At 46.0% G+C, this 488234-nt stretch overlaps 5 protein-coding genes and 1 pseudogene across 8 annotated transcripts; 4 read left to right on the top strand and 2 right to left on the bottom strand.

The window, feature by feature from the left end:
- Positions 1 to 2641: 2641 nt before the first annotated feature.
- avl9 (AVL9 homolog (S. cerevisiase)) lies at positions 2642 to 211551 on the top strand. The gene is made up of 16 exons (XM_078216972.1): positions 2642 to 2689; positions 7314 to 7434; positions 28147 to 28232; positions 29334 to 29405; positions 39007 to 39096; positions 58155 to 58221; positions 92832 to 92872; positions 112777 to 112815; positions 136201 to 136270; positions 137704 to 138245; positions 139954 to 140088; positions 165071 to 165290; positions 168341 to 168458; positions 193678 to 193731; positions 208196 to 208284; positions 209765 to 211551. The coding sequence occupies exons 1-16, from the start codon at positions 2687 to 2689 to the stop codon at positions 209878 to 209880; spliced, it is 1863 nt and encodes a 620-aa protein (XP_078073098.1). The 5' UTR covers positions 2642 to 2686; the 3' UTR covers positions 209881 to 211551.
- Positions 16130 to 16230, bottom strand: LOC144496222 (U2 spliceosomal RNA; annotated as a pseudogene).
- Positions 211552 to 212744: 1193 nt separating the features above from the next.
- Positions 212745 to 275765, bottom strand: kbtbd2 (kelch repeat and BTB (POZ) domain containing 2). Of its 4 annotated transcripts, XM_078216971.1 has the most exons (5): positions 275580 to 275765; positions 241739 to 242223; positions 223634 to 223799; positions 216800 to 216941; positions 212745 to 215219 (listed from the first exon to the last, which is right to left on the bottom strand). In XM_078216971.1, the coding sequence occupies exons 4-5, from the start codon at positions 216800 to 216802 to the stop codon at positions 213681 to 213683; spliced, it is 1542 nt and encodes a 513-aa protein (XP_078073097.1). In that variant the 5' UTR covers positions 216803 to 216941; positions 223634 to 223799; positions 241739 to 242223; positions 275580 to 275765; the 3' UTR covers positions 212745 to 213680. The 4 variants fall into 4 exon arrangements, with proteins under 4 accessions (XP_078073097.1, XP_078073094.1, XP_078073095.1 ...); XM_078216968.1 differs by lacking the exon at positions 216800 to 216941; XM_078216969.1 differs by lacking the exon at positions 216800 to 216941 and having other exon boundaries at positions 275604 to 275765.
- A 2182-nt stretch (positions 275766 to 277947) lies between these two features.
- On the top strand, positions 277948 to 344668 carry LOC144495511 (uncharacterized). Its single transcript, XM_078215527.1, has 6 exons — positions 277948 to 277987; positions 324366 to 324605; positions 325420 to 327234; positions 336263 to 336358; positions 344178 to 344288; positions 344533 to 344668. The coding sequence occupies exons 1-6, from the start codon at positions 277948 to 277950 to the stop codon at positions 344589 to 344591; spliced, it is 2361 nt and encodes a 786-aa protein (XP_078071653.1). The 3' UTR covers positions 344592 to 344668.
- Positions 344669 to 404205: 59537 nt separating this feature from the next.
- LOC144495509 (putative G-protein coupled receptor 141) lies at positions 404206 to 405921 on the top strand. The gene has a single exon (XM_078215525.1). The coding sequence runs from the start codon at positions 404206 to 404208 to the stop codon at positions 405121 to 405123; it is 918 nt and encodes a 305-aa protein (XP_078071651.1). The 3' UTR covers positions 405124 to 405921.
- A 51671-nt stretch (positions 405922 to 457592) lies between these two features.
- On the top strand, positions 457593 to 458507 carry LOC144495508 (putative G-protein coupled receptor 141). The gene has a single exon (XM_078215524.1). It carries the CDS (start codon positions 457593 to 457595, stop codon positions 458505 to 458507), a length of 915 nt encoding a protein of 304 aa, XP_078071650.1.
- The last annotated feature ends 29727 nt before the right edge of the window (positions 458508 to 488234 follow it).

Here is a 488234-nt window from a genome sequence, read left to right as displayed (position 1 = left end):
CCTGTGGGTGGGGGGGGGGGGGGGGGGCGGGGGGGAGGTCAGGCCCTGTGGGTGGGTGGGGGGGGGGGCGGTCAGACCCTGTGGGTGGGTGGGGGGGGGGGGGCGGTCAGGCCCTGTGGGTGGGGGGGGGATGATGTCAGGCCCTGTGGGTGGGTGGGGGGGGGGTCAGGCCCTGTGGGTGGGTGGGGGGGGGGGGGCGGTCAGGCCCTGTGGTGGGGGGGGGGTGGTGTCAGGCCCTGTGGGTGGGTGGGGGGGGGGGTCAGGCCCTGTGGAGGGGGGTGGGGGGGGGGGGGGTCAGGCCCTGTGGAGGGGGGTGGGGGGGGGTCAGGCCCTGTGGGTGGGTGGGGGAGGTCAGGCCCTGTGGGTGGGGGGGGGGGGGGTCAGGCCCTGTGGGTGGAGGGGGGGTCAGGCCCTGGGGAGAGCAGGGGGTCAGGCCCCGGGGAGGGGACGGGGAGGGTGGGGGGGGGGGTCAGGCCCTGAGGAGGAGAGGGGGTGTTGGGGATCAGACCCTGGGGAGGCGGGAGGGGATTTGGGGGATTAGGCTCTGGGGAGAGGAGGACGGGTTCGGGTTCGGCCCTGGGGAGGGGGTCAGGCCCTGTGGAGGGGGATGGGGGGTGTCAGGCCCTGTGGGGGGGGGGGGGGGGGTCAGGCCCTGGGGAGGGGGGGTGGGGGGGGGGTCAGGCCCAGTGGTGGGGGGGGGGGGGGTCAGGCCCTGTGGAGGGGGATGGGGGGGGGGGGTCAGGTCCTGTGGAGGGGGATGGGGGGGTGGTCAGGCCCTTTGGGGGGGGGGGTTGGGGGGGGGGGGTCAGGCCCTGGGGAGAGCAGGGGGTCAGGCCCCGGGGAGGGGACGGGAGGGTGGGGGGGGATCAGGCCCTGGGGAGGAGAGGGGATGTTGGGGATCAGACCCTGGGAGGCGGGAGGGGGCTTGGGGGATTAGGCTCTGGGGAGAGGAGGACGGGTTCGGGTGAGGCCCTGGGGAGGGGGGTCAGGCCCTAGAGAGGGGAGGGGGTCAGGCCATGGGGAGGGGGTGGGGGGTTCGGCTTTGGGGAGGAGGGGAGGGTTGGGTGGGGGGTCAGGCCCTGGGAGGGGTGGCGGTGAAGTTGAGGCCTTGGGGTTGGGGGGGGGGGTGGGGGTGGTAGGTGGTGGTGGTCATGCCCCAGAATGGGGGGGGCGGGGAGAGAGGGGGTGGTGGTCAGGCCCTTTGAGGCGGGGGTGAGGGGGTGGTGGTCAGGCCATGGGGGGAGGGCGTGATGGTCAGCCACCAGGAGGTGGGGGGAGGGGGTGATGGTCAGGCTCCGGAGGGAGTGTCGATCAGGCCCTGGGGGGAGGGGGTGGTGATCAGGCCCCGGGAGGAGGGGAGGGGGTGGTGGTCAGGCCCCGGGAGGGGGGAGGGGCTGGTGGTGGGGCCCCGGGGAGGGGGGGGGGGTTGTTGCTCAGGCCCCGGGGGGCGGGGGGGGGGTGGTGGTCAGGCCCTGGGGGGGACGGAGGGTTGTGGTCAGGCCCTGGCGGGGGTGGGGGGGCGCGGGGTGGGGGGGGGGGGGGGGGGGGTCAGGCCCTGGGGAGGGGGAGGTGGGAGTGGTTCTGGCTTTGGGATGGGGAAGCGGGTTCAGGATGGGGGGAAGGAGTCAGTCTCTGGAATGGGAGAAGGTGACATTTTGGGCTTTGCAATCTCTTCATTTTAGCTGTGTGAAGTGTTCCTTGTAGATGTCAGTAATTATCACCTGTTGTGTTCACTATCAATTTGATCCTGAGATGTGCTTTCAACCTCTCATTCTTTCCTTTTTTCCAACTGTAACTTGCTTGACTTTGCCTCTGTCTCAGCTCCGACTCAAGCCCTGATAATTTCCTCTGGGCTTGGCTGTTCCAATGCATTCCTGTCTGGTCATTTACATTTTACGTAAATTTGAGGTCAACCTAAACTCTGCTGCTTGTGTAGTAACCCATCGCAAGTCCTATTGTGGCTAGTTTAGTTTTATAATGTTCTTGTCAAGTGACTTGAGACATTCCATTGTTTTAAATGTACTAGGTTGTTGTCTACCACAAATTGTTTCATGTGACTTTCACTTTGGCTACTTGTTTAACCAAATGATACAAGATGTTTAACTTTCAGCCTGACAACTTGTGCTTCATTGATTTTCTGAGCTTGAGGAGGCCATTCAGCCCTTCGAGCCTGCTCTGCCATTCATTATGATCATGGCTGATCATCCAACTCAATAGCTTGATCCTTTCAGCAGGTCTGGCAGCATCTGTAAGGTGAAAAAAGAGCTGACGTTTCGAGTCCAGGTGACCCCGTCTCGGCCTCTTAAAACTTTGCTGGTTTCTATGAGATTCTTCTATGATTCCTCTGAACTCCAGCCAATACAATCCTAACCAACTCAATCTCTCCTCATATGTTAGTCCTGCCATCACAGGAATCAATCTGGAAAAGTTATCTCTACATCGAGAGCAAGAACATCCTTCCTCAGATAGGGAGACCAAAACTGCACACAATATTCCAGGTGTGATCTCACCAAGCGCACCTGTGCTTAATGCTCCCTCCACTCACATTGTCTGTATCTTTAAGACCTGGTTGGCTGTAGGGATTCGCATGCTAATCAGTATTCTGTAACTTGATTTTGTGTCTCTGTGTCCTGTTTGAGAGCAGATTTCCACTCCATCTGACGAAGGAGCAGCGCTCTGAAAGCTAATGGTATTTGCTACCAAATAAACCTGTTGGACTTTAACCTGGTGTTGTTAAAACTCTTAGTGTAATTGCATCAAGACATCCCTGCTCCTGTCCTCAAAGCCTCTCGCTATGAAGGCCAAAATACTATTTGTCTTTTTTACTGCCTGCTGCACTTGCATGCTTCCCACCAGTGACTGGTGTACAAGGACACCCAGAATTCGTTGCACATTCTCCTAATTTATGGCCATTCAGATAGTAATCAGCTTTCAGTTGCACATTGCTTGTTACCTCCTCCAGGAATTCTAAGAGATTTGTCAGGCATGACTTCCCTTTGATGAAACCATGCTGACTTTACCCTATTTTACCATGCACTTCCAAATATTCCGAAATCTCAACCTTAATAATGGATTCTCAAATCTTACCAATGACCAAGATCAAGCTAACCGGCCTGTAACTTCTCATCTTTTGCCTCCCTCCCTTCTTAAACAGGGGTGTTACATTAGCAATTTTCCAGTCCTTTGGGACCCTCCCTGACGAGATGCCGGCGTTGCTCTGCGGTGAGCACAGTAAGAAGTCTCTCAACACCAGGTTAAAATCCAACAGGTTTATTTGGCAGCACTTTGTGAATACAAGTCCTCACTCACCTGAAGAAGGAGTTTGAGGCTCCGAAAGCTAGTGCTGCCAAATAAACCTGTTGGACTTTAACCTGGTGTTGTGAGACTTCTTAAGAACATAAGTATTGGAGCAGGAGTAGGCCATCTGGCCCTTCGAGCCTGCCCCGCCATTCAACAGGATCATGGCTGATCTGAAGTGAATCAGTTCCACTTACCCGCCTGCTCCCCATATCCCCTAATTCCCTTATCGATCAGAAAACTATCTACCCGTGATTTAAACATATTCAACGAGGAAGCCTCCACCACTTCAATGGGCAGAGAATTCCAGAGATTCACTACCCTCTGAGAGAAGAAGTTCCCCCTCAACTCTGTTCTGAACCGGCCCCTCCCTTATTTTGAGGCTGTGCCCTCTAGTTCTGGTTTCCCTTCTAAGTGGAAAGAATCTCTCCACCTCTACCCTATCCAGCCCCTTCATTATCTTATATGTCTCTATAAGATCACCCCTCATCCTTCTAAACTCCAATGAGTACAGACCCAATCTGTTTAATCTCTCCTCATAAGCTACACCCCTCATCTCTGGTATCAACCTGGTGAACCTTCTCTGCACTCCCTCCAAGGCCAATATATCCTTTCGCAAATAAGGGGACCAAAACTGCACACAGTACTCCAGTTGCGGCCTTACCAGTGCCTTGTACAGTTGCAGCAAGACCTCCCTGCTTTTATATTCTATCCCCCTCGCGATAAAGGCCAACATTCCATTCGCCTTCTTGATCACCTGCTGCATCTGCAGACTGAGTTTTTGCGATTCGTGCACAAGGACCCCCAGGTCCCTTTGCACAGTCGCACGATGTAATTTTTCTCCGTTTAAATAATATTCCAATTTACTATTATTTCTTCCAAAGTGGATAACCTCACATTTGCTAATGTTATATTCCATCTTCCAGATCCTCGCCCACTCGCTCAGCCTATCCAAATCTATCTGCAGATTTTCCGCGTCCTCCACGCAATTCGCTTTCCCACTCACCTTCGTGTCATCAGCAAACTTGAATACCCTAGATTCAGTCCCCTCCTCCAGATCATCTATGTAAATGGTAAACAATTGAGGCCCCAGCACCGATCCCTGCGGCACGCCACTGGTCACCAGCTGCCAACCAGAAAAGCACCCATTTATCCCAACTCTCTGCTTCCTGTTAGATAGCCAATCCCCAATCCACGCCAACACCTTACCCCTAACTCCGTGTACCCCAATCTTCTGCAGCAACCTTTTGTGAGGCACCTTATCGAACGCCTTCTGGAAATCTAAAAACACCACATCCACCGGTTCCCCTCTGTCAACCGCACTAGTGACATCTTCATAAAAGTCCAGTAGATTCGTCAAACACGACTTTCCCTTCATGAATCCATGCTGCGTCTGCTTGATCGAACCATTCTTATTCAGGTGCTCTGTTATTTCCTCTTTAATAATGGACTCTAGCATCTTCCCAACTATGGACGTTAAGCTAACCGGCCTGTAGTTACCCGCCTTTTGTCTACTTCCTTTTTTAAACAGCGGCGTAACAGTAGCTGTTTTCCAGTCAGCCGGCACTACCCCAGAGTCCAGCGAATTTTGATAAATTACTACTAACGCATCTGCTATTACCTCAGCCATTTCTTTCAGTACCCTGGAATGCATTCCATCCGGGCCCGGGGACTTGTCTACCTTCAGTCCTATTAGTCTACCAAGCACCACCTCCTTAGTAACAGTAATTGTATTAAGGACCTCCCCTCCCACCAACTCTCGATCTCTAATATTCGGCAAACTATTTGTGTCTTCCACCGTGAAGATCGACACAAAGAACTTATTTAAAGTCTCTTACTGTACCCTCCCTGAATCCAGAGATTCCTGAAAGAATCATAGAATCCCAACAGTGCAGAAGGAGGGCATTCGGCCCATCGAGCCTGCACCGACAACAATCCCACTCAGGCCCATCTCCGTAATGTCACGTGTTTACCCTGCTAATTCCCCTGACACTAAGGGCCGATTTAGCATGGCCGATCCACCTAACCCACACTTCAATGGAGTGTGGGAGGAAACCGGAGCACTCGGAGAAAACCCATGCAGACACGGGAAGGATGTGCAAACTCCACACAGTCACCCGAGGCTGGAATCGAACCCGGGTCCCTGCCACTGTGAGGCCGCACTGCTAACCACTGCCACCCAAGATCACCACTAATGCCTCCACAATCTCTTCAGTTATGAACACAAATTGAAAGTTCTTTGCAATGGACTCTGACAGAAGTCATAAGGTAACCAATGAGATGCTCCATATGGTCTTAGCCGATGAAGCAATTGCAAGTTATTGTTGTGGTACAAGCAGTCCATGCAAATAATTTGCTTCAGACAGCTGGAGGCTATAGTCCTCATCAATTGATCCATGGAAGGAATCCCAAAATAACTTTGCTGTGTGATACTCCCTCCACTCTAGTAGGGACTATAATGGTTTCTTTTTTTCTGCGCACTCAAATGCTTTAAATAGAAACATAGAAAATAGGAGCAATAATAGGCCATTCGGAACAGGCCCATTGAGTGACTTAGCCTCCATGGCCTTATGTGGTAGAGAATTCCACAGGTTCACCACTCCCTTAAGTGAAGAGGTTTATCTTCATCTCAGTCCTAAGTGGCTTATGATGCTTGTTTTAGACCACTCCCTGCCAGGGAAAACATCATCTAATGCTGACACTATAGTTAAGAAAGTCCACCAACGCCTCTACTTTCTCCGAAGACTAAGGAAATTTGGCATGTCAGCTACGACTCTCTCCAACTTTTACAGATGCACCATAGGAAGCATTCTTTCTGGTTGTATCTCAGCTTGGTATGGCTCCTGCTCTGCCCAAGACCGCAAGGAACTAGGAAAGGTCGTGAATGTAGCCCAATCCATCTTGCAAACCAGCCTCCCATCCATTGACTCTGTCTACACTTCCCGCTGCTTTGGCAAAGCAGCCAGAATAATTAAGGATCTCCCACACCCCTGACATTCTCTCTTCCACTTTCTTCCGCCGGGAAAAAGATACAAAAGTCTGAGGTCATGTATCAACCGACTCAAGAACAGCTTTTTCCCTGCTGCCATCAGACTTTTGAGTGGATTTACCTTGCGTTAAGTTGATCTTTCTTTACACCCTAGCTACGACTGTAGCACTACACTCTGCACTCTCTCGTTTCCTTCTCTATGAACGGTATGTTTTGTCTGTATAACGTGCAAGAAACAATACTTTTCACTATGTTAATACATGTGACAATAATAAATCAAATCTCTGCACCCAGTTTGTTCTGCCCCTACCATTCTTCTAAACTCCTGCTCGATTCAATCTCTCGTCATATGACAATTCTACCACCTGAGGGATCAGTCTAGTGAACCTTGCAGCACTTCCTTTTTGGCAAGTATATCTTTTCTTGGATAACATAGTGAGGAGACTAAAATGGCATATTATACTCCAGGCTACTCGAGACATTAAAGATTCTGTACAGCTGCAGTAAGATGTCCTTGCTACTATACTCAAATCCTCTTGCAATGAAGGCCAACATAACCATTTGCCTTCCTAACTCTATGAAATCCTAGATAATCTTTAGTACACAACTTGTTTAGGTTAACTCTAACACTGAACAAAATAAAGCAATTGAAACCAGTAGACCACTAGACCTACTTGTGGGAAATCATTCTGGAACATGAGGACCAAGTCTGAAGGAAAGCCTGAACTCGGTTGGACTAGTTTCAAAATTAAATGTTTGTTCAACAGGTATATAAATTTGGTCATCTCAGAATCAAATATTATAATGCATGTAAAATCTGCAGAGTATTGATATAAATACAGTAATAAACTAAATGGATAAAAATGTTTCTAAAATATTTGAGCTTTTATATTTTCAAAATTCACTTTGGTTGCCTTTTTCCAGTCACTGTGGTTTCTTCACTAGCTGGCATTATATATTCTATCAAACCTTTTGTTGTGGACCATTATGTGTTGCTCATTATAACCTCTATTCTGGAACAATACAGGTTGAATTTTCATATCCACCATTGATTCCAGAAGAAGGACATGATGGTCAGAGCTTGCCTGAGGAATGGAAATACCTCCCATTTCTGGCCCTACCTGATGGAGCGCACAACTACCAGGAAGGTAAGATAGATGAAAAAATGTGCTCTTATAATTATATAGTTAAGATAACTTTGCATATATTAGTTAGCCCTCCTACTTGAGTCCATGGTCATGTTTACAGATCATACTACAGGACCCAGGATCATTATACTGCAAACATTCCAATGTCAGATGGATGATGTTTGGAGAAGGATTTATGTCCTCCCACTGTGCTGGCTGCATTTTCCAGCAACAATAGGGAAACAACACAACTCCCCACGTTCTTCTCTTTGTAGATGTGATTTTTGCTGTGTACGTAATTGTTACCACGTTTGTGTGCATCATAGTCAGGATGTTTTAAATCGTTGTGGTGCCGTTTGAGGTCATTTTAGGGATGTAATCAGGTTCTATGTTAATGCAAGTCGGTCGGTCTTTTACTTCCTTCCCCTCACCCCTGCCCATCCCCGCAAATAGAAACTTGCATCACTTAGAACCCTACAGTGCAGAAGGAGGCCATTCGGCCCATCAAGTCTGCACAGATAACAATCCCACCCAGGTAATATCCCCGTAATCCCACATATTTACCCCACTAATCCCTCTAACCTACGCATTCCGGGACACTAAGGGGCAATTTAGCATGGCCAATGCACCTAACCTGCACAACGTTGGATTGTGGGAGGAAACCCACGCAGACACTGGGAGAATGTGCAAACTGCACACAGTGACCCAAGCTGGGAATCGAGCCCGGGTCCCTGGCGCTGTGAGGCGGCAGTGCTAAACATGTGCTACCATGCCGACTCTTTTGCAGACCACTAGCTTCAATAAGTTGGCACTGCCTCAGAACACCAGACTTCCAGCTGTGTCAAATTATAAATGGCTCCCAGGCTTTCTACTGGTGGCATGGTGGCACAGTGGTTAGCACTGTTGCCTCACAGCACCCGGACCGGGTCCAATTCCTGACTTGGGTTAGTGTGTGTGTAGAGTCTGCACATTCACCCCGTGTCTGCGTGGGTTTCCTCCAGGTGCTCCGGTTTCCTCCCACAGTCCAAAAGACGTGCTGGTTAGATACAATGCCCATGCTGAATTCTTCCTCAGTGTACCCGAACAGGCGCCAGAATCTGGCAACAAAGGGGTTTTCACAGTAACTTCATTGCAGTGTTAATGTAAGCCTACTTGAGACATTAATACATAAATAGCCCTCTCCAGCATGGAACCTATGACTTACCACCACCGCAACACATGATTTTATTAAATGGCAGAACAGGCTCAAAGGGCCAGATGGCCTACTCCTGCTCCTAGTTATCATCTGTTCCTATTTTCATCACCTCATGACTTCTCTGAGCCTTAACTGCCTAGAGCCTGCTATCAGCTCCCAGAACTTGTGTTGTTCACAGCTCACAGAAGGGCCAAATTGCAACCAACAGTCCATCAATGGTTCCCAAACTGTCTGGAGCTTGCTAATAGCAGCACCCTTTCAGTATCCTCTTCCCCTGCTGCAGAACACCCAAATAAAATGAAACCAGAAAACCTTTTCAACTCTGCCCATCTCCAGGATGATGTAGCCATTCAGGGTTCCCTGAATGTGTTTAAACTAATTTTTTGAAAACAAAACAACCCTCTGGATGTCCATTTTTTCCAGCCGTCCAGACACCACATCCCCAACCCTCCAGCTAAATCAAACAAAGAACAATACAGCACAGGAACAGGCCCTTCGGCCCTCCAAGCCCGCGCCGCTCCCCGGTCCAGGATTGAATCCTGAATCCAGGATCCCCGCCCAATTTTCCAGCCTATCTTCATACCAATATCCTATCCACCGAGCTGTCCCTCACAGCTACGATGCTTTGTTCATCACAACCTATTAACTCACCCCCGCCCCCCCATTCCAGACCATGTGATCTCCAGGGAGAGGCGAAAACCCAGAGTGAAAAACCCCAGGGCCAATATGGGGAAAAAATTCTGGGAAATTCCTCTCCGACCCCCTGAGGCGATCGAAACGAGTCCAGGAGATCACACTGGCCCTGATCGGAAAATGCTTCCCAACCCTAGTCATTTCCACTTCCACGAACACCATATGAATTCCCTGCCCCCGAGACAGGTTCCCAACTATCCGCAGTCTCGCTCTGTACTGGCACCAGCAAGATGATCATAGAATGAAGCCTTGAAACGAGAAACAAGGAACAATTAGCCCGCGCCGCTCCCTGGTCCAAACTAGACCACTCTTTTGTATCCCTCCATTCCCACTCCGTTCATGTAGCTGTCTAGATAAGTCTTAAACGTTCCCAGTGTGTCCGCCTCCACCACCTTGCCCGGCAATGCATTCCAGGCCCCCACGACCCTCTGTGTAAAATATGTCCTTCTGATATCTGTGTTAAACCTCCCCCCCTTCACCTTGAACCTATGACCCCTCGTGAACGTCACCACCGACCCGGGGAAAAGCTTCCCACCGTTCACCCTATCTGTGCCTTTCATAATTTTATACACCTCTATTAAGTCTCCCCTCATCCTCCGTCTTTCCAAGGAGAACAACCCCAGTTTCCCCAATCTCTCCTCATAACCAAGCCCCTCCATACCAGGCAACATCCTGGTAAACCTCCTCTGTACTCTCTCCAAAGCCTCCACGTCCTTCTGGTAGTGTGGCGACCAGAACTGGACGCAGTATTCCAAATGCGGCCGGACCAACGTTCTATACATCTGCAACATCAGACCCCAACTCTTATACTCTATGCCCCGTCCTATAAAGGCAAGCATGCCATATGCCTTCTTCACCACCTTCTCCACCTGTGACGTCACCTTCAAAGATCTGTGGACTTGCACACCCAGGTCCCTCTGCGTCTCTACACCCTTTATGGTTCTTCCATTTATCGTGTAGCTCCTCCCTACATTATTCCCACCAAAATGCATCACTTCGCATTTATCAGGATTGAACTCCATCTGCCATTTCCTTGCCCAAATTTCCAGCCTATCTATATCCTTCTGTAGCCTCTGACAATGTTCCTCACTATCTGCAAGTCCTGCCAGTTTTGTGTCGTCCGCAAACTTACTGATCACCCCAGTTACTCCTTCTTCCAGATCATTTATATAAATCACAAACAGCAGAGGTCCCAATACAGAGCCCTGCGGTACACCACTAGTCACAGGCCTCCAGCCGGAAAAAGACCCTTCCACTACCACCCTCTGTCTTCTATGACCAAGCCAGTTCTCCACCCATCTAGCCACCTCCCCCTTTATCCCATGAGATCCAACCTTTTTCACTAGCCTACCATGAGGGACTTTGTCAAACGCTTTACTAAAGTCCATATAGACAACATCCACGGCCCTTCCTTCGTCAACCATTTTGGTCACTTCTTCAAAAAACACCACCAGGTTAGTGAGGCATAACCTCCCTCTCACAAAACCATGCTGACTATCGTTAATGAGTTTATTCCTTTCTAAATGCGCATACATCCTATCTCTAAGAATCTTCTCCAACAACTTCCCCAACACGGACATCAAGCTCACCGGCCTATAATTACCCGGGTTATCCTTCCTACCCTTCTTAAATAACGGGACCACATTGGCTATCCTCCAATCCTCTGGGACCTCACCTGCGTCCAGTGACGAGACAAAGATTTGCGTCAGAGGCCCAACGATTTCACCTCTCGTCTCCCTGAGCAGCCTTGGATAGATTCCATCAGGCCCTGGGGATTTGTCAGTCTTTATATTCTCAGTCCAGCTGCTGTTGTAGAATCTACCTTTCGAGCCGTTAACTCTCAACTCAACAAGGCCCCAACCTTTTAAGTGTAATAGACTCCAAGCTGCTTTAGTTATATTTATCCTATATTGCATAGTTAAATTTTAATCTTCCCAGAACTCAACATTGCCTTTAAAATATAAACATGAACCACGAACTTGGCAACTTAACATTCCAGGATACAGATGTTTCAGGCGGGATAGAGGGGGATGTAAAAGGGGAAGGGGAGTTAGAACATAGAACAGTACAGCGCAGAACAGGTCCTTCGGCCCACGATGTTGTGCCGAGCTTTATCTGAAACCAAGATCAAGCTATCCCACTCCCTATCATCCTGGTGTGCTCCATGTGCCTATCCAATAACCGCTTAAATGTTTCTAAAGTGTCTGACTCCACTATCACTGCAGGCAGTCCATTCCACACCCCAACCACTCTCTGCGTAAAGAACCTACCTCTGATATCCTTCCTATATCTCCCACCATGAACCCTATAGTTATGCCCCTTTGTAATAGCTCCATCCACCCGAGGAAATAGTCTTTGAACGTTCACTCTATCTATCCCCTTCATCATTTTATAAACCTCTATTAAGTCTCCCCTCAGCCTCCTCCGCTCCAGAGAGAACAGCCCTAGCTCCCTCAACCTTTCCTCATAAGACCTACCCTCCAAACCAGGCAGCATCCTGGTAAATCTCCTCTGCACTCTTTCCAGCGCTTCCACATCCTTCTTATAGTGAGGTGACCAGAACTGCACACAATATTCCAAATGTGGTCTCACCAAGGTCCTGTACAGTTGCAGCATAACCCCGCGGTTCTTAAACTCCAACCCCCTATTAATAAAAGCTAACACACTAAAGGCCTTCTTCACAGCTCTATCCACTTGAGTGGCAACCTTTAGAGATCTGTGGATATGGACCCCAAGATCTCTCTGTTCCTCCACAGTCTTTAGAACCATACCTTTGACCCTGTAATCCACATTTAAATTAGTCCTACCAAAATGAATCACCTCACATTTATCACCTCACAAGTCATTAATAAAAATCACTAGAGAATATCACAGCTGTACTGCAGGAGGACACCTCGGAGGGCTCATACAGCGAGGCAATATGGGTAGAGCTCAGGAATAGAAAGAGTGTAGTCACAATGTTGGGGGTTTACTATAGGCTGCCCAACAGCCAGCGGGAGATAGAGGAACAGATATGTAGGCAGATTTTGGAAAGGTGTAAAAGTAACAGGGTTGTTGTGGGAGATTTTAACTTCCCCTATATTGACTGGGACTCACTTAGTGCTAGGGGCATGGATGGGGCAGAGTTTGTAAGGAGCATCCAGGAGGGCTTGAAATAGTATGTAGATAGTCCAACTAGAGAAGGGGCCATACTGGACCTGGTATTGGGGAATGAGCCCGGCCAGGTGGTCGGCGTTTCAGTAGGGGAGCAGTTCGGGAACAGTGACCACAATTCAGTAAGCTTTAAGGTACTGATGGATAAAGGTGAGTGTAATCCTCAAGTTAGGGTGCTAAACTGGGGGAAGGTTAATTACAACAATATTAGGCAGAAACTAAAGAATGTAGATTGGGGACAGATGTTTGAGGGCAAATCAACATCTGGCATGTGGGAGGCTTTCAGGTGTAAGTTGATAAGGATTCAGGACCGGCACATTCTTGTAAGGATGAAGGACAAGTATGGCAAGTTTTGGGAACCTTGGATAACAAGAGAAAAAGGAAACATATGTCAAGGCTAGGAGGCTGGGAACGCACGAAGCAAGTGTGGAATACAAGGAAGGTAGAAAGAAACTTGAGTAAGGAGGGTTAAATGAAGTAATGAAAAATTATTGGCCAGCAGGATTAAGGAAAATCCCAAGGCTTTTTATATATATTTGCTATATATATAATATATATATATATATATATAATATGAGGGTGGCCAGGGAGACGATTGGCCCAATCAAGGACAGGGGAGGGAACCTATACATGGAGCCAGAGGAAATGGGTGAGGTATTAAATGAGTACTTTGTGTCAGTATTCACCAAAGAGAAGGACTTGGTGGATGATGAATCTGGGAAAGGGTGTGTAGATAGTTTGAGTCATGTTGAGATCAAAAAGGAGGAGGTATTGGGGTTCTTCAGAAACATTAAGGTAGACAAGTCCTCAGGGCCTGATGGGATATATTCCAGAATACTGAGAGAGGCAAGAGAGGAAATTGCTGGGGCCTTGAGAGAAATCTTTGTATCCTCACTGGCTACAAGGAAGGTACAGTAATACAGTCCATTGTCAACTTGTCGGACTACGCATCTCCACATCCAGGGGAGGTCCCAGAGGATTGGAGAATAGCCAATGTTCCTTCGTTTAAGAAGGGTAGCAAGAATAATCCAGGTAATTACAGGCCGGTGACCCTTGTGTCAATGGTGGGGAAATTATTGGAGAGGATTCTTCGAGACAGGATTTATTCCCACTTGGAAAAAAGTGGACATATTAGCGAGAGGCAATATTGATTTGTGAAGGGGAGTCATGTTTCACTAACTTGATCGAGTTTTTCGAGGAAGTGACGAAGATGATTGAGGATAGGGCAGTGGGTGTTATCTACATGGACTTCAGTAAGGCCTTTGACAAGGTCCCTCATGGCAGACTTGTGCGAAAGGTGAAGTTGCATGGGATCAGAGGTGAGCTGGTGAGGCGGATACAGAACTGACTCGGTCATCGAAGACAGAGGGTAGCAGTGGAAGGGTGTGTTTCTGAATGAGGGCTGTGACAAGTGGTGTTCCTCAGGGATCAGTGCTGGGACCTTATCTGTTCGTAATCCATATAAATGATTTGGAGGAAAATGTAACTGGTTTGATTAGTAAATTTGCAGACGACACAAAGGTTGGTGGATTTGAAGATAGCGATGAGGATCATCAGAGGATATAGCAGTATATAGATTGAATAGAATAGAATAGAAACCCTACAGTGCAGAAAGAAGCCATTTGGCCCATCGAGTCTGCGCCGACCACAATCCCACCCAGGCCCTATCTCCATATCCCTACATATTTACCCGCTAATCCCTCTAACCTACGCATCTCAGGACACTAAGGGGCAATTTTAGCATGGCCAATCAACCTAACCTGCACATCTTTGGACTGTGGGAGGAAACTGGAGCACCCGGAGGAAACCCACGCAGACACGAGGAGAATGTGCAAACTCCACACAGACAGACAGACAGTGACCCAAGCCGGGAATCGAACCCAGGTCCCTGGAGCTGTGAAGCAGCAGTGCTAACCACTGTGCTACCGTGCCACCCATTGGTTGGAGGCTTGGGCGGAGAGATGGCAGATGGAGTTTAATCTGGACAGATATGAGGTAATGCATTTTGGAAGGTCTAATAAAGATAGGAAATATACAGTCAATGGCAGAACCCTTAAGAGTATTGATAGGCAAAGGGATCTAGGTGTACAGGTACACAGGTCACTGAAAGTGGTAATGCAGGTGGAGAAGGTAGTCAAGAAGGCATACGGCATGCTTGCCTTCATCGGCCGGGGCATTGAGTTTAAAAATTGGCAAGTCATGTTGCAGCTTTATAAAACCTTAGTTAGGCTGCACTTGAAATATAGTGTTCAATTCTGGTCGCCACACTACCAGAAGGATGTGGAGGCTTTGGAGAAGGTACAAAAAAGATTTACCAGGATGTTGCCTGGCTTGGAGGGCATTAGCTATGAGGAGAGGTTGGAGAAACTTGGTTTGTTCTCACTGGAACGACAGAAGTTGAGGAGCAAACTGATAGAAGTCTTCAAGATTATGAGAGGCACGGACAGAGTGGATAGTCAGAAGCTTTTTCCCAGGATGGAAGAGTCAATTACTAGGGGGCATAGGTTTAAAGGAGATGTACGAGGCAAGTTTTTTTCACAGAGGGTGGTGGGTGCCTGGAACTCGCTGCCAGGGGAACTAGTGGAAGCAGATACGATAGTGACATTTAAGGGGCATCTGGACAAATACATGAATAGGATGGGAATAGAGGGATATGTCCCTGGAAGTATAGGGGGTTTTAGTTCAGTCGCGCAGCATGGACGGTGCAAGCTTGGAGGGCCGAAGGGCCAGTTCCTGTGCTGTAATGTTCTTTGAACTAGATATTTGTCACATCTTAAAGAAAAGTGTAATATGTTGCAAACCTTCAGTGGCATCAGTGGAGAGAGCAATGCGTTTAATCTTTGGGCTCCTCCTTGTAAAGTTTTGGGTGTACTTCAGAAGCATTACTCTTGCCAGAAAAAGGAACTGCTTTTGGATTGGTGTATGCCAGAAAAGCAAACTGGTGTCAGTAAAGTTTGCTTTGCAGAACCTCTTCAGAAAAGCCCTGGCAGAGTAACATTCTGCATTAGTCCATCTTATTGATGGCAAAAGATTTGGAGTCCTCCTGCGTTAACCAAAAAATATATTTAACTTTATGATCTGCAACTCTTTTGTTTCCCTGAAACATGAGTAAAACAATGAAGATTTTGGAAATAATTTCTCGACTATATTTTTGTGCTTTTGTGCACTACTAGGTACACTGACTTGAAGCTTAGCTGATTTAAAAATTCCTGTTGAGGCAGGCCTGTAGCAGAAGGTTTACTTTCAGCTATCACACTTTTCCATTGCTGTCCCTTTTTAAATGTAAGACGGACAGGAACATAGATGTAGTCCAGTAATCAGAGGTGATAGATTTAAAATAATGACCAAAAAAATCAGAGGCAAAATGAAGTAAAATTTCTACTTTAGAAATGGAGAAACATAGAAAACAGGAGCAGGAAGAGACCATTCGGCCCTTTTGAGCCTGCTCCGCCACTAATTATGATCGTGGCTCATCATACAACTCAACATCCTGAACCTACCTTCCCTCAGATCCTTTGATTCGAGTGCTATATCTAACTGCTACTTGAAAACATTGAATGTTTTGTCCTCAACAACTTCCTGTGGTAGCGAAATCCATAGGCTGACCACTCAGGGTGAAGCAGTAAATATACATTATTCCAATTCTACAATTGAACAGGACAGGCTTTTGAAATAAGAGGGTAAAAATTGCTTCAAATAAATGTAACCTAATGACTTCAACCAAGCACAGCACGTTGATACTACACTTGATCTTAGCCAAAAGGCCGAGAAGCAATTTTTAAAAGCGGCATCTCGGCCTTTTGGTTAAGATGCAAATAAGATCAAGCCTTGGAGGAGGTGCAATGCCTTCTCCAATCAGGTTGGATCATGTAGATCAAGCCCAAGACAGGAGGTGAGAGCCCTGTCTTGTCAGCTTGGATTGGGAATGTCTCAACTTGTTGAAACTCTGAATTGGACTTGATTTGATTGAATTGGATTAAAAAAAATTTTTTTAAAGTAAATATTTTGCGTAACAATTGTTCTGAAATCCAGAGATTCCCCTGCACAGCTCAACTGATACTTTTCATCCAGCTGGCTGCAGTGGCATTGAATTTCATTAATCGTTTCCTAAACTAAACGCTGCTGGAGCCTGATATAGGCAGAGCTTCCCATAATCCTGATGTACACAACTCATTGAGCATGTTAATAGATGGATCAGCTGCTGAAATAAGCTTTTCATTCAGTATCGATGAATAATAAGTTCCACTCTTCCAGATTCACAGTTGAGCATGCTTACTCGAGTATTGCGCTGGTTCATGAATCTTCACCTACAATGTACAGCTTTAAATACCCTGAAATGTGGGTGCACTGTGTCCATGGTAACAACAATCACCTGCAGCCAATAGGTAATTTAGTAACGTGAAAAGCATTACCAATAAAATTGGAGCATTGAAATTTGTATTTGCCAAACTATTGTTCACCCTGGTCTCTCAGAACACTTGGTCTCCTTCACTGTGCCCCAGATATCTGCCTTCCACCCCTAGTGCTTGGTATGTCACATCACTACCAATCCATCTCATACAGCATTAGATCTTAGATACAAACAAGAAGGATTAGGTCCTAAAGCTCTTCAAGCCTTCATGGCTGATTTGATAGTAACCTCAGATCTGCCTCCCTCTTAGTCCTGATAATCCATCACCCCCTTGCTTACCAATGCCCCATCTACCTCTGCCTTAAAAATATTCAAAACTCTGCTTCCATTGTCTCTTGAGGAAGTGTGTTCCAAAGACTCATGATCCTCCGTGAGAAAAAAATTCTTCCTCCTCCGTTTTAAATGGACAACCTTATTTTTTTTAAACAGTGACCCTTAGTTTTAGATTCTCCCACAAGAGGAAACACCCTCCCCACATTCAGCCAGTCAATACCCCTCAGGATCTGGTATCTTTCAATCAAGTCACCTCCTTGCTCCTCTTAACTCCAGTGGATACAAGCCGAATCTTTGCTAGTAAGACAAACTGTCCATTCCAGGTATTAGCCTAGTAAACCTTCTCTGAACTGCTTCAAACACATGTACATCCTTAAATAAGGTAACCAATACTATAATACTACTCCAGACATGTCTTGTGCAACTGAAACATAACCTCCTAACCTTTGTATTCAAGTACCCTCACAAAGATAACATTCCATTAACTTTCCTAATTGCAAGCCTTTTGTGATTTATGCACTCGGACACCCAAATCCCTTGGAATCTCAGAGCTCTGCAAACTCTCACCATTTAGATCATCTGCTTCACTTTTATTCTTCCTGCCAGAATGGATAATTTCACATGTTCCCACATTTTACTCCATTTGCCAGATCTTTATCCATGCAACCCTTGTAACCTCGTGTCTTCATAACCTACTTTCCTACTTATCTTAGTGTCACCAGTCCTGAGCAGGTGTCCTGAATCCTGACACCATAGAACATAGAACAGTACAGCACAGAACAGGCCCTTCGGCCCACGATGTTGTGCCGAGCTTTATCTGAAACCAAGATCAAGCTATCCCACTCCCTATCATCCTGGTGTGCTCCATGTGCCTATCCAATAACCGCTTAAATGTTTCTAAAGTGTCTGACTCCACTATCACTGCAGGCAGTCCATTCCACACCCCAACCACTCTCTGCGTAAAGAACCTACCTCTGATATCCGTCCTGTATCTCCCACCACGAACCCTATAGTTATGCCCCCTTGTAATAGCTCCATCCACCCGAGGAAATAGTCTTTGAACGTTCACTCTATCTATCCCCTTCATCATTTTATACACCTCTATTAAGTCTCCCCTCAGCCTCCTCCGCTCCAGAGAGAACAGCCCTAGCTCCCTCAACCTTTCCTCATATGACCTACCCTCCAAACCAGGCAGCATCCTGGTAAATCTCCTCTGCACTCCTTCCAGCGCTTCCACATCCTTCCTATAGTGAGGTGACCAGAACTGCACACAATATTCCAAATGTGGTCTCACCAAGGTCCTGTACAGTTGCAGCATAACCCCACGGCTCTTAAACTCCAACCCCCTGTTAATAAAAGCTAACACACTATAGGCCTTCTTCACAGCTCTATCCACTTGACTGGCAACCTTTAGAGATCTGTGGATATGGACCCCAAGATCTCTCTGTTCCTCCACAGTCTTCAGAACCCTACCTTTGACCCTGTAATCCACATTTAAATTTGTCCTACCAAAATGAATCACCTCACATTTATCAGGGTTAAACTCCATTTGCCATTTTTCAGCCCAGCTTTGCATCCTATCTATGTCTCTTTGCAGCCTACAACAGCCCTCCACCTCATCCACTACTCCACCAATCTTGGTGTCATCAGCAAATTTACTGATCCACCCTTCAGCCCCCTCCTCTAAGTCATTAATAAAAATCACAAAGAGCAGAGGACCAAGCACTGATCCCTGCGGCACACCGCTAGCAACCTGCCTCCAATCCGAAAATTTTCCATCGACCACCACCCTCTGTCTTCGGTCAGACAGCCAGTTACCTATCCAATCGGCCAACTTTCCCTCTATCCCACACCTCCTCACTTTCATCATAAGCCGACCATGGGGGACCTTATCAAATGCCTGACTAAAATCCATGTATATGACATCAACTGCCCTACCTTCATCAACACACTTAGTTACCTCCTCAAAAAATTCTATCAAATTTGTGAGGCACGACTTGCCCTTCACGAATCCGTGCTGACTATCTCGGATTAATCCGCATCTTTCTAAATGGTCGTAAATCCCATCCCTAAGGACCCTTTCCATCAATTTACCAACCACCGAAGTAAGACTAACCGGTCTATAATTACCAGGGTCATTTCTATTCCCTTTCTTAAACAGAGGAACAACATTCGCCATTCTCCAGTCCTCTGGCACCATCCCCGTGGACAGCGAGGACCCAAAGATCAACGCCAAAGGCTCTGCAATCTCATCCCTTGCCTCCCAAAGAATCCTAGGATACATTTCATCAGGCCCAGGGGACTTATCGACCTTCAGTTTATTCAAAACTGCCAAGACATCCTCCCTCCGAACATCTATTTCCTCCAGCCTATTAGCCTGTAACACCTTCTCTTCCTCAAAAACATGGCCCCTCTCCTTGGTGAACACTGAAGAAAAGTATTCATTCATCACCTCGCCAATCTCTACTGACTCCATACACAAGTTCCCACTACTGCCCTTGACCGGCCCTAACCTCACCCTGGTCATTCTTTTATTCCTCACATAAGAGTAAAAAGCCTTGGGGTTTTTCCAGGCAGACATCTGGATTCAAACTCTTTTCTGCATTTGCTCTGACTATACTTTCCCCTACTAGCACTACATTCTTTGTAACTTCCCCTGCTTGAATGGCATCCTGTACCACAATGCCATGGCCAGTCAGCTCATCCACGCTGCAGCTCATTCTCATTCAAGCAAACTGAAAAAACCTCAAACCTACTGGATAAGTGCAAAGACTGATGTTCCTTCACTCTAAGGGGTGTGGCTGTCTCCTGGAATAAAGTGTCCAGATAACTTTCCCCAACCCCTGTGCAACTACCTTGCATAGTGACATCAGATATCATAGGACGTTTCAATAGAGAATCTAACCAGGTATTCCGGTTTTCTCCCACACTCATATCACTGATCTTTTAAAGTCACAGGGTCAGAATCCTAGAACTCCCTCCAACATAGCACTTCGGGTGTACATAAACCACATGGACGTAGTAGTTCAAGAAGGTGGTTTGCCACCATTTTCTGTAATGCAATTAGTGATGAGCAATAAATGCTGGTCTTGCCAGTGATGCTCACATCCCAAAAGCAAGTAGAAAAATATATTCTTGATGGGGATTTAACTGCAGGGTTGTGGTGAAAGAGTATCCAGAATCCCTACCATGCAGAATGAAGCCATTTGGCCCATCAAACCTGCATTGACAACAGTCCCACCCAGGCCTTATCCCTGTGACCCCACATATTGACTCTGCTAATCCCTCTTGACACTAAGGGGCAATTTAGCTTGGCCAATCCACTTAACCGGCACTTTTTTGAGTGTGGGAGAAAACCGGAATACCTGGACAAAACCCACAGAGACACAGGGAGAGCGTGGAAACTCTACATACTCAGTCATCCAAGGCCAGAATTGAACCTTGGTCCCTAGAGCTGTGAGGCAGCAGTGCTAGCCACTGTGCCACCGTGTCACAGTAGGGACATAAGACTAAATTGGGCAGTGTTTTTAAAGAATCAATGCAGGTGTGATGGATTGAATGGCCTTTTAATCAAACAAGCAATGAAAATAGCGCCTCATTTTAATTAAACTCGGGATTTTGGCTCACTTTGCTTAAAAGTCTTGGTTTTAAACTCCTTAAAAAAGGACACTGCCTTTCATGTTCACAGAATAAGCACACCATTATTAATTATATTAAATTGTTTTTGTTAATTTTTTTTGTATTCATTGAGATTGGGAATTGTTGGCTGGCCATTGTTTATTTCCCATTTCTGATCACCTTTGGGAAGGTTAACTTCTGTTAACTCCTTGACTTGGAGCTTTCCAGCTAATTTTGAGAATGCTCCCCCAGTATGTACAGTAATCAACGATGACAAGTATAATTGCAAATATCAGTCACCATTTGAACCCTTAAAAGCTTTCAGTAATTTTTTCCTGAAAGCAACTTCTTCACCCAGAGTAACCCAGAATTTCAATTTCAATGGAGTAATGCAGCTTAGTAAATCAAAGAACCCAATCTCATTTCTTGATCAAAGACAAAGTTTAATCTTCAAACAAATTAAAGAAGCAGTTTTTTTTTACACCAGGTCAGGAATTGAAGATCCCACCTTGGAGATTTCTTCAGTATGATCTTTCTTAGTTGTGAGCCTTTGCCTCATGCATGTATATCACCCTTTGTGTAGCTTCCATTTTGTTGATTAAACCATAATTCCATGATACTGATGAAACTCTACAATATTGTTGGATACTGTTAGAGTTGCAAAACCAACCAAATTGTTGGTAGTTAGTGCATTTTACGGAATTATGGGATGAGACTCCATTTTTTTCAAAAGTAAGATAAAAGTCGATTGTGCACTCTCTTCATTCTGGAATTGAGTCACACACCTTTAGTGATCTGCATACATCTCTATGCATGTCTTGAATAGCTGACACTATGAACTGTCTTTCATACTTTCTCACAAGTCACACCAAACATCTCTAATTAGGGAAAGTCAGCATGACTTTGTACAGGGCAGGCCATGTCTTAGTGACTTGATTGATTGTTTCAAGAAGGTGACAAAGGTGATCGATGAGGATAGAGCAGTGGATGTTGTCTACGTGGATTTTAGTAAGGCATTCAACAAGGCTCATCCAGAAGATTAAGATGCATGGGATCCACGGTGACTTAGTGGTGTTCTACAGGGATCAGTACTGGGGCCTCTGCCGTTTGTGATGCGTATAAATGACTTGGATGAAAACATAAATGGGTGGCTTAGTAAGTTTGCAGACAACGCAAAGATAGGTAGAGTTGTGAATATTGTAGAAGGTTGTCAAAAATACAGCAGGAAATAGATCCAAAGAACAAAGAACAATACAGCACAGGAACAGGCCCTTCGGCCCTCCAAGCCCGCGCCGCTCCCTGGTCCAAACTAGACTATTCTTTTGTATCCCTCCATTCCCACTCCGTTCATATGGCTGTCACCCGTTGCAGATATGGACAGAGAAATGGCAGATGGAGTTTAATCCGGGCAAGTGTGAGGTGCTGCACCTTAGGAGATCAAATGTTAAGGGTGAGTATACAGTTAATGGCAGGACTCTGAACAGCATTGATGTAGAGAGGGATCTTGATGTTCAAGTCCATAGCTCCCTGAAAGTGGCCACATGAGCAGGTAGGGTGGTAAAGAAGGCATGTGGCATGCTTGTTTTTATTGGTTGAGGCATTGAGTACAAGAGTCAGGATGCCATGCTGCAGCTTTATAAAACCTTGGTTAGGCCGCAGTTAGAGTATTGCGTTCAATTCTGGTCACCACATTACAGGAAGGATGTGGAGGCTTTGGAGAAAGTGTAGAAGAGGGTTACCAGGGTGCTGCCTGGATTAGAGGGTATGAGCTATAAGGAGATGCTGGGTTGTTTTCTCTAGAGCGGCGGAGGCTGAGGGGAGGCCTGATAGAAGCCTATAAAATTATGAAACGCATTGGTAGGGTCGACGGGATCTTTTTCCCAGAGTTAAAATGCCTAATACTAGGGGACATGCATCTAAGGTGAGGGAGAAAGTTCAAAGGAAATGTGAGGGGCAAGTTTTTTTACACAGAGTGGTAGGTGTTTGGAATGTGCTTTCAGGGGCGGTGATGCAGGCAGAAACGATAGGGACAGTAAAGGGTATTTTAGATAAGCACCTGAATATGCAAGGAATAGAGGGATATGGACCAAGGGCAGGCAGAAAGGATTAGTTTAATTTGGTGTCCTCCTGTGCTGTGCTGTGCTGTTCATTATTCCAAGGTGTATGAAGGAGGCGGTATGATATATTTTCCATTTTCTTTCTAGTGTTGCTACTCGGATTTCAGTGAAATGCAGTGGTGACTGGGAAATCTTCATTGTCATAGATGTTAAAGACACTACACATACTAAGTTCAAAACTTGGATTCTGATAGAGAGAATAGTATGCACCGCTAGGGCACTGAATTATGGTTACATACCTTGTGATGAGGAATTTTGAGGTGACAAATCGAATTGTTGCACCATAAGATTATTGAAATAACATTGAAGTGTATAGAAGAAAGATGCAGATGCGAGATGATGGGGACTATGAAAGGGTGATAAAAGTAGATCGAATCGTAATCTTATGAAGAGCATTGAAATATGCTTGTGAAAGGAAAACTTCACAGGGATATAAAGAACAAAGAACAGTACAGCACAGGAAACAGGCCCTTCGGCCCTCCAAGCCTGTGCCGCTCCTTGGTCCAACTAGACCAATCGTTTGTATCCCTCCATTCCCAGGCTGCTCATGTGACTATCCAGGTAAGTCTTAAACGATGCCAGCGTGCCTGCCTCCACCACCCTACTTGGCAGCGCATTCCAGGTCCCCACCACCCTCTGTGTAAAAAACGTCCCTCTGATGTCTGAGTTATACTTCGCCCCTCTCACCTTGAGCCCGTGACCCCTCGTGATCGTCACCTCCGACCTGGGAAAAAGCTTCCCACTGTTCACCCTATCTATACCCTTCATAATCTTGTACACCTCTATTAGATCTCCCCTCATTCTCCGTCTTTCCAAGGAGAACAACCCCAGTCTACCCAATCTCTCCTCATAGCTAAGACCCTCCATACCAGGCAACATCCTGGTAAACCTTCTCTGCACTCTCTCTAACGCCTCCACGTCCTTCTGGTAGTGCGGCGACCAGAACTGGACGCAGTACTCCAAATGTGGCCTAACCAGCGTTCTATACAGCTGCATCATCAGACTCCAGCTTTTATACTCTATACCCCGTCCTATAAAGGCAAGCATACCATATGCCTTCTTCACCACCTTCTCCACCTGTGTTGCCACCTTCAAGGATTTGTGGACTTGCACACCTAGGTCCCTCTGTGTTTCTATACTCCTGATGACTCTGCCATTTATTGTATAACTCCTCCCTACATTATTTCTTCCAAAATGCATCACTTCGCATTTATCTGGATTAAACTCCATCTGCCACCTCTCCGCCCAATTTTCCAGCCTATCTATATCCTGCTGTATTGCCCGACAATGCTCTTCGCTATCCGCAAGTCCAGCCATCTTCGTGTCATCTGCAAACTTGCTGATTACACCAGTTACACCTTCTTCCAAATCATTTATATATATCACAAATAGCAGAGGTCCCAGTACAGAGCCCTGCGGAACACCACTGTTGTTAAACTTCTTACTGTGTTTACCCCAGTCCAACACCGGCATCTCCACATCATGACTGCCATCGACACCGCAAACTACCGGCTCCAAGTGGAGAGGATCGCCAAGAAGATCGCGCATATCGACACAGACATCAAGTTTCTACAAAGATGCAAGAAAGCAGACAAGATACCGAAAGGACTACAGATCACGAACCCACTCAGGTCAACCTATAACACAGACTACGCTGAGAGACTTTGCCGTCGCACCTCTCTCACCCTCCTCAACCACCTCATACACCAACTCTACAGCAAACGCCGCAGCCTGGAAACCAAGATCGAATCCATATTCTCAACTTGCGCTCAGGACGCAGACCAGCTGCGAAACTCTGCCAAGCGGACGAGACAAAGGAACTACACCATCTACATGCACACCAAGAACAGGAAACTTGAGAAACTCGGCATCACCACCAGCAGCAACCAAGCCTCCCCCAGTACCACAGTAGAAAACAGTACCACTGCAGGGAAGTCCATTGTCAACTTGTCCGACTACACACTTCAACCAGATGAAATCGAAGTTCTCAGCCGAGGGCTTAATTTTTGCCCCACCACCAAAATAGACCCCATCAGTCTCGCAGCAGACACAGAGGAATTCATCAGGCGAATGAGGCTGAGGGAGTTCTTCCACAAACCCCAAGAGGCCAACAACGAACACAATGAGACAGCCAATGAACCGGAACAGCCGACAGAGAGATCCGCAGTGCATCCGAAGAGGAAAGAGTCGAATTGGACTCCTCCGGAAGGCCGCTGCCCTCGACTTGACATGTATGCCCAAGCCGTCAGGAGGTGCGTCAACACCAAATTCATCAGCCGCACTCACAAGACAGCCCCGAACATCACCCAAGCACAACGTAACGCCATCCGCTCTCTCAAGACCAACCGCAACATTGTCATCAAACCAGCAGACAAAGGAGGGGCCATCGTCATACTGAACAAACAAAGAACAACAAACAAAGAACAGTACAGCACAGGAACAGGCCCTTCGGCCCTCCAAGCCCGCGCCGCTCCCCGGTCCAGGATTGAATCCTGAATCCAGGATCCCCGCCCAATTTTCCAGCCTATCTACATACCAATATCCTATCCACCGAGCTGTCCCTCACAGCTACGATGCTTTGTTCATTACAACCTATTAACTCACCCCCACCCCCCCATTCCAGACCATGAACAGAACGGATTACTGCAAAGAAGTGTACCGACAACTCAACAACGAGGAACACTACAGACAGTTACCTGCAGATCCGACCAAAGAACACACCCGTCAACTCAACACTCTGATCAAGACCTTTGATCCGGACCTTCAGAACACCCTCCCTGCTCTCATCCCACGTACTCCCCGCGTTGGAGATCTCTACTGCCTCCCGAAGATACACAAGGCAAACACACCCGGCCGTCCCATCGTATCGGGCAATGGGACCCTGTGCGAGAACCTCTCCGGCTATGTCGAGGGCATCCTGAAACCCATTGTACAAAGAACCCCCAGCTTTTGTCGCGACACGACGGACTTCCTACAGAAACTCGGCACACATGGAGCAGTTGAACCAGGAGCGCTCCTCGTCACAATGGATGTCTCGGCACTCTACACCAGCATCCCCCATGACGATGGCATTGCTGCAACGGCCTCAGTGCTCAGCGCCAACAACTGCCAGTTTCCAGATGCAATTTTACATCTCATCCGCTTCATCCTGGACCACAATATCTTCACCTTCAACAACCAGTTCTTCATCCAGACACACGGAACAGCCATGGGGACCAAATTCGCACCTCAATATGCCAACATCTTCATGCACAGGTTCGAACAAGACTTCTTCACCGCACGGGACCTTCAACCGATGCTATACACTAGATACATCGATGACATTTTCTTCCTTTGGACTCATGGTGAACAATCACTGAAACAACTGTATGATGACATCAACAAGTTCCATCCCACCATCAGGCTCACCATGGACTACTCTCCGGAATCGGTTGCATTCTTGGACACACGCATCTCCATTAAGGACGGTCACCTCAGCACCTCATTGTACCGCAAGCCCACGGATAACCTCACGATGCTCCACTTCTCCAGCTTCCACCCTAAACACGTTAAAGAAGCCATCCCCTACGGACAAGCCCTCCGTATACACAGGATCTGCTCGGATGAGGAGGATCGCAACAGACACCTCCAGACGCTGAAAGATGCCCTCATAAGAACAGGATATGGCGCTAGACTCATTGATCAACAGTTCCAACGCGCCACAGCGAAAAACCGCACCGACCTCCTCAGAAGACAAACACGGGACACAGTGGACAGAGTACCCTTCGTTGTCCAGTACTTCCCCGGAGCGGAGAAGCTACGGCATCTCCTCCGGAGCCTTCAACATGTCATTGATGAAGACGAACATCTCGCCAAGGCCATCCCCACACCCCCACTTCTTGCCTTCAAACAACCGCACAACCTCAAACAGACCATTGTCCGCAGCAAACTACCCAGCCTTCAGGAGAACAGTGACCATGACACCACACAACCCTGCCACAGCAACCTCTGCAAGACGTGCCGGATCATCGACACAGATGCCATCATCTCACGTGAGAACACCATCCACCAGGTACACGGTACATACTCTTGCAATTCGGCCAACGTTGTCTACCTGATACGCTGCAAGAAAGTATGTCCCGAGGCATGGTACATTGAGGAAACTATGCAGACGCTATGACAACGGATGAATGAACACCGCTCGACAATCACCAGGCAAGACTGTTCTCTTCCTGTTGGGGAGCACTTCAGCGGTCACGGGCATTCGGCCTCTGATATTCGGGTAAGCGTTCTCCAAGGCGGCCTTCGCGACACACGACAGCGCAGAGTCGCTGAGCAGAAACTGATAGCCAAGTTCCGCACACACGAGGACGGCCTCAACCGGGATATTGGGTTCATGTCACACTATTTTTAACTCCCACAGTTGCGTGGACCTGCAGAGTTTCACTGGCTGTCTTGTCTGGAGACAATACACATCTTTTTAGCCTGTCTTGATGCTCTCTCCACTCACATTGTTTCGTCTCTTAAAGACTTGATTAGTTGTAAGTATTTGCATTCCAACCATTATTCATGTAAATTGAGTCTGTGTCTTTATAAGCTCTGTTTGTGAACAGAATTCCCACTCACCTGAAGAAGGGGCTAAGAGCTCCGAAAGCTTGTGTGGCTTTTGCTACCAAATAAACCTGTTGGACTTTAACCTGGTGTTGTTAAACTTCTTACTGTGTTTACCCCAGTCCAACGCCGGCATCTCCACATCATGAACACCACTGGTCACAGACCTCCAGCCGGAAAAAGACCCTTCGACCACTACCCTCTGTCTCCTATGGCCAAGCCAGTTCTCCACCCATCTAGCCACTTCTCCTTGTATCCCATGAGCCTTAACCTTCTTAACCAACCTGCCATGTGGGACTTTGTCATATGGGAAAGGAATAGAGAAATGAGACTAATTGAATATCTTTGAAGAAAAACAGTATAGGCATGATGAACAAAAATGATTTCCTTTTGTGCCATATAATTATATGTTTGACCTTCTGTTTGGATATGTAGATACCACTGTAGTAAAGAAAACTTACGGTAGCTGTTAATAAAAGAAATATCCCATTATGCTGTTGTCACCTATTTGAATATTTGTGCTGTCAAATTATTTACTTATAATTTCAACTTTAGGTCAAAGCACCACAGATTGCCAACCACTTTATTAAGAATTCTCATGACATTGAACTGAAAATATTCCTCAGTAATCTGAAATTCATCCTTTCCCATGATTTTATATTTTTGATTTTCTCTCTCCTTAGATACCGTTTACTTTCATTTACCTCCAAGGAGTGGGAATCGCAAGACGGTTTATGGTGTTTCCTGCTATCGACAGATTGAAGCTAAGGTTCGTTTTCCTTAGTTAAAATGTAGATTTAATTATTGACTTTCACAATTGAAAAAGTGAAACACGGCACATTGGAAGGGAAGACTAAAACTGTTAATGAAACTTATTCCACGTAGACTTCCATGTAAGGGCAATAGAGATATATGTGAATATTTTATGCTTCCACACAAGGCCAATAAGAATACATTATATTGTTCTGAACTCATTTTGTTTGATGCTTCATCAGTCACTTAAACACAATATTAGAGTTTTTCTGGAGTTGCTGCCTGTACCTGCAAGGAATCCTTTTAATGCCTGGCAATTCTTTTGCTGAACCTGTTGTAAAAGTCCTGCCCAAATGTGGCTGTTATTCTGTACCATTTAAAGTTGATCTTTTTTTAATTTTTATTTGTGGCTTACATTAACACTGCAATGAAGTTACTGTGAAAATCCCCTAGTCGCCACACTCTGGTGCGTGTTCAGGTACATGGAGGAAGAATTTAGAATGGCTACTGCACCTGACCAGCGTGTCTTTTGGACTGTGGGAGGAAACCCACACAAACACTGGGAGAACGTGCAAACTCCACACAAATAGTGACCCAAGCCGGGAATTGAACCTTATCTCTGGCGCTGTGAGGCAGCAATGTTAACTACTGTGCCTCCACGCCGCCCCTTTTACCTTTTATCTTTAAAAGGTAATTCAGGCCCTAGGAAATGGATGGCTGTATTCTCTAAAAAGGGAAGCAGATACAGGTTATGCCAGATTTGTGGATAGGGTGACTACTGTAATATTTGCAAGGCTCAACAACTACTCAGCAGGTGGAAGTAACAAAATTGTTTATTCAAACCCAACTTTATACAAGAGAGGATGACAAAGACCATTCTTGCTCCCACCACAGGACTTTGTCCCAGATGGGAGAATTTTGCCCATAATCTTGAATCTGTAGTATAAAAATTAGTTTGTTGTTTACAAATTTATTATTGCATTGTGTTAATATGGTATTGGTTTTTGCCATTGTTAAACTAATCTTTTGTTCTGTGGAATTCATTGTGTTTAGAAAGCTATGCCACTGTATGTTTCCATAAAGGCTCTAAATTTAACAAACTTATTCTTTACTTCAGGCCCTAAAGGTTAGGCAGGCTGACATCACAAGAGAAACTGTCCAGAAGAGTGTGTGTGTACTCAGTAGATTGGTAAGTGGGATAAATTTTCCTCAAATATATTTCAAAATTAGCAGCCTACTTCTGATTTGAATTCTGAAAATATATCTTCCTAGATTTTGAACAATTTCATTTTACTACATTTTTATTATGAAATACTATTGCTTTCCCTTGGCACACATTAAGTTGCTGGGGAAGTAGACGCTAGCCTACAGGGATGCTGTTCTCAGTTGAACAAATGATGGACATATGTAATGAATTGCCTGTTCCATATCTCCTCTTCCCTTTCATCAATCCACATCAAATTAATGATATAGAGTTGTGATTGGAAATCTACATCTTTGGCAAAATATGAATACAAACATATATTTCCTGCCCAATCTTTGAAGCCAGTAAGTACTTTCAACTTTTATCGCGACAATGGGGATATACCAGTTTTGGAAAGCTGTGGGCTATATTTGGACATGAATGAGGGTGGGGTTACAAATAAGTCTATACTTTTGAATAAGAGTAGTTGAATTTTGAAAGAACATTAAAATTAGTCACTCAATTAATTGAACACTACTTTTTTTCAGTCATGACCTTACTCAGTCATGACCTCAGAGATGTGTTGACCCGTTAGAAAAAATCTCAATTACAAGGGAGGAAGTGTTAGGTTTTTTAGGAAACATTAAGACAGACAAATCCCCAGGGCCAGATGGCATCTAACCTAGACGACTCAGGGAGGCAAGAGATGAAATTGCTGGGCCTCTAACAGAAATCTTTGTCTCTTCACTGGACACAGGTGAGGTCCAGAGGATTGGAGGAGAGCAAACGTGGTCCCGTTATTTAAGAAGGGTAGCAAGGATAACCTGGGTAATTATAGGCCGGTGATCTTGACGTCCGTGGTAGTGAAATTGTTGGAGAAGATTCTTAGAGATAGGATATATGCGCATTTAGAACTGAATAATCTCATTAGCGATAGACAGCATGGGTTTGCACGAGGGAGGTCATGCCTCACAAATTTGGTTGAGGTGACAAAAACGATTGACGAGGGAAGGGCCGTGGATGTCGTCTATATGGATTTTAGTAAAGCGTTTGACAAGGTCCCTCATGGCAGGCTGGTGCAAAAGGTTAAATCTCACGGGATAAAAGGTGAACTAGCTAGATGGGTGGAGAACTGGATTAGCCATAGAAGGCAGAGGGTAACAGTGGAGGGGTCTTTTTCCGGTTGGAGGTCTGTGACTAGTGGTGTTCCGCAGGACTCTGTACTGGGACCCCTGCTGTTTGATATATATAAATGATTTGGAGGAAGATGTAGATGTGGTATGTAGATGTAGATGTGATCAGTAAGTTTGCGGACGACACAAAGATTGCTGGCGTTGCGGATAGTGATGAACATTGTCAGAGAATACAGCAGGATATAGATAGGCTGGAACATTGGGCAGAGAAATGGCAGATGGAATTTAATCCAGATAAATGCGAAGTGATGCATTTCGGTAGATCTAATGTAAGGGGGAGCTATACAATAAATGGCAGAACCATCAGGAGTATAGACAGAGGGACCTAGGTGTACAAGTCCACAGATCCTTAAAGGTGGCAGCACAGTGGAGAGGGTGGTCAAGAAGGCATATGGCATGCTTGCATTTATTGGACGGGGCATAGAATATAAAAGTTGGCATATGATGTTGCAGCTGTACAGAATGTTGGTTAGGCCACATTTGGAATACTGCGTCCAGTTCTGGTCGCCACACTACCAGAAGGAAGTGGAGGCCTTGGAGAGAGTACAGAAAAGGTTTACCAGGATGTTGCCTGGTATGGAGGATCTTAGCTATGAGGAGAGATTGGGTAAACTGGGGTTGTTCTCCCTGGAAAGACGGAGGATGAGGGGCGACCTAATAGAGGTGTATAAAATTATGAAGGGCATAGGTGAACAGTGGGAAGCTTTTTCCCAGGTCGGAGGTGACGAACACAAGGGGTCACAGGTTCAAGGTGAGGGGGGCAAGGTTCAACACAGATGTCAGAGGGACGTATTTTACACAGAGCGTGTTGGGGGTCTGGAATGCACTGCCAAGCAAGGTGATTGAGGCGGACACGCTGGGATCGTTTAAGACTTATCTAGATAGCCACATGAACAGACTGGGAATGGAGGGATACAAACGAATGGTCTAGTTGGGCACATGAGCGGCGCAGGCTTGGAGGGCCGAAGGGCCTGTTCCTTTGCTGTATTGTCCTTTGTTCTTTGAAATACAGAGCAGGCTTGAGAGGCTAAAGGCTGCCTCATACTCCTATTTCTTATATTCTTAAATCTTGACGTGTCTAGATAGAAAATTAACGAGCAGGATCTCAAGTGTTGTAATCTCTGGATCATCCCAGGGCCATGTGCAAGTGAGTACAGAAATAGGAGGATAAAGCAGTTGAATGCGTTGAAAGATGGTGCAGAAGGGAGGGCCTTAGATTCCTGGGACACTGGGACTGGCTTTGCAGGAGGTGGTACATGTGTAAACTGGACAGCATCTGAACAGAACTGGGATTGGGCTCTTTTTGAGGTGGTTTGATAGTGCTGTCGGGGAGGGTGTGGAAACCAAAAGGAAATATTAGAGAGGAATACCAGGATACACAAAATACTGGGAGGGACAAAAAGCACTGGTTTAGAAAGTAATGACGTCTGTCAGGGTTACTGTACATGTATGTGAATGCATGTCGTATTATAAATCAGGCTGGAGGGTGTTAGAGGTGCAGATTACATTGTGGATTTATGATGTAGGGATAACAGAGACCTGGCTTAAGGAAGGGCAAATTGGGTGTTAATATTGCTTGATACAATGTATTCAGAAAATATAGGAAAGGTGAAGTGTGGCGATACTGGTTAGGAAGAGCATTGCAATGGGAGAACAATGGGCTATGTTCAAAACCGAAATGGTCAGGGCACAGTCAAGGTATATTTCCTCAAAAATAAAAAATTAGGGCAAACAATTCCAGAGCTCCCTGATGGAAAAGTAGATAGAAATGAAAGAAAAGGTGTGCTAAAGACAGATGTCAGGTAGAAAATACAGTTGAGAACCAAGAAGAATACAGAAGATTGAGGGGAAGTGAAAAAAGCACATTAGAGAAACAAAGGGATTATTAGAAAAGGCAACCAACACAAAGGGGAATCCTAAAGTGATCTATAGGCATTGAAGTAGTAAAAGATGCTAATAGAACGAGTAGAGCCAATTGGGGACCAAAAAGGGGATTTATACATGGAGGCTGGGGACATTTCTAAGGTATTGCATCAGTCTTTACCAAGGAGGTAGATGCTATCTATGCCATAGAGACAGACAAGGAAACTCTGTCCCGAGAAGGGTTCAGAATTGACAAAGAGGAAGTCTTGAATAGACTGTTGGTACTTAAAATTGACAAGGTGCCAGACTGGATGATATGCATCGAAGGTTAATTGAAGCAATCGCTAATGGAAATTGCAGGGGTGCTGGCCACAATCTTCCAGTGCTGCCTAGATTCAGGAGGTACAAGAGGACTGAAGAATTTCAAATGTTAATGTGAGAAGATTTAATGTTTTAAGATTTTTATTGTAACAAATGACTAAAAACACTGCTGACTAAATACTATTTTAGGAGGAAACTTATACTTCAAATTAGAGCAAGGACCCTTCCTTTTTTATACTTATTATACCTAACAGTCACCACAGAATGATAACCCTTTTGCAAATAGTCCAAAGTTGCTTCCAGTGAGTTCATGCCTTCCCATTTTACCCAATAGTAACAGTCTCTGGACATTTCCCTTAGTTTTCAGAGTTTTCGTAAATCCATTACCAGCAGTAAAGCCTGTCCTGATGATTTTTCCTTTTTTTCATTCATTCGGGGGACAAGGGTGTCTGTCACTGGCTGGCCAGCATTTATCGCGCATCACTAGTTACTTTTGGAGGGCAGTTGAGAGTCAACCACTTTGCTGTGGCTCTGAAGTCACATGTAGGCCAGACCGGGTAAGGACGGCAGATTTCCTTCCCTAAAGGACATTAGTGAACCAGATGGGGTTTTTCAGACAATCAACAATGGTTTCATGGTCATCAGTAGATTCTTAATTCCAGATTTTTTTTTAAATTGGTTTCAAATTCCACCATCTGCCATGACGGGAGATGGCAGATCAAACCCGGGTCGCCAGAACATTTGCTGAGTTTCTGGATTAATAGTCTAGTGATAATACCACGAGGCCATCGCGTTCCCCATTGGCTATCCCAGGACGAATCTTCCAGAATCCTTAGATGGCTGCAGGATGTGTCTCTTTGACGAGAAATCATGTCCTTCCCATACCCGGGCGTAGTCATTCACACTGCCAATCAGCTACTGCTCTCTGTTGATCATAGTAAACTACTATCTAGGCAATATTTGTTAACCTGTAGGGAATCCAGTAACCTGATCCCAAAAATGGCTTCCTCTGCACTCTTCTCCATCGCAACATGAATTACCCTAGCCTTGCGTCCAGGTAGAAATGCTCATTACCTACTCTTGATCACAACTTTCTTCCATCTTCAGAAGTAAATGGGCACTATACAGCACAATTGTTTACAACACAATACTTTCATCACCATTCCAATACTTCAAGGGACTCAGAGTCTGTCCATTGTTAACTCAGAGACTGCTGCCATTGTCTCCAAACGTGCACACCCTCCACCATTGCCCCACTAACACAATCTGGGCCTTCCTATTTTCTTGAATTCCCTCAAGCCTGTTGTCAAGTAGCCTTCAATTCAGGGAACAGGCCCTTCGGCCCAACGTGTCCATGCAGCCCAGTTTTTACCACTAAGCTAGTCTCAATTGCCCGCATTTGGCCCATATCCCTCTTTACCTATCTTACCCATGTAACTGTCTAAATGTTTTTTAAGACAAAATTGTACCCGCCTCTACTACTACCTCTGGCAGCTCGTTCCTGACACTCAGCACCCTCTGTGTGAAAGGATTGCCCCTCTGGACCCTTTTGGATCTCTCCCCTCTCACCTTAAACCTATGTCCTCTAGTTTTATACTCCCCTACCTTTGGGAAAAGATATCTAGCTGATCTGTGCCCCTCATTATTTTATAGACCTCTTTAAGGTCACCCTAAGCCTCTTACGCTTCAGGGAAAAAAGTCCCATTCTATCCGGCCTCTCCTCATAACTCAAGCCATCAAGTCCTGGTAGCATCCTAGTCAATCTTTTCTGCACTCTTTCTAGTTTAATAATACCCTTTCTATAATAGGGTGACAAGAACTGTACACAATATTCCAAGTGTGGCCTTACTAATGTCTTCCACAGCTTCAACAAGATGCCCCAACTCTTGTTTTCAAGGTTCTGACCAATGAAACCAAGTATGCCAAATGCCTTCTTCACTGTCCTGTCCACCTGTGACTCTACTTTCAAGGAGCTATGAACCTGTACTCCTAGATCTCTTGAATCTATAACTTCCCAACGCCCTACCATTAACTAAGTAGGTCCTGCCCTGATTCGATCTAACAAAATGCATCACGTTTATCTAAATTAAACTCCATCTGCAATTCATCGGCCCACTGGCTCAATTGATCAAGATCCTGTTGCAATCCTAGATAACCTTTTGTCCAATCTTGGTGTCATCTCCAAACTTACTAACCATGCCTCCTAAATTCTCATCCAAATCATTAATATCAATAACAGTGGACCCAGCACTGATCCCTGAGGCACACCGCTGGTCACAGGCCTCCAGTTTGAAAAACAATCTTCTACAACTACCCTCTGTCTTCTGTCATCAAGCCAATTTTGTACCCAATTGGCTACCTCGCCCTGGATCCTGTGAGATTTAACCTTATGCAACAATCGATCTTGTCAAAGTAAGAAGTCTCACAACACCAGGTTAAAGTCCAATAGGTTTATTTGGAATCATGAGCTTTCGGGCTGCTGCTCCTTCATCAGGTGCCCACCCTGGCCCAACGCCGGCATCTCCACATCATGGCTACCTTATCAAAGGCCTTGCTCAAGTCCATGTAGACATTGCCAACTGCACTGCCTTCATTTATCTTCTTGGTTACCCCTTCAAAAAACTCAATTGAATTTGTGAGATGTGATTTTCCACTCTCAAAGCCATGCTGACTGTCCCGAATCAGTCCTTACCTCTCTAAATACCTGTAGATTCTGTCTCTCCGAATACCTTCTAACAACTTACTCACTACAGATGTTAGGCTCACCGGTCTGTAGTTCTCAAGCTTATCCCTGCAACCCTTCTTAAACAAAGACACAACACTTGCTACCCTCCAATCTTCAGGCACCTCACCTGTGGCTGTTGATTCAAATATTTCAAGGTGTGTAAAATTATGAAAGGCATAGATAGGGTGAACGGTGGGAAGCTTTTTCCCGGGTCGGTGGTGACGTTCACGAGGGGTCATAGGTTCAAGGTGAAGGGGGGGAGGTTTAACACAGATATCAGAAGGACATATTTCACACAGAGGGTCGTGGGGGCCTGGAATGTGTTGCCGGGCAAGGTGGTGGAGGCGGACACACTGGGAACGTTTAAGACTTATCTAGACAGCTATATGAACGGAGTGGGAATGGAGGGATACAAAAGAGTGGTCTAGTTTGGACCAGGGAACGGCGCGGGCTAATTGTTCCTTGTTTCTCGTTTCAAGGCTTCATTCTATGATCATCTTGCTGGTGCCAGTACAGAGCGAGACTGCGGATAGTTGGGAACCTGTCTCGGGGGCAGGGAATTCATATGGTATTCGTGGAAGTGGAAATGATTAGGGTTGGGAAGCATTTTCCGATCGGGGCCATTGTGATCTCCTGGACTCGTTTCGATCGCCTCAGGGGGTCGGAGAGGAATTTCCCAGATTTTTTTTCCCCATATTGGCCCTGGGGTTTTTCACTCTGGGTTTTCGCCTCTCCCTGGAGATCACATGGTCTGGAATGGGGGGGTGGGGGTGAGTTAATAGGTTGTAATGAACAAAGCATCGTAGCTGTGAGGGACAGCTCGGTGGATAGGATATTGGTATGTAGATAGGCTGGAAAATTGGGCGGGGATCCTGGATTCAGGATTCAATCCTGGACCGGGGAGCGGCGCGGGCTTGGAGGGCCGAAGGGCCTGTTCCTGTGCTGTATTGTTCTTTGTTCTTTGTATTTCTTCTAGGGGACCCGCAATTTCCTCCCTAGCCTCCCACAACATCCTGGGATACATTTAATCAGGTTCCAGGGACTTATCTATCTTGATGCGCTTTAAGACTTCCAGCACCACCACCTCTGTTATATGTGCACTCCTCAAGACATTACTATTTGTTTCCTCAAGTTCCCTAACATTCATGCCTTTCTCAACAGTAAATACCGATGAGAAATATTCATTTAGGATCTCACCCATCTCTTGTGGATCCGCACACAGATGACTTTGTTGATCCTTAAGAGGCCCTATGCTTTCCCTAATTACTTTTTTGCCCTTTATGTATTTGTAGAAGCTCTTTGGATTCTCCTTTGCTTTATCTGCCAAAGCAATCTCATGTCCCCTTTTTGTCCTCCTGATTTCTCTCTCAACTCTACTTTGACACCCTCTATACTCTTCAAGGGATCCACTTGATTCCAGCTGCCTATGCATGTCATATGCCTTCTCCTTTTTGACCAGGGCCTCAATATCCTGAATCACCCAGTGTTCCCTACTTCTACCAGCCTTGTCCATCACTCAAAGCAATGTGCTTACCATGAACCCTGGTTAACACACTTTTTTGAAAGCCTCCCACTTATCAGCTGTGCCTTTGCCTGTCAACAGATTCCCCCAATCAACCTTTGAAAGTTCCTGTCTAATACCATCAAAATTGGTCTTGCCCCAATTTAGAATTTTATCTTTTGGGCCAGACCTATCATTCTCCGTAGTTATCTTAAAACTAATGGAATTATGGTCACTGGTCCCAAAGTGATCCCTCACTTCTGTCATCTGTCCTTCCTTATTTCCACGAGGAGGTCAAGTTTTCCCCTTCTCTAGTTGGGCCATCCAGTTCTAGAACATAGAACATAGAAAAGCTACAGCACAAACAGGCCCTTCGGCCCACAAGTTGCGCCGAACATGTCCCTACCTACTAGGCTTACCTATAACCCTCTATCTTACTAACTTCCATGAACTTATCCAAAAGTCTCTTAAAAGACCCTATCAAATCCGCCGCCTCCACCACCACTACCGGCAGCCGGTTCCACGCACCCACCACCCTCTGAGTGAAAAACTTACCCCTAACATCTCCTCTGTACCTACTCCCCAGCACCCTAAACCTGTGACCTCTTGTGGCAACCATTTCAGCCCTGGGTAAAAGCCTCTGAGAATCCACTCTTATCAATACCCCTCAACATCTTATATACACCTATCAGGTCACCCCTCATCCTTCGCCTCTCCAAGGAGAAAAGACCTAGCTCTCTCAACCTATCCTCATAAGGCATGCCACCTAATCCAGGCAACATCCTTGTAAATCTCATCTGCACCCTTTCTGTGGCTTCCACATCCTTTCTGTAATGAGGCGACCAGAACTGGGCACAGTACTCCAAGTGGAGTTAAAGTACAAGTTTATTTATTCGTCACAAGTAAGACTTACATTAACACTGCAATACAGTTACTCTGAAATTCCTAGTTCCGCTGGAATTTCCTGAATTCCACATACTGAATGAGAAATTCCTCCTTATTACTGTCAACAAATTTCTCTCCATCCAAGCCTCTATTGCTATTGCTGTTCCAGTCAATGTTGGGAAAGTTAAAGTCCCCTACTATTACCACTCTACTTTTCTTGGAGCTATCTGTAATCTCCTTGCATATTTGCTCCTCATACACAGAAAAACTATTGCTGAGCTTTAAGATGATTTTGTCAAGCAGCAGCATCTAGATAAGAGATTGAAGGGGGCCAAAGATGGATCCTTTGGGTGCGAGAGGTAAGGCTGCAGTAATAGAAAGTGAAGCCTACTCTGGGCACAATTAGAAATGAAACCAGGTGAGAGGGGCTCCACCCAAATAGATGATAGTGGAGGGGATGGTCTGGTCAACTGTCAAAGGCTGCTGACAGGTTGAGAGGTGTATTGAAGCATAATTTACCTTTGTCATAGTCATTTGAGTCCTGGGAAAGAAAGAAAACTGCATTGCAAACCAGAGGGGAGATCAGAAGATCTATATCAATGTGCTTTTGACTTTTTTATTCTGAAAAATGAAACCTGGGAACACAAGTGAACCCTCCTCGCCAAATTGAAAATGGTTTGACCCTTCTCTTTGCATCTTTTTCTGATATAATTGAGAGCCAGAACTTGTTATGTGGATGTGTTTGTAACCCTGTGACCCACCACTTCATGGCATTGCTGCATTTTAACTTTTCCTTCCGGAAACTCAAAGTGCAATTTAGATTATATTTGGGATTATGTTACCGGTCTTGTTACAAAGTTTTATTTATCTCAAGTTAATTTTTGTGCCAAATTTGAAGATAGAATGTGTTAAATCTGCTGTCTGTAGAATGTAGAGACCTAACGCCATGGGTTATCTAAAGCTTCAATGTACTCTGGCTGTCATTTAGCATTTGTGTATTTTTTAGGATGGGCACATGATAGAAATTACTTGCGTAACTGCTGTTTTGATTGTTGAGTAACTAGTTTATACTAAACTGCTGACACTGCGATGATGTTTGTTGTCATTTCTTCTCACCAGCCACTTTATGGGTTGCTTCAAGCAAAATTGCAGCTCATCACACATGCTTACTTTGAGGAGAAAGATTTTTCACAGATTTCCATCCTAAAGGTGAGGATTATTGTGCTTTTAAGTACATAGACCTTATTAATGAAAATGTTAAAATAAATTGCATCTTCATTTGCATCTCCCCAACCTACTTTCCATTCCCCTCACCAAATATTTGGGCTCTGTCACAGATCAACAATGATGTGGAGATGCCGGCGTTGGACTGGGGTAAACACAGTAAGAAGCCTCACAACACCAGGTTAAAGATCAACAGGTTTATTTGTTAGCACAAGCCACTAGCTTTCGGAGCACTGCTCCTTCATCAGGTGAGTGGGAGTTCTGTTCACAAACAGGGCACAAAGACACAAACTCAATTTATAAAATAATGGTTGGAATGCCATTCTAACCATTAAGTTTGTGTCTTTATATGCCCTGTTTGTGAACAGAACTCCCACTCACCTGATGAAGGAGCAACGCTTCGAAAGCTAGTGGCTTGTGCTACCAAATAAACCTGTTGGACTTTAACCTGGTGTTGTGAGACTTCTTACAGATCAACAATCTCAGCCCCCTACATGTTTCCCACCAAAACTTCCATTCATTTTTCAACAAGATCCATGTCATTTACAACTTCATTGTGGATGATCGCTTGGCTTTAGTAGAAACTTGGCTCAACATGCTCCTTACTAAAATCTGTCTGCCATACTGTATTTCCCATATTCCATCTCTCCCACCCAAACTGCCATAAGGATGGATTGGCTCTATTACCAAATCACATCTTGGTCTCGCTTCATGTTCTCGGACTTTCCTCTTCTCTAAGGATTGGATATTGTCTTACCTATCTTAGCTTTCTCTTAAATTCTCATTCTCTGCAACCCTGAACCCCACTCAAGTTTCCAACTAAGGCAGGCATTTCAGTTTCTCAAACTTTGGGGGGGGGGGCAATGAGCAAATTTTGGAAGGATAATGTTTGACACAACATTAAACATTAATTTTTTAAAAAAGTGTATGTGCACTTGCACCACACGCACACACTCACCGCCTCCCCCCACTTTCTATACACACACACACATACAGTAACCCCCCCCCACCCTCCTATATACACGTGCGCACACACGCCCAGCCCCCTCCCCCCAGAAGACAACCATTGTCCCTCCAGTCTTTCCTCACAGCTGCAATTTTCTTGTCCTGGCAACATTGTCGCAAATCTCCTGTGTATCCTCTCCAGTGCAATTGCATCCATTCCGTGATGAGGTGACCAGAACTGCACATATTCAAGTTGTAGCTTAACTCGTGTTATACAGCTACAGCGTAACCTCCCTGATCTTATATTTTATGCTTTGGCTAATAAAGGAAAGTGTTTCATATGCCTTCTTAAGCTGTCCTGCTACTAACGAGCAACAAAGAAAAGAAAAGTACAGCACAGGAACAGGTCCTGCAGCCCTCCAAGCCTGTGTCAATCATGATCATAGAATCTACAGTGCACAAGGAGGCCATCTGGCCCATTGAGCCTGCACTGACAACAATCCCACCCAGGTCCTATCCCTGTAACCCCACATATTTACCCTCCGAATCCACTGACAAGGGGCAATGTATCATGGCCAATCACCCTAACTCGCACGTTTTTGGACTGTGGGAGGAAACCTGAGCACCTGGAGGAAACCCACGAAGACACGAGGAAAATGTACTCCACAAAGAGAGTCACCTGAGGCTGGAATTGAACCTGGATCCCGACGCTGTGAGGCAGCAGTGCTAATCACTGTCACCAAGCCGTCCCCTTACTAAACTAAAAAAAAAACCTTCTGCGCTTACTCAGTCCGTATTCCTCTATTCCCTCCCTATTCATGTACCCATCCAAATGCCTCTTAAATGTTTCTAATATGCCTGCTTCCACCACCTCCTCTGGCAACGCATTCCAGGCACCCATCACACACTGGGTGAAAAACTTCCTCCGCACATCTTCCTTAAACTTTCCCCCTCTCACCTTGAACTTATGCCCCCTTGTAATTGACACTTTCACCCTTGGAAAAAGCCTCTAACTATCCACCCTGTCTATGCCTCTCATAATTTTATAGACCTCTATTAGATCTCCCCTCAGCCTCTGTCTTTCCAGTGAAAACAATCCTAGTTTATTCAACCCCTCCTCATAGTCAACACCTTTGAGACCAGGCAACATCCCGGTGAACCTTCCTTGCACTCTCTCCAAAGCTTCCTCGTCCTTCTGATAGTGTGGTGACCAAAACTGCAAATGCCGCTTAACCAAGATTTGATTTATTATTGCCACATGTACTAACATATAGTGAAAAGTATTGTTTCTTGCGCGCTATACGGACAAAAACATACCATTCATAGAGAAGGAAATGAGAGAGTGCAGAATGTAGTGTTACAGTCATAGCTAGGATGTAGAGAAAGATCAACTTAATGCAACGGAAGTCCATTCAAAAGTCTGACAGCAGCAGGGAAGAAGCTGTTCTTGAGTCGGTTGGTACGTGATCTCAGACTTGTGTATCGTTTTCCCGAAGGAAGAAGGTGGAGGAGAGAACGTCTGGGGTGTGTGGGGTCCTTAATTATGCTGGCTGCTTTGCCGAGGCAGCGGGAAGTGTAGACGGAATCAATGAATGGGAGGCTGGTTTGTGTGATGGATTGGGCTACATACACGACCTTTTGTAGTGCCTTGCGATCTTGGGCAGAGCAGAAGCCATACCAAGCTGTGTTACAACCAGAATATGGTGCATCTGTAAAAGCTGGTGAGAGTCGTAGCTGATATGCCAAATTTCCTTAGTCTTCTGAGGAAGTAGAGGCATTGGTGGGCTTTAACTATTGTGTCGGCATGGGGGACCAGGACAGGTTGTTGGTGATCTGGACACCATAAGACCATAAGACATAGGAGCGGAAGTAAGGCCATTCGGCCCATCGAGTCCACTCCACCATTCAATCATGGTTGATTTCAACTCCATTTACCCGCTCTCTCCCCATAGCCCTTAATTCCTCGAGAAATCAAGAATTTATCAATTTCTGTCTTGAAGATGCTTAACGTCTCGGCCTCCACAGCCCTCTGTGGCAATGAATTCCACAGACCTACCACTCTCTGGCTGAAGAAATTTCTCCTCATCTCTGTTCTAAAGTGACTCCCTTTTATTCTAAGGCTGTGCCCCCGCGTCCTAGTCTCCCCAGCTAATGGAAACAACTTCCCTACGTCCATCCTATCTAAGCCGTTCATTATCTTGTAAGTTTCTATTAGATCTCCCCTCAACCTCCTAAACTCCAATGAATACAATCCCACGATCCTCAGACGTTCATCGTATGTCAGGCCTACCATTCCTGGGATCATCCGTGTGAATCTCTGCACTCTTTCCAACCGACACCTAAAAACTTGAAGCTCTCGATCCTTTCTACTTTGTCCTTATTGATGTAGACAGGGGCATGTTCTCCTTTACGCTTCCTGCAGTCGATGACAATCTCCTTCGTTTTGTTGACATTGAGGGAGAGATTATTGTCGCCGCATTATATAGCTCCCAACTCTTATACTCGTTGAACTGGCTGATGAAGGCAAACATGCCATATGCTTTCATAGAACATAGAACAGTACAGCACAGAACAGGCCCTTCGGCCCACGATGTTGTGCCGAGCTTTATCTGAAACCAAGATCAAGCTATCCCACTCCCTGTCATCCTGGTGTGCTCCACGTGCCTATCCAATAACCGCTTAAATGTTCCTAAAGTGTCTGACTCCACTATCACTGCAGGCAGTCCATTCCACACCCCAACCACTCTCTGCGTAAAGAACCTACCTCGGACATCCTTCCTATATCTCCCACCATGAACCCGATAGTTATGCCCCCTTGTAATAGCTCCATCCACCCAAGGAAATAGTCTTTGAACGTTCACTCTATCTATCCCCTTCATCATTTTATAAACCTCTATTAAGTCTCCCCTCAGCCTCCTCCGCTCCAGAGAGAACAGCCCTAGCTCCCTCAACCTTTCCTCATAAGACCTACCCTCCAAACCAGGCAGCATCCTGGTAAATCTCCTCTGCACTCTTTCCAGCGCTTCCACATCCTCCTTATAGTCAACTCGGCCACTTATGTTGCCACTTTTAAGAAACTGTTGCCCAAGTCTCTCTGTATGTTAATGTTCCTAAGGGTTCTGAAATTTACAGTACAATTCACACCGAATGTTGATCCTCCAAAATGTATCACCTCGTATTTGTCTGGATTAAACTCCAACTGCCATTTCTGTGCCCAAATCTTCAATCTATCTATATCCTGTTGTATCCTCTGACAATCCCCCGGCACTATCAGCAACTCCACCAATCTTCATGTCATCCGCAAACTTACTAATCAGACACCCCCCCACCCCCCAAACTTTTCTCCAGATCATTTATTTATACTGCAAACAACAGAGCTTCCACCGCTGGTCCCTGTGCAACACCACGAGCCATGATGTGGAGATGCCGGCTTTGGACTGGGGTAAATACAGTAAGAGTTTTAACAACACCAGGTTAAAGTCCAATAGGTTTATTTGGTAGCAAGTGCCATTAGCTTTCGGAGCGCTGCTCCTTCGTCAGATGGAGTGGAAATCTGCTCTCAAACAGGGCAGAGACACAAAATCAAGTTACAGAATACTGATTAGAATGCGAATCTCACCAGCCAACCAGGTCTTAAAGATACAGACAATGTGAGTGGAGGGAGCATTAAGAACAGGTTAAAGAGATGTGTATTGTTTCCAGACAGGACAGCCAGTGAGATTCTGCAAGTCCAGGAGGCAAGCTGTGGGGGTTACTGATAGTGTGACATAAACCCAACATCCTGGTTTAGGCCGTCCTCTTGTGCGGAACTTGGTTATCAGTTTCTGCTCAGCGACTCTGCGCTGTCGTGTGTCGTGAAGGCCGCCTTGGAGAACGCTTACCCGAAGATCAGAGGCTGAATGCCCGTGACCGCTGAAGTGCTCCCCCACAGGAAGAGAACAGTCTTACCTGGTGATTGTCTTGCGGTGTTCATTCATCCGTTGTCATAGCGTCTTCATGGTTTCCCCAATGTACCATGCCTCGGGACATCCTTTCCTGCAGCGTATCAGGTAGACAACGTTGGCCGAGTTGCAAGTGTAGGTACCGTGTACTTGGTAGATGGTGTTCTCGCGTGAGATGATGGCATCCATGTCGATGATCCGGCACGTCTTGCAGAGGTTGCTGTTGTGTGGTGTCGTGGTCACTGTTCTCCTGAAGGCTGGGTAGTTTGCTGCGGACAATGGTCTGTTTGAGGTTGTGCGGTTGTTTGAAGGCAAGACGTGGGGGTGAGGGGATGGCCTTGGCGAGATGTTCATCTTCATCAATGACATGTTGAAGGCTCCGGAGGAGATGCCGTAGCTTCTCCGCTCTGGGGAAGTACTGGACGACGAAGGGTACTCTGTCCACCGTGTCCCGTGTTTGTCTTCTGAGGAGGTCGGTGCGGTTTTTCGCTGTGGCGCGTTGGAACTGTCGATCGATGAGTCAAGCGCCGTATCCTGTTCTTATGAGGGCATCTTTCAGCGTCTGGAGGTGTCTGTTGCGATCCTCCTCATCCAAGCAGATCCTGTGTATACGGAGGGCTTGTCTGTAGGGGATGGCTTCTTTAACGTGTTTAGGGTGGAAGCTGGAGAAGTGGAGCATCGTGAGGTTATCCGTGGGCTTGCAGTACAGTGAGGTGCTGAGGTGACCGTCCTTAATGGAGATGCGTGTGTCCAAGAATGCAACCGATTCCGGAGAGTAGTCCATGGTGAGTCTGATGGTGGGATGGAATTTGTTGATGTCATGATAGAGTTGTTTCAGTGATTGTTCGCCATGAGTCCAAAGAAAGAAAATGTCATCGATGTATCTAGTGTATAGCATCGGTTGAAGGTCCTATGCGGTGAAGAAGTCTTGTTCGAACCTGCGCATGAAGATGTTGGCATATTGAGGTGTGAATTTGGTCCCCATGGCTGTTCCGTGTGTCTGGATGAAGAACTGGTTGTTGAAGGTGAAGACATTGTGGTCCAGGATGAAGCGGATGAGTTGTAAAATTGCATCTGGAAACTAGCAGTTGTTGGCCTTGAGTACTGAGGCCGTTGCAGCAATGCCATCATCGTGGGGGATGCTGGTGTCGAGTGCTGAGACATCCATTGTGACGAGGAGTGCTTATGGTTCAACTGCTCCATGTGCGTTGAGTTTCTCACGGATGCCATCATCTCACATGAGAACACCATCTACCAGGTACACGGTACCTACTCTTGCAACTCGGCCAACGTTGTCTACCTGATACGCTGCAGGAAAGGATGTCCCGAGGCATGGTACATTGGGGAAACCATGCAGACGCTACGACAACGGATGAATGAACACCGCTCGACAATCACCAGGCAAGACTGTTCTCTTCCTGTGGGGGAGCACTTCAGCGGTCACGGGCATTCAACCTCTGATCTTCGGGTAAGCGTTCTCCAAGGTGGCCTACACGACAGCGCAGAGTCGCTGAGCAGAAACTGAAAGCCAAGTTCCGCACACATGAGGACAGCCTAAACCGGGATGTTCGGTTTATGTCACACTATCAGTAACCCCCACAGCTTGCCTCCTGGACTTGCAGAATCTCACTGGCTGTCCTGTCTGGAGACAATACACACCTCTTTAACCTGTGCTTAATGCTCCCTCCACTCACATTGTCTGTATCTTTAAGACCTGGCTGGCTGTTGAGATTCGCATTCTAATCGGTATTCTGTAACTTGATTTTGTGTCTCTGTGCCCTGTTTGAGAGCAGATTTCCTCTCCATCTGACAAAGGAGCAGCGCTCCGAAAGCTAGTGGCTTTTGCTACCAAATAAACCTGTTGGACTTTAACCTGGTGTTGTTAAAACTCTTACTGTGAACACCACTAGCTACAGATCTCCATTCTGAAAAACACCCTTCCACCGCTACTCTGTCTCCTAAACCGAGCCATTTCTGTATCCATCTTGCCAGCCCACCCCGAATCCCACATGATTTTAGTTTTAGTACCAGTTTGCCATGTGGGACCTTGTCAAATGCCTTACTAAAGTCCATATAAACTACATCTACAGCCACTCCCTCATCAATTACCTTGAAAAAATTTAATCAAATTGGGGATCTGTAGACATTTAAGGGAGACAGCATAGTGGTAATGTCGCTGGACTGGTTAATCAGAGATCCAAGCTTATGCTCTGGGGACCTGGATTTGAATCCCACCATAGGAGATAAAATTTGAAATGAATAAAAATCTGGAATTATCAGTCTAATGATGACCATGAAATCTTTGTTGATTGTCATAAAAACCCACCTGGTTCATTAATGTCCATTAGGGAAGGAAATCTGTTGTCCTTATCTGGCCTGACCTACATGTGACTCCAGATCCACAGCAATGTGGTTGACTCTTAAGTGCCCTCAGTGATGGGCCAGTAAATGTTGGCCCACATTCCATGAACGATAAAAAAAATGCACTTCAGTGTCCCTCGCTTGCTCATCACCTCTCAGTATCCTCCCTCTTTACCGTGTTTGATCTCCCTACATGCATTACCCTACGTTTCTCCGGGTTGAATTCAATTTGCCGCTCTTCTGCCCACCTGATCAGTCCATTGATATCTCCCTGAAGTGGACAGCTTTCTCCCCCCCCCCCCCCCCCCCCCCCCCCCCATGATTCTCTCAGCCATTTTACATGTCATTGATCATGCTCCCAACATTCAAGTCTAAATTATTAATATAAAAGATGGGGGCCTGCAGAACCCCACAGATAACAGCCTTCCAGCTGCAAAGCTAAATCTTTGATTTCTGCTACTGAGCTACTTTGTGTCTAGCTTGTTACATTTCCCTGGATCCCATTACCTTTTTTTAACCAGTCTGCCATGTGTGACCTTGTTAAAATCCATGTCGACCACATCAACTGTCTCACCTTTATCAAGCATTCTTGTTACTTCCTCAAAAAATGCAATCAAGTTAGTCAGATATGAGATACAAGCAAAATACATAACTAGGAGCAGGAGTAGGCCATCTAAGATCATGGCTGATCTTTTCATGGACTCAGCTCCACTTAGCTGCCTATTCACCATAATCCTTGATTCCATTACTATTCAAAAATCTATCCTTGCCTTAAAAACATTCAATGAGGTAGCCTCAACTGCTTCACTGGGCAGGGAATTCCACAGATTCACAACCTTTGAGTGTGAATTGAGTGAGAAATTTCTCCTCAACTCGGTCCGAAATCTGCTCCCCCTTATTTTGAGGCCATGTTCCCTAGTTCTAGTTTCACCTGCCAGTGGAAAACCTCCCTGCTCCTATCTTATCTATATCCTTTATAATATGTTTCTATAAGATTTCCCCTCATTCTTCTGAATTCCAATGAGTATAGTCCCAGTCTGCTCAGTCTCTCCTCATAAGTCAACCTCCTCAACTCCGGAATCAACCCAGTGAATCTCCCCTGCACCCCCTCCAGTGCCAGTATATCCTTTCTCAAGTGCTGATGATACAAAGATTGGAGGTGTAGTGGACAGTGAGGAAGGTTTTCAAAGCTTGCAGAGGGATTTGGACCAACTAGAAAAATGGGCTGAAAAATGGCAAATGGAATTTAACGCAGACAAGTGTGAGATATTGCACTTTGGAAGGACAAACCAAAGAAGAACGTACAGGGTAAATGGTAGGACTCTGAAGAGTGCAGTTGAACAGAGGGATCTGGGAATACAGGTACAGAATTCCCTAAAAGTGACGTCACAGGTGGATAGGGTCGTAAAGAGTGCGTATGGTACATTGGCCTTTATAAATCGGAGTATCGAGTATAAAAGTTGGAGTGTTATGGTAAGGTTATATAAGGCATTGGTGAGGCCGAATTTGGAGTATTGTGTACAGTTTTGGTCACCTAGTTACAGGAAGGATGTAAATAAGGTTGAAAGAGTGCAGAGAAGGTTCACAAGGATGTTGCCGGGACTTGAGAAGCTGAGTTACAGAGAGAGATTGAATAGGTTGGGACTTTATTCCCTGGAGTGTAGAAGATTGAGGGGAGATTTGATAGAGGTGTATAAGATTTTGATGGGTATAGATAGAGTGAATGCAAGCAGGCTTTTTCCGCTGAGGCTAGGGGAGAAAAAAAACCAGAGGGCATGGGTTAAGGGTGAAAGGAGAAAAGTTTAAAGGGAATATTAGGGAGGGCTTCTTCACGCAGAGAGTGGTGGGAGTGTGGAATGAGCTGCCGGATAAAATGGTAAACGCTTTTAACATTTAAGAAAAACTTGGACGGATTCATGGATGAGAGGGGTGTGGAGGGATATGGTCCAAGTGCAGGTCAGTGGGACTAGGCAAAAAATGGTTTGGCACAGACAAGAAGGGCCAAAAGGCCTGTTTCTGAGCTGTAATTTTCTATGGTTCTAAGGAGACCAAAACTGTATGCAGTACTCCAGGTGTGGCCTCACCAGCACCTTATACAGCTGCAGCATAACCTCCCTGTTTTTAAACTCCATCCCTCTAGCAATGAATGAACATAAGAACATAAATAGGAGCAGGAGTAGGCCATCTAGCCCCTCGAGTCTGCCCTGCCATTCAATAAGATCATGGCTGATCTGAAGTGGATCAGTTCCACTTACCCACCTGATCCCTATAACCCCTAATTCCCTTACCGATCAGAAATCCATCTATCCGTGATTTAAACATATTCAATGAGGTAGCCTCCACCACTTCAATGGGCAGAGAATTCCAGAGATTCACCACCCTCTGAGAGAAGTTCCTCCTCAACTCTGTCCTAAACTGACCCCCCTTTATTTTGAGGCTGTGCCCTCTAGTTCTAGCTTCCTTTTCTAAGTGGAAAGAATCTCTCCACCTCTACCCTATCCAGCCCCTTCATTATCTTATAGGTCTCTATAAGATCCCCCCCTCAGTCTTCTAAATTCCAACGAGTACAAACTCAATCTGCTCAGTCTCTCCTCATAATCAACACCCCTGATCTCTGGTATCAACCTGGTGAACCTTCTCTGCACTCCCTCCAAGGCCAATATATCCTTCCGCAAATAAGGGGACCAATACTGCACACAGTATTCCAGCTGCGGCCTCACCAATGCCCTGTACAGATGCCGCAAGACATCTCTGCTTTTATATTCTATCCCCCTTGCGATATAGGCCAACATCCCATTTGCCTTCTTGATCACCTGTTGCACCTGCAGACTGGGTTTTTGCGTCTCATGCACAAGGACCCCCAGGTCCCTTTGCAGCGTAGCATGTTGTAATTTTTTTCCATTTAGATAATCCAATTTGCTATTATTTCCTCCAAAGTGAATAACCTCGCATTTGTCAACGTTATACTCCATCTGCCAGATCCTCGCCCACTCACTCAGCCTGTCCAAATCTCTGCAGACCTTCTACGCCCTCCACACGCTTCACTTTTCCACTTATCTTTGTGTCGTCTGCAAACTTTGTTACCCTACACTCAGTCCCCTCCTCCAGATCGTCTATATAAATGGTAAATAGTTGAGACCCCAGTACCGATCCCTGCGGCACGCCACTAGTTACCATCTATGACAAAATTCCATTTGCCGCCTTGATTACCTGCTGCACCTACAAACCAACCTTTTGCGATTCATGCACAAGGACACCCAGGTCCCTCTGCACAGCAGCATGCTGCAATTTTTTACCATTTAAACAATAGTCCATTTTGCTGTTATTCCTACCAAAATGGATGACCTTACATTTCCCAACTTTGTACTCCATCTGCTCGACCTTTGCCCACTCAGACTATCTATATTCCTTTGCAGACTTTCAGTGTCCTCTTGCACACTTTGCTCTGCACTCATCTTAGTGTCATCTGCGAATTTTGACACATTACACTTGGTCCCCAACTCCAAATCATCAAGGTAAATTGTAAACAATTGTGGTCCCAACACTGATCCTTGAGGCACACCCACCGGTCACTGATCGCCAACCAGAAAAACACCCATTTACCTCCACTCTTTGCTTCCTGCTAGTTAATCAATCCTTTATCCATGCTAATATATTACCCATAACACCGTGCACCATTATCTTACACAGCAGCCTTTGGTGCGGCACTTGTCAACTGCCTTTTGTAAATCCAGATACACCACATCCACCGGTTCCCCAATGTCCACTGCGCACGTAATGTCCTTAAAGAATTCCACCAGAGTAGTCAAACGTGACCTGCCCTTCATGAACCCATGCTGCATCTTCCCAATGGGACAATTTACATTCAGTTGTCTCGTTATTTCTTCCTTGAAAGATTCAAACATTTTCCCTACTACAGAAGTTAAGCTAGCCAGCTTATAGTTACCCCCTTTTTGTCTACCTCCTTTTTTAAACAGTGGGACTCATTTGCAGTTTTCCACTCTGCGGGAACCACCCCAGAGTCCAGCGAATTTTGGCAAATCACCACTTGCACATTTGCTATTTTCCCTGCCATCTCTTATAGTAATGGGGCCAGGAGACTTGTCTACCTTTAGCCCCATTACCTTGCCCAACACTTCCTCTTTAGTGATAGTTTCTAGGTCCTCACATGCCATAGCCGCCTTGTCATCAATTTTTGGCATGTTATTTGTGTCTCCCACTGTGAAGACCGACACAAAATACCTGTTCAATGTCTCAGTCATTTTCTCATTTCCAGTTATTACATCCCCCTTATCTTCTAAAGGACCAATGTTTACCTAAGCCACTTTTTTACTTTTTATATTTGTAGAAACTTTTGCTCTCTGTTTTTATATTCTGAGCTAGTTTACTCTCATAATCCACCTTACTTTTCTTTATAGCTTTCTTCATGGTTTTCTGTTGACTTTAAAGATTTCACAATCCTCTAGTTTCCCACTAATCTTTGCCACTTTGTATGCTTTTTCTTTCCATTTGATACCTTCCTTTATTTCTTTAGATATCCATGGCTGATTATCTCTCTTCCTACTTCCTTTCTTCCTTTTCCTTTTCCTCTTTCTTTTCCTTTCTTCCTTATCACTAGTCTATACTTTTGCTGAGCACAGTGAAAAATCATTTTGAAAGTCCTCCACTGTTCCTCAATTGTTTTTGCTCCCAGTCTACCTTAGTCAACTCCTCCCTCATCCCATTGTAGTTTCCTTTGTTTAAGCACAAGACATTGGTATTGGATTTTTACCTTCTCATGCTCCATCTATATTTTAAATTCAACCATATTGTGATCGCTTCTTCCGAGAGGATCCTTAACTGTAAGATCATTAATTATTCCTGTCTCATTACACAGGACCAGATCTAGGATAGCTTGCTCCCTCGTAGGTTCCATTACATACTGTCCAAGGAAACTATCGTGGATACATTCTATGAACTCCTCTTCAAGGTTGTCTTGACTGACCTGGTTTGACCAATCGACATGTAGATTAAAATCCCCCATTATAATTGCTGTACCATTTTTACATACATCAGTTATTTCTTTGTTTATTGCTTGCCCATATTATTATCTGGTGGCCTATAGACTACACCTATCAGTGACTTTTTCTCTTTACTTCTAATTTCCACCCAAATGGATTCAATCTTTTTTCCCATAGAACCTATCTCATCTCTCACTACCGCTCTGATGTCATCCTTAAATATCAGACCTTCCTTACCTTCCTATCTGTCCTTCCGAACAGTCTGATATCCCATATATTTAACTCCCAGTCAAAAATCAAAGAACACTACAGCACAGGAACAGGCCCTTCGGCCCTCCAAGCCTGCGCCGATCATGATGCCTGCCTAAACTAAAACCATATGCACTTACGGAGTCCGTATCCTTCCATTCCCATCCTATTCATGTATTTGTCTAGTTGCCCCTTAAATACCGCTATCGTACCTGCTCCCACCACCTCTCCGGGAAGCGCATTCCAGACATTCATCACCCTCTGTAAAAAAAAACTTGCCTCATTCATTTCCTCTAAACTTTTCCCCATGCACCTTAAACCTATGTCCCCTGATACTTGACTTTTCTACCCTCGGAAAGAGCATCTGACTATCCACTCTGTCCATGCTGCACATAATCTTGTAAACCTCTATCAGGTCACCCCTCAACCTCCATCATTACAGTGAGAACAAACCAAGTTTATCCAACTCCTCCATCGCTAATACCCTCCAGACCAGGCAACATGTTGGTAAACCTCTTCTGTACCCACTCCAAAGCATCCACATCCTTCTGGTGGTGTGGCAACCAGAATTGTACACATTATTCTAAATGAGGTCTAAGTAAGGTTCTGCAGCATGACCTGCGAATTTTTATACTCAATGCCCCGACCGATGAAGGCAAGCATGCCGTATGCTGTCTTTACCTTAACCACCTGTGTTGCCACTTTTAGTGATCGGTGGACATGTACACCAGATCTCTCTGCCTGTCAATACTCTTAGGGTTGTACCATTTACTGTATAATTCCTACATGCATTGGACCTTCCAAAATACATTATCTCACAATTGTCCGGATTAAACTCCATTTGCCATTTCTCTGCCCAAGTCTCCAACTAGTCTATATCTTGCTTTATCTTGTTGACAATCCTCTTCACTATCCACAACTCCACCAATCTGTGCGTCATCTGCGAACTTACTAATCAGAGCAGCTACATTTTCCTCCAAATCATTTATATATATATATATATATATATATATATTACGAACAACAAAGGTCCCAGAACTGATCCCTGAGGAACACCGCTGGTCACAGCCTCCCATTCAGAAAAGCACCCTTACACTGCTACCCTTTGTCTTTGTCATGACCATCCTGCAACCATGTCTGTGTAATGGCCACCAAATCATACTCGTTCACGATGATTTGTGCCATCAACTCATTTACCTTGTTTTGAATGCTACGAACATTCAGATAAAGTGCTCCTATGCTAGTTTTTGTACCTTTTTGAATCCTAACACCTCCGTTAATTTCTCCTGAGTTCTCCATCCTTTTAACTTTTTTCCTAATTTTCAATGTTGTTGAAATCTTCTCTCCACATGCTAACCTGCTGCTTTGCTTTCCATTAACTGTGATACTTCCCGTAGTTTTAGTCTTCCCTTCCACCCAACTTGTTAGTTTAAAGTCCTTGTGACTACCCTATTTATCCTGTTCGCTGGAACACTGGTCCCAGATCGGTTCAGGTGAAGACCGTCCCAGTGGTACAGATCCCTCCTGTTCCAATACTGATGCCAATGCCCCATGAAATGGAACCCCTCTTTCCCGCACCATTCCTTTCGCCACATGTTAACTTCCCTAATTTTCTCAACCCTGTGCCGATTTGCACGTGGCTCGGGTAGTAATCCAGAGACTATAACCCTTGAGGACCTGTTCTTTAATTTAGCCCCTAGGGCTTGATAGCCCCCAAACAGGTCCTCATTCCTAGTCTTGCCTATGTTGTTTGTCCCAGCGTGGACCACAACAACCGGATCCTCCCCCTCCCACTCCAATATCCTTTCAAGCCGGTCAGAGATGTCCCTTACCCTGGCACCGAGCATCAACCTATCATGCGGGATTCATGATCTGGTTTACAAAGAGTCCTATCTGTCCCCCTAATTATAGAATCCCCTACAACTACCATTTGTCCTTTTGCTCCTCTCTTGAATGGCCCCCTGTATCATGGTGCAGTGGTCGATTAGTTCATCCTCCCTACAGCCCTTTCCCTCATCCACACAGGGACTAATACCTCGTACCTCTTGGACAAGGTCAAGAGCTGAGGCTCCTCGGTTCCTGAATTCAGGATCCCCCTACCTGCCTCACTTGCAGTCTCACCCTGCTGTCCCTGACCACCGACTAATTTAGAGGTACCTCATCTACCGGGTGTGACCGCCTCCTGAAACCAAGTGTCCAGGAAACTTCCCCCTCCCGGATGTGCCGCAGCATCTGAAGCTCGGATTCCAGCTCGTCAATTCTGAGCCCAAGTTCTTTGAACAACCAACACTTGCTGCAGGTGTGTTAACTGCAGTTCGCAATGGGATCTGTCAGCTCCCACATGATACAACTACAGCACATCACCTACCCAGTCATCTCTGCTTAATTAATTCACTTAATTAGTTTTGTTTTCTTTAGTTTTGCAGTGTTCTCTTTCAAATTTAGCACAGATTTCTGACCAGCCAATCAAGTCACAGCTTTTCTGTGACATCACTTTTCAGGGTTTTTTCCCGGAGGTTAGATTGATATTCTCAGCAGCTGCTGCTCCGCCCACTGACCTCTGACCTCTGTCCTGCACCTGCTCCCTGGAGGCTAGGCTGCAGATCCCCGAGGTAAGTTAGATTCTACTCACGGTGCTGCTGCTACTGTGCCCTCTGCCTGCTCCCTGGAGACTAGGCCCTGCGGATGCTGGAATCTGAAACAAAAACAGAAAATGCTGGAAAATCTCAGCAGGTCTGACTGCATCAGTGGAGAGAAAATAGAGCCAATGTTTCGACTCTGGATGATCCTTCGTCAGAGCTAAGAGCAAAGAAAATCAAAGTATTTATACTATGAGGATGGTTGGAGGCAGGTGCTGTAATAGGACGAAGGGAATGTAAATGAGGATGAAGAAGGCTGGGAGAGGTGCTAAAAGTGTCCATTAAGTGATTAGAATATATGAATGGCAGAACAGAGGTACAGATGGTCAAGACAGTTGCCCTGGAGGGTGGGTGGGGGGGGGGGGGGGGGGGGGCGCAGAAAGAGATTGGGAATGGAGAAGTGGAAAAATAGAAGTGAGAAAGAAGGATGATAAAAATAGATGAATGAGCTGAAAAGAAACAATGAAATAAAATAAATGGAAGTGGGGTGGGGGAAGTGAACATTGAGTTCAACAACTTTGATCAGAACATTTTTATAGTACATTCCCAGTAGTGTGACTGCCTTTTTTTGCTCTTTAGCTCAAAGTATATGGCCTCAATTGATGATCCTTTTGACATATCATCTCTCCTCACAGTTGTAATTGTATCTTTAACTAGAACTGCCACCTTCCCCTCCATTATTATCTCCCTCTCTATCTCATCTGAAAATCCTGTAAACAGCAATGTTGTTTGCCATTCCTGGCCCTCTTTAAGCCATGTCTCTGTAATAGTTTTAGTATCATACTGCCATGTTTCTATCTGTGCCCTCAACTTTCTGTTTTGTTTGCTGTACACGTTACATTTAAGTATATATCCTTGTGTATTACCAAACACTTCATCATTTTCTAACCTTTGTTTCCTCTGCCTTTCTGCCCAATTCACTAATTTTTTGCCTTTCATCTCAATTTCTGAATTCACCCTCGGTTTCTATCCTCCTGTCAAATCATTTAAATCCCTGCCCAACAGGATTAGCAAACCACCTGGCAAGGATATTTGTCCTGGCTCTGGAGGTGCAAACCGTCTGACTTGTACAATTCTCAGCTTCTCTAGAAATGGTCTAATGCCCTGAAATCTAAAGCCTTCCCCACTGCACCGTCTTCCTGCCGAGTATTTGTCTGCACTAGCCTCCTGTTTCAATGTTCACTAGCACGTAGCACAGAGTAGTCCATAGATTATTACTGTAACATCCTGCTTGTTAGCGTCTTAATTAACTCAAAATCTGCCCATAGGACTTCATCCCTTTTCCACCCAAGTTGTTAGTACTGATATTGCCACTCAAGTGGATAGAGCCGTGAAGAAGGCCTATAGTGTGTTAGCGTTTATTAACAGGGGGTTGGAGTTTAAGAGCCGTGGGGTTCTGCTGCAACTGTACAGGACCTTGGTGAGACCACATTTGGAATATTGTGTGCAGTTCTGGTCACCTCACTATAAGAAGGATGTGGAAGCACTGGAAAGAGTGCAAAGGAGATTTATTAGGATGATGTCTTGTTTGGAGGGTAGGTCTTATGAGGAAAGGTTGAGGGAGCTAGGGCTTTTCTCTTTAGGGCGGAGGAGGATGAGAGGTGACTTAGAGGTTTATAAGATGATGAGGGGGATAGATAGAGTGGACGTTCAGAGACTATTTCCTTGGGTGGATGTAGCTGTTACTAGGGGGCATAACTATAAGGTTCGTGGTGGAAGATATAGGAGGGATGTACGAGGTAGGTTCTTTACTCAGAGTGGTTGGGGTGTGGAATGGACAGCCTGCTGTGATAGTGGAGTCGGACACTTTAGGAACATTCAAGCGGTTATTGGATAGGCACATGGAGCGCACTAGAATGATAGGGAGTGGGATAGCTTGATCTTGGTTTCGGAAAAGGTTCGGCACAACATCGTGGGCCGAAGGGCCTGTACTGTGCTGTACTGTTCTATGTTCTATGTTGATATGGACCATGGCATTTGGCTTATTAACTCTCCCTCCAGAATGTTCTGCAGCCACTCTGAGGTCTATGACGGGGGAAGGTAAAATACCATCCTGTATTCACATCTGCAGCCGCAAAAACACCTGTTTACATCTCGAACTGTAGAATCATCTATCATTATTGCTCTTCCATTCTTGCTTGTACCCCTGTACAGTTCAGCCACCCGTGGTTCCAATGCTTTGGATGCATTTAACAGGAGAATAGTTATCCTGATTAGTATTCAGAATGGAATACTGTTCGAGAAGTGGGATGCACTTGGGAAACCCCTGTACTAACTGTCTTGTCCTTTTTGGCTGTCCAGCCTCTGCCACTGCATATTCTTAAACTACAGTGTGACCAAATCTATAACTGTGCTATCCATGAAGCTCTCAACCTCACGGATATGATGCCACTACTGCTCAAGTTCCAAAAACCCGGAGCTTCTGCAACCTGTGCAAATGGTTATCCAGGATATTGGGGTTCCCACATAGTACAGGATATACAGTCTCAAGGTTGGAGCAGTCCTGCCATTTCTTTACTTACCAAGTAACAATCTTGTTGCTGCTATTAAAACATACTACTGATTGTAAACCTTCTTGCCAATATTAAAAAAAGCTTTATCAATGATATTAAACTACAATTAATAAACCATACCAATACTGATATGACCTAATATTTAGTGCACTTGTTATGCAGTTGGTTTAGCCATCCATCAGCAGATCTGGTCGTACCGCATCAAGCGCTATCAGTTCTCATTTTCTTTTACCAAAATTGCTCACTGGTCCTGGAGTAAATTTGAGATTAAAAATAATCATAAAATGCTTCTTTTCCCTACCACCCAGCTTCTCACACCTGTCTGCCTTGCCTCTTCCACCCCTCACTCCACCAAAAAGTATGAAATTTCTTCGTCACTAATATCAAGACCATTTATCCAGCTACTTATGCTGCATTGCCTCCTTTTGGCCCCCAGCTCACGCAAGCTACTTCCTCCCTTCGCGGTATTCAATCCTCTTTCCTTCAATATGGCCTCTCTGAGCTTATCTGGACTACTAGATAAAACTCCTGCTTCCTCGATCTCCATCTCACTAAGCTGCTGACCACCAAACTTCCCTTTCTAAATATTAACATTGTAGATGGCTCCCTCTCCTCCGGTATTATCCCTCCTTTGTTTCAAAGCTCCTAGAAAAGGCACTCTTGACTGTACTTGCAAACTACAGTGCCAGCTCCACATTTTTCTTCTTTCCCTTGAATATGTTGTCACCTCCTGAATCTTTTGATGGATTCTAATGACTCGTAGAGACTGAAAATAATAAGCATACGTTTATCCAATGAATATTCTCATCATCTGTCCTTGGATGAAAATAATGCTCTTATTCAACCCAAGCATCTTCTGTTTTCCATTTCCACTTCTAGGTAATAACCATACCAATTTAGTCTTGTTTATGCTGACTTGGATAAAAATTCCACGAGAGGAGTCCTGAAAAGCTCTTATTTTTCCAATATTGTATCAGTGCTGGAAGTATATTTTCATTTTTAGTTCTTGTGTTTTATTTCCTCCATGGTAATCTTGACCTGCCTTTTCAGGAAAAAATGTTTGGTTAATTTTTCTTTAATTTTGCTTCTTTAAACACAGCAAAGTTTGTCATGGCACTAAATTTCTTAATGTGTAGATTTTTAAAATGGAAGTATCCTTCAAAAATGCAATGAAATATGCAAGATTGCACAGATACGTAATATCAGATATAACATGTTTAGTGATGGATTTTCATCATGCACTTGTGATAATTTTGTGTGCATTTTGTGTGCAGTGTTTAAAAGTGTTAAATATTAAGTCCATCTGTTATTTGGATTAAGTGGAACGCTTATCTTGCGTAGTGGTTAGATGTCTTCAGTATGTAAAATGTTTACCTTTTTTAATGATTAAACTAGGAACTTTATGAACACATGAACAGTTCTTTAGGAGGAAATGCATTAGAAGGGTCCCAGGCTTCCTTGGGTAAGTGAATTAAAATCACCTTATGTTTTGAAGGAACAAGCTTGTAGGCAGAATCAGTCTATTTATTTTCCATGTCTGTGGTTTCACATTCACAGGGCAAAAAAAACAGAGCTCCAGCTCCTTAAATAGCCACAATGTTGTTAACCATGATGAATTTGTGTGGCATTTATTCAGTCAGATGTTGAAACCACTTGAAAACCAGTTCCATTTACTGGGCAGTTAAAATAAGCTACCAATCAATAACCAGCAACCAGTTCAAAATCGACCGACCAATTTATTTCAAACCTACCATTCATATCGCACAAATGAATTGCATGATTATGTTTTCAAATTCTTGAATAATGGTGCTGTTTCCTTCATGGGTGGCTCCATCTCCATGGGCAGCATGGTGGCACAGTGGTTGACACTGCCTCACAGCGCCAGGGACCCGGATTCAGTTCTGGCCTTGGGGTGGTTGTGTTTGGAGTTTGAACATTCTCCCCATTTCTGCGTGGGTTTCCTCTGGGTGCTCCAGTTTCCTCCCAAAGTCCAAAGATGTGCAGGTTAGGTGGATTGGCCACGGTAAATGTGTGGCGTTCCGGGGATAGAGCAGGAGACAGAGTCTGGGTAAGATACTCTGACAGAAAGTTGGTGCAGACTCAATGGGCCAAACAACCTCCTACTGCACTCTACGGGTTCTATCTGTGATAATGGCAGGAGGCCCATCTTGCATCCCCACCATATGACAAAGTAGAAAAGGGTCCAAGTATCAGGGACACTGCGCAAAAGACAGTGACTTAAGGCTGAATATGAGAATTTCCAAGAACTGTTGTAGTCACTCATACCTATAGATTCATGGGGTGTGATATCTGAGACGGTTAGATAGCTTCAGACAGGTAAAAGAAACTACAAAAGATCGTGAATGTCGCCCAATCCATCACGTAAACCAACCTCCCATCCATTGACTCTATCTACGCTGTCTCGGCAAAACAGCCAACATAATTAAGGACCCCACCCACCCCAGACACACACACTTCTACCAGCTGTCAGGAAAAAGATTCAAAAGTCTGAAGTCACATACCTACCGATTCAAGAACAGCTTCTTCCCTGCTGCCATCAGACTTTTGAATGGACCTACGTTGCATTAAGTTGATCTTTCTCTACAACCTAGCCATGGAATCAATGGGTATCAGGAGCAAACTCTGCTGGATGGAGTCATACCTGGTACATAGGAAGATGATTGTCATTGTGGAGGGTCAGTCATCTCAGCTCCAGGACATCTCTGCAGGGGTCCCTCAGGGTAGTGTCCTAGCCCAACAATCTTCAGCTGCTTCATCAATGACCTTCCCTCTGTCATAAGGTCAGAAGTGGGGATGTTCGCCGATGATTGCACAATGTTCAGCACCATTCACGACAACTCAGATATCCTGGACAATATCCAGGCTTGGGCTGACAAGTGGCAAGTAACATTCACGCCACACAAATGCCAGGCAATGACTATCACCAATAAGCGACACTCTAACCACCATTCCTTGACATTCAATGGTGTAATCATCAATGAATCCCCTACTGTCAACATTCTTGGGGTTACCATTGACCAGAAACTCAACTGGACTCACCACATAAACATAGTGGATATAAGAACAGGTCAGAGGCTAGGAATACTGCAGCGAGTAACTTACCTCCTGACTCCCCAAAGCCTATCCGCCATCTACAAGGCACAAGTCAGGAGTGTGATGGAATACTCCCCACTTGCCTGGATGGGTGCAGCTCCAACAACACTAAAGAAGCTTGACACCATCCAGGACAAAGCCCGCTTGATTGGCTCCACATCTACAAAAATGCACTCCCTCCACCACCGACACTCAGTAGTAGCAATGTGTACTATCTACAAGATGCACTGCAGCAATTCACCAAAGATTTTTAGACAGTACCTTCCAAACCCACGACCACTTCCATCTACACCACTTGCAAGTTCCCCTCCAAGCCACTCCCCACCTTGACTTGGAAATATATCGCCATTCCTTCGCAGTCGCTGGGTCAAATCCTTGAATTTCCTCCCCAATGGCACTGTGAGTCAACCCACAGAACATGGACTGCAGCGATTCAAGAAGGCAACTCACCACCACCTTCTCAAGGGCAACTAGGGATGGGCAATAAATGCTGGCCAGCCAATGATGCCCATGTCCCACGAATGAATTTAAAAAAATGACTAACGCTACATTCTGCACTCTCTTCTCTATGAACAGCATGCTTTGTTTGTATAGCGCGCAAGAAACAATGCTTTTCACTGTATCCCAATGCATGTGACAATAATAAATCAAATCAAAAACCTTATGCAGATTCTTCCCTTGTATTTAGTTTATTAATCACCAAGTGAAGGCCTATTCTGGCAGTATGACTTTGACCAGCTCAGTCAGTTCTGAATTTCTGAATGGAGGGATCCCCTGTGGTTGTCCCCCTCCAAAATAGGTATATTGTTTTGGATTCTGTGGAGGGGGATGACCCTCCAGGGGTAAGCCACGAGGACCAGATCGCCTCCACGGAGACAGGCTCAGGGGTCTGGAAGGAAAAGAAGGGGTTTAGGAGAGCGATAGTTGTGGGGGACGCAATGGTTAGAGGCACGGACAGGCGGTTCTGTGGGAGTGAACGAGAATCCAAGATGGTAGTCTGCCTCCCTGGTGCCGGGGTACTGGATGTCTCCGAGAGGGTAGGAAGCATATTTAAAAAGGAAGGTAGTCAAACGGATGTGATTATACACATTGGTGAAAATGATGTAGGTAGGAAGAGCAGGGGGTTCATACGAGAGAAATTCAGGGAGTTGGGTGCTAGGCTAAAAAGTAAGGCCTCCAGGGTAGCAATCTCTGGACTGCTCCCGGTGTCTAGTGCAAGTGAGGCTCGAAACAGGGAGATTCTACAGTTGAACGCGTGGCTAAAGGACTGGTGCAAGAGGGAGGGTTTTAAATTCATAGATAACTGGGAAATCTTCAAGTCAGGATGGCAACTGTACAGAAAGGATGGGTTACACCGTAACTGGAAGGGAGCAAATATCCTGGCTGGGAGTTTTGCTAGAGTGTTTTGGCAGGATTTAAACTAGTGTGGCAGGGGGTGGGGAACAAAACAGTAGGTCAGTAAATACTGAGGCTGGGGTTGAGCTGGGGGCCAGGGCAAGGCTAGCTAAGAAGAGGAGCACTCTGGAGGAGGATGACCTGAGTGGGCCTGGAGGTCTGGAGTGCATCTGCTTCAATGCGAGGAGCGTAACGGGTAAAACAGACGAACTTAGGGCCTTAATGCTTATGCGGAATTTGGATGTGGTTGCGGTGATGGAAACTTGGTTAAAAGAAGGACAGGACTGGCAGCTGAATATTCCGGGGTATAAGTGTTTTAGGCAAGACAGAGGAGGGGCTAAAAAAGGTGGGGGAATAGCGATATTAGTTAAGGAGCATATTACCGCGGTGCAGAGGGTAGACAACTTAGAGGGGTCATGTACTGAGTCGCTGTGGGTGGAACTCAGAAACAGGAAGGGTGCAGTCACTATGCTGGGGGTGTACTACAGACCACCCAACAGCCCACGGGAAGTGGAGGAAAGGATATGTCAGGAGATTCTGGATAGGTGCAGAAAAAATAGGGTTGTTGTAGTGGGGGACTTTAATTTCCCTGGCACAGACTGGAAAGTGCTTAGAGCTGGGGGTCCGGACGGGGAGGAATTTGTAAAATGCATACTGGAAGGTTCTTTGGAACAGTATGTAGATAGCCCGACTAGAGAGGGGGCTATACTGGACCTAGTTCTGGGAAATGAGCCCGGTCAGGTCGTCAAAGGTTTCGGTAGGGGAACATGTGGCAAATAGTGACCACAACTCTGTTAACTTTAGGATAGTAATGGACAAGGATGAGTGCTGTCCTACGGGCAGGGTGCTAAATTGGGGGAAGGCTAACTATAGCCGGATTAGGCAGGAATTGGTGGATGTTGATTGGGAGAGGATGTTCGAGGGTAAGTCCGCGTCTGGCATGTGGGAGTCTTTTAAGGAACTATTGATAAGGCTGCAGGATAGGCATGTGCCTGTAAAAAGGAAAGATAGGAAAGGTAGGATTCGAGAGCCGTGGATAACCAGGGAAATTGAGGATCTGATTAAAATGAAAAGGGAGGCGTACGTTAAGTCCAGGCAACAGAAAACAGATGGAGCTCTGGAGGAATACAGAGAGAGTAGGAAAGAACTCAAACGGGGAGTTAGAAGGGCAAAAAGAGGTCACGAGATGTTCTTGGCAGGCAGGATTAAGGAGAATCCTAAGGCATTCTATTCATACGTTAGGAACAAAAGAGTTGTCAGGGAGAAAATCGGACCTCTCAGGGACAAAGGAGGGGAATTATGCTTAGAACCCAAGGGAATAGGGGAGATCCTAAATGAATACTTTGCATCGGTATTCACGAAGGAGAGGGGCGTGTTAACCGGGAGTGTCTCAGAGGGAGGTGTTGACCCGTTAGAGAAAATCTCCATTACAAGAGAGGAAATGTTTGGTTTTTTAGGGAACATTAAAACTGACAAAGCCCCAGGGCCTGATGGCATCTATCCTCGACTGCTCAGGGAGACGAGAGATGAAATTGCTGGGCCTCTGACGGAAATCTTTGTCGCTTCTTTGGACACGGGTGAGGTCCCTGAGGATTGGAGGATAGCGAATGTGGTCCCGTTGTTTAAGAAGGGTAGCAGGGATAACCCAGGAAATTATAGGCCGGTGAACTTGACGTCCGTGGTAGGGAAGTTGTTGGAGAGGATTCTTAGAGACAGGATGTATGTGCATTTAGAACGGAACAATCTCATTAGTGACAGACAGCATGGTTTTGTAAGAGGGAGGTCGTGCCTTACAAATTTGGTGGAGTTTCTTGAGGAAGTGACAAAAACGGTTGATGAAGGAAGGTCCGTGGATGTCGTCTATATGGATTTCAGTAAGGCATTTGACAAAGTCCCACATGGCAGGTTGGTTAAGAAGGTTAAGGCTCATGGGATACAAGGTGAAGTGGCTAGATGGGTGGAGAACTGGCTTGGCCATAGGAGATGTGTGGGGAGTGGTCGAAGGGACTTTTTCCGGCTGGAGGTCTGTGACCAGTGGTGTTCCGCAGGGCTCTGTACTGGGACCTCTGCTATTTGTGATATATATAAATGATTTGGAAGAAGGTGTAACTGGTGTAATCAGCAAGTTTGCGGATGACACGAAGATGGCTGGACTTGCGGATAGTGAAGAGCATTGTCGGGCAATACAGCAGGACATAGGCTGGAAAATTGGGCGGAGAGGTGGCAGATGGAGTTTAATCCGGATAAATGCGAAGTGATGCATTTTGGAAGAAATAATGTAGGGAGGAGTTATACAATAAATGGCAGAGTCATCAGGAGTATAGAAACACAGAGGGACCTAGGTGTGCAAGTCCACAAATCCTTGAAGGTGGCAACACAGGTGGAGAAGGTGGTGAAGAAGGCATATGGTATGCTTGCCTTTATAGGACGGGGTATAGAGTATAAAAGCTGGAGTCTGATGATGCAGCTGTATAGAACGCTGGTTAGGCCACATTTGGAGTACTGCGTCCAGTTCTGGTCGCTGCACTACCAGAAGGACGTGGAGGCGTTAGAGAGAGTGCAGAGAAGGTTTACCAGGATGTTGCCTGGTATGGAGGGTCTTAGCTATGAGGAGAGATTGGGTAAACTGGGGTTGTTCTCCCTGGAAAGACGGAGAATGAGGGGAGATCTAATAGAGGTGTACAAGTTTATGAAGGGGATAGATAGGGTGAACGGTGGGAAGCTTTTTCCCAGATCAGAAGTGACGTTCACGAGGGGTCACGGGCTCAAGGTGAGAGGGGCGAAGTATAATTCAGATATTAGAGGGATGTTTTTTTACACAGAGGGTGGTGGGGGCCTGGAATGCGCTGCCAAGTAGGGTGGTGGAGGCAGGCACGCTGACATCGTTTAAGACTTACCTGGATAGTCACATGAGCAGCCTGGGAATGGAGGGATACAAACGATTGGTCTAGTTGGACCAAGGAGCGGCACAGGCTTGGAGGGCCGAAGGGCCTGTTTCCTGTGCTGTACTGTTCTTTGTCCTTTGGCCAAAAGAGTACATTTCCTGTCCTTCGTTCTGTCACTTTCCTTAAATATTGTGCATCATGGTGTAAATTAAATTAAGCAGGAAAAGTAGATTGTAATTCAGATGCTTTCTTATTATTTCACCTGAAAACCTAAAATAACATTTTTCTTGTTACAATATCTGTAGGTGATTTAGTTTAAAATACATTTCATAACTTTTTCTATATTAATTTAAATATGCTACAACCATCATGATTAAGCCTGGGTTTACAGTGTTATCAACACTGCACATAAAGTTCTTGTTAAATACGTGTCATCATTGTATCACCTAAGTTTTGTCACTTCATCTCACCTTTTTTTTTGTTAAATGCGGCAATAAGGGTATGGCTGGAAATAACAGTGGCATGTACCTTGTGAATGTAATCCTAATTGTTTCTGGGAGTACAGAAGTAATAAAGTTATGATGGGTGTGAGTGGATTTCTGATAGCTGCAAGCACTCTATCAGAATTAACTATGGTTAATTAAGTACTTAACTCTGCTGTTACATGGACATGAGCTTCAGGTTATTTTTTACAATTCATTTAAGGGATGGATGTTGGCTTGGTGGCTAGGCCAGCGGGTATAAGACAAGGCTGGAGGGTCTCTACTTTAATGCCAGGAGTATTAAAGGTAAAACGAATGAATTAAGGGTGAGGATTGACACGTGTAATTATGATATAGCCATCACAGAGATGTGGTTCAATGAGGGGCAGGATTGGCAGCTCAACGTCCCAGGATTTAGAATCTTCAGGCAGGACAGGAAGGGGTAAAGAGGAGGAGGCATTGCATTATTAGTTAAGGAGGCAGTTACTGCAGGAAGGAGAAATGATATCTTGGAGGGGGCATCAAATAACGAGCTTGGGAATAAAAAAGGGACAGCTATGTTGCTGTGTGTTTATTATAGACCCCCAGCTAGTCAGCAGGAAATTTGAAGAGCAAATATGTGCGATTTATGAAGGGGTGTAAAAGTAATGAGGGTAATTATGTAAGATGATTTCAATTTTCCCAACATTAATTGGGATAGCCAACATGTTAAGGGCTTAGATGGAGTAGAGTTCCTAAAATGTATGCAGGAAAACTTTTTAAGTCAATATGTTGAGGATCCAACAAGGGATGGCATAGTGCTAGACCTAATTCTGGGGAATGAAGCCGGACAGGTAGTTGATGTGTTGTGGGGAGCATTTTGGTGATAGCAACCACAACATGGTTCAATTCAAATTTGTTATGGACAAAGAAATTGACAAGTTGGAGAAAAAGGTTTTGGATTGGGGAAGAATAGATTTTAACAAAATACGGCAGGATCTGGAACGCATTACTTGTGGGGAAGTCTACAGAAGAGCAGTGGGAGGCGTTAAGAGATGAAATGGGGAGGGTACAGGCCAAACATGTTCCCTCTCGGGTAATAGAAAGATGTAACAATCCAGAGAACCATGGATGACAGACATTCAGGATACAATGAGAAGGAAAAGAGGGACTTTAAACAAGTATAAGGGGAGTAAGTCTGCGGAGTCATTAGTGGAGTGCAGAAAGAACTAGATGGAGCTTCAGAAATCAATTAGGAAAGCAAAGAGGGGATATGAGAAAGCTCTGGCTGATAAAGGTAGGGAAAATTCTAGGATATTCTATAAGTGTATCAATGGAAAGAGGATAACCAGGGAAAGAGTAGGGCCCATTAAGGACCAAGGGGAAAATCTGTGGGTGGAGCAAGAGGACATTGGTAGGGTGTTAAACGAATATTTCACATCTGTCTTCACCCATGAGAATGAGGAGGTAGTTATGGAACTCGGCGGGGGGGGGGGGGGTGCTGTGAGGTTCTAGAGCAAATTGTCACAGGGAGTGACAGGTATTGACGGGCTTAAAAGTGGACAAATCTGCATCACCAGGGATTTGCCAGAGGACTGGAGAACAGATAATGTGGCCCCACTATTTAAGAAAGGTTGTAGAGACAAGCCAGGGAACTACAGACCAGTGAGTCGCTCATCTGTGCTTGGGAAACTACTGGAGAAGATTCTGAAGGAGAGAATCTATCTCCATTTGGAGAGGCTCGGTCTGATCAAGGATAGTCAGCATGGTTTTGTCATAAGGAGGTCATGCCTAACAAATTTGATTTAATTCTTTGTGCATGTAACCAAGTGTGTGGATGAGGGTAGTGCGGTTGATGTAGTTTACATGGATTTTAGCAAAGCCTTTGACAAAGTCCCACGTGGGATGCAGAGTGATCTGACAAGGTGGATTCATAATTGGCTTAGCGGTAGGAGACAGGGTGGTGACAGACGGCTGCTTTAGTGACTGGAGGCCAGTGACCAGTAGTGTACCACAGGAATCAGTGCTGGGCCCCCTATTGTTCATCATTTATATAAATGACATAGGTGACTATGGAGGGGCTATGATTAGTAAGTTTGCCTATGACACAAAGATCGGCCAGGTGGTTAACAGTGAGGTTGAGTGTCTTGGGTTACAGGAAGATATAGACGAGATGGTCAAATGGGCAAATAAGTAGAATTTAACTCTGAAAAATGTGAGGTGATGCACTTTGGAAGGAGTAATTTGACAAGGAAGTATACTATGAAAAGCCTGACTCTGGGAAGTTCCTAAGAACAAAGGGACCTTGGCGTGTTTGTCCATAGATCTCTGAAGGTGGAAAGGCAGGTTAATAGAGTGGTGAAAAAGGCACACAGCACACTCGCCTTTATCAATCGGGGTATAGATTATAAAAGCAGAGAGGTCATGATGTAGTTGTGCAGAACTTTGGTGAGGCCACAGCTAGAGTACTATGTGCAGTTCTGGTCGCCACATTATAGGAAGGCTGTGAACACGCAGGGTGGGGTGCAAGCGAGATTCACCAGGATATTGCCTGGGATGCAACATTTTAGTTATAAAGAGAGGTTGGATAGGCTTGGGTTGTTTTCTCTGGAGCAGAGAAGACTGAGGGGTGATCTGAATGAGGTGTTCAAGATTGAGGGCATGGGCAGGGTGGATAGGGAGCAGCTGTTCCCCTTAGTTGAAGGGTCAGTTACGAGGGGACACAAGTTAAAAGTGAGGCGTGGGAGGTTTGAGGGGATTTGAGGAAAAACCTTTTTACCCAGAGGGTGGTGACGGTCTGGAATACATTGCCTGGGAGGGTTGTCGAGCTGGGATGCCTCACATAGAAACTAGAAGCAGGAGTAGCCATTCGGCCCTTCGAGCCTGCTCCACCCTTCATCTTGATCATGGCTTATCATCAAATTTAATAGCCTGATCCTGCTTTTCCCCCATATCCCTTTAGCCCCAAGAGCTGTATCAACTTTCTTCTTCAAATCAGACAACATTTTGGCCTCAACTACATTCGGTGGTAATGAATTCCACACATCACCCTCTGGGTGAAGAAATTTCTCCTCACTTCAGTTCCTTTAAAAAGTACCAGGATGAGTACTTGGCACGTCCTAACATCCAAGGCTATGGGCCAGGTCATGGCAAGTGGGATTAAGTGGGCAGGTCAGGGCCTTTCATGCGTCAGTGCAGACTCGATGGGTCGAAGGGCTTCGATCCATCGCCTGCTTCTGCACTGTAGTATTCTGTCATTCTGAGATTCATTTCTTGCCCTTGAAGAAGTTGTTGTGAGCTGCCTTAACCGCTGCAGTTCCTGAGGTGTAGATACAGAGACAGTGCTGTTCAGGGTACATCCAGAGCACTGCTATACTCCTGACTGTTTGAGTAGTATTTCACAGAATGAAGAATAGCTTTTTTGCTACTATTCATGAATTTTATGGGCTACTGCAGAATATTGTAGTAGTTTTTGTCCTTGGTGTAAACATGGAGGCATGGTTTAAGTGCTCAAAGGTTCTTGTGCTATTCTGTTGGTATGCTTACAAAAGGAAAATGCTTTGCCATACCTCATACATCCATTAGTTTGTATAGTTTTGCAGTAAGTCTCAACAGGTTAAAGTCCAACAGGTTTATTTGGTAGCACAAGCTTTCGGAGTGTCGTTCCTTCAGGTGAGTGGGAGTTGTGTTCACAAACAGGGCATATAAAGACACAAACTCAATTTACAAGATAATGGTTGGAATGCGAGTCTTTACAGGTAATCAAGTCTTAAAGGTACAGACAATGTGAGTGGAGAGAGGGTTAAGCACAGGTTAAAGAGATGTGTATCGTCTCCAGCCAGGACAGTTCGTAAGATTTTGCAAGCCCAGGCAAGTCGTGGGGATTACAGATAGTGTGGCATGAACCCAAGGTCCCGGTTGAGGCCGTCCTCGTGTGTGGAACTTGGCTATCAGTTTCTGCTCCGTGATTTTGCATTGTCGTGTGTCGTGAAGGCTGCCTTGGAGAACGTTTACCCAAAGATCGGAGGCTGAATGCCCGTGACTGCTGAAGTGTTCCCCGACAGGAAGAGGACACTCCTGCCTGGTGATTGTCAAGTAGTGTTCGTTCATCCGTTGTCGTAACGTCTGCATGATCTCCCCAATGTACCATGCCTTGGGAGATCCTTTCCCGCAGCGTATCAGGTAGACAACGTTGGCTGGGTCGCAAGAGTATGTACCGTTTACCTGGTGGATGGTGTTCTCACGTGGGATGATGGCATCCGTATCGATGATCCGGCACGTCTTGCAGAGGTTGCTGTGGCAGGGTTGTGTGGTGTCGTGGTCACTGTTCTCCTGAAGGCTGGGTAGTTTGTTGCGGACAATGGTCTGTTTGAGGTTGTGCGGTTGTTTGAAGTCAAGAATTGACATGTTGAAGGCTCCGGAGAGGATGCCGTAGCTTCTCCGCTCCGGGGAAGTACTGGACAACAAAGGGTACTCTGTCCGCCATGTCCCGAGTTTGTCTTCTGAGGAGGTCGGTGCAGTTTTTTGCTGTGGTGCATCAGAACTGTCAATCGATGAGTCAAGCACCACATCCTGTTCTTATGAGGGCGTCTTTCAGCGTCTGTGGGTGTCTGTTGTGATCTTCCTCATCTGGGCAGATCCTGTGTATAGGGAGCAGAATCGCTGAGCAGAAACTGATAGCCAAGTTCCGCACATGAGGATGGCCTCAACCGGGATCTTGGGTTCATGCCACACTATCTGTAACCCCCACGACTTGCCTGGGCTTGCAAAATCTCACTAACTGTCCTGGCTGGAGACAATACACACCTCGTTAACCTGTGCTTAACCCCCTCTCCAATCACATTGTCTGTACCTTTAAAACTTGATTACCTGACTCGCATCCCAACCATTATCTTGTAAATTGAGTTTGTGTCTATATATGCCCTGTTTGTGAACACAACTCCCACTCACCTGAAGGAACGACACTCCGAAAGCTTGTGCTACCAAATATACCTGTTGGACTTTAACCTGGCATTGTGAGACTTCTTACTGTGCTTACCCCAGTCCAACGCCGGCATCTCCACATCATAGCTTTGCAGACCAGGATAAGTAGTTTCCTGGAATTTTCAGTAACCTTTCACTGAATGCATATAGATTTTGGAGAACACTAACAAGCTTAACGATGGATATTTTTCAAAGGTGATACCAATCCAAAAAACAAAATACTTTGACTGCAATAAAATCAATAACTTCTGTGAATGAGGGCTCAGAAGATGAGGGGGCGAGAGGCAGGAAGCACTTGGGTGTCCTTCTTCATGACTCACTGAAAGCTAACATCCAGGAACAGCAAGAAATTAAGAAGGCAAATGATATGTTGGATTTCATTTCAAGATAATTTGAATATAGGCATAAAATGTCTTACTGCATTCATATAGAGTCTGGGTGAGACCACCTCGCGTATTGTGTGCAGTTTTCATTTCTTTCATAGAATCCCTACGTAGAAGCATAGAAGATAGGAGCAGGAGGCGGCCATTTGACCCTTCGAGCCTGCTCCACCATTCATCACGATCATGGCCGATCGTCCAACTTAATAGCCTCATCCTGCTTTCTCCCCATAACCTTTGATCCAAAGAAAATTACAGCTCAGAAACAGGCCTTTTGGCCCTTCTTGTCTGTGCCGAACCATTTTTTGCCTAGTCCCACTGACCTGCACTTGGACCATATCCCTCCACACCCCTCTCATCCATGAACCCGTCCAAGTTTTTCTTAAATGTTAAAAGTGACCACTTTACCACTTTATCCGGCAGCTCATTCCACACTCCCACCACTCTCTGCGTGAAGAAGCCCCCCCTAATATTCCCTTTAAACTTTTCTCCTTTCACCCTTAACCCATGCCCTCTGGTTTTTTTCTCCCCTAGCCTCAGCGGAAAAAGCCTGTTTGCATTCACTCTATCTATACCCATCAAAATCTTATACACCTCTATCAAATCTCCCCTCAATCTTCTACACTCCAGGGAATAAAGTCCCAACCTATTCAATCTCTCTCTGTAACTCAGCTTCTCAAGTCCCGGCAACATCCTTGTGAACCTTCTCTGCACTCTTTCAACCTTATTTACATCCTTCCTGTAACTAGGTGACCAAAACTGTACACAATACTCCAAATTCGGCCTCACCAATGCCTTATATAACCTTACCATAACACTCCAACTTTTATACTCGATACTCCGATTTATAAAGGCCAATGTACCATACGCACTCTTTACAACCCTATCCACCTGTGACGTCACTTTTAGGGAATTCTGTACCTGTATTCCCAGATCCCTCTGTTCAACTGCACTCTTCAGAGTCCTACCATTTACCCTGTACGTTCTACTTTGGTTTGTCCTTCCAATGTGCAATATCACAGAAGACAGAGGGTGGTAGTGGAAGGGTCTTTTTCCGGCTGGAGGCCTGTGACTAGTGGTGTTCCGCAGGGCTCTGTATTGGGACCTCTGCTGTTTGTGATTTATATAAACGATCTGGAAGAAGGTGTAACTGGGGTGATCAGTAAGTTTGTGGACGACACAAAATTGGCAGGACTTGCAGATAATGAGGAGCATTGTCTGAAGCTACAGAAGGAGAGACGAAGGATGAGAGGTGACCTGATAGAGGTTTACAAGATGTTGAGGGGTCTGGATAGGGTGGACTCTCAGAGGCTATTTCCAAGGGCTGAAATGGTTGCTACGAGAGGACACAGGTTTAAGGTGCTGGGGGGTAGGTACAGGGGGGATGTCAGGGGTAAGTTTTTCACTCAGAGGGTGGTGGGTGAGTGGAATCGGCTGACGTCAGTGGTGGTGGAGGCAAACTCGTTGGGGTCTTTTAAGAGACTTCTGGATGAGTACATGGGATTTAATGGGATTGAGGGCTATAGATAGGCCTAGAGGTGGGGATGTGATCGGCGCAACTTGTGGGCCGAAGGGCCTGTTTGTGCTGTGGCTTTCTATGTTCTATGATATAGATAGGCTGGAAATTTGGGCAAAGAAATGGCAGATGAAGTTCAATCCTGATAAATGCGAAGTGATGCATTTTGGTAGAAGTAATGTAGGGAGGAGCTATACGATAAATGGCAGAACCATAAAGGGTGTAGATACGCAGAGGGACCTGGGTGTGCAAGTCCACAGATCCTTGAAGGTGACGTCACAGGTGGAGAAGGTGGTGAAGAAGACATATGGCATGCTTGCCTTTATAGGACGGGGCATAGAGTATAAGAGTTGGGGTCTGATGTTGCAGATGTATAGAACGTTGGTTCGGCCGCATTTGGAATACTGCGTCCAGTTCTGGTCGCCACACTACCAGAAGGACGTGGAGGCTTTGGAGAGAGTACAGAGGAGGTTTACCAGGATGTTGCCTGGTATGGAGGGGCTTAGTTATGAGTAGAGATTGGGTAAACTGGGGTTGTTCTCACTGGAAAGACGGAGGATGAGGGGTGACCTAATAGAGGTGTATAAAATTATGAAAGGCATAGATAGGGTGAACGGTGGGAAGCTTTTCCCCAGGTCGGTGGTGACGTTCACGAGGGGTCATAGGTTCAAGGTGAAGGGGGGGGAGGTTTAAGACAGATATCAGAAGGACATATTTTACACAGAGGGTGGTGGGGGCCTGGAATGCGCTGCCAGGCAAGGTGGTGGAGGCGGACACACTGGGAACGTTTAAGACTTATCTAGATAGCCATATGAACAGAGTGGGAATGGAGGGATACAAAAGAATGGTCTAGTTTGGACCAGGGAGCGGCACGGGCTTGGAGGGCCGAAGGGCCTGTTCCTGTGCTGTATTGTTCTTTGTTCTCTCATCCTACGTTTCTCCATGGTGAAAAGACCGAGCTCCCTCAGCCTATCGTCATAAGGCATGCCACTCAATCCAGGCAACATCCTTGTAAATCTCCTCTGCACCCTTTCAATCTTTTCCACATCCTTCCTATAGTGAGGCGACCAGAACTGAGCACAGTACTCCAAGTGGGGTCTGACGAGGGTCTTATATAGCTGCATCATTATCCCCGGACTCCTAAACTCAATCCCTCGATTGATAAAGGCCAGCGCTCTATGCGCCTTCTTAACCACCTCCTCCACCTGCGGGGCCGATTTTAGAGTCCTATGGACCCGGACCCCAAGGTCCTTCTGATCCTCTACCGTACTAAGAGTCTTTCCCTTTATATTGTATTCCTTCATCCTTACACCCTCTTTCAGCCTCTTTCACCCTCTTTCAGCCTCTTTCACCCTCTTTCAGCCTCATTCACACTCCTTCACCCTCCTACACCCTCTTCCACCCTCCTTCACCCTCCTTCACCCTCCTTCACCCTCTTACACTTTCTTTCACCCTCTTCCACCCTCCTTCACCCTCCTTCACCCTCTTTCACCCTCCTTCACCCTCTTACACTTTCTTTCACCCTCTTTCACTCTCCTTCACCCTCCTTCACCCTCTTACACCCTCCTTCACCCTCTTTCAGCCTCCTTCAACCTCTTACACCCTCTTTCACCCTCTTTCACCCTCCTTCACCCTCATTCACCCACTTAAACCCTCCTTCACACTCTTTCACCCTCTTTCAGCCTCTTACACCCTCTTTCAGCCTCTTCCACCCTCCTTCACCCTCCTTCACCCTCTTACTCCCTCCTTCACCCTCTTTCAGCCTCCTTCAACCTCTTACACCCTCTTTCACCCTCCTTCACCCTGTTACACTTTCTTTCACCCTCTTTCACCCTCCTTCACCCTCCTTCACCCTTCTTCACTCTCTTACACTTTCTTTCACCCTCTTTCACCATCCTTCACCCTCCTTCACCCTTCTTCACCCTCTTACACCCTCCTTCACCCTCTTTCAGCCTCCTTCAACCTCTTACACCCTCTTTCACCCTCCTTCACCCTCTTACACTTTCTTTCACCCTCCTTCACCCTCCTTCACCCTCTTACACTTTCTTTCACCCTCTTCCACCCTCCTTCACCCTCCTTCACCCACTTAAACCCTCCTTCACACTCTTTCACCCTCTTTCAGCCTCTTACACCCTCTTTCACCCTCTTTCAGCCTCTTTCAGCCTCTTTCACCCTCCTTCACCCTCCTTCACCCTCCTTCACCCTCCTTCACCCACGTTCAGCCTCCATCACCCTCTTACACCCTCTTACACCCTCTTACACCCTCCTTCACCCTCCTTCACCCTCCTTCACCCTCTTTCACACTCGTTCACCCTTCTTCACCCTCTTTCACCCGCTTTCACCCTCTTTCACCCTCTTTCAGCCTCTTTCAGCCTCCATCACCCTCTTACACCTTCTGACAGCCTCCTTCACCCTCTTACACCCTCCTTCACCCTCCTTCACCCACTTTCAGCCTCCATCACCCTCTTACACCTTCTTTCACCCTCCTTCAACCTCCTTCATCCACCTTCACCCTCTTACACCCTCCTTCACCCTCTTTCAGCCTACTTCACCCTCTTTCACCCTTCTTCACCCTCCTTCACCCTTCTTCACCCTTCTTCACCCTCTTTCACCCTCCTTCACCCTCTTTCAGCCTCCTACACCCTCTTTCACCCTCCTTCAACCTCTTTCAGCCTCCTTCACCCTCTTACACCCTCTTTCAGCCGCCTTCACCCTCTTACTCCCTCCTTCAACCTCTTTCACCCTCTTTCAGCCTGCATCACCCTCCTTGACCCTTCTTCACCCTCTTTCACCCTTCTTCACCCTCCTTCACCCTTCTTCACCCTCTTTCACCCTTCTTCACCCTCCTTCACCCTCTTTCACCCTTCTTCACCCTCTTTCACCCTCTTTCACCCTCTTTCACCCTCGTTCACCCTCCTTCACCCTCTTTCAGCCTCCTTCACCCTCTTTCACCCTCTTTCACCCTCCTTCACCCTCCTTCACCCTCCTTCACCCTCCTTCACCCTCCTTCACCCTCCTTCACCCTCCTTCACCCTCCTTCACCCTCCTTCACCCTCTTTCACCTTCTTTCAGCCTCCTTCACCCACTTTCAGCCTCTTTCAGCCTCTTACACCCTGCTTCACCCCTCTTCACACTCTTTCACCCTCCTTCAACCTCTTACACCCTCTTTCACCCTCCTTCACCCTCTTACACTTTCTTTCACCCTCCTTCACCCTCCTTCACCCTCCTTCACCCTCTTTCAGCCTCCTTCAACCTCTTACACTTTCTTTCACCCTCTTCCACCCTCCTTCACCCTCCTTCACCCTCCTTCACCCTCTTACACCCTCCTTCACCCTCTTTCAGCCTCCTTCAACCTCTTACACCCTCTTTCACCCTCCTTCACCCTCTTACACTTTCTTTCACCCTCATTCACACTCCTTCACCCTCCTACACCCTCTTTCACCCTCCTTCACCCACGTTCAGCCTCCATCACCCTCTTACACCTTCTTTCAGCCTCCTTCACCCTCGTTCACCCTCGTTCACCCTTCTTCACCCTCTTTCAGCCTCCTTCAGACTCCATCACCCTCTTACACCTTCTTACAGCCTCCTTCACCCTCTTACACTATTTGACCTGCCAAAATGGACCACTACGCATTTATCTGGGTTGAAGTCCATCTGCCACTTGTCTGCCCAGTCTTGCATCCTATCTATGTCCCTCTGTAACTTCTGACATCCCTCCAGACTATCCACAACCCTACCAACCTTCGTGTCGTCGGCAAACTTACCAACCCATCCCTCCACTTTGTCATCCAGGTCATTTATGAAAATGACAAACAGCAAGGGTCCCAGAACAGATCCCTGGGGCACACCACTGGTGACCGACCTCCAATTAGAAAAAGACCCATCTATACACACACTCTGCCTCCTTTGGGCAAGCCAGTTCTGGATCCACAGGGCAGCAGCCCCTTGGATCCCATGCCCTCTCACTTTTTCTAGAAACCTTGCATGGGGGACCTTATCAAACGCCTTGCTAAAATCCATATGAACCACACCTACCGCTTCCCCTTTGTCAATGTGTTTCGTCACATTTTCGAAGAACTCCACCAGGCTCGTAAGGCACGATCTGCCTTTGACAAAGCCATGCTGAGTATTCTTGAGCATACTAAACCTCTCTAAATGCTCATAAATCTTGTCCCTCAGGATCTTCTCCATCAGTTTACCAACCACTGAGGTTAGACTCACCAGTCGGTAATTACCTGGGCTATCCCTATTCCCCTTCTTGAAAATAGGAACCACATCCGCAATCCTCCGGCACCTCTCCCGTCTCCATCGACGACACAAAGATCATCGCCAGAGGCTCTGCAATCTCTTCCCTCATTTCCCACAGTAACCTGGGGTACATCCCATCCGGACCTGGCGACTTATCTATCTTGATGCCATTCAAAGATTCCAGCGCAACCTCTTTGTTAAAGTCCACAAACTCAATCTTTTCAGTCCACCGCAAGCCCACAGTACATCCACCCATGTCCTTCTCCTCTGTGAAAACCGAGGCAAAATACTCATTAAGCACCTCTGCCATTTCTACTGGTTCCGTACTGATTTTCCCGCCTTCACCTTTTATAGGCCCTATTCCTTCACGTCTCATCCTTTTACTCTTCACATATTTATAGAACGCCTTAGGGGTTTCCTTAATCCTACCTGCCAAGGCCTTCTCGTGACCCCTTCTGGCTCTCCTAATTTCCTTCTTTAGTCCCTTCCTACAAGCCGTATACTCATCTCGATCCCTATCTTCGCCAAGCTCTCTGAACCTTTTGTACGCTTTCCTTTTCTTCTCGACTAGGTCCCGCACAGCTTTCGTGCACCACGGTTCCTTTAACCTACCAACTCCTCCCTGTCTGCTCGGAACATTGTCCTGTAGAACCCTAGACAGACATTCCTTGAAAAACTGCCACCTCTCTTCAGTAGATTTCCGGGAGAATACCTCCTTCCAATTTACTCCTCTAATTTGCTGCCTTATGTCTTCATATTTCCCCTTACTCCATATAAACGCTTTCCTAGCTTGCCTGATCCTCTCTTTTTCCAATGCAAGCATAAAGGAGATAGTTATGATCGCTATCCCCAAGATGCTCTCCCACTGAGAGATCTGACACCTGTCCAGGCTCATTGGTCAGTATCAGATCAAGTACAGCCTCTCCTCTTGTAGGCTTGTCCATATGCTGTGTCATGAAACCCTCCTGAACACACCTAACGAACTCCTCCCCATCCAATCCCCTTACCCTAGGGATATTCCAATCTGTGTTTGGGAAATTAAAGTCTCCCACCACAACAACTCTGCTATTATTGCAACTCTCCAGGATCTGTTTCCCTATCTGCTCCTCCACCTCCCTGTCACTATTGGGCGGCCTATAGAAAACTCCCAGCAAAGTGATCGACCCCTTCCCACTCCGAACTTCCACCCACAGAGACTCTGTAGACAATCCCTCCACAGCATACACCTTCTCTACAGCTGTGACACTATCCCTGATCAGCAGTGCCACTCCACCCCCTCACTTGCCTCCCTCCCTGTCCTTCTTGAAACATCTGAATCCCGGCACCTGTAGTATCCAGTCCTGTCCCTGAGACATCCAAGTCTCCATAATGGCCACCACATCACACTTCCTGGCATCGATCCACGCTCTGAGCACATCCCCTTTATTCACTATACTCCTGGCATTAAAGTAAACACATCTCAATCCTTTGGTCTTAGCTCTCCCCTTCTCTATCCCCCGTCCATCTTCCCTCTTGCACCATCTATAACCCTTCACTGTTTGCGAGCTAACTTCCTCGCTCCCAGTCACCTCGTCTCGATCCCCTCGAGTTATAGGCAAGTAGTTACACCGGGGCCTCGGGGAAGACACGTGGGTCACAGTTAGGAGGAGTAAAGGTCATAAGGGTAACGTACCAGAGAGTATTCCAGTGGCTGTCTCTCATAATAGGAAGGGCTCGGCGACAGGTGTGAGAGGGGAGGGAGTGAGCAATTAGTGGTGGGGTCACCTGTGGTTGTCCCCCTCCAAAACAAGTATATTGTTTTGGATAGTGTGGAGGAGGATGACTCTCCAGGGGTAAGCCACATTGACCAGGTCACTGGCACAGAGTCAGGCTCTGTGGCCCGGAAAGGAAAGAGAGGGGTTAGGAGAGCAATAGTGGTGGGGGATGCGTCGGTTAGAGGCATGGACAGGCGATTCTGTGGGTGCGAACGGGACTCCAGGATGGTAGTCTGCCTACCTGGTGCTGGGGTATTGGATGTCTCCGAGCGGATAGGAGGCATATTAAAAGGGGAGGATAAAGAAACGGATGTCATTGTACACATTGGTGCAAATGACGTAGATAGGAAGAGCAGGGGGATCCTACGAGAGCAATTCAGGGAGTTGGGAAGTATGCTAAAAAGTAGTGCCTCCAGGGTGGCAATCTCTGGGCTGCTCCCAATGCCTAGGGCCAGTGAGGCTAGGAATAGGGAGATAGTACAATTGGCTAAAGGACTGGTCCAGGAGGGAGGGCTTCATATTCCTGGATCACTGGGAAGTTTTCAAGAGAGGAGGACACCTGTACAAGAAGGACGGGTCACAACTAAATTGGAAGGGCACGAATATCCTGGCTGGGAGTTTTACTAGTGCAGTTTGGGTGAGTTTAAACTAATATGGCGGGGGGTGGGGATCAAAAAGTTATGTCTACAAGTGTAGAGGCTGGGGACGAGCTTGGGGCCAGGACAAGGCTGGCAAAGAAGAGCACTCTGGGGGAGGATGACCTCACTGGGCCTGGAGGTCTGGAGTGCATCTACTTCAATGCAAGGAGCGTAGCAGGTAAGACAGACGAACTTAGGGCCTTAATGCTCACGAGGAATTTGGATGTGGTTGTGATGACAGAGACTTGGTTGAAAGAGGGACAGGACTGGCAACTGAATATTCCGGGGTACAAGTGTTTTAGGCGAGACAGAGGAGGGGCCAAAAGAGGTGGGGGAGTAGCAGTATTAGTTAGAGAGCATATTACAGCGGTGCAGAGGGAGGACAATTCAGAGGAGTCATGTAACGAGTCACTGTGGGTGGAGCTCGGAAACAGGAAGGGCGCAGTCACTATGTTGGGGATATACTACAGGCCCCCCAACAGCCCAAGGGAAGTGGAAGAACGATATGTCAGGAGATAATGGATAGGTGCAGGAAAAATAGGGTTGTTGTAGTGGGAGACTTCAATTTCCCTGGTATAGACTGGAAATCGCATAGGGCTGGGAGTCTGAATGGGGAGGAATTTGTAAAATGCTTACAGGAAGGTTCTTTGGAGCAATATGTAGATAGCCCGACTAGAGAGGGGGCTATACTGGACCTAGTACTGGGGAATGAGCCCGGTCAGGTCTTCAAAGTTTCGGTAGGGGAACATGTGGCAAATAGTGACCACAATTCTGTTTGCTTTAGGATAGTGATGGAAAGGATGAGTGGTGTCCCAAGGGTAAGGTGTTGGTTTGGGGGAAGGCTAACTTTAGTGGGATTAGGCAGAAATTGGCAGCTGTTGATTGGGAAGGCTGTTTGAGGGTAAATCCACATCTGGCATGTGGGAGTCTTTTAAGGAACAGTTGTTAGGGCTGCAGGATAGGCATGTGCCTGTAAAAAGAACATAGAACATTACAGCGCAGTACAGGCCCTTCGGCCCTCGATGTTGCGCCGACCAGTGGAACCAATCTAAAGCCCCTCTAATCTACACTATCATCCATATGTTTATCCAATAACCATTTGAATGCTCTTAATGTTGACGAGTCCACTACTGCTGCAGGCAGGGCATTCCACGTCCTTACTACTCTGAGTAAAGAACCTACCTCTAACATCTGTCCTATATCTCTCACCCCTCAATCTAAAGCTATGTCCCCTCGTGCTAGCCATCACCATCCGAGGAAAAAGGCTCTCACTATCCACCCTATCTAATCCTCTGATCATCTTGTATGCCTCTATTAAGTCACCTCTTAACCTCTCTAACGAAAACAACCTCAAGCCCCTCAGCCTTTCCTCATACAATTTTCCCACCATACCAGGCAACATCCTGGTAAATCTCCTCTGCACCCTTTCCAACACTTCCACATCTTTCCTATAATGCGGCGACCAGAACTGTACGCAATACTCCAAATGCGGCCGCACCAGAGTTTTGTACAGTTGCAACATGACCTCCTGGCTCCTAAACTCAATCCCCCTCCCAATAAAAGCTAACTCACCATACGCCTTCTTAACCCTATCAACCTGGGTGCCAACTTTCAGGGATATGTGCACATGGACACCCAGATCCCTCTGTTCATCCACACTACCAAGTATCTTACCATTAGCCCAGTACTCTGTATTCCTGTTACTCCTTCCAAAGTGAATCACCTCACACTTCTCTGCATTAAACTCCATTTGCCACCTCTCAGCCCAGCTCTGCAGCTTATCTATGTCCCTCTGTAACCTGCCACTTCCCTCCGCACTGTCTACAACTCCACCGACTTTAGTGTCATCCGCAAATTTACTAATCCATCCTTCCACGCCCTCATCCAGGTCATTAATAAAAATGACAAACAGCAGTGGCCCCAAAACAGATCCTTGCGGTAACCACTAGTAGTAACTCCAGGATGAATATTTCCCATCAACCACCACCCTCTTTTCTTACAGCTAGCCAATTCCTGATCCAAACCACTAAATCACCCTCAATCCCATGTGTCTGTATTTTCTGCAAAAGCTTACCATGGAGAACCTTATCAAACGCTTTGCTGAAATCCATATACACCACATCAACCGCTTTACCCTCATCCACCTCTTTGGTCACCTTCTCAAAGAACTCAATAAGGTTTGTGAGGCACGACCTACCCTTCACAAAACCATGCTGACTATCCCGAATCAAATTATTCCTTTCTAGGTGATTATAAATCCTATCTCTTATAATCCTTTCCAATACTTTGCTCACAACAGAAGTAAGGCTCACCGGTCTATAATTACCAGGGTTGTCCCTACTCCCCTTCTTGAACAAGGGGACAACATTTGCTATCCTCCAGTCTTCTGGCACTGTTCCTGTAGACAATGACGACACAAAGATCAAAGCCAAAGGCTCTGCAATCTCCTCTCTAGCCTCCCAGAGCATCCTAGGATAAATCCCATCTGGCCCAGGGGACTGATCTATTTTTACCCTTTCCAGAATTGCTAACACCTCCTCCTTATGAACATCAATCCCATCCAGTCCAACAGCCTGCATCTCAGTATTCCCCTCAACAACACTGTCCCTCTCCAGTGTGAATACCGACGAAAAATATTCATTTAGTGCCTCTCCTATCTCTTCAGACTCCACGCACAACTTCCCACTCCTGTCCTTGACTGGCCCTAATCTTACCCTAGTCATTCTTTTACTCCTGACATGCCTATAGAAAGCTTTAGGGTTTCCTTGATCCTACCTGCCAAAGACTTCTCATGTCCCCTCCTGGCTCTTCTTAACTCTTTCTTTAGGTCCTTCCTGGCTAACTTGTAACCGTCAAGTGCTCTAACTGAGCCTTCACGTCTCATCTTAACATAAGTCTCCTTCACAAGAGATTCAACCTCCTTAGTAAACCACGGTTCCCTCACACGTCTGCTTCCTCCCTGCCTGACAGGTACATATTTATCAAGGATGCGTAGTAGCTGTTCCTTGAACAAGTTCCACATTACAATTGTGCCCATCCCCTGCAGTTTCCTTCTGGAGGAAGGGTAGGATTAGAGAACCGTGGATAACCAGGGAAATTGAGGGATTGGTCAAAAAGAAAAGAGAGGCGTATGTTAGGTCCAGGCAGCTAAAAACGGAGGGAGCTCTGGAGGAATACAAAGAAAGTAGGAAAGAACTCAAATGAGGAATTAGAAGGGCAAAAAGGGGTCACGAAATGTCCTTGGCAGACAGGATTAAGGAGAATCCCAAGGCAATTTATTCATACGTTAGGAACAAAAGGGTTGTCAGGGAAAAAATCGGACCTCTCAGGGACAAAAGTGGGGAATTGTGCTTAGAGCCCAAAGAAGTAGGGGAGATCCTAAATGAATACTTTGTGTCGGTATTCACAAAGGAGAGAGATGTGTTGACTGGGAGTATCTCGGAGGGGAGTGTTGACCCGTTAGCGAAAATCTCCATTACAAGGGAGGAAGTGTTAGGTTTTTTCGGGAATATAAAGACTGACAAATCCCCAGGGCCTGATGGAATCTATCCAAGGCTGCTCAGGGAGACGAGAGATTAAATCGCTGGGCCTCTGACGCAAATCTTTCTCTCGTCACTGGACACAGGTGAGGTCCCAGAGGATTGGAGGATAGCTAATGTGGTCCCGTTATTTAAGAAGGGTAGGAAGGATAACCCGGGAAATTATAGGCTGGTGAGCTTGACGTCCGTGGTAGGGAAGTAGTTGGAGAGGATTCTTAGAGATAGGATGTATGCGCATTTAGAAAGGAATAAACTCATTAACGATAGGCAGCATGGTTTTGTGAGAGGGAGGTCATGCCTCACTAACCTGGTGGTTTTTTGAAGAAGTGACTAGAATGGTTGACGAGGGAAGGGCCGTGGATGTCGTCTATATGGACTTTAGTAAAGCGTTTGACAAAAGTCCCTCATGGTAGGTTGGTGCAAAAGGTTAGATCTCATGGGATAAAGGGGGAGGTGGCTAGATGGGTGGAAAACTGGCTTGGTCACAGAAGTCATGATGTGGAGATGCCGGCGTTGGACTGGGGTAAGCACAGTAAGAAGTGTCACAACACCAGGTTAAAGTCCAACAGGTTTATTTGGTAGCAAATGTATTTGCTACCAAATAAACCTGTTGGACTTTAACCTGGTGTTGTGACACTTCTTACGTTGGTCACAGAAGACAGAGGGTGGTAGTGGAAGGGTCTTTTTCCAGCTGGATGCCTGTGACTAGTGTTGTTCCGCAGGGCTCTCTATTGGGACCTCTGCTGTTTGTGATTTATATAAACGCTCTGGAAGAAGGTGTAACTGGGATGATCAGTAAGTTTACGGACGACACCAAAATGGCTGGACTTGCAGATAGTGAGAAACATTGTCAGAGGCTACAGAAGGATATAGATAGGCTGGAAATTTTGGAAAAGAAATGGCAGATGGAGTTCAATCCAGATAAATGCGAAGTGATGCATTTTGGTAGAACTAATGTAGTGGGGAGCTATACGATAAATGGCGGAACCATAAAGGGTGTAGATACGCAGAGGGACCTGGGTGTGCAAGTCCACAGATCCTTGAAGGTGACGTCACAGGTGGCGAAGGTAGTGAATAAGGCATATGGCATGCTTGCCTTTATAGGACGGGGCATAGAGTATAAAAGTTGGGGTCTGATGTTGCAGTTGTATAGAACGTTGGTTCGGCCGCATTTGGAATACTGCGCCCAGTTCTGGTCGCCACACTACCAGAAGGACGTGGAGGCTTACCAGGATGTTGCCTGGTTTGGAAGGGCTTAGTTATAAGGAGAGATTCGGTAAACTGGGGTTGTTCTCACTGGAAAGACGGAGGATGAGGGGTGACCTAATAGAGATGTATAAAATTATGAAAGGCATAGATAGGGTGAACGGTGGGAAGCTTTTTCCCAGGTCGCTGGTGACGTTCACGAGGGGTCATAGGTTCAAGGTGAGGGGGGAAGGTTTAACACGGATATCAGAAGGATGTATTTTACACAGAGGATGGTGGGGGCCTGGAATGCGCTGCCGGGCAAGGTGGTGGAGGCGGACACACTGGGAACGTTTAAGACTTATCTAGATAGCCATATGAACGGAGTGGGAATGGAGGGATACAAAAGAATGGTCTAGTTTGGAACAGGGAGCGGCGCGGGCTTGGAGGGCCGAAGGGCCTGTTCCTGTGCTGTATTGTTCTTTGTTCTTAAATTGGCACGGTGCCAGGACTGGAAGATATGCATCTAAGGATATTGAAGGAAGTGAGAATGGAAATTGCAGGGGTGTTGGCCATAATCTTTCAGTCCTCTCTAGACTCTGGGAGGTGCCAGAGCACTGGAGAGTTGCAAATATTATGTACTTGTTCATAAAAGGGGTAGCCCCAGCAATTACAGGCCAGTCAGTTTAACATCAATAGTGGCTAAGTTCTAGAAACTTTTATTTGGGATGGAATTAATAGTCACATAGAACATTGTGGGTTGATTAGGATGAACCAACATGGATTTCTAAAAGGGAAATTGTGTTTAATTAACTTGCTGGAGTTGAGGAGGTATCAGGTCCAAGGTAATAGGGTAATGCTGTTGATTTGGTGCACTTAGACTTTCAGAAGGCATTTGATATAAAGCCACACAATAGACTTGTGAGAAAAGTTATAGCTCATGGAATAAAAAGGACAGTAGCAATGGGGATCCAAAGTTGGCTGAATAATAGGAAGCAGAGTAGTGACCAATGGATATTTTTTGGATTGGAGGAAGGGTTTGCAGTGGTGTTCTATGGCGGTATGTATTAGGGCCCTTGCTTTTCCTGATATACATTAACGATCTTGATCTCGGTGTGCAGGGGACAGTTTCAAAGGTTGTAGATGACACGAAACTTGGAAGTATTGTAAACTATGAAGAGGAGAATGCTGAACTTCAAAAGGACGTAGAGAAATTGGTGGAGTTGGCAGATAGGTGAGCAGATGGCTGGCAGGTGAAGTTCAATGTAGAAAAGTGAGAGATGATGCATTTTGGTAGGAAAAACATGGAGAGACAACATAAAATAAAGGGTAAAATTCTAAAAGGGGTGCATAAGGAGAGGGATCTGGGTGTATATGTGCATAGAATACTGAAGGTGGCAGCACAGGTGGAGAGAGCAGTTAATAAAGCATATAGGATTCGGGGTTTTATTAATAGAGGCATAGAGTACAGGGGCAAGGAGGTTATGCTGAAATTGCGCAAAATGCTAGTTAGACCTCAGCTGGAATATTGTGTACAGTTCTGGGTGCCACACTGCAAGAAGGATGTGAACTCATTGGAGAGTGCCGAAGAACATAAGAACATAAGAAATAGGAGCAGGAGTAGGCCACCTAGCCCCTCGAGCCTGCCCCGCCATTCAATAAGATCATGGCTGATCTGACGTGGATCAGTACCACTTACCCGCCTGATCCCCATAACCCTTAATTCCCTTACCGATCAGGAATCCATCCATCCGCGCTTTAAACATATTCAGCGAGGTAGCCTCCACCACCTCAGTGGGCAGAGAATTCCAGAGATTCACCACCCTCTGGGAGAAGAAGTTCCTCCTCAACTCTGTCTTAAACCGACCCCCCTTTATTTTGAGGCTGTGTCCTCTAGTTTTATCTTCCTTACTAAGTGGAAAGAATCTCTCCGCCTCCACCCTATCCAGCCCCCGCATTATCTTATAAGTCTCCATAAGATCCCCCCTCATCCTTCTAAACTCCAACGAGTACAAACCCAATCTCCTCAGCCTCTCCTCATAATCCAAACCCCTCCTCTCCGCTATCAACCTGGTGAACCTTCTCTGCACTCCCTCCAATGCCAATATATCCTTCCTCATATAAGGGGACCAATACTGCACACAGTATTCCAGCTGCGGCCTCACCAATGCCCTGTACAGGTGCATCAAGACATCCCTGCTTTTATATTCTATCCCCTTCGCAATATAGGCCAACATCCCATTTGCCTTCTTGATCACCTGTTGTACCTGCAGACTGGGCTTTTGCGTCTCATGCACAAGGACCCCCAGGTCCCTTTGCACGGTAGCATGTTTTAATTTGTTTCCATTGAGATAGTAATCCCATTTGTTATTATTTCCTCCAAAGTGTATAACCTCGCATTTCTCAACGTTATACTCCATTTGCCATATCCTCGCCCACTCACTCAGCCTGTCCAAATCTCTCTGCAGATCTTCTCCGTCCTCCACACGATTCACTTTTCCACTTATCTTTGTGTCGTCTGCAAACTTCGTTACCCTACACTCCGTCCCCTCCTCCAGATCATCTATATAAATGGTAAACAGTTGCGGCCCGAGTACCGATCCCTGCGGCACGCCACTAGTTACCTTCCTCCAACCGGAAAAACACCCATTTATTCCGACTCTTTGCTTCCTGTCGGATAGCCAGTCCCCAATCCACTTTAACACACTACCCCCAACTCCGTGTGCCCTAATCCTCTTCAGCAGCCTTTTATGGGGCACCTTATCAAACGCCTTTTGGAAATCCAAAAACACCGCATCCACCGGTTCTCCTCCATCAACCGCCCTAGTCACAGATTTACAAGAATGGTCCAGGGCTGGGAAAATTCAGTTATGAGAATAGATTGGAGAGGTTGGAGCTGTTCTCCTTGGAGAGATGGCGATGAAGAGGACATTTCATAGAGATGGTTAAAATCATGAGGCTGGACAGAGTCGATAGGGAGAAACTGTTGCACCTTGTAAAAGGGACAAGAACGAGAGAGCACAGATTTAAGGTGATTTGCAAAAGAAGCAAATATTATGTGGGGAAAAAAGTTTCTTCACACAGTGATTCAGGTCCGGATGCACTGCTTGGAAGTGTAGTTGGAGGCACGTTCATAGACAGAAACATAGAAAGAAGAAGCAGGAGTAGGCCATTCGGTCCTTCGAGCCTGCTGTGCTATTCATTATGATCATGGTTGATCATCAAATTCAATACTCTGATTCCCCTTCCCCTCCTCGATCCCTTTAGCCCCAGGAGCTATATCTAATTCCTTCTGGAAATCACACAATGTTTTGGCCTCAGCTACTTTCTGTGGTAGTGAATTCCACACATTCACCACTCTCTGGGTGAAGAAATTTCTCCTCCGCTCAGTCCTTTAAGTCTTACTCCTTATCCTCAAACTAGAACCCCTAGTTCAGGATACCCCAACCATCAGGGACATCCTTTCTGAATCTACCTTGTCTAATCCTGTTAGAATTTTATAAGTTTCTGTGAGATTCAGTTGAGGATTTCAAGAACATTAGATGAATACTTGATTAGAAATGGCAGCATGGTGGCACAGTGGTTAGCCCTGCTGCCTCACAGCGCCAAGGACCCGGCTGCAGGTGACTGTCTGTGTGTGTTTCCTCCAAATGCTCCAGTTTCCTCCCACACTCCAAAGATGTGAAAGTTAGCCATGCTAAATTTCCCCTGAGTCAGGGTAAATATGTCGGACTACGGGGATAGGGTCTGGGTGGGATTGTTGTCGGTGCAGGCCCAATGGACCGAATGGCGGCCTTCTGCACTGTCGGGATTCTATGATATGTAGGGGTACGGGGAAAAGGCAGGGAATAAAATCAGACAGTGCCGAAGAGACCCTTTGAGCCTGCACTGACATGCAAGAAACACCTGAACTCCCACCTAATCCCATTTACCAGCACTTGGCTCATAGCCCTAAATGTTATGACATGCCAGATGTTCATCCAGGTACTTCTTAAAGGATATGAGGCAACCCACCTCTACCACCCTCCCAGGTAGCATCACCACCTTCTGGGTACAAAAGGTTTTCCCTTATTCCCCCCCTAAACCACCTGCCCCTCATCTTGAACCCTCGCGACTGATCCTTCAACCAAGTGGAACAGCTGCTCCTTATCCTCTCTGCCAATGCTCCTCATAATCCTGTACACCTTGATCAGGTCACCCCTCAGCCTTCTCTGCTCCAACAAAAACAACCCAACCTATCCAACTTCTCTTCATAACTTAAATGTTCCATCCCAGGCAGAATCCTGGTGAATTTCATCTGCACCCCCTCCAGTGCAATCACATCCTTCCTACAACGTGGCAACCAGAACCACACACAGTACTCCAGCTGTAGCCTTACCAGCTCCATCATGACTTCCCTGCTTTTGTAATCTATACCTCGATTGATAAAGGCAAGTGTGCCATATGAGTTTTTCCCTACCTTACTAACTTGCCCTTCTGCCTTCAGAGATCTATGAACAAACACGCCAAAGTCCCTTTGTTCCACAGAGCTTCCTAGTGTCCTACCATTCATTGAGTACTTTCTAGTCAAATTGATCCTTCCAAAGTGTATCACCTCACACTTTTCAGGGTTAAATTCCATCTGCCACTTATTTGCCCATTTGACCATCCCATCTATATCTTCTTGTCTTCCTAAGCATTCCACCTGGGCAATCTTTGCATCATCAGCAAATTTACTAATCCTAACCCCCACATAGTCATCTATGTCGTTTATATAAATGATGAATAATAGGGGACCTAGCACAGATCCTTGTGGTATGCCTCTGGCTGGCTTCCAGTCACTAAGGCAGCCTCTGTCATCACCCTCTGTCTCCTACAACTGAGCCAATTTTGAATCCACTTTATCAAATTGCCATGTGTCCCATGTGTTTTTGTCTTCTTTATAAGTCTGCTTTGTGGGATCTTGTCCAAGGATTTGCTGAAATCCATATAAAAAACATCAACTGCACTACCCTCATCTACACACCTGGTTATCATTTCAAAAAAAGATTCAATCAAATTTGTTAGGCATGACCTCCCTCTGACGAAGCCATGCTGACTATCCCTGATCAAACCTTGCATCTCCCAGTGGAGATGGATGTTCTCCTTCAGAATTTTCTCCAGTAGTTTTCTTACCACTGATATGAGACTCATTGGTCTATAGCTCCTGGCTTACCTCTACAATCCTCCTTAAATAGCGGAACCACATTAGCTGTTCTCCAGTCCTCAGACACCTCCCCCGAAGCCAGAGAAGAATTAAAAATCTGTGTCAGAGCCCCTGCAATCTCCTCCCTTGCCTCCCACAATAGCCAAGGACATAATTCATCCGGACGTGGAGATTTGCCCACTTGTAAACCTGCTAACACCTCTAATACCTTGTCTTTCCCCATGTCAATTTGCTCAAAAACTCTGTCTCTCCCCCTGAATTTCACACCTTCATCCTCATTCTCTTGGGTGAAGACTGATGTGAAGTATTCATTCAGCACTCTACCAATGTCCCCTAGCTCCACCCATAGATTGCCCCCTTGGTCCCTAATGGACCCTACCCTTTCCCTGGTTATCCTCTTTCCATAAGACCATACTTGTAGAATATCTTGGGGTTTTCCTCTTACTAGCCAGAGCTTTCTCACATCCCCTCTTTGCTTTCTTAATTGCTTTCTTAAGTTCCACTTTGCACTTTCTGTACTTCGTTAATGCCTTTGCTGATTTGCTCCCCTTGTAGCTGCTAAAAGCCTTTCTTTTTCTTCTCATTGTATCCTGGCTATCTCTGGTCACAGTAAGAGTTTTAACAACACCAGGTTAAAGTCCAACAGGTTTATTTGGTAGCAAATACCATTAGCTTTCGGAGCACTGCTCCTTCGTCAGATGGAGTGGAAATGTGCTCTCAAACAGGGCACAGAGACACAAAATCAAGTTACAGAATACTGATTAGAATGCGAATCCCTACAGCCAGCCAGGTCTTAAAGATCCAGACCATGTGGGTAAAGGGAGCATTAAGAACAGGTTAAAGAGATGTGTATTGTCTCCAGACAGGACAGCCCGCAAGTCCAGGAGGCAAGCTGTGGAGGTTACTGATAATGTGACATAAATCCAACATCCCGGTTTAGGCCGTCCTCGTGTGCGGAACTTGGCTATCAGTTTCTGCTCAACGACTCTGCGCTGTCGTGTGTCGTGAAGGCCGCCTTGGAGAACGCTTACCTGAAGATATCTCTGGTCATCCATGATTCTCTGAGCTTGTTACTACTTCCCATCACCCTCGAGGAGACGTGCTGGGCTGGTACCTTCTCCATTTCCTTTTTGAACTTCCCCACTGCTCTTCTGTTTATTTCCCCTCTAGTAGCTGTTCCCAGTCTACTTTGGCCAGATCCTGCCTTATTTTGCTAATCTCCAATCTCCCCCAATCCAAAATTTTATTTTTTTTGCAACTTGTCTATTTCCTTGTCCATAAAAAAATTCAATTCTACCGTTTTGTGATCGCTATCATTAAAACGCTCCCCACCACCATCTCAACCGCCTGTCTGGCTTCATTCCCCAGAATTAGGTCCAGTATAGCTCCATCCCTCGTTGGACCCTCTACATATTGGCCTAAAAAGTTCTCCTGTACACATGTCAAGAAATCTACTCCAATCACTCTTAACATTGTCTATCCCAGTTAATGTTTTAAAAGTTGAAATCATCTTCTATAATTACCCCATCATTATTTTTACACACTTTTGCAAATTGTAGGCATATTTGTCCCTCAATTTCCCACTATGTTGGGGGAGGTCTATAATAAATACCTAGCAGTGTGGCTGCCCCTTTTTTATTCCTAAGCTGTACTCTCAAAGCTTCATTCGATGCCCCCTCCAAGATAACAAGGGCAATTCTCCCAAAAATATTGTAAGTGTCAAATTCATGTAAAAACTGGAGAGAATTCCGCTGTTTTTTAAGCAGGAGTTTCAAAATGAATCTCCCACCCTCTGTGCACTACAGAGTGCACGTGTGTGAATCACGCTGAAATTCAGGAGTGGGGCCTATTCCCGCAGGAGAGGCCGGCAGCATAGCATTGAGCGGGCCACTGCACATGCATCGATCTGTCTGTGTGGTGATTGGCACATGCACTGTGGCCCCGCACTGCCGATCTCCCGATTGCTGGCCAGCTTAACCGCTGGCCGTGCGACCCCCACCCCACCACCCGATCATTGACCCCCGGACATGTCCAGGGCAGCCTCAAGCCCACCCCCACCTCAGGCCCACCTCGATTACTTCCCCCCCTTGCCCCACGCAGCCCCCATCTCGCGTTTTCTCACAAGCAGCCTCGACCCGCAACCCGATGGCCAGCCCAGATAGCTGACCTCCCTCCCACTGTTACCGATTTCGAGTGCAGAGTGGCAGCGGGGACCCCCAACCCCACAGATCACACCCAGAGGCCGCACCTCATCAGGCCCTGCCCCCATGGCACTGCCTGATGCTGGGGTGGCCAGTGCCAAGGTGCCTCCTGGGCATTGGCACTTTGCCCCTTGAGCACTGCCAGGGGCCCAGGCCAGCTACCAAGGTGGCAATGCCTGGGGGCACCCCTCTGGGGCCTCAATGGCCCCTCCCTTCTCTCTCGCAGGGTTGGGCCACCAGCAAGTGGGGAGCTATAGTAATCCTCATTGGAGTGAAACAGTACTGTCGGGAGGGGAGAGGCTAGCGAGCCTTGAGATTTCAGTCCCGGGCCTACAAATGGTCTCTTCTCCCTGGAGAGACGAAGGATGAGAGGTGACCTGATAGAGGTTTACAAGATGTTGAGAGGTCTGGATAGGGTAGACTCTCAGAGGCTATTTCCAAGGGCTGAAATGGTTGCTACGAGAGGACACAGGTTTAAGGTGCTGGGGGGTAGGTACAGAGGAGATGTCAGGGGTAAGTTTTTCACTCAGAGGGTGGTGGGTGAGTGGAATCGGCTGACGTCGGTGGTGGTGGAGGCAAACTCGTTGGGGTCTTTTAAGAGACTTCTGGATGAGTACATGGGATTTAATGGGATTGAGGGCTATAGATAGGCCTAGAGGTGGGGATGTGATCGGCGCAACTTGTGGGCCGAAGGGCCTGTTTGTGCTGTGGCTTTCTATGTTCTATGTTCTATGATATGTTTTGTTTTGAATTTGATTTGATTTGTTATTGTCACATATATTGGTATACAGTGAAAAGTATTTTTTCTTGCGTACTATATAGACAAAGCATACTGTTCATAGAGAAGGAAAGGAGAGAGTGCAGAATGTAGTGTTACAGTCATAACTGGGCTGTAGAGGTAGGTCCATTCATAAGTCTGATGGCAGCAGGGAAGAAGCTGTTCTTGAGTCAGTTGGCACGTGTCTTCAGACTTTTGTATCTTTTTCCCGACGGAAGAAGGTGGAAGAGAAAATATCTGGGACGGGTGGGGTCTTTGAATATGCTGGCTGCTTTTCTGAGACAGCGGGAAATGTAAACAGAGTCAATGGGTGGGACGCTGGTTTGAGTGATGGACAGGGCTTCGTTTCTTGCGGTCTTGGGCAGAGCAGGAGCCAAGCTGCGATACAACCAGAAATAATGTTTTCTATGGTGCATCTGTAAAAGTTGGTGAGAGTCGTAGTGGACATACCAAATTTCCTTAGCCCTCTGAGAAAGCGGAGGCGTTGGTGGGCTTTCTTAACTAGAGTGTCGGCATGGGGGGCACCAGGACAGGTTAAACATATTAAAATGCTCATTTACATAATGTATTCAACTCTGCGCCGGTTCCTGGCATGGAGCTGACAGTGCCGGAAATCCGGCTGCCAGAAACACACGGAGGCTGTGACGTCCAGCGGGAAGCCAGAAACAGTGCAATGGGCTGGGAGAATCACCCCCAACATCGCTCCTTACTGCAGTAACTAACTCTTTAACTAATAATGTGTGCCTCCTCCTCTTTTACCTCCTCCTCTGTCTGACCTGACCTATATCCCAGAATGTTGAGTTGCTAATCCTGCTTTTTCCCTCATCCATGCCTTTGTGATGGCTACTAAATCACACTTCCACATGTCAATCATTGTCTTTAACTCATCCGTTTTACCTGCAATATACCTGGTATTAAAGTAGAGACCCTCCAGCCTTGCCTTACTCCCTTTGCACATCTTCTGACTTGATTGCTTTGCTGTATGATTCTGTGCCCTTATTCTGCTAACAAATTGTGCCCCCTTTCCTGCCACATCAGTTTAAACTCTTCCCATCAATACGAGCAAATGTCCCGCAAAGGATGTTAGTCCTGCTCTGGTTCATATTTAGGCCATCCCGCCTTCCCCAGAAATGATCCCAGTGATCCAAGAATCTAAAACCCTCCCTCCTGCACCAACTCCTAAGCCATGCTGCATTCATCTGCACTATTCTCCTATTTCTGTGCTCGCTAGCATGTAGTTCTGGCAATAATCCAAAGATTACAACCCGCAAAGTCCTGCTTTTTAGTCTACTGCCTACCTCCCTGAATTCTTGATGCAAGACCCCATCCATCTTTCTACCTATGTCATTAGTACCAAGATGTACCCTGCCTTATCACCCTGCCCCTTCAGGATGCCCTACAGCCATTCAGTGACATCCCAGACCCTAGCACTAGGAAGGCAACACACCATCCTGGAGTCACGTCGATGGCCACAATAGTGCTCATCTGTTCCCCTGACTATAGGATAAGCCGTATGCTACTATAGAAAGCAGATGCAGACACAAAAGGCTGAATGGCCACCTCCAGAGCTGTAACAATTCTGGATTAAAAACAAAGGTCGAATGGCTTGCTTCTGTGTTGTATCATTTTATGATTCTATAACAAGTCTAGAACTTGTTGAAGGAAGATGATGACAAGTCTCCTGCCTGCCCGAGGAATAGGATGAGAAATAGTGAGTCTAGTACCTGTCAATCTTCTTTTGCAATTCTGTTCTTTAAGGAGGCTTAATAATTTTATTGTAATCACATATAAATTGAGACTTTTTTTTTAGGTCTGTCTCCACGGGACCTGGTTCTCCATTTCAGACACAAGGTACAGTAGCCAACATAAACAATTTCTCCACTGATTTGGTTTGATTTCAGTTTGCAGCTGAGAATATAAAGTTTGTTTATTTATTAGTCACAAGTAAGGCTTACATTAACACTGCAATGAAATTCCCCTAGTCGCCACCCTCCGGCGCCTGTTCGGGTCAATGCACCTAACCAGCATATCTTTCAGATTGTGGCAGGAAACTGGAGCACCTGGAGGAAACCCACGCAGACACGGGGAGAATGTACAAACTCCACACTCACTGTGATCGAACCCAGGTCCCTGGCGCCGTGAGGCTGCAGTGCTAACCACTGTGCCACCATGCCACCCATTTTATTTTAATCTTGACAAAGAAAATGTGGTAATATCCAGTTAATTTAGATATTAATCATCAATGCGTTAATTATGCATTTCTGATATGTCCAAAATTGTATGTTCTTGCTTTGAAGCATTTTACTTTGCAGCATTCTACATGAACTGCACAGGCAAACCAAGCAGTGGTGTTCTGGGCAGCATGGTGGCACAGTGGTTAGCACTGCTGCCTCGCAGCACCAGGGACCTGGGTTCAATTCCCGGTTTGGGTCACTGTGCTGGGGCCTCAACTATTTACCATATACATAGACGATCTGGAGGGGGGGACCGAGTGTAGGGTAACAAAGTTTGCGGATGACACAAAGATGAGTGGGAAAGCAAATTGCGTGGAGGACACAGAGAGCCTGCAAAGAGATTTGGATAGGCTAAGTGAGTGGACAAGGATCTGGCAGATGGAGTATAACGTTGGTAAGTGTGAGGTTTGGAAGGAATAATAGTAAAATGGACTATTATTTAAACGGTGAAATATTACGACATGCCACTGTGCAGAGGCACCTGGGGGTCCTTGTGCATGAATCACAAAAACTCAGTTTGCAGGTGCAGCAGGTAATCAAGAAGGCAAATGGAATGTTGGCCTTTATCACGAGAGGGATGGAGTATAAAAGCAGGGAGGTCATGCTGCAACTACAGGGTACTGGTGAGGCCGCACCTAGAGCACTGTGTACAATTTTGGTCCTCTTATTTAAGAAAGGATATATTAGCTTTGGAGGGGGTACAGAGAAGGTTCACCAGGTTGATTCCGGAGATGAGGGGGTTAGCTTATGAGGAGAGATTGAGTAGACTGGGCCTGTACTTATTGGAGTTTAGAAGGTTGAAGGAAGATCTTATAGAGACATATAAGATAATGAAGGGGCTAGACAGGGTAGAAGCAACGAGGTTATTTCCACTTACAATGGAAAACAAGAACTAGGGGGCATAGCCTCAAAATACGGGGGAGTCAATTTAGAACAGAGTTGAGGAGGAACTTCTCCCAGAGGGTAGTGAATCTTTGGAATTCTCTGCCCAGTGAAGCTGTAGAGGCTACCTCATTAAATGTGTTTAAGTCACGGATAGATTTTTAACCATTAAGGGAATTAAGGGTTATGGGGAGCGGGCGGGTAAGTGGAACTGAACCCATTATCAGATCAGCCATGATCTTATTGAATGGCGTAGCAGGCTCGAGGGGCTAGATGGCCTACTCCTGCTCCTATTTCTTATGTTCTTATGTTCTGTCTGTGCAGAGTTTGCACATTCTCCCCATGTGTGCAAAGGTTTCTTCTGGGTGCTCTGGTTTCCTCCCACAGTCTGAAAGATGTGCAGGTTAGGTGCGTTGGCCATGCTAAGTTTTCCTTCAGTGTACCTGAACAGGTTCTGGAGTGTGGCAACTAGGGGATTTTCACAGGAACTGCATTGCAGTGTTAATGTAAGCCTACTTGTGACACTAATAAATAAACTTTTTTAAACTCTTGGGGAGAGGTTCCAACTCACGACTTTACTTTTAAGATGTTTTGACATAATGTCCGAAATGTTAGACATCTCCCAGTCTCTCAGTTTTTATGTACGCAATCTCTAATTCAGCCAAAAATTTGCATAGAATCATAGAAACCCTACAGTGCAGAAAGAGGCCATTTGCCCCATCGAGTCTGCACCGACCACAATCCCACCCAAGCCCTACCCCCATATCCACGCGCTAATCCCTCTAACCTACACATCTCAGGACACCAACGGGCAATTTTAGCATGGCCAATCAACCTCACCCGCACACCTTTGGACTGTGGGAGGAAACCGGAATCCCGGAGGAAACCCTCACAGACAAGGGGAGAATGTGCAAACTTCACACAGACAGTGACCCGAGGCCGGAATTGAACCTGGGTCCCTGGCGCTGAGGCAGCAGTGCTAACCACTGTGTCACCGTGTTGCCCAATGCCTACTTTTTGGTTACACGAGGAGTGCCATAACTTGCATGATGTTGAAGATGATGAGGCATGACCCACTATCAGTCCGTCTGTCAGGCAAAATATTCTGCATCAGCTGTCTGGCTGCTGGAAGCCAGAAATACATTTCTAAATTGCTATTTGATAAGAATTAGTCTGCTGAATAAAGTCTGGACAGTATTTGTAGCATTTATTTTTCCTAAACTTGTCATAAAGAAGAAGCAATCAATTTGCAAAAAAATGAATTTTACTTTTAACATATTTATTGTTCCAAAAGCATGGATCTTCTACCCATGTCCTGTTTCCTAGCTGGGTGAGGTTACCTAACCTTGGGTTGGCTCTTGCATACTCCATTTTAGCTAGTGTACTTCCTTTCCATTCCTGCACTGTTACCACTGGAGTTCCATAAGGATCTATCATCAGTTTCCTCCTGGTTCGCAGTTTTACCTCATTGTCATTTAAGTTGATGTCCTCTACTGTCTGCATGTTGTTAGACTGCTCATCCAACATCCAGTTCTAAATGAGTTTGAATTTTCTTCAATTGAATGTTAGGAACTTGGATGAAAGGACTAACTGTGTGGTTGCTAAATTTGCTGATGGCACAAAGGTAGGTAGGGAAGTAAGTTGACAAGAGGACATAAAGCATTCACAAAGGGATTTAGGTATGTTAAATCAGCGGGAACAATTAGCAGATGGAGTATTGTGTGGAAAAATGTGAACTTGTTTGTTTTGGCAGGAAGAATAGAAAAACAATATATGATGTGAATTGTGAGACACTGCAGAACTGCGTGGTACAGAAGGATCTGAATGTCCTGGTACATAAATATCAAAATGTTGAAATGCAGATACAGCAAGTGATTAGGAAAACAAATGGAATGTTGCCTTTTATTACAAGGGACAGAGTATAAAATGGGCTAAGTGTTGCTATAGTTGTGCAGGGCAAGGCATTGGTTAGACAACATCTTGAGTACTCCTTACTTAGGATATAATTGCATTAGAAACAGTTCAGTGAAGGTTCACTCGACTAATTCCTGTAACGGTTGAACAGGGTGAGTTTATACCTGTTGATATTTAGAAGAATGAGACGTGATCTTAATGGAACATATATGATTCTGAAGGTACTTGACGGGGTGGATGCTGAGTGGATGTTTCTACTTGCAGTGGAATCTAGAACGAGGGGGATCCAGTTCAAAAGAAAACTGATGAATGTTTTTCTCTGAGGGTCTTTAAGAACAAAGAACAATACAGCACAGGAACAGGCCCTTCGGCCCTCCAAGCCCGCGCCGCTCCCCGGTCCAGGATTGAATCCTGAATCCAGGATCCCCGCCCAATTTTCCAGCCTATCTACATACCAATATCCTATCCACCGAGCTGTCCCTCACAGCTACGATGCTTTGTTCATCACAACCTATTAACTCACCCCCACCCCCCCATTCCAGACCATGTGATCTCCAGGGAGAGGCGAAAACCCAGAGTTAAAACCCGAGGGCCAATATGGGGGAAAACAAAATCTGGGAAATTCCTCTCCGACCCCCTGAGGCGATCGAAACGAGTCCAGGAGATCACACTGGCCCTGATCGGAAAATGCTTCCCAACCCTAGTCATTTCCACTTCCACGAACACCATATGAATTCCCTGCCCCCGAGACAGGTTCCCAACTATCCGCAGTCTCGCTCTGTACTGGCACCAGCAAGATGATCATAGAATGAAGCCTTGAAACGAGAAACAAGGAACAATTAGCCCGCGCCGCTCCCTGGTCCAAACTAGACCACTGTTTTGTATCCCTCCATTCCCACTCCGTTCATATAGCTGTCTAGATAAGTCTTAAACGTTCCCAGTGTGTCCGCCTCCACCACCTTGCCCGGCAACACATTCCAGGCCCCCACGACCCTCTGTATAAAATATGTCCTTCTGATGTCTGTGTTAAACCTACCCCCCTTCACCTTGAACCTATGACCCCTCGTGAACGTCACCACCGACCCGGGGAAAAGCTTCCCACCGTTCACCCTATCTATGCCTTTCATAATTTTATACACCTCTATTAAGTCTCCCCTCATCCTCCATCTTTCCAAGGAGAACAACCCCAGTTTCCCCAATCTCTCCTCATAACCAAGCCCCTCCATACCAGGCAACATCCTGGTATACCTCCTCTGTACTCTCTCCAAAGCCTCCACGTCCTTCTGGTAGTGTGGCGACCAGAACTGGACGCAGTATTCCAAATGCGGCCGAACCAACGTTCTATACATCTGCAACATCAGACCCCAACTCTTATACTCTATGCCCCGTCCTATAAAGGCAAGCATGCCATATGCCTTCTTCACCACCTTCTCCACCTGTGACGTCACCTTCAAAGATCTGTGGACTTGCACACCCAGGTCCCTCTGCGTCTCTACACCCTTTATGGTTCTTCCATTTATCGTGTAGCTCCTCCCTACATTATTCCCACCAAAATGCATCACTTCGCATTTATCAGGATTGAACTCCATCTGCCATTTCCTTGCCCAAATTTCCAGCCTATCTATATCCTTCTGTAGCCTCTGACAATGTTCCTCACTATCTGCAAGTTCTGCCAGTTTTGTGTCGTCCGCAAACTTACTGATCACCCCAGTTACTCCTTCTTCCAGATCATTTATATAAATCACAAACAGCAGAGGTCCCAATACAGAGCCCTGCGGTACACCACTAGTCACAGGCCTCCAGCCGGAAAAAGACCCTTCCACTACCACCCTCTGTCTTCTATGACCAAGCCAGTTCTCCACCCATCTAGCCACCTCCCCCTTTATCCCATGAGATCCAACCTTTTTCACTAGCCTACCATGAGGGACTTTGTCAAACGCTTTACTAAAGTCCATATAGACAACATCCACGGCCCTTCCTTCGTCAACCATTTTGGTCACTTCTTCAAAAAACACCACCAGGTTAGTGAGGCATGACCTCCCTCTCACAAAACCATGCTGACTATCGTTAATGAGTTTATTCCTTTCTAAATGCGCATACATCCTATCTCTAAGAATCTTCTCCAACAACTTCCCCACCACGGACGTCAAGCTCACCGGCCTATAATTACCCGGGTTATCCTTCCTACCCTTCTTAAATAACGGGACCACATTGGCTATCCTCCAATCCTCTGGGACCTCACCTGCGTCCAGTGACGAGACAAAGATTTGCGTCAGAGGCCCAACGATTTCACCTCTCGTCTCCCTGAGCAGCCTTGGATAGATTCCATCAGGCCCTGGGGATTTGTCAGTCTTTATATTCTCTAACAAACCTAACACTTCCTCCTTTGTAATGGAGATTTTCTCCAACGGTTCAACACTCCCCTCAGAGACACTCCCAGTCAACACATCCCTCTCCTTTGTGAATGCCGACGCAAAGTATTCATTTAGGATCTCCCCTACTTCTTTGGGCTCCAAGCATATGGAGTGTATGGAATTCTCTACCCCGGAGAGTAGTGGAGGCTGGGTAGTTGAATATACTCAAGATTGAATTAGATAGATTTTTGGGCAATGAAGGAGTTTTATGGTTAAGGATGACAGATAGGAAAGTGAAGTTGATGCAAGAATCAGATCAGCTATGTTCTTATTGAATGGCAGAGCAGACTTAATGACTGAATATCCTACTAATTTGTGTTCTTGTGGAAGGGCAAAGCCATTGGCCGGAATTCTCCAGCCATTCATGCTCTGCTGTCGCTGACAGCAAGAATGGAGAATTTGGTGCTCAGCCAAATCTCCGTTCACTGCAGCGGGATTGGAAAAGCCCACCCATTGTCTATGTCTGAGGCTGAATCAGTGTGTTTGACTTTGTTTGATCCTAAGCTGGACTTTTGTGCCCATATTCCTCAATATCAATAGGAAGGTTTTCTTTCATCTTTTGTAATGTTGCCTATATCCACACTTTCCTTAGTACATCTGTCTCTGAAATGCTCATCAATGCTCCCAGACTTGGGACTATTCCAATGCTTTCCTCACTTGGCTCTCATCAGCTTTATTCCATAAGCTTGAATGTATCCAAAGCTCAATTGCAGGTATTCATCTTTGTACTAAGTTCTGCTTATTCATCATTTCTATTCTCACTGACCTGACCTAAATTAGCCACTGGTTCATGACACCTGAATTTCATCCTTGTATTTAAATCTTTCCTGAACTTTGCTTCTCCCCATTGTATTTGTTTGCTCCAACATTGATAGTTATGCCTTCAATTGCTGTGGCCTAAAATTTTGAACCCCTCCCCTCCCCAAACACTCTGTTGTATTATTCTCTGATTTTACAAGAGGCAGAAAATGAGGCTTTTTGACCCATCCTGCCTGTACTGGCTCTTTGAAAGGGCAATCCAATTAGTCTCACTTCGCTCCTTTTGCCCATTATCCTGCAAATTCTTGCCTTTGAAGCACTTATCCAGTTCTCTTTTGTAAGTTGTTGGAGAATCTTCTTTCATTACAATTCAGGTTATGCGTTCAGATTGTCATAATTTGCTGAGTTTATTTTAAAAATCCATCTCCTCTGGTTCTTTTGCCAGTTACGTTAAACCTTTTCTGGTTATCAACTGCCACTGAAAGTAGATTCTTATTTAATCTATCAAAATCCATCATAATTTTGGACAGTCTCTCAACTCTGTTGTTCATCTTCTCTAATGTAAGAAGACAACCCTCAGCTTATAAAATCCTAAGAATTAAGAGCAAGAGTAAGCCATTTGGCATCTTGAGCTTACTCTCCTCATCAGTAAGATTGCAACTGATCTGATTATGGCCTTAGCTCCACATTCCTGCCTACCCCTCCATAACCCTGGACTGTCTGGTCAGTTAAAATTCTGTTTATCTCAGCCTTGAATTATTCAATGACTCAGTCCTTGATATACCTTGGACAACAAAATTTCAAAGTGCAATGACATTCTTGAGAGAAAAATACATCCTCATCTCTGTCTTAAATGGGTGTCCCCTTACTTTTAAACTTTGCTCTCTAGTTCTCGACTCCTGCACAAGGGAAACCATCCTCTAAATGTTGGGTCCTTTCTGAATCTTACGTTTCAATAAGATCACCTCCCAGTCATCCAAAATGCTGACTCTTTCCTCATTAGATAGTCCTTTCATCCCAGAAATCAACTAAGCAAATCTTCTCTGAGCTGCTTCTAATGCAATTATATCCCTCCTCATGTAAGGAGACCAAAACTACAGAATACTCCAGATCTGGTCTCACTAAAGCTCCGAGCTGTATCAACTCATCCTTAGTTCTGTACCCTAATCCCCTTGCACTAAAGATTTGCAGTCCATTGCCTTCCCAATTACTTATTGTACCTGCATGCCCACTTTTGTGATTCATGTCTACCATCTTAATTATTATAGAACAGTACAGCACAGAACAGGCCCTTCGGCCCACGATGTTGTGCCGAGCTTTATCTGAAACCAAGATCAAGCTATCCCACTCCCTATCATCCTGGTGTGCTCCATGTGCCTATCCAATAACTGCTTAAATGTTCCTAAAGTGTCTGACTCCACTATCACTGCAGACAGTCCATTCCACACCCCAACCACTCTCTGCGTAAAGAACCTACCTCTGATATCCTTCCTATATCTCCCACCATGAACCCTATAGTTATGCCCCCTTGTAATAGCTCCATCCACCCGAGGAAATAGTCTTTGAACGTTCACTCTATCTATCCCCTTCATCATTTTATAAACCTCTATTAAGTCTCCCCTCAGCCTCCTCCACTCCAGAGAGAACAGCCCTAGCTCCCTCAACCTTTCCTCATAAGACCTACCCTCCAAACCAGGCAGCATCCTGGTAAATCTCCTCTGCACTCTTTCCAGCGCTTCCACATCCTTCTTATAGTGAGGTGACCAGAACTGCACACAATATTCCAAATGTGGTCTCACCAAGGTCCTGTACAGTTGCAGCATAACCCCACGGCTCTTAAACTCCAACCCCCTGTTAATAAAAGCTAACACACTATAAGCCTTCTTCATAGCTCTATCCACTTGAGTGGCAACCTTCAGAGATCTGTGGATATGGACCCCAAGATCTCTCTGTTCCTCCACAGTCTTCAGAACCCTACCTTTGACCCTGTAATCCACATTTAAATTTGTCCTACCAAAATGAATCACCTCACATTTATCAGGGTTAAACTCCATTTGCCATTTTTCAGCCCAGCTTTGCATCCTATGTCTCTTTGCAGCCTACAACAGCCCTCCACCTCATCCACTCACTCCACCAATCTTGGTGTCATCAGCAAATTTACTGATCCACCCTTCAGCCCCCTCCTCTAAGTCATTAATAAAAATCACAAAGAGCAGAGGACCAAGCACTGATCCCTGTGGCACTCCGCTAGCAACCTGCCTCCAATCCGAAAATTTTCCATCCACCACCACCCTCTGTCTTCGATCAGACAGCCAGTTACCTATCCAATCGGCCAACTTTCCCTCTATCCCACACCTCCTCACTTTCATCATAAGCCGACCATGGGGGACCTTATCAAACGCCTCACTAAAATCCATGTATATGACATCAACTGCCCTACATTCATCAACACACTTAGTTACCTCCTCAAAAAATTCTATCAAATTTGTGAGGCATGACTTGCCCTTCACGAATCCGTGCTGACTATCCCGGATTAATCTGCATCTTTCTAAATGGTCGTAAATCCCATCCCTAAGGACCTTTTCCATCAATTTACCAACCACCGAAGTAAGACTAACCGGTCTATAATTACCAGGGTCATTTCTATTCCCTTTCTTAAACAGAGGAACAACATTCGCCATTCTCCAGTGCTCTGGCACCGTCCCCGTGGACAGCGAGGACCCAAAGATCAAAGCCAAAGGCTCTGCAATCTCATCCCTTGCCTCCCAAAGAATTCTAGGATACATTTCATCAGGCCCAGGGGACTTATCGACCTTCAGTTTATTAAAAACTGCCAGGACATCCTCCCTCCGAACATCTATTTTCTCCAGCCTATTAGCCTGTAACCCCTTCTCCTCCTCAAAAACATGGCCCCTCTCCTTGGTGAACGCTGAAGAAAAGTATTCATTCATCACCTCGCCTATCTCTACTGACTCCATACACAAGTTCCCACTACTGTCCTTGACCGGCCCTAACCTCACCCTGGTCATTCTTTTATTCCTCACATAAGAGTAAAAAGCCTTGGGGTTTTCCTTGATCCGACCCGCCAAGGACTTCTCGTGTCCCCTCCTAGCTCTCCTAAGCCCCTTTTTCAGCTCATTCCTTGCTAACTTGTAACCCTCAATCGAGCCATCTGAACCTTGTTTCCTCATCCCTACATAAGCTTCCCTCTTCCTTTTCACAAGACATTCCACCTCTTTCGTGAACCATGGTTCCCTCACTCGGCCATTTCTTCCCTGCCTGACAGGGACATACCTATCAAGGACACCCAGTATTTGTTCCTTGAAAAAGTTCCACTTTTCATTAGTTCCTTTCCCTGACAGTTTCTGTTCCCAACTTATGCCCCCTAATTCTTGCCTAATCGCATCATAATTACCTCTCCCCCAATTGTAAACCTTGCCCTGCCGTACGGACCTATCCCGCTCCATTGCAATAACAAAAGACACCGAATTGTGGTCACTATCTCCAAAGTGCTCTCCCGCAACCAAATCTAACACTTGGCCCGGTTCATTTCCCAGTACCAAATCCAATGTGGCCTCACCTCTTGTTGGCCTATCCACATATTGTGTCAGGAAACCCTCCTGCACACACTGCACAAAAACTGCCCCATCCGAACTATTTGACCTACAAAGGTTCCAAGCAATATTTGGAAAGTTAAAGTCCCCCATGACAACTACCCTGTGACCCCCACACATATCCATAATCTGCTTAGCAATTTCTTCCTCCACATCTCTATTACTATTTGGGGGCCTATAGTAAACTCCTAACAACGTGACCGCTCCTTTCCTATTTCTAACCTCAGCCCATATTACCTCAGTGTGCAGATCCCCCTCAAAGTGCCTTTCCGCAGCCGTTAAACTATCCTTGATTAACAATGCCACTCCTCCACCTCTTTTACCAGCTTCCCTACACTTACTGAAATATCTATACCCCGGAGCGTCCAACAACCATTCCTGTCCTTGTTCTACCCACGTCTCCGTAATGGCCACAACATCGTAGTCCCAAGTACCAATCCACGCCCCAAGTTCATCTACCTTGTTCCGTATGCTCCTTGCATTGAAGTAGACACACTTCAACCCACCTTCCTGTCTACCGGTACCCACCCTTGACCCTGATACCTTCCCCAATACCTCACCACCCTCACTGACTTCCGGACTACAACTCCTTTTCCCACTCCCCTGACAAATTAGTTTAAACCCCCCTGAAGAGCCGTATCAAATTTCCCTCCCAGGATATTGGTGTCCCTCTGGTTCAGGTGCACCCCGTCCTGTTTGTACAGGTCCCACCTTCCCCAGAATGTGTTCCAATTATCCACGTATCTGAAACCCTCCCTCCTACACCATCCCTGCAACCACATGTTTAACTGCACTCTCTCCCTGTTCCTCAACTCGCTATCACGTGGCACCGGCAACGTACCAGAGATGACCACATGTTTTGTCTTGGCTCTCAGCTTCCAGCCCAGCTCCCTGAATTCCTGCTTTAAATCCCCGTCCCTTCTCTTACCTATGTCGTTGGTACCAATGTGTACCACGACTTGTGACTGTTTCCCCATCCCCTTCAGAATCCGGAAAACACGGTCCGAGACATCACGGACCTTGGCATCCGGTAGGCAACATACCATCCGTGAGTCTCTTTTGCTGCCACAGAACCTCCTATCTATCCCTCTAACTAACGAGTCCCCAATAACTATTGCCCTCCCGCTCTGCCCCTTACCCTCCCGAGCCACAGAGACAGACACAGTGCTGGAGATCCTCTCACTGCGGCTCACCACTGGTATGTCATCCCCCTCAACTGTATCCAAAGCGGAATACTTGTTGCTAAGGGGAACGACCACAGGGGATCCCTGCACGGACTGCTTCCTCCCAGCCCCTCTCTCCGTCACCCATCTGTTTTCATTCCTCGGAGTAACTGTATTCCTAAAGCTTCTGTCTATGGCCACCTCTGCGTCCCTAATGATCCTAAGTTCATCCAACTCCAGCTCCAGTTCCCTAACACGGTTTTGGAGGAGCTGCAGATGGGTGCACTTCCCACAGATGTAATCAGCAGGGACACTGACGTCGTCCCTCACCTCAAACATCGTGCAAGAGGAACATAGCACTGCCTGCACACCCATCCCCTCTAGATACCTTGCCAGTACCAGGTAGAAAGTGCAAAAATGAATTAAACTCACCCCTGCTCGCCCTTTCTGCCTAAGCCCTGTGAGCCAAAGCCCTAACAGCTTTCACTCAGCTTCCCCCACACTCCGCTGCCCGCTCCCGACGCTGCCCGCTGTATACTGCAGCCTACCTTCTATACTTCGCGCGCTTAAAAAACCCTTCCCAGACTCCTTAGCAGCCCACTTCCGGTTTTCACTTTCAACTTAAGAAAAATACTACTGCAAAAGTAAAGGCCAAAAAAAAAACACACACTAGCTGACTAATTAAATAAATAAATAATTCAATCAATCTCTCACCAGCACTGCTGCCTCCAATCACTCCCTCTCAGCTTGCTCCAGTGGAATTGAGATATTCTCAAATCTTTCCTTGTATCTTCAGACACTCATCCCTGGTACCATTCATAAATCTCCTCCGTGCCCTTTCTGAGGCCTTTGGAAAAATTGACACAATGCTCTAGCAGTTATAAAAGTTTAATATGACTTCTTTGCCTTTGCACTCTTTGCTTCTATTTATAAAGCCAAACATATCTGCTTCTTTAACAACCTTTTCAGCTTGTCTTGCCACCTTCAAACATTTGTATACTTTCCATCATAGTGTCTATCTCTGGGACCCCCTTTAAAGTTTTGCCAATTAGCTTATATTGCCTCTCTTCATTCTTCCTGCTAGAATGCAGAACTTTGCATTTTTCTGTAATTTTATCTGCCAAATGCCTGCCCATTTCACCAGTCTGGCTATGTCCTCCTGATGTTTGTTGCAATCCCTACTTTACAGACTGGAGGGAAGTGGTGTCCTCTAGGGGCTAATATTCAGAAGACTTTTTTGACCTGGGATTGGGGATACAGAGCATAATTTCAAAGTTTGCAAATGAATCGCAAAAATATAGTAATGATGGCGTTCCTAATGCTGAACTGTGGATGGCACTGTTCCCCTACAGAAGCAACCATTCACCAACTACTTGCGAATGCTGAAATATGAAACAAAAACAAATGTTCGAAAATCTCAGCCGGTCTGACAGCATCTGTGGAGAAAGAATAGAGTAAGAAGTCTCACAACACCAGGTTAAAGTCCAACAGGTTTATTTGGTAGCAAAAGCCACTAGCTTTCGGAGTGCTGCTCCTTCGTCAGGTAAGTGGGAGTTCTGTTCACCAACAGGGCATATAAAGATTTACAAAATAATGGTTGGAATGCGAGTCTTTACAGGTAATCAAGACTTAAAGGTGCAGACAATGTGAGTGGAGAAAGGATTAAGCACAGGTTAAAGAGATGTGTATTGTCTCCAGCCAGGACAGGTAGTGAGATTTTGCAAGTTCAGGCAAGTCGTGGGGGTTACAGATAGTGTGACCTGAACCCAAGATCTCAGTTGAGGCCATCCTCATGTGTGCGGAACTTGGTTATCAGTCTCTGCTCAGCGACTCTGCATTGTCGTGTGTCGTGAAGGCCGCCTTGGAGAACGCTTACCCAAAGATCAGAGGCCGAATGCCTGTGACCGCTGAAGTGTTCCCCAACAGGAAGAGAACGCTCTTGGCTGCTGATTGTCTAGCGGTGTTCATTCATCTGTTATCGTAGCGTCTGCATGGTCTCCCCATTGTACCATGCCTCGGCACATCCTTTCCTGCAGTGTATCAGGTAGACAACATTGGCTGAGTTGCAAGAGTATGTACCTTGTACCCGGTGGATGGTGTTCTCGCGTGAGATGATGGCATCCGTGTCGATGATCCGGCACGCCAGTTCGGACATGCCACAGTGAAAAACCGCACCGACGACCTCAGAAGACAAACACGGGACACGGCGGACAGAGTACCCTTCTCGTCCAGTACTTCCCCGGAGCGGAGAACAATACAGCACAGGAACAGGCCCTTCGGCCCTCCAGGCCTGCGCCGCTCATGTGCCCAACTAGACCATTCGTTTGTATCCCTCTATTCCCAGTCTGTTCATGTGACTATCTAGATAAGTCTTAAACGATCCCAGCGTGTCCGCCTCAATCACCTTGCTTGGCAATGCATTCCAGGCCCCCACCACCTTCTGTGTAAAATACATCCCCCTAACATCTGTGTTGAACCTTGCCCCCCTCACCTTGAACCCGTGACCCCTTGTGTTGGTCACATCCGACCTGGGAAAAAGCTTCCCACTTCACTCTATCTATGCCCTTCATAATTTTATCCATCTCTATTAGGTCGCCCCTCATCCTCCGTCTTTCCAGGGAGAACAGCCCCAGTTTACCCAATCTCTCCTCATAGCTAAGACCCTCCATACCAGGCATCATCCTGGTAAACCTTTTCTGTACTCTCTCCAAAGCCTCCACGTCCTTCTGGTAGTGTGGCGACCAGAACTGGACGCAGTATTCCAAATGTGGCCTAACCAACGTTCTGTACAGCTGCAACATCATATGCCAACTTTTATATTCTATGCCCCGTCCAATAAAGGCAAGCATGCCATATGCCTTCTTCACCACCCTCTCCGCCTGTGCTGCCACCTTTAAGGATCTGTGGACTTGTACACCCAGGTCCCTCTGTGTGTCTATACTCCTGATAGTCGGGAGGACTTTGAATAGTGTGGAGGAGCAGAGGGATCTAGGTGTATGTGTGCATAGATCCCTGAAAGTTGGGAATCAAGTAGATAAGGTTGTTAAGAAGGCATATGGTGTCTTGGCGTTTATTGGTAGGGGATTGAATTTAGGAGTCGTAGCGTTATGTTGCAACTGTACACAACTCTGGTGCGGCCGCACTTGGAGTACTGTGTGCAGTTCTGGTCCCCACATTACAGGAAGGATGTGGAGGCTTTGGAGAGGGTGCAGAGGAGGTTTACCAGGATGTTGCCTGGTATGGAGGGGAGATCCTATGAGGAGAGGCTGAGGGATTTGGGATTGTTTTCGCTGGAAAGGCGGCGGCTAAGAGGGGATCTTATTGAAACATATAAGATGATTAGAGGTTTAGATAGGGTGGATAGTGATAGCCTTTTTCCTCTGATGGAGAAATCCAGCACGAGGGGGCATGGCTTTAAATTGAGGGGGGGTAGTTATAGAACCGATGTCAGGGGTAGGTTCTTTACCCAGAGGGTGGTGAGGGATTGGAATGCCCTGCCAGCATCAGTAGTAAATGCGCCTAGTTTGGGGGCGTTTAAGAGATCCGTAGATAGGTTCATGGACGAAAAGAAATTGGTTTAGGTTGGAGGGTCACAGTTTTTTTTTTTTTTTTTTAAACTGGTCGGTGCAACATCGTGGGCCGAAGGGCCTGTTCTGCGCTGTAATGTTCTATGTTCTATGTTCTATGATGGTTCTGCCATTTATTGTATAGCTCCCCCTTACATTAGATCTACCGAAATGCATCACTTCGCATTTATCTGGATTAAATTCCATCTGCCATTTCTCCGCCCAATGTTCCAGCCTATCTATATCCTGCTGTATTCTCTGACAATGTTCATCATTATCTGCAACTCCAGCAATCTTTGTGTCGTCCGCAAAGTTACTGATCACACCAGCTACATCTTCCTCCAAATCATTTATATATATATCACAAACAGCAGAGGTCCCAGTACAGAGCCCTGCGGAAAACCACTAGTCACAGACCTCCAACCGGAAAAAGACCCCTCCACTGTTACCCTCTGTCTTCTATGGCTAAGCCAGTTCTCCACCCATCTAGCTAGCTCACCTTTTATTCCGTGAGATTTGCACCAGCCTGCCATGAGGGACCTTGACCTTGTCAAACGCTTTACTAAAATCCATATAGACGACATCCACGGCCCTTCCCTCGTCAATTGTTTTTGTCACCACCTCAAAAACTCAACCAAATTTGTGAGGCATGACCTCCCTTGTACAAAATCATGCTGTCTATCGCGAATGAGATTATTCAGTTCTAAATACGCATATATCCTATCTCTAAGAATCTTCTCCAACAATTTCCCTACCATGGTTGTCAAGCTCACCGGCCTATAATTACCCGGGTTATCCTTGCTACCCTTCTTAAATAACGGGAAGGGTAGCAAGCTACGACATCTTCTCTGGAGCCTTCAACACGTCATTGATGAAGACGAACATCTCGCCAAGGTCATCCCCACACCCCCACTTCTTGCCTTCAAACAACCGCACAACCTCAAACAGACCATTGTCCGCAGCAAACTACCCAGCCTTCAGGAGAACAGTGACCACGACACCACACAATTCTGTCACAGCAATCTCTGCAAGACGTGCCGGATCATCGACATGGGTGCCATCATCTCACGTGAGAACACCATCCACCAGGTACACGGTACATACTCTTGCAACTCGGCCAACGTTGTCTACCTGATACGCTGCAGGAAAGGATGTCGCAAGGCATGGTACATTGGGGAGACCATGCAGACGCTACGACAACGGATGAATGAACACTGCTCGACAATCACCAGGTAAGAGTGTTCTCTTCCTGTTGGGGAACACTTCAGCGGTCACGTGCATTCAGCCTCTGATCTTCGGGTAAGCGTTCTCCAAGGCGGCCTTCACGACACACAACAATGCAGAGTCACTGAGCAGAGACTGATAGCCAAGTTCCGCACACATGAGGACGGCCTCAACCGGGATCTTGGGTCATGTCACACTATCTGTAACCCCCACGACTTGCCTGGCCTTGCAAAATCTCACTAACTGTCCTGGCTGGAGACAATACACATCTCTTTAACCTGTGTTTAACCCTCTCCCCACATTGTCTGTACCTTTAAGACTTGATTACCTGTAAAGACTCGCGTTCCAACCATTATTTTGTAAATTGAGTTTGTGTCTTTATATGCCCTGTTTGTGAACAGAACTCCCACTTACCTGACAAAAGAGCAGCGCTCCGAAAGCTAGTGGCTTTTGCTACCAAATAAACCTGTTGGACTTTAACGTGGTGTTGAGAGACTTCTTACTGTGTTTACCCCAGTCCAACGCCGGCATCTCCACAACAGAGAGAATAGAGCCAATGTTTCGAGTCTGGATGATCCTTCGTCAGAGTTGATGAGGTGCATTGTAGGTGCACTGCACCTGTATTCTCTTTCGCTCTCTCTCTCTCTCTTCTTTCTCCACAGATGCTGTCAGACCTGCTGAGATTTTTCAGCATTTTCTGATTTTGTTTCACCAGCTACTCTTTGCTTTGTGTCTCAGCCAGTATCATTGCAAAGCTCCGACTGACCCTTTGATCCCATGGCTTCAATTTTGCAAAAAGATTTGATGTGTGGTACTTTATCAAACACCTTCTGAAAGTCCACATTCACAACATCAGCTGTGCTACCTAGATCAACCCTTTCTATAACTTTATCAAAGAACTCGATCGAGTTAGTGAAACCTGATTTCCCTGTAATAAGTCCATGCTGGCTTTAATTTAACTTTGTTTTCAATTGAATATTTTCTCAGATTAAGGTCTCCAACATTAGCCTGCCTGGTCTGGCATCGCCAGTTTGGTCTCTTCCTCTTTTTTGAGCAATAGTGGACCATTTCGAGCTCTCCAGTTCTCTGGCACAGCTGCTATAGTAAGAGTTTTAACAACACCAGGTTAAAGTCCAACAGGTTTATTTGGTAGCAAATACCATTAGCTTTCGGAGCGCTGCTCCTTCGTCAGATAGAGTAGAAATCTGCTCTCTGCATTATTTCCACTCCATCTGACGAAGGAGCAGCGCTCCGAAAGCTAATGGTATTTGCTACCAAATAAACCTGTTAGACTTTAACCCGGTGTTGTTAAAACTCTTACTGTGTTTACCCCAGTCCAACGCCGGCATCTCCACATCATGATAGCTGTTATATCCAAGGTTTGGGAGATTCTGGTTAGACCCTCTACAATTTCTATCCTTGCTTATGACCAAGGATGGATCCCATCTGGCACCACTACTTTGGGTGCTATCAACCTTCTGTAAGCACCACCTCTAACTGCTTTTATCTTATCCAATTTCCCTAATACATCTTCCTTTACCGTGACATTGACAGCGTTCTCTTCATCGGTGAACAGTTTGGTATAGGATAGGTTATGTTACTGAACTAGTAATCTAGAGGCCTAGAGTAATGATCCAGAGACCTGAGTTCAAATACCATCATGGCAGCTGGTGTGCTGATGACCAAATTGTTGTAAAAGTTCTTGAGGGAAGGAATTTTGCCACCTTTACCTGGGTGGACCAATAATTGGCTCTGGGCGTAAAGCAATGTTGTTGACTCTTAACTGCCCTCTGAAATGGCCTAAGAAGTCATTCAGTTATATTCAAGAATGTGGTTTACCCCAATCTTCTCAAGGGAAGTTAAAGATGGGCCACAAATACTTACCTTGCCAGCAACAAACACATCCTGCGAATTAATATTAATGTATGCACGGTAATTCCTCACTTAGCATTGACTCGATCCACCCTGTTTCATTATAATGCTGCTGTTGAAATGTGGAATGTGTGTCCTCTTAACATTGCAACATTCTCTATAATATGGTTTGCCAGAGAGTTCCTATTCCACGACATGCACATCATATGTGCTTACAATGCATCTGCAAATGCAAATCTCAATTTTTGTGGTTTTCACTGGCGCGTTCTCCTTGCTGTCCCTTGACCAAGACGCTTCTCGCAGATTCTTCCCTCCACAGCTCAGCTTTTCATCTGCTGTTGACCCAGAGAAGATTGAGGTTCTGTTCCCAAAGGAATCTCCTTCAGCTGTTCCTCTACCCCACTCCCTTCACTCCATCCATTCTCATAATTAACGTTTCTGGTGTCTGTCACCATTGTCACCCAGAACTCCTTCAGGTTTTCCAGCACCAAAGCTATACTCTGCCACTAGATGAAGCTTGGCCATTCTGAAACTAGGTGACTAGTGGGTGTTGTTGTGTCTTGGAGAATTAATGCTTGGAAGCTTGGAGGATTAAAAATAACGGAACTTTTTTTTTACAGGGTTGTGTTCACTTACATGGCTGCATTGGTAATGAGACAGGTATAATAAACAATCCGAGTAAAAGATCACCTAGTAAGGAGTGACTGTAACATAGTACAGTTTAGCACTCAGTTTGAGTGAGAGAAACTTGGGTCAGAAACAACTGTTCCACACTTAAGTAAGGATAATTATATAGGAATGAGGACAGAGTGGACTGAGAAATGAGTTTAGCAGGAAAGATGGTTGATCAGCAATGGTGTTTCTGAAAATAGTTCATGATCACAACAAAGGTATATCCCAGTGAAGAAATAGGATTTTAGGAAGGGAATAAATCAATAATGCTTAACCACGGAAATTAAGGATCATATTAAATTGAAAGAAAAAGCATATAATGTGGCAAATATTTTGTGGTAAATCAAAGGATTGGAAAAGATTTAGAAACCAACAGATAATGACCAAAAATAAAGAGATAATACATTTTGGAAGGAGTAATTTGACCAGGAAGTATTCAATAAATGACATGACACTAGGACATTGTGTGGAACAAAAGGACGAACAAAGAAAAATACAGCACAGGGACAGACCTTTCAGCCCTCCAAGCCTGCACCAATCATGATGTTCTAACTAAATTAAAAGAAAACGTTTTGCCCTTACTCGGTCCGTATCCCTCTTTTCCTTCCCTAATCATGTACCCATACAAAATTATGAGAGAGAGGGCATGTAGAAGTTTTTTCCAAGGCTGTAAGTGTTAATTACAAGGGGGCACAGATTCAAGGTGAGAGGGGGAAAGTTTAAGGGAGATATGTGGGGGAGGTTTTTCACGCAGAGAGCGGTGGGTACCTGGAATGTGCTGCCAGAGGAGGTGGTGGAAGCAGGCACATTAGCAACATTTAAGTGGCATCTGGATAGGTACATGAATAGGGAAGGATCAGCACAGGCTTGGAGGGCCGAAGAGTCTGTTCCGATCCTGTACTTTTCTTTGTTCTTTGTATAATTCCTGTACCATGTAGGAGCTCCTGTGTGCTTCATGCAAAAATGTTCAGATTATTTATTTTTATCTCTACCTATAATATGTGTATATCAATGTTTATGTGTATGCATTTATTTATATGGTTTAATAGCCCATTAACTCCTATCTAGTTAAATATGAAGATAAATAAGGTACAGCTTCTAATCCTGTCTCCACAATATAGTCCTCTCTATCAGTTTTTTTCTTAATGCCCTTGCTTTTGTTAAAGATGTTCTATTGTGTTCCCAAAGTGCACTCCGTTTAAGATCCTCCATAAATCCAATATCTTTGACCAATCTCTAGGTCGCCTGTCCTAATGTTTCCTCCTTTGGCTCAAGGTCTAATTACACTTCTGGGAAGTGTGTTGGAATTGTTTACTAGCTAAAAGTGCTATACAAATGGAAGTTGTTGCATGTGATTGTCATTTTTCTTGCAAAATCAGCATTTAAATATGTTAGTATTCGTTCTGCAAGCACTGTTGAATATGCTTTTTTTGTTTTGCAGACTATTATTCTCTTCAAGTTGATTCTTTTAGAGAAAAAGGCAAGTAATCCTGCTGACTCTTAATCAGCAGAGTGTCAGAAGTTATGCTCAAGTGTTCAATATTTATACAAACAACATAGAATCATAGAGGTTTACAGCATGGAAACAGGCCCTTCGGCCCAACTTGTCCATGCCGCCCTTTTTTTAAACCCCGAAGCTAATCCGTATTGCCCGCATTTGGCCCATATCCCTCTATACCCATCTTACCCATGTAACAGTCTAAATGCTTTTTAAAAGACAAAATTGTACCCACCTCTACTACTACCTCTGGCAGCTCGTTCCAGACACTCACCACCCTCTGTGAAAAAATTGCCCCTCTGGACACTTTTGTATTTCTCCCCTCTCACCTTAAACCTATGCCCTCTAGTTTTAGACTCTCCTACCTTTGGGAAACGATACTGACTATCTAGCTGATCTATGCCCCTCATTATTTTATAGACCTCCTCTATAAGATCACCCCTCAGCCTCCTACACTCCAGAGAAAAAAGTCCCAGTCTACCCAGCCTCTCCTTACAACTCAAACCATCAAGTCCCGGTAGCATACTAGTAAATCTTTTCTGCACTCTTCCTAGTTTAAGTGATATATTTGTTCCCTCTGGAAAGTTTCTCTGTACACTCCACTCAACACTCCAGTAATAAAACAATGCATGTTCACATGTATCCAGATTTGAGATGGTTGTGCCACATATTTTTTATTTGTTGCAATTAGTTAAACAATGACCATTTCCAAAAAGAGAGTATAACCATCTCCCCTTGGTGTTTAATAGTGCTGTCATCACTGAATCCTCAGCATCAACATTCTGGAGTGACTAGAAACTGAACTGGTCCCGAATGTAAATGCTGTGACTGATAGAGCAGTAAGGAGTCTAACAACACCAGGTTAAAGTCCAACAGGTTTATTTGGTAGCAAACGCCACTAGCTTTCGGAGCGCTGCTCCTTCGTCACGTGCGTGGGAGTTCTGTTCACAAACAGGGCATGTTTGTGAACCATGTTTGTGAACAGAACTCCCACTCACCTGACGAAGGAGCAGCGCTCCGAAAGCTAGTGGTGTTTGCTACCAAATAAACCTGTTGGACTTTAACCTGGTGTTGTGAGACTCCTTACTGTGTTTACCCCAGACCAACGCCCGCATCTCCACATCATGACTGTTAGAGCAGGCCAGAGGCTTGCTGTTACGTTTAAAGTTTTTTGTTTAAAGTTTATTTATTAGTGTCACAAGTAGGCTTAAGGTCACATGCAATGAAGTTACTGTGACAGTCCCCCAGTCGCCACACTCCGGCACCTGTTCTGCTACACTGAGGGAGAATTTGGCATGACCAATGCCTCTAACCGGCACGTCTTTCAGACTGTGGGAGGAAACTGGAGCACGCGGAGGAAACCCATGCCGACATGCGGAGAATGTGCAGACTCTACACAGACAGTGACCCAAGCTGGAAATCGAACCTGGATCCCTGTTGCTGTGAGGCAGCAGTGCTAACCACTGTGCCACTGTGCTGCCCTGTTGCAATTATGTTGCAAGTGGCTCACGTTTTGACACCCAAAAGCTTCTCTACCACCTAAAAAGTATCAGTGTGATGGAATTCTTTTCACTTAACTGGATAAATGTCCAATAACACTTCAAAAGCTTAACACCATTGAGGATAAAGTAGTCTGCTTGATTGGTACCCCATTCACCACCTAAACCATACACTGCATGGATGGTGGTTGCAGTATGCATTACCTACAAGGATTCTCTGTAGCAACCCACTCAAATTTCTTTAATTAAACTCTTGATTCTGAAACCTCCATCAGCCAGAAGAACGAGCAACAGGAGCCACCACCTCCAAGTTCTCTTCTTAAGCCACACACAATTCTGATGTGGACACGTATCAACATTACTCCATCGTCGTGAGGTTAAAATCCTGGAACTTGCTATTTAACAGCTCTGGGGCACCTATCCCACACAGTCTGTGGTGCTTCATGGTGATGCTATCCCACCATCATCTCTATGGGAAACAAAGGATGGGATAAATGCTGGCCTTGCCAGCGACATCCAATTTTAAAAGTGCATTCTTGGCATTGTCACATGATGTGACTGGTACATGAGTGATATAGATCTGTAATTTCACCAGTTGACTAAACGTATAATGAACTGTTTTTTAAAAAAAAGCAGGAAAAGACACCAACTAAGGATGGCTGCCATAAGTCATCTGATGTCTGGTATTGCCATTGACCAGTTTCTGGAAAGATCGAATGTGGAATACAACTCTGACTTCCCACAACATTTTGCTATGGAATTTTGCATCTGAGAATGTTAGGGACTACTTCAAATGTACTGGACATAACGTTTACATTCCTTTAAGTCTACATTTCCAGCAGAGACATGGTCTGCTAGGACAATATGAAAGATATTTTATTATTTTATCAAGGTGGATAACTCATTCAGATGTTTAATGACTGGGACACAACAGAATCTACCCTGGCCCTGACACAAAAGCAACAGTCAGTTTAAGAACATAAGAACATAAGAAATAGGAGCAGGAGTAGGCCATCTAGCCCCTCGAGCCTGCCCCGCCATTCAATAAGATCATGGCTGATCTGACGTGGATCAGTACCACTTACGCGCCTGATCCCCATAACCCTTAATTCCCTTACCGATCAGGAATCCATCCATCCGCGCTTTAAACATATTCAGCGAGGTAGCCTCCACCACCTCAGTGGGCAGAGAATTCCAGAGATTCACCACCCTCTGGGAGAAGAAGTTCCTCCTCAACTCTGTCTTAAACCGACCCCCCTTTATTTTGAGGCTGTGTCCTCTAGTTTTAACTTCCTTACTAAGTGGAAAGTATCTCTCCGCCTCCACCCTATCCAGCCCCCGCATTATCTTATAAGTCTCCATAAGATCCCCCCTCATCCTTCTAAACTCCCAACGAGTACAAACCCAATCTCCTCAGCCTCTCCTCATAATCCAAACCCCTCATCTCCGCTATCAACCTGGTGAACCTTCTCTGCACTCCCTCCAATGCCAATATATCCTTCCTCATATAAGGGGACCAATACTGAACATAGAACATAGAACATTACAGCGCAGAACAGGCCCTTCGGCCCACGATGTTGCACCGACCAGTTTAAAAAAAAAAAAAAAAAACTGTGACCCTCCAACCTAAACCAATTTCTTTTCGTCCATGAACCTATCTACGGATCTCTTAAACGCCCCCAAACTAGGCGCATTTACTACTGATGCTGGCAGGGCATTCCAATCCCTCACCACCCTCTGGGTAAAGAACCTACCCCTGACATCGGTTCTATAACTACCCCCCCTCAATTTAAAGCCATGCCCCCTCGTGCTGGATTTCTCCATCAGAGGAAAAAGGCTATCACTATCCACCCTATCTAAACCTCTAATCATCTTATATGTTTCAATAAGATCCCCTCTTAGCCGCCGCCTTTCCAGCGAAAACAATCCCAAATCCCTCAGCCTCTCCTCATAGGATCTCCCCTCCATACCAGGCAACATCCTGGTAAACCTCCTCTGCACCCTCTCCAAAGCCTCCACATCCTTCCTGTAATGTGGGGACCAGAACTGCACACAGTACTCCAAGTGCGGCTGCACCAGAGTTGTGTACAGTTGCAACATAACGCTACGACTCCTAAATTCAATCCCCCTACCAATAAACGCCAAGACACCATATGCCTTCTTAACAACCTTATCTACTTGATTCCCAACTTTCAGGGATCTATGCACACATACACCTAGATCCCTCTGCTCCTCCACACTATTCAAAGTCCTCCCGTTAGCCCTATACTCAACACATCTGTTATTCCTACCAAAGTGAATTACCTCACACTTCTCCGCATTAAACTCCATCCGCCACCTCTCGGCCCAACTTTGCAACCTGTCTAAGTCTTCCTGCAAACTACGACACCCTTCCTCACTGTCTACCACACCACCGACTTTGGTGTCATCAGCAAATTTGCTAATCCACCCAACTATACCCTCATCCAGATCATTAATAAATATTACAAACAGCAGTGGCCCCAAAACAGATCCCTGAGGTACACCACTTGTAACCGCACTCCATGATGAATATTTACTATCAACCACCACCCTCTGTTTCCTATCCGCTAGCCAATTCCTGATCCAATTTCCTAGATCACCCCCAATCCCATACATCTGCATTTTCTGCAATACTGCACACAGTATTCCAGCTGCGGCCTCACCAATGCCCTGTACAGGTGCATCAAGACATCCCTGCTTTCATATTCAACCCCCTCGCAATATAGGCCAACATCCCATTTGCCTTCTTGATCACCTGTTGTACCTGCAGACTGGGCTTTTGCGTCTCATGCACAAGGACCCCCAGGTCCCTTTGCACGGTAGCATGTTTTAATTTGTTTCCATTGAGATAGTAATCCCATTTATTATTTCCTCCAAAGTGTATAACCTCGCATTTCTCAACGTTATACTCCATTTGCCATATCCTCGCCCACTCACTCAGCCTGTCCAAATCTCTCTGCAGATCTTCTCCGTCCTCCACACGATTCACTTTTCCACTTATCTTTGTGTCGTCTGCAAACTTCGTTACCCTACACTCCGTCCCCTCCTCCAGATCATCTATATAAATGGTAAACAGTTGCGGCCCGAGTACCGATCCCTGCGGCACGCCACTAGTTACCTTCCTCCAACCGGAAAAACACCCATTTATTCCGACTCTTTGCTTCCTGTCGGATAGCCAGTCCCCAATCCACTTTAACACACTACCCCCAACTCCGTGTGCCCTAATCTTCAGCAGCCTTTTATGGGGCACCTTATCAAACGCCTTTTGGAAATCCAAAAACACCGCATCCACCGGCTCTCCTCCATCAACCGCCCTCGTCACATCTTCATAAAAATCCAACATGTTCGTCAAGCACGACTTTCCCCTCATGAATCCATGCTGCGTCTGATTGATCGAACCATTTCTATCCAGATGCCCTGCTATCTCCTCTTTAATAATGGATTCCAGCATTTTCCCTACTACAGACGTTAAGCTGACCGGCCTATAGTTACCCGCCTTTTGTCTCCTTCCTTTTTTAAACAGCGGCGTTACATTAGCCGTTTTCCAATCAACCGGCACTACCCCAGAATGCAACGAGTTTTGATAAATAATCACTAACGCATCCACTATTACCTCTGACATTTCTTTCAATACCCTGGGATGCATTCCATCCGGACCCGGGGACTTGTCCACCTTCAGTCCCATTAGTCTACCCAGCACTGCCTCTCTGGTAACATTAATCGTATTAAGTATTTCTCCTGCTGCCAACCCTCTATCGTTAATATTTGGCAAACTATTTGTGTCCTCCACCGTGAAGACCGACACAAAAAACGTATTTAAAGACTCAGCCATATCCTCATTTCCCACTATTAACTCCCCCCTCTCGTCCTCCAAGGGTCCAACATTCACTCTAGCCACTCTATTCCTTTTTATATATTTATAAAAACTTTTACTATCATTTTTTATATTAATTGCTAGCCTAGCTTCATAGTCTATCCTTTCTTTCTTTATCGCTTTCTTAGTCTCTCTTTGTTGTTTCTTAAATTTTTCCCAATCACTTGTTTCTCCACTATTTTTGGCCACTCTGTACGCAGCTGTTTTTATTTTAATACTCTCCTTTATTTCCTTCGTTATCCACGGCTGGTTCTCCCTTTTCTTACAATCCTTGTTTTTTGCTGGAATATATTTTTGCTGAGAACTGAAAAGGATCTCCTTAAAAATCCTCCACTGTTCCTCAGCTATCCTACCTGCCAGCCTGCTCTCCCAGTCTACCTTAGCCAATTCATCCCTCATCCTATCATATTTCCCTCTGTTCAAACAGAGGACACTGGTTTGAGACCAAACTTTCTCCTCTTCCATCTGAATCAGAAATTCGACCATATTGTGGTCACTAGACCCAAGAGGGTCCTTCACAATAAGATCCTTAATTCTACCTACCTCGTTACACAATACCAGATCCAAAATAGCTCGTTCCCTCGTCGGTTCCGTAACATGCTGTTCAAGGAAACTATCCCGACAGCATTCTAAGAACTCTTCCTCCATTCCACCCTTCCCGACTTGAGTCTGCCAGTCAATGTGCATGTTGAAGTCCCCCATGATTATTGCCGTTCCGTTTTTACACGCATCCCTTATCTGCTTGTTTACAGCCCTCCCTACCTCAACATTATTATTTGGGGGCCTATATACCACACCTACTAGTGTCTTTCTCCCTCTACTATTCCTCATCTCTACCCATAATGATTCCACGTTTTGTTCCTCAGAGCCTATGTCATCCCTCAGTACTACCCTGATATTATCTCTTATTAATAGCGCGACCCCACCACCTTTTCCTTCCTGTCTATTCTTCCTAAACGCCTGATACCCCTGGATATTCATCTCCCAGTCCTGGTCACCTTTCAGCCACGTTTCTGTAATGGCCACTAGATCGTACCCACTTGTGCTGATTTGCACCATCAACTCATTCACCTTGTTCCGAATGCTTCGTGCATTCAGGCAAAGTGTCCTTATTCCAGCTTTTATCTGGACCCGCTTTGATGAGTCGCAAACACCCTCTCCCTCTACTCCCTTATCTAAATTACCGCCTTCATTCACTTGCACCCTCTCCTCTACCATTAATTTTGTAATTCCCCTTACCCCTGCATCCTCCCCCCCATCAATTAGTTCCTTGATCCTAGTCAACTCTTCTAGCTCCCCTCCCCCCAACCTATCTAGTTTAAATTCTCCCCAGTAGCCTTAGCCAACCTACCGGCCAGGATATTGATCCCCGTGTGATTCAAGTTCCACCCGTTTTTTGTATACAGATCACCCCTGCCCCTAAAGAGGTCCCAATGGTCCAGGAACCTGAATCCCTGCCCCCTGCACCAGTCCCTCAGCCACACATTCATCCTCCACCTCACTCCATTCCTGCCCTCACCTTCCCGTGGCACAGGCAGTAATCCTGAGATTACTACCTTTGCTTTCCTCTTTCTCAGCTGTCTCCCTAATTCCCTGTACTCCCTTTTCATGACCCCTTCTCCCTTCCTACCCACATCAGCGGTACCAATATGTACCGCTACCTCAGGCTCCTCTCCCTCCCACCTCAGGATTTCCGGGACGCGACTAGCGACATCCTGGATCCCGGCCCCAGGGAGGCAGACCACCATGCGAGAATCCCGCCTACCTCCGCAGAAACGCCTGTCTGTCCCCTTCACCATCGAGTCCCCGATTAATACCGCCTTCCTCCTCTTTTCCTTAGCCCTCTGAGTTACAGGGCTGGACTCCACTGCGGAGACACGGCCACTGCTGCTTCCCCCAGGCGGGCTGTCCCCCCCAGCAGTACTCAAGCAGGAGTACTTGTTGTGCAGGGGCAAATCCACCGGGGTGCTCTCAACCACCCTAGCCTTACCCTTCCTGGCCGTCACCCACTTGGCCTCCTCCCATGGCCCTGGTGTGACCACCTGATGATAGCTCTTGTCTATCACCTCCTCATTCTCCCTCATCAGCCTAAGATCCTCGAGCTGTAGTTCCAGCTCCCTAACACGGTCTCTCAGGAACCGCAGCTCGACACACCCCTCACAGATGTGGATGTCCAGGAGGCAAGATGCCTCCAGGACCTCCCACATCCTACACTGGGAACAACACACTGGTTTCACACTCATACTGGACACTTTATGTCAAGTTAGATAGTGAAAAGTTAATAAGAATGTAAGGAAACAAAAACTCACCCCTGCTCGTCCAAGCCCTGTGAGCCAAAGCCCTGACAGCTCACTCAACTTCCCACTCACTCTGCTGCCCGCTACGATGCTGCCCGCTGTATACTTTGGTGCACTTTTAAACCCTCCAAAAACTTCCCCTGGCCTCTCCTGGCCTGACTTCCGGTTTTGAAAAAAAAACCTCCGATTTTAAACCCAAAATTAACTGAAAAAATAAATAATTAATTACAGTCAGAAAACCCACTCTCTTACCCTCAGCCTGCTCCTGGGAACAATGAAGCTGAACCTCCAAGGTAAGCCCTTTTTAAACCCTCCAAAAACTTCCCCTGGCCTCTCCTGGCCCGACTTCCGGTTTTGAAAAAAAAACCCTCCGATTTTAAACCCAAAATTAACTGAAAAAATAAATAATTAATTACAGTCAGCAAACCCACTCTCTTACCCTCAGCCTGCTCCTGGGAACAATGAAGCTGAACCTCCAAGGTAAGCCCTTTTTAAACCCTCCAAAAACTTCCCCTGGCCACTCCTGGCCTGACTTCCGGTTTTGAAAAAAACCTCCGATTTTAAACCCAAAATTAACTGAAAAAATAAATAATTAATTACAGTCAGCAAACCCACTCTCTTACCCTCAGCCTGCTCCTGGGAACAATGAAGCTGAACCTCCAAGGTAAGCCCTTTTTAAACCCTCCAAAAACTTTCCCTGGCCACTCCTGGCCTGACTTCCGGTTTTGAATAAAACCTCCGATTTTAAAACCAAAATTAACTGAAAAAATAAATAATTAATTACAGTCAGCAAACCCACTCTCTTACCCTCAGCCTGCTCCTGGGAATTCCGCCTGACACGAAGAGACAATTTGGTATGGCCAAGCAACCTAACCCTCACGTCTTTGAAGTGTGGGAGGAAACCAGAGTACCCAGAAGAAACCAACGCAGGCATGGAGAGAACATGCAACACTGTTGTAGACTGCAAAGAGACATAGGATGCAAAGCTGGGCTGATAAATGGCAGATGGAGTTTAACCCTGATAAATGTGAGGTGATTCATTTTGGTAGGACAAATTTAAATGTGGATTACAGGGTCAAAGGTAGGGTTCTGAAGATTGTGGAGGAACGGAGAGATCTTGGGGTCCATATCCACAGATCTCTGAAGGTTGCCACTCAAGTGGATAGAGCTGTCAAGAAGGCCTATAGTGTGTTAGCTTTTATTAACAGGGGGTTGGAGTTTAAGAGCCATGGGGTTATGCTGCAACTGTACAGGACCTCGGTGAGACCACATTTGGAATATTGTGTGCAGTTCTGGTCACCTCACTATAAGAAGGATGTGGAAGCGCTGGAAAGAGTGCAAAGGAGATTTACCAGGATGCTGCCTGATTTGGAGGGTAGGTCTTATGAGGAAAGGTTGAGGGAGCTAGGGCTGTTCTCTCTGGAGCTAGGGCTGTTCTCTCTGGAGCGGAGGATGTTGAGGGGAGACTTAATAGAAGTTTATAAAATGATGAAGGGGATAGATGGAGTGAATGTTCAAAGACTCTTTCCTCGAGTGGATGGAGCTATTACAAGGGGGCATAACTATAGGGTTCATGGTGGGAGATATAGGAAGGATGTCTGAGGTAGGTTCTTTACTCAGAGTGGTTGGGGTCTGGAATGGACTGCCTGCTGATAGTGGAGTCAGACACTTTAGGAACATTTAAGCGGTTATTGGATAGGCACATGGAGCACACCAGGATGATAGGGAGTGGGATAGCTTGATCTTGGTTTCAGATAAACCTTGGCACAACATCGTGGGCCGAAGGGCCTGTTCTGTGCCGTACTGTTCTATGTTCTACACACAGTCACCCAAGGCCAGAATTGAACCAGGTCCCTGGCGCCGGGAGGCAGCATTGTTAACCACTGTGCCATCCGCTGCCCCATATTGTCCCATCTCGTGGCCATAACCGTATCTTTTACCCAAAGCCTCTGCTCTCTAAAGCATTAAAACACGTAAGCAAATGTAAATATTTAAAAACTTTCAGTGAATCACATGGTCAGCATGAGAGCACAGTTGTTAGCACTGCTGCTTCACAGTGCCAGGGACCCGGGTTCGATTCCCGGCTTGGGTTACTGTCTGTGTGGAGTTTGCACATTCCCCCCGTGTCTGCGTGAGTTTTCTCCGGGTGCTCCGGTTTCCACCCACATTCTGAAAGACGTGCTGGTTAGATGCATTGACCTGAACAGGTGCCGAACTGTGGCAACTAGGGGAATTTCACAGTAACTTCATTGCAGTGTTAATGTCAGCCTTACTTGTGACTAATAAGTAAACTTTACTTTAAAATGATTGGAATGGAGCAAGGCAGCTCCTATGATTTCTAAAAATGACTGACAGAGTTAAAGTTCAGCTTTTTGGCTATCGGGGAGGAATTTTTCCATCCTGCCCGCCACAGGAATTGTAACGGGGTTGGGGGGGGTTAGGTGGCTAGGGGGAGATTTTCCAGTTTGGGATGAGTGCGGACAGAAAATCCCACCTTCAGTGTTTTGGTTTTATTCTGACGCTCCGCATACATGAAATGTTTAAACTCAGAGGCAAACACAATAACAATGAAACCGGGCCTGATGCTTTATTGAGCAAGGTCCAATACTGCTGGTAACAACACAGCGGTTTCCTGCACTGAATTTAATTGTCAGCACACTTACTGACTTACAGAGCACTATTCTTGCTGAATTTGCTGGACTCCATTCAGAACTGTGTTCTTTTGTTGCTACTCTGTACATTGTATTCCAAATGCCTGCAGTGTTGGTCTCCATATTTGAAAAATATATATAATTGTGTTAAACTCAGTGCAGAAAAGGTTGACATGACTGATTCTTGGAATGAGAGGCTTAGCTTACAAATAAAGGTTAAACAGGGTGGTCCTTTACCTATTGGAGATTGGGAGAATGAGGAATTACCTTGTTGAAACATATTAAATCTTGAGGGGATTTGTTAGGGTAGACACCAGGAGGGTGATTCCATTTGTAGGAGAGACGAGAACTAGGGTACACAGTTTAAGAATAAGAGATCTACTGTTTAGGGCAAAGATGCGATTTTTTTTCTTTCAAAGTGTTATCAGTATGTGGAATTCCCTTCCCCTGAAATTATTGGAGACTGGATAATTGAATTTATTCAAGGTCGAGTTTGACATATTTTTGATAGACAAGGGAGTCAGGGTTACTGTGGGCAAACAGCAAAGTGGAGTTGAGACCATAACTAAATCAGCCATGATCCTGTTGAACCACAAAGCAGGCTCAAAGGGCTGAATGGCCTACTCCTGCTGCTAAGCTCCTGTTTCTTGTGCATTTGAGATTTTTAAATGAGGGAATCTTGTAAATGATTTTTCTGCCATACAAACTTGCATTATTTTGTACTGTTTGTTTATTGTTTATTGTTCATACCTGCAAAGGGCACCTTGTCACAAAGCCCTCAGAATATGTTGGGATCTCAGAAGTGTATCAATTAGTGCATGGTTGACTTTATTAGTATAGAATCATCGAATCCCTATGATTCTAAGTAATAGGAGGCCATACATCCCATCGAGGCTGTACCCACTGTCCAACAGAGCATCCCACCCAGGTGATAGCCCCATAACCTCATATCTTTACCTGACTAATCTCCCTAATCTACACATCTTGGGACACTAAAGGGCAATTTAGCATAGGAAACCCATGCAGACACAGGGAGAATGTGCAAACTCCATACAGATAGTCACCCAAGGCCAGAATTGAACCCAGGTCCCTGATGCTGAGAGACAACAGTGCTAAAATCTAAGGTTATGGGGAAAAAGCAGGATTAGGCTATTGAGTTGGATGATCAGGCATGATCGTAATGAATGGCGGAGCAGGCTCGAAGACCCAAATGGCCTCCTCCTGCTCCTATTTTCTATGTTTCTAACCATTGTGAAACTGTGCTGCCCCAGTACAAAATAAATTTTCCATGTAATGTTGAGAAGCGATACTGCAGCACAATTTGCCAGATAAATGTTGTTAGACGTTTGAGTCCTTGATTTATGAAAATAATGTTTAAATATCAAATGCAGAATTCTAGACTGATCTAGAATTACAGCAAGGTTTCTGAAAGGCTGGTTGACCATGTTTTTATAAATTAGTAGTTTAAACATTGAAATAGGCAACTCCCAAGCGTATAATGGTATAGAAAAATATATTCCCTTCAGAGTTCTGATGAAATAATATGGGATAATGTGAAATGAATATCAAAAGGTAGCATAGTACTTAATCTCAGGTGGTGGCATGAAATTTGTCTGCCCCTCAAACATTTCACTCCACTGATTCTGCACCTAAGATAGGAAACATGATTGCAAAAGGTGATGGAGATTAGGCACAGATTAAAGCAAATAATATGTGGTTAGGCAAGTGGTTATGTAAGTGATCTAGCATCCATGAAATTCAATTTTCGCAATTGCAAGCAACTTGGTTATAAATTCAGTCTTGCCAGTGCTGCTCACAAAGGATTAAGTAAATCAGATTATTATTAAAACAGACAAAAATTGCATAAGTACAAAAATTAGTTGCTGGACTGCAAAAGGGCAGTTAAAAAGATATGCACAGTCACAGCATCAGAGAAAAATATGGTAACGATTGAAAGAAATATAACCCTTCTAATTATGCAAAGATGAATTTATGTTTGAATAAACTAAATAAATTTCTGCAAGTATCGGGTAAGTAGTGATCACGCAAGAATCCACATGGTCCAATACTTCCCTTCCTTCACCTCTCTTGTCTTCACTTTTAGTGATAGACTGACCGCCAATATTCATTGCAAGCCCACTGACTTCCACAGCTACCTCAACTACAGCTCCTCACATCCTGCTTCCTGTAAAGCCTCCATCCCAACTCCCAATTCTCCACCTCCATCATATCTGTTCCAATGATGCCACCTTCAAAAATGGCACTTCTGACATCTTCTGACATGTTGTTCGCCAGATTGATTCTGGGGATGAAAGTGTTGATGTATGAGGAGAGATTAAACAGTTTGGGCTTGTACTTGCTGGAGTTTGATATACTCGCTGGAGTTTAGAAGGCTGAGAGGGGATCTGATCGAGGTATATAAAATACTAAAAGGGATTGATAAACTAAATGTAGACCAAATGTTTCCCTTTGTGGGGCAACCTAGAATAAGTGGTCACAGGTATAGTTTGAGAGGCGGTTGATTTAAAACAGAGATGAGGAGGAAATATTTCTCTCAGAGGGTGGTGAATTTGTAGAATTTGCTGTCCCATAGCACGGTGGAGTCTGAATCATTAAATGGTTTCAAGAAGGAGATAGATATATTTCTGATTTTTTCTAAAAACAGGTTAAAGGGATATGGGGAACAGGTAGGGAGGTGAATTTCTAAAGGTAGGAGGAAATTGCTGGAGCCTTGAGAGAAATCTTTGTATCCTCACTGGCTACAGGGTAGGTCCTAGAGGATTGGAGAATAGCCAATGTTGTTGCTTTGTTTAAGAAAGGTCGCAAGGATAATCCAGATAATTACAGGCCGCTGAGCCTTACGTTAGTGATAGGGAAATTATTGGAGAAGATTCTTCGAGACAGGATTTATTTCCACTTGGAAATAAGTGGATGTATTAGCAAGAGGCAACATGGTTTTGTGAAGGGGAGATTGTGTCTCACTAACTTGATCGAGTTTTTCGAGGAAGTGACGAAGGTGATTGAGGGCTGGACAGTGGATGTTGTCTACATGGACTTCAGTAAGGCCTTAGAAAAGGGCCCTCATGGCAGACTGGTACAGAAGGTGAAGTCACATGGGATCAGAGGTGAGCTGGCAAGATGGATATAGAACTGGCTCGGTCATAGAATACAGAGGGTAGCAATGGAAAGGTGTGTTTCTGAATGGAGGGCTGTGACTAGTGGTGTTCCTCAGGGATCAGTGCTGGGACCTTTGCTGTTTATAATATATATAAATGATATGGAGGAAAATGTAACTGGTTTGATTAGTAAGTTTGCGGACGACAAAGGTTCGTGGATTTGCAGATAGCGATGAGGACCATCAGAGGATACAGCAGGATATAGATCGTTGGAGGCTTGGGCGGAGAGGTGGCAGATGGAGTTTAATCCGGACACGTGAGGTAATGCACATTGGAAGGTCGAATAAAGATAGGAAATATGTAGTAAATGGCAGAACCCTTAAGAGTATTGATAGGCAGAGATCTGGGTGTACAGGTACACAGGTCACTGAAAGTGGCAATGCAGGTGGAAAAGGTAGTCAAGAAGACATAGGGCAATCTTGCTTTCATCGGCTGGGGTTTGAGTTTAAAAATTGGCAAGTCATGTTGCAGCTTTATAGAAGGCCATACTTTGAATATAGTGTTCAATTCTGGTCGCCACGCTACCAGAAGGATGTGGAGGCTTTGGAGAGGGTACAGAAAAGATTTACTAAGATGTTGCCTGGTATGGAGGGCATTAGCGATGAGGCGAAGTTGGAGAAGCTTGGTTTATTCTCACTGGAGAGATGGAGGTTGAGGGGCGAACTGCTGGAAGTCTACAAGATTATGAGGGGCATGGACAGAGTGGATAGTCAGAAGCTTTTTCCCCCAGAGAAAGAGTCAATTATGAGGGGGCATAAGTTTAAGGTGCGAGAGGTAAGGTTTAAAGGAGATGTACGAGGCTAATTTTTTTACACAGAGGGTGGTGAGTGCCTGGAACTCGCTGCCAGGGGAGGTAGTGGAAGCAGATGCAATAGTGACTTTTATGAGCCCTCTGGACAAATACAAGAATAGGATGGGAATAGAGGGAGATGGTCTCTGGAAGCTAGGGGGTTTTAGTTCAGTCGGGCAGCATGGTCGGTGCAGTCTTGGAGGGCTGAAGGGCCTGTTCCTGTGCTGTAATTTGCTTTGTTCTTTGTGTATTTGAGACCTGGAAGAGATCAGCCATGATCTGATTGAATAGCGGAACAAGCTCGAAGAGCGAACTGCCTACTTCTGCACCTAATTCCTAAGTTCCTATCTGCCGCTTTCTATAATCAAGCCCCCCTCCCCCCCGTAGTTGACAGGGCATTCAACCGGGTTCCCTCCATTTCCCACACCTCAGCACACACACACACACACACACACACCCCCCCGGACTATGATCAGGTCCTCCTTGTCCTTTCTTTCTGTCCACCTGCCTCTGCATTCAAAGGATCACCTCTGCCATTTCCACCAACTCCAGCATGATGCTACCATGAAACACACCTCTCTGTCTGCCGGCCAGCCTAATGCTGTGACCACTCCTTCTGTGACTCCTCCATCCCCGACTCCTTGTCCTTTCCTATGGCACTTTCCCTTTCAATCGCAGAAGATACAACACCTGCCCCTTTACCTCCTCCCTTGTTACCATTCAAGACCCAAATACTCCATTCAGGTGAAGCAACATCTTGCACTTTCTTCAACTTGGCCCAGTGTATTCACCTCCAATGCAGTTTCCTCTACATTAGCAAGCTAAATGCAGACTCCGTGACTGCTTTGCGGAACAATTTCGCTCAGCCTGAAGCATGACCCCAACTTTCCTGTTACTTGCCATTTCAACTCCGCATCTTGACCTCATACCGACATGTTGATCGTTGGTCTGCTGCAGTGCTCCAGTGATGCCCAACATGAACTGATAGAGTAGGACCTCATCTTTCAAATCGGCATGTCACAGCCTGCAGGAGTAAACATTGAGTACAACAACTTAAGACTGTGACCTTTCTCCTCTAACTTGACCTTATTTTTACATCCAAAACATTTTTTGTACCAATGTCAATGTGTCCCCCCCCCCCCCCCCCCCCCCGAACCACTTCCCCTTCCTCTACTGGGCCATCTGTCACTTCTTTAGTTTCACTCACTCAGGTGGCGAAGTTGGGTAGAGTAATTGTAGATTGATGTTTGTAAAATGCTAAGAGCAGAAAGCATTGCATGGTCCCTTTAAAAGCTGGTGTTTTTTCTGTGCTTAGAAAGTTTAAAAATGCAGGTGCATATGGGGTCCCAGACTGAAACATTTATATCGAAGGCCAAGCAGCAGTTTTACCAAGACAACAAACAGGCTTTTGAATTTAGCCAATCAAATTTGAATCAGGTACTTAGATACCAGGAACCTAGTAAATTAAAATTTGATAGTGTTGACAACCTAGGACCAATTATATTGTGGGAAATATTGGTATGTCGTCACAGGTAAAGAAGAAGGGAGGCAGTGGCACAGAGGCAGAGAGAAATTGCCGCCTGCCAGAGTAACAGCTTAGTTCGGCTCTGAGAGAGAAAGAGAACTGATGGCTCTCTCATGACCTAGTTTATGTCTTGGTGTAAAGCCTCATAGAACACAGAACAGTACAGCACAGAACAGGCCCTTCGGCCCACGATGTTGTGCCGAGCTTTATCCGAAACCAAGATCAAGCTATCCCACTGCCTATCATCCTGGTGTGCTCCATGTGCCTATCCAATAACCGCTTAAATGTTCCTAAAGTGTCTGACTCCACTATCACTGCAGGCAGTCCATTCCACACCCCAACCACTCTCTGCATAAAGAACCTACCTCTGATATCCTTCCTATATCTCCCACCATGAACCCTATAGTTATGCCCCCTTGTAATAGCTCCATCCACCCGAGGAAATAGTCTTTGAACGTTCACTCTATCTATCCCCTTCATCATTTTATAAAGCTCTATTAAGTCTCCCCTCAGCCTCCTCCACTCCAGAGAGTACAGCCCTAGCTCCCTCAACCTTTCCTCATAAGACCTACCCTCCAAACCAGGCAGCATCCTGGTAAATCTCCTCTGCACTCTTTCCAGCGCTTCCACATCCTTCTTATAGTGAGGTGACCAGAACTGCACACAATATTCCAAATGTGGTCTCACCAAGGTCCTGTACAGTTGCAGCATAACCCCACGGCTCTTAAACTCCAACCCCCTATTAATAAAAGCTAACACACTATGGGCCTTCTTCACAGCTCTATCCACTTGAGTGGCAACCCTTTAGAGATCTGTGGATATGGACCCCAAGATCTCTCTGTTCCTCCACAGTCTTCAGAACCCTACCTTTGACCCTGTAATCCACATTTAAATTTGTCCTACCAAAATGAATCACCTCACATTTATCAGGGTTAAACTCCATTTGCCATTTTTCAGCCCAGCTTTGCATCCTATCTATGTCTCTTTGCAGCCTACAACAGCCCTCCACCTCATCCAATCTTGGTGTCATCAGCAAATTTACTGATCCGCCCTTCAGCCCCCTCCTCTAAGTCATTAATAAAAATCACAAAGAGCAGAGGACCAAGCACTGATCCCTGTGGCACTCCGCCAGCAACCTGCCTCCAATCCGAAAATTTTCCATCCACCACCACCCTCTGTCTTCGATCAGACAGCCAGTTACATAGAACATAGAAAGCCACAGCACAAACAGGCCCTTCGGCCCACAAGTTGCGCCGATCACATCCCCACCTCTAGGCCTATCTATAGCCCTCAATCCCATTAAATCCCATGTACTCATCCAGAAGTCTCTTAAAAGACCCCAACGAGTTTGCCTCCACCACCACCGACGTCAGCCGATTCCACTCACCCACCACCCTCTGAGTGAAAAACTTACCCCTGACATCTCCTCTGTACCTACCCCCCAGCACCTTAAACCTGTGTCCTCTCGTAGCAACCATTTCAGCCCTTGGAAATAGCCTCTGAGAGTCTACCCTATCCAGACCTCTCAACATCTTGTAAACCTCTATCAGGTCACCTCTCATCCTTCGTCTCTCCAGGGAGAAGAGACCAAGCTCCCTCAACCTATCCTCATAAGGCATGCCCCCCAATCCAGGCAACATCCTTGTAAATCTCCTCTTTCAATGGCTTCAACATCTTTCCTGTAATGAGGTGACCAGAACTGCGCGCAGTACTCCAAGTGGGGTCTAACCAGGGTCCTATAAAGCTGCAGCATTATCTCCCGACTCCTAAACTCAATCCCTCGATTAATGAAGGCTAGTACTCCGTACGCCTTCTTGACCGCATCCTCCACCTGCGAGGCCGATTTAAGAGTCCTATGGACCTATTACCTATCCAATCGGCCAACTTTCCCTCTATCCCACACCTCCTCACTTTCACCATAAGCCGACCATGGGGGACCTTATCAAACGCCTTACTAAAATCCATGTATATGACATCAACTGCCCTACCTTCATCAACACACTTAGTTACCTCCTCAAAAAATTCTATCAAATTTGTGAGGCACGACTTGCCCTTCACGAATCCGTGCTGACTATCCCGGATTAATCCGCATCTTTCTAAATGGTCATAAATCCCATCCCTAAGGACCTTTTCCATCAATTTACCAACCACCGAAGTAAGACTGACCGGTCTATAATTACTAGGGTCATTTCTATTCCCTTTCTTAAACAGAGGAACAACATTCGCCATTCTCCAGTGCTCTGGCACCGTCCCCGTGGACAGCGAGGACCCAAAGATCAAAGCCAAAGGCTCTGCAATCTCATCCCTTGCCTCCCAAAGAATTCTAGGATACATTTCATCAGGCCCAGGGGACTTATCGACCTTCAGTTTATTAAAAACTGCCAGGACATCCTCCCTCCGAACATCTATTTTCTCCAGCCTATTAGCCTGTAACCCCTTCTCCTCCTCAAAAACATGGCCCCTCTCCTTGGTGAACACTGAAGAAAAGTATTCATTCATCACCTCGCCTATCTCTACTGACTCCATACACAAGTTCCCACTACTGTCCTTGACCGGCCCTAACCTCACCCTGGTCATTCTTTTATTCCTCACATAAGAGTAAAAAGGGTTTTCCTTGATCCGACCCGCCAAGGACTTCTCGTGTCCCCTCCTAGCTCTCCTAAGCCCCTTTTTCAGCTCATTCCTTGCTAACTTGTAACCCTCAATCGAGCCATCTGAACCTTGTTTCCTCATCCCTACATAAGCTTCCCTCTTCCTTTTCACAAGACATTCCACCTCTTTCGTGAACCATGGTTCCCTCACTCGGCCATTTCTTCCCTGCCTGACAGGGACATACCTATCAAGGACACCCAGTATTTGTTCCTTGAAAAAGTTCCACTTTTCATTAGTTCCTTTCCCTGACAGTTTCTGTTCCCAACTTATGCCCCCTAATTCTTGCCTAATCGCATCATAATTACCTCTCCCCCAATTGTAAACCTTGCCCTGCCGTACGGACCTATCCCGCTCCATTGCAATAACAAAAGACACCGAATTGTGGTCACTATCTCCAAAGTGCTCTCCCGCAACCAAATCTAACACTTGGCCCGGTTCATTTCCCAGTACCAAATCCAATGTGGCCTCACCTCTTGTTGGCCTATCCACATATTGTGTCAGGAAACCCTCCTGCACACACTGCACAAAAACTGCCCCATCCGAACTATTTGACCTACAAAGGTTCCAAGCAATATTTGGAAAGTTAAAGTCCCCCATGACAACTAGCCTGTGACCCCCACACATATCCATAATCTGCTTAGCAATTTCTTCCTCCACATCTCTATTACTATTTGGGGGCCTATAGTAAACTCCTAACAACGTGACCGCTCCTTTCCTATTTCTAACCTCAGCCCATATTACCTCAGTGTGCAGATCCCCCTCAAAGTGCCTTTCCGCAGCTGTTAAACTATCCTTGATTAACAATGCCACTCCTCCACCTCTTTTACCAGCTTCCCTACACTTACTGAAATATCTATACCCCGGAACGTCCAACAACCATTCCTGTCCTTGTTCTACCCACGTCTCCGTAATGGCCACAACATCGTAGTCCCAAGTACCAATCCACGCCCCAAGTTCATCTACCTTGTTCCGTATGCTCCTTGCATTGAAGTAGACACACTTAACCCACCTTCCTGTCTACCGGTACCCACCCTTGACCCTGATACCTTCCCCAATACCTCACCACCCTCAACACAGACTTCTGGGCTACAACTCCTTTTCCCACTCCCCAGACAAATTAGTTTAAACCCCCCTGAAGAGCCGTATCAAATTTCCCTCCCAGGATATTGGTGTCCCTCTGGTTCAGGTGCACCCCGTCCTGTTTGTACAGGTCCCACCTTCCCCAGAATGTGTTCCAATTATCCACGTATCTGAAACCCTCCCTCCTACACCATCCCTGCAACCACATGTTTAACTGCACTCTCTCCCTGTTCCTCCAGCTCGCTATCACGTGGCACTGGCAATGTACCAGAGATGACCACATGTTTTGTCTTGGCTCTCAGCTTCCAGCCCAGCTCCCGAAATTCCTGTTTTAAATCCCCGTCCCTTCTCTTACCTATGTCGTTGGTACCAATGTGTACCATGACTTGTGACTGTTTCCCCTCCCCCTTAAGAATCCGGAAAACACGGTCTGAGACGTCACGGACCTTGGCATCCGGTAGGCAACATACCATCCGTGAGTCTCTTTTGCTGCCACAGAACCTCCTATCTATCCCTCTAACTAACGAGTCCCCAATAACTATTGCCCTCCCGCTCTGCCCCTTACCCTCCCGAGCCACAGAGACGGACACAGTGCTGGAGATCCTCTCACTGCGGCTCACCACTGGTATGTCATCCCCCTCAACTGTATCCAAAGCGGAATACTTGTTGCTAAGGGGAACGACCACAGGGGATCCCTGCACGGACTGCTTCCTCCCAGCCCCTCTCACCGTCACCCACCTGTTTTCATTCCTCGGAGTAACTGTATCCCTAAAGCTTCTGTCTATGGCCACCTCTGCGTCCCTAATGATCCTAAGTTCAACCAACTCCAGCTCCAGTTCCCTAACGCGGTTTTGGAGGAGCTGCAGATGGGTGCACTTTCCACAGATGTAATCAGCAGGGACACTGACGTCGTCCCTCACCTCAAACATAGTGCAAGAGGAACATAGCACTGCCTGCACACCCATCCCCTCTAGATACCTTGCCAGTACCAGGTAGAAAGTGCAAAAATGAATTAAACTCACCCCTGCTCGCCCTGTCCCTCGAAGCCCTGTGAGCCAAAGCTCTTATAGCTCACACTCTGCTTCTCACACACTCCACAGCCCGCTCCCGACGCTGCCCGCTGTATACTGCAGCCTCCCTTTTATACTCATCTCGATAGAAAAAGTATCAAAGAAGAAATGAGTTCCATGGAGTAGAATGAACAGAAAAGGTCCAGAATATTCTGGAAGACGCCAAACCTGGTGGTAATTTAGAGTGTGATAAGTTGGAATTGTATTTATCTAAACGGCATTCCATTAGAATCGTGTTTCATTCGGTTTGTTAATAGTTTAGTTAACTTGTTCACTGTTGGTTATATAAATAAATTGACTTTAGAGAGTGTGTCAGGTAATTATTTTGATTTAACCGCTACAAGTGGCTGAAGAGCAGCTTGTCCCAGTTCCCACACACTTTTAACAGATTATGAGGTGAGGTACTCTTTGAGTGGTTAGGTGTTAGTTCTCAGAGGGAGGATCCACCTCTGCTTCATAACACTCAGCGCCGACTTTTGTTCTCCGATTAACATTCTGACATTTTAGCTTTCTGCCATTGTGAGCAGCTTCACACTGCCATTAGCACTTCCTCTGTCTTGTGCCCTACACATCTTTGTTGCAATCCCTCCCTGCTTCCACCTATCACTGACCTATTCTGCTGTCGCTGCTGCACCCCCTCTTACAGTGTATATATTCTGTCACATTTCTGCCTCTCTTTAGATCTGAAGAATAGTCATATGGACTCGAGATCTTAACTCTCTCTCTCTCTCTCTCTCTCCACGCATGCTGCCCAGACCCACTGAGCTTTTTCAGCATTTTCTATCTATTTCAAATTTCCAGCCTCTGGAGTGTTTTGTTTATTTAAAAACCCTTTATGTTCTGTTTACCAAGTTGTTACCAACTTGCTTTAGGTCAACATCTGTCTGCAGTGTTGATAAGTTAATCAACATATCAAAAGCATAAGTTTCATTAACACAGCCAAATTGTCCCTGCTTCAAGCAACTTAGTTTCGCGTTGTTTATTTTTGAATATATGAAAATATTCCAATCTTTTTGGATTTCCCTAATATTCCCCTGTCATTACTGTTTTCCTGACACACACCCTATTGTGTTTTATATTCATAGCTGTGGCAATTTATTAATGTGGAGATGCCGGCGTTGGACTGGGGTAAACACAGTAAGAAGTCTAACAACATCAGGTTAAAGTCCAACAGGTTTATTTGGCAGCAAAAGCAAAAGTGGCTTTTGCTGCCAAATAAACCTGCTGGACTTTAACCTGGTGGTCTTAGACTTCTTACTGCAATTTATTAATCCAGAGCATAAATATACAGAAACAAATACTGCAGATGATGGAAATCTAAACTAAGCAGGAAATACTCAACAGGTCAGGCAGCGACTGGAGAGAAAAATAGTTGTTGGGTGGGATCTTGAGCCTATGCTCGTCGTCCGTGGGAATGCCAATGGGGCATCAAGATCCAACGAGACCTGGCCCCTCAGCAGCAACGTCATCGTGGGCGTGAATCTGATGTAAATATAGTTAATGTATTCATCCCCCCCGGTCATATATTGAACCCTCACTGTATTTACAACAGGTTCTCCCAAACGTGAACCTGTCAGGGGAATCTTCCTGGGAGCACAGGACATGGTCTGGCACTGCCCCGGCACAGGTTGAACCTCAGTGGAAGATTCATGAGGGAGGGGATTCATTTACATCCGGCGGTGGGTGGGAACGGATATTGGAGCAGGGGATTCTGGCCTTGGCTGCTGCTGGGTGGGTTGGAATGGGGGAAAGGGTCCAATGATGTTCAGGGTAAGTTGGGGGTGCCGGCAGTGACTGCTGGAGGGGGTGGTGGGGAGGAAGGGGTCCGATCTTTGGGGGAAGGGAGAGGGCTGTTGGCACTGACTGCTGGAGGAGGGGAACAAGGGTCTGATGTTCGGAGGGGTCTGATGTTCGGGGAGGGCGGGTTGTTGACACTCCTTGCTGGAGGGTGGAAAATACAGGCTCCGATCGGGGGAGGTGGGGGGCGGGGAAGGCAGGCGAAGAGCGAGGAGAGATACTGACTCCAATCAGTTTGGGGGGAGAAATGCCGGCTCTGATCAGGGGTCCCGAGACCTTCGTGGTGGGGTGGAGGGGAGGTTAATTTTTGCTTTGATCGGGGTGCCCTTTAAATATGGCACCCCGATCTCAATTGTGCCGGGCTTTGCCGTTGTGTTGTGCCCCGCCACTTTACATGACAGCATGAAACACGCCCAGCTGTTTCTTTGTGACAATGTGGTATAATCTGAAGTGAAAAGCAGCCTCTTTTTCTGGAGAGATGCACACTATTTCTCTTTCTGCCATTTTTTGGTAAGATTCCCTGCAATGTTTCAGGTCAAAGACTTTCATCAGAGCTTCAGTTGACCAGTTCTAATGCAAGGTCATTAACCTGCAGTGTTAACTGTTTGTCTCTCCACAAATGTTGCCTGAGCTGCTAATTATTTTTCAATATTTTCTACTTCTAATTTGTAAATATTAAGAATTTTTCACAACTGAACATAAAGGGTTAGAAATTGGTATCACATCAGGAATTACAGCCTTGAATTAATTTACTTAATATTAGTAGGCCATTGTATCTGCACCCAGCACTTTTGCAGACTTTATTTAGTGCGGAGGGGAGAGTCACTGGTTTCAATTGGTGATAAGCGCTCGAAAACTTAAATATTGGATTGATAGCTTTTTAAAATTATTATCTGTGTCCTGCATATAATAATAAATGACAACTGTCTTTACAGGTTCTATTTTATTTGTCACCAGTAAATCGTCTGGTTGGAACCCTGATGACTGTTCTATCACTTTTTCCAGGTAGGCACAGACATGTTTGTATCACTGACAAGTTTATTTTTTTCACTCAAAATATTCCAAAGCACTTTACAGCCAATGAAATGCGTTTGAAATGAGGCCACTGTTTGCTGCAACTTACAAAAACATGGCAACTAGTTTGCACGCAGCAATTTGGCACAAATAGTAGTGAGATGTATAAAGCAATGTTAGTTCAGGAACCAGGAGAACTTCTCTGTTGCTCCTCAAATAGTGCCGTGACATTTTGTATATCCAACTGAGAGGGCAGATTGAACCTTGGTTTAACATCTCCTCTCAAAGATGGCACTTCTGACATTGTAGCATTTCTTCAGTACTGCATTTAAGTGTCAGTCCTGGTGGCACAGTTAGCACTGCTGCTTCACAGTGCCAGGGACCTGGATTTGATTCCAGCCTCGGGTAACTATGTGAAATTTGCATTCTCCCCGCATCTGTGTGGGTTTCCTCCAGGTGCTCTGGTTTCCTCCCAAAATCCAAAGATATGCAGGTTAGGTGGATTGACCATGCCAAATTGCCCCTTGGTGTCCAGGGATGAGCAGGTTAGCTAATTGTGTACTAATGTCTCTGGAATGGAGTTTACAATTTTCTGACTCCATGAAAGGAGTGTTGCTTTTTTATGTGGCAGCTGAATAAATAAGCTTGAATGAATCACCATAACAAATAATTAGCTGACTTGTAGTGTAGTTCTTGTGGAGTCAGAGATATACAGCACAGAAAAAGACCATTCGGCCCACCACATCTGCACTGGTTAAAGACAAACTACCTAACTGTTCTAATCCCATTATCCAGTACTTGGCTTGTAGCCGTGTAGACCTTAGCATCGCAAGTGCACATCTAAATACTTCTTAAAATGTTATGAGGGTCTCTGTCGCCACGACCCTCAGGTCGTGAGTTCCAGACTCTCTCCACCTTTTGGCTGAAAATGTTTTTCCTCACATCCCCTTTAAACCTCCTGCCCCTTAGCTTAAATGTATGCGCCCTTGTCTTTGATCCCTCCACCAAGGGGAAAAGTTTCTTCCTGTCTGCTTTATCTATGCCCCTCATAATTTTGTGCATCTCAATCATGTTCCCCCTCAGTCTTCCCTGTTCCAAGGAAAACAATCCCAGTCTTTCCAATCTCTCTTCATAACTAAAACTCTCCAACTCAGGCAACATCCTGGTAAATCTCTGCACCCTTTGCAATGCTATCACATCCCTCATGAAATGTGAATTCCACATTCCATGTACAAAAGCTTTTCCAGGTTCTCTCTGATTTGGATCCATTTGGAGCTTCTGATTTTGATTTATTTTTTACTAACATTTTCTTTAAAGGAGCTGAGCTGTTTTGCAACAAGCCCTGTTGAAAAAATTCCTTCAACATGGGGAAGTTGGACTGTGTTTAACTAATAATCTATAACTTATTTTTATGATTGCTGTAGGAATGGTAGAACATGGTTTAGCAGATTCATCACAATACAAACCACGAAAGAGCACTTCTGAGGAAGTTGCTTTCCAGGAACATGGTTTGAATACTGAAGAATATGTTTCCATTTCTGTGTCAGAAATTTCAAACCCTACTTCAGAATTAAATGTAAAGACAAAATATCCAGGAGGAGATCATCAATTGAAGATTACGGCAAAGATGGTAACCTTTTCAGATGTACAAAGACCTGAACAGGCGGATAGTAAACTTCAGCCACTACGACCTCCACATTGCACTTCACCTAACTCATCAGAGAGTGATTGGGAAACTTTGGATCCAAGCATCCTTGATGCTGATAATGGGATAAAAGAAGATGCGTTGAATGAAAAGGATAATTCTGATCAAAAAGAAGTGTTTACATCAGATTCCTTGATTTCCCAATCTTTACCAATCACGGTGCAACCACAGGCTAACACAGGCCAGACAGTGATAGTTCCAGGATTAATTTCTGGTCTAGAGGAAGACCAATATGGAATGCCCTTAGCTATTTTCACTAAGGTAACTTCTATAAATATTGCATTTTGACTTTGATTTGAATTCTGGTAGATATTTTGTATATTGTCATCTTTATATGAAACAAAAGTGTATTTAAAGGCTTAAACATCAAAATGGTCTTTAAGGAAGGTTGTTATTGTGAGTCTTGAATCCAAAAGTGCAATTTAATTGACCTAGAAATCAAAAGTTATCTAGTACTATCTATAAAATGGTTTGTGTGTTCGAAGTAAATGGAGCCATCTAGCAGTTTTGTGCCAAAATACTGTAAAATTACAGCCAACTTGTTCCTCCCAAATTGTACTTTCTTTATCCAATTTTAAGAATGACAATATTTTGGGTAGAATTTTCCAAAAAAATTGGCAATGTGTCAGGTTCTGACTGAAAACCGTTTCTTGCCAGAAACAGCATCGGGGCTTCAGATCTCCACCCACCCAAACTGTATACAGTACTCCAGATATGGTCTGACCAAGGCCCTATACAACTGGAGCAAAACCTTGCCTACTTTTATAAGGCAACATTCCATTTGCCTTCCTAATCACTTTCTATACCTGCATACTAACTTCTTCTGAGTCACATCCCAAGACATCCAGATCCCTCTGTGCTGCAATCTCTCACAATTTAAATAATTTGCTGCTTTCCTATTCTCCCTGCCAAAGTTCATATTTTCTCGCATTATAGTCCATCTGCCAATTTTTTTCCCACTCATTTAACCTATTTAATTCCCTTTGTAGACCCTTTATGTCCCCATGACAGTTTATCTACCTACCTATCTTTCTGTCATCAGCAATTTTAACAACTGTTAGGTTCCTTCATCAAAGTCATTGATGTAGATTATAAATAGTTGAAGCACAGCACTGATTCCTGTGGCACACCACTAGTTACAGCTTGCCAACCCAAACATAACCTGTTAGCTGACCAATGCTAATTTTACACACCATAAGCTCTTAGTGTAACTTTGATGTGGCACCTTTTCAAATGCCTTTCAGAAATACATGCACACCATAGCTATAGGTTCCCTTGCATCCAGGTTGCTTGTTACTTCCTCAAAAACATGATTTCAGTTTCACAAAACCATATTGACTCTTATTTCATTAAGATTTTCTAAGTGCCCAGCTACACCCTTCTTAATGCATTCTACAATTTTCCTTATGACAGATGTTAGGCTAACTGGTCTGTATTTTCCTAGTTTCCGTCTGGTTTCTTGAATAGAGAAGTTGCATTCACTATTTTCCAATCTGATGAGACCGTTTCAGAATCTCGGAAGCCTCCTAACCTGCAAATCTTGGGACACTAAAGGACAATTTAGCATGACCAATTCACTTAACCTGCACATCTTTAGACTGTGGGAGGTATCCCAAGCACCTGGAAGAAACTCCACACAGTCACACAAGGCTGGAATGGAACCCAGGTCCCTTGTGTTGTGCAGTAGTAGTGCTAACCACTTTGCCCCACCATGCCATTCCCTTATTCCTCAAAATCCAGCGATTACAACCCTAACCGACTCAAACTCTACTTGTATGTCAGTCCTGCCATCCCAAGAATCAGACTAGTAAACCTTTTGTTTTACTTTAAAAAAAATCTTAAATCCATTCTTCTCTCCTTTAAACTATAGTCCTTTTATATGTTCTCTATTACCTTTATTGGTCTACATCTAAAAATTAATTTGTGAAGAATAATATTATGACTAATTCAAAATATTTTTTTCTGACAGGGTTATCTTTGTTTGCCGTACATGGCTTTGCAGCAGCATCATCTTCTCTCTGATGTCACTGTGCGCGGGTTTGTTGCTGGGGCAACAAATATCCTTTTTCGCCAACAGAAGCACTTGAGTGATGCAGTTATTGATGTAAGTGCAGAACTCTGGAATGTCATTTGGTTTATGGATTTAAGTGCAGCAATTGACATTCTGGCACAATATCTGGCTAACAGCATGACAATAAAAATTTCCCTAAACAGTCTATCGTTTTGGTTGGGAAGGGTTTAGACTAACATGGCAGGGGGATATGTAAGGGTTCAGAGCAGGAGAAATCGAGGACAAGACAAAACAGCAAGGAGAATAAGAAAAGTGACCGGCAGAGAAATCAAGGGCCAGAATCATGGAGCACACCAGGATGATAGGGAGTGGGATAGCTTGATCTTGGTTTCAGATAAAGCTCGGCACAACATCGTGGGCCGAAGGGCCTGTTCTGTGCTGTACTGTTCTATGTTCTAATCACAAGGACACAGTTTAAAAAAAATAACAGGAATGAGACGACTAACATTAAAAGACTAAAAAGCCTTAAAGTTTTGCACCTGAATGCTCAGGGCATTTTAAATAAAATGGATGAACTGGCTGCGCAGATAGATGAAAATAGGTATGATATAGTTGGGACGACGGAGACATGGCTCCAAGATGACCAAGGATGGGAACTAAACATTGAGGGCTATTCAGTGTTTAGGAAGGACAGACAGAAAGGAAACGGTTGTGGAGTTATATTGATTAAAGAAGATATCAATACAATATTGTGGAAAGAAATTAGCGCACACAATGTGGAATCTATGGCTCAAGTTAAGAAACGTAAAGAGGCAAAAAAATGTTAGTGGGTTGGTATATATATATATATAGCCGGGACCGGATGAGATGTACCCCAGGCTACTGTGGGAGGCGAGGGATGAGATTGCTGAGCCTCTGGCGATGATCTTTGCATCATCAATGGAGACGGGAGAGATTCCGGATGATGTTCCTTTATTCAAAAAAGGGAGTAGAGATAGCCCTGGAAATTATAGACCAGTGAGTCTAACCTCAGTGGTTGGTAAGTTGATGGAGAGGATCCTGACAGGCAAGATTTAGGAACATTTGGAGAGGTATAATATGATTAAGAATAGTCAGCATGGCTTTGTCAAAGGCAGATCGTGCCTCACGAGCCTGATTGAATTTTTTGAGGATGTGACTAAACACATTGATGAAGGAAGAGCAGTAGATGTAGTATATATGGACTTCAGCAAGGCATTTGATAAGGTGCCCCATGCAAGGCTTATTGAGAAAGTGAGGGGGGATGGGATCCGAGGGGAATTTGCTTTGTGGATCCAGAACTGGCTTGCCCACGGAAGGCAAAGAGTGGTTATAGTTGGGTCATATTCTGCATGGAGGTCGGTCACCAGTGGAGTGCCCCAGGGATCTGTTCTGGGACCCTTACTCTTTGTGATTTTTATAAATGATCTGGATGAGGAAGTGGAGGGATGGGTTGGTAAGTCTGCTGATGACACAAAGGTTGGAGGTGTTGTGGATAGTGTGGAGGGATGTCAGAAGTTGCAGCGAGACATTGATAGGATGCAAGACTGGGCGAAGAAGTGGCAGATGGAGTTCAACCCAGATAAGTGTGAGGTGGTTTATTTTGGCAGGTCAAGTAGGATGGCGGAATATTTTATTAATGGTAGGACTCTTGGCAGTGTGGAAGATCAGAAGGATCTTGGGGTCCGAGTTCGTAGGACGCTCAAAGCAGCTGTGCAGATTGAGGCTGTGGTTAAGAAGACGTATGGTGTACTGGCCTTCATCAATCGAGGAATTGAGTTTAGGAGTCGTGAGATAATGTTGCAGCTATATAGGACCCTGGTCAGACCCCACGTGGAGTACTGTGCTCAGTTCTGGTCGCCTCATTACAGAAAGGATGTGGAAGCTATAGAAAGGGTGCAGAGGAGATTTACAAGGATGTTGCCTGGGTTGAGGAGCATGCCTTATGAGGATAGGTTGAGTGAGCTCGGCCTTTTCTCCTTGGAGAGACGGAGAATGAGGGGTGACCTGATAGAGGTGTATAAGATGTTGAGAGGTATTGATCGCGTGGACAGTCAGAGGCTTTTTCCTCGGGCTGAAATGGTTGCCACAAGAGCACACAGGTTTAAGGTGCTGGGGAGTAGGTACAGAGGAGATGTCAGGGGTAAGTTTTTCACTCAGAGGGTGTTGGGTGCGTGGAATGGGCTGCCAGCAACGGTGGTGGAGGCAGATTCAATAGGGAAATTTTAAGAGACTTTTGGGAAAGTACATGGAACTTAGTAAGATAGAGGGTTACAGGTAAGCCTAGTAATCGCTAAGGTAGGGACATGTTCGGCACAACTTTGTGGGCTGAGGGGCCTGTATTGTGCTGTAGTTTTTCTATGTTTCTATAGAGCGCCAAACTGTAGTACTAATATTGGGAAAAGCATTAGACAGGAAATCAGAGATGCATGTAATAAAGGAACATCTGTGATTATGGGTGACTTTAATCTGCATACAGATTGAGTGAGTCAAATTAGTCACAGTACAATAGAGGAAGAATTTCTGGAGTGCATATGGGATGGTTTCGTGGACCAATAAGTTGAGGAACCAACAAGGGAACAGGCCATTTTGCCTGCGTATTGTACAATGAGAAAGGATTAGTTGGCAATCTAGTTGAGAGAGAACCCTTGGGGATGTGTGACCATAATATGGTAGAATCCTTTGTCAAGGTGGATAGTGAGGTAGTTGATTCTGAGACCAGGGTCCTGAATCTCAATAAAGGTAACTATGATGGTATGAGTAATAAGTTGGCTATGATGGGAAACATTACTGAAATGAAGGACAGTACAAAGAACAGTACAGAACAGGAAACAGGCCCTTCGGCCCTCCAAGCCTGTGCCGCTCCTTGGTCCAACTAGACCAATCGTTTGTATCCCTCCAGTCCCAGGCTGCTCATGTGACTATCCAGGTAAGTCTTAAACGATGTCAGCGTGCCTACCTCCACCACCCTACTTGGCAGCGCATTCCAGGCCCCCACCACCCTCTGTGTAAAAAACAAGTAAAGTAGACAGACAATGGCAAGTATTAAACGATTGAATAGGTGAACTCCAAAAGTTGTTTATTTCTATTGGCGCATGAGGGCAAAGGGAACTGTGGCCAAACCATGACTTACAAGGGAAATTAGAGATAATTTTAGAGTCAAAGAAACATACAAACCGGTAAGAAAAAGCAATAGACCTGAGGATTGGGAGCAGTTTGAAATTTAGCATAGGTGACCAAGAGATTGATTAAGAAAAGGAAAATAGAGTGTGAAAGCAAGCTTGGGGGGAACATAAAAACTGACTGTAAAAGTTTCTATGGTTATGCAAGGAGAAAAGGATTGACAAAAATGAATGTAAGCCTCGTGCAGTAAGAAATGGGAGAATTCATAGTGGGGAACAAAGAAGTGGCTGAGGAACTGAATTCGTATTTTGCTTCTGTCTTCACAAAGGAAGATATGAATCATGTACTGTTAAGACGGCACGGTGGCACAGTGGTCAGCACTACTGCCTCTCAGTACCAGGGACCCGGGTTTAATTCCGGCCTCAGGTGACTGTGTGAAGTTTGCACGTTCTCCTTGTATCTGTGTGGGTTTCCTCCAGTGCTGTGGTTTCCTCCCACAGTCCAAAGATGTGCAGGGTAGGTGGATTGGTCATACTGAATTGCCCCTTAGTGTCAAGGGATTAGCAGGGTAAATACATAAAGTTATGGGGATTGTCCTCGGTGGGATTGTTGTCAGTGCACATTTGATGGGCCGAATTATCTCCTTCTGCATGGTAGGGATTCTATGATACTGGAAGTTCTGAAAAGACAAGTTTTGATGAGGAGCTGAAGGAAATCAGTACTAATAGAGAAATGATTTTGGGGAAATTAATGGGATTTAAGATGGATAAATCTCCAGGGCCTGATAATCTTCATCCCAGAGTACTTCAGGAAGTGGCCTTAGAAATAGTAGATAGACTTGTGGCCACTTTCTGAAATTCTTTGAACTCTAGAATGGGTCCTACAGATTAGAAGCTAGCTAACATAAGCCTGCTATTCAAAAAGGGAAGTGGAGAGAATACAAGGAACTATAGACCAGTAAGCCTAACATCTAGCAACATAGTTGCTAGAGTCCATTATCAAGGTTTTCGTAGCTCAGCATTTGGGAAGCAGTGGTATAATCAGACAAAGTCAACATAGATTTACAAAAGGGAATTCATGCTTGATTGGAATTGTTTGAGGATGTAACGAGTAGAGTTGACCAGGGAGAGCCGGTGGATGTGGTTTATTTAGATTCTCAGAAGACTTTCGACAAGGTTTCACAGAGCAGATTACTGTGTCAGTTAAAGTGCATGGGATTGGGAGTAATGTTGTAAGATGGATAGAAAGCTGGTTAGCAGATGGGAAGTCAGGACCCCAACTGTTCACATATATAAATGATTTGGACGAGGGGACTAAATGCATTATCTCCAAATTTACAGATGATAAAGTTGGGTGGGAGGGTGAGCTGTGAGGAGGATGCAGAGATGCTTCAGCGTGATTCGGACAAACTGAGTTTGTGAATATATGCATGACAAATGCAGTATAATGTGGATAAACATGCAGGCACAACAGGCAGTGAAGAAGGCAAACAATATTTTGGCCTTCATAGTGAAAGAATTTGAGTATAGGATTTAGGGATGTTTTATGGTAATTGTACAGCGCATTGGTGAGGCTGCACCTGGAGTATTGTGTGCAGTTTTGGTGCCCTTATCTTATAAAAGATTTTCTTATTATGGAGGGAGTACAGTGAAGGTTTGTCAGGCTGATTCCTGGGATGGCAGGACGAAATTGGTTAGGATTATATTCATTGGACTTTAGAGGAGTGAGAGGGGACCTCATAGAAATGTATAACATTCTAACAGGGTTAGACAGGTTAGATTCAGAAATAATGTCCGCAATGGTGGGGGCGTCTAGAAATAGAACATAGAACAGTATAGCACAGTACAGGCCCTTCGGCCCTCGATGTTGTGCCGAACTTTGTCCGAAACCAAGATCAAGCTATTCCACTCCCTATCATTCTGGTGTGCTCCATGTGCCTATCCAATAACCGCTTGAAAGTTCCTAAAGTGTCCGACTCCACTATCACAGCAGGCAGTCTATTCCACACCCCAACCACTCTGAGTAAAGAACCTTCCTCGGATATCCTTCCTGTATCTCCCACCATGAACCTTATAGTTATGCCCCCTAGTAATAGCTACATCCACCCGAGGAAATACTCTCTGCACGTCCACTCTATCTATCCCCCTCATCATCTTATAAACCTCTAAGTCGCCTCTCATCCTCCTCTGCCCTAAAGAGAAAAGCCCTAGCTCCCTCAACCTTTCCTCATAAGACCTATCCTCCAAACCAGGCAGCATCCTAGTAAATCTCCTCTGCACTCTCTCCAATGCTTCCAGGTCCTTCTTATAGTGAGGTGACCAGAACTGCACACACATTCCAAATGTGGTCTCACCAAGGTCCTGTACAGTTGCAGCATAACCCCACGGCTCTTAAACTTAAACCCCCTGTTAATAAACGCTAATACACTATAGGCCTTCTTCACGGCTCTATCCACTTGAGTGGCAACCTTCGGAGATCTGTGGATATGAACCCCAAGATCTCTCTGTTCCTCCACATTCCTCAGAACCCTGCCATTGACCCTGTAATCCACATTCAAATTTATCCAACCAAAATGAATCACCTCGCACTTATCAGGGTTAAACTCCATCTGCCATTTTTCAGCCTAGCTCTGCATCCTATCAATGTCTCTTTGCAGCCTACAACAGCCCTCCACCTCATCCACTACTCCACCAATCTTGGTGCCATCAGCAAATTTACTGACCCACCCTTCAGCCCCCTCCTCCAAGTCATTGGTAAAAATGACAAATAGCAGAGGACCCAACACTGATCCCTGTGGTACAGCGCTGGTAACTGGTCTCCAGTCTGAAAATTTTCCATCCACCACCACCCTCTGTCTTCTATGAGATAGGCAGTTACTTATCCAATCAGCCAAATCTCCCTCCATCCCACACCTCCTTACTTTCTTCATGAGCCGACCATGGAGAACATTATCAAACGCCTTACTAAACTCCATGTATACGACATCAACTGCTCTATCTTCATCTACACACCTAGTTACCTCCTCAATGAAGTCAATCAAATTTGTGAGGCAAGACTTACCCTTCACGAATCTGTGTTGACTATCGCGGATTAAGCTGCTGCTTTCCAAATGGTCATAAATCCTATCCCTCAGGACCTTTTCCATTAACTTACCGACCACCGAAGTAAGACTAACTGGCCTACAACTACCAGGGTCATTCCTATTTCCTTTCTTGAACAGAGGAACAACATTCGCTACTCTCCAGTCCTCTGGCACTATCCCCGTGATCAAAGCCAAAGGCTCTGCAATCTCATCCCTTGCCTCCCAAAGAATCCTAGGATATATCCCATCTGGCCCAGGGGACTTATCGACCTTCAGGTTTTTCAAAATTGCTAATACATCTTCCCTCAGAACATCTACCTCCTCCAGCCTATCAGCCTGTACCACACACTCATCCTCAAAAACATGGCTCCTCTCCTTGGTGAACACTGAAGAAAAGTATTCATTCATCGCCTTTCCTATCTCTTCTGACTCCATGCGCAAGTTCCCACTACTGTTCTTGACCGGCCCTAACTTCACCCTGGTCATTCTTTTACTTCTCACATAAGAGTAAAAAGCCTTGGGGTTTTCCTTGATCCGACCCGCCAAGGACTTCTCATGCCCCCTCCTAGCTCTCCTAAGCCCTTTTTTTTTTAGCTCATTCCTTGCTACCTTGTAACCCTCAAACGACCCAATTGAACCTTGTTTTCTCATCCTTACATACGCTTCCCTTTTCCTCTTGACAAGACATTCAACCCTCACTCGTCCATTCCCTCCCTGCCTGACAAGGACATACCTATCAAGGACACGCAGTATTTGTTCCTTGAACAAGCTCCATTTTTCATTTGTGCCTTTCCCTGACAGTTTCTGTTCCCATCTTAGGCTCCCTAATTCCCGCCTAATCGCATCATAATTAGCCCTCCCCCAATTATAAACCTTGCCCTGCCGTATGAGGAGGGAATCAAGGTCGCAGGAGTGTACCGGCAGACAGGAAGGTCGTCCCCCTCAGCAGTATCCAAAGCGGTATACTTGTTGCCGAGGGGAACGACCACAGAGGATCCTTGTACTGACTGCTTCTTCCCAGCCCCTCTCACCGTTACCCATCTATCTTCTTTCTTCGGAGTAACTACATTCCCGAAGCTTCTATCTATGGCCATCTCTGCCTCCCGAATGATCTGAAGTTCATCCAGCTCCTGCTCCAGTTCCCTAACATAGTTTTTGAGGAGCTGGAGATGGGTGCACTTCCCACAGGTGAAATCAGCAGGGACACTGATGGCGTCCCTCACCTCAAACATTCTGCAGGAGGAACATTGCACTGCCTTCCCTGACATCCTCTCTAGATAACTTGCGGAAACGAAAGAGTGAAAAAAAAATGCTCTCCAGGTCTTTTTTTTTAAGGTTAGAGGAGGGGGGAGGGTGGGAGACTCTACAGGTGTAGTGTCTCGGGTTTCGTCCCAGTTCAAATTTATTGGGCAAAAACCTTCCCAGACCTTCCCAGTCCAAAGATGTGCGGGTTAGGTTGATTGGCCAGCTTAAAAAAATTGCCCCTTAGAGTCCTGGGATGCGTAGGTTAGAGGGATTAGTGGGTAAAATATGTGGGGGTAGAGCCTGGGTGGGATTGTGGTCGGTGCAGACTCGATGGGCCGAATGGCCTCCTTCTGCACTGTAGGGTTTCTATGATTTCTATAATTTCTCTCCGAGGCCTAATTCCTGTTTCCTGTTGTACTAGAAAAAAAAACTCCAACAAAAAGTAATGTAAAAATCAAAGTCTCGTACCTTCAGCTCTTCTCACCCGAATCGCTCCCTCTCCGCTTGCTGTGGTGGAACAATGAGGTGGAAACCTCGAAGCTAAGTTCTTTTTGAAAAAAAAAACAGAAAAAAATAGTGGTCATAGTTTGAAGATGAAGGATAAATCTTTTAGGCCTGAGATGAGGGAAAACTAACTTCGCCCAGAGAGTGGTGAATCTGTGGAATTCACTGCCACAAAAAGTAGTTGAGGCCAAAAAAATTGAGTGATTCAAGAAGGAATTAGCTCTTGGGGCTAAAGAGATCAAGGGATATGGGGGGGAAGGTGGGATCGGGGTATTGAATTTGATGATCATCCATGATCATCATGAATGGTGGAACAGACTTGAAGGGTCGGATCAAGGAAAACCCCAAGGCTTTTTACTCTTATGTGAGGAATAAAAGAATGACCAGGGTGAGGTTAGGGCCGGTCAAGGACAGTCGTGGGAACTTGTGCATGGAGTCAGTAGAGATAGGCGAGGTGATGAATGAATACTTTACCTCAGTGTTCACCAAGGAGAGGGGCCATGTTTTTGAGGAGGAGAAGGTGTTACAGGCTAATAGGCTGGAGGAAATAGATGTTCGGAGGGAGGATGTCCTGGCAGTTTTGAATAAACTGAAGGTCGTTAAGTCCCCTGGGCCTGATGAAATATATCCTAGAATTCTTTGGGAGGCAACGGTTGATCTTTGGGTCCTCGCTGTCCACGGGGATGGTGCCAGAGGACTGGAGAATGGCGAATGTTGTTCCTCTGTTTAAGAAAGGGAATAGAAATGACCCTGGTAATTATAGACCGGTTAGTCTTACTTCGGTGGTTGGTAAATTGATGGAAAAGGTCCTTAAGGATGGGATTTACAACCATTTAGAAAGATGCGGATTAATCCGGGATAGTCAGCACGGATTCGTGAAGGGCAAGTCGTGCCTCACAAATTTGATAGAATTTTTTGAGGAGGTAACTAAGTGTGTTGATGAAGGTAGGGCAGTTGATGTCATATACATGGATTTTAGTAAGGCGTTTGATAAGGTCCCCCATGGTCGGCTTACGATGAAAGTGAGGAGGTGTGGGATAGAGGGAAAGTTGGCCGATTGGATAGGTAACTGGCTGTCTGATCGAAGACAGAGGGTGGTGGTGGATGGAAATTTTTGGATTGGAGGCAGGTTGCTAGCGGAGTGCCACAGGGATCAGTGCTTGGTCCTCTGCTCTTTGTGATTTTTATTAATGACTTAGAGGAGGGGGCTGAAGGGTGGATCAGTAAATTTGCTGATGACACCAAGATTGGCAGAGTGAGTGGATGAGGTGGAGGCCTGTTGTAGGCTGCAAAGGGACATAGATAGGATGCAAAGCTGGGCTGAAAAATGGCAAATGGTGTTTAACCCTGATAAATGTGAGGTGATTCATTTTGGTAGGACTAATTTAAATGTGGATTACAGGGTCAAAGGTAGGGTTCTGAAGACTGGAGGAACAGAGAGATCTTGGGGTCCATATCCACAGAACTCTAAAGGTTGCCACTCAAGTGGATAGAGCTGTGAAGAAGGCCCATAGTGTGTTAGCTTTTATTAACAGGGAGTTGGAGTTTAAGAGCCGTGGGGTTATGCTGCAACTGTGCAGGACCTTGGTGAGACCACATTTGGAATATTGTGTGCAGTTCTGGTCACCTCACTATAAGAAGGATGTGGAAGCGCTGGAAAGAGTGCAGAAGAGATTTACCAGGATGCTGCCTGGTTTGGAGGGTAGGTCTTATGAGGAAAGGTTGAGGGAGCTAGGGCTGTTATCTCTGGAGCGGAGGAGGCTGAGGGGAGACTTAATAGAGGTTTATAAAATGATGAAGGGGATAGATAGAGTGAAGGTTCAAAGACTATTTTCTCGGGTGGATGGAGCTATTACAAGGGGGCATAACTATAGGGTTCGTGGTGGGAGATATAGGAAGGATATCAGAGGTAGGTTCTTTACGCAGAGAGTGGTTGGGATGTGGAATGGACTGCCTGCAGTGATAGTGGAGTCAGACACTTTAGGAACATTTAAGCGGTTATTGGATAGGCACATGGAGCACACCAGGATGATAGGGAGTGGGATAGCTTGATCTTGGTTTCAGATAAAGCTCGGCACAACATCGTGGGCCGAAGGGCCTGTTCTGTGCTGTACTGTTCTATGTTCTATGAAGGGCCAACTGGCCTTCTATTTTTAATGTTTGCGTAAGGGTAGAGTTGATTACAAAGAAAGATAAACTTTGACAAATCAGCAGTAATCTGCAAATTGTATAATTCTAAGCTTTGGATGAAACCCTTATGTTTTTATGTCTTTCTAAATTATTCCATGTTATTTAATATATGACAAGTACTACTTTCTGGTTTAAATAAAATGTAGCTTATTAGTTTCACTGGAAATTGATCAGCAACTTAGCACATAGTCCTGGCTTTTAAATGTGTCAAATGTTTAAAAAAATCTCCACAATTTCATAAAATCGATTCTTGTTGCTGTTACAACAAATAGTTGGCCTCAGCCCAGTGCCATGGTGCAGCGATTAATTTTTAGCCTTTCCATCAGTATAAAATATATAAACTGAAAAACCTCCAAGTCTGTTTGTACCAAGCAACTTGGAATCTTAAAATTACTGGTTTCCTCATTTGTGCATCCTTCACATCCATATACATGTTTTACTATTAGTCCAGGAAGAAAACGTGGCAAAACTGTTCCTTTGAGAAATGTGCTGCCAGGTGGTACTCTGTCAATCATTCCAATGTTGCTATTAACTAGATCTTTTATAAGAAATAGGGGCAGGAGACCATGGGCAGAATCTTACAGTCACGTTCATCCCAAAACTGTAAAATTCTACTCGAGGTCAACGGCATCCCATGCTCCGCCCCTCACCTGCGATTCCCGTGGCGGGCAATCCAGTAAATTTCTGGCCCATATGTTCCCTCGTCATTCAATATGACCATGGTTGATCAGCCACTTTTCTGCTCAATGCCCCTTGTTCTGAGCCTTTCACTTAGATGGCAAAACGCTTGACTTTACATAGAACCCTCCAAATCCTCAGTGTCTCAGATTAATTACTTTTCCTTTGGGAAGAGGGGGATGAAATCTTGAAAGCAGATTTCAGAGAGTTAGGAAGGAAATTAGAAAGCAGCACCTGAAGAGCAGTAATCTCAGGATTACTCTTAGCTGCACGTGCTAGTGAGCATAAGAGTAGGAGGATTGATCAATTAAATATGTGGCTCGAAAAATATTGTAGGAGGGAGGGCATCTGAATTCTGAGGCATTTGGAACTGGCTCTGGGGCAGGTAGGACCTGTACAAGCTGGACGGGTTGCATCTTAACAGGATTGCAACTGATATACTTGCAGGGAGATTTGCTAGTGCTGTAGGGGTGGGTTTAAACTGGCTTGTCATGGGAACCAGAGTTGTGGCCTAAATCCCAAGGATGTAAAGTTGGTAAAATGACGTAGTGATGGGACTAGAAAGCAGATTAAAAAAGAAAGCAAAGTCCGAAAGACGTGCTGGTTAGGTGCGTTGGTCATGCCAAATTCTCCCTCTGTGTACCCAAACAGGCACTGGAGTGTGGCGACTAAGGGATTTTCACAGCAACTTCATTGCGGTGTTAATGTAAGCCTACTTGTGACACAAATAAATAAACTTTAAATTTTAAATTTTAACCTTTAGATGGTGGGTGTGTCCAGAACTGGAGTCGTAGTCATAGAGGTTTACAGCATGGAAACAGGCCCTTCGGCCCAAGTTGTCCATGCCATCCCTTTTTGTAAGCCCTAAACTAATCCCAATTGACCGCTTTTGGCCCATATCCCCCTATACCCATTTTACCCATGTAACTGTCTCAACGCTTTTTAAAAGACAAAATTGTACCCGCTTCTACTGCTACCTCTGGCAGCTTGTTCCAGACACTCACCACCCTCTGTGTGAAAATGCTGCCCCTCTGGATCCTTGTGTATCTCTCCCCTCTCACCTTAAACACGGTATTCCAAGTGTGGCCTTACCAATGTCTTGTACAACTTCAACAAGACGTCCCAACTGCTGTATTCAATGTTCTGACCAATGAAACCAAGCATGCGAATGCTGCCTTCACCATTCTGTCCATTTGTGACTCCACTTTCAGGGAGCTATGAACCTGTACTCCATGATCTCTTTGTTCTATAACTCTCCCCAACACCCAACCATTAACTGAATAAGTCCTGCCCCTGGTTCGATCGACCAAAATGCACCACCTTGCATTTATCTAAATTAAACTCCATCTGCTATTCATCAGCCCGCTGGCCCAATTGATCAAGATCCTGTTACAATCCTAGATAACCTTCTTCACTCTCCACTATGCCACCAATCGGTGTCATCTGCAAACTTACTAATTCTCATCCAAATCTAAATTCTCATCCAAATGATTAATATAACTGACAAATAACAGTGGATCCCACACCGATCCCTGATCGTTTGAAAAAACAACCCTCTACAACCACCCTCTGTCTTCTGTCATCATGCCAATTTTGTATCCATTTGGCTACCTCACCCTGGATCCCGTGAGATTTAACCTTATGTGCCAACCTACCATGTGGTACTTTGTCAAAGGCCTTGCTAAAGTCCATGTAGACAATATCAACTGCACTGCCCTCATCTATCTCCTTAGTTACGCCTTCAAAAAACTCAATCAAATTCGTGAGACATGATTTTCCACTCACAAAGCCATGCTGACTGTCCCTAATCAGTCCTTGCGTTTCTAAATGCTTGTAGATCCAGTCTCTCAAAATACCTTCTAACAACTTACCCACTACAGACGTGAGGCTCACCGGCCAGTAGTTGCCAGGCTTTCCCTGCAGCCCTTCTTAAACAAAGGCACAACATTTGCCACCCTCCAATCTTCAGACACCTCACCTGTGACTATCGATGATTCAAATATCTCTGCTAGGGGATCCGCAATTTCCTCCCTAGTCTCCCACAATGTCCTGGGATACACTTCTTCAGGTCCTGGGGATTTATCTACCTTGATGCACTTTAAGACTTCCAGCACCACCACCTCTGTTATATGTACACTCCTGAAGGCATCACTATTTATTTTCCCAAGTTCCCTAACATCCATGCTTTTCTCAACAGTGAATACTGATGAGAAATATTCATTTAGGATCTAGGGGTCATGGTTTGAGGATAAAGGGTAAACCTTTAAGAACTGAGCGGAGGAGAAATTTCTTCACCCAGAGGGTGGTGAATGTGTGGAATTCACTACCGCAGAAAGTAGTTGAGGCCAAAACGTTTTCTGATTTCAAGAAGAAATTGGATATAGCTCTTGGGGCTAAATTAATCAAGGTATATGGGGGAAAGGGGGATCAGGATATTTAATTCAATGACCAGCCTTAATCAAAATGAATAGCGAAGCAGGCTCAAAGGGTTGAATGGCCTACTCCTGCTTCCAGTTTGTGTTTCTGAAGAAAAGGGGGTGGAGTTGTGCTAATAAGGGATGGGATCAGTGCAGTAGCAAGGCTGGATCTCAGATCAGAAAAACAATGTAGAATCGGTTTGGATGGAGCTCGACAGAAAAGGGCAGTAGACATTTGTTGGAGTTGTTTACAGGCCATCTCATAGTAATGGTATTAATCAGGAGATGAGGGAAGCATGTGGCATGGGCAATACAGTAATCATAGGTGACTTCAATCTGCACACGTGAGTACCAGTGATGTGGAAGACATGTTTCTGGAGTGCGTTAGGGATGGGCTTCTAGATCAGTATGTTGTGGAGCCAACGAGAGGACAAGTTATTCTAGATCTAGTATTATGTTATGAAAAAGGAATAGTTAATTTAGTTGTAAAAGAACCATTAGGGATGAGTGACCACAATATTATATAATTTTACATTGTTTGAAAGTGAGCAAGTTCAATTTGAAGGCAGAGTGTTAAAGTTGAATAAGGAAACTATGAAGGCATGAGGGGCACATTGGCTAAGGTAGATTGGGAAAAACATATTAAAAGTATGATTGTGCATAGGCAATGGATAGTCTTCAAAAAATTATTACATTGCTTATCGCATCAATACCACTAAGTGGGTTATGATGCAAACAGCCTCCTCTCCCCCCCCCCCCCCCCCCCCCCCCCCCCCAAAAATAAAAACCCACTCAACCATGGCTGATAAAGAAAGTTAAGGATTGTATAAAATCAAAAGAAAACGCTTATAAAGTTGCCAGAAGTAGTAGTAACCACAGCGATTGGGAGGTTTTTACAATACAGCAAAGGAAGGCCAAGAATCTGACAAAGGGAGAACAGAATATGAATGCAATCTAACAAAAACAGACTGTAAAAGCTTCTGTATGTATGTTAAAAGGAAGCGTTTGGCTAAGACAAATGTGGGTCCATTACAGGCAAAGTCAGGAGAATTCATAATGGGGAATAGAGAAATGGTAGAGAAGCTAAATGATTACTTTGTCTGTTTTCACTAAGGAAGATACAGAAAATCTCCCAGATGTAGAGATCCAAGGGATCAGGGACAATTTGGGATTGAAGGAAATTAGTATAAGTAAGCAGGTTGTATTGGGAGAAATTAATGGGACTTAAACTCCCCAGGACCTGGTATTTCAAAATCCCAGAGTGTTAAGGCGTTGCTATAGAGATAGTAGATGCATTGGTGATCATCTTCCAAAATTCTGTAGATTCTGGAATGTTTCCTGAAGATTGAAAGGTCGCAAATGTCAACGTACTATTTAAGAAGGGAGGGAGAGAGGAAGCATGGAATTATGGACCAGTTAGCCTTACACCAGTCATAGGGAGAATGCTAGAATATATTATAAAAGATAGTCAAGATCTGATTGGGCAAAATCAGCATGCATTTATGAATGGGAAATCATGTTAGACAAACTTGTTGGAGTTTATTGAGGGTTGACAAAGGAGAGCTGATGGACATAGTGGGTGGAATTTTACGACCTCATAACTCCCGTTTTGCGGCAGGAAAATGTTGTAAAATTGGATATGATGCAACTAGTGGGAATGGCGCCTGTTTTTGCGCCCATGCTCATTTTATCGAAAAAAATCGGTGCAATCGGGACCCTGCCCAAAACAAGCAAAATGTAAATTTGCATTTTTTGCATTCATCACATTGTAATTAGCGAGCTTCACTCCCAATCATCCCAGCTCACCTGCCTTAACGGCCTCATTCGCTACAGCTGGATCAGTCAGAAAAACACCTCATTTAAAAGTCACATTCAGGTGCTTGAGCAGAGAGGGTGAACGAGCAGAGAAGTCTCTGCTTTCAAACTGCTCTGTTCTGCTTGGGGGGGGGGGGGGGTTGTTTCGGGTCAGGGGGGCCCGCGAGTGTGTGGAGGGTTGGTGTTCTTCACGGGGTCCGACTGCGGTGTCTCAGGACAGACCCGGCTCAGAGTACTGACCTCGCTCGGGTCTAAGCATTCTGGGTCCTCGTGCTGGTGGGGGAATGGGCTGGAAACTCTTTGAAGTGTCGGTGCTGCAGCCTCAAGACTTGTCAAGCAGCACTGTCTGTGGCCACTACTGCATGGGTTCTGGATGTGTGTTTGTGAGTGTGGGGAGACAGGGGGAGCCATGTTGCCATTCTGAGATCTGGTGGGGGCGGTATAGGGAGTGTGTGTTGATGGTGTTTGGGGGGGTGGGGTGGGGGGGGGGGGGGCAGCGGGTGAGGGGAGGTGTATGGGAGTTTGGGTGGCTGGGGCCTGTGGGGGGGGGGATGAAGAGTGTGTGTTGCTAAGGATCTGTGAGGGGGTATGGGGAGTGTGTGTTGCTGGGGGTCTGAGAGAGGGTATGGAGAGTGTGTGTTGCTAGGGATCTGTGAGGGGGTATGGGGAGTGTGTGTTGCTGGGCTGGGGGGTGAGCAGAGTTCTTCAACCTCTCTATCTGTCTGTCTCTTTCCCCAAATTCTCTCCCCTCCCCACCCTTCAGATTAACGAGATGGTTTCTGCAATGCAACCCATTGATCTTGCTGTTCTTTTGGTTGCTGCTGGAGATGAGGCGGAGTAGGAGGATGAATTGCGAGCAGACGAGGCCCAGGCCTTACCACTCACAGGAGTAGAGGGAGATGGCCACCAGAGGCAGACGTAGCTGCCATTCGCCCCAAGGGGAGGGGAGGGGGTGGGGGGCGGTGGCCGTGGGAGCGGTGGGGGTGGTGCCTGGAGGGGAGGGGGGGTTGCTGCCTGGAGAAGGAAGGAGCAGACACCCTGGCAGTTCCGCATGCGAGTGTCCTTCAAGAAAAGAGACAGTGCGACACCTGTTCCATTTGTTGCAGGACCTGGCACCCACTCCCAGTGGCTATGAAAGTGACAGCATTCTTAAACTTTTACGCCACCAGGTCCTTCCAGACTGCCAGTGCAGACCTTTGTGGCATTTCCCAACCATCCATCCACAAGTGTGTCAAGGAAGTCACGGATGCCCGGGTTGGCCGGGATATTAAATTTGACCTGGACCAGGCCCATCAGCAAGCCCAGGCTGCAAGATTCGCAGCCATCACGAGGATGTCTAATTTGCAGGGGGGCATCGACTGCACCCACGTTGCCCTCAAGGCCCAGGTGAAGAATCCAGGAAGATTCATGAACAGAAAGGACTTCCATTCGATAAATCTGCAGTTGGTGTGTGACCATCAGCTGAACATTATGAACGTCTGCGCCAGACACCCCGGCAGCATGCATGACAGTTTTCTGTTGAGAAGCTCAGACGTACCGGAGGCCTTTGTGAAGGAGCCCAGGGTGCAGGGATGGCTCTTGGGGGACATGAGGTACCTGTTTCAGACTTTGCTGATGATGCCTGTGCAGAGGCCTGAGACTGATGCGGAGACCCAATGTAATGAGGCCCACATAGCCACCTGTTCAATAGTGGGGCGGTGCATAGGCCTTCTCAAAATGCGGTTCAAGTGCCTGGACTGCTTTGGTGGGGGCCTCCAATGTAGCCCCCTGATATTGTCCTGCATTGTGGTTGTGTGCTGTGCCCTACATAACCTGGCGCAGCAGCGAGGAGACCTTTTGGAGGAGGAGGACATGGAGGCCGACCAGCCAGGCATTGCTAACGAGGAGACCACCAGCAGGAGGAGGAGGAGGAAGGCGGCGATGAGGAGCAACACCAGCCAGCTGCCAGAGGGCTGACGGCAGCAAAGATCAGGCATGCGAGGGAGGCGCTGAATACCACTTGCTTTGGTTACTAGGGGCCTGTGTGTTGCTGCATATGGGTTCCATTCCCACCCCTACTCGCCCTCCCCCACCTTGGAGTCCTACAATCTCCTGCAACATTGGGACGCCAGTGTGGTGGGCCTGGGTACATTGTGTTAGCGAGTTTCTGTTTCTGGCAGGACTCGCTGTGCGCCAGTGTGATGATGCTCTGATGTAAACTAGTCTAACTTCTATCTGAGTTCCGCTGGCACCTGGGCCCATGTATGGGTGATGGGTAAGGGAGCACTAAACCCCCATGCAGGGCCCCAGGGCAGGTGGGGAGGGAGGGGGGAGGAATCTCTCGTGGGTTCTGAGGATGCTATGGCAGATGCTGTAAGTCGCTGCCAATGCATGCCATGCCACCCACTGTAGCCAGTGACTTATTTGAGTGCCTTGATTTTCCTAGTAGCAGTGCGTTGAGGGGCCTCCCCCACTGACATCAACATGCAGAGTCCCTCCGGAGACCATTGGGGTAAATACATTCCTGTTAGAAGCTAATTAGAGACAAGTTAGTCACAGGTGTGGGGTGAAATAAGATTTATTGTTGCCAATAAAAGTGCTTTCAAAATAAGGGATAATATAAAAACATGTGAAGGTGAGACTTTAAAGTGCCCAAATATTCTATCTACCTAGTGTTCCCCTACCTTAGTGCCGCTACGACTTTTTAACCTTACATGGCCTACGACTGCGTCTCAGTGTCTCCTCAGGATGTACATCAGAGGTGGAGGAGGCCAGTTGCCTACCACACCCTATGGTCTGTGATGCCCTTGGCAATTGTCCTCTGGAGGGCCTGGATCTTGAGAGCCCTGGCCAGCTTCAAGATGTGGAGATGCCGGCGTTGGACTGGGGTAAACACAGTAAGAAGTTTAACAACACTAGGTTAAAGTCCAACAGGTTTAGTTGGTAGCAAATGCCACTAGCTTTCGGAGCAGGCTGCCCCTTTGTCAGGTGGAGTGGAGAAATGCTCACAAATGGGGCACAGAGACACAAACTCAATTTACAGAATAATGATTGGAATGCAGTCTTTATTCTGTAAATTGAGTTTGTGTCTCTGTGTGCCCTGTTTGTGAGCATTTCTCCACTCCACCTGACGAAGGGGCAGCGCTCCGAAAGCTAGTGGCATTTGCTACCAAATAAACCTGTTGGACTTTAACGTGGTGTTGTTAAACTTCTTACAGCTTCAAGATGTCAGGGATGTATCCAAGTCACCCTCTTCATCCCGATGCCCCGGTGTCAGGAAGGGGGAAGTCAGAAGGCATAGCCACAATCTCCTGGCTGGAAGGACCTGGCATGGGCTCGCGCCCTTCTTCCTCCCTCAGGGTTCCTGGGGGCCCTGGGTCACTCCATGGGACGGTGGTACTTCTGCAGTGAGGTCCAGAAGCTCCGGCATCACTTGGCTCTGCCAGTCTTGGAGGACTACCTGTGTTCCTGCCATGGTGGCTGAGCCCTTTGCGATGGCCCTATGAATTGGAGGCCACCTGTCAATGGCAACAGCAAGTGCCCTCTGAGACTGGGCCACGCTCTGCAGCCCCTCAGCCATGACTGGGCCATGTTCTCGAGGGCTGCAGCCATAGCCCGCTATGTCTCAACGCTGGATCTCCTGCAAGCTCTCGAGCCCTCACCATGGGCCACAGAATCTCCAGAAGCCTGTTCAGTCCCTCAGCTGTGGCCTGCTGTGACTCAGTCATGGCCCTTTGGGATTCTGTTGTAGCCTGCTGTGACTTGGTCATCGCTTGGACCCTGCCACTCATGGTGAGGATTTCCTGCCCCAGGCTTCCCACTGCAGACGCCACCCTTGCAGTGTTCGCCTGGGAACTATGCAAGACAGACAATAGCTGGTCCGTCTGAAAGCTTTGGGACTCCTCCCAACAGCGTCGGAGTTGGTCCAGTGTGGCCGTCAGCCCCTCCTGCATTCCCTGGCTCTGTTGCTTCATCTCCAGCAGCTGAGGTGAGGGAGAAGTGATCTCCGAGGCCCAGCATGTAGCCTGGGGCCAGCTGAGTCCTCACGTCCGGCAGGCCCCTGCGTGCCAGAGACCTCGAACGTTCTCTCCTCCACCCGATGTACATTATCAGATGTGTCGTGCTCACCAGAGAGTGACCCAGAAGCCTCATCACTAACTTGACCCACCAATGTGAGAGTCTCTAGGATGGTGAACTGCGAGGTGGAAATTGAAGCATAACTGGTGTTGGCCTCAGAGTTCCCTTCATCAGTTTCCTCCAAGGAGTCTTCCAAGCTGTTTAGGGGCAGGATGGGTGGGAGCAGCAGTGGGGGCCGCGATGCCAGATGGCCTGGGCGCATCAGGGTCCTTTCCTGCAACACAGGACTCAAGGTTAAGCGCAAGAGAGGAGAATCAGGGCTGCGTGCAATTTACTTGAGATTTCTCCAACAAGTGCAGGATCGGCAGGTGCCCACTCCTATGGTCCCAACATTGACTGGGACAGCCATAGTATTAGAGGGTTGGATGGAGAGAAATTTGTTGAGTGTATTCAGGAGGAATTTCTCATTCAGTATGTGGATGGCCCGAACTAGAGAGGGGGCAAAACTTGACCTCCTCTTGGGAAAGTCCAAAGATGTGCGGGTTAGGCTGATTGGCCATGCTAAAATTGCCCCTTAGTGTCCTGAGGTGCGTAGGTTAGACGGATTAGCGGGTAAATGTGTAGGGATATGGGGGTAGGGCCTGGGTGGGATTGTGGTTGGTGCAGACTCGATGGGCCAGATGGCCTCTTTCTGCACTGCAGGGCTTCAATAATTCTATGAAATAAGGAAGGGCAGGTGACAGAAGTGTTAGTGAGGGATCACTTTGGGACCAGTGACCATAATTCTATTGGTTTTAAGATAGCTATGGAGAATGATAGGTCTGGCCCAAAAGTTAAAATTCTAAATTGGGGCAAGGCCAATTTTGATGGTATCAGGCAGGAACTTTCAAAAGTTAATTGGGGGAGTCTGCAGGAAGGCAAAGGAACGTCTGCTAAGTGGCATGCTTTCGCAAGTGTGTTAACCAGGGTTCAGGGTAAACACATTCTTCTTGGAATGAAGGGCAAGGCTGGCAGAAGTCAGGAACTCTGGATGTTTTGGGATATTGAGGCCCTGGTCAAGAAGAAGAAAGAAGCACATGACATGCATAGGCAGCTGGGATCAAGTGAATCTCTTAAAGAGTATAGGGGGTGTAGGAGTAGAGTTAAGAGAGAAATCAGGAGGACAAAAAGGGGACATGAAATTGTTTTGGCAGATAAGGCAAAGGAGAATCCAAAGAGCTTCTACAAATACATGAAGGGCAAAAGAGTAACAAGGGAGAGAGTAGGGTCTCTTAAGATCAACAAGGTCATCTGTGTGCGGATCCACAAGAGATGGGTGAGATCCTAAATGAATATTTCTCATCAGTATTTACTGTTGAGAAAAGCATGGATGTTAGGGAACTTGGGGAAATAAATAGTGATGTCTTGAGGAGCGTACATATTACAGAGAAGGAGGTGCTGGAAGTCTCAAAGCGCATCAAGGTAGATAAATCCCTGGGACCTGATGAAGTATATCCCAGGACGTTGTGGGAGGCTAGGGAGGAAATTGCGGGTCCCCTAGCCGAGATATTTGAATCATCGATAGTCACGGGTGAGGTACCTGAAGATTGGAGAGTGGCAAATGTTGTGCCTTTGTTTAAAAAGAGCTGCAGGGAAAAGCCTGGGAACAACAGGCCAGTGAGCCTCACATCTGTGGTGGGTAAATTGTTGGAAGGTATTTTGAGAGACAGGATCTACAGGCATTTAGAGATGCAAGGACTGATTAGGGACAGTCAGCATGGCATTGTGAGTGGAAAATCATGTCTCACAAATTTGATTGAGTGTTTTGAAGGGGTAACCAAGAAGGTAGATGAGGGCAGTGCATTGATGTTGTCTACATGGACTTTAGCAAGGCCTTTGACAAGGTACCGCATGGTAGGTTGTTGCATGAAGTTAAATCTCACGGGATCCAGGGTGGGGTATCTAAATGGATACAAAATTGGCTTCTTGACAGAAGCCAGAGTGTGGTTGCAGAGAGTTGTTTTTCAAACTGGAGACCTGTGACCAGCGGTGTGCCTCAGGGATCAGTGCTGGGCCCACTGTTTTTGTCATTTATATTAATGATTTGGATGAGAATATAGGGGGCATGGTTCGTAAGTTTGCAGATGACACCAAGATTGGTGGCATAGTGGACAGTGAAGAAAGTTATCTCCAATTGCAACGGGATCTTGATCAATTGGGCCAGTGGGCTGACGAATGGCAGATGGAGTTTAATTTAGACAAATGCGAGGTGATGCATTTTGGTAGCTTGAACCAGGGCAGGACTTACTCAGTTAATGGTAGGGTGTTGGGGAGAGTTACAACAAAGAGATCTAGGGCTACATGTCCATAGCTCCTTAAAAGTGGAGTCACAGGTGGACAGAGTGGTGAAGAAGGCATTCGGCATGCTTGGTTTCATCGGTCAGAACATTGAATACAGGAGTTGAGACGTCTTGTTGAAGTTGTACAAGGCATTGGTAAGGCCACACTTGGAATACTGTGTGCAGTTCTGGTCACCCTATTATAGAAAGGATATTATTAAACTAGAAAGAGTGCAGAAAAGATTTAGTAGGATGCTACCGGGACTTAATGGATTGAGTTATAAGGAGAGGCTGAATAGACTGGGATTTTTTTCTCTGGAGCGTAGGAGGCTGAGGAGTGATCTTATAGAGGTCTATAAAATAATGAACATAGACAAGGTAGATAGTCAATATCTTTTCCCAAAGGTAGGGGAATCTAAAACTAGAGGGCATAGGTTTAAGGCGAGAGGGGAGAGATACAAAAGTGTCCAGAGGGGCAATTTTTCCTCTCACAGGGTGGTGAGTGTCTGGAACAAGCTGCCAGAGGTAGTAGTAGAGGCGGGTACAATTTTATCTTTTAAAAAGCATTTAGATAGTTACATGGATATAGAGGGATATGGGCCAAATGCGGGCAATTGGGATTAGTTTACGAGTTTTAGAAAAAAAAGGGCGGCATGGACAGGTTGGGCCGAAGGGCCTGTTTCCATGCTGTAAACCTCTGGTCCAGCCCGACCATGCTGTTGCTAATGATCCTCATCTCCCCCTCAGCTGCAAGCTTCAGTGCCTGCTGCTCAAAGGGGGTGAGGACCCAGATCTCGGGCACACCACCCCCTGTCTTCGCCCCCTTCCGGCAATTTTGGGCATTCTTCTGCTGTGGGGACAGAAGGAGCCCTGAAAAATCTGATGGCACGAGTCCTGCAGGGTTTCAGAGGGTGGGTTTCAGAGGGTGACCCTCGGAGAGCAAGAGTTGTGATACTCTTGCAGGAGTGGGGGGGGAGAAGGGAGGTGCCTGGGAGTTGGGGGCTGAAAGCATGCAGAGGGTGGGGAATTTGGGGGTCATTTACGGGGAAGATGCTACCCGTACTCACCCTTGCTGCCCAGATGAGGTCATTCAGTTTCTTGTGGCACTGCTTCCCAGTTCTCCTGGCCAGTGCCCTGGCACTAATGCATGCTGCCATCGCCTGCCAGGCTGTTTCCATCCCTTCCTCTGAGATGGGGGACAAGAGGGTGTCCCGCCTTGCCTCCACTGCCTCCAGCAACTTGGCCTGATCTGCATCCAAAAAATGGGGAGCTGTCTTCCTGGAGGCCAATTCTTCCTGCACTGCCTGCCTGCCTGCCTGTCCATCCATAGGGGTTTTTATGGAGCTTCCCTTGTTCGGGCAGATTAGCTGCAGACAGTTTGGACGAGTCACGTGCTCATTGGAGCATTCCAGTGAATTTAATGCAGTTTGCCTTGTTAGCATGGGGGGGGAAGCCAAGTCACCACTTGGTGTGTTGATTGTGGGGGAAGGTGAGGGTTGGGGGGGGGGGGGGGGTGCAGAATTTGTGCCTGTGATGAATCTGTGATGATTGGGGGCAGGGGGGAGAGAGAGAGGGTCATGTCAGTCAACCATCGGGGCTGGGGGTGATGAGGGGGCCATATGCAAGGGGATCCAAGGGGGGGGGGGGGGAGGGTGTAAGGGGGATCAGTAATGTTGAGGGATCTCTGATGTCCGTATAGAGGAGGGGGAGGCTGTATCTGGCCCCCGGGGTGTTCTGCCAGGAGAGCTGCTTTTTTTTTCTGCTTTTCCTACGTGCGCAATTTGTGGCTCCAATCTAAGCTGCTGGTTGTCTGGCGAATTATGCTCCGCCCACTGCCTCTAGCAGCTAGCAATGGTCTAGCCCACTTTTTCAAAGAATGAGTGCATATGATTGGGTGTGAAAACTCGCCCGAAAAATTGGATCAGGAACTCTCCCGTTTTCAAGCAAGCTGGACACAGAAAAAATCATAAAATTCCGCCCAGTATATTTGGATTTTCAGAAGGCTTTTAATAAAGTTTACCATAAGAGGTTAGCAAAATAAAAGCACATGGGACAGAAAGTGACATATGGCATGGATTAAGGACTGGGTAACAGGCAGAAAAAAGAGAGTTGGGTCATTCTCACGTTGGCAGGCTGTGGCCAGTGAGGTACCACAAGGATCAGTATTTGGGCCCCAGCTGTTCACAATAGGTATCAATGATATAGATGTGGGGACCAAATATGATATTTCAAAATTTGCAGATGATACGAAGCTAGGCAGTAATGTGTACTGTGAAGATGTAAAGTGGCTACTTTGGACAGGCATGGTGAGTGAGCAAGGACTTGGCAGATGGAATATGTTGTGGAAAATGTGAAATAATCCACTTTGGTAAAAGGAACAGATGTGTATAATATTTCCTAAATGGTAAGAAATTAGAAAATAAAAATGTACAAAGAGAGCTGGGTGTCCTTGTTCATAAGTCACTTGAGACTAATGTGCAGATGCAGCAAGCTATTAGGAAGGCTAATGGAATGTTAGCCTTTATCGCAAGAGGATTTGAGTACAGGAGTAGTGCATGAAAGCTTGGTTAGACTGTACCTTAGTGTCCAAAGATGTGTGGGTTAGGTGGATTAGCCATGGTAAATGCGCAGTATTACAGGGATAGGGCAGAGGGAATGGGCTGGGCCTGGATAAGGTGCTCTCTCGAAGGGTCAGTGCAGACACAATGGCCCAAATAGCCTCCTTCTGCACTGTTGAGAATCTTTGGTTCTGTGTGCAGTTTTGATCCCTTCACCTCAGAAAGGATATTATTGCCATAGAGGGAGTGCAATCAAGATTCACCAGACTTGTTCCGGGGTGGCAGGACTGTTTTATGCAGAAAGTTTGGGCAAACTAGAACTGTGTTCTCTAGAGGTTCGGAGCATGAGAGGTGATCTCAGTGCAACCTACAAAATAAGGAATAGACAGGGTAGATGCAGATAAGATGTTTCCTAATGTTGGGGAGTCAAGAACCAGGGGCACAATTTCAAAATGGGTGATGCCACTTAGAACAAGGTGAGGAAAGATTTATTTACGGTTGTGAATCTTTGGAATTCTATACCCCAAAGGGCTGTGAAAGCGCAGTCATTGAGTATGTTTAAGGTAGGGATTGATAGATTTCTGATAACAATGTAAAGGTTTATAGGGATAGTATGTGTAAAAGACATTGACAGGTGGCGCAGGCTGAATGCCTATTCCTGTTCCTAAACGTAGTAACTGTTCAATGTAGACAAATGCAGCAGCAGTTTGCATATAGCAAAGTCCCATAAGAACTGCTGAGGTGGTCAACCGGTTAAAACAGTAATATTAGTTGTGGGATTTCTTTTTGTTGGGTCATCAGAAAAAGCTCCATCTTTTGAATTTTCCAATAGAGCCTCAGAGTAGCCATTTATATATTTAAAGAAGCCTGGTGAATATCTACGTTTACAATTTTGTCAAGGAGAAATAGGATTTCAGAAAAGAGCAACGTCCCTTCGCTCATCATGTTTGCATCAAGCATGAAGGCAAATGACTTCTTTTCAATCATTCGTTAAAAGCATAATTCATAGATTTCCACAAAGGGAGATGAATCAAAAATATGGCAGCTCTTTTAAATCATATGTCTTTACAGATTGAGGAAGCTGCAATACAGATACATGACCCGGAGCTACGCAAAATGTTGAACCTCACCACCGCAGACCTACGTTTTGCAGATTTTTTGGTGAAGCATGTAACTGAAAATAGGGATGATATCTTTCTCGATGGGACAGGTTGGGAAGGAGGAGATGAATGGATCAGAGCCCAGTTTGCACTGTATATCCATTCCCTTCTTGCCGCTACTTTGCAGCCAGGTGAGAAATAATGTTTTTATACAGCAAAATCAGTTTATGTACACAGCGAAATAGTAAAATACAAATTTGCATTTCCAAAGTATATTTGACTGGGCTTAATTCATGGATGTCAAAATTAGCCTAAGCCCTTAAAGACCAAGTAATTTGTCCTATTTGCAATTAGATTTCTTCTTTTTGAATTTTGGAGGCCCATAGATTTAAGAGCAAAGAACAAAGAAAATTACAGCATAGGAACAGGCCCTTCGGCCCTCCAAGCTTGCAGCGACCATGCTGCCTGACTTAACTAAAACCCCCTACCCTTCTGGGGACCACATCCCTCTATTCCCATCCTATTCATATATTTGTCAAGACGCCCCTTAAAAGTCACCAGCATATCCGCTTCCATTACCTCCCCTGGCAACGAGTTCCAGGCTCCCACCATCCTTTGTGTAAAACATCTGCCTCGTACATCTCCTTTAAACCTTGCCCCTCACACCTTAAACCTGTGCCCCCTAGTAATTGACTCTTCCACCCTGGAAAAAAGCTTCTGACTATCCAATTTGTCCATGCCTCTCATAATCTTGTAGACTTCTTTCAGATCGCCCCTCAACCTCCGTCGTTCCAGTGAGAACAAACCAAGTTTCTCCAACCACCTGTCATAGCTAATGCCCTCCATACCAGGCAACATCCTGGTAAATCTTTTCTGTACCCTCTCCAAAGCCTCCACATCCTTCTGGTAGTGTGGCGACCAGAATTGAACACTAGATTCCAAGTGCGGCCTAACTAAGGTTCTATAAAGCTGCAACATGACTTGCCAATTTTTAAACTCAGTGCCCCGGCCGATGAAGGCAAGTATGCCGCCTTGACTAACTTCTCCACCTGCGTTGCCACTTTCAGTGACCTGTGTACCTGTACATCCAGATCCCTTTGCTTGTCAATGCTCTTAAGGGTTCTGCCGTTTACTATATATTTCCTATTTGTATTAGACCTTCCAAAATGCATTACTGTTTCGTGCTGTTGTTCAATTGATGTGTGAATCTTAATTCAGAACTGCAACATCTTACTTGAAATACCTGGAAATCCAATCATGGAGGCAAACTTTTTTATATGATGATGTAAAAATAGGGATTTGGACAAATGGTGATGAGAATTGTAAAATACTTAATATTGGTGAAATCAGCATATAGGTGGCAGGAGCCATTTAATTTTGAGAAATTTGATGTAATACATCTGGGGGAGAGGGAAAGAACGAATACACATAATGGAAGGACATTCAAGGGCATAGATGAACATGACGCCCAAGGGTTCAAATATTAAATGACCACTAGAAAAGTGGTCATTTTGAAATGCCAACAGCATTTTGAAAATTGAATTGGAGTACTGACTCACCTGGATGACAACAGGGATACCATGTGACCTGACACTAGTTCCATTGGGGGAGAAAAGACTATTTGGAGATTTAACACTGGTCTTTTTTGTAAATCAGGGTGGCCTTTGATTAAGTGAATGGGACAAAACTATTACTTTTATTTGGAGAGCCAGTGCTGTAACTATTCACCAAGGTTGAGAAAGAGAAATCGGGATAAATTTCCCTTGGATTGTGGGAGCACAGAAGGCTTCCCCATGAAGTGGAAGTTACCATTGGTTACTTTGGGGGAAAATTGTACAAACATTTGAAGCTGATGAAGAAACAGGGCTGTGGAGCGAGCATTGGGAGTTGGCATTGTTTTTTTGATTGGTCCAATAGAGAGTTAACGCAAATACTGAATGGTCTCCAGTGCTGTAAAATTCTATGCTCAAATTTTTATGATCGATGAAAAAACTTCATTTGACTCTTATACATGCAAGTAATTCAGTAACATGCTTGTGAAGTGAATATGCATTTTTAAAATTACATCATGGCTGTGTTGCAGTTCAGTTGTTTTGCTTGGCTGTTTTGCTTACAATTATTTTGGGATAAAGTTATTAATTCCCTAACGTAATTGCATAATGACTGCAATTTCTAGTTAGGACAGCCATTGTTATTTACGGTGTGAGCCAGAGATGTCCAAAATGTCAATCCCAATCAGCCGGTCGATAGGGAACACGTTTCCAGTCGACTGTGCGCATTCTGCCCACTCAGTGCATGCTGGGTACTGCGTGCACTGTCTGCGCATGTGCAGAACCAGTGCGTGCCGGCTTTTTGCGTGCATTTTCTCAATGGAAAAGGTAAGAGTAAACTTTATATGATAGTACAATAGAAACTAAATTTGATACTTGCTGTACCCAAGCTGATGAAATGTAATTCTCAACTACCCCTCTTGACTGCAAAAGCCTTGTTCAGTACAAGCAGCCTTTACTTCATTATTGTAAGGTTTTACCCTTGGGTCTGAATCCAATTCCTAATGGATAAGGATCTATAGCACAAATCTGTCCTCTACATTCATGTTGAAATAAAAGACATTGTGGACCCATAGAATAAATGCTTACTGAATATTGCACAACATTAAACTTTGGCTACTTTGGGCAAAGAAGCTAATGCTGTGTAACAGAATTTGTAATCCAGAGAGCTGGATTAATGATCTGGAGGGCAAGGGTTTAAATCCCATCATGCAGTTGGAGAATTTAAATTCAATGAGTTAAACTCAGTCAAAATTCTGGAACCATTGAGTACAGAAGTACCAGATTGTTGTAAAAACCCATCTGCTTCACTGTTGCCCTTTAGGGGAGGAAAGCTTTGCAAAATAATGTGAAAGAGTGTTCTTGATGCATTTTTATTTTTATCCTTAGACAGTATATGGCTTATACTGAATGTGCCAGTGGGGCAGGGTGGGATGATGGTGCTGTACATCGTATTAGGATGACTTGTGGAAAGTAAATTTCAAGTCACCCCTGGTGTGAGCTTTCTGAAGTAGATTTTGTACATCATTTAAGTCGGGGTTTGGATGTCCAGAAGCTGCATTATTTCAAAATTTGGATTACTATTCAAGTAATTTTGAACATTTGTGCAAATACTAATTGAATGGAGCATTGTCTTATCATGTACTGTTCTAACCCGGCAACATATCAGTATGTTTTTTACTCTGCTTCAGATAATGACAAAATGTTAGCAGACTATGGCATTTTGTTTATCTCTGCATGGAAGAATACTCACAACTTCAGAGTGTGGAATAGCAACAAACACCCTGCTGTCACTGAAGTCAATCCTGGGTAGGATGATATTTATTTCATTTTCTCGATTCAATTACTGCTGGATATTATGGGAATGGAGATGACTTTTGATTTTGACATTTCTTTTTACAGATTATAAATCCCAAAATACTGTACGCTGTACGTATCTGTAAAATATTTAAAAACTTGTATTTGCACCACTGATGGTACAGTTTTTAAATTTTGGTCTCATTTTATTTATTTATTTTTTTATTATAGAAACCCTACAGTACAGAAAGAGGCCTTTCGGCCCATCGAGTCTGCACCGACCACAATCCCACCCAGGCCCTACCCCCATATCCCTACATATTTTACCCACTAATCCCTCCAACCTACACATCTCAGGTCACTAAGGGGCAATTTAAGCATGGCCAATCAACCTAACCCGCACATCTTTGGAATGTGGGAGGAAACCGGAGCACCCGGAGGAAACCCACGCAGACACGAGGAGAATATCCAAACTCCACACAGACAGTGACCTAAGTCGGGAATCGAACCCAGGTCCCTGGAGCTGTGAAGCAGCAGTGCTAACCACTGTGCTACCGTGCCGCCCAAATTTCAAAATTTGAAAAAAGATTACTGGGTTAGCAGTCCAGAGAAGGTTTACTTGACTTGTCATTGGGACCAAGCGCTTATTCTATGAAGAGAGGTTGAACAGGTTGAGCCTATATCCATCGGAGATTAGAAAATTGAAAGGTGATCTTATTGAAACATCATAAGATCTTGAAGGAACTTCATAGGATCAATACCTGAAAAATGATTCCTCACATGGGAGGGAATAAAACTAGGGGACATAATTTAAGAATAAGAGGTTTACCATTTAAGACTGAGATGAGGAGAAAATATTTCTGAGGGACATTTCTTTGGAATTGTCTTCCCAGAAAGTAGTGGAGGCTGCATCTTTAAATTTATTCAAGGTAGAGCTAGATAGATTTTTGGTAGACAAGGGACTAAACTTTAGTAAAGATTGAGCGGAGACCATAATCAGATCAACAATTATATTGAATAGCGGTGCAGGCTCGAAGTGCCAAATGGCCTACTCCAAAGCCCTGTGTGTTGCATCTTAGAGGTGTTGTTTTCCTCAACAGTGTCTGTTGGTGTCAGAGTTGGAGGAAGATTCAGGTCAGGACTTTGTACAGTTGAACCTGGATTCTCATCTGCTTCTGATTCCAGCGGATCAATTCTTCCTAACAACAGCAGGTCCACGTGTCTCCTCCAGCAGCTGACATCTCTGGTCTTGATGGTATATGAGACAGGTCCAGTCTGTGCAAGGAGTAGGCAGGGACCCATTTCTCCCCTCATTGGAATAATTCCAAGTCAAAACTCCTTGTCCTTGGTGGAAGACACTCTGCTTTGATTTGCTTCCCTGCCATTGCATTTGTCCTTGCTGTTGTACAATTTCTTTGGTTTTTGGAAGTTGCACCAAGTCGAATGTCGAACATAGTTATTTTTTATTCATTCGTGGGACATGGGTGTCGCTGGCTGACCAGCATTTATTGCCCATCCCTAGTTGCCCTTCAAACTGAGTGGCTTGCTAGGCCATTACACAGGACAGTTGAGAGTCAACCACATTGCTTCATTATTAATAATGCAGGAGAAATCTTGGTTGTAGAATGGGCGGTATTCCTATGCATCAGTAGGAATTAGCTAAGACGTTTGACCAGAGAACCTTGTTCCCTGATTTCTCTCAATGTATGTTTCATGGTTTGACCAAAATGTTCTGCCAGTTCATTCATAGCAGGATAGAGTCATAGAAGTTTACAGCATGGAAACAGGCACTTCGGCCCAACTTGTCCATGCTATCCTTTTTTTTAAACCACTTAGCTAGTCCCACTTGCCCGCGTTTCGCCCAAATCCCTCTATACCCATCCAACCCATGTAACAGTCTAAATGCATTTTAAATCTCAAAATTGTACCTGCCTCTACCACTGCCTCTAGCAGCTTGTTCCAGTCATGCACCACCCTCTGTGTGGAGAAAATTGCCCCTCTGGACGCTTTTGTGTATCTCCCCTCTCACAAACCTATGCCCTCTAATTTTAGACTCCCCGACCTTTGAGAAAAGCTGTTGACTATCTATCTTATCTATGCCCCTCATTATTTTATAGACCTCTATAAGATCACCGCTAAGTCTCCTACGCCCCAGGGAAAAAAATTCCAGTCTATTCAGCCTCTCCTTATAACTCAACTCACCAAGTCCAGGTAGCATCCTAGTAAATATTTTCTGCACTTTTTCTAGTTTAATAATATCCTTTCTATAATGGGGTGACCAGAATTGTACACAGTATTCCAAGTGTGGTCTTACTAATGTCTTGTACAACTTCAACAAGGCTTTCCAACTCCTGTATTCAATGTTCTGACCAATGAAACCAAGCATGCCAAATGCCGCCTTCACCACTCTGTCCACCTGTGACTCCACTTTCAAGGAGCTATGAATCTGTGCCCCTGGATCTCTTTGTTCTATAACTCTCCCCAACGGCCTACCATTAACTGAGTAAATCCTGCCCTGGTCCAATCTACCAAAAATGCATTACCTTGCATTTATCTAAATTAAACTCCATCTGCCATTCGTCAGCCAACTGGCCCAATTGATCAAGATCCCGTTGCAATCCTAGATAACCTTCACTGTCCACCATGCCACCAATCTTGGTGTCATCTTCAAACTTACTAACCATGCCTCCTAAATTCTCATCAAATCATTAATATAAATGACAAATAACAGTGGACCTAGCACCGATCCCTGAGGCACACCGCTGGTCACAGGTCTCCAGTTTGAAAAACAACCCTCTACAGCCACCCTTTGTCTTCTGTCATCAAACCAATTTTGTATCATTTGGCTACCTCACCCTGGATCCCGTGAGATTTAACCTTATGCAACAACCTACTGTGCGGTACCTTGTCAAAGACCTTGCTAAAGTCCATGTAGATAACATCAACTGTACTGCCCTTATCACCTTCTTGGTTACCCCTTTAAAAACCTCAAATCAAATTCATGAGACATGATTTTCCACTCAAAGCCATGCTGACTGTCCCTTATCAGTCCTTGCCTCTCTAAATGTCTGTCGATCCTGTCTCAGATTACCTTCTAACAACTTATCCACTACAGATGTGAGGCTCACTGGCCTGCAGTTCCCAGGCTTTTCCCTGCAGCCCTTCTTAAATAAAGGCACAACATTTGCCAATCTTCAGGCACCTCACCTGTGGCTGTCGATGATTGAAATATCTCTGCTAGGGGACCCACAGATTTCTCCCTCGCCTCCCACAATGTCCTGGAATACACTTCATCAGGTTCCAGGGATTTATCTATCTAAATGCATTTTAAGACTTTCAGCACCACCTCTGTAATATGTACGCTCGTCAAGACATCATTATTTGTTTCCCCAAGTTCCCTAACATCCATGCCTTTCTCAACAGTAAATACTGATGAGAAATATTCATTTAGGATCTCACCCATCTCTTGTGGATCTGCACATCTTCTTTGCAGTAGTCTGTTCTCTCCAGTATGACGATGGCCCCTCCTTTGTCTGCTGGTTTGATGACAATGTTGCAGTTGGTCTTGAGAGCGTGGATGGCGTTGCGTTGTGCTTGGGTGATCGGGGCTGTCTTGAGTGCGGCTGATGAATTTGGTGTTGACGCACCTCCTGATGGCTTGGGCATACATGTCAAGTCGAGGGCAGCGGCCTTCCGGAGGAGTCCAATTCGACTCTTTCCTCTTCGGTTGCACTGCGGATCTCTCTGTCGGCTGTTCCGGTTCATTGGCTGTCTCATTGTGTTCGCTGTTGGCCTCTTGGGGTTTGTGGAAGAACTCCCGCAGCCTCATTCGCCTGATGAATTCCTCTGTGTCTGCTGTGAGACTGATGGGGTCTATTTTGGTGGTGGGGCAAAAATTGAGCTCCACAGTGCGTTCAGTTGCCACTCCAACCGAACAATGCGGTCTGTGAGGAGCCTAAGCTGGACACGCTTCTTGCAGATAAAGTTGTTAGGGAGACTAAATTGCTCCCTAATTTCCCAGATCTGGCAGGAGGAGTATGCCACTGCCATACTGTCCCTTGACAACAGCTCCTCCGCAAACCACCTGCTGGAAGCAGTGTCTGCGCCGATGCAAATTTTCCCCACGACAACCGATCAGCATTGCTGCTCTGCTGCCCTCTACTGGACGCTTGCTTTCACTTGAACACGAAGGGTGTCTTCCTGCAGCCCAGCTTCTGGAAGCAGTGACTGCACCGATGCAAATCTTCACCATGACAGCCAATCAGCATCAATGTTCTGCTGCCCTCTGTTGGACACTTGCCTTCACTTGAACACGAAGGGTGTCTTCCTGAGGTCCACCTTCTGGAAGCAGTGACAGCACCAATGCAAATCTTCTCCACGATAGCCAATCTGCATCGCCACTCTGCTGGACGGTGCAGAACCAATATGTTGAAAACAATCCTCTGGAAAGAAATTTTCAAATTCTTGTGAGATGCATTGAGGTCCATTGTTGCTTACCAGATGTTCAGGGAATCCAAACCTACTAAATAGTTCTCCTAGCCTCTGAATAGTCGTCTCCAAGAAGTAGATTTCATAAGAGATCTCTGGCCACTTTGAGTGCGAAGTTTAACAACGCCAGGTTAAAGTCCAACAGGTTTATTTGGTAGCAAAAGCCACACAAGCTTTCGGAGCTGCAAGCCCCTTCTTCAGGTGAGTGGGAATTCTGTTCACAAACAGGGCATCTCCACATCATCACTTCGAGTGAACATCGACCGTTAACAAAAACATATGTCTTTCAAAAGATCCGGCAAAGTCCGCATTGCCAAGCCTCTTAAGGACATTCCCATGGATGTAACGGTGCTCTGGGTGGTAGGTTTCTTACCTTCATACAGGAAGAACATATTCTGGCTTTCCCTTCAATTTCTGTGTCCAGTCCAGGCCACCAGAAATAACTTCTCATTACTTCCTTCATGCATACAATTCCGGAATGTAACTTCTCTAATACTCGCTTTCTCAATGATGTCTGAGGGGTACGTAAACCCTCTAGAGCAAATCATCATTACGAGGGAGGAAGTGTTAGGTGTATTAAAAAGCACTAAGGTAGATTTTTCCCCAGAGCCAGATGGCATCTATCCCAGATTACTGAGGGAGACTAGAGGAAACTGCTGGGCCTCTAACAGAAATCTTTGTTTCCTCGTTGGCCACAGGTGAGGTCCCAGAGGATTGGAGGATAGCCAATGTTGTCTCGTTATTTAAGAAGGGTAGCAAGGATCACCCAGGTAATTATAGGCCAGTGAGCTTGATGTCAGTGACAGTGAAATTGTTGGAGAAGATTCTTAGGGTTAGGATCGATACACATTTAGAACTGAATGGTCTTGTTATCAACAGACAGCATGGTTTTGTACGTGGGAGGTCATGTCTCACTAATTTAATTGAGTTTTTTGAGGAGGTGACAAAAATGATTGACAAGGGAAGGGTCATGGATGTCTACGTGGACTTTGACAAGGTCCCTCATGGTGCAAAAAATTAAATCTCTCCGGATCAGTGGTGAACTAGTGAGTTGGATTCAGAACTGGCTTGGCCATAGAAGACAGAGGGTAGCGGTGGAAGGGTGTTTTTCTGAAAGGAGGTCTGTAACTAGTGGTGTTCCGCAGGATCAGTGCTGGGACCTCTGTTTGTAAAAAAAATATAAATGACTTGGAAGAAAACGTAGCTGGTCTGACTAGCAAGATTGGCGGAGTTGCGGATAGTGATGAAGATTGTCAGAGAATACAGCAGGATATAGATAGGCTGGAAAATTGGGCGGATGGAATTTAATGCGAACAAATGCGAGGTGACGCATTTTGGTAGATCCAATTCAGGTGGGAGCTATAAGATAAATGGCAGAACCATCAGGAGCATCGACACACAGAGAGATCTGGGAGTACAGGTCCACAGACCTTTAAAAGTGGCAGCACAGGTGGAAAAGGTGGTGAAGAAAGCATATGACATGCTTGTCTTCATCGACGGGCGGCACGGTAGCACAGTGGTTAGCACTGCTGCTTCACAGCTCCAGGGTCCCGGGTTCGATTCCCGGCTCGGGTCACTGTCTGTGTGGAGTTTGCACATTCTCCTGGTGTCTGCGTGGGTTTCCTCCGGGTGCTCCGGTTTCCTCCCACAGTCCAAAGATGTGCGGGTTAGGTTGATTGGCCAGGTTAAAAAAAAATTGCCCCTTAGAGTCCTGGGATGTGTGGATTAGTGGGTAAAATATGTGGGGGTAGGGCCTGGGTGGGATTGTGGTCGGTGCAGACTCGATGGGCCGAATGGCCTCCTTCTGCACTGTAGGGTTTCTATGGTTTCTATGGACTGGAGCATCAAGTATAAAAGTTGGCAAATTAAGTTACAGTTATATAAAACGTTGGTTTGGCCACATTTGGAATACTGTGTCCAATTCTGGTCCCCACACTACCGGAAGGACGCGGAGGCTTTGGAGAGTACAGAAAAGGTTTACCAGGATGTTGCCTTGTATGGAGGGTCTTAGCTATGAGGAGAGATTGCATAAACTGGGATTGTTCTCCCTGGAAAGATGGAGGCTGAGGGGCGATGCGATAAAAGTTTATAAAATTGTGAGGGGCATGGATAAGGTGAACAGTTGGAAGCTTTTTCCCTTGGCAGAAATGACAATTACAAGGGGGCACAAGTTCAAGGTAAGGGAGGAAAGTAGAGATGTGCGAGGGAAGTTTTTTACACAGACGGTGATGGAGGCCTGAAATGCACTGCCAAGTGAGGTTGTTCAGGCAGACACATTAACGGCATTTAAGACATATCTGGATCGACACATGAACAGGTGGGGAATAGAGGGATGCAGGCGGTTGGTCTAGTTAGGATAACGTGATCGGTGCAGGCTTGGTGGACCAAAGGGCCTGTTCCTGTGCTGTACTGTTCTTTGTTCTTGTTTTGTTCTCAATGGTGGCAGGATGATCACTCTGAACCCACATAGAAGATATCCTGACTGTACTGACAGCTCCAATCTCCTGGAGTAGTACAGCTTAAGGTTAGGTGTTTTGAGGTCTTCCCTCGTAATACCATATTCATCACTTAGGAGAATATCGGATTACTCCAAGTGTACATCCTCTCACATCTAGAAGTGACTGGTGTATTGTCTACTTCAATAGGAGGAAGTGTTAGGTTTGTTAGAGAATATAAAGACTGACAAATCCCCAGGGCCTGATGGAATCTATCCAAGGCTGCTCAGGGAGACGAGAGGTGAAATCGTTGGGCCTCTGACGCAAATCTTTGTCTCGTCACTGGACACAGGTGAGGTCCCAGAGGATTGGAGGATAGCCAATGTGGTCCCGTTATTTAAGAAGGGTAGGAAGGATAACCCGGGTAATTATAGGTCGGTGAGCTTGACGTCCGTGGTGGGGAAGTTGTTGGAGAAGATTCTTAAAGATAGGATGTATGCGCATTTAGAAAGGAATAAACTCATTAACGATAGTCAACATGGTTTTGTGAGAGGGAGGTCATGCCTCACGAACCTGGTGGTGTTTTTTGAAGAAGTGACCAAAATGGTTGACGAAGGAAGGGCCGTGGATGTTGTCTATATGGACTTTAGTAAAGCATTTGACAAAGTCCCTCATGGTAGGCTAGTGAAAAAGGTTGGATCCCATGGGATAAAGGGGGAGGTGGCTAGATGGGTGGAGAACTGGCTTGGTCATAGAAGACAGAGGGTGGTAGTGGAAGGGTCTTTTTCCGGCTGGAGGCCTGTGACTAGTGGTGTACCGCAGGGCTCTGTATTGGGACCTCTGCTGTTTGTGATTTATATAAATGATCTGGAAGAAGGAGTAACTGGGGTGATCAGTAAGTTTGCGGACGACACAAAACTGGCAGGACTTGCAGATAGTGAGGAACATTGTCAGAGGCTACAGAAGGATATAGATAGGCTGGAAATTTGGGCAAGGAAATGGCAGATGGAGTTCAATCCTGATAAATGCGAAGTGATGCATTTTGGTGGGAATAATGTAGGGAGGAGCTACACGATAAATGGAAGACCCATAAAGGGTGTAGAGACGCAGAGGGACCTGGGTGTGCAAGTCCACAGATCTTTGAAGGTGACGTCACAGGTGGAGAAGGTGGTGAAGAAGGCATATGGCATGCTTGCCTTTATAGGACGGGGCATAGAGTATAAAAGTTGGGGTCTGATGTTGCAGATGTATAGAACGTTGGTTCGGCCGCATTTGGAATACTGCGTCCAGTTCTGGTCGCCACACTACCAGAAGGACGTGGAGGCTTTGGAGAGAGTACAGAGGAGGTTTACCAGGATGTTGCCTGGTATGGAGGGGCTTGGTTATGAGGAGAGATTGGGGAAACTGGGGTTGTTCTCCTTGGAAAGACGGAGGATGAGGGGAGACTTAATAGAGGTGTATAAAATTATGAAAGGCATAGATAGGGTGAACGGTGGGAAGCTTTTCCCCGGGTCGGTGGTGACGTTCACGAGGGGTCATAGGTTCAAGGTGAAGGGGGGGAGGTTTAACACAGATATCAGAAGGACATATTTCACACAGAGGGTCGTGGGGGCCTGGAATGTGTTGCCGGGCAAGGTGGTGGAGGCAGACACACTGGGAACGTTTAAGACTTATCTAGACAGCTATATGAGCGGAGTGGGAATGGAGGGATACAAAAGAGTGGTCTAGTTTGGACCAGGGAGCGGCGCGGGCTAATTGTTCCTGGTTTCTCGTTTCAAGGCTTCATTCTATGATCATCTTGCTGGTGCCAGTACAGAGTGAGACTGCGGATAGTTGGGAACCTGTCTCGGGGGCAGGGAATTCATATGGTGTTCGTGGAAGTGGAAATGACTAGCGTTGGGAAGCATTTTCCGATCGGGGCCATTGTGATCTCCTGGACTCGTTTCGATCGCCTCAGGGGGTCGGAGAGGAATTTCCCAGATTTTTTTTCCCCATATTGGCCCTGGGGTTTTTCACTCTGGGTTTTCGCCTCTCCCTGGAGATCACATGGTCTGGAATGGGGGGGTGGGGGTAAGTTAATAGGTTGTAATGAACAAAGCATCGTAGCTGTGAGGGACAGCTCGGTGGATAGGATATTGGTATGTAGATAGGCTGGAAAATTGGGCGGGGATCCTGGATTCAGGATTCAATCCTGGACCGGGGAGCGGCGCGGGCTTGGGGGGCCGAAGGGCCTGTTCCTGTGCTGTATTGTTCTTTGTTCAAGGTAGAAGATATTCCCACTTGAATAGTTTGACAAACTACCTGGTAGTGGTGATTTTTAAAGTTCATCCGCGTTACCATGTAGACTTGACTGTCGGTACTTATTGGTATAAGTATGTGCCGACGAAAGCAATACCCCTCTCTGCATTCGTTTTGCTGCAAGTGATGGAATTTCCATGTGTGGTCCAAAAATGGCCATTAATAGACGACGATCCCTTAAAAGATAAATTCTCTCCTGTACAGGAATTGATGGAATTTCTTTACTCCAAAGATGACCCCTAATGTTTCCCTTCCAAAGTGTGCATAGTTACTTTCAGCTTTGCTCAAGGTTTAGGATGCAAAAGCATGAATATTTCATCACCTAACAGCATGATGTAACTCCTACACAATAAGGAGATGCATCACAAGCTAACTATAGGGGTAGAGTAGGATCAAAATGTATAAGAACTTCAGATTTGGCTTGTACAAAAGCATTATTGCAATGATCGGACAACTGGGGGTCATGGTTTACAGCTATAATTCAGAAATAATTTAAAATTATATGTATATCTACATATCTCTATTTTTAAATAAAACTTGTGCAATTTGAGAAATGGAGTTGTTTGAAATATTGGCATTTCACACAGGGGAATCCTTGCTGGGCCCCCTATTGTTCGCCATTTATATAAATGACATTGATGTCTATGTGGGGGGTAGGATTGGTAAGTTTGCAGATAACACAAAGATTGAACTGGTGGTTAACAGTGAGGCAGAGTGTCTTGGGCTACAAGAAGATATAGACGGAATGGTAGAAAAGTGGCAAATGGAATTTAACCCTGAAAAGTATGAGGTGATGCACTTTGGAAGGAGTAATTTGACAAGAATGAACGATAGAACATAGAACATTACAGCGCAGTACAGGCCCTTCGGACCTCGATGTTGCGCCGACCAGTGAAACCAATCTAAAGCCCATCTAACCTACACTATTCCAATATCATCCATATGTTTATCCAATGACCATTTAAATGCCCTTAATGTTGGCGAGTCCACTACTGTTGCAGGCAGGGCATTCCACCCCTTACTACTCTGAGTAAAGAACCTACCTCTGACATCTGTCCTATATCTATCACCCCTTAATTTAAAGCTATGTCCCCTCGTGCTAGTTATCACCATCCGAGGAAAAAGGCTCTCACTATCCACCCTATCTAAGCCTCTGATCATCTTGTATGCCTCTATTAAGTCACCTCTTAACCACCTTCTCTCTAACGAAACCAACCTCAAGTCCCTCAGCCTTTCCTCATAAGACCTTCCGACCATACCAGGCAACATCCTGGTAAATCTCCTCTGCACCCTTTCCAATGCTTCCACATCCTTCCTATAATGCGGTGACCAGAACTATACGCAATACTCCAAGTGCGGCCGCACCAGAGTTTTGTACAGCAGCAACATGACCTCCTGGCTCCAAAACTCAATCCCTCTACCAATAAAAGCTAACACTCTGTACATCTTCTTAACAACCCTATCAACCTGGGTGCCAACTTTGAGGGATCTATGTACATGGACACCGAGATCTCTCTGCTCATCCACACTACCAAGTATCTTAGCATTAGCCCAGTACTCTGTAATCCTGTTACTCCTTCCAAAGTGAATCACCTCTCACTTTTCCGCATTAAACTCCATTTGCCACCTCTCAGCGCAGCTCTGCAGATTATCTATGTCCCTCTGTAACCTGCAACAACCTTCCGCAATGTCCACAACTCCACCAACTTTGGTGTCATCCGCAAATTTACTAACCCATTCTTCTGCGCCCTCATCCAGGTCATTTATAAAAATGACAAACAGCAGTGGCCCCAAAACAGATCCTTGCAGTACACCACTAGTAACTGAACTCCAGGATGAACATTTCCCATCAACCACCACCCTCTGTTTTCTTACAGCTAGCCAATTCCTGATCCAAACCGCTAAATCACCCTCAATCCCATGCGTCCGTATTTTCTGCAATAGCTTACTGTGGGGAACCTTATCAAATGCTTTACTGAAATCCACATACACCACATCAACTGCTTTATCCTCATCCACCTCTTTGGTCACCTTCTCAAAGAACTCAATAAGGTTTGTGAGGCACGACTTACCCTTCACAAAACCATGTTGACTATCCCTAATCAAATTATTCCTTTCTAGATAATTATAAATCCTATCTCTTATAATCCTCTCCAAAACTTTGCCTACAACAGAAGGCTCACTGGTCTATAATTAAAGGGTTGTCTCTACTCCCCTTCTTGAACAAGGGGACAACATTTGCTATCCTCCAGTCTTCTGGCACTATTCCTGTAGTCATGAAGTGGAGATGCCGGTGTTGGACTGGGGTAAACACGGTAAGAGTTTTAACAACACCAGGCTAAAGTCTAACAGGTTTATTTGGTAGTAAATGCCATTAGCTTTCGGAGCGCTGCTCCTTCGTCAGATGGAGTGGATATCTGCTCGCAAACAAGACAGAGACACAAAATCAAGTTACAGAATACTGATTAGAATGCGAATCCTTACAGCCAACCAAATCTCAAAGATACAGACAATGTGATACACACACTGTCTGTATCTTTGAGACTTGGTTGGCTGTAAGGATTCGCATTCTAATCAGTATTCTGTAACTTGATTTTGTGTCTCTGTGTGCCTTGTTTGCGATCAGATATCCACTCCATCTGACGAAGGAGCAGCGCTCCGAAAGCTAATGGCATTTGCTACCAAATAAACCTGTTGGACTTTAACCTGGTGTTGTTAAAACTCTTACTATTCCTGTAGACAATGACGAAGTAAAGATCAAAGCCAAAGGCTCTGCAATCTCCTCCCTAGCCTCCCAGAGAATCCTAGGATAAATCCCATCCGGCCCAGGGGACTTATCTATTTTCACATTTTCCAGAATTGCTAACACCTCCTCCTTATTAACCTCAATCCCGTCTAGTCCAATAGCCTGTATCTCAGTATTCTCCTCGACAACATTGTCTTTTTCCTGCATGAATACTGATGAAAAATATTCATTTAGCGCCTCTCCTATCTCTGCAGACTCCGCGCACAATTTCCCACTACTGTCCTTGATTGGCCCTAATCTTACCCTAGTCATTCTTTTATTCCTGACATACCGATAGAAAGCTTTAAGGTTTTCCTTGATCCTACCTGCCAAAGACTTCTCATGTCCCCTCCTGGCTCTTCATAACTCTCTCTTTAGGTCCTTCCTGGCTAACTTGTAACTCTCAAGCGCCTTAACTGAGCCTTCGCGTCTCATCTTTCCATAAGTCTCCTTCTTCCTCTTCACAAGAGATTCAACTTCTTTAGTAAACCAGGACACTAGGAAGTTTTGTGGAACAAAGGGACTTTGGCATGTTGGTCTACAGATCTCTAAGTGGAAGGGCATGTTAGTAGGGTGGTAAAAAAGGCATATGGGACACTTGCCATTTTCAATCGAGGCATAGATTACAGAAGCAGGGATGTCATGTTGGAGTTGTATAGAACTTTGATGCAGCCACAGTTAGAGTTTTGTGTGCAGTTCTGGTCACCATTATCGGAAGGATGTGATTGCACTGGAGGAGGTGCAGAGGAGATTCACCAGGATACTGCCTGGATGGAACATTTAAGTTATGAAGAGAGGTTGGATAGGCTTGGGTTGCTTTCATTGGAGCAGAGAAGACTGAGGAGCGACCTGACCAAGGTGTACAAGATTGTGAGAGACATGGACAGAATGGATAAGGAGCAGCTGTTTCCCTTAGTTGAAGGGTCAGTCACAAGGGGAATAGGTTCAAGGTGAGGGGCAGGAGGTTTAGAGGGGATGAGGGGAAAAAACTGTTTTACCCAGGGGCTGATGACAGTCTGGAATGCGCTGCCTGGGAGGGTGGTGGAGGTGGGTTGTCTCACATCCTTTAAAAAGTATCTGGATGAACACTTGGCACATTATAACATTCAGGGTGTTGTGGGAAATTTACCACTTCGGAGTCAGTCTTGGAGGTTTCAATAATACAGTTTTATTTTGGTCAAAGCTTTGGGAAAAAGCACTGGTACTCCGCAGTACTTGGCAGCTACCTTCTCAACTACACAATGGTAGTTGATCATTTTTATACCTTTTAGACAATAGGCAGTACGAACATTAGCTGTTAACACATCGTTACAAGTTGAGTAGACAGATACGGACATCGATAGTTAACACATCGTTACAAGTTGAGTAGACAGATACGGACATCGATAGTTAACACATCGTTGCAAGCAGACAGGTACGGACATGGACAGTTAACATATCATTGTTCATAGAATGGATACATTTATGCAGTTATGTCCTCTATCAATGACTGTTTTCGATCTATACATTCAGTGGCTGATCTTGTTACATTTATGTATTTATGTCCCCATCTGTGGCTGACCTTATTATCAGACTCATTGTTCTGGGTCTGCTCTTATCTAAAGTGCTTCAAGCCCTGACCAGCTTCCTGCAGCAATTCAGATACTGCAGGTTTTAACTTTTTGTGTAGCTGTCTTGTGCTAAAAGCCAGTGCCTTTTAATGCCCCTTCCCAGGTAACCATTTTGTGTGCCAGGTAACCATTTTGTGTCCATCACTTTAATTCCACCATAACAAGGGCTATGGGCGAAGTGCTGGGAGATGGGATTAAGTGGGAGTTCAGATGTTTCTAATGTGTCAGTGTGGATTCAATGGACCATAGGCCCTCTTCTGCACTGTATGGTTCTATGATTCTCCAGACAGTACTTGGGAGCTAAGAGATACAATCTGGGGTCCTTTAGTGCCACCATTGGTGAAAGGTGCCACTGGACAAGGCTCTAGGTCCTGATAACATACTGAAGCCTTGTTCTCCAGAATGAGCAAGCTGTTCCAGCACAGCTACAATGCAGGCATCTACCTGCCAGGTATGCCATTCCCGCAAAAAGCAGGACAAATCCAACCCAACTAATTACCACCATATTAGTCCACACTCAATCATAAAAAAGTGATGGAAGGTGTTTCCAACTGTACTATGAAGCAATACTTACTCAGCAATAACCTGCCTGCTGACATATAGTCTGGGTTCCACCGCGGTCTCTCAGCTCCTGACCTCATTACTGCCTTGGTCTAGACATGGACAAAAGAACTGAACTCGAGTTGAAGTGAGAGTGACTGCTCTTGACATCGAGGTAGCATATAACGAAGTGTGGCATCAAAGAACCGAATCTTGAGTGGAGGGGATTCTGTACCGGTTAGAGTCATATCGAGCACAACAGAAGATGGTTGTGGTTGTTAGAATATGTCAATGTCAAATATCTCAGTTCCAGGACATACTGCAAGAGTTCCTCAGGGTAATGTCATAGGCCCAATCATCTTCAGCTGCCCCATCAACGGGAGAGGCTGTGGCGTAGTGGTATTGTCACTGGACCAGTAACCCAGAGAACTAAGGTAATGCTTTGGGGATCTACATTGAAACCCACCACAGCAGAGAGTGGAATTTAAATTCAATATAAAATCTGGAATGAAAAGTTGAGGGCCTGATTTTACCATTTTGAGTCTAAATGCCAAATCTGGGCGTCAAATAGATCTGAGCCTGGAATCCTCTTTGCAGCGCGCCCATACGCATTTTGCCGGCTCCGATCCGATCTGCGCTATGGGCGGGGCTTGGCGTGGCGGACCGATCAGAGCTCTGAACTGCGCGTGCGCAGTTCGAAAAAAATCTGACAGAGCGCGCCCGGGCGCGAAAGAAAAAATAAAGCAGAAAGCGGAGAGAGCGGCTCTCTGACGATTATCCTCTGGTTGGGGGGTGGGGGGAGGGGGGGGAGAGAGAGGGGGGGGCGGGACCCAGATCATCCTCTGGTCGGGGGGGGTTCCGCTGCCAGTCTGCGGCCGATCGGTGGGGAGGGAGGGGGCAGGGGGGTCCACCGCCACTCTGCGGGCGACCCCTCCTCCCCACCAGAGGAACGATTCCCTCCTGCTGGAGTGGGCGTACGGCCGTGCCATCCCACAAAACCTTCAGGATGAAGCGATTCCTCGCTAAGAAGATGAAGCAGAACCAGCCGATTCCACAGTGGATCCGCATGAAAACCGGCTACAAGATCAGTACAAGTCCAAGGGGAGACACTGAGGAAGGACCAAGCTGGGCCTGTAAAGGGATACACCATCACTGGTACACTACCGGCCACAGATTACTCTTCACTGCAGGGACAAGAGAGCAGGAGAGATGGCTGTGGCCGGTAGTGTACCAGTGATGGTGTATCCCTTTACAGGCCCAGTTTGGTCCTTCTCCAGTGTCTCCTCTTGGACTTGTACTGATCTTGTAGCTGGTTTTCATGTGGATCCACTGTGGAATCGGCCGGTTCTGCTTCATCTTCTTAGCGAGGAATCGCTTCATCCTGAAGGTTTTGTGGGATGGCATGGCCGCATGTCCACTCCGGCAGGCGGGATTCGTTCCTCCGGTGGGGAGGAGGGATCACCCGCAGAGTGGCGGCGGACCCCCCTGCCCCCTCCCTCCCCACCAATCGACCGCAGACTGGCAGCGGACACCCCCCCCTCCCCCTGCAACCAGAGGATGACCTGGGTCAGAGAGCCATTGGAGGCTCTGACCCTGCTGTTCGGAAGCTGCAGCGACGACTTCAGACTTTTATTTTGCAGGTCACTTACAGCGCGGATGTGGAACGGGCCAGAAGACGGTAAAGTGGGATTTGGCGGTAGGGTTCGGCGCGCGGTTCATTAAGTTGATTTAAATGCATGCAAATGCATTTAAATCGTCAGGCCGCCCGATTCGGGCGTGGGCCGGACCCGCGCCCGAATCGGGTGTCGGTAAAGCCATGATCTGCTCGGAATCGGGTGCAGATCGCGTTACAGGCCCGACGCCCAACTTTACCACGATTTGGTAAAATCGGGCCCTGAATGATGACCATTGTTGATAGTCGTAAAAACCCATCTGGTTCACTAATGTTCTTCAGGGAAAAATATCTGCACCTCATTAACAGCACTTTCCAAACCTGTGACCTCTATCACCTTGAAGGACAAGGGTAGCTGAAGCATGAGAACACTGCAACCTGCAAGTTCCCCTCCATGCCATACACCACCCTCACTTGGAACTCTATCGCTGATTGTTCACTGTCACTGGATGAAAATCCCAAAACTCTCTCCCTAACTGCATTGTGAATGTACTGCAGTGGTGCAAGAAGATAGCTGACCACTTCCTTCTGGAGGTCAGTTAGGGATGAGCAATAAATGCTGGCCTAGCCAGCAACAGCTAGATCCCATAAATGAATACAAACAAATCAATAGCCTTCTCTCCATTGTAAGAAGAAAAGTGGGGATCTTTGCTGATGATTACACAATGTTCAGCGCCATTCACAACTTCACAGATATGGAAGTAGTCCCAGTCCATATGCAGCGAGACATTCGGGCTTGGGATGATAATTAAGAGGTAGATTTCACGCCACACAAGTGGCAGGCAATGGACATCTCCAACAAGAGAGAATTTAACCATATCCCACTGATATTCAATGGTATTGCCATCACTGAATCCCCCATTATCAACATCCTGGGGGTCACCGTTGACCAGAAACTGAACAAGACCAACCATATAAATAATCTGGTTGCATGAGCAGATCAAACATTAGGAATTCTGTGGCGAGTAACTCACCAACTGACTTCACAAAGTCTGTCCAGCATTTAAAAATCACAAGAGTATGATGGAATGCTCTCTGCTTAACGGCAGTAAGCAGCCTGCTTGATTGGATATCCATTACCTTAAGTGTTCACTCACTCCACCACCCTCGCACATTGGCTGCAGTGTGTAGCATTTGCAAAATGCACTGCAAAATCCGTGGCCTAGCACTCTGCTCCTCCTTCTGCAACTAGATCCTCACCTTCCTAACCCATAGACGGCAATCAGTAAGGATAGGTAACAACACCACCTCCAAGATTATCCTCAACGCAGGTGCCCTACAAGGCTGTATTTCTCACCATTTTTTTACAGATGCACCATAGAAACCATCCTATCAGGATGTATCACAGCTTGGTATGGCTCCTGTCCTGACCAAGACCAAGAAATTACAAAGGTTTGTGAACATAGCCCAGTCCGTCACGCAAATCAGCTTCCCATCCATTGACACCGTCTACACTTCCTGCCGCCTCGGAAAAGCAGCCAGCATAATCAAGGTCACCACATACCCCGGATGTACTCGCTTTCACCTTTTTCTGTCGGGAAACAAATACAAAAGTCTGAAAACACGTATCAACAGACTCAAGAACGGCTTCTTCCTGTTGCCATCTGACTTTTGAATGGTCCTATCGTATATTAAGCCGATCTTTCTCTTCACTCTACCTGTAACTGCAACACTATATTCTGCACCCTATCCTTCTCCCTTATATATTCTATGAACGGTATGTTTTACCTGTATAGCGTGCAAGAAACAATATTTTTCACTATCTTAATACATGTGATAAATCAAATCAAAAACATCTTATCAAGGCTCTTTCAACAACACCTTTCAAACCTGCAACTTCTACCTCCTAGAAGGACAAGGGCAGTGGATGCATGAGAATATCAGAACCTGCACTTTCCCCTCCATCCCGACTTGAAATTATTCTGCCATTCCTTCATGATTGTTGGGTCAAAATCCTGGAGCCAACAGCACTGTGGGTATATCTGCACCACCCGAGCTGCAGCAGTTCAAGACTTTGTCTTACCACCACCTTCTGAGGGGCAATCAAGGGTGAGCAATAAATCCTGGCCTAATCAGCAACACCCACATCCTGTAAAATAATTTTTAAAAATGTCACGATTACTCACATTAGGACTTTCCAGCTCTTGGTCTGCCACATTCTGTTCCTTTGGACCTTCGTCACAAAACCCGTGAACTTTTGAGGCACAAAACACTTTGCTTAATTTTATTAGCCACTGAGTCTGAAATGTTATACTTAATTCCAATTTTCCATTCTCTATGACGCTTTCTTTTATAATACTTCAATTCTGCTGAATTAAACTCTGTCTGAGATGGTCCAATGCAATGTCTCAGTGCTATCCAAACTTTCCCCAGGATATCAGGCCAGATGCAAGCCTGCCTGTGCATGTAAAACATTTAAATGTTTAGGAAATAATTAACTAATTGTAGTACCTCTGAGAACAAGAGGACTATTGCACAGAGCAGAAGACAACTTGGAGATTCCCCTGTAGGCAAATTGAGTACGATATTATCCTACTATCTGGAGGGAGTTCTTTACATAAACCTCCCATTCCAGGGGACCTTAGAATCTTAGAAAGATTCAGAAGGACCTGTCAACTTGCAGACTGGTTGATCAGTAACTCCTTTCACACAGTCCACTAAGTAAAGGACTGTGGCATTCATGATATAATGTTTGTTTTCTCATGTCTCTGAACTCATCATTGGTAAATTACATTCCATTACAGGTATCAGTCAGGAGCTTTGCTGGTGTTGCAAATCCAGTCCGTTTCCATTTTTCCATGACTTTAGTGCTTAGTATTACATATTGTAGAAGGATTAAATCTGACCACCAGATCTATTAAATGTAAAGTGGACATATTTATACCTTAGTCCCAAACACTTAGATCCATGGTAACTAAAGAACAAAGAACAGTACAGCACAGGAAACAGGCCCTTCGGCCCTCCAAGCCTGTGCCACTCCTTGGTCCAACTAGACCAATCGTTTTGTTTCCCTCCATTCCCAGGCTGCTCATGTGATTATCCAGGTAAGTCTTAAACGATGCCAGCCTGTCTGCCTCCACCACCCTACTTGGCAGCGCATTCCAGGCCCCCACCACCCTCTGTGTAAAAAACATCCCTCTAATATCTGAGTTATACTTCGCCCCTCTCACCTTGAGCCCATGACCCCTCGTGATCGTCACTTCTGAACTGGGAAAAAGCTTCCCACCGTTCACCCTATCTATCCCCCTCATAATCTTGTACACCTCAATTAGATCTCCCCTCATTCTCCATCTTTCCAGGGAGAACAACCCCAGTTTGCCCAATCTCTCCTCATAGCCAAGACCCTTCACCAGGCAACATCCTGGTAAACCTTCCCTGCACTCTCTCTAACGCCTCTACGTCCTTCTGGTAGTGCGGCGACCAGAACTGGACGCAGTACTCCAAATGTGGCCTAACCAGCGTTCTATACAGCTGCATCATCAGACTCCAGCTTTTATACTCTATACCCTGTCCTATAAAGGCAAGCAAACCATATGCCTTCTTCACCACCTTCTCCACCTGTGTTGCCACCTTCAAGGATTTGTGGACTTGCACACCTAGGTCCCTCTGTGTTTCTATACTCTTGATGACTCTGCCATTTATTGTATAACTCCTCCCTACATTATTTCTTCCAAAATGCATCACTTCGCATTTATCCGGATTAAATTCCATCTGCCACCTCTCCGCCCAATTTTCCAGCCTATCTATATCCTGCTGTATTGCCCGACAATGCTCATCGCTATCTGCAAGTCCAGCCATCTTGGTGTCATCCGCAAACTTGCTGATAACACCAGTGACACCTTCTTCCAAATCATTTATATATATCACAAATAGCAGAGGTCCCAGTACAGAGCCCTGCGGAACACCACTGGTCACAGACCTCCAGCCAGAAAAAGACCCTTCGACTGCTACCCTTTGTCTCCTATGGCCAAGCCAGTTCTCCACCCATCTAGCCACTTCTCCTTGTGTCCCATGAGCCTTAACATCCTTAACCAACCTGCCATGTGGGACTTTGTCAAATGCCTTACTGAAATCCATATAGACGACATCCACGGCCCTTCCTTCGTCAACCGTTTTTGTCACTTCCTCAAAAAACTCCACCAAATTTGTAAGGCACAACCTCCCTCTTACAAAACCATGCTGTCTGTCACTAATGAGATTGTTCCATTCTAAATGCACATACATCCTGTCGCTAAGAATCCTCTCCAACAACTTCCCGACCACGGACGTCAAGCTCACCGGCCTATAATTTCCCGGGTTATCCCTGCTATCCTTCTTAAACAACGGGACCACATTCGCTATCCTCCAATCCTCAGGGACCTCACCTGTGTCCAAAGAAGCGACAAAGATTTCTGTCAGAAGCCCAGCAATTTCATCTCTCGTCTCCCTGAGCAGTCTAGGATAGATGCCATCAGGCCCTGGGGCTTTGTCAGTTTTAATGTTCCCTAAAAAACCTAACACTTCCCTCCCTTGTAATGGAGATTTTCTCTAACGGGTCAACACCTCCCTCCGAGACACTCCTGGTTAACATGTCCCTTTCCATCATTAAAGTCATGCAGGAATGAGAAACTTCTGCCATTTAGATGTTTATTGACATTGGCATTTTGGAAATCTGCCATTTTAAATACATGTTCCAACTGCATCCAAGATATGAGGCTTCAAAAAGAAACTCAACTCTTCTGTCAGTGAGCGTGGGAACTGACTGCAGAGTTGTGATTGGATAGCAGCAAATTTGGGAGAGACAGAGCTTCTTCTCCAATTAAAGATTCTGGCTGCTCCAACTCCTTCAATCACAGGTTCCACCCCTCTCTCCTTTCCACTCTTGTTGCTCCTCCAATCCTAGATTCTGTCTCTAGAGGAGCAACAAGAGTGAGAAGGAGAGAACCTGTGATTGGAGGTCAGGGATGCAGTCATTCTGGCCAGTCCTATGAGCGAGACGTCCAGCTGTATCCTCACCAATAACTGCTAAATAACGAGACCAAGGAGAAGCAGAAAAAGGAGGAGTGAACCTCAAAGCATGGAAATTTTCCGCAAATAGAGAGGCTTGGAATAGCCTCCGGGGAATTAACAATCAGCTTTGTGACAGTCTGGACCTGTCTGGAGTCTCACATCCCTGCTTGCACCCTCCCTTCACTCCCACATGCCCCTATGCATTCTCTTCCCTCTATGCACACACTGATGAGAAACATTATATTTTATTAAGGTGAAACAATAACAACCTGACTGGGTAAACTGCAGATTAACTGACTTTCGAAAAATAATAGTCATATCTTCCTCTGTTGAATTTTATTTATGCTATCCAACGCCAGCATCTCCACATCTTGAGAGAGCAAGACAGCCTTGTGGAACTGTCCTGTGACAGTGTGTTAAAGCTGTATTTTTACAGAACTACCTAACTGACTTTTAGCTTAAAGTTACTTTGGAATGCCCAGAACTGTCCGACAAGGCAGGATAGTTTCTGTTGCCTTTTCTTACAACCTACCTTTGCGAAACTGGATTTTCAGGGCTTGTCACATTGAAGCTCAAATATCGGAATAAATTTGACATTGAACAGATTTCTGATTGAGGCTGTCATCCCTGGAACCTTACATCCAGCCTTTGACATCTGCAAAATAACATCAGCTTTCTCATTAGGTAAGCATTATCTGTTTCCACTGGTAGGCCTACTGCAGGTAATATGTGCTGTGATAAGCATGATGTATATATGAGTGTGTATCATAAACTATTAGAAATAGCTGCGTTTTTAATACCAGTTGATGCATACAGGTTTGACTCCTGTCAAATAGCATAGGCTATTTTTTTTTTAAGTTTAAAACGGCTTGCGATCGTTGTGGTCCGCAAAAACTTTTGATAATTTAGTGGTCTGCATAAAGAAAAAAGTTGGGAACCGCTGCCATAGATACTACCTTGCTTCTTATAAAATGGATGACTCTAGCTAGGTTACATGGAATTACAACTGTCTTTAATGATCTGAAAGTGTTTCCATCACCAGACTAAAGCAAGTACTTCTATATTCTTCAACCTTTTGTCAATCCTCAGCACATTGTGAACCAAAGTAACGTTTTTACTAATTTGTCTTACATACTTCGAAGTACAATCTCTGTATTTTACTGAACAGTTAAGGAATGCATGATGAATGCAGGACTAAAACTCCTTGCAGCTACTATAATTTGTTTGGATTCATCATTCTCCAACTTTTTTCCTCAAAATTTCCTTCGTCATGAAATTTCAAGGACCATGAGTACAAGGATCAACTGGGCTTGTACTCACTGGAATTTAGAACAACGAGAGGGGATCTCATAGAAACATATAAAATGCTGATGGGACTGGACAGGCTAGATGTGGGAAGAATGTTCCCGATGTTGGGAAGTCCAGAATTAGGACAGTCTAAGAATAAGGGGTATAAGCCATTCAGGACTGAGATGAGGAAGAACTTCTTCAGTCAGAGAGTTGTGAACCTGTGGAATTCTCTACCACAGAAAGCTGTTGGGGCCAGTTCATTAGATATGTTCAAGAGGGAGCTGGGCATGGCCCTTGCGGCAAAAAGGATCAAGGGGTATGGAGAGAAAGCAGGAGTGAGATACCGAAAGTGCATGATCAACCATCATCATATTGAATGGTGATGCAGGCTCGAAGGGCTGAATGGCCTACTCCTGCACCTATTTTCTATGTTTCTATGCCTCTTTGCTTTCCATAGTTCACCATGTAATGGACGTTGAATTGAGGCAACTATTAAATTGTTCTTTTTGCATTCCTGGGATTCATTCACCTATTATTTTTGTTTCAATTTTGTCTTCGATAATAGCGAGATCTGCTAAAGGTGCTTGAACCACATTCTGTCCGTCTTCGATCATTCTGTTGTATTGACGCCTACTTCCAGTAGCTGGACTATTTCAAAATCTGGAAATCATTGAACCTTCCACTCTTGGTGTCACAGAAAGAAATCACTGATTGCTTTCTCAGGAATGTTTTTAGGACAGTAAACATCTCATCCAACAGGATCTCCTTCTCTGGAAATAAAACATCGGTTCAAATAAGTTGCTTGTCCATATGAAACACCTTAGCACCCTCCACTAATTTAGATGCCAGTACTGATCCAGGAATCCCCCCAAGCTGAATGTCATCAATCTTTTATGCAATTTGTTCAAGTCCATGAAATGAGCATCTGTTTTCCAAAATCTGTCAAGTTTTGACTTGGCCTCTTAGGCATAGGTGCTCATGCTCCACTCTGACCTCAACTCATCTGGAGTCTTTCTGCAGCCTCTTCAAATTTGTGGTATCCCTTTGACTGCCTTGTTTGTGAGTTTTTTATACAGTGTGCGCACACACACACACGCACACCACCCAAGGGTGGCACAGTGGTTAGCACTGCTGCCTCACAGCGTCTGGGACCCGGGTTCGATTCCTGGCTTGGGTCACTGTCTGTGCGGTGTCTGTAGTTCTCCCTGTGTTTTTTCAATTAATTCGTGGAACATGGGTGTCACTGGCCAGCCAGCATTTATTGCTCATCCCTAGCTACCTGAGTCAACCACAGTCAACCACATTGTCTGTGTCTGCATGGGTTTCCTCCGGGTGCTCCGGTTTCCTCCCACAGTCTGAAAGACGTGCTGGTTAGGGTGCATTGGCCGTGCTAAATTCTCTCTGTGTACCCGAACAGGCACCAGAATGTGGCGACTAGGGGATTTTCACAGTAACTCCATTGCAGTGTTAATGTAAGTTTACCTGTGTCTTTGTCTAAGTTTACCCCTTGTCTTTGTCAGGCCACCAGACCACAATTGCCTCTCCTCACACTCCACCCCTCATCAAACTTCAGACCTTTGCTGCAGGGGCTGCATGAGTCCCGCTGCACACTGCTGTCCAGATAGACACTGGTGTGTGGGACCAGGGAGGTTGAAGACCCCTGTACTGAACCAAGACAGTGACACAGAAGGATCCATGGGTCTAGCAGCACAATGCTGCCCATGAAACCAGCTCGGCATGGAGTTGGAAGCAGGAACTGGTCTGTCCCAGCAGAATGATGAACAGTGCATCAGGAGCAGTGGGGTGTTGCATTCACCTTGAAGCCCAGTAAACTGAGAACCTCCTTGTGCCTGCCACTCTTCAATAATTGGGTTTGACACTGAAGTGATTTGCCCCTGATGTGACGCAAGATTGGAAAGCCTGACGGGATACTGGCAGGCAGCTGTTTTTAATGAGCATTTATGAAATGCAAATGGAAATTGCATCACCTGTCATTGGGATGACTGACCCTAAACCATTGGGAGAATTGCAATGTAATTTTACACCGGCCAGTTTCCAACTTTTCGACTCTTGCTAGGTTCTCTGTACCCACTCGCCACCAAACCCATGGGTGGATTGGGAGAATTCCACACATTGCCTCTCTGCGTCTACTCTGTCAAAAACTTCCATAATTTTTAAAGATCCCTACTATGTAACTGCTTAGTCATCTTTCGAGAGAAAACAACCACCTGTAGACCTGATCTGATAGTTATACTGTAACCTAACGTTTCTTGTATCATTCTTGTATATTAGTACCCTCTTGAGCACATCCAAGTACTTTAAATAACATTTGCACATCAGCAAAATGTTAGGTATACATATTAGGTATTGCCAGGCAACATTTTGTCAAGTAAATAAAACTTGTTGCATCAGAAAGTTGAAAACCTATAATGAAATAGCTTCAACTTATGAATGCAAAAATTGGTTTCAGTTTAGTCGCACTGTACACGAGTGGCACGGTAGCACAGTAGCACACTGCTGCTCTTAGCGCCAGGGACCCATGTTCATTTCCAGCCTCGGGTCACTGTCTGTGTGGAGTTTGCACATTCTCCCCGTGGGTTTCTTCCAGGTGCTCCAGTTTCCTCCCACAGTCCAAAGATGTGCAGGTTAGGTTGATCAGCTGTGCTAAATTGACTCTTAGTGTCAGGGGGATTCGCAGGGTAAATATGTGGGGCTACGGAGATAGGGCCTGGGTGGGATTGTTATCAGTGTAGACCCGATGGGCCGAATGGCGGCCTCCTGCACTGTAGGGATTCTATGCATGAAATGTGATAACTTTGTTAGCCATTTCCAAGTATATTCAGAATATTTAACAAATAGATAAAATGTGTGTTGTTTGCTGGCTAAGGAACCATCTAAATTGCCCTAATAATATTATTCAGTTAGGGATATGTGTCGGGTCGATATAAATCTGATTTTACTTCTATAAATGCAAGTCTCTTTTTCTTCTCCAAACAGACCATAGGAAGGGATCATTAAAGTAGTTTTAATTTAAAGCTCGGTGCTTAAGTTAGGTAATGTTTATTCATTGTTAATTAGGAAATAAATCTTGATAGAATTTTTAACATGTTTTTTCCTCTTTCAGGCATCCATTCCAGGGGCAGTACAATGTTTCGGATGTCAAGCTAAGATTGTCACAGTGAGTACTGTGGAAATTTGGATACTTATCTTCAAAATTATAAATTTAGTTACCAGTTCTGAAGAAAGAAAATACTTCCTCAATTATTGACAACCCTCACATAAAATAGAAGGGTATTGTTCAAACCATTGTGGGGGAAGGCAGAAGAACCATTCAAAACATTCATTCTACACAACACCTTTGCATAAGAAAGAATAAAGAAAGAACAAAGAACAGTACAGCACATGAACAGGCCATTTGGCCTCCCAAGCCCATGCCAATGATGATGTCCTCACTAAACTTTTTTAAAAAACCTTCTGCCCTTACGTGGTCCGTATCCCTCTATTCCCTCCAAAAGCCGTTTGAATGTTGCTAATGTGCCTGCTTCCACCACCACCTCTGGCAGCGTTCCGGGCATCCACCATTCTCTGCATGAAAAGCTTCAACCGTACATCTCAAAGTTTCCCCCTCTCACCTTGAACCTGTGCCCCCTTGTAATTGACTCTTCCACCCTGGGAAAAAGCCTCTTACTATCCACCCTGTTTATGCCCCTTATAATTTTGCAGACCTCTATCAGATCTCCTATCATTCTTGAACATTTCACCAATGTAGGTGTAAACTACATATGACATCTCACATAAACAATTTGACAGCACTATCCAAAGCAAAACTTGGATTGTGTATACGTACCTGGGTGACATTTATTCTTCAACAAACATGCATAAAATATTATCCTGTCATTTATCATATTTTTCATTGGACCTTTGCACAAACTAGTAATCACATTTTCTCTATTATACAATGGTGGCTACACTCCAAAATTACTTAATTGGCCATGAAATTCTTTAAAGATGTCATGTGACAGTCATAAAAGAATACAAACTTGTTCTTCCAGTGCTTTTTTTCCCTATAATCAGGCTATGCTTTCTCGCAGGAGAAGTTTAATCATTTCATTTAGATATAGAACATAGAACATTACAGCACAGAACAGGCCCTTCGGCCCACGATGTTGTGCCGACCTTCATCTGAAACCAAGATCAAGCTATCCCACTCCCTACCATCCTGGTGTGCTCCATGTGCCTATCCAATAACCGCTTAAATGTTCCTAAAGTGTCTGACTCCACTATCACTGCAGGCAGTCCATTCCACACCCCAACCACTCTCTGCGTGAAGAACCTACCTCTGATATCCTTCCTATATCTCCCGCCATGAACCCTATAGTTATGCCCCCTTGTAATAGCTCCATCCACCCGAGGAAATAGTCTTTGAACGTTCACTCGATCTATCCCCTTCATCATTTTATAAACCTCTATTAAGTCTCCCCTCAATCTCCTCCGCTCCAGAGAGAACAGCCCCAGCTCCCTCAACCTTTCCTCATAAGACCGACACTCCAAACCAGGCAGCATCCTACGCTTGGTCCTAATTTAACACACACAATGTTAATGTCTGAAAAGTATTGGAAGGATGAGGCTAAAGGGATATAGCAAATTGTTATAAAACACACAAGATGTGTTTAGATGGAAATTCTACACATCTCCTTGACTTACAGGATGTTAGAAAGGAAGTCCATTTTGGAATCTCCTATCATGATTTATCCGGGCTACAATGTTTGTAATACATGTAATTAGAAAATTATCCTAAGATGCTTCAGAGACAAGTCAGGGGAAAAAAAATAGATCATGAACCAAGTAAAAGGTAGAATAATGGCTAACACATTTCTGAAAGAGTGAATTTTAAGGAAAATTTAAAACAAGAGTGGGAGAGCGGGTTGGAGAGGTGCAGGGGGAGCTAATTATAAAGAATGGGGCCTAGGTGGCTGAAGGCAGAAACAGATGGATAAAAATTGTCTGTTCCATTCAGTCTTTCACAATTGTGATACCTTAGGCCAAATCTTCTGCTCTCCAGTTTGTTGGAGACTGGGCATATGATTGAAATGCAAGTCAGGATCCTCTGGAAATCGCAATCTGTGGACCTATATGGGAATTTCCCAGGAAATTTCACCACCTGATGAGTAATTCTCCTGCTTCCTGGGACTCTGAGAATATCTGAGAGTCAGAGATTTGGGAGAGATCTGATGTACTTAGCTGGATGATTAGCCAGAAGATGTTAGACAGATTAAAGCCTGGTCTAACTGCTGGGTAATTCCAAAATAACCCCCCAGTTGCTTATTCGATTCCCCCAGCTGCCTCAGCTAGCTCTTGACAACCCTTCCCACTAACCTCTAACCCCCAGACCATCCCTTCTGATTATCTCAATTCCATCCCCCACCTCCAACATCCCAACGAGACCTCCCAACCATCGGGGTATCCTTTCGACCTTACTATCCAACTCGGCTACCTCACCACCCCAACTCTGTCTTACCCACCTTGTCCATTTACCCATTTCACCCATCTATTCACCCATGATCATCAGGGAGATGCAGAAAAACAAAAACTCTGTTAGGGAATTGCATATGTTAGGCCAGAAATTGAGTATTTTGGGGAGGCAGGTGTAATACTGTAGAGGTTACAGGGATAGGAGGGGTATGGCTACAGTCATTCATAGTTTGAGGGTTTGGAAGCCAATGTAAACCATTGAGGTTTATGGTAAAGGGTGAGTCTTGGTTGGCAGTAGGTACAGACAGCGATACATGTGGAAACTGATTCCGTATCTATTAATGCTGTTCCCAGTGGGCAACATGTAGTTGAAGAGGAGGAGCAAGCCATATATGGATCCTTGGGGGTTGCTTAGTTGACCTTGGAATGGTTGGCAGGAGTGGAATCAAGCAAAGATAAGTTCACTAAAAAGGGCAAGAGTGAGATGTTGTAGGAGAGCCCAAGGAAACAAAAAGAGTAAAATATCATTTCCTTTAGTAAAGGCTATTTTGGTGCTATGGGAGGTGCTTTTTCGATGAAATGAGCGAAAGTCTGGGATGCTTTAGGGATTTTACAAACATTCAAACATACAAATTCGGAGAAAGAGTAGGCCATTTGACCCTCGAGCCTTCTCTGCCATTTGATAAGATCATTGCTAATCTAATTCTGCCCTCTACACCCTTTGATTCTTTTGTCAGTCAAGAATCTACCTCAACATTAAAAATATTCAATGACCTTACCTGCTCCACTACTTTCTAGGGAAGAGACTTCCACAGTAAAACGACCTCCGAGAGAAAATATACTCTCACCTCTGTTTTCAGTGGGAGACCCTTATTTTTAAACTTTATTTCCTTATTCTAGTCTCCTCCATAAGGGAAAACATCATTTCACGTTCACCCTGTCAAGTCCCCTCAGGATCTTGTTCTTCTAAACTCCAGTGGATACAATTCCAACCTTTCCCCACAAGGTAACCCCTTCATCCCGGGAATCAGCCAAGTGAACCTGCTCTGCACTACTAATGCAATGACATTTCTTAAATAAGGAAATCAAAATTGTATACAGTAATCCAGTGTGATTTCACGACACCCTGTACAACTGTGGCAAAACCTCCCTTTGCGTTTCATTCCCTCGCAAAAAATTACAGCATTCCATTTGCCTTCCTAATCACTTGTACCTGCATATTAATTATTTTGTGATTCACGCACCAGGACACCCAGATCCCTCTGTACCACAAAGTTTGGCGATCTTTCTCTATTTAAATGACATTCTGCCTTTAACTCTGAAAAGTGTGAGGTGATACACTTTGAAGGAGTAATTTGACAAGGGAGTACTCAATGAATGGTAGGACACTAGGAAGTTTTGTGGAACAAAGGGACCTTGGTGTGTTTGTCCACAGATTACTGAAAGCGGAAGGGCATGTTAGTAGGGTGGTGAAAAAGGCATACGGGACACTTGTCTTTATCAATCAACGGCATTGATTACAAAAGCAGAGAAGCCATGTTGGAGTTGTATAGAACTTTGGTGAGGCCACAGCTAGAGTATTGTGTGCGATTCATGTCACAACATTATTGGAAGGATGTGATTGTACTGGAGGGGGTGCAGAGGAGATTCACCAGGATGCTGCCTGGGCTGGAACCTTTAAGTTATGAAGCGAGATTGGGTAGGCTTGGGTTGTTTTCATTGGAACAGAGAAGACTAAGAGATGACCTGATCGAGGTGCTCAAGATTATGAGGGACATGGACAGAGCAGATAAGGAGCAGCTGTTCCCCTTAGTTGAAGGGTCAGTTACAAGAGGACGTAGGCTCAAGGTGAGGGGCAGGTGGTTTAGTGGGGATGAGAGGAAAAATATTTTCACCCAGAGGGTGGTGATAGTCTGGAATGCGCTGCCTGGGAGGATGGTGGTGGCGGGTCAGTATTTAATGGGAATTTAGGGGATGTGTCCTGTTTAAGGACAAGCTCAGAGACAGCACAGGAAGAGACTTGAGAGAAATCAGGGAGTGATAGGTTTAGAACTTGGCTAGGGAATAAGGCATATGGCATGCTTGCCTTTATAGGACGGGGCATAGAGTATAAAAGTTGGGGTCTGATGTTGCAGATGTATAGAACGTTGGTTTGGCCGCATTTGAAATACTGCGCCCAGTTCTGGTCGCCACACTACCAGAAGGACGTGGAGGCTTTAGAGAGAGTGCAGAGGAGGTTTACCAGGATGTTGCCTGGTATGGAAGGGCTTAGTTATGAGGAGAGATTGGGTAAACTGGGGTTGTTCTCCCTGGAAAGACGGAGGATGAGGGGTGACCTCAAAATTATGAAAGGCATAAATAGGGTGAACGGTGGGAAGCTTTTTCCCAGGTCGGTGGTGACGTTCACGAGAGGTCGTAGGTTCAAGGTGAGGGCGGGGAGGTTTAACACGGATATCAGAAGGACGTATTTTACACAGAGGGTGGTGGGGGCCTGGAATGCACTGCCAAGCAAGGTGGTGGAGGCGGACACACTAGGAACATTTAAGACTTATCTAGATAGCCACATGAACAGAGTGGGAATGGAGGGATACAAAAGAATGGTCTAGTTTGGACCTGGGAGCGGCGGGGGCTTGGAGGGCCGAAGGGCCTGTTCCTGTGCTGCATTGTTCTTTGTGTAAAGGCCTGATTATATTTAGTATATATATTCAAATGGGGATCCCAACGTTGAACGTCAGGGTGCCCATTATGTCATTGGCAGCTGGTGGGAGACAATCTCAATACAAAATTCCGCTGGCATAAAACACGTTTTGGGACTCCCGCGGGATCTTCCGCTCCCACCACCAATTCTGAACCCAAAAATTGAAGCAAAAAATCCCCCCCAGTAATTTGTGATTTACTTTCCCATTTATCAAGAAGGAGATGGTATCGGCTATCTTAAAAAGCATTAAAGTAGATAAGTCCCCAGGGCCTGATGGGATCATCCCCAGAATACTGAGGGAGGCAAGGGTGGAAATTACTGGGGCCTTGACAAAAATCATTGTATCCTCATTGGCTACAGGTGATGTTCCAGGAGACTGGAAGTTAGCCAATGTCGTTCCATTGTTTAACAAGGGCAGCAGGGATAATCCAGGAAATTTACAGGCCGGTGAGTCAGTGGTGGGGAAATTATTGGAAAAGATTCTTAGGGCCAGGATTTACTTGCATTTGGAAACAAATGGACTTATTAGTGAGAGCATGGTTTTGTGAAGGGGATGTTGGGCCTCACTAACTTGATCGAGTTTTTCGAGGAAGTGACAAAGATGATGGATGAGGGAAAATCAGTGGATGGTGTCTACATGGACTTCAGTAAAGCCTTTGACAGGGGTACTTCATGGTAAGACTGGTACAAAAGGTGAAGTCACACAGGATCAGAGGAGAGCTGGCAAGATGGATACAGAACTGGCTTGGCGATGGAAGACAGAAGGTAGCAGTAAAGGGATGCTTTTCTGAATGGAAGGCTGTGACTAGTGGTGTTCATGTGGCGATGCCGGCGTTGGACTGGCTTTTGCTACCAAATAAACCTGTTGGACTTTAACCTGGTGTTGTTAGACTTCTTACCAGTGGTGTTCCACAGGGATCAGTTCTGGGACCTTTGTTGTTCATATAAATGATTTGGAGGAAAATGTAGCCTGTCTGTTTAGCAGATGACACAAAAATTGGTGGAGTTGCAGATAATGAAGAGGATTGTCAAGAGGATACAGCAAGATATAGACCGGTTGGAGACTTGCGTGGAGAAATGGCAGATGGAGTTTAATCCAGACAAGTGTGGGATAATGCATTTTGGAAGGTCCAATGCATGTAGGAATTATACAGTAAATGGTACAACCCTTAAGAGTATTGACAGGCAGAGAGATCTGGGTGTACATATCCACCGATCACTGCAAGTGGCAATAGGTAAGGTCAAGAAGGCATACAACATGCTTGCATTCATCAGTTGGGGCACTGAGTATAAAAATTGGCAGATTAGTTAGGCCTCATTTAGAATATTGGGTACAATTCTGGCCACATTACCAGAAGGAAATGAAGAGAGGGTACAGAAGAGGTTTACCAGGCTGTTGCCTGGTCTGGCGGGTATTAACTATGAGGAGAGGTTGGATAAACTCGGTTTGTTTGCACTGGAACGATGGAAGTTGAGGGGGTGACCTGATAAAGGTTTACAAGATTATGAGAGGCATGGACAGAGTGGATTGTCAGATACTCTAGGGGACATAGGTTTAAGGTACATGGGGGAAAGTTTAGAGGAGATGTGCAAGGCAAGTTTTTTTACACTGACGGTGGTAAATGTCTGGAACGTGCTGCCTGGGGAGATGGTGGGAGCAGGTACGAAAAGTGGCATTTAAGGGGCAACTAGACAAATACATGAATAGGATGGGAATGGAAGGACACGGACTCCGTAAGTGCATATGGTTTTAGTTTAGGCAGGCATCATGATCAGCGCAGGCTTAGAGGGCCGAAAGGCCTGATCCTGTGCTGTACTTTTTTTTGTTCTTTGTTCATAGAATCATAGAAACTCTGCAGTGTAGAAGGAAGCCATTTGGTCCATTGAGCCTGCACCGACAACAATCCCACTCAGGCCCCATCCCCATAACCCCATGCATATACCCAAACTAGTCCCTCTGACATTAAGGGGCAATTTAGCATGGCCAATCAACTTAACCCGCACATCTTTGGCATGTGGGAGGAAACCAGAGCACCCGGAGGAAACCCATGCAGACCTGGGGAGAACTTACAACCTCCACACAGACAGTGACCCGAGGCTGGAGTTGAACCTGTGGGCCCCTGGTGCTGTGAGGCAGCAATGTCAACCACTGTGCCACCATGTTGCCATTCTTTCCTAATTTTACTGTCTGCAAATAAATCTCTCACAACTTTGGAAATTTCACATTTTTAAAATTAATTCATGGGATGTGGACGCCACTGGCTAGGCCAGCATTTGTGGTCCATCCCTAATTGCGCTAAAGATGGTAGTGAATTGCCTTCTTGAATCACAGTAGCCCATGTAATGCAGAGGGCAGATTATGCCCATAAATTACATTATAACCATGTGATTAATTTCAGGACAAGTAATTTTATTTGATTTGACTAATCCTATTTTCCTGCACTTGTCCCATATTCATGAATGTTATATTTCAAGGGCTCATCCAAATATTTTTTAAAGGTTGTAAGGTTTCCAGCTTCCACCACCTTCCCAGGTAGTGCATTCCAGATTCCCACCACCCTGAGTGAAAAAGGTTTTCCTCAAATCCCCCCTTGTGCCCCTTACCTTAAAACTATGCCCCCTCGTGATTGACCCCTCAACCAAGGGGAACAGCTGCTCCCAAATCACCCTGTCTGACCTCCTCATAATCTTATACACCTCAATCATGTCCCCACTCAGTCTTCTCTGCTCTGATGAAAACAATCCAAGCCTAACCATTTATAGCTCAAATGCTCCATCCCAGACAACTTCCTGTGAACCTCCTCTGTACCCCCTCTAGTGCAATCACATCCTTCCTACAGTGAGGTGACCAGAACTGCACGCAGTACTCCAGCTGTGGCCTAACCAACGCTCTCTACAACTCCAACATTTCCTCCTTGCTCTTATATTCTATACCATGACTGATGAAAGCAAGTGTCCCATTTGCCTTCTTAACTCCTATTCCCATGCTCTGCTGCCTTGAGGAGTCTGTGAATAATTACCCCAAGATCAATCTGTTCCACTGATCCTATCCAATGTCCTGCTATTTATTAAGGATAGGCAACAACATCTCCTCCATGATCATCCTCAACACTGGTGCCCCACAAGGCTGTGTTCTCAGCCCTTTACTCCTTATACACCTATGACTGGCCAAATTTCCCTCCAACTCGATTTTCAAGTTTGCTGATGACACCACCATAGTGGGTCGGATCTCAAACGATGACGAGACAGAGTACAGGAATGAGATAGAGAAACTGGTGTGACGACAATAATCTCTCCCTCAATGTCAGCAAAACGAAGGAGATAGATAGTCATCAACTTCAGGAAGCATAGTAGAGAACATACCCCTGTCTACAGGATTAAGGAGAATTCTAAGGCATTTTATACATACGTTAGGAACAAGAGCGTTGTTAGGGAAAGAATCGGACCTCTCAGGGATAAAGGAGGGGAATTATGTTTAGAACCAAAGGAAGTAGGAGAGATCCTAAACAAATACTTTGCATCAGTATTCGCAAAGGAGAGGGACATGTTGATTGGTAGTGTCTCAGAGAGATGTGTTGACCCGTTAGAAAAAATCTCAATTACAAGGGAGGAACTGTTAGGAAACATTAAGACAGACAAATCCCCAGGGCCAGATGGCATCTATCCTAGACTCAGGGAGGCAAGAGATGAAATTGCTGGGCCTCTAACAGAAATCTTTGTCTCGTCACTGGACACAGGTGAGGCCCCAGAGGATTGGAGGATAGCAAATGTGGTCCCGTTATTTAAGAAGGGTAGCAAGGATAACCCGGGTAATTATGGGCCGGTGAGCTTGACGTCTGTGGTAGGGCAATTGTCGGAGAAGATTCTTAGAGATAGGATATATGCGCATTTAGAACTGAATAATCTCATTAGCGATACAGACAGCGTGGTTTTGTACAAGGGAGGTCATGCCTCACAAATTTGGTTGAGTTTTTTGAGGAGGTGACAAAAACGATTGACGAGGGAAGGGCCGTGGATGTCGTCTATATGGATTTTAGTAAAGCGTTTGACAAGGTCCCTCATGGCAGGCTAATGCAAAAGGTTAAATCTCACGGGATAAAAGGTGAGCTAGCTAGATGGGTGGAGAACTGGATTAGCCATAGAAGACAGAGGGTAACAGCGGAGGGGTCTTTTTCCGGTTGGAGGTCTGTGACTAGTGGTGTTCCGCAGGGCTCTGTACTGGGACCTCTGCTGTTTGTGATATATATATAAATGATTTGGAGGAAGATGTAGCTGGTGTGATCAGTAACTTTGCGGACGACACAAAGATTGCTGGAGTTGCGGATAGTGATGAACATTGTCAGAGAATACAGCAGGATATAGATAGGCTGGAACATTGGGCGGAGAAATGGCAGATGGAATTTAATCCAGATAAATGCGAAGTGATGCATTTCGGTAGATCTAATGTAAGGGGGAGCTATACAATAAATGGCAGAACCATCAGGAGTATAGACACACAGAGGGACCTGGGTGTACAAGTCCACAGATCCTTAAAGGTGGCAGCACAGGCGGAGAGGGTGGTCAAGAAGGCATATGGCATGCTGGCCTTTATTGGACGGGGCATAGAACATAAAAGTTGGCATATGATGTTGCAGCTGTACAGAACATTGGTTAGGCCACATTTGGAATACTGCGTCCAGTTCTGGTCGCCACACTACCAGAAGGACGTGGAGGCTTTGGAGAGAGTACAGAAAAGGTTTACCAGGATGTTGCCTGGTATGGAGGGTCTCAGCTATGAGGAGAGATTGGGTAAACTGGGGTTGTTCTCCCTGGAAAGATGGAGGATGAGGGGCGACCTAATAGAGGTGTATAAAATTATGAAGGGCATAGATAGGGTGAACAGTGGGAAGCTTTTTCCCAGGTTGGAGGTGACGAACTCAAGGGGTCATGGGTTCAAGGTGAGGGGGGCAAGGTTCAACACAGGTGTCGGGGACGTATTTTACACAGAGGGTGGTGGGGGCTGGAATGCATTGCCAAGCAAGGTGATTGAGGCGGACACGCTGGGATCGTTTAAGACTTATCTAGATAGCCACATGAATGGAATGGGAATAGAGGGATACAAACGAATGGTCTAGTTGGGCACGTGAGCGGCGCAGGCTTGGAGGGCCGAAGGGCCTGTTCCTGTGCTGTATTGTTCTTTGTTCATCAATGGGGCCGAAGTAGAAATGGTCGAGAGCTTCACGTTTTTAGATGTCCAGATCACCAACAACCTACGTTGGGCCTTTCATGCTGACACTATAGTTAAGAAAGCCCACCAACGCCTCTATTTCTCAGAAGACTAAGGAAATTTAGCATGTCCAGTACAACTCTCACCAACCTTTACAGATGCACCATTAAAAGCATTCTTTCTGGTCGTATCACACCTTAGTATGGCTCCTGTTCTTCCAAGACCGCAAGAAACTACAAAGGATCGTGAATGAAGCCCAGTCCATCACTCAAACCAGCCTCCCAGCCATTGACTCTGTCTACACTTCCCACTGCCTTGGAAAAGCAGCCAACATAATTAAGGACCCTGGACATAATTACGCATCCTGGACATTCTCTCTTCCACCATCTTCTGTCGGGAAAAAGATACAAAAGTCTGAGGACACATACCAACCGACTCAAGAACAGCTTCTTCCCTGCTGCTGTCAGACTTCTGAATGGACCTACCTTGCATTAAGTTGATCTTTCTTTATACCCTAGCTATGACTAACACTACATTCTGCACTCTCTCCTTTATGTACGGTAATGCTTTGTCTGTACAGCGTGCAAGAAACAATACTTTTTACTGTATACTAATACATGATTCAATAATAAATCTTGTTTCTTCTTCCAAAGTGTATCACCTCACACTTATCAGGGTTCAATACCATCTGCCATTGTTCTGCCCATCTGACCAACACATCTATATCTTCCCGTAACTTACAACCATCTTTTTCACTATTAACCACCTGATCAATCTTGGTGTTATCAGCAAACTTGATTAACACCCCTCCCACATTTTCATCTATATCTTTTCTGTACATAACAAGCAATAAGGATCCTTGTATTATCCCTTATGGTACACTGTTGGACACCAGCCTCCAGTCACTTGGATAGCCTCCTACCACTACCCTTTGTGTCCATTACTAAGTCAGTTTCTGATCCATCTTGCCAAGTTCCCCGAGTTCCATGTGCTTTAACCTTCATTGCAAAAGGATTTGCGTATAGGAATAGGGATGTTTTACTGCAATTATACAAGGTGTTGGTAAGGCCACAGTGAGGGCTTGATTTTACCATTTTCACTCTAAGTGCCGAATCTGGGCGTAATGCAGATCCGATTTAGAAATCTGCTTTCAGGCGCCCCCATACGCACTCAGCCATCTCCAGTCCCATTCGCGCTATGGGTGGGGCTTAGCGCAGCCGAAACGATCGGAGCTCTGAACTGCGCATGCGTAGTTAGAAAGAAATTTGAAAAAGCGCACCCGTTTCAGATCGCTCTCGGGCTGTAGAAAGCAGGGAAAGCGGCCCGGGAGCGAAAAGTGGGAGTGAGGGTGTATCTCAGGGTGGGGGGGGGGGGGTGCAAATAGATCTCTGGTGGAGGGGCAGGGGGGTCTGCTGCCACTCTGCAGGCGAACAGTGGGGGGGGAGGGGGGCAGGGGTGACGATCAGTCTGGGTAGTTGGGGGGTGGATAAGGGGGACACACACACATCACTGCCCCCTCCCCCCCCCACCATTCACCCGCAGAGTGGCAGTGGACCCCCTTGCCCCCCCCACCAGAGATCCATCTGCCCCCCCCCACCAGAGATACAAATTACCCGCCTCCTTCCTCTCTCTCTTCCCCCCGCCCCCCCCCCCTCCCCAACAAGACAACGATCTGGCCTCACTCTTTCTCCCCCCCCCCCCCCCAAGACGATGATCTGGCTCACTCTCTCCTCTCTCTCCCCCCCCCCCCCCCCCCCATACAACGATATGGCTCACTCTCTCTTCTCTCCCCCTCTCCTCTCCCCCCCCCCCCCCCCCATACAACGATCTGGCTCACTCAGCCCCCCCCCCCCTCCCCCTCCAAGAGAATGGTGGCCTCACTCCCCCTCCCCTACAGAGGAACATCTGACCCACCTCCTCCTCTTCCCCCCCCCCCCCCCCAGACAACGATCAGCCTGCCCCCCCACCACCAGACAACGATCGGCCCTCTCTCCCCCCCTCCCCGGCTCCAGAGATGCATCTGACCTGCCTCCTCCACCCCCGCCCCCCCCCCCCCCCCCCAACGGTCTGACCTCATTCCCCTTCTCCCTCCCTCCAAACAGAGTATGATGTGACCTGCCTCCCTCCTTCCCCCCCCCCCCACCACTGATCTGAGCCAGAGAGCCGTTGGAAGCTCTGAACGTGCTCTTCAGAAGCTGGAGCACCCAACTCAGACTTTTATTTAGCAGCTCCCTAAAAGCGCGGTGAATGTGATGGAATTCACTGCCACAGAAAGTAGTTGAGACCAAAACGTTATGTGATTTCAAGAAGAAATTAGATATAGCTCTTGTGGCTCCAAGGGATGTGGGGGCGGGGAAGGTAGGATCAGGATATTTAGTTTGATGATCAGCCATAATCAAAATGAATGATGGAGCAAGCTCGTAGGGCCAAATGGTCTACTCCTATTTTCTGTTTCTCAGTCAGCCTCCCATGTGGGACCTTATCAAAAGCTTTGCTAAAATCTTCTCTGAAATAAACTACATCAACTGAGCTTCCCTCATCTACACACTATCACATTTTCAAAGAATTCTCTTTTAAATGGGCAACCTATTAATAATGGAAAACAAGGAAATGGCAGATACTTGGAATAAGGATTTTGTATCTGTATTCACAGTAGAAGACACACAAAGCATCCCAAAACTAGGGGGGGAAAATCAAGAAGCCAAAGAAAGAGAAAAACTTGGTGATCATGGTCACTAGAGAAAAAGTACTAGTAAAATTAATAGGGCTGAACGCTGACTTGTCCCCCTGCATCCTCAGGACTTGAAGGATGTCGCTCCAGGGATAGTGGATGTTGTGGTTGTAATCTTCCAAAATTCCAGATTCTGGAAAGGTCCCAGCAAATTGGAAAACTGCAAATGTATTCAAGAAAGGAGGGAGACTAAAGAGAAGAAGGTTAAGAGGTGACTTAATAGAGGCATACAAGATGATCAGAGGATTAGATAGGGTGGATAGTGAGAGCCTTTTTCCTCGGATGGTGATGGCTAACATGAGGGGACATAGCTTTAAATTGAGGGGTGAGAGATATAGGACAGATGTTAGAGATAGGTTCTTTACTCAGAGAGTAGTAAGGGCGTGGAATGCCCTGCCTGCAGCAGTAGTGGACTCGTCAACATTAAGAACATTCAAATGGTTATTGGATAAACATATGGATGATATTGGAATAGTGTAGATTAGAGGGGCTTTAGATTGGTTCCACTGGTCGGCGCAACATCGAGGGCTGAAGGGCCTGTACTGCACTGTAATGTTCTATGTTCTATGACTGAAACCAAGAAACTATAGGCCATTGGGAAAATACTAGAATCAATTATTGAGGAGGTAGTAGAACATTTGGAAAATCATAATGCAATCTGAGTCACTCTGCTTTTGTGGAAGAGAATTTTGTTTGACAAATTTATTAGTTATTTGAGGATGTAACAGGGTGGATAAAGAGAGCCAGTAGATGTTGTCATGGTTGCCAAGCCTGGAACTTTTTTGAAGACAGCCCCTTAATGAAAAGGAAGGAAACCGAGTTTTTCCGTTTTTAGAGAAACCAAAACTTCTGGGCAGACTGAAACGTGGTCGGTCTATATAAAGGGAAACAGTAGATTACCTTTATAGAGACTCAAGTGGATTCAAGACATTTAACTATCTCTCTCTGCATAGATGCTGCCAGACCTGCTGAAATCTTCCAGCATTTGCGGTTTTTATTTCAGATTTTCAGCATCCCCAGTATTTTAGTTTTATTTTAGGCAACTTGCTCATATCATTATGGGAACAAAATTAGCAAGTTTTAATAAATTTAATATTTAATAAATATTTTAAAAGGGCAATGTCTACAAGAGAGTTTCTGATTATTCTTTAGAGGTGCAACAGAATCATTTTATATTTGGAGATTAGTTTAATAAAGGAAAATAATAAAATGCTGATATTGTGGGATGTTCATACTTAGAATGGATGATCGGAGCAATTTAATTTGAAGAATGAAGCTTTCTGTATTTTCATTTGATTTGCAGCAGTATTTGTTTCTGGAATCCTTGAGACATAATCCTATCTAAAATTGTAAGTGCACTAATACAGCTTTTAATGGCTGCTGTATTGAAATTTGAAAACCAATGTTGAAAGTAGTTCTGAAAATGATGCTGTCTGAGTAACAGTCATCATTCCTGTATGCCATACAAACCTGACAACGTTCCAATCACTTAGTAATAGACAATGAAGGTCCATCACTGTGTTTCTTTGCTTCAGTTCTGTGCAGAATAGTGAACGTGGGAAGAAACTTGGCAATGCAATGATCTCCACGAGCCGCAGTATGGTACAGACAGGAAAAGCAGTCGGTAAGATAAAGCATTGCTTGTGGTATACTAACTGCTTTTTATCCAACTTCCTTTCCTGGTCCTCATTGCTATTTTTATGTTGTATATATTCACTCAAACCTACAAATGGAGTGTTGATCACTGGCCTCCCAAGCAGATGCAGTTTTTTTGTAGTTATTAAAATATAATGGTGTCATGCACATTCCATTCATTTGTCTTTAATTTAAATTAAACTTTTTCAGCTTCACAGCAAGTACTTTCACCCTATATCCTACTGCTATAGGGTTATGGCATCAAATACGTGACCATTTTATGCTGCTGTTTTGGAACTTATTCTGTGCCCAAGTGCCAAAAGCCAAAAAACAGAATAATTAATAAAGCATTGAACCCCTTTCAGTAAATAGACAGTTGAAGTTTTAGTTGCTTTGTAAAGACACGGGTTGTCAAGTGTTCTCCAATTTCCCATGTACAACACTCGGCCTTTTGGCTAAGATGCAAATGAGATCAAGCCTTGGAGGAGGAGCTATGCCTACTCCAATCAGCTTAGACCATGTAGATCAAGCCCAAGACAGGAGGGAGAGCCCTGTCTTGTCAGCTTGGATCGGGAATGTCTCAACTTGTTGAGACTCTGAATTGGACTAAAAATACAAAACAAAACACTCCCTTTTCTAACTAAAACAAGTTGAACATTTTGTCAGTCACAAGAAAAGGTGCATACAACTGAATATAGCTCAGCTTTTCCTAACCTGGTTTTGATGGTTAACTATACCATGAATATATAACTGCAAGATCACCTCGTTTTACTTTTTATTCTACAAATAAATACAACAGATGCTTAATATGTGCAGCTGGTCTGTCACATCTGTTGACAAGAAAGATTGCAATGTTTTGGCTATGCGCTTTTCATTAGGACTAAGCGGTGACGTCATGTTTTTTTCTCTCTCAATACTGATTCACTTGCTGTGCATTTACAAATTTTATTTTTAATTCTTGCACATTTAAGTACAAAAAATATTTACATGTGCATAATTGGCCTGAAAGACATAAGCAAGTCACATGTCCTGAGTATGTGAATTGGTAAAGATCAGATAAAACAAAGAAAATTACAGCACAGGAACAGGCCCTTCAGCCCGCCAAGCCTGCACCGGCCATGCTGCCCGACTGAACTAAAGCCCTCACCCTTCCGGGAACCATATCCCTCTATTCTCATCCTATTCATGTATTTGTCAAGACGCCCCTTGGAAGCCATTACTGTATCCGCTTCCACTACCTCCCATGGCAGCGAGTTCCAGGCACCCATCACCCTCTGTGTAAAAAAGAATCTGCCTCCTATATCTCCTTTAAACATTGCTTTAAACCTGTACCCCCTAGTAATTGACTCTTCCACCCTGGGAAAAAGCTTCTGACTATCCACTCTGTCCATGCCCATCAACCTCTGTCGTTCCAGTGAGATCTGCCAAAATTGTTTTTTCAATCATTTTTTTATTGCTTCTTATTACAGGTCAGTCTGTAGGAGGGGCACTCACAAGCGCCAAATCTGCTATGACTTCTTGGTTTTCTACCTTCAATCAACAGCCCACAATGACGTACTCTGAGAGACAAACTGGGAAGCACTGATCACATCAGAAGTGTATTGCATGCACTGGCTATTCCAAATATTGTGTAGTGAGCTGGAACTCATCAATAACCATTCCTTTAATTAATAAATCAAACTCTGTATCCAATTTCCAGTGCTGGATAATGATGAGACAGATCAATGTTTATGCATCTCATGTATATAGTTCCAAAATGAAACCAACTGAGTTTTCACTATTGAATGCTTGCTGATTAAATGTTAGAACATGTTGTGTATTTTGGGGCATGCTCAATTGTTTCACTGCAACCAACACCTAATTGTTACAGTAGTCATATTTTGTCCTTAGATTTTATGTCAAAACAATAGTGGGCCATGGATGAATGTATAAACTAAATTCTTCCCCCTCCAAGTTTAAAATTAATATTTCAGCATGAAACAGTAAACCGTTTACATTTTTCAACTTTGGAATAAACTATTGGTAGATTCTACCAATTATGGTTTAATAACCATAATGACTAAAATGAGTATTAGCTCTTTTTAATTAGAACATTGCCTTTATATATCTCAATTTTTAAGCAAATAGTAAAATATTCCAATAAGAAATAACTGTGCTTCACATTGTTTCAATATGAACAGGTTGTGTTAAAAGACTCTCACCCAACCCAGGAATGCAACATTAATATCATGAAAACTGAACACTAATATTTTTAATCCTTGTGTTTGTAATGTTCATTCACTTGTCATAAACTTTAGCAAATCAAATGAATGTGCAATAGCTTGTAACATTCTCATTTTAGAATGCTGTATTCATTAATTGTAATAAGCTTTCCAAAAGTCACGTTCCAGGAATTTTTTTTTGTTATAAGCCATTCTGAGCATGTTATTTTCCTGTATTTAATGTGAAGTTGGTTGGCAATTGTGAAATAGAATCTTTAAAATATAATGTACATCGTATTCTGATACCAGAAAAGCAAATTTGGATGGTGCTACTTTGTCACTTAAAATATTCACAGGAAGGCCCTTTATTAAAAGCTACTTAAATTAGTAAAATGCAATATTGGTGGTTGTCCATTTTCCACCTTTAATAGATAACTGAATAGTTAAGTTATTCCTTGGCCAAGTTCTGATTAGATTTTCTTTGGAGGTGAAGGGGTACAAAGAAAATTATACAGCACTGTCTTTAAAGTCATGTCTTCAAGTACACAATTTAAATTTTTCAGACATGGGTATATCTTTAGATCCAATTGAGACCAGTTATAATCTCCAAACCCATTACTTAATCACGTCCTTTCCCTGTGGTAGCTTTTCATTTTCTGATATAAAACATGAACTACATGCCATCCAAATACTTTTTTCAATGTAAAATCAAATTGCAACCAGATAGAATGTCAAAATTGTTTCATAAAAGATCTTTGTAATGGATTTATCCCATAGACAAATATTTTATTCAAATATTTAAATTTTGTGAAACTGCTGAGATGTATACTATAGTTTTGATGTGCTCTATAGAAATTATAGCTTTGCAGATGTTTTATCATTATATTTCTATTCACTCTGAAACAATGAACTTTGATATAAACATCCTATGTACCAAAGAAATCAGTCTGTTTTGTAATTATGTCATTAGGAATGTTTTAGCTGTTTCTGGGATTTTGCACAGTTGCATGTTAAGCTTAGAATTAATACTCCTATAAAACGGATTTCTCCAACTACAGGTGAGAGTTTAATGCTTTGCCTGATGCATCCTGAAAAAATCTTTTATCCCATTTAGAACAAAATGTTTACAACCTTGCATTTCACTGCCAATTAATTACTTTTTGAACCATAATACAGAAAAGCATCATAACCAATTTGAATATAACAATCTTCAAGTAATTTGTTTTAATTAGTGAGAGAAAGAGATTAAATGAAATGCTGGCCAGAAACACAATTCCTTTGCTCTTTGAATAGTGCCTGAAAGGGTCCTAGTTTAGGATGGGAATAGAGGGATATGGTCCCCAGAAGGGTAGGGGAGGGGGTTTTAGTTAAGTTGGGCAGCATGGTCGGTGCAAGCTTGGAGGGCCAAAGGGCCTGTTCCTGTGCTATAATTTTCTTTGTTCTTTGTTTAATACATCATCCAAAAGGTACAATCTTGAAAATGGTCTGTTATGCTTGTTACTTCAAAACTTTGAATGTTTTATATCAAACTTTACAACACAAAACCTGATTGAAAGACTTCCTATATTTTCCATTTATGCAAACTTCCATTTGACATTTACTGGAAGAGAATTGCAGTAGACTTGTATGAATAAAATGTTAAGTTAGAGGGTTTTTAAACCCTTACCTAAAATCACTAATCATTTTAGCATCATCGTGATTATGTTGAAATATTTTGAGTTAACTTTGCAAAAGAAAAATATTTTCTTCCTGTTCCAACATTTGAAACACAAACAGCAATTAGTTTGAAAATGTCTAAAACATTTCAGGACTGGGAGAGCAATGTTGTTTTAAGAATCTTGCCATTTCCTGCAAAACAGTCAGGTTGGTCCAGGAAATGCCATTGAATTAAGCCTGCAATTGAACAACAAAATCAATGTACCACTTTACAGCTGCATTGATAACAATAGAGACATGGCTTAAGCCTTATCCTCCAGCTACCTAACTGATTTTAATTTCAATTAGAGCTGGAGAAGTTATTCCTGGAAATTCCGTACCCCAAAAAGCCACTATCAGGTAAGTATGCTGCAGCACATGGTGAATGTCAGCATAAAATATAAGGAACAAATTCTGTGACATTAATTAGCACATTACTGATTGTTGTGGTTGGTGATTTATCCATCCTGCTAGGGTACTTTTCCAAAAATCTGCAGCAGTTAAATTTGTACAGATATTCTCCAGGTTCTGCATTACAAAAGCAAATCAAACATTTACTTGTGAAGGTTTTTAATAAATTAATTTAATTCAAAATACAGTGCCAAAGGAACACAATGCAACTGAACATGCGAGTAGGGATTTCATGAAGCACCTGTGCTCATGTTAGAATGGACAACAACAACTGCTAGTGGTTCCTCGGAGTTCTGCCAGAGCAGTGCTGGGTCCATTCTGCTCTCCTGCATGCAGGATACAGTTCATTCTGGAAACATTTCACTCAAACCAACTGTATTAAAAACCTAAGGGCTAGGATACCTATACACAATCACACTACAGTAACAGTTGCCTTAAATTAATGAAATACAAAATAAAAACCTGGTTGTTACTAAAACTTGTCTTACAAATGAAAATTCAGCAGCAGGAAGATGTAATATGGACGAGTCTGTTACTTGCAACGTGGAAGGACATTAAATGACTGAAGCTCCACATAGACCTGCACAATAAGAGGCTGACCGTCACTGCACAGCCCCCACTAATGAACCTGGTAAACTACCAGCTGCTGGGTAGGCCTGCAACCTGGAATATTTTATGGAAACTGAAGAATGTGTATCATACAAATACCACCTTTGACTGAACCTGCAGTCAGCCACCTTGCTCAGCTGATTTTTACTGGGAAGATCTACATGATTTTGTATCTTCATGGTCAAATCTGGGGATAATTATGTAAGTAAAACAATGTTTCTTTTGTAAATTAGTCACATTGTAATAATACAATAATCTCTTTAGCAGAACACATGGTATCTAGTAGTAGATGATAAAACACAACTGTATTCTTGGTTATTTACACAATACTATGCAAACTTAGTGACATGCTGTGCTGAACACAGTTACTGCTTAATCTTAAACCCCATCATGATCTGGAAGGTTTTGACATACATAGTGCTATGCTATGCATGTCTCAGGAATCCATAGCATCTGTGCCCATATCTGACTAACTATTCAATGGCAAAGTAACCATCTCTCCATCCAACTCAAACTCATCTGCTCCATCTTGTGAGAACAGAGAAGGTGGAGGCTTCCATAGAGATTCTTCCAGACACGAGGGATAAAGTTTGCCCATAGTGCACCGAAAATCTTTGCCAAGGTCCCAAAGGACTCGTTCTGAAATAGACTGACGCAGGATCCACTGGTCCAGCTCCATATTGTACTGATAGATTGCATACTTGGGTTTTTCATTCATGTGAGTGTCTCTCATGAACACACACAGACAGTTCAAGACCACCACTGCTCTTACACAGGGGTCAGAGTAGCGCTTTGCAGGGATATTAGTTGCTATCTTCCACTCATTTTTGATCACATCATATACTTCGACAGTTACAGAGGAACCATCAACAGTGCTTGAAGGTATTCGGATGCCTGAGTTATTTCCAATATGCAAACCACCAATGTAGAAGATTTTGTCTCCAAAAGCTGCAGCTGAGGCAAAACACCTGCTTGTTTGACGTGCAGCCATTTCAACCCATGAGTCAGTACGTGGACAGTAGCAAAATGTTAGATTGTGTGCCATAACATAAATGTAGTCTTCCACTGCTACTGCTGCATTCCACTGCCAAGCACAAGGCAAAGGATTCACTAAAGTCCATTCATCTGTTTCACAATCATACCTTTCCACGGTCCGTTTGTTCATTTCCCCACCAACATTGTCCCCTCCAATTGCATAGATATATCCTTCACAACAAACCAATGAAGGTCGGTTGCGAGTGCATAACATTGGAGTCTTTGGAACCCACGTGTTCTGTTGAGCATCAAACAGGTAGAAACAGTTCACAGGTCTATATGCAGCTTGAAGCTTACTTGCCTTACTATTATTGGTGATAGAAGTTTTTAAAGGTACCTGCCCACCTGCAATGTAAATATCATTGTCAGGAGTAACAAGTGTCCCTACTCTCTGCAAATCTCCAGGTGGGTTACAGAGTTTGTACACTTTCTCTGCCTGAGGGCTGTAGCAAACAGCACAAAAGGAAGAACGAGGACTTTCACTAGATGCTTCAGTGAATATTAACATCTCTTCTTTAGTCATACCAAGTCTAGGTTTGAAAAATTTTGGCATAGATTTGTACAGACCTTGCACCACCACAGACTTATCGTTAGGTGGTAAGCCTTGAAACCAAGCCCTCTGTGTGACCTCAGAAAGTGCATCAATTCTTATTTGGCCAAGGACTGAAGATAGATACTGAGATCGTGATTCAGTGTCATATTCAAGCCACACCATAGCAGCTTCACGTACTGTCTCTTCCTTCTCCACATTTAAATTGTCACTGCTGAGGATATCTATCAGAAGGTCATGTGAAAGCTGCAAAAAAGCATCTTGATGGTAAACAGCAGTAAATTTGTGCTCCACCATTCGTTTTGCACTTATTTTCAGCTCTTCACAGCTGTACAAGTCCGCAAAGCTCAGTAATCGGACGCAGTTCTCAGCATTAATTTTCTTTATTAAATATTCTCGACAACGTTGAGATACGTTTTCCACCTGCAGCAAGAGGGAGATGATTTAAATCACAGATTTTAACTCCACATCAAATTTTGTAGAATATGACTGCACGGAATAAGTTCAAGAGTCCAGCAGGTAAATTAAGGTTGGGGGCAGAATACACTTTTATACCCTACATATGAACTCCAAATCAGACTTCCTTAGACTTTTCTAGTACAGGGTTTCCCAAACTTTTCTGGTCAAAGTGCCCTTTTGACTTGCCAAGAGTACTGATGGAAGCCCTGAAAAGCGTACTTACGTTGAAGAGTTAAACTACAAAAAAATTACCAATTTTATCCAATAAACATTGAAAAGCAAACTTATTGAAGTCTTTTTCTTATGTACACATTATAATTACAAAGTTCTCTTATTCAACAAAGTAGTGGGTCTTACCTTTTTTGCATTTGTAATGGGAGAAGTGTTGCTGCTTCTTTTGCTCAAAAGTTCATTTAATATTAGGAATGTGTGGAGAGCTGGATTCTCACATTCGACGAAGACAGACGCCCATGTGCACACACTCACCTCTCCCTCTCCCATAATCAATCACTCACACCTCTCTCCCTCTACCACAATCAATCGCATGCTCCTGCTATCACCCTCCCTCTCGCATGCTCCTGTTATCACACTCTCTCCCTCTCGCACGCTCCCGCTATCACACCCTCCCTCTCGCACACTTCCGCTATCACACTGTCCCTGTCGCACGCTCCTGCTATCACACTCTATCCCTCGCACGCTCCTGCTTTTACACTCACACCGCATCACGTTCACTTAGGAATAATACTCATTTGGAGGACATACATGGACTGGTTAGGCCGAACATGATTTTTTCCAATGCAGTGGCAAACACGGGGATATTTCAGAATACATATAATAGATACATTCCAGCAAAAAAAATCCAAAGGATGGACACCATCTGTGGCTAACTAGAAAGATTGAAGATAGTACCAAACTTAAAGAAAAAGCACACAATTGTGAAAAGATAGGTGGAAGGTCAGAAGATTGGTCAGAATGCAAGGAACAGCAAAGGATGACTAAAATAGAGTACAACAGAAAGCTAGTCAGAGATATAAAACAGCTAGAGTAAACAGAACAGGAAAAATTCTCCTCACCTCTGTCTTAAATGAGTGACCTGTTATTTTTAAACAGTGACCCCATTTCTAGATTCTCCGACAAGAGGATACATCCTCCTCATCCTTTCAATACCCCTCAGCATCTTCAAGGTTTTGATCAAGTCGCCTCTTACTTTTCTAATTTCTAGTGCATACAGACCTAATCTCTCCGAACATTCCTCATAAGACAACCCAGCCATTCCTGGTATTAGTCTGGTGAACCTTTTATCAACTGCTTCCAACACATTTATATCTTTCTTTAAATAAAGAAACCAATACTGTACATAATGCATTGCTATCACCAATGTCCTGCAAAACTGAAGCAGAACCTCGCCACTTTTGTAATCAATTCTCACTATAAATGATAACATGTCAGTGTTCCTAATTTCTTGTTGTTCTTGCATACTGCCTGTGATTCATGCTCCAGAACACCCAGATCCCCCTGCACCACAGAGCTTTGCAATCTCTCACCATTTAGATAAGCTTTTTTTATTCCTCCTGCCAAGTTTTGCCCAGTCACTTAACCCGTGCCCCTTTGTAGCGACCTTACATCCTCATCACAATTTTGCATCAGTCTTCACTATCAAGCACACAAGCATCATCTGAACAGCAGCTAAAAATCAGAAAATGGAAGAGAAGACGGAATGAGGGTAAATTATAATCACCTGAAAAGTGATAGAGTAAATTGTTCCTTACTCATCTGAATCTATTCTGTGTATGCCAAATTATCCCTTTAAATGTTTGCCACTGCATCTCTAGTGTCCTATCCCTTAACCTAATTTGCCACTCCAAGTGTACCAAGAAACGGATGAAGACACTGGATACTGCAAAAACTTTGAACCCTGACAACATCTGCAAGGTGATTGAAAGTGTTGTCAACGTGCTTACAAGTGGAATTTACACTGCAATAAATTGCTCAGTTTGGGTTCTGCCTGACTTCATTGCAGCATTGGTCCAAGCATGGACAAACAACTGAACCAAAGAGGTAAGATGAGTGCGACTACCCTTGACATCAAGGCAGCATTTGACCCAGTGGCATCAAGAAGCTCTAGCAAAATTGAAGTCAATGACAAATCAGGAGAAAAACACTCCACTAGTTGGGAGTCATACCCAGCAGAAGGAAAATAGATGTGGTTGTTAGAGGTCATGCATCACAGCTCCAGAATGCAACAGTTCTTTAAGGTTGTGTCCTGAATCGAACCATCTTCAGATTCTTCATCCAGGACCTTCCCTCCAACATAGAGTCAGAAGGTTGGTGATGGGGGCGGGGGGGGGGGGGGGGGGGGGTGAGGATACTCGCTCATGATTTTGAAAAGTTCAGTACCATTCGGAACTCCTCAGTTTACTGAGAAATCTGTGTCCCTGTGAACAATACCTGGACTTCAGACTTGGCAGGTAACATTTTTGCCTCCCAGGAGTCAGGTAATGATCATCTCCACTAATTCAGAAACTAACCATTGCCCCTTGACATTCAACGGCAATACCATTGCTGAATCCCTCACTATTAACATCCTGGGGGCTCAAGCATTGACCAGAAACTGAACGGAACAAGCCAAGTAAATAATGTTGCTACAAAAGGTCACAAGCTGGGAATTCTGAAACAAGTAACTCACCCCCTGATTCCCTAAAGCCTTTCCACCATCTATAAGGCACAATGCAGCTCCAACATCACTAAAGAAACTCAACACCAATGAGGGCAAAGCAAACCATTCGACTGGCATCCCATCCACCAACCTAATCATTCACACTCTCCACTACTGACACAGTGGCAACAGTATTTACTATCTACAAGATGTACAGCAGCAACTTTCCAAGGCTCTTTCGACAGCACCTTCTAAGCGTGTGACCTCTACTACCTAGCAGGTCAAGAGCAACAGGCACATGGGAATCCCAAGGTCCTTGACCTTCTTCCTAAAGTGTGATATTCAGTATTAGAAACATAGAAAATAGGAGTAGGCCATATGGCCTTTCGAGCCTGCTCCGCCAATCATTATGATCATGGCTGATATCAAATTCAGTATCCTGATTCCCCCCTTCCCCCGTATCCCTTGATCCCTTTAGCCCCAAGAGCTAAATCTGATTTCTTCTTGAAATCACACAATGTTTTGGCCTCAACTACTTTCTGTGGTAGTGAATTCCATAGATTCACCACACTCAGTGAAGAAATTGAAAAAATTTCTCCTCACCTCAGTCCTAAAAGCCCTTATCCTCGAACTGCGACCCCTATTTCTGGGCTCCCCCACCATCGGGAACATTCTTTCTGAATCTACCCTGTCTAACCCTGTTACAATTTTATAAGTTTCTATGATATCCCCTCTCACTTTTCTAAACTCCAATGAATACAACCCTGACCAACAGTCTCTCCTCATATGACAGACTTGCCATCCCAGGAATCAGCCTGGTAAACCTTCACTGTTCTCCCTCTATAGCAAGGACATCCTTTCTCAGATAAGGACACCAAAACTGCACACAATACTCCAGGTATGGCCTCACCAACGTGCTGTACAATTAGAATCATAGAAATAGGAATCCTACAGTACAGAAAGAGGCCATTCGGCCCATCGAATCTGCACCGACCACAATCCCACCCAGGCCCTACTCCCATATCCCTACATATTTACCAACTAATCCCTCTAACCTACACATCTCAGGACACCAAGGGCAATTTTTAGCATGGCCAATCAACCTAACCCGCACATCTTTGGACTGTGGGAGGAAACCGGAGCACCCGGAGGAAACCCACGCAGACACGAGGAGAATGTGCAAACTCCACACAGACAGTGACCCAAGACGGGAATCGAACCCAGGTCCCTGGAGCTGTGAAGCAGCAGTGCTAACCACTGTGCTACCGTGCCGCCCATTGTAGTACAACATCCCTGTTCCTGTACTCAAATCCTCTCGCAATGAAGGCCAACATAGCATTTCACTTCTTTATTGCCTGCTGTTCCTGTGCTCACTTTCAGCGACTGTATACAAGGTCAAGATCTTGCTGAGTATCCACCTCTCGCAATTTACACCCATTCAAATAATGTCTTCCTGTTATTGTTGTAGTGTAGGTAACCTCACATTTATCCACATTAAACTGCATCTGCCACGCATATGGCCACACACTCAGCCTATCCAAATCATGCTGAAGCATCTCTACATCGTCCTCAAGCTCACCCTCCCACCCAACTTTGTATCATCTGCAAATTTGGAGACAATACGTTTAATTCCCTCTTCCAAATCATTAATATATGTGAATAGTTGGGGTTCTAACACAGATCCTGTGGTACCCCACTAGTTACTGATTGCCAATCGGAAAAAGACCCATTTATGCCAATTCTTTGCTTCCCATCTGCTAACCAACTTTTTATCCATCTCAAGACATTACTCGCAAGCCCACGTGCTTTAACTTTAAATAGTCTGCTATGTGAGACCTTGTTGAAAGCCTTCTGAAAGTCTAAATAAACCACATCCACCGGTTCTCCTTGGCCAACTCTATTAGTTACATCTCAAAGATTCGTCAAGCATGACTTCCCCTTTGTAAATCCATGCTGACTTTGTCTGATTATACCACTGCTTTCCAACTGCTGAGTTATGAAATCCTTGATAATAGACTCGAACAACTTCCCCAGTACTGATGTTAGGCTCACTGGTCTATAGTTCCCTGTTTTCTCTCTACCTCCCTTCTTGACTGTAGGCTTACATTAGCGACCTGCCAATCTGTAGGAACTAGTCCAGAGTCAAAGAATTTTGGAAAATTACCACCAATGGATCTACTATTTCCAGGGCCACTTCCTTAAGTATCCTGGGATAAGGATTATCAGGCCTGAAATTTATCCAGTTTCAATCCCATCAATTTATCTATTAATGCTGAGTTCCCTCAGCTCTTCACTAAACTTATTCTTGTCTTCCTTTGTGAAGACAGAAGCAAAGTACAAATTTAGTTCTAACTGTAAGAGGCCATTTGTTTTTGTCAATCTTTTTCTCTTTACATACCTATAGAAACTTTTACAGTCAGTTTGTGTGTATATACCCCTAGTTGCCTGTTACTGCACTTCTTTAAAAAACATACCATTTTGTTTATATTGTCTATCCTAATTCTTCCCAAAATAATCATTTTACAACCTTAAATTTCATGTGCCACCTGCCTACTTATTCTGCTTGTTCATATTTGGGCGGCACGGTAGCACAATGGTTAGCACTGCTGCTTCACAGCTCCAGGGACCTGGGTTCGAATCCTGGCTCGGGTCGCTGTCTGTGTGGAGTTTGCACATTCTCCCTGTGTCTGCGTGGGTTTCCTCCGGGTGCTCCAGTTTCCTCCCACAGTCCAAAGATGTGCAGGCTAGGTTGATTGGCCATTCTAAACTGCCCCTTAGTGTCCCGGGATGCGTAGGTTAGAGGGGTTAGTGGGTAAATATGTAGGGATATGTGGATAGGGCCTAGGTGGAATTGTGGTCGGTGCAGACTCGATGGGCCGAATGGCCTCTTTCTGCACTGTAGGATTCTATGATTCTATATCCTCCTAAAGTCTGTTCATAGAATCATACAGTGCAGAAGAAGCCCTTTGGCCCATCAAGTCTGCACTGACACTTGGAAACACCTGAACTCCCATCTAATCCCATCTGCCAGCACTTGGCCCATAGCCCTGAATGTTATGATGTGCCAAGTGTTCATTCATCCAGAAACATTTTAAAGGATGTGAAGCAACCCACTTCTACCACCCTCCCAGGCAGTGCATTCCAGACCGCCACCACCCTTTATATAGAACATAGAACAGTACAGCACAATTCAGGCCCTTTGGCCCACAATGTTGCGCCGAACCTTTTCCGAAACCAAGATCAAGCTATCCCACTCCCTATCATTCTGGTGTGCTCCATGTGCCTTTCCAATAACCGCTTGAAAGTTCCTAATGTCCAACTCCACTATCACAGCAGGCAGTCCATTCCACACCCCAACCAACCACTGAGTAAAGAACCTACCTCGTACATCCCTCCTATATCTTCCACCATGAACCTTATAGTTATGCCTCTGGGTAAAATAGTTTTTCCTCACATCACCCCTAAACCTCCTGCCCCTCACCTTGAATCTATGTCCCCTTGTGACTGACCCTTCAACTAAGGGGAACAGCTGCTCCTTATCCACTCTGTCCATGTCCCTCATAATCTTGTACACCTCGATCAAGTCGCTCCCTCAGTCTTCTCTGCTCCAACGAAAACAACCCAACCTATCCAACCTCTCTTCATAACTTACATGTTCCATCCCAGGCAGCATCCTGGTGAATCTCCTCTGCACCCCCTCCAGTGCAAACACATCCTTCGAATAATAAGGCAACCAGAACTGCACACAGTGCTCCAAAGTTCTGTACAACTCCATCCTGACTTCCCTGCTTTTGTAATCTATGCCTCGATTCATAAAGGCAAATGTCTCATATGCCTTTTTCACCACCCTACTAACATGTCCTTCCACTTTCGGAGATCTATAGACAAACACACCAAGGTCCCTTTGTTCCACAGAACTTCCTAGTCTCCTCCCATTCATTGAGTATTTTCTTGTCAAATTACTCCTTCCAAAGTGTATCACCTCACACTTTTCACAGCTAAATTCCATCTGACACTTATCCGCCCATTTGACCATTCCGTCTATATCTTCTTGTAGCCCAAGACACTCCACCTCACTATTAACCACCCATCCAACCTTTGTGTCAGCCAAAATCTTACTAATCCTACCCCACACATAATCATCAATGCCATTTATATAAATGACGAATAATAAGGGGCCCAAACACAGATCCCTGTGTTACGCCACTGGACACTGGTTTCCATTCACTAAAGCAGCCTTCTGGTCATCATCCTCTGTCTCCTACAACTGAGCCAATTTTGAATCCACTTTATCAAATTACCCTGTATCCCATTTGAATTTATCTTCTCTACAAGTCTCCCATGTGGGACCTTGTCAGTTGTTACCATCTTGCTTACTGTTTACTACCTTTGAGTTGCAGGTTATCTGTAAACTTTGAAACAATGCCCTCTATTTCCAAGTCCAGATCATAAAGATATGAAAAAGAGTAGTACTGATGGAAACCCCTGAAAAATAAAATTGCACACTTCCCTCCTGTCTGAAAAATAATCACTCATCACTACTTTATTAAACAATTCATTTATGAATGCGTCATTAACAAGGCCAGCATTTATCACCCAACCCCAACTACCCTTAAAGTGACGTGCATTTCTTAAAACACGTGGTGCAGGTACACCCAGAGTACTGTTAGAGAGGGAATTCCAGATTTTGGCCCAAGGGAAGTGAAGGAGCAGTGATGTACTTTCAGGTCAGAGTGGTGTGCAAGATGGAAGAGAATTTGAGGCTATAGATGTGGAAGTTGCTGCTGTGCATCTGACAGATAGTACACACTGTTGTCACTATCCACAGACAGTGAATGTTAAAGATGATGGATGGGATGCCAATCAAGTGAGTTACCTCATCCTGGATGGTGTCAAAATACTTGAGTCTTGTGAAGCTACAGTCTTCTAGTCAAATGGAAAGTATTCCATCGCATTCTTGACTTGTGTCTTTTAGATATTGGTAGGAAATTAGAAAGTAAATTAGGCAGAAACCCAGCCTCTGACCTCCTAATGTATCACAGTAGATATGTGGCCAACCTTTACCTAGCAGCATTGACCAGTTTGTGATCAATAGCAGCCCCCAGGATGTTGTCAGTGGAAAATTCAGAGGTGGTAATGCCATTGCATGTCGAGAGACGATGGTTAAATTATTTCTTGTTGCAGGTGGTCACTGTCTGGCACTTTTGTCACATGAAATGTTACTTTCCATTTATCAGCCCAAGCCTTAATACTGCCAAGTTCTTGCTGCACATGGGTACTGAACACTCATCATCCGTAGGCATTTCCATTTCTGATCTAATGTTGATGGGAGACAGGGTCATTGATGAAACAGTTGAAGGCAGCTGGGCCTACAACACTACCCTGGGGAATTCCTGAAACAGTATACTGTTCGATCTCCAACAATTCATGATCATCTTCCTTTGTGCTAGGTGTAACTTCAACCAGTCAAGGGCATTCGTAGTTAGCTCGCATCTGAACCAAGGCTGCAATGATGCCTTGCTACTGCTTTTCTACATTTCTGTTTATATGTTTCAGTCACTTTGATGGTGCCCTGCGTTCTCAAAATGTTCCTTCTAGTTTCACATTGTGAAAGGAACCAAACTTTCATACATCAGCTCTGCCCCCAAAAATAGGTCATTTTTAGCACATGCTTTAAGTACAAACTTGGTGAAACTAGCTTCATTTAATCTAATATTCTTACCTGCAGAAAGGATGACGTCTCATAGAGCTGTTCCACAGTGCTGTCATTTATTGCCAGGTTACCCGTGTATGCATATCTAATGATTATCTGAAGCGTGGGTGCATCCACATTCTGCAAGTGTACATGTGTCTGCTTGCTTTCACTCAATCCACTCATAAACATGGCCCTGAAGAAAGATCCAACATAAGTTACTAGCTTTAAGTCCTATGAGATAGAGGGCAAATACCAAACCAACAGTAGATACAATTTGTGTATTTTTTAAATTCAAAAACATTCCCTTCCTTGGCTTTTCCTTCATCTGTTCAAAATGCAAACTTGGTTTCTCAATTACTACTTCCAATTTACCATAACTTTTATTTTACTTCTCTTTAATCATAATGAATTCTGACACTTTGGATTTAAATCAGTTCATTTTCTTATTTAAAATAAATCCCAGTTACTGGTTTGGATTTTACACACTAGTGCAGAACTTAAATGGATGTAAATATATGCAGCCAAAAACATTTCCTACTAATGTTCATTTGGTTTTAAAAATATGTCCAAACGCTCCTTCACATTTTGTCTCTTTCTCTCTTGAAGGTACCACACCAACATCCTAGTGTTTAGCTTTAGATCACCAGCTCATTTTCTTGATCAAAATAAACCCCTGCAGTTAATTAACACAGTTTGGGTGTCAGGTGGTATACGATGGGGATCTCTGATATCTCACCCAAATGGACATTAGCAAGGTACTCAAGTTACAAGAAGAAATTTACAAACCGCGTAACAAGTGTATTTCCCAGAGGAAATCCTGGCAATTTTTCTCCATCTTCAGTCAAGAGCACTAACAATTTGCAGCTACCCTGACTGATATTGTCTAACTCTGCTCAGACTAAGAGAAGAAGGAACATTGGTAAAACCCAGTGGCACACTATTTTACCAACGGAACAACCAAGGAAAAAAGAGGAAAACTGGGCGAAATTGAGAGCTCTGAGGAGGATGCAAAGAGGCTTCAAGGTGATTTAAAGTTGAGCGAGTGGGCAAACACATGGCAAATGCTAAATGTGGCTAAATGTTAAGTGATACACTTTGCTGTGAAAAACAGAAAGGAACATTATTATTTAAATGGTAACAAATTGGGAAGCCTGGATGTATCAGTCAATGAAAGTGGAGAGGCAGGTGCAACAAGCAATGAGGAAGGCAAATGTTTTGCTGGCCTTCATTGCAAGAGGATTTGAGTTCATAAGTAGAGATGTCTTATGCAGTTATACAAGGCCTTGGTGAGACAATGTAGTTCTAGTCTCCCTACTCAGGAAAGGCAATACTTGCCACAGAGGAAGTGCAGCAGAGGTTCGCTAGGCTATTACTGGGGTTGGTGGGTCTGTCCTATGAGGAGAGATTGGTTTGACTGGGCCTATATTCACCAGAGTTTAGAAGAACGAAGGAGATCTGATTGAAACGTACAGAATTCTAACACAGCTGGACAAACTAAATGCAGATGTTTTCCCTGATTGGGGAATCTAGGACTAAGGCCTCAACTATTTACCATTTATATAGATGATCTGGAGTAGGGTAACAAAGTTTGCAGACGACACAAAGATAAGTGGAAAAGTGAATCGTGTGGAGGGCGTAGAAGGTCTGCAGAGAGATTTGGACAGGCTGAATGAGTGGGCGAGGATCTGGCAGATGGAGTATAACGTTGACAAATGCGAGGTTATTCACTTTGGAAGAAATAATAGCAAATTGGATTATCTAAATGGAAAGAAATTACAACATGCTGCTGTGCAGAGGGACCTGGGGGTCCTTGTGCATGAGACGCAAAAGCCCAGTCTGCAGGTGCAACAGGTGATCAAGAAGACAAATGGGATGTTGGCCTATATCATAAGGGGGATAGAATATAAAAGCAGAGATGTCGTGCTGCATCTGTACAGGGCATTGGTGAGGCCGCAGCTGGAATACTGTGTGCAGTATTGGTCCCCTTATTTGCGGAAGGATATATTGGCCTTGGAGGGAGTGCAGAGAAAGTTCACCAGGTTGATACCAGAGATGAGGTGTGTTGATTATGAGGAGAGACTGAGCAGATTGGGTTGGTACTCATTGGAATTTAGAAGGCTGAGGGGGGATCTTAGAAGGTGCAGGAGGGAGGGATTCAGATACCTGGACAATTGGGGCTCATTCTGGGGTAGGTGGGACCTCTACAAACAGGATGGTCGACACCTGAACCAGAGGGGTACCAATATCCTGGGGGGGAAATTTGCTAATGCTCTTCGGGAGGGTTTAAACAAATTCAGCAGGGGGATGGGAACCTGAATTGTAGCTCCGGTGTACAGGAGGTCGAGAGTAGAGAGGTCATGGTTTCAGAGTCGCAGGAGTGTACTGGCAAGCAGGAAGGCGGTTTGAAGTGTGTATACTTCAACGCCAGGAGCATCCAGAATAAGGTGGGTGAACTTGCAGCATGGGTTGGTACCTGGGACTTCGATGTTGTGGCCATCTCGGAGACATGGATAGAGCAGGGACAGGAATGGTTGATGCAGGTTCCGGGGTTTAGATGTTTCAGTAAGTGCAGGGAAGGTGGTAAAAGAGGTGGAGGTATGGCATTGTTAGTCAAGGACAGTATTACGGTGGCACAAAGGACGTTTGATGAGGACTCGTCTACTGAGGTAGTATGGGCTGAGGTTAGAAACAGGAAAGGAGAGGTCACCCTGTTGGGAGTTTTCTACAGGCCTCCAAAAAGTTCCAGAGATGTAGAGGAAAGGATTGCAAAGATGATTCTGGATAGGAGCGAAAGTAACAGGGTAGTTGTTATGGGGGACTTTAACTTTACAAATATTGATGGGAAAAGCTATAGTTCGAGTACTTTAGATAGAAACATAGAAAAACTACAGCACAAACAGGCCCTTCGGCCCACGAGTTGTGCCGAACACATCCCTACCTTCTAGACCCACCTATAGCCCTCCATCCTATTAAGCTCCATGTACTCATCCAGAAGTCTCTTAAAAGACCCTACTGAGTTCGCCTCCACCACCACTGACGGCAGCCGATTCCACTCGCCCACCACCCTCTGTGAAAAACTTCCCCCTAACATCTCCCCTGTACCTAACCCCCGCACCTTAAACCTGTGTCCTCTCGTCGCAGACATTTCCACCCTGGGAAAAAGCCACTGAGAGTCCACCCGATCTATGCCTCTCAACATCTTATACACCTCTATTAGGTCTCCTCTCATCCTTCGTCTCCCCAAGGAGAAAAGACCGAGCTCCCTCAGCCTATCCTCATAAGGCATGCCACTCAATCCAGGCAACATCCTTGTAAATCTCCTCTGCACCCTTTCAATCTTTTCCACATCCTTCCTATAGTGAGGCGACCAGAACGGAGCACAGTACTCCAAGTGGGGCCTGACGAGGGTCTTATATAGCTGCATCATTATCCCCGGACTCCTAAACTCAATCCCTCGATTGATTAAGGCCAGCACACCATACGCCTTCTTAACCACCTCCTCCACCTGCGGGGCCGATTTTAGAGTCCTATGGAGCCGGACCCCAAGGTCCTTCTGATCCTCTACAGTACTAAGAGTCTTTCCCTTTATATTGTACTCCTTCATCCCATTTAATCTACCAAAATGGACCACGACGCATCTATCTGGGTTGAAGTCCATCTGCCACTTGTCCACCCAGTCTTGCATCCTATCTATGTCCCTCTGTAACTTCTGACATCCCTCCAGACTATCCACAACCCCACCAACCTTCATGTCGTCGGCAAACTTACCAACCCATCCCTCCGCTTCCTCATCCAGGTCATTTATGAAAATGACAAACATCAAGGGTCCCAGAACAGATCCCTGGGGCACACCACTGGTGACCGACCTCCATTTAGAAAAAGACCCATCTATACCCACTCTCTGTCTCCTTTGGGCAAGCCAGTTCTGGATCCACCGGGCAGCAGCCCCTTGGATCCCATGCCCTCTCACTTTTTCTAGAAGCCTTGCATGGGGGACCTTATCGAACGCATTGCTAAAATCCATATAAACCACATCTACCGCCTTCCCTTCGTCAATGTGTTTAGTCACATTTTCGAAGAACTCCACCAGGCTCGTAAGGCACGATCTGCCCTTGACAAAGCCATGCTGAGTATTCTTGCGCATACTAAACCTCTCTGAATGCTCATATATCCTGTCCCTCAGGATCTTCTCCATCAGTTTACCAACCACTGAGGTTAGACTCACCGGTCAGTAATTTCCTGGGCTATCCCTATTCCCCTTCTTGAAAATAGGAACCACATCCGCAATCCTCCAATCCTCCGGTACCTCTCCCATCTCCATCGACGACGCAAAGATCATCGCCAGAGGCTCTGCAATCTCTTCCCTCGTCTCCCACAGTAACCTGGGGTACATCCCATTCGGACCTGGCGACTTATCTATCTTGATGCCATTCAAAGATTCCTGCACAACCTCTTTCTTAAAGTCCACATACTCAATCATTTCAGTCCACCGCACGCCCGCAGTACATCCACCCAGGTCCTTCTCCTCTGTGAAAACCGAGGCAAAATACTCATTGAGCACCTCCGCCATTTCTACTGGTTCCGTACAGACTTTCCCGCCTTCACCTTTTATCGGCCCTATTCCGTCACGTCTCATCCTTTTACTCTTCACATATTTATAGAACGCCTTAGGGTTCTCCTTAATCCTACCTGCCAGAGCCTTCGCGTGACCCCTTCTGGCTCTCCTAATTTCCTTCTTTAGTCCCTTCCTACAACCCGTATACTCTTCTAAATCCCTATCTTTGCCAAGCTCTCTGAGCCTTTTGTATGCTTTCCTTTTCTTCTCGACTAGGTCCCGCACAGCTTTCATGCACCACGGTTCCTTTAACTGACCAACACCTCCCTGTCTGCTCGGAACGTTGTCCTGTAGAACTCTAGACAGACATTCCTTGAAAAACTGCCACCTCTCTTCAGTACATTTCCCCGAGAATACCTCCTTCCAATTCACTCCTCTAATTTGCTGTCTAATGTCTTAATATTTCCCCTTACTCCACATAAACACTTTCCTAGCTTGCCTGATCCTCTCTTTTTCCAATGCAAGCCTAAAGGAGATAGAGTTATGATCGCTATCCCCAAGATGCTCTCCCACAGAGATCTGACACCTGTCCAGGTTCATTGGTCAGTATCAGATCAAGTACAGCTTCTCTTGTAGGCTTGTCCACATGCTGTGTCAGGAAACCCTCCTGAACACACCTAACGAACTCCTCCCCAGCCAATCCCCTTACCCTAGGGATATTCCAATCTATGTTTGGGAAATTGAAGTCTCCCATCACAACAACTCTGCTTTTACTGCATCTCTCCAGGATCTGTTTCCCTATCTGCTCCTCCACCTCCCTGTCACTATTGGGCGGCCTATAGAAAACTCCCAACAAAGTGACCGGCCCCTTCCCACTCCGAACTTCCACCCACAGAGACTCTGTGGACAATCCCTCCACAGCATACACCTTCTCTACAGCTGTGACACTATCCCTGATCAGCAGTGCCACTCCACCCCCTCTCTTGCCTCCCTCCCTGTCCTTCCTGAAACATCTGAATCCCGGCATCTGGAGTATCCAGTCCTGTCCCCGAGACATCCAAGTCTCCGTAATGGCCACCACATCACACTTCCAGGCATCGATCCACGCTCTGAGCTCATCCCCTTTATTCACTATACTCCTGGCATTAAAGTAAACACATCTCAATCCTTTGGTCTGAGCTCTCCCCTTCTCTATTCCCTGTCCATCCGCCCTCTTGCACTGCCTATAACCCTTCTCTGTTTGCGAGCTACCTTCCTCACTCTCAGTCACCTCATTTTGATCCCCTCCCCCCAACCTATCTCGTTTAAACTCTCCCCAGTAGCCTTAGCCAACCTTCCTGCCAGGATATTGGTCCCCCTGGGATTCAAGATGGGTCAGTTTTTGTCCAATGTGTGCAGGAGGGTTTCCTGACACAGTATGTAGATAGGCCAACAAGAGGCGAGGCCACATTGGATTTGGTACTGGGTAATGAACCAGACCAGGTGTTAGATTTGGAGGTAGGGGAGCACTTTGGTGATAGTGACCACAATTCGGTTACATTTACTTTAGCAATGGAAAGGAATAGGTGTATCCTGAAGGGCAAGAGTTTTAGCTGGGGGAAAGGAAATTGTGATGTGATTAGGCGAGATTTAGGATGCGTAGGATGGGGAAGGAAACTGCAGGGGATGGGCACAATTGAAATGTGGAGCTTGTTCAAGGAACAGCTACTGGGTGTCCTTGATAAGTATGTACCTGTCAGGCAGGGAGGAAGTGGTCGAGTGAGGGAACCGTGGTTTACTAAAGAAGTTGAATCTCTTGTGAAGAGGAAGAAGGAGACTTATGTAAAGATGAGACGTGAAGGCTCAGTTAGGGCGCTTGAGAGTTACAAGCTAGCCAGGAAGGACCTAGAGAGAGTGTTAAGAAGAGCCAGGAGGGGACATGAGAAGTCTTTGGTAGGTAGGATCAAGGAAAACCCTAAAGCCTTCTATAGGTATGCCAGGAATAAAAGAATGACTAGGGTAAGATTAGGGCCAGTCAAGGATAGTAGTGGGATGTTGTGCGTGGAGTCTGAAGAGATAGGAGAGGAGCTAAATGAATATTTTTCATCAGTATTCACGCAGGAAAAAGACAATGTTGTCAAGGAGAATACTGAGATACAGGCTATTGGACTAGACGGGATTGAGGTTAATAAGGAGGAGGTGTTAGCAATTCTGGAAAGTGTGAAAATAGATAAGTCCCCTGGGCCGGATGGGATTTATCCTAGGATTCTCTGGGAGGCTCAGGAGGAGATTGCAGAGCCTTTGGCTTTGATCTTTATGTCATCATTGTCTACAGGAATAGTGCCAGAAGGCTGGAGGATAGCAAATGTTGTCCCCTTGTTCAAGAAGGGGAGTAGAGACAACCCTGGTAATTATAGACCAGTGAGCCTTACTTCTGTTGTGGGCAAAGTATTGGAAAGGATTATAAGAGATAGGATTTATAATCATCTAGAAAGGAATAATTTGATCAAGGATAGTCAACACAGTTTTGTGAAGGGTAGGTCGTGCCTCACAAACCTTATCAAGTTCTTTGAGAAGGTGACCAAAGAGGTGGATGAGGGTAAAGCAGTTGGTGTGGTGCATTTGGATTTCAGTAAAGCATTTGATAAGGTTCCCCACGGTAAGCTATTGCAGAAAATACGGACGCATGGGATTGAGGGTGATTTAGTGGTTTGGATCAGGAATTGGCTAGCTGTAAGAAAACAGAGGGTGGTGGTTGATGGGAAATGTTCATCCTGGAGTTCAGTTACTAGTGGTGTACCGCAAGGATCTGTTTTGGGGCCACTGCTGTTTGTCATTTTTATAAATGACCTGGATGAGGGCGTAGAAGGATGGATTAGTAAATTTGCGGATGACACTAAAGTCGGTGGAGTTGTGGACAGTGCAGAAGGTTGTTGCAGGTTACAGAGGGACATTGATAACTGCAATGCTGGGCTGAGAGGTGGCAAATGGAGTTCAATGCTGAGAAGTGTGAGGTGATTCACTTTGGAAGGAGTAACAGGATTACAGAGTACTGGGCTAATGGTAAGATACTTGGTAGTGTGGATGAACAGAGGGATCTGGGTGTCCATGTGCATAGATCCCTGAAAGTTGGCACCCAGGTTGATAGGGTTAAGAAGACGTACGGAGTATTAGCTTTTATTGGTAGAGGGATTGAGTTTTGGAGCCAGGAGGTCATGTTGCAGCTGTACTAAACTCTGGTGCGGCAGCACTTGGAGTATTGCGTACAGTTCTGGTCACCACATTACAGGAAGGATGTGGAAGCATTGGAAAGGGTGCAGAGGAGATATACTAGGTTGTTGCCTGGTATGGTGGGAAGGTCTTATGAGGAAAGGCTGAGGGACTTGAGGTTGTTTTCGTTAGAGAGAAGGTGGTTAAGAGGTGACTTAATAGAGGCATACAAGATGATCAGAGGCTTAGATAGGGTGGATGGTAAGAGCCTTTTTCCTCGGATGGTGATAGCTAGCACGAGAGGACATAGCTATAAATTGAGGGGTGATAGATATAGGACAGATGTCAGAGGTAGGTTCTTCACTCAGAGTAGTAAGGGGCATGAAATGCCCTGCCTGCAGCAGTAGTGGACTCGCCAACATTCAGGGCATTTAAATGGTCATTGGATAAACATATAGATGATATTGGAATAGTGTAGGTTAGATGGGCTTTAGATTGGTTTCACTGGTCGGCACAACATCGAGGTCCGAAGGGCCTGTACTGCACTGTAATGTTCTATGTTCCATGTCCTACCAAAATGGATGACTTCACATTTACCAACATTGTACTCCATCTGCCAGACCCTCGCCCATTCACTTAGACTATCTATATCCCTTTGCAGACTTTCAGCATCCTCTGCACACTTTGCTCTTCCACCCATCTTCGTATCATCTGCGAATTTTGACTCACTGCACTTGGTCCCCAACTCCAAATCATCGATGTAAATCGTAAACAATTGCGGTCCCAACACTGATCCCTGAGGCACACCACTAGTCACTGATCGCCAACCAGAAAAACACCCATTTACCCCCACTCTTGCTATTTCTTCCTTGATGATAGATTCAAGCATTTTCCCTACTACAGAAGTTAAGCTAACCGGCCTATAGTTACCTGCCTTTTGTCTACCTCCTTTTTTAAACAGTGGCGTCACATTTGCTGTTTTCCAATCTGCAGGAACCACCCCAGAGTCCAGCAAATTTTGGTAAATTACCACTAGTGCATTTGCTATTTCTCCCGCCATCTCTTTTAGTGCCCTGGGATGTATTCCATCAGGACCAGGAGACTTGTCTACCTTTAGCCTCATTAACTTACCCAACACTGCCTCTTTTGTGATAATGATAGTTTCTTGGTCCTCACCTGCCATAGCCTTCCTGTCATCAATTTTTGGCATGTTATTTGTGTCTTCCACTGTGAAGACCGACACAAAATACCTGTTCAATGCCTCAGCTATTTTCTCATTTCCAGTTATTACATCCCCCTTCTCGTCCTCTAAAGGACCAATGTTTCCTTTCGCCACTCTTTTTCGTTTTATATATTTGTAGAAACTTTTGCTCTCTGTTTTTATATTCTGAGCTAGTTTACTCTCATAATCCATCTTACTTTTCTTTATAGAAATCATAGAATCATAGAAACCCTACAGTGCGGAAGGAGGCCATTCGGCCCATCGAGTCTGCACCGACCACAATCCCACCCAAGCCCTACCCCCACATATTTACTTGCTAATCCCTCTAACCTACGCGTCTCAGGACTCTAAGGGGCAATTTTTAACCTGGCCAATCAACCTAACCCGCACATCTTTGGACTGTGGGAGGAAACCGGAGCACCCGGAGGAAACCCACGCAGACACGAGGAGAATGTGCAAACTCCACACAGACAGTGACCCGAGCCGGGAATCGAACCCGGGACCCTGGAGCTGTGAAGCAGCAGTGCTAACCACTGTGCTACCGTGCCGCCCACTAAGCTTTTATAGCTTTTTTCATACCCTGTTTGTGAACACAGCTCTTCACTCACCTGATAAAGGAGCCCGAGACTCCGAAAGCTAGTGCTGCCAAATAAACCTATTGGACTTTAACCTGGTGTTGTGAGACTTCTTACTGTGCTTACCACAGTCCAACGCCAGCATCTCCACATCAATGGAGAGTGCGGGAGGGCATGCCAGGAGCAGCAACAGGCACACCTAAAACTCAGGACAGGATGTACTCACATCTGGAAGAGAATAGGCTTATTAGCAATAGGCAGCATGGTTTTGTGAAGAGAAGGGAAGGTCGTGTCTCTCAAACATGATTGAGTTCTTTGAGGAAGAGACAAGAAAAACTGACCAGGGCAGGGTAGTGGATGCTGTATACATGGACTTTAGTAAAACCTTCGATCAGGTTCCTCATGGCAGGCTGGTACAGAAGGTGAAGTCATATGGGGTCCAAGGTGAGCTGGTAAGATGGATACAAAATTGGCTTGGGTATAGAAAGCAGAGAGTAGCAGTGGAAGGGTACTTTTCTAACTGGAGGTTTGTGACAATTGGTGTTCCACAAAGATCAGTGCTGGGGCCTCTGTTGTTTGTAATACATAAATGATTTGGAGGAAAACGTAGATGGTCTGATTAATAAATTTGCAAATGATACAAAAATTGGGGGAGTAGCAGATAGCGAGGAGGATTGTCAGAGGATACAGCAGGATAAATCAGTTGGAGACCTGAACCGAAAGATGGCAGATGGAATTTAACCTGGACAACGGAGAGGTGATGCAATATACAGTAAATGGTAGAGCCCTTAGAAATATTAGCATACAGAGGGAACTAGGCGTGCAGATTCACAGTTCCCTGAAGGTGGCAACTCAGGTGGACAAGAAGGTGTAAGGCATGCTGGCCTTCATCGGTCAGGACGTTGTGTATAGAAAATGGAAAATCATGTTGCAGCTGTGTAAGACTTTGGTTAGGCTGTATTTGGAGTATTGTGTACAATTCTGGTTGCCACAGAATCGGAAAGATGTTGATGCATTGGAAAGGGTGCAGAAGAGATTTACCAGGATGTTGCCTGGTTTAGAAGATATGGACTACAAAGGTTGAACAAACTTGGATTGTTTTCATTGGCGCATCGGAGGATGAGGGGGGGACCTGATAGAGGTTTACAAGATTATGACAGACTTGGATAGAGTCGAAGGGTCAATTACTCAGGGGCATAGGTTGAAAATGAGAAGGGGAAAGTTTGAGAGAGATGTAAGGGGCAAGTTTTTCACACAGGGTGGTGAATGCCTGGAAGGCGCTGCCGGAGAAGGTGGTGGAAGCAGATTCGATAACATTCAAGAGGCATAAATACATGAATAGGCAGGGAGTGGAGGAATATGGACCACATAGAGGCAAGAAAATATTGGCTTAGAGAGGCATCTATGTCGGCACAGACTTGGTGGCCGAAGGGCCTGTTCCTGTGCTGTACTGTTCCCTGGGGGGTCAACCTGGTGAAGCTACCAAACAGGACTACTTGCATGCCAAACAGTATAAACAGCAAGTGATAGACAGAGCTAAGTGTTCCCACAGCCAACTGATCAGATCTAAACTCTGCAGTCTTGCCACATCCAGTCGTGAATGGTGGTGGACAATTAAACACACTGGAGGAGGAGGCTCCATAAATATCCCCATCCTCAATGATGGAGGAGTCCAGCACATCAGTGCAAAAGATAAGGCTGGAGCATTCGCAGCAATCTTCAGCAGGAAGTGCCGAGTGGATGATCTATCTTGGCCTCTTCCAGTGGTCCCCATCATCTCCGATGGCAGTCTCCAGCCAATTCTATTTACTCTACGTGATATCAAGAAATGGTTGGGGCACTGATAACATTCCGACAATAGTACTGAAAACGTGTGCTCCAGAACTTGCCGCTCCTCTAGCCAAGCTCCTCCAGTATAGTTACAACACTGGCATCTACCCAACAATGTAGAAAATTGCCCAGGTATGTCCTGTACACAAAAAACAGGACAAATCCAACCCGGCCAATTACCACCCAGTCTATTCTCGATCATCAGCGAAGTGATAGAAGGGGTCATCAACAGTGCTATCAAGCAGTACCTGCTCAGCAACGCCGAGTTTGAGTTTCGCCAGGGTCACTCAGCTCCTGACCTCATTACAACTTTGGTTCAAACATGGACGAAAGAGCTGAATTCCAGAGGTGAGGTGAGAGTGACATCCCTTGACATCAAGGCCACATTCAACCGAGTGTGGCATCAAAGAACCCTGGCAAAACTGGAATCAATGGCTTTCAGAGGCAAACTCTCCACTGGTTGGAGTCATACCTGGTACATAGGAAGATGGTTGTGGTTGTGGAGGGTCAGTCATCTCAGCTTCAGGACATCTCTGCAGGGTTCCTCAGGGTAGTGTCCTGGGCCCAACAATCTTCAGCTGCTTCATCAATGACCTTCCTTCCTTCATAAGGTCAGAAGTGGGGATGTTTGCGGCTCCTCAGATACTGAAGCAGTCCATGTTCAAATGCAAAATGATCTGGACAATATCCAGGCTTGGGCTGACAAGTGGTACGCAACATTCATGCCACGCAAATGCCAGGCAATGACCATCAGCAATAAGAAACACTCTAACCACTGCCCCATGACATTCAATGATGTTACCATCACTGAATCCCCTGTCAACACCCTTGGGGTTACAACTGACCAGAAACTCAACTGGAATCGCCACATTAACAGTGGCTACAAAAACAGGTCTGAGGCTAGGAATCCTGCGGCGAGTAACTCACATCCTGACTCCCCAAAACCTATCCACCATCTACAAGGCACAAGTCAGGTGTGTGATGGAATACTCCCCACTTGCTTGGATGGGCGCAACTCCAACGACATTCAAGAAGCTCAACACCACCCAGGACAAAGCAGCTTGATTGGCACCACACCCACAAAAATACACTCAGTAGCAGCAGTGTACTACCTACAAGGTGCACTGCAGCAATTCACCAAAGATCCTTAGACAGCATCTTCCAAACCCACAACTACTTCCATCTAGAAGGACATGGGCAGCAGGTACATGGGGACACCACCACCTGCAAGTTCCCCTCCAAACCACTCACTTTCCTGACTGAGAAACATATCGTCATTCCTTCACAGTTGCTGGGTCAAAATCCTGGAATTCTCTTCCTAACAGCATTGTGGGTTAACCCACAGCAAGTGGACTGCAGTGATTCAAGAAGACAGCTCACTACCACCTTCTCAAGGGCAACTAGGAATGGGTAATAAATGCTGGCCAGCCAGTGATGCCCATGTCCCACGAATGAATTAAAAAATCTCTCACTTCATCTACCCCTCTTAGTATATTCCCATTTATCGTGTACTCCCAATAACTGTTTGACCTCCCTAAACGCGTTACCTCACATTTGTGTGTGTTAAAATCCATCTGCCACTTTATCACCTATTCCACCAAACTATCAATATCGTTTGAGAGATTATAGCAATCCTCTACACTATCCATTACTCGGCCAATCTGTGTCACCTGCAAATTTCCCAATCATGCCCCTCACATTCACGTCCAAATCGTTAATATATAACACAAACAGTAAGGGTCCCAACACTGAGCCCTGTGGAACACCACTTGAAACAACTTCCCATTCACAAGGGCATCTATTAACCATTATCCTTTGTTTCCTGTTGCCACGCCAACTTTTTATCCAGTTTGCCACATCATCTTGTATCCCATGGGCTTTTATTTTGACCAATCTGCCATGTGGGACCTTGTCAAATGCTTTGCTAAAATCCATGTACACAACATCCACTGCACTACCTTCATCAGTAAGAAGTTTAACAACACCAGGTTAAAGTCCAACAGGTTTATTTGGTAGCAAAAGCCACACAAGCTTTCGGAGCTGCAAGCCCCTTCTTCAGGTGACTCACCTGAAGAAGGGGCTTGCAGCTCCGAAAGCTTGTGTGGCTTTTGCTACCAAATAAACCTGTTGGACTTTAACCTGGTGTTGTTAAACTTCTTACTGTGTTTACCCCAGTCCAACGCCGGCATCTCCACATCATGACTACCTTCATCAACCCTTCTTGTCACTTCCTCAAAAAACTCAGATTTGTGAGGCAAGACCTTCCTTAACAAATCCATGCTGCCCATCCCTGACTAGTCCATGCCTTTCTACTTAACAGCTGATCCTATTTCTCAGGATTGATTCCATTATTTTGCCCACCACCGATGTAAGACTAACTGGGGAATCCATATCGCACCTTTCACAATAGCAAGACAGCTTAAAGTCATTTTTTATTATATAGTACGATGTGGGTGTCACTGACTAGGAGTGTTTTTTCCCATCCCTAATTGCCCTTGAAATTATGGCGGTGAGTTACTTTCTTGAATCGCTGCAGCCCATGTGGTGAAAATCCATCTACCTATTAGAGAGGGAGTTTCAGAACTTTGCCCTCGTGATCATGAAGGAAAGGCGATATATTTCTAAGTCAGAATGACGTGTGGCTTGGATGGGAACCAGGCGGTGGTGTTCCCATGTCTCTGTTGCCCTTGTCCCTCTAGATAGTGGTTGCCTTGTGTTTGAAAGGTGCTCTCTTCAGAGCCTTGGCGAGTTCCGACATGGTACACGCACGGCTGCCATTGTTCATCGGTGCAGCGCGTGAACATTTGTTGGAGCGCCAATCAAGCGAGTTTTGACCTGAATAATGTCGAGCTGCTCGATTATTTATGGAGCTGCACTCATCCATGAAAGCGAAGATGATTCCATCGTAATAATGAATTGTGCCTTTCAGATGGTGAACAGGCTTTGGGGAGTCAGGCACTGAGTTACTCGCCGCAGGATTCCTAGACTCTGACCTGCTCTTGTAGGCACAGTATTTATGATTAGTCCAATTCAGTTTCAGAGGTGATGGTTAGATTCTTTCTTGCTGGAGATGATCATTGTCTGGTACTTCTGTGGCATGAATGTTATTTGTCACTTGTCAGCCCAAGCCTGCACATTGTCCAGGTCTTGCTGCATTTGGACATGAACTGCTTCAGTATCAGGAGTTTGAATGGCAGTGAACAATGTACAATCATCAGTGAACATCCTCACTTCTGACCCTACGATGAAGCAACTCAAGATGGTTGGGCCAAGCAATAGCCTGAAGAACTCCTACAGAAATATCCAGGAACTGAGATAATTGACCAACAACAATCTTACCTCGTGCTAGGTATGATCCCAGTTAAGTGAGCTTCCCCCTCTATTCCCATTGACTCCACAGTTTTGCTAGAGCTTCTTCATGCCACACTTGGCCAAATGACATCTTGATGCCAAGGGCAATCACTCTCACCTCTGGAGTTCAGCACTTTGGTCCATGTGAGAGCCAAGGCTGTAATGAGGTCAGGAACTGAATGATCCTGGCAGAACCCAAACTGTGCAGTGAGCAGGTTATTGCTAAGTGCGTGCTGCCTGATTGCACTGCTGATGACCTCTTCCATAATTTTATTGATGATCTTCAGTAGACTGATAGGGTGATAATTAGCCAGGTTGGCTTTGCCCTGTTTTTTTTGGAGTACAGGACATACCTGGACAATTTTCCATGTTGCCAGGTAGACGCTAGTATTGTAGTTATGTTTAAACAGCTTGGCTAGGGGTGCAGTAAGTTCTGGAGCAGAAATCTTCAGAACTATTGCCGGAATATTGCCAGGGCCCCTAGCCTTTGCAGTCTCCAGTGCCTTCAGCCATCTTGGAATGAATGTAATTGGCTGAAGACTGGCATCTGTGATGCTGGCATTTCCAGAGGCGGCCATCCACTCAGCATTTCTGGCTGAAGATTGTTGCAAATGTTTCAGCTTTGTCTTTTGCACTGATGTGCTGGGCTCCCCCATCATTGACGATGGGGATACCTGCAGAGCCTTCTCCTCCAGTGAGTTGTTTAATTGTCCACCACTGTTCATGACTGGATGTGGCAGGACTCCTGAGCTTAAGTCTGATTTGTTGGTTGTGGAATCGCTTGCTGCTTATGCTGTTTGGCTCACAAGTAGTCCTGTGTTGTGGCTTCACCAGGTTGCCACCTCAAATTTGTAAGTATGCCTGGTGCTGCTCCTATCATGCCCTCCTGTACTTTACATTGAACCAGGGTTGGTCTCCTGGTGATATATATTGTATTGTGCATAGGATCTTTTATGGCAAGCTATGGGGCCAGTTTGACATCTCAGCTGAACAACACTGACTGTGCAACACTGAAGTGTTTGATCTTGAAATAAGTCTCCAGTCTACAGCCATCTAACTCAAATGGTGAGAGTTCTAACAATAAGCCAAGGTCAAAAAACCAGAAACTAGGATTGCTTTAACCACAAGAGCATAAAAACACCATTCAATAAGCTTCCCTTTGAGTGCAGTACCAACTGTGATGCTTCTTGTGCAATGGAAACATAGAAACTAGAAGGAGTAGGCCATTCGAGCCTGCTCCGCCATTCATCTTGCTCATGGCTGATCACCGAATTCAATATCCTGATTTCCACCCACCGCCCCCCCCCCCCCCCCCCCCCCCACCCCCAAAACCCCTTCCTCCCATATCCCTTTAGCCCAAAATCAGAAAACGTTTGGCCTCAACTACATTCAGTGGGAGTGAATTCCACATATTCACCACTCTCTGGGTGAAGAAATTTCTCCTAACCTCTGTTCTAAAAGGTTTACTCCTTATCCTCAAACTATGACCCCTAGTTCTGGACTCCCCCCACCATCGGCAACATTCTTTCTGAATCTACCTTGTCTCTAACCCTGTTAAAATTTTATAAGTTTGAGATCCCCTCTCACTCTTCTAAACTCCAGTGAATATAATCCTAACTGACTTAGTCTCTCCTCATATGACAGACCTGCCATCTCAGGAATCAGCCTGGTAAACCTTCACTGTATCCCCTCTTTTGCAGTGACAACCTTCCTCAGATAAGGACACCAAAACTGCACACAATAGTCCATTGGTGTAGCCTCACCAACACCCTATACATTTGCAATAAAACATCCCTATACTCAAATCGTCTCGCTATGAAGACCAGTACACTATTTGCCTTCTTTACTGCCTGCTGTATAATAGGTATTTCTTGATCGTACATTGGTGGCCGATGGTAGATTCGGCAAAATAACATTTTGTTCCTTTGCCGAATAAAGGTAAGATAAGCAAAGAACACATAAAAGATAAAAGAAACTTTTCAGTGCAGCGAACTGACAAAGCAATCTAGTAAAATTCAACTTTGTTAATTGTACCCTCCAAATCCGAACAACCTAACTTCCATTGGGTTGCCAGAATATGCATCTCAGGGTGTCAGATCGCATAGCCACGTTACAGAATATATAGATACATGGCAAACTGTGCACGCTGAAAGTAAACAGACAGATTCATTTCACATGGATTGTCTATCACAAATGACAACACTGATATTCACTTCTTTAAATAAATTATGCAGATATAAATAAAATGCAAAAATGATTTCATAGCCAGAGGATCACATCAAAATAAACTTTGCAAATGTTGTTCTAAATATCTGAATATCTTCAATATTAATATATTGAAGTCTAATTTTATGTACCCAAAATGTTTGCAACCATTTTTTCCTGGTATGCTAACAGCTGCTGCAGAAGAGCAAGAGAGAAGTTTTTTGAAACTTCCAGAATGCTGCTTTATAAAGAATCAAAGGGAAGAAACTTATATGCTACATATGACAGCAAACTCAAAGAGAATAGCATTTTGATCTCATGCTCCTGAGATTGTGGGGAAGAGGAGATAGAAGACACATAAAATGGTCCATTTGTTTTCCAAAGCAACTTGAGTTTGAGGTTCAAAGGAGTGAAGTTCCTTCAGTCCTGAATATGATGGCCAAGCAAGATATTTTAAAGCGTCATTTTCAATTTTTATTATTTTCAAAAGATGACTATCCTTGCAGTGCTTCAAGCTTACACAGATCTATCTCCATGTTAATTCTGGTTTCTGCAATCGAAGATTTGCATACATGGACCACCACCATAGGTCCAATATAAGTTTGAAAACCTAAAATCAAGCAGCCTTTCTATTCATGTTTTGTATAAAACCAATTGACAGCTCATAGCAATTTAAACTGATACAGGATCTTTGTCCGATGAGTATTTAAAGGTCTCAAGTTATTCAGAAACCAAAGATCACTGTGTAAATCATAAAATCATAGAATCTTACAGTGCAGGAGGCCATTTGGCCCATCATGTCTGCACCAACCACATTCCCACCCAGGCCCTATCCTATTTACCCTAGCTAGTCCCCCCTGACACTAAGGGGCAATTTAGCATGGCTAATCCACTTAACCCGCAGATTTTTGGACCATGGGAGGAAACAGGAGCACCCGGAGGAAACCCACGTGGACTCGGGGAGAACGTGCAAACTCCACACAGACAGTGACCCAGGCCGGACTTGAACCCGGGTCCCTGGCGCTGTGAGGCAACAGTGCTAACCACTGTGCCACCATGCCGCCCTTTAAAGCAGGAGCAGAAGATATTTAAAAATAAAACTTGTAGATTTCAAAATTATCTTAACAGCAGATAAAACTCTCCATTAATGATTTTATTTAATTTTAGAAAACAGTTGATAAGAAAATACATAGATTACTATTTACCTGAAATAGGAGCTACATGTAGCAAGAACCATCTTGTGGCACGGGAATTCAGTGCTCTCTGCGATTAAAACTATGTCAGTCAACAGCTGCTGGTCATAGAAACATTTAAGCTGCTCCAACAAAGATACAGCATATTCAGTATTGATCTGCTTCTCTTCCTTATTGGACATGATTGCATTCCATCAATGAAAAGTTTCACCCAGTTTGATGAAAGCTCTGATGAAAATTTATTTCTGTTAAAGTAATATGCACTGATTTATATACTACTGTTGAAAGTTGTAAAACAATCCTAATAGACTTCTGGCAGCAGAATATTCCACTTTGAAAAAGCCCTGGATTATTTCATACAATCATATCAAATGTTGTACTCCAAATGAATTTTGTGCCAAGTTGCAGCATTTTCCGTTGAGACAAATTGTGTCACAGTACATGACTAACTTTGAGGTAGCATAGATTTTGTGGGCACACTAATGATGTATCAGTGCCTAGAAAAAAAAGAAACAAAAGATTAGAGACTGAATTACAGAGTTCAGTACATATCTTTGATTGGATATTGTTTATGTACAGATAGTGGGCATTATTTAGGGTTTCCCCTCAGCACATATAAAGAGACATTTGTAAAAACATGGTGTGATTGAGTCAGCAGGTGAATGCTTATAACATTTAATTCTGAAGTATAACAGAGTAAAGATTGACTATTATCCTTCACTAACTGGCTTCCCAGAGTGAAACATTTGTCAGCTAATCTTCAAATAAATCAAAAGTTGATACATTATGCAAATTATATATAGGAAACTTGGAATCCATGCGACCATTGAGCCAAGACAGGAATATCTTAAGATATTGAAATTTTCAAACAGCATTACCATCACATATAAATTTCTACATCTCCATGATCATAGCGACAATTTTTATAAATACAATAAAATTATTCATATTTTACATGAACAAACTTCCAAGAATACAAGATCTGGAAACGTGGGAAATATAGTATGGACTGACAAAAAGTTTTTTTTTTTTAGGAGCACAGGACTTGGGAGTAGGCCATCCGGCCCTTCAAGCCTACTCCATCGTTCTAAAAGGACGTGGCTGATCTGGTTGTGGTCTCAACTCCACTTTCCTGTCAAACTCCCAACAAACCTGCACCGACCACAATCCCACCCAGGCCCTATCCCCATAACTCCATGCATTTACCCTAGCTAATCCCCCTGACACTAAGGGGAAATTTAGCATGGTCAATCCACCTAACCTGCACATCTTTGGACCGTGGGAGGAAACCGGAGCACCCGGAGGAAACCCACGCAGACACAGGGAGAATGTGCAAACTCCACACAGATAGTCACCCTTGTCAATCAAAAATCTATCTAACTCAGCCTTGAATACACGCAATGACCCAGCTTCCACTATTCTCCAGGGAAAAGAATTCCACAGGCACCCTCTGAGAAAAAAAACTCACCTGTCTTAAAATACCTCATTTCTAAATTGTGTCCCCTCGTTTTAGACTCCCACAACAGAAAACATCCCTCCGGTATCCACACTATTTGGTCCGTGCAGGATCATCTATGTTTCAACAAGGTCACCTCTCATTCTTCTGAACTCCAATGGGTCTGGGCCCAATCAACTTGTTTAATCTTTCTTCATAAGATAAGCTCTTCATCCCAGGGGTGAGTCAAGTGAACCTTCTCTGAACCGCTTCAAACACAATTAATTTTTCAATACTTAGGCCAAAACTGCACACACTACTCTAGATGTGATCTCACTGTGCAGGAGGCGGCCATTCAGCCCACCGAGTCTGCACCAACCACAATCCCACCCAGGCTCTATCCCCATTACTCCATGCATTTACCCTAGCTCGTCCCCTGACACTAAGGGGAAATTTAGCATGGTCAATCCACCTAACCTGCACATCTTTGGACAGTGGAAGGAAGCTGGAGGAGGAAACCCATGCACACACAGGGAGAATCTGCAAACTCCACACAGACAGTCACCCAAGGACGGAATTGAATCCGTGACCCTGGCACTGAGGGGCAGCAGTGCTAACTACTGTGCCACCGTGCCGCATACAAGAATCAACCACATTGCTGTGGATCTGCAGTCACACATAGGCCAGACCAGATAAGGATGAAAGGGCATTTAATGAACTAGCTGGGTTTTTATGACAACAATTTCATGGTTGTTAGATTTTTAAGTCCAGACTTTTATTGAATTCAAATTTCACCTTCTGATGTGGTGGAATTCAAACCCAGGTCTCTACATTATTACCACTACACCTCCCCTGCATTGCCATTCTTTTTGCCAATTGGACATTATTATATATCATCTGCCCTAGGAGGATCAAGGAACCAATCAAGCCTAGTCACATGCCCAAACAGTGAAATATTGTAGAATTGAGACACACATTGGTGATCACCTGTCTGACCAGACGATTTGTGATGAAACCACAACGCCAAAAACAACAGATATGAAGATACCACTCGCCCACTGCCAATTTTTCCTGTGTTTGAAAATGAGTGCATATTTGAAATATGACAGTCTATGCCAGCATTTATGTTCCACATCAGCCTTTTCCTATTCCTCTTCATCTGAGCCTGTTTATTCTTCTTTTCCTTTTGCCTTTTTAGTTTCCCCTTAAATATATCAACACTATTCACCTCAGTTCTGATGCATTCAGGAGAATGGATGTAATGTAAATATTATACACATGGAAGTTTTGTTGCAACCAAATGATGACATGACACATTGTTGTCCAGGTTTACTATTACAAATCTGCATTGTATTTCAGAACTACTTCTACACGCATCAGTGATCCCAAATATTTCAGCTTCATTGGCAATTTGAGCCATGAGAGAAAGCCACTGATTAGCTGGATCATTGTCTAAAAGATGATGCGGAAGCCTAAGCACATGCTATCTCCACAAATATTTTTGCCAATTGGGCAACATAATCTGCAAAATGTGGGTCCGTGAAGGAGTCATTGCCAATGGAAGATCCATTCACTGGGATCGGTCTTAATTCTATTGATTTTAAAACAATTTTAAGTAGGTTGTGGAAAGGCTCAAGATATTATTGCAATTTGAAGATAAGAGGTATGAAGTAATAGTTATTTCTATATTATTATATGATCTGAGTGCTGGAACATGAATAGATATGTGAGCAGAAATACTAACAGTAGTGCCAAGTTGGTCGAGACGAAAACTGGGATCATCCAGGGGACAAAGAATCAAGATTGAGGATATCCCTTGGGCAAGTAAGAAAATCCAAGCAAAGTGACCACAATAGTGGGCACACTTCCAGAATGGAGAAGAGACGAGTATCATTCATGGCCCATACAAAGGTACATGGAACAAAAAGCTGAGGAAGCACTGGGTGGATAATCAAGAGTGACTTGACACAAAAGGATAAAGGTGACTGAAACAGCCAGGGAAGCTCAACATCAACAACAATGGAGTAAATTGATTTGACCCCCTTCGTCACTGCTGAAAGATAGGAATTTAGTAGCATAGCCATTCTAGGTTGGTGAGACACAAGTTAAAATAAGAACTAGAATTAACGAAGGATTAAGAGAGGGGGCGATCACTCGTGATGATTCTTAGTTTGCAAGATCAACACTGATGATCAAGCAATAAGTTCTGCATCCCTCAAAGTCGTATGCCACACCTACTATTCCAGAGTTTTCAATCTCAGCTCATTTCCTATGCAAGAGGGCAACAGAAGCATTTCTCAAGTCATTAGTATTCAATAGAATTGTGTATAAATGTGCTTGACATTAAAGCCCAATTCCTCTATAATAATTATAGTAATGAAGGAAATTTGAGACCATAGGTAAATGACAATGCCAGAGAAGTGATTGCAGAGCCTCTGGCTCTGATCTTCAGGTCGTCGTTGGCCTCTGGTATAGTACCAGAAGATTGGAGGTTAGCGAATGTTGTCCCATTGTTTAAGAAGGGGAACAGAGACTTCCCCGGGAATTATAGACCGGTGAGTCTCACTTCTGTTGTCGGCAAGATGTTGGAAAAAATTATAAGGGATAGGATTTATAGTTATTTGGAGAGTAATGAATTGATAGGTGATAGTCAGCATGGTTTTGTGGCAGGTAGGTCGTGCCTTACTAACCTTATTGAGTTTTTTGAGAAAGTGACCAAGGAGGTGGATGGGGGCAAGGCAGTGGACGTGGTATATATGGATTTTAGTAAGGCGTTTGATAAGGTTCACCATGGTAGGCTTCTGCAGAAAATGCAGATGTATGGGATTGGGGGTGATCTAGGAAATTGGATCAGGAATTGGCTAGCGGATAGGAAACAGAGGGTGGTGGTTGATAGTAAATATTCATCATGGAGTGCGGTTACAAGTGGTGTACCTCAGGGATCTGTTTTGGGGCCACTGCTGTTTGTAATATTTATTAATGATCTGGATGAGGGTATAGTTGGGTGGATTAGCAAATTTGCTGATGACACCAAAGTCGGTGGTGTGGTAGACAGTGAGGAAGGGTGTCGTAGTTTGCAGGAAGACTTAGACAGGTTGCAAAGTTGGGCCGAGAGGTGGCGGATGGAGTTTAATGCGGAGAAGTGTGAGGTAATTCACTTTGGTAGGAATAACAGATGTGTTGAGTATAGGGCTAACGGGAGGACTTTGAATAGTGTGGAGGAGCAGAGGGATCTAGGTGTATGTGTGCATAGATCCCTGAAAGTTGGGAATCAAGTAGATAAGGTTGTTAAGAAGGCATATGGTGTCTTGGCGTTTATTGGTAGGGGGATTGAATTTAGGAGTCGTAGCGTTATGTTGCAACTGTACACAACTCTGGTGCGGCCGCACTTGGAGTACTGTGTGCAGTTCTGGTCCCCACATTACAGGAAGGATGTGGAGGCTTTGGAGAGGGTGCAGAGGAGGTTTACCAGGATGTTGCCTGGTATGGAGGGGAGATCCTATGAGGAGAGGCTGAGGGATTTGGGATTGTTTTCGCTGGAAAGGCGGCGGCTAAGAGGGGATCTTATTGAAACATATAAGATGATTAGAGGTTTAGATAGGGTGGATAGTGATAGCCTTTTTCCTCTGATGGAGAAATCCAGCACGAGGGGGCATGGCTTTAAATTGAGGGGGGGTAGTTATAGAACCGATGTCAGGGGTAGGTTCTTTACCCAGAGGGTGGTGAGGGATTGGAATGCCCTGCCAGCATCAGTAGTAAATGCGCCTAGTTTGGGGGCGTTTAAGAGATCCGTAGATAGGTTCATGGACGAAAAGAAATTGGTTTAGGTTGGAGGGTCACAGTTTTTTTTTAACTGGTCGGTGCAACATCGTGGGCCGAAGGGCCTGTTCTGCGCTGTAATGTTCTATGTTCTATGAATTATGACAGATGAAGTAGGAAGCATGAAGGCAAGGGAAGAAAGAGGCGATGATTTGATTAAACTTGCAAGAAATTACAAAGACATTAAAGAAAAATAATTTTTATTCCCTCAGTGGAAGTCATGCAGAAGACAAGATGTAGTGTTTCACATATTGAAAGGGATTTTGAGTAGCTAGAGAGGTGAAAGTACCAATCATTATCCAAGGATGACAAGTTAGAAAATGCTGTAAGTGCGCACACTTTAAATTAGCATCTTTGAAGACTAGTTTTAAAAGACAAAAGCTTTTTACTAGTGATAAGGAATTATCAATTCTATAAAACTATTAAGAGAGATGATCACAATTTTGGTGCTTACTGAACAAATTAAAAATAAGGTATCAGTAAAGTTGAGTGGGTTTTATGATGCTGAGTAAAAGGATGCAAACCTTTTGTTGAAGTTGTTATAGACTATCAAACAGCATTGAAGAATTGATGGGATACATAAACATGTACATCAGAGAAACTTGTTGCAAAGGAATAATAATGAAAGAGACTCATTTTCACATAAATTAGTAAACAGCTCAAGTTATAAAAGGCAGCAGGTTTTTGAATGTAGTCAAGGACAACATGAAAACAATCCATTTCAGATTTAATGATGAGCAATGAGCCTGAATTAGTCAATAACATAACAGTAAGAGGACATTGAGCTAAAAGTGATCGTAACATAACTGAATTCAATATTAGGTTTGACAGTGAGAAGGAGGAGTCAAGAACCAAGTTTTATACTTTGGCAAAACTGAGGCAGGAATTGACCAAAAACAGACTGGGCTTTACCATTAACAAATAAAACTACAGATGAACAGTAGGTGGTGTTTAAAAATGCTGTTTGCAAGTGGTGTTCAAAAAATGTTACAAGACTTGTACGTACTGACAAAGGGCAAGAGCGCTACATGCAATTAAATAGCCACAATCAACAAAGAAAGTGAGATAGTATAAAACCAAAATGGCTTTTACAAAGGTAAAGAACAGTAGGTCCCATGAACTGGGAATGAACAGCAAAAATTATGAAGTAAACATTTAGAGTTACACAAACAAGAAAAAGACTGTGGAATATCAAGGAAAGCACTCGGGGTTTTTACAAATACATTAAGAGTGAGAGTAAACTTGCAGGGAACATAAAGCAGACCGTAAAAACTTCTACATGTAAAAAAAAACTAGTGAAGACAAACCCTTACAGTCCAGGATGAGACAATGTATAATCGAGAACAAGGAAATGGCAAAGCAATTAAAAATCACTAGTTCTGTCTTCACAGAGGAAGGCAAAATGCGAGGGGGCCAAGAATCTAGTGAAGATGAAGAATTTAAAGAAATTAGCGTTACTAAAAAATAGTACTAATGGAGGTGGCCATGGAAATATTGGACACATTGGTTGTCACCTTCCAAAATTCTGTAGATTCTAGAACAGTCCCAGCAGATTGGAAGAGTGGCAAATGTAACCACACTATTTGTTAGAGGGAGAAAACAAGAAATTAGTCTGATTAGCCTAAAACCAGTAAAGAGCAAATGCTAGAGTGCATAGGATATGATAACAGGAAGCTCAGAAAATAACAGAATGAGACAAAGTCAACATGGATTTATGAACGAGAAATCAGGTTTGCCAAACCCATCAGTTTTATTCGACATAAGTAGTAGAATAGGGTGAACAAGTGGAGGTGGTGTATTTGAATTTTCACAAATTTGGAGTTTGACAAAGTCCTACATAAGAAAAGAAGTTAGCAAAATTAAACCACATGGAAGAGAACTGGTTACCTGACAGGATGTGGAGATGCCGGCGTTGGACTGGGGTAAGCACAGTAAGAAGTCTCACAACACCAGGTTAAAGTCCAACAGGTTTATTTGGTAGCAAATACCATAAGCTTTCGGAGCAATGCTCCTTCGTCAGATGGAGTGGTCTCTGTTCTCAAACAGGGCACAGACACAGAAATCAAATTACAGAATACTGATTAGAATGCAAATCTCTACAGCCAGCCAGGTCTTAAATGTACAGACAATGTGGGTGGAGGGAGCATTCAACACAGGTTAAAGAGATGTGTATTGTCTCCAGACAGTACAGCTTGTGAAATTGTGCAAGTCCAGGAGGCAAGCTGTGGGGGTTACTGATAATGTGACATAAATCCAACATCCCGGTTTAGACCGTCCTCATGTGTGCGGAACTTGGCTATCAGTTTCTGTTCAGTGACTCTGCGCTGTCGTGTGTCGTGAAGGCCGCCTTGGAGAACGCTTACCTGAAGATCCACGGCTGACAGGAAACAGAGTAGAAATAAATGAGTCTTTTTCAAAGTGCAGATGGTGACTAGTGGTTTCATGAAGGGATTGATGTTCAGCCCCAGATATTCACAATATACATCAATGATTTGCATCAGTGAACCAGAAGTTATATTTCCAGGTTTGCCGATGACATGAAATTTGGTGGGAATGTAAAGGGTGAGGAGGATGATGAGGCTTCAAGATGATTTGGGCAAGTTGAGTGAGTGGGCTAATACATGGCAGATGCTATATAATATGGATAAATATGAAGTTATCCACTTCAGACAGAGACAGAATGGCAGAGGATTATTTAAATAGTGATAATTGAGAAATGTTTATGTACAAAGGAGTCTGGGTGCCCTTGTACACCAGTCACTAAAAGTCACATGTAGGTGCAGCAAGCTGTTAGGAAGGCAAATGGTATGTTGGCCTTCATTGCAAGAGGACTTGAATACAGGAACAAGGATGTTTTACTACAGTTGTACAGGGCCTTGGTGAGACCACACCTGGGTATTGTGCATAGTTTAGGTCTCCTTACCTAAGAAAGGCACAGTGAGAAATCTCACACCAGGTTAAAGTCCAACAGGTTTTCTTAGAATCACGAACTTTCAGAGCGCTGCTCCTTCATCAGGTGAGTGGACAACCCCAATCCCAAAGCTGGCATCTCCACATCATATCTAAGAAAGGATAAACTTGCCAGAGAGAGTGCAGCAATGGTTTGCCAGATTGATTACTGAGATGGCAGGATTGTCACATGAAATTAGGTCATCTGGGCCTGTATTCACTGGAATTTAGAAGAATGAGAAATCTCATTGAAATGTACGAAATTCTGGCAGGGCTGGACAGACTGGATGCAGGGATGTTGTTTCCTCTGGTAGGTCTAGAATAAGGGTCACACTCTCAAGAAACGGGATAGGTCATTTAGGGCTGGGTTGAGTAGAATCTTTTTCGCTCGGAGGATGCTGAACCTGTGGAGTTCTCTACCCCAGAAGACTGTGGAGACCAAGTCACTGAATATACTTAAGGAAATGGATAAGATTTCTCGACTCAAACTCTAAAGGCATCAAGGAGTTAGGCAAGAGCATGGGAATATGGCATTGAGGTAGGTCAGTTGTGATCACACTGAATGGTGGAGCCGGCTTGAAGGACTGAATGGCTGACACCAGCTTCTATTTTTCTTTAAAGCTAAGAGTACTGGAGGTCCCTTAATTAAACATTCAGGTGCGATGATAAAAAAATCAGGAAGAGTAGACTTCTTTAGATGATGAGCATAAAGTACCAAGGATAAAAGGAAAACTAAAAATAAATCATGGTAGAAACTAATTAGATTCAATATGAATTACATGGAGATAATAAAAAATTGGCACATTTCCAGGATCCAGTGGTTTCTACCTCAAGAGTATTAAAAGCATACAAGGAGATTATTGACATTTTAGTCAGTTTTCCAAGATTGTCTTGTCTTGGAAATATCCCATTGAACTGGAAAATTGCCATGTCATTCCACGGTCAAAGACCCTGTGATTCTTACTAAGTTATCAGGTTTCTTGTCAAACCTCCATTGTTGAATAAGCAGAAATTTAATTCTATTGGTAAGACTTGTATTTTCAGTCCACACTCCATTCAAAGGAATGCAAGAAAAAGGATCAGGAATAGACCATTTGGCCCAATAGGCCTGCTCCAGCATTCAATATAATCATGGCTGATCTTGACTAAATCAGAATGTTCACAACCTTGGTGTCATATTTGCTTCCAACCAAAAATCCACAGTATTGCTAAAAGTCATCCATTCCACCTCTGTATCCTCATCTGACTTTGACCGTATCTCAGCTCATCTGCTGCTGAAATTCTCATTCAGGCCTTTGTTTTTGAGGAAGAGAAGGTGTTACAGGCTAATAGGCTGGAGGAAATAGATGTTCGGAGGGAGGATGTCCTGGCAGTTTTGAATAAAGTGAAGGTCGATAAGTCCCCTGGGCCTGATGAAATATATCCTAGGATTCTTTGGGAGGCGAGGGATGAGATTGCAGAGTCTTTGGCTTTGATCTTTGGGTCCTCGCTGTCCACGGAGATGGTGCCAGAGGACTGGAGAATGGCGAATGTTGTTCCTCTGTTTAAGAAAGGGAATAGAAATGACCCTGGTAATTATAGACCGGTTAGTCTTACTTCGGTGGTTGGTAAATTGATGGAAAAGGTCCTTAGGGATGGGATTTACGACCATTTAGAAAGATGCGGATTAATCCGGGATAGTCGGCACGGATTCGTGAAGGGCAAGTCGTGCCTCACAAATTTGATAGAATTTTTTGAGGAGGTAACTAAGTGTGTTGATGAAGGTAGGGCAGTTGATGTCATATACATGGATTTTAGTAAGGCGTTTGATAAGGTCCCCCATGGTCGGCTTATGATGAAAGTGAGGAGGTGTGGGATAGAGGGAAAGTTGGCCGATTGGATAGGTAACTGGCTGTCTGATCGAAGACAGAGGGTGGTGGTGGATGGAAAATTTTCGGATTGGAGGCAGGTTGCTAGCGGAGTGCCACAGGGATCAGTGCTTGGTCCTCTGCTCTTTGTGATTTTTATTAATGACTTATAGGAGGGGGCTGAAGGGTGGATCAGTAAATTTGCTGATGACACCAAGATTGGTGGAGTAGTGGATGAGGTGGAGGGCTGTTGTAGGCTGCAAAGAGACATAGATAGGATGCAAAGCTGGGCTGAAAAATGGCAAATAGAGTTTAACCCTGATAAATGTGAGGTGATTCATTTTGGTAGGACTAATTTAAATGTGGATTACAGGGTCAAAGGTAGGGTTCTGAAGACTGTGGAGGAACAGAGAGATCTTGGGGTCCATATCCACAGATCTCTAAAGGTTGCCACTCAAGTGGAAAGAGCTGTGAAGAAGGCCCATAGTGTGTTAGCTTTTATTAACAGGGAGTTGGAGTTTAAGAGCCGCGGGGTTATGCTGCAACTGTACAGGACCTTGGTGAGACCACATTTGGAATATTGTGTGCAGTTCTGGTCACCTCACTATAAGAAGGATGTGGAAGCGCTGGAAAGAGTGCAGAGGAGATTTACCAGGATGCTGCCTGGTTTGGAGGGTAGGTCTTATGAGGAAAGGTTGAGGGAGCTAGGGCTGTTCTCTCTGGAGGGGAGGAGGATGAGGGGAGACTTAATAGAGGTTTATAAAATGATGATGGGGATAGATAGAGTGAATGTTCAAAGACTATTTCCTCGGGTGGATGGAGCTATTACAAGGGGGCATAACTATAGGGTTCGTGGTGGGAGATATAGGAAGGATATCAGAGGTAGGTTCTTTACGCAGAGAGTGGTTGGGGTGTGGAATGGACTGCCTGCAGTGATAGTGGAGTCAGACACTTTAGGAACATTTAAGCGGTTATTGGATAGGCACATGGAGCACACCAGGATGATAGGGAGTGGGATAGCTTGATCTTGGTTTCAGATAAAGCTCGGCACAACATCGTGGGCCGAAGGGCCTGTTCTGTGCTGTACTGTTCTATGTTCTATGTTTTTACTCATCTGTTCCAATTCACTCCTGGCTGCTATCCTACATTCTGCCCTCCATTAACTTGATGTATTTCTAACAGGGGTGCAGCAGATGAATCTGGCGTATATGTGCACAAATTGTTTAAGGGCAGATTGCACTCGTTTCCAGATACTAATCACTCAGTGTAAAAACTTTACTTCCATGTTGTCTTTAGTTATTTTGCCAATCACCTTAAAGTAGCATGCTGTGGTTTTGATACTTCTAGTTTCCCTCCTCATGATGTTGAGCGCCTCTCAAATCTCCTCTCGACCTCCTCTTCTGTAAAAGGAACAGCACCAGCTACTCCAATCTAGCCATGTAACTGAAGCCCCTGAAACAATTCTCAAATTTTCTCTGCACACTCTCCAATTCCTTCAGATCCTTCCTAAAGTTTGGTGTCCTGAACGATAGACAATAATTCAGTTTTGTTTTATTCATTCATGTGACATGGGCATTGCTGGCTGGCCAGCATTTATTACCCATCCCTAGTTGCCCTTGAGGTGGTGGTGGTGGTGAGCTACCTTCTTGAATCGTTGCAGTCCATGTTCTGTGGGTTGACCCACAATGCCATTAGGGGAGGAATTCTAGGATTTTGACCCAGCGACTGCAAAGGAACGGCGATATATTTCAAATCAGGATGGGAGTGGCTTGGAGGGGAACTTGCAGGTGGTGGTGTTCCCATTTATCTGCTGCCCTTGTCCTTCTAGATGGAAGTGGTCGTGGGTTTGGAACGTGCTGTCTAAGCATCTTTTGTGAATTGCTGCAGTGCATCTTGTAGATGTTACACACTGCTGCTACTGAGCGTCGATGGTGGAGGGATTGAATGTTTGTAGATGTGGTGCCAATCAAACGGGCTGCTTTGTCCTGGATGGTGTCAAGCTTCTTCAGTGTTGCTGGAACTGCACCCATCCAAGCAAGTGGGGAGTATTCAATCACACTCGTGACTCGTGCCTTGTAGATGCTGGGTAGGCTTTGGGGAGTCAGGAGGTGAGTTACTCACCACAGTATTCCTAGCTTCTGACCTGCTCTTGTAGCCACTGTGTTAACGTGGCGAATCCAGTTGAGTTTCTGGTCAATGGTAACCCCAAGAGTGTTGACAGTAGGGGATTCATTGATGATTACACCATTGAATGTCAAGGGGTAGTGGTTGGAATGTCTCTTACTGGTGATAAACATTGCCTGGCATTTGTGTGGCGTGAATGTTACTGGGCACTTGTCAGCCCAGGCCTGGATATTGTCCAGATCTTGTTGCATTTGAACATGGACTGCAACAGTATGAGGAGTCATGAATGGTGCTGAACATTGTGCAATCATCAGCAAACATCCCCACTTCTGAATTTATGACGGAGGGAAGATCATTGATGAAGCAGCTGAAGATTGTTGGGCCTAAAACACTACCCTGAGAGACTCCTGCAGAGATGTCCTGGAGCTGAGATGACTGACCCTCCACAACCAACCTGGGTGGATGTACTGCGGGCGTGCAGTGGACTGAAAGGATTGAGTATGTGGACTTTAAGAAAAAGGTTGTGCTGGAATCTTTGAATGGCATCAAGATAGATAAGTCGCCGGGTCCGGATGGGATGTACCCCAGGTTACTGTGGGAGGTGAGGGAGGAGATTGCAGAGCCTCTGGCGATGATCTTTGCGTCGTCGATGGAGACGGGAGAGGTGCCCGAGGATTGGAGGATTGTGGATGTGGTTCCTATTTTCAAGAAGGGGGAATAGGGATAGCCCAGGAAATTACCGACCGGTGAGTCTAACCTCAGTGGTTGGTAAACTGATTGAGAAGATCCTGAGGGACAGGATATATGAGCATTTAGAGAAGTTTAGTATGCTCAAGAATACTCAGCATGGCTTTGTCAAGGGCAGACCGTGCCTTACAAGCCTGGTGGAGTTCTTCGAAAATGTGACTAAATACATTGACGAAGGGAAGGCGGTAGATGTGGTTTATATGGATTTTAGCAATGCGTTCGATAAGGTCCCCAATGCAAAGCTTCTAGAAAAAGTGAGAGGGCATGGGATCTAAGGGGCTGCTGCCCGGTGGATCCAGAACTGGCTTGCCCAAAGGAGGCAGAGAGTGGGTATAGATGGGTCTGTTTCTAAATGGACGTCGGTCACCAGTGGTGTGCCCCAGGGATCTGTTCTGGGACTCTTGCTGTTTGTCATTTTCATAAATGACCTGGATGAGGAAGCGGAGGGATGGGTTGGTAGGTTTGCCGACGACATGAAGGTTGGTGGGGTTGTGGGTAGTCTGGAAGGATGTCAGAAATTACAGAGGGACATAGATAGGATGCAAGACTGGGCGGACAAGTGGCAGATGGACTTCAACCCAGATAGATGCGTCGTGGTCCATTTTGGTAGGACAAATGGGATGAAGGAGTACAATATAAAGGGAAAGACTCTTAGTACTGTAGAGGATCAGAAGGACCTTGGGGTCCGGCTCCATAGGACTCTTAAATCGGCCCCGCAGGTGGAGGTGGTGTTTAAGAAGGCGTATGGTGTGCTGGCCTTTATCAATCGAGGGATTAAGTTTAGGAGTCGGGGATAATGATGCAGCTATATAAGACCCTCGTCAGACCCCACTTGGAGTACTGTGCTCAGTTCTGGTCGCCTCACTATAGGAAGGATGTGGAAAAGATTGAAAGGGTGCAGAGGAGATTTACAAGGATGTTGCCTGGATTGAGTGGCATGCCTTATGAGGATAGGCTGAGGGAGCTCGGTCTTTTCTCCTTGGAGAAACGAAGGATGAGAGGAGATCTAATAGAGGTGTATAAGATGTTGGGAGGCATAGATCGGGTGGACTCTCAGAGGCTTTTTCCCAGGGTGGTAATGTCTGCGACGAGAGGACACAGGTTTAAGGTGCTGGGGGGTAGGTACAGGGGAGATGTTAGGGTTAAGTTTTTCACACAGAGGGTGGTGGGCGAATGGAATCGGCTGCCGTCAGGGGTGGTGGAGGTGAACTCAATAGGGTATTTTAAGAGACTCCTGGATGAGTACATGGAACTTAATAGGATGGAGGGTTATAGGTAGGTCTAGAAGGTAGGGATGTGTTCGGCACAACTTGTGGGGCTGAAGGGCCTGTTTGTGCTGTAGTTTTTCTATGTTTCTAACCACCTTCCTATGTATCAGGCATAACTCCAACCAGCGGAGTGTTTTCCCCAATACCCATTGATTCCAGTTTTGCTAGGGCTCCTTGATGCCACACTCGGTCAAATGAGGCTGAATCACTGTTTTACAAGTTTATTATAATTTCCTAGTTTTTACTCTGTCTTTTTTTATAAAGCCTGGAACATAGAACAGTACAGGCCTTCGGCCCTCGATGTTGTGCCAAGCTTTGTCCGAAACCAAGATCAAGCTATCCCACTCCCTATCATTCTGGTGTGCTCCATGTGCCTATCGAATAACCGCTTGAAAGTTCCTAAAGTGTCTGACTCCACTATCACAGCAGGCAGTCCATTCCACACGCCAACCACTCTCTGCGTAAAGAACCTACCTCGGACATCCCTCCTATATCTCCCACCATGAACCTTTTAGTTATGCCCCCTAGTAACAGCTACATCCACCCGAGGAAATACTCTCTGAACGTCCACTCTCTCTATCCCCTCATCATCTTATAAACCTCTATTAAGTCGTCTCTCATCCTCCTCCACTCTAAAGAGAAAAGCCCTAACTCCCTCACCCTTTCCTCACAAGACCTACCCTCCAAACCAGGCAGCATCCTGGTAAATCTCCTCTGCACTCTCTCCAATGCTTCCACATCCTTCTTAGACTGAGGTGACCAGAACTGCTCACAATAATCCAAATGCGGTCTCACCAAGGTCCTGTACAGTTGCAGCATCACCCCACGGCTCTTAAACTCAAACCCCCTGTTAATAAACGCTAACACACTATAGGCCTTCTTCACAGCTCTATCCACTTGAGTGGCAACCTTCAGAGATCTGTGGATATAGAAACATAGAAAAACTACAGCACAAAACAGGCCCTTCGACCCCACAAGTTGTGCCGAACATATCCCTACCTTTTAGGCCTACCTATAACCCTCCATCCTATTAAATCCCATGTACTCATCCAAGAGTCTCTTAAAACACCATATTGAGTTTGCCTCCACCACCACTGACGGCAGCCGATTCCACTCACCCACCACCCTGTGTGTGAAAAACTTCCCCCTAACATTTCCAAAGTACTTACCCCCCAGCACCTTAAACCTGTGTCCTCTCGTAGCAGACATTTCCACCCTGGGAAAAAGCCTCTGAGAGTCCACCCGATCTATGCCTCTCAACATCTTATATACCTCTATTAGGTCTCCTCTCATCCTACGTCTCTCCAAGGAGAAAAGACCGAGCTCCCTCAGCCTATCCTCATAAGGGATGCCACTCAATCCAGGCAACATCCTTGTAAATCTCCTCTGCACCCTTTCAATCTTTTCCACATCCTTCCTGTAATGAGGCGACCAGAACTGAGCACAGTACTCCAAGTGGGGTCTGACGAGGGTCTTATATAGCTGCATCATTATCCCCGGACTCTTAAACTCAATCCCTCGATTGATAAAGGCCAGCACACCATATGCCTTCTTAACCACCTCCTCCACCTGCGGGGCCGATTTTAGAGTCCTATGGGCCCGGACCCCACGGTCCTTCTGATCCTCTACAGTACTAAGAGTCTTTCCCTTTATATTGTACTCCTTCATCCCAATTGACCTGCCAAAATGGACCACTACGCATTTATCTGGGTTGAAGTCCATCTGCCACTTGTCTGCCCAGTCTTGCATCCTATCTACGTCCCTTTGTAACTTCTGACATCCCTCCAGACTATCCACAACCCCACCAACCTTCGTGTCGTCGGCAAACTTACCAACCCATCCCTCCACTTCCTCATCCAGGTCATTTATGAAAATGACAAACAGCAAGGGTCCCAGAACAGATTCCTGGGGCACACCACTGGTGACCGATCTCCAGTTTCTGCTCCGTCGTGTGTCGCGAAGGCCACCTTGGAGAACGCTTACCCGAATATCAGAGGCCGAATGCCCGTGACCGCTGAAGTGCTCCCCAACAGGAAGAGAACAGTCTTGCCTGGTGACTGTCGAGTGGTGTTCATTCATCCGTTGTCACAGCGTCTGCATAGTTTCCCCAATGTACCATGCCTCGGGACATCCTTTCTTGCAGCGTATCAGGTAGACAACGTTGGCCGAGTTGCAAGAGTATGTACCGTGTACCTGGTGGATGGTGTTCTCACGTGAGATGATGGCATCTGTGTCGATGATCCGGCACGTCTTGCAGAGGTTGCTGTGGCAGGGTTGTGTGGTGTCATGGTCACTGTTCTCCTGAAGGCTGGGTAGTTTGCTGCGGACAATGGTCTGTTTGAGGTTGTGCGGTTGTTTGAAGGCAAGAAGTGGGGGTGTGGGGTTGGCCTTGGCGAGATGTTCGTCTTCATCAATGACATGTTGAAGGCTCCGGAGGAGATGCCGTAGCTTCTCCGCTCCGGGGAAGTACTGGACAACGAAGGATCCTCTGTCCACTGTGTCCCGTGTTTGTCTTCTGAGGAGGTCGGTGCGGTTTTTCGCTGTGGCGCGTTGGAACTGTTGATCAATGAGTCGAGCGCCATATCCTGTTCTTATGGGCACGATCTGCCCTTGACAAAGCCGTGCTGAGCATTCTTGAGCATACTAAACCTCTAAATGCTCATAAATCCTGTCCCTCAGGATCTTCTCCATCAGCTTACCAACCACTGAGGTTAGACTCACCAGTCGGTAATTTCCTGGGCTGTCCCTATTCCCCTTCTTGAAAATAGGAACCACATCCGCAATCCTCCGGCACCTCCCCCGTCTCCATCGACAACGCAAAGATCATCGCCAGTGGCTCTGCAATCTCTTCCCTCGCCTCCCACAGTAACCTAGGGTACATCCCATCCGGACCCGGCGACTTATCTATCTTGATGCCATTCAAAGATTCCAGCACAACCTCTTTGTTAAATTCCACATACTCAATCATTTCAGTCCACCGCAAGCCCGCAGTACATCCACCCAGGTCCTTCTCCTCTGTGAAAACTGAGGCAAAATACTCATTAAGCACCTCTGCCATTTCTACTGGTTCCGTACAGATTTTTCCGCCTTCACCTTTTATAGGCCCTATTCCTTCACGTCTCATCCTTTTACTCTTCACATATTTATAGAACGCCTTAAGGTTTTCCTTAATCCTACCTGCCAAGGCCTTCTCGTGACCCCTTCTGGCTCTCCTAATTTCCTTCTTTAGTCCCTTCCTACAAGCCATATACTCATCTAGATCCCCATCTTTGCCAAGCTCTCTGAACCTTTTGTACGCTTTCCTTTTCTTCTCGACTAGGTCCCGCACAGCTTTCGTGCACCACGGTTCCTTTAACCGACCAACTCCTCCCTGTCTGCTCGGAATGTTGTCCTGTAGAACTCTAGACAGACATTCCTTGAAAAACTGCCACCTCTCCAGTACATTTCCCCAGAATACCTCCTTCCAAGTCACTCCTCTAATTTGCTGCCTTATGTCTTCATATTTCCCCTTACTCCATATAAACGCATTCCTAGCTTGCCTGATCCTCTCTTTTTCCAATGCAAGCATAAAGGAGATAGAGTTATGATCGATATCCCCAAGATGCTCTCCCACTGAGAGATGACACCTGTCCAGGTTCATTGGTCAATATCAGATCAAGTACAGCCTCTCCTCTTGTAGGCTTGTCCACATGCTGTGTCAGGAAACCCTCCTGAACACACCTAACGAACTCCTCCCCATCCTATCCCCTTACCCTAGGGATATTCCAATCTATGTTTGGGAAATTAAAGTCTCCCATCACAACAACTCTGCTTTTACTGCATCTCTCCAGGATCTGTTTCCTTATCTGCTCCTCCACCTCCCTGTTACTATTGGGCGGCCTATAGAAAACTCCCAGCAAAGCGATCGACCCCTTCCCACTCCGAACTTCCACCCACAGAGACTCTGTAGACAATCCCTCCACAGCATACACCTTCTCTACAGCTGTGACACTATCCCTGATCAGCAGTGCCACTCCACCCCCTCTCTTGCCTCCCTCCCTGTCCTTCCTGAAACATCTGATCCCGGCACCTGGAGTATCCAGTCCTGTCCCTGAGACATCCAAGTCTCCGTAATGGCCACCACATCACACTTCCAGGCATCGATCCACGCTCTGAGCACATCCCCTTTATTCACTATACTCCTGGCATTAAAGTAAACACATCTCAATCCTTTGGTCTGAGCTCTCCCCTTCTCTATCCCCCGTCCATCCTCCCTCTTGCACCGTCTATAACCCTTCTCTGTTTGCGAGCTAACTTCCTCACTCCCAGTCTCCTCGTCTCGATCCCCTCCTCCCAACCTATCTAGTTTAAACTCTCCCCAGTAGCCTTAGTCAACCTTCCCGCCAGGTTATTGGTCCCCCTGGGATTCAAGTGCCACCCGTTTTTTGTGTACAGGTCACACCTGCCCCTAAAGAGGTCCCAATGGTCCAAGAACCTGAATCTCTGCCCCCTGCACCAGTCCCTCAGCCACACATATGAACCCCAAGATCTCTCTGTTCCTCCACATTCCTCAGAACCCTGCTGTTGACCCTGTAATCGGCATTCAAATTTGTCCTACCAAAATGAATCACCTCGCACTCATCAGGGTTAAACTCCATCTGCCATTTTTCGGCCCAGCTCTGCATCCTACAACAGCCCTCCACCTCATCCACTACTCCACCAATCTTGGTGTCATCAGCAAATTTACTGACCCACCCTTCAGCCCCCTCTTCCAAGTCATTGATAAAAATCACAAATAGCAGAGGACCCAACACTGATCCCTGTGGTACACCGCTGGTAACTGGTCTCCAGTCTGAAAATTTTCCATCCACAACCACCTTCTGTCTTCTATGAGATATGATGTGGAGATGCCGGCGTTGGACTGGGGTAAGCACAGTAAGAAGTCTCACAACACCAGGTTAAAGTATGGACTTTAACCTGGTGTTGTGAGACTTCTTACTGTTCTATGAGATAGCCAGTTACTTATCTAATCGGCCAAATTTCCCTCTATCCCACACCTCCTTACATTCTTCATGAGCCTACCATGGGGAACCTTATCAAACGCCTTACTAAAATCCATGTATACGACATCAACTGCTCTATCTTCATCTACACACTTAGTTACCCCCTCAAAGAAATCAATCAACTTTGTGAGGAAAGACTTACCCTTCACGAATCCGCGTTGACTATCCCAGGTTAAGCTGCTGCTTTCCAAATGGTCATAAATCCTATCCCTCAGGACCTTTTCCATTAACTTACCAACCACCAAAGAAAGACTAACCGGCCTATAATTACCAAGGTCATTCCTATTTCCTTTCTTGAACAGAGGAACAACATGCGCCAGACTGGCACTATCCCCATGGACAGTGAGGACCCAAAGATCAAAGCCAAAGGCTCTGCAATCTCATCCCTTGCCTCCCAAAGAATCCTAGGATATATCCCATCTGGCCCAGGGGACTTATCGACCCTCTGGTTTTTCAAAATTGCTAATACATCTTCCCTCAGAACATCTACCTCCTGCAGCCTATATCCCACTCTCATCCTCAAAAAACATGGCCCCTCTCCTTGGTGAACACTGAAGAAAAGTATTCATTCATCGCCTCTCCTATCTCTTCCGACTCCATGCTCAAGTTCCCACTACTATCCTTGACCGGCCCTAACCTCACCCTGGTCATTCTTTTATTTCTCACATAAGAGTAAAAAGCCTTGGGGCTTTCCTTGATCCGACCCACCAAGGACTTCTCATGCCCCCTCCTAGCTTTCCTAAGCCCTTTTTTTAGCTCATTCCTTGCTACCTTGTAACCCTCAAGTGACCCAACTGAACCTTGTTTTGTCATCCTTACATACGCTTCCTTTTTCCTCTTTACAAGATATTCAACCTTTTTTGTGAACCATGGTTCCCTCACTCGGCCATTTCCTCCCTGCCTGACAGGGACATACCTATCAAGGACACGCAGTATTTGTTCCTTGAACAAGCTCCACTTTTCATTTGTGCCTTTTCCTGACAGTTTCTGTTCCCATCTTATGCTCCCTAATTCTTGCCTAATCGCATCATAATTACCCCTCCCCCAATTATAAACCTTGCCCTGCCATATGGCCCTATCCCTCTCCATTGTAATAATGAAAGACACCGAATTGTGGTCACTATCCCCAAAGTGCTCTCCCACAAACAAATCTAACACTTGGCTCGGTTCATTACCCAGTACCAAGTCCAATGTGGCCCCAGCTCTTGTTGGCCTATCCACATATTGTATCAGGAAAACTTCCTGCACACACTGTACAGAAACTGCCCCATCCGAACTATTCGACGTATAAAGGTTCCAATCAATATTTGGAAAGTTAAAGTCACCCATGAAAACTACTCTGTGACCTCCACACCTATCCATAATCTGCTTTGCAATTTCTTCCTCCACATCTCTATTACTATTTGGGGGCCTATAGAATACTCCTTCTAACTTCAGCCCATATTACCTCAGTAGGCAGATCCCCCTCGAACTGCCTTTCTGCAGCCGTTAAACTATCCTTGATTAACAATGCTACTCCTCCACCTCTTTTACCACCTTCCCCACTCTTACTGAAACATCTATACCTCGGAACTTCCAGCAACCATTCCTGTCCCTGTTCTAACCATGTCTCCGTAATGGCCACAACATTGTAGTCCCAAGTACCAATCCACGCTCCAAGTTCACCTACTTTATTCTGGATGCTCCTTGCATTAAAGTAGACACACTTCAACCCACCTTCCTGTCTGCCGGTACACTCCTGCGACTTTGATTCCCTCCTCAGTACCTCACAACACTCAACACTGGCTTCTGGACTACAGCTCGTTTTCCCATTCCCCTGACAAATTAGTTTAAACCCCCCGAACCTGTATGTTTTATTAACCATTTTCTCAAGTGCCCAACCACCTTCAATAACTTGTGTAGACATACCCCAGATTCTTCTGCTCCTGCACCTCCTTTAGAAGTGCACCCTTTATTTCATATGCCTCTCTCCATTCTTTCCATCAGAAATGTAACTCTTCATACTTGTTTTTTTACAGGATGTGAGTGGGCATCACTGGCTAGACCTGCATATATTACCCATCCCTAGTTGCCCTTCAGAAGGTAGTGGTGAGCTGCCTTTATGAACCACTGCAGTCCCTGAAGTGTAGGTACACCCATCATGCTATGAGGGAGGGAGCTCCAGGATTTTGACCCCGTGACAGTGAAGAAACAGCAAAATATTTCCAAGTCAGAATGGTAAGTGCTTTGGAGGGAAATCGCCAGGTGGTGGTGGTGTTCCTAGGAATTGCTGGTCTTGTCCTTCTAGATGGTAGTGGTCATGGCTTCGGAAGGTGCTACTCAAAGAACCATGGTGAGCTCCTGCAGTGCATCTTGTAGATGGTACACACCGCTGCCAATGTGCATCACTGGTGGAGGGATTGAATGTTTGTGGAAGGGGTAGCAATCACGTATGCTGCCTTGTCCTGAATGGTACTGAGCTTCTTGAGTGATGTTGAAGCTGCACTAATCCAGGAAAGGGGAGAGTGTTCAATTACACTGCTGACTCATGCCTTATGGAATGGGGGCAGGCTTTGGGGAGTCAGGAGGCGAGTCATTCGTCACAGGATTCCTAGTCTTTGACCTTCTCTTGTAGCCACAGTATTTATATGGCTAGTCCAATTCAGTTTCTGGTCAATGCTAACTCCTAGGATGTTTATAATGGGGAATTCAATGACAGTAATACCAAACTAAAGGGGCGATGATTAGATCCTCTCAAGATCAAGAAGAATAAATTTTATAGTTGCATAAAGGTAAAGAGGGTGGTCAAGAGCAATTTTGGCCCACTAAAGACAGAGTGTAGTGACATTGTTAATGACTACCGGAAATAGTAAGTAGTCTCACAACACCAGGTTAAAGTCCAACAGGTTTATTTGGTAGCACGAGCTTTCGGAGCGCCGCTCCTTCATCAGGTGACTCACCTGGTGAAGGGGCAACGCTCCGAAAACTCGTACTACCAAATAAACCTGTTGGACATTAACCTGGTGTTGTGAGACTACTTACTGTGCCCACCCGAGTCCAACGCCGGCATCTCCATATCATGACTACTGGAAATGGCAGACATGTTGAATAATTATTTTGCCTCAATACTTACACCAGAAAAGGAGGATAGCTTGCTAGAAGTCCCAAGGAAAATAATAGTGGTTCAGGGGCAGGGATTAAATACAATTCTCGTAAGCGAAACATCGATAATGAGGAAATTAATGGAACAAAAGAGTGACAAGTCCCCAGGACCTGACAGTTTCCATCCAAGGGTGTTAAAGGAAGTAGGGGAGCACATTGTTGATGCCTTAACTATAATCTTTCAGAGTTCCCTAGGAGTCATCCCCTTGAATTGGAAAATTGCTCATGTCACTCTGCTTTTTAAGGGCGAAAGAGGATGCCCAGGGAGTTACCGACCAGTTAGCCGAGTCTATAATCAAGGATAGAGTAACTGAACACTTTGAAATTTTTCAGGTAATCAGGGAAAGCCAGCATGGATTCATGACAGGTAGATCATGCCTAACAATCCTCACTGGATCTTTGGAACAGGTGACTACGGTAATGGACACGGGAATGTCTATGGATGTTGTTTATGTGGACTTCCAGAAGTCCTTTGATAAAGTCCCGTATAAGAGACAGAAACCCATGGAATCAGGGCACTGACATGGCTGGGAAATTGGTTGAGGCCTCAGTTGTTCACATTATTTATTAAAGACTTGGATAATGGCATAGAAAGTCATATATCTAAATTTGATGACACAAAGTTAGCTGGCATTATGGACAGTGTAGACGTTAACATAAAATTACAAAAGGATATTGATAGACTAGGTGAATGGTCAGTAGATGGATTTCAATCCAAGTGTGAGGTTATTTATTTTGGGCTGAGAAAGGACAGATCAGAGTACTTTCGAGATGGTATGAAGTTAAATACAGTATGTGTATTTACTCTTGTAAATTGACTGTGTGTCTATATATGCCCTGTTTGTGAACCGAACTCTTCACTCACCTGATGAAGGGGCAAAGCTCCGAAAGCTCGTGCTACCAAATAAACTTGTTGGACTTTAACCTGGTGTTATGAGTAATGGGAGCAAATCTGGGCACCACATCTTAGAAAAGATATAATGGCCCTGGTGGGAGCACAGTGTAGATTTACAAGAATGATACCTGGACCTCAGTGGTTTAATTATGAGATTAGACCATTTTCTCTAGAATTTATAAGGTTAAGGGGTGGTCTGGTTGAAGTCTTCATGACAGGGTAAAGATAAACTATTTCCTCTGGTTGGAGATTCTAGAACTAGGGGGCACAGCCTAAAAATTAGGGCTGAACCATTTAGGAGAGCTATTAAGCACTTAGAAACACAGAAAAACTACAGCACAAACAGGCCCTTCGGCCCACAAGTTGTGCCGAACACATCCCTACCTTCTAGACCTGCCTATAACCCTCCATCCTATTAAGCTCCATGTACTCATCCAGGAGTCTCTTAAAAGACCCTATTGAGTTCGCCTCCACCACCACTGACGGCAACCGATTCCACTCACCCACCACCCTGTGAGAGAAAAACTTACCCCTAACATCTCCCCTGTACCTACCCCCCAGCACCTTAAACCTGTGTCCTCTCGTAGCAGACATTTCCACCCTGGGAAAAAGCCTCTGAGAGTCCACCCGATCTATGCCTCTCAACACCTTATACACCTCTATTATGTCTCCTCTCATCCTTCGTCTCTCCAAGGAAAAAAGACCGAGCTCCCTCAGCCTATCCTCATTTGGCATGCCACTCAATCCAGGCAACATCCTTGTAAATCTCCTCTGCACCCTTTCAATCTTTTCCACATCCTTCCTGTAATGAGGCGACCAGAACTGAGCACAGTACTCCAAGTGGGGTCTGACGAGGGTCTTATATAGCTGCATCATTATCCCCGGACTCCTAAACTCAATCCCTCGATTGAGTTTCTACCACAAAAGGTGGTAGAGATCTGGAATGCTTTTCCACAAACAACAGTTGATGCTAGATCAGTTATCTTTAAATCTGGGATCAATAATTTTTGTTAAGCAAAGGTATTAAGGGATATGGGCCAAAATCAGGTACATGGAGTTAGGCCACAATTCAGCCATGATCTCATTAAATGGCAGAACAGGCTCGATGGGCTGAATTGATGACTCCTGTTGGAGATGGTCTTTGCCCGGCACTTGTGTGGTTCAAATGTTACTTGCCACTTGTCAGCCCAAGCCTGGATATTGTCCAGCTCTTGCTGCATTTGGACATGGTCTGCTTCAGTATCTGAGGAGTCGCGAATGGTGCTGAACATTGTGCAGCCATCAGTGAACATCTCTACTTCTAATCTTATGATGGAAGGAAGGTCATTGATAAAGCAGCTGAAGATGGTTGGGTCTAGGACACTACCCTGTGGAATTCCTGCAATGATGTCCTGAAGCTGAGATGATTGACCTCCGATCACCATAACCATCTTCCTTTGGGCCAGGCATGACTCCAACCAGTGGAGGCTTTTCTCCCAGTTCCCATTGACTCCAGTTTTGTTCGGGCTCCTTGATGCCATACTCAGTCAAATACTGCCTTGATGTCGAGATCAGTCACTTTCACCTCATCTCTGGAGTTCAGTTCTTTTGTCTGTATTTGGACCAAGGCAGTAATGAGGTCAGGAGCGAAGTGACTGGCAGAACCCAAACTGAGCATGTGAGCAGGTTATTATGGAATACAATGTGGGAGTGTGTGAGGTTATGCACTTTGGTAGGAAGAACAGGTGTAGACTATTTTCTAAATGGGGAAAGGCTTCAGAAATCTGAAACACAAAGGGACTTGGGAGCCCTGGTTCAGGACTCTCTTAAGGTTAACATGAGGTTCAGTTGGCGCTTAAGGCGGCAAATTCAATGTTAGCACTCATTTCTAGAAGGCTAGAATACAAGAGCAGGGATGTACTGCGGAGGCTCTGGTCAGACCCCATTTGGAATATTGAGAGCAATTTGGGCCTCATACCTAGGAAGGATGTGTTGGCCATGGAGGAGGCCCAGAGGAAGTTCACAAGAACAATCCCAGGAATGAAGGGTTTGTCATATGGAACAGTTGAACAGTCTGGGTCTATACTCAGAGTTGAGAAGGATTAGGGGGGATCTAATTGAAACATAGAGAATACTGAGAGGTCTAGATAGAAAGGACGTGGAGAGGATGCTTCAACCAGTGGGAGAGACTATACCTCGAAGGCACAACCTCAGAGTGAAGGGACTTTAAAACTGAGATGAGGAGGAATTTCTTCAGCCAGAGGCTGGTGAATCTGTGGAACTATTTGCCGCAGAAGGCTATGGACGCCAGGTCATCGAATGTCTTTAAGACAGAGATAGATAGGTTCTTGATTAATAAGGGATCAAGGGTTACAGGGGGGAGAAGGGGGGGGGGAGGAGGGAAGGGGGGGGAGGAGAGAAGGGGGGGGAGAGAAGGGGGGGGGAGAGCAGGGGGGGGGAGAGAAGGGGGGGGGAGAGAAGGGGGGGGAGAGCAGGGGGGGGAGAGCAGGGGGGGGAGAGCAGGGGGGGGAGAGCAGGGGGGGGAGAGCAGGGGGGGGAGAGCAGGGGGGGAGAGCAGGGGGGGAGAGCAGGGGGGGAGAGCAGGGGGGGGAGAGCAGGGGGGGGGAGAGCAGGGGGGGGAGAGCAGGGGGGGGAGAGCAGGGGGGGGAGAGCAGGGGGGGGAGAGCAGGGGGGGGAGAGCAGGGGGGGGAGAGCAGGGGGGGGAGAGCAGGGGGGGGAGAGCAGGGGGGGGAGAGCAGGGGGGGGAGAGCAGGGGGGGGAGAGCAGGGGGGGGAGAGCAGGGGGGGGAGAGCAGGGGGGGGAGAGCAGGGGGGGGAGAGCAGGGGGGGGAGAGCAGGGGGGGGAGAGCAGGGGGGGGAGAGCAGGGGGGGGAGAGCAGGGGGGGGAGAGCAGGGGGGGGAGAGCAGGGGGGGAGAGCAGGGGGGGGAGAGCAGGGGGGGGAGAGCAGGGGGGGGAGAGCAGGGGGGGGAGAGCAGGGGGGGGAGAGCAGGGGGGGGAGAGCAGGGGGGGGAGAGCAGGGGGGGGAGAGCAGGGGGGGGAGAGCAGGGGGGGGAGAGCAGGGGGGGGAGAGCAGGGGGGGGAGAGCAGGGGGGGGAGAGCAGGGGGGGGAGAGCAGGGGGGGGAGAGCAGGGGGGGGAGAGCAGGGGGGGGAGAGCAGGGGGGGGAGAGCAGGGGGGGGAGAGCAGGGGGGGGAGAGCAGGGGGGGGAGAGCAGGGGGGGGAGAGCAGGGGGGGGAGAGCAGGGGGGGGAGAGCAGGGGGGGGAGAGCAGGGGGGGGAGAGCAGGGGGGGGAGAGCAGGGGGGGGAGAGCAGGGGGGGGAGAGCAGGGGGGGGAGAGCAGGGGGGGAGAGCAGGGGGGGGAGAGCAGGGGGGGGAGAGCAGGGGGGGGAGAGCAGGGGGGGGAGAGCAGGGGGGGGAGAGCAGGGGGGGGAGAGCAGGGGGGGAGAGCAGGGGGGGAGAGCAGGGGGGGAGAGCAGGGGGGGAGAGCAGGGGGGGAGAGCAGGGGGGGAGAGCAGGGGGGGAGAGCAGGGGGGAGAGCAGGGGGGAGAGCAGGGGGAGAGCAGGGGGGAGCACGAGAAGGGGGAGAGGCGGACAGGAGAAGGGGGAGAGGGGACAGGAGAAGGGGGAGAGGGGACAGGAGAAGGGGGAGAGGGGACAGGAGAAGGGGGAGAGGGGACAGGAGAAGGGGGAGAGGGGACAGGAGAAGGGGGAGAGGGGACAGGAGAAGGGGGAGAGGGGACAGGAGAAGGGGGAGAGGGGACAGGAGAAGGGGGAGAGGGGACAGGAGAAGGGGGAGAGGGGACAGGAGAAGGGGGAGAGGGGACAGGAGAAGGGGGAGAGGGGACAGGAGAAGGGGGAGAGGGGACAGGAGAAGGGGGAGAGGGGACAGGAGAAGGGGGAGAGGGGACAGGAGAAGGGGGAGAGGAGACAGGAGAAGGGGGAGAGGAGACAGGAGAAGGGGGAGAGGAGACAGGAGAAGGGGGAGAGGAGACAGGAGAAGGGGGAGAGGAGACAGGAGAAGGGGGAGAGGAGACAGGAGAAGGGGGAGAGGAGACAGGAGAAGGGGGAGAGGAGACAGGAGAAGGGGGAGAGGAGACAGGAGAAGGGGGAGAGGAGACAGGAGAAGGGGGAGAGGAGACAGGAGAAGGGGGAGAGGAGACAGGAGAAGGGGGAGAGGAGACAGGAGAAGGGGGAGAGGAGACAGGAGAAGGGGGAGAGGAGACAGGAGAAGGGGGAGAGGAGACAGGAGAAGGGGGAGAGGAGACAGGAGAAGGGGGAGAGGAGACAGGAGAAGGGGGAGAGGAGACAGGAGAAGGGGGAGAGGAGACAGGAGAAGGGGGAGAGGAGACAGGAGAAGGGGGAGAGGAGACAGGAGAAGGGGGAGAGGAGACAGGAGAAGGGGGAGAGGAGACAGGAGAAGGGGGAGAGGAGACAGGAGAAGGGGGAGAGGAGACAGGAGAAGGGGGAGAGGAGACAGGAGAAGGGGGAGAGGAGACAGGAGAAGGGGGAGAGGAGACAGGAGAAGGGGGAGAGGAGACAGGAGAAGGGGGAGAGGAGACAGGAGAAGGGGGAGAGGAGACAGGAGAAGGGGGAGAGGAGACAGGAGAAGGGGGAGAGGAGACAGGAGAAGGGGGAGAGGAGACAGGAGAAGGGGGAGAGGAGACAGGAGAAGGGGGAGAGGAGACAGGAGAAGGGGGAGAGGAGACAGGAGAAGGGGGAGAGGAGACAGGAGAAGGGGGAGAGGAGACAGGAGAAGGGGGAGAGGAGACAGGAGAAGGGGGAGAGGAGACAGGAGAAGGGGGAGAGGAGACAGGAGAAGGGGGAGAGGAGACAGGAGAAGGGGGAGAGGAGACAGGAGAAGGGGGAGAGGAGACAGGAGAAGGGGGAGAGGAGACAGGAGAAGGGGGAGAGGAGACAGGAGAAGGGGGAGAGGAGACAGGAGAAGGGGGAGAGGAGACAGGAGAAGGGGGAGAGGAGACAGGAGAAGGGGGAGAGGAGACAGGAGAAGGGGGAGAGGAGACAGGAGAAGGGGGAGAGGAGACAGGAGAAGGGGGAGAGGAGACAGGAGAAGGGGGAGAGGAGACAGGAGAAGGGGGAGAGGAGACAGGAGAAGGGGGAGAGGAGACAGGAGAAGGGGGAGAGGAGACAGGAGAAGGGGGAGAGGAGACAGGAGAAGGGGGAGAGGAGACAGGAGAAGGGGGAGAGGAGACAGGAGAAGGGGGAGAGGAGACAGGAGAAGGGGGAGAGGAGACAGGAGAAGGGGGAGAGGAGACAGGAGAAGGGGGAGAGGAGACAGGAGAAGGGGGAGAGGAGACAGGAGAAGGGGGAGAGGAGACAGGAGAAGGGGGAGAGGAGACAGGAGAAGGGGGAGAGGAGACAGGAGAAGGGGGAGAGGAGACAGGAGAAGGGGGAGAGGAGACAGGAGAAGGGGGAGAGGAGACAGGAGAAGGGGGAGAGGAGACAGGAGAAGGGGGAGAGGAGACAGGAGAAGGGGGAGAGGAGACAGGAGAAGGGGGAGAGGAGACAGGAGAAGGGGGAGAGGAGACAGGAGAAGGGGGAGAGGAGACAGGAGAAGGGGGAGAGGAGACAGGAGAAGGGGGAGAGGAGACAGGAGAAGGGGGAGAGGAGACAGGAGAAGGGGGAGAGGAGACAGGAGAAGGGGGAGAGGAGACAGGAGAAGGGGGAGAGGAGACAGGAGAAGGGGGAGAGGAGACAGGAGAAGGGGCAGAGGAGACAGGAGAAGGGGCAGAGAAGACAGGAGAAGGGGCAGAGAAGACAGGAGAAGGGGCAGAGAAGACAGGAGAAGGGGCAGAGAAGACAGGAGAAGGGGCAGAGAAGACAGGAGAAGGGGCAGAGAAGACAGGAGAAGGGGCAGAGAAGACAGGAGAAGGGGCAGAGAAGACAGGAGAAGGGGCAGAGAAGACAGGAGAAGGGGCAGAGAAGACAGGAGAAGGGGCAGAGAAGACAGGAGAAGGGGCAGAGAAGACAGGAGAAGGGGCAGAGAAGACAGGAGAAGGGGGAGAGAAGACAGGAGAAGGGGGAGAGAAGACAGGAGAAGGGGGAGAGAAGACAGGAGAAAGGGGAGAAGACAGGAGAAAGGGGAGAAGACAGGAGAAAGGGGATCAAGGGCTACAGGGAGAAGACTGGAGAAAGGGGATCCAGGGTTACAGGGGGAAGACAGGAGAAAGGGGATCAAGGGTTACAGGGGGAAGACAGGAGAAAGGGGATCAAGGGTTAGAGAGAGAAGACGGGAGAAGACATGAGAAAGGGGATCAAGGGTTACTGAGAGGAGGCGGGGGAGAGAAGACAGGAGAAGGGGGATCAAGGGTTACAGGGAGAAGGCGGGAGAAAGGGGATCAAGGGTTACAGGGAGAAGGCGGGAGAAAGGGGATCAAGGGTTACAGGGAGAAGGCAGGAGAAAGGGGATCAAGGGTTACAGGGAGAAGGCGGGAGAAAGGGGATCAAGGGTTACAGGGAGAAGGTGGGAGAAAGGGGATCAAGGGTTACAGGGAGAAGGCGGGAGAAAGGGGATCAAGGGTTACATGGAGAAGGCGGGAGAAAGGGGATGAGAATCGTATCAGCCACGATTGAATGGCAGAGCAGACTCGATTCTGTGTGTTTTTTTGAGTCTATCACTATCCTCCTCATAGTTGATTATACATAGAACATAGAACAGTACAGCACAGAACAGGCCCTTCGGCCCACGATGTTGTGCCGAGCTTTATCTGAAACCAAGATCAAGCTATCCCACTCCCTATCATCCTGGTGTGCTCCATGTGCCTATCCAATAACCGCTTACATGTTCCTAAAGTGTCTGACTCCACTATCACTGCAGGCAGTCCATTCCACACCCCAACCACTCTCTGCGTAAAGAACCTACCTCTGATATCCTTCCTATATCTCCCACCATGAACCCTATAGTTATGCCCCCATGTAATAGCTCCATCCACCCGAGGAAATAGTCTTTGAACGTTCACTCTATCTATCCCCTTCATCATTTTATAAACCTCGATTAAGTCTCCCCTCAGCCTCCTCCGCTCCAGAGAGAACAGCCCTCGCTCCCTCAACCTTTCCTCATAAGACCTACCCTCCAAACCAGGCAGCATCCTGGTAAATCTCTTCTGCACTCTTTCCAGCGCTTCCACATCCTTCTTATAGTGAGGTGACCAGAACTGCACACAATATTCCAAATGTGGTCTCACCAAGGTCCTGTACAGTTGCAGCAAAACCCCACGGCTCTTAAACTCCAACCCCCTGTTAATAAAAGCTAACACACTATAGGCCTTCTTCACAGCTCTAGCCACTTGAGTGGCAACCTTCAGAGATCTGTGGATATGGACCCCAAGATCTCTCTGTTCCTCCACAGTCTTCAGAACCCTACCTTTGACCCTGTAATCCACATTTAAATTTGTCCTACCAAAATGAATCACCTCACATTTATCAGGGTTAAACTCCATTTGCCATTTTTCAGCCCAGCTTTGCATCCTATGTCTCTTTGCAGCCTACAACAGCCCTCCACCTCATCCACGACTCCACCAACCTTGGTGTCATCAGCAAATTTACTGATCCACCCTTCAGCCCCCTCCTATAAGTCATTAATAAAAATCACAAAGAGCAGAGGACCAAGCACTGATCCCTGTGGCACTCCGTTAGCAACCTGCCTCCAGTCCGAAAATTTTCCATCCACCACCACCCTCTGTCTTCGATCAGACAGCCAGTTACCTATCCAATCGGCCAACTTTCCCTCTATCCCACACCTCCTTACTTTCATCATAAGCCGACCATGGGGGACCTTATCAAACGCCTTACTAAAATCCATGCATATGACATCAACTGCCCTACCTTCATCAACACACTTAGTTACCTCCTCAAAAAATTCAATCAAATTTGTGAGGCAGGGATCTTCCAGGTTTATGGTCCAAGTTAGCCAGATTCCATTTCACAGCAATACTCTTTGGCGCACTAAACTCATCCCAAAGTCGAATATACCGCTTCCAACTCATGCAGTTTGTAAAACATAAAGGCTCACAAATAATGTCGATACATTTTTCCTAATTGATGGGCACAGAGGAAAATATTTATTTTCGCTTGGCTCTTGCTGGATTATAGTCAGTATTTTTCAAATATTGATCGCGCTGTAGATGTTTGATTAATTTCCAGAATGAAACACTGTCACCGCCTAAATCCAGAGACAGCTCACTGCCACGACAGCGAAACAGCCCCACACGCGCACGCACACCCCCCACCGGCACGCACCCCCGCACCCCCCCCCCACACGCGCACACCCCCACACGCGCGCGCACACCCCCTCCAACACGCGCGCGCAGCCCCCCCAACACGCACGCGCACACCCCCCCAACATGCATGCACACCCCCCTCAAAGAACAAAGGACAATACAGCACAGGAACAGGCCCTTCGGCCCTCCAAGCCTGCACCGCTCATGTGCCCGACTCGACCATTCGTTTGTACCCCTCTATTCCCAGTCTGTTCATGTAGCTATCTAGATAAGTCTTAAACGATCCCAGCGTGTCCGCCTCAATCACCTTGCTTGGCAATGCATTCCAGGCCACCCTCTGTTTAAAATACATCCCCCTGACATCTGTGTTGAACCTTGCTCCCCTCACCTTGAACCCGTGACCCCTTGTGTTGGTCACCTCCGACCTGGGAAAAAGCTTCCCACTGTTCACCCTATCTATGCCCTTCATAATTTTATACACCTCTATTAAGTCGCCCTCATCCTCCGTCTTTCCAGGGAGAACAACCCCAGATTACCCAATCTCTCCTCATAGCTGAGACCCTCCATACCAGACATCATCCTGGTAAACCTTCTCTGTACTCTCTCCAAGGCCTCCACGTCCTTCTGGTAGTGCGGCGACCAGAACTGGATGCAGTATTCAAATGTGGCCTAACCAACGTTCTGTACAGCTGCAACATCATATGCCAACTTTTGTATTCTATGCCCCGTCCAATAAAGGCAAGCATGCCATATGCCTTCTTCACCACCCTCTCCACCTGTGCTGCCATCCTTATGGGTCTGTGGACTTGTACATCCAGGTCCCTCTGTGTGTCTATACTCCTGATGGTTCTGCCATTTTATTGTATAGCTCCCCTTACATTAGATCTACTGAAATGCATCACTTCACATTTATCTGGATTAAATTCCATCCGCCATTTCTCCGTCCAATGTTCCAGCCTATCTATATCCTGCTGTATTCTCTGACAATGTTCATCACTATCCGCAACTCCAGCAATCTTTGTGTCGTCCGCAAAGTTACTGATCACACCAGCTACATCTTCCTCCAAATCATTTATATATATCACAAACAGCAGAGGTCCCAGTACAGAGCACTGCGGAACCCCACTAGTCACAGACCTCCAACTGGAAAAAGACCCCTCCACTGTTACCCTCTGTCTTCTATGGCTAAGCCAGTTCTCCACCCATCTAGCTCGCTCACCTTTTATCCCGTGATATTTAACCCCCCCGCACGCGCACACTCCCCCCCACACACACGCACGCGCACCCCCCACACACACACAGCCCCCCCACACACACACAGCCCCCCCACACACACACAGCCCCCCCCACACACACACAGCCCCCCCACACACACACACAGCCCCCCCACACACACACAGCCCCCCCACACACACACAGCCCCCCCACACACACACAGCCCCCCCCACACACACAGCCCCCCCACACACACACAGCCCCCCCACACACACACACAGCCCCCCCCACACACACACACACAGCCCCCCCCACAACACACACACACACAGCCCCCCCCTCCCACACACACACACAGCCCCCCCCTCCCACACACACACAGCCCCCCCCCCTCCCACACACACAGCCCCCCCCCCTCCCACACACACACCGCCACCCCCCCACACACACACATAGCCCCCCCCCCCCCCACACACACACACACGCCCACTTTCCGCTCCCAAAAAATCCCGCTTCAGAAATGCGGCAAATGGCCGCAGCTCAACTTCCTGCCGCGCGGGGCCCCGAGTCCCCGGCCCCGAGTCCCCGGCCCCGAGTCCCGGCCCCGAGTCCCCAACCCCGAGTCCCCGGCCCCGAGTCCCGGCCCCGAGTCCCCAACCCGAGTCCCCGGCCCCGAGTCCCCAACCCCGAGTCCCCGGCCCCGAGTCCCGGCCCCGAGTCCCCAACCCCGAGTCCCCGGCCCCGAGTCCCCAACCCCGAGTCCCCGGCCCCGAGTCCCGGCCCCGAGTCCCCAACCCCGAGTCCCGGCCCCGAGTCCCCAACCCCGAGTCCCAACCCCGAGTCCCGGCCCCGAGTCCCCAACCCCGAGTCCCGGCCCCGAGTCCCCAACCCCGAGTCCCGCCCCGAGTCCCCAACCCCGAGTCCCCAACCCCGAGTCCCCAACCCCGAGTCCCCGGCCGCGAGTCCCGGCCCGTTCAGCCACCGCTGGGGCTTCATGGTTTTAGCCGCCAAGTGGCTCCGGAAGCGCCAGGGAGGGGACGGCCTCTGGCCCGGTGCTGACCGGCCCGGTGCTCGCCGCGCCGAGCTGTCTTTCTGGCTGCGGAGCGCTGGTCCGCGGGGCCGACCATGGGCCTACCTGAGTACGAGACAAATGACAAACCTCCCTGCGACCTCCAGACAGGCTTCACTGCCTCTGATCCCGATCCCCGGCGAGCCCCACATTGAAGCTCAGTCCCAGCAGACAAACCGGCACCAGGAGCCGCGGCCTCGCCGCCATCACAGGCCGCAGCGCGCAACGGGGTGACGCCGCAGCTCCGCCCCCCCGGGCCGGGGACCCGCAAACCAGGCAGGGAGCGCGCTGCGCGGCACGCGCAGATTCGGCAGGGGCGCGCAAACACGGGGAACGCGCACGCTGCCGCCCATAAGCGAGTAAGAAGTCTCACAACACCAGGTTAAAGTCCAACAAGTTTATTATGCGAATCTTTACAGTAAAGACTCGCATTCCAACCATTATTCTGTAAATTGGGTTTGTGTCTTTGTGCCCTGTTTGTGATCAGAATTCCCGCCCACCTGGTGAAGGAGCAGCCTGTTCCGAAAGCTCGTGGCTTTTGCTGCCAAATAAACCTGTTGGACTTTAACCTGGTGGTTGTGAGACTTCTCACTGTCTTCACCCCAGTCCAACGCCGGCATCTCCACATCATGGCCAGAAGCAAAGCAGAGAAACAGACTGTCCGGCAGGGTGGCGGTAATTACCCCACACAGAGTCCACACCGCCCCCCCCACACACACACACACCCCCCACCACGAGTCCCACACCCGCCCCCACACACACACCCCACACAGAGTCCCCACACCGCCCCCCCACACACACACGCGCACACACCCCCACACAGAGTCCCACACCGCCCCCCACACACACACACACACCCCCACACAGAGTCCCACACGCCCCCCCACACACACACCCACACAGAGTCCCACACCGCCCCCCACACACACACGGCACACACCCCCACACAGAGTCCCACACCGCCCCCCCCACACACACAGCACACACACCCCCACACAGAGTCCCACACCGCCCCCCCCACACAGACACACACACCCCCACACAGAGTCCCACACTGCCCCCCCCCACACACACGCACACACACCCCCACACAGAGTCCAACACCGCCCCCCCCACACACACGCACACACCCCCCACACAGAGTCCCACACCGCCCCCCCCACACACACACACACACACACCCCCCACACAGAGTCCAACACCGCCCCCCCCCACACAACACACACACCCCACACAGAGTCCCACACCGCCCCCCCCACACACACGCACACACACCCCCACACAGAGTCCCACACCGCCCCCCCACACAGACACACACACCCCCACACAGAGTCCAACACCGCCCCCCCCACACACACGCACACACCCCCCACACAGAGTCCCACACCGCCCCCCCACACACACACACACACACACACCCAATATCCCGGTTGATAGCCAAGTTCCGCACACACAAGGACGGCCTCAACCGGGATATTGGGTTCATGTCACACTATTTGTAACTCCCACAGTTGCGTGGACCTGCAGAGTTTCACTGGCTGTCCTGTCTGGAGACAATACACATCTTTTTAGCCTGTCTTGATGATCTCTCCACTCACAGTGTTTTGTTTCTTAAAGACTGGATTAGTTGTAAGTATTCGCATTCCAACCATTATTCATGTAAATTGAGTCTGTGTCTTTATAAGCTCTGTTTGTGAACAGAATTCCCACTCACCTGAAGAAGGGCTTAGAGCTTCGAAAGCTCTGTGTGGCTTTTGCTACCAAATAAACCTGTTGGACTTTAACCTGGTGTTGTTAAACTTCTTGCTGAGGAGGAGGACATGGAGGAAGGCCCGGGCCGTACCACTTACAGGACCGGAGGGAGACGACCATCAGAGGCAGGAGGTGGCCGCCATTCACCCAGAGCGGGGGCTTCGGAGAAGTAGGGAGCAGAGACCCCGGCAGTTCCGTGCACGAGTGCCCTTCGAGGAGATGTCGGACACCGTGTGCCGCCGACGTCTCCGACTCCGAAAGGATACCGTGCGACACCTGTGCGACCTGTTGCAGGACCTGGCGCCGAGGGGGGCGGGGGGGGGGGGGGCACCTACTCTCAGTGGCTGTCAGATTGACGGCTGCTCTGAACTTCTATGCGACTGGCGCCTTCCAGAGCCCCAGCGGAGATGTCTGTGGCATCTCCCAGTCTTCAGTCCTCACCCTGTGTCAAGCAGGTCACTGAAGCCCTGTGTGCCCGGGCTGGGCAGGACATCAAATTCAACCTGGACCCGGCCCATCAGGAAGCCGGGCTGCGGGTTCGTTGCAATTGTGGGGATGCTGAATGTGCAGGGGGCGGTCGACTGCACCCATGTCGCCCTCAGGGCCCCCCTACAGAATCCACGACGATTTGTTAATAGGAAGGGGATCCACTCCCTGAATGTACAAATCGTGTGTGACCACAATGGGCCCGGTTTTACCAAACCTTCACGCCCAAAATCGCGGTAAAGTTGGGCGTCGGGCCTATACCACGATCTGCACCCGATTCCGAGCAGGTCGCGGCTTTACCGACACCCGATTTGGGCGTGGGTCCGGCCCACGCCAGAATCAGGCGGCCCGATGATTTAAATGGATTAGCATGCATTTAAATCAACTTAATGAACCGCGCGCCCAACTCTACCGCCAAATCCCACTTTACCGTCTTCTGGCCCGTTCCGGATCCGCGCTTTTAGTGACCTGCAGAATAAAAGTCCGAAGCGGATTTCTATTCTGCAGGGGAACCTCTGAAGCCCTCTCTGCCCTTGTGAAGTCACCATCCTCCTCGACCATCCTCCGCTAACCACCCTGGCAGACCGCCCCCCCCTGGATCAGACCCCACTGGGAGGCAGGCCCCCCCCGGCAGACCCCCCGCCCCCCTGAGATCAGACCCCCCTGGGAGGCAGGCCCCCCCCCCGGCAGAGCACACCCCCAACCTACCTCGATCGCTGGTCTCCCTCCACCATCCTTCCGTTAGCAAGATAAGCTGTATGTTCCTCAGCTAGATCCACTTTGGTCAACACAAAGATGGTCCTTCTGCCTTGTGGGTCCATCTGGCTCACCAAGTCAGTTACAATACTGCGTACAGCATCTACTGAACCATCTTGGATACAAAGGATAATGAATGGTACTGGTCGATCTTCCTGGTGTTATCAGTACTGTAACATCAGGAATGGCTGCCGACACCAAGGATATAATTTTTAGCATAAGCAAGGCTTACATGCTGAACCCTAATGGCATTATCCTTTGTATCCAAGATGGTTCAGTAGATGCTGAATGCAGTATTGTAACTGACTTGGTGAGCCGGATGGACCTGTCACACCCATTCTCCTCCTCCCACCTCCCCTGCCCCACCCCCCCCCCCAGATGATCTGGGTCAGAGAGCCGCTCTCTCTGCTTTTTTCTCCCCGCCCGGACGCGCTGCTTCGGATTTTTTTCCGAACTGCGCATGCGCAGTTCAGGGCTCCGATCGTTCCGGCAGCGCTAAGCCCCGCCCACAGCACGAATCGGACCGGAGCCGGCAAACGCACATGGGCGCGCTGGAAAGAGGATTCCAGGCTCGGATTTATTTGACGCCCATATTCGGCACTTAGATTCAAAATGGTAAAATCTGGCCCAATATGACCATCATGCACGTCTGTGCCAGACATCCAGGCAGCGTGCATGACAGCTTCATTCTGAGGAGGTCAGACATCCCGCAAGCATTTGAGGAGGAGCCCAGGCTGCGGGGGTGGCTCCTGGGTGATATGGGTTACCCGCTTCGAACATGGCTGATGATGCCTGTGCGGAGGCCTGTGACTGAGGTGGAGACCCGCTATAATGAGGCCCATGTAGCCACCCGCGCGACAGTAGAGAGGTGCATTGGGCTCCTCAAGATGTGGTTCCGGTGCCTGGACCGATCCAGTACAGCCCCCTGATCTCCTCCCGCATAGTGGTGGTTTGCTGTGCCCTGCACAATCTGGCTCTGCAGCGAGGGGACCTCCTGGAGGAGGAAGAGGACGTGGAGAATGACCAGCCGGCCGTCACTGGAGAGGATGACCAGCAGGAGGAAGAGGAAGGGGAGGAGGAGGATGAGAGCACCTTGGAACACCTGCCAGGTGGTGCAGGGCTGGCATCGCAGCTGAGGCATGCGAGGGTGGCTAGGGAGGCTCTGATAACCAGGCGGTTCAGTCGCTAGGGGATGGTGATTGTGGGTTCCATTCCCACCGACCCCCCCACCCCCGAAAAGTGCCTCCCATTTACCCTGCACATTGTCACAGCAGAGTGCTGGGCCTGGGTACTCTGTGCTTGCGATATTTTTTCCAGGCAGGAGGGTGATGACGACTCGCTAAGCACCATTCTGATGATGCCCTGGTGCAAACCAGTCTGACTGCTGCCTGAGATCCACATGCACGCTGGCACCTGGGCCCACGTCTGTCTAGTGGGTAAGGGATCCGAAACCCCCAGACAGGGCCCTGGGGCGGGTGGGTTGGGGGACGGGAGGTAATCACTCGTGGGGTATGAGAGACCAATGGCTTCCTTTTCTCAGTGACACCTCATTGAGGGGCCGCCCCAACTGATCTCACCATGAGGCATCCATCGGCTGATCGTCAACGGGGCGGGGATCCGATTCGAAACAACCTATTCGCAGGTGGTTGTGGAGAAGAAACATTTATTTACAATAAAGGTGTTCAGATAAGCTGGTGAAACACAGAAACTTGTGAAAAGAAAACACTAAGGTGCCGACAGTCCTTTCTAACGAGTGCAGCCCGTCACCCCCGTGCCATCTCAGAGCAACTACAACTCCCTCACCTTCCGCTGCCTCACACTGCGCCTCAGTGACTCCCCAGAATGTACATCGGAGGTGGAGGGGGCCAGCTGCCTATCTCGCCCCATGGCCTGTGATGCGCATGGCGAGCATCCTCTGGAGGCCCTGGACCTTGAGGGCCCTGGCCGGCTTCCAGGTGTCTGGGATGTTTCCATGACACCCTCTTCATCCCGCTGCCTCTGAGATGTCCCAGTGCCAGCAAGGGGGGAGTCGGAAGGTGTTGCCATAGCCACAGTCTCCTGGCTGGAAGGCCCCGGCGTGGGCTTGCGCCCTTCCTCCTCCCTTGGGGTCCCTTTTGGCCACTGGGTCACTCCATGGGACACTGGTTCTTCTGCAGTGAGCTCCAGAAGCTCCGGCGTCACCTGGCACTGCCAGTCCTGGAGGACCACTTGCGCCCTACCCATGGTGGTTGACCCCTCCACGATGGCCACTTGAGTCGTGGGCCATCTCTCAATGGCCGCAGCAAGTGCCCTGTGAGACTGGGCCATGCTCTGCAAGCCCTCAGCCGTGGCCCTCTGAGACTGGGCCACCTTCTCAAGGGTTGCAGCCATTGCCCGCTGTGTCTCAGTGCTGTCCCTCTGGGTCTCCTGCAAGCTCTCGAGCCTCTCAGCCATGGGCCGCAGAATCTCAGTCCCTCCACTGTGGCCTGCTGTGACTCAGCCATTGCTTGGAGCCTGCCACCCATGGTGAGGATCCCCTGCCCCAGGCTTTCCACTGCAGATGTCACCCTTGCAGTGTTGGCATTGGAAGCACGTATGACAGGCAATAGCTGGTCCATCTGAAAGCTTTGGGACTCCTCCCAGCAGCCTCACAGTTGGTCCAGTGTGGCCGTCAGCCCCTCCTGCATTCCCTGGCTCTGTTGCTGCATCTCCAGCAGCTGAGTGAGAAGTGATCTCAGAGGCCCAGCATGTAGCCTGGGGCCAGCTGTGTCCTCGCCTCCAGCAAGCCCCTGCATGCCAGAGGCCTCGGACGTTTCCTCCTCCACCCAATGTACATCAGCAGATGTGTCGTGCTCACCAAATTGTGACCCAGAAGCCTCAGCGCTAACCGGACCCACCAACGTGTCCGTTTCTGCGATGGTGATTTGTGAGGTAGAAGCTGACGGATAAACGGTGCCACCCTCGGAGGTCCCTTCACCCATATCCTCCGAGGACTCGTCCGAGCTATCGTTCCCAGGATGGATGAGAGCTGTAGCCGGGGCCTGCGGTCCAGAAGGCCCTGGGGCGTCAGGATCTGTCCCTGAAACACAGGACACAAGGTGCAAGGGAGGGAGAGGAATCCGGGATGCCAAACACATGAATCACATGGTTCCCTTGAACATAGAACACTGAACCCAGACAATTACATCACAGGGACAGGCCCTTCGGATATCCAACCCTGTAGCGACCATGCTGCCCATCTGATTTGTTTGCCCCCATATGCCTCTGTTCCCATCCCATTCAGATAGCTGTAGAGATGCCCCTTAAATGTCCCTATAGTTTCCGCTTCCACGATCTCCCCGGGCAGTGAGTTCCAGGCACCCACTATCCTCTCAATGCAAATAAAATGCCTCATACATCTCCTTTACACCTTGCCCCTTGCACCCGAAACTCGCGCCCCCAAGAAGTTGCCTCAAAGTGAGTGTAGGAATGACAGGTGCTCACGTCTGGATGGCAGACTGACCATGCTGTCACTGACAACCCGCGTCTCCCCTTCTCTGGTGAGCTCCAGCGCCCGCTCCTCGGGTGGGATGAGGACCTGGAGGTCTGGCTCACCACCCCCTGTCTTCACCCTCTCACGAGTGTTGTGCTCGGTCTTCTTCTCTGGAGACAGAAGGAACCATGAAATAAATGGTGGCGTGACTCATGCAGAGAATCAGGTGGTGACCCTTAAAGGGCAAACACAGTGGGGCTCATTGGGGGGAAAGGAAGGAGGTGCTTGGGGGTCAGGAGCTGGAAGCATGTCGGGTGCTGGAAATAGGAGGATCTGGGGGAGATATGGGGGAGCATGCTGAATGGGGTTCAGCACTCACCCTTGCTGCACGGATGAGGTCACTGATTTTTTTCCGGCACTGCCTCACGGTTCAGGGGGCCAGTGCCCTGGCACTGACCGAGGCGGCGACTGCCTCCCAGGCCGCATGGCCATCAGCCCCCCTGGGTCTGCATCCTCCTGGGAGGAAGAGGGTGGCCCGCCTCGCCTCAGCTGCATCCAGCAGCCTCCCCAAATTGTCCTCAGAACATCAGGAGGCTGGTCGTGCGCACATTGTCCTGTACTGCCTGCCTGTCCTTCCTGGAGTTTTTTATGGAGCTGCCCTTCGTTAGGGCAGATCAGCTGCAGGCAGTTTGACAGAGCATTCCAGCAAGTTCCATGCAGTTTGCTTGTTAGCATTGAGGGGAAGGCAAGTGAGCACTTGCAGGTGTGCTGCTGGGGAGGGGGGGAGGTGGGGGCGGTGGTGGTGGATGAGTACCTCAATGATTAGCGACAGGGGAGAGAGAGAGGGGTGTCACACAGCCATCGGAGTGTAAGTGGGATGGGGCCTTGTGTGGGATTATCCGGCCCGGCAGTGATGTGACGGGCGCGCTTTTTCGATGTTTTTTCCAACTGCGCATGCGCAGTTCAGAGCTCCGATCATTCCGGCAGCGCTAAGCCCCGCCCACGGCGCGAATCGGACTGGAGATGGCTGAGAGCGTATGGGGGCGCCTGAAAGCGATTTCTAAGTCGGATCTGTACTACGCCCAGATTCGGCACTTAGAATGAAAATGGTAAAATCGGGCCCAAAGTGGCATGGATTAGTGGGAAGCCAGAGAATTGGGAAGTCTTTAAAAGCGAGCAGAGGACAACTAAAAAAGCAATAAGTGGGGAGAAGATGAAATATGAGTGTAAGCTAGCTAGTAATATAAAAGAAGATAGGGAGAGTTTTTTTTTCAATATATAAAAGGTAAGAGAGAGGCAAAAATAGCCATTGGACCACTGCAAAATGAGGCTGGAGAAGTAATAATAGGAAACAAAGCAATGGCAGAGGAACTGAATAGTTATTTTGCATCAGTCTTCACGGTGGAAGACACCAGTGGGATGCCAGAGCTCCAGGAGAATCAAGGCACAGGTGAGTGTAGTGGCCATCACTAAGGAGAAGGTTCTGGGAAACTGAAAGGTCTGAAGGTGGATAAATCACCTGGACCGGATGGACTACACCCAAGGTTCCAAAAGAGATAGCTGAGGAAATTGTGGAGGCATTGGTGGTGATCTTTCAGGAATCACTGGAGGCAGGGATGGTACTCATGATGTGGAGATGCCGGCGTTGGACTGGGGTAAACACAGTAAGAAGTCTCACAACACCAGGTTAAAATCTAACAGCTTTATTTGTTACCATATAAACCTGTTGGACTTTAACCTGGTGTTGTGAAACTTCTTACGACAGTGATGGTACCAAGGGAGTGAAAAGTAACTAATGTAACATCACTGTTTAAGAAGAGAGGGAGGCAGCAGATGGGAAATTATAGGCTGGTTAGCCTGACTTCGGCCATTGGGATGTGGACATTATTGAAAGGGTGCAGAGAAGATTTACAAGGATGTTGCCTGGATTGGTTGGCATGCCTTATGAGGATAGGTTGAGGGAGCTCGGTCTTTTCTCCTTGGAGAGACGAAGGGTGAAAGGTGGCCTGATAGAGGTGTACAAGATGTTGAGAGGTACAGATCGGATGGATTTTCAGAGGCTTTTTCCCAGGGCTGAAATGGCTGCTACGAGAGGACACAGATTTAAGGTGCTGGGGAGTAGGTACAGAGGAGATGTCAGGGGTAAGTTTATCACTCAGAGGGTGGTGGATGAGTGGAATCAGCTGCCGTCAGTGCTGGTGGAGGCAAACTCAATAGGGTCTTTTAAGAGACTTCTGGACGAGTACATGGGACTGAATAGGATTGAGGGCTATAGGTAAGCCTATATATAAGCCTAGGTAGGTAGGGACATGACCGGCGCAACTTGTGGGCCGAAGGGCCTGTTTGTGCTGTATTTTTTCTATGTTCTATGTTCTATTGGTAAGATTTTAGAGTCCATTATTAAAGATGAGATCGCAGAGTACTTGGAAGTGCATGATAAAGTAGGGCTGAGTCAGCACGGCTTTGTCAAGGGGAGCTCATGTCTGACAAATCTGTTAGAGTTCTTTGAGGAGGTAACAAGAAAGTTAGATAAAGGAGAACCAGTGAATGTGATTTATTTAGATTTCCAGAAGGTGGACAAGGTGCCGCATAGGAGAGACTGTTAAATAAGTTAAGTGCCCATGGTGTTAAGGGTAAGATTCTAGCATGGATAGAGGATTGGCTGACTGGCAGAAGGCAGAGAGTGGGGATAAAGGGGTTTTTCTCAGGGTGGCAGCCGGTGACTAGTGGTCTGCCTCAGGGGTCGGTGCTGGGACCACAACTTTTCAGAATACACATTAACGATTTGGAGGAAGGAACTGAAGGCACTGTTGCGAAGTTTGCAGATGATACAAAGATATGGGACAGGTAGTATTGAGGAAGCAGGGGGGCTGCAGAAGGACTTGGACAGGTTAGGAGAGTGGGCAAAGAAATGGCAGATGGAATACAATGTGGAAAAGTGTGAGTGCACTTTGGAAGGAGGAATGGAGGCATAGACTATTTTCTAAATGGGAAAATGCTTAGGAAATCAGAAACACAAAGGGACTTGGGAGTCATTGTTCAAGATTCTCTTAAGGTTAATGTGCAGGTTCAGTCGGCAGTTAGGAAGGCAAATGTAATGTTAGCATTCATGTCAAGAGGGTAGAATACAAGAGCAGGGATGTACTGCTGAGGCTGTATAAGGCTCTGGTCAGACCCCATTTGGAGTATTGTGAGCAGTTTTGGGCTCTGTATCTAAGGAAGGATGTGCTGGGCCTTGGAAAGGGTCCAGAGGAGGTTCACAAGAATGATCCCTGGAATAAAGAGCTTGTCTTATGAGGAATGGTTGAGGACTCTGGGTCTGTACTCATTGGAGTTTAGAAGGATGAGGAGGGATCTTATTGAAACTTACAGGCTACTGAATAGAGTGAACGTGGGAAGAATGTTTCCACTAGTAGGAAAAACTAGAACCAGAGGGCACAACCTCAGGCTAAAGGGACGATCCTTTAAAACAGAAATGAGGAGGAATTTCTTCAGCCAGAGAGTGGTGAATGTGTGGAACTCTTTGCTGCAGAAGGCTGTGGAGGCCAGGTCATTGAGTGTCTTTAAGACAGAGATAGATAGGTTCTTGATTAATAAGGGGACCAGGGATTATGGGGAAAAGGCAGGAGAATGGAGATGAGAAAAATATCAGCCATGATTGAATGGCAGAGCAGACTCGATGGGGTGAGTGGCCTAATTCTGCTCCTATGTCTTATGGTGTAAATACAGATTTAATAAAGAGTAAATACATATTTAATAAAGAGCAAACATAGAGTAAGGAGTATAACATAGAAAAGCATCAGGTCAGAACAAATACAGCAGTAATAAGTTTCAAGAGAGTAAGACAAGGCTGGAGGGCCTCTACTTTAATGCCAGGAGTATTAAAGGTAAAACTGATGAGGTAAGGGCAAAGTTTGACACGTGTAATTATGATATAATAGCCATCACAGAGAGGTGGTTGAATGAGGGGCAAGATTGGCAGCTTAACATACCGGGATATAAAATCTTCAGGCGAGACGGAGGAAGGGGTAAAAGAGGAGGAGGCATTGCAATATTAGTTAAGGAGGCAGTTACTGTAGGAAGGAGAGATGATATCTTGGAGGGGGCATCAAATGAAGCTTTGTGTGTCGAGCTTAGGAATAAAAAAGGGACAGCTACGTTGCTAGGTGTTTATTATAGACCCCCAGATAGTCAGCAGGAAATTGAAGAGCAAAGGACCTAATTCTGGGGAATGAAGCCGGACAGGTAGTTGATGTGTTGTGGGGAGCATTTTGGTGATAGCAACCCCAACATGGTTCAATTCAAATTTGTTATGGACAAAAACTTGACAAGTTGGAGAAAAAGGTTTTGGATTGGGGAAGAATAGATTTTAACAAAATTAGGCAGGATCTGGAACGAGTTACTTGTGGGGAAATCTACAGAAGAGCAGTGGGTGTGTTCAAAGATGAAATGGGGAGGGTACAGGTCCAACATGTTCCCTCTAGGGTAATAGAAAGATGTAACAAAGCCAGAGAACCATGGATGACAGACATTCAGGATACAATGAGAAGGAAAAGAGAGACTTTAAACAAGTATAAGGGGAGTAAGTCTGCGGAGTCATTAGTGGAGTGCAGAAAGTGCAGGATGGAGCTTCAGAAATCAATTAGGAAAGCAAGGAGGGGATATGAGAAAGCAAAAGTGAAAATGCTGGAAAATCTCAACAGGTCTGGCAGCATCTGTAAGGAGTGAAAAGAGCTGACGTTTGGAGTCCAGATGACCCTTTGTCAAAGCTAAAAGGCTCAGAAAGTGGGAGATATTTATACTGCAGGGTGAGGGATTGAAAGATGAGCCATAGCCAAGAGAAATGGAATGCAGTGAAGGTGGATGGGGGGGAGAGACAAATGGAAATCCTGTCGGAGAGGAGAGCAGTACTTCTTCAGGGTAGGCATTCCTGGAAGAGAAGTAACAGTGAGTTAAACACTGGATAAATGCAAATTACTGCGGAAGCTGGAATCTGAAACCAAAAGAGAAAATGCTGGAAAATCTCAGCAGGTCTGGCAGCATCTGTAAAGAGAGAAAAGAGCTGACGTTTCGAGTTCAGATGACCCTTTGTCAAAGCTTAAAGGTATAGAAAATGGGAGATATTTACTGTAGGGTGAGGGAATGAAAGATGAGTCATATTTCGATTGTGACCTCTGCATTGCACAGAGTTTAGGAGATTTGAGTCTGAACTCCCACTGAAAAAACAATCATCTCCCACACACTCTGCAATGCAGAGGTCACAATCATGAATGTCATTAAAAGTTCAGGGAGGTGGGGCCTATTCATGCCAGAGCCTACAGTTCTGCATGCGCAGTGGCCCCGATCTGTCAACCTCCGATTTGCTGGCCAGCTAGATCACTGGCCAGCCCGGGATCTTCACAGTGCTGTCCCCCCAGGGCCCTCCCCCAACCCCCCTCCCCCAACAGCTCGATCGCAGCTCCCACAAGCATTCCCAGGCCAGCCCCTCCCCCCTCCCATCCAGGAGCTCCCCGATTTCCAGCCCCCCCACGCAAGCAGTGGCAATCCCCCCACCCCCGCCAAACCATCCACCCCCCACCCACACCAGCCTGCCCTGATCGCTAGCCTCCCTCCAGTCCTGACCAATTCCAATGAAGAGTGGCAGTGGGACCCCCCCACTGATCATGCCCATGCCCCGCCTCTAGGCCCAACCCCTGCAGGTGCTGCCCCCAGCAGGTGCGACACCCTAGGCCCCATCCCCTGGCATGGACACATTGCCCCTTGGGCAGTGCCGGGGGCACAGACTGGCACTGCCAGGGTGCCCATGCCCAGGGGGCACCAGCACCCCCCGCCGCCCGATCCCGTGGGGCTCCCGATTGCCCCCACTCCATTCCAGCGGGGTCTCCCGCTAGTTCCCTGAAAGTGGGGAGCTACGCTAAACCCCACAGGAGTGAAGTTGTACTGGCGCGGTGGAAAATGCTATCGGGCCCGGAGACTTCAGTCCCAGGCCCGATAATCACATTCAAGTAACATTAACGTAAGATTAAAATTACTTACCTGTCTTTCCTGCCAGCTTTTTGTGTGGTCCCGACCGCGCCGGATATCCTGCACTGGGAGATGCGCACGTGTTAGGAACACGTGAGCGAATCCCGCAAATCGGCGCATGCGCGATTCTCCCGGCCCGACCTGCCAAAACATTAGTGGGTCAGGATGGGAGAATCGTGGCCTAAGGACCCGATTTTACCATCAAATTGCACCCATTTTCAGGCGCGAAATCTTGGTAAAGTTGGGCGTGAGGTGAGTCGCGCAATCCATGCCCGCCTCCGCGCCGGTTTCCCCTTTACCAAGGCCCAAAAATGGCTACGACCGGGTCCACGTCCGATTCAAGTGCAGCAGCCATTTAAATGCATTTAAATTGAATTAATGGGCTGCTTGCCCAAGCTGACCGGCACTTCCCCCTTTACCGTAGCGTCCACCAATCCGGAATCGGCACGAAAGAGACATGCTCCATATAAGTCCGATTCGGGCACTCCATCAGTGAGGGCTAGTGAGGAGGTAAGTGCCCAGCGTCCGACGGCTCTCTCCTGCTTACGGGGGTCCTTTTGTTGTGGTCATTTTCTGTCTCGGGTCGGGGGCTCTGTGAGTGTGTGGGGGGGTGGGGGGCTGTTGCTCAGCAGGGTGTCCGATGTCCGATTTGCAACATGGACCCAGGTCTCAGCACTGACTTCGGGTCTTGTGGATGCTGCTGGGTTCTAGTGCACTCAGCACTCTTCCAGCTGAAGGATGTGCATAAAGCCCTTGCAAATTGCACTGCTGCAGCCTCTCAACTTTTCAAGGAGCTGTGATTGTGGGGAGCATGTCACTGGGGAAATTGGGGGGTCTGTGATTCTGGGGAGCATGTGGCTGGGGGAATGGGGGGGTCTGTGATTCTGGGCACTCTGTGGGTGGGAGAATGGGGGGTCTGTGATTTTGGGGAGCATGTGGCTGGGGGAATGGGGGGCTGTGATTGTGGGGAGTGTGTGGGTGTGGGAATGGGCAGTATGGACAGTGACAAGGATATAGATAGGCTGGAAATTTGGGCAAGGAAATGGCAGATGGAGTTCAATCCTGATAAATGCGAAGTGATGCATTTTGGTGGGAATAATGTAGGGAGGAGCTACACGATAAATGGAAGAACCATAAAGGGTGTAGAGACGCAGAGGGACCTGGGTGTGCAAGTCCACAGATCTTTGAAGGTGACGTCACAGGTGGAGAAGGTGGTGAAGAAGGCATATGGCATGCTTGCCTTTATAGGACGGGGCATAGAGTATAAGAGTTGGGGTCTGATGTTGCAGATGTATAGAACGTTGGTTCGGCCGCATTTGGAATACTGCGTCCAGTTCTGGTCGCCACACTACCAGAAGGACGTGGAGGCTTTGGAGAGAGTACAGAGGAGGTTTACCAGGATGTTGCCTGGTATGGAGGGGCTTGGTTATGAGGAGAGATTGGGGAAACTGGGGTTGTTCTCCTTGGAAAGACAGAGGATGAGGGGAGACTTAATAGAGGTGTATAAAATTATGAAAGGCATAGATAGGGTGAACGGTGGGAAGCTTTTCCCCGGGTCGGTGGTGACGTTCACGAGGGGTCATAGGTTCAAGGTGAAGGGGGGCAGGTTTAACACAGATATCAGAAGGACATATTTTACACAGAGGGTCGTGGGGGCCTGGAATGTGTTGCCGGGCAAGGTGGTGGAGGCGGACACACTGGGAACGTTTAAGACTTATCTAGACATCTATATGAACGGAGTGGGAATGGAGGGATACAAAAGAGTGGTCTAGTTTGGACCAGGGAGCGGCGCGGGCTAATTGTTCCTTGTTTCTCGTTTCAAGGCTTCATTCTATGATCATCTTGCTGGTGCCAGTACAGAGCGAGACTGCGGATAGTTGGGAACCTGTCTCGGGGGCAGGGAATTCATATGGTGTTCGTGGAAGTGGAAATGACTAGGGTTGGGAAGCATTTTCCGATCAGGGCCAGTGTGATCTCCTGGACTCGTTTCGATCGCCTCAGGGGGTCGGAGAGGAATTTCCCAGATTTTTTTTCCCCATATTGGCCCTGGGGTTTTCACTCTGGGTTTTTGCCTCTCCCTGGAGATCACATGGTCTGGAATGAGGAGGTGGGGGTGAGTTAATAGGTTGTGATGAACAAAGCATCGTAGCTGTGAGGGACAGCTCAGTGGATAGGATATTGGTATGTAGATAGGCTGGAAAATTGGGCGGGGATCCTGGATTCAGGATTCAATCCTGGACCGGGGAGCGGCGCGGGCTTGGAGGGCCGAAGGGCCTGTTCCTGTGCTGTATTGTTCTTTGTTCTTTGACTGTTGATGGCTAGGGACAAGCAGTGTTCCCTAACCTCCACATGCGTTCCTCTCCATCTCCAACCCCCCTCCCCCCCCCCCCCCCCTCACCACTGCCCAACCCCCTCTTCAGAGTGATGAGATGGCTTTTGCAATGCAACCAATTGATCTTGCTGTTCTTTTGGTTGCTGCTGGAGCTGAGGAGGTGGAGCTGGAGGAAGAATTGCGGGTAGAGGAGGCCAAGGCCTTACCACTTGCAGGAGTAGAGGGAGACGACCACCAGAGGTAGGAGGTGGCTGCCATTCACCCAGAGGGGAGGCGCAGGAGAAGAAGGGAGCAGAGTTCTGTGCACGAGTGTCATTTGTGTGGATCCCTAATGTACAGGGGGACCATCGACTGCACACACATCACCCTCAAGGCCCCCCTGCAGAATCCATGAAGATTCATCATCAGAAAGGTGTTCCTCTCCCTGAGTGTCCAACTGGTGTGTGACCACAATATGAACATTGTGCATGTCTGCGTGAGACACCCAGGCAGTGAGCACGACAGCTTCAATGTCAGGAGCATCGGGCATCCCGGAGGCATTTGAGGAGGAGCCCAGGCTGTGGGGGTGGCTTGTGGGTGATATGGGTTACCCGCTTCGAACATGGCTGATGATGCCTGTGTGGAGGCCTGTGTCTGAGGCGGAGACCCACTATAATGAGGCCCATGTAGCCACCCATGCAATCGTGGAGAGGTGCATTGGGCTCCTTAAGATGCGATTTCGGTGCCTGGACTGCTCTGGTGGAGCCCTACAATACAACCTCCTGATCTCTTCCCGCATTATGGGAGTGTGCTGTGTCTTATACAAACTGGCACAGCAGAGAAGTGACCTATTGGAGGAGGAGGACGACGTGGAGGCTGACCAGCCGGGCATCGCTGGGGAGGATGACTAGCAGGAGGAGGAAGAGGAGGAAGAGCCCGGCGAGGAACACCACCCAGGGACTGGAGGACAGGCAGCTCGAATGAGGCATGCGAGGGCAGCTAGGGAGGCCCTGAACACCAGGCGGTTCAGTCGCTAGGGGCCTTTGTCTGTGAGTTCCATCCTCTCTCCCCAAAGTCCTCCTATCTCCTGCAACATTGTCACACCAGAGCGCTGCGCCTGGTTACGCTGTGTTAGTGAGTTTTTTGGCAGGCAGGAGGGTGATGACAACTCGCTAAGCACCATTATGATGATGCCCTGGTGCAAACTAGTCTGACTCCTACCTGAGTTCCACATGCACGCTGGCACCTGGGCCCACGTCTGTGTAGTGGGTAAGGGATCTGAAACCCCCGTACAGGTCCCTGGGACGAGTGGGGTAGGGGAGGGAATCGCTCGTGGGTTCTGGGGAACCAATGGCTTCCTTTTCTCAGTGACACAGCATTGAGGGGCCTCCCCAACTGACATCAACATGAAGCATAGTTTCGGCGATCATCAATGGAAGAGGATTCCTATTCGAGACAAATCTGAGATAAATTATTCACAGGTGAGTGGTGAAAAAACATTTAATGATTGCAATAAAGGTATTTAAATAATAAGTTCTCACATAAAACCTTGTGAACGGAAAATGTTAAGGTGCTTAAAGATCTATCTAACTAGTGCAGCCCTTCACCCATGCCATCTCAGTGTAACTACAACTTCCTAACCTTACGTGGCCTCCCACTACGTCTCAGTGTCTCCCCAGAATGTACATTGGAGGTGGAGGGGACCAGCTGCCCATTGCTTGTGATACGCGTGGCGGGCGTCCTCTGGAGGCCCTGGACCTTGAGGGCCCTGGCCGGCTTCCAGGTGTCTGGGACGTTTCCATGACACCCTCTTCATCCTACTGCCCCTGAGATGTCCCGGTGTTAGGAAGGGGGAAGTCAGAAGATGTAGCCACACCTATAGTCTCCTGGCTGGAAAGCCCAGCATGGGCTCTAGCCCTTCCTCCTCGCTTGGGCTTTCTGTGGGTCCCTGGGTCATTCCATGGGACGGTGGTGCTTCTGCAGTGAGCTCCAGTGTCACTTCTTTAATGTGTTAAAGCCCACGGATAACCTCACGATGCTCCACTTCTCCAGCTTCCACCCTGTGGTGAACCATCGTTGGTTCCCACCAGGTAGTACTGAGCCAGGGTCTGGCCAGTACTATGAGTCTGTATATATGTTACTGTTGGGGTTAGGGTTGGGCTGTTCTACATGTTACTGTTGGGGTTAGGGTTGGGCTGTTCTACCTGTAATATAGTTATTATGGTACATCCCAGTCGGGCTCCACCTCCAGGGAGAGGTATAAAGGTCACTGCTCTGTCTGGGACCCTTCAGTCTGGGATCGTGTATTATATATGTGATGCGCTACTCAAACACGAGGCCTGAAGCTCAGTAAATGAAAGGCTTTTATTTACTGTAATGAAGCTGCCAGAACTTATATACACTATCCCAGACTGAAGGGGTCCCGGCCAGAGCAGGGACTCTTATACCTCTCCCAGGAGGCGGAGCCCGACTGGGATGTGCCACAACACTACAGTACAAAGGTGTAACAACCCCACCCTAACCCCAACAGCAACAATAGCACAACCCAACAGTAACATATGTACATCCTTGTAGTACTGGCCAGCCCCTGGCTCAGTACTATCCAGTGGGAACCAACGATGGTTCACCACATTCACCCCTCCTTTGAAGACAAAGGCCGGCGGGGTACAAAAAACAGAATCAAGTGTCAGCAGTCTATAAGTTCAGACGGTCAGGGGGACCGCACCGTCGTTGTGACCTCCTCAATACCGGCGGTGACACCGGAGTAGGCACTTGCGGTGGCGTTCTCCCCAAGGCGGCGTCCAGCTGTTCTTCCACGGACTCACAGGCCGGTTGACCCTGAGGTGATGGTAGTCCATGGGATCCTGACACGCCCTGCGGTGGCGACCATCTTCTGGGCTCAGGCAAACTGTACATGGGAGTAAAATGGTTAAGCAATGGTCCCAATGCTGCCCGCGCCGTGTCCGGGGAAGAAACAAGAGATGAAGGGTTTGTTACAGGGGGTATGGGAGCGACAGGGGTGGCTACGTCCCCTGCTGGCGCCAGGTTTCGGATCGAGACCGTGTTCTCTCCCGCGTCAGGGTATGCCACATAGGCATACTGAGGGTTGGCTTGGAGGAGATGGACCTGTTCGACCAACGGGTTGGACGTGCGGGCCCTTACATGTCGCCGCAGGAGGACGGGTCCTGAGTACGTCAACCAAGATGGTAATGAGGTCCCCGAGGAAGACTTCCGAGGGAATGAGAACATCCTCTCGTGGGGAGTAGCATTGGTTGCCGTACACAGGAGGAAGCGAATAGAATGAAGCGCATCAGGGAGCACCTCTTGCCAACGGGAGACTGGAAGACCTTTTGACTTCAACGCCAGTAAGACAGCCTTCCAGACAGTAGCATTCTCGCGTTCCACCTGTCCATTACCCCTAGGGTTGTAGCTCGTGGTCCTACTAGAGGCAATCCCGTATGAGAGCAGGAATTGCCTCAAGTCATCGCTCATGAACGACGAGCCCCTGTCGCTATGGATGTAGCCGGGGTACCCGAACAGGGTAAAGAGATCACGGAATGCCTTGATAACCGTGGCAGCGGATGTATCAGAGCAGGGAACAACAAAAGGGAACTGAGAGTACTCGCCAATGATATTGAGGAAGTACACATTCCGATCTGTTGAGGGAAGGGGGCCCTTAAAATCGACACTCAGTCTCTCGAAGGGACGAGTGGCCTTGACTAAATGTGCCCGGTCAGGTCGGTAAAAGTGCAGCTTGCATTCCGCGCAAACCCGACAGCTCCTTGTTACTGACCTGACGTCCTCCACTGAGTAAGGCAGGTTGCGGGCTTTTATAAAGTGGTAGAGCCGAGTGACCCCAGGATGGCACAGGTCATTATGGAGGGCGTGCAAACGGTCCTCCTGTATACTAGCGCATGTTCCATGCGAGAGGGCATCCGAGGGCTCATTGAGTTTCCCTGGACGGTACATGATGTCGTAGTTATAGGTGGAGAGTTCAATTCTCCACCGCAAGATCTTGTCATTCTTGATCTTGCCCCTCTGCATCTTGTTAAACATGAACGCCACGGACCGCTGGTCCGTGATCAGGGTGAACCGTTTTCCCGCCAAGTAATGGCGCCAGTGCCTGACGGCCTCCACAATGGCCTGGGCTTCCTTTTCCACCGCTGAATGCCGAATTTCGGGGCCTTGGAGGGTGCGGGAAAAAAATGCGACGGGCCTGCCCGCCTGGTTAAGTGTGGCGGCCAGGGCGAAATCAGATGCATCGCTCTCCACCTGAAAGGGGACGGACTCGTCTACAGCGTGCATCGTAGCTTTCGCGATGTCGGTTTTCAATTTATCGAAGGCCAATCGGGCCTCTGGCGTTAAGGGAAAAGTCATGGACTTAATGAGCGGATGGGCTTTGTCCGCGTAGTTGGGAACCCACTGCGCATAATAAGAGAAGAAGCCTAAGCATCTTCTCAGTGTTTTTGCACTAGCAGGCAAGGGAAGTTCAGAAAGGGGGCGCATACGGTCTGGATCAGGGCCAATGACCCCGTTTTCCACCACGTATCCTAGGATGGCTAAACGGCACGTACGAAACACACACTTCTCCCTGTTGTAGGTCAAGTTCAGGCAAGATGCAGTGCGTAGGAAGTTCAGGAGATTCGTGTCGTGGTCCTGCTGGTCATGGCCGCAGATGGTGACATTATCCAGGTACGGGAAGGTAGTCCGCAGCCCGTTCTGATCCACCATTCGGTCCATAGCACGCTGGAAGACCGAGACCCCATTGGTGACACCAAAGGGAACCCTGAGAAAGTGATATAAGTGACCATCTGCCTCAAAAGCCGTGTATTGTCGGTCCTCTGGGCGGATGGGGAGTTGGTGGTAGGCAGACTTGAGGTCTATGGTGGAGAACACCCGGTACTGCGCAATCTGATTGACCATATCAGATATGCGCGGGAGGGGATACGCATCCAGCTGCATATATCGGTTAATGGTCTGACTGTAGTCAATGACCATCCGGGGTTTGTTCCCGCTCTTGACCACCACGACCTGCGCCCTCCACGGACTAGCGCTGGGTTGTATGATCCTTTCTTTGAGGAGCCGCTGAACCTCAGATCTAATGAAGATCTGATCCTCAGCGCTGTAACGCCTACTTTTAGTCGCGATGGGCACAAGATTCTGGAACAAGGAGGATGTGGTGATCTTCAGCATCGAGAGGCTGCAGGCGGGGCGCGTTGGGCAATTTGGAGGCTGCTGCTGTTTTCCCACTGCCAGTGAAGGGAGTGGCCCACCGTACTGTAGGATTACACTCCTCAAGTGGACCATGAAGTTTAGTCCGAGAAGTATTGGCGCGCAAAGATACGGCAACACGAGGAGCTTGAAACGTTCGTAAACTGTGCCTTGCACTTTCAAGGTTACCACGCAACTCCCTAGCACGGCAACAGACCGGGACCTTGATGCCATAGAGATTGTCTGTTTGGCAGGTCGAATCTGGAGTCCACACCGCTTCACAGTGTCTGGGTGGATAAAGCTCTCAGTGCTCCCGCTGTCAAACGGACAATAAATCACGTGGTCATTTACCTGGATATTCATCATAGATTTGTCAAGTCTATGAGGCTTGGCCTGGTCCAGGATAATCGACGCCACCGTTGGTTCATGAGCGCCACTGCAGGCAGCTGAAATCGATGAGGAGGACCCCTGCTGGTCGTTCGTGGTCAGTGTCGACCAACATGGCCGCTCCCATGAGTCGCACGTGGGTGAGGGCGCCAAACTCAGCGACCCCTGGTGGTCATACTCCTCCGACTCCGTCGACCGTAATGGCGTCGTCCTGGTCTCGCACGTGGACGAACCCCGCGATGACTTCGACGACGAAGACCCGAGCTCTGAAGAATCGCAGGCCGCACTGCCGTTCCTGGGTTTAGATCGGCACACTTTTGAATAGTGCCCTTTTTTACCGCATGCGGTGCACAACACAGCTTTAGCGGGACACCGTTGCCGAGTGTGCTTCGCTCCCCCACAGAAATAGCACCGCGGGCCGCCCGGGGCTGCTGCCGTCGTCTGGCCCGGGTGTGAGCACGCCATTACGCAGCATTTTGAACCCGAGGGACGAGGAGGGATTTGCGACTGCTCCTGTCACGTTGTCTCCACATGGTCCTCCGGTTATAATACCAAGCTTTTGGAGGCCATCTCGAGCATCTCTGCTAACTCGATGGCCTGGGTAAGGTTAAGGTTACTCTTCTCCAACAGTTTAAGTCAAATGTACGACGATCTGACCCCGGCCACAAACGCATCTCGGGCGAGGTCGTACATGCTCTGCTCAGCCGACACAGCTTTGCAGTTACAGCCCCTGGCTAGCTGTAGGAGCTCATTCGCATAGTCCTCCATCGTTTCGCCAGACTGCCGTCGTCGAGTGGCTAGGAGGTTATGAGCGTGTATCTCATTTGGTGGTTTGATATAGCGCTTCTTCAGAAGCTCGAGGGCCTTAGTATAATCGGTGGCCGCACGGATCGCGAGGTAGACAGTGTCGCTTACCCTCGCATGGAGGACCCGGAGTCTGTCATCATCTGTGGTGACCGCTGCGGAGGCTGCCAGGTAGTCTTCGAAACACTTCAGCCAGTGGTCGAAGGTGTTAGAAGCGCCCACCGCACGTGGATCTAGCGTAAGGCGTTCCGGCTTCAGAATTTGCTCCATACTCTCTTTTTTTTTCGACGAGAGTTTAACGACAGTAAATAAAATTGATGCGTTACTCAAACACGAGGCCTGAAGCTCAGTAAATGAAAGGCTTTTATTTACTGTAATGAAGCTGCCAGTAATTATATACACTATCCCAGACTGAAGGGGTCCCGGCCAGAGCAGGGACTCTTATACCTCTCCCAGGAGGCGGAGCCCGACTGGGATGTGCCACAACACTACAGTACAAAGGTGTAACAACCCCACCCTAACCCCAACAGCAACAATAGCACAACCCAACAGTAACATATGTACATCCTTGTAGTACTGGCCAGCCCCTGGCTCAGTACTATCCAGTGGGAACCAACGATGGTTCACCACAATATGGTAGCTCTATTGTAGTAGTCAATAAAAGCCTTTATTTCCTCGAGCATCTCTCGCCTCGTGAGTTATATCGCGCATCAATTTTATTGACTACTAATTGAACTCTCGTCGTTGAAAAAAAAAGAAAACAATACAGAGAGCATGGAGCAAATGCTTAAACCCGAACGGCTTACGCTGGGCCCACGTGCGGCGGGCGGATCCAACACCTTCGACCACTGGTTGAAATATTTTCAGGATTACCTCGAAGCCTCCGCAGTGGTCACCACCGACGACGACAGACTCCGGGTCCTCCACGCGAGGGTAAGCGACGCTGTATATTTAGCGATCCGTGCGGCCACCGACTACAAAGGGGCCCTCGAGCTTCTTAAGAAGCGCTACATTAAACCGCCAAACGAGATGCATGCTCGATATCTCTTAGCAACTCGACGACGGCAGCCCGGCGAAACGACGGAACAGTACACGTGCGAGTCCTACAGCTAGCCAGGGACTGTAACTGCAAAGCAGTGTCGGCAGACCAGAACATGAACGACCTCGCTCGAGATGCGTTTGTGGCGGGAATCGGATCGTCTTATATCCGACTTCGACTGTTGGAGCAAGGTAATCTCGATTTCATTAAGTCTATAGAGCTAGCGGATACGCTAGAAACGGCCTCCAAAAGCCTGGCGATGTATCCCGACGACCACGTGGAGACAGCGTGGCAGGGGCAGTCACAGATCCCACTTCGTCCAGCGGGTCCGAAAAGCGGCGTGATGGCGTTCCCACCCTCGGGCCTGACGACGGCAGCAGCTCCAGGCGGCCCGCGGTGTTACTTCTGTGGGGGAGTGAAACACACTCCACAGCGATAGGGGCTCGTCGTTCATGAGCGATGACTTGAGGCAATACCTGCTCTCATACGGGATTGCCTCTAGTAGAACCACGAGCTACAACCCTCGGGGTAACGGACAGGTGGAACGTGAGAATGCTACAGTCTGGAAGGCTGTCTTACTGGCGTTGAAGTCTAAAGGCCTTCCAGTCTCCCGTTGGCAAGAGGTGCTCCCTGATGCGCTCCACTTCATACGCTCACTCCTGTGTACGGCAACCAACGCTACTCCCCATGAGAGACTGTTTTCATTCCCTCGGAAGTCTTCCTCTGGGACCTCATTACCGTCTTGGTTGACGTACTGAGGACCTGTCCTCCTGCGGCGACATGTTAGGACCCGCAAGTCCGACCCTTTGGTTGAACAGGTCCATCTCCTCCACGCCAACCCTCAGTATGCCTATGTGGCATACCCTGACGGGCGAGAGGACACGGTCTCGATTCGAGACCTGGTGCCAGCAGGGGGCTTGGAAACCCCTGTCGCTCCCATACCTCCTGTTAGAGACCCCCCAACTATTGTTTCCCCTCCTGACACGGCGCGGGCAGCATCGGGACCATCACTTAACCCTTTTACTCCCGTGTACAGCTTGCCTGAGTCTAGAAGATGGTCGCCACTTCAAGGCGTGTCCGAGTTCAGCGGATTGTCACCACCTCGGGGTCAACTGGCCCGTGAGACATTGGAGGAGCCATTGGACACCGCCTTGGGGAGAACACCACCGCGAGTGCCTACACCGGTGTCATCGCCGGTGTTGAGGAGGTCATAACGACGGTGTGGTCCCCCTGACCATCTGAACTTATAAACTGATGACCAATTGTTCTGCGGTTTTTTTTGTACCCCGCCGGCCTTTGTCTTCAAAGGAGGGGTGAATGTGGTGAACCATCGTTGGTTCCCACCAGGTAGTACTGAGCCAGGGTCTGGCCAGTACTATGAGTCTGTATATATGTTACTGTTGGGGTTAGGGTTGGGCTGTTCTACATGTTACTGTTGGGGTTAGGGTTGGGCTGTTCTACCTGTAATATAGTTCTTATGGTACATCCCAGTCGGGCTCCGCCTCCTGGGAGAGGTATAAAGGTCACTGCTCTGTCTGGGACCCCTCAGTCTGGGATCGTGTATTATATATGGTAGCTCTATTGTAGTAGTCAATAAAAGCCTTTATTTCCTCGTGCATCTCTAGCCTCGTGAGTTATATCGCGCATCACACCCTAAACATGTTAAAGAAGCCATCCCCTACGGACAAGCCCTCCGAATACACAGGATCTGCTCGGATGAGGAGGATCGCAACAGACACCTCCAGACGCTGAAAGATGCCCTCATAAATTGTTTGGGTTTAATCTCAGTTGTTTGGATTTAATATCAGTTTGGGTTTAATCTCAGTTGTTTGGGTTTAATCTCAGTTGTTTGGGTTTAATCTCAGTTGTTTGTGTTTAATCTCAGTTTGTTTGGATTTAATCTCAGTTGTTTGGGTTTAATCTCAGTTGTTTGGGTTTAATCTCAGTTGTTTGGGTTTAATCTCAGTTGTTTGGGTTTAATCTCAGTTGTTTGGATTTAATATCAGTTTGGGTTTAATCTCAGTTGTTTGGGTTTAATCTCAGTTGTTTGGGTTTAATCTCAGTGGTTTGGGTTTAATCTCAGTTGTTTGGGTTTAATCTCAGTGGTTTGGGTTTAATCTCAGTGGTTTGGGTTTAATCTCAGTTTGTTTGGATTTAATCTCAGTTGTTTGGGTTTAATCTCAGTGGTTTGGGTTTAATCTCAGTGGTTTGGGTTTAATCTCAGTGGTTTGGGTTTAATCTCAGTTTGTTTGGATTTAATCTCAGTTGTTTGGGTTTAATCTCAGTTGTTTGGGTTTAATCTCAGTTGTTTGGGTTTAATCTCAGTTGTTTGGGTTTAATATCAGTTTGGGTTTAATCTCAGTTGTTTGGGTTTAATCTCAGTTGTTTGGATTTAATATCAGTTTGGGTTTAATCTCAGTTGTTTGGGTTTAATCTCAGTTGTTTGGGTTTAATCTCAGTTGTTTGGGTTTAATCTCAGTTGTTTGGGTTTAATCTCAGTTGTTTGGGTTTAATCTCAGTTGTTTGGGTTTAATATCAGTTGTTTGGGTTTAATCTCAGTTTGGGTTTAATCTCAGTTGTTTGGATTTAATATCAGTTTGGGTTTAATCTCAGTTGTTTGTGTTTAATCTCAGTTTGTTTGGGTTTAATATCAGTTGTTTGGGTTTAATCTCAGTTTGTTTGGGTTTAATCTCAGTTGTTTGGGTTTAATATCAGTTGTTTGGGTTTAATCTCAGTTGTTTGGGTTTAATCTCAGTTTGTTTGGGTTTAATCTCAGTTGTTTGGGTTTAATATCAGTTGTTTGGGTTTAATCTCAGTTTGTTTGGGTTTAATCTCAGTTGTTTGGGTTTAATATCAGTTGTTTGGGTTTAATATCAGTTGTTTGGGTTTAATCTCAGTTGTTTGGGTTTAATCTCAGTTGTTTGGGTTTAATCTCAGTTGTTAGGATTTAATATCAGTTGTTTGTGTTTAATCTCAGTTGTTTGGGTTTAATCTCAGTTGTTAGGATTTAATATCAGTTGTTTGGATTTAATCTCAGTAGTTTGGGTTTAATCTCAGTTGTTAGGATTTAATATCAGTTGTTTGGATTTAATCTCAGTTGTTTGGGTTTAATATCAGTTGTTTGGGTTTAATCTCAGTTGTTTGGGTTTAATCTCAGTTGTTAGGATTTAATATCAGTTGTTTGTGTTTAATATCAGTTGTTTGGGTTTAATCTCAGTTGTTTGGGTTTAATCTCAGTTGTTTGGATTTAATCTCAGTTGTTTGGGTTTAATCTCAGTTGTTAGGATTTAATATCAGTTGTTTGGGTTTAATCTCAGTTGTTTGGGTTTAATCTCAGTTGTTAGGATTTAATATCAGTTGTTTGTGTTTAATATCAGTTGTTTGGGTTTAATCTCAGTTGTTAGGATTTAATATCAGTTGTTTGGATTTAATCTCAGTTGTTTGGGTTTAATCTCAGTTGTTAGGATTTAATATCAGTTGTTTGGGTTTAATCTCAGTTGTTTGGGTTTAATCTCAGTTGTTAGGATTTAATATCAGTTGTTTGTGTTTAATATCAGTTGTTTGGGTTTAATCTCAGTTGTTTGGGTTTAATCTCAGTTTGTTTGGGTTTAATCTCAGTTGTTTGGATTTAATATCAGTTGTTTGGGTTTAATATCAGTTGTTTGGGTTTAATATCAGTTGTTTGGATTTAATCTCAGTTGTTTGGGTTTAATCTCAGTTGTTTGGATTTAATCTCAGTTGTTTGGGTTTAATCTCAGTTGTTTGGGTTTAATCTCAGTTGTTTGGATTTAATATCAGTTGTTTGGGTTTAATCTCAGTTTGTTTGGGTTTAATCTCAGTTGTTTGGATTTAATATCAGTTGTTTGGGTTTAATCTCAGTTGTTTGGGTTTAATATCAGTTGTTTGGATTTAATATCAGTTGTTTGGATTTAATATCAGTTGTTTGGATTTAATATCAGTTTGGGTTTAATATCAGTTGTTTGGGTTTAATCTCAGTTGTTTGGGTTTAATATCAGTTGTTTGGATTTAATCTCAGTTGTTTGGGTTTAATCTCAGTTGTTTGGGTTTAATATCAGTTGTTTGGATTTAATCTCAGTTGTTTGGATTTAATCTCAGTTTGGGTTTAATATCAGTTGTTTGGGTTTAATCTCAGTTGTTTGGGTTTAATCTCAGTTGTTTGGGTTTAATATCAGTTGTTTGGATTTAATCTCAGTTTGGGTTTAATATCAGTTGTTTGGATTTAATATCAGTTTGGGTTTAATCTCAGTTTGTTTGGGTTTAATCTCAGTTGTTTGGGTTTAATCTCAGTTTGTTTGGGTTTAATCTCAGTTGTTTGGGTTTAATCTCAGTTGTTTGGGTTTAATATCAGTTGTTTGGATTTAATCTCAGTTGTTTGGATTTAATATCAGTTGTTTGGATTTAATATCAGTTGTTTGGATTTAATATCAGTTTGGGTTTAATATCAGTTGTTTGGGTTTAATCTCAGTTGTTTGGGTTTAATATCAGTTGTTTGGATTTAATATCAGTTGTTTGGATTTAATATCAGTTGTTTGGATTTAATATCAGTTTGGGTTTAATATCAGTTGTTTGGATTTAATATCAGTTGTTTGGATTTAATATCAGTTTGGGTTTAATATCAGTTGTTTGGATTTAATATCAGTTGTTTGGATTTAATATCAGTTTGGGTTTAATATCAGTTGTTTGGATTTAATATCAGTTGTTTGGGTTTAATCTCAGTTGTTTGGGTTTAATATCAGTTGTTTGGATTTAATCTCAGTTGTTTGGATTTAATATCAGTTGTTTGGATTTAATATCAGTTTGGGTTTAATATCAGTTGTTTGGGTTTAATATCAGTTGTTTGGATTTAATCTCAGTTGTTTGGATTTAATATCAGTTGTTTGGATTTAATATCAGTTTGGGTTTAATATCAGTTGTTTGGATTTAATATCAGTTGTTTGGATTTAATCTCAGTTGTTTGGATTTAATATCAGTTGTTTGGATTTAATATCAGTTTGGGTTTAATCTCAGTTGTTTGTGTTTAATCTCAGTTTGTTTGGGTTTAATATCAGTTGTTTGGGTTTAATCTCAGTTGTTTGGATTTAATCTCAGTTGTTTGGGTTTAATATCAGTTGTTTGGATTTAATATCAGTTTGGGTTTAATCTCAGTTGTTTGTGTTTAATCTCAGTTGTTTGTGTTTAATCTCAGTTTGTTTGGGTTTAATATCAGTTGTTTGGGTTTAATCTCAGTTGTTTGGATTTAACCTCAGTTGTTTGGATTTAATATCAGTTGTTTGGGTTTAATCTCAGTTGTTTGGATTTAACCTCAGTTGTTTGGATTTAATATCAGTTTGGGTTTAATCTCAGTTTTGGGTTTCATCTGTCGCCGCTCTGTGTTCCTGTTTTTTAAACTGTCACCGCTCTGTGTTCCTGCTTTTTAAACTTCTTTCCCAGTGCACTCTGAGGAAGGGGAAAAAGGGTTCAGTGTTCCATTGGAGCAATTCTTTTTCTTTGTAGCAGTAAGTTATATGGAGGGGATGGAAGTGAAGGCAGTGCAATGTACCTCCTGCAGAATGTTTGAGGTGAGGGACACCGTCAGTGTCCCTGCTGATTACACCTGTGGGAGGTGCACCCATCTGCAGCTCCTCCAAGACCGCGTTAGGGAGCTGGAGCTGGAGTTGGATGAGCTTAGGGTCATCAAGGAGGCAGAGAGGGCCATAGACACAAGCTTCAGGGATATAGTTGCTCCAGGGAATGAAAATAGATGGGTGACAGTGAGAGGGGCTGGGAGGAAGCAGTCGGTGCGGGGATCCCCTGTGGTCGTTCCCCTTAGCAACAAGTATTCCACTTTGGATACAGGTGAGGGGGGCGACCTACCAGTGGTAAGCCGCAGTGACCAGATCGCCAGCGCTGAGTCCGTCCCTGTGGCTCAGAAGGGAAAGGGGGAAGAGCGGTAGAGCTATAGTTATTGGGGACTCGTTTGTTAGAGGGATAGATAGGAGGTTCTGTGGCAACAAGAGAGACTCACGGATGGTATGTTGCCTCCCGGATGCCAGGTCTGTGACATCTCCGACCGTGTCTTCAGGATTCTAAAGAGGGAGGGGGAACAGTCACAAGTCGTGGTGCACGTCGGCACCAAAGACATCGGTAAGAGAGGGGACGGGGATTTAAAACAGGAATTCAGGGAGCTTGGGTGGAAGCTGAGAGCCAGGACAAAACAGGTTGTCATCTCTGGTATGTTGCCGGTGCCACGGGATAGAGAGTTGAGGAACAGGGAGAGAGTGCAGTTAAACACATGGATGCAGGGATGGTGTAGGAAGGAGGGTTTCAGCTATGTGGATAATTGGAACACTTTCTGGGGAAGGTGGGACCTGTACCAACAGGACGGGGTGCACCTGAACCAGAGGGGCACCAATATCCTGGGAGGGAAATTTGCTACAGCTCTTCGGGGGGGTTTAAACTAATTTGTCAGGGGGATGGGAAAAGGAGTTGTAGTCCGGAGGTCAGTGAGTGTAGTGAGGTACTGGGAAGGGTATCATGGTCAAAGGTGGGTACCAGCAGACAAGAAGGTGGGTTGAAGTGTGTCTACTTCAATGCAAGGAGCATCCGAAATAAGGTAGGTGAACTTGGGGCGTGGATTGGCACTTGGGACTACAATGTTGTGGCCATTACGGAGACATGGGTAGAACAAGGACAGGAATGGTTGTTGGAAGTTCCGGGGTATAGATGTTTCAGTAAGTGTAGGGTAGCTGGTAAAAGAGGTGGAGGAGTGGCACTGTTAATCAAGGAGAGTGTAACGGCTGCAGAAAGGCATTTCGAAGGGGATCTGCCGACAGAGGTAATATGGGCTGAGGTTAGGAATAGGAAAGGAGCGGTCACGTTGTTAGGAGTTTACTATAGGCCCCCAAATAGTAATAGAGATATGGAGGAAGAAATTGCTAAGCAGATTATGGATAGGTGTGGGGGTCACAGGGTAGTTGTCATGGGGGACTTTAACTTTCCAAATATTGATTGGAGCCTTTATAGGTCGAATAGTTCGGATGGGGCAGTTTTTGTGCAGTGTGTGCAGGAGGGGTTCCTGACACAATATGTGGATAAGCCGACAAGAGGTGGGGCCACATTGGATTTGGTAATGGGAAATGAACCGGGCCAAGTGTTGGATTTGGTTGTGGGAGAGCACTTTGGAGATAGTGACCACAATTCGGTGTCTTTTGTTATTGCAATGGAGAGGGAGAGGGCCATACGGCAGGGCATAGTTTACAATTGGGGGAGAGGTAATTATGATGCAATCAGGCGGGAATTAGGAAGCATAGGATGGGAACAAAAATTGTCAGGCAAAGGCACTAATGAAAAGTAGAACTTTTTCAAGGAACAAATACTGCGTGTCCTTGATAGGTATGTCCCTGTCAGGCAGAGAGGAAATGGCCGAGTGAGGGAACCATGGTTCACAAAAGAGGTGGAATGTCTTGTCAAGAGGAAGAAGGAAGCATATGTAAGGTTGAGAAAACAAGGTTCAGTTGGCTCGATGGAGGGTTACAAGTTAGCAAGAAATGAGCTGAAAAAGGGGCTTAGGAGAGCAAGGAGGGGGCATGAGAAGTCCTTGGCGGGTCGGATCAAGGGAAACCCCAAGGCTTTTTACTCTTATGTGAGGAATAAAAGAATGACCAGGGTGAGGGTGGGGCCGGTCAAGGACGGCAGTAGGAATTTGTGCATGGAGTCAGAAGAGATAGGAGAGGTGATGAATGAATACTTTTCTTCGGTGTTCACCAAGGAGAAGGGCCATGTTTTTGAGGAAGAGAGGGTGTTACAGGCTGATAGGCTGGAGGAAGTAGATGTTCGGAGGGAAGATGTACTAGCAATTTTGAATAAACTGAAAGTTGATATGTCCCCTGGGCCTGATGAAATATATCCTAGGAGTCTTTGGGAGGCAAGGGATGAGATAGCAGAGCCTTTGGCATTGATCTTTGCGTCCTCACTGTCCACGGGGGTGGTGCCAGAGGACTGGAGAGTGGCTTAGAAATCATAGAAATCATAGAAACCCTACAGTACAGAAAGAGGCCATTCGGCCCAGCGAGTCTGCACCGACCACAATCCCACCCAGGCCCTACCCCCATATCCCTACATATTTTACCCACTAATCCTTCTAATCTACACACCCCAGGACACTAAGGGGCAATTTTAGCATGGCCAATCAACCTAACCCGCACATCTTTGGACTGTGGGAGGAAACCGGAGCACCCGGAGGAAACCCACGCAGACACGAGGGGAACGTGCAAACTCCACACAGACAGTGACCCAAGCCAGGAATCGAACCCAGGTCCCTGGAGCTGTGAAGCAGCAGTGCTAACCACTGTGCTACCGTGCCGCCCTACCGTGGCGAATGTGGTTCCTCTCTTTAAGAAAGGGAATAGAAATGACCCTGGTAATTATAGGCCGGTTAGTCTTACTTCGGTGGTCGGTAAGTTGATGGAAAAGGTCCTCAGGGATAGGATTTACGACCATTTAGAAAGATGCAGCTTAATCCGGGATAGTCAGCACGGATTTGTGAAGGGCAAGTCTTGCCTCACAAATTTGATAGAATTTTTTGAGGAGGTAACTAAGTATGTAGATGAAGGTAGTGCAGTTGATATCATATACATGGATTTTAGTAAGGCGTTTGATAAAGTCCCCCATGGTCGGCTTATGAAGAAAGTAAGGATGTGTGGGATAGAGGGAAGTTTGGCCGATTGGATAGGTAACTGGCTATCTAACAGAAGACAGAGGGTGGTGGTGGATGGAAAATTTTCGGACTGGAAACCGGTTACCAGCGGAGTGCCACAGGGACCAGTGCTTGGTCCTCTGCTATTTGTCATTTTTATAAATGACTTGAAGGAGGGTGGATCAGTAAATTTGCTGATGACACCAAGATTGGTGGAGTAGTGGATGAGGTGGAGGGCTGTTGTAGGCTGCAAAGAGAGGATGCAGAGCTGGGCTGAAAAATGGCAAATGGAGTTTAACCCTGACAAATGCGAGGTGATTCATTTTGGTAGGACAAATTTAAATGTGGAGTACAGGGTCAAAGGTAGGGTTCTGAAGAATGTGGAGGAACAGAGAGATCTTGGGGTCCATATGCATAGATCTCTGAAGGTTGCCACTCAAGTGTATAGAGCCGTGAAGAAGGCCTATAGTGTGTTGGCGTTCATTAACAGGGGGTTTGAGTTTAAGAGCCGTGGGGTTATGCTGCAACTGTACAGGACCTTGGTGAGACCACATTTGGAATATTGTGTGCCGTTCTGGTCACCTCACCATAAGAAGGATGTGGAGACACTGGAAAGAGTGCAAAGGAGATTTACCAGGATGCTGCCTGGTTTGGAGGGTAGGTCTTATGAGGAAAGGTTGAGGGAACTTGGGCTTTTCTCTTTGGAGTGGAGGAGGTTGAGAGGAGACTTGACAGAGGTTTATAAGATGATGAGGGGGATAGATAGAGTGAACGTTCAAAGACTATTTCCTCGGATGAATGGAGTGGTAACTAGGGGGCATAACTATAGGGTTCATGGTGGGAGATATAGGAAGGATGTCCGAGGTAGGTTTTTTACTCAGAGAGTGGTTGGGGTGTGGAATGGACTGCCTGCAGGGATAGTGGAGTCAGAAACTTTAGGAACATTTAAGAAGCTATTGGATAGGCACATGGAGTACTTCGGGATGATAGGGAGGAAATAGCTTGATCTGGGTTTCAGACAAAGCTCGGCACAACAACGTGGGCCGAAGGGCCTGTTCTGTGCTGTACTGTTCTATGTTCTATGTTCTATAAGAACAGGATATGGCGCTCGACTCATCGATCGACAGTTCCGACGCGCCACAGCGAAAAACCGCACCGACCTCCTCAGAAGACAAACACGGGACACGGTGGACAGAGTACCCTTCGTCGTCCAGTACTTCCCCGGAGCGGAGAAGCTACGACATCCTCTCCGGAATCTTCAACATGTCATTGATGAAGACGAACATCTCGCCATGGCCATCCCCACACCCCCACTTCTTGCCTTCAAACAACCGCACAACCTCAAACAGACCATTGTCCGCAGCAAACTACCCAGCCTTCAGGAGAACAGTGACCATGACACCACACAACCCTGCCACAGCAACCTCTGCAAGACATGCCGGATCATCAACACGGATGCCATCATCTCACGTGAGAACACCATCCACCAGGTACACGGTACATGCTCTTGCAACTCAGCCAACGTTGTCTACCTGATACGCTGCAGGAAAGGATGTCCCGAGGCATGGTACATTGGGGAGACCATGCAGACGCTAGGACAATGGATGAATGAACACCGCTCGACAATCACCAGGCAAGAGTGTTCTCTTCCTGTTGGGGAACACTTCAGCGGTCACGGGCATTCGGCCTCTGATCTTCGGGTAAGCATTCTCCAAGGCAGCCTTCACGACTGTGGTGAACCATTGTTGGTTACCACCAGGAGTGCTGAGCCATGGTCTGGCCAGTACTATGAGTCTGTAGATATGTTACTGTTGGGGTTAGGGTTGGGCTGTTCTACCTGTTAATATAGTCCTATGGTACACCCCAGTTGGCTCCGCCTCCTGGGAGAGGTATAAAGGTCACTGCTCTGCCTGGTGACCCTTTAGTCTGGGATTGTATATTGTATATAGTAGCTCCATTATTGTTGGCAATAAACGCCTTTATTTCCCGGGTACATCCTGCCTCCTGTGTGATTTATCGCGCATCAATTTTATTGCCAACAAATAAATTCTTTTTTTGAAAAAAAACCAAAAGAAAACATGGAGCAAATGCTTAAACCCGAACGGCTTACGTTGGACCCACGTGCGGCGGGAGCATCGAACACTTTCGACCACTGGTTGAAGTGTTTCCAAGATTACCTCGACGCCTCCACAGTGGTCACCGACGACGCCAACAGACTCCGGGTCCTCCACGCGAGGGTAGCGATCCGTGGGGCCACTGACTACAAAGGGGCCCTCGAGCTTCTCAAGAAGCGTTACAACAAACCGCCGAATGAGATCTATGCTCAACACCTTTGAGCCACTCGAGGGCGGCAGCCCGGCGAAACAACGGAACAGTACGTGTGTGAACTTCAGCAGCTCGCCAGAGCCTGCAACTGCAAGTCAGTGTCGGCAGCCCAGTACATGAGCGACTTAGTTCGAGATGCGTTCGTGGCGGGAATCGGCTCGTCGTACATCCGCCTTCGGCTGCTGGAGCAAGGTAACCTCGATCTCACTAAAACCATAGAGTTAGCTGACGCTCTAGAAACGGCCTCCAAAAGTCTGGAGATGTACCCCGACGACCGCGTGGGGACATTGTGGCAGGGGCAGCCGCAGACTCCACTTTATTCAGCGGGACCGAAAAACTGCACGATTGCGTTTCCAGCCTCGGACCTGGCGACGGCAGCAGCTCCAGGTGGCCTTCTGTGGGGGGGTGAAACACCCTCGACAGCGATGTCCAGCTAAAGCGGTGTTGTGCTCCGCCTGCGGCAAGAAGGGGCACTATTCCAAGGTATGGCGGTCCAAACTTCCATCCAAGAACAGCAGTGCGGCGTGTGACTCCCCGGAGCCGGCCTCCTTGTCTTCTGCGTCTTCAAGGTCTTCCACCACGTGCAATTCCAGGACGTCGCCATTCCGAACGACGGAGTTGCAAGACACGTGCGACCTGCAGGGGCCGCAGGTTTTGGCGCCATCGTCCACGTGCGACCTATGGGGGCAGCCATTTTGGTCGGCACCGACCGCGAATGACCAGCAGGGGCCGTCATCAACCATCTCAGCTGCCTGCAGTTGCACCCACGAACCAACGGTGGCGTCAATCATCCTGGACCAGGCCAAGCCTCACAGACTCGACAAGTCCATGATGGACACATAGGTAAACAGACGCCAGATTTATTGTTTGTTTGACAGCGGGAGCACGGAGAGCTTCATTCACCCTGACACCGTGAAGCGGTGTGGTCTCCAGATTCGGACTGTCAAGCAGACAATTTCGATGGCGTCAAGGTCCCGGTCTGTCACCATGCTTGGGAGCTGCGTGGTCAACCTGACGGTGCAGGGCACGGTTTACGAGAACTTCAGGCTCCTTGTGTTACCGCATCTTTGCGCGCCGATACTCCTAGGACTAGATTTTATGGTCCACCTGAAGAGTGTAACCCTGCAGTACGATGGGCCACTCCCTCCGCTTTCAGTGGGAGATCCGCAGCCTCTAAATTGCCCAACGCGCTCCACATGTAGTCTCTCAACGCTCAGGATTACCACACCCTCCCTATTCCAGAATCTCGTGCCAGGCTGCAAGCACATCGCAACAAAGAGCAGGCGTTACAGCGCTGAGGATCGGATCTTCATTCGATCTGAAGTTCAGCGGCTCCTCAAGGAAGGGATCATCCAACCTAGCTCTAGTCCTTGGAGAGCGCAAGTCGTGGTGGTTAAGAATGGGAACAAACCCCGGATGGTCATAGACTATAGTCAGACCATTAACAGATACACGCAGCTGGATGCGTATCCCCTCCCGCGCATATCTGACATGGTCAACCAGATTGCGCAGTACCGGGTGTTCTTCACCATCGACTTAAAATCTGCTTACCACCAGCTCCCCATTCGCCCAGAGGACCGACAATACACGGCCTTTGAGGCGGATGGTCGCCTGTACCATTTTTTAAGGGTTCCTTTTGGTGTCACGAATGGGGTCTCGGTCTTTCAGCATGCTATGGACCGAATGGTGGACCAGAATGGACTGCGGGCTACCTTCCCGTACCTGGATAACGTCACCATCTACGGCCATGACCAGCAGGACCACGATGCCAACCTTCTTAGATTCTTACGCACTGCATCTCGCCTGAATCTGACCTACAACAGGGAGAAGTGTGTATTTCGCACGCGCCGCCTAGCTATCCTCGGATACGTGGTGGAAAACGGAGTCCTTGGCCCTGATCCAGACCGTATGCGTCCCCTCCTCGAACTCCCCCTGCCCACTAGCATCAAAGCACTGAGAAGATGTTTAGGCGTCTTCTCATACTATGCACAGTGGGTTCCCAATTATGCGGACAAAGCCCGTCCGCTCATCAAGTCTACCTCCTTTCCCCTAACAACAGAGGCTCGCTTAGCCTTTGCAGGAATAAAAGCCGACATCGCGAAAGCCACTATGCACGCTATCGATGAGTCCATCCCCTTCCAGGTGGAGAGTGATGCATCTGATTTCGCCCTGGCCGCCACACTTAACAGGCGGGCAGGCCCGTCGCCTTTTTCTCTCGCACCCTCCAAGGCCCTGAAATTCGACATTCGGCGGTGGAAAAGGAGGCCCAGGCCATTGTGGAGGCCGTTCGGCATTGGCGCCATTACTTGGCGGGTAAACGGTTCACTCTGCTCACGGACCAGCGGTCCGTGGCGTTCATGTTCAACAACACGTTACGGGGTAAGATCTAGAATGATAAAATTTTGAGGTGGAGAATCGAACTCTCCACCTACAATTATGATATCATGTACCATCCAGGGAAGCTCAACGAGCCCTCGGAAGCCCTGTCGCGTGGAACATGCACTAGTGTGCAGGAGAATCGATTACAGGCTCTCCACAATGACCTCTGCCATCCGGGGGTCACTCGGCTCTTCCACTTCATAAAGGCCTGGAATCTACCCTACTCGGTGGAGGATGTCAGGTCCATAACCAGAAGCTGCCAGGTATGCGCAGAATGCAAACCGCACTTCTACCGACCTGACAGGGCACACCTCATTAAGGCCACTCGTCCTTTCGAAAGACTGAGTGTGGACTTTAAGGGCCCCCTTCCCTCGACAGATCGGAACGTGTACTTCCTCAATGTGATTGATGAGTACTCACGATTCCCTTTTGTCATTCCCTGTTCTGATATGACCGCTGCCACGGTTATCAAGGCATTACGGGATCTTTTCACCCTGTTCGGTTACCCCTGTTATATCCACAGCGATAGGGGCTCGCCGTTCATGAGCGACGACTTGAGGCAATACCTGCTCTCATATGGGATTGCCTCTAGTAGAACCACGAGCTACAACCCAAGGGGTAACGGACAGGTTGAACGAGAGAATGCTACAGTCTGGAAGGCTGTCTTACTGGCGTTGAGGTCTAAAGGTCTTCCAGTCTCCCGTTGGCAAGAGGTGCTCCCTGATGCGCTCCACTCCATACGCTCACTCCTGTGTACGGCAACCAACGCTACTCCTCATGAGAGAATGTTTTCATTCCCTAGGAAGTCTTCCTCTGGGACCTCATTACCGTCTTGGTTGACGTACTCAGGACCTGTCCTCCTGCGGCGACATGTTAGGACCCACAAGTCCGACCCTTTGGTTGAACAGGTCCATCTCCTCCACGCCAACCCTCAGTATGCCTACGTGGCATATCCTGACGGGTGAGAGGACACGATCTCAATTCGAGATCTGGCGCCAGCAGAGGGCTTGGAAACCCCTGTCGCTCCCACACCCCCAGTTAGGGACCCCCCAACCATTATCTCCCCTCCTGACACGGCGCGGGCAGTATCGGGACCACCACTTAACCCTCTTACTCCCGTGTACAGCTTGCCTGAGTCCAGGAGATTGTCGCCACTTCGAGGCGTGCCCGAGTCCAGCGGATTGTCACCACCTCGGGGTCTACCGGCCCGTGAGGAACTGGAGGAGTCGCTGGACACCGCCTTGGAGAGAACGTCACCGCGATTGCCTGAACCGGTGTCATCGCCGGTGTTGAGGAGGTCACTGCGACGGTGCGGTCCCCCAGACCGTTTGAACTTATAGACAGATGAACAATTGTTCTGTGTTTTGTACCGCGCCGGCCTTTGTTTTCAAAGGAGGGGTGAATGTGGTTAACCATTGTTGGTTACCACCAGGAGTGCTGAGCCATGGTCTAGCCAGTACTATGAGTCTGTAGATATGTTACTGTTGGGGTTAGGGTTGGGCTGTTCTACCTGTTAATATAGTCCTATGGTACACCCCAGTTGGCTCCGCCTCCTGGGAGAGGTATAAAGGTCACTGCTCTGCCCGGTGACCCTTTAGTCTGGGATTGTATATAGTAGCTCCGTTATTGTTGGCAACAAAAGCCTTTATTTCCCGGGTACATCCTGCCTCCCGTGTGATTTATCGCGCATCAACGACACACGACAATGCAGAGTCGCTGAGCAGAGACTGATAGCCAAGTTCCACACACATGAGGACGGCCTCAACCGGGATCTTGGGTTTATGTCACACTATCTGTAACTCCCACGACTTGCCTGGGCTTTCAAAATCTCACTAACTGTCCTGTCTGGAGACAATACACATCTCTTTAACCTGTGCTTGGCCCTCTCTCCACTCACATTGTCTGTACCTTTAAGACTTGATTACCTGTAAAGACTCACATTCCAACCATTATTTTGTAAATTGAGTTTGTGTCTTTATATGCCCTGTTTGTGAACAGAACTCCCACTTACTTGACAAAGGAGCAGCGCTCCGAAAGCTTGTGGCTTTTGCTACCAAATAAACCTGTTGGACTTTAACCTGGTGTTGTGAGACTTCTTACTGAGATAGAAGATGCCATGAAAGAAATGGTGGCGTGTCTCCTGCAGAGTATCAAGGGGTGGTCCTTAGAGGGCAAGCGCAGTGATACTTTTGGGGGAGGTTAGGAAGGAGGTGCTTGGGGGTCAGGAGCTGGAAGCATGAAGATTGCTGGGGATGGGAGGATCTGGGGGAGATTTGGGAGAAGGTGCAAGATGGGGTTAAGCATTCACCCTTGCTGTCCGGATGAGGTCATTGACCTTTTTGCAGCACTGCTTCCCGGTTCGGGGGGCCAGTGCCATGGCACTGACCGAAATGGCAACTGCCTCCCAGGCTGCATTGCCATCAGCTCCCCTGGGTCTGCGTCCTCCTGGGGGGAAGAGGGTGTCCCGCCTCGCCTCTGCTGGGTCCAGCAGCCTCCCCAGGTTGCCCTCAGAAAATTGGGGGCTGGTCGTGAGCACATTTTGTCCAGAAATGCCTGCCTGTCTGTGCATCCTTGGGTGTTTTTATGGAGCTGCCCGTCGTTAGGGCAGATCAGCTGCAGGCAGTTTGGCAGAACATTCCAGCAAGTTCCATGCAGTTTGCTTGTTAGCATTGAGGGGAAGGCAAGTGAGCACTTGCAGGTGTGCTGCTGGGGAGGTGGATCAGTGCCTCAATGATTGGGGACGGGGAGAGAGAGGGTGTCAGACAACCATCTGAGTCCTGAGGATATGGGGGCCTTGTGCAGGAGGGTCCGGAGTGGGGAGAGGGGGGGAAGGTAGATCACTCTGTCTGAGATCAGTGGGAGAAAGGGGGGGAGGGGCCCGCAATCGGTCTGGGTGGCAGAGAGGGTGGGGGGATAAGGTGGTCAGTAATGTTGCGGGGGTGGGGCAATATCTGTGGGGGACAGGGGGAGGCATTATCCAGCCCGGGAGCGATGTGGTAGGGGAGCAGCATTCTATCATTTTTTTTTCTGCGCATGTGCAGTTGGAGGCGAGGATCGGAGTTTTGGATTTCGGGTACGTTAAGCCCCACCCTCAGGCTTCTGCAACACGATTCGGAATGGCTGATATTTTTTCAGGCAGAGTGCGTATGGGGGCGCCTGAGAACAGGTCTAAAAGTCGGATCCGAAACACTCCCAGTTTCAAGTCCGCCCAGTACTTAGAATCAAAATGGTAAAATAGGACCCAAAGTGTCGAATTTGCATGAAAACTGGAGTAATTCACGCTGTTTTTCACAGTGGGAATTCAAAGAAGAATCTCCCACTCTCTGTGGAATGCGGAGGCCACCAGCGTGAATATCATTAAAAACTATGGAATGGAGCCTATTCCCACTGGAGAGGCTGAAACGAGCGCGCTGAGCGGGGCCATGCACATGGGCCGATCTGTCAGTGCTGAGATTGGTGTATGCGCTGTGACCCTGCACTGCCAACCTCCCAGCTGCTGGACAGCTCGATCACTGGCCAGCCCCACCACCCCTGTAACACCTGCTCTCCGCACACCCACCCCCTCCACCTCCATGGCATGATCGCTAGCCTCCCAACCATTCCCAGGCCCGGCCCTGACGCCCCCCCCCCCCCCCCCCCCCCACCGGCCCAGCCTTGACCCCTCCCCCCCCCCCCCCCCCACCGGCCCGACCCTGACCCCCCCCCCCCACCACCGGGCCAGCCTTGACCCCTCCCCCCCCCACCAGCCCGCTGCGATCTCCAGCCCCCCCCACAATCCGGACCCCCACCCTTTGCAGTGCCGATCCCCCCAGCAGGCTGACCGCCACCCGCACCCCCCCCCCCCCCCCCCCTTGCTGACTCCCAACACCCAACCCATCTGATCGCCGGCTCCCTCCTTCCCCCACTGATCCTGACTGCAGAGTGACAGCTGGATCCCTTCCCATTCTCACCGATTGCCCCCTAGGCCCTGCCCCATCAGGTCCCTCCAGGCCCCGCCCCTTGACAATGCCCCATGCCCAGTGGACAGTGTCGAGGTGCCCCGTGGAAATTGGCTCTTTGCACCTTGGGCATTGCCAGGGGGCCCAGGCTGGCACTACCAGGATGCCAATGCTCAGGGGACATTACCCCCTGATGCCCGACCCCTTGTGGGGCCCCAATTGGTCCCCCCTTCACTCCAGCGAGGTCGGTCCGCTAACTCCCCGAAAGTGGGGAGCTAGTGTAATCCCCATGGAGTGAAACACTCTGGCGGGGTGGGAGATGCGAGTGGGCCGTGGACTTCAGTCCCGGGCCTGTTCATGATATTTAAATAATATTAAAATGACCATTTAAATGGTCTGTGCGTCCCCCCACCGATTTCCGGTGTGGAGCAGATGCCACTGGAAATCTGGAGCTGGGAGACACAACCGGAGCATGAACGCTCGCGCAAACCCCACGAATCAGGCGCCGTGGGATTCTCCCACACACCACTAAAAAACTAGCACAGCAGGATGGGAGAATTGCTGCCTATGTGTGTTCATCCTATCTATGCCCCTCATGATTTTATACACAATGGGCATATATTAAGCTGATCTTTCTCTTCACCCTACCTGTAACTGCAACACTATATTCTGCACCCTACCCTTTCCTTCTTCTTTAACCAGCAACACTACCCCATTCCCCTTTCCTTTCCTTAGGGGCGACATGGTAGCACAGTGGTTAGCACTGCTGCCTCACAGCGCCCGGGACCCAGGTTCAAGTCTGTGTAGAGTCTGCACATTCTCCCCGTTTCTGCGTGGGTTTCCTCCAGGTGCTCCAGTTTCCTCCCACAGCCCAAAGATGTGCAGGTTAGGTTGATTGGCTATGCTAAATTGACCCTAGTGTCAGGGGGATTAGCAGGGTAAATATGTGGGTTTACTGGAGTAGTGCCTGGGTGGGATTGTGGTCAGTGCAGACTCGATGGGCCGAATGGCTTCTTTCTGCTCTGTAGGGATTCTTTGGTTTATCTTCCCTGAATATTGAATACTCCTGAATGTTGAATTTCCATCCCTGGTCACCCTGGAGCCAGGTCTCCATGATCCCAATTACATGATATGTGTTAATGACTGTCTGCACACTTAATTCATCCACCTTATGACAAATGCTCCTTTCATTGAGACACAGAGCCTTCAGCGTGATTTTTCTTTTGGCATTTATTGCCCTCTTAGAATTATGATGTAATGTGGCCCATTTTGATTTTTGTCTTTGGTTTCTCTGCCTTCCACTTTTCCCCTTACTAGCTTTTGTTTTTGTTCTCACTTCCCTCTGACTTCCTGCATCAGTTCCCATCTCCCTGCCATATTAGTTTAAACCCTTCCTCACAGCACTAGCAAACACTCCTTATAGGACAAAAGCAAAAAGAGAAACAAAAACAGCTCTGGTTCTAGCTCTGATGAAGGGTCATCTAGACTTAAAACATTAGCTCTATTTTCTCCTCACAGACGCTGTCAGACCTGCTGAGATTTTCCAGCATTTTCTGTTTTTGTTTCAGATTCCAGCATCTGCAATATTTTGCTTTTATTTTATTCCCTCTAGGGCATTGGTTCCGGTCCTGTCTAGGTGCAGACCATCCGATTTGTACTTGTCCCACCTCCCCCAGATCCGGTTCCAATGTCCCAGGAATTTGAATCCCTCCCTCTTGCATCATTCTTCAAGTCACGTATTCATTTTAGCTATCCTGACATTCCTACTCTGACTAGCACGTGGCACTGGTAGCAATCCTGAGATTACTGCTTTTGAGGTCCTACTTTTTAGTTTAACTCCTAATTCCTAAATTCAGCTTGTAGGACCTCATCCCATTTTTTCCTATATCACTGGTGTCTATATGCACCATGACAGCTGGCTATTCACCGTCCCCCTCCAGAATGCCTTGCAGCCGCTCCAAGACATCCTTGCCCTTGCACCAGGGAGGCAACATACCATCCTGGAGTTTCATTTGCATCCATTACAATTGAATCTCCTATCACTATAGCTCTGCCACTCTTTTTCCTGCCTTGCTGTGCAGCAGAGCCAGCCATGGTGCTATGAATCTGGCTGCTGCCACCTTCCCCTGGTGAGCCATCTCTCCCAACAGTATCTAAAACTGTATATTTGTTTAGAAGGGAGATGACCACAGGGGACTCTGCACTGCCTTCCTACTCTTCCTCTGTCTAGTGGTCACCCATTCCCTAGCCCCCTCAGTAATTGTTATCTGCGGTGTGGCCAACTCACTGAATGTGCTATCACAAATTCCTCAGCATCGCATGGCATGCCAAGAGAAAAAAATTAGATAAAAGAAAGAACTACATACCAGTCACCAGCCAATCACTTCCCTGCTGGCTGTGATTTTACGGTTCAGTTCCTTTCTACTTCTCTCTTGCCCTCAAGTCTCTCTCGCAGATCTGCCTCCCTGCTCCTCCCAAAGGTGAGCACCTCTTTCCCCTCAGCATCAAATTCCCACTCAGCTTCAAATTTCCGATACCCTCACTCTGGCTGAATCTCACCCCAGCTGAAGTCTCTTTCCCACTGGTCATGCACAAGCAATTACCTGGGAGGCAATCTCAAATAATGGCACTGCTTCCTTCATGCAACAAAAGGCAAGCTAGAAAGAATGGGCAGTCCCAATAAAATCAGACATTTCATGCTTGCCCACGCTTTGGAAAGCCATGCAAGTCTGCAAAATGAGCTGCATAGCCATGTTATAATGCATAATAAATGACTATAAGCATTCAACAAATGGTCATCTTCATTAACAAAGGAAAACTAACAATAATGGTTAGATATCAGTAGTGTAGCTATACTAGAACAATATTCATCATGGGCAAGGCTAGGCAGCCCATCTAAGTCATTGTTCATCCAAGCGTAAAGTTGGTGTGAGGTCGGGCAGGTAGAAACCCAGTGGAAGCTGTCCCTTCAATTTCAAACTCACCTCCAGCCTTAAAGATCACTAGCACATGAGCATCAAATCCAGGCCACAAAGTGATTATTAGCTGTCATTGTGGGTAATTGTTTTCACTATTGTCACCTATTGCCAAGTCACTGTAACCGCTATTCATCATGATGGTGCATGCCAGCCCACAAGTGATGTCACCATTTTCCTCTGTTGTCAATGAGAATCATTGTTTAGGATCTAATGTCACACTTGCAGGCATCCTTGAAGCTGAGCTTTAGGCATTCTACTGGTTGTAAGACTCCGGCTACCTAGCCATATAGAAAATTCTTAGTGTGTAACTGTCTTCCATCCTGCAATATTACATTATGGTACAATTAACAATGTGTTTATGAACAATAAACTGGCTTCACCATCTCCTTTTCTCCAAATGCTCTCATAGCCAATGTTCCTACGATGGTCTATTTAAAAGGATTCAATGGCTTAATGTTCTTCATATCTATTCTCATTGCTTAAAGATGATCTTGTGATGCAAACACAAGGATATTACAAAAGATTTGATTGCGGGTGGAATAGTATCAATCATTCCAGCTGCACTGCTTAGGGGCCACACAGATGTAAGTTTAGGAGCATATCCATTTTTGCTGTACACATCTCTGCCATATGTACATCTTCAATGTAATTAAATATCTTAAATTACTGCATTAAAATGAAACATCGCTCATGACGACAGTACTACACCTAATATTTTGTATCTTTCAGCATCAAATTATTAAACAACGGGCAGAGAAGACCTTTTATTTGGTTAGGCCACATTTGGAATATTGTGTACAATTCTGGTCGCCACACAACCGGAAGAATGTTGATGCATTGGAAAGGGTGCAGAAGAGATTTACCAGGATGTTGCCTGGTTTGAAGAATATGGATTAGTTAGTTAGTTTATTTATTCATCACAAGTAGGCTTACATTAACACTGCAATGAAGTTACTGTGAAAGATCCCTAGTCGCTACACTCTGGTGCCTGTTTGGGTACACTGAAGTAGAGTTTAGCATAGCCAATGCACCTAACCAGCACATCTTTCGGACTGTGGGCAGAAACCAGAGCGCCTGGAGTAAACACAGGTGGACACGGGGAGAACGTGCTGACTCCGCACAGACTCCGCACCCAAGGCTGGGAATTGAACCCAGGTCCCTGGCTCTGTGAGGCAGCAGTGCTAACCACTGTGCCACCATGGTGCCCACTATGAAGAAAGGTTGAACAAACTTCCGACAGGAAGCTTCTGACAGGAAGCAAAGAATCGGAATAAATGGGTGTTTTTCCGGTTGGAGGAAGGTAACTAGTGGCGTGCCGCAGGGATCGGTACTCGGGCCGCAACTGTTTACCATTTATATAGATGATCTGGAGGAGGGGACGGAGTGTAGGGTAACGAAGTTTGCAGACGACACAAAGATAAGTGGAAAAGTGAATCGTGTGGAGGACGGAGAAGATCTGCAGAGAGATTTGGACAGGCTGAGTGAGTGGGCGAGGATATGGCAAATGGAGTATAACGTTGATAAATGCGAGGTTATACACTTTGGAGGAAATAATAACAAATGGGATTACTATCTCAATGGAAACAAATTAAAACATGCTACCGTGCAAAGGGACCTGGGGGTCCTTGTGCATGAGACGCAAAAGCCCAGTCTGCAGGTACAACAGGTGATCAAGAAGGCAAATGGGATGTTGGCCTATATTGCGAGGGGGATAGAATATAAAAGCAGGGATGTCTTGATGCACCTGTACAGGGCATTGGTGAGGCCGCAGCTGGAATACTGTGTGCAGTATTGGTCCCCTTATATGAGGAAGGATATATTGGCATTGGAGGGAGTGCAGAGAAGGTTCACCAGGTTGATACCGGAGATGAGGGGTTTGGATTATGAGGAGAGGCTGAGGAGATTGGGTTTGTACTCGTTGGAGTTTAGAAGGATGAGGGGGGATCTTATGGAGACTTATAAGATAATGCGGGGGCTGGATAGGGTGGAGGCGGAGAGATTCTTTCCACTTAGTAAGGAAGTTAAAACTAGAGGACACAGCCTCAAAATAAAGGGGGGTCGGTTTAAGACAGAGTTGAGGAGGAACTTCTTCTCCCAGAGGGTGGTGAATCTCTGGAATTCTCTGCCCACTGAGGTGGTGGAGGCTACCTCGCTGAATATGTTTAAAGCGCGGATGGATGGATTCCTGATCGGTAAGGGAATTAAGGGTTATGGGGATCAGGCGGGTAAGTGGTACTGATCCACGTCAGATCAGCCATGATCTTATTGAATGGCGGGGCAGGCTCGAGGGGCTAGATGGCCTACTCCTGCTCCTATTTCTTATGTTCTTATGTTCTTAAACTTGGATTGTTTTCATTGGAGCGTCAGAGGATGAGGGTATCCTGATAGAGGTTTACAAGATTATGACAGACTTGGATAGAGTGGATAGTCGGAGTCTTTTTCCCGAGGTCAAAGGGTCAATTACTCGGGGGTGTAAGTTGAAAGTGAGAAGGGGAAAGTTTAAAAGAGATGTAAGGGGCAAGTTTTTCACACAGAGGGTGGTGAATGCCTGGAACGCACTGCCGGAGGAGGTGGTGGAAGCAGATTCTATAACAACGTTCAAGAAGCATCTGGATAGATACATGAATAGGCAGGGAATAGAGGGATATGGACCATGTAGAGGCAAGGAAATATTAGATTAGAGAGGCATCTGTGTTGGCACAGACTTGGTGGGCCGAAGGGCCTGTTCCTGTGCTGTACAGTTCTTTCTTCCTAATTCACATGATTGGTCACATTCAAGAGCAATTGTGGCTGTCCTCAGCAAGCTTTCTTGAGATTTTTATTTCATCGCTTAGTTTCTGAATTCTTTCAGCTCCTACACCACTGCTGCAGCTATCCACTCCTATAAATGTTCTTCTGTAATATATATTTCTGTTGAAAGAATATCGATCTGTAGCTTTGGATGTTTGGTCCTCTCCTCAAATGTTCCCCAGTAGTTTGGCGAATGCTTCCTGTATTTTCTGTTTTTAGATTTCCATTATCTTATTTTTTCCTTATTATTGGGAAATGCAATGTTCTTCAGTTTTGTTTGTAACCGTCTTCAAACCGTAATTATCACTTGGTTAACCCCTGAATAGCAAGCACGACAATAGCAACGTGTTGACTGATATTAACATCTGCTTTCTTCCTCAGCAATTTGGGTTGCCCGAAAAACATCTTAACTTCCGGGTAATTATAACCCGGGTTATAACCCGGGTAATTATAGGTCGGTGAGCTTGACGTCCGTGGTAGGGAAATTGTTGGAGAAGATTCTTAGAGATAGGATATATGCGCATTTAGAACTGAATAATCTCATTAGTGATACAGACAGCATGGTTTTGTACAAGGGAGGTCATGCCTCACAAATTTGGTTGGGTTTTTTGAGGAGGTGACAAAAACGATTGACGAGGGAAGGGCCATGGATGTCGTCTATATGGATTTTAGTAAAGCGTTTGACAAGGTCCCTCATGGCAGGCTGGTGCAAAAGGTTAAATCTTACGGGATAAAAGGTGAGCTAGCTAGATGGGTGGAGAACTGGCTCAGCCATAGAAGACAGAGGGTAACAGTGGAGGGGTCTTTTTCCGGTTGGAGGTCTGTGACTAGTGGAGTTCCGCAGGGCTCTGTACTGGGACCTCTGCTGTTTATGATATATATAAATGATTTGGAGGAAGATGTAGCTGGTGTGATCAGTAAGTTTGCAGACAACACAAAGATTGCTGGAGTTGCGGATAGTGATGAACATTGTCAGAGAATACAGCAGGATATAGATAGGCTGGAACATTGGGTGGAGAAATGGCAGATGGAATTTAATCCAGATAAATGCGAAGTGATGCATTTCGGTAGATCTAATGTAAGGGGGAGCCATACAATAAATGGCAGAACCATCAGGAGTATAGACACACAGAGGGACCTGGGTGTACAAGTCCACAGATCCTTAAAGGTGGCAGCACAGGTGGAGAGGGTGGTCAAGAAGGCATGCTTGCCTTTATTGGACAGGGCATAGAATATAAAAGTTGGCATATGATGTTGCGGCTGTATAGAACGTTGGTTAGGCCACATTTGGAATATTGCGTCCAGTTCTGGTCGCCACACTACCAGAAGGACGTGGAGGCTTTGGAGAGAGTACAGAGAAGGTTTACCAGGATGTTGCCTGGTATGGAGGGTCTCAGCTATGAGGAGAGATTGGGTAAACTGGGGATGTTCTCCCTGGAAAGACAGAGGATGAGTGGCGACCCAATAGAGGTGTATAAAATTATGAAGGGCATAGATAGGGTGAACAGTGGGAATCTTTTTCCCAGGTCGGAGGTGACGAACACAAGGGGTCACAGGTTCAAGGTGAGGGGGGCAAGGTTCAACACAGATGTCTATCTCATTCCTGTACTCTGTCGCGTCATTGAACAAAGAACAAAGATCAAAGAAAATTACAGCACAGGAACAGGCCCTTCAGCCTTCCAAGCCTGCACCGACCATGCTGCCTGACTTAACTAAAACCCCCTACGCTTCCAGGTACCATATCCCTCTATTCCCATCTTTTCATAGAACATAGAAAAAATACAGCACAAACAGGCCCTTCGGCCCACAAGTTGCGCCGGTCATGTCCCTACCTACCTAGGCTTATATATAGGCTTACCTATAACCCTCAATCCTATTAAGTTCCATGTACTCATCCAGAAGTCCCTTAAAAGACCCTATTGAGTTTGCCTCCACCACCACTGAAGGCAGCCGATTCCACTCACCCACCACCCTCCGAGTGAAAAACTTACCCCTGACATCTCCTCTGTACTTACTCCCCAGCACCTTAAACCTGTGTCCTCTCGTAGCAGCCATTTCAGCCCTGGGAAAAAGCCTCTGAAAATCCATCCGATCTATACCTCTCAACATCTTGTACACCTCTATCAGGTCACCTTTCACCCTTCGTCTCTCCAAGGAGAAAAGACCGAGCTCCCTCAACCTATCCTCATAAGGCATGCCAACCAATCCAGGCAACATCCTTGTGAATCGGCTCTGCAGGGGGATGTATTTTACACAGAGGGTGGTGGGGCCCTGGAATGCACTCCCAAGCAAAGTGATTGAGGCGGACACGCTGGGATCGTTTAAGACTTATCTAGATAGCCACATGAACAGACTGGGCATAGAGGGATACAAACGAATGGTCTAGTTGGGCAAATGAGCGGCGCAGGCTTGGAGGGCCGAAGGGCCTGTTCCTGTGCTGTATTGTTCTTTGTTCGGAATTCTTATGCTCAACTGGAACCAAAAAAAATAACAGCATTCATTTTGTTCAATTTACGGAGCACTGAACAATTAAAAATCATTGTACTTCACGCAGTAGAATGTTAAAATATATATGGGATATGTTGATAATCAATGAATAATACTTTCTTGTGTTAACTTTCCCTCATATTGTAATTAAGCATATTTGATGTTCGAAAGATCACGTTTTCGTGCAATTTTCATCAGCTAGCGGGAACACAGGCGAATTACTGCAATATCACAAACAAAAACTTGGGGTCTGGATATGGCCGTTTTCTTAAGGTAGAGTTTTGCTACAGAGAATCAATTGACGAATTCTGAGTTCAGCAAATCATAACGTGCGTTTAAGCTAAGGATGCTTTAAAAGTAAAGCAAAGCCAAACTGAGGGTTTGGATTATGCAAACATTAGTGTTTTTAATTATCCCTATTTAGATTTAAACCACGTGGTTCAGTGCAATTGTCAATCTTTGATCACAAGGAATTTCAGTTGCTGAAAATTGTTTTTCTGCAAATTGGCGAAATGTGTGTTTAATCCCACAAAATATCGAATCTTTCCATCAATATACTTTTCCTGCTGGGGGGCGGAATATTACAAAAATAGCCAAAACCCATGCCAAAAATCTACATTAAATTGGTTATAAAGCTAAGCGCAATAAGGGGGAGTGAGTTTTTAGAGTTGCCGCTGTCAATGTGAAATTAGCCGCTTATCCTGACTGGCTGCCTGTTCCTCTTTAATTGATAAATAGATGCTTAGAGGAGTTGTTGGGGAACGAGGCAGGTGGTTTCACTGAGGGTTTAGTTGTGCTAATGTAAAGAGTCGGCTCATGGAAAATTTCAAAGTTAATGTTTCTTTTTCCGACTTTTGGGTTAAATAGGGAGATTGTAGTTTAGGTGGGTAACCTCTGAGACCATTGCAAATCTTAACAATTGAGTAGAAAATTTCCAAATGCTGCTATGAATTTCCGAAAATGTTACATGTTAAGTGGGAACGTGGTGTTTGTCGAGTAATTTTGCGAGTTTTGTAAATGCTGTGTTTTTGTTTTGCAGTTGGCGCTCCGATGAATCTGCCACCGATACTAGCCAGTTGTATTTTTAATTTATTTCTTTGCTTGTTGCCAATCGCGATGAATTCTTCACCAACCGGCCACAGAGCAGAAGATGGTCACGCACATAATCACAGCAGGCCTTTCTTTTTCCAACCAATGCCAACACCACATATGTTTACACCTCCTGTACCCCACTTCATGCACCCTCCTGCCTTCCATCCGTACTTCTACCCGACAGTAGGTAAGCGACGACACCATCCTCGAAAATTACAGAAATACTAAGTGGTCAGTTGCTATATCCATGTAGCATCTGATTCACTGACTTGGGTCGCATCTACTTTTTAAAGTTTGAAACAACGCCTTTGCACTATCAAGTTATTAATTTCCACTGATAGCTCGCTGAGTTAATGCGTGGCCCAGTGATTTAGTTAATCAATGCACGGCAGATTAGCCACGGATACCAATTGGTCCAATCGTAAAAATTGGGGAAGGAGGGGTAATGTAGATCCGCGGGGGAATCATTTAATTGCTATCCTGCAATCTGGATAATTATAATGCTGGTCCCCAAAATTGGAACAGTCTGGGTAATCCCTGATAATGATGTTGGTGGACATTGAATAGTCCCAGTGTGAGCGGCTGCCTTTTGGGGGCAAGGGAACCTGACACCATCTCTCCGATTTACTGTATAAATCTACTAAGGGTTCTGCTGCTGAATACCTCATTTCGGCTTTTTCGTATAAATGTTTTCGCCTCCCACTTATCATTATAGTTGATTGAAAAGAAAACGGTCAGATTTAAATGTAAGGCGGGGGAAATTGTCGGCTGGTCTCCTGGTCATTATAGAATGAAAGGAAGTGATTGGCCTGTTCCAAATTTAACTTATTTCTTGATTGAAATTCTTTATCCCAAGATGTTTGTTCACTTTTGTATGTTATTGTTTACTAGATTAAAAATTTACTTCTAATAGTTTACTTGCTAAAGGGCTGTTCTGCTTTTGGAAAATAGACTAGATTAATTGTTTAAAATGCCTTTCTGATGTCTGCCTTCCTTATTAGAAATTGGTGGAGGTTTATATTATCCCATGTGTCCCATGCCATATCCAAGAAGCTATGGCCCACAATCACCAATAAGCCACACGAACTATAGAAGACCTTTTTTTAATTCGTCTCTTGTCGCTCGCCCAACATTCTATCACTCTGCACGATTTCGACACTACCCTTTTCGGAAGAATGTGACTAATACGGAAGTCCAGACAGACAGCGAAGCCAATTCGGATCGATCGAAAAGGACACATGTGGCAGAAAGTGTGCCATGTAATAGTCAAACTGGTGAGACAAGAGTCCCAAAGCCTTCAGGTTTTGAAACCAATTCAGGCAGTACAGCTGCTCAAAGAATTGCTCAAGGAATTCGAGGTGAACCAAAGGAGACAGAAGAAACGAGCGCTGCATTGGCAGCTAAAAGTGCCAAGCCAGGTGGATTCGCATTCCAAAAGGAGAAGATAAGGATAGAGTGCAGTGAAGGGGCGCCTTCTATAAATGTATGGCGGTCGTTTGAAGCCACAGTTCCCATATATAATCCTATACCTAATAAGGCAGAAGATCGCATTCAATGTGAAGTGTGGTCTGTGAGTGCGTGTGAGGGTGGAGTTCCCTTTTATGGGTCGTTTGAGACGGACAAAATTATTCCGAAAACTGCAGAGTGCTCCATCCCGGTCACTCCGGAGATGTTGCTGGAATCCAAGTGTGCAGACACAACACATGAATCGAAAGCCATAGGAGACCAAGTTCCCGACAGCGCAACCACGCTGGAGGAGGTGCAAACCTCACCGTGTAAAATCAATGAAAGTCACAAGCTTCCAACAAATAAAATTATACACGAAGCATCTGAAAAACCTTCACTGCAAAGGTGCTCAAGTGAACTTTGTAATAAAACTGGAATTGGAGAGGATGAAACCAGGAGCAAGATAAATGAACACATTGCAGAGACATTAAATGAGACAATGTGTGAAGTGTCAAAGAGCGATGGTTCTCTCGAGTCAGTTGAAGAATATGTACCTTCTGCCAATGTGTTGGCTTGGTTACAGAACCAAGCGCAAAATTATCGCTGGAGAAATGGTCTTCCCCAACCCATACGCGATCGCCCAGGAGCCCTGAATGGCTCATCTGAAGAAATTTCTTCCCAAGACGAAGAATCGTCTTTTGATTTCTTTGATGCTATGCCTGCCAGAAAGCAGGTGTCCTACACTCACCTGATGTGTAATCCACACCCCCCGTCCGCCAGCCAGCCGCGTCCTGCTGTAAGTGGCAGCAAGAGTCCGAGCCAGGCTCTTCCTGGGAAAAGATGCTGCAGCGCCTGTGGAAAAGAAACAGCAGCAAAGAAGGACAAAGCAATCTGTAAAAACAATTCGGCTAATCGGGATGTTGGCAGCGACGCCTTTTCTGAGAGGGATCAGTTAATTGGAGGGAATGTAATGGGCAGCGGGCGGCGGAAATACCGCAGAATCTCTCGGGAATCCAGCAGCTCAAATAGAAACAAGAAAACTCGCCGTTCCTCCGATTCCGAACGGGTTTCACCGGATCGGAACCATAATTCCAGGGCAGGTCCCTCGGAAAAAGTCAAACTGGGTGGATTTTCTCGGAAGAAAATATTCCGGAGACCAACATTCCCTCTTTCCAATCGGCCGCCACCAGAAAAACCCAGAGGGAAGAGAGGGGCATTGGACGCGGCTAAATATCCCATTAACAAAAGAGAGCAAAATGGGAATGGAACCGAACACCAGGAGCGCCAGAAACCGGGTCAAACCGCCAAACCAGAACGAAAACGTAAAGAGGAGGGAAAGAGACGGAAATGTAGGCGCAAGGCCACGAGCGGTAAGATCCATTTCTGCATTTGCGACCAATGTCGGGCTGTTAATCTGCTAGAAAAAGTCTTGAGGTCGCGGGTCAGAGGCAAATATCCCTTTGGTGCTATCCTGGCTCTGACAGGACCAAACAACTGGTCTAGCCAGTGACTGGAGTCCCTCCTCACTGGTCTAGCCACTCTAGTCTACCCATCCTTCCTGTAGTGCCCTGAGCTTGGGGCAATGCTCTTTGTCCCACACCGGGGCAATGATTGCACGGAAACACAATGTGGTCAAAGGTTTCTGAATTCTCTATTCTAATTATTTCATGAGTGCGTACATTTGCACTCGGCAAGTTTTCGGGTCCAATTTTAAGCACGCTGTCTGCAAACTTTTGGACTAGTCGGTTTCTGGCCAGAGAGGCTGTGGGCGGGGCTTAACTCGCAAGACAGTCTCTTGAGGGCGGTATTGCACATATGCAAACCTCTGGTGCTACACATGTGCATTAACAGTAGCGCGGGTCTGACAGCTGTCAGGCCTCTGCTACTGCAGGCGGCCTCAGACAGCAACCCCCCACCGCTGCCCAGATTGATTGCATGCAGAGTGGCAGTGGACCCCTGGCACTGCCAAGGCTGGCATTGCTCAAGGGTGCATCCCCACCTTGCCCTCAGTCTCCCCGGGGAAGCCAACATGACTGTGCTCAGTTCATCGGGAGCACAGGTATTTTTCGTGCCAGAGGGAACCCCTCCTGGTGAGGCCATAATGGCAGCCCGGACGATTAAGTGCCAGGCTCATTAAACACAGAATATTAAAATAAATGTAATTAAATTAACCAGCCATGTCACCCATTTCGAGCGAGAGGCTGACCACACTGGAAATCCAGCTGCTGTAAAATCCCACTGTTCATGAAAACTGGCACCATTCATGCTTACTGCTTTATGCCCATTTTTATGGTATTTCTCTGCCCCAAAACAGGTGTAAAGCACTGGTAAAATCCTACCCCAAGTCTACCCCCTCTAGGTGCCTCAATGTTTCTATCTTTCCAGATGGTTTCCATTCTTGTATCAACCTTTTTGATCAAGTTTGTGGATGACAAAAATAGGTGGGAAGGCAAATGGTGAGGATTAGTGTGTACAGAGGGACATAGCTTAACAAACTGGCAGAATATAATGTGGAAAAATGTGAAGTTGGGCACTTAGTAGGAGGACTAAAGGAGCTGAATATTAAATTGAGGCTGCAGTACAGAGGGATTTTGGGGATCCTTGTGCATAAATCACAAAGCTAGCATGCATGTTAAGGGAGTGGAGTATAAAAATGGGGAAGTCTTGCTAAAACTATACAAGACATGAGTTAGACCACACCTGGAATGCTGTGAACAGGTTTGGTCCCCTTGTGTAAAGAAAGATGTACTGGTATTGGAGGCAGTCCAGAGAAGGTTCACTTGGTTGATCCTGGGGAAGGTTGTTTATGTCGGACCTGTATTCATTGGAGTTGAGAACATGAGGTTAAGTAAATTGGTGAATGGATTATAATGCAGGAAAACCTCAGATGGTATTGGCTAGCATAAGGGGACATAGCTTTAAATTGAGGGGTGAGGGATATAGGACAGATGTTAGAGGTAGGTTCTTTACTCAGAGTAGTAAGGGCGTGGAATGCCCTGCCTGCAGCAGTGGTCAACGTTGAGAGCGGTCAAGTGGTTATTGGATGATATTGGAATAGTGTAGATTAGAGTGGCTTTAGATTGGTACCACTGGTCGGCACAACATCGAGGGCCGAAGGGCCTGTACTGCGCTGTAATGTTCTATGTTCTAAAACGTCATCTTTTTGGAAGAGTAGGAGTCTTGCTGCAGCCATACAAGGTACTGTTGAGACCACATCTGGACTATTGAGTAGTATGGTCCCCTTGTTTAAGGAAAGATGTTTCTTTGGGGGCAGTTCAGAGAAGGTTCACCAGGATGATCCCCAGTATGGAGGGATTGTCTTAAGGTAAGCTTAAACAGGTTGTGGGACTCATTGAAATTTAAAAGAATGAGAGGTGATCTCATTGAAACATATCAGATTCTTAAGGGTTTGACAGGGTAAATGCTGAGAGGATGTTTCCCCTCCATGGGGGAGTCTAGGACCAGAAGGCAGAGTCTCAGAATACAGGGGTGCTGGTTTAAGACTGAGCTGAGGAGGATTTTCTTTTGAGGGTTGAGTCTTTGGAACTCTTTGCCACAGAGGACTGTGGGGGCAGAGTCCTCATGTATATTTAAGGCTGAGATTGATGGATCTTTGATCAGTAAGAGAATCGAGAATTATGGGGAAGGATAGGAGTGGGCATGAGGAATGTTGGATCAACCATAATCCTATTGAATGGTGGAGTAGGCTCGAGGCACTGAACAGTTTACTCCTACTCAGTGCTTGGTCCTCTGCTCTTTGTGATTTTTATTAATGACTTAGAGGAGGGGGCTGAAGGGTGGATCAGTAAATTTGCTGATGACACCAAGATTGGTGGAGTAGTGGATGAGGTGGAGGGCTGTTGTAGGCTGCAAAGAGACATAGATAGGATGCAAGGCTGGGCTGAAAAATGGCAAATGGAGTTTAACCCTGATAAATGTGAGGTGATTCATTTTGGTAGGACTAATTTAAATGTGGATTACAGGGTCAAAGGTAGGGTTCTGAAGACTGTGGAGGAACAGAGATCTTGGGGTCCATATCCACAGATCTCTAAAGGTTGCCAGTCAAGTGGATAGAGCTGTGAAGAAGGCCTATAGTGTGTTAGCTTTTATTAACAGGGGGTTGGAGTTTAAGAGCCGTGGGGTTATGCTGCAACTGTACAGGACCTTGGTGAGACCACATTTGGAATATTGTGTGCAGTTCTGGTCACCTCACTATAAGAAGGATGTGGAAGCGCTGGAAAGAGTGCAGAGGAGATTTACCAGGATGCTGCCTGGTTTGGAGAGTAGGTCATATGAGGAAAGGTTGAGGGAGCTAGGGCTGTTCTCTCTGGAGCGGAGGAGGCTGAGGGGAGACTTAATAGAGGTGTATAAAATGATGAAGGGGATAGATAGAGTGAACGTTCAAAGACTATTTCCTCGGGTGGATGGAGCTATTACAAGGGGGCATAACTATAGGGTTCGTGGTGGGAGATACAGGACGGATATCAGAGGTAGGTTCTTTACGCAGAGAGTGGTTGGGGTGTGGAATGGACTGCCTGCAGTGATAGTGGAGTCAGACACTTTAGAAACATTTAAGCGGTTATTGGATAGGCACATGGAGCACACCAGGATGATAGGGAGTGGGATAGCTTGATCTTGGTTTCAGATAAAGCTCGGCACAACATCGTGGGCCGAAGGGCCTGTTCTGTGCTGTACTGTTCTATGTTCTATACTCCTGTTCACATTTCTTATGGAAGCAACCTTAGGATCCTTGGGCCTTGGCAGGGTGGAAGTTGAGATTTTCTAGGTGTGGAGATGCCGGCGTTGGACTGGGGTGTAAACACTAAGAAGTCTCTCAACACCAGGTTAAAGTCCAACAGGTTTATTTGGTAGCAAAAGCCACGAGCTTTCAGAGTGCTGCTCCTTCGTCAGGTAAGTGGGAATTCTGTTCACAAACAGGGCATGTAAAGACACAAATTCAATTTACAAAATAATGGTTGGAATGCGAGTCTTTATAGGTAATCAAGTCTTAAACGTACAGAATGTGAGTGGAGAGAGGGTTAAGCACAGGTTAAAGAGATGTGTATTGTCTCCAGCCAGGACAGTTAGTGAGATTTTGCAAGCCCAGACAAGTTGTGGGGGTTACAGATAGTGTGACATGAACCCAAGATCCTGGCTGAGGCTGTCCTCATGTGTGTAGAACTTGGTATCGGTCTCTGCAGTGGAGACGAAGGAGCAGTGCTCCGAAAGCTAGTGGCTTTTGCTACCAAATAAACCTGTTGGACTTTAACCTGGTGTTGTGAGACTTTAGGGAGAATCTAGGACCAGAGGGCAAAATTTCAGTCAAGGGTTGCCTATTTAAGATGGATGAGGAAGAATTTCTTCTCCAAGGTAAGGAATCTTTGGAATTCTTTACTGCAGAGGGTTGTAGAGATTGGGTCATATGTTCATGACTGAAATTAACTGATTTTTTTAATCAATAAGGGAATCGAGGCTTATGGAGATGATGCTGGAAAGTGGAGTTGAGAATTATCACATCAGATCAGTCATAATCTCATTGATTGGTGGAGTAGACTAAATGGGCTGAATAGCCTACTCCTGAGATAGTTCTGCAGCAATGTATTGGGACTGAGATGATAGGCTTCCAACAAGTTGTGGCAGTGAGTTGCAGCTCCTTAACATGGAACCATAGAAAATAGGAGCAGTAGGCCATTCGGCCCTTCAAACTTGCTCTGCCTTTCAATATATTTATGGCTGTTCCTCGTTCTCAAATATTCCTGCAGTCTCCCCATACCCTTTGATGCTTTACACTCAATCTAATTCCTCCTTAAATGTATTCTGTGACTTGGCCTCCACAACCAACAATTTCACAAGTTCACCACCCTCAAGTGAATAAATGTGTCCTCATCTCCATCCTAAAACTGCCTACCCTGAGGCCTGTGACCCCTTGTTCTAGAGACTGCCACCCCCAGCCAGAGGAAACAACCCTGCATCCAATCTGTCTAGCCCTGACAGAATTTTGTTTCAATTAAATTCTCCCTCAATTTTCTAAATTCCAGCGAATACACAAGCCTAGTCGGCCCAATCTGTCCTAAATGACAATCCTATTATCTTGGGAATCGGTGTGTTTGAACCTTCATGGCACACCCCCTATGGCAAGTATATTCCTCCTTTGATAAGGAGACCGCAACAGCACACAATATATTCCAGGTATGGTCTCACCAAAGCCCTGTACAGCTGCAATAAGATATTCTTGCTCCTTTACTCAAATTACCTTTGCAATGAAGACCAACATACCATTTGCCCTCCTACCTGTATGCTTGCTTTCACTGACTATTGTACAAGGGGTCACACAGGTCCCTTTGTACACACACATTTCCCAATCTATTTGAAACATGAAGCAGGAGGAGGCCATTCGGCCCTTTGAGCATGCACTGCCATTCATCACTTTCATGGCTGATTGTCCAACTCAATAGCCTAATCCTGCTTTCTCCTCGTAACCTTTGATCCCGTTTGCCCCAAATGCAATATCTAGCTGCCTCTTGAATACATTCAATGTTTTGGCATCAACTACTTCCTGTGGTAATGAATTCCACAGGCTCACCACTCTGGGTGAAGAAATGTCTCCTCATCTCTGCCCTAAAATGGTCTATCCTGAATCCTCAGACTGTGACCCCTGGTTCTGGATTCCCCCACTATCTGGAACATCCTTCTAGTCCTATTAGAATTTTTAAGTCTGAGATCCCTCCCCTCATTTCGTCTGAACTCCAGGGAAAACAATCCTAACCTAGTCGATCTCTCCTCGTACATCCATCCCGGGAATCAGCCTGGTAAACCTTCGCTGCACTCCCTCGAGAGCAAGAACATCCATCCTCAGTAAAGGAGACCAAAACTGCGCACACTATTCTATTTCATTTAAATAATCCTCTGCCATTGTGTTTCTCCATCCAAAGTGGATAGTTTCACATTTATCAATGTCACAATTAGGCTTACATTAACACTGCAATGAAGTAACTGTGAAAATCCCCTAGTTGCCACACTCCAGTGCCTGTTCAGGTACACTGAGGGAGAATTTAGCATGGCCAATGCACAACCAGCATATCTTTCAGACTGGGAGGAAACCGCAGCACCCAGAGGAAACCCATGCAGACACTGGGAGAACATGCAGACTCCACACAGTGACCCAAGCTGGCATCTGTCATGTATTTTCCCACTCCAACTTGTCTAAATCATTTTGAAACCTCTTAACCACCTTTGCTCCTTGTATTACCACCAGGTTTTGTGTCATCGACAAACTTGGAAATATTATTTTTGGTTTTCCTCAACCAAATGATTGAAGTATGTTGTGAATAGTTGGGGCCCAAGCACTGATTTATGTGGTACTTCATGCCAGGTCAAAAAAGACCCATTTATTTTATTGCTAACCAATTCTCCATCCATGCCAGTATATTACTCCCCTCTTCTCCCCTGCCACCCTGAAATCCTGTGCACTTAATTTTTCACATTAACCTCCTCTGTGGACTTTATCCAAAGCTTTCTGAAAATCCAAATACACCATATCCATTGGTTCACCTTCATCTAATCTATTCTACTAGTTACATCCTTGAATTTGCAGTATGTTTATCAAACATGATTTCCCTTTTGTAAATTGATAGTTTCGAAGTCCACATCAATGTGTCTTGCATCTTTTTATACAGACTCTAACATTTTTCCTTGCTATTAACTGGTCTGTTTTTCATGTTTTCTCCCTTTAGTGCGGTTGCATTTGCCATTAACCTACACTCTTGTTCAAGACAGATGTTTAATTAGTAAGATAATCATACAGTGCAGAAAAGAGAACACGCTGGCTTTGAACCCTAACCCCCCCTTCTGTAAATTTCCCCACTAGTAGCTGTTCCCAATCAATTTTGGCCAGATCCTGCCTTGTTTTATTAAACTCTGCTCTCCCCCAATCCAAAGCTCTTAAGTTTAAAGTTTATTTATTAGTGTCACAAGTTGCCTTACATTAGCACTGCAATGACGTTACTATGCAACTTGTCTCTTTCTTTGTCCATAACAAGCTTAAATTGTACCATGTTATGATCATTATCACTAAAATGCTCCCCCGTCACCATCTAAACCTGCTATCTGGCTTAATTCCCCAGAATTGGGTCCAGTATAGCTCCCTCCCATATTGGACCCTCTACATATTGGCCTAAAATGTTCTCCTGTACATGTCAAGAAATCCACTCCAATTACACCCTTAACATTATCTGTCCTAGTTAATGTTGGTAAAGTTAAAAGCACCTCCTATAATAACCCTATTGTTTTTGCGCACCTTCATGAATTGTGGGCACATTTGCCCCTCAATTTCCCATTGACTATCTGGGGGTCTATAATAAATACCTAGTAATGTGACTGCCCCTTTTTTATTCCTTAAACTATACTCAAAGCTTCATTCAACATCCCCTCCAAGATATTCTCACTGCAGTAACTGTTCCCTTGACTAATAATGCAATGCTTCCTCCTCTTTTATCCCCTCTTATCTCGCCTGAAGCTTCTATATCTTGGGATGTTGAGTTGCCAATCCTGCCCCTCCCTCAACCACATCTGTGGCTACTAAATCTCAAATTCCATGTGTCAATCATCACCCTTAACTTCTCTGTTTTACCTGCAACACTCCTGGCATTAGAGTCCATCCTGCCTTGGCTTACTCCCTTTAAATCTAATATAGCTGCACTCCCTTTGACTTGATTGTTTTGCTGTATACTTCTGTGCCCTTATTCTGCATCCCCTCCTGCTCAGTTAATTTAACTTATCGAGGGCTATGGGGATAAAGCTGGAAAGTGGAGTTAAAGATCAATACCTCAGATCAGTCATGATCTCATTGAATGTGGAGCAGGCTTCTGTTCCCAAGTCTCAATGGTCTTCTCTTTAAACCCTGTTGAGTGCCTCTCTTCTCTTTTAACATGGAAACCAGAACTGTGCATTGTACTCGAGTGACATCCCTATATTTCTAATTCAAATCCACTTAAAAATGAGCTTCAATACTTGGTTTGCATTTGTCACTAATTTTATTTCTATATCTGTATTTCAGGATTCCTTTACTCTACCCCATTTTACAAAGTTTCTCCAAGTACTACATGGCCTCTAATTAACTTGCAACATCTCACATAACTCTGTCAATTTAAACACCCATTCTGCAAATTTATTGACTTAATAATGTCACCATCTGAAAATAAGATTTTGCTTCAAATTCCAGATTCTGGATCATTTGTGTGAATTGTGAAGTGGTCCCACTTCCTGCCCGTCTTTTAGTTGCTCTTAGCTATTACTGTTCAGCACTAACTAGTTTCTATTGGCCATCAGTCTGAGATAACTATGCAATTTTTTTAATTGAATGCCTTGTGAAAATCCAGCTATATTGTATCATTACAACTGTTTACCATTTTGTTTCAGAATTCAATAAGATTGAAGTGACCTCTTCTGGAAATTATGTTCACTATATTTTTTAGCTATTCCATTGTTTCCTACCAGTGACATGCTAACTTTTTGACTTGTTCATTCATTCCCTTTTAATGTTGGGGTTCTTGGACAATTAATGCAATATCTCTGATACCTCCTTTTTCTAATAAATTGACACATCTCTCTGCCAATCTTTAAATTATCGAAGGGTTTTATCTTAGTTGTTTGACTGGTTTATCATAAGCCCCACATTTTATTTTGCATGCCTGTGCTATCTGGGTAAGTAGAGGATAAGTAACAATCCATTAATACAATTTCAATTTGCTTGTGGTCCTTTAATTATCCTGATTCTACTTTTGTGTGTAAATACTTCATTACTTTATCTTTGATACATTTTATGGTAATACTTGTGCCTTTCTAACTTCTTCCCATTCTCTTTTTTTTCCTTTAATATCTATGGATTTGGATTTGTATTTCAATCTGTTCTTATGTCTGTATTAATTCATGGTGTGCCATTATTGATTAGCTTCCCATGTTTAAAGGAATATTTTTGAACTCCATACTGATTTTCAAAAGGAAATTCCCACCTGTGCTGCTTATTGTTTGGTGTACCTTCTCTAGTAAAATTCTCTTCCCTTCAAACTAAGCTTTTTTTCCAATTTATTGCTGGTCTCATTGAATTTATAATTTACTTTTGGAAACAAATTTCTGGGATCTTCAATTTAAATCCATTAGTCTTTATAAATGTTGAATTATATAATCTTTATTTCAGTCACATTTTAGGTGCTCTAACATCTAAGTATTTGGACCCAGATCACCTTGCCTATATTGTCATTTGAAAGTTGTGTCTGTAGATTGAAAGCTGGTTGTAAATCATCAATTCCTCCCAAGGTGTAAAAAATTAATGGGAAATAATTAGCTCCTTTAAAAATTGAATTGTTTGCATAAACATCTTCAACATTGATTGATTTGAAGTGCAAAATGAAAGTGACGAGTCTGTGGATGAATACTGGAATAAAGTTGGTGCAAAGCCCAAGTCAGCCACTTCAACACATGGTGATGCAGAACATGGTAAGAATATGTTCACATTTTAACATACCACCTTTTCAAATTTTGCATCAAGTTAATTTTGAGTCAGTTCTACTGTTTATCTTAGAAATCTTAGAAATCTTATCATTCAATATTCAACAGTAAAATGTTCTAAGTATTTAAATAAGCACTTGAAATAGACCAAGTGCTGGAAAATGGGATCAGTCGAAGGGCCTCTTACTGACTTGAGTCCCTGAATATAACTGGAGCTGCTCTTGGTTGAAACTTTAAACATGCAAAGCAGATCTTGAGGTGCACTGGCAGCAGAGAAGATCAGTTGGAATATATTGTAGACTTGAAGCACCTGAGTGTTGTGCAATCAATTACATTAACTTTATTCATTCATAGGATGTGGGCATTGCTGGTTATGCCAGGATTTATTGCACTGCTGTTCATGTGGTTAAAGATATACACCCACAATGCTGTTAGGGAGAGAGTTCCAGGATTTTGACCCATTAACTCCACACTGATTTTCTAACCACCTGTGGTATATTGCACTGAACTATGCTTGCTATCTGACAATCAAAAGCAATATTTCTGAAAATTACATGGGTTAAGATGTAGAACACACATTTTGGACAGAACCGGCACTAAATGAGTGCTGTGCTATTAAGATTTGTACTTAAGCCTGGTTTTAGTTGGCAGTTTGGTCCAAATTGTTGATTAACATAATTTGATATTGCCTGGTAGTGCAGATTTTGTTTGCTGTGAGTAGCTGGTTTCAGGATGGCTCAAGGGTGAACTGGAAGTCAGTGGAGAAATTGTCACAAGTTTGGTCAGTTGTATGGTGAAAGGCCAAGAGCATTGGATTGCAGCAATTGTTTTCCCCAAACTTGCTACGTTGCTTATCAATATGACCCTTTGAGCTTCTTTGCATGTGTAAGTTCTTGGCTAATCATCAATCTCTGTTTCCCTTTCCACTCTATATTGCTTGATTCCCTTGAGTTTAAAAATCTAATGATCTTGATCCTGAATGTATTGAATTAGATTTCTACAAGATTCACAGTCCTTAGTGAAGACATTTCTCATCTTGTGCCCTAAATGACTGACCTATGCCTCTCCAGCCAGGAAAAACCATGCACTAAACATCTACCCTGTCAAGTTCTGTCTCTTTCAAGGCAATCAATTCTCATTGTTAACTCCAGACAGTACTTATGAATTAGGAGCAGGTCACTTGTTCTTCTCCTCCTCCTCCCTTGGCTTCAATGACCTTTCATCCCCTTCCCTTTGCATGTCAAGAATCTATTTATTCTGCCTTGACAAATTATTGAAAGGTTACTTCCACTGCCCTTTGAGAGAGAGTGCCAAAGACTCATGACTCAAATACTCCTCGTTTGTCTTAAGGGCAACTCCCTTATTTTAAGTAATCCCAAGTTAGAGTCAGGTTTCCAGCATGGAAACAGGCTGTTCAGCCCAACTTGTCCATGCTGCCCCCTTTTTTAAAGCCCTACGTTCGTCCCAATTGCCTGCATTTGGCCCATATCCCTCTATACCCATCTTGGCCATCTAACTGTCTAAATGCTTTTTAAAAGACAAAATTGTACCCCAACCTCTACTACCACCTCTGGCAGCTTGCCTGGACATACTTTTTTGTATCTCTCCCCTCTCACCTTAAACCTATGCCCTCTAGTTTTAGACTCCCCTACCTTTGGGAAAAGATATTGACTATTTAGCTGATTTGTGCCCCTCATTATTTTATAGACCTCTATAAGATCACCCCTTAGCCTTCTACGCTCCAGAGAAAAAAGTCCCAGTCTATCCAGCCTCTCATAACTCAAACCATCAAGTCCCAGTAGCATCCTAGTAAATCTTTTCTACACTTTCTAGTTTAATAAGATATTTTCTATAATAGGGTGACCAGAACTGTACACAGTATTCCAAGTGTGGCCTTACTAATGTCTTGTACAACTTCAAGACGTCCCAACTCCTGTATTCAATGTTCTGACCAATGAAACCAAGCATCCCAAATGCCTTCTTCACCACTCTGTCCACCTGTGACTCCACATTCGAGGAGCTATGAACCTGTACCCCTAGATCTTTGCTCTGTAACTCTCCCCAATGCCCTGACATTAAGTCCTAGAACATAGAACATAGAACATAGAACATTACAGCGCAGAACAGGCCCTTCGGCCCACGATGTTGCACCGACCAGTTAAAAAAAAAAACTGTGACCCTCCAACCTAAACCAATTTCTTTTCGTCCATGAACCTATCTACGGATCTCTTAAACGCCCCCAAACTAGGCGCATTTACTACTGATGCTGGCAGGGCATTCCAATCCCTCACCACCCTCTGGGTAAAGAACCTACCCCTGACATCGGTTCTATAACTACCCCCCCTCAATTTAAAGCCATGCCCCCTCGTGCTGGATTTCTCCATCAGAGGAAAAAGGCTATCACTATCCACCCTATCTAAACCTCTAATCATCTTATATGTTTCAATAAGATCCCCTCTTAGCCGCCGCCTTTCCAGCGAAAACAATCCCAAATCCCTCAGCCTCTCCTCATAGGATCTCCCCTCCATACCAGGCAACATCCTGGTAAACCTCCTCTGCACCCTCTCCAAAGCCTCCACATCCTTCCTGTAATGTGGGGACCAGAACTGCACACAGTACTCCAAGTGCGGCCGCACCAGAGTTGTGTACAGTTGCAACATAACGCCACGACTCCTAAATTCAATCCCCCTACCAATAAACGCCAAGACACCATATGCCTTCTTAACAACCCTATCTACTTGATTCCCAACCTTCAGGGATCTATGCACACATACACCTAGATCCCTCTGCTCCTCCACACTACTCAAAGTCCTCCCGTTAGCCCTATACTCAACACATCTGTTATTCCTACCAAAGTGAATTACCTCACACTTCTCCGCATTAAACTCCATCCGCCACCTCTCGGCCCAACTTTGCAACCTGTCTAAGTCTTCCTGCAAACTACGACACCCTTCCTCACTGTCTACCACACCACCGACTTTGGTGTCATCAGCAAATTTGCTAATCCACCCAACTATACCCTCATCCAGATCATTAATAAATATTACAAACAGCAGTGGCCCCAAAACAGATCCCTGAGGTACACCACTTGTAACCGCACTCCATGATGAATATTTACTATCAACCACCACCCTCTGTTTCCTATCCGCTAGCCAATTCCTGATCCAATTTCCTAGATCACCCCCAATCCCATACATCTGCATTTTCTGCAGAAGCCTACCATGGTGAACCTTATCAAACGCCTTACTAAAATCCATATATACCACGTCCACTGCCTTGCCCCCATCCACCTCCTTGGTCACTTTCTCAAAAAACTCAATAAGGTTAGTAAGGCACGACCTACCTGCCACAAAACCATGCTGACTATCACCTATCAATTCATTACTCTCCAAATAACTATAAATCCTATCCCTTATAATTTTTTCCAACATCTTGCCGACAACAGAAGTGAGACTCACCGGTCTATAATTCCCGGGGAAGTCTCTGTTCCCCTTCTTAAACAATGGGACAACATTCGCTAACCACCAATCTTCTGGTACTATACCAGAGGCCAACGACGACCTGAAGATCAGAGCCAGAGGCTCTGCAATCACTTCTCTTGCCTCCCAGAGAATCCTTGGATAAATCCCATCCGGACCAGGGGATTTATCTATTTTCAGACCCTCCAGAATATCCTGCACATCCTCCTTATCAACTGTAATACTGTCTATTCTACTCCCTTGCAACCCAGTGTCCTCCTCAGCTATATTCATGTCCCCTTGCGTGAACACCGAAGAGAAATATTGGTTCAATGCTTCACCAATCTCCTCCGGTTCCACACATAACTTCCCTCTGCCATCTATAACTGGCCCTAAACTTGCCCTAACCAACCTTCTGTTCTTGACATACCTATAGAACGCCTTAGGATTCTCTTTAACCCTATCCGCCAAAGTCTTCTCATGTCCCCTTTTAGCCCTTCTAAGCTCGCTCTTCAACTCCCTCTTAGCCAATCTAAAGCTTTCTAGTGCACTACCCGAGTGCTCACGTCTCATCCGAACATAAGCCTCCTTTTTCTTTTTAACCAACAAAGAAACTTTTTTGGTGCACCACGGTTCCCTAGCCCTACCAATTCCTCCTTGCCTGACAGGGACATACCTATCACAGACTCGCAGTAGCTGCTCCTTGAAAAAACTCCACATGTCGGACGTTCCCAGTCCCTGTAATCTCCTAGTCCAACCTATGTTTCCTAATTCTCTCCTAATAGCCTCATAATTACCCTTCCCCCAGCTAAAACCACTGGCCCGAGGTTCATGCCTATCCCTTTCCATCACTAAGGTGAACGTAACCGAATTGTGGTCACTATCACCAAAATGCACACCAACTTCCAAGTCTAGCACCTGGTCTGGCTCATTTCCCAGCACCAGATCCAATATAGCCTCACCTCTAGTTGGCCTGTCTACATACTGAGTCAAAAAACCTTCCTGCACGCTTTGAACAAAAACTGACCCCTCTAACGAGCTAGAGCTATAACAATTCCAGTCAATATTAGTCAAGTTAAAATCCCCCATAACAATTGCCCTATTACTTTCACTCCTAAGCAGGATTGACTCCGCAATCCTTTCCTCAACCTCTCTAGAACTTTTAGGAGGTCTATAAAAGACTCCCAACAGGGTGACCTCTCCTCTCCTATTTCTAATCTCCGCCCATACTACCTCAACAGATAAGTCCTCATCAAACCTCCTCTCTGACACTGTGATACAATCTCTGACCAATAATGCTACCCCTCCCCCTCTTCTACCTCCTTCCCTACTTCGACTAAAACATTTGAACCCCGGGACCTGCAGCATCCATTCCTGCCCCTGCTCTATCCATGTCTCTGAAATAGCCACAACATCGAAGTCCCAGGTACTGATCTGGTTCAATCTACCAAAATGCATCACCTCGCATTTATCTAAATTAAACTTCATCTGCCATTCATCAGCCCACTGGCCCAATTGATCAAGATCCCACTGCAATCCGAGATTACCTTCACTGTCCACTTTGCCACCAATCTTGATGTCATCTGCAAACTTGCTAACCATGCCTCCTATGTTCTCATCCAAATCATTAATATAAATGACAAATAACAGTGGATCCAGCACTAATCCCTGAGGCTCACTGCTGGTCACAGGCCTCCAGTTTGAAAAACCACCCTCTACAACTATCCTCTGGCTTCTGTCGTCAAGTCAATTTTGTATCCATTTCGCTACCTCGCTCTGGATCCAGTGAGATTTAACCTTGTGCAACCTACTATGCAGTACCTTGTCAAAGGCCTTGCTAAAGTCCATGTAGACAACATCAACTGCACTGCCCTCATCTACCATCTTGGTTACCCCTTCAAAAAAGCTCAATCAAATTTGAAACATGATTTGCCACACTCAGTTCTCGATTTTCCCCCACGAGGAAACATCCTTTCCACATCCACTCTGTCAATATCCCTTAGGATCTAATGTTTCAATCAAGTTGCCTCTTGCTTTTCTAAACTCCAATGGGTGCAAGCCTCACCTGCTCAATTTTTCCACATAAGACGACCACCAATTCCAGGTATTGGTCTAAGAACATTCTCTGAACTGCTTCCAATGCATTCGTATCTTCCTGAAGGAAACTACTATACAGCTACTCCAGATGTGGTCTTGTTCAATGCCCTGTATAACTGAAGCATAACTCCCATTTTTTGTTTTAAATACCCTCTGAATAAATGGTAACATTCCATTAATTTATGGTACATTTGTGCACTTAATCACTGCAATATCCTAGTTAGATTTGTTTAAATTCTTCCTTCCAAATTAGACAACTTCACATTCCCACATTATAGTCAATTTGCTATTTCTTTGCCCACTGAACCAATCTGTCTGTGACCTCTTCCCAACTTTCTTTAGCAATCATGCCTTTGGTCCCTTCATCCAAGTCATTTGTAAAATGTTGAGGCCCTCGTACTGACCCTCTACGGCCAAGTAGATGTTACATCAATGACCCATTTATACCAATCTTCTATCCATGCTAATATATTACCATGCCATGAGCTTGTATTTTCCACAACCTTTGATGTGCCTTTTGGAAATCGCATCTTCAGTGTCTGCTTTATCCACGGCATGTTACTACTTCAAAGAACTCCAATAAATTGGTTAAACACACATTCCCCCTCAATCATGTTGACTCACCCTGATTACCTTGAACTTTTCTAAATGCCCTACTTTAATGTCTTTAAAGCTTCTCTCAAGCATTTTCACTATGCCTGATAAGATAAATGGCCTGTAGTTTCCTGCTTTGTCTCCCTTCCTTTGTGAATAATGAAGTTGCATTGCTATCTTCCAATCTAATGGCACTTCCACCAAATCTAGGGAAGTTTTGGAAATCAAAACCAATGCATCTGCCATCTCCTTATTTTCCCTTATTAATTCTCTACTCATTTTCTATAGGACCTATACTCATTGTTTGCTTTAAAAATATCTATAGAAACTCTAGCTTTCTTCCTTAACTTTTTAGTTATTCTTGGCTATTTTTAATCTGTCTAATCTGATCGGTTACCCATCCTTTGCAATTATATGCTTTTTCTTTTAAGTTTGATACTAATTTTTTTTAAGTTAACCACAGATGGTGAGCCTTCCCTTTGAATTGTTAGTGTATTCTGAAATATCCCTTCAAATGTCTGCCACTGCATCTCTATTGACCTATCTGTTAACCTAATTTGTCAGTTCACTTTAGCTAGCTCTGGTTTCATGTCCTCCTAATTGCCTTATTTAAGTTTAAAATAGTCTTAAACCGACTTTTCTCCCTGAATCTTGATGTAAAATTCACTTGTATCGTTACTAGGATCACCTTCAGAGATAGCCTGCTGTTCTAAGAAACTATCCTGAAAATACTTGGGCTGCCTGCAAAAGGAATCCCTTTGTCCATCTGATGTTTCTAGTTATGTAGATTCAAATTTCCCATGATTATTGCTATACCTTTCTTGTATACCTCATCCTACCATGTGGTTACTACTATGGGAGTGGTGTAACAGGCCCTGTAAATGAATTATTGGGAAAGATGCTCTGATCTTGGTGCACGCACGCACGCGAAGAGAGAATTCGGCATTTCAGCCAAAGCTCCATTCACTTTCAGCAGCAGTGAGTGAGGTTGGAGATTTTTGGCAATACATCTACTCCAACTGCTTCTACACCCTAGTTCCCTGAACGCTAGTGTCAGCCCTCTCTTGTGCTAACGCCGTTACCTGAGCTTCCCCTGCACCTTATTCCTAGTTTCGTGTTCTTCCTAAATGTCATGTACCCTTCAATATTTAGTCCCTAATCTGTTATCCTGCAGCCATGTCTCTGTACTACCAATACAATCAGCTTCTCTTCTGAAATGCTATGTGCATTCCATTATGGAGTCTTGTTTTGTCTTTGCCTTGTTTTCTAATCTTTTAGATATATATACTCTGTCCCTTCCCGTGATTGGCTGTTCATCTTTTATTCCCATAATCAGTATCTTTCTCTCTCGCCTTATCTCTGAATTTGAGCCATTCCACTATTGGGGCCCATTCTACTTGTTTTTTTCCCCAACCACCTTTTTCCCTTTTTTCCAAGGCAACTTCATCTTTTTGTCTTTTTGGTGAGCTGAGGTCTGAATACCATGAATGGTTGTGATATCCACCTCAACTCTCTGGTGCTTGGTCTGTGATCACTGCCCACATGCCTGGATGAGTGACCATTCTTTGACTTGAGGAACATTTCCCATTCATGGATTATTGCACAAGTGGAATTAGATGATGCCATTTGAATGATGGCCGTAAAATATTCTTTTATAGAGAAACAACAGAAAATCAAAGCCACCTGCAAGCCAGTACCTCTTAAGAGAAATACACGGGAGTTTAATGAAATGGAGAGTTGGGATTCTTCCTGTTTGCATGGATTTCAAGGTATCAATTTGACCTATGATTATCTGTTTTCTAACTGACTCTGTGGATTTCATATGCTTTAATTGCCAAGTAATTGTACCTGAGTGTGAGATTTTCTTGAGCATTTGCAAATAACTTGGTTCCAATGGCCACCTTTTATATTCCGAAAAGGCAAAATTCTGAAATTTTATTTGAACACTTGTGAAAATGCTGAACCAGTGATAGACCATCTGTAAAATCTGAACTGTTTGCCTTTGTATTCTAGGAAATGCATTGAGAAGAGGAAGGACCAAAAAGATGTTAAAAAAAAATTCATGCCTTTGATACACCTGGGTTGACAGAACATTAAGTGCCTGCAGTGATTTAAATGCTGGTTAAAGAGAATAAATTAGTGAAAATGCAGCGAGTGGTGTCCTTGTGTTTAAGCTATTGATTCCAAAATTTGAATTTTTTGTTGATGTCTGCTCGCATATCAATTCTATATTCGAGAGTTTTTGTAGACTTTGGAATTCCAGCCACATTTTCAATCGCCTCCGAGCAATACAGCATGAAAACAGGCCATTGAGCCAACCAGTCCATGGTGCCCTCCCAGCTAGTCCCAATTTTCCTAATTTGACCCATATCCCTCTAATCCTTTCCCATCCATGTACCTATCCAAATCCTTTTAAAATATTGCTATTGTACCCGCCTCAACCACTGTCTCTGGCAGCTCATTCCATATCCGCGCCACCCTCTGCATGAACAATGATTTATTATTGTCATATGTATTAGCATACCCTTAAAGTATTGTTTCTTGCACACTATACAGACAAAGCATACCATTCATAAAGAAGGAAATGAGTGCAGAATGTATGTTAGTCATAGTTAGGGAGTAGAGAAAGATAAACTTAATGCAAGGGAGGTGCATTCAAAAGTCTTGATGGCAGCAGGGAAGAAGCTGTTCTTGAGTCGGTTGGTACGTGACCTCAGACTTTTGTATCTTTTTCCCGATGGAAGAAGGTGGAAGAGAGAATGTCTGGTGTGTGTGTGGGGTCCTTAATTATGCTGGCTGCTTTGCCGAGGCAGTGGTGTAGACAGTCGATGGCTGAGAGGCTGGTTTGCGTGATGGATTGGGCTACATTCACAACCTTTTGTAGTTTCTTGTGGTCTTGGGCAGAGTAGGAGCCATACCAAGCTGTGATAGAACTAGAATAATAGTGCATCTGTAAAGGTTGGTGAGAATTGTAGCTGACATGCCGAATTGTAGCTGACTTGTCAGGGAAGGGGAGAGCTATCTGGATAATGTGTATAAAGAGAAAGTCACGCCCCTTAGACTGACTAACTTAGCTGGGGGTCAGGGGCAACAGGGAGTGGCTGCGGATGAGGTGGGCAGTGGGGAGAAGAAAGGAAGTAGTTTGCGGGAGGTAAAGTCCCAAGAACCTCGGCCCTTAAATCTGTGCAACAGATTTGAGGTTCTTGCCACCAGTGTAGATGGGAAAAATGACTGCGAGAAGGACGAGCAAACTGTTGGCGGTACCAGGGTGAAGGGTGCTGCTGCAACAGAGAAATGTAGTAGTAATTGGGGATAGTGTAGTTAAAGGCATAGACACTGTTCTCTGTGACCAGGAGAAGCAATACCGTAGGTTGTGTTGCCTGCCTGGTGCTCGGGTCCAGGATGTATCATCTGGGCTGCAGAGGAATTTGGAGTGGGAAGGTGAAAATCCAGTTGTCGTGGTCCATGTAGGTGCCAATGACATCGACAAAACAGGAACTAAGGATCTGCAGAGGGAGTACGAAGAGCTCGGGAACAAATTAAAAAGCAGAACCAACAAGGTGGTAATCTCTGGATTAATACCTGAGCCACACGTGAATTGGCACAGGGTTAATAAGATTAAGGAGACGAATGTGTGGCTCAAGGATTGGTGTGGGAGGAATGGGTTCGAATTCATGGGGCATTGGCACCAGTATTTGGGCAGATGGGACGGTCTCCGTTTGAACCGTGCTGGGACCAGAGTCCTAGCGAATCGTATCACTAGGGCTGTAGATAGGGCTTTAATTTATGGGGGGAGGGTGCAGAGGTAAGAGGAATTACGAAATCAATGGTAGAGGAGAGGGAGCGAGTGCAAGTGAATGAGGGCATTCAAGGAGTTAAAGGAGTAGAGGGCGAGAGAGAGGTTGATGGCGTTTCATCAAATCTGGTCCAGATAAAAGCTGGAATAAAGACACTTTGCCTGAATGCATGAAGCATTCGGAACAAAGTTAATGAGTTGATGGTGCAAATCAGCACAAATGGGTATGATCCAGTGGCCATTACAGAAACGTGGCTGCACGGAGACCAGGACTGGGAGATGAATATCCAGGGGTATCAGGCATTTAGGAAGAATAGACCGGAAGGAAAAGGTGGTGGGGTAGCTCTGTTAATAAAAGATAATATCAGGGTAGTAGTGAGGGATGACAGGCTCTAAGGAACAAAACGTGGAATTGTTATGGGTAGAGATAAGGAATAGTAGGGGGAGAAAGACACTAGTAGGCATGGTCTATAGGCCCCCAAATAATAATGTTGAGGTGGGGAGGGCTATAAACAAGCAAATAATGGATGCGTGCAAAAACAGAACGGCAATAATCATGGGGGACTTCAACCTGCATATTGATTGGCTGACTCAAGTTGGAAGGGGTGGGATGGCGGAAGAGTTCTTAGAATGCTGTCGGGATAGTTACCTTGAACAGTATGTTACAGAACCGACGAGGGAACGAGTTATCTCAGATCTGGTAATGTGTAACGAGGTAGGTAGAATTAAGGATGTTCTTGTGAAGGACCCTCTTGGGTCAAGTGATCACAATATGGTCGAATTTCTGATACAAATGGAAGAGGAGAAAATAGGGTCCCATACCAGTGTCCTCTGTTTGAACAGAGGGAAGTACGATAGGATGAGGGCTGAATTGGCTAAGGTGGACTGGGAGAGCAGACTGGTAGGTAGGACAGCTGAGGAACAGTGGAGGATTTTTAAGGAGATCCTTTTCAGTAATTAGCAACAATATATTCCGGTGATAAAGAAGGACTGTAAGAAAAGGGATAACCAGCTGTGGATAACGAAGGAAATTAAGGAGAGTATTAAATTAAAGACCGATGCGTACAGAATGGCCAAAAATAGTGGAGAATCGGAAGATTGGGAAAACTTTAAGAAAGAACGACTAAGAAAGCGATAAAGAAAGGAAAGATAGGTTATGAAGCTAGGCTAGCTCTAAAGATAAAAGATGATAGTAAAAGCTTTTACAAATATATAAAAAGGAATAGAGTGGCAAGAGTGAATGTTGGACCCTTGGAGGACGAGAGGGGTGATTTAATAGTGGGAAATGAGGAAATGGCTGAAACTTTAAATAAGTTTTTTGTGTTGGTGGAAGACACTCATAGTTTACTGAATATTAACGATAGAGAGTTGGTAGGAGGAGAGGTACTCAATACAATTAATGTTACCAGGGAGGCAGTGCTGGGTAGACTAACGGGACTGAAGGTGGACAAGTCCCCGTGCCCGGATGGAATGCATCCCAGGGTACTGAAAGAAATGTCAGAGGTAATAGCGGATGCATTGGTGGTTATTTATCAAAATTTGTTGGATTCTGGGGTAGTGCTGGCGGATTGGAAAACAGCTAATGTTACGCCGCTGTTTAAGAAAGGAAATGGGCAAAAGGCGGGTAACTACAGGCCGGTTAGCTTAACGTCTGTAGTTGGGAAAATGCTGGAATCAATCATTAAAGAAGAAATAGCAGGCCATCTGGATAAGAATGGTTCGATTAAGCAGACGCAGCATGGATTCATGAGGGGAAAGTCGTGCTTGACGAACTTGTTGGATTTTTATGAAGATGTGGCTAGTGTGGTTGACGGAGGGGAACCGGTGGATGTGGTGTTTTTGGATTTCCAAAAGGTGTTTGATAAGGTGCCTCAAAAGGTTGCTGAAGAAGATTGGGTTACATGGGGTAGGGTGTTAGTGTGGATTGGGGATTGGCTATCTGACAGGAAGCAGAGTCGGAATAAATGGGTGCTTTTCTGGTTGGCAGATGGTAACTAGTGGCGTGCCGCAGGGATCAGTACTGGGGCCTCAACTATTTACCATTTATATAGACGATCTGGAGGAGGGGACTGAGTGTAGGGTACCAAAGTTTGCCGATGACACAAAGATAAGTGGAAAAGTGAATCGTGTGGAGGGTGTAGAAGGTCTGCAGAGATTTGGACAGGCTGAGTGAGTGGGCGAGGATCTGGCAGATGGAGTACAACGTTGATAAATGCGAGGTTATTCACTTTGGCAGAAATAATAGCAAATTGGATTATCTAAATGGAAAAAAATTACAACCTGCTACTGTGCAAAGGGACCTGGGGGCCCTTGTGCATGAGATGCAAAAACCCAGTCTGCAGGTGCAACAGGTGATCAAGAAGGCAAATGGGATGTTGGCCTATATCGCAAGGGGGTTAGAATATAAAAGCAGAGATGTCTTGCTGCATCTGTACAGGGCATTGGTGAGGCTGCAGCTGGAATACTGTGTGCAGTATTGGTCCTCTTATTTGCAGAAGGATATATTGGCCTTGGAGGGAGTGCAGAGAAGGTTCACCAGGTTGATACCAGAGATGAGGGGTGTTGATTATGAGGAGAGACTGAGCAGATTGGGTTTGTACTCGTTGGAATTTAGAAGGCTGAGGGGGGATCTAATAGAGACCTATAAGATAATGAAGGGGCTGGGTAGGGTAGAGGTGGAGAGATTATTTCCACTTAGAAATGAAGCTAGAACTAGAGGGCACAGCCTCAAAATAAAGGGGGGTCAGTTTAGGAGAGTTGAGGAGGAACGTCTTCTGAGGGTGGTGAATCTCTGGAATTCTCTGCCCACTGAAGTGGTGGAGGCTACCTCATTGAATCTGTTTAAATTACAGATAGATGGATTCCTGATCGGTAAGGGAATTAGGGGCTGTAGGGATCAGGTGGGTAAGTGGTACTGATCCACTTCAGATCAGCCATGATCTTATTGAATGGCGGGGCAAGCTCGAGGGGCTAGATGGCCTACTCCTGCTATTTCTTGTGTTCTTATGTCCTTGGTGTTCTGAGAAAGTAAAGGTGTTGGTGGACTTTCTGAACTATAGTGACAGCATGGAGGGACCAGGACTGGTTGTTGGTGATTTGGACACCTAAAAACCTGAAGCTTTCAACCATTTCTACTTCGACCCCATTGATGTAGACAGGCATGTCTTCCACTATGCTTCCTGAAGTTGATGAGAATCTCCTTCATTTTGACATTGAGAGAGAGATTTGTCATTCACCAGATTCTCTATCTCATTCCTGTACTCTGTCTCATCATTGTTTATGGTGGTGTTGTCAGCAAATTTGAAAATCGAGTTGGAATGGGAATTTGGCCGCACAGTCATAGGTGTATAAGGGGTATAGTAGGAGGACATGTGGGCAACAGTGTTGATGATCATGGGAGGAGGTGGTGTTGCCTATCCTTACTGATTGTGGTCTGAGTTGGGAAGTTCAGGATTCAGTCGCAGAGGGAGGAGCCGGGGCCCAGGCCACGGAGTTTGGAGATGGGTTTTGTACGAATAATGGTGTTGAAGGCTGAGCTATAGTCAATAAATGGGAGTTTGACATGGGTGTCTTTGTTATCTAGGTGTTCCAAGGTTGAGTGCAGGGCCAGGGAGATGGCATCTGTTGTGGACCTGTTTCAGCGGCAGGCAAACGATTTAGGCAGTCCAGGAGGCTGGAATTGATTTGTGCCATGACTAAGCACTTCACAATGATGGATGTCAATGCCACTGGAAGACGGTCATTAAAGCACTGTTTGGCTTTTCTTTGGTACTGGGATGATGGTCGTCATCTTGAAGCAGATAGGGACCCTCTCACCTTAAACCTATGTCCTCTAGTTTCTAATTCCCCTACCCTGGGAAAAAGACTGTTCATCATTAATAATGGCTTTTGGATGTGTATCCTTTCAAAATGAAACTCGTGATTACCATGTTTTCAGTAATGTTATTGATATCTTAAGATGTGGCAATTTTCTTTCAAGCAAACCAATTGGTTGCAGTTAATTGCATGACTGATTCCAATTTGATCGCTAGTTGTGATCGATTGATTCTTTGCAACATTTTTGGTGACTGATGCGTGATTAATTCACTCGGGAGGCTAGGACGTACCTGGGAATAAAGGCTTTTATTCACGACAAGAATAAAGCACACTGCTTAACAATACTATCCCTAGGAAGTAGCAGTGACCTTTATACTCCTGTAAGAAGGCAGAGCCAAACGGAGTGTACCACAGAACAATGCTAACAGGTGGAACACCCTAACCCCAACAGTAACAAGAGTAACATATGTACAAGTACCCATAGTGGTAACCATCTATGGTTCACCACATTCACCCCTCCTTTGAAAACAAAAGCCGGCGGGGTAAGGAGACAATACGAACTGTCCACATGTTCACAAGTTCAGCCGTATCGGAGGCCGCACCGTCTCTGCGACCTCTGCAGCACTGGCTCCAGTGCCGGTTCTGGTGACCGTGGTGACGACCCTCTCTCCGAGGTGGTGTCCAGTGACTCCTCCAGTTCCTCACACGCCTGTGGACCTCGAGGTGGCGACAATCTCCTGGACTCAGGCAAGCTGTACACGGGAGTAAGAGGATTAAGTTGAGGTCCTGATGCTGCCCGCGCCGTGTCAGGAGGGGAGAGAATGGGCAAAGGAATCCTAACCAGGGGTGCGGGAGTGACGGGGGTTTCCAGGTCCCCTGCAGGCGCCAGATCTCTGATAGAGACCGTGTCCTCTCGCCCGTCCGGATATGCCACGTAGGCATATTGAGGGTTGACGTGGAGGAGGTGGACCTGTTCAACCAAAGGGTCGGACTTGCGGGCCCTAACATGCTGCCGCAGGAGGACAGGTCCTGAGTACGTCAACCAAGACGGCAGTGAGGTCCCAGAGGAAGACTTCCTAGGGAAGGTAAACATCCGCTCATGTGGGGTAGCGTTGGTTGCCGTACACAGGAGGGACCAGATTGAATGGAGCGCATCAGAAAGTACCTCTTGCCAACGGGAGACTGGAAGACCCCTAGACCTTAACGCCAGTAAAACAGCCTTCCAGACTGTAGCGTTTTCTCTCTCGACCTGTCCGTTACCCCTGGGGTTATAACTCTTAGTCCTACTTGAGGCAATTCCCTTAGAGAGCAGGTATTGCCTCAAGTCGTCGCTCATAAACGATGAACCCCTATCACCGTGGATATAACTGGGGTAGCTGAACAGGGTAAAAAGACTCCGCAGAGCTTTGATGACCGTGGCAGAGGACATGTCAGAACAGGGGATGGCAAAGGGGAATCGGGAGTATTCGTCAACCACGTTGAGGAAATACACATTCCGATCTGTCGAAGGAAGGGGGCCCTTGAAGTCGACACTCAGTCATTCAAAAGGGCGAGTGGCCTTAATGAGGTGTGCCCTATCAGGCCGATAGAAGTGCGGCTTGCACTCTGCACATACCTGGCAGCTTCGAGTTATCGACCTGACATCCTCTATGGAGTAGGGCAGATTCTGAGCCTTTACAAAATGGAAGAGCCGAGTGATCCCCGGATGGCAGAGATCATTGTGGAGGGCCTGTAGCTGGTCCTCCTGCACACTGGCACATGTTCCACGCGACAGGGCATCTGAGGGCTCATTGAGCTTTCCCGGACGGTACATGATAGCATAGTTGTAGGTGGAGAGTTCGATTCTCCACCTCAAGATTTTATCATAATTTTTCCCTTTAACGTGTTGTTGAACATGAAGGCCACGGACCGCTGGTCCGTGAGCAGGGTAAACCGTTTGCCAGCCAAATAATGGCGCCAATGCCGTACGGCCTCCACAATGGCCTGAGCCTCTTTTTCCACCGAGGAGTGCCGAATTTCAGGGCCTTGGTGGGTGCGAGAGAAAAAGGCGACGGGCCTGCCTGCCTGGTTAAGTGTGGCGGCCAGGGCGAAATCAGATGCATCACTCTCCACCTGGAAGGGGATGGACTCATCAACAGCGTGCATCGTGGCTTTCGCGATGTCGGCTTTTATCCCTGCAAAGGCTAGGCGAGCCTCTGCTGTCAAGGGAAAAGAGGTAGATTTTATGAGCGGACGGACTTTGTCCGCGTAATTGGGAACCCACTGTACATAGTACGAGAAGAAGTCTAAGCATCTTCTCAGTGCTTTGATGCTAGTGGGTAGGGGAAGTTCAAGGAGGGGACGCATACGGTCTGGATCGGGGCCGATGACCCCGTTTTCCACCATGTATCCGAGGATTGCTAGGCGGTGCTTGCTAAATACGCACTTCTCCTTGTTATAGGTCAGGTTCAGGAGAGTCGCAGTGCGTAAAAACTTCTGGAGGTTGGCGTCGTGGTCCTGCTGGTCATGGCCGCAGATAGTGATGTTGTCCAGGTACGGGAAGGTAGCCCGTTTTGGTCCACCATTCGGTCCATCTCACGCTGGAAGACCGAGACCTCATTTGTGACGCCAAAAGGGACTCTTAAAAAGTGGTAGAGACGGCCATCCGCCTCCAAGGCCGTGTATTTGTGGTCCTCTGGGCGAATGGGGAGCTGGTGGTAGGCTGACTTCAAGTCTATGGTGGAGAACACCTGGTACTGCGCAATCTGGTTGACCATGTCAGATTTGTGTGGGAGAGGGCATGCGTCCAGCTGCGTGTACCTATTAATGGTCTGATAGTCTATGACCATCCGGGGCTTGTCTCCAGTCTTGACCACCACAACTTGTGCTCTCCATGGGCTCGTGCTAGGTTGAATGATCCCTTCCCTGAGGAGCCGCTGAACCTCAGATCTAATAAAGATCCGATCCTCAGCGCTGTAACGCCTGCTCTTAGTCGCGATGAGCTTGCAGCCTGGCACGAGATTTTCGAATAGGGAAGGCGGGGTAATTTTGAGTGTTGAGAGGCCGCATGTGGAGCGCGCTGGACAATTTGGAGGCTGCTGTTCTCCCACTGAAAGTGGAGGGAGTGGCCCATCGTACTGCAGGGTCACACACTTCAGGTGGACCATAAAGTCTAGCCCCAGGAGTACCGGAGCGCAAAGCTGCGGTAACACGAGGAGCCTGAAGTTCTCAAACTGTGCCCTGCACAGTTAAGGTTACCACACAGCTCCCAAGAACGATAACAGATCGGGACCTCGACGCCATGGAGATTGTCTGCCTGACAGTTTGCACACGGAGAGCGCACCGTTTCACTATCTGGATGGCTAAAGCTCTCCGTGCTCCCGCTGTCAAACGGGCAATGCGCCAGGCGCCCCTTTACCTCTATGTCCATCATGGACTTGTCGGGTCTGTGAGGCTTGGCCTGGTCCAAGATGATTGACGCCACTGTTGGATCCCGAGTGTAACTGCAGGCAGCTGAGATAGCCGATGACGAGGACCCCTGCTGGTCTTCTGCAGCCGGTGTCGACCAAAATGGCTGCGCCCACGAATCGCACGTGGTCGATGTTGAAAACGGCAGCACCTGCAGGTCACACGTGGCTTGCATCGTCATCATAGGAAATGGCGGCGCCCGTGAATCGCACGTGGCTGAAGACATCGACGAGGCCGGAGACGAGGAGATTGATCCTGGGGAGTCACACGCAGCACTGCTGGGCTTGGAAGGGGTCTTTGTTCGGCACACTTTTGCATAGTGCCCTTTCTTCCCACAGGCGGAGCAAAACACCGTCCTGGCCGGACATCTCTGACGAGGGTGCTTCGCCAATCCGCAGAAATAGCACCGTGGGCCTCCAGGAGCTGCCGCAGCCGTCAGGTCTGAAGTTGAGAGCATTATTGCGCAGTTCCGAGGAGTCGCCGAGTACAGTTGAGGCGGTGGCTGTACTTGCCACGATGTTCCCACGTGGTCGATGGGGTAGGTTTCAAGACTTCTGGAGGCCGTTTCCATTGCATCAGCCAATTCTACCGTCTTAGCCAGGTCCAGGTTACCCTGCTCTAGCAGCCGCAGGCGAATATAGGATGAGCCGATTCCCGCCACGAACGCATCTCGGATCAGATTGCTGGTGTATTGAGTAACCGACACCTCCTTGCAATTGCAGGCTCTGGCTAACTGTTGAAGTTCACGCAGGTACTGTCCCGTAGTTTCGCCGGGCTGCCACCGTCGAGTGGCTCATAGCTGACGAGCATGAATTTCGTTCAGCTGTTTATGGTACAGCTTCTTGAGTAATTCGATGGCCTCTTTGTAATTTTGGGAATCACGGATTGTTGCATACACAGTGTCGCCCACCCTTGCGTGGAGGACCCGCAATCTGTCGGAGTCGGACTGGACTGTTGTCGAGGCGTCGATGTAATCCTCGAAACACTTCAACCAATGGTCAAAAGTATTCGACGCTCCAGCGGCACGTGGATCCAAGGTTAGCTGATCGGGTTTCAGCATCTGCTCCATTTTTCCTTCTCTCAAAATTTTCGGTATTTTGTTGTGAATAAAATTGATGCGCGATTAATTCACTCGGGAGGCTAGGACGTACCTGGGAATAAAGGCTTTTATTCACAACAAGAATAGAGCATACTGCTTAACAATACTATCCCAGACTAAGGGCTACTAGGAAGTGCAGTGTCCTTTATACTCCTGTAAGAAGGCGGAGCCAAACGGAGTGTACCACAGAACAATGCTAACAGGTGGAACACCCCAACCCTAACCCCAACAGTAACAAGAGTAACATATGTACAAGTACCCATAGTGGTAACCATCTATGGTTCACCACAGTGACTTGTGTTATGAATGTGAAAAGTCTCCATTTTATTGATCCCTAGCGAATTGAAAAATGAACATAGAACATAGAACATTACAGCGCAGAACAGGCCCTTCGGCCCACGATGTTGCACCGACCAGTTTAAAAAAAAAAACTGTGACCCTCCAACCTAAACCAATTTCTTTTCGTCCATGAACCTATCTACGGATCTCTTAAACGCCCCCAAACTAGGCGCATTTACAACTGATGCTGGCAGGGCATTCCAATCCCTCACCACCCTCTGGGTAAAGAACCTACCCCTGACATCGGTTCTATAACTACCCCCCCTCAATTTAAAGCCATGCCCCCTCGTGCTGGATTTCTCCATCAGAGGAAAAAGGCTATCACTATCCACCCTATCTAAACCTCTAATCATCTTATATGTTTCAATAAGATCCCCTCTTAGCCGCCGCCTTTCCAGCGAAAACAATCCCAAATCCCTCAGCCTCTCCTCATAGGATTTCCCCTCCATACCAGGCAACATCCTGGTAAACCTCCTCTGCACCCTCTCCAAAGCCTCCACATCCTTCCTGTAATGTGGGGACCAGAACTGCACACAGTACTCCAAGTGCGGCCGCACCAGAGTTGTGTACAGTTGCAACATAACGCTACGACTCCTAAATTCAATCCCCCTACCAATAAACGCCAAGACACCATATGCCTTCTTAACAACCTTATCTACTTGATTCCCAACTTTCAGGGATCTATGCACACATACACCTAGATCCCTCTGCTCCTCCACACTATTCAAAGTCCTCCCGTTAGCCCTATACTCAACACATCTGTTATTCCTACCAAAGTGAATTACCTCACACTTCTCCGCATTAAACTCCATCCGCCACCTCTCGGCCCAACTTTGCAACCTGTCTAAGTCTTCCTGCAAACTACGACACCCTTCCTCACTGTCTACCACACCACCGACTTTGGTGTCATCAGCAAATTTGCTAATCCACCCAACTATACCCTCATCCAGATCATTAATAAATATTACAAACAGCAGTGGCCCCAAAACAGATCCCTGAGGTACACCACTTGTAACCGCACTCCATGATGAATATTTACTATCAACCACCACCCTCTGTTTCCTATCCGCTAGCCAATTCCTGATCCAATTTCCTAGATCACCCCCAATCCCATACATCTGCATTTTCTGTAGAAGCCTACCATGGTGAACCTTATCAAACGCCTTACTAAAATCCATATATACCACGTCCACTGCCTTGCCCCCATCCACCTCCTTGGTCACTTTCTCAAAAAACTCAATAAGGTTAGTAAGGCACGACCTACCTGCCACAAAACCATGCTGACTATCACCTATCAATTCATTACTCTCCAAATAACTATAAATTCTATCCCTTATAATTTTTTCCAACATCTTGCCGACAACAGAAGTGAGACTCACCGGTCTATAATTCCCGGGGAAGTCTCTGTTCCCCTTCTTAAACAATGGGACAACATTCGCTAACCTCCAATCTTCTGGTACTATACCAGAGGCCAACGACGACCTGAAGATCAGAGCCAGAGGCTCTGCAATCACTTCTCTTGCCTCCCAGAGAATCCTTGGATAAATCCCATCCGGACCAGGGGATTTATCTATTTTCAGACCCTCCAGAATATCCTGCACATCCTCCTTATCAACTGTAATACTGTCTATTCTACTCCCCTGCAACCCAGTGTCCTCCTCAGCTATATTCATGTCCCCTTGCGTGAACACCGAAGAGAAATATTGGTTCAATGCTTCACCAATCTCCTCCGGTTCCACACATAACTTCCCTAAACTTGCCCTAACCAACCTTCTGTTCTTGACATACCTATAGAACGCCTTAGGATTCTCTTTAACCCTATCCGCCAAAGTCTTCTCATGTCCCCTTTTAGCCCTTCTAAGCTCGCTCTTCAACTCCCTCTTAGCCAATCTAAAGCTTTCTAGTGCACTACCCGAGTGCTCACGTCTCATCCGAACATAAGCCTCCTTTTTCTTTTTAACCAACAAAGAAACTTTTTTGGTGCACCACGGTTCCCTAGCCCTACCAATTCCTCCTTGCCTGACAGGGACATACCTATCACAGACTCGCAGTAGCTGCTCCTTGAAAAAACTCCACATGTCGGACGTTCCCAGTCCCTGTAATCTCCTAGTCCAACCTATGTTTCCTAATTCTCTCCTAATAGCCTCATAATTACCCTTCCCCCAGCTAAAACCACTGGCCCGAGGTTCATGCCTATCCCTTTCCATCACTAAGGTGAACGTAACCGAATTGTGGTCACTATCACCAAAATGCACACCAACTTCCAAGTCTAGCACCTGGTCTGGCTCATTTCCCAGCACCAGATCCAATATAGCCTCACCTCTAGTTGGCCTGTCTACATACTGAGTCAAAAAACCTTCCTGCACGCTTTGAACAAAAACTGACCCCTCTAACGAGCTAGAGCTATAACAATTCCAGTCAATATTAGTCAAGTTAAAATCCCCCATAACAATTGCCCTATTACTTTCACTCCTAAGCAGGATTGACTCCGCAATCCTTTCCTCAACCTCTCTAGAACTTTTAGGAGGTCTATAAAAGACTCCCAACAGGGTGACCTCTCCTCTCCTATTTCTAATCTCCGCCCATACTACCTCAACAGATAAGTCCTCATCAAACCTCCTCTCTGACACTGTGATACAATCTCTGACCAATAATGCTACCCCTCCCCCTCTTCTACCTCCTTCCCTACTTCGACTAAAACATTTGAACCCCGGGACCTGCAGCATCCATTCCTGCCCCTGCTCTATCCATGTCTCTGAAATAGCCACAACATCGAAGTCCCAGGTACTGATCCACGCTGCAAGTTCACCCACTTTATTGCGAATACTCCTGGCATTGAAGTATACACATTTCAAACCCTGCTCCACCCCACCTCTGCAATGCCGTGCATTGCAGTCCCCATCCATGCATCCCTCACTTTCAGCCCCACTACTCAGGATCCCTCCCCCCCCCCCCGAATCAGTTTAAACCTCCCTGCATGGCCTTAGCAAATTTACCCCCCAGGATATTGGTCCCCTTCTGATTAAGGTGTAGACCATCCTTCTCATAGAGGTCACACCTTCCCCAGTACGAGCCCCAATTGCTTAAGTACCTGAACCCCTCCCTCCTGCACCATCCCCTCAGCCATGAATTCAAACCTTCCCTCTCCCTATTCCTCTCTAAACTATCCCGTGGTACAGGCAAGAGTCCAGAGATAACCACTCTGTCAGTCTTGGCCTTTAGTTTCCACCCCAACTCCATAAATCCCTGCCTAATATCCCCTTCCCCTATCCTCCCTATGTCGTGTGTCCCCACATGTACAATAACTTGTGGTTTATCTCCCTCCCCCCTAAGAGTCCTGAATACCCTGTCAGACACATCCCGGACCCCAGCCCCTGGTAGGCAACACACCAACCCTGAGTCCCTACCTTTAGTTCCGACCCTCCTATCTGTCCCCTTAATTGTGGAGTCCCCAATCACAAGGCCCAGTCTTTTACAGCCCCTAACCACCTGAGCTTTCTCACTCGGCTCACCCCCAGAGATCTGCTCTCTATGCTCAGTTGATTCCTCCTCAACTGTAGCCTCCAGCACCGAAAACCTATTATGGAGGGGAACCGCCCCAGGGGATTGTCTTCCCGATTGCTTCTTACCCCTCCTCCTGGCATTGACCCAAGCCTCATTTCTAGGAGTTACTATTTCTCTATAACTCCTATCAACTTCCACCTCCGCCTCCCGAATTATGCGGAGTTCCTCTAACTCCCCCTCCATCTCCTTTACACGCTCCTCCAGAAGCTGCAATCTAATGCACTTCTTACAACTAAAATCTCCTGAAACACTACTGGATTTCCTCACCACATACATCCCACAGGAGATGCAGCATACTGCCTGAACTGCCATCCCTGAAGCCATTACCAGGTTCAACCTTTTCAATCTTTTTAGGACTGAGAAACACTGGGCAACAATTTCAGGATCTTTTGAAGCCTCTCCCTTCAGTGTGTCTGGGGTAGAATGCACCATAATGCAATATAATTTATAAAAACCTAAGGAGTCTTCTGCAGATCTGGAGAGTTGTCATTCCTGCTCATAAACCAGTTGAGCCTCTGCCCATCTCTACGCTTGATGCATTTGAATAGATGGTCTCCAAGGGGCTATAAACTTGTACTACTTTGAACTTTACTCATCAACAATATGCACATGTTAGCCATTGCTCACTTGGACAACTTTAGTCACAAGGTTCTGGGTCTCCGTTCCACTCCAGGACTTCAGCACTAAAATCAAAGCTGCCGTTGTGCAGTGGAGGACATGCTGCACTGCCTTAAGAACATAAGAACATAAGAAATAGGAGCAGGAGTAGGCCATCTAGCCCCTCGAGCCTGCCCCGCCATTCAATAAGATCATGGCTGATCTGACGTGGATCAGTACCACTTACCCGCCTGATCCCCATAACCCTTAATTCCCTTACCGATCAGGAATCCATCCATCCGTGCTTTAAACATATTCAGCGAGGTGGGCAGAGAATTCCAGAGATTCACCACCCTCTGGGAGAAGAAGTTCCTCCTCAACTCTGTCTTAAACCGACCCCCCTTTATTTGTGCCTTAAAAGTATTCTGCTTCCACTGACTTTTGAGGAAGAGTTCCAAAGGTGCACGGCGCTCTCAAAAAATCTCCTCCTGTCTTAAATGGAAAGACCCTTATTTTTTGAAGTGACCCCGAGTTCCAGATCCTCCAAGAGGAAATTTCATGTTTCAATCAAGTCACCTCTTGCTCTGCTGAACTCCAATGGATACAAATCTAGCCTTTCCAAATGGGCAAGCCTTCTCTGAACTGTATCTGGTGTATTTACATCTGTTTGAGACCAATACTGCACATATCTACTCCAGATGTGATTTCACCAATGCCCTGCATAACCTCCTTACTTTTTCCCTTGGCAATAAACAACATGCTGTTAGCTTTCCTAATGACTTGCTGTACCTGCATCTGCACCCTAACCTGTGTAACTCATGCACTGACATCCAGATTCTTCTGCATCTGCAATCTGTCTAAATGCATTTTCATCCTTCCAAAATGGACAATTTGCCATATCTTTGCCCACTCATCCATTTGTAGCTTCCTTGTGCCTTCACAGCTAACTTTCTTGTCCATCTTTGTCATTAGCAAATTCAGCAACCATACTGTTGTAGGTAAAAAATACCTCCTGAGGCTAGGTTGAGTCAAAATACATCAAGGCTTTATTCTCAAGCTTGAGGGAGAACTTGACCCCTTGAAAGCAGAAGCCAAAGTTCTCTGAACACAAGTGTGGACATTTATACATCATGGTTTCTAATACCAGTCACGACTCAAACACCAGATCAGTCACGACTCAGAATACATTTACAGCCTCTGGTCACAAAGCAAACTACAGACCAGTTACAAACTAAAAATACATTTACAGCTTCTGACCATAAACCAATTCTCAGGTCATGAAGCAGGCTTTGGTTTCCTGTTCTTTCGCAGCTCCCCTTTGAAGTTACCAGCGCATTTGCAGCTGACCCAGCGGGGGCGTCTTCCTGTCAAACGGCCATATCGCACTCCACATCTTGCAGCTGCCTTCTTCGTTCAAATCGCACACAAGCTTATAGGAAAGATAAGACTTCACAAACACATTCACATTATCACATTTGATTGTCTATCACTACAAGAATAAAAGTTAACTTGTATTAATGTCAGAAGCAGTATAAACAAGGGGATGAGCCATAATGAAGGGTTATGCTTGTGATACATTCAAAGTACAAAGTTCAATCTTTTGGGTACAAAATACATTAACCCTTTCCCTTCTTCGATACCTTGGTCTTTTCATCCAAGTCATTTAAAAATATTGTAAAAGGTTGAGGTTCCAGCACTGGCCTATGGCAGATCACTCATTACACTTTTCCAAACAGAAAAATCTATTCATGACTCTTCTATTTCCAGTTAGTTAGCTAATCTTCTATCCATGACAATGTTACTCAAACCGTGAACTTTTTCTCCATAACCATTGATATGACACCTTATCAAATGCCAATCTAAGTACTGTACATGCACAGTCCATATTACTTAAACCTCCAATTAATCTGTCATAAACATTTTCCCCTCAACCATGTTGACTGCCTGATTAACTTGAATTTTTCTAAGCGCCCTGCTATGACATTTAATAGTTTCTAACTTTTTCTTATGACCGATGTTAAGCTCACTGGCCTGTAGTTTCCTGCAATAAGTTTGAGTCCCACTCATTTGATAGGGCGGCACGGTAGCACAGTGGTTAGCACTGCTGCTTCACAGCTCCAGGGTCCCGGGTTCGATTCCCGGCTCGGTCACTGTCTGTGTGGAGTTTGCACATTCTCCTCGTGTCTGCGTGGGTTTACTCCGGGTGCTCCGGTTTCCTCCCACAGTCCAAAGATGTGTGGGTTAGGTTGATTGGCCAGGTTAAAAATTGCCCCTTGGAGTCCTGGGATGCGTAGGTTAGAGGGATTAGCGGGTAAATATGTGGGGGAAGGGCCTGGGTGGGATTGTGGTCGGTGCAGACTCGTTGGGCCGAATGGCCTCCTTCTGCACTGTAGGGTTTCTATGATTCTATGATTTCTATGATAAAGTGCCATACAAAGTTAGTACACAAGATAAGTCCCCACAACGTTGGGAGTAATACATTAACTTAGATAATGGATTGGTTAACCAACAGGAAGCAGCATGGGGATAAATGTCTCTTGTTGGCAAGCTGTAACTGGTGGGATGGCACAAGGTTTGACCCTCAGACCCCAACTATTTACATTCTGCATTAATAACTTGGGTATGTTTAGAATGTGCTATAGTCAAATTTGCAAATCCCACTAAAAAGGTGGGAAAGCATGTTGCAGCTTGAGGAAATAAGACATATACAATGTAAATGGACAGATTAGATGAGTGAGCCAAAATTTGGCAGATGGATATGAAAGTAATCCATTTTTGGTCCCAGGAATAAAAAGGCAACTTAATGGAGAGATGCTTCAAAATGCTTTGGTGCAGAGGGATCTGAGTGTCTGTGCATGAATCACAAAGTTAGTATGCAGGTGCAGCAGATAAGGAAGGCAAATAGATTTGCATTCATTGCTAATGGTATAAAGTATGAAAGTAGGCAGGTACTATTTCAATTGTATAGGACATTGATGAGACCGCATCTGGAGTACTACGCAGTTTTTGGTCCCCTTACTTGAAGGACCAGAGAAGGTTCATTAGTTTGATTCCAGGGATAAAGAACTTGTGAAGAGATTAGGCATTTTAGGCCTATACTCACGAGTTTAGAAGAGATCCAATAGAGGTATGAGATGCTAAAGGGGATTGACAGTATGGACATAGATGTTTCCCCTTGTTGAACATTCTGGAATAAGAGATCATAATTTTGGGCTATGGGTTGGCAGATCTAAAACAGAAAAGGGGAGGAATTGCGTCACTCAAAGGGTTTTGAATCTGTGGCATTCTCTATCTCAAATGCAGTGGATGCTGGAATACACAAATTTAAGGAGACAATAGATAGGGTTATTGGGAGTGGGCAGGAAGATGAGGTTGAGATGAACATAGGAACATGGGAAATAGGAGCAGGAGTAGGCCATCTAGCCCCTCGAGCCTGCCCCGCCATTCAATAAGATCATGGCTGATCTGAAGTGGATCAGTTCCACTTACCCGCCTGATCCCTATAACCCCTAATTCCCTTACCGATCAGGAATCCATCTATCCGTGATTTAAACGTATTCAACGAGGTAGCCTCCACCACTTCAGTGGGCAGAGAATTCCGGAGATTCACCACCCTCGGAGAAGATGTTCCTCCTCAACTCTGTCCTAAACTGACCCCACTTTATTTTGAGGCTGTGCCCTCTAGTTCCCTTTCCAAGTGGAAAGAATCTCTCCACCTCTACCCTATCCAGCCCCTTCATTATCTTATAGGTCTCTATTAGATCCCCCCTCAGCCTTCTAAATTCCAACGAATACAAACCCAATCTGCTCAGTCTCCTCATAATCAACACCCCTCATCTCTGGTATCAACCTGGTGAACCTTCTCTGCACTCCCTCCAAGGCCAATATATCCTTCCGCAAATAAGGGGACCAATACTGCACACAGTATTCCAGCTGCGGCCTCACCAATGTCCTGTACAGATGCAGCAAGACATCTCTGCTTTTATATTCTATCCCCCATGCGATATAGGCCAACATCCCATTTGCCTTCTTAATCACCTGTTGCACCTGCAGACTGGGCTTTTGCGTCTCATGCACAAGGACCCCCAGGTCCCTCTGCACAGCAGCATGTTGTAATTTCTTTCCATTTAGATAATCCAATTTGCTATTATTTCTTCCAAAGTGAATAACCTCATTTGTTAACGTTATACTCCATCTGCCAGATCCTCGCCCACTCACTCAGCCTGTCCAAATCTCTTTGCAGACCTTCTACGCCCTCCACATGATTCACTTTTCCACTTATCTTTGTGTCGTCTGCAAACTTTGTTACCCTACACTCAGTCCCCTCCTCCAGATCGTCTATATAAATGGTAAATAGTTGAGGCCCCAGTACTGATCCCTGCGGCACGCCACTAGTTACCATCCGCCAACCAGAAAAGCACCCATTTATTCCGACTCTGCTTCCTGTCAGATAGCCAATCCCCAATCCACGCTAACACCCTACCCCATGTGACCCAATCTTCTTCAGCAACCTTTTTGTGAGGCACCTTATCAAACGCCTTTTGGAAATCCAAAAACACCGCATCCACCGTTCCCCTCCGTCAACTGCACTAGCCACATCTTCATAAAAATCCAACAAGTTCGTCAAGCACGACTTTCCCCTCATGAATCCATGCTGCGTCTGCTTAATCGAACCATTCATATCCAGATGGCCTGCTATTTCTTCTTTAATGATGGATTCCAACATTTTCCCAACTACAGACGTTAAGCTAACCGGCCTGTAGTTACCCGTCTTTTGTCTATTTCCTTTTTTAAACAGCGGCGTAACATTAGCCGTTTTCCAATCCGCTGGCACTACCCCAGAATCCAACAAATTTTGATAAATAACCACTAACGCATCCGCTATTACCTCTGACATTTCTTTCAGTACCCTGGGATGCATTCCATCCGGGCCCGGGGACTTGTCCACCTTCAGTCCCGTTAGTCTACCAAGCACTGCCTCTCTGGTAACATTAATTGTATTGAGTACCTCTCCTCCTACCAACCCTCTATCGTTAATATTCGGTAAACTATTTGTGTCTTCCACCGTGAAGACCGACACAAAAAACTTATTTAAAGTTTCAGCCATTTCCTCATTTCCCACTATTAAATCCCCCCTCTCGTCCTCCAAGGGTCCAACATTCACTCTTGCCACTCTATTCCTTTTTATATATTTATGATATGAGATCAGCTGTGATCCTATTGAATGGTGGAGCAGCCTTAAGGGGTTGAATTACCTACTGTTCTGTTTCTGTGTCCCTTCCTCCATTTTGAAACAAATGAGTAACATTTACTATTTTCAAATGGTATGTTCCTCCTAGGGAATTTTGTAAATTTAAAAATGGGTCATCTGTTTCACTGTTTACTTTTAGCTACTTTCATGCCCTCATTGCCCTTAGTGTTCAAAATACCACTCTTCTCTCCCTCAAACAATGCAAAGCTCAATTATATGATTGCTGTGGCCCAAGGGTGCCTTCACTGAGGTCACTAACCCATCTCGCAGCATGATGCCAGGTCTAGCACAGCTTGCTCTCTGGTTGGCTCCAGAACATGCTGTTCTAAAACAATGAATTCCTCATCTAGGCTATCTTTGTCTATCTGTTCTTTTTCCAGTAAGTAGATTAAAATCCCCCACAATTGAAGTATCTTTCTGACGAGCTCCAATTATTTCTTCCTTTTATACTCATCCCACTGTGTGGTTAATGTTTGGGGGCCTATACACCACTCCCACAAGTAACTTCATCATTTATCTCTACCTAAACACTTATTACAACTTGGCTTCTGATTCTAACAGTTGCTATCTTAAACATGTTAAAATGAGCAAATGTGGTAAATTTTTGAGAAGTGCTTCAGTGGTGAAATCCTTGGTCTGCAATCTATAGAATTACTTGCTTTTAACAAACCCAACAAATACTGAAAACTCAGCAGGTCGACCAGCATCTGTCTGGAGTAGATGTTTATATCCATAAGATTCTGGTATTTTTAATCAATTAAGGTATTTGCAAACTGAGTTTAAATCAAGTTTCTTAATCCTCATACCCAAGCTTTTCTTGCATACTCAACTAAAAATTATGGTTTGCTTTGTTTATTTCCCAGAGAAGGGAAACTATTTTCACAATGTTTGTACTCGCCTTTGCTCAATCTAGGTTAAGCCAAATGACATTATGGGTACTGAATTGAAATTAATTGAATGGATTATCTGCTAGATTTTGTTCAAATTAACTTGTCTTAGAACAAGATTTATGGCAACTTGTGTAGTAAGCCATAAGATATAGGAGCAGAATTAGGCCACTCGGCCCATCGAGTCTGCTCTGCCATTCAATCATGGCTGATATTTTTCTCATCCCCCGTTCTCTTGCCTTTTCCCCATCACCCCTGATCCCCTTGTTAATCATGAACTTATCTATCTCTGTCTCCAAGATACTGAATGACCTGGCCTCCACAGCCTTCTGCGGCAAAGAGTTCCACAGATTCACCACTCTCTTGCTGAAGAAATTCCTCCTCATCTCTGTTTTAAAGGATTGTCCCTTTAGCCTGAGGTTGTGCCCTCTGGTTCTAATTTTTCCTACTAGTGAAAACATCCTCTCCACATCCACTCTATCCAGGTCTCGCAGTATCCTGTAAGTTTCAATAAGATTTCCCTCTCATCCTTCTAAACTCCAATGAGTACAGACCCAGAGTCCTCAACCGTTCCTCATACGTCAAGCTCTTTATTCCAGGGATCATTCTTGTGAACCTCCTCTGGACCCTTTCCAAGGCCAGCATATCCTTCCTTAGATATGGGGCCCAAAACTGCTCACAATACTCCAAATGGGATCTGACCAGAGCCTTATACAGCCTCAGGAGTATATCTGTGCTCTTGTATTCTAACCCCCTCGACATGAATGCTAACATTACATTTGCCTTCATAACTGCCAACTGAACCTGCACATTAACCTTAAGAGAATCTTGAACAATGACACCCAAGGCCCTTTGTGTTTCTGATTTCCTAAGCATTTTCCCATTGAGAAAATAGTCTATTCCTCCATTCCTCCTTCCAAAGTGCATAACGTCACACTTTACTACATTGTATTCCATTTGCCACTTCTTTGCCCACTCTCGGAGCCTGTCAAAGTCCTTCTGCAGCCCCCCTGCTTCCTCAATACTACCTGTCCCTCTCCATATCTTTGTATCATCTGCAAACTCAGCATCAGTGCCGCCTTCCAAATCGTTAATGTATATTGTGAAAAGTTGTGGTCCCAGCACTGACCCCTGAGGCACACCACTCATCATTGGCTGCCATCCTGAAAAAGATCCCTTTATCCCCAGTCTCTGCCTTCTGCCAGTCAGCCAATCCTCTATCTATGCCAGGATCCTACTCTTAACACCATGGCACTTAACTTATTTAACAGACTCCTATGCAACACTTTGTCAAAGGCCTTCTGGAAATCTAAATAAATCACGTCCACTGGTTTTCCTTTATCTAACTTCCTTGTTACCACCTCAAAGAACTCTAACAGATTTGTCAGACAGTGTAAAGACCTTGGATGGTAGGAATAGGATGTCTGTAATCATTGTGGGTTAGAAACATAGAAAAACTACAGCACAATACAGTCCCTTCAGCCCACAAAGTTGTGCCGAACATGTCCCTACCTTAGCGATTACTAGGCTTACCTATAATCCTCTATCTTACTAAGTTCCATGTACTTATCTAAAAGTCTCTTAAGACCCTATCGAATCCGCCTCCACCACCGTTGCTGGCAGCCCATTCCACGCACCCACCACCCTGTGAGTGAAAAACTTACCCCTGACATCTCCTCTGTACCTACTCCCCAGCACATTAAACCTGTGTCCTCTTGAGGCAACCATTTCAGCCCTGGGAAAAAGCCTCTGACTATCCACTCGATCAATACCTCTCAACATCTTATACACCTCTATCAGCTCACCCCTCATCCTTCGTGTCTCCAAGGAGAAAAGGCCGAGCTCACTCAACCTATCCTCATAAGGCATGCCCCCCAACCCAGGCAACATCCTTGTAAATCTCCTCTGTACCCTTTCTATGGCTTCCACATCCTTTCTGTAATGAGGCGACCAGAACTGAGCACAGTACTCCAAGTGGGGTCTGACCAGGGTCCTATATAGCTGCAACATTATCTCACGACTCCTAAACTCAATTCCTCGATTGATGAAGGCCAGTACACCATACGTCTTCTTAACCACAGCCTCAACCTGCACAGCTGCTTTGAGCGTCCTATGAACCCGGACCCCAAGATCCTTCTGATCTTCCACTCTGCCAAGAGTCCTACCATTAATATTATATTCCGCCACCCTATTTGACCTGCCAAAATGAACCACCTCACACTTATCTGGGTTGAACTCCATCTGCCACTTCTCCGCCCAGTCTTGCATCCTATCAATGTCTCGCTGCAACTTCTGACATAGAACATAGAAAAGCTACAGCACAAACAGGCCCTTCGGCCCACTAGTTGTGCCAAACATGTCCCTACCTACTAGGCTTACCTATAACCCTCTATCTTACTAACTTCCATGAACTTATCCAAAAGTCTCTTAAAAGACCCTATCGAATCCACCACCACTACCAGCAGCCGATTCCACGCACCCACCACCCTCTGACTGAAAAACTTTTCCCTAACATCACCTCTGTACCTACTCCCCAGCACCCTAAACCTGTGACCTCGTGTGGCAACCATTACAGCCCTGGGGAAAAGCCTCTGAAAATCCACTCTATCAATACCTCTCAACATCTTATACACCTCTATCAGGTCACCTCTCATCCTTCACTTCTCCAAGGAGAAAAGACCTAGCTCTCTCAACCTATCCTCATAAGGTATGCCACCTAATCCAGGCAACATCCTTGTAAATCTCCTCTGCACCCTTTCTATGGCTTCCACATCCTTTTCTGTAATGAGGCGACCAGAACTGGGCACAGTACTCCAGGTGGGGTCTGACCAGGGTCCTATACAGCTGCAGCATTATCTCCTGATTTCTAAACTCAATTCCTCTATTGATGAAGGCCAGTATTCCATACTCCTTCTTAACCACAGCCTCCACCTGCGACGCTGCTTTGAGTGTCCTATGAACCTGGACCCCAAGATCCTTCTGATCTTCCACACTGCCAAGCGTCTTACCCTTTAATATTATATTCTTTCATCCTATTCGACCTGCCAAAATGAACCACCACACACTTATCTGGGTTGAAGTCCATCTGCCACTTCTCCGCCCAGTCCTTCATCTTATCTATGTCTCATTGCAACTGCTGACATCCCTCTACACTATCCACAACCCACCAACCTTTGTGTCATCAGCAAACTTGCCAACCCATCCTTCCACTTCCTCATCCAGGTCATTTATAAAAATCACAAAGAGCAAGGGTCCCAGAACAGATCCCTGGGGCACTCCACTGGTGACCGACCTCCATGCTGAAAAAGACCCATCTACAACCACTCTTTGCCTTCTGTGGGCAAGCCAGTTCTGAATCCACAAAGCAATGTCTCCTTGTATCCCATGCCCCTTCACTTTCTCAATGAGCCTTGCATGGGGCACCTTATCAAACGCCTTGCTGAAATCCATATAAACTACATCTACTGCTCTTCCCTCATCTATATGTCTAGTTACACCTTCAAAAAATTCAATTAGGCTCGTAAGGCATGATCTGCCTTGGACAAAGCCGTGCTGGCTATTTCTGATCATACTATTCCTCTCCAGATGTTCATCAATCCTGCCTCTTGGGATTTTCTCCATCAACTTACCAACCACTGAGGTTAGACTCACTGGTCTATAATTTCCTGGGCTATCTCTTCTCCCTTTCTTGAATAACAGAACCACATCCGCAATCCTCCGGAACCTCTCCCGTCTCCATTGACGACCCAAAGATCATCGCAAGAGGATCAGCAATCTCTTCCCTCACCTCCCACAGTAACCTGGGGTACATCCCATCCGGTCCTGGCGATTTATCTAACTTGATGCTTTTCAAAAGCTCTAACACATCCTCTTTCCTAATGTCCACATGCTCAATCTTCTCCGTCCACTGCAAGTCTGCACTGCAACTGCCAATATCCTTTCCACTGTGAATACTGAAGCAAAGTATTCATTGAGTACCTCTGCCATTTCTACCGGTTCTGTACAGACTTTCCCACCGTCACGTTTCATAGGTCCTACTCCTTCACGTCTTATCCTCTTGCTCTTCACATACTTGTAGAATGCCTTGGGGTTTTCCTTTATCCTGTCTGCCAAGGCTTCTCATGACTTCTTCTTGCTCTTCTAATTTCCCTCTTAATTTCCTTCCTACTAGTCGTATACTCTTCTAGATTTCCAACATCACCTAGCTCCCTGAACCTTTTGTAGGCTTTTCTTTTCTTCTTGACTAAATTCGTTACAGCTTTCATGCACCATGGTTCCTGTGACCTACCATAATTCCCCTGTCTCAAAGAACAAAGAACAATACAGCACAGGAACAGGCCCTTCGGCCCTCCAAGCCCGCGCCGCTCCCTGGTCCAAACTAGACCATTCTTTTGTATCCCTCCATTCCCATTCCATTCATGTGGCTATCTAAATGTTCCCAGTTTGTCTGCCTCCACCACTTTGCCCGGCAGCGCATTCCAGGCCCCCACCACTCTGTGTAAAATACGTCCTTCTGATATCCGTGTTAAACCGCCGCCACAGCCCCCCCCCCCCCCCCCCCCCCTCCCCTTCACCTTGAACCTATGACCCCTCGTGAACGTCACCACCGACCTGGGAAAACGCTTCCCACCGTTCACCCTATATATGCCTTTCATAATTTTATACACCTCTATTAGGTCACCCCTCATCCTCCGTCTTTCCAGTGAGAACAACCCCAGTTTACCCAATCTCTCCTCCATAACTAAGCCCTTCCATACCAGGACGTCTCATTGGAACGTTGCCGTGCAGAGCTCCAGACAAATTTTCCTTGAAAATTTGCCACATTTCTTCTGTACATTTCCCTGAGAAAACCTCCTTCCAATTTATGCCTCTAATTTCCTGCCTTATAGCCTCATAATTGCCCTTACTCCAAATAAACACTTTCCTAGCTTGACTGATCCTATCTCTCTCCAATGCTAATGTAAAGGAGATAGAATTATGATCACTATCCCCAAAATGCTCTCCCACTGAGAGATCTGACACCTGCCCAGGTTCATTCCCTAATACCAAATCAAGTACAGTCTCTCCTCTTGTAGGCCTATCCACATACTGTGTCAGGAAGCCCTCCTGAACACACCTAACAAACTCCTCCCCATCTAAACCCCTTGCCCTAGGGATATTCCAATCGATATTTGGGAAATTAAAATCTCCCATCACAACCACGCTGTTATTATCACATCTCTCCAGGATCTGCTTCCCAATCTGCTCCTCCACGTCCCTGCTACTATTGGGCGGCCTATAGAAAACACCCAGTAAAGTTATTGACCCCTTCCTGTTGCGAACCTCCACCCACAGAGATTCCGTAGACAATCCCTCTGTGGCGTCCATCTTTTCTGCAGCCGTGACACTATCCCTGATCAACAGTGCCACTCCCCCACCTCTTTTGCCTCCTTCCCTGTCCCTCCTGAAACATCTGAAACCCGGCACTTGAAGTATCCAGTCCTGTCCCTGAGATAACCAAGTCTCTGTAATGGCCACCACATCACACTTCCAAGTAGTGATCCACGCTCTAAGCTCATCCATTTTGTTCACGACACTCCTTGTGTTAAAATACACACATCTCAACCCTTCGGTCTGAGCGCTCCCCTTCTCCGTCACCTGCCTATCCTCCCTCTCACACTGTCTACAAGCCCCTTATATTTTTAACCTCCTCTCTCCCAGTCACCTCATTTTGATTCCCACCCCCCAACCATTCTAGTTTAAACACTCACCAGTAGCCTTCGCAAACCTTCCCGCCAGGATATTGGTCCCCCTGGGATTTGAGTGAAACCCGTCCTTTTTGTACAGGTCGCACCTACCCCTAAAGAGGTCTCAATGATCCAGGAACCTGAATCCCTGACCCCTGCTCCAATCCCTCAGCCACGCATTTATCCTCCACCTTATTCCGTTCCTTCCCTCACTGTCCTGTGGCACAGGCAGCAATCCCGAGATCACTATCCACAACACCTCCAACCTTTGTGTCATATAAAATATGAAGCAAGGTTTTTGACATGGATCCACATTGCAAACTGATTAGAAAAGTAAGAGCCCAAAGACAAGTAGTAACTTGATTCAGCAACAGGAAATCGTATTATGCTTGATGATAAAAGATTGTTTCCACAGGACTGTACTAGGTCCATCTCTTTGCATATTTTTCAGTGCTTAAGTTTTCAAGTCCATATTACTCCGAGCCTGTTAATGAACTTGATGGCTTGTTGAGGACTAGTTTGTAATCTTTGAAGAAAGGTATTGGAACTATGCTGGATCTGGAACAAAGTAAGGAGGTAACAAGGCACTGGAGAGCTGTTTGTAACTGCACCATTAAATGAGAGGTTCGTGGGGGCCATTCATTTATTGACACACAGTGCCAAAGATTATCAGAGGTAGTGGAACAAGTAGTATTTGATTTAAAAACAGAAAATGAAGTCCCAACATGACTCTCAAATTGAAATTTGTGCTTCATGGAGGTTGTGACCCTCAATAGGAAACTCACCCATAGGAACTGTACCTGAGATTTGTGCCCTCTTTAATAACCTTGCCAATGCAAGGGTTGGCACAGTGGTTAGCACTGCTGCCTCATAGCACCAGGGACCCAGGTTCGATTCCAAGCTTGGGTCACCTGTCTGTGTGGAGTTTGCACGTTCTACCCATATCTGCGAGGGTTTCCTCCCAGGTGCTCCGGTTTCCTCCCACAGTCTGAAAGACATGCTGGTTAGATGCATTGACCCGAACAGGTGCTGAAGTGTGGCAACTAGGGGAATTTCACAGTAACTTCATTGCAGTGTTAATGTTAGCCTTACTTGTGACTAATAAATAAACTTTACTTTTTGTTGTTCTGCCCATTGTACCCTGTGATAAGTTTCTCAACCCCATTCTCCCACCTTTTCTCTAACTTTGACCCCTAATTCTACCAGCCTTGCCCTTCACTCCTAAAAGGATGTGCTTACCTTGAACTGTCTTAAATATACTCACCTGCCTTCTGTGGCAATGAATTCCATAGATTAGCACCACCCTCCTGGCTGAAGAAATTCCTCCTCATCTCAGCTGAGGCTGTGCCCTTGGATTCTAGTGTCTCCTACGAGCTATGGAGAATGATGGGTCTTGCCCAAAAGTTAAAATTCTAAATTGATGATATTAGACAGGAACTTTCAAAAGTTGATTGGGGGAGTCTGGCAGGCAAAGAGACGGCTGGTAAGTGGGAGGCGTTCAAGTGTTCACCAGGGTTCAAGGTAAGCACAACCTTTTAGGAGTGAAGGGCAAGGCTGGTAGAAGTAGGGAACCCTGGATGACTTGGAATATTGAGGCCCTCTTCAAGAAGAAGGAAGCATATGACATGCATAGGCAGCTGGGATCAAGTGGATCCCTTGCAGAGTATAGAGGGTGTCAGAGTATACAACATAGAACATAGAAAGCCACAGCACAAACAGGCCCTTCGGCCCACACGTTGCGCTGATCATATCCCTACCTCTAGGCCTATCTATAGCCCTCAATCCCATTAAATCCCATGTACTCATCCAGAAGTCTCTTAAAAGACCCCAACGAGTTTGCCTCCACCACCACCGACGTCAGCCGATTCCACTCACCCACCACCCTCTGAGTGAAAAACTTACCCCTGACATCTCCTCTGTACCTACCCCCCAGCACCTTAAACCTGTGTCCTCTCGTAGCAACCATTTCAGCCCTTGGAAATAGCCTCTGAGAGTCTACCCTATCCAGACCTCTCAACATCTTGTAAACCTCTATCAGGTCACCTCTCATCCTTCGTCTCTCCAGGGAGAAGAGACCAAGCTCCCTCAACCTATCCTCATAAGGCATGCCTCCCAATCCAGGCAACATCCTTGTAAATCTCCTCTGCACCCTTTCAATGGCTTCAACATCTTTCCTGTAATGAGGTGACCAGAACTGCGCGCAGTACTCCAAGTGGGGTCTAACCAGGGTCCTATAAAGCTGCAGCATTATCTCCCGACTCCTAAACTCAATCCCTCGATTAATGAAGGCTAGTACTCCGTACGCCTTCTTGACCGCATCCTCCACCTGCGAGGCCCATTTAAGAGTCCTATGGACCCGGACCCCAAGGTCCTTCTGATCCTCTACACTGCTAAGAGTGGTACCCTTCATATTATACTACTGCTTCATCCCATTGGATCTGCCAAAATGGATCACTACACACTTATCCGGGTTGAAGTCCATCTGCCACTTCTCCGCCCAGTCTTGCATTCTATCTATGTCTCGCTGCAACTTCTGACATCCCTCCAAACTATCCACAACACCACATACCTTGGTGTCGTCAGCAAACTTACCAACCCATCCCTCCACTTCCTCATCCAGGTCATTTATGAAAATGACAAACAGCAAGGGTCCCAGAACAGATCCCTGTTTAACAGTAGAGTTAAATGAAATCAAGAGGGCAAAAAGGGGCACAAGATTGTTTTGGCAGATAAGGCAAAGGATAATTCAAAGAGCTTCTACAAATATATAAAGGGCAAAAGAGTAACTAGGGACAGAATAGCGCCTCTTAAAGATCAACAAGGTCATCTATGTGCGGATCCGCAAGAGATGGGTGAGATCCTAAATGAATATTTCTCATCAGTATTTACTGTTGAGAAAAGCATGGATGTTGGGGAACTTGGAAATAAATAGTGATGTCTTGAGGAGTGTACATACTACAGAGGAGGTGCTGGAAGTCTTAGTGCCTCAAGGTAGATAAATCCCTGGGACCTGATGAAGTGTATCCCAGGATGTTGTGGGAGGCTAGGGAGGAAATTGCGGGTCCCCTAGCAGAGTTATTTGAATCGTCAGCAGCCACAGGTGAGGTGCCTGAAGATTGGAGAGTGGCAAATATCGTGCCTTTGTTTAAGAAGGGCTGCAGGGAAAAGCCTGGGAACTACAGGCCAGTAAGCCTAACATCTGTGGTGGATAAGTTAGGTTTTCTGAGACATGATCTACAGGCATTTAGAGGCATGGCTTTGAGTGGAAAATCATATATCACAAATTTGATTGAGTTTTTTTGAAGGGGCAGGCAAGAAGGTTGATGAGGACAATGTAGTCAACATTGTCTACATGGACTTTAGCAAGGCCTTTGACAAGGTACCGCATGGTAGGTTGTTGTATAAGATTAAATCTCACAGGATCCAGGGCGAGGTAGCCAATTGGATACAAAATTAGCTTGACAGAAGATAGTGGGTTGTTTTTCAAACTGGAGGCCTGTGACCAGTGGTATGCCTCGGATTGGTGCTGGGTCCACTGTTGGTCATTTATATTAATGATTTGGATGAGAATTTAGGAGGCACGGTTAGTAAGTTTACAGATGACACCAAGATTGGTGGCATAGTGGACAGTGAAGGTTATCTAGGATTGCAATGGGATCTTGATCAATTGGACCAACGGGCTGATGAATGGCAGATGGAGTTCAATTTAGATAAATGCAAGGTGATATATTTTGGTAGATCGAACTAGGGCAATACTTACTCAGTTAATGGTAGGGTGTCGGGGAGAGTTATATAACAGAGATCTAGGGGTACCGGTTCATAGCTGCCCCCAGGTAGCAGTGATTATAATATGATTGACTTTTACATTCAGTTTGGGGGAGACAAGAGTGGCTCCGTGACTAGGCAATTATGAGGGCATGTAAGTGGAGCTGGCAAATATACTTAAGGGATAGATTAACAAATGCCCAATGGCAGACATTAAGTTTCAAAGAGAGGGCCCATTACCTGTGGTTAACTAAAAATGCTAAAGACTGTATCAAACTTAAAGAAAAAGTATAGATTTGGACAAAGACAGGTGGCAGGTCAGAAGATTGGAAAGAATATAAAGAACATCAAGGAATAATGAGAGAAAGGTAGCTAGAAATATAAAGATGATGGTTGCGGGGGATGGTGCAGTGCAGTGTGAAGAGAATTACATCAGGGTAGTGTTATTAAAAAAATTGGATCCAGAAGTGGATAGTCTGATGGTTTGGGAAAGATACCATTGGATAGGAAGATAACAAATGTAAAGCAGGAAGCAGGAAATTATCAGCTTGTTCACTTAATGTTTGTCATAGGGAAAATGTTAGAAGCTTTTATTAAAGTGTTTATAGCTGGGCACTTGGAAAAATTCAAGGTAATCAAGAAGAGTTGGCATAGTTTTGTGAAAGAGAAATCCTGTTTAATCAAATTATCGGAGTTCTTTGAAGGAGTCGTGCTGTGGATGTACTTGGATTTTAAGAAGACGTTTGATAAAGTGCTGCATCAAAGGTTATTGAAGAAAATGAAAGTTCACAGTTTAGAGGTGACATTGGCATGGATTGAATATTGACTAACAGGAAACAGATGACATAAATGGGTCTTTTCTAGTTGGCAGGATGTAACCGAGTAGTGTGCCACAGATCAGTGCTTTTTACAATTTATATAAATAACCTGGAGGCATAGTTTATAAATTTGATGACAAGATGAAGTAAATTGTGAAGATGATGCAAGGAGGCTACAAAGAGACATGGGTTAAGTGAGTGGGCAAAAATCTGGCAAGTGGAAGACGTAGGTAAATGGAAATTGTCCATTTTGGCAGGAAGAATAAAGTATATTGCCTAAATGGTGAGAGATTGCAGAATTATTGAGATGGAAAAAGATCTGGGTGCCCTAGTGCATGAAGCACAAAAGGCCAGTGTACAGATACAACAAGTAATTGGGAAAGCTAATAGAATGTTATCATTTATGATGAGGCAAACTAATTACACAAGTAGCTTATGCTTCAGCTGAGACCACATCTGGAGTATTGTGTACAGTATTGGTCTCCTTGTTAAGGAAAGTGTAAATGCATTAGAAGCAATTCAGAAAAGATTTGCTAGACTAATACTAGGAATGGATAGGTTGTCTTATGATGAAAGGTTGGAGAAGTTAGGCTAGTATCCACTTGAGTTTAGGAGAGTAATAGGCTGCTTGATCGCAACTTTAAGATCCTGAGGGTGGATGTGAAGAGAATGTTTTCTCCTGTTTTGTTGAAGAATCTAGAACTAAGGGTCAGTGTGGATAGGAAGGAGGAGACATTCTTCAGAGTTGAGAATCTCCAACTTATTTCCTCAAAAGGCAGTGGAAGCAGAGTCTTTTAAGGCACAACTAGCTACGTTCTTGATCAACAATGTAGGATTGAGGTTCCAATCAGATCAGCCACAATCTTATTGAATGGCAGCGCAGGCTCAAGGGGCTGAGTGGCCTACTTCTGCTCCTAACTCATATATTCCTCAGGGTGATGTGAATGCTAGGGCACACGTGATCCAGGCATAACTACAAAGGGTTGTGAACGAAGCCCAGTCTATCACTCAAACCAGCCTCCCATCCATTGACAATGTCTACACTTCCCACTGCTTTGGAAAAGCAGCCAGCATAGTCAAGAACCCCACGCACCCCAAACATACTCTCTTCCACCTTCCGTCGGGAAAAAGATATAAAAGTCTGAGGACACATATCAACCGACTCAAGAACAGCTTCTTCTCTGCTGCCATCAGACTTTTGATTAGACCTACCTTTGTCATTGTTCTATGTGTTGCATGAGGTTAAATCTTGCAGGATTCGGGGTGAGGTATCTAAATGGATACAAAATTGGCTTCGTGACAGAAGCCAGAGGGTGGTCGTAGAGAGTTGTTTTTCAAACTGGAAGCCTGTGACCAGCAGTGTGCCTCAGGGATCAGTGCTGGGTCCACTGTTATTTGTCATTTATATTAATGATTTAGAACATAGAACATAGAACATTACAGCGCAGTACAGGCCCATCGGCCCTCGATGTTGCGCCGACCAGTGGAACCAATCTGAAGCCCTTCTAATCTACACTATTCCAATATCATCCATATGTTTATCCAATAACCATTTGAATGCTCTTAATGTTGACGAGTCCACTACTGCTGCAGGCAGGGCATTCCACGTCCTTACTACTCTCTGAGTAAAGAACCTACCTCTAACATCTGTCCTAAATCTCTCTCCCCTCAAGTTAAAGCTATGTCCCCTCGTGCTCGCCATCACCATCCGAGGAAAAAGGCTCTCACTATCCACCCTATCTAAGCCTCTGATCATCTTGTATGCCTCTATTAAGTCACCTCTTAACCTTCTTCTCTCTAACGAAAACAACCTCAAGCCCCTCAGCCTTTCCTCATACGATTTTCCCACCATACCAGGCAACATCCTGGTAAATCTCCTCTGCACCCTTTCCAACACTTCCACATCTTTCCTATAATGCGGCGACCAGAACTGTACGCAATACTCCAAATGCGGCCGCACCAGAGTTTTGTACAGTTGCAGCATGACCTCCTGGCTCCGAAACTCAATCCCTCTCCCAATAAAAGCTAACACACCGTACGCTTTCTTAACAACCCTATCAACCTGGGTGCCAACGTTCAGGGATCTATGCACATGGACACCCAGATCCCTCTGTTCATCCACACTACCAAGTATCTTACCATTAGCCCAGTACTCTGTATTCCTGTTACTCCTTCCAAAGTGAATCACCTCACACTTTTCCGCATTAAACTCCATTTGCCACCTCTCAGCCCAGCTCTGCAGCTTATCTATGTCCCTCTGTAACCTGCCACTTCCCTCCACACTGTCTACAACTCCACCGACTTTAGTGTCATCCGCAAATTTACTAATCCATCCTTCCACGCCCTCATCCAGGTCATTAATAAAAATGACAAACAGCAGTGGCCCCAAAACAGATCCTTGCGGTACACCACTAGTAACTGAACTCCAGGATGAATATTTCCCATCAACCACCACCCTCTGTTTTCTTACAGCTAGCCAATTCCTGATCCAAACCACTAAATCACCCTCAATCCCATATGTCCGTATTTTCTGCAAAATCTTACCATGGGGAACCTCATCAAACACTTTGCTGAAATCCATATACACCACATCAACCGCTTTACCCTCGTCCACCTCTTTGGTCACCTTCTCAAAGAACTCAATAAGGTTTGTGAGGCACGACCTACCCTTCACAAAACCGTGCTGACTATCCCTAATCAAATTATTCCTTTCTAGGTGATTATAAATCCTATCTCTTATAATCCTTTCCAATACTTTGCCCACAACAGAAGTAAGGCTCACCGGTCTATAATTACCAGGGTTGTTCCTACTCCCCTTCTTGAACAAGGGGACAACATTTGCTATCCTCCAGTCTTCTGGCACTGTTCCTGTAGACAATGACGACACAAAGATCAAAGCCAAAGGCTCTGCAATCTCCTCTCTAGCCTCCCAGAGAATCCTAGGATAAATCCCATCTGGCCCAGGGGACTTATCCATTTTTACCCTTTCCAGAATTGCTAACACCTCCTCCTTATGAACATCAATGCTATCCAGTCCAACAGCCTGCATCTCAGTACTCCCCTCGACAACACTGTCCCTCTCCAGTGAGAATACCGACAAAAAATATTCATTTAGTGCCTCTCCTATCTCTTCAGACTCCACGCACAACTTCCCACTCCTGTCCTTAATTGGCCCTAATCTTACCCTCGTCATTCTTTTACTCCTGACATACCTATAGAAAGCTTTAGGGTTTTCCTTGATCCTACCTGCCAAAGACTTCTCATGTCCCCTCCTGGCTCTTCTTAACTCTTTCTTTAGGTCCTTCCTGGCTAACTTGTAACTCTCAAGCGCCCTAACTGAGCCTTCACGTCTCATCTTAACACAAGTCTCCTTCTTCCTCTTCACAAGAGATTCAACCTCCTTAGTAAACCACGGTTCCCTCGCTCAACCACTTCCTCCCTGCCTGACAGGTACATATTTATCAAGGATGCGTAGTAGCTGTTCCTTGAACAAGTTCCACATTACAATTGTGCCCATCCCCTGCAGTTTCCTTCCCCAACCTATGGCAGCTAAATCTCACCTAATCGCATCATAATTTCCTTTCCCCCAGCTATAACTCTTGCCCTTTGGTATATACCTATCCTTTTCCATTGCTAAGGTAAATGTAATCGAATTGTGGCCACTGTCACCAAAGTGCTCACCTACCTCCAAATCTAACACCTGGCCTGGTTCATTACCCAGTACCAAATCCAATGTGGCCTCGCCTCTTGTTGGTCTATCCACATACTGTGTCAGGAAGCCTTCCTGCACACATTGGACAAAAAACGACCCCTCTAAAGTACTCGAACTATAGCTTTTCCAGTCAATATTTGTAAAGTTAAAGTCCCCCAGTACAACTACCCTGTTACTTTTGCTCTGTCGATGGTAGTCATGATGTGGAGATGCCGGCGTTGGACTGGGGTAAACACAGTAAGAAGTTTAACAACACCAGGTTAAAGTCCAACAGGTTGCTTTTGCTACCAAATAAACCTGTTGGACTTTAACCTGGTGTTGTTAAGCTTCTTACTTTTGCTCCTATCCAGAATCATCTTTGCAATCTTTTCCTCTACATCTCTGGAACTTTTCGGAGGTCTATAAAAAACTCCCAACAGGGTGACCTCTCCTTTCCTGTTTCTAACCTCAGCCCAAACTACCTCAGTAGACGAGTCCTCATCAAATGTCCTTTCTGCCACCGTAATACTGTCCTTGGCTAACAATGCCACACCTCCCCCTCTTTTACCACCTTCCCTGCACTTACTGAAACATCTAAACCCTGGAACCTGCAACAACCATTCCTGTCCCTGCTCTATCCATGTCTCCGAGATGGCCACAACATCGAAATCCCAGGTACCAACCCATGCTGCAAGCTCACCCACCTTATTCCGGATGCTCCTGGCGTTGAAGTATACACACTTCAAACCACCTTCCTGCCTGCCAGTACACTCCTGCGACTCTGAAACCTCATCCATGACCTCACTACTCTCAACCTCCTGCACACCGGAGCTACAATTCAGGTACCCACCCCCCTGCTGAATTAGTTTAAACCCTCCCGAAGAGCATTAGCAAATTTCCCCCCCAAGGATATTGGTACCCCTCTGGTTCAAGTGCAGACCATCCTGTTTGTAGAGGTCCCACCTACCCCAGAAAGAGCCCCAATTGTCCAGGTATCTGAATCCCTCCCTCCTGCACCATCCCTGTAACCACGTGTTCAACTGCTCTCTTTCCCTATTCCTCTCCTCACTATCACGTGGCACGGGTAACAAACCAGAGATAACAACTTTGTTTGTTCTAGCCCTAAGCTTCTACCCTAACTCCCTGAATTTCTGCCTTACATCACCATCCCTTTTCCTACCTATGTCTTGACTGCCTATGTGAACCACAACTTGGGGCTGGTCCCCCTCCCCCTTAAGGATTTCGAAAACACGATCCAAGACATTGTGGACTCTGGCTCCTGGGAGGCAACACACCAACCGCGAGTCTCTCTCGTTCCCGCAGAATCTCCTATCCGTCCCTTTAACTATGGAGTCCCCAATGACTAATCCTCTACTCCTCTCCCCCCTTCCCTTCTGAGCAACAAGGACAGATCTGAGCCAGTGACCTGTACACCATGGCTTACCCCTGCTAAGTCCCCCTCCCCAACAGCATCCAAAAGTGTACTATCCCCAATTTCTACTACATTTGTTTGTTTCTCCCCCCACTTGGATGGCTCCCTGTACCCTGGTGCTGTGGTCAGTTTGCTCATCCTCCCTTTCCCTCCCCTTCTGAGCTGCCGGGCCGGACTCTGCGTCGGAGGCACGGCCACTGTTGCTTCCCCCAGGTAGGCTGCTCCCCCCAACAGCACTCAAACAGGAGTACTTATTTTTAAGGGGCACAGCCACTGGGGTACTCTCTAGTACCTGACCTTTCCCCTTCCTAACTGTGACCCACTTGTCTGTCTCCCGTGGCCCCGGTGTGACCACCTGCCTGTAACTCCTATCTATCACCTCCTCATTCTCCCTAACCAGACGAAGGTCATTGAGCTGCAGTTCCAGTTCCCCAACGTGGTCCCTTAGGAGCTGCAGCTCGACGCACCTGGTGCAGATATGGACGTCCGGGAGGCTAGCTGATTCCAGGACCTGCCACATCCGACACAGAACAACAAACTGGCCTCACAATCATAAGAATATAGGGGGCATGGTTAGTAAGTTTGCAGATGACATTAAGATTGGTGGCATAGTGGACAGTGAAGAAAGTTATCTCCAATTGCAATGAGATCTTGATCAATTGGGCCAATGGGCTGATGAATGGCAGATGGAGTTTAATTTAGACAAATGCGAGGTGATGCATTTTGGTAGATTGAACCAGGGCAGGACTTACTCAGTTAGTGGTAGGCCGTAGGGGAGAGTTACAGAACAAAGAGATCTAGGGGTACAGGTTCATAGCTCCTTGAAAGTGGAGTCACAGGTGGACAGAGTGGTGAAGAAGGCACTCGGCATGCTTGGTTTCATCAGTCAGAACATTGAATACAGTAGTTGAGACGTCTTGTTGAAGTTGTACAAGACATTGGTAAGGCCACACTTGGAATACTGTGTGCAATTCTGGTCACCCTATTATAGAAAGGATATTATTAAACTAGAAAGAGTGCAGAAAAGATTAACTCGGATGCTACCGGGACTTGATGGATTGAGTTATAAGGAGAGGCTGGATAGACTGGGACTTTTTTCTCTGGAGCGTAGGAGGCTGAGGGGTGACCTTTTAGAGGTCTATAAAATAATGAGGGGCATAGACAAGGTAGATAGTCAATACCTTTTCCCAAAGGTAGGGGAGTCTAAAACTAGAGGGCATGGGTTTAAGGTGAGAGGGGAGAGACACAAAAGTGTCCAGAGGGGCAATTATTTCACACAAATATATCCTAGGATTCTTTGGGAGGCAAGGGATGAGATAGCAGAGCCTTTGGCTTTGATCTTTGGGTCCTCGCTGTCCACGGGGATGGTGCCAGAGGACTGGAGAATGGCGAATGTTGTTCCTCTGTTTAAGAAAGGGAATGGAAATGACCCTGGTAATTATAGACCGGTTAGTCTTACTTCGGTGGTTGGTAAATTGATGGAAAAGGTCCTTGGGGATGGGATTTACGACCATTTAGAAAGATGCGGATTAATCCGGGATAGTCAGCACGGATTCGTGAAGGGCAAGTCGTGCCTCACAAATTTGATTGAATTTTTTGAGGAGGTAACCATGTGTGTTGATGAAGGTAGGGCAGTTGATGTCATATACATGGATTTTAGTAAGGCGTTTGATAAGGTCCCCCATGGTCGGCTTACGATGAAAGTGAGGAGGTGTGGGATAGAGGGAAAGTTGGCCGATTGGATAGGTAACTGGCTGTCTGATCGAAGACAGAGGGTGGTGGTCGATGGAAAATTTTCGAATTGGAGGCAGATTGCTAGCGGAGTGCCACAGGGATCAGTGCTTGGTCCTCTGCTCTTTGTGATTTTTATTAATGACTTGGAGGAGGGGGCTGAAGAGTGGATCAGTAAATTTGCTGATGACACCAAGATTGGTGGAGTAGTGGATGAGGTGGAGGGCTGTTGTAGGCTGCAAATAGACATAGATAGGATGCAAAGCTGGGCTGAAAAATGGCAAATGGAGTTTAACCCTGATAAATGTGAGGTGATTCATTTTGGTAGGACAAATTTAAATGTGGATTACAGGGTCAAAGGTAGGGTTCTGAAGACTGTGGAGGAACAGGGAGATCTTGGGGTCCATATCCACAGATCTCTAAAGGTTGCCACTCAAGTGGATAGAGCTGCGAAGAAGGCCTATAGTGTGTTAGCTTTTATTAACAGGGGGTTGGAGTTTAAGAGCCGTGGGGTTATGCTGCAACTGTACAGGACCTTGGTGAGACCACATTTGGAATATTGTGTGCAGTTCTGGTCACCTCACTATAAGAAGCATGTGGAAGCGCTGGAAAGAGTGCAGAGGAGATTTACCAGGATGTTGCCTGGTTTGGAGGGTAGGTCTTATGAGGAAAGGTTGAGGGAGCGAGGGCTGTTCTCTCTGGAGCGGAGGAGGCTGAGGGGAGACTTAATAGAGGTTTATAAAATGATGAAGGGGATAGATAGAGTGAACGTTCAAAGACTATTTCCTTGGGTGGATGGAGCTATTACAAGGGGGCATAACTATAGGGTTCGTGGTGGGAGATATAGGAAGGATATCAGAGGTAGGTTCTTTACGCAGCGAGTGGTTGGGGTGTGGAATGGACTGCCTGCAGTGATAGTGGAGTCAGACACTTTAGGAACATTTAAGCGGTTATTGGATAGGCACATGGAGCACACCAGGATGATAGGGAGTGGGATAGCTTGATCTTGGTTTCAGATAAAGCTCGGCACAACATCGTGGGCCGAAGGGCCTGTTCTCCGCTGTACTGTTCTATGTTCTAAAGGGTGGTGAGTGTCTGGAACAAGCTGCCAGAGGTAGTAGTAGAGGCGGGTACAATTGTCTTTTAAAAAGCATGTAGACAGTTACATGGGTACGATGGGTATAGAGGGATATGGGCCGAATGCGGGCAATTGGGATTAGTTTAGGGGATTTAAAAAAGAAAAAAGGCGGCATGGACAAGTTGGGCCAAAGGGCCTGTTTCCATGCTGTAAACCTCTGACTATGACTCTATGACTATGACTCTACCTTATATTAAGTTGATTTTTCTCTACACCCTAGCTATGACTGTAACACTACATTCTGCACTCTCTCCTTTCCTTCTCTATGAACGGTACGCTTTATCTGTATAGCGCACAAGAAACAATACTTCTCACTGTATATCAATACACGTGACAATAAATCAAATCAAATCATCTACATGTCTGGTCACTTCTTTGAAAAATTCACTCTAGTTGGTCAGACATGACCTCCCTGTAACAAAACCATGCTGTCTTTTCCTGAATAATCCCTGCCTCTCCCAATGTAGATTAATTCTGTTTCTCAGAATTGTTTCCAATAGTTTCCCCATCACTGAGGTTAGACTGACTGGCCTGTAGTTCCTCCCTTCTTAAATAACAGTACCACATTGGTTGTACTCCAGTCCTCCAGCATCCTTCCTGTGGCCAGAGAGGAATTGGAAATTATTGCCTGTGCCCCTGCTATTTTCTTCCTTGCCTCACTGAACAGCCTGGGATACATCTAAGAACATAAGAACTAGGAGCAGGAGTAGGCCATCTGACCCCTCGAGCTTTCTCCGCTTTTCAATAAGATCATGGCTGATCTTTTCATGGACTCAACTCCACTTATCCGCCCGCTCACCATAACCTTTAATTACTTTACGGTTTAAAAATTTATCTATCCTTGCCTTAAAAATATTCAACAAGGTAGCCTCAACTGCTTCACTGGGCAGAGAATTCCACAGATTCACAAGCCTTCGGGTGAAGAAGTTCCTCTTCAACTCTAAATCTGTTTCACCCACCAATGGAAACAACTTCCCTGCTTCTATCTTATCTATTCCCTTCATAATTTTATGTTTCTATAAGATCTCTCCTCATTCATTTAAATTCCAATGAGTATAGTCCCAATGTACTTAGTCTGTCTTCATAAGTCAACCCTCTCTGAAATCAACCTAGTGAATCTCCTCTGCACCCCCTCCAGTGCCAGTATATCCTTTCTCAAGTAAGGAGACCAAAACTGTACACAGTACTCCAGATGTGGTCTCACCAGCACCTTATACAGCTGCAACATAACCTCCCTGTTTTTAAACTCCATCCCTAACAATGAAGGACAAAATTCCATTTGCCTTCTTAATTACCTACTGCACCTGCAAACCAACTCCTTGAGATTCCTGCACAAGGACACCCAGGTCCCTCTGCACAGCAGCATGCTACAATTTTTTACCACTTAAATAATAGTCCATTTTGCTGTTGTTCCTACCAAAATAGATGACCTCACATTTACCAACATTGTACTCCATCTGCCAGACACTCGCCCACTCACTTAGACTATCTATATCCCTTTGCAGACTTTCAGCGTTTTCTGCACACTTTACTCTACCCCTCATCTTGTTGTCATCTGTTAACCTTGACACACTATACTTGGTCCCCAACTCCAAATCATCTATGTAAATCATAAACAATTGCGGTCCCAACACTGATTCTTGAGGCACACCATGAGTCACTGATCGCCAACCAGAAAAACGCCCATTTACCCCCACTCTTTGCTTTCTGTTAGTCAACCAATCCTCTATCCATGCTAATACATTACCCATAACACCGTGCACCTTTATCTTATGTAGCAGCCTTGGGTGCGGCACCTTCTCAAATGCCGTCTGGAAATCCAGATACACCACATCCACAGGTTCCCCATTGTCCACTGCACTCTTAATGTCCTCAAAGAATTCCACTAAATGAGTTAAACATGACCTGCCCTTCATGAACCCATGCTGCGCCTATCCAATGGGACAATTTATATCCAGATGTCTCGGTATTTCTTCCTTGATGATAGGTTCAAGCATTTCCCCCATTACAGAAGTTAAGCTAACCGGCCTATAGTTACGCGCCTTTTGTCTACCTCCTTTTTTAAACAGTGGCGTCACATTTGCTGTTTTCCAATCTGTGGGAACCACCCCAGAGTCCAGCGAATTTTGGTAAATTACCATTAGTGCATTTGCTATTTCTCCCGCCATCTCTTTTAGTACCCTGGGATGCATTCCATCAGGACCAGGAGACTTGTCTACCTTTAGCCCCATTAGCTTGCCCAACACTACCTCTTTAGTGATAATGATCATTTCTGGGCCCTCACCTGCCATAACCTCCTTGGCATGTTATTTGTGTCTCCCAATGTTAAGACCGATGCAAAATACCTGTTCAATGCCTCAGCCATTTCCTCATTTCCAGTTATTAAATCCCCCTTCTCATCCTCTAAAGGACCAATGTTTCCTTTAGCCACTCTTTTTGTTTTACATATTTGTAGAAACTTTTGCTATCTGTTTTTATATTCTGAATTAATTTATTCTCATTATCCATCTTACTTTTCATTGTAGCTTTCTTCGTGGCTTTCTGTTGACCTTTAAAGATTTCCCAATCCTCTGGTTTCCCATTAATCTTTGCCACTTTGTATGCACTTTCTTTCAATTTGATACCCTCCTTTATTTCATCCAGCCCTGGAGATTTATTCACTTTCGAACCTGCCAGACTATTCAGAACCTCCTCTCTGTCTATGTTAATGTCTTTAATTGTGTCACAGTCCTTCTCCCTGATTTTTATACCCATATCGTCTCTCTCGCTAGTGAGCACCAACACAGAGTATTCATTTAGAACCCAAATCCATCCTCAGGCTCCACACAAATTACCACTGTAGTCCTTAATGGGCCCTACTCCTTACCTCATTATCCTTTTACCCTTAATGTACTTGTAAAATAGCTAGGATTTACCTTTATTCTATCTGCCAGTTTCCTTTCATGTTCCCTTTTTGCTCTCCTAATTTCCTTTTTCAGTTCACTCTTGCACATTCTATACTTCTCTAGAGCTTCTGCTGTTTTGAGCCCTTGATGTCTGCCATAAGCTTTCATTTTTCTCTTAATCCAATGCTATATATTGTTGGCCCCACCCTTTTTATTGATTGGAACATGTTGACCTTGCACTTGCCCTATAAATTGGAATCTCCACTGTCACTACCCTATTACCTTAACTCTTCTCTGAAATTTGCCTACATATCTGCTCTTCTATTTCCCCCGGACTGTTAGGAGGGCCTATGGAATACTCCCAGCAATGTGGTAGCTTCTTTTTGATTTTTAAGTTCTACCCGTATGGCTTCATTGAAGAGCCTTCTAAAATATTATCCCTCCTTACTGCTGTAATTGATTCTCTGATCAAAATTGTGATACCCCCTGCTCTTTTACTTCCCCGTGTCATGCCTGAAGATCCTATATACTAGAATATTGAGCTGCCAATCCTGCCCTCCATGTCTCAGTGACACCAATGACATCATACCCCCATGTTTTAATTTGTGCCTCAACTCATCTGTTTGTAAGACTCCTTGCATTAAAATAAATTCATCTCCACATCATTAAAATAAATACCATCCAATCTTGCCAAGCCCCTGTGGCAGAGAGCCTTGCATTTGTATAGCACATTGGTGGTGACCAGGTAGTTTCTTTTTTGAATAGTTTTTGCAATGTAACTACAAAAATAGTAACATGGAAATAACTTGGAGACAAGTTTTTTTCTTAATCTGTTAAAATAATCACTTCTACCACTGCCACCAGTAAAGGTTTGGTAGGGGAGGCAGAGGCACAGTGGTATTGCCACTGGACTAGTAATCCAGAGACCCAGGGTTATGCTCTGGGGACACTGTTTGAATCCCACCATGATAGATGGTGAAATTTGGATTTAATTAAAATCAGAAATTAAAAGTCTAATGATGACCTTGAAACTGTTGTTGTAAAAACCCATCTGGTTCACTAATATTCTTTAAGGAAGGAAATCTGTTGTCCTTATCTGGTCTGGCCTACATGTGACTCCAGATTCACAGCAATGTGGTTGACTCTTAAATGCCCTCAGCGGTGAGCAATAAATGCTGGCCCAGCCAGTGACGTCCCATGAACAAATTTAAAAAAAAAATGCTATCTCACCTGCCAACTCTGGGAATGCAGAGTTTACTAAGCTAGGCATTTTATAAGGATTTAAGTTCATGCAATTATGATGTAAAATCCCTTTTACGCTGGAGTAGAAATGCTATTAGAGTACTTTCCTACTTGAACCACCTCCTTCTTCTGGTGGTGTCCTCCTAAGAGGGTGTTGGGTGACCATGGATTCCCATTGGATCTTGGGAAAGTATTCCAGTGGTTTAGGGTATAGAACATAGAAAAAATACAGCACAAACAGACCCTTCGGCCCACAAGTTGCGCCGGTCATGTCCCTACCTACCTAGGCTTATATCTAGGCTTACCTATAACCCTCAATCCTATTAAGCCCCATGTACTCATCCAGAAGTCTCTTAAAAGACCCAATCGAGTTTGCCTCCACCACCACTGACAGCAGCCGATCCCACTCACCCACCACCCTCTGAGTGAAAAACTTACCCCTGACATCTCCTCTGTACCTACTCCCTGATGCGCTATCAATTAGGCAAAAGACTACTTGTGTGCCAATACAACTGTAGGCTTTTATTCATTACAGAACTAGGAGCACATCCCAACAGGTAACCGACCCGAACTGAACAAGGGGGAGGAAACAGCCACCTTTATACTAGGTGACAAGGGGAGGTGTCCTTTTTTAAACTCCAGGCAGGACAAAGGCACAACTGAAGTCCACCACATTCACCCCTCCTTTAAAAAAAAACACGGGGTGAAGCGGAAACAATGTCACAAGTTCAGACGATCTGGTGGCTTGATCGGCCGTCGCGATCGTCGTAGTGCAGGTTGCAGAGTCGTCCGAGCAGGGAGCGGTGTCGGCCCAGGCTCCAGGCACTGAGCGTCGAGAGGAAGCGCCAGATGGTGTGAGGCGGAACCATCCGTCGTCCCGTCCAATAGTCGGGTACTGCGTGGCGACGGCACCGGCGACTCGAGCGAACTGTACATAGGGGTGAGGGGAGTGAGCTGTGGCCCTGATGGTGTATGGAGAATAGGGGGAACTGGGGCTGGGGGGTGGAGGGACGTAGTGGGCTCTGGGCACACAATATAGGAGAACGGGACTGAAGGGGGGAGGGGCGTAGCGGTCTCTGGGTGCACAACACAAGGGACTGGGACAGTGGGGCGGAGGGACGTGGTGGCCTCGGGCACCTGCGGGTGCCAAGTCACGGACAGAGACTGTGTCCTCCCGCCCATTATGGTACGCTACATAAGCGTATTGAGGATTAGCGTGTAGCAATTGGACCTCCTCGACCAAGGGGTCTGCCTTATGGGTCCGGACATGCTTCCGAAGCAGGACGGGCCCTGGGGACATCAGCCAAGCTGGGAGAGAGGTACCCGAGGAGGACTTTCTGGGGAAAGTGAACATCCGCTCGTGAGGGGTCGTATTGGTCGTTGTACACAAGAGTGACCTAATTGAATGTAATGCATCCGGGAGGACATCTTGCCAACGGCTGACTGGAAGGCCCCTAGACTGTAGCGCTAATAGAACAGCCTTCCAGACAGTTGCGTTCTCCCGCTCTACTTGACCATTACCCCTGGGGTTATAGCTAGTGGTGCGGCTGGAGGCAATGCCTTTGGCGAGCAGGTACTGCCTCAGCTCGTCGCTCATGAATGAGGACCCACAGTCGCTATGAACATAAGATGAAAAACCGAACAGGGTGAAGAGCGTGTTCAGGGTCCGAATCACCGTGGCCGAGGTCATGTCCGGGCAGGGGAAGGCAAAAGGGAAACGCGAATATTCATCGATGACATTCAGAAAATAAATATTGCGGTTAGAGGAAGGGAGGGGGCCTTTAAAATCAATGCTGAGGCGCTCAAACGCGCGAGTGGCCTTTATAAGGTGCGCCCCACCTGGCCGGTAGAACTGCGGTTTGCACTCTGCGCAGACCCTGCATTGCCTGGTAACCGACCGGACTTCCTCGAGGGAGTAGGGCAGGTTACGGGCTTTGACAAAGTGGAAAAATCTGGTGACACCCGGGTGACAGAGATCATTATGGAGGGACTGTAGCTGAACCAGTTGGGAGCTGGCACATGTTCCACGGGACAGGGCGCCTGGGGGCTCATTGAGCTTCCCAGGCCGGTACATGATGTCATATCTGTAGATGGAGAGCTCAATCCTCCACCACAAGATCTTGTCATTTTTGATCTTGCCCCTCTGCCTGGTGTTAAACAGAAAGGCAACGGACCGCTGGTCCGTAATTAAAGTGAACCGTTGGCCCGCAAGGTAATGGCGCCAGTGCCGGACGGCTTCCACGATGGCCTGGGCCTCCTTCTCAACCGAGGAGTGTCGAATCTCAGGGCCTTGTAGGGTCCGGGAAAAAAAGGCCACCGGACGGCCCCTTTGGTTAAGGGTGGCGGCTGGGGCAAAGTCAGACGCATCACTTTCCACTTGGAATGGGATGGATTCATCCACAGCATGCATCGCGGCCTTCGCGATGTCCGCTTTGATGTCGTCGAAGGCCAGACGGGCCTCCTCCGCCAGGGGAAAAGAGGTCGATTTGAGAAGCGGACGGGCTTTATCCGCGTAACGAGGAACCCACTGGGCATAGTAGGAGAAGAAGCCCAGGCATCTCCTCAGTGCTTTGAGGGTAGTAGGGAGGGGAAGCTGCATAAGGGCTGGATCGGGACCAAGGACACCATTTTCCACCACGTACCCAAGGATAGCGAGGCGGCGTGTCCGAAAGACGCACTTCACCTCATTATATGTCAAATTCAGGAGAGTGGCAGTACGGAGGAATTTTTGTAGGTTGGCATCATTGTCCTGCAGGTCATGGCCGCAGATGGTGACATTATCCAGATACGGGAAAGTGGCCCGTAGCCCGTGCTGGTCTACCATTTGATCCATGGCCCGCTGGAAAACTGAGACCCCATTGGTGACACCAAAAGGGACTCGGAGGAACTGGTAGAGGCGACCGTCCGCCTCAAAGGCAGTATATGGGCGATCCTCCGAGCGGATAGGGAGCTGGTGGTAGGCCGATTTTAAATCAATCGTAGAGAAAACCCTATAGTGCGCGATGCGGTTGACTATGTCCGCGATGCGGGGAAGAGGGTACGCATCTAGTTGCGTATACCTGTTTATGGTCTGGCTGTAGTCAATCACCATGCGGTGTTTCTCCCCCGATTTAACTACGACCACCTGCGCCCTCCAGGGGCTGGTGCTGGCCTGGATAATCCCTTCCTTGAGCAAACGTTGTACTTCGGACTGAATGAAGGCCCGGTCTTCCACACTATAGCGCCTACTTTTGGTGGCTATAGGCCTGCAATCCGGGGTGAGATTATCGAATAAAGGGGGGGGGGTAATCTTGAGGGTCGAGAGACTGCAGGTGGTGCGTGAGGGGCGCTGTAATGACGGCGCCTTGCAGACAGAGAGCGGGGGATAAGGGCCATCATACTGCAGGGTGACGCTCCTATGATGGGTGAGGAAATCTAACCCCAGCAGTACAGCTGCACAGAGTTGCGGCAGCACGAGGAGCCGAAAACACTCGTAGACTGTGCCCTGTACCGTCAGAGTCACCAAACAGCACCCAAGGACCTCCACCGAGTGAGAATCCGAAGCCATGGAGATTGTCCGTCTCCAGGGCCGCACGGGAAGGGCATATCGACGCACTGTGCGAGGGTGTGTAAAACTCTCTGTGCTCCCGCAGTCAAACAGGCAGTTGGAGAGTTGGTGAGGCTGAGATTGGTTCAGACGAATCGATGCAACCGTTGAACCCGGTGAGTATTCGTATTCGTCCGCGTCTGATGATGTCACGGATGAAGTTTCCCGCTCGGCGCACCTTGATGACGGCACCCAAGATGGCGACGTCTGCGCCGCTATTTGTATCAAAGATGGCGATTCCCGCGCAGCTACTGACTGCATCAAAGATGACGGTTCTGCGCAGCTACTGACTGCATTAAAGATGGCTGCGCCCACAGAACACACGCGGCGCCACGAGGCTTCGCGATCGGCTTCGCCCGGCAGACTTTGACAAAGTGGCCTAGCTTACCGCATCCGGAGCAGGTCGCATCCTTCGCCGGGCAGCGACGCCGAGGGTGCTCGGCTAGGCCGCAGAAGTAGCATTTGGGCCCCGCTGGAACAGCCGCCGCGGTGGAACCGTCGATGGAACGGGGTGCAGAGTCGGCCCCAAGATTGCGGGAGGCGCTTCTAGGGATTCAGCCATCGTGGCCATTTTCTGGAGATCCAGGCCACCCTGTTCAAGCAGACGCTGCCGAATGTAAGTAAACTCAACACCCGCGACGTAGGCATCAGGTCCTCTGTGTTCTGAGCGGCTGAAACATCCTTACAGTCGCAAGCTCGAGCTGGAACCCGCAGGGCGCGCAGAAAGTGGGCGCACGATTCTCCTGGCTGCTGTCTGCGAGTAGCCAAGAGATGTCCGGCGTAGACCACGTTAGGGCTCTTTTGAAACTGCCCTTTTAAGAGTTCTATAGCGTCCACATATGTAGTAGCATCCCGGAAGATACTGTAGACTGCATCGCTTACCCGGGCGCGGAGCACGTGGAGCTTATCGCCGTCAGAGTCGACGACCGCAGAGGCATTGATGAAGGCTTCAAAGCAGTCCAGCCAATGGTCAAATTTATCAGAAACTCCGACTTCTTGAGGGTCCAATGTAAACTTGTCGGGCTTTAAAAGCTGCTCCATGTCAGTCAAATGTAATGAATAAAATTTATGCGCTATCAATTAGGCAAAAGACTACTTGTGTGCCAATACAACTGTAGGCTTTTATTCATTACAGAACCAGGAGCACATCCCAACAGGTAACCGACCCGAACTGAACAAGGGGGAGGAAACAGCCACCTTTATACTAGGTGACAAGGGGAGGAGCCGGCAGGGGATGTGTTCAGGCATAACAAACACACAACGGTGGTCCAGGCAGGACAAAAGCACAACTGAAGTCCACCACACTCCCCAGCATGTTAAATCCGTGTCTTCTCGTAGCAGCCATTTCAACCCTGGGAAAAAGCCTCTGAGAATCCACCCGATCTATACCTCTCAACATCTTGTACACCTCTATCAGGTCACCTCTCATCCTTCATCTCTCCAAGGAGAAAAGACCGAGCTCCCTCAGCCTATCCTCATAAGGCATGCCAACCAATCCAGGCAACATCCTTGTAAATCCTCTCTGCACCCTTTCAATCATTTCCACATTCCTCCTGTAATGAGGCGACCAGAACTGAGCTCAGTACTCCAAGCGGGGTCTGACGAGGGTCTTATAAAGCTGCATCATTATCTCCCGACTCCTAAACTCAATCCCTCGATTGATGAAGGCCAGCACACCATACGCCTTCTTAACCACCTCCTCCACCTGCGAGGCTGATTTAAGAGTCCTATGGACCCGGACCCCAAGGTCCTTCTGATCCTCTACACTGCTAAGAGTCTTACCCTTGATATTATACTCCTTCATCTCATTTGACCTGGCAAAATGGACCACTACACATTTATCCGGGTTGAAGTCCATCTGCTACTTCTCCGCCCAGTCTTGCATCCTATCTATGTCACGCTGCAGCTTCTGACATCCCTCCAACCTGTCCACAACACCACCAACCTTTGTGTCGTCGGCAAACTTACCAACCCATCCCTCCACTTCCTCATCCAGGTCATTTATGAAAATGACAAACAGCAAGGGTCCCAGAATAGATCCCTGGGGCACTCCACTGGTGACCGACCTCCATTCAGAAAAAGACCCGTCTACAACCACTCTCTGCCTTCTGCAGGCAAGCCAGTTCTGAATCCACAAGGCAACAGCCCCTTGGATCCCATGCCCTCTCACTTTCTCGAGAAGTCTTGCATGGGGGACCTTATCGAACGCCTTGCTGAAGTCCATGTAAACCACATCTACCGCTTTTCCTTCATCAATGTGTTTAGTCACATTTTCAAAGAACTCCACCAGGCTCGTAAGGCACGATTTGCCTTTGACAAAGCCGTGCTGACTACTTTTGAGCATACTAAACTTCTCTAAATGTTCATAGATCCTGTCCCTCAGGACCTTCTCCATCAGCTTACCAACCACTGAGGTTAGACTCACCGGTCAGTAATTTCCTGGGCTATCCCTATTCCCTTTCTTGAAAATAGGAACCACATCCGCAATCCTCCAATCCTCCGGAACCTCTCCCGTCTCCATCGACGACGCAAAGATCATCACCAGAGGCTCTGCAATCTCTTCCCTCGCCTCCCACAGTAACCTGGGGTACATCCCATCCGGACCCGGCGACTTATCTATCTTGATGCTATTCAAAATTTCCAACACATCCTCTTTCTTAATGTCCACATACTCAATCTTTTCAGTCCACCTCAATCCTGTAGTACAACCACCCAGGTCTTTTTCCACTGTGAATACCGAGGTAAAATATTCATTAAGCACCTCTGCTTTTCTTCCAGTTCTGTACAGACTTTCTCACCTTCACCTTGTATCGGTCCTATTCCTTCACATCTCATCCTTTTACTCTTCACATATTTATAGAACGCCTTAGGGTTCTCCTTAATCTTACCTGCCAAGGCCTTCTCGTGACCCCTTCTGGCTCTCCTAATTTCTTTCTTAAGTCCCTTCTTACAAGCCGTATACTCATCTAGATCCCTATCATCGCCTAGCTCTCTGAACCTTTTGTACGCTTTCCTTTTCTTTCTCACTAGGTTCAGTGCAGCTTTCATGCACCACGGTTCCCGTAACCTACCAACACCTCCCTGTCTCATCGGAACGTTGTCATGCAGAACTCCAGACAAACATTCCTTGAAAATCTGCCACCTTACTTCAGTACTTTTCCTCGAGAATGCCTCCTTCCAATTTACGCCTCTAATCTCCTGCCTGATGGCTTCATATTTCCCCTTACTCCAGATAAACACTTTCCTAGCTTGCCTGATCCTATCTCTTTCCAATGCTAGCGTAAAGGAGATAGAGTTCTGATCACTATCCCCAAGATGCTCCCCCACTGAGTGATCTGACACCTGTCCAGGCTCATTAGCCAGTACCAGATCAAGTACAGCCTCTCCTCTTGTAGGCTTATCCACATGCTGTGTCAGGAAGCCCTCCTGAGCACACCTAACAAACTCCTTCCCATCCAAACCCCTTACCCTAGGGATATTCCAATTGATGTTTGGGAAATTAAAGTCTCCCATCACGACAACCCTGTTATTCCTACATCTCTCCAGGATCTGTTTCCCTATCTGCTCCTCAACATCCCTGTTACAATTGGGCGGCCTATAGAAAACATCCAGCAAAGTTATCGACCCCTTCCCACTCCGAACTTCCACCCACAGAGAGTCCGTAGACAATCTCTCCACGGCTTCCACCTTCTCTACAGCTGTGACACTATCCCTGATCAGCAGTGCCACTCCCCCCCCACTCTTTTGCCTCCCTCTCTGTCCTTTCTGAAACATCTGAAACCCGGCACCTGAAGTATCCAGTCCTGTCCTGTTTGGCATTGCCTTCTGCAGTTTGACTGACCAGGAATCTCTCCCAGCCCTACCACCTACCATCAAGCATGTAGGAAGGATTTATAGGCTGACAATCAAAGAACAAAGAACAAAGAACAGTACAGCACAGGAAACAGGCCCTTCGGCCCTCCAAGCCTGTGCCGCTCCTTGGTCCAACTAGACCAATCGTTTGTATCCCTCCATTCCCAGGCTGCTCATGTGACTATCCAGGTAAGTCTTAAACAATGTCAGCGTGCCTGCCTCCACCACCCTACTTGGCAGCGCATTCCAGGCCCCCACCACCCTCTGTGTAAAAAACGTCCCTCTGATGTCTGAGTTATACTTCGCCCCTCTCAGCTTGAGCCCGTGACCCCTCGTGATCGTCACCTCCGACCTGGGAAAAAGCTTCTCACTGTTCACCCTATCTATACCCTTCATAATCTTGTATACCTCTATTAGATCTCCCCTCATTCTCCGTCTTTCCAAGGAGAACAACCCCAGTCTACCCAATCTCTCCTCATAGCTAAGACCCTCCATACCAGGCAACATCCTGGTAAACCTTCTCTGCACTCTCTCCAATGCCTCCACGTCCTTCTGGTAGTGCGGCGACCAGAACTGGACGCAGTACTCCAAATGCGGCCTAACCAGCGTTCTATACAGCTGCATCATCAGACTCCAGCTTTTATACTCTATACCCCGTCCTATAAAGGCAAGCATACCATATGCCTTCTTCACCACCTTCTCCACCTGTGTTGCCACCTTCAAGGATTTGTGGACTTGCACACCTAGGTCCCTCTGTGTTTCTATACTCCTGATGACTCTGCCATTTATTGTATAACTCCTCCCTACATTATTTCTTCCAAAATGCATCACTTCGCATTTATCCGGATTAAATTCCATCTGCCACCTCTCCGCCCAATTTTCCAGCCTATCTATATCCTGCTGTATTGCCCGACAATGCTCTTCGCTATCCGCAATTCCAGCCATCTTGGTGTCATCCGCAAACTTGCTGATTACACCAGTTACACCTTCTTCCAAATCATTTATATATATCACAAATAGCAGAGGTCCCAGTACAGAGCCCTGCGGAACACCACTGGTCACAGACCTCCAGCCGGAAAAAGACCCTTCGACCACTACCCTCTGTCTCCTATGGCCAAGCCAGTTCTCCACCCATCGAGCCACTTCTCCTTGTATCCCATGAGCCTTAACCTTCTTAACCAACCTGCCATGTGGGACTTTGTCAAATGCCTTGCTGAAATCCATATAGACGACATCCACGGCCCTTCCTTCATCAACCTGGTTGGCTACATTATGAACTCCCCATATTTGGCCATCAAATCCTAATGTGGGACTTGAACCTGGAACTTCCGGTCCAGAGGTGGGGCGCTACCACTGTGCCACAAGATATCCTACTCAAACATTCATCTTTAACTAAAACATACTGGATTGGAATTCCCTATCTAATTTTAGTTGTAAGCATGAACAGCCAGGAATGTGCTTCTTGATGTTTGGATAGCACTTGTAGCATTTCCCCCCAGCAATGAAATAGTTTAACAGGTCCACAACCAAACAGCAGGCTGATAAATCATAACAAGGGTCCTGAACAGGAATACATCGCACTATCTCTGATTATTTGCCTACTACCAATGCCTGGGAGTTGGGCTTAAATTTGAAATTACCAGTTTACTGAACACTATTGACTGCACCAGCTTTTCTGCCAAGAGCAAATATGTTCACAGCAATGAAACACACATGTATCCAAGGAAGATTGCAAAATAGTGATCAGAGTATCAGTAAGAGAAATACCTCTGAATAATTTCATATAATTACAGGAAGTGCAGATTTTTCATGCCTTTTACTGCTGTACCTTTAAAGCTGCTTAGATTAGAATTTACTTGGAAGTCAGATTCCAGATTTCTAGCCAAGGGATTTTTCAAGGTTTCAAACAGGGATCAGTGACAAAGCAACCAAGAACTTTAGTTATGTTGTTTGGAGAATAGTAAGAAGTCTCACAACACCAGGTTAAAGTCCAACAGGTTTATTCGGTAGCAAATACCATAAGCTTTCAGAGCAGAGCTCCTTCGTCAGATGGAGTGGATATCCGTTCTCAAACAGTACACAGACACAGAAATCAAATTACAGAATACTGATTAGAATGCAAATCTCTACAGCCAGCCAGGTCTTAAATGTACAGACAATGTGGGTGGAGGGAGCATTCAACCCAGGTTAAAGAGATGTGTATTGTCTCCAGACAGAACAGCTTGTGGAATTCTGCAAGTCCAGGAGGCAAGCTGTGGGGGTTACTGATAATGTGACATAAATCCAACATCCCGGTTTAGACCGTCCTCATGTGTGCGGAACTTGGCTATCAGTTTCTGCTCAGCGACTCTGCGCTGTCGTGTGTCATAAAGGCCGCCTTGGAGAACGCTTACCTGAAGATCCAAGGCTGAATGCCCGTGACTGCTGAAGTGCTCCCCCACAGGAAGAGAACAGTCTTGCCTGGTGATTGTCGAGCGGTGTTCATTCATCCGTTGTCGTAGCGTCTGCATGGTTTCCCCAATGTACCATGCCTCGGGACATCCTTTCTTGCAGCGTATCAGGTAGACAATGTTGGCCGAGTTGCAAGAGTAGGTACCGTGTACCTGGTGGATGGTGTTCTCACGTGAGATGATGGCATCCGTGTCGATGATCCGGCACGTCTTGCAGAGGTTGCTGTAGCAGGGTTGTGTGGTGTCGTGGTCACTGTTCTCCTGAAGGCTGGGTAGTTTGCTGCGGACAATGGTCTGTTTGAGGTTGAGTGGTTGTTTGAAGGCAAGAAGTGGGGGTGTGGGGATGGCCTTGGCGAGATGTTCGTCTTCATCAATGACATGTTGAAGGCTCCGGAGGAGATGCTGTAGCTTCTCCGCTCCGGGGAAGTACTGGACGACGAAGGGTACTCTGTCCACCGTGTCCCGTGTTTGTCTTCTGAGGAGGCCGGTGCGGTTTTTCGCTGTGGCGCGTCGGAACTGTTGATCAATGAGTCGCGCGCCATATCCTGTTCTTATGAGGGCATCTTTCAGCGTCTGGAGGTGTCTGTTGCGATCCTCCTCATTCGAGCAGATCCTGTGTATTCGGAGGGCTTGTCCGTAGGGGATGGCTTCTTTAACGTGTTTAGGGTGGAAGCTGAAGAAGTGGAGCATCATGAGGTTATCCGTGGGCTTGCGGTACAGTGAGGTGCTGAGGTGACCGTCCTTAATGGAGATGAGTGTGTCCAAGAATGCAGCCGATTCCGGAGAGTAGTCCATGGTGAGTCTGATGGTGGGATGGAACTTGTTGATGTCATCATATAGTTGTTTCAGTGATTGTTCACCATGACTCCAAAGGAAGAAAATGTCATCGATGTATCTAGTGTATAGCATCGGAGAATAGAACAGGAGAGGGGCGTGTTAACCGGGAGTGTCTCGGAGGGAGGTGTTGACCCGTTAGAGAGAATCTCCATTACAAGAGAGGAAGTGTTAGGTTTTTTAAGGAACATTAAAACTGACAAAGCCCCAGGGCCTGATGGCATCTATCCTCGATTGCTCAGGGAGACGAGAGATGAAATTGCTGGGCCTCTGACGGAAATCTTTGTCGCTTCTTTGGACACAGGTGAGGTCCCTGAGGATTGGAGGATAGCGAATGTGGTCCCATTGTTTAAGAAGGGTAGCAGGGATAACCTAGGAAATTATAGGCCGGTGAGCTTGACGTCCGTGGTAGGGAAGTTGTTGGAGAGGATTCTTAGAGACAGGATGTATGTGCATTTAGAACGGAACAATCTCATTAGTGACAGACAGCATGGTTTTGTAAGAGGGAGGTCGTGCCTTACAAATTTGGTGGAGTTTTTTGAGGAAGTGACAAAAACGGTTGATGAAGGAAGGGCCGTGGATGTCGTCTATATGGATTTCAGTAAGGCATTTGACAAAGTCCCACATGGCAGGTTGGTTAAGAAGGTTAAGGCTCATGGGATACAAGGAGAGGTGGCTAGATGGGTGGAGAACTGGCTTGGCCATAGAAGACAGAGGGTAGTGGTCGAAGGGTCTTTTTCCGGTTGGAGGTCTGTGACCAGTGGTGTTCCGCAGGGCTCTGTACTGGGACCTCTGCTATTTGTGATATATATAAATGATTTGGAAGAAGGTGTAACTGGTGTAATCAGCAAGTTTGCGGGTGACACGAAGATGGCTGGACTTGCGGATAGCGAAGAGCATTGTCGGGCAATACAGCAGGATATAGATAGGCTGGAAAATTGGGCGGAGAGGTGGCAGATGGAATTTAATCCGGATAAATGCGAAGTGATGCATTTTGGAAGAAATAATGTAGGGAGGAATTATACAATAAATGACAGAGTCATCAGGAGTATAGAAACACAGAGGGACCTAGGTGTGCAAGTCCACAAATCCTTGAAGGTGGCAACACAGGTGGAGAAGGTGGTGAAGAAGGCATATGGTATGCTTGCCTTTATAGGACGGGTATAGAGTATAAAAGCTGGAGTCTGATGATGCAGCTGTATAGAATGCTGGTTAGGCCACATTTGGAGTACTGCGTCCAGTTCTGGTCGCCGCACTACTAGAAGGACGTGGAGGCGTTAGAGAGAGTGCAGAGAAGGTTTACCAGGATGTTGCCTTGTATGGAGGGTCTTAGCTATGAGGAGAGAATGGGTAAACTGGGGTTGTTCTCCCTGGAAAGACGGAGAATGAGGGGAGATCTAATAGAGGTGTACAAGATTATGAAGGGGATAGATAGGGTGAACGGTGGGAAGCTTTTTCCCAGATCAGAAGTGACGTTCACGAGGGGTCACGGGCTCCAGGTGAGAGGGGCGAAGTATAATTCAGATATTAGAGGGATGTTTTTTACACAGAGGGTGGTGGGGGCCTGGAATGCGCTGCCAAGTAGGGTGGTGGAGGCAGGCACGCTGACATCGTTTAAGACTTACCTGGATAGTCACATGAGCAGCCTGGGAAAGGAGGGATACAAACGATTGGTCTAGTTGGACCAAGGAGTGGCACAGGCTTGGAGGGCCGAAGGGCCTGTTTCCTGTGCTGTACTGTTCTTTGTTCTTTGTTCTTGTTCTTTGCCTAGTAAGGCCTTAACTGTTGTCAGATCTGCTGGGACCACAAGTCCGTGACCAAGGTGAGGACTTACATTCTGTCAAAGTTTATAATAGCAATGAATGTTAGAGATAGCAAGAAGATTCTAAAAAACATTCTCTTCCAGAAGCACATGCTATAGTGTTTTATTCGTATCTCTGAACATTATTGTTGCAAAAATTGTAAGAGTTAGTATCAGTTTTTAAGAACACTCCTCCACACATTTGACAAATTTTAGCATGCGTCAAAATCAGTACCCTTTTTTAGATTACTTATTTCCTCTGGTCTTGACAGAAAAAAATAACTTCCTCTTTTTAAGTGTTTACTTATTTTTATTTTTTCCCTTGGTCAGTTTGCAACCATAAAACTAAAGTTAGGCTCACTTCAGCTTTGATCCCTGGTCTGGAGGTAAGACAACTTTTTGAGTGTACCATGTGAAATTCAGGATGAGCTTTTCTATTTGCATGTAATCATGCTTTTTCTTAAAAAATAAGTTTCTTGTGCTGTACATTTCCCCTGGATTGCAGCAAACAAGCTGACCTCATTTCTTCAGCCCCAAAAATCATGATTTATGCATCTGCTCAACTCAAAAGTCAACCCCCTCCCATCTTTTCAGTCATGATGTAGTATTCTTGCATGAATAGTCAGCTTCAATTTTCACCCTATAAATGAGTGTTTTGTTTACCAGTCCCTTTATAACTGGGTGCAGTGAGATTAATGGGCGAACCTGGCTGTGTTGCAAAGATGTGCGGGAATTTAAAGATTTGCTTTCGCAAAACAGGTCTGGGTGGTGAAGGCCAAAGATAGCAAACATCCATGCCGATGCTTCACATTTGCACTTGATATATAAGTTGACTCCTGTTTTTAGAGGGATTTTCAAAGGTTTCACTGACTTATATACTGATATCTATATGTACATGATTTGAATTTTCTAGATTGCAATATGTTTTTCAACAAGAAATAAAAATCAACGAGAAGTTTAAAAAAATTAAAAAACATCTTATCAGAACTGATTTCTATAATTTTTAAAAATCTATTGTATTGAATTGTTGCTTGTGCAATGCTATTAGGAATGGAGTTGCAGAATTTTGACCCAGTGACAATGAAGAAAAAGCGCCATAGTGATGCAGCCGTTAACACTGCTGCCTCACAGCACCAGGGACCAGGATTCAATTCTGGCCTCAGGTGACTGTGTGTGTGGAGTCTGCATGTTCTCCCCGTGTCTGTGTGGGTTTCCTCCAGGTGCTCCGATTTCCTCCCACAGTTCAAAGATATGCAGGCTAGGTGGATTGGCCATGCTAAATTGTCCCCTAGTGTCAGGGGAATTAGCAGGGTAAATACATGGGGTTACAGGGTTAGGGCCTGGGTGGGATTGTTGTCGGTGCAGGCTCGATGGGCTGAATGGCCTCCTTCTGCACTGTAGGGATTCTATGAAAGGTTCCATGAAAGAAATGACAATAACTCTCTAATTTGGGATAGTGTGATTTAGATTAGTGACCTCTCTTCTTCAATCCTGAATTACACAGCAAGTGTAATTTAGGAGAGACTCCATTGTTACCATATATCTGTATGAATGGCATTTGAAAGCGATGAACCAATTTCCTTGGCTCCCTTCTGCTCTGGGATGGGATGTGACACTGTGCCATTAAGTGAGCTGTGCCTGTCCAGGCCAAGGTATTTGGTGTAATAAACCATTAATATACTGTCTCCTAAGCAGGTAATCCACTTGATTATCTTGCCTAAGGGGTGTGACTGTCTTCTCGGTCAAATGCATTCTGAGAATCTCCCCCTCCCTGATGCTCTGCACTGTCTGCACCTCAAACTCCAGCTCAGCAACTCTTGAGATGAAGTTCCTGCAGGAACTCACTCCAGGTACAGTTTCCTGAGATTGTGCTGCTTTCCAGAAATTACACAAGGTTCAGATGCAGCCAAATGTCTCCATCTAACCTTGTTATATATTTACTCAATTAAAATTTTATCTAATTAATTCACTTGTTTTATTTTTAGTTCTTTCTAAACCACAAATTGTTAATTAGTGTAGTATTATAGGTTGTTAGTTTAGGGAGCAAAATAATTTTATCACTCACTAACCAATCACCAAGCAGGTAGTTATCCAACTGCAGTTACTCGAAATCTGCGTTTTGGATCTGGAGCAGTGGCTGGAGTCACTATGGAGCATCCCCAAGGCTGAGATCTTCATGGGTAGCATGTACAGTGAGGTGGTCACACCACGGGTAAAGAGTCCACAGGCAGAGAGAGGATGGATGACTGCCAGACAGAGTAAAAGCATTTGGCAGGTAGTGCCGGTGTCCCCTTGACCTATCCCTCTCTCTAAAAGATTTTCCATTTTGGATACTGCTAGGGAAATGGTGTCTCAGCAACAGCTGAGTCCATGGCCTCCTGACTGGCTCAGCTGTGCAGGTGGGGAGGAAAACTAAAGTGGGATAAAATCCACCTAATCTGCATATCTTTGGACTGTGGGAGGAAACCAGAGCAACCATAGGAAACCCACACAGACAGTGACCTAAGGCTGGATTGAGCCCAGGTCCCTGGCGCTGAGAGGCAGTGGTGCTAGCCACTGTGCTACTCCCTTGCTATCATTCTGCCATTTAAACAACTACTTTAGTTCTATCTTAACAGAAGAAGACACAAATAACCTCCCAGAAATGTTAAGGGAGTAAAAAGGAGGATTTGAAGGAAATTAGCATCAGTTTAAAATATTTTAAGTGTGGGAGGAATTGATGGGGCTGAAAGTTGTTAAATCTGCAGGGCCTGATAACCTACATCCCAGGGTACTAAAGGATGTGGTAAGTTTGTCATCCTCCAAAATTCTGTAAATTCTGGAATAGTCCTGACAATTTGGAGGTTGGCAAATGTAACCCCACAATTAAAAAAAAGGGAGGGAGAAAACGGAATTACAGACCGGTTGGCCTAACATCAGTAGTAGGGAAAAAGCTAGAGTTTATTATAAAGGATGTGATAACAGGACACTTAGAAAATATCAACCAAATTCAACATGGATTTATGAAAGAGAAATCAGCGGCAGCTGCAACACTAGGGGGAGGACTGACTGCACATATGCAGAGGCAGTGTTCTCAAGTTTACACAAGCTGCTGTGTGTTGAAGGGAGAAGGAATACCTCCTTGGTTAAAAGCAAATTACTGCGGATGCTGGAATCTGAAACCAAAAGAGAAAACGCTGGAAAATCTCAGCACACCTGGCAGCATCTGTAAGGAGAGAAAAGAGCTGACGTTTCGAGTCCAGATGACCCTTTGTCAAATCTCCTTGGTTATATTTATGGAACTGAGTGGCTGGTCTGAATATGTCATATTGTGGTGATAAATAGGCTCTGCTTGTTTCAGACCCAAATCAGCACTGGAGATCTTTGCTGTCCGAATCTTTCTACAATCAAGAGTCCCTACAGTGCAAAAGGAGGCCATTCGGCCCATCAAGCCTGCACTGACAACAATCCCATCCAGATCCTATCCTCATAACCCTACATATTTACCCTGTTAATCCCCCTGACACTAAGGGGTAATTGTGCATGGCCAATCAACCTAACCCACACATCTTTGGATGGTGGGAGGAAACCGGAGCAACCGAAGGAAACCCATGCAGACACGGGAGAACATGCCAATTCCACACTTACCCGTGGCCGGAATTGAACCCGGGTCCCTGGGTGAAGCTGAGGACTTCTGTTTGGTCTTGTACAATAGCCTGCAATCATAGCTGAAGTGCCACTGCCACTTTATAGTTTAAGTTATTGTACAAATAAACTAGTCAGATGTTAAACTTTACAAGCACAGTGCACTCTGACAGGAACTACATCCATAACTCATGCATCATATTATTTAGTGGTTCCACTTCTATGTATTTTCTAAAAAGATATGTTGAATAATTTTGACAGTTTTATTTTTACTTGTAGTTGTTAACAAGCTTTTTGAAGGATTTGGAGAAAAAAATGAACACCTCAGCAATGAATAATACAACATCCTTCGCAGAAACATTCACAAGCAACAATTTCACCTCCAATTTCTCATCTGCCTGCAATCCACCTGGAACCACTTATAATGCAGCTCTCATAACAATTTACACCATTGTGTTTGTGGGAGGCTCTGCTGGAGCTGTCAGCATGACTTGGATAATGAAACATGATGGAAAATCTGTGACATCCACTGCAGTGATTAATCTTATATTGGCACACATATTATTTCTCCTCACTGTGCCTTTCCGTATCTCCTACTACATTCTGGATGAGTGGAAGTTTGGTGAAATATTTTGTAAGCTGGTGAGTGCAATGATACACGCTCACATGTACCTGTGCTTTTTGTTCTATGTGGCCATAGTTACCATAAGGATCTTCAGTTTTTTTCAAGAAAAAACAATGCAGTTTTACCAGCCTCGGCATGCGAGTGCCACCAGCTTCGTCACCTGGGCACTGGTGCTTCTTGCTGTTTTCCCATTGTATCTGGAATTCTATGGAACTTCAAAGAAGTATAACCAAAAGCAATGTTTTCAGTTTCAGGCTGAACTTACAAAAGGATTTGTGAAACATGTAAACTACCTTTTTGTTACTGTTGTGTTAATGACTATCTGTGCTTTGCTGGCTGTTCAAATGTATATAATGATGAGATTAGCAATCAAGCATGAAGGCACCTTTCTCAAACAGCAGCAATTTGGAGCTCAGGTAAAAACATTGTTGTTTTTACTGATTATGATCATGTGTTTTTTACCATACCTTGGATTCAGGTTGTTCTATATAAAACAAATTGTGGCTCATCCTTGTTCATTGGTATTACATGCCATCAATGAAATATTTTTAGCACTGACTGCAATGAGCTGTTTTGATGTGTTTACATTCCTAGTAGCTGCACATTGAGAAATTATTTACTTCTGATTTCATTTTGAATCAATGTCAACCTTCATAGAGTCATAGACATTTACAGCATGGAAATAGGCTCCTTGGCCCGAAGGGCCAGTTTTTAACCATTAAGCTAGTCCCAATTGCCCGCGTTTGGCCCATATCCCTCTATATCAATTTTACGCATGTAACTGTGTAAATGCTTTTTAAAAGACAAAATTGTACCCGCCTCTACTACTACCTCTGGCAGCTCGTTCCTGACACTCACTACCCTCTGTGTGAAAAGAATTACCCCTCTGGAACCTTTTGTATTTCTCCCCTCTCACCTTAAACCCTTGCTCTCTAGTTTTAGGCTCCCCTACTTTTGGGAAAAGATGTTGACTATCTAACTGATCTGTGCCCCTCATTATTTTATAGACTTCTATAAGATCACCCCTAAGCATCCTACGCTCCAGGGAAAAAAGTCCAAGTTTATCCAGCCTCTCCTTATAACTCAAACCATCAAGTCCCGGTAGCATCCGAGTTAATCTTTTCTGCACTCTTTCTAGTTTAATATCATTTCTATAATAGGGTGACCAGAACTATACACAGTATTCCAAGTGTGGCCTTGTCAATATCTTACACAACTTCAACAAGACATACCAACTCCTTTATTCAATGTTCTGACCAATGAAACCAAGCATACCAAATGCCTTCTTCACCACTTTGTCCACCTGTGACTCCACTTTCAAGGAACTATGAACCTGTACCTCTAGATCTCTTTGTTTTATAACTCTTCCCAATGCCCTACCATTAACTGAGTAAGCCCTGCCCTGTTTCGATCTACCAAAATGCATCACCTAGCCTTTATCTAAATTGAACTCCATCTGTCATTCATCAGCCCACTGGCCCAATTGATCAAGATCCTGTTGCAATCCGAGATAACCTGCTTCACTGTCCACTATGCCACCAATCTTGGTGTCATCTGCAAACTTACTAACCATTCCTCCTATATTCTCATCCAAATCATTGATATAAATGACAAATAACAGTGGACCCAGCACTGATCCCTGAGGCACACTGCTGGTCACAGGCCTCCAGTTTGAAAAACAACCCTCTACAACCACCCTCATGTACAGTAAAAGTACTGAAAGTTATATTAATTGAAAATAATGGCAGTTTTTGTGATTTTATGGTGTGCTGTGTGCAAATCTATTTTTAATGTGAGAGATGGTGTAACGGGTTCCCCCATTTTCCTGCCAACTGTTTAGCATTGGCACAGTGAAGTGCATGATGAATGGCAAAAGACTATTTGTGGTGGAGTACCATTGCTGCCTTATTTTCCCAATGTCTCCACATAATGCATGCATCATGCAGCCTGAGGAATTGATATTCTTTGATAGTGTTTCCTAAGTGATATCTTTGCAATGATCCATCCAGCTGCAGGACCCAAGGAACATTCAAAATGTAATTGGCATTCCACAATATCAGGTGGTGATATTCAAATAGAGAAACCAACCTAGGCACTTCACCGGATCAAAGGCACAAGTGATCAGTAGGTCAAATGTCAGTAGGATAATAATTAGGGGACAATGATCATAGCATCATAAAGTTTTGGTTAGCTATAGAAAAAGACAAGGAGCAACCCAGAGTAAAAATAGGTAATTGAGCAAGGTCTCATTTTAGCAGGATTAGAACAGATCTAAGTCAGGTAAATTGGAGTCAAAGATTGGCAGACAAAACAGTAACGGAACCTTTCTAAAGGTGGCTCTGGTACAGTTAAGGTACTTCCCAAAGAATGGGAAAGTTATGACAAACCTGGATGATGAAGATAAGAGAGTAAGATAAAGTAGACAAAGGGTGCATATGATGGATGTCAGGTTGATAATTAGGATTGCCAACTCTGGTTGTATGTATTCTTGGAGGCCTTAACTAATGGTTACCTTCTAACGTCCCTGTCCTTACACTTACGACATTGGTTGCCTGATATGTCCACCTTCATGGTGCTCCAATTTCCTATGGCCAATTGGAAAATTTGAAGATTGCATTAGGCTTTTGACTTCCCACATGCAATGCCTTGGGGTATAACTAGAATGTGAATCAGTTCAAATTGTTGCATTTTTAAAAAACTGGTATTTTAATGTTTTTCCATTACTCTCTTAGGTTGTTTTTTTATGACATGTTACTGGAAAAAAATTGGCATTTTTAGCATCTTTGAGCATGATGTATATTATAGTGTGTGAAGATGACCAGCTGGCCTAGCACAACTAAACTTGATGCTAGTCAGAAGTTCAAAAGATTTCATATAAAACAGCTGATCAACTACATGAAAAAAACTGACCTTGGTGAATTTCAATTCGGTCACTGACAAATGAAGACCAAGAAGTGTACTTGATTTTCTGCCAGTTTTCTCCAGTTACTATTTTGCAGACATGCTTTAGCTGCCATTAAGTTTGCACATCAGCATGACTTTTTCAATGTGCCTAGCTCAGACCACCCTTTCCAGATGTATTCTTTTACCTGCAGTGTTGTATTTTCAAACCAGTTCAGAGCCTGAATGCAGCTACATTTCATGCCACAGTGAACACAGCTTTGTGCAAAAGGGTTTCCTATTTTTAAATGGAGTTTTTCTATGTAGCTAACTGAAGGTTTTGAGGGAGTTAAGAATAAGAGAAAAGATTAAAAACCTTCTCAAAAAGGAAAATAAACATTTTTACTTGTGTGAAAAAAAATGCTGGACTGTAAGTAATTAAAGCAGTGTGTATTGCATTTCTAATAAAATGGAAAAGTTATTATTTTGTGTACAAATTTATTTTTCTTATATTCATGTGATTTTTATTACTTCAACCCTTTGTAATACTGAATGTTATAATCTCAGCTGATATTAGTACTGAACAAGTCAGACCCCAGGGTCAAACCCGGCTTGTTAGAGCCTAAGTTTTATTTTTTGTTTAGAACTGTGGAAGGTGTCCACTGAACAGCATCACAGAGACTGCTGATTAACGTTTAATAAATGAATAAAACATTTATTAAACAAGGAAAGAAGCACATTATACTATTTCACCCCAACTATACCTTTACAGATATATACAGATTTGTAAGGATAACACAATTACAATATCGATCTTGTATTCTAATGTTCACAGGAGGTAGCATAGTTCATGTAAACCAATAGGCGAACTGTGGTCAGACACACCATACTCTGAAGCCAAGGCGTGATGCACCGAATGGCCTCCTTCTGCACTGTAGGGTTTCTATGATTCGAAATGGCAGATGCCACCCAGAGTAGATGCTATGGATCTTCAATCAATTCCTCCCAGATGCTTACCAAACTATGAGCCAAATGGTTTCACTGAATTCCACCTTCCACACAATCATCACTCTCAAAGAACTTGCTTTGGAGTCTTTCTCTGGAAGATACTTTCAGTATAACATCTACAAGAATCTAGCTTCAGGGTTTCATCTTCTTATTCTAAAGTTCCTTCCTCCTGGATTACCACATGCATTCAAATTTTGCCTTTCTTGGCCATTCCAACAGAATATCATTGCTGTACAGCCCCATAGTAAGGAGTCACGAACCTTTGGGTCTTCTTGGATCTTCTGGCTTTTTGCAAGCCACTTTATTCCAGTTCTGCACACTGCAAATCAGTCTTTTAACTCAGAGCCTCTGCCTCTACTCCTCATTCTTCAATGAACAGGATCTGTTTTCAATCCCTGACCTTGTTCCATCTTGGAATTTTCCCTGTCCCATTTCCTGGTTCATCTCTCTGCAGTTCCCACTTTCCTGTCCAGCTTCTTCTGTGCCTCTCTGGATAATAGCATTTTCTTCTGGGTCACCTGACCCTCTCTTTTGTGTTGCTTCACTTTTATTTTTAGATTATTTCCTTTTTTCTTCCACATAGTTACCTTTAAATTTAAAAAATGAAAAAGGACAAACTGTGCACGTGCCTCAGGCAGTTTACTGCTCTGACGATGTGAATCTGCTCCAACCATGCATGTGCAGCCTTCTCAGGGCCGGAACATTTGCAGAAACTGTTCAGCCTACTGGAACTCGCAGTTGCCAGTCTCTGAGGCCTGATGTACATTTTTAAAGGTAAGTAGTTCTTTATTCCCTTACAGTCTGTAACATAACCATTATTTTCTTTAGAGAAAAGTTCATATCAGAGAATATGTGGTCAGATAGCCCATATGAAGCATGTACTGTTACCAGATCTGCAGATTCTATAAAGCTTTTACATGAGTTAAATATAACCAGATACTGTTCAGCGCTAACATTCCTTTAAAAGCCTGGAATAAATATTGGACCGGACTTCAATCTATCATTGGAGGAGGACACAAACAGTGGGAATTTTCCAGGTTCACCTTCAATACAATAAAGAGACTGTTTGGCTATAGTGTACTTCACTCTCACTCTCGAGTAAGTCAGACGAATACTCTTGGAGTTTAAGACAAGGCCTTTATTCACAAGGCTAGAGTGAATGTTGGACCCTTGGAGGACGAGAGGGGGGAGTTAATAGTGGGAAATGAGGATATGGCTGAGTCTTTAAATAAGTTTTTTGTGTTGGTCTTCACGGTGGAGGACACAAATAGTTTGCCAAATATTAACGATAGAGGGTTGGCAGCAGGAGAAATACTTAATACGATTAATGTTACCAGAGAGGCAGTGCTGGGTAGACTAATGGGACTGAAGGTGGACAAGTCCCCGGGTCCGGATGGAATGCATCCCAGGGTATTGAAAGAAATGTCAGAGGTAATAGTGGATGCGTTAGTGATTATTTATCAAAACTCGTTGCATTCTGGGGTAGTGCCGGTTGATTGGAAAACGGCTAATGTTACGCCGCTGTTTAAAAAAGGAAGGAGACAAAAGGCGGGTAACTATAGGCCGGTCAGCTTAACGTCTGTAGTAGGGAAAATGCTGGAATCCATTATTAAAGAGGAGATAGCAGGGCATCTGGATAGAAATGGTTCGATCAATCAGACGCAGCATGGATTCATGAGGGGAAAGTCGTGCTTGACAAACATGTTGGGTTTTTATGAAGATGTGACTAGGGCGGTTGATGGAGGAGAACCTGTGGATGCGGTGTTTTTGGATTTCCAAAAGGCGTTTGATAAGGTGCCCCATAAAAGGCTGCTGAAGAAGATTAGGGCACACGGAGTTGGGGGTAGTGTGTTAAAGTGGATTGGGGACTGGCTATCCGACAGGAAGCAAAGAGTCGGAATAAATGGGTGTTTTTCCGGTTGGAGGAAGGTAACTAGTGGCGTGCCGCAGGGATCGGTACTCGGGCCGCAACTGTTTACCATTTATATAGATGATCTGGAGGAGGGGACGGAGTGTAGGGTAACGAAGTTTGCAGACGACACAAAGATAAGTGGAAAAGTGAATCGTGTGGAGGACGGAGAAGATCTGCAGAGAGATTTGGACAGGCTGAGTGAGTGGGCGAGGATATGGCAAATGGAGTATAACGTTGATAAATGCGAGGTTATACACTTTGGAGGAAATAATAACAAATGGGATTACTATCTCAATGGAAACAAATTAAAACATGCTACCGTGCAAAGGGACCTGGGGGTCCTTGTGCATGAGACGCAAAAGCCCAGTCTGCAGGTACAACAGGTGATCAAGAAGGCAAATGGGATGTTGGCCTATATTGCGAGGGGGATAGAATATAAAAGCAGGGATGTCTTGATGCACCTGTACAGGGCATTGGTGAGGCCGCAGCTGGAATACTGTGTGCAGTATTGGTCCCCTTATATGAGGAAGGATATATTGGCATTGGAGGGAGTGCAGAGAAGGTTCACCAGGTTGATACCGGAGATGAGGGGTTTGGATTATGAGGAGAGGCTGAGGAGATTGGGTTTGTACTCGTTGGAGTTTAGAAGGATGAGGGGGGATCTTATGGAGACTTATAAGATAATGCGGGGGCTGGATAGGGTGGAGGCGGAGAGATTCTTTCCACTTAGTAAGGAAGTTAAAACTAGAGGACACAGCCTCAAAATAAAGGGGGGTCGGTTTAAGACAGAGTTGAGGAGGAACTTCTTCTCCCAGAGGGTGGTGAATCTCTGGAATTCTCTGCCCACTGAGGTGGTGGAGGCTACCTCGCTGAATATGTTTAAAGCGCGGATGGATGGATTCCTGATCGGTAAGGGAATTAAGGGTTATGGGGATCAGGCGGGTAAGTGGTACTGATCCACGTCAGATCAGCCATGATCTTATTGAATGGCGGGGCAGGCTCGAGGGGCTAGATGGCCTACTCCTGCTCCTATTTCTTATGTTCTTATGTTCTTAAACTTGGATTGTTTTCATTGGAGTGTCAGAGGATGAGGGTATCCTGATAGAGGTTTACAAGATTATGACAGACTTGGATAGAGTGGATAGTCGGAGTCTTTTTCCCGAGGTCAAAGGGTCAATTACTCGGGGGTGTAAGTTGAAAGTGAGAAGGGGAAAGTTTAAAAGAGATGTAAGGGGCAAGTTTTTCACACAGAGGGTGGTGAATGCCTGGAACGCACTGCCGGAGGAGGTGGTGGAAGCAGATTCTATAACAACGTTCAAGAAGCATCTGGATAGATACATGAATAGGCAGGGAATAGAGGGATATGGACCATGTAGAGGCAAGGAAATATTAGATTAGAGAGGCATCTGTGTTGGCACAGACTTGGTGGGCCGAAGGGCCTGTTCCTGTGCTGTACAGTTCTTTCTTCCTAATTCACATGATTGGTCACATTCAAGAGCAATTGTGGCTGTCCTCAGCAAGCTTTCTTGAGATTTTTATTTCATCGCTTAGTTTCTGAATTCTTTCAGCTCCTACACCACTGCTGCAGCTATCCACTCCTATAAATGTTCTTCTGTAATATATATTTCTGTTGAAAGAATATCGATCTGTAGCTTTGGATGTTTGGTCCTCTCCTCAAATGTTCCCCAGTAGTTTGGCGAATGCTTCCTGTATTTTCTGTTTTTAGATTTCCATTATCTTATTTTTTCCTTATTATTGGGAAATGCAATGTTCTTCAGTTTTGTTTGTAACCGTCTTCAAACCGTAATTATCACTTGGTTAACCCCTGAATAGCAAGCACGACAATAGCAACGTGTTGACTGATATTAACATCTGCTTTCTTCCTCAGCAATTTGGGTTGCCCGAAAAACATCTTAACTTCCGGGTAATTATAACCCGAGTTATAACCTCCCCCTCCCCCCCGCCCCCCCTTGAAACATATGGGAAAAATATTCATTCTGAAGGATATGGGAGATGTTGTTTCACTGATGGGAATGGGCAATAACTTCGTGTCAATGGGTTGGGGTGACATTTTCAGAATGATAAATATTGGCGGTATTTTAGTGCTGATCGTAATATGGAATGACTTCATCCTGCTGGATATGGGCGATTATTTCATATTGATGGAGATGGGTGATGCATTTAACACTGTTACCCCTCTCCCTCCCCACCGATCGCCCACAGAGTGGCAGCGGACCCCCCTGCCCCCCCCACCAGAGATCCATCCCCCCCCCCACCAGAGATCCATCCCGCCCCACCCTCACTGCTGCTTTTCACTCCGAGCTGCTCTCTCCACTTTCTGCTTTTTTTTTCTTTCCCGACACGGGCACGCTTTTCCAAATTTTTTTCAAACTGCGCATGGGCAGTTCAGAGCTCCGATCGTTCCGGCAGCGCTAAGCCCCACCCACAGCGCGGATCATACTGGAGATGGTTGAAAGCGTATGGGGGCATCTGAACGCGGATTTCTAGGTCGGATCTGTACTACGCCTAGATTCGGTACTTAGAATGAAAATGGCAAAATCGGGCCCCATGTCTACTTTATCCATACCTTTTACCATCTTGAATACCTCAATTTGATCTCCCCTCATTCTTCTAAATTCCAGAGAGTATCGGCCTAAACTGTTCAATCTCTCTTCATACGACAAACTCCTCATCTCTGGAATCAATTTAGTGAACCTCCTCTGAACTGCCTCCAATGCCGCTACATCCTTCCTCAAATAAGGGGACCAAAACTGTGCACAATACTCCAGGTGCGGCCTCACAAATGCCTTGTATAGTTGCAAGAATACCTCCCCTTTATATTCTATTCCTTTAGCTATAAATGCCAACATTCCATTTGCTTTTTTTAATTATCTACTGTACCTGCATGCTAGTTTTCTGTGACTCATGACGAGGACACCCAGATCCCTCTGCACCAGAGCACCCTGAAGTCTCTCCCCATTTAGATAATAAGTCGCCTTCCCATTTTTGTGAGCAACATGCATGACCTCACACTTATCCATATTAAACTCCATCTGCCACATTTTGGCCCATCTCCTAACCTCATTACACCTTACTGTCCCGACTACTTTTGTGTCATCTGTAAATTTGGCTATCGAGCCTTCTTTCCCTGTATCCAAGTCATTAATATAGAACATAGAACATAGAACATTACAGTGCAGTACAGGTCCTTCGGCCCTCGATGTTGCGCCGACCAGTGAAACCAATCTAAAGCCTCTCTAATCTACACTATTCCAATATCATCCATATGTTTATCCAATAACCATTTGAATGCTCTTAATGTTGACGAGTCCACTACTACTGCAGGCAGGGCATTCCACGTCCTTACTACTCTCTGAGTGAAGAACCTCCTCTAACATCTGTCCTATATCTCTCACCCCTCAATTTAAAGCTATGTCCCCTCGTGCTCGCCATCACCATCCGAGGAAAAGGCTCTCACTATCCACCCTATCTAATCCTCTGATCATCTTGTATGCCTCTATTAAGTCACCTCTTAACCTTCTTCTCTCTAATGAAAACAACCTCAAGTCCCTCAGTCTTTCCTCGTACGATCTTCCCACCATAACAGGCAACATCCTGGTAAATCTCCTCTGCACCCTTTCCAACGCTTCCACATCTTTCCTATAATGCGGCGACCAGAACTGTACGCAATACTCCAAGTGCGGCCACACCAGAGTTTTGTACAGTTGCAGCATGACCTCATGGCTCCAAAACTTAATCCCTCTACCAATAAAAGCTAACACACCGTACGCCTTCTTAACAACCCTATCAACCTGGGTGCCAACTTTCAGGGATCTATGCACATGAACACCCAGATCCCTCTGTTCATCCACACTACCAAGTATCTTTCCATTAACCCAGTACTCTGTATTCCTGTTAGTCCTTCCAAAGTGAATCACCTCACACTTTTCCGCATTAAACTCCATTTGCCACCTCTCAGCCCAGCTCTGCAGCTTATCTATGTCCCTCTGTAACCTGCCACTTCCCTCCGCACTGTCTACAACTCCACCGACTTTAGTGTCATCCGTAAATTTACTAATCCATCCTTCCACGCCCTCATCCAGGTCATTAATAAAAATGACAAACAGCAGTGGCCCCAAAACAGATCCTTGTGGTACACCACTAGTAACTGAACTCCAGGATGAATATTTCCCATCAACCCACCCTTTGTTTTTTTACAGCTAGCCAATTCCTGATCCAAACCACTAAATCACCCTCAATCCCATGTGTCTGTATTTTCTGCAATAGCTTACCATGGAGAACCTTATCAAACGCTTTATATAGATTGTAAATAGCTGGGGCCCAGGGACCGAACCCTGTGGCTCCCCCACTAGTTACTTCTTGCCATCCAGAAAAAAAAAACTCTCTGTCTTCTGTCCACAGCCAATCACCTTTCCAAGCTAATAAATTACCCCTAATCCCATGTGATCTAACCTTGTGAATTAACCTTTTGTGTGGCACCTTATTAAACGCCTTCCAGAAGTCCAGATATACTACATCTACAGGATCCCCATTATCCACTTCGCCTGTTACATCCTCAAAGAACTCTAGCAAATTAGTCAAACATGATTTGCCTTTCATAAACCCATGCTGCCTCTGATGGATAGCGTTTTGACTTTCCAAATGTCCTGATATTGCTTCCTTGATAATTGATTCTAACACTTTCCCAACAATAGATGCTAAATTAACTGGTCTGTAATTTCCCACATTTTGCCTCCCTCCCTTTTTGAATAAGGATGTTACATTAGCATTTTTCCAATTCGTTGGAACCTTTCTTGTGTCCAGGGAGTTTTGGAATATTATAACCAATGGATCCACTATCTCCACCGCCACTTCCTTTAATAGTCTAGGATGTGGGCCATCAGGCCTGGGGGACTGATCTGCCCTCAATCCCAATAGTTTGCTGAGTACCTTTTCCCTATCGATTATTGATTGTTTTAAGTTCTACACTTTCTATTACCTCTGACTTGCCTGTTCCTACAGGAAGGGTACTAGTGTCCTCCACTGTGAAAACTGAGGCAAAGTATTGATTTAACATCTCTGCCATTTCAGTGTTCCCCACTATTAACTCTCTGGTTTCATCTTCCAAGGGACCACCAACATTCATCTTAGCAACTCTTTTCCCTTTTATATTCCTAATTATATTGGCCTTGGGGGGAATGCAGAGAAGGTTCACCAGGTTGATACCAGAGATGAGAGGTGTTGGCTATGAGGAGAGACTGAACAGATTGGGTTTGTATTCGTTGGAATTTAGAAGGCTGAGGGGGGATGTTATAGACACCTATAAGATAATGAAGGAGCTGGATAGAGTAGAGATGGAGAGATTCTTTCCACTTAGAAAGGAAACTAGAACTAGAGGGCACAGCCTCAAAATAAAGGGGGGTCAGTTTCGGACAGAGTTGAGGAGGAACTTCTTCTCTCAGAGGGTGGTGAATCTCTGGAATTCTCTGCCCACTGAAGTGGTGGAGGCTACCTCGTTGAATATGTTTAAATCACGGATAGATGGATTCCTGATCGGTAAGGGAATTAGGGGTTATAGGGATCAGGCGGGTAAGTGGAACTGATCCACTTCAGATCAGTCATGATCTTATTGAATGGTAGGGCAGGCTCGAGGGGCTAGATGGCCTACTCCTGCTCCTATTTCTTATGTTCTTATGTTCTTATAGGAGCTTTTGCTATCCTTCTTGATATTTTGCGCACGTTTTCTTTCATAATTTACCTTGGCTCTTTTTATTACTTTTTTTGTATCCCTTTGTTTATGTTTGAACGTTTTCCAATCTTCCAGCCTGCCGCTGGCCTTTGCAATATGTAAAGCTTAGTTTTTGTCTTTATATTGTCCTTGACTGCCTTGTTTAGCCATGGATGTTTTTTTTACCCCCTTACCATCTTTCCTCTTCACTGGGATATATTTTGGTTGTGAGGAATTGAGTATCTCCTTAAACAACTGCCACTGCTCATCCACTGCCCTATCCTTTAGCCTTCCTGCCCACTCCACTCGGGCCAAGTCTGTCCTCATGCTGATGTAATTTCCTTTGTTTAATTCCAGAACGCTAGTGCGGGACTCCACATTCTCACCCCCAAACTGAACTTTGAATTCTATCACACTATGGTCACTACTCGCGAGAGGATCCCTAACTATGGGGTCATCAATTAATCTCTCCTCATTACACTATACCAAATCCAGGATAGCCTGCTCCCTGGTTGGTTCCAAGAAACAATCTCTAATACATTCAGTGAACTCTACCTTCAGGCTAGCCTTGCCAATTTGATTCTTTCAATCTATGTGCATATTAAAATCACCCATGATTATTGCCATAACTTTCTTGCAAGCTCCCAGTATTTCCTGGTTTGTACTGTGCCCCACTGCAGAACTACTGCTTGGGGACCTATAGACTCCTACCAAGTACTTGTTTCTTTTGCTATTTCTTATTTCTACCCAGACTGATTCCACAACTTGACCTCCTATAAGACAGATATATCAGTTGTTTGGGTTTAATCTCAGTTGTTTGGGTTTAATCTCAGTAGTTTGGGTTTAATCTCAGTTGTTTGGGTTTAATCTCAGTTGTTTGGGTTTAATCTCAGTTGTTTGATTTAATATCAGTTGTTTGATTTAATCTCAGTTTTTTGGATTTAATCTGTTTGTTTGGATTTAATATCAGTTGTTTGGGTTTAATCTCAGTTGTTTGGGTTTAATCTCAGTTGTTTGGATTTAATATCCGATGTTTGGGTTTAATCTCATTTGTTTGGGTTTAATCTCAGTTGTTTCACAGTTGTTTCATTGTTCCACAGGAGCAGGCTGAGGGTAAGGGAGCTTGTTTGTGCATTATATTTAATTATTTATTTTTCAGTTAAATTTTGTGAAAAAAATCGGAGGTTTTTTTCAAAACAGGAAGTAGGCTCAGCAGCAGCCTGGGAAGGTTTTGGAGGGTTTAAAAGTAGGCCGCACTTATGAGCGAGTAGCGGGCAGCGGACTGAGCAGGGGGCAGAGTGAGAGCTGAAGGGCTTTGGCTCAAAACGGGCTTCGGCGAGAACAGGCAGAGGCGAGAGTAGGTTTTTTTCTTTTTCAGAAAGTTTATTCCTGTTTTTCCCCCAGAGTAAAAAAAAATGCTAGGCAAGATGTTGGAATGCTCCTCTTGCAGGATGTGGGAGATTAGGGAGACTTCCGGTATCCCTGATGACAGCACCTGCAAAAGATGCATTCAGCTGCAGCTGCTAGCAAAGCGTGTTAGGGAACTGGAGAAGGAGCTTGATGACCTCCATCTAATTCGGGAGAATGAGAAGTATATAGACAGTAGCTTTAGGGAGATAGTTACACCTAAGCAGCAGAGCACAGGAAATTGGGTTACTGTAAGGAGAGGAAATGGCAGTGTGAAAGGACAGGCAGAGCAGGGTTCCCCTGTGGCCATACCCCTCCACAACAGGTATACTGAATTGGATACTGTTGTGGGAGATGCTTTACCTGGGACAAGCCGCGACAGCCGGAACTCTGATACTGAGTCTGGTTCTACAGCGCAAAAGGGTGGGATGAAGAAGAGGAGAGCAGTAGTGATAGGGGACTCAATGGTCAGAGGTACGGACAGGAGGTTCTGTGGTCAGGACAGAGACTCCCGCATGGTTTGTTGCCTCCCAGGTGCCAAGGTCAGCGATGTCTCTGATCGCGTGCACAGCATTCTAAAGTGGGAAGGTGATCAGCCAGATGTCGTGGTACACATCGGTACCAATGACGTGGGAAGGAAGAGTGAGGAGGTCCTAAAGAGTGAGTACAAAGAGCTTGGAAGGAAGTTAAAAAGCAGGACCCCGAGGGTAGTAATCTCAGGAGCCACATGCCAGTGAGGGCAGGAGTAGGATGCTTGGGCGGATGAACACGTGGCTGAGGAACTGGTGCAGGGGGCAGGGTTTCCAATTCTTGGATCATTGGGACCTCTTCTGGGGCAGGTGGGACCTGTACAAGAGAGACGGGTTACACCTAAACTACAAGGGGACCAATATACTTGCAGGGAGATTTGCTAGTGTTATTGGGGAGCGTTTAAACTAGATTTGCAGGAGGATGGGAACCAGAGTGCCAGAGCAGATAGTGGAGCAGGGGTAAAAAGACAGGTTAGTTCAAGCAAAATCACAAATGGAAGGGTTGAGTGTGGTGGAAATAATCTTTTGAGGTGTGTCTATTTCAATGCCAAGAGTATTGTGGGGAAGGCAGATGAGCTGAAGGCGTGGATAGACACATGGAAATATGACATTATAGCCATTAGTGAAACCCAGGAGGGGCAGGACTGGCAGCTCAATGTTCCAGGGTTCCAATGTTTCAGGTGGGATAGAGGCAGAGGGATAAAAGGTGGGGGGGTGGCATTGTTGGTCAGGGAAAATGTTACAGCAGTACTCAGGCAGGATAGATTAGGGAGCTTGTCTACAGAGGCCCTATGGGTGGAGCTGAGAAACAGGAAAGGTATGACCACATTAATGGGCTTGTATTATAGACCACCCAATAGTCAGCGAGAATTGGAGGAGCAAATCAGCGGAGAGATAGCTGACAACTGCAAGAAACACAAAGTTGTGATAGTAGGGGATTTCAATTTTCCACATATAGATTGGGACTCGCATACTGTTAAAGGTTTAGATGGGGTAGAGTTTGTAAAATGTGTTCAGGAGAATTTTCTACATCAGTATATAGAGGTGCCAACTAGAGAGGATGCGATATTGGATCTCCTATTGGGAAATGAGTTGGGGCAGGTGATGGATGTGAGTGTGAGGGAACACTTTGGATCCGGTGATCATAATGCCATTAGTTTCAACCTGATCATGGATAAGGATAGATCTGGTCCTCGGGTTGAAGTTCTGAACTGGAAAAAGGCCAAATTTTGATGAAATGAGAAGGGATCTGGGAAGTGTGGATTGGCACAGGCTGTTCTCTGGTAAGGATGTAAATGGAAAGTGGGAGGCCTTCAAAGGAGAAATTTTGAGAGTGCAGAGTTTGTATGTTCCTGTCAGGATTAAAGGCAACGTAAATAGGAATAAGGAACCTTGGTTCTCGAGGGAGATTGTAACAGTGATTAAGTGGAAGAGAGAGTTGTATGAAATGTACAGGCAGCAAGGAACAGATCAGATGCTCGAGGAGTATAAAAAGTGCAAGAAGCTACTTAAGAGGGAAATCAGGAGGGCTAAAAGAAGACATGAGGTTGCTTTGGCAGACAGAGTGAAGGAAAATCCAAAGAGCTTCTATAGGTATGTTAGGAGCAAAAGGATAGTGAGGGATAAAATTGGTCCTCTTGAAGACCAGATTGGTAGACTGTGTATGGAACCAAAAGAGATGGGGGAGATACTAAATGGTTTTTTTGCATCCGTATTTACTGAGGAAACGGGCATGGAGTCTACGGAAATAGGGCAAACAGGTAGGGAGGTCATGGAACCTTTACAGATTAAAGGGGAGGAGGTGCTCGCTGTCTTGAGGCAAATCAGAGTGGATAAATCCCAAGGACCAGACAGGGTATTCCCACGGACCTCGAGGGAAGCTAGTGTTGAACTTGCAGGGGCCCTGGCAGACATATTTAAAATGTCAGTTTTCACGGGGGAGGTGCCGGATGATTGGAGGGTGGCTCATGTTGTTCCGTTGTTTAAAAAAGGTTCCAAAAGAAATCCGGGTAATTATAGGCCAGTAAGTTTGACGCCGGTGGTGGGCAAGTTATTGGAAGGTGTGATAAGGGATAGGATCTACAAATATTTGGATAGACAGGGACTTATTAGGGAGAGTCAACATGGCTTTGTGCGTGGTAGGTCATGTTTGACCAATCTATTAGAGTTTTTCGAGGAGGTTACCAGGAAAGTGGATGAAGGGAAGGCGGTGGATGTTGTCTACCTGGATTTCAGCAAGGCCTTTGACAAGGTCCCTCATGGGAAGTAAGTTAGGAAGGTTCAGTCGCTAGGTATACATGGGGAGGTAGTAAATTGGATTAGACACTGGCTCAATGGAAGAAGCCAGAGAGTGGTTGTGGAGGATTGCTTCTCTGAGTGGAGGCCTGTGACTAGTGGTGTGCCGCAGGGATCGGTGTTGGGTCCATTGTTGTTTGTCATCTATATCAATGATCTGGATGATAATGTGGTAAATTGGATCAGCAAGTTTGCTGATGATACAAAGATTGGAGGTGTAGTGGACAGTGAGGAAGGTTTTCAAAGCTTGCAGAGGGATTTGGACCAACTAGAAAAATGGGCTGAAAAATGGCAAATGGAATTTAACGCAGACAAGTGTGAGATATTGCACATTGGAAGGACAAACCAAAGTAGAACGTACAGGGTAAATGGTAGGACTCTGAAGAGTGCAGTTGAACAGAGGGATCTGGGAATACAGGTACAGAATTCCCTAAAAGTGACGTCACAGGTCGATAGGGTCGTAAAGAGTGCCTTTGGTACATTGGCCTTTATAAATCGGAGTATCGAGTATAAAAGTTGGAGTGTTATGGTAAGGTTATATAAGGCATTGGTGAGGCCGAATTTGGAGTATTGTGTACAGTTTTGGTCACCTAGTTACAGGAAGGATGTAAATAAGGTTGAAAGAGTGCAGAGAAGGTTCACAAGGATGTTGCCGGGACTTGAGAAGCTGAGTTACAGAGAGAGATTGAATAGGTTGGGACTTTATTCCCTGGAGCGTAGAAGATTGAGGGGAGATTTGATAGAGGTGTATAAGATTTTGATGGGTACAGATAGAGTGAATGCAAGCGGGCTTTTTCTGCTGAGGCTAGGGGAGAAAAAAACCAGAGGGCATGGGTTAAGGGTGAAAGGAGAAAAGTTTAAAGGGAATATTAGGGGGGGCTTCTTCACGCAGAGAGTGGTGGGAGTGTGGAATGAGCTGCCGGATAAAGTGGTAAATGCAGGGTCACTTTTAACATTTAAGAAAAACTTGGACGGGTTCATGGATGAGAGGGGTGTGGAGGGATATGGTCCAAGTGCAGGTCAGTGGGACTAGGCAAAAAATGGTTCGGCACAGACAAGAAGGGCCAAAAGGCCTGTTTCTGAGCTGTAATTTTCTATGGTTCTATGGTTCTAAGACCATAAGACATAGGAGCAGAATTAGGCCACTCGGCCCATCGAGTCTGCTCCACCATTCAATGATGGCTGATTTTTTTCTCATTCCCATTTTCCTGCCTTTTCCCCATAACCCCTGACCCCCTTATTAATCAAGAACCTATCTATCTCTGTCTTAAAGACACTCAATGACCTGGCCTCCACAGCCTTCTGCGGCAAAGAGTTTCACAGACTCACCACTCTCTGGCTGAAGAAATTCCTCCTCATCTCTGTTTTAAAAGATCATCCCTTTAGTCTGAGGTTGTGCCCTCTGGTTCTAGTTTTTCCTACTAGTGGAAACATACTCTCCATGTCCACTCTATCCTGGCCTCGCAGTTTCCTATAAACTTCAATGAGATCCCCCTCATCCTTCTAAACTCCACTGAGTACAGACCGAGAGTCCTCAACCGTTCCTCATATGATAAGTTCTTCATTCCAGGGATCATTCTTGTGAACCTCCTCTGGACCCTTTCCAAGGCCAGCACATCCTTCCTTAGATATGGGGCCCAAAACTGCTCAAAATACTCCAAATGGGATCTGACCAGAGCCATATACAGCCTCAGGAGTACATCCCTGCTCTTGTATTCTACCCTCTTGACATAAATGCTAACATTGCATTTGCCTTCCTAACTGCCGACTGAACCTGCACGTTAACCTTAAGAGAATCTTGAACAATGACACCCAAGACCCTTTGTGTTTCTGATTTGCTAAGCATTTTCCCATTGAGAAAATAGTTTATGCCTCCATTCCTCCTTCCAAAGTGCATAACCTCACACTTTTCCACATTGTATTCCATCTGCCACTTCTTTGCCCACTCTCCTAACCTGTCCAAATCCTTCTGCAGCCCCCCTGCTTCCTCAATACTACCTGTCCCTCGACATATCTTTGTATCATCTGCAAACTTAGCAACAGTGCCTTCAGTTCCTTCCTCCAAATCGTTAATGTAGATTATGAAAAGTTGTGGCCCCAGCACTGACCCCTGAGGCACACCACTAGTCACCGGCAGCCATGCTGAAAAAGACCCCTTTATCCCCACTCTCTACCTTCTGCCAGTCAGCCAATCCTCTATCCATGCCAGGATCTTACCCTTAACGCCATGGGCACTTAATTTATTTAACAGTCTCCTATGCGACACCTTGTCAAAGGCCTTCTGGAAATCTAAATAAATCATGTCCACAGGTTCTCCTTTATCTAACTTCCTCAAAGAACTCCAACAGATTTGTCAGACATGACCTCCCCTTGATGAAGCCGTGCTGACTCAGTCCTATTTTATCATGCACTTCCAAGTACTCTGCGATCTCATCTTTAATAATGGACTCTAAAATCTTGCCAATGACCGAAGTCAAGCTAACCGGCCTATAATTTCCCATCTGCTGCCTCCCTCCTTTCTTAAACAGCAATGTTACATTAGCTACTTTCCAGTCCTCTGGTACAGTCCCTGCTTCCAGTAATTCCTGAAAGATCACCACCAATGCCTCCACAATTTCCTCAGCTATCTCTTTTGGATCCCTGGGGTGTAGTCCATCTGGTCCAGGTGATTTATCCACCTTCAGACCTTTCAATTTCCCCAGAACTTTCTCCTTAGTGATGGCCACTACACTCACTTGTGCCCCCGACTCTCCTGGAGCTCTGGCATCTCCTGGTGACTGCCACTGTGAAGACTGATGTGAAGTAACTATTCAGTTCCTCTGCCATTGCTTTGTTTCCTATTATTACTTCTCCAACCTCATTTTGCAGTGGTCCAATCGCTATTTTTGCCTCTCTCTTACCTTTTATGTATTGAAAAAAACTCTCCCTATCTTCTTTTATATTACTAGCTAGCTTACACTCATATTTCATCTTCTCCTCACTTATTGCTTTTTTAGTTGTCCTCTGCTCGCTTTTAAAGGCTTCCCAATCCTCTGGCTTCCCACTAATCCTCGCCACAGTGTATGCTTTTTCTTTTGCTTTTATGCTGTCCTTGACTTCCCTCATCAGCCATGGATGCCTCGTCCTCCCCTTAGCATGATTCCTTCTTCTTGGGATGAATTTCTGTTGTGCCTCCCGAATAACCCCCAAAAACTCCTGCCATTGCTGTTCCACTGTCTTCCCTGCTAGGCTCCCTTTCCAATCAACTCTGGCCAGCTCCTCCCTCATGTCTTTGTAGTTACCTTTATTTAACTGTAATACCATTACATCTGATTCCAGCTTCTCCCTCTCAAACTGCAGGGTAAATTCTATCATATTGTGGTCACTGCTCCCTAAGGGTTCCTTCACCTTAAGTTCCTGAATCAAGTCTGCCTCATTACACATCACCAAATTCAGAATTGCCTGTTCCCTAGTAGCCTCTGTCACAAGCTGCTCCAAAAAACCATCTCTCAGACTTTCCACAAATTCCTTTCCTTGGGATCTACTACCAACCTGATTTTTCCATATCGAAGTCCCCCATGATTATTGTAATATTGCCTTTTCTATCTCCTGATTTATTTTCTGCCCCACATCCTGACTACTGCTAGGGGGCCGGTACATAACTCCCATCAGGGTCTTTTTACCTTTGCGATTCCTCAACTCTACCCACAGAGATTCTGTGCCTTCTGATCCTATATCACTTCTTGCTATCAATTTAACTTCATTTCTTACTAACAATGCAACCCCACCCCCTTTGCCCATCTGCCTGTCCTTCCGATAGGACACATATCCTTGGATATTTAGATCCTATCCCTGATCCCCTTGCAGCCACGTCTCTGTGATGCCCACAACATCGTACCGGCCAATTTCAATGTGCGCAACAAGTTCATTTAGCTTGTTCCGTATACTGCGCGCATTTAGGTACAACACCCTCAGTCCTGCACTGACCACCTCCCTTCTCATACTTGTCACCTTTTTTGCTCTGCCTGAGGTTGGATTCCTGCCACTTTCTATACTCTCTGTTCTATTACGTGGTCTGGAAACTTTACTAACCTCGCCCGAGCCCTCAGCTCCATTAACCTGCACTTCTACCCTCTCCTTTAACTTTGATTTTCTAATTCTCCATACAACTGAGTCCTCCCCCCACTATTTAGTTTAAAGCCCTATCTACAGCCCTAGTTACACAATTCGCCATGACTCTGGTCCCAGCACGATTCAAATGAAGACCGTCCCATCGGAACAGGTCCCTTCTTCCCCAATACTGGTGCGAATGTCCCATGAATTCAAACCCATTCCTCCCACACCAATCTTTGAGCCACACATTTACCTCCTTAATCTTATTGACCCTGTGCCAATTCGCTCGTGGCTCAGGTAGTAACCCAGAGATTATTACCTTTTTGGTTCTGCTTTTTAATTTAGCTCCTAGCTGTTCATACTCTCTTAGCAGAACCTTTGTTCCTGTTCTACCTATGTGCTTATGTCATTTCTCATTACAGCACTGATCCCTTCCTTCACTAGCAAGCTATACCACTCCTTTTCCTTTCAATCTATCTTTCCAAAAGGCTGAGTACCCTTGGATATTCATTTCCCAGACCTGGTTTCCTTGTAACCCTGTCTCAGTAATCGCCACCAAACCATACACTTCTGTTTCTATTTGTGTCGTTAACTCATTAATTTTGTTCCAAATGCTTCATGCATTTAGATACAAAGCTTTTAAATTTGTTCTACTGGTAAATTTCCATACTCTTTTATAATTCCTTGGTGCATAAAGACATTCACCCGTTCTGTCCCTCCATTTTATTGTCTGGTAACCATCCGCCACATCCCTAGCCTGCATTCTTCCCTCCTCCTTCAATTTGAGTTTCCTAATTTCCCCTACAACTGAACTCCCCCCTCCCCTCCTCCCCATTCAGTTTAAAGCCCTATCTACAGTCCTAGTTATGCGATTTGCTAGGACTCTGATCCCAGCATGATTCAGATGTAGCCCATCCCATTGGAACAGGTCCCTTCTTCCCCAGTACTGAGGAAGTGCATTTAGCAACCTATTTGGTAAGAGGCTGCTCAATGCAGTGACCTGATTTACATTACCTCAAAACTATTAACCAGACATAGGCAGGAAAATGCACACATTTCTCATTAGTCATGCACTTTGCAGTCAAGACAGTGTGCTTCCTACATTTGCTCATTATACAGCAGGAGACTCATGCTCCATCTCCCTCATGCTTTTCCCAACACTCTGCTCTTCTGACAACTTCTACTGTAACAGCAAGAGGAAATCCCAAAGTAAAACTAGAAAATAAATGGAAATGCTTCTCGGTAATGTCTATGGAGAGGGAAGCAAAATTAACATTTCAGCTCAGTTACCTTTTGTCAGAACTTGAATTCTGGCACAGATACAATGGGCTAAATGGCCTCATTCTGTGCATACATTCTCTCTATTTTTATGATGCACTAACTCATTTCACATTTCAGTTAGCTTAATTTGCTGAAGTAAAAATCCCAATGCCAAGACAAACCCGTGAAACTTGCCGAACAGCATGAACCTGATGGTTGGAAAAAACAACTTATATTTATTTGTATTGTGCCTTTAATGCAATGTGAGGTCCCAAGACTCTTCCCAGGAGCATCATAAAACAAAGGTATGCCGCTGAGTCAGATAAAGAAGTGCTCAGTCAGATGACCAAAAACCTGGTCAAAGGGTTTTAGTAAATATTTTAAGGAAGTGAAGCAAGTTTTATGACCAAGATGCAAAAAGTGTGCAGTTTATCTAGCCCTGGACTCCGCAGTGCATACCATTAACTTAAAAGTTCAGTTTACTTCCCAAAATGGCCAATTGTTTACCTTCTCGACTAGCACCAGAATAAAAGAGACTTTCATTAGCAATCAGCTTTCTTTTAATAAGCTCACAACGATTGTTTATTTTAAAACAAAACTTTTTTTAACAAGTTGCAAGAATTGGTTAACACACAATCGTACTCTGGAAGTATAACTATCTATCTTTTCTTAAACATTCGTCACACACACACACACACACACAGATATATGATTGTAATATGAAGTATAATTGAAAAGCTTTTTTATTATCAGTGCCACATTGCAATTGAGACTGTTCAGCTGGAACTCAATTGACATGCCTGGAGTCAGACTAGTCATGCAATTGTGCCCACTCAAGCACCACTTATGTGTGTGAGTGCCACTGATTGCTGTTCAGTATTTAACCCTTGGTGCATTGACTTCCAGAATTGATGACTGTCATGTTATACCTGTACCATTGCCCAACTGGTCAAGCTTCAATATCCCCTTGTTTATTGTGCTTGTACTGGACAAGCCCCACTTGTTTCTGCACTTGTGCCTTACATGCCTTCTCCTTCCACATGCAAAGTATTCTGCTTCTCTGAATCGGCACTTCTCTTGGGAGTGACTCCTTCGCATCTGTATTCTTCCTAGGCTGTTGACTGTATTTCTTATACTTTTAAATTCTTTTGACTTCAACACTTCTCTCTTTACTTAAACCAGCACCCTCACCCTTGGCGCCACTGCTGCTAGCAGCTTCCACCAAACCTGGTGGACCTTGCCATTCTGCATGCTTGGAAGTTCTAGGGCCACCTTCTCTGCACTTTCCATTGCTAGGGCCACTTTCAGCACCTTTTTTAAAGTGACTTTTGACTATGCCAATAGCTTTTTCTGTATTGTTGCATTGTTTACACCGCATATCAAATGATCCCTCAACATGTCATTCGATGCTGAACCAAACTCACAGAGCTCTGCTATTTGTCTTAGCCTTGCCACAAGGCTGCAATGGTCTCCCCTGGGGCTCTCCCTGTTGAGTTAAATTTGTACCAATATTACTGAGGGCCTAATGCCCCTTTACTAGTTCCATAAGTTCTGCAAAAGTTTTGGTATCAGGAGCATCGGGGATGTTAAACTTCTGATCGAATTATCATTCTGGGTCCCACATGCAGTAAGCAATGTAACATTCTTCCTGCCCTCCCTCTTTATTCCATTAACATGGGAAAAATATTGCAAATGCTCCACATACTGTACCCAGTCTTCAGAATTTGCATCAAGTGGCTGTAACTGGCCAAAGATAGGCATGTTGCTGATTTCCTCTTTGCAAGTTGGATTCTATGACTCGAATGGACTTATCCTGGACCATATCAAATTAAGTCTCCTGCATAATTTTTACTGTGATTTCAGGTGCTTCCATTTTCCACATCACCCATGTGATAATCGTAACGATTGGCAATCACCAGGTTAACAACAACAATTTATTAATTAACTCAAACAATGTACAGAGTGTTTCAATATGCACCTTTTCTTTTCTGTTTTAGGGTCGATCCTGATGGTAAAGTCCATGCTCAGCCATCGGATTCATACACTCCCAATGTTAGGGCCCTGGATCAGAACCCCAACTTACATTAGGATGCCAGACGAAACCCAACAATCTTTCTAGTTTGGCATAAATGTGAGGATAGGATGCTTCACTGCAGGAGTAATTCTGCTGCGAAATTAGGGATCTTTTATAGTAAAACAAACTTCATTCAATAACGCAGTTAAAATATAATTCTGCCAAAAGAAGCAACTTAACTATTAACAGTTGGACAATATTTAAAAATGAAAACTAAACAACATTAATTTCTAACTAATCACAATTTCAGTTCCAAATAAGCAAAATTCCTCTTACAGACTTAAAAGCCATTTTAAATACAGTTAACAATCATAAATATACTCTCTATAACAAGTATAGATAGCCTTGAACCTTTCAGAGAAAGACAATGAGTTTCAAAGCAGGTCTTCTAACAAACCCAAGCCAGAACTGAAAAGCTGTTTCTCTGGTATAAATCTGGCTCCTCCCATTAACCACATCATCACATAGAATCAAAAGATCATACAGTGCAGAAGAGGCCCTTTGGCCCATCGAGTCTGCACCGACATGTGAGAAACACCTGAATTCCCACGTAATCACATCTACCAGCACTTGGCCTATAGCCTTGAATATTATGACACGCTAAGTGCTCATCCAGGTACGTTTTAAAGGATACAAGACCTCTATTACCCTCCCAGGCAGCACATTCCAGACTCACCACCCTTTGGGTAAAAGAGATTTTACTCACATCCCCCTAAATCCCCTGCCCCTCTCCTTGAACCTATGTCCCTTGTGACTGACCTTTCAACTAAGGGAAACAACTGCTCCTTATCCGTTTTGTCCATGTCCCTCATAATCTTGCACACTTCAATCAGGTCACCCCTCAATCTTCTCTGCTTGGTCCTAAAGTCAACCCTGGAATACTTAGATAACAAGGACACCAATGTCAGACTCCTATTTATTGACTATAGCTCAGCCTTCAACACTATTATTCCCATGAAACTCATCTCCAAACTCCATGGCCTGGGCCTCGGCACTTCCCTCTGTGACTGGATCCTGAACTTCCTAACCACAGACCACAATCAGTAAGGATAGGCAACAACACCCCATCCACGATCATTCTCAACACCAGTGCCCCACAAGTCTGTGTTCTCAGCCCCCTACTATACTCCTTATGTACCTATGACTGTGTGGCCAAATTCCCCTCCAATTCGATTTTCAAGTTTGCTGACGACACCACCGTAGTGGGTCAGATCTCAAACAATGACGAGACAGAGTACAGGAATGAGATAGAGAATCTGGTGAACTGGTGTGGCAACAATAATCTCCCCCTCAATGTCAACAAAACGAAGGAGATTGTCACCGACTTCAGGAAGCGTAAAGGAGAACATACCCCTGTCTACATCAATGGGGACGAAGTAGAAAGGGTCGAGAGCTTCAAGTTTTTAGGTGTCCAGATCACCAGCAACCTGTCCTGGTCCCCCCGTGCCGACACTATGATTAAGAAAGCCCATCAACGATTCTACTTTCTCAGAAGACTAAGGAAATTTGGCATGTTAGCTACGACTCTCACCAACCTTTACAGATGCACCATAGAAAGAATTATTTCTGGTTGTATCACAGCTTGGTATGGCTCCTGCTCTGTCCAAGACTGCAAGGAATTACAAAAGGTCGTGAATGTAGCCCAATCCATCACGCAAACCAGCTTTCCATCCGTTGACTCTGTCTACACTTCCCACTGTCTCGGCAAAGCAGCCAGCATAATTAAGGACACCAAGCACCCCAGACATTCTCTCTTCCACCTTCTTCCTTTGGGAAAAAGATACAAAAGTCTGAGGCCACGTACCAACCGACTCAAGAACAGCTTCTTCCCTGCTGCTGTCAGACTTTTGAATGGACCTACCTCGCATTAAGTTGATCTTTCTCTACACCATAGCTATGACTGTAACACTACATTCTGCATCTCTCGTTTCCTTCTCTATGAACGGTATGTTTTGTCTGTACAGCGCACAAGAAACAATACTTTTCACTGTATGTTACTACATGTGACAACAATAAATCAAATCAAAATCAAATCATAACTTAAATGTTCCATCCCAGGCAGCACCTGGTGAATTTCATCTGACCCTGCCTTCCTAAACCACATTCCATTCCTTTAATAAAAAACTGCAGAAACTGATAGCCAAGTTCTGCACACATGAGGACGGCCTTAACCGGAACCTTAAGTTCATGTCGCACTATCTGTAACCCCCACAACTTGCCTGGGCTTGCAAAATCTCACTAACTGTCCTGGCTGGAGACAATACACATCTCTTTAACTTGTGCTTAATGCTCTCTCCACCCACATTGTCTGTACCTTTAAGACTTGATTACCTGTAAGACTCGCATTCCAATCATTATCTTGTAAATTGAGTTTGTGTCTATATATGCCCTGTTTGTGAACAGAACTCCCACTCACCTGATGAAGGGGCAGTGCTCCGAAAGCTTGTGCTGCCAAATAAACCTGTTGGACTTTAACCTGGTGTTGTGAGACTTCTTACTGTGTTCACCCCAGTCCAATGCCGGCATCTCCACATCATTTAATAAAAAACCCAGGAGACCTTTATTTGTAAACAAAAGTCCATTAGCTCTAAACCTCCCTCCATACCCATGATCAACCTAGTGAACCTTCTCTGGACTGCTCCAATGTCACTTTATCTTTCCTTAGATAAGGGGACCAAAACTGTTCACAGTATTCCAGGTGCATTCTAACTAGTGCCTTGTATAGTTTTAGCAAGGCTTCCCTATTTTTATACCCCATTCCCTTTGAAATGCATGCCAACTTTCCATTTCCCTTTCCTGGAGGCAGTTCAGAGGAGGTTCACTAGATTGATTCTAGAGATGAGGGGTTTGTCATATGAAGAGAGATTGAATTTGGAAGAATGAAGGGAGGTCAAATTGAGGTATACAAGATAATAAAAGGTATGGATAAAGTAGACGTGGAGCAGATGCTTCCACTTGTGGAGCATTCTAGGACGAGAGGTCATAGTCTTAGGATGAGGGGTAGCAAATTTAAAACAAAGTTGAGGAGAAACTACTTCTCCCAAAGGATTGTGAATCTGTGGAATTCGCTGCCCCAAAGTGCGGTGGATGCTGGGACAGTGAGTAAATTTAAGGAGGAGTTAGACAGATTTTTAATCAGTAATGGATTGAAGGGTTATGGGGAGAAGGCAGGAAAATGGGGATGTGGAGCATTACAGCCATGATTGAATGGCGGAGCAACACGATGGGCCAAATGGCCTAATTCTGCTCCTATATCTTATGAACTTATAGTAAACACTACGTGGCTAAAATGAATAATTATTCTGCTCTCCCAATGTCGTTCCAGACATATTGACTACCTGTAGCATGAAGCTGATCTTTTAAACATTCCCCTTAAACGTAAATATACAAAAATACGCATATATTTGCATATATATATAGAAAGAGAGAGAGGCAAGGACTGAATAGGGACAGTCAGCATGGCTTTGTGAGTGGAAAATCATGTCTCACAAATTTGATTGAGTTTTTTGAAGGGGTAACCAAGAAGGTAGATGAGTCCAGTGCAGTTGATGTTGTCTGCATGGACTTTAGCAAGGCCTTTGACAAGGTACCGCATGGTAAGTTGTTGCATCAGGTTAAATCTCATGGGATTCAGGGTGAAGTAGCCAAATGGATACAAAATTGACTTGATGACAGAAGCCAGAGAGTGGTTGTAGAGAATTGTTTTTCAAACTGGAGGCCTGTGACCAGTGGTGTGCCTCAGGGATCAGTGTTGGGTCCACTGTTATTTGTCATTTATATTAATGATTTGGATGAGAATTTAGGAGGCATGGTTAGTAAATTTACAGATGACACCAAGATTGGTGGCAAGAGGCTGAATATCTTATCACGGACCGCTTCACCTACCTGGGGCAGGTGATTGGGGGTCATGGAAAGGCCAGCAGTGGGAAAGTGAGAGAGGTTCATTTCTGGTGAGAGGCTGAATATATTAATTAAATCTATGTTAAACCTCATTTTCATCTGTTTAGCGAGCCCAGGCTCACTTGCCTTTATGGTCTCGCGGGGAGAGGTTCTCTCTGCTGAGGAAACCACCTGTTTCCCCATGAACAGGGAACAGTCATGTTGCCCTCGCCAGTAGAATCAGAGGCCATTGAGGCCCCCCGGGGGGGGCAAGGGCATGGGTGGTGCCCCTTGGGCAGTGCCAGCCAGGCATTGGCAGCTTGGCACCTTTGCACTGCCAGCCTATCACCTTGGCAATGCCCACTGGGATGGGGCCTGAAGGGGGCTGTGCCTGAAGAGAGTGGGGCCTGAAGAGGGGTATGGAGGGTGGAGCCTGAAGGGGGTGGGGTGTATGGAGTTGAGGTCTGGAGAGGACAGGGCCTATGGGGACAGTGGCTACAGACTTGTAAGAGCCATTCCTCCAGCACCAATAAGTAAATCCTCAGGGCACCCCTAACCATGGAGGAACCTACATCAGGAGAACTGGCTTTGTGCATGTATCATCACCCTGATATTACCCTGGTCAATGAGAGTTCACCAACTGCCTTTAGTCAGGCAGTAGTCAGATATTCACAGTAGTTCTTTGAGAACAAATACTCTGTCCTCACTACAAGTTATCATGATCCTCCAGCATCATACGGACCATGGACAACAACATCTTTCCCATGACAAGATCAATATCAAAACTGTGGTTGCACTGCCACCACACAGTGAGGAAGGGCCCTCTCCCATGATGGGATCTCAGTGCCACTCTAGCTCTGGTCATCAGTGAAGTGGGAGGCTGTCAGGGTGTTCCGAGCTTGTTCCGAGCTTTCCTCTCCATTCAGGCCCTCGCCATTACCTGGTGGCCTTCCTCCACCTCCTCCAGGGGCTCCCCCTTGGCACCCTCCTTGACTTCGCCTTCTTCAGAGGAGATGTGCCGCTCATTCATTTCTTCCTCTGCCTGTTCCTCGCCCCATTGCAGTGCCAGGTTGTGGAAGGTGCCACAGATAAAACCATGTTGTGCAAAGCCTCTGGGATCTTTACTGGAGGGCCCCACCTGACCGGTACAGGCGCCAGAATCACATCTTCAGGATGCAGATCATCTATTCCACCAAAGCACAGGTTGCAGCATAAGCCAGATTGTAACGGGTCTCTGTTGCACTCTGTGGCCTCCACAGAGGCATCATCAGCCACGTCCTGAAGGGATACCCTTGTCCCGGGGAGCCAACCCCATAGCTGATAAGCTCCCTCAAATACCTCCAGTATCTGAAAGTGGCCAAGGATGTAGCTGTTCCAGACATTCCAAGGGAACCTAGCACACACCTACACTTGGCATTGTCACAGATGCTCTGGGCATTCAGGGACTGGAAATCCTTATTGTTTATGATTCTCACTCATCTCCAAGAACGTCAGCCTCCATCGGTAAACTCTGGACCAATGATGTTGCCTCCAAGTGACTACTCTCTGTGATCCAGCCTCCAGCAGCTGAGCAGGCTCTGCCACCCTTTCATCCTCAAGGTCTGTGCCTGCCTCCAGGAAGCTATACGTTGATGTTGGTTTCATCGCTCCTGCCTCACGACTGGAAGGATAACTGTCAATTTTACTGGCTCCATGTTTGTATCTATGAAAAGATTGAAGTGGAAGAAAGAGAATGAGTGACCATTGAGGAGTCCTGCCCTCTGACCTATTGCCCATCCAATCCTGGGAGCATCCTGTTGATGTTTCGTGACCACTGTGCTCGCTTTCTCACTGAGCACCACTCCCTTACCATCTCCCGCACTGGCCAAGACCCCACACAAGCAGGACAGATGGATGTCTACCTTGGATACCCTCTTCAGCCTTCAGATCTCATGAAAGGCTAAATCATGAGGCCCATGTGTTAACTGAACAACCCTGTGCGCAAACCTTATGCGGGGTTGCAGCATAAGCCAGATTGTAACGGGTCTCTGTTGCACTCTGTGGCCTCCACAGAGGCATCATCAGCCACGTCCTGAAGGGATACCCTTGTCCCGGGGAGCCAACCCCATAGCTGATAAGCTCCCTCAAATACCTCCAGTATCTCCTGCACTGGTTCACTCATCTCCATATGGCAGCCAAGGGTGAGCTCATTGCTGTCAAGCCTCCATTTTAAATTAAACAGGATTAGATAACATCACTAGCTGCCCCCCGCTCCACAAAGCTGTGGTACCCACAAGTCTGGTATTATGGACACCCACCCATCCAGCTGTCTAGGCTTCCTGGCCCAGTGCCTCTCAGGACTGTACAGACCCTTCAGCTGTGAATTCCAGCCTCAGGGTGAGTGAGATTTGATAGTTGCTTTGTTGCCCTCTCATTGAAAATGTCCTTCCCCCTCTAAGGGACCAAACCATACCCCCTCTCAGAGCCATGCCAATGATGGCTCCTTCAAGACTGCCTTCCACTGCCCCTCTCCACCCCCACTTAGGAACATAACCTACACCCCTATACTGTCCCAGTGCCACTCTCCCTCTGGTTCCAGCAACCCCTAGGATTGGCATTCCTTCCCTTGGCCTCTACTCTCCTCCCCAACAAAGGTGCCTTCCTCTGGGGCTGCCCTCTCTAGCCAAAACTTGAAACTGCCTGCTAATGATGTGATAATGCATTCAAATTAGGTTTTCACCCTTTCTGGACATGTATCTCATTATGTCACTAGTGGGGCTGGATAACAATAGCATCGCAAAATCTCTCCAGTGATATTCTTTTCTTTGGCCTTCTGCTAGATTTTGCGTTCATATCGCTGTTTGAGCACACAACGAATATGGGTACAAACCCGCGGCCCTACTTTGACCCTTCTGTTCACAAACACTATTGAGATAACCCCCACACCCCACACCCATACCCAAACCTCCAAAGTCCATGGAGAACCACTGATTTATCTCCCTGTGGGGCTCGTTGAATATGAATTCCCCTGGTAACAGGCAATGGCCTGCCCAGCTGGAACTCATTACCTAAACCTTTTATAAGGTAGGCCCAGGCCTGGGCCTGCTGAACAGTAGTCCCAGGCAGGGATGAGTGCGTGTATGCCACAGTAATTGTTTTACTTTGTGATGTGTAATAAACTGTATTCCTTTCCAGATGCTGAAACTAGTTTCATTGAGAAATCTTCTAATCAGCAGATTCTGGAACTGCCACACACATCTAAAGACAAAATGTATTTACTGATATCTCTCTTTTTATCATTTAATTAGGCAAATGAGTATTCTACAGTTCTTTAAAACATTTAAAAGTAGTAGTCAATTTATCATGTTATTGTAATTTGTTTCCACAGTGGCATGCTGGTTAATGATGTGGAGATGCCGGCGTTGGACTGGGGTAAACACAGTAAGAAGTTTAACAACACCAGGTTAAAGTCCAACAGGTTTATTTGGTAGCAAAAGCCACACAAGCTTTCGGAGCTCTCAGCCCCTTCTTCAGGTGAGTGGGAATTCTGTTCACAAACAGAGCTTATAAAGACACAGACTCAATTTACATGAATAATGGTTGGAATGCGAATACTTACAACTAATCAAGTCTTTAAGAAACAAAACAATGTGAATGGAGAGAGCATCAAGACAGGCTAAAAAGATGTGTATTGTCTCCAGACAAGACAGCCAGTGAAACTCTGCAGGTGCACGCAACTGTGGGAGTTACAAATAGTGTGACATGAACCCAATATCCCGGTTGAGGCCGTCCTCGTGTGTGCGGAACTTGGCTATCAGTTTCTGCTCAGCGACTCTGCGCTGTCGTGTGTCGCGAAGGCCGCCTTGGAGAACGCTTACCCGAATATCAGAGGCCGAATGCCCGTGACCGCTGAAGTGCTCCCCAACAGGAAGAGAACAGTCTTGCCTGGTGATTGTCGAGCGGTGTTCATTCATCCGTTGTCGCAGCGTCTGCATAGTTTCCCCAATGTACCATGCCTCGGGACATCCTTTCTTGCAGCGTATCAGGTAGACAACGTTGGCCGAGTTGCAAGAGTATGTACCGTGTACCTGGTGGATGGTGTTCTCACGTGAGATGATGGCATCTGTGTCGATGATCCGGCACGTCTTGCAGAGGTTGCTGTGGCAGGGTTGTGTGGTGTCATGGTCACTGTTCTCCTGAAGGCTGGGTAGTTTGCTGCGGACAATGGTCTGTTTGTGCGGTTGTTTGAAGGCAAGAAGTGGGGGTGTGGGGATGGCCTTGGCGAGATGTTCGTCTTCATCAATGACATGTTGAAGGCTCCGGAGGAGATGCCGTAGCTTCTCCGCTCCGGGGAAGTACTGGACAACGAAGGGTACTCTGTCCACTGTGTCCCGTGTCCGTCTTCTGAGGAGGTCGGTGCGGTTTTTCGCTGTGGCGCGTTGGAACTGTTGATCAATGAGTCGAGCGCCATATCCTGTTCTTATGAGGGCATCTTTCAGCGTCTGGAGGTGTCTGTTGCGATCCTCCTCATCCGAGCTAGATCTATACACTAGATACATCGATGACATTTTCTTCCTTTGGACTCATGGTGAACAATCACTGAAACAACTCTATGATGACATCAACAAGTTCCATCCCACCATCAGGCTCACCATAGACTACTCTCCGGAATCGGTTGCATTCTTGGATACATGCATCTCCATTAAGGACGGTCACCTCAGCACCTCACTGTACCGCAAGCCCACGGATAACCTCACGATGCTCCACTTCTCCAGCTTCCACCCTAAACACGTTAAAGAAGCCATCCCCTACGGACAAGCCCTCCGTATACACAGGATCTGCTCGGATGAGGAGGATCGCAACAGACACCTCCAGACGCTGAAAGATGCCCTCATAAGAACAGGATATGGCGCTCGACTCATTGATCAACAGTTCCAACGCGCCACAGCGAAAAACCGCACCGACCTCCTCAGAAGACAAACACGGGACACGGTGGACAGAGTACCCTTCGTTGTCCAGTACTTCCCCGGAGCGGAGAAGCTACGGCATCTCCTCCGGAGCCTTCAACATGTCATTGATGAAGACGAACATCTCGCCAAGGCCATCCCCACACCCCCACTTCTTGCCTTCAAACAACCGCACAACCTCAAACAGACCATTGTCCGCAGCAAACTACCCAGCCTTCAGGAGAACAGTGACCATGACACCACACAACCCTGCCACAGCAACCTCTGCAAGACGTGCCGGATCATCGACACAGATGCCATCATCTCACGTGAGAACACCATCCACCAGGTACACGGTACATACTCTTGCAACTCGGCCAACGTTGTCTACCTGATACGCTGCAAGAAAGGATGTCCCGAGGCATGGTACATTGGGGAAACTATGCAGACGCTGCGACAACGGATGAATGAACACCGCTCGACAATCACCAGGCAAGACTGTTCTCTTCCTGTTGGGGAGCACTTCAGCGGTCACGGGCATTCGGCCTCTGATATTCGGGTAAGCGTTCTCCAAGGCGGCCTTCGCGACACACGACAGCGCAGAGTCGCTGAGCAGAAACTGATAGCCAAGTTCCGTACACATGAGGACGGCCTCAACCGGGATATTGGGTTCATGTCACACTATTTGTAACTCCCACAGTTGCGTGCACCTGCAGAGTTTCACTGGCTGTCTTGTCTGGAGACAATACACATCTTTTTAGCTTGTCTTGATGCTCTCTCCATTCACATTGTTTTGTTTCTTAAAGACTTGATTAGTTGTAAGTATTCGCATTCCAACCATTATTCATGTAAATTGAGTCTGTGTCTTTATAAGCTCTGTTTGTGAACAGAATTCCCACTCACCTGAAGAAGGGGCTTAGAGCTCCGAAAGCTTGTGTGGCTTTTGCTACCAAATAAACCTGTTGGACTTTAACCTGGTGTTGTTAAACTTCTTACTATGCTGGTTAATGCCAAACCATCACTCCTCATTTGCTAAAGGTTTTCTAAGTTTGTAGCTGGTTAATCCTCCCACTCAATTTGTACATGATATTTGCCATCTTCTCTCTGCACATTGAATAAATCTCTGCTGATTTCTGAGGAAGTTTTTTGTTGGTGGTATGATTTTCTGTTGGAGCTTGATTTTTGAGTGAAGACAGAAACATTTTTCCATCACCAGCAGTTCCTGTTTATTTCACTACCTCAAAAATTATATGAACTGTTGAAATGTGGCTTCCTGCTATTTCCTGAACTCACAAAGATGACTTGCCTTCTGGTAAGCAGTGACTAAAATTATAGCAGAATGATGCACAGGATGAATTATTTGTCATACGTCTGTGGCTTTGTATTCAGCTGACAGTTTTTTTCAACACTTGCTATCAATAGTTTTCCTCAGTCTCTACGTCGCACCTTGAAAGCTTTTTCTCTACATCAAAGCTACAGGTACTGTATAAATATAAGTAGTTGTAAAAATTGAATGAAGATATCAATAGGTTTTGAGGGAGATTGTGTTCAGATTTAGTGCAAGTCAGTTTACACATTTTGAGAAGAAATAAATGAATAGATGTGTCCAATGTCTAGCTAATCATTGATGCATTAAACTGGTTGCTCTGAGCATTGCTGGAAATCAATTTTCTGGGAATCTGGGAATACAACTAAAATAATTTAAAACTTATTTGGTTGAATAGCTAGATTTGTGATTCGGGTTGGTGAATTTATAATTTCTCGGTGGCTGATTTATTAACATTTACTAATTCTGTAATTAGTCTCTGGGTTACTGATTCTCTAGCACTTGTGATTACTGAGTCAGTTTTCACCACCCCATTTAGACAGTGCATTTCAAATCCTAACCATTTGTTGCGTAAGCATGTTTTTCCTCATTTTGTTTTTGGTTCTTTTGTAATCACCTTAAATCTGTGCCTTCTTGGGAGTGACTTTTCAGCCCTTGGAAACAATTTTGCTTCATTTACTTAATCTAAACACTTCATGATTTTGAACACCTTGATCAAATCTCTTCTTACCCTTCTCTGCTGTCTTTGTCTCTCCACAGTTTGCGTGTTTCTCTCTCTGTCTCAACCACTGCTGTCCTTGTCTTAACAAGCACCAAGTCCCTTTCATCTATTGCCCCTGTGTTCACCAAATTACACTGGTTCCCAGTCAAACAATGTGTTGATTTTAAAATTATCAAACTTACTTTCAAATCCCTCCATAGCCTTGTGCCTCTCTATCTCTTACTTTCTCCCAGCCCCATGATTCTAAAAGATTTATGTACTGCTCTAATTCTAGCCTCTCGAGCATCCCCGATTTTAATTGTACCACCGTTGATTGCCAGACCTTCAGTTGCCTTGGCTCTAAGCACTGGAATATCCACTCGACACCTCTCCACATCTCCACCTTGCTTTCCTCCTTTAAAACATTTCTCAAAATCTACTTTGGTGACCAATCTGACCAATCAATCTCCTTATGTGGCTTGATGCTATATTTTGTTTTATAATGGTCCTGTGAAACACCTTGGAATGCTTCATTACTTTAAAGTTACAATATAAATACAAGTTGTTGTTCAAACATGAATGGGAAAAGAGACTGTGTAAAACACAAACTGGGGAGGGAGAGAAAAACATAAATTAGGGGAGAGAGTTATTGCGGGTTCAGTTGGTAGCACTTTTCACCTGAGTCACAGTTTCAGATTCAAATTCCACAAAAGTTTGACTCTTTAGTGCAATACAGTGAGAGTGCTGCATTGTTGGGGGAGTCCACTTTCAGATTAGACATTTAACCGAGGCCTCACCTGCCTGCTTAGCTGGAAGTAAAAGACACCATGGTATATATTTCGAAGAACAGCAGATGAGTTATCCCCAGTTTCCTGGCCAATATTTATCCCTCAGTCAACATCACAAAAATCAGATTGTCTGGTCATTATTGTATTGCTATTTGTGGGAGATTGCTGTGCAAATTAGTGCTGTGTATCCTACATTGAAACCATGGCAACGCTACAAAAATATTTCATTGCGTGTGAACCATATCTTGAGATGTCTTTTAAAATGTGGGAAACCAGCCTTGAGTGCATTGAAATAGTTGAATCTAGAAGTAATAAAAGATTTGGCAGCACATGAGCTGAGGCAAAAGCAAAGTTAGCCAGTTGCTTTGGAGGTAGAAATAGGCGCCCAGTGCTGAAGTGAATATGAGTTTGGAAAGCCATCAAGGAATCAAAAATGACACCAAAGTTGCGGACAGACTGATCTTGGGCTGTTGTCATGGAAAGGGATGGAGTCCGCAACTAGGGAATGAAGTTTGGACTGGAAACAATGAACTATGGCTTCAGTCTTCTCAGTAGCTTAGATGAGGAGTTCATTGAATGTTTTCAGGTTAGTTTTTTTAGAATGACATGTTCTGAAGTCCAGCAGAGAGGAAGCTATACTAGACCTGGCACTGTGTAACAAACTGAGTAATTAATAATCTCAAAGTGAAGGTGCCCCTAAATTGCAGCAACCATAAAATGAATGAATGTTCTAGAAACATAGAAAAACTACAGCACAAACAGGCCCTTCGGCCCCACAAGTTGTGCCGAACATATCCCTACCTTCTTGGCCTACCTATAACCCTCCATCCTATTAAGTCCCATGTACTCATCCAGGAGTCTCTTAAAGGTCCCTATTGAGTTTGCCTCCACCACCACTGACGGCAGCCGATTCCACTCCCACCACCCTCTGTGTGAAAAACTTCCCCCGAACATTTCCCCTGTACCTACCCCCCAACACCTTAAACCTGTGTCCTCTCGTAGCAGCCATTTCCACCCTGGGAAAAAGCCTCTGAGAGTCCACCTGATCTATGCCTCTCAACATCTTATATACCTCTATTAGGTCTCCTCTCATCCTACGTCTCTCCAAGGAGAAAAGACCGAGCTCCCTCAGCCTATCCTCATAAGGCATGCCACTCAATCCAGGCAACATCCTTGTAAATCTCCTCTGCACCCTTTCAATCTTTCCCACATCCTTCCTGTAATGAGGTGACCAGAACTGAGCACAGTACTCCAAGTGGGGTCTGACGAGGGTCTTATATAGCTGCATCATTATCCCCGGACTCCGAAACTCAATCCCTCGATTGATAGAGGCCAGCACACCATACGCCTTCTTAACCACCTCATCCACCTGCGGGGCCGATTTTAGAGTCCTATGGACCCGGACCCCAAGGTCCTTCTGATCCTCGACAGTACTAAGAGTCTTTCCCTTAATATTGTACTCCTTCATCCCATTTGACCTACCAAAATGGACCACGACGCATTTATCTGGGTTGAAGTCCATCTGCCACTTCTCCGCCCAGTCTTGCATCCTATCTATGTCCCTCTGTAACTTCTGACATCCCTCCAGACTATCCACAACCCCGCCAACCTTTGTGTTGTCGGCAAACTTACCAACCCATCCCTCCACTTCCTCATCCAAGTCATTTATGAAAATGACAAACAGCAAGGGTCCCAGAACAGATCCCTGGGGCACACCACTGGTGACTGACCTCCATTTAGAAAAAGACCCATCTATACCCACTCTCTGCCTCCTTTGGGCAAGCCAGTTCTGGATCCACAGGGCAGCAGCACCTTGGATCCCATGCCCTCTCACTTTTTCCAGAAGCCTTGCATGGGGGACCTTATCGAACGCCTTGCTAAAATCCATATAAACCACATCTACCGCTTTCCCTTTGTCAATGTGTTTAGTCACATTTTCGAAGAATCCACCAGGCTTGTAAGGCACGATCTGCCTTTGACAAAGCCGTGCTGAGTATTCTTGAGCATACTAAACCTCTCTGAATGCTCATATATCCTGTCCCTCAGGATCTTCTCCATCAGCTTACCAACCACTGAGGTTAGACTCACTGGTCGGTAATTTCCTGGGCTATCCCTATTCCCCTTCTTGAAAATAGGAACCACATCCGCAATGCTCCAATCCTCCGGCACCTCTCCCGTCTCCATCGATGACGCAAAGATCATTGCCAGAGGCTCTGCAATCTCTTCCCTCGTCTCCCACAGTAACCTGGGATACATCCCATCCGGACCCGGCGACTTATCTATCTTGATGCCATTCAAAGATTCCAGCACAAACTCTTTCTTAAAGTCCACATACTCAATCCTTTCAGTCCACCGCAAGCCCGCAGTACATCCACCCAGGTCCTTTTCCTCTGTGAAAACCGAGGCAAAATACTCATTAAGCACCTCTGCCATTTGTACTGGTTCCGTACAGACTTTCCCGCCTTCACCTGAGACGTGAAGGCCCCATTCCTTCACGTCTCATCCTTTTACATTTCACATATTTATAGAATGCCTTAGGGTTCTCCTTAATCCTACCTGCCAAGGCCTTCTCGTGACCCCTTCTGGCTCTCCTAATTTCCTTCTTTAGTCCCTTCCTACAAGCCATATACTCGTCTAGATCCCTATCTTCGCCAAGCTCTCTGAACCTTTTGTACGCTTTCCTTTTCTTCGCGACTAGGTCTCGCACAGCTTTCGTGCACCACGGTTCCTTTAACCGACCAACTCCTCCCTGTCTGCTCGGAACGTTGTCCTGTAGAACTCTAGACAGACATTCCTTGAAAAACTGCCACCTCTCTTCAGTACATTTCCCTGAGAATACCTCCTTCCAATTTACTCCTCTAATTTGCTGCCTTATGTCTTCATATTTCCCCTTACTCCATACAAACGCTTTCCTAGCTTGCCTGATCCTCTCTTTTTCCAATGCAAGCATAAAGGAGACAGAGTTACGATCGCTATCCCCACGATGCTCTCCCACTGAGAGATCTGACACCTGTCCAGGTTCATTGGTCCGTATCAGATCAAGTACAGCCTCTCCTCTTGTAGGCTTGTCCACATGCTGTGTCAGGAACCCCTCCTGAACACACCTAACGAACTCTTCCCCATCCAATCCCCTTACCCTAGGGATATTCCAATCTATGTTTGGGAAATTAAAGTCTCCCATCACAACAACTCTGCTATTACTGCATCTCTCCAGGATCTGTTTCCCTATCTGCTCCTCCACCTCCCTCTTACTATTGGGCGGCCGATAGAAAACTCCCAGCAAAGTGATCGACCCCTTCCCACTCCGAACTTCCACCCACAGAGACTCTGTAGACAATCCCTCCACAGCATACACCTTCTCTACAGCTGTGACACTATCCCTGATCAACAGTGCCACTCCACCCCCTCTCTTACCTCCCTCCCTGTCCTTCCGGTGGTGACGTTCATGAGGGGTCATAGATTCAAGGTGAGTGGGGGGAGGTTTAACATGGATATCAGAAGGACGTATTTTACACAGAGGGTGGTGGGGGGCTGGAATGCGCTGCCGGGCAAGGTGGTGGAGGCGGCCACACTGGGAACGTTTAAGACTTATCTAGATAGCCACATGAACAGAGTGGGAATGGAGGGATACAAAAGAATGGTCTAGTTTGGACCAGGGAGCGGCGCGGGCTTGGAGGGCCAAAGGGCCTGTTCCTGTGCTGTATTTTTCTTTGTTTGTTCTTTGTTTGTTCCTTGTTTCCTGAAACATCTGAATCCCGGCACCTGGAGTATCCAGTCCTGACCTTGAGACATCCAAGTTTCGGTAATGGCCACCACATCACACTTCCAGGCTTCGATCCACGCTCTGAGCACATCCCCTTTATTCACTATATTCCTGGCATTAAAGTAAACACATCTCAATCCTTAGGTCTGAGCTCTCCCCTTCTCTATCCCCCGTCCATCCGCCCTCTTGCACCGTCTCTAACCCTTCTCTGTTTGCGAGCTAACTTCCTCGCTCCCAGTCACCTCGTCTCGATCCCCTCCCCCCAACCTATCTAGTTTAAACTCTCCCCAGTAGCCTTAGCCAACCTTCCCGCCAGGATATTGGTCCCCCTGGGATTCAAGTGCCACCCGTTCGTTGTGTACAGGTCGCACCTGCCCCTAAAGTGGCCCCAATGGTCCAGGAACCTGAATCCCTGCCCCCTGCACCAGTCCCTCAGCCACACATTCATCCTCCACCTCACTCCATTCCTGCCCTCACCTTCCCGTGGCACAGGCAGCAATCCTGAGATTACTACCTTTGCTCTCCTCCTTCTCAGCTGTCTCCTAATTCCCTATACTCTCTTTCCATGACCCCTTCCCCCTTCCTACCCACATCAGCGGTACCAATATGTACCGCTACCTCTGGCTCCTCCCACTCCCACCTCAGGATCTCTGGGACTCGATCAGTGACATCCTGTATCATGGCCCCAGGGACGCAGACCCACTGTCCGAGACTCCCGCCTGCCTCCGCAAAATCGCCTGTCCAACCCCCTTACAGTCGAGTCCCCGATTAACACTGCCTTCCTCCTCTTTTCCTTAGCCCTCTGAGTTACAGGGCTGGACTCCACCCCGGAGACACGGCCACTGCCGCTTCCCCCAGGCGGACTGTCCCCCCCAGCAGTACTCAAGCAGGAGTACTTGTTGTGTAGGGGCACATCCACCGGGGTGCTCTCAACCACCCGAGCTTTACCCTTCCTGGCCGTCACCCACTTGGCCTCCACCTGTGGCCCTGGTGTGACCACCTGATGATAGCTCTTGTCTATCACCTCCTCACTCTCCCTTAACAGCCTAAGATCCTCGAGGTGCAGTTCCAGCTCCTTAACACGGTCCCTCAGGAACCGCAGCTCGATACACCCCTCACAGATGTGGATGTCCGGGAGGCCAGGTGCCTCCAGGACCTCCCACATCCTACACTGGGAACAACACACTGGCTTCACACTCATATTTGACCCTTTTTACCAAAGTACACAGAAAAAAGTAAATAAGATTAAAAACTAAGAATTGAAATTCACCCCTACTCGCCCTGTCTCCCGAAGCCCTGTGAGCCAAAGCCCTTACAGCTCACATTCTGCTCCCCACTCACTATGCTGCCCGCTCCCGACGCTGCCCGCTGTACACTGCGGCCTCCCTTTTAAACGTCCCACGCGCTTAAAAAAAAACTCCCAGCCCTTCCCATTATATTCAGTTTGAGGGACAGAGGAGTGGGCTGAAACTCTGGCGGAATTTTATAGAAACATAGAAAAACTACAGCACAAAACAGGCCCTTCGGCCCACAAGTTGTGCCGAACACATCCCTGCCTTCTAGACCTACCTATAACCCTCCATCCTATTAAGCTCCATGTACTCATCCAGGAATCTCTTTAAAGACCCTATTGAATTCGCCTCCACCACCACTGACGGCAGCCGATTCCACTTGCCCACCACCCTCTGTGTGAAAAACTTACCCCTAACATCTCCCCTGTACCTACCCCACAGCACCCTAAACCTGTGTCCTCTCGTAGCAGACATTTCCACCCTGGGAAAAAGCCTCTGAGAGTCCACCCGATCTATGCCTCTCAACATCTTATACACCTCTATTAGGTCTCCTCTCATCCTTCGTCTCTCCAAGGAGAAAAGACCGAGCTCCCTCAGCCTATCCTCATAAGGCATGCCACTCAATCCAGGCAACATCCTTGTAAATCTCCTCTGCATCCTTTCAATCTTTTCCACATCCTTCCTGTAATGAGGCGACCAGAACTGAGCACAGTACTCCAAGTGGGGTCTGACGAGGGTCTTATATAGCTGCATCATTATCCCCGGACTCCTAAACTCAATCCCTCGATTGATAAAGGCCAGCAGACCATACGCTTTCTTAACCACATCCTCCACCTGCGGGGCCGATTTCAGAGTCCTATGGACCCGGACACCAAGATCCTTCTGATCCTCAACAGTACTAAGAGTCTTTCCCTTTATATTGTACTCCTTCATCCCATTTGTCCTACCAAAATGGACCACGATGCATTTATCTGGGTTGAAGTCCATCTGCCACTTGTCCGCCCAGTCTTGCATCCTATCTATGTCCCTCTGTAACTTCTGACATCCCTCCAGACTATCCACAGCCCCACCAACCTTCGTGTCGTCGGCAAACTTACCAACCCATCCCTCCACTTCCTCATCCAGGTCATTTATGAAAATAACAAACAGCAAGGGTCCCAGAACAGATCCCTGGGGCACACCACTGGTGACCGACCTCCATTTAGAAAAAGACCCATCTATACCCACTCTCTGCCTCCTTTGGGCAAGCCAGTTCGGGATCCACCGGGCAGCAGCCCCTTAGATCCCATGCCCTCTCACTTTTTCTAGAAGCCTTGCATGGGGGACCTTATCGAACGCCTTGCTAAAATCCATATAAACCACATCTACCGCTTTCCCTTCGTCAATGTGTTTAGTCACATTTTCGAAGAACTCCACCAGGCTTGTAAGGCACGATCTGCCCTTGACAAAGCCATGCTGAGTATTCTTGATCATACTAAACCTCTCTAAATGCTCATATATCCTGTCCCTCAGGATCTTCTCCATCAGTTTAACAACCACTGAGGTTAGACTCTCCGGTCGGTAATTACCTGGGCTATCCCTATTCCCCTTCTTGAAAATAGGAAACACATCCGCAATCCTCCAATCTTATGAGAAATTTCTAAGCATTCACCTAATGTGAAAATGGGAGAGTTGCAGATCGATTTTTTGGCGCGTTTCTATGCCCAATCTTGTGCACATAGTGCATGAAAAAAATGGGCTAGATTGTTTCTAGCTATTACAGGCAGTGGGTGGGGCTTAACCAGACAGCAGGAGAAGGGGATATTGCACATGTGCAATTCCAACAGCAGATTCCTGACAGTGAGAGAGAGAGAGCTATCAGGCCTCTGCTGCTGGAACCAACCTGAACCACCCCCCCACTCTCCCCCTGCTCCCCCGCTCCCCCAACCCCCACTTCAGCAATCAGTGGTGGGGGCCCACGGCCGATCGTAAGCCCCACCTCGCCCAAAAATATAGCCCCCGCCACCATACCGATTGTGCCCCCCCTTCCCTTCCCCCACCAATCGCGATACAGAGTGGCAGCGGACCCCTCTCCCTCCCCCCACCAATCTGATGCAGAGTGTGCAGTGACCTCCCCCTCCCTGATTGGGCCACCCTGGCCTGGCACCGCCCATTTCAGGCCCTGTCACCATATGTCCCAACCCCTCCAGGCCCCACCCCCATAACACCTTCTGGCCCTGCCCCCATTTTCCCCGCCCCATACCTCCTTCAGGCCGTGCCCCCATAGGCCCAGCCCCCATACCCCTTCCAGGTCCTGCTCACATAGACCTTGCCCCCTGGCACAGTGCAATGGGCAATGCCAAGATGCCCAGTGGACAGTCAGTGCCAAGGTGCCAGTCTGGCACTGCCAGGCTCGCACTGTCCAAGTGGCAAATCACCCTTGCACTCAGCCTCCTCAAGGGCCTCAATGACCTCCGGTTCTATTGATGAGGGTAATACGACTGCTCATGGGGTGCAGGTGTTTTCCTAGCAGGAAATAACCTCTCCCGGTGAGGCCATAAAGACAATTGAGCCCGGACAATTGAGCCCGGACAATTGAGCCCGGACAATTGAGTGCCGGACTCTCTAATCACATGCAAATCATCATTTAAATATATTTAAATAAATTATTCAGCCTCTCTCTGGAAATGGATGAGAGGTTGACCTTGCCAGAAATCCGGTTCTGGTAAGATTGTGAGGGCTGAGAAATCAGGCACGATTCCGATTTCTCAGCTCTCCTGTCTTGCTCCGCCCATCGAATGGCAGAGCGAACCGATCAAATTCTGCCCTATGTTTTTAAACTTCAATTAGGGAAATTATGAGGGCACGAAAGCAGAGCCAGATAAAATGAATTGGCAAATTAAGTTAAGGGATAAGAGATAAGTTTAACGGATGCAAACATTCAAAGGGATATTTCAGAATGCACGGAATAGATAAGAACATAAGAACTAGGAGCAGGAGTAGGCCATCTGGCCCCTCGAGTCTGCTCCGCCATTCAATAAAATCATGGCTGATCTTTTCGTGGACTCAGCGCCACTTACCCGCCCGCTCACCATAACCCTTAATTCCTTTACTGTTCAAAAATCTATCTATCCTTGTCTTAAAAACATTCAATGAGGTAGCCTCAACTGCTTCAGTGGGCAGGGAATTCCACAGATTCACAAACCTTTGTGTGAAGAAGTTCCTCCTCAACTTAGTCCTAAATCTGCTCCCCCTTATTTTGAGGCTATGCCCCCGAGTTCTAGTTTCACCCGCCAGTGGAAACAACTTCCCTGCTTCTATCTTATCTATTCCCTTCATAATCTTATATGTTTCTATAAGATCTCCCCTCATTCTTCTGAATTCCAATGAGTATAGCCCCAGTCTACTCAATCTCTCCTCATAAGCGAACCCTCTCAACTCTGGGTACATTCCAAGGAGTAAGGAAAAGTCCAAGGGACAGTCCCACTATCCTCGATTCTACAGAAAGTTTAAAGATAAAATCAGACTGAAAGAATTGTGCAGAGACAGGTGGCAGGTCAGAAGCTTGGACAAAATATAAAGAATAGCAAAAGATTATTAAGATTAATAAGGAGGGAAAATTTTGAGGATGAGTGAAAGCTAGCCAGAAATATAAAAACAGATAGTAAGAGTTCTTAGAAATATTTTGAAAAGAAAAAAAGTTAACAAAGTGAGTCTAGAGAATTGGTAATAGAAAACAAACTGATGGTAGTGCTATGGTAAGGCTGATGGTAATGCCTAGCCAACCAAATCCCCAAGGGAAACTTGCAACAGCTGCCAAAATGGCTTATAAAGTCTGTGTAGCATGAGAAGAGGTTCTGAAATCTAGAAAGATGGCCCCAACTACTTATGATGATTTTGTTGTAAAATAAATGTTAATTAAAAAATACAGAAAAAATAAAATGAAAAAAGAGATCGAAATTAAGATAAGGAAGAATAAATATGCTTAAGAGAAGTGTCAGGTAGAAAATACAGCCGAGAACCAAGAGGAATAAGAAGGTTCAGAGGGGAGGTGAAAAGTCACATTACAGAAGCTAAGAGGGATTATGAGAAAAGGTTTGCAGTCAACATAAAGGGGAATCCTAAAGTCTTCTACAGGCACATAAATAGCGAAAGGGTGGTAAAAGGAGGAGGTATTAATTGACTATTTTTCATCCGTCTTTACCAAGGAGGTAGGTGCTACACAAGCCATGGTAACAGTTGAGGAAAAACTGTCCCTGAAGGGTTCAAAATTGATAAGGAAGAAGTGTTGAATAGACTGTTGGTACTTAAAGCTGACAAGGCACTGGAGCTGGATGAGATGCATCCAAAGATATTGAAGGAAGTGAGAATGGAAATTTCTGGGGCATTGGTCATCATCTTCCAGGTTCTCTAGACTCAGGGGAGGTGCTAGAGGAAAGAAGAATTGCAAATGTTACACCCTTTTCCAAAAAATGTTGTAAGGATAGCCCCAGCAATTACAGGCTAGTCAGTTTCACATCAGTGGTGGGCAAGTTCCAGAAACAATTATTCAGGATACAATCAATAGTCACATAGAAAAATGTGGGTTGATTATGAAGAGCCAGCATGGATTTCTAAAGGGGAATCACGTTAACAAACTTGCAGGAACTTTTTCAGAAAGTAAGAGCAAGGATGAGGATAATGTTGTTGAATGCTGTACATGGACTTTCAAAAGGCATTCAATACAGTACAATGTGTGAGGTGAGGCATTTTGGAAAGAAGAACATGGAGAGACAATATAAAATAAGGGCTAAAATTCTTAAAGGGGTGCAGAAGTAGAGGGACCTGGGTGTATATGTGCATCAATCATTGAAGTTGCCAGGATAGGTGGAGAGAGCAGGTAATAAAGCACATAGTATCCTGGGCATAGGGAACATGAGCAAGGAAGTTATGCTGAACATATACAAAATACTAGTTAGGCCGCAGCTGAAGTATTTTGTATAGTTCTGGGCGCCACACGATAGGAAGGATGTGAATGCATTGGAGAGAGTGCAGAAGAGGTTTACAAGAATGGTCCAGGGAAATTTAATTATGAGGATAGATCGGAGAGGTTGGGACTATTGTCCTTGGAGAGAAGAAGGCTAAGAGGAGACTTAATAAAGATGTTCAAAATCATTAAGGGGCTGTACAGCATAGGTAGGGAGAAACTGTTCTCACTCGTAAAATGATCAACAATGAGAGGGCACAGATTTAAAGTATTGGTAAAAGAAGCAGATGTGATATGAGAAAAAGCTTTTGCAAACAGCGAGTGGTTTGTGTCTGGAATGCACTCCCTGGAAGTGTAATGGAGGCATTCAAGAGGGCATTAGATGATTATTTGAATAGAAACAATGTGCGGTGGTACAGGGAAAAGACAGGAGAATGGCACTAAGTCATAATGTCCATTTGAGAGAGCCAGTGTAGACATGATGGGCCGAATGGACTCCTTCTGAAATCAAACAATGTTTTGGCCTCAACTAGATTCTGTGGGAGTGAATTCCACACATTCACCACCCTCTGGGTGAAGAAATTGCTCCTCACCTCAGTTCTAAAAGGTTTAACCCTTATCCTCAAACTGTGACCCCCTAGTTCTGGACTCTCCCACCATCGGGAACATTCTTTCTGAATCTACCCTGTCTGATCCTGTTAGAATTTTACAAGTTTCTATGAGATCCCCTCTCACTCTCCTAAACTCCAGTGAATATAATCCTATATTCACAGACATCAGACTTCATCCAATTTGATTCACTCCACGTGATGTCAAGAAATGGATGAAGACACTGGATACTGCTATGGTTATGATCTCTGACAATATTTCAGCAATTTAAAAGCAAATTATTGCAGATACTGAAATCGGAAACTATCACCAGAAATGGAGACAGAGAGGTCAAGGAAGGAAAGGGAAGTGTCAGAGATGGACCATGTGAAGGCAATAGAGGAGTGGAAACTGGAAGACAAATTGATACATTTTTCTATTTCCAGACAAGACCATGAAACGATACTGAAATAGTCGTCAATGTACTGATGAAAGAGTTGTGGGAGGGGCCGGAGAGGGACTGGAACAAGGAACACCCCATACAGAGACAAGCATAACAAGGATCCACGGGGGTACCCATAGCCATCATATTCGATCAATTCCTTTCATATTCCAGCAATAGCCCTGAAGACTTGTGCTCCAGAACTTGCCATGGCCCTATTCAAGCTACAACACTGGCATCTTCCTGGCAATGTCAAAAATAACCTAGGTATGTCTTGTTCACAAGAAACAGGACAAATCCAACTCAGCCAATTATCGCCCCATCAGTCTCAATCTTTCAATCATCAGCAAAGTGATAGACGGGTGCAAGGACAAATGGAGCTTACTCAGCAATAACCTGCACATGGACGTTCAGTTTGGGTTCCATCAGGGTCACTCAACTCCTGACCTCATTACAGTCTTGGTTGAAACATGGACAAAAGAGCTGAATGCCAGAGATAGCAGAGGGTCAGGCAGCTCAGGTTCTGAACAACCTGGAACCAGTGCGCGATCATCCAGTGGCACATAATTAAATATAGAACAAAGAGATCAAAGAACAATAAGCACAGGAACAGGCCCTTCGGCCCTCCAAGCCCGCGCCACTCATGTGCCCAACTAGACCATTCATTTGTATCCCTCTATTCCCAGTCTGTTCATGTGGTTATCCAGATAAGTCTTAAACGATCTCAGCGTGTCCGCCTCAATCACCTTGCTTGGCAATGCATTCCAGGCCCCCACCACCCTGTGTAAAATACGTCCCCCTGACATCTGTGTTGAACCTTGCCCCCCTCACCTTGAACCTGTGACCCCTTGTGTTCGTCACCTCCGACCTGGGAAAAAGCTTCCCACTGTTCACTCTATCTATGCCCTTCATAATTTTATGCACCTCTATTAGGTCGCCCCTCATCCTCCGTCTTTCCAGGGAGAACATCCCCAGTTTACCTAATCTCTCCTCATAGCTAAGACCCTCCATACCAGGCAACATCCTGGTAAACCTTTTCTGTACTCTCTCCAAAGCCTCCTCGTCCTTCTGGTAGTGTGGCGACCAGAACTGGACGCAGTACTCCAAATGTGGCCTAATCAATGTTCTATACAGCCGCAACATCATATGCCAACTTTTATATTCTATGCCCCGTCCAATAAAAGCAAGCATGCCATATGCCTTCTTCACCACCCTCTCCACCTGTGCTGCCACCTTTAAGGATCTGTGGACTTGTACATCCAGGTCCCTCTGTGTGTCTATACTCCTGATGGTTCTGCCATTTATTGTATAGCTCCCCCTTACATTAGATCTACCGAAATGCATCACTTCGCATTTATCTGGATTAAATTCCATCCGCCATTTCTCCGCCCAATGTTCCAGCCTATCTATATCCTGCTGTATTCTCTGACAATGTTCATCACTATCCGCAACTCCAGCAATCTTTGTGTCGTCCGCAAACATACTGATCACACCAGCTACATCTTCCTCCAAATCATTTACAGATATTACAAACAGCAGAGGTCCCAGTACAGAGCCCTGCGGAACTCCACTAGTCACAGACCTCCAACCGGAAAAAGACCCCTCCACTGTTACCCTCTGTCTTCTATGGCTAAGCCAGTTCTCCACCCATCTAGCTAGCTCACCTTTTATCCCGTGAGATTTAACCTTTTGCACCAGCCTGCCATGAGGGACCTTGTCAAACGCTTTACTAAAATCCATATAGACGACATCCACGGCCCTTCCCTCGTCAATCGTTTTTGTCACCTCCTCAAAAAACTCAACCAAATTTGTGAGGCATGACCTCCCTCGTACAAAACCATGCTGTCTATCGCTAATGAGATTATTCAGTTCTAAATGCGCATATATCCTATCTCTAAGAATCTTCTCCAACAATTTCCCTACTACAGACGTCAAACTCACCGGCCTATAATTACCTGGGTTATCCTTGCTACCCTTCTTAAACAACGGGACCACATTTGCTATCCTCCAATGCTCTGGGACCTCACCTGTGTCCAGTGAAGAGACAAAGATTTCTGTTAGAGGCCCAGCAACTGCATCTCTCGCCTCCCTGAAGAGTCTAGGATAGATGCCATCCGGCCCTGGGGATTTGTCTGTCTTAATGTTTCCTAAAAAACCTAACACTTCCTCCCTTGTAATTGAGATTTTTTCCAATGGGCCAACACATCTCTCTGAGACACGACCAGTCAACATGTCCCTCTCCTTTTTGAATACTGATGCAAAGTATTCGTTTAGGATCTCACCTACTTCCTTTCGTTCTAAGCATAATTCCCCTCCTTTGTCCTTGAGAGGTCCGATTCTTTCCCTAACAACCCTCTTGTTCCTAACGTATGTATAAAATGCCTTAGGATTCTCCTTAATCCTGTCTGCCAAGGACATTTCGTGACCCCTTTTTGCCCTTCTAACTCCCTGTTTGAGTTCTTTTCTACTTTCTCTGTATTCCTCCAGTGCTCCATCTGTTTTTAGCTGCCTGGACCTCATGTATGCCTCTTTTTTCTTTTTGATTAGACCCACAATTTCACTGGTTATCCACGGCTCTTGAATCCTACCTTTCCTATCCTTCCTCTTTACAGGCACATGCCTGTCCTGCAGTCCTATCAACTGCTCCTTATAAGACTCCCACATGCCAGATGTGGATTTACCCTCGAACAGCCTCTCTCAATCAACAGCTACCAAATCCTGCCTAATCCGGCTGTAGTTAGCCTTCCCCCAATTCAGCACCTTACCCATAGGACAACATTCATCTTTTTCCATTACTATCCTAAAGTTTACAGAATTGTGGTCACTATTTGCCACATGTTCCCCACTGAAACTTTGATGACCTGACCAGGCTCATTCCCCAGTACTAGGTCCAGTATAGCCCCCTCTCTAGTTGGACTGTCAACATATTGTTCCAAAGAACCTTTCTGTGCGCATTTTATAAATTCTTCCCCGTCCAGGCCCCCAGCCCTAAGTGATTTCCAGTCTATGTGAGGGAAATTAAAATCTCCCACTACAACAACCCTATTTTTTCTGCACCTGTCCAGAATCTCCTTACATATCCGTTCCTCAACTTCCCGTGGGCTGTTGGGAGGCCTGTAGTATACCCCCAGCATAGTGACTGCGCCCTTCCTGTTTCTGAGCTCCACCCACGGTGACTCGTTACCTGACCCTTCCAAATTGTCCACCCTCTGTATCGCTGTAATATGCTCCCTAAACCAGCATTGCTACTCCCCCAACTCTCCTAGCCCCTCCTCTGTCTCGCCTAAAACACTTATACCCCAGAATATTCAGCTGCCAGTCCTGTCCTTCTTTTAACCAAGTCTCCGTCACTGCAACCACATCCAAGTTCCGTGCAAGCATTAAGGCTCTAAGCTCGTCTGTCTTGCCCGTGACGCTCCTTGCATTGAAGCAGATGCACTCCAGACCCCCAGGCTCACTGTGGTCGTCCTCCCCCAGAATGCCCTTCCTCTTAGATAGCCTTGTCTTGGCCCCAATCTCGTCCCCAGCCTCTATGCTTATTGACCTATTGTTCTGACCCACCCCCCTGCCACATTAGTTTAAACCCACCCGAACCACATATACCACAGACAGTGTAACTACCTGCAAATGTCTCAGAGGCAATCGAGGGGTGGAAGTTGAGGGTGACTGTCCTTGACATTGTTGTGGGTCAAAATTATCTGTCCAGCAGCTTACACACTTTGTTCCCTTCAAGAGACCAGACAAAGAATTTTGGAGTTTTAAAATCGGCCTTTATTACAAGCTATAGCTAGGACTCCAATACGCCAGCAGGAGGCGCAATTAAGAGCTCTGAATATAGCATCAGACAGATGTGATTACGAGTAATTAGCATATACCAGTCAGAAATGTACATTTGCAGACGTTATTTATATCCGCTCACAACTAACAATTGGAATTACAACAATAAGAGTTGTCCAATTACAACTTATAATATCACCAAGCATGTATTTCTTTCTAATGATCTATCACCTTTCAGACACGACATTAAATTAGAAAGAGTGCAGAAAAGATTTACTAGGATGCTACTGGGACTTGATGATTTGAGTTATAAGGAGAGACTGGATAGACTGGGATATTTTCCCCTGGAGTGTAGGAGGCTGAGGGGGTGATCTGATCGAAGTCTATAAAATAATGAGGGGCATAGATGAGGTAGATAGTCAACATCTTTTCCCAGAGGTAGGGAATCTATAACAAGAGGGCATAGGTTTAAGGTGAGAGGGGAGATATGCAAAACGGTCCAGAAGGGCAGTTTTTCACTCAGAGGGTGGTGAGTGTCTGGAACGAGCTGCCAGAGGCAGTAGTAGAGTTGGGTTTTGTCTTTTAAAAAGCATTTAGACAGTTACGTGGGTAAGATTGGTATAAAGGGAAATGGGCCAAATAAAGACTAGCTTAGTGGTCAAAACTGGGCCGCATGGACAAGTTGGGCCAAAGGGCTGTTTCCATGCTGTAAACCTTTATGACTCTATGCCTGGTCCCCTTCATGCCCCACCCCATTCATGTTCCATCCTCTTTATGCCTCACCCCTCAGGCTAAGCCCTCTAGACACTACCTTTTGGCATGCCAACCCGGCAGTGCCAGTTTAGATGAATATTTAAACATGATAAAATCATTCCCATCCTCACTGGACATGAACCAGATTTAGTCAGAGTATGGGAGCTGGGAGAATCCCAAAGTGGATTCTCGCTGGCGCTGAATGTACTAGTCCCCTCCTCCACAATTTTTTGATCCCACATGGCCCCAATACAATCTGTGCCAGGTGCAATGTAATAGCCTCTCAATCTTATAAACTCTCATGCATACAGGTCTAGCCTATGCAATCTTTCCCAATCCAGATATTAGTCTAGTAAATCTATTCTGAACTGCTTCCAATGCATATTCATTCTTCTTTAAATAAAATAGTCCAATCTGTAGGCAGTACTCCAGATGTGGTCAAGAGCAAGAGAGCAATAAGTAGTATTGGCTCCCATTGGAGCCATGAGGGGAAGTTGGGTGATCAACAGTTGAGTGGGAATATAAGAACATAAGAAATAGGAGCAGGAGTAGACCATCTAGCCCCTCGAGCCTGCCCCGCCATTCAATAAGATCATGGTTGATCTGGGATATATATAGGATCAAGGGAGCAGAAAATGAGTCTCATGGACAGGATGAGTTCAGAGAGACCATGAGGGGAGATGTGAAATAAACTGGAGTAAGATATGAGTTCAGGGCTAGTGCAAGTAGGAGCATAGAGGAGGTTTGGCTACATCAGGTTGTGGGATGGAGAATGCAGGAGATGCAGCTGATCAGATGGTCTCAATCTTGGTGACAAAGAAGTCCATGAGCTCATTTCATTTATTGTTGCAGGTTAATGTGGAGCATACATGGAAGATAGGTTTGAGAAGACAATTTGCATAACAAAAAATGACTCAGGAATATCTCTACATTCCAGGATGACCCCGAAAGAATGAACAGTTTTAGCAGATAAGGCGTTGATGGCTAAACCAGTTCACAAACATTCTCTTTTAAGTCTGTGCCTCTTAGACTTAAGGGAGTGGAGATGAAGGCCCTACCAGACGGAACAGTTGGGGGTGAGTGAGTAATGCTTTTATTGAGCATCAAAGGTGGAATTGAAGATGTGTTTAAACAAATAGGTAGCTGCAGAAATGCTGCAGTGAACAGAGGCCCAAAGTTGGGATTTTGAAAGTGCAGCTGTAAGTGAATTGAAGGAAAGCTTCATAAATGAGGTAGGTTTGAATGAAGTGGGATGTTGGTAGTAAATTACATATACATTGAAGAGACTAGACATGGTCCTACCTGTAATTGATTTGATGGGGCTAGCAAGGCTATGTAAAATGGCAAGGTCTAGGCCTAGGCTTGGCTGTAATATAGTTGGTGAGGGGATGGTTCAGGGCAGATATGAGGGGCAGTTATCTCAAAGGAGAGAGAACACGATCCATTTCTTTCTCTCTCCCTCTTCCTCCTCCTATTGTTCTCTCAGAGATCTTAGGTTGTTGTTGTTGGCCCTGATGTAATCATTCTCACAAGTGGCAATGAAACAATGTGTTTCTAGGACAGCATAACAGCAGGAGGGTTGGGAACCCTAACACTGAGTGTCAGAGAGTTTAGGAGCAGGGGTAGAAAGCCTGATTGAAAAGGTGGCTTTTGAAAACAGTTTCTAATGAAGAAGAGGAAAGTGGAGAGACATTCTAACCACCGCCTCTGGACATTCAATGGTGTTACCATCACCGAATCCCCCACCGTCAACATCCTTGGGGTTACCATTGATCAGAAACTCCGTTTCTGGAGTGGGGTGGGGAATTTTTAAAAATTCATTTGCGGGACATGGGCATCGCTGGCTGGCCAGCATTTATTACCCATCCCTAGTTGCCCTTGAGAAGGTGATGATGAGCCGCCTTCTTGAATCGCTGCAGTCCATGTGTTGTGGGTTGACCCACAATGCCGTTAGGGAGGGAATTCCAGGATTTTGACCCAACGACTGCAAAGGAGGTAATATATTTCCAAGTCAGGATGGTGAGTGGCTTGGAGGAGAACTTGCAAGTGGTGGTGTTCCCATGTATCTGCTGCCCTTGTCCTTCTAGACGGAAATGGTCGTGGGTTTGGAAAGTGCTGTCTAAGGACCTTTGGTGAATTGCTGCAGTGCATCTTGTAGATAGTACACACTGCTGCTCCTGAGCATTGGTGGTGGAGGGAGTTCATTTTTGTGAATGTGGTGCCAATCATGCGGGCTGCTTTGTCCTGGATGGTTTCAAGCTTCTTGAGTGTTGTTGGAGCTGCACCCATCCAGGCAAGTGGGGAGTATTCCATCATACTCCTGACTTGTGCCTTGTAGATGGTGGATAGGCTCTGGGGAGTCAGGAGGTGAGATACTCGCCGCAGTATTCCCAGCCTCTGACCTGCTTTTGTAGCCACTGTGTTTATGTGGTGAGTCCAGTTGAGTTTCTGGTCAATGGTAACCCCAAGGATGTTGACAGTGGGGGATTCAGTGATGGTTACACCATTGAATGTCAAGAGATAGTGGTTAGAATGTCTCTTACTGGTGATTTGTGTGGTGTGAATGTTATTTGCCACTTGTCAATTATAATATTCTACCAGACAGAAGGAATGCTCTAAATGCAGGTGTGGGTATAAATGAGAGGAGGGCTGAGGTAAGCCAGCAGCTTGCAATTAATAGTCTTTTTTTCTTGAAGGTTTTGGAGAAAAAAAATGAACACCTCAGCAATGAATAATACAACATCCTTCGCAGAAACATTCACAAGCAACAATTTCACCTCCAATGGCTCACTTTCCTGCAATCCACTTGACAGCACTTACAGTGCAGCTTTAATAATAATTTACATCATCGTGTTCATGGGAGGTTCTGTTGGAGCTGTCATCATGACGTGGAAAATAAAAACTGACAGAAAATCCATCACATCCACTGCAGTGATTAATCTTATATCGGTGCATGCATTCTTACTCCTCACCATGCCTTTCCGCATTTCCTATTACATTCTTGGTGAGTGGAAGTTTGGTGAAATATTTTGTAAGCTGGTGAGTGGAATGATACACGCTCACATATACCTGTGCTTTGTGTTCTATGTGGCCATAATTATCATGAGGATGATCAGTTTCTTTCAAGAAAAGAAGATGATGCTGTTTCACCAACCGTGGCATACAAGTGCCGCCAGCTTGCTCATCTGGTCACTGGTACTTCTTGCTGTTTTCCCGTTGTTTCTATCATATCTTGACAGCTCAAATAAGGATGGCAAGAAATGCTTTGAATTCCCAGTTACAGCTGCCTCATCATATACCAAGACTATGAACTACTTTGCTGTTATTATTGTGTTAACAACTTTTGCTATTTTGCTTGCCATCCAGGTTGGCATACTGGTGCAATTGAGAATTCGTTACCAAGATAATCTGTGTAATCAGCAAGAATTTGGAGCTCAGACAAAGACATTGTTGTTTATATTGGTTATGATATGTTTTGTTCCATACCTTGGATTCAGGTTGTTTTACATAAACCAAATTGTGATTCACCCCTGTTCATTGAGCTTAAATATCACCAATGAAATATTTTTAGCTCTGACTACAATGAGCTGTTTCGATGTGCTTATTTTCCTAGTGGCTGCCTTTTGAGAAATCAGCCACCTCTGATTTCATTTTCAGTCAGTGTTAATCTTTATATTTAATGCAAGTACCCACCGGGCTCACAATGTAGCTCACCCGCGTTTGCTAAAAACTGCATATATTCAGATGTAGGGCCATGTCCCTGAAAGTATAAAGAACTTAACAAGGAACTACATATATTTTAATTAAAGAATGCATGGGGAACAACAGCTCCTTGGCATATGCTCCATGGCAATGTCTTGATCAATCAGTCCCAAAGATCAGCAGTATTCATGCAGTATAAATTGTTGCTTCCTTTGAAATTTGGCATTTTTGTGTCTGTGAGTGCAAGATGGAAAGCTCCATGAGCATATTTCTTTTCAGCGATACTTAATTTCTGTAAGATCAAGCAACTATTTTTAATAGCAAGTATTGAAAGATATATAAATTGTGTGAAGCAATAGTTGCTATTAGAGGTGTGAATACGGATGATAAAAATGGGCTGTTCACTAATCGATCAACCAACTCCACAAGATGTATTCATTCTTCAGGTCTGAGGTACCAGTTTAGCTGAGTTTTGCCCCTAGTCCAGAAGATTTTGTGTGCTAGCCATGGCAGTGCTGCATTTTCAGACGTGTTTCATTTCTAAGAATTGTTAAACTGAGACCAGTTTAACTAGATTACATTATCAGAAACAGGAAGAAGTAGCTGGGAGTAGATTCCTAATGTCATGTCAATATTCCTCCTTAATCAGCACTACAAAATAACAGATTAACGAGGAATACAGTAAATGGATGTTTGTGAGTTCATGCTTTCTCCAATGTTCTGTGAAGTTGTTCAGAAAATAACATGCTCTAATATTTCAAGTGAAGGATTTTGCAATATTTTTGACAGATGATTTAAAGTCTAAGTTTTTCTTTTTTATGTACATGATTTGCAGATTAACAAGTGGCCTTTCATTTTTGTATTAAATGACTCATAGCTCCCATTTAATGTGTTCTCTGCGCATGAATAACTTCGGAGGTGATCTTATCTTCTTGTCCTGCCGGTCGATGGGCAGGGTGAGCCGGTAAGATCTCAGGTTGGGCAAAAAAAATCAGGTTCGCACTTGATTTCTTGTCTTACCGGGCAACCTTACTGGGCCTGGATATCTGGCGAGATCAGCCTTGGGCGAATTTCAATATTTGTTGCACTCTGCAACCGGCGATCGACCGGGGTGTGCCGGGGTGGAGGGGATGATCGCAGGGGGAGTGATTGCGTGGGGGGGGGGGGGGGGCAGTGATTGCGGGGGTGGGGGAAAGGGAGGCCACCAATCGCAGGGGTACATGCCCAACAGATCTGTTTCTCTCTGTGCTATTGCACAGAGAGAGAGATCTGTGCAAGCTCAATGGTGCCTGCTGGTGTAAGCAGCTGGCTTTCTGGTGAGCTTAGGCCCCACCCCCTCCCCAGCTGGCAGGAAACAGATGTTACTTCAGGTTTTGCTCAGATTTGAATAAGATTGGATTTTTAAACTCGCCCCAAAAAAACGAATCTGAAATTCTCCTGTTTTCACGCTCACTCAGGACTTAGAGGTTTTTTGGTAAGCTCGTCCCTTTCATCTTCATAACATAATTGGGCAAATTCCATTTCATATCTTGTAATAGAAACATGAATTTAATTTGCTCTCGTCCATCAAGTTCAGTATTTTGTTCAAAAGCGAAGGGACTAAAACAGGAGGGGGTCAGTGACTGAGGAAGGTGGTGTAATAGAATTTAGAACATAGAACGCCACAGCACAAACAGGCCCTTCGGCACACAAGTTGCGCTGATCATATCCCTACCTCTAGGCCTATCTATAGCCCTCAATCCCATTAAATCCCATGTACTCATCCAGAAGTCTCTTAAAAGACCCCAACGAGTTTGCCTCCACCACCACCGACGTCAGCCGATTCCACTCACCCACCACCCTCTGAGTGAAAAACTTACCCCTGACATCTCCTCTGTACCTACCCCCCAGCACCTTAAACCTGTGTCCTCTCGTAGCAACCATTTCAGCCCTTGGAAATAGCCTCTGAGAGTCTACCCTATCCAGACCTCTCAACATCTTGTAAACCTCTATCAGGTCACCTCTCATCCTTCGTCTCTCCAGGGAGAAGAGACCAAGCTCCCTCAACCTATCCTCATAAGGCATGCCCCCCAATCCAGGCAACATCCTTGTAAATCTCCTCTGCACCCTTTCAATGGCTTCAACATCTTTCCTGTAATGAGGTGACCAGAACTGCGCGCAGTACTCCAAGTGGGGTCTAACCAGGGTCCTATAAAGCTGCAGCATTATCTCCCGACTCCTAAACTCAATCCCTCGATTAATGAATGCTAGTACTCCGTACGCCTTCTTGACCGCATCCTCCACCTGCGAGGCCGATTTAAGAGTCCTATGGACCCGGACCCCAAGGTCCTTCTGATCCTCTACACTGCTAAGAATGGTACCCTTCATATTATACTGCTGCTTCATCCCATTGGATCTGCCAAAATGGATCACTACACACTTATCCGGGTTGAAGTCCATCTGCCACTTCTCCGCCCAGTCTTGCATTCTATCTATGTCTCGCTGCAACTTCTGACATCCCTCCAAACTATCCACAACACCACCTACCTTGGTGTCGTCAGCAAACTTACCAACCCATCCCTCCACTTCCTCATCCAGGTCATTTATGAAAATGACAAACAGCAAGGGTCCCAGAACAGATCCCTGGGGCACTCCACTGGTCACTGACCTCCATGCAGAGAAAGACCCCTCCACAGCCACTCTCTGCCTTCTGCAGGCAAGCCAGTTCTGGATCCACAAGGCAACAGCCCCTTGGATCCCATGCCCTCTCACTTTCTCAAGAAGTCTTGCATGGGGGACCTTATCGAACGCCTTGCTGAAGTCCATATAGACCACATCCACCGCTCTTCCTTCGTCAATGTGTTTGGTCACATTTTCAAAGAACTCAACCAGGCTCGTAAGGCACGACCTGCCCTTGACAAAGCCGTGCTGACTACTTTTGATCATACTAAACTTCTCTAGATGATCATAAATCCTGTCTCTCAGGATCCTCTCCATCAACTTACCAACCACTGAGGTTAGACTCACCGGTCGGTAATTTCCCGGGCTGTCCCTGTTCCCTTTCTTGAATATAGGGACCACATCTGCAATCCTCCAATCCTCCGGAACCTCTCCCGTCTCCATCGACGATGCAACGATCATCGCCAAAGGCTCCGCAATCTCCTCCCTCGCCTCCCACAGTAACCTGGGGTACATCCCATCCGGTCCCGGCGACTTACCAACCTTGATGCCATTCAATAGTTCCAACACATCCTCTTTCTTTATGTCCACATGCTCGATCCTTTCTGTCCACCGCAAACCAGCAGTACAACCACCCAGATCCCTTTCCACCGTGAATACCGAGGTAAAGTATTCATTAAGCACCTCCGCCATTTCTAACGGTTCCGCACAAACTTTTCCCCCTTCACCTTTTAAGGGTCCTATGCCTTCACATCTCATCCTTTTACTCTTGACATATTTGTAGAAAGCCTTGGGATTCTCCTTAATCTTACCCGCCAAGGTCTTCTCATGACCCCTTCTCGCTCTCCTAATTTCTTTCTTAAGCTCCTTCCTACATCCCGTATACTCCTCTCAATCCTTAACTTCTACTTCACCGCTAGATCGGGCGTGGTAAGCAATGTGGAATTGTTGCTTTATCCCGAACAATTCCATTACGCGTTGCATTACCTGGGCAGTGAAGTGAGTGCCCTGGTCCGAGTTGATGCTGCGGGGAAGGCCCCACCTAGTGAATATCTGCTGCACTAGGATGTCAGCTGTGACCTTGGCTGTGTTAGTGCGGGTTGGAAAAGCTTCCACCCATTTACTAAAAGTGTCTACAATGACCAGGATGTATTTGTCACCTACCACTCCGGGCGGTAGGGGACCAATATAGTCAATCTGGAGATTTGTCCAGGGACCTTCCACAGGGCGAGTCTGCCTCAGTTCCCCTTTGTGGGGATATTTATCAGGATTGTTCTGTGCACAGATGATACAATTATCGACGAAATGCCGCACGTCCTGTTCTAGGTTTGGCCACCAACACAATCCTTTGATTCGCTCACTTGTGGTTCCTGCCCCTTGATGGCCCTGGACATGGTGGTTTTGGAAAATGATTTGGTTACGGTCCCTGGTTGGGACCACATATAGACCGTCCTTAAGGACAAGCCCATCTCGTACCGATATTGCGTCTCGCCATTTTCCAAAGGAGGCGGAGTTTGCCCCTTCCTGAATTTGTTTCAGGCCCTGGTCACTGCTCTGGGCTTGTTTCAGGTCTTTGACCTTGGTCTGGCAACAGTCACAACTTCAATTCACTCTGTAACTATTGGTTGCTAAAACTTCTCCTCTCTAGCACCCTGTTTGGCTAATTCATCCGCCCTTATGTTCCCAAGTGGGGAGGTGCGGTGGTGGGCCTTTACTTTAATTATACTATGCTCCCGGCCTTGGGGCTGATGGTAGAGGTTTCCCATCTGCTGCTATGAATCCCCTTGCTTCCCATCGGGGCATGAAGTCTGTTAAACTGTTGCAGACATGCATACTATCGGAGTGTATGTCCGCGGGTGTGGGCAACAGGTCAGGATGGCTGACTACGTGCGCTATCACTGCCAGTTCTGCAGCTTGTGCACTCATGTGTGCTGGAAGTTTTAAGGCTATCTCCCTCAGGGGCTCGCCTTCTTGGTCTTCCACGTATATCCCACATCCTGTCCTCCTGTTTCCCTCTTCCACCATGGATGACCCATCTACAAACATTTTTAAACTGTCCTGAGCCTGGGTTTGGCTGATTCCCCTGGCTCCTCCCCCCTTTTGTTTTGGCAAAAATGGCCCCTTGGGGTCTTTTATTGCCGGAACTTGGCATTCATGGGACTCCCCGCCGTAGGTTAGGTTGTCTGCCAGGAACGTGGGGACCCGGGTGTGTTTGACTGCAATGTCTCGACCCTGGACCCTGTAACATGAGTGTCCACCGTGCAATACGGTTTTGACTAATCGTCCCATCTTTAATTCGGCCGTTCAGCAGTAGTTGTATGGAGGCGTGTTCAGTAAGTATAGTGAGGGGGTTCAAGCCGACTGTAGTTAAAGCGGTGCACTGCCCAGAACACTGATAATAGGTGGGTTTCACACACTGGAAAACTTCGTTCAACCGGAGTTAGTTTGCGGGAAGCGTAAGCAATTGGGCCGAGTCGTCCGTGCCGTTCTTGGAGGAGCACGGCAGCTAGTGTGCTGTCAGTGGCCACTACTTCAAGGGCAAAGGGGAGTTCAGGGTTGGGTACCTGTCAGGCAGGGGCTTGTGCAAGGGATTGTTTGAGGTCTGAGACTGCTTGTGTGTGTCGCGCAGTCCAGACCCACGGGGTGTTTTACCGTAAAAGTTCGGACAGGGGAGCGGCTTTAGTGGTGAAACCGTCTATGTGGTTGCGGCAGTACCCCACTAAGCCCCACTGAGCCCAGAAAGGAGCGCAGGGAGCTCACGTCCTGCGGTAAGGGAAGGCGTGTTACAGATTCAATTCGCTTCTTTCTATCTCATGCTTTCCCTCAGTCACTACTGTACTCAAGTAAGAGACCTGTCGTCTCATGATCTGGACTTTCTTGGGATTTATTGGTGTAGTGAGGAGGTTCAGCAGTTCATCCAATAACTTTAGATGTTTCCCTCTTGTTTCAGTCTGTAAGTCTACGTATTGTACCAAACATTCTGGTTTGGAGAATCCCTCCAAGCCTTTTGCAAAGTGCTGGTGAAATATGGAGGGGGAGTTATGAAAACCTTGTGGTAAACACATCCAGGTGTACTGTTGTCCCTGGAACGTGAAGGCAAATTTGTATTGACAGTGGTGACTTAAGGGAATCAACCCGAAGCCGTTACTGATGTCCAACACTGTGAAACGTTTTGCGTGTGGGGCTTGTTTCATCATGGCTTCTGGGCTAGTCACCACTGTGGGAGCTGTGATGGGGCTGGTCTGACTTCGGGCTCGATAGTCAATAGTGAGCCTCCAGGAACCATCCGGTTTCCTTACCGCCCATATGGGGGAGTTGTTATTCGAAGCAACAGGGCGCAGAATTCCTTGTTTTAATAAACTGCAGATCACCTTACAAAGAACAAAGAACAATACAGCACAGGAACAGGCCCTTCGGCCCTCCAAGCCCGCGCCGCACCCTGGTCCAAACTAGACCATTCTTTTGTATCCCTCCATTCCCACTCCGTCCATGTGGCTGTCTAGATAAGTCTTAAACGTTCCCAGTGTGTCCGCCTCCACCACCTTGCCCGGCAGAGCATTCCAGGCCCCCACCACCCTCTGCGTAAAGTACATCCTTCTGATATCCGTGTTAAACCTCCCCCCCTTCACCTTGAACCTATGACCCCTCATGAACGTCACCACCGACCTGGGAAAAAGCTTCCCACCGTTCACCCTATCTATGCCTTTCATAATTTTATACACCTCTATTAGGTCACCCCTCATCCTCCGTCTTTCCAGTGAGAACAACCCCAGTTTACCCAATCTCTCCTCATAACTAAGCCCTTCCATACCAGGCAACATCCTGGTAAACCTCCTCTGCACTCTCTCTAAAGCCTCCATGTCCTTCTGGTAGTGTGGCGACCAGAACTGGACGCAGTATTCCAAATGCGGCCGAACCAACGTTCTATACAACTGCAACATCAGACCCCAACTTTTATACTCTATGCCCCGTCCTATAAAGGCAAGCATGCCATATGCCTTATTCACTACCTTCTCCACCTGTGACGTCACCTTCAAGGATCTGTGGACTTGCACACCCAGGTCCCTCTGCGTATCTACACCCTTTATGGTTCTGCCATTTATCGTATAGCTCCCCCCTATGTTCGTTCTACCAAAATGCATCACTTCGCATTTATCAGGATTGAACTCCATCTGCCATTTCTTTGCCCAAATTTCCAGCCTATCTATATCCTTCTGTAGCCTCTGACAATGTTCCTCACTATCTGCAAGTCCAGCCATTGGCCACTTCCCCTTCGGCTTGCTGAGCGAAGCCGTACTGTCTTTGGGGTTTAGGGTCAGGACCTTCTAAAATTACCTCCCCTGTTATTTGACCGCAGTCATGCTTGTGACTGGTGAATGCCTGTGTGTGTTTGGCTAATATACCCTGTGCTTCAGGGTCCTCCGTCATTGCTGTGGGCCTGATCCACAAAAGTAGAGATTCAGTCTATATATCTGCCGGTGGCCACCTCGACTGGGGATTGACAGGTTGTTGGCATTAGCCAAATACAACAATTAGCGGGGTCAAACGATAGGTTGCATTTCCTTATCAGATCAGACCCTAGAATGTGCTCTGCCTCTGGGTGAAGTTTAACCAAGGCAGCTGGGTGATGACATATTATATTACCCATCAAAATTCTAATGGGTCTGTTTCTAAGCCCTCCTGTAAATGTCCCGTAAAGCCACTTAACATTATTGTTTTCCTGGTAGGCCAAGTACAGCCGAGGTCACGGGATGTGTTAAGAGTGGAACGGGATCCCCCTGTGTCCCATAGGAACTGGACGGGGCAGCCTCCCACTTTGCCTTTTACAAGGGGTCCCCCTACACTATCCCACTCGGTGTTGCAAACCCAAGTTGGGGAGGTCTACATAGAACATAGAACATTACAGCGCAGTACAGGCCCTTCGGCCCTCGATGTTGCGCCGACCAGTGAAACCAATCTAAAGCCCATCTAACCTACACTATTCCAATATCATCCATATGTTTATCCAATGACCATTTAAATGCCCTTAATGTTGGCGAGTCTACTACTGCTGCAGGCAGGGCATTCCACGCCCTTACTACTCTCTGAGTAAAGAACCTACCTCTGACATCTGTCCTATATCTATCACCCCTCAATTTAAAGCTATGTCCCCTCGTGCTAGCCATCACCATCTGAGGAAAAAGGCTCTCACTGTCCACCCTATCTAATCCTCTTATCATCTTGTATGCCTCTATTAAGTCACCTCTTAACCTTCTTTTCTCTCACGAAAACAGCCTCGAGTCCCTCAGCCTTTCCTCATAAGACCTTCCGACCATACCAGGCAACATCCTGGTAAATCTCCTCTGCACCCTTTCCAATGCTTCCACATCCTACCCATCATGCAGCGACCAGAACTGTACGCAATACTCCAAGTGCGGCCGCACCAGAGTTTTGTACAGCTGCAACATGACCTCCTGGCTCCGAAACTCAATCCCTCTACCAATAAAAGCTAACACACTGTATGCCTTCTTAACAACCCTATCAACCTGGGTGCCAACTTTCAGGGATCTATGCACATGGACACTGAGATCTCTCTGCTCATCCACACTATCAAGTATCTTACCATTAGCCCAGTACTCTGTATTCCTGTTACTCCTTCCAAAGTGAATCACCTCACACTTTTTCGCATTAAACTCCATTTGCCACCTCTCAGCCCAGCTCTGCAGCTTATCTATGTTCCTCTGTAACCTGCAACATCCTTCCACACTGTCCACAACTCCACCGACTTTAGTGTCATCCGCAAATTTATAATACTGTCTGGCACAGTCATGCTTCCAGTCTGGAGTCTAATTGGAGGTAGAGGCTGAAAGGGGTGTCGGAGGCATCCACCGGGGTTGTGGTGTATTGTCTGGCAGCTCCTTCTAATGATGTGGAGATGCCGGCGTTGGACTGGGATAAACACAGTAAGAAGCCTAACAACACCAGGTTAAAGTCCAACAGGTTTATTTGGTAGCAAAAGCCACTAGCTTTCAGAACAGGCCTGTTCTGAAAGCTAGTGGCTTTTGCTACCAAATAAACCTGTTGGACTTTAACCTGGTGTGGTTAGACTTCTTACTGTGAGCTCCTTCTAATGACATAGGTCGGGATTCTCCTCCGTGAAATCGTTGGGGCGGTCGTGGGATCTGGCTGGGTGGGGCTCTACATTCCCTGGCAAAATGGCCGATCTGGCCATAGTTGTAACACTGTGCTTGTGGGGGTAGATATCTGGAAGTGGCTTTGTCATGTTCCCTGTACCTGGGGTTGGGAATATATCAGGATTCTGCACGGGGCTGCGGTTTTCTGTATTGATGATTGGCAGGCGTATATGGGGGTGGATGCCATGAGTTTCCCTGTCCCGTGTTTCCAAGTCCCCCTTCGTTACACTTTAGCTATGTCAGTAAGCTGTGTCATGGTGTATGGAGTTACATAAGTCACATTGTGGTTCTGTCCGTCCTGTCGTTGGGTGGTGACCGGGATTCATCGGTACAGGAAACGGATTAGTGACTGGGCTTATCAGGATGGGAATAGGACTAGGAGCTGAGACTGAGTTTCCCCAGATGGGGGCCGGATTAGGTGGTGCCGTTGGTTCCACTACTGGGAAGGGAGGTGGGGGTCCCCTGTCGGCAGTGACGCTAGCTGTTGCATAATGGCAGCATCCTCTTCTAAATCCCCCCACTCTACCCCTGGGTCACTATCCCCGGTTTCGGTGGTGTATGCACACATTACACCCCTTTTTATGGCTAGTTGTGGTTTTAAATCTGCAATCTCGCGCAGGCATTTGGAGTGGTCTGTTGCGCGGGCTGTATTTGTTTTTCCTGCTTGGTGCAAAACTTTTACTGCAGCCTGTAGGTCGCTGCATTTACGTTTAACTTCCTCTACCTGTTGCAGCACAGCCTCTCTCTCACTGACAGCACACTGTGTCTTGTGGTAGGCTTTACCACAGTGAGCCTGGAATTGGCTCATGTGTATCATATTAATCTGCTTCCTTTCCTCTCGTGGGCCTACCGCCGCTTCCAATTGTTGTACGCATGCGGTAGCACTCATTAAGTCCTGCTTTAGTTGGGTTTCCTGGGCCTCTCTGTCTCGTTTAACCCGGATAACCTCTGTTTCTCTACCAAGAAGCTATTCGAGACAACTCGCAATCACAATCACTTTCCTCGGCCTGGGAGCCCTTTTACCCACTTCCTTATGGGCACGACTCCAACAATTCTCTCCCTCGGATCCCAGATCCGGTTTCAGGGCGTCACCCCACTGCACCCATTTGGGCCACTTATGGTTCAAATATAAACGGAGGACTTCCTCTCATTCAGCATGACTGGCCATAATTATTTCCTTTTGGGATTCGTCACGTGGGTATGGGTAAGGGATCTGGGTAGGAGTCCGGCTTTCACTAAATTCCCTCCCGTAGATTTTACCCAAATTTCCTTGACTGTTCTAGTTCTAACTGTGAGGGGAAAATGTAAGGAAAGCACACTTTAAAATGGCTGCCTGGCACATAAAGAGTTAACTGGGAAAGGAGCCATAAAGCAGACACCGGCTTCCACTGATCCAGAGATCACTTTAAATCAAACCTAACAGACAAGCCATTTCTAAATCACAGACAGTGACTTAAAGTAAACAAACACCTCAGGAAGCCAAGCCAAGGGTCGAGACATCTTTGAGATAAGGAAAACCCGAGACAAAGGGAATAGATTAGCCATAGGAAGAGCAGGAAAATATGAATGCGGGGAAACCAATTAACACCTGAATGAGCCGAAACCGACCATTGATAGATACAGACATAGGAAATGTACCCATTCATAAGAACAATACTATGTTAAATGTCTGTATCTGCCTAAAACGATGTGATAATGTTCAAATCACCGGTCCATCTATTGTGTAAAGAGTATAAAGATGGACCGCTCCCGACATTTTACTGAGAGAAGGTCTACTACTGACTTGTGCCTTGTCTCCACGGAGCTCCATTGAATAAATTGTGTTTTCTGAATCTCGAAGTCTGACTACTAGTGGATTTTTCCCACAACAAATTGGCGTAGTCGGCTAGGATCCTATTACTGGTGAGATCGATTGGCCACGATCACAACCGGGGTAGAGATCGCAGAATCTGTGAAAGTCGGACTGGATCAGAAAATACAGTTTACAAGGGGGAAATATTTGTACTGTGTATTTGTTATAGTATTTTGTTATAGTGATAAGTACTAACTGCTGATAGTAATAAGTAACTGTGATTTGTGCTGATCGACAAAAGGACAAGGTAGTGCCTGTCTCAAAACCTCTGCCTTAGACTGGCTATTAAGAGCAGAAATCTGCCACGTGAAGGTCAGGAATTGAAGTGAGTGAGAGACACCAAGGGCACTAAAGGATTGTGAAGCACAAAAGGGCAGAAGTCGGTTTAACATCACCCTCTGTAGTGGCGAACAGACGCAGAGGTGCCATCTGATTGCATGAAAGTATTGAAAAGTTGGGAACTGTACTGTCAATGTTGTGAAAAGCGGGGCGGAACAGGAGTTTGATCAACTCTGACCTAAACCGGACTCCGGTGGAGAAGCACATTGCCGAAGTGGTAATCGTGGAAGCCGTGAGTATAACTTGAAACCCTGTAACGGCAGTGAAACACGATGTGAGAATAGCAATAGTGGCCGGGGGTAGTGAAGTCCCTACGGTAGAGAGCACACTTTACTAAAGAATAATCGTGGCCGGGGTTAGTGAAATCTGCGAAATGGCAGATAGTGGAGTTAAAAGTGGATCTGCAGGTTCCCTGATTGAAATGTACATGACAGACAGGAAGGAGTTAATAAAGAGAATGCAAAAAGATGGCTGGGATACTTCTCAAACCTTAGAGCAGCAGAGAGAGTGGATAGATAAAGAAAAAAGAAACAAATTAAAGAAAATAGGAATAATGTTAACACATCAGTTAGCTGGTCTAATTGAGCAAGTAGTTGCCTCTACTAAGAAATGGAGAGAAGATAAAGAAAGGATTAGAGAATTAGAATCCCGAGTGAGGGAACTGGAAAAGCAAAACCAGGTTTTAGAAAGGCAATGGGGAGGGGAAACTGATCCTCTACCTTCTTATGAGTCTACCCAGCAAGGACCAACCGCTCCCTCAGAGGAATGGGAAGCGCTAGAACACAATTTAGTGCCAATAACCCGAGGGGGAACAGCAGTGCGACCAAAAGCAAATTATAAACCCTTTACCCCAGGTGAGAGACAGCAGGTAATGGCTTCCCTGGGAAAATTACAAACTAGAAGCGCGAACACTACATTCTGGGAAGAATTAGACATGATCTGGGTAGGACACCAATTACACCTAAGAGACGTACACCAGCTGGTCAGGGCAGCCTGTCCAGCGGATAAGTGGAGGCAGGTAGCAGGTGGACCCGCCACCCCTATAGCACAGGATTATAATGGGGGACGGTGGACACATGTAATCCCCCTAACAGCAGAGTTAGATGCCCAACAGGCACCCTTCTTACAGTTTAAAGAAGAAATTCAGAGGGTCTTAGGGAATGCTCCCACTAACTGGAGCAGAATTACCACCACAAAGCAGCTAAAAAGAGAAGGAGCTTCTGAGTACGGGGAACGACTGTCCCGGATATACCAAGAATGCTCAGGACAAGGGAATCCAGGGCGAGGAGATCGAGCGTTCATCCAGGCTTTTAAGGATGGACTCTCTAGTGCTCACCAGGTCATCCTAAAAATGGGAGTGATTATGTCCCAAGATTACGATGAATTGGTAGAATGGGCTAGTGGCATACCTGGAGATGGATAGGAGAGATCTTAGTTTTTGTATTTCAGTGTGTTTGTGAGATCTGGTAGCTTGTCGAATGTAGGTGGTTGTTGTTGTATTAGATTGAGAGCAGGGAGCTGCAGAAGCCTGTTTGTTCCTGTGGAATGTTTGCTACAGGCAGTGGATGCAGTGTATTGCACATTGGTTTAGCCTCAGGGGGGCTGGGAGAGCGTTAAAACTGTTAAAGATTAAAGTGATAAGATTTTTTGAATTTACTTCTGTTTTGAGTTTAATTACAGTTTGGAAGAAAGAAGAATAAAAGCGACTGTCTTAATCAACGTTCTGTATTCTCTTTAAATGTTTTACTCTCATCCCAGTTTGAAATGTTAAGTTTGAATGAAAAAGGATGTGCTGTGGAATGACTTTTGGAAGCTTCCATGTGTGTGTCTGTGTGTTTAAACAAAGTGGATGTTTTGTTGTTGTTTGCTTTAATGTTTTAATGTTAAGAAAAGATTTAAACCTTGGAAGGAACCATGTGCTCTTTCCTTTGTCTTGAAGTAGAAATTATAAGAGTTAGTTGAGGAGTTAAGAGAAGAAAATAACTAATTTTGTGGAAAGGTAGAAAAGCAGGAACAAAAGACTGAGTTAAATATATTGTCTATGAGTCAGTTTAAAGTATATCAAGTCAGTAAAATACAGTATTAATCGCAGAATATCGCGATTTACGAACATCAGATAGTTTTAGTATTCTGAACTGGTTAAAATTATATACTGCCGTCGGAATTTCATATGAACATAGAACATAGAACATAGAACATTACAGCGCAGAACAGGCCCTTCGGCCCACGATGTTGCACCGACCAGTTAAAAAAAAACTGTGACCCTCCAACCTAAACCAATTTCTTTTCGTCCATGAACCTATCTACGGATCTCTTAAACGCCCCCAAACTAGGCGCATTTACTACTGATGCTGGCAGGGCATTCCAATCCCTCACCACCCTCTGGGTAAAGAACCTACCCCTGACATCGGTTCTATAACTACCCCCCCTCAATTTAAAGCCATGCCCCCTCGTGCTGGATTTCTCCATCAGAGGAAAAAGGCTATCACTATCCACCCTATCTAAACCTCTAATCATCTTATATGTTTCAATAAGATCCCCTCTTAGCCGTCGCCTTTCCAGCGAAAACAATCCCAAATCCCTCAGCCTCTCCTCATAGGATCTCCCCTCCATACCAGGCAACATCCTGGTAAACCTCCTCTGCACCCTCTCCAAAGCCTCCACATCCTTCCTGTAATGTGGGGACCAGAACTGCACACAGTACTCCAAGTGCGGCCGCACCAGAGTTGTGTACAGTTGCAACATAACGCTACGACTCCTAAATTCAATCCCCCTACCAATAAACGCCAAGACATCATATGCCTTCTTAACAACCTTATCTACTTGATTCCCAACTTTCAGGGATCTATGCACACATACACCTAGATCCCTCTGCTCCTCCACACTATTCAAAGTCCTCCCGTTAGCCCTATACTCAACACATCTGTTATTCCTACCAAAGTGAATTACCTCACACTTCTCCGCATTAAACTCCATCCGCCACCTCTCGGCCCAACTTTGCAACCTGTCTAAGTCTTCCTGCAAACTACGACACCCTTCCTCACTGTCTACCACACCACCGACTTTGGTGTCATCAGCAAATTTGCTAATCCACCCAACTATACCCTCATCCAGATCATTAATAAATATTACAAACAGCAGTGGCCCCAAAACAGATCCCTGAGGTACACCACTTGTAACCGCACTCCATGATGAATATTTACTATCAACCACCACCCTCTGTTTCCTATCCGCTAGCCAATTCCTGATCCAATTTCCTAGATCACCCCCAATCCCATACATCTGCATTTTCTGCAGAAGCCTACCATGGTGAACCTTATCAAACGCCTTACTAAAATCCATATATACCACGTCCACTGCCTTGCCCCCATCCACCTCCTTGGTCACTTTCTCAAAAAACTCAATAAGGTTAGTAAGGCACGACCTACCTGCCACAAAACCATGCTGACTATCACCTATCAATTCATTACTCTCCAAATAACTATAAATCCTATCCCTTATAATTTTTTCCAACATCTTGCCGACAACAGAAGTGAGACTCACCGGTCTATAATTCCCGGGGAAGTCTCTGTTCCCCTTCTTAAACAATGGGACAACATTCGCTAACCACCAATCTTCTGGTACTATACCAGAGGCCAACGACGACCTGAAGATCAGAGCCAGAGGCTCTGCAATCACTTCTCTTGCCTCCCAGAGAATCCTTGGATAAATCCCATCCGGACCAGGGGATTTATCTATTTTCAGACCCTCCAGAATATCCTGCACATCCTCCTTATCAACTGTAATACTGTCTATTCTACTCCCTTGCAACCCAGTGTCCTCCTCAGCTATATTCATGTCCCCTTGCGTGAACACCGAAGAGAAATATTGGTTCAATGCTTCACCAATCTCCTCCGGTTCCACACATAACTTCCCTCTGCCATCTATAACTGGCCCTAAACTTGCCCTAACCAACCTTCTGTTCTTGACATACCTATAGAACGCCTTAGGATTCTCTTTAACCCTATCCGCCAAAGTCTTCTCATGTCCCCTTTTAGCCCTTCTAAGCTCGCTCTTCAACTCCCTCTTAGCCAATCTAAAGCTTTCTAGTGCACTACCCGAGTGCTCACGTCTCATCCGAACATAAGCCTCCTTTTTCTTTTTAACCAACAAAGAAACTTTTTTGGTGCACCACGGTTCCCTAGCCCTACCAATTCCTCCTTGCCTGACAGGGACATACCTATCACAGACTCGCAGTAGCTGCTCCTTGAAAAAACTCCACATGTCGGACGTTCCCAGTCCCTGTAATCTCCTAGTCCAACCTATGTTTCCTAATTCTCTCCTAATAGCCTCATAATTACCCTTCCCCCAGCTAAAACCATTGGCCCGAGGTTCATGCCTATCCCTTTCCATCACTAAGGTGAACGTAACCGAATTGTGGTCACTATCACCAAAATGCACACCAACTTCCAAGTCTAGCACCTGGTCTGGCTCATTTCCCAGCACCAGATCCAATATAGCCTCACCTCTAGTTGGCCTGTCTACATACTGAGTCAAAAAACCTTCCTGCACGCTTTGAACAAAAACTGACCCCTCTAACGAGCTAGAGCTATAACGATTCCAGTCAATATTAGTCAAGTTAAAATCCCCCATAACAATTGCCCTATTACTTTCATTCCCAAGCAGGATTGACTCCGCAATCCTTTCCTCAACCTCTCTAGAACTTTTAGGAGGTCTATAAAAGACTCCCAACAGGGTGACCTCTCCTCTCCTATTTCTAATCTCCGCCCATACTACCTCAACAGATAAGTCCTCATCAAACCTCCTCTCTGACACTGTGATACAATCTCTGACCAATAATGCTACCCCTCCCCCTCTTCTACCTCCTTCCCTACTTCGACTAAAACATTTGAACCCCGGGACCTGCAGCATCCATTCCTGCCCCTGCTCTATCCATGTCTCTGAAATAGCCACAACATCGAAGTCCCAGGTACTGATCCACGCTGCAAGTTCACCCACTTTATTGCGAATACTCCTGGCATTGAAGTATACACATTTCAAACCCTGCTCCACCCCACCTCTGCAATGCCGTGCATTGCAGTCCCCATCCATGCATCCCTCACTTTCAGCCCCACTACTCAGGATCCCATTCATATGCCATCTATTGTTCAAGGTTTGTCAAATATAAAAACACTGCAAAGCTTAAAATCTAGCCAGTTAAGAAACCAAAATGTTCCTAATCAAATAACTGGTATGTATTGTACCTGCTTTGATTTTGATTCGGCGCCTGTTACTTTTCCTAGAGTGCGGGGGTTTTGATCTGGAGCTCAGTTTAAAAATGGAAATGGCTTGAATTAAAAGGGTTTGGATATCACGGTTACGATGTGTAAAGTGGTATGATACAACTGCCGCTTGATTATTTTTATTATACAGTATAGCACTGCCATATAGACACAAGAATAACATCAAATCCTGAAAAGCCTTAACCAACTTTGTATGATATATTCATATACTATATATTGTGTATTGATAAAAACATAATTATTTTGTGAAGTACTGTGGTGCGGCGCTTACACGCAAACAAATGATCAAATTAGAGATAATGTAAGAGTACATCATATAAAGATCGGAACTGTATGGCATGTGATTTTAATGGGGAAAGCGATGTCTTTTGATAAGATTACATACAAATGAATGGATGTCCAGCTGCAGCCAAAAAGGCCAGTACAAAGTGTTATTTAATTCACACTAAGCTTGCTATGGAAGGGGGATATATAGTTAAAATGTATAATGCACTAGCTAAAGCCATACAAACATCAGGGAGAAGGTGGACAGAGGTATTGCCCACTATTTTAATGAAATTAAGAGCTACCACAAACCGGACAACCAGATTAACCCCTTATGAGCTAATGACAGGACGGGCGATGCAATTACCAGAAAGCATCATAACAGGTGGGACCGATGTCGGTCCACTAAAAGATAAAATCAAGAGATACGTTCTGGACCTGAGCACCAACTAAAAGGGATGCGCAAATTGGTAAAAGACAATCAGGAAATAAAAGCCGCAGAGAGAGAGCTTGAAATGCTCCCTGACGTCCCAACAGCGGGAAGTCGTGTCCGAGTGAAAACATTACCCGACAAACCAGGGTTTGCACCAAAGTGGAATGGGCCATATGAAATTATAATTAGTGGGGACACCTGTGCCTGTATAGACATAAGAGGGAAAGGTGTTTGGAAGCACTGGACGCAGCTGAAATTATACAAAGGAGATAAGTAGCTAAATTGATGAACTAACAGAACTGCTTTCCTCAACACAGGCAAAGACTGCAAGCAAGAGCAGCCGGCGTGCGTGGGTTAATAAATAAAATAACTTGTAAAGATTGAATTATAGTGTTAAGTTTTATGACTGTTGCGGATATGGTAGCGGATAGCTTGCAGTATCTGAACAAGCTTTTCCTCCCACCTGTTGGGACCCCCCGCATGCAGGATCTGTGGGGTTTACAAGTCCCACACATCTCCCCTGCATACCTCTTTTATATTTGCCAATTTGTCCCTTACAGGGTGTCTCTGATGTATCTACAGTATATAAGTCATGAGGGGTCCATATGGCGGCACGGTAGCACAGTGGTTAGCACTGCTGCTTCACAGCTCCAGGGTCCCGGGTTCGATTCCCGGCTCGGGTCACTGTCTGTGTGGAGTTTGCACAGTCTCCTCGTGTCTGCGTGGGTTTCCTCCGGGTGCTCCGGTTTCCTCCCACAGTCCAAAGATGTGCGGGTTAGGTTGATTGGCCAGGTTTAAAAATTGCCCCTTAGAGTCCTGGGATGCGTAGGTTAGAGGGATTAGCGGGTGAATATGTGGGGATAGGGCCTGGGTGGGATTGTGGTCGGTGCAGACTCGATGGGCCGAATGGCCTCCTTCTGCACTGTAGGGTTTCTATGATTCTATGTATGTAATCGCGTATGTAACTATTATTTTGCATTGTGGCAACTGTAAATTTGACTGGGCTGGAAGATAATTTGTTTTACAAAGCTCACATACATTTACACGGGAATCGAACTGTATGTTACCCGTTAACACAATCGGTAGAAGCCCTATTTGTAGCCACCCCTGGGTGGACCCCTCATGACTTATATACTGTAGATACATCAGAGACACCCTGTAAGGGACAAATTGGCAAATATAAAAGAGGTATGCAGGGGAGATGTGTGGGACTTGTAAACCCCACAGATCCTGCATGCGGGGGGTCCCAACAGGTGGGAGGAAAAGCTTGTTCAGATACTGCAAGCTATCTGCTTTGTTTTACGGGGCAGGGATGGGGATGTGCCTATGCCTTAGTCCCTAAGAATGACTCTTGTGTACACACAGTGTGTCCGTCAACATTGTCGGATTAACAAGGGACAGATTACTTGTATTTGTGCCGAACGGAAATGTTTAAATATAACCGCGGGAAGACAGCTTATTTGCGGGCAATGTAGTGGAACTCACGTAAGCTCAGCCAAATGGACATACCCCTTTGATACTTACCAGGTGGTGGAATCAAACGGGAAGCCAAATAAACTGAACAATTGGCAGTATGAGCAAACTCATAATCGGGACACTAAGTGTTACCGGGCTAAGAAGGGATATGTGTTCCTCTTCAATGGTACCTACATGACAGAAACACCAAACCTCCCAAACCGTTTTGCGGTAGGGACAATCGGGCCACTGACTGTTCCATGCCCTCAGAAGGGGTACATTTGGAGGAGAATAGTAACCCGGGCTATTAGCAGGGAATTCTGCGCTGACTGGGAAGCCCCGGGTACACTGGGATCCTCACTGGGGTATGGGTTCCTCGGAGCTTTATCTCTGGGGAGGGGGGGGGGGGGGGGGGGTCAGCCGGGGTAATTGGAGCAAAGAATAGAAACCATATTGTTTGTGGACTAACAATCCTGGGAAACAGCACTTCAAAAGCACTGGAGGCTGTTAACCAAGAAATGGCTGAACTGAGATTGTATGCACAGCAGACACGATACGCAGTGGACTACCAGTTAGCACAAAAAGGGGGAGTATGTGCAATCATAGGCAACAAATGCATAACCCATGTCACAGGTGAGTCTTACAACATTACACAGGTCATCAATGACATCAGGAAACAACTTGATAACTTTAGACAGGGACCCAGGAGAGGAAGTAGTTGGCTGGCATGGCTGCTGGGGGAGTCCTGGGAGTCGTACCTGTTACATGGATTGGTCATACTCATTGTCATTATAATTGTCTGTTGTCTGACTGTGGGATGCCTTAAAGTCTGTTTTAAAATATTGTTGACAAGAATTGTGCCAGGAGCCAGTGTGTACATCGAAGAAGAGCCCCTAATGAAGATCCCTGAAGACATCGAAAAAAATGAAGACATCGGAAGAAATAAAGACATCGGAAGAAATGAAGACATCGGAAGAAACAAAGAAGGAGAGAAGAACGAAAATTTGTATATGTGAATGTATAATTGTTGGTCTGGGGATTGTTGAAACTATAATCCGACCAAAAGGAGGTACTGTAAGGGGAAAATGTAAGGAAAGCACACTTTAAAATGGCTGCCTGGCACATAAAGAGTTAACTGGGAAAGGCGCCATAAAGCAGACACCGGCTTCCACTGATCCAGAGATCACTTTAAATCAAACCTAACAGACAAGCCATTTCTAAATCACAGACAGTGACTTAAAGTAAACAAACACCTCAGGAAGCCAAGCCAAGGGTCGAGACATCTTTGAGATAAGGAAAACCCGAGACAAAGGGAATAGATTAGCCATAGGAAGAGCAGGAAAATATGAATGCGGGGAAACCAATTAACACCTGAATGAGCCGAAACCAACCATTGATAGATACAGACATAGGAAATGTACCCATTCATAAGAACAATACTATGTTAAATGTCTGTATCTGTTTGTATCTGCCTAAAACGATGTGATAATGTTCAAATCACCGGTCCATCTATTGTGTAAAGAGTATAAAGGTGGACCGCTCCCGACATTTTACTGAGAGAAGGTCTACTACTGACTTGTGCCTTGTCTCCACGGGGCTCTGTTGAATAAATTGTGTTTTCTGAATCTCGAAGTCTGACTACTAGTGGATTTTTCCCACAACATAACTAAACAGTTTGTCCACCTTATGTTACAGACACCGGGTTTATGGACCAATTTACTGGTCGAATCTGTATTAGTCCTTCACTCACTTAAGGCTGGCTGTCATGTGGGGTAACCTGCCCTCTTAATTCAGGCTCAGACGGAGTGTTAGAGAATACCGGGTTGAAGGTTCGACTTCGGAGCAACGTATCACTTCTTATCGAAGTCCCGTCTGGGGTGCCAAATGTTGTACTCGTTAATTCTCAGATACTTTCGACCAGTTTGCTTACTCCAAGGTTTTACCCCGGTGCCCTTATTTGCAAGATGGACAAAGGACAAACACAAGTAAAGGTTCAATAAGTTTATTAATAATAATACTATTAACCCTTAAATTACCCACATAAAACAAGAGGATATCCCAGATTCAAGTATACTACCCGCAAAGATGGTTTGGTTAAACTGCAGGCTTGATTCTGAGTCCCTCTGGTTTGTCGTCACGAGGGTGAGTCTCGATGGCAGTTCCTTCCTTCCTTCCTTCTCTGAGCAGTCTTTCGGATGGTCAAGGTCGCCTCCCTCGTCGAGTCTTCGCTGCTGGTGTGTCTGAGATGTGTACCTTTATCCCCCTGCCTGCCTTTCCAGAAACTTCTCTGGCTTCCGGCCAATGCGGTCCCAGGAGGGGGTTCCAATACAGTGGGTTTCTTGATGTCTGTCTGACAGGACACCAGGGCCCGCCCCCAGGTGTCCATCTCCATGCTGTTGCTTACGTGGAACCTGTCCTCAGATAAGGTAACTGCAGGAACTCTCGGTGACAGAAAGTCTGGCCCGGTCTGGGCTTCTAACAATAGGCCGGTGCATTTCAATGGGATGCGATGATCTCCTGCTGGGTCTCAGTAGAGTGCAGTGATCTTTGATGCGTTATTGATGGGTCAGGCCTAGACACATTTGTGTATTGTACAACTGGCCTGCCCGAGGTGTGACTGTGTTTGATTTCAATATGCCCAATTCTTTAATTTAGGATATCCAATTTAATCAGCCTTAAAACTAGGCCCTGATTATATTACCACAGCCTGGTAACCATGCAAGACAGATAATAAGTGGTCCATCTGAAAGCTTTGGGATCCTCCCAGCAGCCTCACAATTGGTCCAGTGTGGCCGTCAGCCCCTCCTGCATTCCCTGGCTCTGTTGCTGCATCTCCAGCAGCTGAGGGAGAAGTGATCTCAGAGGCCCAGCATGTAGCCTGGGGCCAGCTGTGTCCTCACCTCCGGCAGGTTCCCGTATACCAGAGGCCTCGGACGTTCCCTCCTCCACCCCATGTACATCAGCAGATGTGTCGTGCTCACCAGACAGTGACCCAGAAGCCTCAACACTTATTGGACCCACCGATGTGTCAATATCTGGGATGGTGAGCTGTGAGGTGGAAGCTGACACCAAAATGGTGCCACTCTCAGACATCTCTTCATCCGCTTCCTTCGAGGACTCTTCGGAGCTGTCAGTCTCAGGATGGGCGGGAGCTGCACTAGTGACCTCAATTCCAGATGGCCCTGCTGCATCCGGATCTCCTCCTGCAACAAGGACACAAGGTTAAGTGCAAGGGAGGGAGAGGAATCTGGGATGCCAGAAAGTTGGTTGCCATTTCTCCATTGAATATAGAACAAATCACAAAGAAAATTACATCACAGAAACAGAAGCTCCGGCGCTCCAAGCATGTAGTGACCAGGCTGCCCATCTGAATTGAAAACCCCTATCCTTCCGGGACCATATGCCTCTATTCCCATCCCATTCATATATTTGTCAAGACACCTCTTAAAAGTCACTATCGCACCTGCTTCCACGACCATCACCGGCAGTGAGTTCCAGGCACCCATCATCCTCTGTGTAAATAAACATATCTCGTACATCTCCTTTAAACCTTGCCCCTCATACTTTAAACCAATGCCCCCTAGTAATTTACTCAAATTGAGTGGAGGATTGACAGGTGCTCACTTCTTGACTCCAGTTCGACCATGCTTTCGCTGACAGCACAGAAGTCCTCCTCTCTGGACAGCTCCAGCACCTGCTCCTCAAAGAGGGTGAGGGCCAGGAGATCAGGGTCACTACCCCCTGTCTTTGCCTTCTTGCGAGTGTTATGGGCATTCTTCTTCTGTGGAGACAGAAGGAGCCATGAAAGAAATGCTGGCGTGACTCCTGCAAAGTATTAGAGGGTGGCCCTTTGGGGGCGGGGGGGGGGGGAAGGAGGTGCGTTGGGTCAGGAACTGGAGGCATCCAGGGTGCTCAGGCTGGGAGGATCTGGGGCTTGTTAGCAGACAACAAATTTATGGAGTTACGTATATAATATGACCTGTATATAACAGGCCAAACTGCACTCAGAACCCCTCCATTAAAGATTAAAAGGGACAGATCCAGACAAGCAGGCAAAAGGCATGCTTTTAAAATGCAAACAAGGTCTAACACACAAAAGGGAGCCAGACAGGGTGGCACCAAAGGAAACTAAATTAACGGTACACCCTCATCTAATCAAATCAGCACCACTGACCTAATCAAGTGATATCAGGAAGCCTCCATAGAAACACCTAAGGAGAGGATTAACATAACTAAGGAAGCCTTCTTGGCCTCAAAAGACTTCCTGAGATCAGCCAAACATGATGTGGAGATGCCGGCGTTGGACTGGGGTAAGCACAGTAAGAAGTCTCAACACCAGGTTAAAGTCCAACAGGTTTATTTGGTAGCAAATACCATAAGCTTTTGGAGCAATGCTCCTTCGTCAGATGGAGTGGTCTCTGTTCTCAAACAGGGCACAGACACAGAAACCAAATTACAGAATACTGATTAGAATGCAAATCTCTACAGCCAGCCAGGTCTTAAATGCACAGACAATGTGGTTGGAGGGAGCATTCAACACAGGTTAAAGAGATGTGTATTGTCTCCAGACAGTACAGCTTGTGAAATTGTGCAAGTCCAGGAGTCAAGCTGTGGGGGTTACTGATAATGTGACATAAATCCAACATCCCGGTTTAGACCGTCCTCATGTGTGCGGAACTTGGCTATCAGTTTCTGCTCAGTGACTCTGCGCTGTCGTGTGTCGTGAAGGCCGCCTTGGAGAACGCTTACCTGAAGATCGGATGAGGAGGATCGCAACAGACACCTCCAGACACTGAAAGATGCCCTCATAAGAACAGGATATGGCGCTCGACTCATCGATCAACAGTTCCGACGTGCCACAGCAAAAAACCGCACCGACCTCCTCAGAAGACAAACACGGGACACGGTGGACAGAGTACCCTTCGTTGTCCAGTACTTCCCCAGAGCGGAGAAGCTACGGCATCTCCTCCGGAGCCTTCAACATGTCATTGATGAAGATGAACATCTCGCCAAGGCCATCCCCCACACCCCCACTTCTTGCCTTCAAACAACCACGCAACCTCAAACAGACCATTGTCCGCAGCAAACTACCCAACCTTCAGGAGAACAGTGACCACGACACCACACAACCCTGCCACAGCAACCTCTGCAAGACGTGCCGGATCATCAACACGGATGCCATCATCTCACGTGAGAACACCATCTACCAGGTACATGGTACCTACTCTTGCAACTCGGCCAACGTTGTCTACCTGATACGCTGCAAGAAAGGATCTCCCGAGGCATGGTACATTGGGGAAACCATGCAGACGCTACGACAACGGATGAATGAACACCGCTCGACAATCACCAGGCAAGACTGTTCTCTTCCTGTGGGGGAGCACTTCAGCAGTCACGGGCATTCAGCCTTGGATCTTCAGGTAAGCGTTCTCCAAGGCGGCCTTCACGACACACGACAGCGCAGAGTTACTGAGCAGAAACTGAGAGCCAAGTTCCGCACACATGAGGACGGTCTAAACCGGGATGCTGGATTTATGTCACATTATCAGTAACCCCCACAGCTTGACTCCTGGACTTGCACAATTTCACAAGCTGTACTGTCTGGAGACAATACACAACTCTTTAACCTGTGTTGAATGCTCCCTCCACCCACATTGTCTGTGCATTTAAGACCTGGCTGGCTGTAGAGATTTGCATTCTAATCAGTATTCTGTAATTTGATTTCTGTGTCTGTGCCCTGTTTGAGAACAGAGACCACTCCATCTGACGAAGGAGCAGCGCTCCGAAAGCTTATGGTATTTGCTACCAAATAAACCTGTTGGACTTTAACCTGGTGTTGAGACTTCTTACTGTGATCATCCAAACACCCATTGTTCAAGAAACCCCGGAGATTCTAGACCATTGATAAACCCATCGGACAGAAACGATTACCATACCTAAACATTGATACTGTACTTAAAACATCAAACAGAATGGTCAGAGTCAAATACTGTAAACAAAACATTAACATTTGAATCATACAAAGTGTCAAAGTTCGAGTATAACTGTAGCCCATTGCGGCAGGCTGTCAGAGTGCTTTCGGGACAGTGCTGTTTGTATGTCCTGATTGCACCTCCGTCGACGTTAATAAAGCTGGACCGCTGTTGAAGCTGACTCTGAGTCCAAAGTGGCCGTGTTTGCCCACTCGCGCTAACAGGGTGATCTGGGGGAAGATGCTAGATGTGGTTAAGCACTCACCCTTGCTGCCCAGATGAGGTCATTGACCTTTTTGTGGCACTGCTTCGCTGCTCTGGGGGCCAGTGCTATGGAACTAACCGAGGTGGCAACAGCCTCCCAGGCCGCTTTGCCGTCAGCTCCCCTGGGTCTGCATCCTGCCGGGGGGAAGAGAGTGTCCTGCCTCGCCTCTGCAGCATCCAGGCCTCCCTCTGTGAATCTGGGCGCTGACTTCTTTGCCATTTTTTCCTGCACTGTCTGTCTGCCTGTCCATCCTTGGGGGTTTTTATGGAGCTGCCCCTCGTTAGGGCAGATCAGCTGCAGGCAGTTTGGCACAACATTCCAGCAAGTTAAATGCAGTTTGCTTGTTAGCATTGAGGGGAAGGCAAGTGAGCACTTGCAGGTGTGCTGACTTGAGGAATCTGTGCCTCTATAATAATTGGGAGCAGCGGAGAGAGAGGGGGGGGTGTCATACAGCCATTGGAGTCAGGGGGAGATGGAAGCCATGTGCAGCTGGGTCTGGGGTGGGGGAAGGGGGGGGGATGCTGCCACTCTGCCTGCGATCAGTGGGGGGGGAGATGGGGCCGTGATCGGTCTGGGTGGCAGGGGGTGGGGGATAAGGGGGTCAGTAACATTGTGGGGGGGTCCAATGTTCGTGGGGGCCAGGGGGAGGTGTTATCCGGCCCGGGAGGGATCTGGCAGGGGAGCTATTTATTTTTTTGCGCATGCGCAGTTGGAGGCTCCGATCAGAGCTGCAGGGTTTTGGGCACAGGCTTCTGCAGCGAGAATTGGACTCGCTCAAAATTTTGCAGCCAGAGTGCGTATGCCTAAAAACGTGCCCAAATAACGGACCTGAATCTCTCCCAGTTTCAAGTCTGCCCAGCACTTAGACAAAAATGGTAAAATACCGCCCAAAGGTTATGAAGATAGCGGGTGTAAAATGTATCTGATCAGCCATGATTGTATTAAAGGAACAGGCTCAATGGGCTGAATGGCTTACACCTCGAACAAAGAAAATTACAGCATAGGAACAGGTCCTTCGGCCCTCCAAGTCTGCACCGACTATGCTGCCCGACAGAACTAAAACTCCCTACCCTTCTGGGGACCGTATCCTTCTATTCCCATCCCTATTCATGTATTTGTCAAGACGCCCCTTAAAAGTCACTATTGTATCTTCTTCCACTACCTCCCCCAGCAACGAGTTCCAGGCACCCACCACCCTCTATGTAAAGAAATTGCCTCGTACATCTCCTTTAAACCTTGCCCCTCGCACCTTAAACCTCAGCCCCCACCTGTTCCTATGTTCCTATAATGATGGCAGGAGCCCATCCTTGAAGGATATGTGAATTACCTGGGCTTTGACAACATTCTTGCAATAAAAAATAATATTTGTCTGGCACCACCCACTTAATGGCAGGTTTAAAGTTTAATTTCATAACTTGTCATCGAGAAATTTGAATTCATAACCATATGATCATTGGCCTAGTATCACCAGCAGCATCTGGCCTACCTCATCTTTCCCCAACTATCATTCTATCAGCAGTCAATCTTCCCAGAATGCAATTTACAGCTACTTCCTTTCTGAGCCTGCCTGGTTCTTGTGCACTAAAAGTACAAAGAAAAGCGAACTTCCATTTGACATATTCTTGGCATATTAACAATATAACCTATCAAATGCCATAACAAACATGAGGAGCTGGATGAGCTATTTCTGTTCTATGTTACAAATTCCATTCCATGTTTTTTGGCAGACATTTCACTAGTTTTAGTCCACTTCCTTTCATACTTCGTTGCGGATGCGGTCAGTGAAGGGACTGAAATAGGAAGTTCTGTAAGGCTGAGGAAGATAATATGCAAAAATGGTGCACAACATACAAATGCTGTGTCCTTTATTCACTACTTCACCAAAAGTGCTCATAGCAGAAGCTCTGGAAGAGTACGGTAGCATAGTAATTTTACTGGATTAAGAATCTAGATATCCGTAGTGTTGTAGGTAAAAAAAAACCTCTGACACTATTAGTGGATCAAAGTGCAGGTTTATTTTCACAATTGTGGGAGAAGTGAGGTTCCTAACAGTGGACTCCCAGCCTTCTCTTCGAACACAAGTAAGAACAGAGTTTATATATGTCCCGGGCCCCGCCCCATTACATTGCAATTCTCTAAGATGTCTGTCATTGTTCATGGTGAGATTCTTGTTGCATTAGCAGTATCTTCCTCTGCGTAGTTTGTTCGATCTCCAAGGCCACGACCGTTCGTCATTTATATCCTTGAAACAACATCACAGGTTTTGCACAAACAAGTTAGCTGATATACATACAAGTTTGTATAATACTTTATATCAGGATAAGATGAATATCATATGATGAATATATATATATGAATCTAAGCCGGTGAGCTTGACGTCCGTGGCGGGGAAGTTGTTGGAGAAGCTTCTTAGAGATAGGATGTATGCGCATTTAGAAAGGAATAAACTCATTAACGAAAGTCAGCATGGTTTTGTGAGAGGGAGGTCATGCCTCACTAACCTGGTGGAGTTTTTTGAAGAAGTGACTAGAATGGTTGACGAGGGAAGGGCCGTGGATGTCGTCTATATGGACTTTAGTAAAGCGTTTGACAAAGTCCCTCATGGTAGGCTGATGCAAAAGGTTGGATCTCATGGGATAAAGGGGGAGGTGGCTAGATGGGTGGAGAACTGGCTTGATCACAGAAGACAGAAGGTGGTAGTGGAAGGGTCTTTTTCCGGCTGGAGGCCTGTGACTAGTGGTGTTCCGCAGGGCTCTGTATTGGGACCTCTGCTGTTTGTGATTTATATAAACGATCTGGAAGAAGATGTAACTGGGGTGATCAGTAAGTTTGCGGACGACACAAAATTGGCAGGACTTGCAGATAGTGAGGAGCATTGTCAGAGGCTACAGAAGGATATAGATAGGCTGGAAATTTGGGCAAAGAAATGGCAGATGGAGTTCAATCCTGATAAATGCGAAGTGATGCATTTTGGTAGAAATAATGTAGGGAGGAGCTATACAATAAATGGCAGAACCATAGAGGGTGTAGATACGCAGAGGGACCTGGGTGTGCAAGTCCACAGATCCTTGAAGATGATGTCACAGGTGGGGAAGGTGGTGAAGAAGGCATATGGCATGCTTGCCTTTATAGGACGGGGCATAGAGTATAAAAGTTGGGGTCTGATGTTGCAGATGTATAGAACGTTGGTTCGGCCGCATTTGGAATACTGCGTCCAGTTCTGGTTGCCACACTACCAGAAGGACGTGGAGGCTTTGGAGAGAGTACAGAGGAGGTTTACCAGGATGTTGCCTGGTATGGAGGGGCTTAGTTATGAGGAGAGATTGGGTAAACTGGGGTTGTTCTCCCTGGAAAGACGGAGGATGAGGGGAGACTTAATAGAGGTGTATAAAATTATGAAAGGCATAGATAGGGTGAACGGTGGGAAGCTTTTCCCCAGGTCGGTGGTGACGTTCACGAGGGGTCATAGGTTCAAGGTGAAGGGTGGGAGGTTTAACACAGATATCAGAAGGACATATTTTACACAGAGGGTGGTGGGGGCCTGGAATGTGCTGCCAGGCAAGGTGGTGGAGGCGGACACACTGGGAACGTTTAAGACTTATCTAGACAGCCACATGAACGGAGTGGGAATGGAGGGATACAAAAGAATGGTCTAGTTTGGACCAGGGAGCGGCACGGGCTTGGAGGGCCGAAGGGCCTGTTCCTGTGCTGTATTGTTCTTTGTTATACGATCACAGAAGGCATACATGTCAACTCCATCGTGTTAAACAAAGGTACATGAAAATGGAAACTGTTTAGCTTATTTCGAGCTGGGTTAACTGCGTTCATGAATAACAGTGGAGACAGCAAGAATAGCTGTTCCTCTTATCTGGTACAGACATGAAAAACACCGAACTCTGACGAAAACATGAACTCTGCAGTGTTTCTAACAAAATCACAGAGTTCGGGTCTTAATGCTTAAGTGTGACAAAGTTCATTAACCCATTCCCGTCTTCATTTTCCCCCCTTTTGGTCGGATGCCAGGTCCAAACATGGCACCTATGACCAACTTAGAACCACATGTTATCGGGGAATGGGCCTCACTCCTTAGTCGGGAGGTCTGTCCCCTCTGCCTGTACGCTTGCGCCCAGCATAATCCGCGCTGTTACTATTTTGCAACAGGCGTTCAATAATGCCATACAAACACAGCAAGTAATTACAATTACAATTAATACAATCAATCCATGCATCAGGTATGAACCCCATGACCCAAACCGTGGCCCCAGCCAGCCGGAGGGTTATAATCATGATATTGGTTCCCTTCTTCCTGTTGAAGGAGGAAATTTTCCAGAAAACCATATTTGTATCATCAAACATATTTACATATTGGACTAATTGGCACCACTCATAACGGGCCAACAATGCAGAGGGGCACCCCCGGATGGATATTCGATCGGGTCCCCCCCTGCACAGCTGAGAGACTCACGAATTTCAGAAACTACGGAAGATCCCTAATCTGCCTAGCAACAGCGCGCAGCTGCATTTTAAACTGGCCAAGGACGATCAAGATCCCTATGAAACGAGACATAGAGTGGGTTATCAAAACCAAGCTATCACTGAAATATTACCAATTCGGCCAAGGCAGACATAAAAATCTGATAAACTAAGAGATAAGGATAAAAGGTTAAGAATGAAATACTCCAGACACCCAACAGGACATAGAACATAGAACATAGAACATTACAGCGCAGAACAGGCCCTTCGGCCCACGATGTTGCACCGACCAGTTAAAAAAAACAAACTGTGACCCTCCAACCTAAACCAATTTCTTTTCGTCCATGAACCTATCTACGGATCTCTTAAACGCCCCCAAACTAGGCGCATTTACTACTGATGCTGGCAGGGCATTCCAATCCCTCACCACCCTCTGGGTAAAGAACCTACCCCTGACATCGGTTCTATAACTACCCCCCCTCAATT

Source organism: Mustelus asterias, chromosome 7 (assembly GCF_964213995.1).
Source record: "Mustelus asterias chromosome 7, sMusAst1.hap1.1, whole genome shotgun sequence".
Lineage (NCBI taxonomy): Eukaryota > Metazoa > Chordata > Chondrichthyes > Carcharhiniformes > Triakidae > Mustelus > Mustelus asterias.
This window is presented reverse-complemented; position numbering and strand designations above follow the sequence as displayed.

Excerpts from the sequence above, each read along its gene's own strand:
- avl9 (XM_078216972.1), top strand. Across the intron at positions 136,271-137,703 it reads TGTTCTATCACTTTTTCCAG|GAATGGTAGAACATGGTTTA; the intron begins GTAGGCACAGAC and ends TGATTGCTGTAG. Across the intron at positions 193,732-208,195 it reads GTCAAGCTAAGATTGTCACA|TTCTGTGCAGAATAGTGAAC; the intron begins GTGAGTACTGTG and ends TCTTTGCTTCAG.
- kbtbd2 (XM_078216968.1), bottom strand. The coding sequence starts at position 241,908 with ATGTCCAATAAGGAAGAGAAGCAGATCAATACTGAATATGCTGTATCT. Across the intron at positions 223,800-241,738 it reads ACATGTAGCTCCTATTTCAG|GGCCATGTTTATGAGTGGAT; the intron begins GTAAATAGTAAT and ends ATCTTTCTTCAG. Across the intron at positions 215,220-223,633 it reads AGACGTCATCCTTTCTGCAG|GTGGAAAACGTATCTCAACG; the intron begins GTAAGAATATTA and ends CTCTTGCTGCAG.
- LOC144495511 (XM_078215527.1), top strand. The coding sequence starts at position 277,948 with ATGGGCCCGGTTTTACCAAACCTTCACGCCCAAAATCGCG. Across the intron at positions 277,988-324,365 it reads CCTTCACGCCCAAAATCGCG|TTGGCGCTCCGATGAATCTG; the intron begins GTAAAGTTGGGC and ends TTTGTTTTGCAG. Across the intron at positions 324,606-325,419 it reads GTACTTCTACCCGACAGTAG|AAATTGGTGGAGGTTTATAT; the intron begins GTAAGCGACGAC and ends CTTCCTTATTAG.
- LOC144495509 (XM_078215525.1), top strand. The coding sequence starts at position 404,206 with ATGAACACCTCAGCAATGAATAATACAACATCCTTCGCAGAAACATTC.
- LOC144495508 (XM_078215524.1), top strand. The coding sequence starts at position 457,593 with ATGAACACCTCAGCAATGAATAATACAACATCCTTCGCAGAAACATTC.